The sequence below is a fragment of the Mobula birostris genome, chromosome 3, assembly GCF_030028105.1.
Source record: "Mobula birostris isolate sMobBir1 chromosome 3, sMobBir1.hap1, whole genome shotgun sequence".
In the NCBI taxonomy this organism is placed as follows: domain Eukaryota; kingdom Metazoa; phylum Chordata; class Chondrichthyes; order Myliobatiformes; family Myliobatidae; genus Mobula; species Mobula birostris.
Window position 1 is genome coordinate 197,448,743 of NC_092372.1, and position 576,716 is coordinate 198,025,458.

At 41.6% G+C, this 576,716-nt stretch overlaps 2 protein-coding genes and 1 long non-coding RNA gene across 4 annotated transcripts; 1 reads left to right on the plus strand and 2 right to left on the minus strand.

Annotated features, from left to right (window-relative positions):
* Positions 1–94,026: 94,026 nt before the first annotated feature.
* Positions 94,027–338,056, plus strand: ccny (cyclin Y). Of its 2 annotated transcripts, XM_072253993.1 has the most exons (10): positions 94,027–94,769; positions 277,982–278,056; positions 294,920–294,954; positions 300,461–300,561; positions 308,172–308,207; positions 308,300–308,357; positions 312,927–313,046; positions 320,832–320,998; positions 323,205–323,367; positions 334,899–338,056. In XM_072253993.1, exons 1-10 carry the CDS (start codon positions 94,619–94,621, stop codon positions 335,013–335,015), a joined length of 1,023 nt encoding a protein of 340 aa, XP_072110094.1. In that variant the 5' UTR covers positions 94,027–94,618; the 3' UTR covers positions 335,016–338,056. The 2 variants fall into 2 exon arrangements, with proteins under 2 accessions (XP_072110094.1, XP_072110095.1); XM_072253994.1 differs by lacking the exon at positions 323,205–323,367.
* A 142,836-nt stretch (positions 338,057–480,892) lies between these two features.
* Positions 480,893–483,718, minus strand: fzd8a (frizzled class receptor 8a). The gene has a single exon (XM_072253995.1). It carries the CDS (start codon positions 483,283–483,285, stop codon positions 481,525–481,527), a length of 1,761 nt encoding a protein of 586 aa, XP_072110096.1. The 5' UTR covers positions 483,286–483,718; the 3' UTR covers positions 480,893–481,524.
* Positions 480,893–483,821, minus strand: LOC140195528 (uncharacterized). Its single transcript, XR_011885508.1, has 2 exons — positions 483,712–483,821; positions 480,893–481,349 (listed from the first exon to the last, which is right to left on the minus strand). It is a non-coding gene; the product is annotated as an uncharacterized lncRNA (long non-coding RNA).
* Between the last annotated feature and the right edge of the window lie 92,895 nt (positions 483,822–576,716).

Consider the following 576,716-nt stretch of genomic DNA (forward strand, 5'->3'; position numbering starts at 1 on the left):
CTTTTATACAGGCAGCATCCTGGTAAACCTATTCTGCACCCTCTCCAAAGCCTTCAAGTCCTTTTTATAATGGAGTGACCAGAAATGAATAAAATACTCCCGATGCAGCCTAACTAGAATCTTATAAGCTGCAACATAAATGCCTGATTCTTGTACTATCTGCCATTTCTCTGCCTATATCTACAATTGATTTATATCTTGCCGTTTTCTTTGGCAGTCTTCTACATGCTCTGCAGCACCACCAATTTTCTATAAGTTTACAAACACACCCATCTTTCTCTATACTGTATGTACGTATCTCTGCAGAACACCACTGGCCGCAGATCCCCTAGTGGAATAATTCCTGTTGCCTACTACTCTCTGTCTTCAATGGGATTTGTTGACTCAGTAAAGAGATCTCATCAATCTCATTTCCCTCTACCTCAGCGGCTTACTCTTTCTTATATGCCCAACAATTCCTGTTTGATTCTCTGTCAGTTACGCACACTAGAGTACTTCATCTGTAGGCACAACCTTGCGATGTGGGAGGAATCCCTTGGACCCAGGAGAAAGCTCTGAGGGCCAGAGCAGAATGTTCAAACTCTGTACAGACAGAATCAGGTCTCTGCAACTGTGAGGCAGGAAACAAAACAAAGAACTAAAGAACATCTTGGATAGAGGCAACAGGGTTGTGAGGGAGGGAGGGGTGTGTGTGTGTGTGGGTGGGGGTGCGAGGTGGATGGTGTTGTTTTGGTGGTATTGTGGGGCTTAACCTAAAAAAAAAAGGACACAACATGGTTATTTTCATACTCCTCTTTGTGAGATGTTGCTCTGTACAAACTGGCTATTGTGTTTCCAGTACTGCTTCACAAAATATTTCAATGGCTGCAAGGCCAGTGAAAGGAACTATTCAAGTGCATATCTTAACTGTCCCGATATTCAGTAACTCTTCCACTAAAGTTGCAAGCAATCAGGTTGATTGAAATTACTGATGGAAATTTATTCCCCACTGTTATTGCCTCCATTTGTAGCTTGTAGTGGAGAATGTGGAGTCAGAGGACAGAAACAGGTCTTTTGGGCCAAGTCCATGTTGTCCATCAAACATCCATTTGACGATCCCATACTATATCATTTATTTCCCCACATTCCACGACTCATCCACACACTCTGGACAATGTATGGTGGCCAATTAAACTACTAATTATTAATCTGCATGTGATGTGGGAGAAAACCCATATGTTCACAGGGACAGCTTGCAAACTCCACATAGAAAGCACCAGAAGTCAGGATCGAATCCAGGTCAACATACTTCAATTATTTCCTTGGTTAGTTCTGTTGTTCTTTGTAGGTTAGAATAATTTATTAAAGTAGTGTATTAAAATCCAGAGGGTTTTGATTTCCATGAAGGAGAATGAAAAGCGCACCCATAGAGTGATGTTAAGTGAGGGGCTCCGCTGGTCAGAATTGATCTATGGAGTATATCAGAAATATCTGAATTACTGTAAAAGCTGTATTCAAGGTATATGTCGGCGATCACCTGCTCAGCTGACTAAGATGATACTTTCTGCCCATTATACTGCTGACATGTAGGGTAGCAGTGAAGGTCCTCTACCTCTTGTGGTGTTCAGGGCATCCTTCATCACGTAGTAGCTTTGTCTCAATTTTCATTACTGTCAGTCATGCAAGTCCCAAGTGGAGACTCAGGAATACCTTGACACTCAGATGTAGAAGGACTGTTCCTTGTCGTTTCCATAACAATTTTATTTTACCAGCCAGGGTTGTTAGCCCTGAGCTGAACACCTAAACATGGAGAACCAGTAGACTGCTCTTTGTCTGACCTCTACCCTTTGGCCTATTTGGCCTGGGAAACCCTACCACAAGCCATAAAGCCCTGATTCCAGCCAACATAACTCTCCAAGACACTGAGGCACGCAAGACTCCAAACCATGACAAGATTGTGGTCCTTTTGGAGGGACTAAGATGATAAAGAGCAACAAATACAATAAATTGAGAACTTCATGTTCATGGTCAGACAATTATTAGAACCTCTTAGGAATTGTGGTGTTTTTATAACTTTCCATTCCATTAATTGCAATAGGTTGTCCCTTGGGGTTGAGGATGACTTGCTTCCACTCTGTTTCTGTGGGTGTTGAGGTGGCTGATGATGATGGGGAACCACAGGCACCGCCCAGGCACAACACTGTATGTTTTGATGTACATGTGAGCAATGAATCCAAATCTGCTGCAGGTGGGAGAGTAGATGTTCCTTCATTCTGAGCAGTTATTGACTGGAGATCCCCAAGGAGGCTTTCAGAAGATTCTTCAATAATTTTCTCCTTCTTCCTACTAATTTTTTTGTCTAAATGGAGTTCGAAAGAGATAGCCTGCTGCAGAACCCTCATTTAATGCCATACTACCGAACAAGCTGACCGTCCAGCTCCACAATCTAGATCTCGGCACACCAGCCTGTAATTGGATCTTGGACTTCCTCAAAAATCGTACCCAGACCGTGAAACTAGGCAACAGCACATCAACCCCACTCCTCCCCCCCAAACCCCGAACAAGGGTGCCCCACAGGGGTGTGCACCGAGCCCACTTTTCTACTCTCTCTTCAACTATGACTGCACTCCTGCTTGTGCTACAAACTCAATCATCGAACTTGCAGACGACAAAACCGTGATTGGCCTTATCACAAACAGTAACGAAACTGCATGCGGAGAGCAGGTGCTGAAACTGTCCGATTGATGCAGGAACCACAACCTATCACTCAACATCAAGAAGTCAGAAGAAATGATAATTGACTTCAGGAAGGCGAGAGTTCCCAAACAAGCCCCACTATTCATAAATGGTGAGGTAATGGAAAGGGTCTGCAACTTCAAGTTTTTGGGGATTAGCATCACCAAGGAGCTCTCTTGGTCTGTCAACACTACCTTGATAGTAGTGAAGGCACAACAGTGACAATATTTCCTAAGGTGTTGAAGGAGAGCTAATCTGCCCCAAAAATGGCCGGCCAATTTTTATTGATATGCGACAGGGAGCATACTGACATATAGAATATCAGTGTGTACTCTGGCTCAGCAAGACAGATCACAAAGCACTCTGTCGGGTGATTAGGATAGTTCAGCACATCACTGAGACTCAATCACCTGGTTGAGTGGGAGAAAATTTATAATCCTCAATGCCTTTGGTGTGTTCATAGAACATGGAAATCTACAGCTCATTACGGGCCCTTTGGCCCACAATATTGTGCCGACCATGTAACCATGTAAACTGCATAGCTCTCTATTTTTCTAAGCTGCATGTACCTATCTTAAAAGACCCTATTGTATCTGCCTCTACCACTGCTGCTGGCAGTGCATTCCACACACCTGAGTGAAAAACTTCCCTCTGTCTACTTGTGCCTACTTCCAAGCCCCTTAAAACTATGCTCCCTCATGTTAGCCATTTCAGACCCGGAAAAAAAGCCTCTGGCTATCCACACAATCAATGCTTCTCATCATCTTATACACCTCTATCAGGTCACCAGGTTCGTAACATCATTAAAGCCCCATCCCATCCTGGACACAGTCTGTTCAATCTCCAGCGATCTGGTAGGAGATACAGAAACATTTTACCCATGACAGTAAGACTGAAAAACAGCATCTTCCCAAGGGCTGTTGTGCAGCTGAATAATTCTACCTACAGGCTTGCCAATGGCCTTTAAGTGTTACGGTTATCTACGTTATCTACGTCACTTATTGCATGTAAATATGGGATTTAAAAAAATGAGCTTTATTGTAAAGCCAATGCTCTTTTTTGCTGGTGGGGGGAGGGGGGATAGTTGCTTGCTGCCGCAGGGAAGGGAGCTGGGGGGTACTTTAGGGTTCAAACATTTAACTATCATTCATTCTTGGGGCACTCTTCTGTTTTTGTGGATGGTTGGGAAGAAAAAGCATTTCAGAATGTATATTGTATACATTTTTCTGACATTAAATGTACCTTTGAAACCTTTGAAAATATCTGTTTTGCAAGGACTGGAGTAGCACCTCAATCTTGTTGTCTTGACCAATGACAATAAAATTCTATTCTATTTTATTAATGCATTGGAACTAGTCATGTGCAATTAGAGTAAAAACCGGAAAGGCTGCAAATACTCCATGTGTTTTTATCTTCTTGTAGCAATACTTCTAGATTTCCAGCTCCTGCAGTTTTCTTGATTTTCACTCACAAATAATTAGAGCCTTGACACTGAAAATGTTGGTTTGGGAGAGGATACAGACATTGGTTTGCAAATGGATTTGCTGGGTTTTGTGGAAGCAGCTTTGATGGTACCTTTCCCATCAATTGATGTGACCTCTGGATGGATTCCATGTCTATGAACTATACAGAAGGGAAGGAGCTGCTCCTACCCTGTAGAACATGGCTTCATGCTGGATTTGAGGACTTAATCTTTAAAAGACTGTCTCAGAGGACTGTGCCAGGTAACTATAGGTGATTGTGAATTTCAGGATTGACGTTCCTTTTGCTGAGAAGAGAAGGATTGAAATTCAAGTTTTCCATGGTCTCCCAGTACAGCCTTACTATTGGATGTTGGTGTTGTGCAGTGAGGACAAATTGGTATTTTGCAAGTATTAAGAGTAAGGCCCATTTGGTGAATGAGTCAACAATGTCTTCAGCAAATATGAGCTGCTGGAGGAACTCAGTGAGTCAGGCATCATCTATGGACAGCTGGCATTCCAGTGTCAAGACCCTTCATCTGGAAAATCCAGCATCTGCCGTGTCCTGTGCCAACAATAGCTTGAACATAGCTTCCCAATGTACACAAATGCAAATCTAGATCACCTACTGTTGCTCAATGACTGACACAGATTCTCAGGTGAAAGGAAAGTGATTTGAAGTATCTTGCATTTGTCCTGTAGATTCTAAAATGAGTTGTAAGGACTCTACAGCTCATATAATGCAAAAACTCTTCCTGGGCTTCCAGCCAGGTCCATTTGTCAATTTTGGAACCCCTTACTGGTTTATCACCTGGAACCTTCCAGCCTTCTCCTTCCCACCCTCCCCCCACCTTCTTTACAGGGCCTCTGCCCCTTCCCCCTACAGTCCTGATGAAGGGTTCCGGCCCAAAACGTCGATCGATCTTTTCCACGGATGCTGCCTGACCTGCTGAGTTCCTCCAGCGTGTTGTGAGTGTTGCTTTGGCCCCAGCATGTGCAGATTATTTTGTGTTGTCAATTTTGTCCGATGTTTGGATGACAAATTCTGCCACCTTCATTGGCGATGATGCCTAGGCATATCCAGTCTGGTGGTATACGTACTCAATTCCTGTCATCTGTTCCGGCTGATTGGTTGGTCCTCAACCAATCAGGTTTCTGCTGTCCCAGCTTGTTTAAAATCATATTCCAGCTCTTACTTAGAGTGAGACCTTCATCTTTGTTGAAATTCTAATTCTCTAGTCTTATTTCAATAGCCTCCTTCACCAGGCAGTCCCAAAAGCCAATGGCGTGGCACAGTAGTTTTGTGTCGTCAAAGTCAATCCTGCGGTCATTGCGTATGCAATGTTCTGCAATCGCCAATTTCTCCGGGTAACCCAAACGGATAAACCTCTATGCTCCTTGATGTGGGTTAATGCTGCGTGCCCCGTCTGGCTGATATACGGTGCTCTGCATTCACAGGGAATCCTGTAAAGGTCAGCCATCTTGAGTCCCAGGTCTTTAACCTGCATAAGTTGGGATTTGAGCTTCCTTTTGGGTTTGTGGATGGTATTTATCCGGTATTTCTTCAGGATTCTGGTGATCCTTTCAGAAATAAGCCATTGAAATAAGAAATAAGACTAGAGAATAAGAATTTCAACAAAGATGAAAGTCTCACTCTAAGTAAGAACTGGAACACATTTTAAACAAGGTGGGACAGCGGAAACATGATTAGTTGAGGACAAACTAATCAGAAGGAATAGATGATGAGAATTGAGTATATACCACCAGACTAGACACACCTAGACATCATCCCTGATGAAGGTGGTGAAGCTTGTCATCAAAACGTCAATTAAAATTGACACCTGGACCTGGCTGGAAGTCCAAGAAGAGGTCATGTGTCATATACGCTGGGAAAGCAGTAGATCCTTTTTCATCCACAACTCATGTTATCAGTATCATTCATTCATTTATCTATTTATCTGTCTATTTATTTATTATTTGTTTCTTTCTGTATTTGCAGTTTGTCTTCTTTTGCACATTGATTCTTGTCAGTCTATTTGTGTAGTTTTTTATTGATTCTATTGTATTATGTTCTGCTGTGAATGCCTATAAGAAATCGATTCTCAGGGTGGTACTTGGTGAATACATATTTTGATAATAAATTGACTTTGAACTTTGAGAATAGTTACAGTTCAATTAGAATGTATAGATTCCCACTGAGAAAGAACGTGAAGAGATTAAGAGTGATGCCACAGCCTTGCTTGTCCCAAGTGAACGTTGGGATTGGGTTTGTGGTGGATCCATTAGTTAGAATTACTGAATGAGAAAGACAAAAACACAGGAAACACTTAGCAGTTAACGGAGACACGAAAGAAATTGCTGGAAATCTGGAGTAACCCACAAAGGAGCAGAAGTAACTCAATAGGCCAGGCAGCAACTGCTCAAGGAAATGGATCAGTTAGATAGTTCCTGTCTGCGTCTCATAAACTTTCCACACTCCTGCTTTCATACCTCTCCTCCCAGAGAGAATAAGGATGGATTCCCCTGCTCATTGCCTTCTAATCCATCAGCCTCTCATTGGGAATGAACGTTCCTTTGCAAGTTCCATCAGACTCTATTAGAACCACCATCATTCCAGCCTCTTTCCAGCATTTTAAAGGTATGTTCCTCTGTGATTTCCTGTTCCACTCAGCTACTCCCCTTCTTATGGAACTTTTCTTTGTGAGCAATATTTACCCCTTTCTTTTCCACCTTCAGAAACTCAAAGTGAAGCAGCTATTCACTTGTACTTTGCCCAATCTAGTGTAGTGCTTTAAGTGTTCACAAGGTGATCTCTACATTGGGTGACCATTTTGCATAACAGACGCTTCCTGTTTGTTGCTGCTTTAATTCTCCATCTCACTCTGTTCCATCTGTCTTTGGCCTCTACCACTGTTTTAATGTGGTTAACTCTGCTCCCCTTTTCCACAGGTGCTGAGAATTCTGTGTATTCATTTCATATTTCCGGCATCATCATTTTTTTTATTTTCAGTTTAGAATTATTACACGAACGTCAGCAGGTTGCAGATGTAGAATGGAGATAAATTTCTGAATTTTCTTGATTGATAGAATCAGAGGCTTTTGTGAGCTTGAAAAGACTACGCATTGAAGAACAGCACATCATCATTCTCGGTATATTGGTGCTTTTAAATATTAAATTTCTTACAAGTCATAGAGTTATGCAGCACAGAAATGGACCCTTGGGCACATCACGTTTACAGTAAATGCCCTACTATTTGACTTCGCAAAATGCACCCTCTGCACTTTCAGGATTAAATTTCATCTGCCAATGTCATGCCCACTTCCCATCTGTTCTACCGTATCTCCTGCTTAAAAAATGTAGAACTTCAGATGCAAACAACAGGAATTCTGCAGATGCTGGAAATTCAAGCAACGCACATCAAAGTTGCTGGTGAACGCAGCAGGCCAGGCAGCATCTCTAGGAAGAGGTGCAGTCGACGTTTCAGGCCGAGACCCTTCGTCAGGACTAACTGAAGGAAGAGTGAGTAAGGGATTTGAAAGTTGGAGGGTCTCGGCCTGAAACGTCGACTGTACCTCTTCCTAGAGATGCTGCCTGGCCTGCTGCGTTCACCAGCAACTTTGATGTGTGTTGCTTGAATTTCAGATAACTTGTTTTCTCTGTCTGTACCAGAACTAGCTGCCTTTGTTGTAGTCATCTGCCTGTGATGTACTGTAGGCTCAGTTTTCTGCTCTCCTGCCCAGCACAGCCTAGCTGATAGGCATGTGTTACAGCTCTGCATTTCATTTTTTTATGTTCTCCCCCTATAGTTAGCCTTATTTCATACTTTTTGTTCATTTCCTCTTTCTCTAACTGACCCATTGACCTAATGATCCCCAGTTTATCCTCACACCAATCCTGGTCTCACCCTGTCAGACATAACCCTTTGTCCTGTCCCGTAGCTCCCTCTCTTCCCCAGTTCTGATGAGATGATTTTGACCTGAAGCTTTAACTCTGCTTCTCTTTCTGTCCACTTGTTCTTGGTCAATCATTTGGTGATAAAGCCTTCAGGGGGAGCCAAAGAGTAAATCTGTGTTCAGACTGTGTTGAACACTTCCATACACATTTCAGAACAGAGCTGAGCTGGAAACTGGCCTTAGGAGATCTCAATCCCTAGCACAGGATTCAACAAGTCTGGTTGGCTGCTAGTGACGAGTGGTGTCCCGCAAGCATCCATGTTGGGACCGCTCCTTTGTATGCAGTGTATCAGTGCCTTAGCTGATGGAATAGATGGCTTTGTTGCCAAGTTTGCAGATGATATGAAGATTAGTGGAGGGACAGGTAGTGTTGAGGAAACAGCTAGGCTGCAGAAAGACTTAGAAAGATTAGCAGAATGGGCAAAAAAAGTGGCAAATGGAATACATGAACCTTGGTAGTAGAAATAAATGTGCAGACAATTTTCTAAATAGGGAGAAAATCCAAAAATCTGAGATACAAAGGGACTTGGGAATCCTTGTGCAGAATATCCTAAAGGTTAACTTGCAGGTTGAATCGGAGGTGAGGAAGGCAAATGCAAAGTTAGCATTCATTTCAAGAATACAGCATTTAGGGATGTGATGCTGAGGCTTTATAAAGCACTGGGGAGGCCTCACCTTGAGTATTGTGAACAGTTTTGGGCTCCTCATCTAAGAAAAGATGTGCTGGCATTGGAGAGGGTTCAGAGGAGGTTCACAAGGATGAATCTAGGAATGAAAGAGTTATCATATGAGGAATGTCTGATGGCTCTGGGTCTGTACTCGCTGGAATTCAGAAGAATGGTGGGGGTTGGGGATCTCATTGAAACTTTTCGAATATTGAAAGGCCTAGATAGAGTAGATGTGGAAACCATGTTTCCCATGGTGGGGGAGTCTAGGACAAGAGGGCACAGCCTCAGGTTAGAGGGGCATCCATTTAAAACAGAGATGCCGGGAAATTTCTTTAGCCAGAGGGTGACACATTTGTGGAACATATTACCACAGGCAGCTGTGGAAGCCAGCCCGTTGGATGTATTTAAGGCAAAGTTTGATAGGTTCTTGATTGGACACAGCATCAAAGGTTAAGGGCTGAAGGCCGGGGAGTGGAGCTGAGGAGGGGAAAAAAGGATCAGCCATGATTGAATAGTGGAGCAGACTTGTTGGGCCAAATGGCTGAATTCTGCTCCTATCTCATGATCTTGTGGTCTAAGTCAAATGTATACTGGAAATTTTCTGTACTCTCTTTCACTTTTCTGAACATGAACCATGTACAGTACGTATTATGTTTTCAATATCACTGCACAAGCTAAATGATTTTCCCAAGAAAGACTGGAGATTATGTAAACCGAGATTGTGGCAGGCAGTGAGCAGGCCTACTTTGGCAAGGTTAGGTTTCTGGAATTGTGAGGATTAAGTCATCCAATCACTTGCCTAAAACCAGCATTGTGGGGTTTAGTGGGGGCAGTGTAATAGGGAGTTCTCATTTCTTTCAGTCTGTGATATTCATGATGAAATAGTAACAATGCTTATGGCCATTTCTAGCCTTTCTCATATGCAGACTCTTTGTGGCTAGTGAAGCATCAGAAGGTAAGCTTCACTCTCAACCTGTCAACTTCCAGCCTACTGAAGATGCAAACTGAACAGAGCTTGTGGTCTACCCTGTTCCATTATAATTAACACATCCCTTAAGGGTTTGCACAAAATATATCTGTATTTCAGTTTATCTTTTCATACAGAGACAAAATTAATTAAAAACAGGTAAATTTGCATATTAGTTTCTGCTTAACTTGTGAGGTCTGGCATTTTTTTTAGGTAAATGTTTGTCAGCACTAGACTTCTTGCCTTAATAACTGCAGTAATATTTGGAGCTGCATTGGGTTTCATGCTGGTACTCACCAACACTGGTTGAAGTGTCTGCAATTAATATTTGCTAATTCCAATGTACCAACGGTAATTTGTAAGTAAAATGACACATTATCACTCTGGTGCAAATATTTAACTTTGAAACTTGTAGCCTGAACAAAGATTGTGAACTGATTGTAAATGAGTTTACAAAAGGATTTTGTTTGCTTTTCCATTGGAAAAAGCTCCTTTGCTTCTCATGGTCTGCAGGCCTGAAGGCTTTCACTGAAACACTGGGTTGTACATTTTTGATTATTATTAGTCAAGCAATAGGGGCACTGCAGTGATGAGTGAGAGAGGTCCAGGCAGGATTTCCGGGGGTGGGTCCTGAAAGTTTATACCCCAGCTGAAGAATTTATAGATAGTACAAATCTCAAAGCCTCGGTCTTTAAGTTCCGAAAGACCGCGTATTAAAGCTCCTTTTGAGCAGAATGCATTTCAGTCAAGATCACCAAATTAAACAGCCTTGTAGAGGTAGTTAAAGCAAATCAACTCCTGTGCAATCACCAAAAAGGGTCTGTGTAATATCGCCTGGACAATCAAGGGTTCTGAGGCCAGGGTAGGACAGTGGACTGGAGGTAGACGATCAGCAGTCGCCTACTTAATAAAGGTGCTGCTTGGAGCGGTAATCTCACCACCTCCTACTCCTAGTTCTTTGTTCTTGTGTGTGAACAGGAAAGTTTACTCAGTATATCTCAAATGCCCAGAAGTAATGTGATTAAGTTTAATCAAATTGTTGCATTTTCCAAGGTGCAGGGAGTGTACATTTAAAGAAACAATGAAAAGGGTACAGGTTATGCATAGAAATGTCTCCCAAGCTGAGAGTACACATCCTACACAACTCACCTATTCACCTATTCAGGATATTAAGACTTACCAAAGAAAATAAAAACCGGTAATGATTAGCAAGAACAGTATGTTCCACAACATAATTACTAGCAAAGTGAAAGGTTCCTGACTCCCTGATAAAACAGAACCTCACAGAGAAAGTTAGTTGTTAAACCCTAGTAAACATTATTGAAAACTAAATTACTTCTGGCTTAGTTCCCCTGCAAATGCCATAACTGAAATACACCAAGGGTTTATAAAGATAAGTACAAATATGTAAATTATTATTGATGCAATAACCAAGTGTTAACTATGCAAGAGAACTGATATTTTAATTCAAAATGATCTGAGAAAATGTATGAAAATATTAGTGATAATATAAAATACAATTTTAAAAAAGCAATTATAAAGTAAGTTAATAAAATAAAGCCAATTAAAAAAAGATGGGTTTAAACGGAGTGGCCTTTGTGTGAGTGGTTCAGTGTTGAAGTGTGGAGTTGAGGCATTGGTGAGGAGAGATGTAGACTATAGGTAGGTTTTTTTTGACACTATTTATTTATTCTTTCTTTATTTCTTATTGCACATTTAGAGAAGTGAGGATGCAGACAGGATACTGGAATGCTCCTCTTGCAGGATACGGTTGGGGGGGAATGGCCTAGCAGACAAAAGCCATAGTAGTCAGGTCTGAGTGTGGCTCTGTGACTCAGAAGAGATGGGGGCAAGCTATAGTGATAGGGGATACATTGGTCACGGAGTTTGGTGCCACATCTAAAGGACAGGAGTTCCAGGGTTGTGATCTCAGCATTGCTATCCGTGCCACATATTAGTGAGGTCAGAAATAGAAAGATCATGCAATTTAACGTGTGGCTAAGGAGCTGGTGGAGAAGGGAGGGCTTCATAGTTTTGGATCATTGAGCTCTCTTCCAGGGAAGATGGGACCTGTAGAAAAGAGACTGTTTTCATGTGAAATGGAGGGAGACTAGTATCCTAGCAGGAAGTTTGCTAGTGCTATACGGGGAGTGGCGGGTGTGTGTGTGTGTGTGTGTGTGTGTGTGTGTGTGCGTGCGTGTGTGTGTGTGTGTGTGTTAAATTAGATTTGCAGGGGGATGGGAACCAGAGCACCAGAACAGGTAGTGGAGTGGTTGTGGAGAAAGATGTTGTTAAGCCTACATACAAAGTCAGGAATCAAAAGTTCGAGCATGATGGGACTAATGTTCGGGTCTTTATGCTTCAATGCAAAGAGTATTGCAGGAAAGGCGAATGGGCTTAGGGCATGGATCAACATATGGAATTATGACATTGTAGCCAGTAGTGAGACTTAGTTGCAGGAGGGACATAACATGCACCTCCTGAGGTTATACTCAATGTTCTCATTTAGCTCAATGTTCCAGTGTTCTGTTGTTTTAGACATGACAGAGCGGGAGGGATTAAAGATGGAGAGGTGGCATTCCTAGTCAGGAAAATGTCACGGCAGTGCTCAAACAGGACAGACTGGAGAGCTTGTCTAGTGAGGCTTTATGAATAGAACTGAGGAATAGGAAAGCTACTACCACATTAATGGGATTATATTATAGACCACCCATGGGATTTAGAGGAGCAAATATGTAGAAACATGATGTTATGTTAAAAGGTGATTTTAATTTTCAACATATTGACTGGGACTCCCAAACTGGCTGGATGGGAAAGAGTTTATCAGAGGTGTCCAGGACAGTTTCTTTCATCAGTACATAGAAGTCCCAACTAGGGAGAGCGCGATACAAGATCTCCGGTAAGGAAATGAGACAGGGCAGGTGACAGAAGTTTGTGTTGAGGAACGCTTTGCATCTACCATGAGTTTCAAGGTAATTGTAGAAAAGGATTGTTCTGGTCCTCGGGTTGAGATTCTAAATTGGAGAAAAGTCAATTTTGATGGTTTCAGAAAGGATACGGCAAGTGTGGACTGAGACAGGTTGTTTTCTGGCAAAGGTGTACTTGGTAAGTGTGGGGCCTTCAAAAGTGAAATTTTGAGAGTACAGAATAAAAGGCAAGGATAACAAGTTTAGAAAACTTCTGTTTTCATAAGATACTGAGGCACTGGTTAAGGAAAAGGAGATATATAGCAGGTATGGGCAGGCAGGAACAAATGAGGTGCTATGACTATAAGAAATGCAAGAGGACACTAGAAGGCAATCAGAAGGGCTAACAGAAGGCATGAGATTGCTCTAGCAAACAAGGTGAAGGGGAATCCTTAGGGCTTTTACAGATATATTATGAACAAAGGGATTACGAGCAAAATTAGTCATCAGGAGGATCAGAGTGATAATCAATGCATGGAGTTGAAAGAGATAGGTGAGAGCTTAAATGGATTTCTTTCATCTGTATTTACGTGGGATATGGATACAGTCTATAGATGTGAAGCAAAGTGGCAGCGAAGTCATGGACCCTATACTGATTATGGAGGAGGAGATGTTTGCAGTCTTGAGGTAAATGAGGGTGAATAAATCTTCAGGGCCTGACAGTGTGTTCCCTCAAACCCTGTGGGAACCTAGTGCAGAAATTGGAGGGGTCCAAGCAGACATACATAAAATATCCTTAACAAGGGTAATGTGCCAGAGAATTGGAGGATAGCAAATGTTGTACTGTCATTTAAGAAAGGCTCTAAGAATAAGCCAGGAACTGATAGGCCAGTGATCCTGACATTAGTAGTGGGAAACTTATCGGAAGGTATTCTATGGGACCAGATATATAAGAATTTGGATAGACAGGGAGAGATTAGAGATAGTCAACATTGCTTTATGCATGGTAAATCGTGTCTAACCAACCTGATAGTTTTTTTTGAGGAAGTTACCAGGAAAGTTGATGAAGGCAAGGCAGTGGATGTTGTCTATGTGGACTTAGGCAAAGTCTTTGACAAGGTCCTGCATAGGAGGTTGGTCAAGAAGGTTCAGTCACTTGGCATTCAAGATGAGGTAGTAAATTGGATTAGACATTGGCTTCATGGAAGAAGCCAGAGAGTGGTTGTAAATGGTTGCCTTTCTGAGTGGAGCCTGTGACTTGTGGTGTGCTGCAGGGATCAGTGCAGGGTTTCTCATTGTTTGTCATCAATATCAGCCACCTGGATGATAATGTTGTCAACGGAATCAGCAAATTTGCAGATGACACCAAGATGGGGGCAGAGTAGAAGACTACCAAGCTTGCAGCGGGATCCGGACCAGCTGGTGAAATGGACTGCAAAGTGGCAAATGGAATTTAATGCAGACAAGTGCGAGGTGTTGCACTTTAGGACAACCAACCAGGGTAGCGGTAGGGCACTGAGGAGTGCAAGAGAACAAAGGGATCTGGGAATACAGATCATTAATTCCTTGAATATGGCGTCACAAGTAAAGAAAGCTTTCGGCACATTGGCCTTTATTAATCAATGTATTGAGTACAGGGAGTTGGGATGGTATGTTGAAATTGTATAAGATGCTGGTGAGGCCTAATTTGGAGTACTGTGTGGAGTTTTGGTCACCTACCTGTAGGAAAGATGTAAGTAAGATTGAGAGTGCAGAGAAGATTTCCAAGGACATTGCTGGGACTTGAGGACCTGAGTTGTAGGGAGAGGTGGAATAGGTTAGGTTACGACTTTATTCCCTGGAGTGTAGAGGGTTGAGGGGAGATTTGACAGAGCTATACAAAATTATGAGGGGTTTCGATAGGGTAAATGCAAGCAGGCTTATTCCACCAAGGTTGAAGTAGAACTGCCAATGCAAGTGGTGGATATAGTGTCAATATCAATGTTTAAGAGAAATTTAGATAGGTACATGGTTGGGAGGAGTATGGAGGGCTATGGTCCGAGTGCAGGTTGATGGGACTGTTGAGATTAATCGTTTGGCATGGACTAGATGGGCCAAAGGGCTTGTTTCTGTGTCCTTTGTGTTCTATGACTCTATAATCTACTTAGATCCAAGGCTAGTGCACGATTGAACATCATACTTAAAAAGTATTTTTATTTTATTTTACAAATATTTGATAATAGGAAACAATAGCATCATTAATTATTTCTCCAAATAATTCAGAGCAGTTTAATGTTTTCAAATTGGTAGCTTACTTATGCTCATAAAAGATGAGAACTGGTGAAGGCTCTGTGGAAATGTGTCAGAGATAAGAATGCTTGGATTAAACTGTAGTTTCATTATTATCTTTGACACAAAAGTTGGAGGGCTATTATTTCATGAAACTGTTGTGATTCCCTAAACAACTGGACTCCAGAAAAGGAAGAGGAGTTGTGACATTATTGATGGACCATATTTGCAGTTTCTACGGAAGCCTGTAAAGCTTGCTGTGCTTATTTTACAGGAGACTGGAAAAAAGAATCGATATATCTGAGATCTCCCATTCATTCCCACTACTTGGTTATGTGGAGGTGATGATAGACCAATGTGACAATGGTGTCTTTCTTCACAGTTCTGGTTTTGGTTGTTTTTGTTGATGTCCCAGAATTTCTCAAACTCACCAAAATGTACAGATTGATGCAAGCAAATGATCACTTATCACAAATGCAAAAATGATTTCCATCCTGATCCAAAAGTTTAAGCATTTCTAATTTAATTCAATCTTGAAATGCATAAGTATGGTGATGATCTAAATACAGCAGAAACATGGCCCCCATGGAAAAAATACAAGATTTTGAAAAATGTGCGGAGATAGAATTAGAAAGTTTAATAGATAAACTGTCCCAAAATGCTACAACAATAGTTGCGAAGAATGGTTTCCAGTCTGATGACTGAAAGCCCAAGTCGTTCATGAGTAAACTATGTATCCTGTTTGCAAATGCCCTATGACATAAGACTTGGAGCAGTCCTGGGATCACTGGGAACTTTCAGTAGCTCTCCATTGGAGCAACTAGTCTGACAAATGCATTTTTATTTATTATTAATATTTTCACAAAGTTTCTAAGTAAATTGCTGAAACATTAGTAAAGTCCCATAGGTCCCTGGTAACTTTGGAATCTCCCCTTCCTTTTGCCAAGTGAGTGGAGTTGATAGGTTGGGATCCATTGTACTGCATGAACGATATACTGTATATAGGTCGATATACTCAGATAGTCAGACTTCAAAAATGTCCACTCAAGTGAAATATTAAAAAATGATTACTGATGTGTTTGGCAACCTTCCTAGTTTTCAGAACAACACCTTACTCATCCTTTCATCTAAAATATATAAAGATGTTGAGGCATCAGTTTTCTGAAATTCACTTATAGCTTAAGAAAAACTATTGCCAATTTAATTTAACCTACTATATTCAGTCTGCCCTGGAATTTTAAACAATCCATGTTAATGTCATTGCACTGCAATATAGTAAGGCAAAAATTGGTGGAAATAAAACTTCTAAAAAAAACCCCAGCAACAATCCTAGATGTACAATCCAGCGTGTAACACTTTTTTTGTTTTTTTAAATTTGAGAACAAATTTGAAAGCAGCAAAAATGTACCATAGCTACAGCTCACCTATCTTTGCAAAGAGCTACTTGTACCTTGTGCCCCACGATCATTAAAAGTTTTTAATTAAGATATTTAATCTTTTCATGAGAATTCGCTGGTGATTTTAGTTTTAATGAAAGAATGTGTTCCCTGCAGAATCTACCTTATTATTCCAAGAGCACAGTGGTTAGTTAAACAACCAGGGGTTAGAATCAAAACCTAACAATTAATTATAACTGGGAAATTATTTTACAGTTGGCATGATAATACTGCTTTACATAAAGCAGTTGTAATCAAGTTCATTCTTTATAAACATGTTTGACAACAGGGTTGTCGTGATGGGAGATTTTAACTTCCCCTGAATGGAGTTTATTAGATGTGTTCAGGAAGGTTTCTTGACACAATATGTAGATAAGCCTACAAGAGGAGAGGCTGTACTTGATCTGGTATTGGGAAATGAACCTGGTCAGGTGTCAGGTCTCTCAGTGGGAGAGCATTTTGGAGATAGTGATCACAATTCTATCTCCTTTACCATAGCATTGGAGAGAGATAGGAACAGACAAGTTAGGGAAACGTTTAACTGGAGTAAGGGGAAATATGAGGCTTTCAGGCAGGAACTTAGAAGTATAAATTGGGAGCAGATGTTCTCAGGGAAATGTACGTCAGAAATGTGGCAAATGTTCAGAGGATATTTGCATGGCGTCCTGCATAGGTACGTTCTAATGAGACAAGGAAAGTATGGTAGGGTACAGGAACCGTGGAGTACAAAGGCTGTTGAAAAATTAGTTAAGAGAAAAAGAAAAGCTTATGTAAGGTTCAAAAAAATTAGGTAATGATAGAGATCCAGAAAATTATAAGGCTAGCAGGAAGGAGCTTAAGAATTAAGAATTAGGATAGCCAGAAGAGGCCATGAGAAGGCCTTGGCGAGCAGGATTAAGGAAAACCCCAAGGCATTCTACAAGTACGTGAAGAGCAAAAGAATAAGACGTGAGGGAATAGGACCAATCAAGTGTGACAGTGGAAAAATGTGTATGGAACCGGAGAAGGTGGTGGAGGTACTTAATGAATACTTTGCTGCAGTATTCACTATGGAAAAGGATCTTTGCAATTGTAGGGATGGCTTACAGTGGACTGAAAGGCTTGAGCATATAGACATTAACAAAGGATCTGCTGGAGCTTTTGGAAAGCATCAAGTTAGATAAGTCACCAGGACCGGATGAGATATACCCCAGGCTACTGTGGGAGGTGAGGGAGGAGATTGCTGAGCCTCTTTGCAACATCAATGGGGACGGGAGATGTTCCGGAGGATTGGAGGGTTGCAGATGTTGTTCCCTTATTCAAGAAAGGGAGTAGAGATAGCCCAGGAAATTATAGACCAGTGAGGCTTACTTCAGTAGTTGGTAAGTTGATGGAGAAGATCCTGAGAGGCAGGATTTATGAACATTTGGAGAGGTGTAATATGATTACGAATAGTCAGCATGGCTTTGTCAAAGGCAGGTTGTGCCTTATGAGCCTGATTGAATTTTTTGAGGATGTGACTAAACACATTGATGAAGGTAGAGCAGTAGATGTAGTGTATATGGATTTTAGCAAGGCATTTGATGAGGTACCCAATGCAAGGCTTATTGAGAAAGTAAGGAGGCATGGGATCCAAGGGGACTTTGCTTAGTGGATCCAGAAATGGCTTACCCTCAGAAGGCAAAGAATGGTTGTAGTCGGGTCATATTCTGCATGGAGGTTGGTGACCAGTGGTGTGCCTCAGGGATCTGTTCTGGGACCCCTTCTCTTTGTGCTTTTTATAAATGATCTGGATGAGGAAGTGGAGGGATAGGTTAGTAAATTTGCTGATGACACAAAGGTTGGGGGTGTTGTGGATAGTGTGGAGGGCTGTCAGAGGTTGCAGTGGGACATCGATAGGATGCAAAACTGGGCTGAGAAGTGGCAGATGGAGTTCAACCCAGGTAAGTGTGAGGTGGTTCATTTTGGTAGGTCAAATATGATGGCAGGATATAGTATTAATGGTAAGACTCTTGGCAGTGTGGAGGATCAGAGGGATCTTGTGCTCTGAATCCATGGGATACTCAAAGTTGCTGCGTAGTTTGACTGTGTGGTTAAGAAGGCATACGGTGTATTGGCCTTCATCAATTGTGGGATTGAGTTTAGGAGCCGAGAGGTAATGTTGCAGCTGTAGAGGACCCTGGTCAGACCCCACTTGGAGTACTGTGCCCAGTTCTGGTCGCCTCACTACAGGAAGGATGTGGAAACCATAGAAAGGGTGCAGGGGAGATTTACAAGGATGTTGCCTGGATTGAGGAGCATGCCTTATGAGAATAGGTTGCGTGAACTTGGCCTTTTCTCCTTGGAGCGATGGAGGATAAGATAGAGGTGTATAAGATGATGAGAGGCATTGATCGTGTGGATAGTTAGAGGCTTTTTCTCAGGGCTGAAATGGCTAATATGAGAGGACATAGTTTTAAGGTGCTTGGAAGTAGGTACATGGGAGATGTCAAGGGCAATTTTTTTACGCAGAGAGATGCGTGGGATGGGCTGCCGGCAATGGTGGTTGAGGCGGATACAATAGGATCTTTTAAGAGACTCTTGGATAGGTACATGGAGCTTAGAAAAATAGAGGGCTATGGGTAACCCAAGGTAATTTCTAAAGTAAGTACATGTTCAGCACAGCATTGTGGGCTGAAGGGCCTGTATTGTGCTGTACGTTTTCTATGTTCTATGTTTTATTCCTAGGAACTTGTTCGCCTAGTATGTAAATTATTGGGCATAGTTTCAGAAATCTAGACTACCGATATAGAGATGTGAGGCCGATGCCACAAGAAAGCAATATCCATCATCAAACACCTCCACCATCCAGGCCTTGCCCTCTTCTCACCACCACCTTCGAGCAGGAGGTACAGAAGCTGTAGGTCCCACGCTACCAGGTTCAGGAACAGTTATTACCCTACAACCATCAGGCTCCTGAATCAGCATGGATAATATTTATCACTATCACAGTCCAAAGACATTAATTGCTCATCGTACTTTGTCCTGTGATTAGGCTAGAATTAAATCGGGGTAAATCGAGGGTTGCTTGTCAGTGTAGCTCAAGGGGATGATGCGCCTATTCCACGTTGTATCTCAAAAATAAAAAAAAAATTTGATTCTACATCCTACAGACTCACTTACATGGACTCTTTGTAACTCACCCTTGTTCGCAGTGTTGTAGTTTTGGAAAGTTTGTCTTCATTTGCACATTGGTTGTTTGTTAGTCTTTGTTTATGTGTAGTTTTCTGTGAAATTATATTGATATTTCTTTTTTTCCTGTAAATGCCTGAAAGAAAATGAATGTAAAACTAGTATATGGTAATGCATACATACTTTAATAATAAATTTACTTTGAACTTGTGAATTTTGAGGTTATATTGCATTTAACCTCAAGAAATGAAATAATTTTGGAACAAAAGTTGGTAATAGTGAAAGTGAAACTAGTGAATAGTCTTAAAAATAATGTGTTTTTGGGAAATGATAACTCGATTCCATATTAAAGCAGTTAAAATAATTCCTTATAAACTATCATGGTTATTGGAGATAATTTTTCCCTACAATTCTTATCCTACTTTTCAACGTAACACAATTACTTGGAGATTTGTCTCCTGGTAGGTTTACATTAACCCGGGTTTTACTGTTACATACCAGGAATATGTTTTTATGGGAATAGTGGAAGGCAACTATTGTGAGGACAGATACGCTGTTTAACTCGTGTCCCAAAGCAACAGTCACCATCATTAGCTTTGCAAGCATGCCCTCACGTTGTCTAAGTCTCGCTGGTCAAGGAAATGCACTGTACTTTTCCTGTCATCTTCTTCACTTATCAATGTTACCAGCAGCTTGCTATGAAACTTTAAACAAGTTTACCTGCTTGATGCCCTATCAATAGAAAGATGGCTCAATATTATGAACTGAACTGAGGTAGTGAGTTTCATAAAATAAAAAAAAACAAAATGCTGGAGGAGCTCAGCAGATCAGGCAGCGTCAGTGGTAGGGAGTAGACAGTCAATGTTTTGGGTTGAGATCCTTCATCTCAAAGTAAAGTTATTATCAAAGTGTCAAGTGTCACCATTACTACCCTGAGATTCATTTTCTTGTCTCCATTCACAGTAGAACAAAGAAATACAGTGGAATCAATGAAACACTTCACACAAAGACTGGCAAACAACCAGCAAACAAAAGGAGGCAAAAACAAATAATAATAAATAGTAAATAAACAATACTATGAACATGAATTGTAGAGTCCATCAGATGTGGAATCAGTTCAGCGTTGAAGTTAGTGAAGTTATCTATGCTGTTTAGGAGCCTCATGGTTGAAGAGTGATAACTGTTCCTGATCCTGGTGGTGTGGGACCCAACGCTTAATTCCCAATGGTCACAGCAAGAACAAACCATGGCCTGAATGGTGGGAGTCCTTGTGATTGTTGCTATTTTTCTTCATGGCAGAGCTCAGGACTGAAAGAGTCAAGGGGATATAGCAAGCATGAAGAGGTAAGGAGGAGTGAGGGAAGAGCTGACAAATGATAAGTGGATCCAGATGAGGAGGGATGGACTAGCATATAGAATCAGGTGGGGGAGAGAACGTAAAGGACTTCATGAAGTTATTTTCCTGCACCCTTCTGTAAATCTTATATTGGCTGTTAACTGTCTGGTATGGGGTGGCCTACTGCTTCAGATTGAAGTAAGAGAATTGTAAACTAAGCCTGTCATGGTCCAATCCGTGAAGTCCGCATTCCGGTTCACGGTCCAGTCCATCGACCTTTGCTCCAGGTTTTCTTGTCTACCCTGTTTCTGTTCCTGTTGAGCACTAATTGAGGCAGCTGATTCCGTTTGGGCTGGCTGCATAAATACCTCCAGAGACCAGGGCGTGGCTGCTGGATTGTTCTTGTCCTTACTCCTTATATCCGTTCCTCTGTCTTCTGTTTCCTTGTCTGAAGCCTTGCCTTGCCTCGCCTCGCCTCGCCTGGCCTGAAGTTTTGTCTTGGAGCCACCCTGTATCTAGGCCCCTTCCTGTCCCTTGCCTCCATCGGGTAAACCAGGCCAGATTGCCATTACCCTGCGGTGGGTTCTGTCCCTTCCCGTCCCTTGCCTCTGCTGGGCAAGTCAGGCCAGATTGCTGTTACCCTGCGGTTGGTTCTGTCCCTTCCTGTCCCTTGACTCCGTCGGGTAAGCCAGGCCAGATTGCTGTAACCTTGCGGTGGGTTCTGTCCCTTGCCTCTATCAGGTAGAGATCTGCACCCTGCCCAGGAGGAGCTTCAAGACCCCAAGCCTCTAGCCTCTCCTCACCTCAAGTCTCTAGCCTCACCTCAAGTCTCTAGTCTCAAGCCTCGCCTCAAGCCTGAAGACTCCAGCCTCGTCCTGCCTGCCAACCAAGTCACGTCCTTGCCTAGTTCTGGGGTCCGAGCCAGAGGCAAGACTCAGGTTCTGGGTCCTTGTCCAGTATCTGGCTCGGAGTCCAAGCCCTGGCTCCTAGCTCTCTTATCCTGTCCTGTTCCAGACTCCCGGTTTTCGTGTCTATGTCCTAGCCCTCACCCTGTATCCTAGTCCTGTCCCTAGTACTTCAGTGTCTGTGTCTTGCACTTGGGTCCGTTCCCAGCCACCATCTTATGACAAAGTCAGCTCCATCATAGCTGACTTAGCCCCATAGTATCCAAAACATCTTCAAGGAGCAGTACCTCAGAAAGGTGGTGCCCACCATTATGAACCCCACCACCCAGGCCATGCCCTCTTCTCACTGTATCCATCAGGAAGGAGGTACAGAAGTCTAAAGGCACTTAGCAACTCAGGAACAGTTTCTTTCTCTCTGACATCCAGTTTCTGCATGGATATTGAAACCCTGAATACTACCTCACTACTTTTTTAATTTATATTTTTGCACTACTTATTTAATTTAACTATTTGATATACTGTACATACACATACTTTAATTCAGTTTTTTTTGCCCTATATTATCATGTATTGCATTGTACTGCTGCCGCTGCAAAGTTAACAAATTTCATGACATATGCCAGTGATATTAAACCTGATTCTGAACTAGTATCTCTTCCCTCGCACTCCAGTTATTTCACTGACATACCCGCTGTGGCTTACACTGTACTTGCCCATGAGGCTATCAGTGACATGATCTGCTGTTTACAGTACATATTGCTGATCTTGCCTTGGCATGATTCTGAGCCAATGCCTATTCAAACCAGTTTCAACATCTCATTTTGCCCTATGTCACATTTTAAGATAGCAGGTCTTTTAATTATTTGAAGGACTTTTAAATTAAGTTACACTTAGCTGTGGGATTTTAAAACAAAATTTATTCATCATGTTTTAAAGAGGATCACGGAGTCTGAGATAGGGCACTCACTCTTGTTGGACAAGTTTCTCAAAGTTTCATCATATCTCTAGCCATTCTTCCTTTGCATCCACCCGCCATTATCTAGCCAATACATTTTCACAGTGCAGACCTCATTGTTGGATGCTTGTTGAACCCTCCGGATCTCTACTTACAATGAAACAGCATGCAAGAACTTGGCTGCTTGTCTCACTTTTCTCCCAGACTCCTTACAGCAATGGCCTTCGCTTTAAACTCACTGAACCAGCAGAATGATCCTGGAGAGCTGACAATTTCTGACTGCGATTCTTCAATCGATATGGTTTGTATCAGTGTGTGGAATGGAATTGGATGTGTCTGGTTATGACGTTTGTAAGATGCACTAAATTAGTTTATGTTCATGGCTTTTATATTTAGCATAAAAATACCTCTCCCTGACACGTCAAAGGTTCCACCCTTGTATTTTAGTATCTTGGCTCCTCTTGTCCATGTCAACAATGATGCCTATTGATGCTAATCCCATTTTCCCACATTAATCCCATACCCTTCTCTGTCCTTCCTGTTCAAATGCCTTTTAAATGTTGCAATTGTATCTGTCTCCTCTGGCACCAATTGCATGGATTAACTTCCATCTGTTACCATTCCGTCAAACCTCCCAGCTGACCTATGCCTCGCTGTGTCCCGAAGGGTGATTGTCTCCCTATCTACGACTCACCAACTTCCATGCCAGTTCAATTTTTCTACCAACATGCTAATCATATCCCCACATTCTCATTCAAGTCAGCACTCCAAATCAATATCCTTTAGTTTTATTCACTTCCAATTTGGACAAGAGTTTCTTGTGGGGTACCCTACTTGTACGTCTTATAGCTTTACATACTGTATGTCTCTTTGTAACTTTCTCTATTCCAAAGGCAACAAACCCAGCCTCCCCAGTCCCTCCTCATTACTGAAACACTTCATCCCAGGCAAAGTCCTGGTGAATTTCCTCTGCACACTCTCCAGTGCTATCATTATCCTTCCTGCAGTGTGATTGGTGACCAGACCTTCAGGTAGTACTCTAGCTCAGGTTTAACCAAAGCTTTATTGATTTGGAGCATATCCTTGCTCCTCTTATACTCAGTACCTTCATTAATGACTACCAGCAACCCAAATACTGCACTGCATTTACCTACGTGCACTTCCCTCTTCAACTACATCTACTGCACTTCCTCTGTCATACACTTTTTTTACCCCCTCAAAAAAAACTCATATTTGTCAGACAGGATCTGCCCTTGACAAAGCCATGCTGGCTATTTCTATTTATCTCCACTTCCCTAAGTGATCATTAAACCTGTTCCTCAGAATTTTTTTCCAATGACCTCCCTGCTACTGATGTCAGTCTCATGAGTCTTTAATTACCAAACATCCCCCCCTGCTGCTCTTCTTGAAAAGGGGAATCACATTTGCCAGCTGACAGTCATCTGGTACCTCACTTCTGGTGAGCAAAGTTTTAAAAATTTCACTCGAGCCCTGCCAGTCTCTTCCCTTGTTTCCCAGAGCAGTCTGTGATAAATCTTGTCCAGCCTTGAGGATTTATTTCTTTTTAAGCCCACCAAGGCATTCATATATGGAGACTTGTTATATAATTTCACATTCCTTCTCACTAAATTCTCCAAGAACAACGTCTGTTTCTTTTGTAAATACTGATAAAGGTATTCATTGAGGTCATTGCCTATACCTTTTGGCTCTATACATAGATTGCACATGTTGTCCCTAATTGGTTTCCTTACTTATTCCCTTGAACATAATGCGCTAATAGTATCCCTTCAGATTTACCTTAATCCGTCTGCCAGTGATAATCTGTGCCCCCTCTCCCCACTTCTTTGTCTTTCTCACTTCCATTTTTAAGCACCTCCTTATACTTTTCAGACTCTTGATGGGCCCTGTAACAGAGTTAATTGAAAGTGAATTAAGAAAGGTACTGGATGATGCCACAACAGTGTTCAAGGATGGCATTGGAAAACTCATAAACATATCAAGGGGAAAATAGTGTTAAATGAAAATGCCACACCCAAAATTTATAAAGCCCACCTGGTTCCTTATTCCATCTGTGATAAAGTAACCTAGATTGGATGGAGGTTGAAGGAATTTTTTCCAAGGTTGATTGGAGGCCATGGGCAATGCTTGTGTGCTCAGCAGCCAAGAAGAATGGGTCTGTCGGGATCTGTGGTAATTTTAAGGTCATCATCAACCCATTACTGAAAGTAGATCAATACCCTCTGCCTAGGATAGAGGATATCTTTCTGGAGTGAAACACTTAAGCAAAGTGGACTTGGTTGAGGCCTGCTTAAAGAGTGCGATGGAAGAAGAGTCCAAAGTGTTTGTCACCATAAACATTCACAGAGGGCTTTATCGTGATAATGGGCTTATTTTTGGAGTAGCATCTACACCTGGACTCTTTTAGAAAGCTATGGACCAGGTGCTACAAGGCTGCCTAGGCACTCAGTGTTATTTGAATGACATCATTATTATTAGTGAGGATGACCAGGAACATCTCCAAAACCTTAAAGCAGTGCTAAAATGATTAGCAGTTTATTGGCTCAGAGCATAATGTGACAAATGTGTGTTCTTTAAACTAAGCATCACTTACTGTGGTCATACCATTGACATACAAGTTTTAAAAACATAAGAAATCAGAGCAGGCGTAGGGCATTTGGCCCGTCGAGCCTGTTTTGCCATTCAATAAGATCATGGCTGATCTGGCCATGGACTCATCTCCACCTACCTGCCTTTTCCCCATAACCCTTAATTCCACTACTTCGCAAAAGTCTATCCAACCTAGTCTTAACACAAGTGCCCTGAGTAAAGGCTGATTTATACTTCTGCGTCAATGCGTCGCCGTAATGTCTGCGTCGGTGCAAACCCTACACAAAGCCAACGCAGAACCCTATGCGAGAGCTTGCATTGCTGCGACGCGCACCTCTCCCAAAATGTAACCATGCGTTGCGGCAACGCAGACTGCAGCAGCTGTGATTGGTCCGCTTGGTAGCATTGCATGTCAACCTACACTGCAATAGCTTCCCATTGGGCGACTGAAGAGCAGGGAAGGAACTCTGGCTGCAATGCTTTCCATTAAACTTTACAGACCTCCGAAATTATGGAGGACACATTTAGCACAATAAAAGACGCTCGTGTCTTGTTTACCCTGAGACTACCATGACCATGAAGCCTTGCGTGGGCAGGTGAGTGCGCATGCGTGATGTGCGCGAATTGCCAAGCGATGCAGACACACCAACACACAAGTATAAATGCTCACAACGCGCGTCGGCCACTTGTGTAGGTTACGGCGTCCAGTTAATGTAGAAGTATAAACCAGGCTTAAATTCGAGCAATGGTGCATGCCCCGAGGCCAAAGGATGTATTTTAGGATTTGTCAATTACTATAACAGGTACTTGCCAAACCTGGCTTCTGTGCTCCACCCCTTGAACTCATTACTGCAGATTGGGAAGAAATGGCAATAGACAAAACCGTGCCAGGTGGCTTTCAAAAAGGTAAAGGAAATGGTGCCATCAGAACTGTGGTCATACATTATGATCCACATTGAACAGTGGAGCTTGCCTTATGGTATGGGTGCAGTCATGTCACATGTATGAGTGATGGAAGTGAATTCTCCATTGGCTTTGCATCACATTCCCTTACTGTTGCAGAGAAAAATTATGTACATATTGACAGAGAGACCTTGAGTCTGGTTTTGGGTGTAAAACGTTTCAGCCAATACTTGTATAGGAGAGAGTTTACCCTCATTGCTAATCATCAACCATTAGTGTCCATTCTCAATCCACAGAAGGGAGTTCCACTAACAGCAGCAGCATCAATGCAGAGATGGGCTCAGTTTCTTGGATAACTCATTTACAAGTTCAAATTTGAGAGGACAATTAATCATAGAAATGCTGATGGATTACCCTGTTTACCCTTGGAAAAGGAAATGCCTGAAGAATTTACAAAAAAGGACACTCCTCTTGATGTATTCTTCCTCATGCAAATTGAAAGTCTCCCTATTAGGGCAGAGCTGATCCAAAGGGAAACCAGAAAAGTCCCCACACTGTCTCAGGTCTACATGGCAACATAGCTGGGATGTGCAGCAGAAATTCCAGTTCTCCCATTTTTACCAGCGCCGGAATGAGCTTGTCCTTGATGAGGGGGTTGCATTATGTTGGGATTGAGGGTTGTAATATCCAAGCTGAGAGCTAAAGTGTTGGAGAAGCTGTGTACATGCTGGTCATCTAGGCATGGTCAAAATGGAAGCATTGGCTTGAAGTTTTGTCTGGTGGCCTGGGATAGATCAGCAAATTGAGTAGCTTGCCATGCACTGTTTGGGGTACTCACGTGTCCGGAAGATGCCAAAGCAGCATCTATCCATCCCTGAAAATGGAGAGCATTGACCTGGCATAGGATTCATGTGGATTTTGCTAGACCATTCATGGACACAGATTTCTTGGTAGCAATGGATGCAGCTACAAAATGGCAGAGCTGTTTCCAATAGCCTCACACACTGTTGATGTGTTCAGGAGCCTCTTCTCAAGCACTGGTGTTCCAGAACGCTTAGTCAGCGACAGTGAACTACAGTTTGTTACGGAACAGTTTCAGTCATTCCTGAAAATGACTGGATAAGACATATTACACCTGCCTTGTACTAAAATAAATATAAATAAATAAAGGCATCCCTTAGTCTTGCGAGACCATGGATCTGTGCCTGGAAAGTCTTCACTCTCCAGGGCGCAGGCCTGGGCAAGGTTGTATGGAAGACCAGCAGTTGCCCATGCTGCAAGTCTTCCCTCTCCACTACACCAATGTTGTCCAAGGGAAGGGCATTAGGACCCATACAGCTTGGCACCAGTGTCGTCGCAGAGCAATGTATGATTAAGTGCCTTGCTCAAGGACACAACACATTCCCTCGGCTGGGGCTCGAACTCACGACCTTCAGGTAGCTAGTCCAATGCCTTAACCAATTGGCCATGTGCCCACACCACCCTGTACTACCCAGCTACAAGTGGCTTGGCAGAAGGGTTTTTCCAGAGTCTAAAAATTGAGTAATATCAGCAGAACACTACACTGACCCTGAATCAGAAGCTCCCCTATTTCCTCTTTGCTTATCACAATGAAGGACACTCCACAGCCAACAACCCACCAGCTATGCTGTTTCTGGATCGTCCCTTGCGTTCACGATTGGATCACCCGAAACCCATTCTCAGAAGGAGTATGCAGGACAAACAACTGAGGCAAATTGAGGAATCCTCAAACAAGGAGGTTCAATGCTTCACTCCTGGACAAACAGTCCTGGTGAGGGACTACAGAGGTGATCAAAAGTGGGTGCTTTCCAAGTAAGGACAGAACTAGACCATTCTCCTGCACAGTGGAGATTGTATCTGGTGTCATCCGGAGATGACTCAGCGATGAACTGAGAGCAGGGTCAAACGTTAGAGAAGAAATGTGCCCAGAGCTGTCAGAACCACTTCCTGCAGTCTCAGAGTCAACTCCTACAACCCAGAACCTGAGATTGTTTCACAGCCACAATATATCTATATCCACGCACAATTTTCTGTTAATTGTTAGGACGCCCAAAGTAACGACACCCTTTTTTGTTTTTAATTTTTACCTTTCTGACCTTATTAGGGAACAGCTTCTTTCCATCTGTGATAAGACTGCTGAATGGATCCTGACCCGGATCTGGGCCGTACCCTCCAAATACCCGGACCTGCCTCTTGGTTTTTTTTTGCACTACCTTACTTTCCCTTTTCTATTTTCTATTTATGATTTATAATTTAAATTTTTAATATTTACTATCGATTTGTACTCCAGGGAGCGCGAAGCGCAGAACCAAATATCGCTGTGATGATTGTACGCTCTAGTATCAATTGTTTGGCGACAATAAAGTATAAAGTATTTAAGGAGCCTTCGAAATATCTTCCCTCAATACTAAAGCATTGCATTTCCTGATCAACCTCCTTCCCTTTTACTTCCCCCTCCTGGACTCTGGGATGCTGAGTTCCCAGTCCTTCCTGTCTTCCTCCCATGTTTCAGTGATGGTAATAATATCATAGTCCCAGGTGTTAATTAAATGCCAATTCATAGTGCCTTCGTGCTGCTGAACTAATTACATCTTAATTCCTCTCAATCTTGCCTGCCCTCCAAGCCAATACACCTCCAAACCAGAACTGCGGCTGTCCAAGTATTAAAAAAAAACTCCTGGCTTCTCATATATGTAACTATATTCTGACAGTAATCAATAACAGGTTCTAGTGGAAACATGCTGTAAATCCACGGATCCTTTTCTAGATGTACCTGATGTTTTTTGATACTTTTCTGGTACTATTTCCTGTAGGGAAATCACTGGCCAACCTCACTGTAGGCCAGCCTTGGGAAATTCATGATGTCACCCTGACTGTATACTCAGTGCACAAGGTCTGGTCTATGTCTGCCAGCAGCAGCTCGCCATGTGAGAAGCCACATGCAGCTGCTGCTCTGTACTGTTACTTAATGATATTTCAACGTTGCTGAGACAGAATAAAGCAGATAGCTTGCCAGAACCTTGGCAGTAGGAGGGAGGCAGAATAAATGTGAAGGTGATTTCACAAGTTTCCACTTCTGGTGGGAGGCTTGTCCACTAGTCATGTCGACAATGTGTAAACAATGATTGCAGGCACCTGTGAAGAGGCTAGGCAGATAGAGTTATTGACTAGTCGACCCAGAGCCATGAGTATGAATCCCATCATGGTGCCTCAGGAATTTATATTCAAGTAATCAAATAAACAAATGTTGAATTAAAAAGAATGCATCTAACCTCAGAACTGTTGGATTATCATTTAAAATTATCATGATCAATAATGTCCTTCAGTACAGGAAATTTTCCATCCTTACAGAGTCTTGCTGGACGTGACTCCAGACACACGAAAGCTGTTGCTTCTTTAATCCAGGGGAAATCAGGATGGACTAGATGTGCCAGCATGATCTGAGAACAAATGGCGTTGTCCTAGTGAAGTTACTTCACTAATTTGGGTAGGCAAATTAATGGCAAATTCACAAAGAATATTCTTTATCCACATTCCTTCGGGCTGTCTTCAATTTCTTCAGTTTTGGTCTTTCATGCATAACAGTCTGCATTGTTCTACCAAATGATACCATTTCAATAACATTCTCAAATCTATCTTTCTCTCCTGTGGTGAGGTGTCTCTCACACACTTAGAATTGCTTACACACACATCTAATAAAGTTGATAAGATGGACTGTTAACTGCACAATCTACTTTATGATCTTGCACTTTACTGTCTCCTGCATGATACTTCCTCTGTAGGTGTTATACTTAATTCTGCATTGTTATTATTTTACCTTGTTCTACCTCAATGCACTGTGCAAAGATTTGATCTTTATGAACAAGCTTTTCATTGTATCTTAGTACATCTGAATATACCAATACCTTACCAATATTGTTTTCAGAAAACACTCCAGTACTTATGGTGTACATACTTCTAAAGGCTGGTTAATGTGGCACTTGTCACCACTGTGGAAAAGGTAAGGAAACTATCATGGAGACACAAGAGGCTGCGGATGCTGGAAATCTATGGCAGCACACAAAGAGCTGGAGGCATGTAGGTGGGGAAAAATGGACAATTGATGTTTTAGGTTGAGACCCTTCATCATGACTGGAAAGGAAGAGTGGAGATAACCAGCATGGAAAGTTTTGGGGTTTTGCCAGCATGGAGCAAGAGCTGGCAGGTGATAAATGGATCCAGCTGAGGGGAGGGGTGGGGTGGTGTGAGAATGACATGAGAAGCTGAGAGGTGATAGGTGGAAGTAACAAACGGCTGAAGATGGATACAATGATGAATCTTCTTTTTAAATTCACTTCACTTGAGGTAGTCCTGAAAGCCTACACTGCCCAAATATTTGGACACATGTCCTGATTAATTTTTATGCAGCTTGGTGTAAAATTTTGTTTTGTAATATTTCTGTGAACAAGATGCCTCTGGACGTTTTCACTTGTTGAAAGTATTGCATAAATATGCCTGGCTTGCATAAATATATGCGGCTTTTGTTTGATGCTAAGCTCTCAAGTCCATGCATGCTGTGCATGCACCTCATATTGCAGCAGAGCACATTTTAATACTGCTGCAACCATTGCTGCATTGAGAGTCTGCACGCACGAATCAGCAGAGCTCACAACACAATTTGTTTCTCTAACAAAGCAATAATTCACTGCCCAACATGTCGGTCTTTTTCCTGATACCCATTGTCTTGATATTTAACATTTTTCTTTCAACCTAGTTGCTGAGTCCCAACCTAGTAGAGAGGACAATAAATGAGTCAGTTCGATGTCATTTGTTCTGCAACTTTTCCAAAGGGAGGTGCACCAAATTCTGCAATACAGCAACCTCCCTCCCACAGATGCCGTTCAAAGCATTGAGTTCCTCCAACAATTTGCTTATATCTTGCTCCAAATATTTCATATGTTGAAGGTTTATAAAACTCTAGTTAGGCCACAACTGAAATATTGCATAGAGTTCTGGTCGTCCCATTATAGAAAGGATGGTGAGGCTTTGGAGAGGGTGCAGAAGTGGTGTACTAGAATGCTTTGTTTTCTCCAGTCCTACCGAAGGGTCTTGGCCTGAAATGGCAACTGTACTTTTTTCCATAGATGCCACATGGCCTGCTGAATTATTCCAGGATGCTGCCTAGATTAGTGAGCATGTGTTATAATGAAAGGTTGGACAAACTTGGGTAGTTTTCTCCAGAGCGATGGAAGCTGAGGGGGGATCTGATAGATGTGTATAAGATTATGAGCAGCACAGATAAAATGGACAGACAGTATTTTTTTCCCAGGGTTGAAATTTCTAATACCAGAGGGCATGCATTTAAGGTGAGAGGGGGTAAATTCAAAGGAGATGTGAGAGGCAAGTTTTATTTACACAGAGTGTGGATGCCTGGAATGTGCTGCCTGGGGTGGTGGTAAAGGCAGATACATTAGGGACTTTTAAGATAGGGACATGAATGTGAGGAAAATAGAAGGATATGGACAGTGTGTAGGCAGAAGATATTAGTTTAGTTGGCCATTTGATTAATATTTTAATTGGTTAGGGACAGTATTGTGGGCTGAAAGGCCTATTGCTGTCTGCACTGATCTATATTCCACATTTTGTATTTCAAATTCCAGCATCTACAATCTGTTGTACCTCCATTTTCCTTCACCTGACTCACAGTATGTCACTGCAGAACACTGACGTCACAGCTACCATCATGATGCCAATTTACACTCAGAAACGCAGAGCATAAAACAGGGCAGCAAATGGAACCTTTGAAAGGTGAAAGCATAAAGACGCACACCTTTTTTGCCTCTTGAAAGAATGAAGTCACGTCAAGCTGAGATTAGTGCAGCACACACAAAATGCTGGAGGAAATCAGCGGGTCAAGCAGCATCTATAGAAAAGAATAAACAGTCGACGTTTCAGTTTGAGACCCTTCTCTAAGGCTGAGAAGGAAGGGGAAGATGCCAGAATAAAAAGGTAAGGTGGCTGGGGTGGGAGGGGTGTGAAGGAGAAGGAGGCTAGTCGGAAGGTGATAGGTGAAGCCAGTGGGTGGGAAAGATCAAGGGTGGGAGAAGAAAAGAATCTGATAGGAGAGGAGAGTGGACCATAGGAAAAATGGAAGGTGGAAGGGTTCCAGGGGGAAGTAACAGGCAGGTGAGAAGAAGTAGAAGGTCAGAGTGGGAAATAGATGGGGGAGGGGGTGAAATTTGTTTACCAGAAGGAAAAATCGATATTCATGCCATCAGGTTAGAGGTTACCCAGATGGAATATAAGGTGTGGTGCCTCCACCCTGAGGGTGGTCTCATCTTGGCCCAAGAGGAGGCCACGGACTGACATGTTGGAATAGGAATGGGAATGGGAATTAAGATGTTTCACTACTGGGGAGTCCCGCTTGTGGCAGATGGTGCCGAGGTGATCGACGAAGCAATGAGGAGGAGGCCACATCTGGAGCACCGGACACAATAAAGAAATCCAGCAGATTTGCAGGAGGAGTGTTGCCTCACCTGGAAGGGCTGCTTGGGGCCCTGAATAGAAGTGAGGGAGGAGGAGCATGGGTAGGTGTAGCACTTAGGCCACTTGCCTGGAAGGAGATTAGCGGGGAGGGACAAATCATCTGCCACAAATAGAACTTCCCAGTGCCCAAGCATTTTAATTTGGATTCTCATTCCTACTCTGACATGTCGGGCCATGCCTCCTCTTGTGCCAAGATGAGGCCACCCTCAGGGTGGAGAAGCAACACCTTACATTCTGTCTGGGTACCCTCCAACTTGATGACATGCATCTATTTCTCCTTCTGGTAAACAAATTCCCCCCCCCCCTTCTCTATTCCCCACCCTGACCTTTTACTTCTCACCTGCCTATTAGTTCCCCCGTGTCCCCTCCTCCTTCTCTTTCTCCTATGGTCCACTATCCTCTCCTATCAGATTCTTTCATCTCCAGCCCTTGATCTTTCCCACCAACCTGGCTTCACCTATCACCTTCCAGCTAGCCTTCTTCACATCTCCCAAACTTTTTACTCTGGCATCTTCCCCCTTCCCTCTCAGTCCTGAAGGGAAGTCTTGGCCCGAAATGTCGAAAGTTTATTCCACAGATGCTGCCTGACCTTCTGAGTTCCTCCAGCACTTTATGTGTGTTGCTTTGGATTTCTAGTATCTGCAGACTTTCTCGTGTTTATCATTAAGCTGAGTTCATTGCCACGTGCACAAATCCAGTCAAGCACAGGTAGAATGAAAAACTTGCTACAACAAGGGAGATACATCGATACAGACAATACTCAAAATATAAATTATAATGAAATTATATGAGAGTGACAAAAACACCGTGGGGATAAAACAGATATTAGTGCACATAACTCAGCAAAATAAAAATAAAAATCTGGAAATAAAAACAGAAAAAAAAACTTGGAAGCATTCAGCAGTCAGGAAGCATCTGTTGAAAGAGAGACAGTTAACATTCCAAGACCCTTTGTTAGAACCGACTTGTTGAGTGTTTTCGACATCTTACTCCTTTTATTATTGATGAATAATGGATATTGCTTCCAATTGTGGTATATGCAACAGAAAATAATGGCAATAAAGTAACCTCGCCGGAGGAATTTGGCAGGTAGAGCAGCATCTGTGGAAGGAAAGGAGTTGTCTTGCTACAATTGTGCAATCTTTTTCCATGACTGGGTAACCATTTAAAATTGTTTATTGAATGTGTGTGATCACCTGGATTATAAATAATGGACCCGGTTGGGTGGAGTAAAGATATATATTATTGTCAAAAGGGAAATAAAGCTTTATTGTGAGAAACAAAATTATTAGGGGAAAGCATGTAGATAGGAGCTGCCTAGTTTGGTTACATTGTTTTACAGCTGATAGTTGGGTATAAAGGCAGAAGTAGTTTTTAAAATGGAGATCACTGAAGTGCAAACATCTCATAAACACGATCTGAGGATTAGCGATAATTACAGAAATAATATTTTCATTGACAGTTTTGAAGTTCCGCAGGCACTGGAAAATGGTAGCTTATTTTCCAACGTATGATGGAAAATATGTGGATACAACATCATTTTAAATATCAATACGCTGCAAAGAAATACTTCCTTTGTGAAAAGCAATATTTCAAAATTAATGATCTGATGCTGACTGGACTAACTCCAATCTTTTGAGTTTCCGTGACTGATAAGGGCTTGAAAAAATGACGATGCATAAAATGGTTCTCCTATTTAAAATGCAGGAACTTATATCTGGCATTTTGTACAAACAGTGAAGAGAGAGACAAAATAGTGGGAAAAACCATTATTGCCTTGCTGTTTCTTGCTAGAAAACTGAACAGAAACAGAACTATTAATAAGGACTAGCATTCATCTCTTCATCAATGTAACTAAAAATATAAACTTCTGGTTATACATAGTTAATCTGCTGAAGGCCAGATCAGACGCATTCAAGTCTGGTGACCAAGAAAATCACAAGAGGTCAAGGTGCAATCTCTGGAAAGACATCTCATGTTGAGGTAGAGGTTCTGGACTAAACTTGAATCAGTGAAGGGTGCTTGACAGCTGTTGCAGAGTTTGAATGTTATCACCGCTTACAAATGAAAATTGTGACAAAGGGGACAACAGGGCTCAGCTCCCAGATGAGCTCACTGCCTTCTATGCTCCCTTTGACTGTCAAAACATGGAACTCGCACAGCTCCCGATGACCCCGTGATTTGCGTCACTGAGGCTGATACGAGAGCATCCTTTGGGAGGTTGAACCCACGGAAAATATCCAGTCCAGATGGGGTACCTGGCTGAATACTAATCTGTGCTGATTTTCTGGCTGGAGTGTTCACTGAGATCTTTACCCACTCGCTTCAGCAGTCTGAGGTATCTCCTGCTTCAAGTAGGCTTCAATTATACTGGTGCCTACGAGGAATGTGGTGACCTGTCTTGATGACTATCAGCTAGTAGCACTTACATCGACAGAGGTGAAGTGTTTTGAGAGGTTGATGATGAAACATATCAACACCTGCCTGACAAGCGACTTGGTTCCACTCCAATTTGCCTACCGGCACAACAGGTCCACAGCAGTTGCCATTTCTTGGCTCATCACTCAACACTAGAACATCTAGACAGCAAAGATACGTACATCAGGATGCATTTTATCAACTACAGCTCAGCATTCAACACCATCATCACCTCAAAACTAATCAATAAGTTTCAGGACCTTGGCCTCAATACCTCCTTGAGGAATTGGATCCTCAATTTCCTCACTTACAGACCCCAGTCAGTTTGGATTAGCAACAACATCTCCTCCACAATCCCCATCAGCCCAGGCACTCCACAAGGCTGTGTGCTGAGTCCCCTGCTCTACTCGTTTTACACTTATGATTGTGTGGCTAAGCACAGCACCAATGCCATATTTAAATTTGCTGACAACACCACTGTCATTGACCGAATCAGAAGTAGTGGAAAATCAGCATGTAGGAGGGAGATTGAAAATCTGGCTGAGTGATGTCACGACAACAACCTCTCACTCAATGTCAGCAAGGCCAAGGAGCTGATTATTGAGGAGAAATCTGCAGGTTGATGAGCCAGTCCTCACTAGGGGAGAATCAGAGGTGGAGAGGGTCAGCAACTTTAAATTCCTCGGTGTTATTGTTTCAGAGGGCCCGTCCTGGACCCTGCACGTAAGTGCGATTATGAAAGAAGCACGGCAGCACCTCTACTTCCTTAGAAGTTTGCGAGGATTCTGCATGACATCTAAAACATTTTGACCAATGTCTATAGTTTGGTGGAGAGTATATTGACTGAGTACATCACAGCCTGGTCTGAAAACACCAATGCCCTTGAATGGAAACTCCTACAAAAAGTAATGGATATGGCTCTGTCCATCATAGGTAAAGCCCTTCCCGCCATTGAGTACATCTACGTGGAGCATTGTTGCAGGAAAGCAGCATCCATCATCAAGGACCTGCACTTCTCAGGTCATGCTCTCTTCTCATTCCTCCTCATCAGAAGGGAGGTACCTGAGCTGCAGGACTCACAACTCCAGGTTCAGGAACAGTCATTGCCTCTCAACCATCAGGCTCTTGAATCAAAGCGGATAACTTCAATTAACTTCACTTGCCCCATCACTGAACTGTTCCACAACCTATGAATTCACTTTCAGGGAGTCTTCATCTCATGTTCTTGATACTCATTGTTCATTTATTTATTATTATTATTATTTTTTGTTTCTTTTATATTTGCACAGTTTTTTGTTCACTCTGTTGGGTGTGGGCTTCCATTAATTCCATTATGGTTATTGGATTTACTGAGTATGGTCACGAGAAAACGAATCTCAGGGTTGTATATGGTGATGTATATGTACTTTGATAATAAATTTACTTTGAATTTGAACTTTGAAATAAAACATATTTAAGAACAAGACTAGTTGTGATTTGTTGCAATCATATTGGATGCTGATCAGGATGAACTTGTAATCAGAATGAATGAACTTTGCACTCAACATCAATTGATTGTGGAATTCAAGAAGGGGAAATCGGCAGAACACACACTACTCCTCACTGATGGGTCAGCAATTGAAAGGGTGAGCAGCTTCAAGTTCCTGGCTGTCAACATTTCTGAAGGTCTATCCTGGGCCCAAAATACTGATGCATTATAAAGAAGTCACGGCACCGGCTGTATTTTATTGGTTGCTTTGTGAAGATTTGGTAAGTCAAACTAGACAAGCAAACATCTACAAATGTACCATGAAGACCATTCTGTCTGTCTGCATCAATGTGTGGTCTGAAGAGACCAACACACAGGATCAGAAAAAGCTGCAGATGGTAGTAAACTCAGCCAACTCCATCATGGGCTCTAGTCTCTCCATCATCGAGGACTTCTTCAAAAGGTGATGCCTCAAAAAGGCAGGATCCAACATTAGGGACAACCTCCACCACCACATGTCCTCTTCTCATTACTACTAGAAGGGAAGATGTACAGGAGTCTGAAGACACACACTCAACATTTTAGGAACAGGTTCTTCTGTGCCATCAGATGTCTGAATGGTCCTTGAACCAATGAACACTACTTCACTTTTATTGCACTATTTGCAGTGTTTATTAATTTATTTACAGCTTATTTCTTACTGTACCTTGTAGTTGCACTGTATTGCTGCCACAAAACAATAAATTTCAGAAGGTAGGTCAGTAATAATAAGCCTGATTCTGATTCTGAATCTAATGCTTCATAAAGGTCTTGTCTCCCTAACTAAGGAAAAAACATAACCATGATTGAGGGAGTACAGCTAGAGATCATTTTTGGGATGGTGTGTATAGTGTGCGAGGAGAAATTAAAGAGACTGCTATGGTTTCTTGCATGTAAGAAGAATAAAAGTTGGTCTAATTGCAATTATCAATTGCTCGATAAGCTGGTGGTATAGTTAATGTTTTCCCAGCCTGGACTATCAAAGATCAGAGGTCACAGATTCATAATATGGAGTCAGTCATCAAAGGCAGACATCAGAAAAAACGTGATGCAGTGAAACTTTGGAATCCTCTAGGTTAGAGGACTGGGGATGCTGAGACATTGAGATGCAGGTATGATTAAATTTTAAAAAATGTATTTTATTGACAGATGGCCCTTCTGCCCCTCGAGCCACACTGCCCAACAATCACCCAATTTAATCCTAGCCTAACCACGGGACAAATTACAATGACTAATTAACCTTCCAATCAGTACGTCTTTGGAATGTAGGAGGAAACCAGAGCACCCGGAGGAAATCTACACAGCCACGGGGAGAATGTCCAAACTCCTGACGGGCAGAGGTGGGAAATGAACCCGAACGCTGGTACTGCAAAGCATTGTGCTAACCTCTACGCTACTGTACTGTCCTCAATTTTAAGATATTGAGTTAAATATGAAGTGTTATAGGTTGGTGATGAAATGGGGGCTGAAGGAAAATAACAACCACAATCTTATTAAATTCTAGAGTAGGCAGAGAGCTTTGGACAGGATGCTCCAGTTTCTATTTCTCATTTTCCTATATACGTATGGCACCCTGGATGTGTTAATGTGGAATCAACCAATAATATGAAAGGTTCATTGTGTGACTGTTATGTTTCATCTCTGTTGTGTATTTAATATTCCAGTAATCTTGTATATACATTCTTTGATTCTTGTTTGTTTAAATAATTCATTCCAGATTATATGTAAAAATATGTGAATTGCATACGTCATCACACTGCCACATGATATGTTTAATGTTTTGAAGTTCCAAAGCATAGCAATCTCTGCCACAGGCACACATTCATATCTATGGAGGTGTAACTTTAACTGTTCTATTAACTGCTTAAGAATAGATTTCCCTTAGGGCTAAATATAAATACAAAGAAGCACCTGCGTGTCTGTGGTGGGGGCATTTGTAAAGTTCTAATAAGGAAAGTACACACGTCAGTGCTAACGTTTTCACTTTCGAAGTCAGTTACAATATCCAGCTGGAACATTCATTACTTTGGTTGTCAAAGGCCTGCTTTTTTTAATAAAGCTTATTGTACAGTCCAAAGCCATCACAGTCTGAGCATTGAAAGGATCAGTGTCATTGTGTGGATCATGAAACAGGCAGAGCCACAATCACGATGAACTCCTTAAATCAAATTGAATGGCCCACTCGGCTATCCTGAGAGTACGTGATTTTTTTATATGCCCTGGAGAATTACCTTTAGGTTGTGTGTGGTGATTTTGACTTTTAATTATCTGTAGAGCATCCTGCTTCTTTGTCTTATGGTCTTGCGGCTTACTGGCGAAATAGCATTAGGTTCTGTACATTCAGCAGGATAATGCACGCTGGTATAACCAGCAGTAACACTGTGGAGAAGTTCGATGGATAGGGATCTGACTCCAAATTTGACCACGTGGCCTCTTGTGTACTGTTGCGCATTTAAACAAACATCGTGATCTTGAATATGGACACAAGGCTGGAATCTTTGTACATGATCCAGCTGTATTCAAGTCAATACCCATGCCTCTACACATGTCAAATTAGTTAAACTGTTTGCACCACACCATTCAGGGAGGAGGCTACGCAGCATCCTTCCCAGGACCATCAGGTTCAAAACCAGTTACTTCCCCCAGGTTGTCAGGCCGATCACCTCCCTGGCAAAGAGTGGGAATAAAGGGAGCCTTTTCTGGTTGGCTGCCAGTGACTGGTGGTGTTATGCAAATGTTATGTCAATCATTCAGATGATGGAATTTTTGTGGCCAAGTTTGCAGACAACATGAAGATAAATGGAGCCGCAGGTAGTTTTGAGGGAAAACGGATTCTGCAGAAGGGCTTAGGCAGATTGGCAGAATGAGCAAAGAAGTGGCAGACAGAATATGGTATAGGAAAGTGTATGGTCATGCACTTTGGTAGAAGGAACCATGGACTTTTTTCTACAATGAGTCCAAATTCAAAAATCAGAAGTTTCAATAGGTTTCAATAGGTATACTTAACATCAGAGAAACGTATACAATATACATCCTGAAATTCTTTTTCTTTGCAAACATCCATGAAAACAGAGGAGTGCTCCAAAGAATGAATGACAGTTAGAACCCCAAAGCCCCCGCCAGGTCTCCGCTCCGACGCACAAGCAGCAGCAAGGCAACAACCTCCCTCCCCCACCCGCAAAGAAACATCTCCACTGAGCACTGAAGCGTGCAACAAAGCATCAATAAAGACACAGACTTGCTGTACCCCAAGGACTACTTATTCACCCGGTATTTGACATACCACAGGTGCTCTCTCTCCCTAATAAGGGAAAAAGAGGTGTCCCTGTTTCACAGCGAGAGAGGAGACATAACAAACAACTTGCTGATTTATGGTGTTAAAAGTCTGCTGCGAGCTGCTTCCAATCTTCCGTCTTCTCCCGCAACGTATCAGTCGGCGGCAGCAACAGTCTTGAATCAGCCCGTCTCCAGAGCCAGAAAAATCCGTCACCCTGAAGGCGCGCTAGTCTTCCAGGCCACGTCCTTGGTATATCGAAAAGCAGCCGGTTGTGAGGCCCTGAGAATGGGTCCCATTCTTGCGAAGAACTGAAGTCAGCGTGTAACTCCAGGTCAGGGTCTTCAAAAGAACCTTGAAAGGGAGAAAAAGAATTGTCAAAGATAGAAGTAGAGCTGTTTCCGAAGATGCAAGCATAGGAGTTGCTGTTTAGCACCGTCATCACTGAGCTCCACAAAGTGACTTGGGGGGTCCTCATGTTGGATTCCCTGAAGGTTAATTTGCAGGTTGAGTCAGTGGTAAGGAAGGCAAATGCAATGTTGGAATTCATTTTGAGTTAACTTAGAACTTAAGTGCAAGGATGAAATGCTAAGCCTTTATAAGGCATTGGTCAGACCATACAAGGAATTGTGAGCAGTTTGGGGCCCTTTTTCTTAAGGAAAGCTGCACTGGCATTGGAGAGGATTCAGAGGAGCTTCATGAGAAAGATTCCAGAAATGAAAGGGTTAACACACAGGGCAAGTTTGATGACTCTGGGCTTGTTTTCTGGAGTTTAGAAAAATGAGAGGGATCTCATTAAAACCTATCAACTATTGAAAGGCCTAGATAGAATGCATGTGGAGAGGATGTTGTCTATAGTGGATGCGTCTAGGACCAGAGGAATAGAGGATCATCCCTTTACAACTGAGATGAGAAGAATTTCTTTAGCCAGAGGTTCGTGAATCTGTTGAATTCATTTCCAGAGACAGCCGTGGAGGCCTTGTTGTTGGGTATATTTAAAGTGGAGATTGATAGGTTATTGATTAGTCAGGACATCAAATTTACAGGGAAAAGACCGGAGAAAGGGGCTGAGAGGGATACTAAATCAGCCATGATGGAATGTGAAAGCAGACTTAATAGGCCAAATGGCCTAATTGTGTTATGATCTTAGAATAAGCCTTACTTCCAGCTCCATTGAACCCTTTTCAGTTTGCTTATCACTTGAATCGATCCGTTGACGATGCAATAGCCTCTGCCTTCTACCCTGTCCTGTCCCACCTGCAAAGTGGGTCCTCATATGCCAGGCTGCCGTTTATAGACTTCAGATCAGCGTTTAACACCAACATACCCCAGAAACCTGTGGGGAAACTGTCCTTGCTGGGTCTCAACACCTCCCTCTGTAACTAGATCCTGGACTTCTTAGCAGAGGGCCACAGTCAGTCTGTGTGGGCAGCATTGTCTCTAGTCCCATTATACCAAGCACTGGCACTCCCCAGGGCTGTGTGCTTAGCTCACTGCTGTCCACACTGCTGACACTGCAGAGTGGAAGTGGACTGGTGTGACAAGAACAACCTAAATATCAACATGGAGAAGACCAAGGAAATCATTGCGGACATCAGGAAGGTGCAGAAGAACCAACTCCCTCTGAGAACACATGGCTCCTCCACAGAGAGAGTTCCTGGGAGTTCACGTCACTGATGACCTCACCTGGTCTCTCAACATCACCTCTCTGAACAAGAAGGCACAGCAGCGCCTCCACTTCCTAAGGAGATTGAGGCAAACGTGGCTTCCCCCTGCCCCCATCTTAACTGAATTTTACAGGAGCACCTTTGAGAACATCCTGACAAATTGCATCTTCATCAGGTATGGGAGCAGCCGAGCATCAGAGAGGATCACAGTGGTCTCCCTACATCCATCAGGGATATTTATCAGGAGTGCCGTGTATGAAGGACCCTTGGTATTTTCAAGGATCCCACCCATCCACCCAATATCCTGTTTGATTTTCGACGATCCAGCAGGAGACTCCAGTGCATAAAATCAAGAATAGTTAGGATGGGGATCAATTTCTTCCCTCAGGTCATTAGGCTTCTGAACTCCCTGCCGCATTTCATTCGAAGTGTCTTCGGTTAATCTATGCTGTACCAGACAATATTTAAATTATGCACTTTATTTTGTTTATTTATGTGTAATTCATCTGTTGGTTTTATCCTTACTTTCCTAAAATATTGGGTGTTATGTGTACTACCGTGCTTTACACCCCGGTTCTGAGAAACATTGTCTCATTTGACAGTATACACGTACGTGACAATAAACTTGATTTGACTTGAATCTTGATTCTTGAAGTTATGCATCTGACAGCTATGTACTGACTTTCGTAAGTCTGTGCTTTTCAAGATGGCAATTAATTTGACCAAATTTATTGCCTTTCAGTGTTTTCCCACCACTGCCATTCTTCAGGCTGGCCTCTTCCTGCTCATACTTCCTGCTAAAATAGAGGTGTAACAGTTGTGAAGCTTCAGTCATCTGGCACTGCTCCCACATTCAAGATGCTCTGGAGTCAGAACATCCACAGAACCTTCAGTAATCTCATGTGCACATGCTTGGAAAAGGTGACTTTGCTAGTTTGAGAACCACAATACATTTACGACGAAATAAATTTGTCACCTGCGCCTGTGCATTAGGTATAAATAGCTCATAAAATTTAAATCTGCATGTGTTTAGAGAGTTTGTACTCATTTGTGGAGGAAGTCCTGCCCATTGGGAAATTGTACCAAGAACGTCCTGTTTAGATGCCACCAATTTCCCTGTCTTATTCCATGTGTGTGATGGTATCATCAGTATGCCTAGTGTTTGTTCATGAATTATCAGCAGAAATTTAATGAAAGGTTTGCAATCACCAAACTTCATTATTCACTCATTGTAAAACATCAAATCTATCACACAATAGTCCAAGGATCCTGTATGAAATAAAAGACCCTTGCTGGGATATTTGTCTTGCAATGACTAGGCTACGTCCACACTACGCCGGATAATTTTGAAAACGAAGCTTTTTCTCTTCGTTTTGACCCTCTGTCCACACTGAAACGGAGTTTTCATCCCCCGAAAACAGAGATTTTCGAAAACGCTCTCCAGAGTGTGTAAATTTGAAAACAATTGTTTCGCGTTGTAGTGTGGACGGGGTAAATGGAGAGATTTAAAAACATTGTCATGACAACACCATAACAACAATGGTTTTTCTGCTTCTACTTGGTACTGCGCAAACACTGCTGGACGGCTGTTATAACATGCAGTCGGCGTGAATGGCGTGAGAGTTAAATTGTAAAATAAGCTTTTTTGACTAGATCCCCTAAATTGATTTGATTGAGTCTGTCTTTAAAAATATTAATGTCAGAAATACCGCGCAGGTTTGGCGGCAGAAGATTTCAATCTGTTGTTGATCTTGGGTAGAGGACGAGTTCATGCGTGTGTTGTTTACTTTATTGTCTACGTTAATAGCTTGTTTGGAGTTAAACATCTCCACGTTCTCCACTGCTCTGCTGAGTTTGTAGTCGTTTGTAACTCGCAGAAGCAGCTTGAATTCAATATCTGTCTAAACGAAGACGTCCGGTTTGATTTTTCCAGCAGAGGTTTTCTTTGTATTCTCGAAGACATTGTTGAAAAACTTTCTTTCGCTGTTGTTGTTGGTACTCTAGTTTTATTCTATGGAAATAGCACAACGTCGCCGCGGAAATGTAAATATTATACTGTTTCCTCTTCGCTTGTTTTCTGTAGATGTGTCTGCACATGCCCAGTAGGAGTAGATTCGCCAAAATATCCATTTTGGTGTGGACAGAGGTATTTTGAAAAATGCGTAGTGTGGACACCTGTCGTTTTTACTTGAAACTGGTGTTTTCAAAATTATCCGGTCTGGTGTGGATGTAGCCTAACTCTCCCAAATGTACTTACAAGCTGCACAGTCAAAGACTGTACCAGGTGGCACAATCAGCAGTGTGAACACTCAATGTGCAGTGGTCCAGTGGCAGGATGGGGGCTTTCTTCAGCGTGTTCTATTGGATAGGGTACTCCGTTATCCAATGCCATGTTCGTATAGCAGTTAACATACACAATTACAGTGCCAGCAACCCATGGTTCAATTCTGCCACAATCTGTAAAGTATTTGTACGTTTTCCCTGTGACCACCTGGATTTCCTTCGAGTGCTCTGGTTTCCTCCCACATTCCAAAAGCATACAGATTAGGGTTAGTACATTGTGGGGATGCTACGTTGGTGCTGGAAGCCTGGTGATACTTGTAGGCTGCCCCCAGCACATCACATCCTTGGACGGTGTTGGTTGTTGATGCACATGACACATTTTGCTACATAATTCCAAAGTTTTGATGTACGTATGACAAATGAAATTAATCTTTATAAAACTGCACTAGTTAACTTTCTATCTGCCCATCTCCACTTCACATTGCCCTCCCCTGATTTTTTTCAGCATGTAATCTCCTATGCCCACCTCTGTTTTGTATCCTTCACCTTCCTGTTTCTGTCATCTCCAATAGGAGCTGGTGTCGTTGCTACGGAGAGAAGTCTGACAACATTGACCTACGTCCCAGCAGGCAATGTGTAAATATACAGCAGCTGTGAGCTCATCGAGCAGCTGTCTTCTGCGGGCTTGCGGGTTGACTTCAAACACTCGAAACTAGGAGAAAACCACAAAAACTATTTCCTAAATCGAGGACCTACGACACAGAATATGGAACAGTACAGCACAGGACAGGCCCTTTGGCCTACAATGTCTGTGCTGACCATGATGCCAAATTAAATTCACATTATCTGCCTCTCTACCCTGCTGCCTGTTCACATGCCTGTCTAAATGCTTTATATTGTTGTATCAGCTTCCATCACTTCCTCTGGCAGTGCATTCCAGTAGCCCCTGTGTCTCTAAAGGAATTTGTCTTGTAAATCTCTGTTAAACTTTGCCCCTCTCTCCTTTAATCTGCCTTCTAGTTTTTGATATGGCCACCCGGGGAAGGAGACACTCTCGATACCGTATCTATGCCTCACATAGATTTATCAGGTTGCCCCTCAGCCTCCAATGCGCTAGAGAAAACAATCCAAAATGTCCAACCTCTCATAGAGACATAGAACACAATGGCACAGAAACAGGCCCTTTGGCCCATCTAGTTTGTGCTGAACCATTAAGCTGCCAAGTCCCACTGACCTGCACCCGGAACATAGCCCTCCATGTCCCTCTCATCCATGTAACTATCCTAATTTCTCTTAAATGGTGAAATCAACCCCATATCCCGTTCCACACTTTCATCACCCTCTAAATAAAGAAGTTCCCCCTCATGTACCCGTAAACATTTCACCTTTCACACTTAACCCATCTAGTTGTAGCCTCACTCAACCTCTGGAAAAAGCCTGCTTGCATTTAACCATTCTATACTTCTCATAATTTTCTATACTTCTATCAAATCTCCCCTCAATCTTCTATGTTCTAGGGAACAAAGTGCCAACCCATTCAACTTTTCCCTATAACGCAGGTTCTCAAGTCCTGCCAACATCCTTGTCAATTTTCTCTGCACTCTTTCAATCTTGTTTACAACTTTCCTGTGGGTAGGTGACCAAAACTTGACACAATGTTCAAAATTAGACTTCACCATACAATTTCAACATAACATCCCATCTCCTGTACTCAATACTTTGATTTATGAACACAAATATGTCAGAAGGTTTCTTTATGGCCCTATCTACCTGTGACACCTTTTTTAAGGAATTATGGATCATGTGAGACCTACCCTGGTTTTTCATCCCAAAGTGCAACACCTCACATTTATCTGCATTAAATTCCTTCTGCCATTTTTCAGCCCATTTTTCCAGCTGGTCCAGATCCCACTACAAGCTTTTAAAGTCTTCCTGGGTATCCACTACACCCACAATCTTGGCGTCATCTGAAAATTTCTGATCCAGTTTACCAGATTGTTGATATAGATGACAAACAACAATGGACCCAGCATTGATCCTTGTGGCACACCATTAGTCACAGGCCTCCAGTCAGAGAGGCAACCATCTACAAACACTTTCTGGCTTCTTCTGCTAAGCTAATGTTTAATCTAATTTCCAGGCTCATCTAGAATGCCAAGTGATTGAACTGTTTTGCCCAACCTCCCATGTGGGATCTTGTTAAAGGCCTTGCTAAAGTCCATAGAGACAACATCCACTGCCTTGCCTTCATCAACTTTCATGGTAACTTCCTCCAAAAGCTCTATAAAATTGGTTAGGCATGACTTATCACACACAAAGTGATATTGATTATCCCTAATCCATCTCTGTATATCCAAATACTTATATATCTGGTCCCTTGGAAGACCTTCCAATAACTTTCCCACTACTGATGTCTGGCTCACCAGCCTATAATTTCCTGGCTTATTCTTAGAGCCTTTGTTAAACAACAGAACGACATTAGCTATCCTCCAATCCTCTGGCACCTCACCCATACTAAGGATGTTTTAAATATCTCTGCTTGGGCAATTTCTGCACCAGTCTCCCACTGGGCCAAAGGGAACAAACTGCTAGGCCCTGGGGATTTATCCACCCTAATTTGCTTCAAGACAGCAAACACCTCATCCTCTGTAATCTGTAGTGGGACCTCGCTGCTGCATTGCCTCACTTCTATCCCGAGTAAATACCAATCCATTTAAGATCTCCATCTCTTTTGGCTCCCTGCATAGATTACCATTCCGATCAATTTTGTCCTTTAGCTAATGCTGTATAAAACAGGAAATATCAGACAAAATCCTGCTAATTAATATGCATGCAAATTGATTGTTTTTAGATCTATTCATCTTCTTTCGATCCTCTACTTCTCAAGTATTGCATTGAATTGAATTGAATTGACTTAATTCCTTACATCCTTCTTATACGTGAGGAGTAAAAATCTTTATGTTACGTCTCCATCTAAATGCGCCATGTGCAATCATAGTAATTTATAATAATTTATAATAAATAGAACAGTCAATGTAATATAGAGTACACTCAAATCAGTGTGAGTTCATCAGTCTGATGGCCTGGTGGAAGAAGCTGTCCCGGAGCCTATTGGTCCTGGCTTTTATGCTGCGGTACCGTTTCCCGGATTGTGGTTGGGATGACTTGGGTCCTCAATGATCCTACGGGCCCTTTTTACACACCTGTCCTTGTAAAAGTCCTGAATCATGGGAAGTTCACAACTACAGATGCGCTGGGCCGTCAGCACCACTCTCTGCAGAATCCTGCGATTAAGGGAGGTACAGTTCCCATACCAGGCAGTGATGCAGCCAGTCAGGATGCTCTCAATTGTGCCCCTGTGAGAAAGTTCTTAGGATTTGGGGGCCCATACCAAACTTCCTCAACCGTCTGAGGTGAAAGAGGTGCTGTTGTGCCTTTTTCACCACACAGCTGGTGTGTACAGACCACATGAGGTCCTCAGTGATGTGGATGCTGAGGAACTTGAAACTGTTTACCCTCTCAACCCCAGATCCATTGATGTCAATAGGGGTTAGCCCTTCTCCATTCCTCCTGTGATCCACAACCAGCTCCTTCGTTTTTGCGACATTGAGGGGGAGGTCGTTTTCTTGACGCCACTGTGTCAGAGAGATGACTTCTTCCCTGTAGGCCACCTCGTTATTGTTTGAGATAAGGCCAATCAATGTAGTGTCGTTGGCAAATTTAATTAGCAGATTAGAGATGTGGCTGGTGATACAGTCATGGGTATACAGGGAGTAAAGGAGGGGACTTAGTACACAGCCCTGAGGGTCTCCTGTGTTGAGAGTCAGAGGGTTGGAGGTGAGGGAGCCCACTCTTACAACCTGCTGGCGATCTGACAGGAAGTCCAGGATCCAGCTGCACAAGGTAGGGTCAAGGTCGAGGTCTTTGAACTTCTTGTCGAGCCTGGATGGAACTATGGTGTTGAATGCTGAACTGTAGTCCAAGAACAGCATTCTCACATAAGCATCCCTCTTCTCCAGATGTGTAAGGACGGTATGTAGAGCAGTGGCTCTTGCATCATCTGTCGATCAGTTGCATCGGTAGGCGAATTGTAGGGAGTCCATTGTAGGTGGTAGCAAGCTGCAGATGTAGTCCTTGACCAACTGCCCAAAGCATTTGCTTATTATTGAGGTGAGTGCGTCAGGACACCAGTTGTTCGTGCATGTTACCTTGGTGTTTTTTGGTACAGGGTCAATGGTGGATAATTTGAAGCAGGTGTGTGCTCTGCCCTGGAAAAGGGAGAGATTAAAAATATCAGTAAATACACCTGCCATTTGTGCTGCACACATCCTGAGTACTCACCCTGGGGTGCCGTCCGGTCCCACAGCCTTGCGACTGTCCACTCGTTGGAAACATCCGCGTACCTCAGCCTCAGAGATGACCAGGTTGCAGGTTGTGGCAGTGGCTTTCCTCGGAGGCTCGGAGTTAGCGACATTGAACTGAGCATAAAAGTGATTGAGCTCATCTGGGAGAGAGGCTGAGATGTTAGCGGCACCACAGCGTTTGGCTTTGAAGTCTGCGATGGTATGTGGCCCTCACCACAAGACACGTTGTGAATCTTGACTCAGTCTTAGCCCTATATTGTTGTTTCGTAGCCTTGATAACTTTGTGCAGATCATAGCTGCTTTCCTTGAGCTCTAGTTGATCGCCAGCGATGTAAGCTGAATGTCGCGCTGTAAGTGTTGCTCGCACGGAACTATTGATCCAGGGTTTCTGTTCCAGGAAGACCCTGACCAACTTCTGGAACTACCTCCGACAGTATATTTCAGACCTTAACTATTTGCTATGTATGACCTTCTTGTTCTGGCTTCTTCTTTCCTTTTCAGTCCTAATGAAGTGTCTTGGCCCAAAACAGAGACTTCCCTTTCCGTAGATGCTGCTTGATTTCTTCCGGCATTTTGCATGTGTTACCCTGGATTTCCAGCATCTGCAGAACCTCTTGTGCAAATGATTTGGAATGTATAAAGTACTTTCTGCTGTTTTGGCATCATCTGCATTGTGTTTCTTCCAGTACTTCACCCATTTGCTATTGGGATAAGTGCTCTACACATACAATTTTAAACACTTTGTTTTCAGATCCCATTGCAACCTCTTCTGTTCCAAGAGAACAACTCCATCTACAGACTCACCACATAGCTGAAATCCCTCTTCCGCTCAATCACGTATTGGCATTGGTTTATTATTGTCACATGTGCCAAGGTACAGTGAAAAGTTTAACTGGCATACTTTTCACACAGTTCAAAATCATTACACTGTGCATTTAAAACAATTACCATGCAGAAAAAAGTGTAAAAGCTACATAGTGCAGGAAAACAATAAAATGCAAGATCAGAATAAGGTAGATTATAAGATCAGGAGTCCATCTTATCACACAAGAGGTCTGTTCAAGCATCTGATAATAGCTGGATGGAAGCTGTTCTTAAGCCTGGAGATATGTGCTTTCAGGCTTCTGTATCTTTTGCTCTACAGGAGAAGAGAGTTTCCTTCAGTTTTTTGGTGTTTTCTTTCTTGTGGACAATTGGCAGGTGGGTGATCTGTTAATTTTTTGTGGACGGGGGGGAGGTTTTGAGAGTTTGGTGCTACTGTTGCTGTTCTTTTCTGTGAATGAGGGGGTCAGGGATTGTTATGTTTAGGGGGTTGTTGATTGTTATTGTGGCTGTTTTATTGCTGCGGCTGATTGGGATTATGGGGTCTGTGAGTTTTGTTTCTATTCGATGTTTGGGGGGGGAGTTGATGCCCCTTCTTTCATCAGCACCCATGGTCTTTCTGTATTTAATGGCTATCTGGAGTAGACAAGAATCAGAGTTCTATCGTACATGCATAATTTGACAGTAAAATGAACCCTTGAACCTTTTGAGAAGAGAAAATGTTGGGGGTGAGTGGGGTCTTTGACTACACTGGCTGTTTTACTGAGGCAGTGAGAAGTGCAGAGAGAGTCCATGTAGGGGAGGCTGGTTCCTGTGATGTGCTGAGCCGTGTCCACAACGCCCTGCTCTTTCTTGTGGTAATGCGCTGAGCAGAAGGCATACCAAACTGTAATGCATCCAGATGAAATGCTTTCTATGGGGCATCGATAAAGATTGGTAAAGGTTGACAGGAACATGGCAAAATTGTTTTGCCTCCTGAGGAAGTTGGTGAACTTTCTTGGACATAGGACCAGGACGTGTTATTCTTTCTGCATCCTCATTCTTCTGTATGCTCCTTTGATTAAAAAATGAGAATTTTCACACTGTCTAAAAAAAGGAATCATCTCTTTGACAGGTATATGCAAAGTTACACCTTGACAATAGAAAGTGACTTTTTTTAAGCAAGATCAATGAACCATGAAGTATTTCTCAATTGTGTCATTCCGGCAAGCATACGACTCTGTTTAGATTTCCCATATTAATCATTCCCACAATTTTTATTGATGGTTTAACGACTGGATGTTCCCAGAGTGGGTGTGGTAAACAAGATTAATTAAAATACCACTCTGCTGTGTGATATATTTTTTACAGAAGAATGGGCTGGAACTTGAATTTTGCATGCCCATTTTACGCATGTGAAGAGGTGCCTCAGGATCCCAAGTGCTGGTTGTTAGGGGTTGCGTGCAGATTTAATAACTGGGATGTGTTTGCACAGGTTCCTCACTTGAAGTCCACACCTATCCATTTGTTCCCCAATGCAGATGGAAACTTTAAGAGACTCTTTTAATATTTAAATCAGGATTTGACGCTTCTAGGTCATTTTGTTTTCTGTAGGTGACTCTATAACTTTGACTGCTTCTCTGCCTCATTATCTTTCCAGGATTGCTTGGGAAAGTGATTTCAGCTGTGTAACTTGTTGAAATTCTTGAATTAAATTACAAAATAGTCGGTCCAGATGGTAGACATAAAGCCTCTCAAGTATGTGCTAGCACATGTGAGAACAATCTACCTAATCCCATCTCTCCACACTCTCACACAACCCTGAAAATTCTTTCCTTTCAGATACTCATCCTGCTCCCTCTACCCCATCTCCTACCTCACAAGTGTATTCCCGACCCTAACAACTCACTGTAAATGCCTTTCCTTTATGTCACATTTGGTTCTTCTCTCAAATACCTTCACTCTGATTGTTGATCCCACTGCCAATGGGAACAGCTTCTCTCTGTCTGCTTCATCTCTATCCTTCGTGATTTTAAAGGTCTCATTTGGATATCTTTACATCTTATACTGTTCCAATAAGAACACACCGAGGTTCATGGCTCTTTTCACGGGGCTACTTGCTTCACCTTGAGTAGGACACTTCTAGAAACACATACTAAACTCCCTTCACTGTTCTTTCCTGGATTCTCTTCTGCAAGCTTTCTAGAGCCTCTTTGATATTTCTTGAGTGTGCTAGCCTAATCACGGGGCAATTCACAATGGCCAATAAGCCTACCACGTCTTTGGACTTTGGGAGGAAACCCACCCCATCATGGGGAGAACTTACAGGCAACGGAGGGAATTAAACCTGGGTCATCTGTACTGTTATCAAAGCTATAAGAAGAGAAGAGATGAAATATGAATGTAAGTTATCCAGTCATAAAAAGGAGGATACAAAAAGTTTCTTCAGATATGCAAAGAGTAAAAGAGAAGTAGGAGTGGATATCGGACTATGGGAAAATGATGCTGGAGAGTTGGTAACAGTGGACAAAGAAATGTGGGATGGGCTAAGTAAGTATTTTGCATCGGTTTTCACTGTGGAAGAGACTAACAGTATGCCAGAAATTTGAGAGTGTTAGGGGACAGAGGTGAGTGCAGTTACTATTACTAAGGAGGAAGTGCTTGGGAAGCTGAAAGGTCTGAAGGTAGAGAAAGTCACCCGGACAACATGGACTACACACTAGGGTTCTAAAAGAAGTAGCTGAGGAGATTGTGGAGATGTTAGTAATGATCTTTCAAGAATCATTAGACTCCGGAGTGGGTTCCAGAGGATTGGAAAATTGCAAATGTCACTCCACTCTGCAAGAAAGGAGGGAAGCCAGTTAGCTTGATTTTAGAGGATGGGAAGATATTGGAATCCATTATTTAGGATGAGGTTTCACATGATAAAGTGGACCAAAGTCAGCATTCTTTCCATAAGGAGAAATCGTGCTTGACAAATCTGTTGGAATTCTTTGAGGGAAAAACAGGCAAGGTAGAAAAAGGCAAATCTGTGGATGTTGTTTATTTGATTTTCAGAAGACCTTTGACAAGGTACTGCACATGAGGTTGCTTAATCAGATAATAGCCAATGGTATTACAGGAAGGATACTTACATAGATAGAAGATTGGCAGGAGGCCAACAGTGGAAATAAAGGGAGCCTTTTCTGTTTGGCTGTTTCTGGGTTCGAGTTATATGTTAATGACTTGAGTGAGAGAATAGATGGCTTTGTGGCCATGTTTGTGGGCAATATGAAGATAAGTGGAGGGGCAGATAGTGTTGAGGAAGCAGAGAGGCTGCAGAAGGACTTGGACAGATAAGCAGAATGTGCAAAGAAGTGGCAGGTGGAGTATAGTGTAGGGAAGAGTATGGTCATGCACTCTGGTGGAAGGAAGAGAGGTGTGGACTGTTTTCTAAATGGGGAGCAAATTCAAAAATCTGAGGTACAAAGGGACTTGGGAGTCCTCATGAAGGGTTCCCTAAAGGTTAACTTGCAGGTTGAGTTGGTGGTAAGGATGGCAAATGCAATGTTACCTTTCATTTCAAGAAGATTAGAATATAAAATCAAGAATGTTTGCTGAGGTTGTATAAGACTCCACTTGGATTATTGTGAGCAGATTTTCACCCCTTATCTTGGCTGGCTGGTGGTGCAATGAGATCAGCGCTGGACTGCAAGTCAGGCTACCCCCTGAGTACGCTTTCCATCCGTGCTGGATTGAGCGTCAAGCTAGCCACTCGGCCTTGTAAAAAAAAAAGGGTAGAGTTAGGAACGTTCATATCGTGACCCGGTTAATCTGAAAGGAGACCAATCCTGACTCCATGCGCCAGACAAGAAAGGCTGACTGTCCGGTGCGACACGCTAAAAAAAATCTGAAAAAAGATGTGCTGCCATTGGAGAGGGTCTTGAGGACATTCACAAGAGTGTGTCCAGGAAAGTAGGGTTAACGTATAAGGAGCAACACTCACAACACGCTGGAGGAACTCAGCAGGTCGGGCACATCAGTGGAAACGATGAGTCGACGTTTCAGGCCGGAACCCTTCGTCAGGACTGAAGAGGGAGGGGGCAGAGGCCCTATAAAGAAGGTGGGGGGAGGGTGGGAAGGAGAAGGCTGGTAGGTTCCAGGTGAAAAACCAGTAAGGGGAAAGATAAAGGGGTGGGGGTGGGAGTGGGGGTGGGGGTGGGGGAGGGGAAGCAGGAAGGTGATAGGCAGGAAAGGTGAAGATGGAATAGGGGAAAAGACAATGGGTAGTAGAAGGAGGTGGAACCATGAGGGAGGTGATAGGCAGCTGGGGGAGGGGGCAGAGTGAAATAGGGATAGAGGAAGGGAGGGGGAGGGTACTGGAAGTTGGAGAATTCTATGTTCATACCAAGGGGCTGGAGATCACCTAGACAGTATATGAGGCGTTGCTCCTCCAACCTGAGTTTAGCCTCATCATGGCAGTAGAGGAGGCCATGTATGGACATATCTGATTGGTTTTCCCCTATTCCTTCTTTCGTTTCAGCCCGAAACGTCGACTCATCGTTTTCACTGTTGCTGCCCGACCTGCTGAGTTCCTCCAGCGTGTTGTGAGTGTTGCTTTGATCCCAGCATCTGCAGATTATTTTGTGTTAACGTATGAGGAGTATTTCAAGGCTCTGGGTCTGTACTCACTGTTGCTCAGAAAAATGGGGGGGGGGTGGGATTTCATTGAAATCTATCAAATATTGAAAGGCCAAGATAGGGTGAGTATGGGGTGGATGTTTCTTATCATGGAAGAGTTAGGACCAGAAGGCACAGCCCCAGAATAGAGAGACATCTACTTATCACAGAGATGAAGAGGAATTTCTTTAGCCAGAGAGTGATGAATCTTTGAAGTTCATTGCCACAGGCATCTGTGGAAGCCAATTCATTGGATGCTTTTAAAGTGGAGGTTGATAGATTGTTGATTAGTCAGGGTGTCAAAGGTTATGACGTGAAAACAGGAGATTGAGAGGGATAATAAATCAGCCATGATGAATCGCAGGACAGGCTCAATGGCCTGATTCTGCTCTCATGTCTTATGGTCTTATGGTAATGTACTTGTTACTGATCAAATGGGATGCAATAACTGTGCTAGAAATGGATCAAGTTATCACTAAGTGCAACAAAAATAGAAAACCATCTGCTCTACTCCAGTGGATTCTTTCATCTGAGATATTCACAAATTCAGTCACACCTAACTTGTGCTGAAATATAAAGAAGCTTGCGAAGATCTGATGTTGACTTGTAACATGAGTTTCATTTAGCCTGGACAAGTTTTGGATAATTTCTCCAAGGAAATTGTCAAAAATACTGAACTGCTAGAGCAGGGGTCCCCAGACTTTTCTGCACCGCGGGCCGGTTTAACATCTACAATATTCCTGCGGACCGGCCAACCGGAGGTGGGGGCAGGGTGGTGGTAGGGTTGCCAACGGACAAGAGTAGCAGTCAAATACGGGACACTTGTGTTTACCCTGAGAAAGACTACCATGACCATGAAGCCTTGCACGGGCACCTGTGTGCGCATGCGTGTACGTGCCGATTTTTTTCTACAAGTCATTTTTGGCAATTCTGTTCAGTGAAACTACACTGTACATACATTATTCCTACTTTATGTAGGCTGTGTATTTATCACATCATTCCTGCTTTTACTATATGTTGGTGTTATTTTAGGTTTTATATGTTATTTGGTATGATTTGGTAGGTTATTTTTTGGGTCTGGGAATGCTCAAAAATTTTTCCCATATAAATTAATGGTAATTGCTCCTTCGCTGTACACCATTTCGGCATGAAAGGTTTCATAGGAACGCTCTACCTTAGCGGGGGAAATACGGAACAAGGGCAGTCCCATATGGGACAAACCAATTTAGCTCAATATACGGGATGTCCTGGCTAATACGGTACAGCTGGCAACCCTGGGGGGTGTGGCAGGGTGTTAATCATGACGGAATATAGGTGATAAGTCAACTATGTCACCTATAAGTAGCTAATACACACAATTTCTTGGAAATGAATATTCAAGGGTATACATCCTATCAAAAGGACAGACAGGTGGGCAGAGGGGGTGGGATGGCTCTGTGGTGAGGAATGAAATTCAGTCCCTTGCGAGGGGGCGACATAGAATCAGGAGATGTAGAGTCAGTATGGATAGAACTGAGAAATTGTAAGGGCAAAAAGACCCTAATGGGAGTTATCTACAGGCGCCCAAACAGTAGCCTGGATATAGGGTGCAAGTTGAATCAAGAGTTAAAATTGGGGGGGGGGGGATCACGTGATGACGTAGGATTGAGACGTGTAAATCCAGCTCTCCCGTAAAAAATCAGCAAAGTACCGTTTAAACAAAGTAAAGTTAATACTTTACTTTTCATTCACAACATTAGTGGGGGGGTATTTTGTTTTTTCTTTTTTTGTATCTTATCTATCTTTTTGCCTGGATGATTGGGAGGGAAACGCATAGCAACATGGTGAAGTTCAAAGAGATTCCCCAGGAATCTATGAGAGTTGAGAAGCTAAGTAATGTTTTAGATTTTAAGAGATAAATATGTAACATTTTTGAATATTTGGAGCCCCTATTTATAGCTCCGATGATGAAGATCTTGTTGTGCAATTTTATCTGGATGAAAGTTCAATAAAATTTGTTTACAAGTTTAAAAAAAAAGAGTTAAAATTGGCATGTCACAAAGGTAATGCTACGGTTGTTATGGGGGATTTTAACATGCAGGTAGACTGGGAAAATCAGGTTGGTACTGGACCCCAAGAAAGGGAGTTTGTGAAATGCCTCCGAGATGGATTCTTAGAGCAGCTTGTACTGGAGCCTACCAGGGAGAAGGCAATTCTGGATTTAGTGTTGTGTAATGAACTGGATTTGATAAGGGAACTCGAGGTAAAGGAGCCATTAGGAAGTAGTGACCATAATATGATAAGTTTTAATCTACAAGTTGAGAGGGAGAAGGGAAAATCGGAAGTGTCAGTATTGCAGTTGAACAAAGGGGACTGTGGAGCCATGAGGGAGGAGCTGGTCAAAGTTGACTGGAAAGATACCCTAGCAGGGATGACAGTGGAACAACAATGGCAGGTATTTCTGGGAATAATACAGAAGGTGCAGGATCAGTTCATTCCAAAGAGGAAGAAAGATTCTAAGGGGAGTAAGGGGCAACCGTGGCTGACAAGGGAAGTCAAGGATAGTATAAAAATAAAAGAGAAGAAGTATAACATAGCAAAGATGAGCAGGAAGCCAGAGGATTGGGAAACTTTTAAAGAGCGATAGAGGATAACTAAAAAGGCAATACAGGGAGAAAAGATGAGATACGAAGGCAAGCTGGCCAAGAATATAAAAGAGGATAGTAAAAGCTTCTTTAGGTATGTGAAGAGGAAAAAATTAGTTAAGACCAAAGTTGGGCCCTTGAAGACAGAAATGGGTGAATTTATTATGGGGAACAAGGAAATGGCAGACGAGTTGAACAGGTACTTTGGATCTGTCTTCACTAGGGAAGACACAAAAAATCTCCCAGATGTAATAGTGGCCGGAGGACTTAGGGTAACAGAGGAGCTGAAGGAGATTCACATTAGTCAGAAAATGGTGTTGGATAGACTGACAGGACTGAAAGCTGATAAATCCCCTGGGCCTGATGGTCTGCACCCCGGTGTACTTAAGGAGGTGGCTCTAGAAATCGTGGCCGCATTGGTAATGATTTTCTAATGTTCTATAGATTCAGGATCAGTTCCTGAGGACTGGAGGGTAGCTAATGTTATCCCACTTTTTAAGAAAGGAGGGAGAGAGAAAACAGGGAATTTAGACTAGTTAGCCTGACATCAGTGGTGGGGAAGATGCTGGAGTCAATTATAAAAGATGAAATAGCGGCACATTTGGATAGCAGTAACAGGATTGGTCTGAGTCAGCATAGATCTACGATGGGGAAATCATGCTTGACTAATCCTCTGGAATTTTTTGAGGATGTAACTATGAAAATGGACAAGGGAGAGCCAGTGGATGTAGTGTACCTGGACTTTCAGAAAGCCTTTGATAAAGTCCCACATAGGAGATTAGTGGGCAAAATTAGAGCACATGGTATTGGGGGTAGGGTACTGACATGGATAGAAAATTGGTTGGCAGACAGGAAACAAAGAGTAGGGATTAACGGGTCCTTTTCAGAATGGCAGGCAGTAACTAGTGGGGTTCCGCAAGGCTCGATGCTGGGACCGCAGCTATTTACAATATACACTAATGATTTAGATGAAAGGATTAAAAGTAACATTAGCAAATTTGCAGATGACACAAAGCTGGGTGGCAGTGTGAAATGTGCGGAGGATGTTAAGATAATGCAGGATGACTTGGACAGGTTGGGTGAGTGGGCAGATGCATGGCAAATGCAGTTTAATGTGGATAAATGTGAGGTTATCCACTTTGGTGGCAAGAACAGAAAGGCAGATTACTATTTGAATGGTATCAAGTTAGGAAAAGGGGAAGTACAATGAGATCTTGGTGTCCTTGCTCATCAGTCACTGAAAGTCTGCATGTAGGTACAGCAGGCATTGAAGAAAGCTAATAGCATGTTGGCCTTCATAAAAAGGGGAGTTGAGTATAGGAGCAGAGGTCCTTCTGCAGTTGTACAGGGCCCTGGTGAGACCACACCTGGAGTATTGTGTACAGTTTTGGTCTCCAAATTTGAGGAAAGACATTCTTGCTATTGAGGGAGTGCAGCGGAGGTTCACGAGGTTAATTGCCGGGATGGCGGGACTGTCATATGTTGAAAGATTGGAGCGACTGGGCTTGTATACGCTGGAATTTAGAAAGATGAGAGGGGATCTGATTGAAATATATAAGAGTATTAAGGGATTGGACATGCTAGAGGCAGGAAACATGTTCCCGATGTTGGGAGAGTCCAGAACCAGAGGCCACAATTTGAGAATAAGGGGTAGGACATTTAGAACGGAGTTGACGAAAAACTTTTTCACCCAGGGAATTGTGGATCTCAGAAGGCAGTGGAGACCAATTCTCTGGATGCTTTCAAGAAATAGTTAGATAGAGCTCTTAATGATAGCGGAGTCAAGGGATATGGGGAGAAGGCAGGAACGGGGTACTGATTGTGGATGATCAGCCATGATCACAGTGAGTGGCAGTGCTGGCTCGAAGGGCCGAATGGCCTACTCCTGCACCTATTGTCTATTATCAATTTCATTTCTAAAAGGGTTTATCTAATGAATTTAATATTAAACACACAGCGCATATTTTCCTCACATGAATATGCAGAACTACATTCAACTATGCAGCTAGAGATAGCTGAGGAGTATTGTGCAGCAAGTTCCTCCTGTACCTCAGATGAGAAGAGCCTGAGACTACATCTGCCCACATCAGTACCCCAAAGACACTTCACTTCAGCAGCCCATCCTCATACTTCCAGTTGGGGCAGGGTTTTAACTATTGTTTGGACCGGCCCCAGTTTCAAAGCAACCTCTATTCACCATATCAGGGTACAGGACCAAAGGTGCCTGTTTCCCAGCAGGGGAAGGACATTAAAAACTGTCTGCAGTAGATTGAGCATATGACACGAACATGGAACATGCATAAAATGCTGGAGGAACTCAACAAGCCAGGCAGCACCTATGGAAAAAAGTACAGTAGACGTTTTGGGCCAAAACTTTTCAGTAGGACTGGAGAAAAAAAGCTGAAGAGTAGATTTAAGAGGTGGGGGGAGAGCAGCAGGGGTCACAGTGGGGGAGCAGTGAGAGAGGGTGAACCATGGAATGGCCACAGGAGGCGTGGGCCTGTCAACTTGTGCCTCTGTTCACAGGCAAAACCCTGGAGACTAACAATGTGCTGTTGAGGACCAATCTAATAACTATCACACCTTGAAGGAAGCACTGTGGGGGGGGGGGTACCAATAGAAGTGTAGAAAATTATCAGGGGTTTAGATGGGGCGGACAGTGAGAAACCTACCTGTGCTGCTTCCATCTGGGATCATTGGACATTGACATCAACATTCCTCTCTTCTTCATACTTCCATGGGACCTAACATTCATTGTGTGTACCCTAACCACTAAGTTCTCCCAGAAAGTTCGCACCTTTTTCAGGACTCTATTTCAATCTGCCATTTTTCCACCTATTTTTATCCATGGCTGAAGACCACCATCCTCACTATTACCATCACTAATCCTCATGTCATCTGTGAACTTTTGAATCATATTCCTGGATTCCTATCAAGGTCGTTGATGAATAACTGGATTGATGACGGTTCGAGCTCTAATCTTAGTGGTATGTCACTGATTACAGACTTCCCATTGTAAAGCAACCCTTAAACTTCAGTCACTTCCTCCTATCTCCATCAGTTTTGGCTTCAATTTGATGAATTATCCTGTATCATATCAGCTCTTGCCTTTCTCTCTCTCTCTCTCTCTCTATAATAAATTAAATAAAATAAGCAGAGTGCAAGAAGACGGCAAAAAATAATGAAGTAGTGTTTATGGTTGGTTTATTGTCCACTTCAGAAACCTGATTGTGGAGAGGAAGAAGCTGTTCCTAAAAAAAAAAGGGAAAGGACATCAGGAAAGCAGACATAAGGAACTATTTAGCCATTTCCTGTTTCCATCACTTATGTTCTTTGTTCTCCTTTCACTGGCTTGGAATCTTTTTTTTTGATTATCCCTCCGTGAAGCAACTTAAGCTGTTTTATCACCCACGTAACAGATGTTATGCAGGAGAAGACTTTATTGTTGAAAATAAACAGGTCATATGGATTCTGAAGGGCAAAATTGGACTGGAGTGATAGATTGGCCAGATGGGATTTGAGAGTTCTGGACGCCACAAACTGGGGAAGGAAGGGATTAGATCCAAAGGCCTCCAAAATGGCTGATTCTTATAGAGAACTGAGTGAGAGAGGACAATTCCAGTCGCCACGCTGCATTTGGAATTGCAGCTTCACAGGTAAATATTGGGATTGAGATTGCTTCCATTATGAAACATTGATGAGCCATTATAAATACTTTCTAAAACATGGGCTTTTCCTCTAACAAACAAAATGTTTGATTCATAATCCATGAAACCAGAAGCATCATTACTGTAGACACAAAATGGATGCTCTCTGCAAGGCATTTATTGTATTTATGCTTGTGTGAGTCTTGCTCAGTGGTGTTACGTGTCTCCTGTCACCCAGCAGATTGAACAATAATGCTAATTTATTCTTCTAGTTCCATAATTTTAATGAAGATTTTCACATCCAAATTACAGGGATTGCTTTGTATGTACAAAATGTTAAAAATTATTTTATATATGCATTATTTATTGTTTATTCTGGCAGAATTCATACCTCTTTGAGAAGATGGTGGAGAGGACCAGTTGCTGCTACCTCTTTGATGAAGATAGGCTCATGTTAGGTGGGGAGCTCTATTCGCTACTAATAACTTCAAAGAGGGGCAATATATTCCCAGTTAGCTTGATTTGGATGGGAATATAGAGGGGCTGGGCTTCCAACATGCCTATGGGTACAAAGAATGGATTTTTGAATTACTGTTAGAGTTGCCTTGATTAGTAGCTACAGTGCAATTTGCATATGGTACGCACAGCATTCTGTTCTTGCAGCTCTATTACTTATGTGACTGACCCATTTAAATATTGCAGACACTGATGACGGTAAGCTATTAGAATCTCGCTTTTGGAGATGATCGTGCCCTGTGATCTATGTGCCATTCGCAACTGTAGCCCTGAATGATATCACACTATTTTCTAAGGAAATTTGCACATGATTACACACATTCAGGTTTCATTTGCATGTAAGTTTCATCTACACACATGCAAATGGAACTTGCATATGTGCAGTCATGTGGAAATTTTCCCACTTCTGACCTTAGGATGGAAGGAGCAAGTAATTCTCAATCTTTACATTCTATGTGAGGTATTTGTTAATTCTGCTTGGTATGAAATTAAAAATATACAAGAACTCAGTGCACAGATTACTTCAGTGATGATGAGGGTTTGCTTAAAATACTCATAGCTGACACAAATACATTTTAATCAATCCTCTTAAATCTGCCAGAAATTTCGAACCTGAAGTAGAGTTGAGAAGAAATGGGAACACGTGTGAACAGGGTGCTGGGAAGGACAGGTGCCATGCTTGCCTTCGTTGGCTGAGACATTGACTATAAGAGTTTGTTGGCTTGTCCATACTTGGAGCACTGTCTGCAATACCTGGCACTATGATATAAGAAGAATGTAATTATGTTAGAGAGGGTGCAGAAAACATCCACTTGGATTGGACAGTTTGAGTTATCAAGAGAGATTGCATAGACTGGATCTTCTTTTCCAGCAGTGAAGGAGGCTTTGAGGTCACATGGCACAAGTATATCAAGTTATGAGAGGCAAAAATAGGGTAGATGGCCAGAGTCTGCCTCCCATGGTAGGAGTATCTAAAACCAGAGAGCTCAGGTTGAAGTTGACAGGGAAGAAGTTTAAAGGAGGTCTGAGAGGTAAAATTTTCACACCGAGTAGTTGGTATCTGGAATGCACACAAGAGGCTGGAGGAACTCAGTCCAGAAAGGAGTAAACAGTTGACCTTTCGAGCCTAGACCCTTCATCGGCTCCTGATGAAGGGTCTCAGCCCAAAACATCAACTTCACTCTTTTCCATAGATGCTGCCTGGCCTACTGAGTTCCTCCAGCATTTTGTCTGTGTTGCTTGGATTTCCAGCATCTGTAGGTTTTCTTGTCTTTGTGGTACCTGGAATGAGCTACTAGAGGCGATGTGAAAACAACAAGCAACACTTAAGCTGTACCTGGGCAAGTACTCAAATGAGTATAGAGGGAGATGCAATTAATATGGGTAAATGGAATTCGTATAGAAAGGCATAGATATGATGAGCCAATGGGTCTGTTTCAAATACTGAACAGCTCCATGACTCCATAAATTTAAGAAACATTTATATTATTCACAAAAAAAATTAATTAAAGACTTTGCATGCATGGGGCTTTGAAATTCGCCTTTCAAATAAATTATTTAAATGATCAACATAAAACAAATAGGACAAGGCACATGGCTATTTCATATTTCCATCAAATGCATTTTTAAAAAATGACTTTCAAAACAACAAGCTACCTGCTCCAGTGATGCTCTCATTCATGATGGAGACTCAAAAACATTTTTGTGCATAATTGTGTAATTACTTTGATCATGGGTATCCTTACTGACTCTCCAATAGTACTGACCCTATGGAGATGTTGGCATGGTACACTGGGGCAAATTACCACGGCAGGTAACTAATTCCATTTCTGGGTGATGCCATCCCAGCATGAAGAAGATGGCAGATACTTTCTATTGGGAGCTTTCATCCTCCTTTTCAATAGATTTCATCAGTGCAGTACAGAATGATTAAACTCTGCCATACATTTCAGGAAAGCTGAAACAGCTTAGTTCAGCCTTTGCTTTTCATTTCTCATTTTCAGGATGTGGTGATTACTGGAAGCATTTATTTTCAATTCCTAAATGCTCTTAAGGGGGTGGCAACAACCCTCCTGCTTGAACTACTGCAGTCAATTTCAATGTAACGTTTTTAATACAACTCCTCATCTCCCCTCCCCCTTATCTGGTCCTGCTCTGCACTTTTCTTTCATGTCAAATTTCATTGTCTGCAGCCCATTTGCTGTCTACTTATCACCTCACAGCTCCTATTATTCTCTCCTCTTTCCCTTCCTCACCTGACTCCATCTGCCAATCTGCCCCCTCCTGATCGAGATCCTCCTATCACTCAATGAGTACACTCAAATCAGTGTGAGTTCATCAGTCTGATGGCCTGGTGGAAGAAGCTGTCACGGAGCCTGTTGGTCCTGGCTTTTATGCTGCGGGACTGCTTCCCAGATGGTAGCAGCTGGAATAGATTGTGGTTGTGGTGACTTGGGTCCCCAGTGATCCTACGGGCCCTTTTTACGGACCTGTCCTGTCATGGGAAGTTCACAACTATAGATGCGCTAGGCTGTCTGCACCACTCTCTGCAGAATCCTGCGATTAAGGGAGGTACAGTTCCCATACCAGGCAGTGATGCAGCCAGTCAGGATGCTCTCAATTGTGCCCCTGCAGAAAGTTCTTAGGATTTGGGGGCCCATACCAAACTTCCTCAACCATTTGAGATGAAAGAGGCGCTGCTGTGCCTGTTTCACCATACAGCTGGTGTGTACAGACCACGTGGGGTCCTCAGTGATGTGGATACCGAGGAACTTAAAGCTGTTCACCCTCTCAACGCCAGACCCATTGATGTCAATAGAGGTTAACCTGTCTCCATTCCTCCTGTAATCCACAACCAGCTCCTTTATTTTCACAACATTGAGGGAGAGGTTGTTTTCTTGACACCACTGTGTCAGATAGATGATTTCTTCCCTAAAGGCCACCTTGTTATTGTTTGAGATAAGGTCAATCAATGTAGTGTTGTCAGCAAATTTAATTAGCAGATTGGAGCTGTGGGTGGCGACACAGTAATGGGAATACAGGGAGTCGAAAGGGGACTCAGTACACAGCCCTGAGAGGCTCCTGTATTGAGAACCCAGATCTTCCATCTGCACATGTTGTAGCCTTCTGGACTTAATACTGAATTCTACAAATTTAGATACCTTGATTTTTCTGTCTGTAACAGCCTTTCATCTGTGATATTGGCTTGGCTTGTTTTTATATTTTCCTTTCTTTCTTTTTTTGCTCAACTTTTCTTCTCTGAAAATGGAGAACAAGCTCAACTTAATTTGATGGGCATATCGTTCTTCTCTTACATTTGCAAATCCTGCATTACTTTATCCATTTAAAAACGCAAACACGAAGAATTCTGCAGATGCTGGAAATTCAAGCAACACACATCAAAGTTGCTGGTGAACGCAGCAGGCCAGGCAGCATCTCTAGGAAGAGTTACAGTTGATGTTTCGGGTCGAGACCCTTCGTCAGGATTAACTGAAGGAAGAGCTAGTAAGAGATTTGAAAGTGGGAGGGGGAGGGGGAGATCCAAAATGATAGGAGAAGACAGGAGGGGGAGGGATGGAGCCAAGAGCTGGACAGGTGATGGGCAAAAGGGATATGAGAGTCCTCACCTACCACCCCACTAGCCTCTGGGTCCAACATATTATTCTCCATAACTTCCGCCACCTCCAACAGGATCCCACCACTAAGCACACCTTTCCCTTCCCCCCCTCTGCTTTCCGCAGGGATCGCTCCCCACGCGACTCCCTTGTCCATTCGTCCCCCCCATCCCTCCCCACCGATCTCCCTCCTGGCACTTATCCTTGTAAGCGGAGCAAGTGCTACACATGCCCTTACACTTCCTCCCTTACCACCATTCAGGGCCCCACACAGTCCTTCCTGGTGAGGTGACAGTTCACCTGTGAGTCGGCTGGGGTGATATACTGTGTCCGGTGCTCCCGATGTGGCCTTCTATATATTGGCGAGACCCGACGCAGACTAGGAGATCGTTTCGCTGAACACCTACGCTCTGTCCGCCAGAGAAAGCAGGATTTCCCAGTGGCCACACATTTTAATTCCACATCCCATTCCCATTCTGATATGTCTATCCACAGCCTCCTCTACTATAAAGATGAAGCCACACTCAGGTTGGAGGAACAACACCTTATATTCCGTCTGGGTAGCCTCCAACCTGATAGCATGAACATTGACTTCTCAGACTTCTGCTAATGCCCCACCTCCCCCTCGTATCCCATCCGTTATTTATTTATATACACACACATTCTTTCTCTCACTCTCCTTTTTCTCCCTCTGTCCCTCTCACTATACTCTTTGTCCATCCTCTGGGTTTCCCCCCCCCCCTTTTCTTTCTCCCTGGGCCTCCTGTCCCGTGATCCTCTCGTATCCCCTTTGCCAATCAACTGTCCAGCTCTTGGCTCCATCCCTCCCCCTCCTGTCTTCTCCTATCATTTTGGATCTCCCCGTCCCCCTCCCCCTCCCACTTTCAAATCTCTTACTAGCTCTTCTTTCAGTTAGTCCTGACGAAGGGTCTCGGCCTGAAATGTCGACTGTACCTCTTCCTAGAGATGCTGCCTGGCCTGCTGCGTTCACCAGCAACTTTGATGTGTGTTGCATTATTTTACCCATGTTCTCTTTGTTACCTACTCACAAATTGCTTCCATTCAACTCATTGACCAGATAACTTCGTTTACAGCCTATCTCCCATGGTCAGCCCAGTTTCACCCTATCAGCAACATCCTCCTACCCTATCTCTCTGTGGCTTAACAAGCTTCTTTTGTCTCCTTCCCAGTTCTGAGGAAGAGTCCTCAACTTGAGACGTTACGTCTGTTTCTCTTCCCACATCTGCTGTGTTTTTCCAGCATTTCAGAAACAAGGGATAATCTGCAGATGCTGGAAATCCAAGCAACACACCCAAAATGCTGGGGGAACTCAGCAGGCCAGGCAGCATCTATGGAAAAAAGTACAGTTGACGTTTCGGGCCAAAACCCTTCGACAGTCCTGCTGAAAGGTTTCAGCCCAAAACGTCGACTGTACTTTTTTCCATAGATGCTGCCTGGCCTGCTGAGTTCCCCCAGCATTTTGTGTGTATTACTTTTCCCAACATCTTCTGTTTTATTTTTTAGTTTCAAAAGATTTGATTAAGTTCTACAAAATCATGATCAGTTTCAATAGAAATATAGAAGTCACTAACAGGATTGGGTTATTTCACACTTCATGCCTCTCTGTCTTTTGCCTGTTACACCACTGGTGTTTAGGGCAGCAAAGAAGGTCCAACATTGCTGGCAGTATTCAGGGCTTCCTTCATCATGTCAGTAGCTTCCTCTCGGTTTTCACTACTGTCAGTTGTGCAAGTCCTGGGTGGAGACTCAGGAATACTGTCCACTCAGGTGTAGAAGAATTCTTCATTGCTGTTTCCATAACAATTTTGTTTTACCATTCAGGATTGTTTGCTCTGAACCTGCAGGATTGGTGGACCACTCTTAGTCTGACCTCTACCCTTTGACCTGTTTGGCATGGGTGACCCTACCAAGAGCCAAAGTATAAAATCCTAACTCCAACCAACATAGCTCTCTGAGTCATTGAGGCACACAAGCCTCCAAACCTCAGGGTGTGGTCCTTACGGAGGACTTCATGTCTACATCGGGTAAATTTAGATCAACACACACACACACACACACACACACAAAACATGCTGGAGGAACTCAGCATCTATGGAAAAGAGTAAACAGTTGACATTTTGGGCTGAGACGCTTCATTAGGAATGGAAAAAAAGATTAGAGGTTAGAGCAAGAAGGTGGGAGGGTGGGGTGGGAGGGGAGGAATAAGTACAAGGTGGTAGGTGATAGGTGAAATCGGGAGAAGAGGAGGGGTGAAGTAGAGAGCTGTGAAGCTGCAAAGACATGTTCCCAGGAAGGATACGAGGCTGTGGTAGAGGGTTTGGGTGAGCACATGGTGAGTCGGAGGGTAGCAGAGATCACAGAAGGGGAGCAGTGAGAAGGGGTTTCACTAAACTCCCTTCAAAGGGAAGATTTGAACTTTTTCAGGGTAGGCATCCCTGGAAGGGAATTTAGAGCTGTTATTTTCATTAATAAATGGTCCAGAAATTTGTGAACAGACATTTAAAATGTTAGGCAAAAGATACAAGGCAGAGATAGTAAAACATTTTTTGCTCATTTCTGGAATTTACTGGCTGTTAGAGTCATGGAAGCAATCCCTTCAGAAGTAAATTGGATAGGTACTTGGAAAAGAAAGATTTACAGGGCTCTGGGATAAGAGCGAAGGGATGTGAGATGAGATTGTTCTGCTTAGAGCTGACTTAGATGTGATCGCCATATGCACTTTCCACATTTGGAATTAAAAGTAACATTTCTAGTCTAATAAAACACAGAGCCTTAACTCCAGCAAGCTTTCTCAGTTAATAAGAAACAGGGGTGAAATTCCATGTGTATTTCACTAGAAGTCTGAATTCCTATTTTGAGCATTGTGCACTTTATACACTGTATACATTATCACCACTGCTGGATGGGTGCATTAAGAAGTAGTGAGCAATGCATTTCAATCAGGAGAGTGGGGAGAGAGATACTCAAGGGAAAACAGGAACAAAGGATAAAATGAGAAAGGTTTTAGGGAAAAAAACATCTAGTTCAGTGGTGTTAAAAACAGAGGCATTATATACTAAAGCTATGAGTTTTTTCATAAAGTTATAAATAACTGATTAGTTTCAGCTCTCAAGGTACCATGCTTTAGGAATAGAAACATAGAAAATAGGTGCAGGAGTAGGCCATTCGGCCCTTCGAGCCTGCACTGCCATTCAGTGTGATCATGGCTGATCATCCAACTCAGAACCCTGTACCAGCCTTCCCTCCATGCCCCTGATCCCTTTAGCCACAAGGGCCATATCAAACTCCCTCTTAAATATCGCCAGTGAACTGGCCTCAACTGTTTCCTGTGGCAGAGAATTCCACAGATTCACCACTCTCTGTGTGAAGAAGTTTTTCCTAATCTTGGTCCTAAAAGGCCTCCCCCTTATCCTCAAACTGTGACCCCTTGTTCTGGGCTTCCCCTACATTGGGAACAATTTTCCTGCATCTAGCCTATCCAATCCCTTTAGGATTTTATACGTTTCAATAAGATCCCCCTTCAACCTTCTAAATTCCAACCAGTACAAGCCTAGTTGATCTAGTCTTTCATCATATGAAAGTCCTGCCATCCTCAGATTAGGGGACCAAAACTGCACACAATACTCCAGGTGTGGTCTCACCAAGGCCTTGTACAACTGCAGTAGTACCTCCCTGCTCCTGTACTCGAATCCTCTTGCTATGAATGCCAGCATACCATTCACCTTTTTCACCGCCTGCTCTACCTGCATGCCCACTTTCAATGACTGGTGTATAATGACACCCAGGTCTCGTTGCACCTCCCCTTTTCCTAATCGGTCACCATTCAGATAATAATCTGTTTTCCTATTTTTGCCACCAAAGTGGATTACCTCACATTTATCCACATTAAATTGCATCTGCCATGAAATTGCCCACTCACCTAGCCTATCCAAGTTACTCTGCATCCTCTTAGCATCCTCCTCACAGCTAAACTGCCGCCCAGCTTCGTGTCATCCGCAAACTTGGAGATGCTGCATTTAATTCTCTCATCTAAGTCATTAATATATATTGTAAACAACTGGGGTCCCAGCACTGAGCCTTGCGGTACCCCACTAGTCACTGCCTGCCATTCTGAAAAGGTCCCGTTTATTCCCACTATTTGCTTCCTGTCTGCCAACCAATTCTCTATCCACATCAATACCTTTGATATCAAGGCCTTTGAGAAAACATAAATTTAGATTTACTATAATGGTATTTGGGATGAAAGGTTTCAGTTACTTGCAAGACAAAGGAACATTTTCTTTCTCCTTAAGTCAGAGAAAGCATACACTAGGAGTGCAGATGGGTCTATTTTTATGGTGCATGATATCATAAGTTTGCTGGAGACTGGAGACAGAGGATGGAGGACTGTCTTTGTGTGCGTGGATGGGAGGGAGAAACATGGCTTCTTTTGCTACTCTTGTTTGTGTTGCTCTGCTGAACATTGTGGGCACGTTCTGTTAGCACCAGAACGTGTGGTGACACTTGTTGGCTGCCCCCAGCACATCCTTCGGTGATGTCGGTTGTAAACGCAAACAACACATTTCACCAAATGTTTTGATGTACTTGTGATTAATGAATGAATCTGAAATTGAATCTCAATCGATGTTAAGAGGAAATTTGGGACAGGTGTTCAGAATCATGAATAGCTTTGATAGACATTCTGTTCCCAGTGAACAGAAGGCACAGATTTAAAATAATTGTGAACAGAAGAAGGGATGAGGCAGTTTAAAAAAGAAAGCACTGTGAACTGTTATGCTCTGGATTCCAGTGCCTGCAAGGTTGATGGAAGGAGGTTTGAAAGCAACGTGCTCATGAGAATTGAATAAACACTGGAATAACTTTCAGGGCCATTGGGAATGGGCACAAGAATGAGACTGATGAGGTAGCTGTTTCAAAGAGCAGCAACTGCTAACTGCTGTGTCATTCTGTGATTCTACATATTCCACTCGTGTATACTTCAGCTTCTCCTTACTTTCAAATTATGGCCAAAAGCTCCTGAAATGCTGTTTCTAAGAAATGATGGTACCCGCTGCAGTCAGCATGTGCACAGAGCTTCAGGTCAGGAGCTCACCACGGGAAGTAAAACTTGCAGCACCTTCCCGAGATTACATCCTATGATCTAATGCCCAAAAAATGAACCAATTTCAGTGAACTGCTGAGTATTATTGAACCTGCTGGTCTTTAGTTTTGTGAAACTGAGAATCTGAAAGACTTCATTTAAACTTCAGGGAGACATCAAGTACAGTCATTCCTTATTTAGTAATAGTGATTAGTCTGCTTGGGCTTTTGGTGGAGAAGAACTTAAATTCATGACAGGTGTGTTTTGATCTAGCACTCTATTCCACCCAGGATGATTCCTTATGTTAGCACCAACATTAAGAACAAATTTTCATAGCCCTTAGCTTTAGTATCCTAGTTCAGTCTTTTACTTCAGTGGAATTTCTATTCATTTTCACTGAATTCTAGAAAAAGAAGTTCATTTTCAGCCATAAACTTTCACTCCTCTACTACTGGTGCACCATGGCTGCAGTGTCCACCATCTACAAAATGCACAAAAGTTTCTCTTTCTTTATCAATCCTTTTATTAATGTTATTAAAAGTACATATATACAAACAAGAGGAGAATTATCTCAAATATCTATATCAATAACAATACATATAAAAGGTAAAATAAACATTATCAAGATCATACAAGATCTAATAATACATAATAAAAAATAAGATAATCAATTCTCCTCTTATCATTTCATAAAAAGAAAAAATAGATAAAGAAACTTATAATTTTATGTAAGTAAGGGGTTTCTTCTTTTATGTTACTGCTAAGGCTAATAAATGGCTTCTTTGTTATGTTAACTAAAATGGCTTCTCTGTGATGTTAACTGCTGAGACAGTAGTTCTCTCTAGCAGCTTGTTTGGTTTATAATTACTGATAACAAGAATGGTATTCATTTGCTAACCAATTGGGATAGATGTTATTCTTTCTTGTGTGATTGTAAGCTATTGTTTTCGCGGGCTTTGGGCAGAAGGCGGATGGGGACAGAGAGAGGAGATGCGATGCTGTAAGCTAGGTGATGGAACGGACCCCGAGCAGGAGTCCGAGGTCCAGGGTCTTTGGCGAGGAGAGGAGACGAGGGTAGACTCGTGTGGAGCGTCTGGTCGACCCCCATGGTTGGTCCCAGGGGGCGGGTCGAGGAGGTTGGAGGGGATCGAATGGTGGAAAGAAGACTCTGTTAATAGAGCTCCAATGGTTGTGCATGAAGTGGTTGAACTTTGATAAGTTTGGCGCCTTTTACTTTCCTTTTACAGTATATTGTATCTCTATTACATAGTTCCAGTAAGATCTATAAAGTGTGATCATTTATCGCATATGGGGTACTGTCTGTTATTTGGCGTGGTGGGGTACATCATACAGCATCTACACAAACTTGACCACAGAGTTTGGCGGGGCCGAAGGTTGCTCCCCCTAGTCGAAAGCAAGCTGAGCGAGCCTGAGGCTTACCAGGGGCTACGTATATATAAAAAAAAAAGACCCCCACTATTCTCTATAAATAAAAACAAAAGGTTAAAAAAAAGAAAAAGAGAAAAAAAAGGGGACTGGGCAGCCCATACTGAGAGTAAAAGCAAGAAGAAAGAAAAAACCTTCTGATCAAATCCAAAGTTTCGAGAAAGTAACTGGAAGAGCAATAAATCAAACCATATGAAAATATTGAATAAAGGGTCACCAGGTTTCTTCAAATTTAAAGGATGTATCAAATATCCGACTTCTTATTTTCTCTAAACTTAGACGGGACATAATGGAGGAAAGCCAATAAAAACAGTAGGTGGATTAGAATCTTTCCATTTAAGCAAAATGGCTCTCCAAGCCAATAAAGTTGTAAAAGCTATACAAAAGTTTCTCATCGAGTCGTATCTGATAGCAGCGTTCTAACTTGCACCCCGAACCATGGGATAAAAATTTGCTTTATTTGCCACTTGTACTGTGCATTGAAACATCAAAACATACAGTGAAATATGTCATTTGCATCTGTTAAAGATAGCACTAGCAAGTTACAGCGATGCTTTACAGGCTACAAACAAATCTACTAACTAGTCTATTAATTATACTTTTCCTGGACTATGATCACTGAATCTGTAGCCTGTAATTTCCAATTAGGAGGTGTGCTTTTGAACTGTCTGTATAATCTGGCATTTTTCTGGAATTCTAAAGGATTCAGCAAACTGGACTTCAAAAGATTCAAAAAACTTTATTGTCATTCTAACCGTACATCTGCTCTGCAGGGCAGAATGAGACAGCATTTCTCAGGAGCAGTGCAATCATAACATAACAAATGCAACACTAAATAATAAACATAACAATAAATAGTAAAACACAACAGCCACATGTCAGTTAAAATCAAGTTATAAGTGTCCAAAGCAGAGTCACGTAGAGCAGCTATTCAGCAGTCTGACTGCCTGTGGGAGGAAGCTGTTTAGTAGCCTTGTGGTTTTAGTTTTGATGCTCCTGTAACTTCTTGAGAATGCAGGTTTGGCTGCGGCAGTCACTGTTGAAGTGGACTTGGGGCCAGATCGAAGTGGTGGGGCCAGGGTCAGGAGTGGAAAACAAACCAATGTTTATCCATTGCTGGGGAGCATACTTGGGGCCAGATTGAAGCAGAGCATAAAATGAACCAATGTTTGGCCGATTTAAGCATTGAGCCAGATTAAATAGATCAAGGTGTCAAGGCCAAGGGTGAAGAATGAACTGGTGTTCAGCTCACTCTTAGAGGTTTATTTACCTCAATGCTGAAATGACTCTGCGGATGTGGCCTGCAGCCATCGGCACTCTCCTCAGCACTGAAGTGGCTCTGTGGCTGTGGCCTGCAACCAGTGGCACTCTCCTCAGGTCTGAACTGGCTCTGTGGCTGTGGCCTGCAACCATCGGGTTCCCAGATCGGCTTCACTCACCTCAGCACTGGACTGACTCCATGGATGTGATCTGCAGCCATTGGTAGCTCCTGAACTGGCTTCAATGCTGAACTAGCTCTCTAGTTGTAGACTCACTGTCAGGGATTTTGTGGTTTGGGTTCTGTATGTTATTTGTTTACTTTTTAAATGTGTGCACAATTTGTTCCTTTTTCTCACACATTGGGTGTTTGTCAGTTTTTGTTGTGTTGTTTTTTTTAATGGGTTCTAGTATGCTTTTTTGTTTTGTGTCTGCCTGCATAAAGATAACTCTCAAGGTTGTATATATACAGTGCCTATAGACAGTATTCACCCCCCCTTGGAAGTTTTCATGTTTTATTGTTTTACAACATTGAATCACAATGGATTTATATAGTAAAACTCATATAGTAAACTGAGAATTAATGATGTTGAAATTGATAAGGTATCTGAAACAAAATTTTTAGGAGTGGTAATAGATAATAAATTAAACTGGAAACTACATATAAATTACGTCAGAGCAAAAATGTCAAAACCTATTGCAATACTGTAAAAAGCGCAAGATTTCTTAAATCAGGAATCTTTGTATACTGTTCACTTATAGTCCCACATGACTTACTGGGTAGGGGTATGGGGAATTACATACAAAACAAATACAAACTCAATGTTTCTACTCCAAAAGAAAGTCATACGAATTGTAAATAAGACAAGTTATTATGAGCCAACCAATCCACTATTTATTCAACTAAACACTTTAAAATTCAGAGATTTCGTAGATTTTAAAATAATACAAATTATGTATAAAGTAAAAAATGGACAGCTACCACAAAGTATCCAAAGGTTGTTTAAAATGAGAGAAAGACAACATGATTTGAGAGGAACATGTATATTTCAAAAACAAAGGATAAGAACAAATGTAAAAAATCATTGTATTTCAGTCAGAGGGGTGAATCTATGGAACAGTTGTGGTGAGAATTTAAAAACATGAACCACACTTAACAAGTTTAAAAAATCATTTAAAAATAACTTAGTGAACAAATATAAAATACATGATTTAAAATGAATGGGAGTAATGTAAATAAATTATACTTGGAATTGGACTTTGTGTTAAAAGATTATAAAATTTTTTGTTTTGATGTGATGATGGACACCAAATATGTTGTTGTATAAGTAAGAGGGGTAGGTATGATAAGCTGTAGCTTCAGCCTATACCCTTTCGGTCTGTTTTAAAGAATATCTACGTTTTTTTGTTGTAATTTTGTCCTATGAAATCATCATTGAACATGATGCTTTTTGTTATGTTTGTACTGACCGAAATAAATTTCATTCATTCATTCACTTAATTTGGCTTTTTCTGACACTGATTAACAGAAAAGGACTCTTTTGTATAAAAATGAAAACAGATCTCTACAAAGTGATCTAAATTAATTGCAAATATAAAACACTAATTGATTGCATAGGTATTCACCCCCTTTAATATGGCACACCAAATCATTACTGGTGCAGCCAATTAGTTTTAGAAGTCACATTATTAGTTAAATGGAGACCTGTTTTTGGAGACTTGTGTGCAGTCAAAGTGTATGAATTGATTGTAGTAAAAATACATGCATATCTGGAGATTACAACTGCTACTGAGTCAGTTCCCTGGCAACAACTACACCGTAAAGACAAAAGCACACTCCAAACAACTCCACAAAAAGGTTATTAAAAAGCACAAGTCAGGAGATGAACACAAGAAAATTCCTGTCACTAATAGCCCTTGGAGTACAGTTAAGTCATTCATCAAGAAATGGAAAGTATGCGGTACAGCTGTACACCAGCCTAGAGCAGGCTATCCTTAAAAACTGAGGGACCATGCAAGAAGGGGACTAGTCAGGGAGGTCACCAAGAGTGCTATGACAACTCTGGAGGAGTTACAAGCTTCGGTGCTGAGATGAGAGAGACTGCGCATACAACAACTGTTGCCTGGGTGCTTCACCAGTTGCAGCTTTATGGGAGAGTGGCAAAGAGAAAGCCACTGTTGAAAAAAATTCACATGAAATATTGGAAAGAGTTTGCCAGAAGGCATGTCTGGGACTCTGAAGTCAGCTGGAAGAAGGTTCTATGGTTTGATGAAACCAAAATTGAGTTTTGGCCATCAGCCATACATGCACATTATTAGAAACACACCATCCTTACCATGAAGCATGGTGGTGGTTACATCATGCTGTGGAGATGCTTCACTGCAGCAGGCCCTGGAAGGATTGTAAAGGTAGAGGGTAAAATGAATGCAGCAAAATACAGGGAAATTCAGGAGGCAATCCTGATGCAGTCTGCAAGAGAACTGTGACTTGGAAGAAGATTTGTTTTCCAGCAAGACAATGACCCCAAGCATAAAGACAAAGCTACACAGGAATGAATTTAAAACAACAAAGTTAATGTCCTGGAGTGGAGAGTTGAGATCTCAATCTAGCTGACAAATTGTGACTGGACTTGAAAAGGTTTGTTTCCTCATGATCCCCATACAATTTGGCAAAGCTTGAGCAATTTTATAAAGCGGAATAGGGAAAAATTGCAGTGTCCAGATGTGCAAAGCTGATAGAGTCCTATCCACACAGACTCAGGGCTATAATTGCTGCCAAAGGTGCATCTACTAAATACTGATTTGAAGGGGATGAATACTTACACAATCAATTATTTTGTGTTTTATATTTGTAATTAATTTAGATCACTTTGTAGAGATCTGTTTTCACTTTGACAAGATGAAATCTTTTTCTGTTGATCAGTGTCAAAAAAATTAAATCCACTGATTCAATGTTGTAAAACAATAAAATATGGAAACTTCCAAGGGAGGTAAATACTTTTAATAGACACTGTGTGTGTGTGTATATACACATACATACACATATATACATACATACACACATACATACATACATATATATATAGAGAGAGAGGGAATATACATACTTTGATAATAAATGCACTTTGAACTTTGAAGGTTTTAAATCAAATCCATAACGTCTGGATTACCACACTTCCAGCACTAACATAGCATGTTCACAATTTACTAATCCTAAGCGTACATCTTTGGAATGTGGGAGGAAACCAGAGCATCCGGCGGAAACTCACAGGGAGAATGTACAAACACCTTACAGAAAGTGGTGGGCATTGAACCCCGACTGGTGCTGTAATAGCGTTACTCTAAACGCTGTGTTCCTGTGTTGCCCATCGGCACCATCATCTTCACCTCTAAGACACAAGTCATCCAGACTGTGGTTTATTATTGTCACATGTACTGAGGTACAATGAAAAACTTTGTTTTGCATGCCATCCATTCAGATCATTTCACTACAACAGTGCATTGAAGTAGTACGAGGGAAAACAATAGCAGAATGCAGAATAGAGAGTTACAGAGAAAGTGCAGTGTAGACGGATAATAATGTGCAAAGTTGTAATGAGGTGGACTGTGAGGTCAAGAGTCCATTTTATCATTCTAGGGGACTGTTCAATAGTCTTATAACTCTGGTATGGAGCCTGGTGGTACGTGCTTTCAGGTTCTTCCTTTTTGGACCCTCATGTACCTTTACAACTTTCTGAAAATGAGACAAATGGAAATAAACACAATACTAACCAGATAAAAGACTGAAGGAAATTGAAGCAGGAATAGGGTTTCTGACCCCTCAAGTCTGCCCTACCATTCATAATGTTCTGCCACAACCATCATCTCCTTTTCTGTGCCAGTTCCACATAGTCCCGAGTTCCATGATCTTTCAAAAAATGATCCATCTCTTTTGAAAATACCTTCAGTGAACTAGCCTCCACAGACCTTTGGAGTGCAGTGTTCCAGAGGTTCACTACTCTCTGCAAGAGTAAATGTAAGTTTATTCTCACCATTGGCAGTACTACTCTGAGATTCATTTTCTTGCCGACATTCAGAGTAGAACAAAGAAATACAACAGGATAAATGAAAAACCCCAGACAAAGACTGACAAGCGACCAAAGTGCAAAAGAAGACAAACTGTGCAAATGCAAAACAAATAAGTAAATAATGTGGAGAACATAAGTTGTAGTGTCCTTGAAGGTGAGTCCATAGGTTGTGTTCAGTGATCAGTCCAGTGTTGTGGTGTAAGAGTAATAACTCTTCCAACCTGGTGGTACGGGGCTCAGGGTTCCTGTACTATCTTCCTGATGGCAGCAACGAGGAGAGAACATGGCCTGGATGGTGGGGGTCCTTGATAATAGATGCTTCTTTCTTGAGGCAGTGCTTTTTGTAGATGTGCTCGCTGGTGGGGAGGACTTCTCCTGTGACGGACTGGGCTATATCCACAATTTTTCTTGTTGGCTTTTCCACTTTTGGACATTGGTGTTTCCATACCAGGCCATGATACAACCGATCAGGGCACTCTCCACTGTGCATCTATAGAAGTTTGTCAAAGTTTTAGATGACTTGCTGAAACTGTGCAAACTTATAAGAAAGCAGAAACACTGCTGTGCTTTCTTTGAAATAGCATTTATATGCAGTTTCAGGACAGGTCCTCTGATATGAAAATGTCCCGGATTTAAAGGTATTGATCTGCTCCACTTCCAATCCCCTACTGAGAACTGGCTCATGAAGCCCCGTGTCTTCTCCTGTCATCAACATTCTGCTCTTTGGTTTTGCTGATGTTGAGCGAGAGGTTGCTGTTGTGGCACCACTCAGCCAGATTTTCAGTCTCCTTCCTATATGCCGATTTGTCATCACCTTTGATTTGGCCACTGGCAGTGGCGTTGTCAGCAAATGTAAATATGGCATTGGAGCTGCACGTAGCCTCATAGTCATAAATGTAAAGTGAGTAGAGCAGGGGGGCTAAGCACACAGCCTTGTGGTGCACCTGTGCTGATGGTGATCATGGAGGAGATGTTGTTGCCAGTCCAAACTGGCAGAGGTCTGCAAATGAGGAAATCAGGGATTCAGTTGAACACAGACGTATAGATGCCAAGGTCTTGGGCTTACTGATTAGTTTTGAAGGGATCATAGTGTTGAATGCTGAGCTGTAGTCAATGAAGAGCATTCTAATATATGGATCTTCACTGTCCAGATGTTCCAAGTTCAAGTTTATTGTCATTCAACTGTATACATGTACATAATTTTCCTCTGGACACAGGTGCAAAGCACAGTACACGTCATTCACACACAACACATGAAGTAATATTACCACAAATAAATTAACAAATAATAAAACACATTCCAGAAAATTCACATTTTGAAAAAGTTGCATTTACATCACAAATTTAAAAAGTAAGCAGTATAACGCTTCTGGCGCATCATACGTGATGAGATTTAGGTGGTGGCAGGGAGTTCAGTGGTCTCACGGCCTGGGGGAAGAAACTTTCCCATCCTAACAGGGGGGTCAAAGAGGTTCTTGGATGTATAAGAGGGAACATCGACAATGCTGAAGGTGCTGCACTCATGGCGCTCTTGATAAATATCCCAAATGGGTGGAAGAGAGACCCCTGTAATCCTCTCAGAAGAAGAGGACTCTCAGAAGCCCTAAAATCATTTGCAGGATCTCGCAGTCAGGTGCCTTGCAATTCCCTTACCAGATATCAGGACATTCTCAAACGTGCTCCTGTAAAAATTGGTTAGAAGGAGTGGATTGCGGGGGTTGATGGAAAGCCTTGCCAGCCTCACTCTCTTCCGGAAACGGAGATTGTAGAATTCTTATGGGTAGATTTTAGAAACTGCAAGGGTAAAAAGACCCTGATGGGAGTTATATACAAGCCTCCAAACAGTAGCCAGATATGGACTACAAATTACAATGGGAGACAGAAGACGCATGTCAAAAGGGCAATATTACGATAGTCATAGGGGATTTCAATATGCAGGTAGATTGAGAAAATTAGGTTGGTGCCAGATCCCGAGAGAGAGCTTATAGAATGTCGAAGAGCCAGCTTGTGGTTAAGCCCACTGGGAAAAGGCTATTTTGTATTGGGTGTTGTGTAATGGACTGGATTTGATTAGGGAGCTTAAGGTAAAGGAATCCTTATGAGTCAGTGATCATAATATGATACATTTTACCCTGTAATTTGAGAGGGAGAAGCTAAAACCAGATGTATCAGTATTACACTGGAGTAAAGAGAATTATAGAGGCACAAGATAGGAGCTGACCAAAGTTGATTGGAAGGAGACAATAGCAGGGATAGTGGTAGAACAGCGACAGCTGGAGCTTCTGGGAGCAATTTGGAAGGCACTGAACAGATACATCCCAAAGATGAAGTAGCATTCTCAGAAGGCAGAATGATGCAACCATTGCTGACAAGAGTAGTCAAAAACAACGTAAAAGCAAAAGAGAGGGCATGTAATAGACAAAGAATTTGTGGAAAGTTAGAGGATTGGGAAGCTTTTAAAAATCTAGAGAAGGCAACTAAAAAAACCACTTGGAGGGAAAAGTTGAAGTATGAAGTTAAGCTAGCTAATAATATCGAAGAGGATACCAAATGTTTTTTCAGATATCTGAAGAGTAAGAGAGAGGTGAGAGTAGATATCAGACTACTGGAAAATAATGCTGGAGAAGTCGTAATGGGGGACAAAGAAATGGCAGAAGAACAGAATAAATATTTTGCAGCCGTCTTCACTGTGGAAGACACTAGCAATATGCTGGATGTTTGAGATGATCCAGATGATCCTACTATCCCAGGTGATCCAGAAGGGTCCGGTTCAACTCATTGTTGAGCCATGGATCCAAGATGTAACTGGGCAGATGTAAGACCTCTCCTCTGGGACGTACCCTACCTATTCAACCAAGTACTGCATGCCCTGTTCACAGTGATGTGAGTCAATCAATCGGTGAACCATTCTGCCATACTAGCTTCCTGAGGTGCAGGCCCAGGTGGGTTGTGTGGTCCACAGACAATAGGCTTGAGGTAATACATGAGGAAGGTAGGTGTAATTCTGAGGGACAGTGGTAGCTGGAGGTGGTAAGTGACTGGATTGGTGCGATGGGTGATCTTGAAGGGACCAGTGAACTGGGGTGAGAACTTGCAGGAGTCGATGTGCAAGAGCAGATCTTGGGTTGGCAGCCAAACACATTTCCCAGGTCAGAATAGTCTGACTGGGCACCAACAGAGGTTGGTTTTATGTGGTAGGCAGCTAGGATGGGCCTCCATTGCTTCCTCCAAGCATTCTGGCAGTGGTGAACCGCGGCCCTGCTGAATGGGACCTCCACTGTGGACTCCTCCGTGGGGAACAATGGGGGTTGACACACTTCCAAGTGTGACGTGCCCATAGCAGAGGAGGTATGTAGATTGTGGGACAGCACGGCTACTTCCTCCAATGTGGAAGGGTGAGAGGTGGCAAACCATCACAGAAACTTCTCCACTTGCTGATTGGCTATCAGCAACAGTGAGTCCGAAAGGGCCAGAGGACAAACTCATTGAGGCGTGGAGGAAATAGCAGAAGTATCACCGAAGTAGGAGACTAACTATGGGCCCCGGTCTGACACAACGTCCTGAGGGAAGCCGTGCAGGTGAACTACATGTTGGAGAACCAAATCCGCCATCTCAGTGGCTGATGGAAGCTTGGGGAGGAAAATGCAGTGGGCTGTTTTGGAGAATACACTCATAATCACTATGGCCCCATTGCCAGGTGACAAACCTGTGATGAATTCGATGACAATGTGGGATCTCAGGCGCCAAGGAACCAGTAGGTGCCACAGGAGCCCAAAGGGCTGCTGGTTGGAGGAACTGGATGGACTTGTGGTGCTCTCCGACGCTCATGTCCACAGGGTGTGTGCACACTCTGACTGTACCTGATCCCTTTGGATGTCTGTCAATGGCTATGTAGTCATGTTCTCCCTTTCAAAGTGGGCATAGAAGGCATTGTTCATCTGGTAGTGAAGCATCACTGCCATTCATGCTATTGGGTTTCACTTTGTAGGAAGTAATGTCTTGCAAACCCTGCCTGAGATGCTGTACATCTGATGTCGCCTTTAACCTCATTTGATATTTTCCCTTCGTCCTTGAAATAGCCCTCCGCAAATCATTCCTTGTTTTCTGGTACAGGCCTGGGTCGGCAGACTTGAATGCCACAGATCTAGCCTTCAGCAGATGACATACCTCCTGGTTCATCCATGGATTTTGGTTTGGTTTGGTAGGTCTTTGTAGGCACACACTCATCCACACAGGTCTTAATGAAGTGGGTAACAACTGCAGCATACTCATCCGGGTTTGAAGATGAATCCCTGAATACAGTCAACAGATTCAAGGCAGTCCTGAAGGCACGCCTGTGTTTCCCTTGTCCATACCACCTTCGTCCTCACTACTAGTCTTCAGTCTCTGCCTATACTCAGGGAGTAGAAGTATAGCCGGGTGATCAGACTTCCCGAAGTGAGGGTGTGGAATAGCACAGTAGGCATTCTTGATGGTGCTGTAGCAATGGTCCAGTGTGTTGTTTCCTCTGCTATTGCAAGTGATCTGTTGATGGTAATTGTTTAGATGATTTTTTTCAGACTGGCCTGGTTAAAATCTCCCAAAACGATGGTGAAGGCATTAGGGTGCGCTGTTTCGTGCATGGTGATTCCATTGCTCAGATCATCTAAAGCCTGATTGATATTGGCCTGAGGTGGAATGTATACTGCTACCAAAATGACCCCGGAGAACTCCTGTGGTAGGTAAAAAGGACGACACTTAACTGTTAGATATTCCAGGTCTGGTGAGCAGAATTGGGACAGCATTGATATATTTGTGCACCAAGAAGAGTTGATCATGAGGCATACTCCTCCACCTCTGCTTTTGAGAGACCCTATAGATCTATCCTGATGGTGTATAGTAAACCCGTTGATCTGAATCATTGCATCTGGTATGGAAGGGGTTAACCAGGATTCCATGAAACAAAGGACACACGTGATCCTAATGTCCCTCTGATTCATCACCCTGGCTCTGAGATCATCGATTTTATTCACCAGAGACTGCACACTTGCCAGCAAGATAGTCAGTATAGGGAGTTTTAAACCCCGTTTCCTCAAACACACTTGTAACCCACACTTCCTCCATGGTATCCTATGTGGGCGCTGCTGACCACAATCAGTGTGGTTTCCGTCAGTTTTAAGCAGTGATAATTCATTTAAGCACATTAAGACATCTTTGTTGACAGTACTGACCTTGGAAGCAGTTGTGCTTTTTAGCTGGATCAGGCTGAAATGGGAATATTTAATCGTATCCACTGAGAGTGCTGCTGCTACTTGAGTCACGCCCAGGTGCCCCTGAATACATTGTAGCTATAGAATTGTCCTTTGATCTTATATAAAATGTCATGTAAATAATATTGAGTTGAACAGGCCTCTTCCTCCAGAGAGTGTCTCATTTTGTTGAATAGGAGATTACTTTTATATCTACCAGCTGTGTCTCTCCAGTGACTTTGTTCATATTCCAACATACACCACGGTTATCACAGACTTTCTATAAACAGTTGCAGAAGAGTGTATCCCCATAAAATCATCTAGAGTTTTCCCAAACCAGAGGTCTTGAATGAACCATGAGATCTGCAATCTGTCAAGGGCCAGATCAGTGGCATTTGGGTCTGGCGACCATGTTAAGGTCCAGGTATGATCTCTGGGAAGCCATCTCACGTGTGAAGTGATAATTCTGGACCAAACTTGAATCATTGTGGGATGCTTGACAGTTGTGGCAGGGCTTGAATGCTACAAGGTGAAACCAAGTGACATAGGTGACAACAAGGTTCCCAGATGAACTCAATGCCTTTATGCTTACATTGACCATAAAAACATGGAGGCATCTTCATAAACTGTAACAGCCCTCAACTGTGATTTCAGTCCCTAAGGCTGAAGTGAGAGCATCCTTCAGAAGGGTGAAGCAACAGAAAGCAACCACCCCAGATGGGGTACCTAGCTGAGTACCAAAGACCTGTGCTGATCATCTGGCTTGAGTGTTCACCGACATCTATAAGCTCTCGCGTTGGCAGTCTGAGATATCCACCTGCTTTAATTGTACTGGTGCCGAAAAAGGACGTGGTAACCTGCCTGAATGACTATCATCCAGTAGCATTTACTTCCACTGTGATGAAGTGCTTTGAGAGGTTGGTGATGAAACATATCCACCTCTGCCTGGGAAGCAACTTGGATCCGCTCCAATTTGCCTATCAACACAATAGGTCAACAGCAGATGCTATTTCCTTGGCTCTTACTCAACCCTGGAACATCTGGAGAGCAAAGATGGATGCATCAGGATGCTCTTCATTGACCTTAGCTCAACATTCAGTACTGTCAGCCCCTCAAAATTCACGACCTCGGCTTCAATACCTCCTTATGCAACTGAATCCTTGACTTCCTCACTTGCAGACCCGAGTCAGTTCCTCCACAATCTCCATCAGCACAGGGACACCACAAAGCTGTGTACATAGTCCCCTGCTCTACTTGTTTTAAATTTATGGCTGCTCCAAGCACAGCACCAATGCCCTAGTTAAGTTTGCAGAGGAAACCACTGTTGTTGGCTGACTAACCAGTGGTGACGAATCAGCAAAAACAAGGGAGACTGAAAATCTGGTTGAGTGGTGTGACAACAACGACCTCTCACTCAATGTCAACAAGACCATGGAGGTGACTATTGACTTCAGGAGGAGCAATCCAGAGGTCCATTAGCCAGTTATCATCGTGGGACCTGAGGTGAAGGAGTTCAGCAACTTTAAATTCCTCAATTTCAGAGGATATGTCCTGGTTCCAAAACATAAGTGCCATTACAAAGAAAGCATAGTAGTATCTGTAATTTCTTAGAAGTTTATGAAAGTTTGTCATGTCATCTAAAACTTTGACAAACTTTTATAGATATGTGGGGGAAAGTGAATTGACTGGTTGCATCATGGCCTGGTATGGAAACACCAATGCCCTTGAATGGAAAAGCCTACAAAAAGTAATGGATATGGCCAATTCCTTCATAGGTAAAGCCCTCCCCAATTTTGACACGGAGTTTTGTCGCTGGAAAGCAGCATCCATCGTCAAAGACCCTCACCATCCATGCCATGCTATCATCTTGCTGCTACCATCAGAGAGAATGTAAAGGAGCCTCAGGATCCACACCACTTAGGTTCAGAAACAGTTCTTACCCCTCAACCATCAGGCTCTTGAACTAGAGGGGATAACTTCACTCAACTGCGCTTGTCCCATCACTAAACTGTTCTCAGAATTTATGGATTCACTTTCAAGGACTCTGCATCTCATGTTTTTGATATTTATCGCTTATTTATTTTTATTATTATTATTATTGTTATTTCAGTTTTTTTGTGTTTGCACATTTTGTTGTTTTTTGCACATTGTTTGTCCGTGAATCTCAGGGGCTGTATATAGTGACATATGAAACGCTCGGGTTCCGTCGGCTGCATAAGTCAATGGAAAACAATCTCCGGCCCCCCCCCCCCAAACGTGTGAGATTGAGGTGCGAGCCCACCCAAAAACTCCGTTTGGTGGATGCTGTGTGATTTGTTACCCTGTTACAAATAAGTGCCGTAAAATAACAGACAGTACACTGCATACAATTAAAATACTTAGCTTTATAATTCTTAATTTGACCAAAAAGTTAGTAAGGAAAGAACAAAAAAAGAAAAGGGCCTATTTTAATGAAACAGTCCAATGTGCACAAGTTGGAGCACACGGTTTCCCCTTTGCCAATCATCCTTTGATCTCACTCCGGGCTTCGTCGAATCACGGCCCCACTCCGGGTTGAATCCTATGACCTCTTCTTTCCGGCATCTTCTCTCTTCATCCCCTTAACAAAAGCTCCAAGCCCAACCTCAGTGTCCCTCACCACAGAAACCTCCCCTTAATCTGGCCATCCCAATTGGATGGCACACAGTTCTCCCGTCTCTTATGTTCCACAGTAACCCAAACAAATGGCTTGCAGAGAACAGCACAAAAATTAAACACAGAACAGCATAACAGTATGAACCAGGGCATTAGACATGTATGTACTTGATAATAAACTTACTTTGAATTTTTGAACATCATGAATGGGTGTGATACTTCACTCCCATATAAGCTCATCACTTTTTATGCACAGTTGAAAAGAAAAATATGACTACACCTGTGTGAATCTCTGCAGCGTCTGTTGACCTGTGATCTCTGTCTCAGGGCTGACATCAGAGCATCTTTCCAGAAGGTGAACCCTCACAAGGCATCAGGCCTTGATGGCATGTCTGGTAGGTTGCTGAAAACATGTGCCAACGACTGTCTATAAGGAAACATAGAAAGATAGAAAAACCACAGCACAATCCAGGCTCTTCAGCCCACAATGCTGTGCTGAACATGTACTTATTTTAGAAATTACCTAGGGTTACCCATAGCCCTCTATTTTACTAAGCTGCATGTACCTGCCCAGAAGTCTCTTAAAAGACCCTATTGTATCCGCCTCCATCACCATCGCTGGCAGCCCATTCCACGCACTTACCACTCTCTGCGTAAAAAAACTTCTAACATCACCTCTGTACCTACTTCCAAGCACCTTAAAACTGTGCCATCTTGTGATAGCTATTTTAGCCCTGGGAAAAGGCCCCTGAGTATCCACACGATCAATGCCTCTCATCATCTTATACACCTCTATCAGGTCACCTCTCATCCTCCGTCACTTCAAGGAGAAAAGGCTGAGTTCACTCAACCTATTCTCATAAGGCATGCTCCCCATTCCAGGCAACATCCTTGTAAATCTCCTCTGCATCCTTCCTATGGTTTCCACATCCTTCCTGTAGTGCGGCGACCAGAACTGAGCACAGTACTCCAAGTGGGATCTGACCAAGGTCCTATAAAGCTGCAACATTACCTCTCGGCTTCTAAATTCCATCTCACGATTGATGAAGGCCAATGCACCATATTCCTTCTTAACCACAGATTCAACCTGCGCAGCAGCTTTAAGTGTCCTATGGACTCAGACGCCAAGGTCCTTCTGATCTTCCACACCATTAGTACTACATTCTGCCATCATATTCCATTATATCTGACCTACTGAAATGAACCACCTCACACTTATCTGGGTTGAACTCCATCTGCCACCTCTCAGCCCAGTTTCGCATCGTATCGATGTCCCGCTGTAACCTCTGACAGCCCTCCACACTATCCACAACACCCCCAACCTTTGTGTCATCAGCAAATTTACTAACCCATCCCTCCAATTCCTCATCCAGGACATTTATAAAAATTACAAAGAGTAGGGATCCCAGAACAGATCCCTGAAGCACACCACTGTCAACTGACCTCCATGCAGAATATGACCCATCTACAACCACTCTTTGTCTTCTGTGAGCAAGACAGTTCTGGATCCACAAAGCAATGTCCCCTTAGATCCCATGCTTCCTTACATTCTCAATAAGCCTTGCATGGGGTACCTCATCACATGCCTTGATGAAATCCATATCTACTGCTCTACCTTCATCAATGTGTTTAGTCACATCCTCAAGATATTCAATCAGGCTCATAAGGCACGACCTGCCTTTGACAAAGTCATGCTGACTATTCCTAATCATATTATGCCTCTCCAAATGTTCATAAATCCTGCCTCTCAGGATCTTCTCAACAATTTACCAACCACTGAATTCAGACTCACTGGTCTATAATTTCCTGGGCTATCTCTACTCCCTTTCTTGAATAAGGGAACAACATCTGCAACCCTCCAATCCTCCAGGATCATCGCCAGAGGCTCAGAGATCTCTTCCCTCACCTCACACAGTAGCCTAGGGTATATCTCGTCCGGTCCCGGTAACTTATCCAACTTGATTCTTTCCAAAAGCTCCAGCACATCCTCTTCCTTAATATCTACATGCTCAAGCTTTTCAGTCCGCTGCAAGTCATCACTACAATCACCAAGATCCTTTTCCATAGTGAATACTGAAGCAAAGTATTCATTAAGTACCTCTGTTATCTTCTCCAGTTCCATAAACACTTTTCCACTGTCACACTTGATTGGTCCTTTTCTCCCATGTCATATCCTCTTGCTCTTCACATACTTGTAGGAAGTTTTGGAGTTTTCTTTAATCCTGCTCACCAAGGCCTTCTCGTGGCCCCTTCTGGCTCTTCTAATTTCTTTCTTAACCTCCTTTGTACACCATGGTTGTTGTACCATACCATCCTTTCCCCATCTCATTGGAACGTACCTTTGCAGAATGCCACGCAAATATCCCCTGTAAATTTGCCACATTTCTGCCATCCATTTCCCTGAGAACATCTGCTTCCTATTTATGCTTCAAAGTTTCTGCCTGATATCCTCATATTTCCTCTTACTCCAATTAAACATTTTCCTGACTTGTCTGCTCCTATCCCTCTCCAATGCTATGGTAAAAGAGATAGAATTGTGATCACTATTTCCAAAATGCTCTCCCACTGAGAGACCGGACACCTGACTTGGTTCATTTCCTAATACCAGATCAAGTACAGCCTCTCCTCTTGTAGGCTTATCTACATATTGTGTCAGAAAACCTTCCTGAACACACCTAGCAAACTCCACCCCATCTAAACCCCTTGCTCTAGGGAGACACCAATCAATATTGGAGAAATTAAAATCTCCCATCACGACAACCATGTTATTATTGCACCGTTCCAGAATCTGTCTCCCTATCGGCTTCTCGATGTCCCTGTTATTATTAGATGGTCTATAAAAACCACCCAGTAGAGTTATTGACCCCTTCCTGTTTCTAACTTCCACCCAGCAGAGACTCAGCAGACAATCCCTCCTTGACTTCCTCCTTTTCTACAGCCGTGCCACTATCTCTGATCAGCAGTGCCACGTCCCCACCTCTCCTGCCTCCCTCCCTGTCCTTTCTGAAACATCTAAAGCCTGGAGATTATACATTCTCTCCGTGATCACGTGGGTTAAGATTAGCAAGCTGTGGGCACGCTATTTTGGTGGTGGCAGAGTGGTGACATTTGCTCTCTGGCCCCAGCAAATCCTAGCTGATTTGATTTGACAGAAACAATGCAATTCATTGTATGTTTCTATGTGCATGTGACAAATAAAGCATATCATTAGACAATTTTATTTTCTATCCATTGTCTTGATTCACTTTCATATATCTAGTCAAGATAAACATTGCTTGCACAGGGATCATAGAAATTTGCTATAGACAATGGAGCTATTCAGCTCATCATGTCGATGTCATCAAAATACAGACTTCACTTTAATCCCATTTACCAACTCTTGGTATGTGGCTGGGCAGGTTTTTTTTAAATATGAAGAATGCTATTGAATTTGCCTGAGTTTTGGGCAGCAAGTTCCAAATTGCCTGATGAGCCTGAGTGTTTTACTTTATATTCCACTGATCACTTTGTCAATTAGCTTACAAATAAGCATGCTTCCCTGTTGGTGAACTCCCTGTTTAGAACATACAACATGGAACAGTACAGCTCAGAAACACGCTCTTTAGCTCAGAATACTGTGCAGAACTAATTAAATTAGCAATTAAAGCCAAACTAAACTGGTCCCTTCTGCAATACAATGTCCATATCCCTCCATTCCCTTTACATTCATGTGCTTATCTAAGAGCACCTTAAATACATCTGTTGTATCTGCCTCCACTACCACCTCTGGCAGTGCATTCCAAGCAAAAACTACTTTCTAAAAAAACTTGGTCTGCACATCTCCTTTGACGTTACTCTCTCTCACCTTAAATGCATGCCTTCTAATATTAGACACTTCGACTCGAATAAAAATACCAGTTGTCTACTCTATCTATGTCTCTCATAATCTTATAAACTTCTATCAGGTCTCAGCTCGTAACATTCAAAAACTTCTATCGATGTATCGTGGAGAGCATTCTGACAGGCAGCATCACTGTCTGGTATGGGGGGGGGGCCAAAAGAAGCTGCAGAGGGTTATAAATTTAGTCAGCTCCATTTTGGGTACTAGCTTACAAAGTACCCAGGACATCTTCAAGGAGTGGTGTCTCAGAAAGGCAGCATCCCATTATTAAGGACCTCCAGCACCCAGGGCATGCTCATTTCTCACTGTTACCATCAGGTAGGAGGTACAGAAGCCTGAAGGCACACACTCAGTGATTCAGGAACAGCTTCTTCCCTTCTGCTATCCAATTCCTAAATGGACATTGAACCCTTGAACACTACCTCACTTTTTCAATATACAGTATATTATTTCTGTTTTTTGCATGATTTTTAATCTGTCCAATATACATATACTGTAATTGATTTACTTATTTATTTTATTATTATTATTATTATTTTCTTTCTTCTATATTATGTATTGCATTGAACTACTGCTCCCAAGGTAACAAATTTCACGACATATGCCGGTGATAATAAACCTGATTCTGATTCTGATTGAGGGCTTGCTGTCTTGGCAATGGAATGCGTGACAACATTTGCAGGCTACCCCAGCACATTATTAGGTTGTGTTGGTTGTTCACACAAACACTGTTCCCTCTAAACTGCGGGGCTGCATGGCCGCATCGTAACTGAAATGCTCCCATGCACATAGCCTTTGTCAATGCACAGCTATTATTTTCTTTTACCTAATGTTTTATTGAAGTGCCACGCAGTTTTCAGGCCATGTAAAAATTTCCCGCCCAGAGCAATGTTGCAGCTGTAAAAAAAGGAAACGCTGAATACAAATGACACATTTCACTATATGTTTTATAGAACATAGAACGTTACACTATAGTACACGTCCTTTGGCCCACAATGTTGTGCCGTCCTTTTAACCTATCCTAAGATCAATCTAACTCTTCCCTCCTACAAACCCTCCATTTTTCTATCATCCATGTGCCCATTTAAGAGTTTCTGCCTCTAGCACCAACTCTAGAAGGGTGGTTCATGTATCTACCACACTCTGTGTAAAGAATGTACCTCTGAATGTACCCCCTATACTTCCCTCCAATCACCTTAAACTTAGAGAAGAGCCGAGCTCTTCTTCCATCATCTCTGTTCCTGAGCCCACTTCTTTGGTACCAAGTCCTTCTTCCCTCACCTCCTTCACTGAGCCCACTTCTTTGGCAAGAAGTCTTCACACCATACTGATGACCCCTTCTCCCATCTCCAACTTTCTTCCTCTTCTTCGAACCCCCACTTTGGTTTTCTGTCTGCTCTGGATCTTTCAACTCTAATTACCATCTCTCATTCAAACCTCAGCCCTTCTGAATACACAATCCTCCATCCTCTCTGCACCAATCCCAACCTCACTATCCAGCCCGCAGACAAAGGGGTTGCTATTGTCGTATAGTGGACTGACCTCTACCTTGCTGAGGCCAGGTGGCAACTCTCAGACACCTCTCCTAACTTACTCCTTGGTAAGGACCCCACTCAGGACCATAAGAATATTGTCTCCAACACCATCACCACCCTCATCAACTCTGCCATCAACATAATAGTCCTCTTACCCTGCACTGCTTGTTTCTTCTTCTTCTAAGATCCACAAACCTTTTCTGCCTGGTCCTACCACACTGAGTTCATGTCTGCATACCCCGACTGCATTTTATCCCCCTTGGTTCAGTCCTTCCCACTCACTGTACATCCGTGACACTCACATGCTCACCATCTCCTCAACAACTTTCAATTCCCTGGCCCTGATCGCCTCCTTTTCGTCATGATATCCTGTACCCATACACTTCTAACCCCCATCAAGAAGGTCTTAAAGTGCTCAGCTTCTTTATCAACAACAGAACTGACCTGTTTCCCTAAGCCACCATCCTTTTCTGTCTGTAAGAACTAGTCCTCACCCTTAATAATTCCTCTTTCAGCTCCTCCCACTTTCTCCAAACTCAAAGCGTAGCCATGGGCACCCGCAGTGGCCCCAACTCTGCCCTGTCTTTTCCTTGCCTATGTAGAACAGTCTACATTCCAAGATTTTCCTGGTAATGCTCCTCAACTCTTTCTGCATTGATGACTGCATTGGTGTTGTTTTATGCACCTATGCTGAGCACTCATCAATTTCAGCAATTTTGCCTCCAGCTTCCACCTTGCTCTTATATTCACTTTATCCATTTCTGACACATCTCTCCCCTTTTGTCAGTTTCTCTGTCTTCATCTCTGATGACAAACTGTTTATCGGTATCTTTTATAAACACACCGATTCCCACATCTTCCCACCCTGTCCCCTGTAAAAATGCCATTTCATTTCATCAGTTCCTTCGTCTCTGCCACAATTAATCCCAAGATACCTCCTTTCTAGGACATCATAAATGTCCTCCTTCTTTAAAGAGTGGGGTTTCCCTTCCTCTACTATTGATGCTGCCTCCACTCACATCTCTTCCATTTCCCAGATATCCCCATGTTCTTGCCGCTTTAACAGGGATAGAGTTTGTTGTCCTCATCTACCATCCCATGAGCCTCTGCAACCAATACATCATTCTCTGTAACTTCGCCATCTTCAATGGGACCCTACCACCAAACTCATCTTTACCTCCCCCACCCCCCCAACTCTCCATTTTCTACACATATAGGTACATGGAGCTTAGAAAAATAAGAGGGCTATGGGTAACCCTAGGTAATTTCTAAAGTAAGAACACGTTTGGCACAGCTTTGTGGGCTGAAGGGCCAGTATTGTGCTGTAGGTTTTCATTGTTTCTGGATCACTTACTCTGTGATTCCTTTGTCCATTCATCCCTCCTGGCATTTATCCCTGCAAGCGGCAGAAGTGCTACAACAGCCCATTCACCTCCATTCACCCCTTCCAACAGTCCTTGCAGGTGAGACAACATTTCACCTCCTAATAAACTTAGGTCATCTGCTGTATTTGGTACTCTCAATGCAGAATTCTCTGCATTGGTAAGACTTATGTAGGTTGGGAGACTGCTTTGTTGAGCAGCTCAGCTCCATCTGCAAGCAGTGGATTTCCTAATAGCCAACCATTTTAAATCCTTTCCCCATTCCTGTTCTGACATGTTGGTCCACAGTGAGGCCACTCTCAGCTTGGAGGGTCAACACTTCATATTCCGTCGAGTAACCTCCAAACCGATGGCAGGAAAATCGATTTCTCCAACTTCCATTAATTTTTTTGTCCTGCCTCTTCTCTCTTTTTCAATTCCCCACTCTGGCCTCTTACCTCTTCTGCTCACCTGCCCATCGCCTCCCCCAGTTCCCCTCCTTCTTCCCTTTCTCTCACAATCCATTTCCTCTCTTATCACCTTCCTTCTTCTCCAGCCATTTGCTGTTTCCACCGATCACCTCCCAGCTTCTTACTTTATGCTCCATCCCACCCACCTGGCTTCACCTATCACCTTCTAGCTTGTTCTCCTTCCCCTCCTTGTTATGGCATCTTTCCCCTTCCTTTCCAGCCTTGATGAAGGAACTTGGCCTGAAACTTCGACTGTTTATTCCTCTCCATAAATGCCCGTGTAGGAAAAGCCTACAAAAAGTAGTGGGTACGGCCCAGTCCATCAGAAGTAAAGCCCTCCCCACCATTGAGCACATCTACATGAAGTGCTGTCGTAAGAAAGTTACATCCATCATCAAGGAACCCCACCAGTCAGGCCATGCTCTCTTCTCGCTGCTGCCATCAGGAAGAAGGTACGGGAAGGAGCTTCGGGACCCACACCACCAGGTTCAGGAACAGTCATTACCCCTCAACCATTAGCCTCTTGAACCAGAAGGGATAACTTCACTCAACCCATCACTGAACTGTTTCCACAACCTATGGAAACACTTTAAAAGACTCTTCATCTCATATTCTCAATATTTACTGCTCATTTATAGTACAAAGTGTATGTATTATTATTATTATTTCTTTTATCTTTCTTTTTGTATTTGTACAGTTCTTTTTTTTTTGCACATCCTGTTGGGTACAGTCCTTCATTGATTCTATTATATTTCTTACATTTACTGTGATTGCCTGCAAGAAAATGAATCTCAGGGACATGAATATAGTGACATATATGTACTTTGACAATAAATTTGTGTTGAACTTTGTACTTTAAACTTTGAAACCGGGAAGGGTGAGAAGTGAAATGTTTTAAGGTGTAGGAAAAGTGTGTGTGAGGTAGGGGAGGAGCTAGCTTGGTTGTGAGTGGAAGAGTGCAGTTATTCAAGGACAGAGCAAATACTGGTTCCATTATCTGTTCCTCAGTCCATCTATTATTTGTGTTTACTCTTGTCTTGCTTTCTCACTCTAACTGTAATACCTGATTTTTTTTTTAACAGAAAATTCCTAAGAAGATTGAGGCAAGCAAGGCTCCCCCACCACACCCCCAACTCAAATGCATTTTACAGGAGTACTATTGAGAAAGTCCTGAGATGTTGCATCTCCATCTGGTATGGGAGCATCAGACCAGAAGTCCCAACAAAGGACTGTGAGAACAGCTGAGAGGATCATAGGGGTCTCCCTACCATCCACTGGGGGCATTTATTAGGAGTGCTACGTACGTAGTATTATTAACGATCCCACCCATCTATCCAGCATCCTCTTTGACTTTCTACCATTGGGCAGGAGGCTGTGATGCATAAAAACAAAAGTGGTCAGGATGAGAAACAGCTTCTTCCCCCAGGCCATTAGGCTTCTGAACTCCCTGACGCATCTAGTCGTAGCGTCACTGGTTAATCTGTTCAGTACCTTACAATATTTAATATTAATGCACTTTAATTTGTTATTTATGTGTGATTCATCTGTAGATTTTATCCTTACCTTCATAAATTATCATGTGTTATGTGTCCTTCTGTGCTTTACACCCTGATTTGGAGAAACGTTGTCTCGTTTCTACATACATTATATGGTTGCATACGTTATATACGTCTATATAGTTAAATGGCAATCAACTTGACTTGAGATTCATCTCCATTCGCCACTTTTGACCTAACTGGCCAATTGCCTGCTTTCTGCACCCTAAAATATCCTCCTCACCACCAGTCACATCAATGTTGCTATCACAAGGGCTTAATGATGGCCCTTACTCTTACAGTACAGCCAAGTTATTCATATATACCACAAAAGTAGGGAGCCTAGTTCTGAATCCTCTGGAGATCCATTGAATCAAAGTTCAAAAATTCAAAGTAAATATTATCAAAGTACATGTATGTATTTTCCTGTGGACATACTCAGCAAATCTATAGAATAGTAACTATAACAGAGTCAATGAAAGATCAACCAGGTTATAGAAGACAACAAGTTGTGCAAATGCAAATATAAATAAATAGCAATAAATAAGGAGAACATGACATAATGAGATAGAGTCATTGAAAGTGAGATTATTGGTTGTGGGAATATTTCGATGATGGGGAAAATGAAATTGATTATAGTTACCCCCTTTTGTTCAAGAACTTGATGGTTAGGGGGTAGTAACTGTTCTTGAACATGGTGGTACCAGTCCTGAGGCTCTTCTACCTGCTAATGGTAGCTGCGAGAAGAGAGCGAGACCAGGGTGGTGGGCATCTCTGATGATGGATGCTGCTTTCCTATGACAGCATTTCATGTAGATGTGCTCAATAGTTTAAAAACTGTCATTTTTTTTTTCTTTCTGTCATTGTACCAATTTTTAAAATGACTTGCCACTTCCCCTTGGATACCAAGGCATGTTTTTTTTTGTTTCCTTAATCAATCTGCTATCTGGAGACTTTAACGTTACACAAGCAGTGATAAATCTCTTAGGCACATTTAGTTTTAATATATCACCATTCAGCAAAACCATGAGGGGCTGGAAATGAAGTGTTTTAAGGTGTAGGGAGGGTGTTTGTGTGGTGGTGGTGAGGGAAGAGTGTAATCTGCAGTATTTTTCTCTTGGATTACTATAACTAGACAACTCTGTTGGAAAGTGCAGTTATTTAGGGACAGGGCAAACACTGGTTGGTGGCGTGGGAGAGTTGCATGTCATCGACTTTGTTGCTGAGCAGTCAAGAGAAAGGGAGGGGGCGTGTCAAAATTGGATACTTTCAATGCGAAACCGTCGGAGGGGTGCCATTTTTTGAATAGAATAAAGGGGAGTGTCTTGCCTTGAGACTTGGCCCTGTTCTGCCCACGGGGCAAGTGCTGCATTACTGGTTCACTTATGAGCACTCGCATCTCCTCTTCTGCGTGTTACTCAGTGGCATTTTGTGGTCGCTACCCTTGAACCGGAACTCCTCCAGCAGATTGGTTACACCGCACTGCTGTTACTGTGTGTCTGTTTTGGAAGATAAAGTCACCATTTCAGATACACGCTTCATGGGGATGTAAGGCTTCATCTGAAAACTGCACGCTTATTTTTGCCTTCATTGAAGGATGTTTGGTTTTAGATAACTTTTAATAAGTGTTTTTAGAAAACATGTCTTAGCTGTGTGAATGATGATAGAGAGATGAACTGTTCGGCTCCTTCGGGTCAGTCAGCCTGAGGGGAGGAAGAAGGGAGAAACCTCGCCGGCTTCTTTCAGATGGCTGTGCAGTGCTCGCTGTGGCCGGATGAGGGTGTATCTCTGATCGGACACTGATTCCTTACCCCTCCACCCCCGTGTAATTTTTTGTTTTTGTGTGTGTGGCGAGTGAGGTAAACCCATTTCCCTCGGGCTCGGTCCGAAACCTTCATACAGTCAAGGGGAGGATTAAAAGCCCAATTCCGTGAGAGAGCCAGGCCGGAGAAAGATGGGGAACACTACTTCATGCTGCGTCTCGTCCAGCCCCAAACTGCGGAGGAACCACGCTCGCCTGGAGACCTACCGCACCGATACCGACATCAGCCGGGAGGACACGGGCTGCAACCTGCAACACATCAGCGACCGGGAGGCGGTGGACGGTACGTTTCCCTCCTTGTTGTCGCTTCTCCTCCGTGCGGGGGCCTCGCTTCCTTTTAAGTCTCGTACCGGCCTGAGCAGAACATGTCCGCGGCCCCGAGGCTGGAGGGAAAGTCTGTCTCTGTCTTGCCTGTCCATGTATTTTGGCAGATTTCAATTGTATTGCTTTATTCAGAATCTTAATGGGCAACTCGCTATCTGGGGCTTCAATGTACCTATGCAAACTACTGTATGGTTATTAATCGTTTTAAATTGGAGTTCTGCTGTAGTTGATCAGAAACCTGGTCTCGGTGCTGCTTAGAATTAGTCTGAAGTGGGGAGAACCAAAAGGGCATTGGGAAGCTGATCAGATGCATATTAAAATAAGATTCTCCTGTCAACTGCTGGTCTGGATTTGGAAAGAAACGGGTACCGATAAAGGCAAGCCTTCAGCAGGCTGGTTGTTTCTCCATCCCACAGGATCTACCTGGGGTAATTGGTGGAAATGGATCTCCATCGTCTCTTCATTTTGTAGACACCTGGGGAATGTTGCCCGGTTGTGAATGCAAGGAATTCCCCACGCGGCGTTGGTCACCTCAGGTGGATGCGCGCTTTGCAACTCGCAAGGCTGCCCTTGGAGTGGCTGGGGACCCGGTAGTGTTGAAGTTTGTTGGTAAATAGCTTCCTGCTGTTAAGATTTATTCCAGCTTTCTGGATGAATCTGGTTTCAGACTATGTCCGAGAAGTGTTTAAAACCGCAGTGTAGCATTTTTAAAAAAGAAAATACAGTGTACCCAGGGAGTGTCCTATGATTGGTGTTAGTACTGCTGGAATGTTGTCTTCGCCGGGCGTTTGCTGGGTGACCCAACCTTTTTAATTTGTGACGTCGACTGAAGTGTTTGAGAGTCTGGTGTTTCGCTTTGTTATTATGGTTACACTTGCTCTAGTTGTAGTCAGTTCGCATCAATCTGTACTTAAACATAGTACAGTACCTGCATGTCCACTAGGGATTAATGTTTCATAGTTTGTACAATTTAAGCATGAGTAAAACAATCGCACCAATCAGAGAGATAAATATGTTCGGAAGTCTATCTCACCAATGTATTTTCTCTCTAGTGATTTTTTTTGTTCATAATCAGAAAAGTGCCGACAGTCTGAGTCAGACTGCCCAGTCTTTGGCGTTTTTATTTGATCCAGTATAAGTTTCACATCATCAATGCATGTTATTAACTCTGTCCGCGTCCCACTTAGCGTGTATCATCTAGCTTCATCTTTGCTTGGGCTACCTTGCATTGCATTTAGCCATCCCCATGTAATTCTGGCCATGGGCGAGAATCTCTTATTCTGGTTTGTCAGTTCAATACTAAACTAACCAAAACGTAGTTGTAATTCCCAACAAGAGTTGTGACTGCAACACTTTTGTCCAGTCCTTCATTTCTGATCGTGACTAGCTCAGAGTCAATTGCTTCTCCCTGGTGTCTTGCCTCCAGTTACCAAGTGTCCAAGATTTGGTACTTACCTTGATTTTCCCTTCTCCAAATGTTTGATCTTAAAAATCTGACTTTATTTCTGATTTATCACTGCCTGGTATGGGAACTGTACTTCCCTCAATTGAAAGACTTTGCAGAGAGCAGTGTGGACAGCCCAGTGCATCTGTAGATGTGAACTTCCCACTATTAAGGACTCTTACAAAGACAAGTGTGTAAAAAGAGCCCGAAGGATCATTGGGGACCTAAGTCACCCAACCGCAAACTCCCAGCTGCTACTATCCCGGAAATGGTGCTGTAGCATAAAAGCCAAGACCGACAGGCTTCGGGATGGTTTCCACCAGGCCATTGGACTGATTAATTCATACTGATACAATTGTATTTCTATGTTCTATTAGCTATCCTGTTGTACATACTATTTATTATAAATTACTATAAATTGCACATTTAGACAGATGTAACATAAAGCTTTTTACACCTCGTGTATATGAAGTATGTGAGTAATAAAGTCATTTCAATTCAGCTTATTTATTACATCAAACCTTCGGCCAACTATCTCAAGGTCTGGCTGCCAAATGTTGCTTGCTAGTACCAAGAACTGTTTTGGGACATTGAAGGCTCTATATAAAACTTAAGTCACTGAGAGTTCCTGTTTCAGGAAACAACTCTTTAGTATGACACAAGATTTTGTCAAAGTTGTTTCTCTTGCTGTAGAAATTAGCAATTTTCAATGACTATTACTCATGGGGTAGCTCAATAAGCATTTTTCTTATTCTTTTCATTATTTTCATGCCCAAGTAGAGTTCATTTTGTCTTGTGATTGTAAATACTTTCCCATAACATTTGCAGACAATGTTAAATTGAGTGTGCTTGCCGCGTGGATGGTAAAAGTCACATGGTATTATTAAAGTTTGAATGAAGAGAAGGGATGAACATTCATGGAGAGAAGATAGCTTGTTAGCTTTTTTCTATTTTTATATGCAAACAATTCCTCCTCAACCACTATCACTAATTACAGTTATTGAAAATTTATGAGGAAGATGCTGCTTAGTTCATGGTGTACATCTTGAGTCAAGAAAGATACTGATCTCACCCCTGGATTGTTGGACTGTCATCATCCACCATCTCTTGGAAAAGCATGACTTGCTCTTTGAACACTATCACTTTTCTAAATTTTTGTGTAGTTAATTCCTCAGTCTTTTACTGCAATTTGCATTTGAATACATTCAATTAATCTGTTTGGTGATGGTAGTGAAATCTATTCAAAGCCACAAATTGTATCCAAAATGACTGCATTTTTGATAAAGTGATTTTCCTCTGTCCCATTGCACTTGACCTATCTGCACATAATAGATTTGACTTCTGTTAACTGTTCTCCAGCTGGCTGATGCTTCATCCCCACATTGTTTTATGTAGTCAGTGAATTTTTTGTAATGGCTTCTCCTGTTCCAAAAGTATTACCTCAGAAGCCTCTTAAGTTTCTCAGTAGAGAGGTAATTGTTGATGGTTAAACCCTTAGCTCAGCTGATCCACTGCTGAGACATCAACCAACATAGAAGTTAGCTGTGCACTTGATTGTTGCAATCTTATGCTGATGGTCCCACATCTTTCCTCGAGCTCTCTGTCCACCTCCCTCTTTAAACTTTATCTAATCTTAAACTTTGCTTTCCATATCTTCTTCTGACATGTTCTCTTTAATCTTCGACCCTGGGGTCTGCTGAGATAGCTTCTGACCTAATTGTCTCATTTTTTAAGTTTATCCTCCTTCTCATATATCTCCTTATTGCTTTTAACCTCCTCCAGCCCAAAATTGCTCCTAAATCTCAGCCTTCACTGAGTTCTGGCTCCATGCATGCCAAGGATTTCGGTTGCTCCACCGTCAGCTGCAGCCTCCACTTCAGCTATCTAGGCCCTGAACTCTCAAATTGTCAATCTAAATATCTTCCTCTTGACACATTGGGTTATTAGACCGTTTTTGGTAATCGGCCCTAAGACCTCATTAAGTGGCTTGAAGTCCTAATTTTGCTTAAAAATTCAATTGTGAAACCCACTGGGATATCTTTTATATTTTTAATTGCTGTATTTGTTTGAGATGTTGATTGGCAATATGAAAGGATCATGGGGAGAGATTTGAAACCAAGGATAAGAAGTTTAAAACTGACTTTGGGCCATGAGCCAATGTAATTCAGCAAGTACAGAAAGGGACATGGATTCATTAATAGAAGTAGAGTAATTGTGGAAAGGGCAGGGATTATGACTTCCTTTTCCTGTGATTGGTTAGCTCAGGTTATGCAAAGTGTTAAATTAAGTTATCAGATGAGGTTCACCCTAACACCCCAGCCATATTAGTTGTCTCTTTCCCTCGTCCTTTGATTCCTTACTTCAGTTCATCTCTTGCGGAAGCCCCCAATGAGCTCTGTAAACTTTTTGCTCCTCTCCTCTTCACCTGAATCTTCAAAACCTACTTCAGCTTTCTGCTTGTATTTCCTTTTCGGATCCCACGTCTAATTTTGTTTAATAATTCCAGTGAAGATTCTTCGTATACCTTTTCTATGTTAAAGGAATCTTAAGTATGCAAGTGATTGTTGTCAGAGTCACTTGCAGAAGGAATTGACACTGAGCTGAAGAGTTAGGATAAAGCAGCTGATTAAGTGACTCTTAGTGATGTAGTGCATTGCTGTGGAATGGTTAAGGTTCAGAGCTTCAGTGGCAGACCAATGTGTATAACTTCATAATTCACTAAAGAGCTTTCAACTACAGTGGAAACCTGCTTTGTGCTGCATTTTGCAGCAAGAAAAGAAATTGCTTGTCAGTACTTAAAAGACAGTTCTTAAAAGCTACACCTTTGAATTAATGTAACTGAAGGGTTTTAATTTTGTTTTTTATTGTTTTCAAGTTGTTTTTTCCTGGTCAGGACTCTAGTGTGGGATTCTTGCCATAGTAAAATTCCCATGCAAAACCTAAATGGAGACGAAGATTTAAAATGAAAAGAATGGTTCGATTTACTGCTGATGATTATAATGAATGGCTCTTTTTGTTTAGTTTCCTCATCCTTGAGCAAAAGAAGAAATTTAATCGCTGTACATGGAGGAGCAAATAAATCGGAATAAGTCAAAATAAAGCATTTGATCATGCGGACCAAGGATGGTGTATTTATTCCCCCAACAGAGCCCTCTTCTTTTCTTCATTTGCAAGCATTGCAAACGTGAGCATTTTATTTAAGAGCTATTTCTTCAGAGGATGGTGAATCTGTGGACTTCATTGCCCAGGTGGCTGTGGAGGCCAAGTTAGTTCTTGATAATTAAGGGTGTCAAAAAGGGGGTGTGGGTGGGGGAAGGGGAAGGCAGGAGAAGGGATTGAGAGGGATAATAGATTAGCCTAGATCAAATGGCGAAGTGTATTTGATGGGCTGAATAGCCTAATTCTGCTCTAATGTCTTGTGGTCTTTCTGGTGGATAACTGGCTTTGAGAGCTATCCACCATGTTGAACACATGCAAGACTGCCAGAACCATCTCTCCTTCGGAATAGCAAAGGTATCTAAAGATTTCCTTTCCATTTTTTACCTTTTTTTCTCTCTGTCACTCTACTGCCTCTGAAAAATTCCCACAAAAGAACTGTTGAGAGATAGTTAGATTACTTTTTTTTTCCACACTGGAGAACATCTAATCAATGGCGTAAAACTTTACTCTCCTTGCCTACCAGAGCTTTCCCTTTGGCCTCCTCTGCTCAGACCATTTACTCCCTCTCTAATTACTTTCTTGCTTTCTGTAATGTATTTTTTGACAAGCTCACCTTATCCATCCATTGATACCATTTTCACTAAATTAATTACCTCCCAACTTAAGGAACTGGAGGAAATAGTGGAGGTACTTAATGAATACTTTAGTAGGGATGACTTGCAGGGGACTGAAAGGCTTGCGCATGTAGATATTAAGGAAGAGGATGTGCTGGAAATTTGCTGATGACACAAAGGTTGGGGGTGTTGTGGATAGTGTGGAGGGCTGTCAGAGGTTACAGCAGGACATTGATAGGATGCAAAACTGGGCTGAGAAGTGGCAAGTGGAGTTCAACCCAGATAAGTGTGAGGTGGTTCATTTTGGTAGGTCAAATATGATGGCAGACTATAGCATTAATGGTAAGACTCTTGCCAGTGTGGAAGATCAGAGGGATCTTGGGGTCCAAGTCCATAGGACACTCAGAGCTGCTATGTAGGTTGACTCTGTGGTTAAGAAGGCATATGGTGCATCGTGGGATTGAGCTTAGGAGCCAAGAGGTAATGTTGCAGCCATATGGACCCTGGTCAGACCCCACTTGGAATACTGTGCTCAATTCTGGTTGCCTCACTACAGGAAGGATGTGAAAACCATAGAAAGGGTGCAGAGGAGATTTACAAGGATGTTGTCTGGATTGGGGACCATGGCTTATGAGAATAGGTTGAGTGAACGCGGCCTTTTCTCCTTGGTGCGACAGAGGATGAGAGGTGACCTGATAGAGGTATACAAGATAATGAGAGGCATTGATCGTGTGGATATTCAGAGGCTTTTCCCCAGGGCTGCGATGGCTAGCACGAGAGGGCATAGTTTTAAGGTGCTTGGAAGTAGGTACAGAGGAGATGTCAGGGTGTTTTTTACGCAGAGAGTGGTGAGTGCATGGAATGGGGTAGCAGTAGAGGAGGCGGAAACGACAGGGTCTTTTAAGAGACTATAGGTACATGGAGCTTAGGAAAGTAGAGGGTGTGGGTAAAGCTTCTGACTTCATTCTGAGAAGTTCTCATCTGCAGGCTTGTGCCAGTTTCCCAACAGTTCTGTTATGATAACCGTAAAAACCGTGAATTGTTATACTCTGTAATGTCCTTATCTCCCATCGTCTGCAGCCTTGATGCTGTTCCTTTTCTCCTCAAACTTAAACATTTTCATCTTTGCACTTCCAAAAATGAGATGGAGGGCATGGCAGGACATCTAGGACTATTAGAAATGGGAGCAGAGTCAGGCCATTCAGCCCATTGAGTCTGCTCTGCCATTCCGTCGTAGCTGATCCCAGATCCTGCTCAACCCCATATACCTGCCTTCTCGCCTGATGCCCTGACCATTCAGGAAACTATCAATTTCCACCTTAAGTATACCCACGGACTTGACCTCTGCTGCAATCTGTGGCAGAGCATTCCACAGATTTACTACTCTTTGGTAGGGGGAAAAATCCTCCTTACCTCACCCCTCAATTTTGAGGCTGTGCCCTCTAGTTCTGGATACCCCCACCGTAGGAAACATCCTCTCCTAATCCATCCTGTCTAGTCCTTCAACATTTGGTAGGATGAACCACTACTGACCAGTTTAATATCAAAGCAAATAAGAGATTGGGAAGGAAGGTGGAGTGACGTATCAATGTACGCTTAGAAACCAGCCTGTTGTTGAAGTTAATGTTGCCTCCCCACCTCTAAATTCTCTTTCCATACTACTGTTTGTTTAACTTTGGTTTTGTGTCCAAAGTTAGGTGAACAAAGATGCAAAGTTGCCTCTCCATGCAGATCACGTACTAATTTATTGAGATGTTATATCCAATATTCTAAGTCTGTTGGGGAAGTTGGAGCCCAGTTCTACAAATCCATGTCCATTGGAAGCTGAAAAAGACTGCCTGTCCTGGGCTTGGTGGGCTGCGCATGTGCGTGGGTAGGAGGGATGGAGGAATAGGGCTTGCTTCACTGTTGTTCCTTTGTTGCTTGTGCTATTTTGCTGAGCAGTGTGGGCATGCAATGTTGGCGCCAGAATGTGTACCGGCAATTACAGGCTGCCCCAGCACATCCTTGGGTGTGTTGATTGTTGATGCAAATGATGCATCACTGTATATTTTTATGTATGTGTGATACATAAATTTAAATCTGAAATTTGTGTATCAGGTCCCACTTGCCTCAAATGCTGTTGCCTTTGCCCAGCCATCAGACACTGTGCTTTCAGCTCTTTTTGACCCATGTTCCTAAACCATTCCATTAATATTCTACCTCTCCTCCTTTATTGTCTGCCTTAAGAGCAAGAAGGGGGCATGAGAAGGCCTTGGCGAGTAGGGTAAAGGAAAACCCCAAGGGATTCTTCAATTATGTGAAGAAAAAAAGGATGACAGGAGTGAAGGTAGGGCCGATTAGAGATAAAGGTGGGAAGATGTGCCTGGAGGCTGTGGAAGTGAGCGAGGTCCTCAATGTATACTTCTCTTCGGTATTCACCAATGAGAGGGAACTTGATGACGGTGAGGACAATATGAGTGAGCTTGATGTTCTGGAGCATGTTGATATTAAGGGAGAGGAGGTGTTGGAGTTGTTAAAATACATTAGGACAGATAAGTCCCTGGGGCCTGACGGAATATTCCCCAGGCTGCTCCACGAGGCAAGAGGAGAGATTGCTGAGCCTCTGGCTAGCATCTTTATGTCCTCGTTGTCGACGGGAATGGTACCGGAGGATTGGATGGAGGCGAATGTTGTTCCCTTGTTCAAAAAAGGTAGTAGGGATAGTCTGGGTAATTATAGACCAGTGAGCCTTACATCTGTGCTGGGAAAGCTGTTGGAAAAGATTCTTAGAGATAGGATCTGTGGGCATTTAGAGAATCATTGTCTGATCAGGGACAGTCAGCATGGCTTTGTGAAGGGCAGATCATGTCTAACAAGCCTGATAGAGTTCTTTGAGGAAGTGACCAGGCATATAGATGAGGGTAGTGCAGTGGATGTGATCTATATGGATTTTAGTAAGGTATTTGACAAGGTTCCACGCGGTAGGCTTATTCAGAAAGTTAGAAGGCATGGGATCCAGGGAGGTTTGGCCAGGTGGATCCAGAATTGGCTTGCCTGCAGAAGGCAGAGGGTCGTGGTGGAGGGAGTACATTCAGATTGGAGGATTGTGACTAGTGATGTCCCACAAGGATCTGTTCTGGGACCTCTACTTTTCATAATTTTTATTAACAACCTGGGTGTGGGGGTAGAAGGGTGAGTTGGCAAGTTTGCAGACGACACAAAGGTTGGTGGTGTTGTAGATAGTGTAGAGGATTGTCAAAGATTGCAGAGAGACATTGATAGGATGCAGGAGCGGGCTGAGAAGTGGCAGATGGAGTTCAACCCGGAGAAGTGTGAGGTGGTATACTTTGGAAGGACAAGCTCCAAGGCAGAGTACAAAGTAAATGGCAGGATACTTGGTAGTGTGGAGGAGCAGAGGGATCTGGGGATCCCTGAAAGTTGCCTCACAGGTGGATAGGGTAGTTAAGAAAGCTTATGGGGTGTTAGCTTTCATAAGTCGAGGGATAGAGTTTAAGAGTCGCGATGTAATGATGCAGCTCTATAAAACTCTGGTTAGGCCACACTTGGAGTATTGTGTCCAGTTCTGGTCATCTCACTATAGGAAGGATGTGGAAGCATTGGAAAGGGTACAGAGGAGATTTACCAGGATGCTGCCTGGTTTAGAAAGTATGCATTATGATCAGAGATTAAGGGAGCTAGGGCTTTACTGTTTGGAGAGAAGGAAGATGAGAGGAGACAGGATAGAGGTGTACAAGATAATAAGAGGAATAGATAGAGTGGATAGCCAGCGCCTCTTCCTCAGGGCACCACTGCTCAATACAAGAGGACGTGGCTTTAAGGTAAGGGGTGGGAAGTTCAAGGGGGATATTAGAGGAAGGTTTTTTATTCAGAGAGTGGTTGGTACGTGGAATGCACTGCCTGAGTCAGTGGTGGAGGCAGATACACTCGTGAAGTTTAAAAGACTACTAGACAGGTATATGGAGGAATTTAAGGTGGGGGCTTATATGGGAGGCAGGGTTTGAGGGTCGGCACAACATTGTGGGCCGAAGGGCCTGTACTGTGCTGTACTATTCTATGTTATGTTGAGCTCATTGACCAAGCTGTTACATAGTCCTCCTAATTCCTTCTTTGGGTTACTGTTCATTTTCACTTTTCTGTTGACCTTTGTGTGTTGCAATGAGAATGTTTTCTCACTGTTAAAGGTATTCTGCGAATATAAGTTGCAAGAGCACGTTTAATTTGTGACATGACTGTCATGAAAATAGTTCTGAAGAAGACACACAAGCTTCTTCAGTGAAATAAAAGGGAAATTCAACTCTTTTCCTACATGGCAAAATTGATAGAATAGCCAACTTTAATCTGAGAAGCTAGTTAATTTTGTTAAGAATTGTACAACTATTAACCATTTGTGGTTTGGGGTATTGACGCATGAGGGAAGAAAAGTTTGCCTTCTGTTTCTTTGTTAATGATGAAGCAAAATTGAGCTCTATTTTTAGCTAAAGCAACCCATTTTGAACACCAGTGTTCATAGATTTACTGGAATTTCCTTCACTGGATTTAGTTGGTATCTAACAGGAAGGTTCTGCAGCAGATAAGTTGCTACTTTTCCTCAATAACTTGATAACTCAAAGTCTTCCTGAATAGTCACACTTATTCATAAAATTAGTAGCCACTTCCTGTTAAAGGGGCATTTTTCACTCGAGGATTTTTGTAAGTGAGTGTCTGTGTGCCTGTGCACATTAGGGCGGCCTTTTATTTTGCTTAGTGGAAATTGAAGATGCCAGAGTTCTGTATGATAGTTTCACCACCACTATGCAAGAGTCAAAAATCATTTGATGTGATTTGTTCCATTATTTTTATTTTGTGAAATATTTACCTTTAAGCTGTGCTCTTTTGAAGTGTGAATAATCCAAATTCCTTGAGTGTTTATTCATGGAGAGATTCCTGTGGAAGTATCACTGGTTCTATAATGATATGGGCTCTGTAATTCAAAAACTGAAGTCTGAAATGAAACTAGAATGTAGACACACATGGTCAATCAGCTGCTGAAACCGAACATTGATTTTTTGCACGTGCATATATACAGTATGCTTTCAACCAGTTTAGCTATGAGCAAGATTATATGCAAACAACAGGAATTCTGCAGATGCTGGAAATTCAAGCAACACACATCAAAGTTGCTGGTGAACGCAGCAGGCCAGGCAGCATCTCTAGGAAGAGGTGCAGTCGACGTTTCAGGCCGAGACCCTTGGTCAGGACTAACTGAGGGAAGAGTGAGTAAGGGATTTGAAAGTTGGAGGGGGAGGGGGAGATCCAAAATGATAAGAGAAGACAGGAGGGGGAGGGATGGAGCCAAGAGCTGGACAGGTGATTGGCAAAGGGGATACGAGAGGATCATGGGACAGGAGGTCTGGGAAGAAAGACGGGGGGGGGTGGGGACCCAGAGGATGGGCAAGGGGTATATTCAGAGGGACAGAGGGAGAAAAAGGAGAGTGAGAGAAAGAATGTGTGTATAAAAATAAGTAACAGATGGGGTATGAGGGGGAGGGGAACACCTTTATTCCGTCTGGGTAGCCTCCAACCTGATGGCATGAACATCGACTTCTCTAACTTCTGCTAAGGCCCCCCTCCCCCTCGTACCCCATCTGTTACTTATTTTTAAACACACATTCTTTCTCTCACTCCTTTTTCTCCCTCTGTCCCTCTGAATATACCCCTTGCCCATCCTCTGGTTCCCCCCCCCCTTGTCTTTCTTCCCGGACCTCCTGTCCCATGATCCTCTCGTATCCCTTTTGCCTATCACCTGTCCAGCTCTTGGCTCTATCCCTCCCGCTCCTGTCTTCTCCTATCATTTTGGATCTCCCCCTCCCCCTCCAACTTTCAAATCCCTTACTCACTCTTCCTTCAGTTAGTCCTGACGAAGGGTCTCGGCCTGAAACGTCGACTGCTCCTCTTCCTACAGATGCTGCCTGGCCTGCTGCGTTCACCAGCAACTTTGATGTGTGTAGCAAGATTATATGTTTACTTAATTTGGTATTACAGTAGTGAACTAATTTATTACAATTTGGTACATTTACATATGGAATAATATGTCAATTTCACCTAGCCCAATCTCTTTAGGTATATTCTGCCTTTGATACCTCACTGCTTCTAGCATTTGGTGTCTCTGGAATTCAATCTCCATCTATCACTCTCCCATATTTTCTGCGTTCCTCAAATTCTGGTCTATTGATTAGCTCCAAGTTGAATCCCAAAGATGAGAAAATCTGCAGGTGCTGGAGATCCAAAGCAACACACACAAAAAGCTGAAGGAACTCAGCAGGCCAGGCAGCATCTATGGAAAAGAGTAAGCAGTTGATATTTCAGGGTGAGACCCTTCATCAGACCTGATGAAGGGTCTTTGCCTGAAATGTTGACTGTTTACTCTTTTCCACAGATGCTGCCTGTCCTCAAAGTTTAATTTCTCTGTGTTAATTAGTCATGCCTTCAGCAGCCAAGGTCAGTGATTGAATACTAGACTAGTAATCCATAGGGTTTTGTAATCTAGAGAGCAGAGTTCAAATCCTACCGTGCCATTTGTGGGAGTTAAATTAGTCAATATTCTGAAATTATTTTAGCAAAAACCACTGGTGTTTGTAAAGACCATTCATCTGTTGCTTAAAAACCTAATTTGTTCACTGATGCTCTTCTGAGCAGAAAATCTGGCCTATCTGTGAATAGGCAGGGTCTTAGCTTAATTGGCCTCAAACTGCTCATCTTGGGAGTAAGTAGGAATGGGGAGTTTATGCTGGCCTGGTCAGTAATGCCCAGATATTGGAAAATAAATTAAAAAAACCATGTTCTGGCATTTCCTTCATTAACCTTCCCGTTTCTCTTTCAAGATGGTACTTCAAACCTAACACTGTTTGGTGATGCTACTGTGCAGCACCTTGGGAAACATTGCTTTGTTAAAGGAGCTTTATAAATGGAAATATTATTCAGTTCAGCCAGTGTGTGCTTATTTTTCATCTCCGTTTCCACGGTTTCCTCTCCCCAGGCCATTGCTGGCCCTTCTGAGCAAAAGCAGCAGCAAATTTCTGATCAGAAATTATGATTTGTGGTATTATTGGACTGTAACTAAAGTGCTAACACAAGTGCTAGTCTGGAGCACAATAATAACATCCATCCCTGATCTTTACATTCTTCTAAACTCCCACATTTGAAGTTGTGTGAGCTCAGGTTCATGTAGACTGCCAGAATGTGATTGGTAAGTCATGGAACATGACAAAAGTGTGCAAATTGAACTTGTGATATGGTTTAAAAGGCTGTCAAACACTATTAACTGACTCATTAACAATAAATGGATATAAATAGATGATGCTTGATTTTAAGTTTCAACTTAATATAAGCCTGCCAAATGGTAATCAACAGAATTGTGTTAAGGTGGCAAATCTAACATTCCATCTGATGTTTCCACATATATAGCCACCACTTGTGGATTCAGTAGGCTTTTTGTAGGTATATAATTTGGAACGTATGACGTAACTTAGTGAATACCTCCACCGTTAAAGTTGCTCAGTAGACAATATTTCTGTGGGAGTTGAAACTAGAAATTGTGGGACATGTTTAGCAGGTTGAACGGTATCCTTAGAGAGAGAGAAACAAAGTTTCAAATTGACTTGCAGTCCTGTCACAGTCTAATGTAGGCTGACTTGCTGAATATTTGGAGCAGTTTCTGTTTCTGGATTTTGGCATCTGTGGCACTTAATTTCTATAACACAAGGGGAAGATTCTGCAGATGCTGGAAATTCAGAGCAACACACACAATGCTGGAGGAGCTCAGCAGGTCAGGCAACATCTATGGAAATGAATAAACTGTCGACATTTCAGGTCAAGACCCATCTTCAGGAGTAGAAAGGGAGGGGGCAGACACCAGAATAAGAAGGATTGGGGGGAAGGGTAATGAAGACTAGCTAGAAGGTGATAGGTGAAGCCAGTTGGATGGAAAAAGTAAAGGGCTAGAGAAGAAGGATTTGATGAAAGAGGAGAGTGAACCATGGGAAAAAGGGAAGGAGGAGGGGCGCCAGGACAAGGATAGGCAGGTGAGGAGAAGAGCTAAGAGGCCAGAGTGAGGAAAGGGGGAAAAATATCGGAAGGAGAAATCTGTGTTTATGCTATCAGGTTGGAGGCTACCTGGATGGAATATGAGATGTTGCTCCTCCACCCTGTGAGTGGCCTCATGGCAAAAGAGGAGGCCAAGGACTGACATGCCAGGCATTTCTTTGGAAGGTGATTACTAGCCCTTTCCTTGCTCTATCTGCAGTTTGGCTTTCTAACAGAACTAATGCGTGAGCTTCAAATTAAATCATGTTTTTTTTTTTTGCAGAGTTTTCCAAATTATTACAACTGAACCTCAAAAATATTTGTACAAATTACTGGCATGAATTGATTTAACAATGTTGTATTAGGCGCTGATGTTTGAGAAGCACTATGGCAACCTTGGTTGCTGCTTTTCAAGTACTTTCTCCTTTATTAATTCAGTTCTGTTTCAATCCTGATGTTGACCTAAAGATGTCTGGAGAGAAGCTTTGCTTTTTGCAGAATTGGCTTTGTGACTGCGTGCTCGTTCACCTTTTTGTGAAGGATATTGTGAATTAGAATTTTATGTTATTACAGTGCTAAATTCCTGCTCTCTTTCCCCACCTGACTCTACTGTAATCCCCCTTTACAACCAACTCTCGATGAACTGTCAGTGACATGATTGCCATCAAGTGGCTGTCAGCATTATGTAAAATTTCTGCTTTCAACACTTCAGTCCAAAGGCGGAAAAGATTAGATAATAAGAAACTGACATTATTTAAATGTTTATGTATAAATGATAAAGTAATCTTAACATTCATTTGTTTGTGTTTCGATTTCCATTTTGTGGGCAAGTGTCATGTTCACCTGACATTGAGATCCGAAACTTACTTAACACTAAGCCGTCAGTCTTAGTGGCCCTGGTTGCTGCAGCTGAAGGAATATTAAATAATGAGAATTTCATTAAGCCAATGCTAGGAAGACTTTATCTTCCAGACCATCTTATCTGAGGGAATTTTCACCTGGGTCAAGGTCAAAGTTGAATTTATTGTTACAGTACGCACAAGGGTAATGAAAAACTTACTTGGCAGTAGCATCACAAACATAGCATCGTATCGGTGGCATTCACAAGAAAAACATAGAACACACATGCACAATTTTTATAAGAGTAAAGCAGATAGAATTAATTGGAGCTGCAGCTCGATGACGGGAAACTGGAGAGGTGATAGGAGCCACAGGGTGGTAGCCTCTCCTAGGTTGCAGGAGGCAAGTACCTGGGTGACTTCAGGAGAGGGAGAGGAACTGGGAAGCCAGTGCAGAGTACACCTGTGACAATCTCCCTCAATAATAAGTATGCCATTTTGGATATAGCTTGGGGGTGGGGGGGGGCTGTGGTTTGTGGTGAGGAAGCTACTGGGGAGATCGGGCACGACTGGGATCGGGTCCACAGCATTCTAAAAGAGTAGGGTGAGCAGCCGCTTAGTACATATTAGTGCCGATGATATGGGTAAAAAAGAGAAGAGGTCCTGAAGAGAGAATTTGGGGAGTTAGGTTGAAAGCCGAAAAGTAGGACCTTCAGGGTGGTAATCTCTAGATTGCTTCCTGTGCCACATGCCAGTGAGGGTAAGAATAGGATCATTCGCCACATGAATGCGTGGCTGAGGAACTAGTGCAGGGGACAGGGTGTAAGATTTCTGGATCATTGGGATCTCTTCTGTGGAAGTTAAGACCTGTGCAAAAGGGACGAGTTGCCCTTGCATGCAAGGGGGAACCAATGTCCTTGCGGGCAGGTTTTCTAGAATAGCTGGAGAAAGTTTAAACTAATTTGGCAGGGGGATAGGAACCAGAGTGGTGGGGCAGTTGGCATACAACTGGAAGTGTGCTATGAGACTGTCTGGAAGATCTAGCAGATGGTAGGGCAAAATTGTAGTCAGTGGCGTGAGTTGCAGTAACATGGGGGGGGCGGAGAACAGGATTGAAGGTGTTATACCTGAATGCATGCAGTATAAATAGTAAGGGAGATGATCTTGTAGCGCAGTTAGAGATTGGCAGGCGTGATGTGGGTATCATTGAACCTTGGCTGAAAGAAGATCATAATTGGGAGCTTAATATCCAAGGATACACATTGTATCTTAAGGATAGGTAAATAGGCAGATGGGATGGGTTGGCTCTTGGTAAAAAATGAAATCAAATCCTTTGAAAGGGGTAACACAGAATTGGAAGATGTAGAAGTTAAGAAACTACAAGGGTAAAAAGATCCTGATGGGAATTGTATACAGGCCTCCAAACAATAGCCAGAGTTTGGGATGCAAATTGCGACAGGAGATGGAAAATGCATGCTAAAAGGGCAATTTTGCGATAGTCATGGGGGAAAATAAGGTGGTTGCTGGATCCCAAGAGAGAATTTGTAGGTTGCCTATGAGATGGCTTTTTTTGAGCAACCTGTGATTGCACCCGGTGGGGGAAAAGCTATTCTGGATTGGTTATTGTGCAATGAACCAGACTGAATTAGGAGCTTGAAGTATAAGAATCTGAAGGCAGTGATCGTAAATTGATAGAATTCACCCTGCAATTTGAGAGGGAGAAGCTAAAGCCAGATGTATCAGTGTTACAGTGGAGTAAATGGAGTTATGGAGGCATGGGAGATGATCTGGCCAAAGTTGATTGGAAACGGACACAAGTGCATGGATGATGGCAGAATAGCAATGGATGGAATTTCTGGGAGAAATTGGAAGGTGCATGATCCCAAAGAAGAAGTCATATTCTAAAAGTAGGATGACTCAGATGTGGCTGACAAAAGTCAAAAACCACTTTTAGGCAAAAGTGGGGGGGGGCATATAATAGAGCAAAAAACGGTGGGAAGTTTTTAAAAACCAACAAAAGTCAACCAAAAAAGCCATAAAGACTGAAAAGATGATGTATGAAGGTAACCTGGTCAATAATATTTACGAGAATACCAAAAGTTTTTTGGATATTTGAAGAGTAAAAGAGGCTTGAGAGTAGATATCGGACCACTGGAGAATGATGCTGGTATTTTGCAGTCGTCTTCACTGTGGAAAACACTAGCAATATGCCAGAAGTGTGAAAGTGTAGGGGGCTAAAATGCTATTACTAGGGAGTAGGTGCTTGGGAAGTTGAAAAAGTTGAAGGTAGGTAAGTCACACAGACCAGATGGACTACATGTCAGGTTCTGGAAAAGGTTGCCGGCAGGTAGTAAGAGTGGGCTCCCTCACCTCTATCCCTCTGATGCTCAACACAGGTGCCCCTCAGAGCTGTATCCAAAGCCCCTCCTTTACTTTATGTATACCCGTGATTGTGTCACCACCCACAGCTCCAATCTGCTAATTAAATTTGCTGATGATACCACACTGGCCTGATCTCAAGCAATAATGAGGCAGCCTATAGAGAAGAAGTCGTCACCCTGACACAGTGGTGTCAAGAAAACAGCCTCTCCCTCAATGTCGCAAAAACATAGGAGCTGGTAGTGAACAACAGGAGGAATGGAGACAGTCTAACCCTTACTGACATCAGTGGATCTGGGGATGAACAGCTTTAAGTTCCTCGGCATAAACATCACCGAGGATCTCACATGGTCTGTACATACCGGATTTGTGGTGGAAAAAGGCACAATAGTGCCTCTTTTACCTCAGACGGTTAAAGAAGTTTAGTATGGCCCCCTAAATTCTATGAACTTTCTATAGGGGCACAATTGAGAGCATCCTGACTGGCTGTATCACTACCTGGTATGGTAACTGTACTTCCCTTAATCGCAAGACTTTACAGAGAGTGGTGCGGACAGCCCAGTGCATCTGTAGATGTGAACTTTCCACTATTCAGGACATTTACAAAGACGGGGATGTAAAAAGGCCTGAAGGATTATTGGGAACCCGAGTCACCCCAACCACAAACTGTTCCAGCTGCTACCATCTGGGAAATGGTACCACAGCATAAGATCCAGGCCAACAGGCTCCGGGACAGCTTCTTCCACCAGGCCATCAGACTGATTAATTCATGCTGACACAACTGTACTTCTATGTTATTATTGTACATACTATTTATTGTAAATTGCATATTTAGATAGAGATGTAACGTAAAGGTTTTTACTCTTGTAAAAAGATGGACGTAAGTAATAAAGTCAATTCAATTCAATTCAATGGAGCGATTGGGGAGGCATTAGTAATGATCTTTCAAGAATCACTAGATTCCTGATGTTCTGAAAAAAGGAGGAAACTCCATCACTCAGACAATGGCTGGCAGCATTAATGGCTACTCTGCATCTAGAGAGGATAAGATACGTTATAAAGGACAGACTCAAGGAATTTGAAAAGATCTGGCAACCATTACTGTTGTATTTAGAAGAGACTGACAGCTGAGCTAAGTGTGGGGGGCAGTAGGACCTAAACAGCACATACGGAGGGGTGAGGGGAGGGGAGGGCTGGGAAGGGGAAAGGAGATGGGGTGGTAGGGTTTCCTTTGCTTTTTGCTTGTTTACTATACATTCATTTCACTTTCATTATGTTGTTATAAGAAAGAAAAAAGAGCAGCATTATACTTTAGGACATTGTCGGTGTGGTTAGGCTGATGTTGCTTCACAATAAAAACATTTGAAAACGAATCACTAGATTCTGGCATGGTTCAGGAGGACTACAAGATTGCATATGTCACTCCACTCTTCCAAAAGGAAGGGAGGAAGGCAGAAGAAAGGAAATTATAGGCCAGTTAGCCTGACCTCAGTGGTTGGAAAGATTGTTAAGGATGAAGTGTCAGGGTTGTTGGAGGCACATGATAAAATAGGCCAAAGTCAGCATGGTTTCCTTGAGGGAGAATCTTGCTTGACAAATCTGTTGGAATTCTTTGAGGAAATAACAAGCAGGATAGACAAAGGAGAATCAATGGATGTTGTATATTTGGATTTTCAAAAGGCCTTTGACAAGGTGCCACACAGGAGGCTGCTTAACAACTTAAGAACCCATGTATTACATGAAAGGTATTAGCATGGGTAGAGAAATGGCTGAATGGCAGTATGCAAGGAGTGGAAATAAAGGGAGCCTTTTCTGGTTGGCTTCTGGTAACTAGTGGTTTTCTGCAGGGGTCGGGTGTTGGGACTTTTTTACGTTATATGTCAGAGATTTGGATGATGGCATTGATTGCTACAGGGCCCAGTTTGTGAATGGGGTTCTACCTGGGTGGAAGAGCAGGTAGCGTTGAGGAAGCAGCAAGGCTGCAGAAGGACTTAGACAGATTAGGAGAATGAGCAGAGACATGGCAGATGGAAAACTGTGTCAGGAAGTACATAGTCATGCACTTCACTAGAAGGAACAGAAGAGCAGACTATTTTCTAAATAGGCTGAAAATTCAAAAATCTGAAGTTCAGACGAATTTAAGAGTCTTCATGCAGAGTTCCCTCAAGATCAACTTGCAGACTGAGTCAATGTGATGTTTCCATTCATTTTGAGAGGACTAGAATATTAAAAGCAAGGATGTAATGTTGAGGCTTTATAAGGCACTGGTGAGGTCTCACTTTGAGTATTGTCTGCAGTTTTGGGGCTTTTATTTAAGAAAGGATGTGATGACATTGGGGAGGTTTTGGAGGAGGTTCACAAGAATGATTCTGGGAATGAAATGGTTATCATGTGATGAGTGATGGGCTGGAATTTAAAAGAATGAGGGAGTGATCTCATTGAATGTTGAAAGGCCTAGATGGAATGTATGTGAAGAGGATGATTCCTATGTTGGGGCAAATTAGGCCAGAGGGCAAAGCCTCAGAAGAGAGGAGTGTCTATTTAGTTTGAATATGGGGAGGATTTTCTTGAGCCAAAGGGTGGTAAATCTGTGGAATTCATTGCCACAGGCAGCCATGGAGGCACGTCACTGGGTGCATTTAATGCAGAAGTTGATGGGTTCTTGATTAGTCAGGGTGTGAAAGGTTATGGGGAGAAGGCAGAAGGATGGGGTTGAGAGGGAAAATGGATCAGTCATGATGATATGGCAGAGCTGACTCAATGGGCCAAATGGCCTAATACTGCTCCTATCTCTTATGGTCTTAATTGGATAAAAGTATTATAATGCAAAGAGATCAGTGGTTATAGTGTTTTGCTGTTTGGTTCAAGAACTGAATGGATGAAAGGAAGTAGCTGTTCTTGACCTTGGTGGGATGGGACTTCAGGGCCTCCTGCCTGATGTTAGCTGTGAAAAGATGGCGTGGCCTGAATGGTGGGGATCTATAATGGATGCTGTGCCTCCTGCAGGTATTACAGATTGTGGGGAGGAATGTGCCTGTGATGTATTGGGCAGAGTCTACTATTCTGTGCAGCTTCTTGCATTCTTTTGCAAAGGAATTTCTGTACCAGACCACGGGATACTTTTTACAGTACATCTGTAAGAGCATATTGGAGTGTTTGGTGACGAGCTGAACGCTTCAAACTTCTAAGAAAGTAGAGATTCTGACACGCTTTCCTTGTGGTTACATCAATCTGTTGGGTTCAGGAGAGGTTAGCTGATATGTTAAGGACCAGGAATTTAAAGCTGCTGCCTCCTTCCACTGTCAATTACCCCCAAAGTTTGCCCTCCTTACCCTTCTCGAAGTTGGCAATCAGCTGTTTAGTTTTACTGACCTTAAGTGAGGCATTATTGCTGCAGATGTACTCTCTCACTCCATTAAGCTGTCTCATCACCACCAGTGACGTCTAACGACAGTAGTGTTGCCGGTGAAGTTAGAACGGCATTGGAGCTGAGCTTAGTCACACAATTATGTGTGTGTTAAGAGTAGAGCAGGAGGCTAAATGTGCAGCCTTCAGGTGCACCTGTGTTGAAGACGAGTGAGGAGGAGATGTGTTGTTTCCAATACTGACTATTTGAGACCTGCCAATGAAGAGGTTGAGTATTCAGTTGCAGAGGAAGATATAGAGGCTCATATCTTGAGGTTTGAGTTTGGTTGGGATGGATATGAATAAGGTCGTGTTTCAGGGTAACACTGTGTACTGGTGACATCAGTATGCATTATGGTAATGTTACTTGCACTTGCGCGTCATGATAGATGTGACATCACCTTTCTGTGTTTGTACATGGGCCAAGATGTGGTCATAGCATTGTTGACAGAATCTCAGATGGTTATGAGAGGGCGTACAGGAGCGAGGTATACCAGCTAGTTGAATGATGTCACATCAACAAACTTGCACTCAACGCCAGTAAGATCAGGGAGCTGATTGTGGACTTCAGAAAGGGTAGGACGACAGAACATGAACCAATCCTTATAGAGGGATTAGAAGTGGAGTGAGTGAGCAATTTCAAGTTCCTGGGTGTCAAGATCTCTGAGGACCTAACCTGGTCCTGACGTATTGATGCAGTTATACAGAAGGCAAGACAGCAGCTAAATTTCATTTGGAGTTTGAGGAGATCTGGTTTGTCAGCTAAAACACACATGTATGGCGAGATTCCAGTTCTCAACAAAAGATTAATGAGAAATGTTGCCCCATGGGTCATATTTCCAGCACAGTGTTTTTACTGAATCATTCCCATTTCAGTATTAAGCAGTAATGCCTAAATGGATGGCAGTCGTTTTATTACCATTGTTAAAAACTGTGCAAAAAAGAAATTTTAATATGATCTGAGAAGTCATATCTTCATTCTTGCAGTGAGTGCTAAAGGTCTAATGATAATGAAGATTGTGAAATATGAAACTACTGTGGCTGTTTCTTTAGCTGATATTGTCGCTGTGATGGCAGGATGAGTTTCCGATGTGGTCTTACCTTGATTGAAGATACCTCAGGCAGTCCCATTTCAGTTTTTTTAATATATTGGTTAGATTGTCAGTAAAATTTTAAGAAACAATGCAAGGGCAGCACGATGGAGTAGTGGTTAGCACAAATGCATTACAACACTATTGATCCCTGATTGGGGTTCAATTCCCACTGCTCTCTGTAGGGAGGTTACATGCTGTCCCTGTGGCCATGTGGATTTTCCTTCAGGTGCTCCGGTATCCTCCTTGGACTGTGTTGGACGTTAATGCAAAACGATGCGCTTCACTGTATGTTTTGATGTACATGTGACCAGTAAAGCTAATCTTTGGGTAATTAAGTGTAGTGAGACCTTAAGTTCGAAGGTACTGTGCATAATCATGTTATACTAATATTTTGAAATTGCTTTGAGATACAACTACGATTCTCTTGCTATTTCATGAAATAAGATGCGAATTTCCTGTTCTTCTTCCAGGATATTTTTACGATCAAGCAAGTTAAGAGGATTTTCTGCCCTTTTTCTTGCACGTAAGAGCTCACCAATATTTTTAAGCTTAAGGCTTATGCTAGTGTGGCAGGGGTTGGGAACCGTAATAGTAAATCAGCAAGTGGAGGGATTGAGGGGAAGGGAGAGTGCAAGTTAAAGAAAAGAGGAACGAAGGACCCGGCAGGGCTAGGCAGTAAAGTAATCCAATTTCTGTACCTTTTGGTGAAAGGTTATTAAAGGAGTTAATGTTTTTACCAAGATGAGGGTGATGGCATTCTTAAAAACTACGGCATGTCATTTCTACAATCATTTGAGGATTCTTCGATGCAATAATACAATTCACTTTAACTACTCCTTGTGTTATGCAATTCCTCTCTCTTTAAGTTTCCTTTGAATTTATTTTCCATTGGATTCATTAGTGAAGATCTTGTGTTTCCAACTCTAAGTGGTTTGTTGGTAAACAAGTAGAAATGTCATATTAGGAACTTGTGTCAAATAATTTCATAATCAGGCAGACTCCTGTCACTTCAGTTATCTCATTCCTAGAAAATTCCTAGAGATCTCAGTTCTGGTGTTACCTTTTAAATATTTAGACAACTTTATTCAGTGTCTTTGTCCTTTTACAATATGGAGACTGAATTTTCTATTGATATGGCTCATCTAGTAAATCGATGGTCTTGCCGGTCACTTAAGTCTGACTTTATTTCTTTTCCAAGTCCTCTTCAGCTTGCTCTTCTGTTGATAGCACTTAGCTGTTGGGAGACTTCATGAATATTTTTTCTTCTAGATGGGTGGAAGGTCTGTTAGAGTTACTGAAGTGTGTTTGTTATTTATATTAAGAAATAGTACTAAATCAACCTCCTTGATGTATTTTTTTTTTCACCTACTTTGCAAACATTCTCTCTTGTCATGAATGCTGCTCCAGCCATATTTGTTTGGTACAGGAGTGGAGTCTGGTGTAGTCTTCTGCTGCTGTAGTCCATCCACTTGAAGGTTCAACATGTTGTGCTTTCGGAGATGCTCTTCTGCACACCACATGGTTTTTGAGTTGCTGTTGCCTTCAGTTTAAACCAGTCTGTCCATTCTCTTCTGACCTCTCTCATCACATTTCTGCCCACAGAGCTGGTGCTCACTGTGGATTTTTTTTGTTGTTTTGCACCATTCTCCATAAACTATAGAAACTGTTGTGTGTAAAAATCCCAGGAGATCAGCAGTTTCTGAGATGCATGAACCACCCTGTCTGGCACCAACAATCATTCCACGGTCAGTCACTTGAATCATATTACTTCCCCATTTCAGTGTTCGGCCTGAACAACAGCTGAACCTCTTGACCAAGTCTGCATGTTTTTATACATTAAGTTGCTGCCACATGGTTGACTGTCTCTAACCTGTTCTGTTTTCCTTTATCCTACTGGCCCCATCACCCATCTTTCCCCTCTCCTGCCCTCTCAATTTGCCCATCACCTACACATTCCTGCTACTGCTTCCCACTCCACACCTCATTCCCTTTAGAATTGGAGTCAGTCTATTATCACTGACATGTATCATGAAATTTGTTGTTTTGTAGCAACCAAGCTGTGCAAGACATGGAAGTTACTACAAGTTCCAAAAATAAATAAATGGCATAAAAGATGAATATGGAGGTAGTGTTCTTGGAAATTCAGATGGCAGAATGGAAGAAGCTTTTCCTGAAATGCAGGGTTTTGATCCTCAGGCTCCTGTAAATCAGCTTTCTCTGCCTCTCCCCTTCCCAGTAGAACAGAAGTCTAGGTGTGATCAGTTTACTGTCCAGTGTGGCAATGAATGTGGGACTTGTTTTCTAAAATAAAGAAAGTCTGACAAAGGCTGGAAATGCTAAACAAAGTGGAAACTTCCAGCAATACAAGAATTACTGGAGGAACTTGGTCAGGCCGCATTTATGGAGGGAAGTGGACGGTCAATGTTTCGGGAGGTGTCCCTTCACCTGGACTGAGGAACAGAGAACTAGATAAACAGTGCCTCCTACTCCACCTGGGTGTTCTGTACTTAATGGCAGAAACATTGAGTTATCTGGTTTCAGTTAAACTGTTACCCACACTCTGTGTTCTCTCTTCTCCTGATCTACTCAGTTTGTCTTCCATGCAGCTAACACTATCACTTTTTTTAAAAAATAAAGCATTCCAGATGAAAGGACTTCACCCAAAATATTGACATCAGAATCAGGTTTATTATCACCGGCATGTGATGTGAAATTTGTTAACTCAGCAACAGCAGTTCAATGCAATATATAATCTAGCAGAGGAAATAATAAATTAAAAAATAAAAATAATAAATAAACTAATAATAAACGATTACAGTATATGTATATTGAATAGATTTTAAAAAATATATTCAAAAACAGAAACAGAAATTATATAATATATATAAAAAGTGAGGTAGTGTCCAAAGATTCAATGTCCATTTAGGAATCGGATGGCAGAGGGGAAGAAGCTGTTCCTGAATTGCTGAGTGTGTGCCTTCAGGCTTCTGTACCTCCTTCCTGATGGTAACAGTCAGAAAAGGGCATGCCCTGGGTCCACTGAGACAGGAAAAGGAGGGTAGGGTACAGGAACTGTGGTGTACAAAGGCTGTTGTAAATCTAGTCAAGAAGAAAAGAAGAGCTTATGAAAGGTTCAAAAAAGCTAGGTAATGATAGAGATGTAGAAGATTATAAGGCTAGCAGGAAGGAGTTTAAGAAAGAAATTAGGAGAATCAGAAGGGGCCATGAGAAGGCCTTGGCGGACAGGATTAAGGAAAGCCCCAAGGCATTCTATAAGTATGTGAAGAGGATTGGAGGGTTGCTGATGTTGTTCCATTATTCAAGAAAGGGAATAGAGACAGCCCAGGAAATTACAGACCAGTTAGTCTTACTTCAGTGGTTGGTAAGTTGATGGAGAAGATCTTGAGAGGCAGGATTTATGAACATTTGGAGAGGCATAATATGATTAGGAATAGTCAGCATGGCTTTGTCAAAGGCAGGTCGTGCCTTTCCCCAATCCAGAGATGTATTGGTTAGTAGGTTACTAGGTCATCAAAAATTGTCCTGTGATTAGTCTAAAGTTAAATTGGGGAATGCTGGGTGGCGTGGCTCAAAGGGCCGGAAGGGCTTATTCCGTGCTGTATCTCTAACCGACTAAATTTAGAAGTGTGTTGGAGAGAGAAGATTGATTGCTTTCTCATTTACCAATGCCATTTTGACCGGCTGTATATTTTCAATGTTTTCTGTTGCTTCTTCGTCTGCTGTAGTGTTTGATTCTTGAGTTGTGTAGCTTTGTTTTGGAGCACTGAGTCTGATTATCTACAAGTCCGACTGGTCTTGTAATTATAGTTTTCATCATTTATCATTGGCTTTGTGGAATGTTGTTTGGGTATTTGGAAATGAGATTGTCAGTAAACTAGGTTGGCCTAATGTCCCTGTTTCATTGCGGGTAGGTTATGAATGAACAATTGTGAAGCTGGCTAAATATCCCCAGTTTATGAAACATGCAGGCAGAGGACATCTGTTGGTAATCAGTCAGTATCTGAGTGACAGCATGAAGAATCAGTAAATCTGGCACATACGTACGTGTTTAGGACCTTGCATATTGACCTGCCCATACCTTGACACCAGAACTATGTATGCATACTTAATGCAGGTATGTTAGTTGGTTGTCACATTTTCATGGTGTTTAACTTGGCTTGTTGTTTGCCCAGCTCCGTAATAGTTCTAGTGATTGCCTGCGGTAAGTAGGGACATTTGGCCAATCTTGTTTACAAATGGACTTGTTTCCATTCAGACAAATATCATTGAGTTCATTGTTCTGCTGTTCGTAAATGGAAACAGGGATAATCCTGGAAACTGCGGACCAGTGAGTCTCATGTCATTGGTAGGGAAGTTACTGGAATAGGATTTATGAGCACTTGGAAAATGGTGGTCTAATTGGAGAGATCCAGTATGGCTTTGTGCAGAGCAAGTTGAGTCTTACTAACTTGCTTAAGTTTTTTGCCAAGGGTGATTGATGAAGCTAGAACTGTGAATGTTGTCTATATGGATTTTAGTAAAGTACTTGATAGGGTCCTTGCTAGGAGGCTCATCCAAAAGATTAAGATGCATGGAATCAGTGGTGAATTGGCTGTTTGGATTCAGAACTGGCTTGTCCATAGAAGATAAAGGGTAGTGATGAAAGGGACTTATTTCAGCTGGAGGTCTGAGATGAGTGGTGGTCTGCAGGGATCTTTACTGGGATCTCTGCTGTTTGTGATGTATGAAGTGACCGGGATGAACATGTAGATGGTAGGCTAGTAAGTTTTGAGGATTGGTGCTGTGGATAGGGTAGAAAACTAGCAAAGTGTACTGTGCGGTATAAATCAGTTGCAGACACAGGTAGAGAAATGGCAGGTTGGGTTTAACCCAGCCAAGTGTGAGGGTTGCACCCTGGTAGATGAAATGTAAAGAGACAGTCCACTGTTGGGGGCAAAACCCTTAACAGTGTTGATGAGCAGAGGGATCTTAGGCTCCAAGTACATAGTTCCCTGAAAGTGGCTACTCAGGATGATGGGGTGGTTCAGAAGGTATATGTCATGCTTGCCTTTATTAGTTGAGGCATTGAGTTCAAAAGTCAGTAAGTTATGTTGCAGCTTTATAAAACTCCAGTTATGCCACATTTGCAGTATTTCATACAGTTTTGGTCACCCCATTAAAGGAAGGATGGTGAGGCTTTGGAGAGGGTGCAGACGAAGTTTGCCAGGATGCTGAATGGATTAGAGAGCATGTGCTATAATGAGAGGTTAGGAAATCTTGGGATGTTTTCTCTGGAGCGGCAAAGGATAAAGGGAGATCTGACTGAGTTTTATAAGATTATATGAAGCATAGATAGACAGAATCTTTTTCCCAGGGTTGAAATGTCTAACAGTAGAGGGCATGCATTTAAGGTGAAAGGAGTGTAATTTCAAAGGAGGTGTGAGGGGCAAGGCTTTTGGACTGGTGGGTGCCTGGAATGCGCTGCTCAGGGTGGTGGTAGATGCAGATACATTAGGGGCTTTTAGATAGTCACATAAAATTGAGGAAAATGGAAGGATACGGACTTTGTGTAGGCAAAAGGGATTAGTTTAGTTGTCATTTGATTACTAGTTTAATTAGTTCGGCCAACATTGTGTTCCTGTGCTGTATTGTTTTGTGAGTTGCTTTCCAAGGAATTGGGCTGAATTAAATTCTGGGGTTCTGGGAAGTTGGCAGGGGTGCAGAAGAGTAAGAAGAACATGGATATATGACGAGCTGTCATCAAGTCAGAAGAACATCCAATATAGTCTGGATTACAGAACCACCTAACTGGCATTCACTGTGTATGTGAACTCCGCTCCATTTGTTCATGCAAAGTACTTCATGATAGTGGTATTTGCTAGTTTCTTTGGTAGCTCATAGTAATCTGTTTAGCTTGTTAAAGGTAATACAATTTCTCTCGTGATTTTGAATCTCTTTATCCCTTTCCTTTTAAATGTCATGAATCAAACAAAGAGGTGAATGGATTCTGCAAAACAATGAGTTTTTGCGCACTATTTTATTGGTTAGGAAGGTTATTTTCTGAAACATAATGGGGGATAAGTTTTGTAATAGATAAATAAAATGAGGAATTAAAGTATTATAGACATTGAACCAATAAGGGAAAAGAAAATGGACATGTGAATATGTGATTGAATAACTTGATGCTCTAGTGGTTGAGATGGTGGTTTGAAAGTAATAATGCATAATGTGATGGTCCAAAGGTCAAATTTAATGTCAGAGAAATGTGTACAATGTACACCCTGAAATGCTTTTTCTTCACAAACATGCACGAAAACAGAGACGTGCCCGAAAGAATGAACGACGGTTAAGGGTGAGAACCCCAAAGTCCCCCCTCCTGTGCGTAAGTGGCAGTGAGCAACAGTCCCCCCTCCCCCCACCAGCAAAAAAAATGCACACTTGTGCCACCATCGAGCCCACGCGTGTGCTAAGCAATAGCAAAGACACGGACCAAAGTTACCCCAAAGGCTTCGCATTTCATCCAAAATTCGACAAACCACAGGTTCTCTCTCTCTCCCTGGCAAGGGAGAGGGAGGTGTCCCCCATTTTCACAGCGAGCGGAAGACATAACAGCAACCCGCTGGTTTACAATGTTAAAGGTCCGTTTCATCAGTTTTTCCGAGCTCTGTGTCCGAAGATCGCAAAGACCTCGGGTCTTCAGGCCCACAGCGAAAGATTTTTCCGGCCTCCCTGACGACATGCGAATCTCATGCCGTGACACTGACCCTCGATCCTCGACCCGTCTCCAGAGCCCCGAGATCTTAGGCTTCCAAACACGATTGTGACTCTCAGGCCAAATCCTTGACATGTCGAATAATGACTAGTCGTGGAACCCCGAGAATAGGTTCCATTCCCGCAAAGAACCAAAGCTTGCGTGTAACTCCAGGTGAGGGTCTTCAACAGAATCCTGAAAGGGAAAAATAAAGATATTAAAGGTAGAAATAGAGCTGTTTCCGAAGGTGCAAGAAAAGGAGTCACCGTTAGGTGCCATCATCCCTCCTAAGCTCTGCCTCCTAATCTCTCCTAAGCTGCACCTCCTAATAACCTCCTAGTGGTTCTCTTAATATTGCCTATTAATGGTTATTTAGTTCCAGTAATGCTACAGGACGTGAATATTAGAAATATTAATGTCTTGCAAAATTGCATCATTCTGAAAATCTGGAAAATATAGTCTGATTGTGTAAGTAGATGTGTGGAGAAATAGAGAAGGAGATTTTAGATGGGCATGAGGATGTTTCTGAGTAAGGGAAAAAAAAAATGTCAGTTGCTGGCCCTGAACCATATACAAGAAGTGCCAAAGCTGAAGGTGGTCCAGCAGTCAGTATTTGACACTGAGGTCAGAACTTCAGAGGTCCTGCTTGAATGTCACTGTTTGCTTCCAGATGGATTTGGACTGGATCTCATTCCCCTTCTGTCCCGTTGATGAAGTGTTTTCTGCTGCTGTGTATTGTCTGCAGCACTCTTAATGGGATGTTGAGTTCTTGCCAAAACTGTGCCAGCTGGAACCACTTGGCAGCAGTGCTTGGGTTAGAATAAATGGAGGAGAGAATGAATACGAAGGGAGGAAAGCAGGTGGCGTGGATTAGAAGCGGAAATGCAAGGAAAGGGAGAATCAATGATGGTGAAGGGTATTACAGAGTGAATTATGGAGTCTAAAAAGAAATGGGAAGATGCTGTGGGGATTGTTAGGGGGAGGGTGGGGGTGGGAAATGTCAGTGTTGATAATAACCTAGAACGCCACAGACAGCACGCCAATATTAGTAGGGGAAGGTTTGAGAGTATTGGTGAAGGAAGAACATTGAACTTGTCTTGGGAGAGATGTGATCGGGATCAATTGAGTACAATATTTAATTGACCTCGTGCTGTATCGCCTTGTGTAATTATAATGTCAAAGATCTTGGAGAAGTACCAAGTAAGGGAGCTAGGATAAAAATAAAAGGTGACGAGTGCTCAGCAAGTCAGGCAGCATTTTCGATAGAGAGAGAGAGAGAGAGAGAGAGAGAGAGAACTGTAGTTAATATTGCAAGTTAATGACCCCTTCACTGTCCTGAAAAGTCCTCTTGCTTCACTCTCCAAAGAATGACGCCTGATTTGCGGAGTATTTCCAGCAAATTCTGTTTTATTTTGATTCTCCGGGATCTGCAATTCTTTTGGGGATTTTTTTTTCAATAGGGATGACAGAATGATGTGGAGGGCAATGGAGCTGTTAAGCAGAGAGATGAGAAAAGGTGTATTATTCTGCTGAAAGTGAGCAAGGTTAAGTGAATGTTTAAAATAATCTGCATTTGTGGAAGGTGGTGAGTGTTTGGGCAAGCAAATATAGCAAATTCTGTATCCACTCTACCCAGTTGTCATGGTTATAAATAATTGGCAAAATAATTAGAGTCAAAATGAAAACATTGTATATTTTTTAATCAAGATTTGAAACGGTTCATTCATATGCTATACAAAGCATGTAATTGGAAATGGACATGAAGACTGTATGTTTATGGCCTCGTACAGATTGGTGGGATTTAATTGGATCATACTTTTGGTGTGCCGGGGCAGAAATTATCTGCTTTTTAGTCATAGGCAATCTCTAGGTTACGATAGGGTTCAGTTCCTGAGAAATATTTATAACGCAAGCTGTTGATAAGTTGGAAATGAACTGTATGATTGTGGGAGAGAATCAAGAAACAGCATAGGAGAGAAGAGGGGACCATGGGAGAAAGGGATGGAGGTGGGGGGAACAGGAAAGATGATTGGCAGGTTATTCTATGGTCCACTCTCCTCTCCTATCCGTAATGTGGTCATGGTACAGGGAACTCGCTAAATAGTTTAGAAACATAGAAAACCGATGGCACAATACAGGCCCTTTGGCCCACAATGCTGTGTCCACATTAAGTTTCTTAATGTAAACTTAGTGAACAAACATCCATGTGGTTCTGTACTCTTGATATAATTTGGATTATATCAAAATTGATTTATCTTCCATTTTCTAAGTTTATTTTCAGGAAAAGGGCCAATATTTTAAGTAAATTCAGTAGCCAATTAAGAGAGTAAGTCATAGACGAGCCTATTGAAATCACTGTTGAGCACTGAATTCTTGATATGTGGTTGTTTAGGGCCTTATTGGTCCACACTTGAAGCACTGTGCACCATTTAGAGCTCCCATTTGTTGCTCTAGTGGCGTTTTCCTTCAGTCATTATATTGTTTGAAAAATTCAAGTACATTTATCTTTTAAAAACGGACTTTAAAAGTGGTAAATTAGTTAATTATTGTTATGAGTACAGAGGTATTGTGGAAACATATTGTTTTGCATGCATCCCATCAGTAATGTCCTAGAGCCATAAGGCAAGGAAGCAGGTTCGTTGGCCCAACTGCTCAGTGCTAATGAAGATTCCCAGCTAAACTTGTCCCATTTGCCTGCGTTCGACCATATCCTTCTAAGCATTCCTATCCACCTTTCCAAGTAACTTTTTGAATGTTGTTAATGTACCGGTCTCACTTCTGGAAGCTCATTCCATATATTGACCTTCCTCTGGGTGAAAATATTGCTCTTCAGGTTCTTGTAAATCTCTCCCTTCTCACCGTAAACCTATGCCCTCTAGTTTTTGATTTCCCAGCCCTGTGGAAAACAACTGTGTGCATTCACCCAATTTATTCTCCTCATTATTTTGTACACCAGGACAGTACAAGGGGAAAAGGAAGCAAAGGGAAAAGCAATTTAAGTACAATGGAAAAGCAAGGCAGTTGAATTTCTACCATTAAATTGATCATTGCCATTATGACTCCTACAAGTTTAAGTCTGCTCAATGTTACCTACAATTTTATTAGTTCAATAGTTCTATTTAAATTCTTGCTCCTTGCAGACATTCACAAAAACAGAAGAATGCCTCAAAGAATGAGTAACAGTAAAAATGTTAGATCTCTAAACCCCCTTCTCCCGCCTCCCACGCACAAGCAACAGGAAAGTATTAACTACTTCCTTGTTTCAGTAAAAAGCATCAGCAGCCACCTCCCACCAAGCAAGCAATAGCAAAACCCCAAAGAGAGACCATGATCTGCAGTAAAACAAAAACTAATCATTCACCTGACAATTCGACATGCCACTGTCTCTCTCTCTCCCTAATAAAGGGGCAAAGAGGCATTACTCATCGAGAGGGGAGACAAAATAAAACAACTTGATTATGGTGTTATTCTGAATTTTCCCTTAGAGTTGGTTCATCATTGACCAATTGCATGTTTTTTTAAGGTTCAGAGAAAAACAAGAAATGACTTCACCGAAATACTAAAATAGTTAGAGCAGCACACAAGATGCTGGAGGAACTCATTGTCTCAGGTAGCATCTATAGAGCAGAGGTCCCCAACCTTTTTTGCAATGCAGACCGGTTTATTATTGACAATATTTTTGCGGACCAGCCGGCCGGGAGTGGTGGGGCGGGGTGGTAGGGTTGCCAACGGACAACAGTAGCAGTCAAATACGTTGTGTTTGTCCTGAGAAAGACTACAATGACCATGAAGCCTTGCGTGGGCACCAGCGTGCATGCGTGTACGTGCCGAATTTTCTCTACAAATCGTTTTTGGCAATTCTTTGGGGGGTGGTTAATCACAACCGGAATATAGGTGATAAGTGGTTAATATACTCAATTTCATTTCTAAAAAGGTTTATCTAACGAATTTAATATCAAACACACAGCACATATTTTCCTCGCATGAATATAGTGATAAGTCAATTATCGGGGAGAACAAGGGAGCTTGAAGTAAGTGTTGAATGAACTTCCAGTAGAAGTGGTAGAGGCAGGTTCGATATTATCATTCAAAGAAAAATTGATAGGTATATGGACAGGAAAGGAATGGAGGGTTATGGGCTGAGTGCAGGTCAGTGGGACTAGGTGAGAGTAGCGTTCGGCACTGGTTAGAAATGCCGAAATGGCCTGTTTCCATGCGGTAATTGTTGTATGGTTATATAAGTCAATAGCATCATAACATTTTAAGTAACGTTTGGATATTAAACATACAGCACATATTTTCCCCGTATGAACATATAAAATCATTGCAACACACCAATATTGCTGAATCAGTGGGAGCCCTGGGCTTGTTTCCCTGCAACAAGACGGTCCCATCGAAGGGTGATGGGAGACAGCGATACTCGAAGGGGATTCCTTATATCCAGTCTATTCTGCAATTTTGTTTTCGTTGCATTCATTGCAGAGATGTGTTGGAAATGGAAGTAACGTTTTCAGCACTTTCGTGGCTATCTCAGGATATTTAGCCTTGACTTTGATCCAGAATGCCGGCAGAGATGTTATGTCAAACATACTTTTCAACCCGCCATCATTTGCAAGCTCGAGGAATTGATCTCTTTCCCGCGCTGACATGGATGACGCGTGGGTAATGACCTTGCGTGCGTTCAAGCTCAGCAGTGGGCGTGACAGGGCATGAAGAAAGGTGCAGCTGACTCATATCACCAAATCATATGGTTTCCTCGCGGCCCGGTAGCACGTGCTTTGCGACCCGGTACCAGTCCGCGGCCCGGTGGTTGGGGACCGCTGCTATAGAGTATCTCAACCAGAAGTATTGACTGTCCACTTGTCTACAGATGCTGCTTGGTCTAAAGAATTCCTGCAGAATCATGTGTATTGTTCCAGATTCCAGCATCTACAGATTCCTGTGTCTCTGTTATATTATCTAGTCTCTTGCAGGAACTGATGGGGGTGATGATATTTTCCCTGGCTAGTCCATTACGTGGGATGATAGAACTATAAATCCTTGAAATGAGAGGTTTCTGTAGGAATAAGGCTGTAAGATATAAGAACAGTATTAGGCCATTAAACTTGCTTTTTTTTCAATCCCATTCTCCTGCCTTCAGTGGTATGAGAGAGGCGTTGGCCAAAGTAAATTGAAAGGAGTTGCTGGCAGGGATGACAGCAGAGCAACAATGGTGTGAGTTTTTGAGAAAATTGAGGAGGGTGCAGGATAGATGTATTACAAAAACAAAGAAATACTCAAATAACAAACTAGTTCAACCGTGGCTGACAAAGGAAGTCAAAGCTAATGTAAAAGCAAAAGGGAGGGCATACAACAAAGCAAAAATTAGTCCGAAGACAGGATTGGGAAGCTTTTTAAAAACCTACAGAGAGCAACCAAAAGTGTCATTAGTCATTTGCATCATTCTTCACTATGGAAAATGCTAGCAGTGTGCCAGATGTTGAAGAGAAGTGAGTGCAGTTACTAGTACAGGGGAGAAAGTGCTCAAAAAGCTGGAAGACTTAAGGGTACATAAGTCATCTGGGCCAGAGGAACTGCACCCTGGGGTTCTGAAAGAGGTAGCAGTAAAGCTTGTGGAGGCATTAGTAATGATATTTCAAAAATCACTGGACTCTGGCACTGTGCCAGAGGGCCAGAAAATTGCAAATGTCACTCCACTCTTTAAGAAAAGAGGAAGACAGCAAAAAGGAAATTATAGACCAGTTAGCCTGACCTCAGTGGTTGGGAAGATGTTGGAGTCAGTTGTTAAGGGTGAGGTTATTGAGTATTTGGTGACACAGGACAAGATAGGACAAAGTCAGCGTGGTTTCCTCAAGGAAATTATGCCTGACGAACCTGTTGGAATTCTTTGAGGAGAGTACAAGTAGGATAGACAAAGGATGCAGTGGGTGTTGTATATTTGGACTTTCAGAAGGCCTTTGATGAGGTGCCACACGTGAGGCTGTTTACCAAGTTGAAAGCCCATGGTATACAGGAAGGTTACTAACATGGTTAGAGCATTGGCTGATTGGTAGGAAGTAGATACTGGGAGTGGGAATAGAAGGTTTCTTTTCTGGTTGACTGCCAGTGACTAGTAGCGTTTCGCAACGGTCGGAATTGGGACTGCTTTTTGTGCTGTATATCAATGATTTAGATGGTGGACTGGATGGCTTTGTTGCTAAGTTTGCAGAAAATCCGAAAACCTGAGATGCAAAGGATTTGGAAATCCTTGTGCAGAACAACCTAACTGTTAACTTGCAGGTAGAGCCTATGGTGAGGAAGGCCAATTTAATACCTCACTGTATTTGCTCACAGCATATTCTGAATGGGGAGGTATCTGCTGCAGATGAAAGGAGCACACCAAGCTAGGCCCGACTTGCTTGAAGGGCAGTTTGTGAGGAACAGAACAGGTTTCCTGGTGAGGAAAACATTTGTACAGAGCTGTGAGATGGGAGGAAAATTAATAACAGGACCATGCTGGGTGACATGAACAATGAAGAATTTGTTTTAAAAGTAACATGTTCTTATCAATGTGCTGTTATGACTCCACTATCTGGCAGGTGCAGAGATTACTGCCTTGGAAGGGGCAAGCAAGGGAAATTATTTTCAATTCATTATACTGATGGGAAGTGGAAAGAAATGGTGTCTTGATCATTTGAGGAAATAGTACTAATAAGAAGCATTCTGACATCAGAGACTTGAGCTTCATTGCAAATACAGGCAGTCCCCGGGTTATGAATAAGATCCGTTCCTGAGTCTGTCTTTAAGTCGGATTTGTGCGTAAGTCGGAACAGGTACATCCGGTCTTATTTAGCGTCAGTTAGTCAAATGTTTGTCTTAGTATGTAGTATATATTTTACCTTTCTATGCATATAAAACACTTAAGAAAAGTATGTATTTCAATAATTAAACCATTGCGTTGCTTAGTAATAATTGTAGCTTTCATTGGGGCAGGGCCTGTCACATGCTCCATTATTCTCACTTTATCCTTTAAAACTTGTTTCGGTCATTGACCGACTGTAGCCTAATGCTTTTCCAATGACCGATGGCGTTTCACCTCTTTCCGATCACTTTATTATTTCCACTTTATTTCCAATCGTGATCGTTTTCTGTCAACGGAACAGAAACACTGCGGATTCAGCAGCAGCTGCAGGCGGCGGTTTCTGAACTCCCCCGGGTCCTAAAGTCCACCTGTACTGAGACAGGTTAAATGGGACAAGTGGGGCCGGTGCTGACTAGAAAAGGGGGTCAGGGCGAATCTTGCTAAGAAAGGTTTAAGCCAAATACAAAGTTACACACTCAACACAGTGTTAATGGCAACGTGATCCGACTTAAAATGGCGGACGGTGTTCTCCTTCCTTGAGCCGATGAATTTTTAATATACAGTAATAGGCTTTATGGCAGGCCGTTCATAAGTACGAGTTGTTCGTAAGTCAGATGTTCGTAACTCTGGGAATAACTGTATTGACATCAGAGTCATTGAACAGGGATAAAGGTCCTTTGGCCCTTCGAGTCGATGTTGATCTTCGAGCACTAATTTACATTAATTGTGCACAGCTCCTTCCCACAGACAATGGAGAATTGCATCTTTAAAATAAATAATTTTAACCTTTGTGTGTGGTGACACGAATTTGAAAATTACCACAGGATTTAAGCAATTAATTTAATGGCACTTCAAACAAAAAGCTAGATTTGGTAATGGTAACCATGAAGCTACTATGAATTACAAAAACAAACATGGATCACTAATGTCTTTTAGGAAAGATAACGTCTTAATACCTTCGGAAGTAAATATGACCTTTTACTAACATTAAAGCAACCTATGAATTCCTATCTTTTAATTGCTTAGTTGTGACCTTTCCATTGCAGCAAAGGTCTCTGCGAAACATCAGAATAAAACCACAGGAACAGGGTGCTTCGACGAAGGATCAGAAAATACGTTGTGATTCCTTTATCGTTGATAGGTCAAAATCCTGGAGCTCTGTTTTCTGGCTCCTCAGGGAGCACTTAAACCGTTTCAATAGCCCAAGAAGGTGACTCGTCACCAATTTCTCAAGGTGGTTGGAGATGATTATTAAGCACAGGCATCGCCAGCCGTGCCTGCATCCTGCGTTTGAATCATGAACATCTAAGGGGATTTCTACTACTTGAGAGTAATTGATTTTTAATTATTTTTAAATATACAAACTATATTGTGCTATGTTAGAGTTTATTAGGGAACTTTAGCATAAACTATACTCTATAATTCTTACTAAAATGTGACGTTATCACTCCATGATGTCCTCGTGCCCATATGACCCAGCAGCATATTTCAGGCTTACAATTGGGAACAATACATGGAAGCTTCAAATGGTAATTAATTCTGTTTTGTGTGGAGCTTGTTCCCAGAGTTGTTTTTAAGCTCTATAACCTTCTGCTATTTCCATTTGATACACAATTTTTTTTTGCATTGGGTACAATGATATTGCGTGCAGCTCAATGAGACAGAAACTCCAAGTAAAAGCATTGAGATCTCCTCAGTTCTTCTGTTAACCTCCATCTTGAACAAATCACTTTTATGGCTTCCCAGAAGTAATTGGATTCCTCCTTGTATCTAGCACTGCAGTGAACATGGTGATGCTTTGGTAAATTTGATGTTAATGGAACCTACCAATCGTCAACCTTTCATATGTTTACTTTTGTACCTGAAATCCCTCATTGCCCGTCACCTGTATTCTTTGCGGCTTCGATAAGTAGGAGTAACTTCACTGAAATGTGAATATACTTAGCCTCTTAGCGAGGGGAGTAGATGCTCTTTTCCCTGGCCGTGTCTTCATTACTGGCCGTTGGAACATGGTTTGCTACTGTTCTGAAGAACAGATTTGTGTTTGAATGCACTACAGGCAATGGCCATTCATAATTTGTATGAAAGACCATATTTTACTTGTGCCTCTAAACAGCTGAAATTGATTTTGGAAAATAATAACAAAATATGCTGATTTTAGAAATGAAAATAAATATGGAAATTGCTGGTAATGTTTGGCACCTCATGCAGCATCTATCTATCATATGAGAACAACCAGGGTAGGTCTTACACATTGAACGGTAGGGCTCTGAGGAGTGTGGTAGTACAAAGGGATCTGGGAATGCAGGTCCATAATTCGTTGAAAGTGGAGTCACAGGTTGATAGGATTGTAAAGAAAGCTTTTGTCACATTGGCCTTCATAAATCAATGTATTGAGTAGAGAAGATGGGATGATATGTTGAAGTTGTATAAGACATTGATGAGGCCTAATTTGGAGTATGGTGTGCAGTTTTGGTCACCTACCTAGAGGAGAGATGTGAACAAGGTTGAAAGAGTCCAGAGAAAATTTACGAGGATGCTAACGGGTCTAGAGTACCTGAGTTATAAGGAAAGATGGAATAGGTTAGGACTGTATTCTTTAGAACATAGAAGATTGAGAGGGAATTTGATAGAGGTGTACACAATTTTGAGGATATAGATAGAGTAAATGCAAGCAGGCTTTTTCCACTGAGGTTGGGTGGGACTACAGCAAGAGATCATGGGTTAAGAATGAAAGGTGAGAAATTTAAGGGGACATGAGGGGAAGCTTCTTCGCAGAGAGTTGGAAGAGTGTGGAATAGCTGCCAGCTCAAGTGGTGCATGCAAGCTTGATTTCAACATTTAAGAGAAGATTGGATAGGTACATGGATAGTGGGGATATGGAGGGCTATGTTCCAGGTGTAGGTCAATGGGAGTAGGCACTTTAAATGGTTTTGGCATGGTTTAGATGGGCTGAATGGCCTGCTTCTGTGCTATCCTTCTCTGTGACTCTATTTATAACCATCCAATTGCTCATATTAATATAACTGCAACATTATCATACTCACTGGGAAATAAGTATCTCATTAGTTATGAAAAAATTTATTGTTGTAGCACTTTCAGTTACTGCTTTCATTGAACACTTACAATTCCAGAGACTGTTAATGATATTGCTAATGTCATTCTCAACATTGGATACAGAGCTCTTGTAAACCACCATTAGTTTACCAGAAGTCTGTTTGTGTGCTCTGAACCAATTGCACCAGGAAAAGGCTGTTTGAGCATTGTTGTAACTGGAAAAACAATTGCAGGATAAAGATTATGCTTTTGCAGTAATGTTGAACATTGTTCATAAAATTCTGTAACTTTGTCATCCGGCAGGATTTGTCAGAGTTTTAAAACTTATTGCAAATTAAGCTCGCAGTCTTTTGCTGGAGTGTTCTCACCTTTTAATTGGTTCTGCAGTTGTCAATTTAAGACCATAAGACATTGAAGCCGACTTTGGCCATTTGGCCCATCGAATCTGTTCTGCCATTCGGTCATGGTTGATTTATGTTCCCTCATCCCCATTCAATCATAGCTGATTTATTATCCCATTCTCCAGCTGCCTTCTTGACACTCTCACTAATCAACCTCTGCTTTAAATATACCTAATGACTTGGCCTCCACAGCTATTTGTGACAATGAATTTCTTTTTGTGATTTGGGTAATAAACTACCTCGTAATCAACTTCTGGTGCACTGCAATGGTCTGCTTCTTTCTTTGGATTTACATTAATGATCCTTGTAAATGTGTATATAGTATGGTCATCTTGTGTAGACTTTTCATGTTTATTTAGGGAGTTTCATCTCAAATGCCCTAAAGTTCAAATTGAACCAGAGAAAACAGGGAAGATACCATCTGCCTTTGTGATTCAAGCATGACCTGCATTGTCTGAAGCAATGGTTCTCGTCAGGTCCGCAAAGCACTGTAGATCTTGGAATCAGAAATAAAATCTGTACAACAGATCATGTGGCATATTTGGAAAGAAAAAGAAGTGTTAACATTCCAGTATAAATGCTCATTGCAGATCTGTATCTAAATCACAGAAGCTGTCTGATCCACTGAATATTTTCAGTAGTTTCTGTTTTTATTCTGTCCTCTTCCAAGACTCCCATTCTTTTTACAAGCTGTCGTTGTTGAGTAAGACCAGAACCATTTCTTTTTTTTCCCCCTATAATAAAAGAATAAACTTGTTAGCAATCAGTCTGTAATTGAGTGTTTAGGCCTATGTGTCATAAACCCTAAAATTGTGTTTTGATGGCTCCAGCATAATACTGCAATTGTTTGAATAACTCTGCAACTCTACTGTTATTAACTTGCAGTTTTATATATGTTTAGAATTATATGCAATTTATGAGCATTGTATAAATAATCAGAATTCTTTTTTAGCAACTATGCTACTGTTGGTATTCCTGCCTTGTTTATTGTAGTTGGCCAAGTGCATTAGTTCCCTCATTAAGTTCCAGGAATAAAGTCAGTCATTTGGAATGACGTTTATTGCTTCATGCTCTCGTGAAAAGTTATCAAAACATGCACACCGCTGGATCTTGCAGTATCAACAACCTTAATGTTTCGAAGGACCTCTACCTGAATACTTGATGCAGTTCTGGGTCCCACATGAGGAAAAGACCCGTATCATTTCTACTGTGGGCACACAAATGCTTGCAGTAGGCAGCAACATTCCGCTGTCTAAATTATTCAGGAAGTGTAATAGCCATCAATGACTTCTAGGTGCTTCAAAAATCTCGATCATTGGTCAATCTTCTCCAAACAACCCAAGAATACTTCCCAGATTTAAATCGCTCACTCCTAAATCTAATTCCGAAAACAAGAGTACATTAAATGTCATCACTGTATTCCCAACTATGATCTGTATACTTTCAATAAATTGACATATCTAGAGCATTGTTGAAATAGAACCACTGAACAAATATTTATGTGGATATTGATTTTGGAGAGATAATTTACTTCAATCATCAGAACTGCTTTGAGAAATGTCACCAACAATAAAAGAAAGTGGTATTCATTCTCAATTTTTATACCTACACTTTTTGCAACTTTTTTTAAACAAGAAGACTGCCATTTAAAGTAGATGGGAATTTATCTTCTAAATTAAGAAATTACTTGATTCTTTGTGCCTGCACTTTTTATTCATCACATTTTCCCATTGTCTCATTGTATTTACCTTGCCAGCTATCAGGCGCGGTCTAGTTTAGGGCTATTACAGCAGTGATAGTAACAAATGTACTCTGGTTGTAAATTTTGTAAATAATCAGGAATCAATGTTTACTGCTTGCACGTTTAAGATGTTTGGGACTTTCAATTGTGGTGCCATGCTTGGGTAACCTTTTTTTTAAATTTACCACCAAGTCAGGACAAAGTTGCGTGTCACTTTGATAGATTTTTGCTTTTGGGCTACAAGATTATGGGTCCTACTCCACTTCCAGTTGAAGTGCCTGTTTGTTCTGATAGTTCTGTTCAATAAACTGGGAAGAATTCTACTTTCATAGCTAACATCCCCCCCCCCGCCCCCGTGAAAAATGCCAAAAACTTGCTGTTTTGTTTTTTTTTAACTGGGGCAATGTGCTTCCCAAATCGTTATATTTTATACAATCATTGTGCTTATGATGGCTCTTTGAAAGATCAATCCTATTAATCCCACTCCCTGGCAATGAGATTAACATTTGCAGCGTAATGTAATTTGAGCTGTGAAGGGGGGGCTGCTTTAATGTAGTTAAAGAAGTGGTGCCTTTAGACTCGACTATTTGGCCTTTTTGAGTGGGCTTTTTTTCTGGGAACATCCTGAGTTAGTAATTTTCACAAGTACATCATGTTGTGTTATGGAAAAGACCTGTACTGCTTTAAATTTGAGCGTGCTGCAACCATGAGTTCATTAATTTTTATCAACTGAAGTCTCTGGTCTTCTCACTTGCTTAGATTTTGTGCTGTCACAGTGAGTTTATGCCAGGTCCATATAAAGTCTATAGGCTATATAGAAAATTCCTCATTCATTCATTTTGGTTAACATAAATTGTGTATTTTAAAAGTTCAAAGTAAATTTATTATCAAAATACATGCATGTTACCAAATACTACCCTGACATTCATTTTCTTGTAGGCATTCACAGTAAAACAAAGATATATAGTAGAATCAGTTAAAAACTACACACATATACTGACAAGCAGCCAAAGTGCAAAAGAAGACAAACTGTGCAAATACAAAAAAAAACTAATAATAAAGAAGTAAATAAATAATACTGAGAACATGAGCTGCAGAATTCTTGAAAGTGAGTTCATAGGTTGTGTTCAGTGATCAGTTCAGTGTTGTGGTTAGTGAACTTGTTCATACTGGTTCCGGAGCCTGATCCGGAACTGTTCTTGAGCTTGGAGGTATGGGCCCCAAGGCTCTTGTACCTCTTTCCCAATAGCAGCAGCGAGAAGAGAGCATGGCTAGGATGGCAAGGGTCCTAGATGGTGGATACTGCTTTCTTGTGGCAGCACTCCAGGACCACCAGACTCAAAAGCAGTTACTTTCCCCAAGCAGTAACGCTGATCAACACTTCCACCCACGAACTCCACCACTACTGCATTATTTCCCACCTGTCACTTTGTGTACAGCCTGGCACCACTCTCTGGGCATACAGTCAATCTATGTATACAAACTATCTTGTGTATTTACACTTATTGTTTTTTAAAATTATTATTACGTTCTTTATCTTGTGTGTTTTTTTTTGAGTGCTACATCAGATCCAGTGTAACAATTATTTCATTCTTCTTATGTGTCTGCAGGAAATGACACACAATGATTTTTGAATCCTTGTAGATGTGCTCAATGGTGGGGAGTGTTTTTCCTGTGATGAGCTGGGCTGTATCTACCACATTTTATAGGCTTTTCTGTTTCTGGGCATTGGTGTTTCCATACCAGGTTGTGATGCAACCAGCCAGGATGCTCTTCGCTATGCATCTATAGAAGTTGGTCAAAGTTTTAGATGACATGTTGAATCTGCTCAAACTCCTAAGAAGTAGAGGTGCTGCTGTGCTTTCTTTGAAATGGCACTTGCATGGTGGTCGCAGGACAGATCCTTTGATATGATAACACTCCAGGAATTTAAATTTACTGACCCTCTCCACCTCCATTCCCCTAATGAGCACTGGCTCATGGACCCCCAATTTCTTCCTCCTGTGGTCAATAATCATCACTTTCTTTTACTGACACTGAGTTGAGAGGTGGTTGTTGTGGCACCATCCAACCTGTGTGCTGATTTGTCACTACCTTTTGATTTGGCCAACAAAAGTGATGTCATTAGCAAACTTAAATACGGTGTTGGAGCTGTAGAAATTTTGGGAACATGGATACGAAGTTCTTAAGTGTGGAGGAACTCAGTCGAAAACCTTCAAGTGATACGGATGACTTTACAGCGTGTCCTTTGCATCTCTTACATGTCTGTGCCTTGTGACTGAATACCTTTTTAAGATGCAGTGTAGAGTTGTCAGCTACATTGGTTAGATCCTTGAAGGCCACAGAGCTGTAATTTGTTTTGAAATGACTCAGCGACACAATGTCTGTGCACATGGTGAGTTGCATATTGTGTGTTCTGCTTTAAGTGTAAACATCATGTGAGTTTGAGATTGGAAACTCTTCTATAATCCTTCCACGGCTTTTGAATGAATTGAAAAGCCATCAAAAAATAAGCTGATGCAGATATTCAATCTGTCCTGATGAATAAAGTCCTTTCATTGGTATCATTCCAGGACAATGTTTTTCACTTGTCCAATGGTCTTGTATCTTTATAACGTAATGTAAATACAAGAATTGAATTTGGCATTTGGTTTGTCTTTCATTTCTCATTCACAAGTCAATCAATAGTTATGACCAATGAGGCTGGGCAGTTACCTTGCAGTAGTTTCAATTGCGCTGTTCTTTAGTTCCTTCATATTACACCTTCTACTACAGATTCCTGTCTAAGACTGGATGCTAACTCTTTGTGGGCTGTTGTGTTACCTTCATTACTATTGTGATGACCATTTTTCTCAAAATATGCTTATATAAAATTAGAAGGAAACTGTTCAATGTAATTTTTACTCTCTTCACTTTTATGTGCAGATTATCAGTTATGGTTTTTTGGAATAATTTCTTAAAAAGTTTGTTAATCTGAATGTCAAATGGAGAATTGACAGTTAGTGCAAATATCTGTAATACGTGTTGGGTACCCTTTATCTGAAATGTTTGGAGCCAGATGTATTTCGAATTTCTGATTTTTTTTGGATTTTGGAATGTATAATGAGATAGTTTTGATCGCCATTATTTCCTACTCAGAATTTATATGGTACTAGTAAGCACACTTATTCATCACATAACAGTAAAAATTAATTCATATCAGAAATATAATGTGTACTAGCTGACAAAAAATAGCACAGCAGCATCGTGAGAATACCTGAATCAGCCATTGAACAACAAAAGACAACATTTGGTCTCCACCTATATTGCTGTGTATTGATGAATAAGCTACAGTACACTGTATTTGCATTTTACTGAAGGTTTTATGTCCGGTATAAAAACAATTAGAATTCGATTTGGTGCTAGATTTTCATCAGTAGCGATCTTTGCAAACTCATCAATTAATTCCTCTGCTGCTTCGGGATCACCATATACTTCATCTTTAAAACTTTTAAGGTCTTTAAAAGTTTGATGTTGTGCCTTAAATTTCTGCAATCCTGCTGAATATTCACAATTACTTTTAATTTTCAGGTAATTGTGAATGTTTGATTGCTTCATTATCAGCATACAGTACTGTTAAGCGGCATGTATTCACTCCAATGCTGACAAATTCATTCTTTCGATATAAGATTGAGCTCTTCAATTTTTGGTTTATGCAGTGTTTTTCCATTTTTCATTAATTTCTGTTCACTACATATGTAAGGCGCTTCTCAGAACTGTCTGTGGTGTGCAAAGGCCTGCACATCGCCTGGGAATCTTCCCAGTGCCTTGTGGAATTTTCCATTTGTGACATCATGTCAATGCTTAAATAAATAATAATTATAAAAAAAAATATAATAATAATGATTTTGGATAAGTGGTACTCAAACCTGTCTCGAAGACCAGAATGATGACTACAGTATGTTAAGGCAATTTTCTTTAAGTGCTCAAAAAGTGTTTCTGAGGGATGTGGTTAACACTTTTTTTTCCTCAGAAGTATTTTTGTAGGTGGCAGTGCATGCAGGGAAAAATGGCTGGAATGCTGAGGTGGAGAAAGATAAAATGTTGACCTTATATTTTTGGGTACTTTGAAATGCTGCAGCTTTGAAGGTGGCTTCAGCTGCAAGTTTAAATGTTTAGAGAAGCCTTCGATTTTAAAAATGAGTTTGTGCTGCCCTGTCAAAGAAATGTGACTGGTTAGAAAAACAAACCTATTGTTGGTTGACTCTGGAGAGGAGTTGCTGTATTATGCCCATATTATTCACTTGGTAAGTTCAAGAGTGGCAAGCAAAAAAAAAACAAATTGTTCTTTTTTTCCCTCACCTGGCCTTTTGGAATCTTACAATATGATATTTAATCTGCACTTTAATGCCAAGAGCCTTTTATTTTCCTCCTTTCTGAATGTCACCATTTTGCTCGCAACTACTTACTGTGAACCATATAGGACAGCAGGTGCTCATGGACCATGCTTATCGCACAGGGCAGACCCACAGATGTCAGAAGCCTAATTGATTTTAAGGGATACTGCAGCTATGCTTAATTCCATTTTAGCTTGAATGGACAAGTATCATAAAGAATTTTGACAAGCTCTGTTGATCTGCTAGCTGCACTCAATTTTGAAGAACTCTTATCTCTCACTTGAAAGGTCCCATTCAAGATACTTGTGCAGATTTGAACAAAAACTAGGGAGTTACCCTGATGTATGTGTGGATTTCAATGATCTTATTACAAACTTGCTGTGTGTTGGAACATACGATGTATAAAATCGTCTGCCATTGTTGCCACATTACCATTAATCTATAATGTGGATTGTTAGGGAAGACGCTATGTAGCATCCATACCAGGACCAGCAGATTCAAAAGTAGTTGCCTCCCCTCACCATCAGGCTGATCAACACCTCCACCCGTTAACCCTTTCCATCACTACTTTATCATTTTCTGTACAAATCACCTCCTGTACCTGGCACGATTTTATGTACATGTGATCAGTCTATGTATTTAAGTTACTGTGTGTTTATATGTATTGTCAAGTCAAATGAAGTTTATTATCGTTTAACTATATACATGTATATAGTGTATATAACCTTGCAATTTATACAGACACAAGACGTTTCTTTGAACCAGGTGTAAAGCCCATAACACACAATTTATGAAAGGAAGGATAAAATCTACTGATGAATCACGCACAAGTAACGAACGAATGTGCATTAATATTAAATACTGTAAGTTATGGATCAGATTAACCAGTGACCCTTTGAATACGATGAGGCTGAGAGTTCAGAAGCCTGATGGAAGAAACTGTTTCTCATCCTGATCTTTCTTGCTTTTATGCATTGTAGTTTCCAGCCTGATGGTAGAAAGTCCAAGTGGAAGCTGAATGGATGGGTGGGATCTTTGATCATACTAAGGGCTCTGTGTATGCAGTAGTCCTGATAAATGTCCCCGATGATGGCAAGGAGACCCCAAGGATCATCTCAGCTGTTGCCGTGGTCCTTTGTAGGGGCTTCTGGTCCAGTGCTCCCATAGCAGTTGGAGGTGCAACTTGTCAGGACGCTGCATCAATACCAACAAACACCTGCAGTCTCTGGTGTCCATGTGTCAACTTGCATATTTTTGGAATGTGAGAGGAGAGTAGAGCACCTACACTGGAAAATAGAAAAAATAAAACCACTCTTTTTGAAAACTCATGGGCCGTATTTTGGAGACATTTTGAACAGTTTTGTTGAATTAATTATTTATTAAACCATGATTAATTAGAATAAATTAACGGAAGAAATTTATTTTTACAAGCCGGTTTGCAAATCTATTAATGATTGCCAGTAGTTCAAGTTCTTGAATTATAATGGCACAGTTCACACCTCTTCCCATCAGTTTTTTTTTACCATGTCTCACCTCTTCCCATCAGTTTTTTTTTACCATGTCTGCTTTATCTGTGACTTCTTATTGAAGTAGGTGAGACACAATAATTATATAATTCAGGATTTCAGGGAGAAAGTGCTGATCATGTTTAGTTTCCCTTAAACATTTCACCTTTCACCCTTAACCCATGACCTCTAGTTTTAGTCTCACCCAACCTCACTGGGAAATTCCTGCTTGCATTTGCTCTCATCTGTACCTCTCATAATTTTGTGTACCTCTATCAAACCTCCCCTCATTCTCCTGTGCTCTAGGCACTAAAATCCTAACCTATAACTCAAGTACTCAAGACCAGCAACATCTTTGTAAACGTTCTTGGCTGATTCTCAACCATTTGCTTCCCTTCAGTTGGTCTCCGGTAAGCAGTTGTATGAAATGTAACTGCTTTTGCTTCCTGTAGCCAAGTGGTGTGGAGGTCACATGTGCTCTATCCTTTATTGCTGTCTGCCATGATCAGTGAATAGCAACAACATAGTGCCACACTCAATTCTGATGGGAATCCTCTGCATCATGAACGTTGTGATCAAATGATTCAAATATGCTTAGATGCTTTGAGCACAAGAAAGGTGGATGTGGAAATTCAAAGATGAAGCACCATCTGAAATATGGAAAAGACGTTCTCATTTTGGGTCAACGACACCTCCTCAAAAGTGGAAAACGAAGAAAGCAGGTGTGTTAATTTGCAAGAGTGGGAAGTAGAAAGACCAGAGGACAAAGGAGCAGAATTAGGCCATTCGGCCCCTCATGTGCTCTGCTATTCAATCATGGCTTATTTATTTCCCCTCTCAATACCATTCTCCTGCCTCCTCCACATAATCTTTGGGCCCTTCCTAATCAAGAACCTATTGACCTTTGCTTTAAATATGACCAAATACTTGCTCTCCACAGCCATCTGTGGCAATGAATACCACAGGTCCACCATCCTCTGGGGGGAAAAAAAAACTCCTCTTCATCACTGTTGTAAAGGGATTTCTGTTTGACCTGAAGCTATGCCCTCTGGTCCTAAACGCTTCCACTAATTGAATCATCCTGTCCACATCCCCTCTGTCTAGGTTTTACGATATTCTGTATGTTTCAATGAGATCCTCCTCATTCTTCTAAATTCCGGTGAGTATTGGCACTCCAAGATGGGGAACAATGGTGTGTTATCCAAAGGCAAGTTACCTTAAGTGTTAAATTGTGATTGGGTACAGAACAAAAATCAACTAATTTTTAAAAGTATCACCTAAATAATAAAAACAATCTGTTATGGAAACATATTGAAATAGAAAGGCACAGCTGTATACGTGGAAGGAAGATGAGCTATGTTAGCTGTGTGTACCTGAAGCTGTTGAATTCAATAATACCTGATGGCTGAGGTGATATTTTTATGTTGGATATTGATGGAGGAATCTGGAAGATCAAAGGCAGCGAGGTGATAGGGTAAAAAGACAGGAACTATACTGAACTATCTTGCAGACCAGTTTAGAATACTATATGTGTTTTTTTTTGTTCTCTGCACATTGGGTGTTCAGTCCTTTTTTATGTTTTCTTTGCATGATTTTTTTTCTCTTTGCTCATTGAGTGTTCAGTTTTTTATTTATGGGGTGTTTGGGGTTTCTTTGTTTCGTGGTTGCTGGTTAACAGATAAATCTCAAGGTTGTATAATGTATACAGACTTTGATTATAAATGTACTTTTGAACTTTGAAATTGAAGCCCAGTGTTGTCCTTGCAGAATGAACCTTCTGATTGGATAGTTTTTGGATATCTTCATGGTTGTTTATCAAACGTGTGGAATAATCTAAACCAATTTTTGTTGAAGTGTGATCTTCCTGGTAATCTGTTGATATATTGATTTTAATCTTTAATTCTTGTGCAGTAAGTTTAGCCTCGTAAACTCTTCTCAGGTCTGAAGTATTGACCCACATATTAGTTTATTATAAGCCTGATTCTGTATTTAAGGCTGTATATCCTCCTGTAGGGGGTGAGTGTGAATGAAATTTATGCTGTAGTATTGTAATCTTTTCATGCAATGCAATAATTTGTAGACTGTTGTTTTGTCACCTCTCTGATTTAATAAATTTACTGGCTCTTAATTTAATCACCCTACAAGGCAGAAACAATGTGAGCATCAGCTAAAATGAAGCGCATCTCCCCCTCCCCCCCCCACACCCTGGTATTCTACTGTTTTCTAGATGTGTCCCCAAAAGGAGAAATGCTTATCTCAACACCAGGATTAAAAACATACACTCTCAGCACTATTTCTTTCAGCAAGTCCTCACAGCTTGTTCTTGTCACTGTGTGTATGTGTGTCCCTGTGTGTCCGTCCTGATGCCTCAAGTCTATACTTACGCTTTTTGATTCTGTTCCCCTCCCTGCTCCTAATGCTCCACATGGGAAAGCACTTGGAAACGTTATTTACCAGGAAACTGGAGCTGTTATTTTTCCCCATTTCTCCCTGCCCCTGTCTCATGAACTCCCTCCTACTTCATATTTGCAAAGTTCCTAATTCGGGCAATAACCAGAAGAGCATGCAAGTTGTTGCTTTCATTTTGAGAGCACTGTTGCTACTGTAGGTAACCAACTTGAACCATTTTAGTCCATCTGGATTCCTTGAGTATTGGTAGGAAATTCCAGGATTTAGATCCAGTGCCAAAGCAGGAGATTGTGGTATTTTATGAAGAGTGTATAGAATCTGCAGGACCATAAGATAGAATCAGAAAGAGGCCATTTAATCGTGTCTGATTTTTAAATTTTTTTCTCGAATGTTTCTCTCTCTCAACCTACTGACCAATCAAAAAAACTCTCAATCTATGCCGTTAAATACACCCAATGAATTGGCCTCCATAGCTCTTTGTGGCAACGAATTGTACAGATTCACCACTGTCTGCTGAAGAGATTCATCTTCATTCCGCTTCCAAAGGGATATCATTTTATTCGGAAGCTGAGAACGATTTGCAAGCAGTGGCACTTGCATCTACTTTAAGCTTCTGTGGATTTGGAACATGTCCAGACCCTGTCCTGCAGTTTGCTGACAATCCCCATTGCAGCCACAATGAGGTGATATGCTGAGGGTTTCTCAGTATGGTGAAAAGCGAATCAGTTTGCTATGCTGCTTTGTCTTGACGGCTTGAGTGAGAGTAACATGTTCTTATGGGTCTCAGTAAACTAAGTGATAAACCATTGGTGGTTGGGATTGTTGATCCTTGCACAAAGTACAAACTTAACCACCAATTTTTTTGTCAGGGATTCAGTCAACAGCTGTCTTGATATCCAGGGCTAGTCAGTCCCAGCTTGCCTCTGGGATTTAGTGCTTCTCTCCAGAGAATCATACAGCGTGCAAACAGACTCCTCAGTCTGCTGTGTCAATGCTGGTCAGTGCTGAGCCCATAGTCTCTGTGCCATGGCATTTAAAGCACTTATCTGAGTACCAGTTATGTGATCTAAAAGGCCCTGATTCTATTGCCCTCTCATGTAGTGAGTTCTAGTGTTACCAGAGCTGTGTTCATCTAGATACTTGGTAGGATTCTCTTTGAGCCTACGCTGGTGGAAAGAGGTTTGTATTTTTTGACATTTTGTTGTATCAGTGGCCAGTGAAATTCATTGTCAATGAATGTGAGCTGGTACCTTTTTAAGTTGGAAAGGAAACCAGCTATGCAAGACATCTGGAGCTACTCTGCATGCTGACATTTTCTGTCCATAAGACATTGAAAATCTTATTTGGGAAGGATCATAAAATAAAATGCCAGGTTTAATGGCAAAAATTGTGAATACAAGTCATTCATTGAATTTTTCAAGTCCATTGGCAGCAGTGTTGGTGCTGTGCTTCTTAGAGAAGCTTGGATTGGCTATGATGCTGGTTGTTTTAGGATTACAGATACAAAGAAAACCTTGGGAAAATTGAATGCTGTTTCCATCAACCAGGGTAATTTTAAGAGGTAATCAAAATCCTGCAATGATGGATGGGACTGAGTCATTAGAGACGTGGCTGTTTCCAGCAGCTGAAAGAATATAGATGAAATGTGAAGGACAAAAGATCTAAGGCAGGAGCAAGAAGCTCCCTGTCTTAAATCTTCAGTATTTCATGTTTTATCTATGTCAGAATTACTGATTCATCTGGACGGTGAGGCAATGTTTAAGCAGATATTGCTGAAACTGTTAGCAGAATATGGGACCAGGTTTCGCCTGTGAAGAATGAGCACCAAAACAGATTGAATAACCTGATACTTTGCTATAGTTTCTTTGTTACTTTTTTAAAACATCCAGGAATGTGGGAAAGATTTGAGTAAGTTTAATGCAAACTTTTACTTTCCATGATATATTAAACTGGCAACGTCAGTGGTAGTTGTTAGTCTTGTGTTGTAATTGAATTATTTTCTTTAGACTGAACTTAATGATGTCATCGCTTCATTTTCCCTCCAATGGGTACATTGTGAAAAAGCAGGACTTATTGTTTGCATTTAAATCGCAGCCTCGAGCTGTTTTAACACGGGTCACATGGAGAATATAGTCCAAATGCTTCGCGTGCAGAATCTTCACCATTCTTTGAAATATTATTCAAGCCTATAAATCATTGTTGTGTACATGCAGTGTGTAAGCGTGAACATGGGTCCAAGACAAAGAATGAAATATGTTGCTTCACAGGCTACTCCTTTCTTCTGGGGTGCAGCCTGAGGCCTGAAGCTGCAGTCCCCTCACAATAACCAACTGAAAAGAATGCATAGTTTGAAAGTCTTGGCAAACTGCCAAGAAAACCTATTTTCCTTTAAACATATTGTAACAATTGCCAAAATAAATCTGAATACACTTTTCACTGTGTACTACATGCTTTTTGTTGTCCTTGGCTCTGGGAAGTGCCTCACGCCTCAGCTCCTTTTTCCATATGAACAGTTTCATGAAGGAAAAAAAAGAGATTTGTACATCAGCCTGCTTTGCCTGAGTAATGCATGTTTTTAAGCTGTGCGGGTAAACCTATTACTCTGTTTTCGTCTAAGTTTTCTAGTCCCCTCCTGAATATAGAAGTATGCTTGGCTGAAAATATGCCAATGGCTGTCCTCGTTTACTGTGATAGAAAAGTTTAACATCGCCAAATATTATGTAATTACTGATTTGTTAACTAATAGCACTATTCAAGTTTACAAGCCGATTGATCTTTTTGTTGCATTAAAGTTTATTCAGTGTGCACCTGAGTTCTACAGACTAGAAGGTAACATCTTCCTGATGTGTTTGTGTTCAGTTGGCTGATGAGAGAGAGATAGAGAGATACCAGTGCTACTGTTGATTTCAGCGGCCAGGCTCTGAAAGCAGTAATTGGCTGGGGCTTCTCCCACTGATTATAATCTAATGATTTTTGTTGGAAGCGTACTTGTGTACAAAAAAAAGCAATGTGCTCAGCTGTGATATATCCTTTGCCAAAAGAGCTTTCTCAAATGTAATGTCAAGATGTGTGATGAATAGTGGGCACTTAGAAGGGGTACCACAGGGTGACTAAAGCTGTGGCATATGATTATCTAACTTGGTTCTTCACTCTTTGGGCATTCATTGCTTGCGTCTGGCAGTGCAAAGACCTATTGTTAAAGAATGGAAGTGTAGGCCACTAAGAGACTGAAAGCTTTTCATATACTAATCAATATTCCAGAGCATTGCCCATCAGGACTGGAAACCAAATGCACTAGGAGCATTTAAAAAAAATGCAGTCCATTCAGCCCATTGAGTTGGATCATAGACACATATTTCACAAAAACAGGCTTTTCAGCTGGCATTGCCTGAGGTCACTGCCAACACAGGACTAATTATATGTTTTATTTGTACCATTCTTATCAATTTACCCTGGATTCTACTGCTCACTTAAACTAAGGGCAATTTACACAGTTGAATTTACCAACCCACTTGGGGTTACAGTAGGAACATGCAAGCTCCACACAGATGAGAGGGGAAGTCAGGATTTGAAAATCTGAGATGTTCATAGTAAAGACCAAAGTAGAGTTCTTTACTGTGATTGAATCCAGATACCTTAGTTCCAGGCCTGGCTCTAACCTTTTCAGTTTATTGCCCCATATTTCGGGTTTCTGCCTTGGAGAATGTACTTTCTGTCTGCCAATGCAACTGAGTTCTCTGATCTTCTTAAACCCCTCAAATAGATCAATTCCCAGACTTTAATTCTCACACAAACACAAGCCTTGTCTTTTCTGTCTGTCCTTAGGCATCTTTGTACTTCACTTCCAGCTCCAAATATGTTTCTTTGATGGTCTTTGTGGAAGTTCATCAAAATATCCTCTGCATGTGAAGTATGCCTAGAGGGTGGGAAATTGGTTTAAGTACAATGTGTCAGTTTTAAAGTGGTATATCTTCTGCTTGTTTGTTACATATTTGTTTTCAGATGAAGACAACTGCTTTCTGTCACACTGTCTTCTGTTGCCGAAGGCACTGCAATGCTTACACTGGAGGAAGGTTGCAATTACATCATGACAGAGTTGTGTGGTTTTCTTTCTAAATGTAAGCACTGGAATTTATAATACAAAACAGTAGAAAGTAAGAAATCAGAACAGGGGTATTCCCATGTGGCCTCTTGAGTCTGCACCATCATTCAAATAATGAGGCTGCACTTGGAGTATTGTGTTTAATTTTGGATGTCCTGCCATTACGAGAGACTGGAGGCCCAATGGCCGGAGCCCAGAATCTGCAGATCTCCACAAGTCTGCTGGGGAAGTTGGGGCCCAGTGTCTACGAATCCTCGGGTCTGCTGGAGGCAGAAGATAAACTGTTCTGGGCTTAGAGGACTGTGTGTGTGTGTGTGTGTGTGTGTGTGTGTGTGTGTAGGTGAGCTAGAGGGTGGAGGGAAGAATGAAGCTTGTTTCGTTGCTGTTGCTGGTTGTGTTTTGTGTTGTTCACCCAAGCATTATGGGCCTGCTGTGTTGTCGCTGGAATGTGTGGCGACACTTGCGGGTGTGTCAGTTGTTCAATGCAAATGGTACATTTTGCAGTATGTTTTGATGTACATGTGATAAATAAATCTGAATGTGAATTAAATTGGAAAGAGTGCAGAATAGATTTACAAGGACATTGCTAGGATGGGAGGCACTTAGTTATGGAGTGAGGCTGAACAAGCTGGGACTTTAATTGTTGAGGGGTTTGGAGGTTGAGTGTTGTCCAGACAAGCACTTGAATTGCCTGCACTGATATCTTGGGGCCAATTGTATAGAGTGAGGGGGTTACAATCATTGATTACAGGTAAGAGATTTAGAATCGATGTTAGCCAACCATGGTGTTAAGGAGTGGTGTGGAATTTGTGAAATCTGTACAGGACAGTTTCCTGAGTTAACACATAGAGGGCCCTACTCAGAAGGATGCAATAAAGGACCCTCTCCTAGGAATGAGGTAGTTTAAGAAACTGATGTGACGGTCAGGGAGCACTTTGTTTCCAGTGACCATAGTTCTCTTTTAGTTTAAAGATAGCTACAGAGTAGGGTAGTTCCAGCCCATAGGTTAGGATCCTACACTGAAGCAGGGCTAATTGAGGAATTGGACAGGATCTAGCGCAGTTTGATGGGGTGACCATGTTTGAAGGGAAAGGAATGAATTGCAAGAGGAACACTTGAAAAGAGTGACGGCAAGTGTCTAGGAGCATCATTTTCCTGTTTGGCTGAAGGGTACACTTGCAAGTTTTGGGAAACTTGGCTGAGGGAAATACTGAGGCTGTGGTCAAGAAAAGAAGCATATATTAGGTTTAGAAGGTTGGGATCGAGTAAATCCCTTTATTCTTAAAAAAAGATTAAGATTACTCTTGAGAGAATTGAGGATGGCATTGAGAGGGTATGATGTGGAACTGGCAGTGAGGTTAAGAAAAATCCTTGCTGCACTGAGGTTCTACAGCTAGATTAAGAAAGAAACTGGCTAGGGAGAGAGTAGGTCCTCTTAGAGATTAGCACAGCTACCTATGATGTTTTTTTAAAATGACTATTTCTCTAATGTGTTTACTAAGAAAAAGATCATGGTTGCTTACGAGATGAGGGAAACAAGTGGAGATGTTTTGGAGGATAGCCCTTATATTGCCAGGGAAGAGGTATTTGGAGCCTTGGAGCACATTAAGACCATAAATGGAGCTAGGGTTTACTCTTTGGAGAGAAGGAGGATGAGAGGAGACATGATAGAGGTGTACAAGATAATAAGAGGAATAGATAGAGTGGATAGCCAGCGCCTCTTCCCCAGGGCACCACTGCTCAATACAAGAGGACATGGCTTTAAGGTAAGGGGTGGGAAGTTCAAGGGGGATATTAGAGGAAGGTTTTTTACTCAGAGAGTGGTTGGTGCATGGAATGCACTGCCTGAGTCAGTGGTGGAGGCAGATACACTAGTGAAGTTTAAGAGACTACTCGACAGGTATATGGAAGAATTTAAGGTGGGGGCTTATATGGGAGGCAGGGTTTGAGAGTCAGCACAACATTGTGGGCTGAAGGGCTTGTACTGTGCTGTACTATTCTATGTTCTATAAGATGCAGGAGCAAAATTCGCCCATCTGTCCATCAAGTCTATTCCACCATTTGATCATTGCAGATTAATCATCACTCTCTGTCCCAAGGTGAATAATCCTGGGATCTATCCAAGTGCATCCTTGGACTTTGTGGGTGCTGGAAAGGACATTGAGGAGGCCTTTTTGGAGTCATTTCCTTAAACGTTTGCAGGAAAGTGGCTGATGTTGTTCATTGCCTAAGAAGGATAGCAAAGACAAGTCAGGGAACTTCAGGCTGGTCAGCCTGATATCGGTGCTCAGGAAGTTGCTGGAGTGAATCCTGAGGTACAAGATCCACCAGCATTTGGATAGACAATTTGATGAAAAATGATCTGCATGACTTTATGCATGGGATGTTGTGCTTGATGAACTTTTTAGAGATTTTGAAGAAGTAATGAGGTAAATGAGGGTAGAGGAACAAATATTGCCATTTGCACTTGCCAGGCCTTTGACAATGTCCCAGATGGTAGGCTGGTCTGGAAGGTTAGATTCCATGGAATCCAGCAAGAGCTAGTTAGGTGGATTCAAAATTGGCTCAGAGGTGGGAAACAGAGAGTGGTATTTAAAGGTTGATTTTCAGATTTGACAAGTGATATGCTGCAATTGGTGGTGTTATCCATCCATTCCCCCCCCCCGCCCCCAAGCTATGCTGCCAGCAAAACCCAGTTTAACTCGAGCCTAATCACAGGACAATTCACAATGACCAATGAGCGGACTAATCGGTATGTCTTTGGACTCTGAGAGGAAACCCATGCATTGCATGGGGACCACATACACAATCCTTACAGAAAATGCGGGAATTTGATTCTAACGCCCCTAGCTGTAATAGTGTCACAATGACTGTAATGACACTGTGGCTCCTGGTTGGGACCCTTGTTATTCATTATTGATATAAATGATGCAAATTTTGCTGATGACACAGTCAGTAGCCATGTTTTTTACCCCATGGTGTTTAAAATCTCCCAGGCATGAGTGAAGAGCTCATCAGAAATTATTGCTCGTGTCTCTCCTTTCTTTGCGGTGGAAATTCTAATTTTATTGGTTTTATTTTCAAGCCCAATTCGGATTTCCTAACATAAATAAAAATTTTCTTGATTTTCTTTACTTTTCCAAGTCAGCTCCTATGACGCCATGCTGCCCATAAATGGCCAGATTGAGACAATGTGGCTGGAGATGATGCTTGGACAGCTGCCACCAATGGATTACTCACAGAAGCATTACCAATGGCTCAAGCATGTTCTCTCTCTGGGCTAACAACAATGTTGGATATGGAACTAAGAAAATTAAGTTATTACATAGGAAATCATTAAAGGAGGAGATGATGAAAAGCAAAGACAACACATTGAAGCTGAAAAAGGATTTCATTTCCTGGAGGCAATGGTAGAAAGCAGAAGGTGATGGTTGAAGGTTATTTCTTGTAGGTGGGTGACTAGTGGTGCACCACTAGTGGTTGCGGATGGGACCTTTGTTATTCCTTTATTTATATTTACCATTTGGATGCATATCCACAAAGCTTGATCAGTGAGCTTCTGGGTATCATTATGACATTTTGTTGATGGTGAAGAAGGTTATGGAAGATTACAGGGGGATCTTGGTCATTTTGGGCAGTGGGCTGAGGAGTGGAAAATGCAGATAAATGTGAGGTCATGCATTTTAGAAAGTTAATCCAGCACAGGACTTGTACTGTGAATGGTAGGGCAGTGGGGGATTGTCGTGGAACAGGGACCAGGGAGTACAAGTGTATAGTTAATTGAAACCAGTAGACAAGGTGGTGGAAAAGGTTTTTAGCATGCTAACATTCATCAGTTAGGCCAGTGAGTGTAAGAGTGGACATTGTGTTGCCAATGTTTAGGTTGGTTGTGTGGCTACACTTGTACTGTGGATAGCTTTGAAGACCCTGTTATAGAAAAGATGTAGCTAAACAGGAAGGAGTGCCGAAGATACTTACAAGAATGGTGCCAGGACTAGAGGGCCTGATTTATAGGGAGAGGCTGGCCAAGCGAGATACTTCTTCTAATGTAGGAGAACAATGGACAACATTGTATAAATTATGAGATGTATAGGTAAGGTGGGTAGTGACAGTCTTTTCCTCAGGGTAGGGGAGTCCAAAACTAGGTGGCATAGATTTGGGGAGAGAGGAGAAAGATTTAATAGGGACCTGAGGGATCCATGAAGAGGGGATGAGTATAAGGAATGAGTTGCCAGAGGAAGCGGTGGAGCCAGGTACAGTAGTATAATTTGGACGGGCTGAGCTTACAGGGATATGGATTGAATGCAGGAAAACACTATTTGCTGAATGGGCACTGTGGTTGGCATGGAATCGTTGGGCTGAAGAGCGTGTATCTGTCTTGCATTGTCCCATGTCTTCCCTGAGTCTCTTTGGGAAGAAACTTCTTCACTCAGAGCTGGATTTTGCCTCTGCAGACATCTGTGGAGGCCAAGTTGCTGAATATATTGAAGAAGAATGAAGATAAATTCCTGGAAGCAAAACTCAGGAGTTTGGGGAGGGAGCTGAAATCTGGTATTGAGAGAGGTAATTAGTCGGACTAGTTCACATCTATGGGGAGAGAAACAGAGTTTAATTGACATTACTTCAGCTACTAGTTCTCCTACCCACCCCACCTTCTCCTCCCATCTCTATCAGTGCCGTCGTCGTGCATTCCTCCCACTCTTTGGGTTCCTCTGTGTTCATAATGCTCTTCCCACAGTTGCAGCCTGACCTGCTGGGTATTTGAAATGTCTTCTGTTTTTATTTGAAATTCCTTGGAAAGATGGAGGATGTTATTTCATGTTCCCAGGAGGATATGAGTGCATCTTTGAATTTTTTTTCTCTGTCCCGCCGTTAGTCTCTGCCTATGGCAAAACCTGGATTTGTGTGTTTATTTTGGGAAAACTAACACTCAGCATATGAATGTTGTGGCCTGTCCACCTTAACTAACCAAATACAACCTCCGTCTTAATATTAGGTATGATAACTTGGGAAGGGACATCAATGTTGGCTTGCTTATCCTTCGTCGAGCTTTCAGATTTTGCAGACACAGCATTGTTGTTCTCTTCCCCATGTCTCAAAGGGCCTGACATAAGTGATCCAGATCTCAGAGGTGTGTAGAGGGCAATAATCGTAGCTGGCATAGGGAACATAAGGATTGGGCCAGATGAGAGGTCTTGGTCTAAGAATTATGTCATCCAAAGATTGTGCTGGTGCTGTGAATAATATCTCCTACTGCCAGAGAATCAACACAGGCCTATCTCAAGGATGAGTGCTTAGCCCACTGCTCTACTTTTTTTTATATACACACAAGGGGTTCCCAACCTGGGGCCCAAGGACCCCTTGGTTAATGGTAGGGGTCCATGGCATTAAAAAGGTTGGGAACCCCTGCTTTACACTGTGGCTAGTCACAGCTTAAATGCATCTATAAATTTGTTAATTATACTGTTGTTGTTGGCAGAATCTCTGATGGAGACAATGAGGTGTAGAGGAACAAGAGATTGGCTGGCTCATTTGTGTCACAGCAGCCTTGCTCTCAACATCAGCCAAGACCAAAACATTGATTGTGGATTTCAGGAAGGCTAATTCAGGAGAACACACACCAATCCTCCTGGGGGGGTGGGGGGTGGTCAGCAGTGGAAAGGGTTAGAATCTTCAAGTTGGAATTTCATGCACAACGGTCTCTAGAGTTTACAGAGAATGGTGCGAAAACAAAAGAAAAGCGTCCAGTGAGTGACAGGTGTGTGGCTGAAAGTGCTTCGTTAATGAGAGAGGTCAGAGAAAAATGGCCAGACTGATTCAAGCTGACAGGAAGGTGACAGTAAATCAAATAACCCTGTGTTACGACAGTGGTGTGAAGAGCATCTCTGAATGCACAACATGTCAAACCTTGAAGTGGATGTGCTATGGCAGCAAAAGACCATGAACATATACTCAGTGGCCACTTTGTTAGGTGTCTAATGAAGTGGCTACTGAATGCAGAAAAGGGTATCAACAGGTCTGTCAAACAGTGCTGGGTTCCACTCCTGCATCCAATAAAGTGGCCACAGTTTTAAGCCAGTGGTAATAAGCTTGATTCTCATTCTGGCAAATTACATTGTTTATATCTGACTTCACTGGGTGATAGCTTCTGAGATATGAAAATAGATACTTTAACAATCCACTGTGAACCATTGGATTTCAGCAGAGCTAAGATGATCAGATTAACAATAATTATATTAAGTGAGGGGCAAGTTTGATCTAACACTTAATACCTACTTGGAGTGACTGCGGTAAACATGATCTATCACAGTTCCACCATGTTAGAGCCATTTTGGTTGTACATGCAGACACCTTACATAGTTGAAGGACCTCGTGAGCAAATGCTGTAACTTGTGGTGGTGGCAGCAGAAGATACTGGAAAGGTTCAGAAAGTCACAGCAGCTGTGCAGAGAGGAACATAGTCAACATTTCAGATTGGGCATCTTCAGAACTGAAGAGTTTGAAAACTGGTCTATTTCAAGTTGCAAGAAAAATGGCGAGTGATTAACTGGAGGCTGTGGTACCAATGGCAGTGGTGCTGGCTGAGGGAAGGCAGTTATCCCATGTTATATCTCTTAAGGAGTAGGAATATTGTTACTTCTAGGAAAGATTTAGTGGGATATTAACTAAGTGCAGGCAAAGAGCACTAGATTGGGGGGCTTTTTTTTACATATAAAGTATAAACATGTTGGGTTTAAGTGTCTGTATAACTTTGATTTCATTACTAACAATGAAACTCAATTTCTGCAGCTGGGATAAAGAAAAATGTCGCAGGCTTATGAGAATGGGGTGGGGGGGGTTGTAATTTCTTAAGAGTAGTAGTTGAAGTGGCCTGTCTTAATTCTTTTTGAAATATGGATATTTTACTGTTTAGAGATGTGCAAAAGTTTCCAGTGACAGCCCTATAAATAGAATTCAATTCTGTGTGTTTTGCCTTGGCTGAAAATAAAACTGCAGATCTTGGTGCTGAAAATTTATCCTGCACCTGTTAATGAATGTGTCAAAAATAAGATACCTAAAATCAGCGAAGCATTTGTGTGCAGTGAAACATGACTTGTTAGACTTTTATGGAATGTCAGTGATGTAATTGGTGCACAAAGATGCATACACAGTTCGTTAATCCAGGCAATGAATGACAATTAACTCTTTAAATTTTCAGAATGGGTTCCAGATACAAGCATTACTTTATCTTTGTAATGAAGAGCAGTGTGGTAGTAGGCCTTGTTCATATTATTTTGATTCCTCCTGAAACCTATCATTTCAAGCTGCAATGACTCAACTGCTTATGTGCGTATTGTGTGGGTGTTTGAGCCAGCCTGCTGATGCTTGCTCCCACTGTACATTAAACCTCCACCTTCACAATTTATGCTACCACATGTCTCTAGAGCAACTTGTTTACAGTTGACACGACTAGTGTAATTTGCATAATCAATGCATCCTGTTTAAAAACAGGGATTTTTGTCAATGATGCTTATACGTGGTCCTGATGAGTAGCTTGTGATTTGAAGTGCCAGTTATGTAATCAAAAGGAAAGGTGGGGGGAAGGTTAGGAGAAAGCTCAGGGTTACATACCCCCCATTTACTGTCCCAACGATTCTTATTAGAATATTTTGTTAATGCAATATCCTGTTGTGTGTGGGCTAAGATTGGGTAACTTGTAGCTTCTTGCTCTGGCTCTGGTCCTGCTTGTTTGCAGCCTGTCCAATGCCAACATTATTCATGAGTACGGGGTCACTTTAAATTTGGCACACCCCTTTACCCCACCCCATCCCTCCCTAAGGTCCCCCTGCCTAAGCCCTTTCTACCCAGTTGGCCTCCATGTTATTTAGATTGGCTAATTATAAGAATGAAGAACAGCATCACTTTGTATTTCTGTTCTGTTTATCTTTGGACCTGCCTTGGCATTGATCAGGCTCTGATTAATTTGACTCTTTGTGAAGTTGCCATTTCCTCATGACAAGAATTTCTCATATCATTGTGTACCTCTGCTTCCATCTCCATCCTGCTGGCATTCCAATTATTGCACATTTTGCACCTACTGAAACGGTCAATTTAGTGCTCATAGGGCTACCCTCTTATCCACTTCAACTTCAGCTCAATTTGTTTGTCAGCCAATATCTTAACCTGCACCAGCTCTGTACTTTCCACCATCTTATCCTTGCAGACCAGCAATAGTTCTCCATCTGCTGAAGCTTTAAACTTTAAAAACTATTTCTGCATCCTCCCACTTATCCACAACTCCTGTACACCAGCCTCTTTCAATCTCCTATTATTTCTAGCCATAGCTTTAACTGCTTTGATTCCACCTACCACTTTTTACTTTCAATTATAAACAACCTCACTAACATTTTATTTTCCTTTGTGCTCCAATGTTACACACTTCTGTAGGGTAATTTAGAACATTGAAGGATAGGGGAGCAGTTTAGGGGTAGGTTTGTTATTGGCAAGCAACTCAGAGCATCAGTAACATTATTAAATCAATAACTCAGTCAGATATTGGTTGTGTTAGATCTATACTGAAGATCCAAATTCCACAAGCTTCACATTTTGTTTATTTGGTAGTATCAATACCATTGATGCTTGGAAATAAGGATCAGAATATATTTCTTAATTCATAATGCACTTTGTAGTTGTATCTGCTTGAACGTTGGTTATCAGTTTCTGCTTGAATGGTCTTGTTTTTGAGTTACCGTGCTGGCATTTAGGTCCTCCATCTCTGGCATTGTTCAGGGCTTCCTTCATTGTGTCAGTAGTTTCCTCAGTTTTCACTACTGTCAGTCATGCAAGTCCCAGGTGGAGACTCAGGAATACCATTGCACTCAGATGTAGCAGGATTCTTTATTGCTATTTCCATAACAATTTTGTTTGAGCTGAATCTGGAGATCCAGTGGACCTCTTAGTCTGTCTTCTACCCTTTCACCTGATGGCATGGGTACCCCTACCATGAGCCAAAGCATAAAGCCCTGACTCCAACCAGCATTGCCCTTGGGGTCATTGAGACACACAAGCCTCCAAACCACAACAATTGTGGTCCTTGAATGGGGTTTCTTGCTTATGTTTTGATTCTGGAAGTTTTCAGAGCTGGCCAAAAAAAAAGTAACGAAACATTCCTCCCAGGGAGAGATCAGCTGGTGTTATAAGCTGCATGAACAAAGACCAATCAATTTAACAATTATAGTCAAAGGCTTTTGGTTATTAGGTTTTACATATTTATAATTTTCAAGAGTTAGGAATACTGGAAAGCTCTAGGAAAAGATGTTGTACTCTGATCTTGCATCCAATTATACAGGATGTATGACTGTTTCGTTCTTCAGATTTGTCAAGTATTAAGGGTACAGCTAATTTGTGTTGTGCTTTCATTAAGCTTTCAACTAATTTTTCTGGTTTTTGATTAGTAATATATTTCTCTTGGGAGTCTATTTAAGAATTTTATTAGATAAATTTAATGATAAAAATATGCAAGTCTTTTATTTAATGCACCTTTCATAGATCTCTACATCTCAAGATGCTTGTCAGACCATGAAGTATTTTTGTGCATTGTCTGTTTTGCAGATCACAACCATTCAGCCCACCAGGGCGATCTTAACCTTCCAATTGTCTATCACTTCAACTGTCTATTCTCCTACCATTGAACTGTCCTAACATTATTCCAAACAAAGCTTAGGGTAAACTTGAGGAACAGGACTATTTCAGACCATATATATTACAGCCTTGCAGACACGAGATCAAATTCTGCCGTTTAAATCAATTTTCTTTCACATTACTTTTCTCCTTTCAGATTTTTTTTATCCCATCCTATTTATACTTACAGATATCCCTTTTGTTATTCACCAGTATGTACTTCTATCTTTGATCTGCTCCCCATCCTATCACAGGCTTTCAGTTTTTATTCTCTGCTATTTCCTCCTTGTCCTGGAACTTAGTTTTATCTTTAACTTTTGATCTAAGATACCTGTATTAGCTTCATTCCTCTTTATAGCACCTTTTGATATTCTAGTAAGCATTTTTGAAGTGCTGTCAATATTGTGAAGTTTCAAACAGTCCATTTGCAAGCAATGGGCTATTGACAAGATCTTTTAGATATTGGTTAATAAATAACTTCCATTCCCCACTTTTCATAGAATAAAGCAATAGAATTTAGTGCCCAAAGGTGATAACTGGGGCCTCAAGTTATGACATCTCATTTAATAGCGGCCTCTTCTGATGATACATTTTCAGTATTGAAAACAAGCCAACTTAGATGGTGTTCAAATCTCAGGAGTGGATTTTCAACCCAAACCTTAATTTAAAACCAGAGATCCAATTATTTAAAACCAGAACAAAGGAGATACAAGTACTTTGGTAGCGGCATGATGGCATAGTGGTTACTGTAACCCTTTACAGTGCTAGTGATCAACAGTTGGTGTTTGTTTTCTGCTGCTGTCAGTTAGGAATTTGTACATTCTCCCTATGATCATGTACATTTCATCTAGGTGCTCCAGTTTAATCCCACATTCCAAAGGTGTACAGGCAAGAGTTAACAGGTTGTCGGCAGACTAACCCAGCACAATCTGACCGTTGGTCATTAATGTAAATGACACATTGCACTGTTTTGTATGTGACAAATTATTACTCCTCGAGTCAGTGTGGCTTCTGCCCATCTAGAGGTACAGCAGATGTGATCTTCAAAACATACCTTTACAGGAAAAATCCAGTGAACAAAGGGACCTCATTCATAGATTTGATACAGTAGATTGGCAAGCTTTCTGGTGTATCTTATCAAGATACTGCTGTCCTTACAAGTACTTATGAATACTGAGGCTACTGCATGATGGTGTGTCAACAACAGTACTCAGCAACAAGGGTGCTGAATCAGAACCCTGCAGTGTCAAGACAGGAGTCAAACAGGGCAACATCATTGCACTCACTCTGTTTGCCATCATTGTTGCTGACATCCTTCATCTCATTGGCCAAGACCTGCCTCAGGGAATCCCAATTGTGTTTAGAATGGACAGCAAGCTTTTTCAACCTCAACTGGTTCAAGACCAAGAACAAGGTCAGCACCAACACTATCATGGAACATCAGTATGTGGATGAAACTCTGCAATATACTCTGAAGACCAATGTATCCCAAATATCTTTACCAAGGCATATTGGGCCCAAGGTGTTTTGAACACAGAGGCAGGTCCTATATCAGCCACTCCTTAATCAGCCCCCCATAAAAGTTGACAGTATTATCCTTTAAAATGTAGACCACTTTCCTAACTCTCCTCAAAATCAGATATTCACTCAGATCAACCACTGCCTGAGTAGTGCTAGTGGAGCCTAGGCAAGATTAAGGAAAAGTCTTCAAAGACTGACCTGCAGGTACAAACAAAACTTTGTCTTTTAGAGCAGTTGCCCTTCCTACATTCGTGTATGGAGCTGTACCATAGACTAGTCACAGTAGGCACCTGAACTCCCTGGAACAATACCACCAAAGAGCCTTACAAAAGATTGAAAATCAGCTGGACGGACAGACAGCATACTGGAGGAGGCCAAAATGAACAGCATTTCCACCATGATAAAGCAACACCAACTCCAATGGATAGGTCATGTCATTTGGATGTTGAACTCATCAGATGCTTTACTCCCAGTTTAAGGCAGGTCAGTGAGCCCCTAGTGGGTAAAAGAAAATGTTTCAAAGCTATCAAAATCAGCTTGAATAAATTCAACATCAAAAAACTGTGAAGACATTGTACTCAATAGATATACCTGGAGGAAATAGTTCAAGAGCTGCGCATTATTAGTGATCTCAACTATGCCAGAGAGAATAAGCAGCAGCTGTGAGAGACTGAACAACTAAAAGACCCAACCACTAACCACAGCCACCATTTACTCATGCCCATACTGCACTAGAATGTGGGTCCCGGATTGGCCTCTACAGTCACCCAAGGACCCACTGATAGGCAACCGCTTGGAAGAACATCATTTTTTACTCGAATGATCACAGTGCTATGTGACAAACATGGCTAATTTTTAAAAACATTACTGTCTCAAAATCTGTTAGCCTAGGTGATTAATTTGTCATTGGATACAGGAATGCTTTTGTTACAAACAATTTGTAGGGCATTTCCAAAAGAACCAGTGGAGTGCTTATAATTGAGAGTTTGGAAGTCTATTCAATGCAATTGGAAGTTGTTTGATGTACTGTAGTATTGGTATCTCTGGTGTAATGGTGAAACATTGACTTGTTACAATTGAAATCACTTTTGGCAAATATTTGCTTCTGATAAATTCTTCCCCTTGTTAAAGAAAAATCAAATGACTGCAGAAAATTCTAATACCTCCTATGACAATTATATTTCAAGCCATTTAAGTATTTGGTTTCAATGAAATTATTATCCACTCATCATCTTTTCACCCTCTCCTTTCACTGATCCTCATCTGTTAGATACAATTTGATTTAAGTTTTCCCAGCTCTGAAGGATCATTCATTCTTTCTCTTAAAGGATGGTGGAAATACTTAGCACGTCAGATAGCATTGTTTTATTTTAGATTACCAGCATCCCCTCATTTCATTTTTGGATTATCACCAACTGTAGATACAAATATCCTCTTACTAATCATCCCTATTTACTTAGTTAATAACCAGAATAATGACATTAATTTATTGTGAAGGAAATTCTTACAATCCAGTGTCATTTATCACTTCAGCATGGCTGGCTGTGGATTATTTGTAGGGTGGCGAAGTACCCACATACAATTCACTGATTCCTCTTTGCCACACCAAAGAATTTACACTCTGGCCACATTATTAGCTACCTTCTAATAAAATGGCCACCAGGTACACATTAGCGATCCTCTGCTGCTGTTGTCCATCTACTTCAAGGATCGATGTGTTTTGCGCTCGGAGATGCACTTCTGCGCCACACTTGTAATATGTGGTTATGAGTTACTGTTGCCTTCCTGTCAGTCTGGCTATTCTTATCTGATCTTTATCATTAATAAAGTTTTCACCCATAGAACACTCACTGATTGGATTTTTGTTTTTCTTTCATTCTCTGTAAACTCCAAAGACTGAAGATGCATTCTGGCATCTTTCCCCTTCCTTCTCAGTCTGAAGGATCGTGGCCCAAAATGTTGACACCTATTCACTTCCATAGATGCTGCCTGACCTGCTGAGGCCCTCCAGGATTTGTGTGTGTTTCAAGACAGATGTGTGGGTGATCCCAGGAAATCAGCAGTTTGAAATACTGAAACAACCCAGACTGGCACGAACAATCATTTAACAGTCAAAGTCGCATGGATCACATTTCTTCATTCTTCTTTTTGGTCTGATCTTCTGTTTTTTTATGGTGGTTGGCAGTCTAACTTTAAGATGCATTGCCACCCCAGCTGGACTGGAGAATTGGTGGATAAAAGACCTCACGACTTTCAAATGAAAGCTAAATTACCCCAGGAGCCCTAGGTTGCAAGTAATGAAAGATGATACTGTGAATTATTCACTCCCATAACTTAACATTTTTAAATGAAAACTGTCAACCCCCAAAGATTGTAATGGAGCCTGCATTTGATTTCTTTCAACCTTGTATGCTTCACACTGTAATGTTTGACTGTTTCATAATGAAAAACCCACACAACCCAAAATGATGGTTTCCAAAAGGAACAATTAAGCATAGTATGCCCACTTCTTTTCTTTCTTTTTAAATCTTTTTATTGAATAAGTATACAAAAGGGTAAGCCGTAAAGACACTAATACACTGTTAGAATATAATAAAATTACAGGAGATAGTAATACAAAAAAATGATACAAACAATGTAATTTAACATACTAAGGTAACATAATAGTATACTAATTTTTATATATATATACCAATAGAGAAAAGGAAAGAAAACCCCCCCAAAAAACCACCGTGCAACTAACTAAAAGCAAAGCAAAGCAATGGGCTAACTTGGAACCAAGCAGAGTTAAAAAACTTAAAATCACATCCTCAATCCCGACCTCCATTAAAAACAGTAAAAAAAACAAGAAGGGTATATAAATATGGAGCAAAAAAAGAGGAGAAAAAAAATTACATTAAATGAAAATATTGAATAAAAGATCTCCAGGTCTGTTCAAATTTAAGTGAGGAATCATAAAGATTGCTTCTAATTTTCTCCAAATTCAAGCATAATATCGTCTGAGAAAACCAAAAAAAGGTAGTTGGAGCATTAAGCTCTTTCCAATGTTGTAAGATACATCTTTTCGCCATTAAAGTAAGAAATGCAATCATTCTACGGGCTGAAGAAGAAAGATTACTGGAAATTTTAGGTAGTCCAAAGATAGCAATAATAGGGTGAGGAGAGATATCTATATTCAATGCCTTGGAGATAATATTAAAAATGTCTCTCCAAAAAGTTTCCAGAGTAGGACAAGACCAAAACATATGAGTTAAAGAGGCTATCTGCCCCGGACATCTATCACAAAAAGGATTAATATGAGAATAAAAGCGAGCTAATTTATCTTTGGACATATGTGCTCTATGAACAACTTTAAATTGAATTAGGGAATGTTTAGCACAAATAGAGGAAGTATTGACTAATTGTAAAATCTGCCCCCAGTCATCCACGGAAATGATAGACCCCAATTCCTGTTCCCAATCTACCCTAATCTTATCAAATGGAGCTTTCCTAAGTTTCATAATAATATTATAAATCATAGCCAATGCACCTTTCTGACATGGATTAAGGTTAATTATAGTATCTAAAATGTATGTAGGAGGAAGCATTGGAAAAGAAGAAAGTATAGTACTTAGGAAATTTCTAACTTGTAGATATCTAAAAAAATGTATTCTTGATAAATTATATTTATTAGATAATTGTTCAAAAGACATAAGGGAACCATCTAAAAATAAATCCAAAAACCGTGAAATACCCTTATAACATAACCCTTATAATCTTTTTATAACATTCGCACACTGTTAAATATTGTTTATACCCCCTCACAAAATGTTCCTGAGTGTGTTATCTCTTTAGATGCTGAGAAAGTTTTTGATAGAGTAGAATGGCCTTACTTATTTAAGGTGCTTAAAATGTTTAATTTTAGCTCGAAATTTATATCCTGGATCAAACTGTTATATCATTCTCCTGTGGCCTCGGTCCATACTAACTCTCTAAGCTCACCTTTTTTCCCTCTTTTTCGAGGCCCTCGACAAGGTTGTCCTCTTAGTCCTTTATTATTTGATATTGCATTAGAACCTCTTGCAATTGCCATTCGAGAATCTCCAAATATTACTGGGATAACTCGGGGCTTAAAGTCCCATAAAATATCACTCTATGCTGATGACTTACTTCTATATATTTCTAATCCTCAAAAGTCCATCCCTGCTGTTTTAGAGTTATTAGCACAATTTAGTCTCTTTTCAGGTTATAAATTAAATCTTAGTAAGAGTGAACTTTTCCCGATTAATAAACAACTTCCCTTATATCATAACTTTCCATTTAAATTGATTAATAATTATTTTTCATATCTTGGGATTAAAATTACTTGTAAATACAAAGATTTATTTAAGATTAATTTTTTACCCTTAATTGACCATATTACTCAACTTTCATCTAAATGGTTTCCTTTATATTTAACTTTGATTGGTCGTATTAATGCAGTTAAGATGTTTTTTTTTGCCAAAATTTCTATATATATTTCAGGCATTACCAATCTTTGTTCCAAAATCTTTTTTTGATAAAGTTGACTCAAAAATTTCTTCATTTATTTGGCAAAATAAAAACCCGAGACTGGGTAAAATACATTTACAGAAAGCTAAGAGAGATGGAGGTTTAGCATTACCCAACTTTAGATTTTATTATTGGGCAATTAATATTCGACATATGAAATTTTGGTTACTTGACCAGGATATACTATCCATTCCTAAATGGGTAGCATTGGAATTACAATCTGTTCAGGACTATACACTTGGCTCTATTTTAGGTTCCTCTCTTCCTTTTGATTTGAAACGCCTCTAACAGGTATCTAACCTGATAGTTAAATATACCTTACGTATTTGGTTTCAATTCAGAAAATTTTTTGATCTTAACCAATTTGGGCTAGCGATTCCTATTTTAGGTAACATATTTTTTCCTCCCTCTTTTACGGATCGTGCTTTTCAAATTTGGAAGATTAAGGGTATTTCACAGTATGCCCACTTCTATTGTCAAAATAATTCCTTTCCTTGTTTTACTCCTTCCCCCATCAATTTCATGTATTCTGTAAAGATGCCTCTCCTTATGCCCATTATCCCACAAATCTTGCCATAATCCTCCCCAATTCTTAACCCCACCAACCCCTTGTCTTCTGATTTGCCAAGTGGAAGGTCTAATTGGACAGTTAAACTTGAGTTTTTTTGGCTAAACAATCACTCATTCCCTCAATATATTTGTGTTGTGATCCACAAGACAGACAAACCAATACTTGGAACATGAAATAAAAGTTTGAAGAACTTCCAATAATAAATCTGATCTACTGCTAGGATGACCTGTTTAAAGTTTCAAAAGTGAAAAAAGTCTGAACAAATTACAACTTGAGGACAGATTTCCTCTACCTAGCAAGCCCAAAATGATGGCCAATTCTGCTGTTAAATGTTTAGTAAGGAGTTTCTTCATCTATCTGCAATTCAAGTACAAAAGCAGCCACACCACCATTCCCAGTTAAATTATCTTTTGATCCATCAGTAAAATAGTTAACCTATCATAATTTTCCTTAATATATTGATGAACCAACAGACTCTCAGGCATATCTGAATCCTTAGACTTCATTAAATCAGGCAACCCAAAATTAAAGTCATTGGGGTAGGAAAAAAACAAGGTGGGGCTACTAAGAAAGCTGCAGTGGATCATATTGCATAATCCAGTATACCCATATTCCTAGTGACAAGAACCCAGCCACCCAAAACCACTTGGTTTTTCCTGAAGGTCCTCTAACACACCTTTAACAGGATGATAATTTATTTTCCCCTCAAATGAATCCAGTATATTAACATCAACTTCAACCTTCACAGCTGAAAGGGTAATTGTGCCATTTCAACCAGCAAATCTCAAACAGGGAACAATCTTGCTGTACCACAACACAATCTTAAAGCCTGTGCTTTTATCACATCCAAGCATTTTAAAGTTGATGAAGCTGACCCATATGCCACAGCCATAATCAAGCTTTAATTAAACAAATAGATAGATATACTTCATTGATCCCGAGGGAAACTGGGTGAAATATAAATGGTTAACAGATTTTTTGTAGCACCCCAAGAATACAATAGACAATAGGTGCAGGAGTAGGCCACCCAGCCCTTCGAGCCAGCACTGCCATTCACTGTGATCATGGCTGATCATCCACAATCAATACCCCGTTCCTGCCTTCTCCCCATATCCCTTGACTCCACTATCTTTAAGAGCTCTATCTAACTCTTTCTTGAAAGCATCCAGAGAATTGGCCTCCACTGCCTTCTGAGGCAGAGCATTCCACAGATCCACAACTCTCTGGGTGAAAAAATTTTTCCTCAACTCCGTTCTAAATGGCCTACCCCTTATTCTTAAACTGTGGCCTCTGGTTCTGGACTCCCCCAACATCGGGAACACATTTCCTGCCTCTAGCATGTCCAATCCCTTAATAATCTTAAATGTTTCAATCAGATCCCCTCTCATCCTTCTAAATTCCAGTGTATACAAGCCCAGTCGCTCCAATCTTTCAACATATGACAGTCCCGCCATCTTGGGAATTAACCTCGTGAACCTCCGCTGCACTCCCTGAATAGCAAGAATGTCCTTCCTCAAATTTGGAGACCAAAGCTGCACACAGTACTCCAGGTGTGGTCTCATCAGGGCCCTGTACAACTGCAGAAGGACATCTTTGCTCCTATACTCAACTCCCCTTATTATGAAGGCCAACATGCCATTAGGTTTCTTCACTGCCTGCTGTACCTGCATGCTTACTTTCAGTGACTGATGAACAAGGACACCAAGATCTCATTGTACTTCCCCTTTTCCTAACTTGACACCATTCAGATAGTAATCTGCCTACCTGTTCTTGCCACCAAAGTGCATAACCTCACATTTATCCACATTAAACTGCATCTGCCCACTCACCCAACCTGTCCAAATCACCCTGCATTCTCATAACATCCTCCGCACATTTCACACTGCTACCCAGCTTTGTGTCATCTGCAAATTTGCTAATGTTACTTTTAATCCCTTCATCCAAATCGTTAATGTATATTGTAAATAGCTACGGTCCCAGCACCGAGTTGTGCAGTACCCTACTAGTCACTGCCTGCCATTCTGAAAGGGACCGTTAATCCTACTCTTTGTTTCCTATCTGCCAACCAATTTTCTTTCCATGTCAGTACCCTACCCCCAATACCATGTGCTCCAATTTTGCCCACTAATCTCCTATGTAGGACCTTATTCAAAGGCTTTCTGAGTGTCCAGGTACACTACATCCACTGGCTCTCCCTTGTCCATTTTTATAGTTACATCCTCAAAAAATTCCAGAAGATTAGTCAAGCATGATTTCCCCTTCATAAATCCATGCTGACTTGGACCGATCCTGTTACTGCTATCCAAATGTGCCGCTATTTCATCTTTTATAATTGACTCCAGCATCTTCCCCACCACTGATGTCAGGCTAACTGGTCTATAATTCCATTTTCTCTCTCCCTCCTTTCTTAAAAAGTGGGATAACATTAGCTACCCTCCAATCCACAGGAACTGATCCTGAATCTATAGAACATTGGAAAATGATTACCAATGCGCCCACGATTTCTAGAGTCATCTCCTTAAGTACCCTGGGATGCAGACCATCAGGCCCTGGGGATTTTACGCATATAGACAGAATATTTAATGCTCCTTTACATTTATCCATGGTTTTACTGGTGCTTCCAGGTCAGCTTATTATCCATCCATGTGCCTAGAAATTTTACCTCTGACACGAGTTTGACCATACAATTTCAAATCAAGTACAGGTCTATTGATATTCTTTGTAAAACACACAACTTGAGTTTTAGCTACTGAAAGCTTAAATCCTCAACCTTGTTAATCGCGTATCCTGTATCCTATATATTGCATCCTATATACAGGAAATTTGAAATTTATACCTCTAACTCGTAAAGCTTCATGAACACAGACACCTATGGGGGGGAAATACAGTCGACGTTTTGGGCCGAGACAGGACAGGAGGAAGAAAAGATGAGTACATTTAACAGGTGGGAGGTGGGAAGAAGAAACACAAGGTGATAGGTGAAACTGGGAGGGGGAGAGATGAAGTAAAGAGCTGGGAAGTTGATTGGTGAAAGATACAGGTCTGGAGAAGGGAGAGTCTGGTAGGAGAGAACAAGACTACAGTAGAAAGAAAAGGGGAGAGGAACACCAGAAGGAGGTGATGGGCAGGCAATGAAATATGGTGAGAGGGGGGAAAAAGGGGATGGGAAATGGTGAAGGGGATGGGAGAGGGGCCCATTACCAGAAGTTTGAGAAATTGATGTTCATGCCATCAGGTTGGAGGCTACCTCCAACCCCTAGTGTGGCCTCATTCTGACAGTAGAGGCGGCCATGGAATGACACATCGGAACGGGAAGTGGAATTAAAATGGGTGGCCACAGGGTGATCCCACTTCTGGTGGGCAGAGGTTCTGGTGGACAGGTGCTCAGTGAAACAGTCTCCCGATCTATGGCGGGTCTCACTGATATACAGGAAGTCACACCTGGAGCACTGGACCCCAACAGACTAACAGGTGAAGTGTCAGCTCACCTGGAAGGACTGTTTAGGACCCTGAATGGTAAATAGAGAGGAGGCATAGGGGTAGGTGTAGCACTTGTTCTGCTTGCAAGGGTAAGTGCCAGGTGGGAGATCAGTGGGGAAGGATGGATGGACAAGGGAGTTGCTTAGGGAGTGATCCCTGCCGAAAATAGGAAGTGTGGGGGGAGATGATGTGCTTGGTGGTGGGATCCCATTGGAGATGGCAGAAGTTCTAGAGAATAATGTGTTGGACGTGGAGGCTGGTGGGGTGGTAGGTGAGGACAAGAGAAACCCTATCCTGGTTATCCTGTATGTGAAATGGAAACAGTGCTGTTGAGGGCAGCGTTGATGTTGGAGGAAAGAAGGGAAGCCCCTTTCTTTGAAAAAGGAGGACAGCTCCTTCATTCTAGAATGAAAAGCCTCATCCTGAAAGCAGATGTGGCAGAAACGGAGGAATTGAGAGAAGGGTATTTTTTTTTGTTTTAAAAAAAACAAGTAACAGGGTGGGAAGAGGTATAGTCCAGGTAACTGAGAGTCCATGGGTTTATAATAGACATCAGTAGATAAGCTGTCTTTGGAGATTGAGAAAGGGGAGGGAGGTGTTGGAAATGGACCAGGTAAATTTGAGGGCTGGGTGGAAGTTCGAGATCAAGTTGATGAAGTCGACGAGCTCGGCATGGATGCAGGAAGCAGCACCAACACAGTCGTTGATATAGCATAGGAAAAGGGGACGACCACCAGTGTAGGCTTGGAATATAGACTGTTCCACGTAGCCAACAAACATAGCTGGGACCCATGCGGGTACCCATGGCTACATCTTTTGTTTGAAGGAAGTAGGAAGATCCAAAGGAGAAATTATTAAGAGTGAGGACAAGTTCTGCAAGACAGAGGAGAGTGGTGGCGAAGGGGAACTGGTTGGGTCTGGGAAGAACCAAAAAGAAAGAAATGGAGAGCTTTGAGGACTTCTTGATTGGGGATGGAGATGTATCGGAACTGGACATTCATAGTGAAAATAAGATGAGGTCAGGGAACTTAAGAGTTGAAAGGCATGTAGGTAAGAGTTCAGAGGGGCAGGAACAAGCTGAAACAATGGGTCTATCTGGACTAGCAGATTTCTGGATCTAGGATAGGAGGTAGAAATAGGAGGCGTGGAGTGTGGGAACTGTAAGACTGGAGGCAGTGGATGGGAGATCCCCAGAGCTAATAAGGTCAGTGATGGTGTGGGAGACAATGGTCTGGTGCTCCTTAGTGGAACCCTTTGAGGGGCAAGTAAAAGGTGTCTGAGTTGCAAACTGGGGGGGGGGGGGGGAGGGAGAGAATCATCTGCATATATTGATTTACCCAGCCCAGTACTCACACCAGAAACTATCATTAATCATAATATTAAATAATATAAAGGGCTACAAATACTGCCTTGTGGGGTCCCATTCTCTCTCTCTGAAGCCCGAATACCTTACACACCCTTACCTGCATAGATCAACCTAATAAAAACTCAAATTGTACGGTCTTCCCCTCATTCCTGATTTCCATAATTTAATCAAGACCTTCCTTCCATAACATATCACATGCTTTTTCAATATAAAAAATATGGCTATTACAATTTCTTTACTTACCTATGCTTTCCTAATATCTTCCAAACAGAACTAAATCCAATGTCATTCTACCTTTCCAACATCTGCTCTGATAAACACTACCACTTCTCTTCCAAAAATGCAATTCGAATGCTCTTCCCATACGTTCTACAAGTCTACACAAGAAAGACGTTAATGATATTGATGTACAAGCAGAAGGATCTGACAGAGGATTCCCAAGTTTTAGAACAGACACTACTGCCACGATTTTCCATGAGGAAGGAAGATGGCCTAACTGCCAAATAAGAGTCAAAAATTTTAATATCATCTCAGTGTTGTCAGTCATATGCTTAAACATACAACAACATATACCATTTTTCCTGAGACGTCTGACCTGCACTATTAATAGCCTTCTGAAATTCACAGAAGGCAAACTCTATATTACTAATACTATCATTACTACTACTATCATTACTGCAGCTGGCTTCCAACACATGTGGGTATTCACTTAAAACCTTATCCCTACATTGTTTAACCTCTTCACTTAAACTTGCTTATGAATTGCAGCAAATGACCTAGCCAGTAACTCAGACTTTTTTATTTCAGTAACAATTATTTTACCCTTATTGATCAATACTGGAATATTAATCCTATGACTCCCTCCCCCCCCCCCCCCCATTTTCTTAATCATTCCCCAAACATTTCCAGGTTTAATATCCCTTCCAATACCATCACAATGACTCCAGTAAACACACACAAAAAATGTTGGTGAATGCAGCAGGCCAGGCACCATCTATAGGAAGAGGTACTGTCGATGTTTTGGGCCGAGACCCTTCGTCAGGACTAACTGAAAGAAGAGATAGTAAGAGATTTGAAAGTGGGAGGGGGAGATCTGAAATGATAGGAGAAGACAGGAGGGGGAGGGATGGAGCCAAGAGCTGGAAAGTTGATTGGAGAAGGCTGGAGAAGGGAGAGGATCATTGAACGGGAGGCTGAGGGAGAAAGAAAGGGGGGAGGGGGTGAAGCCCAGAGGATGGGCAAGGAGTTATAGTGAGAGGGACAAAGGGAGAAAAAAGAGAGAAGAGAAAAGAATAATAATAATAGATAAGTAAAGGATGGGGTACCTCCAGTAAACTTTTCTTGCAGTCTTTACCATTGCTTGTGCCCTCTTATACCAAAAAAGATCACTTGAAAGATGCTTAACTTTTCTAAATGCCATATTTCTTTCCCCAGTTGCCTCCGCACACTCAGTCCATCATAGTACAGCCTTACTCCTATTAATGCCCTTTTTCTGTTGGGCATGTGGCCAAGTGGTTAAGGCGTTCGTCTAGTTATCTCAAGGTAGCTAGTTCGAACCTCAGTTGTGGCAGCGTGTTTGTGCCTTTGAGCAAGGCACTTAATCACACATTGCTTTAGTCTGTGCGAGGAGTGGCGCCCCACACAGACTTCCAATCTGCGCCTTGTAAGGCATGAAAATGCCCGACGCAGGCCTCTCATGGTCTGAGTCGACATTCCCCTTGACGTTCCCCCTTAAATAGGAATCACTTACAATGCAGTTTGATGAATAATGTGACAACCTTTCATTTCAAAAATCTATATCATCCTTAAGATTCAGCCCTGACAGACAATCATCACACAACCTGAAACTTCCCCTAATTTGCTTTACCAACCAGAATTCCACCTCCTAAAACTGGCCTTCTGTCCCCTATAGAAATCTCAACCCAAGCATACAAATGTTGGAAAGTGATCACTCCCCAACATGACATCATCCGCAACATTCCACACGTTCATTCCAGCCAGAATGTTTGAATCTAAAGTCAAATCTACAGCAGTTTCAGAACTATTATGAACATTAAATCTTGTACCCCTCCCAAGACACAAGATGGGAAATATCTAAAAATACTTCTACAATCAAATGTTACCATCATTCTGCAAACAGCCCCAGTGAACTATGCTTCAAAATTCCCACACCATACAACCCTTAGCAAGCTAGAGCTACATATACTTAACAGACTGAAAGTTTTCCACAAGGGTTGTAAAAATTAACCACTTAAATACCCCTACCTATTGAAGCAAATATTTCTATTACAAGTGCCTGATACGCTTCATTCACATCTCTTTAACCTATCCCTTTCCTTATAAATCTGCCAACACCACCCCTCTACCAACTGAGCTATCACATAATTCCAGTATAATCCTGCAAAGAAAAACTTAAATGTGGCAACAACCATATTTCCTGAATGCATATAACATGGGAAGATTTAACAAGTCAGAAATAAACTTCTGAAAGTCTTGACCAGTAGAAATCAGGCTTCTCACATTCCACCGCAATATTCTGAATCCTATTATACACCTTCACAAGTAGACTAATGTACAGATACTTCACCCATCAGAGCTTCATTTACAGCTTCCCACACAACACCAGTTATACCAAGATTCTTTTCAGCAGCTGTCGCAATAATTTTCTCAGTATGACTAGATGTCTGAGCAGTACAATTCACCACATCCATTATAAACACCACAAACTTGTTTTATCAACTAGTAAAAGTATCTTTAGTAGGAGAACTGTGATGCTGATGTAAATCCACTGACTTTGCAGGCTGTTCTTAGCGGTAATACTTTATCAATATTAACTTTATGCATGGCCTCCACATAAACACCTAACTGTACTTTAACCCTGTTGAACTTCAGCTGCCGCCTTAAGCACTTCACATCCTCTATAGGCTGCACTATATTCTCCTCCACAATTACAACAGTTAAACTTCACACCTTCTCCACAATCTTCATACTTACTGCACGTTCTCCACCACATTTACTGCACCATAGTTTCCCCCTGACAAACTGCCACAACACGCCCAAGTCTCTTGACATTTATAGCATTTAAGCAGAGGTGGAATACAAGCTCATATGTTATAACTAATGTACCCTAAACTACCTTTATCAAAAGCTTAGCTTCATCAAAATAAATAATACAGAAACTATCGATCTTTTCCGTATTTGTAACTACTTGTAATCTCTTTACTTCCTTAACCCTACCTCCCAATAAATGAGATTTAACCTCTGTTGAATTCTCCACCAGAACATCCATTACAACATCCCTATCTTCAGAAGGTAATATAGATACTACCTTTTTGCTAAGTGAAATCTTCAAACATAATGCTATCTCACAGTTTCTTACCCTTACAAGGAATTTACCCATTACCTCCTCTCAAAGTATGACAGGAGTGAAGGTTGGACCAATTAGAGATAAAGGTGGGAAGATGTGCCTGGAGGCTGTGGATATGAGCGAGGCCCTCAGTGAATACTTCTCTTTGGTATTCACCATTGAGAGGGAACTTGATGACAGTGAGGACAATATGAGTGAGATTGACGTTCTGGAGCATGTTGATATTAAGGGAGAGGAAGCGTTTGAGTTGCTAAAATACAACAGGTTCCTTCTGGGACCTCTACTTTTCGTGATTTTTATTAATGACCTGGATGTGGGGGTAGAAGGGTGAGTTGGCAAGTTTGTAGACGACACAAAGGTTGGTGGTGTGGATAGTGTAGAGGATTGTGGAAGATTGCAGAGAGACGTTGATAGGATGCAGAAGTGGGCTGAGAAGTTGCAGATGGAGTTCAACCCGGAGAAGTATGAGGTGGTACACTTTGGAAGGACAAACTCCAAGGCAGAGTACAAAGTAAATGGCAGGTTACTTGGTAGTGTGGAGGAGCAGAGGGATCTGGGGGTACATGTCCACAGATCCCTGAAAGTTGCCTCACAGGTAGATAGGGTAGTTAAGAAAGCTTATGGGTTGCTGGGCTTCATAAGTCAAGGGATAGAGTTTAAAAGTTGTGAGGTAATGATGCAGCTCTATAAAACTCTGGTCGCCTCACTGTAGGAAGGATGTGGAAGCATTGGAAAGGGTACAGAGGAGATTTACCAGGATGCTGCCTGGTTTAGAGAGTATGCATTATGGTCAGAGATAAAGGGAGCTAGGGCTTTACTCTTTGGAGAGAAGGAGGATGAGAGGAGACATGATAGAGGTATACAAGATATTAAGAAAGAATAGATAGAGTGGACAGCCAGCACCTCTTCCCCAGGGCACCACTGCTCAATACAAGAGGACATGGCTTTAAGGTAAGGGGTGGGAAGTTGAAGGGGGATATTAGAGGAAGGTGTTTTTTTTAAACTTAGAGAGTGGTTGGTGCCTGGAGTGCACTGCCTGAACCAGTGGTGGAGGCAGATACACTAGCAAAATTTAAGAGACTACTAGACAGGTATATGGAGGAATTTAAGGTGGGGGGTTATATGGAAGTTAGGGTTTAAGGGTCAGCACAACATTGTGGGCCAAAGGGCCTGTACTATTCTATGTTCTAAAGTACAAGCACAATCTATATCCCCTGTAGATTTCAACACTGTATTTAGTTTAAAGGGACTGATGGAAAGAGGTTGTTCCCAGTCAAATTTAAACAATACCTTAAAGTCTTCCTTCCCCCCCAAAAAAAATCCCACTCTTCCAATCACTCCAATATTATGTTTCTTTTTCCATTTAACTTAATTCCAACCTCCTCCTACTAATCCATACCCTCTAGTTCCAGTTCCTTTCCCCCTGCCTGACCCTACACTATCTCCCACCATCCCCACACCACTCACTGTTCAGCACCATCAACTGTTACTCCTCCAACCAGGGTGTGAACCAACTAAACTGCTTAACTAAGTCCGCATACTTTTACACATTGAGTCACTGCCACATGATTGGCTGATTAGCTATTTGTATTAATGAGAATAATTATCTATACTCAAAGCCCTGCTAAAATATTGGAGTTCTCTGAAGATGCTGTTTTGAAGATACTTGAAAGAGCAATTTCTTCACTTCTGTGGGATTGGTAAAATTGGCAGAATGAGATGTGCCTTTAATTAATAAATAGCAAAGTTGAGTGAAGTGCAGTGTTGTAAATTTATGTCTGAAATTTCTGAAGTGATTTCTCATTCCTTCAGCATGCTATTTGAATCGAATGCCTTGAGTAATATGGTGTTTCCGCAAGGACAGGCAATTAGTCAGAGGCAGAGCTAAAAACAGAACGTCCTTTATTTAAGAAAATCTAACAGTCAATTAAACAGGAGTGTCTGGTGCAGTAAAGGTCATGCCACACATTACACTTGGGTCTTAAAGGTATCATTTAGTATATCACAGCCCTGTGAGGTACATTTAAGAAAGGGCTTGGGTTTCTCCGATCTGTTTCAGTGGATCTGCTGTTCATGTGAACCTACCACCCAATGGCTAGTTGGTAGGAAATAGGAATGAGTGAATTTGGCTGCATTTGAGCATGGAGATAGCCAGCGTTCTCTTTTGGTCTCACAATGATATTGGGGTGAATAAACAAGGCCAGAGATGAGGTTATTTGAAAAAGAAATAGAAAAAGCATACTGTTTAAAATGTATATTGGGCTGAAATATTTGTGGAGAGAATTCTAAGTACTTTGGATTTGTAGCATATATCTAATTGTATTATTGTTAGTGAATTATGTTTAAATGGAGACAATGGGGAATAACTACTAGAACTAGTTTACATATTGGTGATTATTTTAGTTCAATATTTGATTAATCTACTGTTAAATATATAATGAAAGAAATGAAATTGAAGTCAGTTTGGTCTTGACCACTTGTCCATCACATTTCATCTGCAGGTAATTATTCTGATTTCTGTGATTCATGGAATTTTCCTATTGGTGATTTGATTTCCTTGGCTAAAGTGCTGTTTTTCTACTTAGAATTATTCATGTGCAGCCTCCACTGGAATTCTAGAGTATTTTCCAACTATGTCCTATGCAGTCTTAAATTGTCATAATAATCATTGTAGTTATCTACCTCTTCCCTAAAGAAAAATAATTGTATTTATATGATGCATTTCATAAGTGTAGGATGTATCAAAGCCCATTCCATCACAGGTAAAGTTTTGCTTACCACTGAGAACATTTACAACAAGTGCAGTTGCAGGAGAGTAGCATCCATCATCAAGGACCTCCACCATCCAGATTCTCTTCTCGCTGCTGCCATCAGGAAAGAGTTAAAGGAGCCTCAAGTCACACGCTGCCAGGTTTAGGAACAGTTATTAACCCTCAACGCTAAGGCTCTTGAACCAGAGGGGACAACTTCATGCGCCCCAAACCTGAACTGATTCCACAACCTATGAGCTCACTTTTAAGGTCTCTACGTCTCATGGTCTCGTTATTTATTGCTTATTTATAATTATTATTCCTTTTTTGTATTTGATCGGTTTGTTTTTTGCATATTGGTTGTTTATCTGTCTTCAGTGTATGTTTTTTCATTTATTTTATTGTGTTTCTTTGTATTTATTGTGAATGCCTACAAGAAAATGAATCTCACGGTGACATATATGTAACTTGATAATAAATTTACTTTGAACTTTGAGTTTTCTTATTTTTTAAATTTGTGTAATTTTGGAAATATACTAATCAATTTGAACACTACATTTGAACTGATTTGAGTTTTTAGTCAACCCAAGGAATTGACCTTGACACCACCAACATTCTTCTAAATAGTGTGAAATGAATATTTTAGTTTCTTTATTTAAGGAAACATGTTAATGCACTGGAAGAAGTTCTGGGTTGGCTTACTCAACTAATACCTGGAATTAGCAGAGGTGTTTTGTGATGTAATGTTAGGTAAGCCACACTTGTATCCAGTGGGATCTGCAGGAGAGAGGTTACATGGAAAGATCCTTGAGGATTCTGACAGGGTGGAATTATGGAAGAATCTTGAACCAAAGATAAATTTAAGATGAAAATGTGGTGAATTTTTTTTTCACTCTGAGGACCGTGTGATTTTATAACTCTCTTTCTCATAGAAGCAGAGTCTTTGAACATTTTTAAGGTAGTTGTAGATAGATTCTTGATGAGCAAGCAGGCAAAAGAAAATCGTAGGTATAAGGTAATATAGAGTTGAACTTGCTGTTGGATCACACATCCTATTAAGTTGCAGAGAAGGGCAAGTGAAGAACTTTTTCTCCTAGATTTTATGTTTGTCGATACGTTTTATACCTATCTTCAGTGCTAACTGAAACACAAAGTCTTGTTTTTTTTCTGAAGTTGGACTTGAACCCAAACATATTTTGTGATGGGTAAATGTTTTGCCACAGAACCTTGGTCAGAATCAGACTCAATATTGGGTTTATTACCTTTGTCTTTTAATGATAGTGAAAATTATTGTTTTGTGACAGTAGTACAATGCAAAGACATAAAATTACTATGAACTACAAAGCAGAATGGCACTGAGTGGAACTCGGGACAGCATGTTAGCATAGTGGTAAGCATAACGCTTTACAGTTCCAGTGATCCTGGGTTCAAATTCCCTTGCCGTCTGTAAGGAGTTTGTACATTCTCCATGTGACCCTGTGGGTTTCCTCCAGGTGCTCTGGTTTCCTCTCACAGTCCAAAAATGTACTGGTTGGTAGGTTAATTGGTAATTGTAAATTGTCCGGTGATTAGGCTCATGTTAAATGAAGGGTTGCTGGGCAATGCGGCTTGAAAGGCCAGAAGAGCCTATTCCACGCTGTATCTCAATAGATAAATAAAAAATAAATAAAATTAGAATAACGAAGTAGTGTTCATGGACCGTTCTGAAATCTGATAGCAGAAGGGGAAAAAGCTGTCTCTGAATTGTTAAACATGGGTGTTTACGGTCCTGTACCTCCTCCCTCTGACGATAGTATTGCAAAGGGGGCATGTCCTGGATGGTGAGGGCCCTTAATGATGGATGCTGTCTTTTTGAGGCACTGCCTCTTGAAGATGCCTTTGATGGTAGGTTGGGCTATTCCTGTGGTGGAACTGACTGGCTCTACATCTCTCTGTAACTTCTTGCAGTCCTGTACATTGGAGACTTTATACCAGGTGGAGGTCTGTGACTAGTGGTGTGCCACAGGGATCAGTGCTGGGTCCATTGTTATTTGTCATCTATATCAATGATCTGGATGATAATATGGTAAATTGGATCAGCAAATTTGCTGATGATACAAAGATTGGAGGTGTAGTGCACAGTGAGGAGGGTTTTCAAAGCTTGCAGAGGGACTTGGACCAGCTGGAAAAATGGGCTGAAAAATGGCAGATGGAGTTTAATACAGACAAATGTGAGGTACTGCACGTTGGAAGGACAAACCAAGGTAGAACATTCAGGGTTAATGGTAAGGCACTGAGGAGTGCAGTAGAACAGAGGGATCTGAAAATACAGATACAAAATTCCCTAAAAGTGGCGTCACAGGTAGATAGGGTTATAAAAGAGAGCTTTTGGTACATTGGCCTTTATTAATCAAAGTATTGAGTATAAGAGCTGGAATGTTATGATGAGGTTGTATAAGGCATTGGTGAGGCCAAATCTTGAGTATTGTGTTCAGTTTTGGTCACCAAATTACTTGAAGGATATTAGTAAGGTTGAAAGAGTGCAGAGGAGGTTTACAAGGATGTTGCCGGGACTGGAGAAACTCAGTTACAGAGAAAGGTAGAATAGGTTAGGACTTCATTCCCTGGAGCGTAGAAGAATGAGGGGAGATTTGACAGAGGTATATAAAATTATGATGGGTATAGATTGAGTGAATGCAAGCAGGCTTTTTCCGCTGAGGCAAGGGGAGAAAAAAAAACAGAGGACGTGGGTTAAGGGTGAGGGGGGAAAGGTTTAAAAGGAACATTGGGGGGGCTTCTTCACACAGAGAGTGGTGGGAGTGTGGAATGAGCTGCCAGACGAGGTGGTAAATGCGGGTTCTTAACATTTAAGAATAAATTGGACAGATACATGGATGGGCGGTGTATGGAGGGATATGGTCCATGTGCAGGTCAGTGGGACTAGGCAGAAAATGGTTCGGCACAGCCAAGAAGGGCCAAAAGGCCTGTTTCTGTGCTGTAGTTTCTATGGTTTCTATGGTTATGATACAACCGGTTAGCATGCTCTCCACTATACATACACAGAAATCTCAGGTGTCTTTGGTAATATGCCAAATCTCCTTAAATTCCTACTGAGGTGAAGCCATCGGTGTGCCTTTTTCATGATTGACCCAATGCTCTGATGCAATAAAGATACCAGGATGAACAGTTGTCCGACTCCTTCCTGTTTGTTTTTTCTTCAGTGTCAACAGGAGGTTCATTTCCTTGAACAAATGTCTATCCAAATCTCTGGAACTGGCAGTCAAACAGGCTTAGCCCATTATGAGTGAGTAAGATTGCTGGAGAGGGATCAGTGAATAATTTGAACTATTAGCGATGTTTGAATGTTTAGTCATTATCATGTCCTGTCATGTCCTGTCATATATTAAGCAAATATATTGTACTTGGCTATTTTATTTCCATACTAGTTTACTGAATATAAAAAGTAAGCTGCTCTCTCATTCTCATAAACCAGGAGCACTTCAGGTGAACAGTCATCCATCTAAGAAATAAAAGTTCCTGTTCTGGAAGACTGGTGTCTGTGTACTGGGCTCAATATTTTAAAACAAAACTATTTCACATCCTCTAATGTGGTTGTAACACGCCTTTCTAGAGGTTCAATTCAAATAGAAAAGAACACCCGTGTTTAAAAAAAAATTGTGCTCCCATGTTCTAATTTTAAAGAAAACTGAATATAAAAAGAAAATGTCCTTGTACACTGCTGTGTTCTTAAAGCTATTTAGAGAGTTGGCAGCATTTTTTGTCCGATAAGGCGATTTCTGTGAAAAATGAACGAGGGATGGTTACTTGAAATTGTTAAATATGAGCTGCCACGTACCCAGATGGAAGGTGAAGCACTGTTTCATGAGCTTATTATGCTGGAGAATGGTAGAAGTCAGAGTGGGAGCCCATTAAGTTTTTTGCCCTTGATTGTAAGTGCACATACAGGAAATTGTTTCTCCCAGAATATAGCAGTGTAGAATATGGGGAACTTGTGCCCCAAGCTCTTACATGAATTTGAAATTTCAGGCCCTCTGCCAGCAGAGGCAAAGGCCTTGAATAGTTACATTTAACCTAACCAGAACAATCTGACGTTTATTCACCATCTAAGCCAGGTGTCCTAGTTACATTTAACTGATCTGTTCTGATAACTTCTAATGTCGTCTTTTCTCCTTCCACATCTGATATAGCCAGAATCTTGACTGTTTTCTGGCTTAGCCATCAACTGTGAAGTGAGTTCCACATTTGAGCCACACACATGCCCAGCAAAGGCCATTCCCAGGAAGAAGTCTAAATAATTCCTATGATTATTACTCATAAGAGCACCATCCTTGATGTCATCATTGACCTGAACCTTAAGCAGCCACATTAATGTTGAGTTTGATAAAAAAACAAAGGTCTCTAATTGTCTGGATGAGTGCAGCTCTAAAAACACAAACCCTCCACCTCACCCAGGACAAAATGATCAACTTAATAGTAGCTATTAACTTTAATAGTATGCAATCATCATTCCCTAGCACTGAGGTAGCAGTGTATACCAAAAAGAACATGAACTGTATCAGTTCCTAAACCACCAAGAAAGATCATGGCAGCAGCTGAATGAGCCATCAATAGCTTTGTGGTCTCCTTCAAGTCTCACTATAGTTAAGTGGTGGTCTCTCACTGTTTCTTCATGATTACCTGGCCTGAAATCTGAAGCACCTCTGCCAGCTTGAAGGGATTCCTTCACCACGCAGACCACGGCAATTCCGCAAGTTGGCTTGCCACCTCTGATGGGAAAGCTTTTTTTTAAGAAAAGAAGGCAGATCCAGGAAATCTAAGATAGAACATGGAATTACTGCAAATTCTTAGCAGTTCATGCTGCATCATATTGAAGCAGGCGGGGTCTTGCCAATCATGCTCAGTACCCCTAAATGAATTTTGGAAAAAATAAATGTCATGATTTGTGTTTTGCAACAGTTCTGTGTTGCGACATGATCTGTAATAATTACCAGTTATCTTGTGATTTGCTTCCTGATAGCTTAGTGGGAAACTATGCCAGATATTTATTTTGAAATATAATTCATGGAGTCCTAGAAAAATACAGCACTGATATAGGCCTTTTGGCCTATCTGGTCTGTGCTGAACCATCCAAACTTCTCTTAAACATTGAAATCCAACTCACATGCACCACTTGTGCTGGCAGCTCATTCCACACTCTCATGACCTTCTGAGTGAAGAAGTTTCCCCTCATGTTCCCCTTAAAGTTTTCACCTTTCACCCTTAACCCATAACCTGTAGTTGTAGTTCCACCCAAACTCAGTGGAAAAAAGCCTGCTTGTATTTACCCTGTCTGTACCCCTCATAATTTTGTGTACCTCTGTCAAATCTCCCTCAGACTTCTACATTCCAAGGAATAAGGTCCTAATCTTTTCAATCTTTCCTTATAACTCATGTCCTCCCAGTAAATTTTCTCTGTACCCTTTCAAGCTTATTGACATCTTTCCTGTAGGTAGGTGACCAAAACTGCACACAATATTCAAAATTAGGGTTCTCCAATGTCTTAAACAACTTCAACATAACATCCCATCTCCTGTACTCATTGAAGGCCAATGTACCAAAAGCTTTCTTTATGACCCTATCTATCTGTGACACCAGTTTCAATGAATTATGGACCTGTAATCCCAGATCCCTTTGTTCTTCCACACTCCTCAGTGACCCACCATTCACTTTGTAAGGCTTGCCTTCACTGACATTGTGTGGCAATCTATTGAATGTGGATTGAATTTCCTCACCAAATATAATTTTTTTAATAGAGAGCATATTTTTAAATTGGCTAGGTGGACAGATAAGATTACTACTGCATGCAAATAATCAGCATCAGTTTGCTGTTTGTCCCAATCTTTAAGCACTATTTATTCAATTTGTTAAGCTGTTCCTCTCCTCACCTTGCGGCACATCAGGCAGGCAGCCTTGCCGTTTCTTTAGCATTTTGTCTATTTTTCATGACCTTGAGTTGCTCGCTGAAAGCTCAACCCAGCACGGATGGAAGCGTGCAAGGAGCCGGTCAGATTTGAACCTGGGACCATTCACCTCGAAGTCTGGTTCTAATGCAACCACACCACTGACAAACGCTATTCATTTTGTAATTTTTAGCGATTTCTCTGTCTTGCACAGTACTGCTATCGCAAAACAACAAATTTCATGATGTATGTCTGATAATAAACCAGCTTCTGATTCTGGAATGGGGTAGCCATTTATCAGACAGATGATTTAGATCAGGCTCCCTTGACAACTCAGTAACAGAATTTAGTCAGTGAAATTTGAAACAAATCAATATTTTTGGATCAACAACCAACCTGCAGCAGAAGCCCAGTGGGTCAAACGACATTTGTGGGTGGAGTAAAGAAATTGCCCCGTAATATTTTTAGATACCTTGACTTGTGATAATGTGGGCAGTTCACCAAATGGCTCCTCAGTCAGTTAGTTTTCATAGTTTCAAAAGCATGAAAGCAGGCCTTTCTGCCCAACGTCCATCCTGACCAAAGTGTCCATCTTAGCTACTTCCATTTTCCTGTGTTATTGCCTCTGTTAAGCAATTTCTTTTCAGCAAGTTCACTTACTGAAAAGTCACACTGTTCTGAGTTGGAAATGGAACTCTGTTGCTTCATCATCACTGAGCTAGATACCTGTATTGCTGCTTTGGCAGTGTGATCAGATTGCCTTCACTAGCTAGACTTCAGCAAATCCAAGAGGTGACTTGCCATCACAGCAGAGTGAATTTGGGAAGGAAATCCAATAAACAACTGGCAGGTGCTGGGACTCTTAAAATTTTATATCTGTAAAGTGGGCAACATCTGTAAAGTGTTGATGTTTCATATTGATGAACTCAGAACTTTGATGAAATGTCATTAACTTGTTACTGTCTTACTTGACAAGCATGTTCTGCTATTTCGAATTTTCAGCATCATCCTTTCTATTTTCCTTTTGTTAAGCTGAAATTTATACATTGCATTTATTAAGTATAATTTAAGAGTCCTCTATTTCATGGGGGCTCTTTTTCATTGTCAGTTACTGTTCCTTTGCCAGTTACCAACACCAAGCTGTTGGTTTTTAAATGTTAAAAGTATTTTTCAGATGTGGTGATATTGTATATTTTTCATTTGCAAGCCAAGTAACCATGGTAACATTTAAATCTTCTTGAATTGCTGTTTGTCCTTGGATGTGACATGAAGGGATAGTGACAATATGGCCAAGTCTCATTGAAGTAATGTTGGGAAGTGAGGATGTTTCCAAGGCATGGGTTCACTGACAGAGTTGTTGCCAGTGAATTGCTCTATGGCAATTTTATGGATCACACATATTCAAAAGTATTCTGTTGACAGTACTAAAAGTAGTGCATTGGGAAATAGACTACGTGAACTGTTATGGCTTGAAGATTGCTATTCCATAATGTTCCATCACTCCTGACTTTGAATCTTGTGGGTAGTTTTGGAAAACTGATCATTGAGAAGGACTACCCATCTCAATGAGCAGATTGCTGATGAACTGGCTGAATTTGCTCTGGTCATTGAGACCTCCAGTTTTGTCACCTTTAGGAATTAGTGGCACAATCATTGAAGGGTGAGGGGATGATGGGAGTTTCTCCTGTTTGAGATAATGATTGTTGGCTTTTGAGTGAGGGTGAATGTTATTCACACTTACACATACAGGGCTTCAATGTGATTCATGTGCAGCTATTGACTTGAATAAAGGGAGTTATGATTGCTGAACACTCAGGAACTATGAATCAACAGTTCCCCTCTCTGGCTGGAAGGAAAGCCTTTGATGAAACAGTTTAAAATGGTTGTGTTAAGATCACTTTACTGTTCATGCTGTCCAGTAACGTCCTGAGGATGTGATGATTGCCCTCTGAAAACCCTAACTACCTTGTTCAAAGTTTCAAAGGTTCATTTTTTATTACCAAAGTATGTACACAGAATACAACCCTGAGATTCGTCTTCTCTAGATAGCCATGAATAGAGAAAAATTATAGGGCTCGTTGAAAGAAAAGATATCAACTCCCCTCCCCACTGCACAAAAAAGTAAAAGAGCCACGACTGAGACCCCGAACTACTTATCAACTTAAGGGCCCATGGTATTACAAGAAACTTACCTGCATGTTTAGAGAATTGGCTGATTGGTAGGAGGCAGCGAGTGGGAGTAAAAAGGATCCTTCTCTGTTTGGGTGCTAGTGACTAGTGGTGTTCCGCAGGGGTCAGTGTTGGGACTGCTTCTTTTTATGTTGTACCTCAATGATTTAGATGATAGAATAGATGGCTTTGTTGCCAAGTTTGCAGATGATATGAAGATTGGTAGTGTTGAGGAAACAGGTGGGCTGCAGTAGGACTTAGACACATTAGGAGAATGGGCAAGAGAGTGGCAAATGAAGTACGATGTTGGAAAAGCACAGTCATGCACTTTGGTAGTAGAAATAAATATGCAGACTATTTTCTAAATGGGGAGAAAATCCAAAAATCTGAGATGCAAAGGCCCTTGGGAGTTCTTGTGCAGCACAACCTAAAGGTTAACTTGCAGGCTGAGTTGCTGGTGAGGAAGGCAGATGCAATGTTAGCATTCATTTCAAGGGGTCTAGAGTACAAGAGCAGGGATATGATGCTGAGGCTTTATAAAGCACTAGTGAGGCCTCACCTTGAGTATTGTGAACAGTTTTGTACTCCTCATCTAAGAAAAGATGTGCTGGCATTGTAGAGGATCCAGAGGAAGTTCACAAGGATGATTCTGGGAATGAAAGGGTTATCATGCGAGGAATTTTTGATAGCTCTGGGTCTGTACTCGCTGAAATTTAGAAAGATGAAGGGGGATCTCATTGAAACCTTTTGAATGTTGAAAGGTCTAGACAGAGTAGATGTGGAAAGGATGTTTCCCATGGTGGGAGAGTCTAGGACAAGAGGGCACAGCCTCAGGTTAGAGGGGAGTACATTTAAAACAGCGATGCAGAGAAATTTCTTTAGCCAGAGGGTGGTGAATTTGTGGAATTTGTTACTACAGGGAGCTGTGGAGGCCAGGTAGAGCTTGATCAATTCTTGATTGGACATGACATCAAAGACTTTGAGGAGAAAGCTGGGGAGTGGGGCTGAAGAGAGGAAAAAAGGATCAGCCATGATTGAATGGCAGAACAGACTCGATGGGCCAAATAGCCTAATTCTGTTCCTATGTCTTATGTTCTTATAGTCAAACCCCCCCACCCCTAACCCTTCCTTTGCACAAAAGCTAACTGATTGCCCACCCGGAAAATGGTGGCTAGAACGTCAAACCCCTAACCCTCAGCCCCCCTCTCACACAAAAAACAGCAACAATAGCATCATGCCCCCACCTCCCAGTCCTGCGCACAAAAACTGACATATTGCCCTCCGGAAAACAAGACAGAAAATACAGAAAATTGAAGGAGACCATATAAACTACAGACCACACCGATAATCACCTAAGTCTCGGAATTTCAAAAGCATCCTCCATCAGCATTGAGGACAGCGACAGCTCAAGCTCAGCCCTTCCATAGGAGTGACCGCTGGCCGACCTGCCGAATGGTCCTCGCTTGGAATTTTCTTCAGGACAGCAGAGTCCTAGATCACTTGATCGAACTCCAAACTGAAAGTCACAGGCTCCAACAGTTTCTGAAACACTATTAGGATAAAAATAATAAGTAGAAGGTGTAGAAAAGTGAAACAATTGACATAATTTACTATCTGAAAGATGTCACCCGAGGAATCATTGTTTGCTGCCACCATCCTGACTGGAAGAGCCCAGTAAGGGTTCCTCAGTTGCCTCTGACGTTAGTGCTAGTAAAGAGACCAGTTTTTGAATTGGTGTTCTCATTATCAGCACTCACATGAGCCATTTGGTATTTCCTCAAATTATCACTGTTCCCTACATTGTTATTAGTATTAGCAAAAGGAAATGCATGTTTCTGAGTATTTTCATTTAGCCTGTGATCAGCAGATGGAAAATCTCAATACTTTTGTGGAAAGAATATCTCTGGATTTTACTGGACCTAAATACCACCCATGTTAAATGATTGGTTTGCATTGGATGTGATTTAATTGTCATATTGGATTTTGGGACTAAGTTTGTTCACCAACATGTTTATCAGGTAGAGGTAAAAGGGAAATGATTTAGCTCCAATGGAATTTTTACTGTGATCAGACATGCTTATCTGGAGTCAGTGTTATCAGGAATGATCAAGAATGTTGTATCTGTATTCATCACATAATGCAATGTTGCTTGTTATCTTATCCTGTGGATTATCATTTGGATACTGCAGGCAGTTTGTTTTGTGTTTACAGCTCATTGATTGAGGTTAATGAACATTACTATATTCATTACTGTGTCCTGTACAAATCACTGGATTAAGTTTGCCATTTAAAGAATGCGAGAAGGTGGTTCACATAGCTTGGATTTGAGTAACAAACAACCCTTTGGCAACGGGTCACTGGGTGTGAGCAAAAGTCAACAGGGCCGAACAAATAAAGACTGAATTATAACCTTCCATTTGTGTCTTGTTAGCTGATCTGGGATTGACCTGCTGAAGGGTGTTGGACCAAGAAGGAATTCAAGTCATTGAGGATTCCCACATTCATCTGGCCGCTTTTCGGATTGATGAGAGATTTAGACTTGGAAACTGTGTACGTTGGTTAAGTTCACAGTAAATTTATTATCAAAGTACATATATGTCACCAGATTCATTTTCTTGTGAGATCCTCTGAGATACATTTTCTTGTGGTCATACTCAATAAATCTATAGAGTAATCACTATTACAGACCGCCCAACTACAGCATTCAACCAGAATGCAGAAGACCACAAACTATGCAAATAAAAATAGAAGAAATAATAATAATTAAATAAGTAATAAGTATCGAGAACATGAGATGAAGAGTCAGAATCAGGTTTATTATCACTGGCATGTGATGTGAAATTTGTTAACTTAGCAGCAGCAGTTCAATGCAATACTTAATCTAGCAGAGAGGAAAAATAATAATAATAAATAAACAAGTAAATCAATTACTAATATTGAATAGATTAAAAAAGTCCAAAAACAGAAATACTGTATTTTAAAAAAAAGTGAGGTAGTGTCCAAAGATTCAATGTCCATTTAGGAATCAGATGACAGAAACAAACTGTTCCTGAATTGCTGAGTGTGTGCCTTCAGGCTTCTGTACCTTCTACCTGATGGTAACAGTGAGAAAAGGGCATGCCCTGGGTACTGGAAGTCCTTAATAATGGACACTGCCTTTCTGAGACACTGCTCCTTGAAGATGTCCTGGGTACTTTGTAGGCTAGTACTCAAGATGGAGTTGACTAGATTTACAACCTTCTGCAGCTTCTTTCAGTCCTGTGTAGTAGTTCCTTCACATGAGACAGTGATGCACAGTACAACTGTAGAAGTTTTTGAGTGTATTTGTTGACATGCCAAATCTCTTCAAACTCCTAATAAAGAATCGCTGCTGTCTTGCCTTCTTTATAATGTTGGGACTAGGTTAGATCCTCAGAAACCTTAACACCCAAGAACTTGAAACTGCTTACTCTCTCCACTTCTGATCCCTCTATTAGGATTGGTATGTGTTCCTTCGTCTAACCATTCTTGAAGTCCACAATCAGCTCTCTCATCTTACTGACGTCGAATGCCAGGTTGTTGCTGCGGCACCACTCCACTAGTTGACATATCTTACTCCTGTACGCCCTCTTGTCACCACCTGAGATTCTACCAAAAATCGTCAGCAAATTTATAGATGGTATTTGAGCTATGCCTAGCCACACAGTCATGTGTATATAGAGGGTAGAGCAGTGGGCTAAGCACACACCCCTGAGGTGCGCCGGTGTTGATCGTCAGCAAGGAGGATATGTTATCACCAGTTGGCACAGATTGGGGTCTTCCGGTTAGGAAGTCGAGGATCCAATTGCTGAGGGTGGTACAGAGGCCCAGGTTCTGCAACTTCTCAATCAGGATTGTGGGAATGATGGTATTAAGTGCTGAGCTATAGTCAATGAACAGTATTCTGATGTAGTCATAGTCATACTTTATTGATCCCGGAGGAAATTGGTTTTCGTTACAGTTGCACCATAAGTAATAAATAGTAATAGAACCATAAGTAGTTAAATAATAATATGTAAATTATGCCAGTAAATTATGAAATAAGTCCAGGACCAGCCTATTGTCTCAAGGTGTCTGACCCTCCAAGGGAGGAGTTGTAAAGTTTGATGGCCACAGGCAGGAATGACTTCCTGTGACGCTCTGTGCTGCATCTCGGTGGAATGAGTCTCTGGCTGAATGTACTCCTGTGCCCAACCAGTACATTATGTAGTGGATGGGAGACATTGACCAAGATGGCATGCAACTTAGACAGCATCCGCTCTTCAGACACCACCGTGAGAGAGTCCAGTTCCATCCCCACAACATCACTGGCCTTCTGAATGAGTTTGTTGATTCTGTTGGTGTCTGCTACCCTCAGCCTGCTGCCCCAGCACACAACAGCAAACATGATAGCACTGGCCACCACAGACTCGTAGAACATCCTCAGCATTGTCTGGCAGATGTTAAAGGACCTCAGTCTCCTCAGGAAATAGAGACGGCTCTGACCCTTCTTGTAGGCAGCCTCAGTGTTCTTTGACCAGTCCAGTTTATTGTCAATTCATATCCCCAGGTATTTGTAATCCTCCGCCATGTCCACACTGACCCCCTGGATGGAAACAGGGGTCACCGGTACCTTAGCTCTCCTCAGGTCTACCACCAGCTCCTTGGCCTTTTTCACATTAAGCTGCAGATAATCCTGCTCACACCATGTGACAAAGTTTCCTACCGTAGCCCTGTACCGTACCGTAGATGTTCGTGTTGTCCAGGTGGTATAAAGCCATGTGGAGAGCCATTGAGATTGGGTCTGCCATTGACCTATTGTGGCGATAGGCAAATTGCAGTGGGTCCAGGTCCTTGTTGAGGCAGGAGTTCATTCTAGTCATGACCGACCTCTCAAAGCATTTCATCACTGTCAATGTGAGTGCTATTGGGCGATAGTCACTGAGGCAGCCCACATTATTCTTCTTAGGCACTGGTATAATTGTTGCTTTTTTGAAGCAAGTGGGAACTTCTGCACTTAGCAGTGAGAGGTTGAAAATGTCCTTGAATACTCCCGCTAGTTGGTTTGCACAGGTTTTCAGAGCCTTACCAGGTCTCCATTGGGACCTTCCGCCTTACGAGGGTTCACTCTCTTTAAAGACAGCCTAACATCGACCTCTGAGATGGAGAGCACAGTGTCATCAGGTGCAGCAGGGATCTTCACAGCTGTAGTTGTGTTCTCCCTTTCAAAGTGTGCGTAGAAGGCATTGGGTTCATCTGATAGTGAAGCATCACTGCCATTCATGGTATTGGATTTCGCTTTGTAGGAAGTGATGTCTTGCAGACCCTGCCAGAGTTGCCGTGCATCCGATGTCACCTCCAACCTCGTTCAAAATTGCCTCTTCGCCCTTGAAATAGCCCTCCGCAAATCATACCTGGTTTTCTGGTACAGGCCTGGGTCACCAGACATGAATGCCACAGACCTAGCCTTTGGCAGACAACATACCTCTTGGTTCACCCACAGCTTTTGGTTTGGGAATGTACAGTAAGTCTTTGTGGCCACACACTCATCTACACAGGTTTTAATGAAGCCGGTAACAACTGCAACATACTCATCCAGGTTCAAAGATGAATCCCTGAATACAGTCCATTCCACCGATTCAAAGCAGTCCTGTAGGTGCTCCAGTGCTCACCTTCTCCATACCTTCTTGGTCCTCACTCTTTCAAGAGTCCTTGAAAGTGTATCCATTGGTTGTGTGAACAACTGAATGATGGGACAAGTGAGGTTGGTTGAAGGGTGGTAACTGTCCCTGAGCTTGGTAGTGAGAGTCCTGAGGCTCCTGTACCACCTTCCTGATGGCAGCAGCAATAAGAGAGCATGTCCTGGTGGGTGGGGGTCCCTGATGATGGATGCTGTTTTCTTGCTACAGCATTGTGTGTAGATATGCTCAACCTCAATACCTTATTGCAACCTCATCATGACCAGAACAAGAAGTATCCCAATCTGAAAGTTTACATTGGGGAAAAAATGAGGAAATTGGATGAAGACTTTAAAATACTTTTAACTTAATTAACCTAATGTCTTGTTTTTGTTTGTTGTTCATTTACAATGAGCATGTCTGATTATATTGAAAGAAGGACAGGTGTCCCCTGCTTTTTGAATGTTCGCTTTACGAAACTTCACTGTTACGAAAGACCTACATTAGTACCCGGTTTTCGCTTTCAGAAGGTGTTTTCACTGTTCCGAAAAAAATCAGCGCGCGATAAAAATTCAGCACGCGAAAAAAATCAGCGCACGATAAAAGGCAGCGCGTGCCCCGAGCAGCCACTCTCCCCGGATTTGGAACTGCATTCTCGCCAGCATTGCTGAAACACGTGCCTGTGAGCAGCCGTTTGCAAGATGAGTTCTAAGGTGTTGGAAAAGCCTAAAAGAGCTTGTAAGGGTGTTACACTTAGCGTAAGAGTAAGGGTGTTACGCTTAGTGTAAAACTAGACATAATTAACCGTTTTGATCGTGGTGAACGAAGTAAGGACAACGTAAGTTTGGCTTGTGGAAGCTGACGAAGATGATGTTGAAGAGGTTTTGGCATCCCATGACCAAGAACTGATAGATGAAGAGCTGATGCAATTGTAAGAGGAAAGGATAACAATCGAAACCGAATGCAGTAGCGAAAGTGAAGCAACAACGTGAGATTTTCGCTGCAATGATAAAGTACGACTTTAATTTTGAAAGGGTACAGCAGTTTAGGGGATATTTGCAGGATGGTTTGAGTGCTTACGAAGAACTGTATGATAGAAAAATGCGCGAGGCTCAGCAGTCAAGCAAGCCTTCCACATCAGCCACAGCAGACGACGAACCTTGACCTTCGACATCAAGGCGGGCAGTCATAGGAGAAGATGAGCTGGCTGCTCTAATGGAAAGAGACGACACCCCAGTGTCCCACCACTCCAACCCCCTGGCCACGGACAGGACAGATACCGATTCACGGAGAATGCAGCAGTAGCTGGGAGGCATACAGCACATCTTTAAGAAAAAAGCTGAAATAAACATGCTAATTAATTAGGAGTCGCCCGACATGTAATTGTCGGCCCAGATTAGAGGTGATCTGGGCCAACAATTACATGTCGGGCGGCACCTAATTAATTAGCATGTTTATTTTGGCTTTTTTCTTAAAGATGTGCTGCGTGCCTCCCGGCTACCGCTGCATTCCTGCATACTTCGCGGATCGGTATCGGTCGGTGGCCTGGAGGGTGGGGGCCACTGCACCAGCCAAACTCCGACAGCTCAGCCTAATACACCATCATCAGTGTGCTCCGTTCTTCCCCTATTCCGGTAAGTGATACTATACTGTACATACATTATTTCTACTTTATATCGGCTGTGTATTTTTATGTGTTATTTTGTATGATTTGGCAGCTTCATAGGTTAAAGGTTACTGGAGAGTGTTTTTGCCAACAGCGCTTGCGTGAGATTTTCTGCCGAGAGCGCTTGCGTGAGATTTTCGCTACGGGGATCTGTGCAGGCAATCGTTGTAGAGAAGTATTTCTACTTTATGTAGGCTGTGTATTTATCATATCATTACTGCTTTTACTATATGTTACTGTTATTTTAGGTTTTATGTGTTACTTGGCATGATTTGGTAGGTTATTTTTGGGTCTGCAAACGCTCACAAAATTTTCCCATATAAATAAGTGGTAATTGCTTCTTCGCTTTACGACATTTTGGCTTACAAACCGTTTCATAGGAACGGTCTACCTTCAGATGGTGGGGGAAACCTGGGTAACTGTCATGTTAAATATTGATGACCTGAGTGTTTAACTAATGATTTTAAATACTAATTCAGCAAAATCAATGTGACAACTAACTTAAGCCCACTGCAGATTTATCATTTTAACCTTAAGTTAAAGCAGTAGTACGTTACATTTTCTCTTGGTCCATTGAAAGTAGAATAACATTTGGTATGGATTAATATAGATCAATAGCTGATAGATAAGGAGAGATGATAGAGCTATTCAGCATGGAAACTGGCTCTTTAGACCAACTTGTTATGACCACCAAGATGTCTATCTAATCTCCTTTGCCTATATTTAGCCTATTTCCCTCTGAGAGTTTTCTATCCATTTACCTGTCCAAATATATTTTAAAATTTTCATTCTTCTCTGACAGCTCGTTCTGTATGGTCATCATCCTGTATGTGGAAAATTAAATTTCTTTTTCTTTCTCACCTTAAATCTCTGCCCTCTTGTTTTATCCCCTCCTCAGCTGGGGAAAAGACTGTGACTATCCACCCCTCAGCCTCCGAAGCTCAGTGGAAAAAGTCATAGATTGTCTAACATCTTCCTATAATTCAAGCCCTCCAGTACCAGTAACAGCCTTGTGAATCTTTTCTGCACCCTTTCCAGCGTAATGACATCCTTCCTGTAGCTGCACACTGTGCTACTCCAGGTGTGGTCTCACTAACCACAGCTGTAACGTGACATCTCAACTTCGTGCTCAAATGGCCTAACTGATAAAGGCGAGTATGCCAAGTGCCTTTGTCACCACCTTGTCTTCCTGTTTTGCCAGGAATCATGTACATTTTTCTGCTCTTGATGGTTAACACAGGCATCACAGAATGTTTCTGAATTGTGTGACCAACTTTGGAACTGGGATGAAAAAAAAAATTTTTGTTTGCTACACTTTTGTGTTTTGATGTCCACCTACACATTAATACTTTGAAGAAACCAAGTACTCACCAGTGACGTAAAGGGGTATTTGTGACTTCACTATCTTTGCATGTTAATGCATAGTTGATATAGAAGAATTTTGATTAATAACTGGAGTTAACTCCTTAAACGAGTTCTCCAGGCAATAATTTAATCTATATTTAAAGTCAACAGATGTGCCCTGTTTAAAAAAAAATTGGAATGCGTTTATTTTCAGCAGAGGAATTGCTTAGCAGACTTCCATTTGAAACAAGTGAACTTTTTGCAGAGAAATTCTCAGATTCCAGACTGAACGATAACTGAGCACTGACCTCTAATCAGTTGCATCGTCTTTTATCTGCCAGCAATGGCTCAACCTGACTTTGGCATGGCCATCATTTAGAGATTGTCTGATGAAGCAGACTGTTCTACCATCTAGAACTAGATGTCATGATTCTCTCTGTCATTCATTTCGTTCATCATCTTGGTGCAAGTGGTAACCTTTATAATTTATTCCAACAATGAAATAGTTCCTTCATTTTGATTGGAATCAAACTGTTTTAGTCAAATTCAATTGCATAGAATTTCTGTGACTATCTTTTCTCTTAAAAATACACTTATTTTTGTTTTGTGACATCTTACGGGTTCCAAATCTTCATCAAATACCTTTATTAAATCACATGCAGGGTGAGAAGCCATTATTAGTGCATCTAGTATCTTCCTTTTTCTAAACACCAGAGATTCTGTAGATGCTGGAAATCTAGAGTAACACACAGAAAATGTTGGAGGAACTCAGCAGGTCAGGCAACATTTGTTGAGTGGAATAAACGGTCAATGTTTTGGACCGAGGCTCTTCATCGGGACTGGAAAAGAAAGGGGAAGAAGCCAGAATAAAAAGTTGAGGTAGAGGAAGTAGTACAAGCCAGCAGGTGATAGGTGAAGCCAGGTATGAAGGTAGCTACGTGGGGATGAAGTGACAAACTGGGAAGTGATGTGTGGAAATGGTAAAGGTCTGAGGAGGAAATAATCTGATAGAAGAGAGTGGACCATGGAAGAAACAGAAGAAGATGGGGCACCAGAGGGAGGTGATAGTCAGGTGAGGAGAATAGAAGGGTAAGAGGGGAGCCATAATGGGGAATGGAAAAAGAGAGAAGGAGGAGCATAGAGGAATGAACTGAAGTTAGAAAAAACAATGCTCATGTTGTTTCCTGTCTCCCAGGTTCTCCCATTTCATGACTGGTTTTTATAATGAGCTTTTCCAAAGATAGCAATTGCTGGCATGAATAGTCTGTTATTTGTTAAAAATTACATTCCATTCGATTAGACGTTGGCTTTGCAGGAGAAACCAGAGAGTGGTAGTAGATGGTTGCCTCTCTGACTGGACGGGTCAGTGGAGACTGGGATCGGTGTTGGGTTCATTGTTGTTTGTCATCTATATCAATGATAATGTGGCTAACTGGATCAATAAACTGGAAGATGACGCCATATTAGAGGGTATCGTGGACAGCGAGGAAGACTATTGGAGTTTGCAGCAGGATCTGGACCAGCTGGAGAAATAGGCTGAAAAATGGCAGATGGAATTTAATGCTGACAGGTATGAGTTGTTGCACTTTGGGAGGATCAACCAGGGTAGGTCCTACACAGTAAAAATGGTAGGGCACTGTGGTACAACAGGGGGATCTGGGTATACAGGTCCATAATTCATTGAAAGTCGCGTCACAGGCAGATAGGGTCACAGTGAAAGCTTTTGGCACATTGGCCTTCATAGATCAAGTATTAATTCAATGAGTTGGGATGTTATGCTGAAGTTGCATAAGACATAGGTGAGGCCCAGTTATGGGTTAAGGGTGAAAGGTGAAATATTTAAGGGGAACATCATGGGGAAGCGTCACTCAAAGGGTGGTGAGAGTGTGGAATGAGCTGCCAGTGTGAGTGGTACATGCAATTTCAATTTCAATGTTCAAAAGAATTTTGGGTAGGGAGGGGTATGGAGGGCTAAGGCCCGGGTGTATATCAATGGAACTAGGCAATTAAATGGTTTGGCACAGACTAGATGGGCCAAAGGACCTGTTTCTGTGATGTAGTTTTCTATGACACTATGACTTCATTCTTGATTATTTACAAAAATCCTGCTGTTCTATACTTCTGAATCTCACACATTCATATGGAAGGATTGAATAAGACAATGTTTGGGTACTTTGCTCATTTTTACTCACTTGGAGCCCAATTTTTATTTCGTTAATTAATAATATGAAAATAATTCTGGGCATCCTTAGATCCATTGAAAAGACTGGTCTTTTATCTTTTGCTCATGTGGTTTGGTGATGGTTTTGTTTTGGATTGTATGACTGCATCTAAAAGTTTTGTACATGCATAATTAAATACCGGATAGAATCCCCCAGACTGAAACTATGTATGTGATTTACTGACTGAAGCTACACAAAATCTGCAGCCTGCTGCAATGTTGCTGGCCTGCTTGTTCAGTGCATTGCGACGTGTAGAACAAATTGTGCCTGGTTGGCAACAAGAGTGTAGTTACCTAATTTGGAAACCAGAAAATCAGCCAGTGCGGCGTTTGTTGTAAGTATCATAGGAATCTTTCTGCCATGGTTCCTTGGCAACTTCTTCACAGCAGTACTGATCAGCAGGCACGCACACAATTCACGATCTTTCATCACCACGTAAGATCATAGTACCATCAACCAAGTTTTCGTAATCTGACTGTGGGGCAAAGTAGAGGGAGTTTCAATAGATCAATATGTTTAACAGCATTTATATATTACTTATAACACCTTTTTATATAAAGACCGTATCAAAGAACTGTGTTTGAGAGTGATCAGATAAAATTAATTCCATCATGTGAATTTGGTAATGTCATTCCCACAAATGAGGCCCATGTCTACTAGCAAATCATTGTATGAATAAATGATTGCCAAATGTGAATTTTCTTACAATATCACTAATTGCATTTGTATTGTATATTAATAGTAGTAGTAGTAGTAGTCATAGTCATACTTTATTGATCCCGGGGGAAATTGGTTTTTGTTACAGTTGCACCATAAATAATAAATAGTAATAGAACCATAAATAGTTAAATAGTAATATGTAAATTATGCCAGTAAATTATGAAATAAGTCCAGGACCAGCCTATTGGCTCAGGGTGTCTGACCCTCCAAGGGAGGAGTTGTAAAGTTTGATGGCCACAGGCAGGAATGACTTCCTATGACGCTCTGTGCTGCATCTCGGAGGAATGAGTCTCTGGGTGAATGTACTCCTGTGCCCAACCAGTACATTATGTAGTGGATGGGAAACATTGACCAAGATGGCATGCAACTTAGACAGCATCCTCTTTTCAGACACCACCGTCAGAGAGTCCAGTTCCATCCCCACAACATCACTGGCCTTACGGATGAGTTTGTTGATTCTGTTGGTGTCTGCTACCCTCAGCCTGCTGCCCCAGCACACAACAGCAAACATGATAGCACTGGCCACCACAGACTCGTAGAACATCCACAGACTCGTAGGACATCGTCAGCATCGTCCGGCAGATGTTAAAGGACCTCAGTCTCCTCAGGAAATAGAGACGGCTCTATTAGTATCAATAGTATCAAAGATAATGGTATCAAAGTAACCATTGTATTTTATGATTATTTATGACTCTAAAGCTCTTCAAGGCAACTACATACGTAATTACCAGAGCAACCAAGGCTCCTATGTCTTATGGTCTTATGAATTAACTAACCAGTGAGAATGTATTGACCCAGGACGTGAGTGAGTATTCAAAAACAAAATTTTGTCATTTATTAAATTGGAATTAACCAGTGACAAAATCAACAGGTGGTTGTTGTTCCTTTCCGTGCCTTCTGGCGCATGGGGTGGCATTTCTTTTTGCCGTTTCCTTAGTATTTTTCTGTTTTTTTACGATGCCAAGTTGCTAGCTCGAAGGCACAGATGGAAAGTGGCAAGCGGCCAGCCGCACTCGAACCCAGGGCTATTGGCCTTGAAGTAAAATGCTGATGCCACAACACCACTGGCCAGCAAATCAACAGGTTGTTTATTCTAATATTAGTGCCCACTGCAATAGTATCACTGAATTGAATAGATGGTTTAATTCTTTCAATAGTTCTGAGTGTACAACTGTATCTATGGCCTTCTGGGGGCAATCTTTGAATTTCTTGTTGTGTAGTATAACTTGTGTATGTAGAAGATGCTACCATTGAATTATAGAGCAATGGTTTTGGATTAATTACAGTGGCTGTCATTCTTATGATGATGGACTGTTTTGACCATAGAAACATTTCATTTTCACCATTCAACTGTAACTAACCCTTTGACTGCAGAGCAGGCAATTCTTTATGATACTTATTTGGCCATGCCATCAATAATCTTTCGAGGTATTTCTTAATGAGATCTCGTCTTTGACTAAGCTACAGCCACCCGTATCTCTGTCATCCCTTAATGGCTCGTTAAACAAGTGAAGGTTATTAGGCACCTCAAAGAACTGGGTATTGAATTACATTTTTAGAGCCAAAAAGAACTCAAATGACTGTTGTCATTAATGCCCATTTTTACTGCCTGTGTAAAACCAATTGATCATGAGGATGACTGGATGCCACTGACATTGGAATTATAGTATATCAATGGTGTCTTAGAACTCAAAACCATACGGCATACACTGGGGAGTCCTTGGGTTTCCAAGTCCCTTTTGCACCTCTGATTCCTGAATTTACTCTCTGTTTAGAAAATAGTCTATTCTTTTGTTTCTTCTACCAAAGTGCATGACCATACACTTCCCAATACTGTATTCCATCTGCCGCTTCTGAGTCCATTCTGTTAATCAGTCTGAGTCCTTCTGCTGCTTTCACACTTCCTCAACACTACCTGCCCCTCTGCCTATTCGTATCATCCGCAAACTTGACCACAAAGCTATCAATTCCACGATCCAGGTCAATAACATATAATACGAAAAGCAGCCCAACCCCTGTGGAACACCACTAGTCACCAACACTCACCCAGAAAAGTCCTTCTTTTTCCCACTTTTTGCCTCCTGCCAGTCAGCCGATCTTCTGTCTGTGCCAGTACCATGGGCTCTTATCTTGTTTAGCAGCTTCATGTGCACCTCTATGTCAAAGGCCTTCTGAAAATCCAGGTTAAGCAATATCCACTGAATCTTCTTTGTCTGTACAGGCTCTTATTTCCTCTTCAGCTCGCCATGTCTGCACTGATCACCAGGCCAATCTAACTGGCTCCCTCCTGTCCATACTCCTCAATTCTCTGCTTGCTCACTGGTCTGTCCAAATTCCTTTTAAACATTGCTGTCATATCTACTTCTACCATCTCCCTGGTAACTCTTATTTAAAAAAAAATCTTTGACTCACAAACCTCCTTTACAATTTTTTCCCTCTCACCTTAAACTGATGCTCTCTACTTTTTGACATTTTCACCCTGGGATAAAGACCCTTATCTATTCCTTTAATGTCTCTCACACAGTTTTATATACTCCTATTCAGCCACCAATCAGTTTCTGATGCTCCAGAGAAAACCATCCTGACTTTCCCTTCTGTTTATAGCAATGACACTCCAATCCAGTCAACATCCTGTGAACCTCCTCTGCACCCTTTCTAAAGCCTCCTCATCCATGCTATAGTGTGGTGAGCAGAATGTACACAAAGACCAAATGTGTCCTAAAATTTTTATAATGTATCATCATGTACTAATTGGTTTGTCTGTTGGGCTAGAAACCGTACTGAGATTTTGGATTCCTTAGTTGACCATCTGGATTTCATGTACCACCAAGACAGTTCTTTTCAGTGGATTACTCTATGCCAACTGCCTTACCACGCAAAGACTAGACCAAACCATCTCTTAAGCCTCTTTATCTAAGTATAAAGTCCTAAGATGCTCATTCATCTTTTCTTAATTTCTTCAACCTCTCACTCACATACATGGGCTTTGCCGGTACCTTCTGCAAATGTAGCAGAGATAATTTATCCTTTCTGCATTGTTAAACATGATTAGTCATGCTTTCCTCCTTTGCTTATCTGGCCTTGCTTACAGATCCCAGCAGTCAATGTTACCATAATTGCTGGTGATACTGAACTGCTCATTATCTTTTACAATCTAAACCTTCAGCAACCATTACATTTTACTCTGTTGTGTTGTCCTCAGTGATCCTTAGATTAGGTCCATTCAGCAGTTCCTTTCCTATAGATGGCAGCTATTTCCAACCTTCCTTGGTCTTCTGGATTTGTGCCTTTGTGATGTCAGTCTGTTGGAGTGCAGACGGAAAGCTGATTGTATATGTAATCTGATTTTTATTCTTTACGTGCTGAAGGATATTCATTTCCAATAGAATCTCTGGATGTGGCCTCCACATTCTTTACTGATTCTGCTTTCAAATCACCAGACTGCCTGAATTCAAGTTTTTTTTTGTTTCTCCTTTGGCTTCTTCCAAAGCCCACACTTCCTCACATCATCAGCCCAGGTTTTCACATAAGTACCCTGTTTAACAATATGACTTCCTTCAAAAACATATCCTCACACTGTTCACATGGCACCATTATCAAATAATCTCTGAATTTCCTTTCACACTCAAGCTTGCCTTTAGCTGCATGTTCTATGCAGTCAAGAATCATGCAATCAGAGTCTTCAGTCTGGTACTTGGGCTGCCTTCAACTTTGACAATGATACTTTGACCTCCCGTGCTTTAACTGTTTCTGACACACTCACCCATGCCTGTTTTTGTTGCCCACTGTGTGCTTTGCAGCAGTGGGGTTAGGCTTCTCTTCAAAGTGCTGCAGTAATTGTCATCATACCAGGCCCAGTAATGTTTTTTTTAAAAATCTCCCTATCTCTGCACAGCTATTTACTATATTTGATATGAAAATAATAGGTTATAATTAGTTACAGAACTTCCTTTTGAAGTTTTAACTATGGAAAGCATCTTGGAATGTTTGCTGGATACAAATTAGTAATAAAATTGCCTTGACTTTTTGTTTGGATCAAACATTCTATTGCTGAGCCAGTGAATTATTCAATAAATATTTTTTAAAAAACTGTCTTCATTTTATGGCTCTCCACTTAAATTTTTAAAAATCTGTTTATGTCAGAGCTATGCTTGTATTCTCTTAACTTGAAGCGCTGAGCAAGTCGGGCAACATTTGCAGAAAGTGAAACGGAGTCTGGCATTTCAGGTCAATAACCTTTCATTTGAACAGTGAGATCACAAGATCAAATCTGACCTAGGTTTTCTTTTTTGTTGGCCTTTTTTCTTAGTGTTATTTGGTTCTTTTATCACGCTTTTGTATTCTGTATCAATAATACTATATTTGGTTGCATATTTTTCTGACTCTTTCCCCCCAGTTCAGCATGACACTTGGAGTTTAATCCAAGAAGGTAGTTTATGAGCTTAAACTAAAATTTGCTGCAGGGGTGGGCCACTGGCTAAGCTTAAAGTTGAGTGCACTGAAGCTTTAATGGTAATGTTTATGAGTCTCTTGTAGGCTGTAAAAATTGTGATATCCAATAATAAATTGATCAACGGGTTGGGGGGGAGGGTACCTACAATAGATTTTTCATTTTGCCCAAAGCTACAATTCAATTAATTCCTCTGCAAATTAACATGTAGTTAGGCCAATCGGCCAGAGCTCATGTTTTTGGAGCCATTAGAATTCATATTTGTGAAATAAAAAGATAAACAGTATCTCCAGTATATAAGGTGCCCTGAATATGAGGAGATTTCTTATCTTAAACATTTTGGTGCCTTTAAAGTAACAGTATTGCCATAGAGGGTGGATTTCAACTATTCAAGTTAATATTAACAAAATGAGAGAGGAATTTATGAAAAGTGTTCTGGAAAACTTTCTTGATCAGTATATTTCTGGCCTGCTGAATTGGGTTTTGAACAAATATCGGTGGGGGAATATCTAGGAATCAATGGTCACGGTATAATTCTGTTTCAAATAGCTATTGTAAGAGGCATAGGTCACACAAAGGAAAAGCAGTCTTTTACTTCTTCCACCTATCACCTCCGAGCTTCCTACTTTATCCCAATTTCCCCTTCCCCTGGTCTCACCTATGACCTGCAAGCTTGTACTCCTTTGCCCTTGCCCCCCATTTTCTTATTCTGACTTTTGCCCTCTTCTTTTCCAGTCCTGATGAAGGGTCTCAGCCTGAAACACCAACCGGTTATTCCCTTCCATAGGTGCTGCCTGACCTGCTGAGTTCTGCCAGTACTTTTTTTTTGTATTGCTCAAGATTTCTAATATCTGTAGAAGCTCTTGGGTTTATGAAACGGAAGAGCAGTATAAGGGTTTTTTTTAAATTGGAGGGAAGTGTGCAGTCTACATCCCCAGAAGTTGCTCTTTCTGTTATTTATTCATGACTTGGACTTCAGTGCAAATGCCTTGATTTCCAGCTTTGCGGATGATGCAGATATTTTAGATAAAACGCTTTAGAGTCATAGAAAAGTACAGCACAAAAACAGGCTCTTCAGCATATCTAGTCTGTGCGAACCATTTAAACTGCCTACTCACATCAACCTGTTTTGGGACCATAACCCTCCATACACCTATGATCTATGTACCTATCCAAACTTCTCTTACATGTTGAAATTGAGCTCACATGCACCACTTGGGCTGTCAGCTGGTTCCACATTCTTACAATCCTCTGAGTGAAGAAGTTTCCCCTCATGTTCCCCTTGAACTTTTCACCTTTCACCCTTAACCCATGACCTCTTGTAGTCCCAACTGCTTGCATTTACTGTATCTATGCCCCTCATAGTTTGGTATACCCCTATCAAATCCCTCAATCTTCTACATTCCAAGGAATGAAGTCCTAACCTATTCAAACTTTCCTTTTAACTCAGATCCTCCAGTCCTGACAACATCCTTGTAAATTTTCTCTGTACTCTTTCAACCTTATTTACACCTTTCCTGTAAGGAGGTGACTAAAACTGCAAATTAGGCCTCACCAATGTCTTATACAACTTTAACTTTGTGAAGAGGATTACAATACACTTGAAGGCAGTTTGGATAGGCAGGAAGACAGGGAGTTCTGGTCACCGAATTATAGGAAAGATGTCAACAAAATTGAGAGTGTACAGAGAAGATTTACTAGAAAGTTACTTGGGTTTCATCTTCTAAGTTACAGAGAAAGGTTGAACAAGTTGGGTCTTTATTCTTTGGAGCGTAGAAGGTTGAGAGGGGACTTGATAGAGGTATTTAAAATTATGAGGGGGATAGATAAAGTTGACATGGGTAGGCTTTTTCCATCGAGAGTGGGGGAGATTCGAACAAGAGTACATGAGTTGAAAGTTAAAGGGCAAAAGTTTAGGGGTAACATAAGGGGGAACTTCTTTACTCAGAGGGTGGTAGCTGTGTGGAACGAGCTTCCAGCAGAAGTGGTTGAGGCAGGTTCAATGTTGTCATCTAAAGTTAAATTGGACAGCTATATGGACAGGAAAGGAATAGAGGGTTATGGGCTGAGTGCAGGTCAGTGGGACTAGGTGAGAGTAAGAGTTCGGCACGGTCTAGAAGGGCCTAGATGGCCTTTTTCCGTGCTGTAATTGTTATAAGGTTATATGAAGAAGAAATTATAAATGCAGAGAAATAGAAAATATAATTTTGTAGGAGGATTACAAGACTGCAATATAAATTAGATAGCACAATTCTAAGGGACAATAGATTGGAGAAATATGACTACAGATGTGCCCAGTGCAAAGGAACCAGCAAGGCAAGTTGAAAAAGTATCAAATATAGGGTTTTATAAATAGATATAAAGCAAAGAAATTGTGATAAGCACAGGTTCATCACAAGTAGAGCATTGTGTCTGGTTCTGGGAGCTTCACTGCAGGAAATATGTGCAATCTTTGCACAGGGTTTACCAGAATAATTCCAGGAATGAGTGGCTTCAGTTAGTGGATAAACCCTCAGCTCATGTGCTGCCTGGAATTGAGAAGGTTTCAAAGAGATTTTATAAAAGTATTTAAAATATTTTAAGAGTAAGTATGAAGAGGAAAGAAGGGTTTGGCAGAAAGAAGACTTGCGAATTAGTGATCTTACCATGATGGTGATTGGTAAAAGTGACGTGAAATTTTTCCCACAATTGGTTAGATTCTGAAAAGCACTCCACTGGAAGCAGATTCAGTTGTAGCGTTGAGAGGGGAGCCAGATTAAACTCTAAAAAGACAATTTGCAAAGATTTGGGACAGAGACTATCAGATCTGGTGTTACATGGAGCTCTTACAGATCCGACAGGCTGAATCATTTCCATTCCTGTTATGCCCATTCTGTAATTTTGTTCACATGTGACCCTGTTCCGCCAGCTAGCGTGGAGATTTGCACTGGAGTAGCTTATTCAGCATCATGCAGGGTAACTGGGTATGTTTTGGGGGAAATAAAACAGCAGGAGCTCTTTGACTTTTTGAAACAGTTTCTTTGATTTTGCATTCAGCTTCCCAGGGAGTCAAATGATAGGAAAGGTTGCTTTTGAAGTTCTTGATAGAATTTAGAATCAAAATACTTGAGGCTAAAAACAGAGGTGTAAACATCTTGCATTAACTATTTATCATTTGTTATATCACACTTGCATTTACTCTGGAGTGTCATGTCATAATATTTACATATTAGTTTTCCTGGATAGCTGTTCAGACAAATGTAGCAGTCATATATGTGAAAGCTGTCACCACTGAATTAAGAATCGTTTGCATGAAAAAGAGGCATCCTCAAAACGGCTAGGTGTTGTAGTGTGTCTCTGAGTGAGGTGTCCTCATGAGTGCCTTGATGGGGTGACGCGGTACAAAGTGGTTCGTACAAAGCTTTACGGTACTGGCGGCCCGGGTTCAATTCCCGCTGCTGTTTGTATGTTCTTCTTGTAACGGTGAAGGTTTCCTCTGGGTGCACCAGTTTTCTCCCACAGTCCGGAGAAGTACCAGTTGGTAGGTTATTTGGTCATTGTAAATCGTCCCATTTTTAGGCTGGGGTTAAATCGGGGGTTGCTGGGCGGCGTGGCTTGAAAGGCTGGGACAGACTTCCCGCTGTATCTCAATAAATAAATAGTGAGTTTAAAAAAAGTGCATCAGGCTAGAAATTGAAGTTCCCTACAAACAGATAAGCTTTCCCTGCGTGCTCTGTTTTCCTCTCAGATTTCAGAGATGTGTATATTGGTAGGTTTATGGGCCACTGTTAATTGGGAGGCTGGTATAATACTGAGAAGAAAATAATATGGGTAAAATGATTTCTTTTTAAACAGGGATAGATTTGACGGGCTGGTAATTTGCCTTATAGGGAATTATGGACTTGACCTCAAGTAAATTTGCCAACAGTTAGAGGAAAGGGGAAGGACTAAGGACAAAGCAACAAATCTTGGCTTAAAGCTATGCCTTGAATGGGTTATTTGAGCACAAAATGTAGGCCAGTGATCCTAATGTGACGCTGAGGAATCTTTTAGGTGGATGGAAATTATCCCACAACAGTGTTTTGTGGGGTGGGGGGTGGGGAGTCATTTTCTGCCTGATGTTCTGGTCAGAGCTATAATCTCTTTGAGCAGGCAATCTGTCCATCACAATATTCCTTTTGGGATCTTATTGTAGCTCGGTGGACTAACTCATCTCCTATTATAGATACTTCATCGGTTGAAAAGGGCTTTGGGCACCCTGAAGGTGTGAATAGCACATATGTTTATTATTTAAACAGCTGGCTGCTCTAGTAATCAATGACATTACAGAATGACAACTGATTGTTGTTCCCCAATCCCTCCTCTGTATAACTCCATCATGATGCTTCTCCCCACTAACACGTTCTGATCTTTTTTCTCCCCATCCAAATCAGTCCTGGTCTCTGTGACAACACTGGTCACTCTTATCTGAATGCTTGCTTTCACCTCCAGTGTAAGATTGCTTGAACTCCTGCTTGATGATGATAGTGATTTCTCTGCCATTATGTGAGCTAGCTTTTGTACTGGCAATAATGGAATATTGTTTGTCTTGCTGGATTACAGGTTACTGCCTTTTGGGTTAACTTATATTTACCATTACAAAATTCACCAATGATTCCCCAAATATTTGACATGCGGAATAACCTTTGCTTTCATAGAGTTTATTTGAAGTGTAAATAAATACAGATTTCTTTTTGCATTTCTCGTCACATGCACAGATGAAGCAGCTTTGCATTATAGAAAATTGCCAAAGGACCCTTTTCTGGAAATGTAGCTCCCTTATCCCTTCCAAAATATGGGGTTTGTCTGCATAAGGAAAATGGTGATTTGTTCTGAAAGTTATTTCAATTCTTCACTGTATGGTTTTTGTTACTTTGTTATTGCATATTAGAGCATCACACCCAGCGAGAGATTATTGTAAAGGTTGAATGGGCAAATCTCCATCCTCAAATCTGAGGTGCACCTCACATAAATCTTTCTTTTTAAATGGTATTTCATGTTGTTATTTCAGCACAATTCAAGATAGTCAATGTGTTCATAAAACTCTGCTGCGTTTCATAATGAGCTACTTTCAAGGCAAGGCGATACAGTGGCCCAGGAGTTTGTGCTGCTGCACATTTTCCTCAACCCAGATTGAATGCTGACCTCAGATGGGCCTGTGTAGAGTTTGCATGCTCTCCCTATGAAGAATCCTCTGCATAAACTAGTGTGGGGGTTAAAGACTCCCTTATTTGTCTTGTAAAATTGCAATAACTTTCAATATGAGCCAGTCCATTCAACATACGTATATTCAATATTTTTTAAATATTCAAATGCTTTTTAAACGAATCCTTAACAAGTAAATCCAACAGGTTTTTTGTGCATGTATTCTGACGAGAGGGCTTCCTTGTAAAGCAAAACAACTGTACATTCTCCTCAGCAAAATTTAAAGTCCATAAGTTGAGTTCGTGGCCTTACTGTCTGCTTTGTGATCTTGCACCTTATTGTTTACCTGCACTGCATTTTCTCTGTAGCTGTCAACTTTATTCTGCATTGTTATTGTTTTACCTTGTTCTGCCTCAATGCAGGGTGTAATACTTGATCTGTTTGAACAGTATGACTTTCACTGCACCTCTGTACATGTGACAATAATAAATCAATTCCAATTAAAGCAAGAACCCTGGCTTGTGGATTTGAATTGAAAACTTCCAAGGCATTTGCAAGGCTAAGTGTTAAAATGTTTCTGCCAGTCTTTGACTATTTCCAGTTCTGTTTACGGCAAAGCTGAAAGCCATTTCTTTGACTTGGTTGTGCAGCATGATGCTTGCCTGTCATTGTGCCAGCATGCTGTAGCTTTTCTGTCCTCACAGTAATTTTTCCCGTTCTTAAAGGGAACACAATAATGGCAGACTGCAACCTTTCAGATTTCTAATGAATTCGAATGTGGCTAATATCAAACTTCATTTAGCTGCAAAATCATGTATATTGAAAGTATGCGATGTGAGAACTCAATATAAATTATTTCAACCGATTTAAAAATGTAGAATGCAGCGTTAAAAAATAATTCTAAGAATCCGAGAGCAGGAACAGGCAGCAGGCTGAAAAATATTCCAAGTTTTTTGGATATAAAGGGAGTTAACGGATGTGGATTAATGCAATAAGATCATTCATGATCTTACTGAATGTCTGATCAGGGAGGAGCATCGGACTGGCGAAATGCTTCCATATCCAATCTTCCTCCTCTTTTAATGATTTTAAAAATTGAGTGTTTATTGCACAACATACAGCTTAGGAGACTTAGCACTTCCTTGAGTGGAGTAAGTATGTGAAAGTCATCCATGTTTGAAAAAGATTTCAATGTAAGCACCATAAACATATGGCTATCTTACGGTGTAGTCAGCTTTCAGAGTTAATAAATACATGACGTTTAATCTGTCTGTAGGCTGCAAGGAAGGTAGACATACTGGGTAAAAGGAACAGGCAGTTCATTGAGCCTGTCCAAAGTAGAAAAGTTTGGACTTTGTGCTCCCTGTCATTGAGTCCTGTTATCTCCAAAAACTCATAGAATGGCTGATTTTAAAAAACCCTTTACGACAGTTCTGGATATAATGAATTCCTACCCAATAACTAAGCAATCAAAACTATTTCTTGGAGACCTGAGTCACTATAAGAAACTTTATTTAAATATATCAGATCTCATCCATCTATCTTTTTCGGAGATGGCAATAAATCCACATTCTCTGTATAAGCTGGCAACTTGTTCCAAAGGTAATGGGCTATCAAATGAGGAAAATCCTCTTGGTATTTAACCTGGGATCTTTGCCGCCATAACTTACTCATGTGTTACTCCATTCATCCTAACATTTTTTCTCATAGATGAGTCGCATATATAGTCAATGGTTTCAGTATCTTTAATAATTCATCTTCTCTGTTTTCACTTCCTTAGAGTAAAATGATGCAACACTGTAAGTCTATCAACATAATTAAAAGCTTTTAAATTAGGTGTTATTTCAGTAGCCTTCTGAAATCAGATCTAATATATTATCAACCATGTGAGAAGAGCAGATGTGGACTTCGTGGTTATTATATGACTGTGTATGTTGGTGCTTGTGCATGAAATTGTGTTATTATCTTATTGCCTAACAATCTGGCAAATAGATTTGTAGCTAGACATTTGCAAGATTTTCTTGGTGGCTGGTCAGAGGGCTGCAAATCTAGTCAGCTTCATCTTGGGTACTAGCCTACAAAGTACCCAGGCCATCTTCAGGGAGTGGTGTCTCAGAAAGGCAGTGTCATATTAAGGACCTCCAGCACCCAGGGCATGCCCTTTTCTCACTGTTACCATCGGGTAGGAGGTACAGAAGCCTGAAGGCACACACTCAGCGATTCAGGAACAGCTTCTTCCTCTCTGCCATCCCTTGGACACCAGCTCACTTTTTTTTTAAATATACAGTATTTCTGATCTTTGCACATTTTCATCTATTTGATATATGTATACCGTAATTGATTTATGTATTTATTATTTTATTTATTTCTTCTCGCAATGCGTGGTTTCTGTAGGAATGTAACAACCTTACTAAGTGCAGCGAGCAAAAGGGGAGTGGTTATGTAGCCATAAACACTCATCAAATTCGGCAAGAATTTTGATTGCCATCATGACAAACTTGACGGAAGCTCTTAGGCTGTCTATTCAAAGCTGGCTTCTAGCAGAGGAATACCTTCAGTCCCATCCTGACATATTGAAGTTCACCCTCCCTCACTTTCTTTATCACCTTGTTCAAAAAAGATAGTAGGGATAGTCTGGGTAATTATAGACCAGTGAGCCTTACGTCTGTGGTGGGAAAGCTGTTGGAAAAGATTCTTAGAGATAGGATCTATAGGCATTTAGAGAATCATGGTCTGACCAGGGACAGTCAGCATGGCTTTGTGAAGGGCAGATCGTGTCTAACAAGCCTGATAGAGTTCTTTGAGGAGGTGACCAGGCATATAGATGAGGGTGGTGCAGTGGATGTGATCTATATGGATTTTAGTAAGGCATTTGACAAGGTTCCACGCGGTAGGCTTATTCAGAAAGTCAGAAGTCATGGGATCCAGGGAAGTTTGGCCAGGTGGATTCAGAATTGGCTTGCCTGCAGAAGGCAGAGGGTGGTGGTGGAGGGAGTACTTTCAGATTGGAGGATTGTGACTAGTGATGTCCCACAAGGATCTGTTCTGGGACCTCTACTTTTCGTGATTTTTATTAACGACCTGGATGTGGGGGTAGAAGGGTGGGTTGGCAAGTTTGCAGACGACACAAAGGTTGGTGATGTTGTAGATAGTGTAGAGGATTGTCAAAGATGGCAGAGAGACATTGATAGGATGCAGAAGTGGGCTGAGAAGTGGCAGATGGAGTTCAACCCGGAGAAGTGTGAGGTGGTACACTTTGGAAGGACAAACTCCAAGGCAGAGTACAAAGTAAATGGCAGGATACTTGGTAGTGTGGAGGGATAGAGTTTAAGAGTTGCGATGTAATGATGCAGCTCTATAAAACTCTGGTTAGGCCACACTTGGAGTATTGTGTCCAGTTCTGGTCACCTCACTATAGGAAGGATGTGGAAGCATTGGAAAGGGTACAGAGGAGATTTACCAGGGTGCTGCCTGGTTTAGAAAGTATGCATTATGATCAGAGATTAAGGGAGCTAGGGCTTTACTCTTTGGAGAGAAGGAAGATGAGAGGAGACATGATAGAGGTGTACAAGACAATAAGAGGAATAGATAGAGTGGATAGCCAGCGTCTCTTCCCCAGGGCACCACTGCTCAATACAAGAGGACGTGGCTTTAAGGTAAGGGGTGGGAAGTTCAAGGGGGATATTAGAGGAAGGTTTTTTACTCAGAGAGTGGTTGGTGCGTGGAATGCACTGCCTGGGTCAGTGGTGGAGGCAGATACACTCGTGAAGTTTAAGAGACTACTAGACAGGTATATGGAAGAATCTAAGGTGGGGGCTTATATGGGAGGCAGGGTTTGAGGGTCGGCACAACATTGTGGGCCGAAGGGCCTGTACTGTTCTGTACTATTCTATGTTCTATATGTTCTATGTACCTCACCTATATTAAAGGTGAACTTCACATAGACAGTACTTGAGATCAGGATTGAACTTGGGGCTGGGACAGCAGCACAATTCACTACAGCACAGTTGTACTACCAGGATATGCCACTGAATTCTTTTACCTCATAGAGTCATAGTGCATTACGGTGTGGGTACATGCCCTTTGGCCTAACTCGTCCACGTCCATCTAGCAAGTCCCAATTTCTTGCATTAAGTACTTATCGAAGTGCTTCTTAACTAATACTATTGTACCCATCCCAGTCACTTTCTTTGGCAGCTCATTCCATATACTTACCAGCCCATGTGTGAAAGAAGTTGCCTCTCAGTTTCCCTTTTGAATCTTTCAGCTGTCACCCTAAACCTATGCACTCTAATTTTGGACTCCACTGCCCTTGGAAAAGACTGTTACTCTCTGCTAGTTCTGTGCCTCTCATAACTTCAAACACTTTTATATCTTTTCTTACTGCCTATTACGCCACTGCATTTAGGGCAACAATGAACGTCCTCCATCTCTGGCGGTGTTCTTTAAGATCTCACATTCTCCCACAGTCTGAGGAATAAAGACTGAGCTTGGCCAACCTCTCCCTATAACAGGCCCTCTGTACCTGGCAACATCCTTGTAAATCTTTTCTGTGCTTCCTCCAGTTTAGCCGTGTCTTTTCTATAACAGGGTGATTTAAACTGTACGCAGTACTCAAGTGCAGCCTCACTAATGATTTGTATAACTGCAATGTCATGATCCAACTCCTGTACTTGATGCCTGGAATGATGAAGGTCAGCTGGTTAATGCCTTTTTCAGCACCTTGTCAACCTGTGATGCTACTTTCTATGAACTTTGTGCTTGTATTCCTAGCTTTCTTTGGACCGTTATACTTCCTAGTGCCCTACCATCTATGTTATTTGTCTTACAGTTCATAAAATACGCTGCAGAATATAGAACATAGAAATCTACAGCACATTACAGGCCCTTCGGCCCACAATGTTGTGCCAACCATGTAACCTACACTAGGAACTGCCTAGAATTTCCCTGCGGCATAGCACTCGATTTTTCTAAGCTGCATGTACGAATTTAAGAGTTTCTTAGAAGACCCTGTTGTATCCACCTTTATCACCTTTGCTGGCAGTGCATTCCACACACCCGCCACTCTCTGTGTGAAAAACTTACCTCTGACATACCCCTTGTACTTACTTTCAAGCACCTTAAAACTATGCCCCCTCGTGTTAGCCATTTCAATCCAAGGAAAAAGCCTCTGGCTATCCACATGATCAATCTCACACTTATCGGTCTTGAAATCCTTTTGCCACTCCTTGGTCTAATTCACTAACTAATCAGAAACTTCTGCTGCCTAATTTCATGTCATCTGTGAGCTTATTGATCAAATCTTATGCTTTCACATCAAAATAAAGAGTCCCAACACTGACTTTTGCAGCACACTAGTCACCGACCTGCAAGAAGCAGGTCATGTCAAGTTTATTGTCATTTAACTATACATGTATATAGCATATATAACCGTATAATGTATATAGAAATGAGGCAATGTTTCTTTGAACCAAGGTGACCTTCCAACCTTCCAACACCACCACCTTCTTTCTACCATTGCCTCCAGGAAATGAAATCCTTTTCTTTTTCAGCTTCCATTATTGTCTTTACTTTTTGCCATTTCCTCCTTTAATGATTTCCTATGTAATGACTTAATTTTCTTAGTTCCACAACTAATACTGTTGTTAGCCGAGAGGATGATCTGTCCAAGCATAATCTCCAGCTACATTGTCTGAATCTGGCCATTTATGGGCAGCATGGCATCATGGGAGCTGATTTAGAAAGGGTCAAAAACGTTGTTTCTGTTAGGATGTGAGAATTAGGTTTTAAAATAAAACTTAATCAAATTTCCACTGCAAAGAAAGAAGAGACACAAGCCACAATTTCTGATGTACTTTTCATGCACAAAGATACATTGGAAATTGTAAAGACTGGAGCAAAGGTGGCTACTGATCAATAAGGATAAAACTTAACACATTTTCTTGTGTTGAATGTGTAAGTGAGAAGTTGTATGGATAGTGGCAGTTTATAAGGGATACAAGAAGAAAAAGAGTTTGCATTGTATCCCCAATGTTCTTGTCCAAGCAACTCAGACTTGTTATAGCAATCTGTTCATTGCTATGTAAGCAAGTGCCTGAGCTTGTTTGACATGGTACAGTCTGGAAAACGGAAATGATACATTTTTATGATGTTTGTTGGGGTAATGGGTGAATGTCAGCCTGGGTGCAGATAAAAATCTCTGTACAAACACTCTGTACCTTTGCAGATACTCTTTGACCGGTTCACTTGAACAGGCACAATGTGGAAATAACAAAAAGCACCTCTTTTGGTAGTGTGCTGTAATAATTTCTATTATTGCCTCCAGGAAATGAAATCCTTTTGGCCCATCAAGTCTGCTCTGCTGTCCTATGACTGAATTATTATCCTCGTCAACCCCATTCTCTAGCCTTCTTCCTGTAACCTTTGACACCCTTACTAATCAAGAATCTATCAACCTCTACTTTAATTAGACCCAATGACTTCCCTCCATCGCTGTCCATGGTAATGAATAACAGGTTCACCACCCTCTTGCTAAAAAGAATTCCTCATCTCTCTTCTGAAGGGACGTTCTTGTATTCTGAGGCTGTGCCCTCTGGTCGTAGACTACCCACTACAGGAAAAATTCATTTCCTTGTCCACTCTTTTTAAGCCTTTCAGTATTTGATAGGTTTCAATGAGATCCTTCCTCATTCTTCTAAACTCCAGTGAGTACAGGCCCAGAGCCACCAAACGCTCCGCCATTCACTCAGTAGCAGCCCTGCTGATTGATGTCTGTTTGTGGTGTTATGCTTCTTTATTTCGTAAGACCATAAGGTATAGGAGCAGAATTAGGCCACTTGGCCTGTTTGTTCCTTACTTTTCAGAGCATTTAAAATTAAATCAGCTGAAAGTAATGTTGTGGATGAGTTGAGATGATCAGAGCTGCAGTGATTGTATTCTGTAACGCTTCATCAACAATCTCTGAAAAACAGAAGGGAAGGGGTTAAAATATCTCTAATAAAACTACTATGTTTCTCTTTCAGATTTAATTGCTTTGATAGTTTCAGTGCAACTTCAAATTAGTTTACTCACATACTGGTTGGATAATATGTCCTTTATGTATTTACCTGACCACACAGATTTTTTTTATATAGCACAGATAAGTTGCTCACAAAAGTGATTCTGTCATCACACATGCAGCAAAGAATTTGAAAGCAAACACATCCTCCACAGACAGGAAAGCTCACCAATGCCTCTACTTTCTGAAGAGGCTGAAGAATGCTGGACTATGCACATCAATACTCATGAGCTTCTATAGATGCGCAGTTGAAAGCATCTTATTATGCTGCATCACTGTGCAGCAGAGCTCTATGGCGGGTAGTTAAAACTGCCCATCGCATTAGCAGCACCAGCCTACCCACATCAAGGACTTATGTACAAAGAGGTGCCTCAAAAAGGCCAGTGGCAGGATGCAGGTTCCCACCCACACTGCTCACGGATTGTTTGTCCCACTCCCATGAGTAGTGACCACCAGAGTGACAAACAGTTAATTTCCCTAAACTCTCAGGATGATCAACACCTCCAGCCATTAATCCACTTCACCAGAACCACACCACCATTACTTATGTCATTTCCTGTCAATCACCTTATGTACAGATGCTCCTGTACCTAGTATCATTTTATGTACATACAGTAAATCTTTATAAATAAATTAATCTTATGTATTTATATTTGTTGTGTTCTTTATGTGTTTTTTTTTGCTGCATCTGATCCAACACACCATTTTGTTCTTCTTTACTGAAGAATGACAATAAACAATCTTTGAAGTGCTTTAAATGTCTCAGTAGCTTTCGAAAAGTCGATTGTGGAAAAGGTTAAGACATCTCTATTACTTGCTGATGCAGTCAGTTGTGCTTGGGCTACTGAATTTGATTTCTGTCCAATCTATTCTGCAACATTTATTTTAATTGGTTATTATCTTAAGTTGCATACCTGACTCTTTTAGTTTGTGAATAATACCATTCGCTGTGTAAACAAAAACACTTGACTTGCTATTTTCCTTTAAACTTTTCACTTCCATCTGCCTTTCTCTTCTCCAGTAGTCTTCTAGTATTTACCACTTCCACTATAGGAAAACAACTCTCACTATCAACTCTGTCTATACCTTATAGTTTTATAAACTTCTGTCAGCTCATCCCTCATCCTCCAACGCTGCAAAGAATATAGTCCAAGTTTGTACAGCCTCACCTCATGGCTAATACATTCCCAGCATGGGCAACAAACCCAGTAAATCTTTTTTGCACTCTCTCCAAATCTTCCACATCCTTCCTCCCTTATAATGTGGCAGCCAGAACAACAAACAACACTCCAATTGTGTCCTCACAGAAGTTTAATATAGCTGAAACATGACTTCCCACTCTTTATCCTCAATATCCTGATCAGCGAAGACAAGCATTCCGTAAGGGTTCTTTATTACCCTGTTCTTTGGTGATGCCACTTTCAAGGAGCTATAGGCTTGCAATAATCCCTCTGTACATCAGGGCACCTAAGGATCCTACTGAATAATTTCTTCTTCCTCTTGACCTCTAAAAAATGCATCACCCCACACTTGTCCAGATTAAACTCCACCTGACATTTCCCTGCTCCAAATTTCCAACTGAACTGCATCTGACTGTATCCTTTGACAAACTTCCTTGCGATTCTCCAATTTAAATATCATGTGGAAATTGCTGATCAGCTCTTCTAATTTTCATCCAGATAATTACTTTATATCCAAAGAAACAGAACTCCTAGTGCTGATACTTCTAGAACACTATTGGTTACATACTTCCATTCAAAACACCCCACTACCACTGTTCTCTATCTTCTATGACCATGCCAATTTTGGACCCCCATGTGCCTTGATCTTCTCCACTAGCCCAGTAGGAAGTACGTTTTCAAATGCTTTACTAAAGTCTATGTAGACGACATCCACTGTCCTATCCTCACCAATCATCTTTGTCATGTTTTCATTAAGTGCAATCAAAATTTGTGAAACAGGATCTCCCCCCCTCCACATAAAACCATCCTGATGATTCCTAATAAGTCCACTGATGTAAGGCTCACCAGCCTATAATTTCCTGGTTTGTTGATCAAACAAAGGAATACCATTGCTATTCTCCAGACTTGCTTTTTGTCTCTTTCAGGGTCCCAGCAATCAATTCCCTTGCTTCCCTTTACCCTAGTTCCCATCGCTCAGTGAGGAATAACCAACTAATATCTCCTCATTCTTCATATGGACATGGCCTAGAATATCAGAATATTCCTCCTTAATCTTATTTTCATCCATGTCCTTCTTGGTGAAATTCAACGTGGTGTACTTACTATGGGCCTTAAGCAACAACTGATAAGCTGGAGGAACTCCTCAGGTAGAGCAGCATCTATCAGAAGAGAAGAAGTTTGGGTTGAAACACTGCATCAATTCCTCCTGCAGTTTATTTGTTGCTCCTGATTCCATTAAGGGTCTTGCTGATTTGCTGTCTCTGTGTGTAAATCCCCTCTTTGTCCTCGAGTAGACCTAGCTACCCTTCCTTCATTAATATCTGTATAAAGTGCTTCAAGATGCTCCTTGGCCCAACTTGCCAATAACATTTTATGGCCCCTTTTAGCCTTTTCTGATTGCTTGTTTATGACCTTCCCTACTTCCTTTTTTGTCGAGGGCCTTGTCCAATTTCTGTCTCCTACAACTCATGCTTCCTTTTCCATCGTGACATAATTTAAAATAGCTGTCATCCAGGGCTTTAGAACTTTGCTATTCTTATTTTTATCCTCACAGTATGTGCTGACATGTCAGAGAAAAATTTATTCTCGAAAAGCTACTCTCAATATACTTTCTCCATTCCCCACCTATGTAGTCACATACAGAAAATGCAGGAGGAACTCAGCATGTCAGGCAGCATCAATGAAGGTGAGTAAATAGTCAATGTTCTGGGCTGAGAGCCTTCATCAGGACTGGAAAAGAAGCCAGAAAGGTTGAGAACTATTGTAGTCAAATCTTTTCCCAATTTAGCACTTTTACCCAATTTCTTACCCTCAACCAGAATGATACTTGTGGAATTATGTTCACTGTTCCAAAAATGCTCACTCACTGAAATGTCAATCACCTGGCCAGGCTCATTTTTCAATATAGGATCTAGCATGGTCCCATGTCATCTCGGACTATCTACTCATTGTTTCTTTTACTCCTAGGCATTCATAAAGTGAAATAACCAGTCGCTAATCTGATCGATCACATCTGTTATTTCTGTACTCGATGGTAACTGGCAATTTACAAGTACATGACATTTGAGACAAACTTTAGGGAAATAATTATGACCCTGGAAGCTTTTGAGAAGTGACTGTCCTATATTTTTATAAACAGAAAATAGCAGATGAGAGATTGGGTTATGGCTAAGTTAATTGCAAGTTATTGCACATTGTTTGAAATGCCCAAATATAAGACCATAAGACCATAAGATATAGGAACAGAATTAGGCCATTTGGCTCATCGAGTCTGCTCCACCATTTCATCATGGCTGATCCAATTTTCCTCTCAGCCCCAATATCCTATCTTCTCCCCGCATCCCTTCATGCCCTGACCAATCAAGAATCTATCAACCCCTGTCTTAAATACACATAAAAACTTGGCCTCCACAGCAATATGCAATGCAACATTTAATAGAAGGAAAAACAAAGTAACGCTGTCAGTGAGATAACTTGTATTGGAATCGCAGAAGCCATTACTGCCAACTCAGCCCTTCCATTGTCGAAAATACGGTCCAATTTCCAACTTTAAGGGTGACTAGTGCTTTGTCATTAAAATGTCCCCTGGTGGCTTCAGAGATGTTGTTCACAACACTAGAGGAGGTTTAAAGCATTGGTGTTTGGAGTGTAACTATCATGAATTTCTTAAAGCAAGTTAAGTAAAGGGCCATAAAACTGCAGTAGCTAGTCTTAATGCTTTTATGATACCCCAGTAAAATCCATAACTGTTTAGTGCATGTCTTTAAACTAAATTGAAGTCTAATAAAATTAAAGATTAGCAATTGCTACATTTCAAATGTGTTAGGACAATCTCCAGGCATCATCCCTCCCATTGTTGCTTAACCATTGTCACTTTTGAATTTGCTTTTGATTTTCATTTCCCTGAGGATTGATAGTAACTTGTAATTTAGGTGAGGTTGTGAGGCATTGTGGTTGTTTGGGTTAATAAAGTAGATTTAGTTTTATTCAGTGACGTCACATTTAGACCTGTTTTCAAAGTCTTTTTTTAAACCTAAGTAGTTGAGTTACATGGTGCTCAAAGATAATTAACAGGGAGCGAGAGCAGTGGATGTGCATGAGTAATAAGTGCTGCTGCCACATATGCTGCTGGAAACCTGGTTTCAATCCGGACCCTGAGGGCTTTTTGTACGGAACTTGCATATTTCCCCTGGATAAGTTCCAGGTTTCCCTGGGGTTCTCCAGTTTCCTCCTGCTTCCCGAAAACGTTGTTGCCCCGGGTGCAGATGGAATGAGGTTGATGGAGATGTGAGAGAGGACAGGTTATGGGAGATAAGTGAGGAATAGGACTGATAGCAATTGAGAAAATCTGCAGATGCTGGAAATCCAAGCAACACACTCAAACTGCCGGAGGAACTCAGCAGGCCAGGCAGCATCTCTGGAAAAGAGTGCAGTATGTATTGCTGAAGGGTTTTGCTCCGAAACTTCGACAATACTCTTTGTCTGGCCTGCTGAGTTCCTCCAGCATTTTGTGTGTGTTATAGAACTGATAGGAAAACTTTGAGAGTCAGCATTAGAGTCGGGCCAAGTGGTCTCCCATGTCATAAGAAATATGAGAAAGTATCACTTAGTAATTGCAGTTTGGTTCTACTTCAGCAATTTCCTTGAACTTGGTGTGTGTTAAAGGTGATTTAGCCAGTGTGGGAACCAAAGACCTTGCCCTAGGTGAGGCTGTAGGTGCCTGATCAGATGCATGGGGAGAGGTGGGTGTTAGTCTGTGAGATTTTCTGTGATTTCTGCTGAGGGCGTGGATTGACACGTGGAATTATGACGTTATAGCAATTAGTGAAACTTGGCTACAGGAGGGGCAGGACTGGCAGCTTAATATTCCAGGGTTCCGATGTTTCAGATGTGATCGAGGCAGAGGAATGAAAGGTGGGGGAGTACCATTGCTTGTTAGGGAAAATATTACAGCAGTGCTCAGGCAGGACAGGTTAGAGGGCTTGTCTACTGAGTCCTTATGGGTGGAGCTGAGAAACAGGAAAGGTATGGCCACATTAGTGGGATTGTATTACAGACCACCCAATAGTCAACGAGAATTGGAAGAGCAAATCTGCAGAGAGATAGCAGGCAACTGCAGGAAACAAAGTTGTAGTGGTAGGGGATTTTAATTTTCCATATATTGATTGGGACTCCCATACTGTTAGGGGTCTAGATAGTTTAGAGTTTGTAAAATGTGTTCAGGAAAGTTTTCTAAATCAATATATAGAGGGACCAACTAGAGGGGATGCAATATTGGATCTCCTGTTAGGAAACGAGTTAGGACGAGTGACGGAAGTCTGTGTAGGGGAGCACTTTGGTTCCAGTGATCATAACACCATTAGTTTCAATTTGATCATGGACAAGGATAGATCTGGTCCTAGGGTTGAGGTTCTGAACTGGAAGAAGGCCAAATTTGAAGAAATGAGAAAGGATCTAAAAAGCGTGGATTGGGACAGGTTGTTCTCTGGCAAGGATGTGATCGGTAGGTGGGAAGCCTTCAAGGGAGAAATTTTGAGAGTGCAGAATTTGTATGTTCCTGTCAGGATTAAAGGCAAAGTGAATAGGAATAAGGAACCTTGGTTCTCAGGGGATATTGCAACTCTGATAAAGAAGAAGAGGGAGTTGTATGACATGTATAGGAAGCAGGGAGTAAATAAGGTGCTTGAGGAGTATAAGAAGTGCAAGAAAATACTTAAGAAAGAAATCAGAAATCAGGAGTGCTAAAAGAAGACATGAGGTTGCCTTGGCAGTCAAAGTGAAGGATAATCCAAAGAGCTTTTACAGGTATATTAAGAGCAAAAGGATTGTAAGGGATAAAATTGGTCCTCTTGAAGATCAGAGTGGTCGGCTATGTGCGGAACCAAAGGAAATGGGGGAGATCTTAAATAGGTTCTTTTGCGTCTGTATTTACCAAGGAAACTGGCATGAAGTCTATGGAATTAAGGGAAACAAGTAGTGAGATCATGGAAACTGTACAGATCGAAAAGGAGGAGGTCCTTGCTGTCTTGAGGAAAATTAAAGTGGATAAATCCCCGGGACCTGACAGTGTGTTCCCTCGGACCTTGAAGGAGACTAGTGTTGAAATTGCAGGGGCCCAGGCAGAAATATTTAAAATGTCGCTGTTTGCAGGTGAGGTGCCGGAGGATTGGAGAGTGGCTCATGTTGTTCCGTTGTTTAAAAAAGGATCGAAAAGTAATCTGGGAAATTATAGGCCAGTAAGTTTAACGTCGATAGTAGGTAAGTTATTGGAGGGAGTACTAAGAGACAGAACCTACAAGCATTTGGATAGGCAGGGACTTATTAGGGAGAGTCAACATGGCTTTGTGTGTGATAGGTCATGTTTGACCAATCTATTGGAGTTTTTCGAGGAGGTTACCAGGAAAGTGGAGGAAGGGAAGGCAGTGGATATTGTCTACATGGACTTCAGTAAGGCCTTTGACAAGGTCTCGCATGGGAGGTTAGTTAGGAAAATTCAGTCACTAGGTATACATGGAGAGGTGGTAAATTGGATTAGACATTGGCTGAATGAAAGAAGCCAAAGAGTGGTAGTAGAGAATTGCTTCTCCGAGTGGAGGCCTGTGACTAGTGGTGTGCCACAGGGATCAGTGCTGGGTCCATTGTTATTTGTCATCTATATCAATGATCTGGATGATAGTGTGGTAAATTGGATCAGCAAATTTGCTGATGATACAAAGATTGGAGGTGTAGTAGACAGTGAGGAAGGTTTTCAGAGCCTGCAGAGGGACTTGGACCAGCTGGAAAAATGGGCTGAAAAATGGCAGATGGAGTTTAATACAGACAAGTGTGAGGTATTGCACGTTGGAAGGACAAACCAAGGTAGAACATACAGGGTTAATGGTAAGGCACTGAGGAGTGCAGTGGAACAGAGGGATCTGGGAATACAGATACAAAATTCCCTAAAAGTGTCGTCACAGGGAGATAGGGTCGTAAAGAGAGCTTTTGGTACATTGGCCTTTATTAATCAAAGTATTGAGTATAAGAGCTGGAATGTTATGATGAGGTTGTATAAGGCATTGGTGAGGCCAAATCTGGAGTATTGTGTTTGGTTTTGGTCACCAAATTACAGGAAGGATATAAATAAGGTTGAAAGAGTGCAGAGAAGGTTTACAAGGATGTTGCCGGGACTTGAGAAACTCAGTTACAGAGAAAGGTTGAATAGGATAGGACTTTATTCCCTGGAGCATAGAAGAATGAGGGGAGATTTGATAAAGGTATATAAAATTATGATGGGTATAGATAGAGTGAATGCAAGCAGGCTTTTTCCACTGAGGCAAGGGGAGAAAAAAACCAGAGGACATGGGTTAAGGGTGAAGGGGGAAAAGATTAAAAGGAACATTAGGGGGGGTTTCTTCACACAGAAAGTGGTGAGAGTATGGAATGAGCTGCCAGACGAGGTAGTAAATGCAGGTTCTTTTTTAACATTTAAGAATAAATTGGACAGATACATGGATGGGAGGTGTATGGAGGGATATGGTCCATGTGCAGGTCAGTGGGACTAGGCAGAAAATGGTTCGGCACAGCCGAGAAGGGCCAAAAGGCCTGTTTCTGTGCTGTAGTTTCTATGGTTTCTATGGTTATGCAGGGATTTCATGTGATCCCAATACAAGACCATAGGATTTTCAGTATCAGCCCCTTGCTCCTTCTGCATATTTATGAAGAAAGCATGGCAACGCCTATACTTCCTTAGCAGTTTGAGAAGATTCGGCATCACATCTAAAACTTTCGCAAACTTCTATAGATGTGTGGTGGAGTGTAGTATTGATTACGGCCTGGTGTGGATTCACCAATGCCCTTGAACAGAAACTCCTACAAAAAGTAGTGGCTCTGGCCCAGTCCATCATGGATAATACCCTCCCCACCATTGAGCACGTCTACATGGAGCTCTGTCGCAGGAAAGCAGCATCCGACGTAAAGGGCCTCCCACCACCCAAGCCATGCTGCCTTCTCACTGCTACCATCGGAAAGAAGATACAGGAGTCTTGCGCCTCTCACTACCAGGTTCGGGAGCAGTTATTACCCCTCAGCATCAGACTCTTGAACCAAAGGGGATAACTTCACTCGCCACATCACTGAACTGTTCCCATATCATATGGACTCACTTTGAAGGACTCTTTATCTTACGTTCCTGAAGTTTATTGCTTATTTACTGGTTATTTTTCTCTTTTGTATTTGCGCAGTTTGTTGTCTTGTACATTGCTTGTCTGCTCTGAAGGTGCAGTCCTTCCTTGATTCTGTTGTGTTTCTTGGATTTACTGTGTATGCCTGCGAGAAAATGAATCTCAGGGTTGTATATGGTGACGTATATTTACTTTGATACTAAAATTACTTTGATGCACTCAAAGAGCTGGAGGAACTTAGCAGGTCAAGCAGCATCTGTGGAGTGAAGTGGATGGTTGATGATTTAGGATGAGACCTTTCAGCTGGACTGAAACGTAGGGGGACATAGCCATTAGAGTTCTTCAAGAGTTATTGGCAAGTTGCATTTTCCAAGAAGGCTTCAAGTAGATTCTTTCCTTTGTCTGTGTTGTCATCCTTTCTCATGATTAGAATATTTATTTTGGTATTCTGGGCATGCAAGCAATAATGTCTGTCCAAACAGATGCTTGGCTTTAGAATAGTTATTACTAAGCACATTGAACACCACCCTATCTGCCAGGATCTCCCAGTGGCTGCCTGTGTTAACTGGACTTCCCATTCTTATTCTGACATATCTGTCCAGGGCCCCCTCTGATACAATGATGAGGTCAAACTTGGGTTGGAGGAGCAACATCTCATTTTTTTCTCGCTAACCTCAAACCTGATGGCATGACCATCGATTTTTATAATTTCTAGTTGCCCCTCCACCTTTTCTCTTTTCGTCCATTTTCTGTTCCGGTTACCCTCTTATTCTTCTCACTCGTCCATCATCTCCCTCCGGTTCCTCTTCTCCTTCCCTTTTACCACGGTCCACTGTACTCTCCTATTAGATACGATTATTCTTCAGCCTTTTGCCTCTTCCATTTATCACCTCTCAGATTCTTACTTCATTCCTGCTCACCCACCCCCCCACCCCACCCCCCCACCACCTGCTCTCACCTATCTCCTACTAGATTGCACTCATTCCCCTCCCTTGAATACCTTATTCTGATTCCTGCCCCTTTTCTTTCCAGTCCTGATGAAGTGTCTCAGCCCGAAAAGTCGACTATCTATTCCTTTCCATCAATACGGCCTGACTTGCTGAGTTCCTCCAGAATTGCTCAATTCCAGCAACCGCAGAATCTCTTGTGTTTAAAATAGTCATCCTTTGAGTTCGGCAGATTTTGTAGCATTCCAAGAATGTGTTAAATTGCTCATTCCCATTGTGCAGCTGCCATCCAAGTTTTTCAAGATATTTATGGAGCTGTGACATTTCAAGACCTGATTGATCTTCACAGCCCGAGCACCCGCAGCTCATTACAGACATCAAACAGAGACAGAGAGAGAGGTGGGGAAAAATAAAGCAGATGGAAGTTGGCTGACACAAGATGCCGGAAAGCTGGAACAACACAAAAAAGGAGCCATAAGAACTCAGCGAGTCAGGCAACATCTATATAGGGAAATGGTCAGTCAAAGTTTCAGGCTGAGACCCTTCAGGACTGAAAAGAAAGCAGGGAGGTAGCCAATATAAAAAGATAAGGTGGGAGAGAAGGGCTGAAGCTGGTAGGTGATAGACAGATCCATGTAAGGAGTTGGGGTGGTTGATAGAAGGTGGTGAGAAGCAGGGAGGATTGGAAGTGATAGAAGAAACTGGGAGGTGCTGGGTGGAAGAGCCGACGATGATGAAATTTGAAAGGAGAAGGAGTATGGAGAATGGAATAAGGGGAAGGAGGTGGTGAGTGGAACCAGTAGGGGAAATATGTGCAGATGCGTGGGGGGAGGGGAAAGAGAGAAGCTGGTGGGGGCAAGTGGCAGCAGGGGAAAAAAAGGAATCAGGGAGGAATTTCTTTTTACCAGAAGTTAAGGAATTGATGTTCATGTCTTCAAATTGGAGGTTACCAAGTATATGAGATGCTCTTCTCTGATCTTTGATTTGTGTCTAGCCTCAATTCAGCAGTGGAAGAGGCTGCTGACATGCATGTTGGTGTGGGAATGGGAAGTGAAATTGAAATGGCTGACCACTGGGAAATTCTGGCTTTGACAGTGGGCAGAGTGAGGATGTTCAACTGATGGCCCCTCAGTCTGCGTTGGGTCTCACCGATGTAGAGCGCCTGCACTGGGTTCAATAAATAACACAAATGGATTCACCTATGAGGAAACTGGCTCTTTAGCTTATGACTGCAGAGCTAGATGGCACACAAATTCCATGAAATAACAAGGAAGTTCTGCATTGTACCTTGGCTAATTTTATGTTTCATTCAAGAAAGCTCACCAATGCCTCAAATTTCCTCAGGAGGTTAAAGAAATTCAAGTTCAACTGTCATTCAACCATGTACGTGATTACAGCCAAACAAAACAGCGTTCCTCTGAGGCTAAGGTGCAAAATGCAGTACCAACAGTTACAAACAGCACACAGCACATTTAGCACCTGGAATTATGATAGCAGAAAAGCATACAGTTACAAAAAAAAAGTGACATATCCCAAGTCCCTGAGTGTCATGGCCTGTAGATTGATGGTACATGATGTTGTCCTTGAGCCAAATTTCTGCAAGAACAATCCCGGAGCACTTAACTCATCTCCCGCGCAAGTGCAGCTTCAGATAAATGCAATCCAGCTTGTCATTCACTGAGCGAACACTGGAGGGCAGTGCTGATGGGAGGGCCCAGCCCCCACAACCCAGCATGGAACCCAGTGGCACAGAGTCAGCTCTGGCGTCTCCTTCCCCGGTGGTCACAACCCCAAGGCATGAGGGTCTTGTCCGTGTCATAATCAGGGCACTGTAGCTCGCTCGCCGTTGGTTCATTGGCGAGACCAGTGAATTGGACTTGCAGTATTCTACATTACCAGTGTCCAGCAGGGTCTTGTGATCACAACAAAATCATCCAAGACAATCACCTGCACCCTCTGTTGGACTGTCCCCCCCCCCCCACCCCCCACTTCTGCACACTGCCTCTGACGCCTTCTTCCCTGGGTTGCTGAAGCAGGCTGCCCACAGTACATGACAAGTCCAGCTCCACTGTCTCCAGCAACTTGCTAGTGGGGTGGACCTGCAGTACTTGATGCTGTTAACAAATTTCAATTGAGAAACCCTCATAGCTTTCTTTCAATGCCTGAGGGAGATAAATCACAAGGGATTCATATTTTGCTGTCTCAAATTACCTCTTACTGCACTGTGTGTGCATGTGTGGAACAGAATGAAGTGTGAGGACCTGCTTCGAATTGTCGGACTCATTGTGGTCAGCAGAGTTTTGCGTCTGTTTTGTAACACTCAGGGAAAGGAAAACTGGGCACTTAGCCCAGTCTGTACACAATGGGATTTGTAATCTACTAAAGCTACCTCCTGTCTTTTCTCATCTTAATATATCAGTACAGCCCGCTTACCAGTCATTTCTGGGTTCAGAACACCTGACTTACATGCAATCCCTACATATGAATGAACGTCCATAATATTATTAAATTTACAAATCCATCCTGCATCAATGCATTCGTTCTTACAAATGGAAGAGATAGTTAGTTTCCTCCATTTCTACTTTTAGTATTTTTTTTATCAGATTTATGGGCATTTAATGCCGCTCATTCCAGTACTGTGGCAGCATTTTTACCACATTGAGTGAGGATATTTTATGTGTATTTTCCAATTTGGAGACGTCGATAAAAATGGAACACGTTCATGAGCCAGGCATGGCCTGTATTCCCTCCAGCCTTCCCCACAACTCATTTATGTTGTTTGCTTCAGCTGCTCCTTGTGGAAGTCAGTACATTTCTTCTGAATATCTGTTGAATTTCACTTTACAGTGGGGGGTCCCCAGTTATGTTATTTTCCATTAAAGGAAATATTTTCTTTGCATCTTCAGGTCAATAAGTCACACCTAAGCCTTAATTTCTCAAGAGAACAGAGACCAGTATGTTTTCTGATCTGCAAACACTTGCCTATCTCTTTATCCTCTCCAGTGCCTCTTTATACACTTCATAATATAGAGACCAGTGGTCTGTTCAAGGTTTGATTCAGGTTTAGCGCAACTTCTCTACTTCAACAAATAAATTATCTTGTTTGGTTTCCCACTACATGTTTATTTGTACTTTTTCCAGTATTAAACCACCTCTATTTTTTCGACCAAAATGCACCGTCTTTCTTATATCTGTCTGTATTGAGCTTGGCAATTATTTGCCATTTTGCAAGTTTCATAATGGCGTCCTGAAGTGTTGGACAGTGTGCTGAAGTGGTGAGTGTTTGAACCCCCTACCCCCAACACCCATGCACGGATACAGTATTTTTGATTTCAAAGTTGAAGTTTAAGTATACAGTACTGTGAATTGTGAACAGCAATGATCCTGATACTGTCATTTCTGCAGTATCACTGTCTACCGCCTACAAGAGCAGCTATCTTTTACTTTGAATCACTGCTTTATGTCTGGAAGCCAGCAATCAATCCATTCTGTGACTTCTCCTTTGACATTCCTTGATCTTGCTCCTTAGACTGTAACCGAAGACGTTTTGATAATCAAAACGTTGCATCTACTGAATTACCAGTGTCTCCACTTTTTGTGGTATGTCTAAGAGGCTCAGTAAGATTGGTCAAGCAAACTTTTGAAATCCATGCTGAAAACTCATTAATATTTTTGTTAAGTTCTAATATTTTCTCTTTTGCTAAAGATTCTGTTACTCATTCCACCACTAATGTTGAACTGATTGGTCCACAGTTCCTGCAACATACTTAATCTTGTTTCCTGAATAAAGATACAGTGTTGGTCATCTGTCAGTCTTTCGGCAGTATACATTTTTTAATGAATTATTAAATAAATGCAGTAATGCATCTGCCATCTAGTACTAGACTTCTTTTAAAATGCATGGCTGCAATCTATCCAGGTCAGATTTTTTACCGTTTTGAGTTTCAATATATTCCCTTTTTTTCCTAATTTAAACATATTTATCCCATAACTCATCTGCTCTTCCTGTGACAAGCCTCATAATTACTAGGAATTCAGGTGCTTCCAGCAATACTTGGGATAATTGAATAGCAATCAGAAATAGTTATTACTCTTCAATGATCAGGCTTCTGTACCAGTGTGCATAACTTCACTCACCTCAATACTGAACTGATTTAACAACCTATGGATTCACCTTTCAAGGACTCTCCAATGCACCTTCTTGACATTATCTATCTATTTATTTATCTGTCTATAATTTTTGCACAGCTTGTTGCTTGTCAGTCTTTGTATGTAGCTTTCATTGATTCTATTGTATTTCTTTGTTCAAGTGTGAATGCCAGCAGGAAAATTACTCTCAGGGTTGTATATGGTGACACACTGTGTACTGTATGTACTTTGATAATAAATTCACTTAATTTACTTTGAGCTTTTGAGTCCTGATTTTCTCCCTTTCCAGGGAGGTGTAACGAGCTAGCGGTTAGCATGCTGTTGGGGTGTCGGAGTGCAGAGTTCAATTCTGGCGACCTCTGTAAGGAGTCTGTATGTCCTCCCTGTGGAATGCATGGGTTTTCTCACATGGGTGTGCTCTGGTTTGCTCTCACAGTCCAAAGACATACCAGTTAGTGGGTTAATTGGTCTTTGTAAATTGTTCTATGATCACGTTAAGGTTAAATCTGGATGGGTTGTGGAATGGTACAGCTCAAAGGGCCGGAGAGGCCTATTACACACTGGATGTCTAAGTAAACCTTCATGTATTTAGTGGTCGTTTAGCAAGTTAATGGAGGAAACAAAGTGATGTGCTGTTTTGCAGAAACTCATTTGATTGAATGGTGAAATCAAGTGTGGCTTTAACAATTACCACAGTGACTCTCAAACTTGTTGCCGAGAAGGAAATGTGGCTTTTTCCATAATCCTGGAGTTCACATTAAATGAACGAGGAGCTTCAAACTACATGAATGGATAAGAATTCTTTAAGATGTAAAGGTCAAAGATGAAGAGGAATTACATTCCAGAATAACTGGATGAACAGGAATTTGACTTCCTAAAATTATCTATGTGAGAGTATAGTATGTATCTTGATATTTTTAATGAATTCAGTTGGAGCAGAAATGGTATTTCTACATATTGTTTTCAAAGTGACAGTACACTTGATAGATTAGATAGATAGAATAACTTTATTTTTCGTATGTACATTGAAAACCTAATGATGCGCTGTTTGCATCAAATCAAATCAGCGAAGATTGTACAAGGCAAGTGTCCCCAGGCTTCCAGCATCAATATAGCATGCCCACAACTCACTAACACTAACCCACATGTCTTTGGAATGCGGGAGGTAATTGGAGCGCACAGAGGAAGCCCACATGGTCACAGGAGAATGTACAAATTCCTTACAGGCAGTGGTGGGAATCAAACCCCAACTGGTGATTGCTGGGCTCGTGCTGTAATCGGGTTACGATAACTGCTACAATACTGTGCCACCATTCTTTGACCCATATTTACTATCATACTTGGGTACAATATCAACTATGGCTAATTAAATTTCTGTTTACTGCAATATTTTATTTTTCCCTCAGGTGAAATTACCATTAAATAAAAATAACTAAATGAAATTAAAATAATGTTTTGAGTAAACTCACCTTTTCTTCACTTTATTTGTATTTTCTTCACCTTTTTGTTGTTCCCTTTGGAACATTTAATTGCAGCTGGAAGGTACGGTTGCATGGGTTGGCTTGTAAATGCATGGCATAATTGAACAATGAGGTACTGGAAGTGTTTTCTCCCCTTGGATTAATCTTATTCTGCATGATTTAGGCAAGGCGTTACAGTCACGGCAGCTGCAGCAGACACACTGTGATTGTTCTGAAGGCAAAAGGCAGAGCAGAGGATTTAGTAATCATCAGTTCAGATATTTTTAACAGAGTGCCATTGAGAACTGAGGTTATATAACGTTAACAGACTATGACGATTGGGCCATTATACAAACATTGTCCTGTCATTCTGAAGTATTTCATGGAGTGGTAGGGGGTTCAGTAGCTTTGAGATTGTTACTGGACCAGCCGCTGGAGCTATGAGCCAGACTCATGAGTTTGAGGGTATGCATAGCAGCTGAGGAATTTAAGTTCCTCAAAGTCATAACAATTTCTTTGATACATAAAAAGGCCATTTGTCTCTGCTGTGCTACTTGGCTCAAGGTTAAAGGGTACCAGGCATGATCACACTATTCAAGAAATTAAGAAAGCCTGACATCAATCAATGGGTGAATGGTTTCAGTCATCCTAATACTCCTCTCACCACAATGACACCACAACTCTCAGAAATTAATTGAGGAGCATCTACATAGATTTATGAAAAAGAAAATATATGACTAATCTGAGGGTTTATTTGGTAGTGTGGATGGGAGGCAACCAATGGATGTGTGTATTTGGAGTTTCAGAAAGCTTTTGATAAAGTTCCACAGAAAGTCAACATGGTTAGACAAAGCAGACTGGGAATATTATCCCAGCATGGATTGAGAGTTTGCTGTCAAATTGGAATAGGTGGGTCCTCTGCAGATTGGCAAGCTGTGGCTCATGGTCGTTGATATAGATTGTGAATGTCATCAATGTGCTGCCACAAATATTGGTGCTTGGATCCCATCAATCCACTGTATACACTCAGAGGCCACTTTATTAGGTACACCCTGCACTTAATAAAGTGGATACTGCATGTCTGCTAGTGGTCTTCTGGGCCCATACTTTAAGCTTCGATGTGTTGTGTGCTCAGAGATGTTCTGCACACCACTTTGTAATGCATGGCTATTGAGTTACTGCCACCTTCCTGTCAGCATGAACCAGTCTGGCTATTCTCCTCTGAGCTCTCTCATTAACAAGTTGTGAGTGTGTTGAATGGGCTGCTGGCGACAGTGGTGGAGGTGGATATGATAGAGTCTTTTAAGAGACTATGTGTTGGGCATGTGGCCAAGTGGCTAAGGTGTTTGTGTAGTTACCTCAAGGTTGCTAGTTTGAGCCTCAGCTGTGGCAGCATGTTTGTGCCCTTGAGCAAGGCACTTAATCACACATTGCTCTAGTCTGTGTGAGGAGTGGCGCCCCACACAGACTTCCAATATGCGCCTTGTAAGGCATGAAAATGCCCGACGCAGGCCTCTCATGGCCTGCCTGAGTCGATGTTCCTTCCCTCCCTTTAAGAGACTCCTGGATAGGTACATGGAGCTTAGAAAAATAGAGGGCTATGGGTAACCCGAGGTAATTTCTAAAGTAAGTACATGTTTGGCACAGCATTGTGGGCCAAAGGGCCTGTATTGTGCTGTAGGTTTTCTATGTTTCTAGGTAACAATTTTTTTTTGTCCACAGAACTGCTGCTCACATGATAATTGTTGTTTTCACACCATTCTCTGTAAACTCTCATGGCTATTGTGCGTGAAAATCCCAGGGGGTCGGCAGTCTCTGAGATGCTCAAATCACCCCATCTGGCACTAACAATCATGCCACAGTCAAAGTCACTTAGAATGACATTTCTTCCCCATTGTGATGTTCGATCTGAACAACAACTCAACTTCTTGACCATGCCTGCATGCTTTTATATAGTGAGATACTGCTACATGACTAGCTGATTAGATATTTGCATTAACGAACATGTACAGGTGCACCTGGTAAATTGGCCACTGAGTGTATATCATGAGTTGGTTGAGGGAACCGAACAGTATTTCTTATTTCGCAGACAACATAGAACAAAGTGGAAATGTGAGTTGTAATGTGAATGCACAGGTTTCAAGGAGATACTGGCAAACCAATGAATGGGAAACAATAGGACAGAAGGCATACAAACTATGTTTGCTTTGGTAGAAAGTAATGAGGATGGCATTGCATTCTAATTCTTGTCCTCATATTTGTGACTTTTAGTCCTTGACCTCTCCACCTCAGGGAACAGCCCTCCCATTAACTCCTCTGTCCAGACCTCTCAACCTTTTACAAACTGCTATCAAGTTTGCACTCAGCCTTTTCTTCAAAGAAAGTATCCCTGTCCTCTTCAATCAATCCTTGTAAATGTAGTTCTTCATCCCAGAAACCCTTCTTGTTCTTTTGTGACTCCAGTGACTCTGCATCATTTCTATAATGTGGCAACTAGAATTCAGTACTAAGGCTCATAAGTTGAAAGTTGCTAGTCAGTGTTATCATGAGCTTTATTTTACAAATACTGCTTGCATATTTGTACCATTTAGCAGCTATTTCCAATTGTCAAGTAAATATACAAGGGAAGGTGGGGAAGAACGTCCTCAAGTATTGCTAAGGCAAGGGAATTATTGACAGGTTTGTCATTAAAAAAAAGTCTAGGCTGATCTATAAAATTGCTTAAACTAACTCTAGGTCTTTTCCTTATGTAGAGAGACAAAGGTAACTTATATTAAAATTGGGATATCACACAAAGTCGTGGGAAGTACAATTTTGTTGGTTTTTTTTCCCCTTTGGATACATCACATATTTCTGCAGTGAAACTTTTGCAACAAGTTTGCAAGAAATGCTTGTGGGATAGATGAAAAGATTTCAGCAGCCCCCATGTGTCCTTTAATGTTGGTTGTTCTTGTGGATTGGGTGTTGCCTCTCATCATCTTACTTAATTGCTTATTTGTCGTCAGCAGAAGAGAGTGGCCTCTTCAGGAGACATCACTTGGCTCCGTCTCAAGATATGCTGGCCAACCTTAACTGCTGTCTGCTGGTGGCTTCCGGCATTTACTGAAAGTTTAGCCAAAGCATTTCAAATGAACTTAAGCCAGGAAATACTCATTATATTTGAAAGCCACCGTGAAATACATCTTCAGAAATAGAATAGTATCTCCTTTTAGTCCAGTGTTTATAACTACTTTTCTCATTATACAGAAACTTTTTGTCATGTGGAAATTGTATCCATAAACTAGTATTTCCCCTCCTCATCCCCTTTTGAGCAGGACAGGAATCGGATGCAAACAGTGTCTGGGGACAATATTTAAGTCCTCAGTATGTATGTCACTGACCTTTAAGTTGGCTTTGGTTTATTTTTCTCTATTTCATTTCCTTTATTTCCTATGCTTGCCCCTCTTTTTAAAAAGCATTTCCTTACATGGCTGAACTATTTCTGTGAATTCTCAGCAAAACGTGGATATATTTTCCTTGTTTCATATTCTTCCCCAGTGATGAAAAGCTGGAGGACGCAATCTGATTGGTGTCAGTGCTGCAGATGGTTTCGTATGGGAGGGTTAAATTGATGAAATCCTCGCCTCCGAATATTGGTTTACGTTGGATGAAAACCCTACCTGACTGGAACGTTGCGGCCGAAACTGTAGCAACATGCTGGAGGAATGCAGGTGGTTAGGCAGCACCTATGGAAAAGAATAAACAGTCGAGGTTGCAGGCTGAGAGCCCTCTTCAGGACTGGAAAGGAAGAGGGAAGACGACAGAATAAAATGGTGTGGGGAGGGCAAGGAGGATAGCTAGAAGTTGGTAGATGAAGTCAGGTGGGTAGGAAAGGTGAAGGGCTGGAGAGGAAGGAATCTGTTAGGAGAGCAGAGTGGACCAGAGAAGAAAGGGAAGGAGGAGGGGATCGAGGGGGAGGTGATAAGCAGGTAAGAAGAGGTAAGGGACCAGAGTGGGTAATAAAAGAAGGGAGGGGGAAGGAATTTTTTTTATTGGAACTAGGAAGTGATTTTCATGTCATCAGGTTGGAGGCTACCCAGATGGAATATAAAGTGTTGTAGGGTGGCCTCTTTGTGGCACAAGAGAAGGCCATGGACTTGCATGTTGGAACAGGAATGGGAATCAGAGTTAAATGTTACACCTGTAGTAGCTTTCCCATTAATGTAGGCACGGTCGGCTATGGTAGTGCCGTGGTTAAGGTACGACTTCGTTCTACTCTAGGTGTTTGGCTTCAAGAAACAATTTGAATTTTAAAAGTTAATTTAAATAAATCTGGAATCTGGAACGTTTGCTGACCATAAATCTAGATAATTACAATTTATCTGATTCCCTTTTGCATTCAAGGTCTATTTCCCACATCCATCTGATCTTGCCATTATGTATATGCAGAACCAGCGCAATGTGGGCTGCCCGTATAAATGGATGAAGAGGTCATTGAGGTCAAGAGCCATGTGATAAACGCTGGTCTTGCTGGAAGCTCTCGTTCAAAATAATGAGGACCCTTAATACTCTGTGCTGTGAAGCTTAAATGGAAATCGCGTCGGTTATCCTAATCTATGCAGTTGTTATATTTTGTATCACAGCAACAAGTGTGAGTAAACTTACGACTTTATTTGACATTCTGATGGAAAGGAAATTGCCTATTATCTTTCAGATAAGACTGCTACCCCAGGAGACAACATTATATGTAGGTCGTCAAAATCTTGGTCAAAGTTTCAAGACTGAGGAAGTAGGTTGGGTCCAGGCTACTGAAGAGTTTTGTGAAGAGAGTAATATTTCTGAACTATTCCAGCTGAAGCATTATATGCTCTTTTGCATGAGGTGTATATCGGTGTTTGTGATTGTGCACGAAGGCACGATTTAGCAATCACTTTAGGGCTAAACTAATTTCATATGCATGAATTGCAATTCCCTCATGAAGATTTGAAAGAATACGTTTTATGATTTTTAAAGGCACTGAAGATAAAGAATACAGAACAGCACAGTACTGGACAGGCTACTCAGACCATGACGTGCTGATCTTGAGGTCAATTTATATGTCCTCCCTGTTTATCATTCAAATTGTTTATATTCATGTGGCTACTTAAAAAGCCTTGTAAACGCCATCAAACTGCCTGTTTCTACTTCTACCCCTGGTAATCCATTACTGGTACCATCTACACTCGTTGTTTAAAAGAAAACAGCCCTTGCATTGCCGTTAAATCCAGCCTTAAACACATAAATTTTTGACCCTGAGAAAAAGACTTTGATTGTCTACACTACCTTCTCTTCAGTCTTCCTCAGTCTCTGATGCTCCAAGGAGAACTACCCACGTGTGTTCAACCTTCCCTTGTAGGTCATACCCTCTAATCCATGCAGCATCCTGTTAAATCTCTTCTGCATTCTTTCCATGATCTCCACATTCCTTCCATAATGCATGATCAGATGGCATACAATGCTCATAAGTGCTGTCTGACTAAACTTTTATATAGCTGCAGTATGACTTCCTGGCTCTTGTATTCAACACCCCTACCGTGAAATGCACCATCTTCATCCTTGGTGAGGTCCTGTACACTGCAGCATTTCTCATGGTAAAGCAATACTTACAACACGCTGGAGGAACTCAGCAGGTTGGGCAGCATCCGTAGAAGCGATGAGTCAACGCTTCGGGCCGGAACCCTTCGTCAGGACTGTAGAGGGAAGGGGCAGAGGCTCTATAAAGAAGGTGGGGGGAGGGTAGGAAGGAGAAGGCTGGTAGGTGCCAGGTGAAAAACCAGTAAGGAGAAAGATAAAGGGGTGGGGGAGTGGAGGCAGGGAGGTGATAGGCAGGAAAGGTGAAGAAGGAATAGGGGAAAACACAATGGGTAGTAGAAGGAGGCGGAACCATGAAGGGAGGTGATAGGCAGCTGGGGGAGGGGGCAGAGTGACATAGGAATAGGGGAGGGGAGGGGGAGGGAATTACCGGAAGTTGGAGAATTCTATGTTCATACCAAGGGGCTGGAGACTACCTAGACGGTATATGAGGTGTTGCTCCTCCAACCTGAGTTTAGCGTCATCATGGCAGTAGAAGAGGCCATGTATGGACATATCTGAATGGGAATGGGAAGCAGAGTTGAAGTGGGTGGCTACTGGGAGATCCTGTCTGTTGTGGTGGACGGAGCGGAGGTGTGCATGGTAAATCCTCCAGCAAAAAAAAAATTGACTCCACTAGCTGTTGAATAATTTCAATAGCTGTTCACAAAAAAAAGAGAAAATCTACAGATGCTGGAAATCCAAGCAACACACACAGAATGCTGGGGGAACTCAGCAGGCCAGGCAGCATCTATGGAAAAGAGTACAGTTGACGTTTCGGGCCGAGGCCCTTCATCAGGACTGGAAAAAAAGGATGAGGAGTCAGAGCAAGAAAGTGCGGGAGGGGCCTCAATATCTCTGGATGTTAAATTGTGTAAGGTTGTTTTTGCATCAGTGCAAGATGTTGGAAGATTCGCATCCATGGTATTTACAACATTGACTTCAACCTTTGAATATTAAGGATGAAGTCTATAATTACACACTTAAGGTTAATAGTTGTTGATCTTGGCCTATTAAACTGCCCTGCTAATGTGTGTATTTGAAAAATAAAACATTTAGCAATTTGAACACAAGAGGTTCTGCAGACGCTGGAAATCCAGAGCAACACACACAAAATGCTGGAGGAACTCAGCATTTTTTTGTGTGTTACTTTAAACCAGGGGTTCCCAACCTGGGGCCCATGAACCCCTTGGTTAATGGTAGGGATCCCTGGCATAAAAAAGGTTTGGGAACTCCTGCTCTGAGCAAAATGCTGGAGGTATGCAGCACCAATGGAGAGGAATAAGCAGTTGACATTTTTGGGGGGGGGGAACTCAAAGTGAAATTTTATTCATTTACCTTGAAATCGAGTACCACTTAACCATGCCAGTCATGTAAAATTATGTATTGGGGAAGAGTAGCAACTTGACACCCTCAAACATATTCTGCCATTTAATAAGATCATAGCAGATTTGAATGTAACCTCAATTCTGCATTTCTGTCTGTCTGTCTCTGTCTCTCTCTCTGTCTCTTCTTGCCTCTGTCTCCCTAGCCCCTCCCCCCCTCTCTCTCTCTCTCTCTCTCACTCTACCCCTCCCTCTCTACCCCTGCCGCTCGCACTCTACCCATCTCTCTCTCTCTCTCTCTCTCTCTCTCTCTGTCTCTATCTCTCTCTATCTCTATCTCTCTCTCTCTCATTTATTATCACCGGCATGTGATGTGAAATGTGTTAACTTAGCAGCAGCAAATCAATGCAATACCTAATATAGAAGAGAGAAAAAAAATAATAATGATAAGTAAGTAGATCAATTACAATATATGTATATTGAATAGACATATTCAATATATATATATATATTTGCAATTTTGCAATTTTAGTAAGTTTTGCAATGTTCTATTGCAAAAAAACAGAAATATTGTGTATTTTTTAAAAAAGTGAGGTAGCGACCAAGGGTTCAATGTCCATTTGGGAATTGGATGGCAGAGGGGGAGAAGTTGTTCCTGAATTGCCGAGTGTCTGCCTTCAGACTTCTGTATCTCCTACTTGATGGTAACAGTGAGAAAAGGGCATGCCCTGGGTGCTGGAGGTCCTTAATAATGGACACTGCCTTTCTGAAACACCGCTTTCTGAAGACGTCCTGGGTACTTTGTAGGTTAGTACCTCTAATGGAGCTGACTAGATTTACAACCCTCTGCAGACTCTCTACCTGTGTTTGTGTGTGTGTGTGGGTGTGTGTCTGTCTGTCTGTCCGTCCCTCTTTTTTTCAGGTAACTTTCCTCTCCTTGCTGGTCCAAGAAGTTATCCATGTCTGGCTTTAAAAAATAAAGGGCGATGCAGTGATGCAGCAGCTGGCATTTATACTTCCCAGCTCCAGGGTCCCAAACTTGCATGAAGCTTAGATGTTATCGGTGTGGAGATTCTCCCCTTGTCTGCTTGGAACATAGAACATATAACATCGAACATAGAAAATCTACAGAAATGTTGTGCTGAACGTGTAACCTACTCTAGGAATTGCCTAGAATTTCCCTACCGCATAGCCCTCTATTTTTTAAAGTTCCATGTACCTATCTAAGAGTCTCTTAAAGTAACCTATTGTATCCACCTCTATCACCTTCGCTGGCAGTGCATTCCACGAACCCTGCACTCTCTGTGTGAAAAACTTATCTCTGACATCCCCCTTGTACTTAGTTTCAAGTATCTCAGAATTATGTTCCCTCATGTTAGCCATTTCAGCCCTGGGAAAAAGCTTCTGGCTATCCACACGATCAGTGCCTCTCATTATCTCTGTCAGGTCACCTCTTGTCCTCCGTCGCTCCAAGGAGTAAAGGCCAAGTTTACTCAGTCTATTCTTATAAGGCATGCTCTCTCATTGGACTTCCACTTGATGCTCCAAGTTCCTCTCTCCTCTCAAAGTCATGCTGACAAAATTAATTGGCTGTGCAAATTATTCCCCCCTAAACCCATTTGCCTAAATGGAATGAAACAATGGGTGATGTGGACCTTGAGTTTAGGAAGATAGTGTTAGGGTTTCAAGGAATTGGGGAGGGAGACTTGAAATGATATTCTTGGGAATAGACATGAATTTGATGGGCCATACACCTTCCTCTTATATCACCCCTCTGATGAAGAGAACCCCAAAGACTTGGAACACACTGAGTGAAAGATAATTACCTCACCTCTGAATTAAATGGGCACCCATTATTTTAAATTAGGTGCCCTTAGTTCTAGATTCTTTCATGAGAAGAAACATTTCCTAAATGCTATGCCATTAAGACCACTGAAGATGTGAATTTCAGTCATCTGTGGATATAAGCCTAGTCTGTCCAGCCTTTCCTCTGTAGATAAGCTACCCATTCCAGGTATTGGTCTAATATACTCTGACTGCTCTGTTTTCCTCATGTCTTAAGATCATACTGGTTGGTAGGATTATTGTCCAGAGTAAATTATCCTCATTTTCTCTACTGAGTGGTAGAAGTTGGAGAGAATAAATTGGGTTAGGTTAGGATTATTGTGGAACTGGGTGGTTGATGGTTGATGGTCTCAGTGGGCTGTAGGGTCAGTTTCTCTGCTCCAACCCATCTCAGAACTGCTTTTAATACATTAAATTTTTCCATAACCAATATTATGCCTATTAACCAGGACTTCTTCATATTCCAGACAATATCACTGAAGCATAACCTCCCTATTTTCATATTCTTGCATAGCATTCTGTGAACTTTTCCTATTACTTGCAACACATCAGCTTGATACGGCAACTGCTCTGCCCAAGATGGCGAGAAGCTGAAGAGGATTGTTACAGCTCAGCCCATCATGAAACCCAGCTTTGTCTGCATGGAGGTTCCACTCTTCAGGCTGCCTTGGAAAAGTAACATAATCCAAGACCTCCACCAGTCTGAATGTCCTCTCTTCCCTCCCTTTCCTAACAAGCAAAAGACACAAAAACCTGAAAGCTCATACCACCAGGCTTGAGGACCACTTCTATCCCACTGTTATAAGATTATCAAATGGAATTCTTGTATGATAAAATGGATTCTTGATCTCACAATCTATAGCCGGCTGGTGGTGTGGTGGCATCCGCACTGAACTTGAAGGCGAATGGTCCCAAGTTCGAATCCAGCTGCCTCCTTGCATGCTTTCCATCTGTGCCGGGTTGAGTGTTGAGCTACCAACTCGGCCTCGTAAAAGAACACACAAGAAATGCTAATGAAACGGCAAGGTTGATGCCCGATGCGCCATAAAGCGCGGAAAGGAACGACAACGACAATCTCACAATCTACCTAGTCAAGGCCTTGCACTTTATTGTCGGCCTGCGGATCATTTCATCGCATGGGAACATTGAGGCACAGCAGTTACAGAATGTGCAACTGTAATAGTTTATTCTGCACACTGGTTTACCTTTTTCTGTATGCTACTTTGATTACTGATGTGTTGAAATGATTTGCATGGAAGGCACACAGAGCACAATTTTTCACTCTGCCTCAGTCAATGTGCAATAAAAAAAAAGTTTACCAATTTTAGTGGCACTGCTAAAGGTAATCAACGGAATGAGCTATTACCAGTCATAAACTAATAACACTTACACTGAATGCTTCTGCAGATTATGCACTGGTATACCCAGATTCCCTGCTTCTCAGAGCTCTATAATCTTACACGTTTAGATTTCAGGCTTTTCATTTTTTTTCTCACTAAAAATGGACTTTTACATTTTACTCAATTTCAAAGCATGTTTTAAAAATAGCTTATCTACATCACAAGGCAAGGAAAGAAACTCTCCAAATGTGGAGTCATGAAAAAGGGTGACTTAAGCCTCTAATAATTTGGGCTGGTAGATTAAAGAGGCTTAGCTTGTACCCTGCACCAACTTTTTTTTCCAGCAACACGATGGCTTGCTGCCCAAAGTTTACCAATCCTTTTAGCATTTCTTTTCTGCTAATACTTAACTGATTTCCACCATCTCTGCTTATCATTAACACTTGATATTTTGGGGAACTGGTTGTCCATGATTGAATTGGTGAGTGAAACTTTGCTCTCTAAAATTGCTCTTCTCTATGAGAATAGCTTGTCATGATCTGTGAGTATAGAAAGTTGGCAAGTTATTTTAGTAATTTGTCTGAAACTTCATCTTATTCTGAGCTTGGGTTTGGGTAATAGTTAGGAGCCCCACAAACCAGCCCATTCATTGAAAACAGGCTGCTACTTGTTCCTGTCACAGGCCGATGTTTGAGCTCTTTGGGATGTGGGATGCCATTGTTGAGAAATATGGCACTGGAGAGATTTGTGTCAGCCAAGGTCCACACCATGTATCAAACAATCCTGACCAAAAAAGATGAAAAATATGATGGAATATAAACTGTGAGTCGTCTGCCAACGGCAGTAAGCCTCAACCTCATCATTAAGTGGTATATTAAACTGTTATATAGGTATATAACTGTTTCTTTGTGTGCTTTCTGAGGCAACTGATGGTGATGATATAATATTGTGTCTTCTGGATATTTGCCACAAGGGTGTGGCCTGAAAGGCTAAGATAAATTCAACTAGGAAAGTGGAGATTTTTATTTCCTAGCATTGATTAAATTTAGGTCTCTTGAATTTAAGTCGTCATGAAGTTCCAGACCGATATACCATCCACTCACCAAAGTAAACTAGTTTTTACTGGGTACTGATAATGATGGGGTCTATGCCAAATGCTTTTCAATCTTTTGAAATATAATCATTGTTAGATCTGTAACTAAGGAGTTCCCAAGGCAACTTCATTACGCATTGCACTGTTCTGTTCTGAACAGGATTTTTAAAATGGTTTTAGTCATGAGTGTGCACTGCTCTCGACTGAGTACAAGTCCTTCATTCTCTGAGTACAAGCACTTCATAGAATGTAGAACATTCTTGTGTGTATATGGTTACAGGTCAGGAGTTTGTTTGGTGGTTAGGCATGGATCTTGTTGGAAAATTTTCCCCTACAAATAAGTAGTCTTTACATCGAAACATTTATCTAATGAAAACAGGTTTTATTCTTTTATTAAGTAACACATCACATAACTTAAAGTATTGCACAAAGCATTATTAAGTAATTCAAATTGCTTCAGGCTTGAGGTTGCTGCAGTGTCTGTCCCAGAACGGTCTTTGGTTCCTTTAGGTCAAGATTTTGTAGTAGTAATAATGGAAAAACTGTGCCCATCATCATCACATCAATACATTGATTGCAGTTAAACTCAGAAATCCAGAGTCAGCGGTGAGTCTATTCCTCCACAGGGAGCTCTATTTTGCTGCCTTTGATCGGTCTTGATCTTTAGAAAATGGTGAACTGATTTTATGAATTAGTTGAAAATGTCACACTTTGAAGTATGAGATGCAAGTCTCAGAAGGGCTTACTAATCCATAATTACTGTTTAACATATTCCGCATGTCTAGAAAAACCTTAACATTATGATGGTGCGGGTTATAACTCCTGTTGATAAATCCTCCAAAATGATTGGATTTGCATTTTTAACTTCTGCAATGTTTACGATATTCTCCCTTTAATCCTATATATTTTCCAATCTGAATGAAATATCAATATTACTATATGCTTTTTTACTTCCTTGTTTATGATATGTTTAAGAGTGGCTGGAGTCCTTTGAATTAGTACCTGATAAAAGCCAATATTATGAACCAGGAAGTTCATGCCTCATAATTTGCTAGATCATTGTTGGCAGCTTTGCTTTGAGGTCAGAAGTGAGAGCTGTTCCTTCCTCACTGATGTTGAACCCTTTAGGATGTCTATGCTAGGTAACAAAGAATCCAGTCCAAAAAAGTGAGGTATAAAATGGAACTTATTTATGTGTAGACCTTGCAACAATTACTGTAGGCAGGGGGATTACAATAACATTTAGAACACAGAAGGGAACTGTTTGGTCCATTTGTTGTGCATTGTCTTAGTCTCCTCCTTACTTCATCTAAGCTTGTCTGATAAGAGTTCATATTAATGAAATGTAGGCCCCTGGCCAGCCTCAGGGTCGCTCAGCTCGCTGTCGTCTAGGGAAACAGCCCTCAGCCCGGCCAAACTGGGTAATTAGTTTGTGTGGATGCTGTGTGATGTACCCTACCCCGCCCAAATAACAGACAATACACCAGATACGATTAAATGATTTACAGTTTATAGATATTACTGGAACTATATAATTAATAGAGATAAAATATAAAAGGAAGATAAAAGGCGCCACACTTATCAAAGTTCAATCTCTTCGTGCACAAGCAGTTGGAGCTCGGGACCCTTCTTCACCCTGCGACCCCTTGGACCACCTCGACCTGCCACCTGGGACCAACAACAGTGGTCGACCAGACGCTCCACATGAGTACGTCTCCGTCTCCTCTGCTCACCGAACACCCCTGCACCTCGGACTTCTGCTCGGGGTACGACCCCGTTAGCCGACTCACAGCACCTTGGCCATCCTCTCTCTCTCTCTCTCTCTCTCTCTCGTGCCTTCTGCCCAAAAACCTGTGCATCACAATAACTTACAGACACACAGAAAGAATAACATTTCAAGAAGCCATTTCAATTGTAACATAACAAAGAAGCCATTTTAATTAGCCTACGCAGTAACATAAAAGAAGAAACACCTTACAGAAATAAGAAAGAAAATGTTAGAAATGCTGTTCAGGTCAGGCATCATCTGTGTAGAAAAAACAGTTAATGTTTCAGGTTGACTTTTCTTCATAGCTGGGTAACTGAACTAAACAGGTTTTAGAGAGAAGTGAGGAAGAAGAGAAAATAGAAGTGAAGATCTTTGTGTCGGATGGCAGAAGAGATGAGATAAAACTACATTTAGATGCAGTGGCATCTGTACCAGACTTCGAGGCGAAGGGTTCTGGGTTTGAATGTGGCTGGCTCTTTGCACGCTTCCATCCGCTCTGGGCTGAGCATTGAGCTAGCAACTTGTCCTCGTTAAAAACGGACAAAATGCTAAAGAAGTGGCAAGGTGACCACCTGATATGCCACAAGGCATGGAAAGGAACAACAACAAATGTAGAAGCTCGGTCATCATCTGAAGTCAGAAAGGGCGGTAGAATGAATCCTGTGATTTGTTGAACGCTCTGTTCCATCTGAAAAATTAACTACTAACTAATCTGAAAAGTTGAAATGTTCTTTCTCCAAGTGCTGACTGACTTGTTAGGCATTCCCATCATTTCCAATTTTTATTTTGGATTGGTAACATTGTATGAACTTCTTGCTCATGCACTTATCTGACTTCTCATTAAAGTATCCATGCTACTCACCTTAGTTCCTCCACGTGGAAGCAAGTTTCACGTTCCAACTATTTCGTGGGAAAAGAGGATGTTGAACATTGTAGTGTTTGATTTAAAAAAACACTTTAAACATCAAGGCATGCAAGTAAGTACAATAGCTGATGGATGTGGTGGGCTGTTTCTGTGCTTTACAATTCCATGGTTTTATGACAGAGTTTAATTTGGCTACAACAAGGAAGCAATAGCATTCTGGTTAAGTTCTTCATTAATAGTCCAGAAATCTGGAGTTGTAATCTAGAAATAGGAAATGATGGCCAGTGAATTCCTCATACACACAATAGACAATAGGTGCAGGAGTAGGCCATTCGGCCCTTTGAGCCAGCACCGCCATTCACTGTGATCATGGCTGATCATCCACAGTCAGTATCCAGTTCCTGCCTTATCCCTATAACCTTTGATTCTGCTATCTTTAAGAGCTCTATCCATCTCTTTCTTGAAAGCATCCAGAGACTTGGGCTCCACAGCCTTCTGGGGCAGAACATTCCATATATCCACCACTCTCTGGGTGATAAAGTTTTGTGCTGTGTGGTTGAAAACTGGCTCAATCCAGAGTAGAACAATATGACGGCATTTTCTGCATTTCAGAGAGTCATACAGCACAGAAACAGGCCCTTCGGCCCATCCAGTCTGTACCAAACTATTATGCTACCTAGTCCCATTGACCTGCATCTGGACCGTAGCACTCCGTACCCCTCCCATCCATCTATCCAATTTTCTGTTAGAAGTTGAAATTGAACCAGCATTCGCCATTTTTGCTGGCAGCTTGTTCCACACTCTCACCTCCCTCTGAGTGAAGAAATTACCCCTCATGTTCCTCCTAAACATTTCACCTTTCAGCCTGAACCCATGACCTCTAGTTCTACACTCACGCAACCTCAGTAGAAAAAGCCTACTTGCATTTATTGTATCTATACCCCTCATCCCTTTAAATACCTTTATAAAATCTCCCCTCATTTTTCTATGCCCCATCTATCAGAAAATGTGACCATTGTCTTTTCTATTATATGTTCACTTCTTTTTCTGGTTGTGAAACTTAGCCAAGTTACATCAGTTGTAGTGTCATGTGGAAAATTGACCTTCAAAATAATTTTCAAACTCACTGTTCTGAAAAGCAGTGGTTTTTCTTTCCTTTCAGAGCACCCAGGTATCATAAATGCTGTTTCCTTGAAACTCTGCTATTTAAAGGGCCACCACTCAAAGTGTATTGTTTGTTCCACTGAACATTGCCTCACAGCTGTGCCTGGACTGCTTTGGCCTTGAAGTTCAAGGTCATGGCTGAATCTCGGTTTCCTGGCCTTGGGGTCCTTTCAAGTTTCCACTGCTGGCTTCTGCAATGCTGGACTATATGCTGCTCATTAGTGGATTTGGTGCTCATCCGAACTCTGGAATCAACATCCGACTTGGTCTATTTCTCTTTTAGACTACATGGTTAGGAAGAGCAAGCCAGTACATTTGCCTGTACTGAAGGCTCCATAAAAATGCAGGCATTCACTGACAGCCCTGGCAGCCACCTTCCTTAAGCCTAGAAGGTCTCAAGGCCCCTTCTCCAAAGAAAGGTGCCTCCTGCGGGCATTATTCTTCACCAGCTTGTTCAATTTCTACTCAGGAGCACTCTTCTACGGATTCTGTATTGCTGGAGCATTCATTCCTTTTAGTAGCAACACAGTTCAAATTCAGTAAGAATGCTGATTGCAATGTAGAGTGAGTCTGTGATGTCACTGGAATAAATGCCACTGCCGATGGTACATCTGTAGTTCCTTTGGATCAACAGAGTACCCAGTATTGATGCTGGATTACTGAGGGGTTACAAGGTAAAACCAAATGGCGCTGTTCTTGCCACAGAAGATCTCTTTTGGGGCTTTCATACTTTTTGCATACTATTAAAAGATTGGAACTAATTTCTGGGTTCTAATGCCTGAAACTTTCAGCCAAATGATCCAGGAATTTAAATCCAGAAATGGTTAAAGTAAGCCTGATATTAATTAAAAATCTCACAAGAACTTGAACTTGGTTACCAGTGTGAAGGAGTTCATTTGAGGTACGTTGAACTTAGAAAAATAGAGGGCTATGGGTAACCCTAGGTAATTTTTAAAGTAAGGACATGTTCAGCACTGCTTTGTGGGCCGAAGGGACTGTATTGTGCTGTAGGTTTTCTATGTTTCTATGTAAGTTTATAGGGACCATGGGGGACGCTGTTAGCTATATGGAAATTGTGATTGAAGCCTTTATCATTTTAGTTAATGCAAATTTGATCAATGTTTGAAGTAGAGATTTACTGTAGGTAATTTGTGAGTTGACTTGTATTGTTTGATTTGAAGCTACTTAGACAATTAGGTTCAGCAAGTTGCTCTCAAAATTTTCCCTCAATAGTTCAGTATCTATAATCATATTCACAATCCAGATCTAACTTATGCCTGCATGTTATTCCAACCCCCACAGAGATGGGGCTTCAAGTCCATTATGCTAAATTAGAGACTGAAGAATTATCTAGGGCATGTCATCAGTTATGCCCCTGATGGAAGTCACCCCTATGTATCATCTCCTCATTCTTGCATATGAGCCAAAGGTCATTGAGCTGCAGCTCCAGTTCCTTAACACTGCCCCTAAGGATCTGCAGCTCATTGCAATTCATGCAGGTGTACTTATTAGGAAGACTGGAGGACTCCCAAATTTCCCTCATCTGACTCAAGGAACATACCTCTGATCCATTCTCAGCACACTAGCTAAGCACTAACATGAAAAAAAAACTCCTTGAAACTTTCTTTCTTACTTAGAACCTTCATCTGTGCTTGCCCAAGCCTGTTCTAGCTTAAGCTTATTGAGCCAAAGCTGGACCACTCTAACAATCACCTACTCCAACAATGGCCGCTCCACTTACACCTCCTTTCTTGTTATTGATCCTGTGCTGATTGCCTCCCCCCGAGATAAAAGCTGAAATGTCCAGAGCTCTTTTTAAACCTCACACTCCATCAGAAATGAAGGTCCACTTGTGCTGATTCCTGTTCGCCGAGAAAAAAGCCAAAAAGATCCTGAGGTCTTTTCAACCGTCATGCTGCATTACCAGTGAATGACCTCTTGTTCTGATTGCTGCCTGCTGAGGAAAAAGATAGTTAAGGTAGTTGTTTGAAGTTTGAGGTAGTTATTTTGTCTTTTATGAAAATATTAACAGGGTAAGCATCAATTTTCTGGAGTTTAGAAGATGAAGAAACACTTACACTGGAAGTATGGGATTGTTGACAATGTATCCCCTGGTGAGGGGGAAAAAAGATCCACAGGGCATTGACTCAGATTAATGGGTTAGAAACTGAATTTCTTCTCTAAGAACTGTGAATCTTTGGACTTTTCTTCTCTGAGTGTTGTGTTACTGAGGATATTCATTGTTTTTTTTTTGCTTAAAAGGTGATTGAGAATTTTGGGCCTTGGTTAGGAAGGTGGCATTGAGACCAACAACATCACATCATCCTAAATGGTGAATATGTACAATGGTGCATCAAATAGAGCTTCAGCCTCACAACTCCAGCAGATTTGGACTGATCTTTTCCTCAGCCACAGTCTGGGGGTTGCATGCTCAGTCTATGAGCACATTATTTTCTTCCCATATCCCAGGGATATGCAGGGTCGGTCAGCTTTTTGGTCACTGTAAATTACCCTTAGCATCCAGGTAATAGCTAGAATGTGGGTAGATAATGGGAAAGTGGGAGAACAAAATGGGATTTGAGTAGGATTAGTATAAATGGGTCAAACAGGCCTTGGAGTGAAGGGCTTGTACCTATGTGTTGACTTTCAACATCATTCACTCCTGATGTTTGTTCCTAAATGTTTCAATAAATGCTGAACTCTTTGAATATTTTGTAGAGCAATGCAACATGCAAAACTATGGCCTGTTAGCACAACAATGGAATAAAGGGAATTACAGAGGCCATGAGAAAGGAGGTTGTCCAGGTGGATTGGAGAGGGATACAGTACTGGCAGGGATAATGGCAGAACAGAGGTGGCTGAAGTTTCTGGAAAAAGTTCACAAGGCACAGGATGGATATGTCTCACAGAGGAAGAACTTCTCAAATGGCAGGGCTAGGCCACCGTGGCTGACGAGGGATGTTAATGACTGCATAAAAGCTCAGGAAAGGGCATATAATGTAGCAAAAGTGAGTGGGAAGTTGGATAATTGGGAAGCTTTTAAAATAAAAGGTAACTAAAAAACCTATAAGAAGGGAGAAGATGAAATATGAGGGGAAGACTAGCCAATAGTATAAACAAGGATACCAAAAGTTTTTTCAGTTATATGAAGAATAAAAGGGAGGCGCAAGTTAATATTGGACCACTGGAAAATGATGATGGTGAGGTAGTAAATGATAAGTGGCAGATGAACTTAATAGGCACTTTGCTTCAGTCAGGAAGACACTGGCTGTATGCCAGAGGTCCATGAGTGTCAGGGAGCAGGAGTGAGTGTCATTGCTCTTACAAAGGAAGAAGTGTGAGGCTAGCTGAAAGGTCTTTAGGTGGGTAAGTTACATGGACCAGTTGGACTACATCCCAGAGTCCTGAGAGAGGTTGAGGAAGATATAGTGGATGCATTGATCATAATCTTTGAAGAATCACTTGATTCTGGCATGGTCCTGGAGGACTGGAAGATTGCAAATGTCACTCCACTCTTTAAGGGGGGGGAAGACAAAAGAGAAGAAATTATAGGCCAGTTAGCCTAACCTCAGTGGTTGGGAAAGTGTTATTCCATTATTAAAGACTAAGTTTTGGGGTACTTGGAGACCAATGATAAAATAAGTCAAAGTCAGCATGCTTTCTATGAAGGGAAATCTTGCCTGACAAATCTGTTAGAGTACTTCAAGGAAGTAACAAGCAGTGTGGACAACGGAGAGGTAGTGGATGTCAGTTACTCAGAAGGCATTTGATAAGGTGTCTCACATGAGGCTGCTTAAAATCCTATGATATTACAGGAAATATACTGGCATAGATAGAGGAATGGCTGACAGGCAGGAGGCAGTGAGTGAGAATAAAGGGGGCCTTTTCTGTTTGGCTGCCAGTGACTAGTGGTGTTCCTCAGGGGTCAGTATTGGGACTGCTACTTTTCACATAATTTTTCAGTGATTTAGATAGTGGAATTGCTGGCTTTGTGGCAAAGTTTGTGGGTGTTAGGTGGAGTGGTAGAGAGTCCTGAGGAAGCAGTGCAATTGCAGCAGGACTTAGGCAGATTGGAAGAATGGTCAAAAAAGTGGCAGATGCAATACAGTCAACACACATCAAAGTTGCTGGTGAACGCAGCAGGCCAGGCAGCATCTCTAGGAAGAGGTACAGTCGACGTTTCAGGCCGAGACCCTTCGTCAGGACTAACTGAAGGAAGAGTTAGTAAGAGATTTGAAAGTTGGAGTGGGGAGGGGGAGATCCAAAATGATAGGAGAAGACAGGAGGGGGAGGGATGGAGCCAAGAGCTGGACAGGTGATTGGCAAAAGGGATACGAGAGGATCATGGGACAGGAGGTCTGGGAAATGGGTTCCTCCCTTGTCTTTGCTTTATAAGACTCTAGTCAGGCCGCACTTGGAATATTGTCAACAGTTTTGGGCCCCTTGTCTTAGAAAAGATGTATTGTCATTGGAGAGAGTCTAGAGGAGGTTCAAGAGAAGGATTCCTGGAATGAAAAGGTTAACATATAGCTTTGGGCCTGTACTCACTGGAATTTTGAAGAATGTTGGGGGGGGGGGTGAATCTCATTGAAACCTACCAAATGTTGAGAGGACTAGATAAGGTAGATGTGGAGAGGATAGGGGTATCCATCACTAGAGGGCACAATCTCAAAAGTGAAGGGTGACCTTTTAGAACAGAAGTAAGGAGGATTTTTTTTTAGCCAAAGAGTGTTGAATCTGTGGAATGCTCTGTCACAAACTGCGGTGGGTATATGTAATGCAGAAGTTGATAGGTTCCTGAATGGTCAGGGCATTAAGGGATATGGTGAGGGGGCAGGTGTATAGGGTTGGATGGGATCGGGATCAGCCACGATGGAATGGCGGAGCAGACTCAGTGGGCTGAATTCTGCTGCTATGTCTTATGGTCATATAGTCTAAACAAAATGTTTACCTCATGTTGGGTGCACAGCAGTTTGTCACATCTGTTGTTGGGAACCAATCAGATTTACACTTCCACCTGAAGATCAATCTTTTGACTTTGATTTCACTCACTGAGCATTTAACATCTCTCTGTTTTTAAAAAACTTCTGTTATTTCTGATTTCCTGCATTTGCGAGACATTTGTTTGCAATGCTATTCAGTGTAGTGATTTACTTTGCAGAGTTATTTCCCCTTCTGGTGTCCCTTTATATCTGATAGTAACGTGAGAGACCTGTTTCTCTGTTTTTGCAAATGTCACTTTGCAGCTGTCTTCCAGTATGTGTGTAGGAAGTGACTGACATTCCAGTATTGCGCACATTCCTCACGCCAGGGAAGCATACATTTTCCTGTAGAATAGTACTTGGCCTTTGTTTTTTTTTGGTTCTGCGTAGTGGCATCATTGAGATCAATATCTGAGTGGCAAATTTGACATTAGCTACAAATACTATTGTGTTGCTGTTTGATACAGTAATGGTTTAGATGACTGTTATCACTCATTACTTTTGCTGTGCACCGGAAACATTCAGGCTTGGCACTGAATCCACTTTTTATCACTTGAGGTTCTTGTGTCAAAACCACTTGTCATTGTGTTGGAAAACTGGACTATGTTTGTCTATGGTACCTGCATTTTTTTCCTATCAGCACTTCTTGGAAATGATTGCTTTGCAAAATATTGGAGAGTGGTAGTAGAACCATTAGCCAGTTTGGGTTTGGGGGTTGGGAAAGCTTAAGGTGCTTGTCTGTGATTTGTTGAAATCAAAAAAGACCAAGAAAGTAAATTGGAATGTGTGTGAAAGTATTAAAAGAGGATTCTTTGTCAATATGTTGGCACTTGATTAAGATTGAATCTTTTGTTCATTTTTCTGCTAAGATTGGAAGGGTGTGGACCAATGTTCCCTCTAATTTTTAGTAGTCAGTGTGCGCAAAAATCTTATGTTGTGCAATTTTTTTTCTTGTGACAAAAGTATGTGTGCACTGAATGCACACATGGCACAGTTTATGTAGGTTTACAAAATATTTGATATAGAACTGCACAGAATAACAACAAAATAACATACATATTAAAGTCACTCGGTTATTTTTTCTCTCTCCTGTCTTTGGCATTTAGCCATTCTTTGTAAACTCTGTCTAGATTAATAGAACTTTCATCCAATTGATAACTTTTGATTCTCATTAACATAACCAAATGACATTCACCTAAACGGTTTCTCAGCTTGTTTTTGAGTTGATTCTTAGGCTAAAACCTCACTCACAGTCCACACTAGATGCAAGAAAGGTTCCCCCAATGTCTATCAACTGTGCACGGTCGCAGAACTGTTCATTTTGAAGTACAAATGCCACCATGAACACAAAGACTATTTATAAAAGTCAATAGCAAACTTGTATCTACTGTGACGTTTTCTCACGTTGTTGGCTTAGCAAAACTTTAACTTTGTCACTCCACAAAACATTATCTCCCAGAAACTGCTTTCTTATATTGTTAATTTTGCCTCGCGCAAAATGAAGTGAATCAATCAATGTCAGGCCACTCTTTTGCAGAATCTTGCACAGTGCAGCCAGTTCATCAAAGACATCACTTAAAACCTGTAAAGCTGCTTTGTCTGTGATGTTTATCTATTTCTTGTGACAGTATTTAGCCACAGGGTCATTTGACTGATCTTTTTCAATAAAAACTTAGTAAGCTATCTACAGGATTTGAAACAGATCTTTGTAAACTTTACGATATGAACACTGTCCACCAAAGATGGCTGCTGCCGTGATGCAGCTATACAAACCGGAACAGGAAAGGTGAGGTGACGCAAATTAATGACGTGCATTGTGGTATTTGAAAAAGCGACTAACTAGTTAACAGAAACACTTAGCTAAAAGATTATTTTCAATAAGTATAATCATTAATTACTAAATTATTTTAGGTAACTAACCTTTTGTGGGCACATTAATTTCCTTTGTGAGCCAGTTGAAAAACGTGTGCGCGCACACACACGCACAGTTTAGAGGGAACATAGGTGTGGAAGTGCACAGATCCTCAGGAGATTATAGTTGCTGCCTGTCTCAATATCAGTCTTAAGCCAATTTTTCGTTGAATGGGAATCTGCTTAAATGATGGTGCTATCAAATGCTAATGACACGCGAGAGCTATTTCTCTGATTTGCTTTCCTGTGGCAAGTGACCCGTCCGATATGGAATTGCTTCAGAAGTTATGGGTTTCTTGATGGCCTCGTCTGGGCTGCTGAAAGTCTGGCAGGTGAGAATAACAGTTATTTGCAATGGTATTTTGTAATTGGTGTGAACTCAACACTTTGCATTCTCATATGAGTCATCTGTCACATTTTTATTAAATACAAGTCTCAGGTTTGTTATTTAAGATTTACAGTTGGTAGAACTCATCACCTGTAAATTATACGTGACGCCTTTGTGAAATAAAGGAAATAGTGCGGAAAAAGGTGTACTTTATTATGAGACAGAGCTACACACAAGTGCATAGCAGTAGAATACACAATGCTTTTATTTATTTATTGAGATAAGTCCTTCCGGCCCTGCGAGTGTGCTGCCCAGAAGTCCCCTGATTTAATTGTAACCTAATCACGGGACAATCTACAATGACTAGTTAACCTACCAACCGGTACATCTTTGGACAGTGGGAAGAAACCAGAGCACCTGGAGGAAACCCACATGATCATGAGGAGAAAGCACAAGCTCCTTACAGACAACAGTGGGAATTGAATTCAGGTTGCTGGTACTGTCAAGTGTTGTGCTAACCACTACACTACCGTGCAAAGTAGAAATCAGATTGTTTGTAGGATGCAATGTCTTCTCCTAGTACCCATATTCATTTGCAAATGCCAGTTTTTCAGTAACTTTTTTTGTGGGGAGCATGTGCTGCCTGGTGTTTACCCAACGCTTACCAGTGTTATTCTCCTCTGATTCCACACATGAACAGACACACACACAGATAATCTGCTCCAATTATTAATTCACTGCAGAATTTCTTGATCAAGAACTTTATTTATTGGATGGAAGGATGCCATTCTAACTCATTGTTTCCAGCTGGGGGCAATCACCTTGATTACCCTGTCTAATACCAGTACAGTGTCCTCCATCATGGTGATTCATGTACTGTTTAAATGTGGTAATGGTTTTCCACTCCAAAACTCTGTCAGGCTTAGAGTTCCAGACCCCTATCACCCTCTGGGTGGAACTTGAAATTATTTTTCCTCCCCCCTCCCTCCACTCCCCTATTATTCCCTGCCATTTGATTTACAGCTGGTATTTGATGCCTTTCCTTTGGTTCTTTCTTGTACTCTTTGTGTTGATCACGCAAGTTTATACACCTCAATAGAGTCTCTTCTTAGTGTTCTCTATTTTAAAGTAAAACAACTGCAGTTTTTTCCCAATCTTTCCTCCTGGCCACAATTATCCAATCCACCTTCATATCATACAACTACTTTGCACCCTCTCTGGTGTGATCACATCTTTCCTGTATTGTGGTGCCCAGAACTTACATTGATTGTAACTTTACATTATAAACTAATGATAGATTCAGCTAATGTTGTATTGAATTCTATCATAATCTCCCTGTTTCTTTATTCTTTTCCCCAGCTGATACAAATATATTTCCTTTCATTGTTGCACTTCTCCAAATCCATTAATTTATACTTTTATGGATTAATTTCCATCTGCCATTTTTCAGACCAATTGAATGGATAATCTATATCCTCCTGCAGTTTAAAGATCTCCACCTCTCTGTCAACCACAAAGCCAATAATTGTATCTCATTTCGGTTTGAATCATTAACACACACAAAATGCTGGAGGAACTCAGCAGGCCAGGCAGCATCTACGGAAAAGAGTACAGTCGACATTTCGGGCTGAAACCTCCCATTACAAAAAAAAAACAAGGGGCCAAGTACTAAGCCCATGGACCCTCTCTGGTAACATCTTTGCAGTTGTAAAAGCACCTGGAAAGCTTTGCTTTCTATTGCTGACCCGACTTTGAATGCAATTTACCACTTACTCTTAGAGCCCAGAGATTTCAAATTTATTGAATGTCCTATCATGTGGGTCGTTGTCGTACACATTGCTAACTCCATTTAGATGACATCAAATACATTGTCCCTCATGACCCTGTTATCTTCTCCAAGAATTTCCATCAAGTTATAGAGTGCTAGAGCTACATGGCATGGAAGCAGGCTCTCCTGTGTAACTTGTCCATGCCGACAAAGGTGCCTACCAGAGCAAGTCTCACTTACCTGTGATTGGTCAGGCACAAATTTCCCTTAATGAGTGAAAATCAACTCTCTTCTTTGTTTTATTTACTTGCCCTGCCACCTTAAGGGATCTGTAACAATTCTTGAGCCATGTTAGCCTTCTGTTTTATACAGCGAACCAGTCTGAAAATCACTTTGCTGAGTTCCCATGAAGTCTAAGGGAATCTTAAGTCGTTTTTTTCTTGGTAAGTGCTGTCCGACCCTATTAAGACTTGAGTTATTTCCTGTTTTTTAAAATTTCAGATATGCAACGATCTTAGGATTTTACTTATGTAGTAGAAGAGTGTTGGGTTCAATGATTCTCTAAAATTAGGAATGAAGATTAGTGTTTGCTTCTTCTTGCAATTAGAAAGATCATCAAGTCATTGACACACACGTTCTAGTGCAGTGTGGACATGAGTAAGTGGTGACTGTGGTTAGTGGTTGGGTGTTTTGGTTGCTCAGTCTCCTTTCACAGCTACCGCTTGTTCTCAGTGTGGCACAGCAGAGGTCGCACTCATGTAATGCAGCTCCTTCATAAAGAGATGCATCTGTTGAGTGCCATGTCTCCCAGGTCTTTAGATGTAATGTTGAATTCTCTCATGCTGATTTTGAAGCAATTCTTTTGCCCACCCGGGTCTCGCTCACCTTCCTTCAGCTGGTATTAAAGGATCTGATTGGGGAGATGTGAATTAGGCATCTGAACGACATGGCCTATCTATTGGAGTTAGCGTTAGTTTATCATAGGGGAGATGCTGTTCATGGTGGCCTCCCCCTATATGTTGGTGTTAGTGTGTCTGTCCTTTCAGCTGATCTCCAAAATCTTTCATAAGGTTCTTTGATGGTATTGTTCCAGGGTTTTCAGGTGCCTACTGTAGGATGCAGTTTTCAAAGACTATTTTCCTTAATCTTGCTTAGTCTCCACTAGCATTACTCAGGTGGTGATTGATCTCTGAGTCAATGTCTGCTTTTGAGGAGAGCATGCTGCCAAGGTAGGGAGCATAGTCTACATTTTCTAGGGTGATATTGTCAACTTTTAAGGAGAGCTGGATAAATGGCTAGTTGGGCTGTGGCTGATATAGGACCCGTGTCTTTGAGGCAATGCCTCTACTTACTGTGTTATCCATTGTCTTCCTCATAATGGCTGATGCACCAGACTCTAGTTTAAATCCCACCCCATACTACTGCTGCATGGGGTGGGGTTTTAATTAGAGTTACGGCGGATGGGAACCAGAGTGCCAGAACAGATAGTGGAGTGGTTGTGGAGAAGGATATTGAGAGTGCAATACTAGATCTCCTATTAGTGAATGAGACAGGGCAGGTGATAGAAATTTATGTTGTGGAACATATTGCATCAAGTGACCTTAATTCCATGAGTTTCAAGATAATTCTGGAAAAGGATAGGTCTGGTCCTTGGGTTGAGATTCTAAATTGGAGAAAGGCCAATTTTGATGGTATCAGAAAGGATCTGGCCAATGTGAATTGGGACAGGTTATTTTCTGGCAAAGGTGTACTTGGTAAATGGAAGGCCTTCAAAAGCGACAACCTGAGAGTACAGAGTTTGTCAGAATAAAATGCAAAATAACAGGATTAGGGACTCTTGATTTTTGAGAGAGATTGAGGCCCTGGTTGAGAAAAAGAAGGAGGTGCATAGCAGGTATAGGCAGGCACGAACAAATGAGGAACTTGAGGAGTATAAGAAATGCAAGAGAATGCTTAAGAAGGAAATCAGGAGGACTAAAAGAAGGCATAAGGTTCCAGCAGACAAGGTGAAAGAAAATCCTAAGGAAGGGCTTTTACAGATATATTTAGAACAAAAGGATAGCAAGGGACAAAATTGGTCCCCTGGAAAATCAGAGTGCAGCCGAAAAAGACGGGGTGATCTTAGAGGGAATTTTTGCATCGGTATTTACTCGGGAGATGGATACTGAGTCTATAATGTGTGGAAATGCAGCAGCAAAGTCATGGACCCTATATAGATCACAAAAAAAAGAGTTGTTTGCTGTCTTGAGGCAAATTAGTGTGGATTAATTCCCAGGGTCTGTCAAGATGTTCCCTTGGACCCTGTGGGATGCTAGTGCAGAAATTCCAGGGGCTGTAGCAGAGATATTTAAAACATTTTTAGCAACAGGTAATGTTGTTCTGCTGTTTAAGAAAAGCTTCAAAAATAAACTCAGAGATTATAAGCCAGTGAGCATGATATCAGTTGTGGGAAGGTTATTAGAAGGTATTCTAAGGGACCGGATATATAGAGTTGCAAGAAAAAGTTTGTGGACCCTTTGCAATAACTTGGTTTTCTGCATTAATTACTTATAACATGTGGTCTGGACAAACATGGTGAAAATTAGGCAGTTAGGGTCAGGGAATTGAAAGTTGTTGAGGAGATCGAGAGCATGAGAAGTGTCGTGGATGTAGGTGGGAAGGGACTAAACCAATTGGGTTAGAATGGAGTTGATGTATGAGGACATGAGTTCAGTGGGACAGAGGGCCTACCCAGGTAGTCAGGTTTGTGGACCTTGAGTAGGAGGTAGAAGCGAGCAGTGTGAGGTAAGGGGACTATGAGCTTGGTTGCAGTGGGTGGGAGTTCTTTAGAGTTCTTAACAAAGGCTGCTTTCCCTAACCAGTTTCTTCCAACACCAAGAAATGCAAGTACAACAGGAGCAGCACCATTTATAGGTTTCCTTCCAAACCATGCACCGTCCTGCCTTGAAAATATGTCACCTTCACTTCATTTTTGTGGAATCTAAATCCTGGAGCAACTTACCCATGTGGGAGCACATGGAACAGAAAGACTGCAATGATTCAAGGAAAAGGTTCACCACCATCTTCTCAAGGGCAATTGTAATGAGAAATTAATAGTGGTATTGTAACATCTGTATCCTGAAAAATGAATTAGAAAACCATCGCTCCAACAAGCTGAATATTTATGTGTAATCCATAAATTTACCTGCTATCTCATTCATTAAATTTACAGTAATATACTTCTCGTGATTGTTTTAGATAACCTTAGTATCTCATCAGCCCAGAGTCAAAGGTAACCAACAATCTTGCACATAGGTAATTAAGGGTTGTAGGCACAAATCAGAGGTAAAAGTAAAACTTGCATTTCTATAGCCATTTTCATACTCTAGAATATCCAGGTAATTCATGTGTGCCAGCGTACTTCAAAGAACCCAGAGGGCACAATTATTTCCTCGATGGAATAAATCAGTTCTAAGACATGCAAATAATGGACCAACCAAATTCAACTTACAGCCTTAGATTTCAGAATGCCTGAAAAAATATGGCAATCAGAACAATGCTGGTATTAAAGTCATGTTGCTTTGCGCTATAATTTTATCTGTAATCTATTTTTGTTTCTGTGATTCAGAATTATATCAGATTCAGAAGTGTATGTTGCTATGGTGATAACAAGAGATGGCTGTGACTTTGATTAGGGACACACTTCACTGTGGGTGTTGTGTTACTGGAATAGCTTCTAGACACGTTTGTTCCAAGATGTGATTTTAAGAGGTTTTGCTTATTTAACAATTTGAAGATTGTTTTACAGTGACTTAACTTCCAAATTTATTGCAGTGCTTTGTGGGATTTTTGCCATTATTTATTGGGAATTGTTGAGTTCTATCCATTATTCCATTCAAGCTATATTACTGCATAGTAATATATTTTCACAGGTATATGCTATAATATTTGCTTCACAACAATGTGTGACCTACAACACAAGCGTGGTAGGGAGCTGTGTTACTTTTCTCTGTGCAGATTGTTAGTGCTGTGCGTGATCTGTTTGATGACCTATTGTTCTTGAAGCGCACTGTCAAGTAGGCTTGCACTGCATTGTGTTGTTCAACACATTGTACGAGTTGTTGGAGATGGGCCAGTATTCTGCTGTGGAGTTGCTCTCATCCGTGCATTTCTCCTGTGGGGCAAAGTGGAAGAGTTAAAGAATGCTAGATGTGACATAGGTACTGCTGCCTGATTGATGCATCTCTCAGCCATCGTTTCTGGCACTGGTGTAATTAGGGCATCAGAAACTCTACAAAGATGTGAAGAAATGCTGATATAGTTCAATGTTTTAACCTGCTGAGTTCCTCCAGCGTTTTGTCTGTGTTGCTTCGGAGATCCAGCATTTACGGATTTTCTCATGTTTGTGTAGTTCTCTGATTTTCCTGTAATGTTTTCTGGTCTTCAAATGCATCGCTCCAGTTTGTTGCACACTTCTGTTACTGAACAATCCAGTGCACAGACATAAAGTTAGCAATGGCCTTTGTTTGTTCCATGATTTGTTACTGCAGACGAACGCTGTATTGTTTACAGGGTTTCCTCCTGTTTCGGGTCAATTTACTGGAGGCCCCGGAGCCCAGTATTTCTTGCTGTATGAGAGCTCTTTTCATGAGCGGCAAGCATTGAAATGTTGGCTTCTTAGAAACATCAGTCTTTTCTTGAAGTCCTGAAGAAGGGTCTCAGCTTGAAACATCGACTATTCATTTCCATAGATGCTACCTGACCTGTGGAGTTCCTCCAGCATTTTGTGTGTGTTGATAATATTTTCTTAATTTTGATTTTGCTTATTTTATTACTAGAAGGCCATTCAGCCCATTGACTTTAATTCAACTTTCAGAGATGCAAGTCGTCTTTCTTTTTCTTCTTTGATCGAATGGGCTAACTAGCCTTAGTTGCACCCCACTTGGAGTACTGTGCTCAGTTCTGGTCACCTCATTACAGGAAGGATGTGGATACTACAGAGAGAGTGCAGAGGAGATTTACAAGGATGTTGCCTGGATTGGAGAGCATGCCTTATGAGAATATGTTGAATGAACTTCACCTTTTCTCCTTGGAGCGACAAAGGATGAGAAGTGACCTGATCGAGGCGTATAAGATGATGAGAGGCATTGATCGTGCGGATAGCCAGAAGCTTTTTCCCAGGGCTGAAATGGCTAACATAAGGGGGCATAGCATTTTTTAAAAAGGTGCTTGGAAGTAGGTCCAAGGGGGATGCCAGAGCTAAGTTTTTCACACAGAGAGTGGAAAGCCACAGGCTTGCTGGGCCAGGAGCCTACTCCTGGTCTTTTTATATTCTTGTCTATGAATGGAATGGTATTGGTGACAGATAACCTACCCAGAAGGGCAGACACGAGGAAATCTGCAGATGCTGGAAATTCAAGCAACACACACAAAAAATGCTGGTGAACGCAGCAGGCCAGGCAGCATCTATAGGAAGAGGTACAGTCGGCTTTTCAGGCTGGGACCCAAAGGCCTGGCCTGCTGTGTTCACCAGCAATTTTTGTGTCAGAAGGGCAGGAATGGACTAGTTATGAGCACACAGCCATCCCAAGGAGCTTCCTTTCAATATTTTTTGGCAGTAGTCTGAAAATCAAATTAAATACATGAGCTTAAATTTAGTGTTGTAAACTAAGTCGATTTCCCTGAGTTGCTTTAAATTTGACACTGTTGTCTGCAACAATCAATAGCCATATTTCCAAGACTGATTTATAATTAGTTTAACAATTCATCCTTATTTCAACCATATGCTTTGAAGGAAAAGTTTTTCTTGCGAGACTGTTGGCATGGATTGTAGAGCAAAGTGAAATCCAAGTGAAAATGCAGGAAGAGTAAGGAAAGATGGAAAATGCAGGTTACTTACTGCATCTTCTGCATAATATTCTATCAGTGTGTCTTTTACCATTTGTACAAATGTAGTGCAAATGCAGGATAAGAAGCCACATCATTTCTGTGAATGTGACATAACATTCAGTCGATAGGTAAATAATACTATTTCTCCATTGATGGATTGCTGTACATTGTGTGCGTGTTAGGAGTAGTAGGATGAGATGGTTGTGCACTCTTCTTACTAAAAACATTGAGGTTCGTTTCCAGTGTCTTTCCCTCTGTTCTTCATTCTGTTGTGCAACATTTAGGTTTTGTATTGGTCACTAATAATTCAGCGAGGAGGAGGACGCCTGGCATCAGCTTTTTTGCAGGCCTGCTCAACTATTGCAAACATCCCACCCTGCAAAAATTCATTTCAGGGAGGTAGCACCCCTCTTCTCCCTGCTCCCCGGTCGACCTCCAAGGGTGTATGTAAAAATTTTGTTTAGTGATTTTGTCTAATCTGTAAACCAAGTTAGGTATATTCAGAAAATGTGACATTAAAATATGTACTTATATTATATAATCATGTTTATTCTATTACAACTTTAAGCTAGTCTACAGGGAGTTTGGCCTCATCACATAGGACATCAAACAACAGGAATTCTGCAGATGCTGGAAATTCAAGCAACACACATCAAAGTTGCTGGTGAACACAGCAGGCCAGGCAGCAGCTCTAGGAAGAGGACATCAATAGAGTAGCTCCTTAGCAGCTAGCCAGCTAGTTTAAATAATATTAGCTATGCTAATGAACGAATGACACCTGTTAAACTCACCTCAACATGTCTTTTATATTTTAAATAGAAAAATCACTGTTGCAAACAGTGCAGCGAACAACACTGTCATTATTTTTAAGCAACACACATCAAAGTTGCTGGTGAACGCAGCAGGCCAGGCAGCATCTCTAGGAAGAGGTGCAGTCGACGTTTCAGGGCGAGACCCTTCGTCAGGACTAACTGAAGGAAGAGTGAGTAAGGGATTTGAAAGGGGGAGGGGGAGATCCAAAATGATAGGAGAAGACAGGAGGGGGAGGGATGGAGCCGAGAGCTGGACAGGTGATAGGCAAAAGGGATACGAGAGGATCATGGGACAGGAGGTCCGGGAAGAAAGACGGGGGGGGGGGGGGACCAGAGGATGGGCAAGGGGTATATTCAGAGGGACAGAGGGAGAAATCCTATCACCTGTCCAACTCTTGGCTCCATCCCTCCCCCTCCTGTCTTCTCCTATCATTTTGGATCTCCCCCTCGCCCTCTAACTTTCAAATCCCTTACTCACTCTTCCTTCAGTTAGTCCTGACGAAGGGTCTCGGCCTAAACGTCGACTGCACCTCTTCCTAGAGATGCTGCCTGGCCTGCTGCGTTCACCAGCAACTTTGATGTGTGTTGCTTGAATTTCCAGCATCTGCAGAATTCCTGTTGTTTGCATTATTTTTGATGTCGACTGTAAAGCCCGCCCACAGTGAAAACTGATAGGTCTACTTAGCGCGAAGAGAGACCAATCAGGATGCTCACTCTCCCTCTTCCTCTCCTGCTCAAAAAATCGATCTCCGGGATCTTGTATATAATTTCCAGGTGTCAGGGAGCCACTATCAATACGTGGGAGACTCCCGGATCTTCCGGGAGAGGTGGGATGTCTGCTATTGGGCATGAGTTTTGCATTTAAAATCATATTTTATTTCGTATATGTATTTCTACTTAAACATATTTTAGGAAGGTAATATTATGAGAAGACACAGTTGTAAATAATTTTACAATACAGGATTCTCAGACCGCATACATGTTTAATGCCATTGGGAGCAAGACTTCTTCAACCGTTACAAAGAACTGGAATTATTATAATATGATTAAAATAATTAACTTAAAGAGCACTTGAGAATTCAATAGGTTTGCTGAGTATTTCCCAAACTGCAATTTCCGATCCCTTCGCTGAGCTAGTCTTGAGATTCTATTTTCTCAGACTCGTCCGAGATGAGGGGGTTTGCAGGGAAAGAAACCCAAGCTGGGGCCAAAGGGTTTTTCAGCATCTTTGGTCAACTCGAAATGCTGATGGGCAAAGTGCCTCCAAAATGTTAACGATATATCAAACAAAGAGGAAAAATTAATATTTAATTCTAGAGCCAGTCCTGTTCCCTGGGACTTTCCCTGAGATGCTCTTTACTTGAGGACATAGTATTTCAAATGGAGATTTGAAAAATGTGATCTTTTAAACTTGTTCTTTATCCTCAAGAATCTAGAAATTGTTTGTGCAGTTGAATAACTTTCTAAGTCAATTTGAATTAACCAGAACTGCCAAAAATTGTAAGTCATTGGGCAAGTTGGGTGAGGTTAGGAGTAGGATGCTATTCATAAATTAGATATTTTGTGACAGTTTGTTAGTTTTTATGATTATTTGCTGCTAATTCTTAAAGCAGATATTTGTGAGGTTTCACTTTACAGCTTCCCAAAGTTGTATTTAAGCTCTTGACTGCTGTTCCTGCCTAATGATGATAATTACATTTCCATCTGCTTGGAATAAAAGGCTTATTTGGCTCTTTAAGACAGACACATTTTTAACCCCACTTTGTTAAGCATTTTACACATGACAAAAAAAATCTCTCAACGAGGATTTGTTCAGTACTGACAGCTTTGCAAAGGGAGCTCAGTAGTTTCTTGGCTGTGACATTTGAAAGCGATTTGGACCAATTCATGATTCAGCAATACTTGGCAGCGGGCAGGTGCATCAATGCGGTTTTCAAAGACCCCTTGTGTATGGGTGCTTCTACAAATATTGGAGCACATCCTAGGACTTGCGCTATTAATGACATTCAGAGGGACTCTGAAAGCTGTGGGTAGTCCAAAAGGGTCATTCCAGAGAAAAAAATAACACTCAGAACAATATGCTGGTAGTTCATCGGATAATTAACAATATAGACAAATCAAGTTACATTCACAGTCGGCTGGTCAAGAAGGAACCGAGCAGTAAGTGAAATTGAAGGGTAACTTTTTTTTTGCTGCAAATTGAAACATTTTTTAAACAAGTGAACTGCAATGGATTTTGAAGTGTTTCCCACAAAATGCTGTCCCTACAATACTTCAATTATATAAGAAGGTCATTTTAAATTATTTTGCAGTATTACTATTCCTTAAGAAATCCCTGGCCATTTTTAAACCTGCACTGGACTGTGGGCCATATCTATACTGGATTTGAAGGTCCAACTTTTAAAGCATTCCTACCTCCCAAGAGGAGAGAGAACCCATAGTGTATTCCATTCGAGTGAAAGGAGATGATAACGCCTGCACCTTTACATTTGATGTATAGTGATAAGCTCATGGATAAATTAGAGAACAAGTTGCCATCGGTAGCTAAATTAAATTTAGAGATTTGAGCCTGGTTCCAAATGTATTTTGAGAGAAATAGAAATTTGAACAGAGTACCAGAAAAAAAATGAGTTTGTGCCTCAATGACTGTCCACTAAATAAATCAAACTATATTTTGCCACTTGGGATTCTGATCATTTTACCTCTGATTGCATTTGACGACTTGTCCCATATTTTACCATGAAAGCTATAAATCTTTGCTGCTGTGCATTTGTGCACTAATGAAATCCTTGTTGCTGGAAAAGGAGGAAATGTTGTGTAAGTCTCTCCTCTCAGCCATAGATAAACTCTGGTCCATGACTACCGTGGAAATGTGGTGAAAGCTTTTTGTCTGTCTCAGATGTTAGTGGCTGTGCACTGCACGTTCAAAGGAATAAAATGGTCCATTTTGACTTCATAGTTGTCTTAATGTATTCACTCATGAAGTCTATTCATGTAAAGGAACACACAAGGGCTGATTGGGTTTTGCAGTCGTGGAAGTAACATACTTGACAAATATATCCTGGGCCACCTAGTACTGAAAATTTGGGGTGGATTATTCTGTACTGCTTGTACAATGGATTTCTAGCTTAAAAATATCAGAAACCGTCAAAATTTCTGTATGCATTTAAAAATATATATTTGACATGACTGTGACTAATAATGTTGCCAATGTTTTGTTGAAAGCAAAGGTGCTTATCCAGAGTAAGAGATATGTAAACATAAAGATGGAATCTCTCCAAGATGGTGCTTGGAACTGAGCCAATTTATAAATAACTGAAAGTTAATCATGAGCCATCTATAGGGACTTCCAATTATTCCATTGGGTGATACTTGGGATAAATTGACCGCAGTGTTCAATGTTGCGGTGGACTGCAAAGATGCTTTAGCCAGGAAACACCTTGGGCTGCCATGGATGTAAAATATATTGAAATGTACATTATTTATTTAAATTATAGAGAAATGCAGCATGGAATGTCTTTGGTCCACCAAATCTGCTCCAGACATTATCCACCCATTTGCACTAAGCCTACAGTAGTTCCCCCCCCCCCGTTTACTCTCCCCACATTCTCATTATCTAACCCTAGATTCAACTACAACATACGCACCGCAGGCAATTTCCAGTGGCCAGTTAAGCTAGTTATACTCACGTCTATGGGATGTGGGATGAAACCAATGCAGTTACAGGGAAAAGTCAGCAAACTCCACACAGACAGTACCTGGGGTTAGGATTGAACCAGTTGCCGGAGCTGTCAGGCATCAACTCAATGAACCACACCACTGTACTGTACTTCTAAGCACAAATCTGTGTGGGGGAGAAAAGTCGTGCACTTCAAAAGGAGATAACTTCCAATGGAGAAGGAAGGAATTCAGATCCATCTGTGATAGAAGTTACTTGCACAAATATGTTGAACAGTGGAGTCTGGTGAAGAGGTAAACAATAATGCATCCTAGAAGATGTTGGAAAACAGATATTCTTGGAATGCTGTAAATGCATCAGCTAAAAATGTATGTTAAAATGTGGTATTTCCCTGTATTCTTGTTATGGTAGACTGTAGTATTCAGTTGATACCCTAGACTATCAAAATCTGGGAATGATATTTTGGATGATGGACCTACAGGAAATGGAAAAGTGAGTAAGACCATAAAATATAGGAACAAAATTAGACCATTTGGCCCATCATGTTTACTCTGTCATTCAAATCATGCCCGATTTTTATAATCTCATTCTCCCACACTCTCCCTGTAACCCTTAACCACCTTCCCAATCAATAACCTATCAATCTCTGACTTAAATACTCCCAATGATCTGGCCTACATAGCCCGTTGTGGCAACAAATTCCATATATTCACCAACGTCTGGCTGAAGAAATTTCGCTTCATCTCAGTCTTAAAAGGATTTCTCTTTATTGTGAGTCTGTGCCCTTGGATTCTAGATTCTCATAATGGAAAGACTCTCTCTGCTCTACCTGCTGTATGGCTAGGCATAGCTCAAATACCATCTATAAATGTGTTGATACAGCCATTACTGGTGAATCTCAGATGGAGACGAGAGGGCTTACAGGAGCGAGATAGACCAGCTATTTGAGTGGTGTTGCAGCAATAACCTTACACTCAACATTACGAACACCAAAGAGCTGATTGTGAACTTCAGACAGGGTAAGACGAACCAATCCTCATAGAGGGATCAGAAGTGGATAGAGCGAGCAATTTCAAGTTCCTGGGTGTCAATATCTCTGAGGATCTAACCGGGTCCCAACATATTGCTGCAGCTATAAAGAAGGCAAGACAGCGGCTATATTTCATTAGGAGTATGAGGAGGTTTGGTTTGATACCCAAAACACTCAAAAACTTCTACTGTGGAGAGCATTCTGACAAGTTGCATCACTATCTGGTATGGGGAGGGGGTGTACTGCACAGAGTTGTAAGACGCACACACTCAATGATTCAGGAACAGATTCTTCCCCTCTGCCATCTGATTATCTGATATCTAAATGGACATTGAACCCATGAACACTATCTCACTTTTTTCCTATTTTTGCACTATTTTAATATAAATATTTAGTGTGTGTATATATATTTATATTTACTGAAATTGATTTATTTATTTCTATATTTATCATATATTGCTGCTGCTAAGTTAACAAATTTCATGACATATGCTGTTAATATTAAATCTGATTCTGAACCAATAAAAATCAGCACATAAGAACGATCAACAGGTAATTTTGTGCATATTTTTTGGTGCCTTGGCTCCTATTGAGAAAGTTGTCTTATCCTTTAGTGGGAATTGATTTCAAAATGTTTGATTTGATGCAAATGGTGGTAGTTGGTAGGCTCCTGCTCAGTTACAGTGTAATATCATTTGGAATTTTAATCCTGATAAATGCAAAGTGGTTCACGTTGATAAGATTAATAACGATAACTATAGAAGGCCCATGATGTACATATCCCAGTATTCCATGAAAGAAGCAATAAGGTTGATAAGGTGGTGAAAGATTGGCCAGGGCATAGAATATAAGAGCAGGGAGGTATGACAACCCTTAAAATATTGGTTAAACCACAGCTGGAGAATTGTTGCCGCACAATAGAAAAGATGTATTTGTTCTTGAGAAGATACAGAGCAGGTACTTGGATGTTCTCAGTGATGGAGTGTGGTACTTATGTGGAGAAGTTGATTTGGCTGGAACTGTTTTCCCTAGAGTGGAGGTATCTCAGGAGGAGTGCCTGATAGAGCAACATGAAAGCATGAAGGATAGACAGTAGGAATTTTTTTCCCTTTAGCAGAAAAATACAAGAAGGGCATAAGTTTAGGCTAAGAGGTTTAGAGGGGATCTGAGGATGTACTTTTCACCTCGGGGTGGTCAGAGTCTGAGGAACGCACTGGCTGAGAAGGTAGTGCAGACAGAGACCCACACAGTACTTTAGAATTTTCTTGTTAATTGTCAAAGAATATGGACCAAGAGCTGCTTGAGACGTCTCCAGTAGTGGGAGAGTCTTGAATGAGGAGACACAGACAAGAGGGCAGACAATTAAAACTGAAATAGATTAAAAACGAAAATAATAATTCTCACAGAGTGTAGTAAACCCCTGAAATTGTCTATACCAGATGGTTGCAGAGGATAGATAACTGGGGTATTTAAAGGTAAGTTGGATATGTTTTTCAAAGGTTGAAGAATAGAGGAATTTGTGCAAATGGCAAAAAGGAGATGAGGCATGGGCAGATCGGCCATGATGATATTGAATGGTGAGTCAGTTTGGAGAGGTCAGGTGGCTACTCTTCGTTCTATTTCTTTCAGTTCTTGTGTTTTCTTTGAGCTGTTATCGTTGATGTTATCTGCAGAATTGACTCAGTGAAAATGGCTGAGAAGAGGAATTCAAAATAGTGTAGCCTCATCAACTACCTAAACAATCACTCCCTCTGTCACATGCTCTGTGACACCTGTGTGCACCATCCTTAAAATGCACTGTAGTTGCTTTACCTAAGATATTCCAGTCGCATCTCCTGAACCTTCAGCACCAAGAAGAACGAGGGCAGGAAGCACTCAGGAACATCGTCACCTACAGGTTCCCCTCCAAGTAATGCAGTTTTCCAGTTTGGAAATGTACGGCTAGTCCTTTCTCTTTGTTTAGTCCAAATCCAGCACCATGGTGGAATGCGTTCATTATAAGGACGGCAGTGGCTCAAAGAGGTCTCTTGCCATTTCCTCCTTATGTTTGTCTTACCACATCTTCACTAAGTGTTTGCCTTACCTGTGATGCCCAGATGTTGAAAGTGAATTAAAGAAACACAACTCTTTGGATAACACCTGTGTGTAAACTTCACTTAACACTTATGGAGTCCATGACAGAATGTGTCCAAGCCTTGTTCACAGCTGTAGACTGTTTCTGTATCGACAGAGTTCCTTTGTGCAGCCAGCAGCTTTTGTGGAAAAGAAGAACAAAGTTGCAGTATAACATGTTGGGTTTTGCTCAAAGTGATCTTGTTAGGCTCTGCTCAGAGTTCAATTCCTAACATGCTGATTATTTTCTTGAAGGGAAGACGTAACTGAGATTGGCCTGATGGAGCTCTTTTCAGATACACTTCCTTTATTATTATTTTACATTTGAATTAATGCTTTTATAGACCAGAAGATCAAATAATTGATGTAAGTGGTGTTGATGTTTGATGTAAAAGACATGACTTGGTTTATTATTTATTTATTCAGTATGAGCCCATCTGTTGTTTGAAATTTGAATATCTTTAAGGATTCATAATATTATAATTGTGTTGATGATTTTTTTTGTCCAAGACTGCTACATGCAAAAAGTAGTGTTGGATACGTAAGGGATTAAAAACAATAATTTGAACTAGCTCTGGATTTCATTCAAAAGTTGAGGTAAATGGGGCAATTACCTGCTGATCCCAAATGTTAATACAAAATTCAAAGTAAATTTATTATCAAGGTATGTCTCTGTCATCATATACTACCCTGAGATTTATTTTCTTGTGAGCATTCCCAGTAGAACAAGGAAATACAATGGAATCAATGGAAAACTACACAAAAACAAAAACTGACAACAATTAATATGCAAAAGAAGACAAACTGGGCAAATAAAAAAACAATAATAATAAATAAGTAAATAAATAATATTGAGTATATGAGTTCTAGATTCCTTGAAAGTGAGTCTATAGGTTGTGGAAGTAGTTGATGAGTTGATGTGAAAGAAGTTATCTACGCTGATTCAGGAGCCTGAAGGTTGGAGGGTTATAACTGGTGGTGATTGAATGTTAGTGAAGGTTTTTTTATTTGCTGGGTGCTTTGTGCACAACTGGAGGAACAGAATGAAAAATATTTTTTTCATGAAGGTGGATACTGTTTCTAGCAAGGGCATCCTCTCAGCTCAGCCTGGCTGTGAAATTCAGAATGATTGTTCTGCCCTTACTGTTTTTGAGCCACGGGCTTCTTTTGTTATACCAGTATAAAGCTGTTTATGAAAGAATTACCTTGGTTCATGAACGTTTTGTGATTTTATCACTGTACCTCAGATTACGGTTTTCTTAAGTTTGTTTTTTTTATCGCTTTTGTGTTCAGCCAACTAAAGTAATCTTCAACGCTTCTACACATTAATTAAAACCAGAAAAAGGTAATTGCCTATTCCTGTCCATCGAGCATTAAGATGCTTATTTGACATAAAATGAAACTGAGGAAATATTTTGCATATAGAAATATTTGTTAGCTTGAAATTGTGTTCTTAGTCAAATACAGGTGTAGGAATGGCACACACAAGGTGGGGGGAAGGGAAGAAGTACAAGCTGGAAGGTGTTAGGTGAAAGCAGGTGAGGGAGTACTGTGAATGGCACTTCTTCAGAGACTTTGGAATACTTGCCTCAAAAGTTTTCTGTCTTGTTTTAGTCAAACTAATACACCTACCAGGAATTGGTGATTGGGAGGAGGAAATACTTTATCCCTGTAGTTACTGAAGTAAAATAATATGGGAAAAAAATGAATTCAGTGAACAGATTTTGTTGTCTTTTTCCAAGCATGATATTGTTAGTTTATGTGACATCTTTTGGTCTGTTTGATGTTGGTTGCTAAGAAAGTTCTCAGGTGGATTCCTATCTACATTATGCAGAAGTGTGAAGTCTTATCACTTCAGTTCAAATTATTTGATTTAAATTTAATGGCTCTGAGAAAATGTAAGGTTTTGAACTGTTAATATAACTTCCGATAATTCTGCACAGTTGCTTCTTTAAAATTCTGTAGTTGGGCACATAATTTTTAATTTTGGGCAGAATAATCTTTATAATGCAGCTCCGTGGTTAGGGGCTTCAATATAAATTTTTATGAGGTAATGAGGCTGTTGCATTTCTAAGACAGGCAGCCAAATTATGTGAGTAGACTGATCTGCATAAAAGGAGAGATTTCAGGGGAATGGATAAGAAGGAGGAGGTCACCTGGCCCCTGAAGCCTTCCCTGCTATTCAACATAATGATGGACTATTTATCCTTGACCTCAGCTCCTCCTTTATGTCATTTCCCCATAGCGAGAATCTGAATCAGGTTCAATATCACTGGCATATGTTGTGAAATTTGTTGTTTTCTGTCCCCCCCCCCCCCACCTTAAGCTCCGAACATTTCAATGAGATCCAGAGTTACCTGAAAAAGAGAGCAAAATATAGTAGGGAGGTAGTTTTCATGGGTTGGTTCATTGTCCATTCAGAAATCTGATTGTCAATCCCATCACCTTTCATCATTGTATCCCTGTGTTACAGAGTGGTTGTGTTTCTTGAAGACCGTACATAATGCAAACCCTTGCCAAAAGTTGACAAAATGTATTATATTTTCCATATTTTCTGTTTGTTTAGTTTTTTTTCTCACATAAACTCAATAAGAGAGAATTTTTATTCGGTATCTCAAAGTGATTTGTGAATTCTGTCTGGGTGAACACTGTACTCGTAAAGATTTAACCACTCAGCTCTAGGTTAGAGAATTCCAGGCTTTGAGAGAAAAAAATTGTATGTCCAAGTGGTCATCCGGTCTGAATCCGGGCGCACTGGTGTAGAGGAGGTCATATTGGGAGCACGGGAAAGCACCTCAATACACTTCCCTTGGGGAACATGCTGACCGTAACTACCTGGTTCACTCACCGGCTTACCTCCCTTATAGTATCTACATGCCCCTCTCTAGCCACCTTCCAGATGAGGCAGACATCCACAATGCCCAGTGTTATTTATTGCTTCCGGCGCTCACCGATAAAACCTCTTCAACATCAGTGAGACCAAGCACTGACTGGATGACTGTTTCACTAAATACCTAGTTCCACTCCCCACCTACCTCCCTCTTATTCCATCTTGCTGTCCTATCAGATTCCATTATCTTCAGCCTTTTGTCACTTCCACCTATTAGCTCCTAGATTCAGGAAGCATTCCCATTCTCATCCCCTGTCTGCCTATTACACCTCTCCCCCATTCTGGATTCCCCTATCACCTGCCCCTTCTTTCCAACTTTTTGTAATGGCTATCTTCCGCCCCCCCCCCCCCCCCCATCTTTCAGTCCAGATGAAGGGTTTTTCCACTTCCACCCGCAGATGCTGCCTGGGCCACTGAGTCTTTCCAGTGCTTCGTGTTGCTCTGACTCCGACATATGAAATCTCCTGTGATGCTTGGTGCACCTTCCTGTTTATTTATTGTGAATCGTGCATAAGGACACATAGCTCTCTCATTACCTGTTTGCGGTTTCTCTCCATTCAGACGATTTGCCTTTTGATTTTTCGTATTGAAATGCAGAACAGCAGTGGCTGGATATTCTGGGAGTAATTCAGAAGGTGCAAAATTGATGCATCCCAAAGATGAAGATATATTCTAAAAGGAGGATGACGCAACTATGGCTGACAAGGGAAGTTAAAGACAGCATAAAAGCAAAAGACAAGGCATATAATGTAGCAAAAAATAGTGGGAAGATTGAGGATTGGGAAGCTTTCAAAATCCAACAGGAGGTACTAAAAAACCATAAGGAGAGAGAAGATGAAATGTGAAGAAAAATTTTAAAACTTTTTCAAATATTTATAAAGAGTAAAAGAGAGGACAGAGTGAAAAATGACAATGGAGAGGTACTAATGGGGGACAAATAAATGGTGGATGAACTTAAGTATTTCCTTTCAGACTTCACTGTGGAAGATACTAGTGGTTTGCCAAAAATTCAAAAGTGTAAGGGGGCAGAAGTGAGTGTAATTACTATTACTAAGGAGAAGGTGCTTGAAAAGTTGAAAGGTCTGAAGGTTGATAAGTCTCCTGAAGCAGATGGATTACACCCCAGGATACTAAAAGAGGTAGCTGAAGAGTTTGTGGAGTCATTAGTAATGATCTTCCAGGAAACACCAATTTCTGGAATAGTTCTAGTAGACTAGAAAATTGCAATTATCACTCCACTCCTTAAGCAGAGAAAAGGAAGTTATAGGCCAGTTAGCCTGACTTCAATGGTTGGAAAGATGTTGGAGTCCATTATTAAGAATGAGGGTTAGAGTACTTGGAGACACATGATGGCACGGACTAGAAGGGCTGAGATGGCCTGTTTCCGTGCTGTAATTATTATATGGTTATATAAAATTGGCCAAAGTCAACGCGGTTTCATTTAAGGGAAATCTTGCCTGATAAATCTGTTAGAATTGCTTAAGGAAATAACAGACAGGATAGACAAAGGAGAGTCAGTGGATGTTGTTTACTTGGATTTTCCCAAACCTTTGACAAGGTGCCACACATGAGGCTGCTTTTCAAGATAACACTCTGTGGTATTCCAGGAACATACTAGCATGGAGAGATTGGCTGAATGGCAGGAGACAAAGAGGGGGTATAAAGTGACCCTTTTCTGGTTAACTAATGGTGTTCCACAGGAGTTGGTATTGGGACCACTTCTTTTCACATTATATGTCAATTATTTGGATGACAGAATTGATAGCTTTGTGGCCAAATTTGCAGATGATATTTGGAGAGGTGGAGGGGCAGGTAGTCTTGAGGAAGCAGGGAGTCTGCAGAAGGGTTCAGACAGATTAGGAGGACAGGCAGATGGAATATAGTGTTGGGAAGTGTATGGCCATGCACTTTGGCAGAAGGAATAAAGGCATAGATCATTTTCTAAACGGGGAGAAAAATGGGGTTTGGAAGTCCTCATGCAGGATTCCCTAAAGGTAAACTTGCAGAGGAGTTGGTGGTAAGGAAGGCAAATGCAATGCTAGTGTTCATTTCAAGAGAACTAGAATATAAAAGCAAGGGTCTAATGCTGGGGCTTTATCAGGCATTTGACAGACCGCACTTGGGGTATTGTGAGCAGGACCCAGTTCTTCCAATTCTTTCTCTCCTGTGGAAAAACAAGTCTTCAATCTATTGCTGACATGTATCTCCTTCCAAGTTCAACAATTCCCGTGTACACCAGCCTCCTATGTGGAATCTCGTCAAATATTTTTGAAATCTAAGTACAACTGTGTACACTACAGCAAGCTAGGTCGTTCACTTGGATTATAGAGGCTGTTTTCATAACCCCTCAATTTTCTTCAAAATGTCACTTTAATTCCCCAAGCTATCCACTTATTACAGTCATGAGTTGCTATATGATTACCTGCATTTAATTTTGAATTTTCTTTCTGTAATTTTCCTTCGGTAATTCAAAATTCTTCCCATAAACCAGCCTTTTACTCGTATGTTGGTTTTAGTGAAGCAATGTCTGATTCTTACATCCCCGTTCATATTTTCCATGACCTCACCCCTTTTGTATATTCTGCAGTCTGAGAATCCTCTCAGATACCTAAACTTATCCACTTCAGTACTCTTGAGCCTCTCAAATTTAAAGCATCACGTTTGAAGCATGTCCTTAGCAGTTATTTTCTGGAATTCCCTTTTTAAGTCTTTCTTATTACCTTCTTCAAAAATCTTGTTAGGTTTTCCCCCCACAAACCTTTGGCTCTTGGTAAAAGTTTCTCTGAAAAAGCCTCTGTGTGGTTTTATTGTACCACACATTTTCAATGTGTTGTAAATATACCGTTGAAGTAATTGCTGTTAATAAATTAACTCTTCACTAGCCCCTTGTCGGACTTTTATTGAGAAGATCAGTGCAAGTATGATACTGATAAATGGAAGAGTATGTGCCAAACTGTAACTCACACAGCAAGTGTACTGACTACTGTTTTATTAGAAAAGTCAGTGGACTGAGGCATTATAAAACTCAGAGCAAGCAATTATTTCTTCCATAAATATCTCTGCCCTGAATTGTTGCTGCCTTGTTACGCATTCAAACCTCTCTACCTTTACGTCCTAATTTTAATGTATTGAATTCACGTTGTTGTATTCCAAAATCTCCAGGATGATGGCATTTTGAAAAATATTGTAGATGATGAAAAGGGTTGAGTTCCATAACATATATTTTTAAAAATCAGTAATGTTTAATTGTAATACATGCCAAAACTCTGTTTATATTAAATAGCAGTGGTCTATAACAAAACATAACATTTATTTGTTGATGGTTATTTGTCTCAATTTCCGTCCCTTGTGTTTTTGATTATAGTTAATGTTTGCATTGAAATATAGTTTGAAAAGGCTATAAAATGGGAGCTTATTATCAGAAATATCATTGTTCTTGTGCATTTTATGAGTTAATATTTTCTGAAATGTCATCTTGTTCCATATCAGTATTCAGCATGATTAAAGTGCATTGTTTAAACTGCAGTCTCAGCATATTCCAATCAAATCAGTCTGATGACTTTTAGAACGGTTTTGTGGGGACATGATATACCTGTGATATATCTGAAATTTACATTATCAGCAGTGTTGTGTGGTTGCACCCCATACATAATTAATAGCTATAACAAAATAATTTTAAATACTTCAGCAGAGAATCAAGAAATAAATAGAATATTTCCAGATGAAAGCCCTTTAATGAAATATAAGAGTCCTTCCATCTGTATTTGGGTAATTGCTCTGCCTATTACTCCCTTTTCAGTATTTTTTTAACATATACAAAGGACATTTCATTATCAAGTGAAGCACTTGTATTGTTTCAGTATTACCTTTGTTGTTCTTTCCTACCTGGTCTCTGGTCTCCCCAGTGCACCAGGATTGCTCTAGTCATGATCAGTGCATGTCAATTTTCCCTCATAGTTGGTGCAGTATTTTTGAACGTATAATAACAATTGGACTACCACATTGACATGTAGCCCCTTCGGTTTGTGTATCTTTTATTTATCAGCCAAGTCTGTTTGAAGAAAGATGCATGGCATTGGAACAGGGGCTAACAGTCCTTCAGAAAACTATGTTCTTTGTGGTGTCCATTGGTAGCCCACTGGCCACCACTTTGTCAAATTTTCCTGCTCAACGTTCTAGTTTTCCTGAAAGAGCATTCTCTGATTGTTAAATACATAACTGACAAAATTAGATTGCTCGGTTTTGCTAAATGTTTCAGTATGATCCTGTGGGAATTAAAGAGCTTGAGATATACAGGTGTGCAATTATTAGATTCACATTTCCTTTACAAGTGTTTACTATTATCCTTTTTGCATTTTACAGATGATGTGTTGATCCAGTAAATGTTACAGTAAAAAATGTTAAGGTCAAATATGAAGCCTCTTGGGGATCTGACTTGTAATTTGTGACACTCTTGAATAAAATGAGGCAAGTGATCTGTTTGAGACAATATCCTCTAATATGATTATAGTAAATGGAATCAGCCATATGTAAGGGTGGTTGTTCTGTTGATAAATTGACCTCTTTTCCTGCACTTTGGATGTAACTGCACATCTGATCATCTTGTGACACATTTAACTTCAGGGTGTATTCATCAAACTTAATTGCTGATGGGATTTCGTTTGAAGGCAGTAGGAATTCCAAAGTAGAGCTATTTGCTTTTGTTAGGTTCTCCTTAGGAAGTACCTCATTTGATTCCACTCTAGTTCTGTTGATTCTGAGTTGGATGATAAGTTCAGTGCTGGATATGCTACGGATGGGGTTTGATGTTTATGTTCCCGCACTTTCCATTAATGGAAACAATTCAGGATGAAAATCCACCCACAAACAGGAGAATCTGCAGATGCTGGAAATCCGAGCAACGCACACCAAATGCTGGAGGAATTCAGTAGGCCAGGCAGCATCTATAGAAAAGAGTAAACAGTCGACATTTGGGGCCGAGACCCTTCATCAGAACTGGAGATAAAAAGATGGGAAGTCAGAGTAAGAAAGTGGGGGGAGTGGAGGAAGAAATACAAGGTAGCAAGTGATAGGTGAAACCAGAAGGTGGGGCAGGGGTGAAGTAAAGAGCTGGGAAGTTGATTGGTGAAAGAGACACTGGGCTGGAGAAGGGGGAATCTGACAGGAGAGGGCAGAAGGCCGTGAAAGAAAGGGAAGGGGGAAGAGCACCTCAGGGAGATGATGGTCAGGTACGGAGATAAGGTGAGAGAGGTGAATGGGAAATGGTGAGGGGTGGGGGGCCATTACTAGAAGTTTGAGAAATTGATGTTCATGCCATTGGGTTGGAGGCTATCCAGATGGAATACAAGTGTTGTTTCTCCAACCAGAGTGAGGCCTCATTGTGGCAGCAGAGGAGGCCATGTTTTGACATGTTGGAATGGGAATGGGAAGTGGAATTAAATTGGGTGGCCAATGGGAGACCCTGCATCTTCTGGCGAATGGAGCGTGTAGGTGCTCGCTGAAGCGGTCTCCCAATGTACGTTGGGTCTCACCAATATACAGGAGGCCACACAGGGAACAGCAGATGCAGTAGATGACCCCAACAGACTCACAGGTGAAGTGTCACCTTCACTTCCTTCCATGGCCTTCTGTCCTCTCCTGTCAGATTTCCCCTCTCCAGCCCTGTGTCTCTTTCACCAGTTGACTTTCCAGCTCTTTACTTCACTTCTCCCCCACTCCTGGTTTCATCTATCACCCATTACCTTGTATTTCTTTCTCCCCTTCCCTCACTTCCTTACTCTGACTTCCCATCTCTTTTCTCCAGTTCTGATGAAGTGCCTCGGCCCAAAATGTCGACTGTTTACTTTTTTCCGTGGACGCTGCCTGGCCTGCTGAGTTCCTCTAGCATTTTGTGTGTGTTGTCAGAATGGAAATACTGAATGCAGTGTTAAAGTGGAACACTACAGCACAGGAATAGCCCTTTGGCCTATGCTATTGTGCGAAACTAATTAAAAACCTAACTAAACTGATCCCTTCTGCCTACACAACGCCATACCCCTCCACTTGTGGCACATTCATGTGTCTTTGTTTAACTTTATTTCGCGATACAACGTGGTAATAGGGCCATCCAACACAATGAGCCGCGTCACCCAGTTACACCCCGGAGACTGATTAACCTACTAACCCGTACGTCTTTGGAATATGGGAGGAAACCAAAGTGCCTGGAGGAAGCCCATGCATTAATGGGGAGAATGTACAAACTCCTTTTCGACAGTGGTAGAATTGAAACCTGGTGGACGGTGCTGTAATACTACGATAGTGGTGTAGGCATCCGGGCTGAGTCTGCATAAATCTTTTGTGCACCCTCTCTAAAGACTCCACATCCTTCTTGTAGTAGGGAAAGGATTAAATACAATATCCAGAAGTGGCCTACCCAGAGTTTACAGAGCTGCAATATAACTTCCTGAGTCTCAAACTTAATATCTCGACTAATAAAAGCATGCCATAAGCTTTTTTTTTTAACCATCCTATCAATGTGTACAGCCACTTTCATGGAGCTATGGACATGGACATCCAGATCCCTCTGTACATCAGCATTGGTTAGGGTCCTGCTGTTAACAGTGTACAGTCCCTTTTTACGTTTGTTCCAATCTATCTAGTCTTATGATGCTGAGGCAATTTATAGAATCCTTACCACTTCATTCATTTATGGTATGCTGTGTACCACTACTTAGTTCACTAAGTATGTAGAGGTAATCCTTACAACTATTTAGTTAAATGCATATGAATTAGTCACTGCAATACAAGTTGTGTTTTGTATGTGATGTTTTATTTTCATAACATTTCCCCTCACATTTTTAAGCTCTCAAATTCTATCCCTCATATTTGCAGGATTTCTTAAAATTTTTACCAATAACATTTTAAAAAATCATGGCTGTAGTGCTTACAGCCAGAAATAGTATGAAACATTTTCATGGTGATTGTCAAATGACATATTTGTAAAGAATTTGCGATACCGAGTACCTCACAGTTTCTATTGAAATAAAGTTCGTCGGCTGACTGGCCACCTTCAGTGATGTACCACCGTTGTGAAAGGTTCTGAGTGTACTAGGAAGATTTCTTTGAATGTGTGATTGCTTGGAACTTTAAGTTAAATTTTAGGAATTATTAGTCTCTGAAATATTAAACTGATTTTGCAGCAGATAGATCAATGTTTAAAATTAAGTGTGTGTTTTCAAAAACTGTATACATTTCCTTCATTTTCAAACACTGTGTATTCACTTTTAGTTCTGCATTGATGGCTGTGGGCATGTGACATTCTTATGTCTAGTCCTTAAACCATAATGGCAATGACAGTTCAATCCTTATTGGATACATCTCAGTTGCAGAATGAGGCAAAACAAGATCACTGTTGCAGAAAATCTTTAAATTGTGATTTCCTTTCTATAGTTGGTAAGACTTAAGAATACAGAATTCTCAAATTGTTTTTTAAACATCGGAAAAGCAAATGATGAATCCATAATGCAAGACACATGTACACATAATGAAACATGTGTTCTGTTTCAGTCTGCCTGCAGTTTAAATTTTTGCAGGGTAACTGTTTATCACAAATCATGGCAACTTTCAGGAACTTTTAATCAAAATGTAAACTTGTATTATCCTGTTTCTTGTAACTGATAACGCTTACTGCTCTTCAGGAAGTCTAACCAACATTTGCATGTATTTGTGATAACCGTAAAGCTGATTTATATAAAATGTAAAGCTCTGCAGTTTTGTCAATCTTGACCTAGTTCCTGTTACATCAGTCATTGGCCCAGCCTTAGTGTGTTTTTGCTTCTACTCTTATGGCTGCAGTTTCTTTCTGTGGGCAGGCTGATTAGATCCATGTGTGTAATTGAACTCTGAATCTTGCCTCAAATTTGCTATTTTCCTGAAAACATCCCTGGAGAAATTCTATTCCCATAGTTTCTATTCCTCTGAAGAGAAATGCCAGTTTTGTGGGAAGATCCAGAAGTTGCATGCAGAATGACAAAATTTCCAGCAAGTTTGGGATTTTCATGCAAGCATGAATCCCACTATGGAGCAAGAATTTGAAGTAGTTCTGTATCATTCACCCTGAAGATCCACTTCAAATCAGCTCTGCCTAGTTATAGTCATAAAGTTGTCCAGCATACAAACAGGCACTTTGGCTCAAGTTGTCCGTTCTGAATTAGAACAGAGACTTCTCTATTTATTCAGTGGAGGAGAAAAACTTTGAGGGAGTATGAGGTTAAATTTTAATTCTTTATCTAAATGTTATTTGAATGCTTTTCTGAAGTACTTTCAGGAGTATTTTTATTTTATTTTTCAACGTGAACTTTTAGCTTTTTAGCTTATTTCATTGTGAATACCTCTGCATGTGTAATGATATTTGGTGATTTAGAGAGTGCAGCTTGGCTGATCTCAAAGATTTCCGAACAATTGCATATGTGGTGCTTACTCCAGCCCTCATAGGATTTACATGCAGAGGATCTGGCCATAGATCAGGGTCTCGTCCCTACGGTTGGAGCTTTCCAGCAAATTCTCAATTATGAAATGGAACTTAATCCAAAGGTTTGTGGTGAGTGATGACTATCACCACTAATGATTTCATTCAGCTCTTTTCGGATAAAAGGTCCCATAGCACCATTCTGAAGTAACACTGTTGAGTTATTCCCAGTATCCTGGCCTGTGTTCATCACTCATTCGGTGCCATTAGCACATATTGCTTGGCACTATCACAAAGCTTTTGTTAGGAGTTAGCTATGTACAAATTGGTTAACTCATTGTAATCTTTGTGACTATGACTGCAGAATATTTTATGTGATATTCAATGCTTTAGAGTGCAGTGAGGCAGTTTGGAAATGAAGAACACCTTCCTATCTCTCATTATTTTGTGTAGGATCTGTGTTGATGTTCATTTCCTTTTTCCTGTTAGCTGAAATTTGAAAAGCTTTTTGATATCCTTGGCAGTTCTGACGTGGAATTAGCCTTGTTTTAATTTAGAGCCAGCTGCCAATATTTTTAAGTCAGGATGATGATCTCGAGTTGACATGGTGTTCTTATCCTTCCAAAGCCCCTGTCAGAACAGTTACATTGAAAAGGGGGTAGAGACATCAAGTTTGGAATGTACTCCTAAAGTTACCCAGCCAGATAACTGTGGTGTATTTTGTAAGTGCAATTTCAAGGAAAGCCTCTGTTTCCTTACGAGTTTGCAAAGACATCTAAAACTTTGACAAACTTCTATAGATGTTTGGGAGGGAGGAGAAGATGGCGCGATGCAGCGCACGCGGCCGTTCCAAATGATATTGTATCTGTGAAGTAGGATGCCATGCACAATCCTGATTTGATAAGAGACAGATGTGAAGAAGCACGGAGGAACATCTGGAGAAACTTCTGAAATGCCTGCTTCGCTGCCGCTGCTACTGTGCGATCGAGAATCTCCAGAGGGGAAGGCCCCAAATCCTCGGCTTTGCCTACTGCCTGTTGCCGGGGCCGGGGTCGAAACGCTCGGCAGAGATGGTGCTCGGTGCTCGATGTCGGAGAGCTGGTCGGAGGCTCGGAGTTTTTGGACGGACTCGGAGTCGGACTGTGGTTGGATGGTTCTGGGATGCTGCATCAGCAAGTTTGCGGCACTGGAGGTTTACCGTCTCCGTGAAATGATGAGACTTTTGAGAGACTTTGAGACTTTTACGGCGCCCATGGTCTGTTCTTATCAAATTACGATATTGCTTTGCACTGTTGTAACTACATGTTATAATTACGTGGTTTTTGTCAGATTTTCAGTCTTGGTTTGTCATGTGTTTCTGTGATATCATTTTGGAAAAACATTGTATCATTTCTTAATGCATGCATTACTAAATGACAATAAAAGAGGGCTGCGTGTCCTCATAATCTAATCTAATCTAAAGATGTGTAGTGGAGAGTATATTGACTGGCTGCATCACAGCAATGGAACACCAAGTCAAGTCAAGTTGCTTTTATTGTCATTTCAACCATAATTGCTGGGTACACAGTAAAAACGAAACAACAATCCTCCAGGACCATGGTGCTGCATGAAATACAAAACTACACTAGACTACGTGAAACAACACAAAACTACATTAGACTTCAGGCCTACACGGGACTATATAAAGTGCACAAAACAGTGCAAGACAATACAATAATTAATAAACAAGACAATAGTCACAGTAAAGGACAAATTACAATATAATAATAAATGATGTAAATGTAAACAATGTAAACAGTTTTAGCAGGAATTGACAAAGCAATGAGCAAAAATTGCAAAGGGAGTGGAGTGGTGTTCAGTTGAGTGTGTGTGTGTGTGTGTGTCAGACTAGACTCTGGGTATTGAGGAGTCTGATGGCTTGGGGGAAGAAACTGTTACACAGTCTGGTCGTGAGAGCCCGAATGCTATGGTACCTTTTGCCAGATGGCAGGAGGGAGAAGAGTTTGTATGAGGGGTGCGCGGGGTCCTTCTCAATGCTGTTTGCTTTATGGATGCAGCGTGTGGTGTAAATGTCTGTAATGGCGGGAAGAGAGACCCCGATGATCCCTTCAGCTGACCTCACTATCCGCTGTGGGGTCTTGCGATCCGAGACAGTGCAATTTCTGAACCAGGTGGTAACTCTCAATACCTCCTCTGTAGAATGTGGTGAGGATGGGGGGTGGAAGATGGACTTTTTCCAGCTTTCGCAGAAAGTAGAGACGCTGCTGAGCTTTCTTGGCAATGGAGCTGGTGTTGAGGGACCAGGTGAAATTCTCTGCCAGGTGAACACCAAGAAGTTTGTGCTGTTAACGATCTCTACGGAGGAGCCGTCGATGTTCAGCGGAGAGTGGTCGCTCCGTGTCTTTCTGAATTCAACAACCATCTCTTTTGTTTTGTTCACATTCAGAGACAGGTTGTTGGGTCTGCACCAGTCCGTTAGCCACTGCACCTCTTCTCTGTATGCTGACTCGTCATTCTTGCTGATGAGACCCACCACGGTCGTGTCATCGGCGAACTTGATGATGTGGTTCGAGCTGTGTGTTGCAGCACAGTCGTGGGTCAGCAGAGTGAACAGCAGTGGACTGAGCACACAGCCTTGGGGGGCCCCCGTGCTCAGTGTGATGGTGTTGGAGATGCTGCTCCCGATTCGGACTGACTGAGGTCTCCCAGTCAGGAAGTCCAGGATCCAGTTGCGGAGGGAGGTGTTCAGGCCCAGCAGGCACAGCTTTCCAATCAGGTGCTTAGGAATGATTGTGTTGAATGCTGAACTGAAATCTATGAGCAGCATTCGAACGTATGTGTCTTTTTTGCGGAGGAGGGTGAGAGCCACGTGGTGGGTGGTGGCAATGGTGTTGTCTGTTGAACGGTTGGGGGTCCAGTGAGGGGGGGCCCTTGAACAGAAAATCCTACAAAATGTTGTGAATATGGCTTAGTGAATCATGGGTAAAGCTCTCCCCACCATTGATCACATCTACATGAAGCATTGTTGTAGCATACATCATTAGGAATTTCCACTCCCCCCCTCCCGCACCGCCCAGCCGGGACATGCATTATTCTTGCTGCTGACATGTAAGAAGAAGGTACAGGAGCCTCAGGACTCACACCACCAGGTCCAGGAACAGTTATTAATACTCAACGTCAAGCTGTTGAACCAGAGGGGATAACTTCACTCAACTTTACTTGCCCCATCATTGAAATGTTCCCACAACCCATGGACTCACTTTCATCCACTCTTCATCTCATGTTCTCGATATTTATTGCTTATTTATTTATTATTATTATTATTTCTTCATTTTTGTATTTGCACATTTTTCTGTCTTCTGCACACTGGTTGAGCATCCAAATTGGTGTGGCCTTTCATTGATTCTATTACGGTTATTGTTCTATTGTGGATTTACTGTGTATGCCCATAAGAAAGTGAATCTAAGTGTTGTATATTGCGACATGTATGTTCTTTAAGAATAAATTTATTTTGAACTTTGAGACTACAACACTGAAGATGAAATGATAGGACGTTTAAAATTGTGGATGTTACAACAAGTTGTTTTTCATTAACGCCAACTCATTTTTTGTGTTTTTTTCTGTCTAGATTTAAACATGGAATTCAACCCTTCAGACCACCCTCGTGCTAGTACCATGTTTTTAAGCAAGTCTCAAACAGACGGTGAGTAGTCTATTACTCATATCTATTTTCATTAGGAATACATAATATTTTTGTAGATAAAATATTTGACATAATTTTCAGTTTGAATAATAATAATAATACTCGCATTATGCCAATGAGTTCAGTTCTTGGAGTATTCAATAATTTATTGAATCACCTGGAAGTTTTTTATTTTCTAAAGTAAATAACTGCAGTTTTCTCAGATGTCCTCATAATTCTAATTTCTGGCAGATAAAATTGGATTTGGATACAGTGTTTCTCTGCTCACAACAATAAAAATGCTCCCTGTTGACTAGAAGTGTGAGGATGTGACTCCAGATGTGGCTGGAGTGTTCCTTATACAGCATAAAATGTGCATGGACCAGTGGAAAGATTCTTGCAGAACAGCATTGTGAATGTTGCATTGCAAAATGCTTCCGCCTTTCGGAGAAGATATTAAACTGCGGCCCTGTTTGCCAGTCCAGTCAGGTGAACGTAAAGATCCCAGTGGACTTGATAGGGAAGATTGCCCGAGCATGGTGGCAATCATTCCTCTCTCAGTCAAAAGCCCCAGTAATTCTTTGGTTATTTGTTCATTTGTTATTGTGGAGAAGTGAGATTTTGCATTTTTTCCTGCATAACAAGAGTGGCTGCGCTTAAATCAATTACAGTCTTTATGGTGTGTCTGCAGATGCGAATACATCTCCACTGTTGACAATGGTTGTTAAATTGTGTTCCCGATTAATTTTCAACTTACAGATGTGAAAATGTTCAGCAGCGGCTCAGTTCCTCATCCATCAGCCATGCCATTTAATGATGATGAAACTGCCTAATTAGCAAGAGCTGTTAAATCATTGGTTTGAATAATTCAGAGGAATAGGTGACTGAGTGAAACATGGATAACTGCTGTTGAAGTATAGGCAAATTGACATTTAAATAGACACTTTAAAAATGTAGTGAATTCTTGAGAATTTGTTGGGTCTTGATTGGTTAATGAATAGTGTGCCTTTGTTAAAGAAAAGTCTTTAAGTACTGTGACACAAAACTACAATGGCCATCAAAAGAGCTGAGTTAAGCTAAAAACTCGGCAGTACACTTTGCCTTCACTAGCAGCAAGTCTTCACCAGTTCACTATTTTTAAGATCATGACATTCAAACATAAAAGGGTAAGCTTTTAGCATTTATGTTCTTTTAATTGTTGAATAATCACAAAACTGGTATTATTCCATTGAAATTTATTTCCATTGATTTCTATTTGGCCTCAGGAACGATAGTTGTTGGAAAAACAACGCAGTTGTTAACTAAAAATGAGATTTTCAGACGCAGACAGATTTGTTTATTCAGGGAATTAATCTTTGCAATTAATTAATTGATGCACATGCAAGGGCTGCAGGAATCTTCAAGATATAAAGCTAATGTTCTTTCTTTGTTTAAGGACAGCACTATGGACAAACTAGGAAAGCATTTGTTGATGAGCCTCACATTAGTGGTAGGGAAATTACTGGAGAAGATTCCTAGGGGGAAAGGAGCTAGTACTCGCATCTGGAAAAGCCTGGACGTTCTGGCATAATTAGTACTTCTTTGTATGAGGGATGTGGTTTCTTATAGAGTTATAGAAAAGTACAGCACAGAAACAAGCCCTTCCGCCCATCTAGTTCATGACAAGCCACTTAAACTGTCTACTTCCATCGAACTGCACCGGGACTATAGCCCTCCATACTCCTACCATTATTTACCTTGACTTCTCTTAAACATTGAAATTGAGCTCTTATGCACCACATGTGCTGGCAGCTTGCTTGTTTCTTTGGGAAGATGACAAAGATAATTGATAGGGGTGGAACAGTGGATGTTGTCCACATGGACTTATGGTAAAGCAGTTAACCAAGTCCCTCATGGTAGGCCGATACAGAGGATTAAGGCACATGGTATCCACACTAACACGGCAGATTGGATTCAAAATTGGCTTAGCTATAAAAGACAGAGTAAAGGGGGAGGGGTATTATTCTTGTGTGTGCCTGTTATTATTCCACTTTGAGGCCAAACATAAGAGGAAGGTATACAGGACCCTTAGGTTGCCTGGAACAGTCTTTAGTTGAAGTGTCAGAGGCTGAAGTGTGACAGGATAGAAGTGTATAAGTTATGAGGGGTAGACAGTCTTTTCACTCCCAGGGTGGAAATGTCCAGTGCTAAATCTGAGAGGGGCAAAGATTAAAGAAGATTTGCAAGGCAATTTTTTTGACATAGAGAGTAGTTGTGAAAGCAGATATAATAGTAACATTTAAGAGGCATTTCGATAGGCACATGAACAAGCAAGTAATAGAGGGATATAGACCATGTGTGAGCAGATTGGATTAGTTTAATCAAGCATCAAGCAGCTCATTTTGGTCTCCTGCCACTCACTGTATGTATATAAAAAAAACAATTGCCTCACATACTTCAAGCTTTTCCCCTTCTGAGCTTGATATTTTCACCCTGGGGTGAAAGACTTTGACTGTCTTCCTAGGCCCCTCATAATTTAATTATCTTCTGTCAGGTTTGCCCAACCTCTCCTTATAGCTAATGTTCTTTAATCCAGGTAGCATTCTCCTGAAGCTCTTTGTCACCCGTTCCAAAGCCTCCACATCTTTCATGTAATGAAAAGAAAAGTGTACCAGCCCGGAGGCGGTCAATATCAAAGAGATCTTATATTATAGGTATTTTGAAGCTAAGTTATTGGCTCATGCACAGTTCTGGTCTCTGTAATATAAAAGAGATTTGGAGAGACTGAAGTTGGTGCGAAGGATTCACGAGGATGCTTAGATTTTTGAAGATGTGCTCATCAGGACAGAATTTGGAGACGAGAGCTCCATCCTGTAGGAAATAGAATGCCAAAGTCTGCATCGCAGAGGTCTTCACTGTGGATTCATAGAGAACTATTCCATTTACTGGGCAGCTGGAACTGAAGGCTGGACACTATAAATCCATAAAGGTTTTCAGGATAAACTTCTTTTGCTCCAAGAATAGAAAATTTGTTATTATGCGGATTATTTATGGCCTAAGGTGGACTTAAGAGAAAGCAAAATAAATATCGGGGGTGAATGCCTGTATATCCCCATGTGGATTATATTAAGTTTCAATTACATTTGTTATTGTCACGCACACTAGTGAAAACCTTTGCTTTTCATGCCATCCGTACAAATCATTTGATCACAGCAGTATGTTGAAATAGTACAGGGTAAAATCAATAACAGAAAGCAGAATATGTTGTCACAATTGTAAGGGAAATGCACTAGTGCCAAACAATAAGGTGCAGGGCCATGATGAGGTAAGTTGTGAGGTCAAGAGTCCATATTAATGTGTGAAAAGGCATTCAACATTCTAATAACAGCAGGATGGAACCTGGTGGTACCTGCTTCCAGGCTTATTTCTTCATTTCCTGTCTGGTGGAAGAGGGCGGAAAAGAGAATGTAGCAGGTGGTCTTTGATTTCGACAGCCCAGTCAGTGGCAACAGCAGGCCATGGCGACGAGGTTCTCGCAGGTCAGCGACACTTGTTTAAGAGGAGACCTTTGCGGGCGTTCGAGCTCATTCCGGCATCCCAGTCAGCGGCAGGGGCAGGCCACAGTGACGAGGTTTCTCACAGGTCAGCGGGGCTTTTTTAAAAGGACAGAAGGGACAAGTGGAGCGGTCATTGTTGGGAGTAGGCCAGTGGTGAGAGTAGGAGTGTCGGGCTTTGGCTCAAAGGAATCTACGGCTCGGAAGAGGTCTGAGCTTTGGGTAAGCTTTTGTTAAAGTTCCCCTTTTTTCCTCTTTCTGTACTTAGTGTAGTAAATGGTTGTTGTGTGTTCTTCCCAGGGAACTACATCTGTGTGAAGTGCATCTGGTTGCAGCTCCAGGAAGACCGTGTTAGGGATCTGGAGCAGCAGCTGGATGACCTTTGGCTTGTATGGGAGAATGAGGAGATAATCAGATTTACAGGAAAATGGTCACCCCTAAGTTGCAGGAGGCGAGTAGCAGGGTGACTGTCAGGAGAAATGGAAATGCGAGTAGGCAGTTAGCGCAAAGCACCCCTGTGGCCTTTCCCCTCAAAAATACATATACCATTTTGGATACTGTTGTGGGGGTTGACCTCCCAGGGGAATGCCACGGAGAACCGGTTACTGGCACTGAGCATAGGTCCTTGGTGCAGAAGGGAAAGGGGGAGTGGAGGGAAGTGATTGTGAAGGGACTCAATAGTGAGGGGAACAGATGGGAGATTCTGTGGATGTGAACGGGACACCCGGATGGTATGTCGCCTCCCAGGTGCCAGGGTCAGGGATGTCTCGGATCACGTCCACAACATTTTGGAGGGGGAGGGAGAGCAGCCAGATGTCTTGGTACATATTGGTACCAATGACATAGGAAGGAAAAGCAATGAGATCCTGAAAAGAGAATTTAGAGAGCTAGTTAGAAAGCTGAGAAGCAGGACCTCCTGGGTATTACTTTCTGGATTGCTGCCTGTGCCACACACCAGTGAGGGTAGAAACAGGATGATTTGGCAGATAAATGCGTGGCTGAGAAGCTGGTGCAGGGGGCGGAACTTCAGGTTCTTAGATCATTGGGATCTCTTCTGGGGGAGGCATGAAGTGTTCAAAAGTGACGGGTTGCACCTGAACCCAAGGGGGACCAATATTCTCATGGGCAGGTTTGTTAGAGCTTTTGAGGAGGGTTTAAACTAACTTAGCAGGGGCGTGGGAACTGGAGTGAAGGGACTCAGGATAGGATAGATAGTAAAAAAGTAAAGATAGCCTGCAGTCAGATTGTCAGGGAAGACAGGCAGGTGATGGGACTTGGTTGCACCCAACAGGCTGAGTATCAAATCATTAGGAATGCAGGGTCAGGAAGGACAGCAAATACGGTACTCAATGTGTTGTATGTACATGCATGTAGTATAAGAAATAAGGTGGATGATCTTGTTGCAATATTACAGATCGCCAGGTATGATGTTGTGGCCATCACTGAATCGTGGCTGAAGGATGGTTATAGTTGGGAGCTAAATATCCAAGGTTACACGTTATATTGGAGGGATGGGAAGGTAGGAAAAGGGGGTGGTGTGGCTCTATTGGTAAAGAATGGCATCAAATCAGTAGAAAGATGCAACATAGGATTGGAAGATGGTGAATCCTTGTAGGTTGAGTTAAGAAACTGCAAGAGTAAAATGGTTGTGGTTATGGTGAGAAGGTGGGGGATTGGGACTAAATGGGAGAATGGATCAGCTCGTGATAAGAGCAGACTGGATGGGCTGAATGGCCACCTTCTGCTCCTTTGTCTTGTCTTATGGTCTTAAAAGGATATTGATGGCAATTGTATACAGGCCTCCCAACAGTGGCTGGGAGATGGACCACAGGTTACAATAGGAAATAGAACAGGCGAGCCAAAAGGGCAATGTTATAGTAGTCATAGCCATAGTCATAGTCATACTTTATTGATCCCAGGAGAAATTGGTTTTCATTACAGTTGCACCATAAATAATTAAATAGTAATAAAACCATAAATAGTTAAATAGTAATATGTAAATTATGCCGGGAAATAAGTCCAGGACCAGCCTATTGGCTCAGGGTGTCTGACCCTCCAAGGGAGCAGTTGTAAAGTTTGATGGCCACAGGCAGGAATGACTTCCTATGACTCTCTGTGTTGCATCTCGGTGGAATGAGTCTCTGGCTGAATGTACTCCTGTGCCCAACCAGTACATTATGTAGTGGATGGGAGACATTGACCAAGATGGCATGCAACTTGGACAACATCCTTTTTTCAGACACCACCGTCAGAGAGTCCAGTTCCATCCCCACAACATCACTGGCCTTACGAATGAGTCTGTTGATTCTGTTGGTGTCTACTACCCTCAGCCTGCTGCCCCAGCACACAACAGCAAACATGATAGCATTGGCCACCACAGATTCGTAGAACATCCTCAGCATCGTTATGGGAGATTTTAACATGCAGGTCGATTGGGAAAATCAGGTTGGTAATGGATCTCAAGAGAGTGAGTTTGTTGAGTGCCTAAGAGATAGCGTTTTAGAGCAGTTTGTCATTGAGCCTACTAGGGGATCAGCTATACTGGATTGGGTGTTTTGTAATGGACTGGAGGTGATTCGGGAGCTTAAGGTAAAAGAACTCTTAGGAACCAGTGATCACAATATGATTGTGTTCAACTTGAAACCTGATATGGAGAAAGTAAAGTGTGATGTAGCAGTATTTCAGTGCAGTAAAGGAAATTACAGTTGTATGAGAGAAGAGTTGGCCAAAGTAAACTGGAAGGAGCTTCTGGCAGGGATGACAGCAGAGCAACAACGGCATGAGTTTCTGGGAAAAATGAAGAAGGTAGCGGGTAGATGTATTCCAAAAATGAAGAAATACTCAAATAGTTCAATAGTACAACTGTGGCTGACAACGGAAGTCAAAGCTAATGTAAAAGCAAAGGAGAGGGCATACAACAAAGCAAAAATTAGTGGGAAGATAGAGGATTGGGAAGCATTTAAAAGCCTACAGAGAATAACTAAAAGAATCATTAGGAGGGAAAAGATGAAATATGAAAGCAAGCTAGCAAATAATATCAAAGTGGATGGTAAGCAAAACACAAAATTCTGGAGGAATTCGGCAGGCTAGGCAGCATATATAGAAAAAAATACAGACAATGTTTTGGGCCGAGACTCTTTGGCAGGACTGACTTCTTGGTTGTTTTAAGGAGGCAATGAAAAATGTAGACAGTCCATAGAGTAGAGGTTCGTTTTTACAATGTGCTGAACTGTGTATACAACTCTGCAATTTCTTGTGGTCTTGTTCTGCTGAAGGGTCTCGGCCTGAAATGTCAGATGTACTTTTTTCCATAGATGTTGCCTGGCCTGCTGAGTTCCTCCCGCATTTTGTGTGTGTTGTTTGGATTTCCAGCATCTGCAGATTTTCTGTTGTTTGAAAGTGGAAAGTAGAAGTTTTTTCAGGTGTTGTGTAAAAAAATAAAAAAGATGAGAGTGGATATAGGGCTGCTAGAAAATGAGGCTGGAGAAATAATAATGGGGGACAAGGAGATGGTAGATGAACTGAATGAGTATCTTATCTTCCCTGTGGAAGACACTAACGGTGTGCCAGGTGTTGAAGGGTGCGAGGGAAGAGAAGTGAGTGCAGTTACTATTGCAAGAGAGAGGTGCTCAAAAAGCTGAAGGACCTAAGGATACATAGGTCATCTGGACCAGATGAACTGCACCTGAAGCATTCTGAAAGAGGTAGTGGCAGAGATTGTGGAGGCATTAGTATTGATCTTTAAAAAATCATTTGACTTTAGCATGGTGCCAGAGAACTGGAAAATTGCAAATGTCATTCCACTCTTTAAGAAAAGAGGAAGGCAGCACAAAGGAAATTAAAGACCAGTTAGCCTAACCTCAGTGGTTGGGAAGATGTTGGAGTCAGTTGTTAAAGATGAGGTTATGGAGTACTTGGTGACACAGGACAAGATAGGACAAAGTCAGCATGGTTTCCTGGAGGGAAACGTTTTGGAATATTTTGAGGAGATTATAGCTAGGATAGATACAGAGGATGCAGTGGATGTTCTATACTTGGACTTTCAGAAGGCCTTTGACATGGTACCACATATGAGGTTTCTTACCAAGTTAAAAGCCCATGGTATTACAGGAAAGTTACTGGCATGGTGAGAGCATTGGCTGATTGGTAGGAGGCAGCGAGTGGGAATAAAAGGATCTATTTCTGGTTGGCTGCCAGTGACTAGTAGTGTTCTGCAGGGTTCGGTGTTAGGACTGCTTCTTTTTATGCTGTATATCAATGATTTAGATGATGGAATAGATGGCTTTGTTGCCATGTTTGCAGATGATATGAAGATTGGTGGAGGGGCAGGTAGTGTTGAGTAAACAGCTAGGCTGTGAAGGACTTAGACAGATCAGGAGGATGGGCAAGAAAGTGGCAAATGAAATACAGTGTTGGAAAATGCATTGTCATGCACTTTGGTAGTAGAAATAAATGTGCAGACTATTTTCTAAATGGGGAGAAAATCCAAAAATCTTAGATGCAAAGGGACTTGGGAGTCCTTGTACAGAACACCCTGAAGGTTAACTTTCAGGTAAAGTTGGTGAAGGCATTAAAAGTTATGGGGAGAAGGCTGGGGAATGGGGCTGAGGAGGAGAAAAAAGGAGAGTCCATAGGGAAGAGATTAATTTTTATGACTGCTGAACTGTGATTCCAAGTTTGCAATTTATTGTGGTCTTATGCAGAGCAGTTGCCATAGCAATCTGTGATCCATCTGGATAGGAAACTATCCTTGATGCATCTGTAAAGAATGGTAATTGTCAATGGAGACATTCTGAAATTCTTTAGTTTCTGAGAAAGTAGAGATGCTGGTGTGCTTTTTTGGCCATGGTGTCAGTGACTCCTTTATTGGGTACATCTGTACACAAGCTCGTTATTGCAAGTATCTAATCGGCCAATCATGTGGTAGCATCTCAATACATAAAATCATGCAGAGATGGTCAACAAGTTCAGTTTTTGTTTAGACCAGTAACCAGACTGGTTCAAGCTGATAGGAAGGTGACAGTAACTCAAGTAACCATAATTACAACATTGCTGTGCGGAAGAGCATCTCTGAACACACACGTCAAACTTTGAAGTAGGTGGGCTGCAGCAGCAGAAGACCATGATTGTACACTCAGTGGGCACGTTATTAGGTACAGGAGCTATCGAATAATGTTGGCACTGAGAGTATGTGTTTAGGCCAGAAAAGGCTATCAGTGATACTTATTTCTTGGAGTTTGAAGCTGTTAACCATGTTTACCTCAACACCATTGATTTAAACAAGAGTATGTGGGCACCCCACTTGCTGAAGTCAATGGCTAAACCTTTTGTTTAGCTGACATTGAGGGAAAGGTTGCTGTCATTGACACCATTTCGCCAGGTTCTCTATCTACTTTACGCAAATTCATTATTACCTGGAGATTCGTCCCACTGAGGTGGTATCGTCTGCAAACTTGTAGTCATGGTGATTGGGAGTAAAGATGGGGGACTGTTGACTCATTCTCGTGGTCACCAGTGTTGAGAATAATTATGGCAGAGATGTTGATGCCCATCTTTACTGATTGCAGCCTGATGGTCAGGAAGCCAAGAATCCATTTCCTAAGGATAGTGTTGAATCCCAAGTACAGGAATTTAGAGATGAGTTGGTATGGAATCATGCTATTAAATGCAATAAGCATATACAACAGTTCACCTCTGTGTGACAGGAGAACACACATCATAGTACAATAGTCTCTGTTTTATTATTTTGTACATTGTTATTGCATAAATTATTATTGTCTATATTATTGTTCTGTACTTCATTAGTTATATTTATCATTATTAATTATTATTGCTAAGTGTGTTTTTAAATGTTGCTGCTGTAATGAAATACTTCCCCACTTAAGTACTTATTAAAGGTGGAGCTGTAATCACTGTGTAGTTGTAGTAGTAGTTGTTATTATCCAGATGCTCCAGTGGTGAATGTACTGTAGGTCCAGGAAAATGGCATCTCTACTGTGGGGGTTTGCTTCAGAGGTGACTTGCAGTGGGTCGAAGTTGCCTGGGGATTTGGGTTGATGTGTGAAACACTTCAGACGGTGGATGTCAAACACACCAGGCATTAGCCATTAAGACATGTTACCTTATTTTCTTCGGTACTAGGGTGATTATGATCTACGCATGCACTAAGGAAATACTATGCAATCTCTAAGTCAATGGTTTTGCTGAACAGTTCTAAAGAAATAATAACTGGATTCATGACTTAGCAATTCTAAAAGTATTACTATGCTAATTGAAATTTTTTTTCACAAAAATGTGACAATTTTTAGTGTGTCATAATTATTCATTTCCAGTTAAGTGCAATGTAGTTGGCTTTTGTAAAAAAAAAATTTGCATCTAATTATTTAAAGAGGTATTCTTTGGTTTCAATTCACAGATTAAAGAGTTGAACTGCATTATGTTGTGTGGGAGAAATAGCTTCGAATCTATTACAATTTATGGACCTCAGTTCTGTTGGGAGTAGAAGTGATTTTGCACAACTCATTTTGGATTTATTACAGGCAAGGCAGCCTTAAAATATCCGAATTGACAGGAAGGGATGTTAATCGGCAGCAAAATGTGTGTTGCTCAAGCTATACTTTTCAAAGGGCAATGTTTTAAAATTTAACAAAAAGACAATTTATCGAGATTACAGCGTATTGTGTTTATACAGATTAAGTTGTAACAGATAATTAAGTAACTGCATCAAGGTTTGTAAGTGGCAGATTGGGAAACTTGTCTGAAAAATTCTGCATTATTATTTATGTGATGAATTATGCCTTGGTAGAAAGAAGTGAGTGCAGACAAACTGAATGGAAACCATGCAGAAAGTGGTATATTCTTTCAATGTGGAATGAAGTGATTACATTATTAAGTGTCCTTAAACTTACCACCAACTGTCTTGACCACTCTGCTGACTAATTTTCAGACTGCTTGTCATCCTGTGCTGGATGAGCAGAAATATTCTTTGACTAACATTAGGAAGGCCAAACTTATTGCTTTTGCCACAGACTGTTAGCTAGTCACAATCCCATCCCTATTGTTTGAAATAGGCTACTTAAAACCAAATCAAATTTTCATAGCCGTGGTGCTTTTTTTTATTGCTGTTTTAGGCTTCTGGCCATGTAGTTGCACCATAACAAAGGCTGTCAATGTCTACCTCTGTAACATCACTGTCACTGTCAAGCCCAATGACTACTGAAAGTCTCTCTCCTGCTTTTGTTAGTTGCAAAATTGACTGTTCCAATAACTTCTGGCTGATCTCCCAGTTAACATTCGTTGTAAACTTCATCCCATCCAAAACCACAGTAGCTCCTCACAACACAATTTTTTGATATTAAAATCTTTGTTTGTTCTTTGATGGGCTTGCCCCTCTTCACCTTTTCAAGAACATGTTAGATTTCTGCTTTCTGGCCTCTTGGTTGTTTCTAGTATTAATCACTCCATATGTTCAGCTGATGAACTTTGCACTGACATTCCCTGCCAAAGATCTGCTTCCCCCCCACTTCTCATAAATACACTCCCTTCCCCAACCTCCCCCTATGCCACCCAGAAAATGCTTTTAATAGCTCCCTTTGATTGTATTTGTGCCATCTTCCCTTGTATCTCCTTGTTTTTTTTTGTCAGATGTTTTTTGATACTGCTCCTGTGAAGTAGCTGGAGATAGCCAATGTGTAAAAAAAAGAACTCAGAGGAGAAGTGATTTCTTTTCTACCTCCTTTTAGGAGAGATGCGGAACATATAGAGTCACAGAGCACTAACACAGAAACAGGCCTTTTAGGCCATCTAGTCTGTGCCAGCTTGTTTTCTTCCCAGTCCCATGCATCCGGACCATAATGCTCCATCTACCCCTCTCTCATTCATGTACCTATCCAACCTTCTCTTAGGTGTTAGTGTTGAACTCGCATCTATCACTTCTGCTGGCAGCTTATTGCACACAACTGTAAGAGTGAAGTGGTTCCCCCTCTGATTCATCGTAAATATTTCTCCTTTCACCGTATCACCCCTAGGTCTAATCTCACTCAACCACAGAACATAGAACACGACAGTGCAGTTCAGGTCCTTCAGCCCACGATGTTGTGCTGACCACTTAACCTTCTCTAAGATCCATCTAACCCTTCCCTCCATCATAGCCCTTGATTTTCCTATCATCCATATGCTCTATAAATGTTCTCAATGTATCTACCTCAACTACCACCCCTAGTAAGGGTGTGCCGTACACCCACCACTCACTGTGTAAAAAAACCTACCTCTGACATTCCTCCGTATAATTTCCTCTAACCACATTAAATTATGCCCCCCCTTGCATCTACCCTGTGAAAAAAAAACCTGTGGCTATCCACTCAATCTATGCCTCTTATCACCTTGTATTCCTCTGTCAAGTAACCTTCCATCCTCCTTCACTCCAAAGAAAAAAGCCCAAGCTCATTCAACCTGTCCTTAGAAGACATACTTTCTTATCCAGGCAGCATCCTGGTAAATCTCCTCTGCACCCTCTCTAAGACTTCCACGCCCTTCCTATAGTGAAGTGACCTGAGGGGCAAAAGCCTGCATGCATTCACCCAACATATAGCCCCCTTAATTTTGTATACCTCGGGAAGATGTCCCTTCATTCTTTTATGCTCCAGTGCAATAAGTCCTAACCTATTCAACCTATCCCTGCATTCACCCTGTCCTTGTCATCAGCTAGCATTCTGTAGTCTTTCAAGCTTTTTGATATCTTTCTCGTAGGTAGGTGACCAGAACTACACACAATCCTCAATTTCGGCCTTCCCACATCATAACATGGTAGCTGCGGTACTCAGTGCCCTGATTTATGAAGCACTCTTTATGTGATGCTACTTTGAAGAAATTATGGACCTGCGTTCCTACTTTTATTCTACTGCACATTTCAGTGCCCTGCCGTTTACCGAGACACCTGGGATGGCGTACCAAAGTGTAACACTTCACACTTACCTACATGAAATTCTTTCTGCGATTTTTCCAGCTAGCCCGATCCTGCAGCCCTCCCCCTCTTCCACTACACCACCCCCCACCCTCACGGTCTTGGTGTCATCTGCAAATATACTGGTTCTGTTTATTGCATTACCATCCAAATAATTGGTGTAAGTGATAAACAACAGTGGACCCAGCACCGATCCCTGAGGCGCACCACTGGTCACAAGCCTCCAGTCAGAGAGGTGGCCATTTGTTACCACTCTCTAGATTTTTCTCCAAAGCCAATGCTGAATCCAGGTTGCTACTTCATCCTGAATGCCAAATGACTGAGCCTTCTGGACCAGCCTCCCATGCCAGACTTTGTCAAAGACCTTACTAAAGTCTGAGCAGACAATGCCCACTGCTTTCTCATAACCTCTTCAAAAAAACTATATTAAAATTGGTTAGGTTAGGCATAACCTACCTTGTACAAAGTCATGTTGACTACCCCGATCAGGACCAGTCTATTCAAATATTTCTATATCCTTTAACATTCAGATTTGATTCTGAACTTCTCCAAAGATTAGAACCACAGTAACAATTCACCTCAGACTTTTCAAAGAGTATTCTTATGTTGGTGGAAGAAATGAAATTTAAAATGAGGGGTGATCTTATAGAGGTGTATATAATAATGAGGGGCATAGATAGGGTGAATGTGAACAGTCTGTTTCCCAGGGCAACAGAATCTTGAACTAGATGGCATGGGATAAAGGTGAAAGGTGAGAGGCTTAACAGGAAGCAGAGGGCACGCTTTTCATCCACAGAGTAGTCGGTATATACGTAGACTGAGCTTCGAAAGGGAATGGTTGAAAGAGATACATTAATAACATTTAAAAGGTGCTTGGACAGGTGCGTGGATAGGAAAGGTTTAGGTCAGTGATTCGCAATGAGTCGGTTACGTGTCCTAAGGGAGCGTAAGGGGGAAATAGAAGTATTTAGGTGGGGGCATTCAAGGTTCTTGGGGGGAGGGACGGTAAGCGGCACCCTAACTTGAAGCAAGAGAACTGAGCAATTTTTAGTCGAGCAGGCACTTCCAAAAAAAAAGGATGAGGCACTGGAACACAGGAAGAACCATAGCTGTGCAGGCGGTGAGCACTGGTCGTCACAACACATCTGCAACTCGACATTCTCATCTGACCTTACCAAACAGACAGACATTATTGAGGATGCATAAATTAGCAACTAGGGTGTCCAACCGTTCTCCTGACTCATGGCACAGAACAAGTTCATGTAATTTAACAGTTGGAAGTCAAGCACGTCCTCTCACCTTTCTGTACAGATCTACGGGAAACAGGTGGTGCGATGATACAGTGCTAGCCTGAAGCAAATGACGAAATAGAGCCAATCAGTGAACATGCCCCCGAGGATTCCTCTTGAGGTTGTTCAAAGTGACCTCGACTTCATATGTGCGGTCAAGAACCATCTTTAGGGATTATGAAACCTTACGTCATTGGTCAATCGCGCTAATTGGAGTAGTATAAAGGTAGCTTGCTGTACACCAGCTGTATCGCGACTAACATTCAGATTCCAATCTGAATCCTTGCCAACATAATTTTCGCTGTTGTGATTGTTTTCACCTTTGCCTCACCGTTCCTTTGCGTGCCGCTACCATCATTCCATCCGTATCATTTCATTGCTGCTGTCAGCATCCGATAGGCATTCCCAGTTTGTGTTAATTTTTTATTTTAATTTAGCCCCGTTAATGATGGATGAATACATATGGCACGATCTCTGTGAGTCTGAAGATGGTGAAGCCTTGAATTCTAATTCTGCTAAGTAATAGAAACTACAGAAAGTGTGTCAATACAGTGTTACATACCTGGAGCATGGTTTTATTCTGTCCCCATCAGATCAGCGATGCCCCATGCTGTACTGTCTAATGAAGCCATGAAACCATCAAGACTGCAGGAACACTTCCGTAAAAGACACCCTGAAAAGGCTACTTAGGGTATTACTCAATTCCAGAAGATGAAAGAAACATTTGAAAAGCATTGCACACTCAAGCCATTTGCAAAGAAAGCTAAAAATTACCTTAGTAGTGGTCTCATTGCTTCTTATAACATTTCTGAAACGATAGCAAAGTGTGGAAAATCTCATACAATTGGTGAAAGATTAATATGCCTGCTGTATCAGAAGTGCTCACCACCGTTCTCAAAATGGATACCAGAATTTTAAAATCCAATTCCTCTGAGAAATAACTTGGTAGCTCGTTGTATTGATGAAATGAGTGAAGACATTTCATCTATGCACAGAGCTACAAAAAACAGAATTTGGGATACAAGTGGATGAGTCAACTGTGCGAGACAACGAGGCATTGCTAATGGCATATGTACGGTTTATCAAAAGTGGAAAAGTTTATGAAGATATTCTGTTGTAAAAAGTTAAAAACAAATGTCAATGGAGAATGAATCTACGACAAGCTCAAAATGCATATTGAGGATTAAAGTATTCTGATTAGGAATGTGATTTCTTGTGCAACAGATAGAGCACCATATATGACAGGTTGCCATGCTGGTTTAGTGACATATAGGAAAAAAGAAATTCCAAGTCTGTTTGCAATCCATTGCGTAATTCATTGTCAACATCTCACAGCCAAAAACCTCAGCCAGTGACTTTTTTCAAGTGTGACTCTTGGAATATCTGCTATCAACAAAATTAAAGCTCATCCATTAAATAGCAAAATTTTTCGCCAGCTATGCCAAGATAACAATGAAGAGTTTGAATGCTTGCTTCTTCACACTAAAGTGCACTGGCTGCTGCTTAAAATGTTTCTTTGATCTTTTTGCTGGAAGTCGACGAGCTTGGGAAACACGAGTGAACTTCTACCTGGAGATGTGGCATACCTAGCTGATCTGTTGGGAATGAACATTCTAGATATGAAACTGCTGGGTGAGAATTTCAATATAATCCAGGCAAAAAGTGCAGTGTTCACTTTTATCAGAAAGTTGGAAATATATAAGCAAAACATTAGGAGAGGAATGTTCTCACAGTTTCCCTGCATGGAAAGAATGGCACTCTCTTTCATAGTCAGTGATTTGCAAGAGAACTGCTTACACCTGCGGTCACTGGAGAAGGATTTTCGGAATTAATTCAAGGGTTTGAATGATCTGGAAACTCCGGACTGGGTAATTTGGAAGAACAGTAAGAGAGCCTGCAAGAAGAAATTATCGAAATTCAGAGGGATGAAGAAACAAAAATGCTTTTCAAAAATGTCGGGTTTAGTGGTATGTGGCTACATTGTCATACAAAGTTTCCTGGTTTTTGGAGAAGAGCCAAACTGCTCTTAATTACATTTCCATCCTCCTAACTTGTTGAAAGAGGCTTCAGTGCAGTGAACCACATACTCAAAAAAAGCAGAAACCGCTTGGGTATTGCTATGTGTGGAGACTTCAGGCTTTTGCTGTCAGAACTTGAACCAGGTATTTCAACTCTTGCTAAAAACCATCAAGCTCAAGGCCCACATTGATATTGAAGCTGCTGCACAGTGCACGGGTACTGTGTAGGCTAGGTATAAAGACAAATAAAAATTTAAAGCAGAATCATTTTTCTCATGTTAGCATATTGTAGACATGTTTTTACACTATGGGGGTGTCAGAAAGTGTACTGTGCCAAAGAGGGGCATTGGCAAGTATGGAGGTGCTTTAATGGGGCTAAAAATGGTTGGGAAACACTGGTTTCGATGGATAAGGTCAAACACAGGCAAATGGGACTAGATAGCATGGGAATTTCAGTCAGCATGGACCAGTTGGGTCGACTAGGGGCTCTTTCTATGCTGTATAATTCTGTAATTGAGAGATTTGCATCGTTAAACTGAGTTAATGGACATCAAGTACAACCATCCCAATGTTTAGAGTCATACATCACACATAGGAAGATGGTTGCTGTTGGAGGTCAATCATTCCCACCCTAGGGTACCACTACTGGAGTAGGAGCAATTTCTTTGGCCCAAGCACCTTGAACTGTTTCACCACTGACCTCCTTTTCAACGTAAGGTTGGAAGTGGGAGCGTTCACTGACGATTCAATAACGTTCAGTTCCATTCGCGACTCGATGTAAACAAACAACATTCAGGCATGGGCTGGTAAGTAGCAAGTAAGATTCACTAATCTCCTGATAAGACTCCTGATGAAGGGTCTTGGCCCAAAGCATCGTCTGTTTATTGCTGTCCATGGATGCTGCCTGACCTGTTGAGTTTCTTCAGCATTTTGTGTGCGTTACTCAGGATGTTGAAGGATTTGAAAAATGTAATTCTGAATTTACTTGCTGCATTGGTTGGAGCAGCTTATACAATGTGCTGTATACTTGGTAATTCATTCTAAGTTTCTTTTAAGAGCTATTATTTTTCTATATTTTACAGTGAGAGAGAAGCGGAAAAGCCTCTATATAAATCATGTAAGTAGCAGTCAATTTGTGTATTGTGGCTCTGCCTTTAGAACTTAACATCTTTTTATTGCCATCTTGTCCAAGTTTTGCTCTGTTTCTATATTTAATACTCAAATCACTTAAATATAGGTATTGTAGTTATTTTGCAGTTGCCTTTTAATCGTCCATGGTTATGGTGACAATCTTTGATGCCTCTGAAAGCAAATTATTTTGTCCACAGTGTTACATTCATGCTGAAGCACAGTTTTTTTGCCAGTGTTTGAATGTTATTGATTATTGTCATTAACGGTCACTAGTTACTGTCTTTCAGTACTGAGTCCTGAATGTGAAAATGCAGGTGAATGTTGAGTGTGTGAGGAGTCAGCCAGTTTAGCTTTTTAGCTTTTGACCAAGGCATTGATGAAACAAATAACCTCCCAATGCAGAATGAAGGCGAATTCAAACAAAACTTGCTTATGAAATTCAGACCTGCTTTCATGGCTGAGTGTGTAGAATTCATGGTGAAGCAGTATGACATACCTTATATTGAAAGAAAGCAATTAAACTACAAAAATAGGGAGAGTCACTGTCTTAATTATCTTTTGCATTAAAGGAATGGCTGGGAGAGATGTATTTAAAGGTTGCTTTGCTTTATGTGAGAGAGTGAGGGCAAAGTGGGAAACAAAAGGTAGTTGATTAATAAAGTGACTGGATTGAACCAGGCTTGAGTCTTCAAACCTTGAGGAAGAGAATGTGTAAATTTGAGGTTCAACAAAAAATAAGGAAGGTTATACATAACAAAAATGAGTTTGTGAATACTGCCATTAGATTAGCTTTGATTCTTATCTGCATTGAGGTTGGTTCATTTGTGGGAGAAGGGCATGAGGGCATTCCTATACTTGCTTTGCTTCCTCTGTATATAATTTTCATTTTGGCATGACCTTCATTTCTCTCCTGTCTCTTTTTTTCTCTTTTCAAGTTTTTCCTTTATTCTTAAAGCATTTGTTACTCTAATCGTGTGGACCATTTGTTCAGTGCGGTAAGACCGTTTTCTTGTGCAGGAATTTTTCTTTCTGAAAGCATGGCGATTGTTGCTTTCCTTGTATAAAACATTATGATTCAACCATTGTCCTCATTTCCTTCCATTTCATCATTTCTCTTTCCACTTCTTTGTGACTTAAAACTCTGCATTAGCCGGTCAAACTGTAGAATTGTCACTGCCATGCATGTTGCATAGGCTTGACATAGACTGGAGAGTGGGAGGCTAGCAGTGTCAATTCAGAAAATACTGGTTTGGCAAATCTGCGTTTTGAAGTTTCATAGCAATGCAATAGTGCAAGAGGTCATTCCTATAAATGGTGTTCTTGAAGGCAAACTGCTGTTGCTGCTGAGTGCATACTGACATGAACAAAAGATGGAAGAGTAACCATCAGTAAAGTACTGCCCCTGAAATGCTTGGCAGTAAACTAACAGAGTGCCAAACATGATTGTCATATTTTATTAATAATGATTGTCTTACTTTATGCATAAGCATGATTTTCCCTTGTACATTTCTGACTATCTGTCATTGGTATCACTGGAAATATTACTTGACCTCTCATGTGAATACGATTCAGCTTAATTAAGATTTCATGTCATGATGCCAAATTCCCACTTGAGTAGAACCCTGGGTATTCAAAAGGTTTATAACTCCAACTGTATCTTTGTATTTTCTACTCTCCAGGTGTTTAAAATACTCCAGGGACAACCTGTCAGACATTTTGATTGCAAGTTGATCTTTTGATGTCAATTATGTCTTTGTGCAGTGAATGAAGTACTTGTATGCATTGTGTTTCTATTAAAAACAGATTCTCATTTCTTTTAGTGTGTGTGTGTGTGTGTGTGTGTCTGTCTGTCTGTCTGTCTGTCTCCCCCCCCCCGTTTCTTTCTGTCCCCTCTCTCTTTGCTTTCCCTCCCCTATTCTAGTTCTCCGTCTCTAGTAGTATCTTTGTTTCAGGTTTGCCCCGTTCCTATTGTACCAACATTGCCAGGGGAAATTATCAGTGCTCATCTACCAATGAGTCTGACCCAACCCCTTCCTATGGGAAATCACATTTATAGAAGTATATGATTTTAAGTATGATGGATTGCTTGTACTCTCATTTTCTCAGCCTGAAGCTGAAGTTTATGGAGTGAGAGCATGCTTTTGTAGTTTACCCAGAGTGACCTACTCCATCTGGCCTTGATATTTGTTTTTTATTCACATTGGACGGACGTCCTTTCATTGTGTCCATTCGAACATCCACTGACACCCCATCACCTTTTTGACATTATTATCATTGCATTCCTGCCAAATTGTCAGCCTCCCAAGCCCTATACAGTAAACCTCTGACAACCTGACTTGTGATTCTTTGGAAATCCTAATGGTTTGGCAGATGGCTCCGAAATGCAATGTGGGGAACTGGACTGTGAGTGGACAAAACTGTGAGTGTGCAGTCTGATCCAGGGTCAGGACCACAGGTCGGGTTTTGAGACTGGAGACTGGGATTGGGATTGAGAATACCAGGGGTCAGTATGAAAAATACAAGCTGAACCTTACCAGGTTCTATCTCCTGCTCCCTTAAGCTTACTCCATTGACTGGAAGATTTGTCACTAATGAGAAACAAGTAAAAAAAAGTAAATTAAAAATGTGTTTGGATATTAGTAGAAATAACATCCAATAGCCTGGGAGCTCTGCTACTCAGCAAATACCCAAGTCCTGAGGATGCTGAATTTCTGTATTTCACTCTCCTAGTGCAAACTTGCTTTTTCATTATCATTTCTCCATTCATACCCTCAGTATTTTCTTCCTTTCCTTTGATTACATTGAACTGCCTAGATTTGGTCATGGTTGATTTTATCCAAACACCATCTCTGATCCCAGGTTTTGTTATCCTCTGATGTAGCATTTTAAATCTATCCTATTTTCAGCAGGTAATCTTAACTCTGAACTCACTGCATTCTCTGGAGTGCCATAGTAAATATGGTTGCTGAGGGAGAGACAGGCAAGCAAAATGCCAAATAAAGCAGACGGAGGTTTTCAGAGATCAGAGGAAAAAGACTGTGGCCATCTATTTCTATCCGTGCATCTCAATTTTATAAATCTTTCTGTGTCATCACACACCTGCCTTCATTCCAGTGGGAATAAGCCCAATAAATCTATCTTTATAACTCCCCCCCCCCCCCCACCATTCCCGGATGTCCTGGTGAATCACTGTTGCTAAGAAATCCTTCCTGAAGTGTGGCAACTAGAATTATCCTTACGCAGTACTCCAAGTGCAGTGTCGCCAATATTTTGCACAGCGCAGCATGACATGCCATCTCTTGTACTCAATGCCTTGGCTAGTACCCTGTGCACCTGCATCACCACTTTCAGGGAGCCATGCATTTGCAACCCAAGGTCTCTGTACATCAATGCTCCAACAATCCCTAACAGAATTTGATTTCCCAATGTCAATTACCATACACTTGTCTGGGTTAAATTCCATTTGCCATCATTCCACCTAACTTTCCAGTTGATGTATGTCCCATTATATCCTAAGATAATTATGATTGTCTTACTATCTTATTAATTATATACCCTATATTACCATCTAAGTACTTTATATTTATTTAAAAAAAAAACAAAGGTCCCAGTTCCATTCCCTGTGATACATCATTGGTACAGATCTCCATTCAGTAAAATGCTCACCCTTCACTACCCTCTGCCTTCTATTGCCAAGCCAATTTTGGTTGCCAACATGCCTCGGATCCCTTTTGCATAAACCTCCTGGACAGCCTACGATATGGGATCTTGTCTGAAGTTTTACTGAAGTCCAAGTAAGCCATGTCTGCTTCTCCGCCTTCATCAGTTTTCTAGGTCACCTCCTCAAAAAAACTCAAAATCAGATTTGTGAGGCATGACCTCCCCTGTACAAGATCATGCTGATGACCCCTAATCACACTCTGCATTTCCAAGTCAGCGTAAATGCTTGTCCCTCAGAATCTGTACTAACAAATTCCCTACCACTGAGTTTCCAGGCTTATCTCTACCTTTTGGACAAGAGGACAAAGTTAGCTATCTGTGAACAAGGACCAACATTAGCTATCCTATGTTTAAGTATTTCAGCAATGATAGCTTGGAATAAGCGGTAGGGCACAAAGAAAATGCAAAATAGAAAGATAGAAAGGAAGATTAGCTTTATTTGTCACATGTACAGTGCATCTAAACATAGGATGAAATGTGTTGTTTGTATCAAGTCAAGTCAGTGAGGATTGTACTGCATGCTTCTGGCACCAACATAACATGCCCGCAGCTCACAGCCCCTTTGAGATATGGCAGGAAACTGGAGTACCCAGAGGAGCTCCATCTGGTCATGGAGAGAATGAACAAACTCCTTATTGACAGCGTCGGCAATTAGACCCCGATGTTACACCTGGCTGCTGTAAGACATTGCATTAACAACTACACTACCATGTTGCAAATGGAATATATTGAAATGATAAGATGGAGATAATGAGATAAAAGCTGAGACAGGGACCACTGTAATGAAAGTAATCAGCCTTGAAATAAATTCTCATTTACTGTGGACAAAACAGAGTATATTAAGACATCTCAATTTAATGTGTCGTCCTGAAAGTGGAAGTTATAAATGGAGAACTGGAGTGTATTTAAACAGTGGGACAACAGGTGGTTAACTCGACTTTGTGGACCAGTACCTTCCAGCCCATTCACTGTGCCAGTGCTCTGTACTCTTTCTTACCCTTCCTAGAACGTGGGTGCCTGTGTTGTCAGTGAGATGTATCCTGGACACCTGGGGCATGCTGTGAAAGGTGGCAGTGGCTTCAGTGTTGCACTGAGGAAGTTCTGTCCGCTAAATATATTCCAAAAGTACAGCCAGCTCCCAGTTTAACTGGCTTAGATGTGTTATTTAATATCTTAAAATATCCTTGACATTTGCAGGCATTTTAGAAGCTGTCAAAATTGAAGTTGTGTAAAAAATGTATGTATGAAAACCAGTAAAAAATTTAAATGTCTCAGAACACTTACAAATGTTCTTGTACAAATTTTCTGTGAAAATTCTGGCACCTGCCTTTAGATAAAAGCAAGACTGGAACATCTTACATCTGCTGCTAATTGTGGGTGTTCTGACTTTACTGAGAGGCTTAGCTGGCTGAATCCATTGCTTCCCATGCGGGAGCAGAGAGTTGTTAAGATTGTTTCCTCAGTATCCAGCTGGTGCAGGACCCATCGTCTGATTGATTATAATGGGTAGTTTAGGTTGTAACTAAAAGGCAAGAATATGCAGAGAGTAGTTTAGGTCGCTCTGTGAAATGTAATCTGTAGGCCTGTTTCTTTGAGAGAAAATGGGGTTCCACTTCATGGGATGTTTGGACAGTGGTTTGCTGAAACGTTGTGGAGTGTAAAGCATGTATTGGTAGTATCAATGCTTGATTGTGAAGGGACTTTTGTTTGCATGTAATGAATGTGGCTTGAGATGTTGGCAAATTTTGTCTGATTTATATCTTGTTTTCCAGCATCCTCCAGGTCAGACGAGAAGGAAATATAGCTCCTGCTCCACCATATTCCTTGATGACAGTACAGTCAGTCAGCCAAATCTCAAATATACCATCAAATGGTGAGTACCAGAAGGGCCCATTGGGACAATGTCTCTCTTATGGTCTTGTTTAAACATTCATAATTAGAACTCAGATCAAAATCCAACATTGAAGACTGAAGAATGGATTGTAGCCAAGTTTGTCTTTAAACTTAAGCTTTTCAAAATGTTAATTCATTAGATATTTGATATGTTGCCTTCCATTCAAGATAACTCAACACACAGTTTAGTGAAGATGATTACTATCTTGTCTGTGGTATTATTTGGCCATTAGCATCATCTAGTTTTGATACCAAAGATGTGTTGTTTTTATGAAGACACAGTAGGAAACAACTGTAACTTACCTCATGTGAGGGGCAAGGTGAGTCTATTTATCCATCCCACCCTCCCTCCCTCATGCTCCCCTTCATTCCCTCCCTCCCTCCCTCCTGTAACAGGCTCTTCTGGCCCAATGAGCTGTGCTGCCTAGCAACCCACCTATTTAATATTTAATCCTAGCCTAACCCAGGACAATTTACATTGACCCTATTAACCTACTGACCAGTATATTGTTGGACTGTGGGAGGAAACTGGCTTACCTGGAGGAATCCCACAGAGTCATGGGAAGAAAGTACAAACTCCTTCCAGGTGGTGCCAGAATTAAACTCTGAATCTGCAAAGCTGTAATAGTGACATGCTAACTGCTACACTGTCAAGGTGCCAGTGTATAAGAATAGATTATGGGGAAATGGAAATGAGGGGAATGCTCTGGTAGAGGTTTGATGGGCTGAATGGCTTTTTAAATCGTTAGCATATGTGAGCAAGTGCACTCCTAGTGTTGGAGAACTTGGGCTTTGCAGTGTCGGTTCATATTGAGTTCGTGGCTCTAAGCCTTTCTCTGTGATTGCTGTAAATGTTTTCCATCAGCGAACATTCAAAGGAAATGGGTGTGTACGATATAAAAACACAAGCCCAGCAGTTCTTACGTTACCTAAGGAGAATAAAGGAGAATTAGCTTTTCCGCTCAGTGACCTTCCTCAGAACACACTTGTATAGGAAGTTTGGTGAACTTTCATTGGATGTATATATATTTTTTTAAAATATTTCATATCATTGTCATGAATAGATCCTAACACTCTCACAAGGCTGCAGTTGTTGGTTTGTAGTCTATATAGTAGTACTAGTGATAATTGACTATCTCTGTATTCACAGGCATTGATTGGTACAATGCATTGGACCAGGTCTGAGTCTTTCAGACCTTTCATCTATTTAACCACACTAACCAGCACCTTCTATCTTCACTCCTTTGTCAGCCTGTATGTCATGCACAGTTTCCCACTGCCCTTGACCATCACGAATATACCATTTTAATAGCAGTACAATCAGAGCTAACTTCATGTTGACTGGCACCAATCGAGAACAATTTGCAATCAGCAAAACTTGCTGGTCTGAAATTGGCAGGATTAGGCCATCTTTGCTTTAATGCATGGCATGTTGCAGTTGTGAAGCAACCGTCTTGAGATCAGTTTGTGATTGGGGGTCCCAAAGTAAGAAAGAATGGCATGGTAGTGTAGTGTTTAGCATGACACTTTACAGTACCAGTGACCCAGGTTCATTTCCTGCTGGTGTCTGTAAGGAGTTTGTACATTCTTCCTGTGGCTGTGTGAGTTTCCTCCGGGTGCTCTGGTTTCCTCTCACTGACCAAAGATATACCTGTTGCTAGGTTCATTGGTCATTGTAAATTGTCCCATAATTCGGCTAGGATTAAATCAGGGGTTGCTGGCCGTTGCAGTTTAAAGAGCCAGAGGGATCATTCTGCACCAAATCTCAATAAATAAATACTGTAATTACGATAAATTTATTTATTTAACAACACAGAGGAGTGGTCAAAGTGGGAAGTACTTATATTAACTAGAATGCTGTGGGTAGGAATTTGGTACTTTATTGAATCAGTTGCCCAAAGTTGCTCCTCTGTTCCAAAGGATTGTGAACTAAATCCTTATCTTGTTATTTATTGCTATTGATTTATATCTGCATTTGCACAGTTTGTTGTCTTCTATGCTCTTGCTCTTTTATTGTCCCCGTTTACAGTTACTGTTTTACATATACGCTGAGTATGCCCGCAGGTAAAAGAATATTGGGGTTTTACGTGGTGATATGTCTGTACTCTGATAATAAATTTTACTTTGAACTTAAATGTATTGGTGCACAACTAATTTAACCTTTCTCCGAGGGCTAAATTTGCCTTCATAAATATAATAAACAAATGAACTTTGTCTTTAAATAAAGTATATCAGTGTTCAAAGATCATCTTGAAGGAAGGAACAACTTCAAGCTGCTCTTTTCCCATTTCAGTTCCCTCTTTAAAACTTTGCTCTGCTTCCCAATCAAATGCCAAGGTAAGAGAACAAAAAGATGTATCTTTCCATTACAAATTCACCCTGGAATATACTCTACACATACTAGAGTATGAAGGCGGGTTTTTCTGAATGCTTGTTAAAAATGTGATTGCTTCCTGAGCATACCTGCTTTGAGATGCACTTCTCTCTGCAACCTGTCTCGTCTGGACCTGCTGGCTCATTCCAAGTGTAAAGGGCGCCATCTGCTGTCCAAGATGTGGAGTGCAGTAACCCAATTAAACCATGTCCAGAGTTGAATGCTGAGAAGTTTTAAATGCTTCTCTTAACATGAACAGCAGTAGATTGTGCCTCAGCTGATAAGACACTGATTAATTTTATTTCAGTTTGTTTTTAAATGTCTTTTCATCTGTGCTGCTCATCATTCCTCAACTGAGAGAACAGGCAACTTGTTCTTGGTATTGTTTCTCTGGGGACTAGCAGGAAGGCTTGTGAACTGCATGTGGTGCTCACAGTGTGGTCTCCTCTGCACTGGAGAAACTAAATGCAGGTTGATTGACCATTTTATAGAACAAGGGTGATCGTCAACTATTGCTGTCATTTTAATTCTCCATCCCACTCCCTCTCTGACCTCGGCTTCCTTTATTGATCTAATGATGCTCAGGATATGCTGATGGAACAACAGGTTGTCCTCCGACCAGACACATTACAACCCTTGGAAATTGCCCTGGGAAATTCCTTTTTCACATGCCACTGTACCTTTGTTTAATTTTTGTTATATGTATTTTCTTGTCCCAACTATGTTTTTGAATTAATTATCTCTACAACCTTAGTCTGCACCCTATCACAGTATTGGCTTTGGTTAGTCCATCATTCTTTTCATGGAACTTAAAGCACACTTATGATTGTTCCAATTCAGTTAAATTGTCCTTGACTTGTCAACTCCTTTTCTCTCCCTACTTATGCTGCCTGACCTGCTGAGTTCCTCCAGGATTTTGTGTGTATTACTCTGGATTTAAAGCATCTGCAGAATCTCTTGTGTTCATGTCTTTGACCTGCTTCCAGCACTGTTTTTGATTGATTCTTTGCTCTGCATAACCTCCCCAAATACACTGAACTGAATTCCATTTGTCACTTTTTCTCCAAATGTCCGGTCTATCAAAACCTTCATGCCATTAAAAATTTTTTCTCCCACACTCAACCACACCCCAAAACTTTTAAATTATCTGCACATTGGAAATTTGTACTCCTGGTTTTATCTGGATCCATACCCATTCTAAAGTTTTCTTGGGGAAAATCTGATAAAAAGTATTCAGCCTGAAATGTTAAATCTGTTTTGCTCTCTGTATATGTTGCCTAACCTGCTGAGTATTTCCAACATTTTCAATTATAATTTTTGATTTCCAGCATCTGCAGTTTTTTTTTACTCCAGGCTTGTATTTACTTGTTTTTTTGCTTACCTTGCTTTTAAAATAATACTTAGTCGCTCTACAATTCTTTGGCACTACTCTTATTTCCAGGGAGTATTTGAAAATGACTGTCAACCTCTATATTTCTCTCCCATTTTGACAACCCGTGCTACATCTCAATTAAATTTACCTGAGATGCTGACACTTCTCTTAAAATGTTTATCCCATCCATCATTGCACACTCTTTAACTCTTTATTTGTAACTCCATTGTCTGCAATCTGCCGTTTTTTTCTTGCAGATAGCCCAAGGAATTATTATAGAACTTTCACCACATCCTCCATCTTCATGCGCAGCTTATCTTTTTAGTTTCAATAATTTCTACTCTTAGTCATCTTATTTATCTTTATGTACTCGTGAAACATCTAGTTTTTCTTTGAGTTTATTTGTCAGTAATTATTCATTCTATGTCTTCCTGTCTTAATTTCCCTTTTTGATTTAAGCTCTATAGTTTTGTTGTACATCTGGGTTTATGTAGTACTTTGCCATGTCTGTCCTTGGCTTCTTTTGCAAATCCTGCTTTCCATGGGTCTTATCATCCACTGAGTTGTTTTTCCTTTTGTGCAATATGTTTGCCACAACCCTCTTAAGTTCCACGAGGTGCTCCAGTAATGCATAACCTTCAAGTAGCTGTTTCCAATTTATTTTTGCTGAGTTAATTTTCAGGCTGAAAACCTTTGCTCTCCCCCAATTTTGTCTTCACGCTTTTCCAGAACAATACTTAACTAGTTGAACCAGAGACATAGGACAAAAGGGGCCACTTTGCTCATAGAGTACTTCCCTGCCATTCAATATGATCATAGCTGATATAGTCTAGGCGTCAATTCCTCCTCTGTGTCAAATCCCCACAATCCTCATTGCCTGATAGTAAAAAAAAGCCATTTGCACTTGTTATACATATAATGATCTAGCCTCCAGAGCTCTCGGGTGGAAAATACCAGAGGCGCACGACTCTCTGTAAGAAGGGAGTGCCGTTACAGAATCCAAGTGCAGTGGTATTGTTGTCAGAAACGTGGCTGGAGATCTGTGCCATTGATTCAGAAAGATGAGTTGAGCTGCCAGCTGGCAGATGAGGTCATTTAAATTCAAGCAAATTAATAAATCTGGATTAATACTAGTCTCATTAACAGTAACAGTGAAACTGTCAGATTATCGTTATCTAGTTCACTAGTGTGCTTTGAGGAGGAACTCTCTCATCCTGGCCTGGTCTAGCTTTCATGTGAGTGCAGATTCCCCAGCGTGGTTGACTTGTGACAGTTTCCTCAGTTCAGGGGTAATTGGGGAAAGATGATAAATACCAGCTATGACAGAAATGTTCTTCAATAGATACTTCAGTTGCCTTGGAGATCAGTTAACTTAAAGCAGTGGCCGTAATACGAGTCCTCTACATTTTTGATGATCTATGTATTAGGAATATTTACAGAAATCACACTTTTTCAATTACTTTACAGTTTATACAGGTCATTGAAAGCACTCAGTGAGAAGGAATTGTTGTCCCATTAACTTTCTACCAAATCCCTTTGAAATTGGAATCAAATAAGAAATGGCTTCAAAGACTATTTTTCTTTTCACTTTTGAGCACGAATTGAATGGTTGTAGCTCTTTCCCCGCTGGCTAACAGTATCATGATGAAAGGTCTCAGCCTGAAATGTTGACTGTTCACTCCCTTCCACAGATGCTGCCTATCCCTGCCGAGTTCTTCCAGTATTTTGTGTGTGGAGCTAACAGTATTGTTCTGTCTTTATTCACATGCTGTTACCCACATGTCTCTCAGATGACAAACATGATCTAAGACAGTGCAATGGATGTAAGAACTCGGCTAAGAATTAGCAGAGGCAGTCTGTTTCCCTTCCCCCCCACCCCCACCCCCATCCAACGCTATTGACCTTGAATTTGACTTGGAGGGAAACAGAACCTTGAACCATCCCTGGAATAATCTACTTGTTGTCATTAATGAGCCCTCTGCCATGAATGCTTTAAGAAATTATTGTTCTTGAATTAAATCTGTTCAAAATATGTATAGTGCCCCTTGCTTTGAAGAACTTGAGAACAGCAATCTGATTTTCCTTTTCCTTGTTTTGGTATTTGCTTGAACCACCTCATCCGCATACAGTTAAATGGCTTTAGCTGAAAGTTCAAGAGATTAGGGAGAAGAACCTACTACCCACTTTCTGAGATTGTGAGTGGAGATTTTAGTACTTGAATTCTGCAAAATATTTTAGTATTAATTAAGGAAGACCCTGTGCTGATTTTAACAGCAATATCCATAAGAAAAATCCAATGAGTTTTGCAGAGTAATAATAAAAACACTAAGAATTTCCAAATGCACCAACAAATGCTCGAGCTCATAGGACTAGATGCTTCAATCCCTTTGATAAGCAGATCCTAACTCGGGTCATAGCATAGAGATCTTGAGGTCAGGCCTTATGGGTGGCAGATGTTTCCCAGGGGGCACTCCCCCTTCTTAGATGTTTCGTCAGTTTAAGCCCACTACATCTCCAGAGGGCCTAACAGTGCGTCCCACCATCCCAGGTGCACCCCCCTTCACATCCGGCCACCCATGGGTCATTTTAGAGCCCAGCTGCCATCACTCCTTTTCATCCACAACCGGTATTGCACTTCAGCAGAATGTGACAGTAATCTCTTCCCTCAAATCTCCAAATACAAGGATAGATTTTCAAATGCTGTCATTCTAAAGTTCAAAGCTGCTTTGCTTGGCTGTCTCCAAGAGTTATTTTGTTGCTTGCTGCTGGCCCTGGCCTCAGACTCCCAATCCCTTCAGCAATCTGACCAATGCGGTAGTACTTTGGACTTTGTCCCATTTAACTGTTGAAACTTAAAGACTCTAAATTAATATGCCTTTATTTGTGTTCTACTATTCTGCTAGTGTGCTTTTAAATACTTTGGGGAATCTCCTTGGCTTCTCAAGACCATCAGAAACGCCCTAATGAAATGGCAAAAATTGGCTGCTTTAGGCCTTGTCCCTCAGGACTCTGCTGAAGCCATTACAATAAATCAGGGAATCTCACTGGAATTTCAGAGCTGAAGTTTTCTTTCTAGTGTAAACTTTCCACCATGTCTCTTCTGTGTTGCTGCAGCTCCCTCTGCTTGTTCTATTCTGGGAAAGTGCATGATTGAGGTTTAAGCTATGAAACATTTACGGAAATTGCACACCACGATTCTTATTATAAAACCGCAGTATTGCAGTTCAGCAATCTCTTCCCTCAAATACAAAGATAGATTTTCAGATGCTATTTTCCTATAGTTCAAAGTAAATTTATTAACAAAGTACGTTAATGTCACTATGTACAACCCTGAAATTCATTTTCTTGCAGGTATTCACAGTGGAACAAAGAAATACAACTCCACTAACAGCCAATGTGCAAAAGAAGAAAATCTGTGCAAATACCAAAAAAAATTATTTAATGGATAGATCGATAGATAGATAAATAAGTAAATAACTACATTATACTGCGAACATGTTTTGTAGAGTCTTTGAAAGTCAGTCCATAGGTTATGGAATCAGTTTAGAGTTGAGGGGAGTGAATTTATCCATGCATTTCAGTCTTCCATCAGTTCTTTGGGGAGTTTGATAAAAATCTGAATTTTGTGACCTTCAATTAGACTTGCAATTGAATCCTTTCATTGGCAGACCATCAGATGTTTGTGCTAAAATAATTGTAAATGCACAAAGACAGTTTAGCTTATGCTATGTCAGCAGGCTCAGCTTACGGATGATAGGCAGTTGACATTCATGATGTTGTCATCTACAATTTAAGACTATTGATGTTCTCAAACACTGATGCTAAAACTTCTTTTTCTTTATAGTGTAGCTCTTGCAATATATTACCACATCAGGAACAGGTAGGTTGGTAGTTTGAAACAATTAATTTGGACTGTTGTTGATTCTTTCTTTGTTATCACAACCCAATATCGCTATCACTTTCTTTCCTCAGAGATTCAGATGGACGAATGTTATTAGATATATTTGATGAGAAGCTCCACCCATTGTCGGTTAGTATTTTTGGTCTGTGTTTACTGCTGTGTAGAATGAGCTCAGTTTTGAGATAGGATGGTGCTAACCAAGGCTCACAATCCCTCAAGTCTTTTTCCCTTGTTTAAACCCCTTCATAATCATTCACCTCATCAAACCATGCTTGATGAAACATAGAAACATAGAAACATAGAAAATAGGTGCAGGAGTAGGCCATTTGGCCCTTCGAGCCTGCACCGCCATTTATTATGATCATGGCTGATCATCCAACTCAGAACCCCGCCCCAGCCTTCCCTCCATACCCCCTGATCCCCGTAGCCACAAGGGCCATATCTAACTCCCTCTTAAATATAGCCAATGAACTGGCCTCAACTGTTTCCTGTGGCAGAGAATTCCACAGATTCACCACTCTCTGTGTGAAGAAGTTTTTCCTAATCTCAGTCCTAAAAGGCTTCCCCTCTATCCTCAAACTGTGACCCCTCGTTCTGGACTTCCCCAACATCGGGACCAATCTTCCTGCATCTAGCCTGTCCAATCCCTTTAGGATCTTATACGTTTCAATCAGATCCCCCCTCAATCTTCTAAATTCCAAGGAGTACAAGCCCAGTTCATCCAGTCTTTCTTCATATGAAAGTCCTGCCATCCCAGGAATCAATCTCACCTTCTTTGTACTCCCTCTATGGTAAGGATGTCATTCCTCAGATTAGGGGACCAAAACTGCACACAATACTCCAGGTGTGGTCTCACCAAGGCCTTGTACAACTGCAGTAGTACCCCCCTGCTCCTGTACTCGAATCCTCTCGCTATAAATGCCAGCATACCATTCGCCTTTTTCACCGCCTGCTGTACCTGCATGCCCACTTTCAATGACTGGTGTATAATGACACCCAGGTCTCGTTGCACCTCCCCTTTTCCTAATCGGCCACCATTCAGATAATAATCTGTTTTCCTATTTTTGCCACCAAAGTGGATAACTTCACATTTATCCACATTAAATTGCATCTGCCATGAATTTGCCCACTCATCCAACCTATCCAAGTAACCCTGCATCCTCTTAGCATCCTCCTCACAGCTAACACTGCCACCCAGCTTCGTGTCATCCGCAAACTTGGAGATGCTGCATTTAATTCCCTCATCCAAGTCATTAATATATATTGTAAACAACTGGGGTCCCAGCACTGAGCCTTGCGGTACCCCACTAGTCACCGCCTGCCATTCTGAAAAGGTCCTGTTTATTCCCACTCTTTGCTTCCTGTCTGCTAACCAACTCTCCACCCACACCAATACCTTACCCCCAATACCGTGTGCTTTAAGTTTGCACACTAATCTCCTGTGTGGGACCTTGTCAAAAGCCTTTTGAAAATCCAAATATACCACATCCACTGGTTCTCCCCTATCCACTCTACTAGTTACATCCTCAAAAAATTCTATGAGATTCGTCAGACATGATTTTCCTTTCACAAATCCATGCTGACTTTGTCCGATCATTTCACCGCTTTCCAAATGTGCTGTTATCACATCCTTGATAACTGACTCCAGCAGTTTCCCCACCACCGACGTTAGGCTAACCGGTCTATAATTCCCCGGTTTCTCTCTCCCTCCTTTTTTAAAAAGTGGAGTTACATTAGCCACCCTCCAATCCTCGGGAACTAGTCCAGAATCTAACAAGTTTTGAAAATTTATCACTAATGCATCCACTATTTCTTGGGCTACTTCCTTAAGCACTCTGGGATGCAGACCATCTGGCCCTGGGGATTTATCTGCCTTCAATCCCTTCAATTTACCTAACAACACTTCCCTACTAACATGTATTTCGCTCAGTTCCTCCATCTCACTGGACCCTCTGTCCCCTACTATTTCTGGAAGATTATTTATGTCCTCCTTAGTGAAGACAGAACCAAAGTAATTATTCAATTGGTCTGCCATGTCCTTGCTCCCCATAATCAATTCACCTGTTTCTGTCTGCAGGGGACCTACATTTGTCTTTACCAGTCTTTTCCTTTTTACATATCTATAAAAGCTTTTACAGTCCGTTTTTATGTTCCCTGCCAGTTTTCTCTCATAATCTTTTTTCCCCTTCCTAATTAAGCCCTTTGTCCTCCTCTGCTGAACTCTGAATTTCTCCCAGTCCTCAGGTGAGCCACTTTCTCCAGCTAATTTGTATGCTTTTTCTTTGGAATTGATACTATCCCTAATTTCTCTTGTCAGCCACGGGTGCACTACCTTCCTTGATTTATTCTTTTGCCAAACTGGGATGAACAATTGTTGTAGTTCATCCATGCAACCTTTAAATGCTTGCCATTGCATATCCACCGTCAATCCTTTAAGTGTCATTTGCCAGTCTATCTTAGCTAATTCACGTCTCATACCTTCAAAGTTACCCCTCTTTAAGTTCAGAACCTTTGTTTCTGAATTAACTATGTCACTCTCCATCTTAATGAAGAATTCCACCATATTATGGTCACTCTTACCCAAGGGGCCTCTCACGACAAGATTGCTAATTAACCCTTCCTCATTGCTCAAAACCCAGTCCAGAATAGCCTGCTCTCTGGTTGGTTCCTCGACATGTTGGTTCAAAAAACCATCCCGCATACATTCCAAGAAATCCTCTTCCTCAGCACCTTTACCAATTTGGTTCACCCAATCTACATGTAGATTGAAGTCACCCATTATAACTGCTGTTCCTTTATTGCACACGTTTCTAATTTCCTGTTTAATACCATCTCCGACCTCACTACTACTGTTAGGTGGCCTGTACACAACTCCCACCAGCGTCTTCTGCCCCTTAGTGTTACGCAGCTCTATCGATTCCACATCTTCCCGGCTTATGTCCTTCCTTTCTATTGCGTTAATCTCTTCTTTAACCAGCAACGCCACCCCACCTCCCCTTCCTTCATGTCTATCCCTCCTGAATATTGAATATCCCTGAACGTTGAGCTCCCATCCCTGGTCACCCTGGAGCCATGTCTCTGTGATCCCAACTATATCATAATCATTAATAACAATCTGCACTTTCAATTCATCCACCTTATTACCAATGCTCCTTGCATTGACACACAAAGCCTTCAGGCGCTCTTTTACAACTCTCTTAGCCCTTATACAACTATGCTGAAAAGTGGCCTTATTTAATGATTGCCCTGGATTTGTCGGCCTGCCACTTTTAATTTTCTCCATAGTACTTTTTGCTTCTACCCTCACTTTACACCCCTCTGTCTCTCTGCACTGGTTCCCATCCCCCTGTTGTGAACTAATCTCCTCACGCCTAGCCTCTTTAATTTGATTCCCACCCCCCAACCATGAAGACAACCATTCTTCTGTCCTGACCACTGCTGTCCCTCAGCCTTTACACAAAGAAACAGAATGGCAAAAACTTTGCCTTCGTTGCTGCCTCATTTGACAACTATCCTGAGTGACTTGGAAGACCTTCACTATGATAGCAAAACATGAACTTCAAAAAACGATGTTTCCTAATTTTGTTGTCGTTTCATTATTTGAAAGAACTGAGGAATAATCCAAGTGCTGTTTGTTGTCAAGCACCCTCGGCTGAATGTGGAACTTTGTCAATCACAATAGGAAAGTCTGTCTTTACTTTCCACCTCAAAAACCCTAAATAATGAATCCAAATATCTTTTATGTGCTGATTTTCCAGCAATTTTACACTAATCGTATGCTTACCTATTTTATTCACCCAATATTACCATCATTTTCTCCTCCCTCTCCGGAATCTACCACTCATCTACAGACAAGTGGGAATTTACAGCGCCCTAATTAACACAGTTTTGGGATGTGAGAAGAAACCAGAGCATCTGGTGGGAATCCAGGCAGTCATGGGGACAACATTCAAATTCCATACTGATAGCAATAAGTCAGCATCAAACCCAGGTCACTGCAGCTGTGGGGCAGCAGCTGCACTGGTTGTGCCACCATGCTGCCCAAAAAGTTTGTGAAGGATACAGTACTGTGCGAAAGTCTTAGGCACCCAAGATTTTTTATATGGTTTCAGATGGCATGGCCTTCACAGAGCCCTGATCTCAATATCATTGAAGCTGTCTGGGATTATCTGGAGAAACAAAAACAAGTGAGACAGCCAAAGTTTGCAGAAGAACTGTGTCAAGTGTTCCATGAGCACTTACCAGCCAATTTTCTTAAACTACACAACAGTGTACCTAAGAGAGTCAATGCAGTTTTAAAGGCAACGGGTGGTCACACCAAATACTGATCTGATTTAGTGTTTTACTATTTACTGCTCATTTATAGTTTTTAGAAACTTTTCATTTCATTATTTTTGATGGCAGAGTTGCTTTACAGAGTTTTATTACACGTGCCTATGACTTTGCAACAGTACTGTAGGTTTGGTCATCTACGGTGAAACCTAACCTCCCCACAGACCTTGCTCCCATCTGCTAATGCCTTCTATCTAGTCTTCGTCTAGTTTCTGCCTTGCCAAATTTAGAGAGCTCCTGGTGAAACAGTAATCCATGAATTGCAGCATAAGGAGCAAGATAATATGACACAATGCACCAAACGTGTACTTCCTGGTTATTTTTATGATTTTATGATCTGTATAATAATTCCTTTCTTTTTGACAGAAAACAGAAATGCCAGCAGACTATGACCGACATGATCCAGAACAAAAACAGATTTACCGTTTTGTTCGAACGTTATTTAGTGCGGCTCAGCTTACTGCGGAATGTGCTATTGTAACTTTGGTGAGTATGTCCTGAACTGTGTCATATCTAGTCTTGCTTGTGACCAGAGTGTTGACTGAAATATTGCCTGCTGTGAATGCATTTAGTTTCATTTTGGTCTAACATAGTCTATTTATCATTTAGCTTGTGCGGATCTTCAATGTCTTTCCAGTTCACTGAAATTAGCTCTTCTCCAACAGTGTAGATTTTCCCCAAGATTCGTATCTGTATGTTAAACCTAATGATACCACAATCAGTGTTTCTTAAGTGCCATTTTGCTGTCCTTCATTCCCAAATCTCATTCTTTCCTTCTTTAAATGCAAACTGCTCAAGAAAATTTCTTTGTCCACTCTTTGAAAACTGTTTTCCATTCATGGAATAAACTCAAGGATTGGGCTTGATCTCGAAGAATGAGAAAACAGGTCCAAAAGGGATTAAGTGGTCGGTTTTCTTGCTATATTCCTCCACGCCTTTGATGTTGATAATGAAAAACTTTCTGAAGTCCCCACATTAAATAGGAAAATGACAAAACTCTCACGTTCTTGTATTTGTTGGTAACTTGCCTGAAGGTTTGCTACTCCACCTCCTTAATATTATCTGGCAGTCTACAGAATGCCCTCTGTAGTGGCTCTGTTAATGTTCCAGAAGACATATGAAAAGAGTTAGACCATTCGACCCATCGAGTCTGCTTTGCCATTCCATCATGGCTGATTTACTATCCCTTCCTCATCCTCCTGCCTTCTCCCTGTAACCTTTGACACCCTTACCAATCAAGAACCTATCAATCTCTGTTGTAATATCCTAATGACTTCGCCTCCAAGGCAGTCTGTGGCAATGAATTCCACAGATTCACTGCCCTCTGGCGAAAGAAATTCCTTTCCATCTCTGTTCAAAAGGGACATCCTTCTATGCTGAGTCTGTGCCCTCTGATCCTGGACACCCCCACTTTGGGGAACATGTCTGTGTCCGCTCTACGTGAGCCTTTCAATAGTCGTTAGGTTTTTAGTGAGATCTCCCCCCTCCCACTCTTCTAAACTCCAGTACGTAGAGGCCCAGAACCACCAAATGTTCCTCATATTTAACCCTTACATTCCTGGGATCATTCTCATGAATCTCCTCTAATGCCAGCACATCCTTTCTTAATCAAGGGCTGCAGAACTGCTGACAATATTCCACGTGTTGTCTAGCCAATGCATTATACAGTAGGTCTTCATCCCTCAACCATGTGCTATATATATCGACCATGGTCACACTGCATAGGAGTTAGACATCAATACGTAGCTAACATACTATGTACTTTAGTGTCTGATGAAGGGTGTTGACCTGAAACAAATAAACATTTCTCTCGAAAGATGCTGCCTGACCTACTGAGTTTCTCCAGCACCTTTGTTCTGCTCTAGCTAGCTAAAGTAGTTTTTTTTTGTTTCAGATCAATTTTATTGACAATTTCAGCCAAGGTAGACATTTGACCAATGCATCGGGATCAAATTTCACTCCAAAATAAAATTATATAATCAGTAAGCTCTTCCTGAATTTAAAACATTGCATTGGTTTGTTTTTTTAAAAAGACAGAACATCTGGTTCCACTATAGAGAGTCAAGGGTTTACTTCCCAATACCATTGAACTATTGCTGTTAAGCTCTTATTTCAAAATGATTCCTCACCTCTGTATCTGGAAATAACAAGTTTTTTTCTAATTATCTGAATGACTTCTGAAGTCCAGTGTCTTTCCAGCCAGTTCCTTCAAAGTTTTGACAGTTGATTAAACAGAGATGGAGTCGCAAATTGCAAAGTTAATTTATTATCAAAGAACATAGGAACCATCCACTGCCCTGAGATTTTTTTTTGCAGGCATTGACAGTAGAACAAAGAAATACAATAGAATCAGTGAAAAATTACACACAAAGATTGAGAAACAACCAATATACAAAAGCAATTTGCCTAAGATAATGAAGTAACAAAAATTAAAATGGTATTTGATCCTCAGTGTTCTGCTGACCTTCCTTGCCAATTAGAGTGGATGTGTGAAATGACACCACCTCTGCACTGGGATCTGATGAAAATGCAATGCAGCTTCTTCTGTTGCTAGGAAATGTAGATGTCCTCATACTTCTGTTATACAAATGCAGCGTTCATTAATAACAGGAGAAGTGAAGTAAATATGATTTAAATAAAAGCACTGCAACATAAAACAATCTACCTATACCAAGTTATCAAATCACACACTTTTTAGTACTTCTATAGTGTTTTTCCTTAATCAGGAGTATTTGCTCTTGGTTGTATTTACATTAAGACATGTTCTAGATGCTATGTATTTTCCCTTTATTTTGCTTTGCACGTATGTTTCCATTTACGGGGCTTATTGGCTGGTTTCAATTCAGTTTCCAGCTATCATGGTCATTTTGGACCACAAGATTACGCATTGAACCTTCTCATCTGAGCACATTAATTAAAGCAACATAACAGATGTAAAAGCAGTTTCCTTTGTTCCTTTAATGCAGCTAAAGATTCAGTGATGTATCACAGGTCCATCCTTATCTGGTTCCACCTCATCACCTACCTACCTCTGCCTCCTCTCCTCTCCTCCCCTCATTTGCCTTTTTTATGTTTTCACCCATCACCTATCACTTCTCTCCCAATAATCTCCCCTCCTACTCTCCCACATGGCTCCATCTGCCCATCGCACCACCTCTTGTCTGCTTCCTCCTATCGCTTTCCAGACCCTGCTTCATATTTATATACCAGCCATCTTCCCTCCATACTCTCTGACTTGATGCAGGGTCTCAGCCTGAAAAGTTGACTTAGACCTTTTCCCTCCATAGATGGTGCCTGACACGCTAAGTTCTTCCAACCATTTACCTGTTTCAGAACATTACAGAGATTGGCATTTCAGCGCAGTACCAAGCGAGTACTTGTTCCTGAAGTGCGGTTTGAAGATGGCCAGTAAGGTCTCTTGTGTTCTGACCAGAACCCTCTACCCACTCCACTCTTCTTCCACTCACACCTTATGAGTACCTGTTGTGTCTAATTTCTCTGCTGTAGTTACCCACAGGCAGCATTGACTCGGTGATGTTGCTAATGAGTCTCTGAAGCATCACCTGAGCCAGGACCTTTCCAGCAACAGAAAGGAGTGATATGCCCCTACTATTGCCGCAGATGGCCTTGTCACCCTTATTCTTATAAATGACAACGATGTTTGCATTTCTCCATTGCTGTGGGATGTTCTCATCAGTCCAGGCCTTGGTAGAGGGTGGACTCATTAGCAACATCACCGAGTCAATGCTACCTGAATTGCAGTGTGGATTTAGGAAGAACAGAAGCACGATCGACATGATCTTTACAGCCTGGCAGCTTCAGGAAAAGTGCTGGGAGCAACATCAGGACCTGTTTATGGCCTTTGTCGACCTCTCCAAAGCATCCAATAAATTTGTTAACATCCTCCACCAGTTCCACGATGGCATGACTGCTCAGGTGACCATAGGAGGACAAGAGTCCGAGCCCTTCCTTGTACGCACAGGGGTGAAGCAGGGGTGTGTGCTAGCATCAGTGTTCTTTAACATCTTCCTCTTGTGTGTTACCAAGCTTCTCCACAACGAGATTGAAGACAGCAGCGGTGTGGCAGTGGACGTCAGATTATATGGCAACCTCTTTGACTTCAGGAGGCTCCACGCAACCACCAGACTCTGTAGAGAGTGGATCCTGGAGCTGCAGTATGCAGACTGTGCTCTTGTGGCCCATACTCCGGAGGATCTTCAGACCGTCCTTGCTGTGGCAGTGAGAGCGTACAGCAGGATGGGGCTGACTGTCAATACCACCAAGACAGAAGTGGTTTTCCAATGGTGTACCAGTGTCCCACCCACTCTACCCGCCTTCACTGTTGGTGATGAAAACCTGTCAGCAGTGCCATCTTTCAAATATCTGGACAGCATTCTCTCTGAGGATAGCAGCATTGACAACGACATCCAGAGCCGCATTAAACAGGCATCAGCTGCCTTTGGGAGACTTCGGCGTAGAGTCTTTCAGAACAGGAGCCTTCGTCCCTCCACAAAGGTTGCCGCATACCAAGTGGTCTATGTCACCACCCTCCTTTATAGCTGTGAAACTTGGGTAACCTACAGCTGTCACATCAAGTCCTTGGAGCGCTTCCACATAAGCTGCTTCCAGCACATCCTGGGAATTACCTGGCTCATTACCTGGCATGAGCGGGTGCCTCACACTGAAATACTTGTAAAGACCAACTGCAGGAGTATTGAGGCCTTGATCACCCAGCACCAGCTGCAGTGGCTGGGGCACGTGATAAGGATGCCCCCATGTCGGCTACCCCGCAGAGTGTTATACGGCCAGCTACATCATGGTCGACGCTCAGCTGGAGGGCCAAAGAAGTGCTATAAGGGTCAGATGAAGAATGCTTTAAGGAAGTGCAAGATCAGACCCGAGGACCTGGAGGATGTTGCTGCTGACTGTACCACTTGGCGAGAGCTGTGTAGGGATGGGGTTCGTATTCTGGAGATGGAAGGAACAACCAGAAGAGAGCTAGGAGAAATGCAGCCATGGTTGCCACCAGTACCACCACCACTACTACATATACATATCCCACCTGTTTTAGAGCTTGTGGGTCCAGGATAGGACTGTATAGTCAAAGATCTCACTGTTAAAGGAGTGGATGTCGTCATCAGACTTCGATGGACAACCGAAGAATTACCCACAAAGTATTTTTTAAAAATTGGATTTCACAAAAGTAATTTGTCAATTAGATGTCTGTGGAATGTGATGAAAATGCCAAATTAATGCATTATATCATTTCTTTTGGCTCCATTTCACCACTTGGTGTATGGGGTGCCCAGGTGGAAGTAACAACTCTGGTGAGGGGCTGGTTATGTTAATCCTGGGGCAGTTCATGCACCTTCGGTCCCCACCAGACCCTTAGTTCTCAACTATGGCTCCATTGTATACAACAGCAGCCACACCCTGGTACACCACTCTGATAGACGGGCTGAACCCAGGTGAGGGTAGCCGATAGGCCTTATAACCTTGAAATGGGGACATGCTTATCCTAGCGTCTGGTTGGCTCCAGCAGACAGGATGATGATGAGATCAATAGTGAGGTCCAATGGCCAGAAAGACAGTTCTGTAACACTTTGTAGAGAGCAAAGGGTGTGACAAAGCACAAAAGAAGGCACGGCCATCCGTTGCAACCAAGGAACTCCCAGTTGTGATGACCACATGTACCGCTGGACCTGGACTTCCAACGTTGAGAGGGTGAAATGGCTTTTCCACTCTAAAACCTCTCCTGCACTCATCTCTTCATGCAGTTCATATTATCTGAAGAATAACTGCACAAATTAACTGTCAATATGAGATAGAACAGACAACCAGACAATCATTAAACAGCTAAATCGTTGAAATCAGCTAAATCAGCTAAAAAGGTTGATTAAGGCCAAATAACTCTCCTTTGCTTTCTCCAGAGTGTTTCCTAGATTTTAGCATTCACTCTGCTGTAACTGACAAAGAAAATGTGCTGACTGGATCCTGGATTTTACGGAATAGGACAAGTGCTCCTGGGACTGACTGCTTACATTATTACTAATAGCCAGCACTAAGCCAATGGGAAATATTTACCATTCCTAGTGTCTGCAGAACTATTAGTTATGACATGCCAACAGTGGGATAACATATTGATTTCTTGCTTTTCTTTTTGTAAAACTGTGGTATGTGGTCTCACCTGGAACGTGTCTGGTGAGTTTAGCATTTCTCTTGCTGCAAAGGACTGTCGGATTCTTTTTGCATTTTCTGAGAAGAATCAACACTGTGAATTAGAATCACTGATTTTTCTTTGTCCATGTTCATTTCAGAATTTATTGTGCTTTAATGATGAAATAGCTGAAGTTTCTTCAAGTGAGCCTGTAAAAGGAAGCTTTTCTTTCAAAACCTGATGAATGTAGCATATTATGTAACCTGGGAGAAGATCTACAGTGTCGAGAAAATATCAATTCATTTATTTTGGGTCAGTTACACCCTGCTTATTCCTATGTTAGAGTTAGTAAATTTTGAGGAATGTTCTGAAAGATTTGGGAAGCTATCGGTAGATATGCTAACAACAGGAATTCTGCAGATGCTGGAAATTCAAGCAACACACATGGAAGTTGCTGGTGAATGCAGCAGGCCAGGCAGCATCTGTGGGAAGAGGTGCAGTCGTCGTTTCAGGCCGAGACCCTTCGTCAGGACTAACTGAAGGAAGAGTGAGTAAGGGATTTGAAAGTGGGAGGAGGAGGGGGAGATCCAAAATGATAGGAGAAGACAGGAGGGGGAGGGATGGAGCCAAGAGCTGGACAGGTGATAGGCAAAAGGGGATACGAGAGGATCATGGGACAGGAGGTCCGGGAAGAAAGACGGGGAGGGGGGTCGTATAGTCAGAGGGACAGAGGGAGAAAAAGGAGTGAGAGAAAGAGGGGGAGGTGGGGCAGTAGCGGAAGTTAGAGAAGTCGATGTTCATGCCATCAGGTTGGAGGCTACCCAGACGGAATCAACACCTTATATTCCGTCTGGGTAGCCTCCAACCTGATGGCATGAACATCGACTTCTCTAACTTCCGCTAATGCCCCACCTCCCCCTCGTACCCCATCCGTTACTTATTTTTATGCACACATCCTTTCTCTCACTCTGCTTTTTCTCCCTCTGTCCCTCTGAATATACCTCTTGCCCATCCTCTGGGTCCCCCCCCCCTTGTCTTTCTTCCCAGACCTCCTGTCCCATGATCCTCTCGTATCCCTTTTGCCTATCACCTGTCTAGCTCTTGGCTCCATCCCTCCCCCTCCTGTCTTCTCCTATCATTTTGGATCTCCCCCTCCCCCTCCAACTTTCAAATCCCTTACTCACTCTTCCTTCGGTTAGTCCTGACGAAGGGTCTCGGCCTGAAACGTCGACTGCACCTCTTCCTACAGATGCTGCCTGGCCTGCTGCGTTCACCAGCAACTTTTTTTGAGTATATATGCTATACAGGGCAGTTAAATCATAGCCACGGTGCAGCATCTCTGACCATGCAGAAGACTGACAATGAAGTTCAATTCCACACGATTGTTCTGATAACCTCAGCAAGTATTCTCTTGTTTATCCAGTGAACGATGAAGCCAGGATGAGAGTCAAGGTGGTATGAACTTTCCAGCCAGGCCCTCTTGCCCTCCAGCTAAGAGTTAAAACTAATAACTTCTATTGAGACATTAGGAGGAAGTTCGTTACTCAACAAATGTAGAAATGGAGCCCGGTATGGAAAAGGGCTGCTGAGGGTTGTAAACTTAGCCACCTCTAGCATAGGTTCAACACTCTCCTCCATCAAGGACATCTTAAAAAGGCGGTATCTGAAGAGTTCAACATCCATCATTAGGGACCCTCACCACCTTTATTACTAACGTCAGGGAGGAGGTGAAGCTCACACTCAAAATGTAACTGTTTCCTCTCTGTCATTGGATTTCTGAATGGTCCATGAACACACCCTCACTATTCCTCTTTTGGAATATCTGTCCATCTATCTATCTGTCTGTCTATCTATCTGTCATTGTAACATAGTATTTTTTGTGTCTTGCATTGTACAGTTCCCACAAAACGACAAATTTCACAACATATGGCACTGATAATAAACCTAATTCTGATTCTGACATTGAGTAATGGAGATGCATTGGGACTGATGATGGCTGATCTCATTGTAGTGCCTGAGCTCAGCTACCTGTATGCTTTCCTACGTCCCTCCCCAAAGTTATAAAGTAGAACATTGGTACAAGTGATGAACTGTTTTTAATTAACTGTTTTCAGGTGTATCTTGAGCGACTCTTGACATACGCAGAGATTGATATCTGCCCGAGTAACTGGAAACGGATTGTGTTGGGGGCCATCTTGCTTGCATCCAAGGTCTGGGACGATCAAGCTGTATGGAACGTGGACTACTGCCAGATCCTTAAGGATATCACAGTAGAAGATATGTGAGTGTGCCTTTCATCAAAAATTAATTTAGTAGTAATTTGAAAGTGCTGTAGCACTTAGTCACTTCCCAAATAATAGAAACATAGAAAACATACAACACAATACAGGCCCTTCGGCCCACAAAGCTGTGCCGAACATGTCCCTACCTTAGAACTACCTGGACTTTACCCAGAGCCCTCTATTTTTCTAAGCTCCATGTAGCTATTCAGGAGTCTCTTAAAAGACCCTATCGTTTCCACCTCCACCACTGCCACCGGCAGCCCATTCCATGCACTCTCTGTGTAAAAAAAAAAAACAACTTACCTCTGACATCTCCTCTGTACCTACTTCCAAGCACCTTAAAACTATGCCCTCTCTTGCTAGCCATTTCGGCCCTGGGAAAAAGCCTCTGACTATCCATAAGATCAATGCCTCTCATTATCTTGTACGCTGCTATCAGGTCACCTCTTATCCTCCATCGCTCCAAGGAGAAAAGGCCGAGTTCTGACCAGAATTGAGCACAGTACTCCAAGTGGGGTCTGCAGCATTACCTCTCGGCTCTTAAACTCAATCCCACGATTGATGAAGGCCGATGCACTGTATCCCTTTTTAACCACAGAGTCAACCTGCGTAGCAGCTTTGAGTGTTCTATGGACTCGGACCCCAAGATCCCTCTGATCCTCCACACTGTCAAGAGTCTTACTATTAATGCTATATTCTGCCATCGTATTTGACCTACCAAAATGAACCACCTCACACTTATCTGGGTTGAACTCCATCTGCCACTTCTCAGCCCAGTTTTGCATCCTATCAATATCCCGTTGTAACCTCTGACAGCCCTTCACACTATCCACAACACCCCCAACCTTTGCGTCATCAGCAAAGTTACTAACCCATCTCTCCACTTCCTCATAAAGGTCATTTATAAAAATCACAAAGAGTAGGGGTCTCAGAACAGATCCCTGAGGCACACCACCATTTGCTTTTGGCATATCTCAGATATTATACTGAACTGTAGACTTCAACCACGTACTCTCTGCTCTCTACCCTTGAGTTATAAAGTTAATGGCCACATGAAGATTTAGAGAGTAATATCATGTTTTCTTTTCCTCTGTCTCTTAATCCTCTCTGTATTTATTTAACCATGTACTCCTTAATAAGTTTCTGTTTCAAGTTGCTGCTCGTTCTTTAGTGCCTCCAATAGGACCTGATTACATTTTGTTTGAGATTGCTCATGATACATTTTGACCTGCTTGATTGGACCCACACTGTTACTTGAATGGAAGTTGTTGTTCACATTTTTCTCTTTTCACCTCAGGGATAGAGCCTGTTCTAAGCTGAGATTTCATTTCATCCAGTAGGTGCTCAGTTTGTGCAATGTGCTGAAGTGGTGCAGGCAGAGACAATTAAAATATTTGCAAGACTTTTGGATAGGTACACGGATAGGAAAGGTTTAGAGAGACGTGTCAAACACAGGCAAATGGTATTGGCTCGGGTAGGCACCTCGATTGACATGGACAAGTTGGGTACAGGGCTATTTTCCGTAGTGTTCTCTCACCCATCTTGGCCTCAACACCACTGATGTAAACAGGCCCATGTGCATCTCCTCCCATCCCGTGGACAGTGACCAGCTGTTTTGTTTTGCCGACATTGAGGGAAAGGTTGTTGTTAGGACATCGTGTCACTAGGCTCTCTATCGCTTTTCTGACATTGTTAATTGAGATTCAACCCATTACGGTGGTGGTGTCTGCAAGCTTGTAAATAGAGCTGCTGCAGAATCTGGCCATGCAGTCCTAAGTATATAGGTGTTTAGATTGGAAAGCCATAGAGTAGGTATAATTATATGAATAGCTAGTTTAGAGTATGAATTAAAATCAAAGTGTAATATTTTGCTGTGTTTTAAAATTACTAAGTTCGCATGCATGAATGCATTAATTTGTGCAGTAGTTTTTAATAATATTGTTTTCTGCAATCCTATTATCTCCATTTGGTGTATATGTGGGTTCTGTGGTTTTGTTTTGTGATGTATTTCTGCATGTGCAGCTCCTAACATACCTGTATCTATATCTCTCTACCTGTTTCTCTTCCCCCTCTCTCTCTTCCCCTCCTCTTTCCCCCTCTTACTTTCACTCTTTTCCCCCTCTTACACTCACTCTTTTACCCCCCCCCCCTCGCCCCCTCTTTCTCACTCTTACTTTCTCGCTCCCTCACTCTGGCTCTCTGTAGGAATGAGCTGGAACGCCAATTTCTGGAGCTGCTGCAGTTCAACATCAATGTGCCCTCCAGTGTTTACGCTAAGTATTACTTTGACCTCCGATCCTTGGCAGAAGCCAACAACCTGAGTTTCCCTCTGGAACCACTCAGTCGGGAAAGGGCACAGAAACTGGAGGTGAGGGGCTACAATTATATCTCATCAACAAAACCATGAGGCTTAATAATAATCTGTCCTTTATCTATTGTCTAGTAATTGAAAACTGATTCTTTTTTGTTGGAGTGAAATTCTTCCCAGTTAGTCACTGCTTTGTAGCAATATTTGTCATTTCATTATATATATTTTGAAAAGCGAAGTTTAAGCATTGTTGGACTATGTATTATCTGGTACAATCAACATTTTTGCATTATTTATTTTGTAATTTAGAGTAATTATATTTCCTTGAACTGTACTACTGTTGCAAAATTTTGCATCATATCAGACCATGATAGTAAATCTGGTCCTGATTCTTGTTTGGTACAATATTAAGCCATTCATTTGAGAGATGCTGCAAGAATAGTAACAGATATAGACTGAAGGGCTGTTCTGCCATTCAACAAGGTCACAGTGAATACAAGTGCATCCATTTCACATTTGTCTGAATTACTCACTGCCTTCTGAAGCAATGAATTCTCGAGATGTTCCCTATGGAAATCTTCACTTGTGTCTCTCATCTGTGCTGTGCTTGCTCATCTTAGACAAAAATCAATAGAGCATTCAGGCCCTGGAGTCTATTTCACCAGCAGCATGGCTGTAATCTTCAATGATCTACTGGCCACAATGATCTAGCTCTTAAGAGAAGAAACAATGAAACTGTACACAGCCTTGACTACTACTCAGTAGATATTCAGTAAATCACAAACATGAGAAAATCTGCAGATGTTGGAAATCCAAAGCAACACATACACAAAATGCTGGGGGAACTCAGCAGGTCAGGCAGCATCTATGGAAAAGAGTAAACAGTCGACATTTTGGGCTGAGACCCTTCTTCAGGACTCAGATATTTTTGAGATAGTTAGTAATATATGCATTTACTTATAAACTGACTTCTTGCTGTTAATGTTCGAGAATGAGCATAAAGCCCAATATAACAGTGAAAGCAACCATAGAAACACTACAGCACAGAAACAGGCCTTTTGGCCCTTCTTGGCTGTGCCAAACTATTTCTGCCTAGTCCCACTGGCCTGCACACGGACCATATCCCTCCATACACTTCCCATCCATGTATCTGTCCAACTTATTCTTAAATGTTAAAAAGAATCTGCATTTACCACCTCGTCTGGCAGCTCATTCCATACTCCCACCACTCTCTGTGTGAAGAAGCTCCCCCAATGTTCCCTTTAAACTTTTCCCCCTTCACCCTTAACCCGTGTCCTCTGGTTTTTTTCCTCACCTTGCCTCAGTGGAAAAAGCCTGCTTGCATTCACTCTATCTATACCTATCATAATTTTATATATCTCTATCAAATCTCCCCTCATTCTTCTACGCTCCAGGAAATAAAGTCCTAACCTATTCAACCTTTCTCTGTAACTGAGTTTCTCAAGTCCCAGCAACATCCTTGTAAACCTTCTCTGCACTCTTTCAACCTTATAAATATCCTTCCTGTAATTTGGTGACCAAAACTGAACACAATACTCCAGATTCGGCCTCACCAATGCCTTATACAACCTCACCATGACATTCCAGCTCTTATACTCAATACTTTGATTAATAAAGGCCAATGTACCAAAAGCTCTCTTTATGACCCTATCTACCTGTGACGCCACTTTTCGGGAATTTTGTATCTGTATTCCCAGATCCCTCTGTTCTACTGCACTCCTCAGTGCCTTACCATTAACCCTGTATGTTCTACCTTGGTTTGTCCTTCCAACGTGCAATACCTCACACTTGTCAGTATTAAACTCCATCTGCCATTTTTTAGCCCATTTTTCCAGCTGGTTCAAGTCCCTCTGCAAGCTTTGAAAACCTTCCTCACTGTCTACTACACCTCCAATCTTTGTATCATCAGCTAATTTGCTGATCCAATTTACCACACTATCATCCAGATCATTGATATAGATGACAAATAACAATGGACCCAGCACTGATCCCTGTGGCACACCATAGTCACAGGCCTCCACTCTGAGAAGCAATCCTCTACTACCACTCTTTGGCTTCTTCCATTGAGCCAATGTCTAATCCAATTTACCATCTTTCCATGTATACCTAGCAACTGAATTTTCCTAACTAACCTCCCATGCGGGACCTTGTCAAAGGCCTTACTGAAGTCCATGTAGACAACATCCACTGCCTTCCCTTCATCCACTTTCCTGGTAACCTCCTTGAAAAACTCCAATAGATTGGTCAAACATGACCTACCACGCACAAAGCCATGTTGACTCTCCCTAATAAGGGATAAGGCAGGAACTGGATACTGATTGTGGATGATCAGCCATGATCACAGTGAATGGCGGTGCTGGCTCAAAGGGCCGAATGGCTTACTCCTGCACCTATTGTCTATAATAAGTCCCTGTCTATCCAAATGCTTGTAGATTCTGTCTCTTAGTACTCCCTCCAATAACTTACCCACTACCGACGTCAAACTTACCGGCCTATAATTTCCTGGATTACTTTTCGATCCTTTTTTAAACAACGGAACAACGCGAGCCACTCTCCAATCCTCTGGCACCTCACCCGTGACACCAACATTTTAGATATATCTGCCAGTGCTCCTGCAATTTCAACACTAGTCTCCTTCAAGGTCCGAGGGAATACCCTGTCAGGTCCTGGGAATTTATCCACTTCAATTTGCCTCAAGATAGCAAGCAACTCCTCCTTTTCAATCTGTACAGTTTCTATGATCTCACTACTTGTTTCCCTTAATTTCATAGACTTCATGCCAGTTCCCTTAGTAAATACAGACGCAAAAAACCCATTTAAGATCTCCCCTATTTCTTTTGGTTCCACACATAGCCGACCACTCTGATCTTCAAGAGGACCAATTTTATCCCTTACCATCCTTTTACTCTTAATATACCTGTAAAAGCTCTTTGGATTATCCGTCACTTTGACTGCCAAGGCAACCTCATGTCTTCTTTTAGCCCTCCTTATTTCCTTCTTAAGTATTTTCTTGCACTTTTTATACTCCTCAAGCACCTTATTTACTCCGTTTCCTATATGTGTCATACAACTCTCTGTTCTTCTTTATCAGAGTTGCAATATCCCTTGAGAACCAAGGTTCCTTATTCCTATTCACTTTGCCTTTAATCCTGACAGGAACATACAAGCTCTGCACTCTCAAAATTTCTCCTTTGAAGGCTTCCCACTTACCGATCACATCCTTGCCAGAGAACAACCTGTCCCAATCCACGCTTTTTAGATCCTTTCTCATTTCCTTGGATTTGGCCTTCTTCCAGTTTAGAACCTCAACCCTAGGACCAGATCTATCTTTATCCATGATCAAGCTGAAACTAATGGTGTTATGATCACTGGAACCAAAGTGTTTCCCTACACACACTTCCGTCACTTGTCCTAACTTGTTTCCTAATAGGAGATCTAATATTGCATCCTCTCTCGTTGGTACCTCTATATATTGATTTAGAAAACTTTCCTGAACACATTTTACAAACTCTAACCCATCTAGACCCCTAACAGTATGGGAGTCCCAATCAATATGTGGAAAATTAAAATCCCCTACCACCACAACTTTATGTTTCCTGCAGTTGCCTGCTATCTCTCTGCAGATTTGCTCCTCCAATTCTCGCTGACAACCTTTATTTCTGAATTTCTGACTTTTTTTTAAAAAATATCATTTCATAAAATTATCTATTGATGAAATGCATCCGTTGATGGAATTTATAATTGAGTGTAAATAAGCACAGTCATAGAGAGGTTACAATTTATTGTGATGTAAATATTCATAGCTGAGATATTCTCTGGCTGCTTTGAGATTTTATTGAACTATGGTACTGTTGTATATTTTTTACATGTGCTCAAAGGAGAAGAGGTGACAGGAATTGATTTCAAGGACCCTTAAGTAGCCTGAATTGACTTGGATGCAAATGTATTGCATTTTTATTGGAATCTCAACTAATATTCTGCTATAACCTTTTATGCTTTCAGAAAGGGCAATTGAATATCAAAATGATGTCTTTTTATGTTTTATTGATTTCACTAAAGCATTCGACAAAGTGCAACATGAAAAATTATTTCAAATTTTTGCTAAACTAAACATAGACGGAAGGGACCAACAACTGCTTCAAAATTTATATTGGAATCAAATGGCGGCGGTAAAAATTGATGATATTATCAGCAGTTGGACTAAAATTTAAAGAGGAGTTAGACAGGGATGCGTTGCCTCACCAGAATTATTTAGTATCTATAGCGAAATGATTCTCAGAGAAATAGAAGACCTAGATAGGATAAAAATTGGAGGTGTTAACATCAACAATATAAGATATGCAGATAATAGCATAACACCCTAATAGCAAGTACTGCAGAAGACCTACAAATCCACCTAGACAAAGTAGTACAAACAAGTGCAGATTTTGGTCTAACCATCAACTGTAAAAAAACAAAATGTATGGTAATACCAAAACAGCAGGATATTCCCAGCTGCCAATTGTACATCGGTAACCAAGAGATTGAACAAAAGACCAGCTTTAATTACCTTTATATCACAAGATGATATAAGTAAAGTAGAAATAAAAAGAATTGCCATTGCCAAAACCAACTTCCAAAAAATGAAACCCATTTTTACCAACGGACACATTTCTATGACAACAAGGCTTAAGCTACTAAAATGTTACATCTGGTCAATCTTGCTATATGCTTCCGAAACATGGACTATTAACACCAGAACTCCAAAGCAACAGAAATGTGGTTTCTTAGAAGAATGCTGAAAATATCATGGAGATTGGGTAACTAATGAGACAGTACTCCAACATGCCCATACAAAAAGATCTTTAGTGAGAACATTAAAAGAGAGGAAACTTAAATTCCTGGGCCATGTCATCAGAAAGGGAGAAATAGAATGCCTTACAAGGCTGTATGCCTGGGAAATGCGGTAGAGGAAGGCAAAGAAGAAAATATATGGACACTGTGAAAGAACTAACAGATCTAAGTGTGTGAGATACCATTGACGCTGCGAGGGATCAATCGATGTGTAGAGCCATGATCGCCTAAGCGTGTAACGTGCAAGGCACATGAAGAAGAAGAAGAACCTTTTATGGAAATTGGGACTTGTAATAACTTGGAAAAAGTACATAAATCTTAGATGGCAAACTGATCACTTCTTTCAGATGAAACTGATGGGAAAATGAGCAATGAGATAAGATTTATGAAGAGCTTTTTACAGTTAAGCTATTGCCCTGCGGGCAGAGTTTGAGTTACTTCCTTTCATGGTATCATCTAGCACTGAATAATGTGAACTCAGTGCACTCTTCCAGGGTCATGTAAAAATAATTATAGTTGTTTGGAGCCTGCTGCCTTTCCCGAGCAGGTGCTTATTTAAATCCTGATCATTTGTCAGAGAGGGATAGAGATCGCCTCTCCAGATGACGGCGTCAAGGCTTTTGTAAAGTTGCCCTCGAGCAGGAGAATGATTGTAATTTGAAGCACATTTAACCAATGATGCTTTAAATTAATTGATTGATGAGGTTGTTCTTTTTGGCTGTGCTGTCAGGGAGAGGTAGTGAAGGGATGTTCAGTGAGTGAAAGTTGATAACTGAATCATCCAACTTCCGTAAAGAGTTTTATGAAAATTGTATTAGTATAAGACTACACTATGTAAATTATGAAAATCTGATAAGACACCCAGTGACTGCAAACAATCCTTCAAAATCTGTACCTGGTTGCAGCATTTGTATAAGAGTTTTATTTGCGCCGTGAATCCTTTATTATAAATGATAGCTTACACTTCATGATGGTGGTTGACTTAGATTGGAATGATCTACACAGTGAAATCTTTATTGTTGCTAAGCAAACTTTATTAAAACTTTATGCAAACAAAACTGAAAAATATACAGGTGAAGTTTCTGCGGAAATGGTGATACACCCACTATTGGTGTTGAAAAAACAACACATTGAACATAGAACATAATAGCACAGTACAGGCCCTTAGGCCCACGATGTAGTGCCGACCTTTTAACCTTCTGTAAGATCAATTTAACCCTTCTCTCCTCCATAACCCTCCATTTTTCTATCATCCATGTGCCTATCTAAGAGTCTGTTTAATGTCCATAATGTATCTGCTTCTGCCACCACCCCTGGCAATGCCTTTCCTCACACTCACCACTTTGCGTATATAAAAAAAAAGCTTACCTCTGACATCCCCTCTCTACTTTCTTCCAAAACAAAAAGCAAATAATGGAAATCTGAAAATAAGAATGATGAGTTAGGCAGCTGATAGACTAGCAGTTGGCTCCTACACTTGGCCTTTGCACCTGGCTTCTCTGGAGGCAGAATAATTCCTGTAGTGTTCCGTCACTTGTCTTTCTATTATTGACAGTAGTTTACAATGGTTGCAGTAAATGTAACTGTGATAGGTTGTGCAGTGTTTACTATGCATATTAGACACTAAAAAAATGTATCTGGAAGCATCCATTTCAGATAATTAGTGAAGAATGTCTGTATGGACAAGGGAATTTTAGTCCTTAGGGAGATAATTTAAGAATATTTGAAAAGAAGTCATGTGATCAAGTGAAGTCCAAATGGCTTTGTGAAAGTGAAATCATGTCTGTACACAACCTCCTCTATTGCCTCAATGAGGCCAAACTCAGGCTGGAGGAGCAACTCCCAATATTCCGTCTGGGTAGATCCAACCTGAACATCAATTTCTATAACTGTCGATAATTTCTCACACCTCCATCCTTCTGTTTTCTTTTTTCTCTTTTCCTATTCCCCATTCTAGTTACCCTCTCATCCCTTCTCTACTCCTCACCTACCCATCACCTTCCTCTGGTTCCCCTCCTCATTTCTATTCTTCAATGTCCACTGTCCTCTCCTATTAGATTTCTCCTCTTTAGCCCTATGCCTTCCCTAACAATCACATCCTAACTTCTCACATCTTTCCCTTTGATCCTCCCTCTACCGACCTTTCCCCTCATCTGGACTCACCTATCAGTTGCCATTTTGTCCTCCTTGCCCCCCCCCACACCCCCCACCTTCTCATTCTGCCTTACACCCCTTCCATTTCACTCCTGATGAAGGCTTGTGGCCCAATATGTCAACTGTTTATTCCCCTCCATAGATGTTGCTGAGTTCCTCCACCGGCATTTTGTGTGTGTTGGTTGAGAAATATATTTATAGTTCTTTGAGAAACGGTCAATCAGAGTGTATAGATGGGATTAGAGAGAAGCCTTCCTCTGTTGGTTGAGGTCGACCATGGATGTGTCCTATCTGTTTACGTTGTATACCCACGCAAGTAGACCAGAAGACAGAGGAGCAGAATTAGGCCATCTGGCCATTGAGTCTGCTCAGCCATTCAATCATGGCTGATCCTTTTTTTTCCAAAAGTGTGCAGCCAAGGGCAGCAGGATATGGAGAGGGCAACGAGCTCCCCCTCTCCTTGTAGCTGATGAATTCAGAAGAACGGCAGAGATACAGTTTGGTACCAGCAGTGTCACAGGAGTTGCCAGTCAGCATTGAGTTCAACGTAGGACTACCTTCGGACACCAGGTCCAGATTTTTCCTCGGATTTACACCCAGAGTCTTCCCCATGAGTGGGTATAGCCACAAGGCAGTGACGGTTTTCCTTCTCCTGGATGAACTGCCAACCATGGCTGACGAACCTCATCTGCCCGAAGCAACTGGTTTTAACCCAATTCTGGTCCTTCTCCTGGCAGTAGAAATGGTTCCACCAGGCTTAGTAGCTAAGCCCACTGGTGAAGGCCAGGAGCTGAGCTTGGTTGTCAGAGGCTGTTTCAGACTCATGCCATTGGGAACATTTAATAAGTAGAGGGAGCTTATCCCCACAACCCCCACTCCTCAGCTAAAGCAACAGTATGGAACCATAGAGGGAAACAGCAGCCGTAATGATGTGCAACACAAATGGTTACATCAGAAATAAGATTTCATGGTGTTGGAAGTAATTTATTAGCAGGGGCATACCAAAGTAATGAATACGGATGTAGGAGTGGTTTTCAATTTGGCAACATGTAATCAGTGATTACCGGGATCATTATGGGGTCCTCAGCTGTTTGCAATATCAGAGATTTCTGCGATGAGAGGATTGGCTTTTCAAAAACAGCTAGAAAAATTAAAATGCAATCTTTGGTGTTTAGAAGAATGAGGAGATCTTATTTAAGCATGCTGGATCCTGAGGATGCACAACAAGGTAGATGTTAAGATCTTTCCACTACTGTGAAAATCTCAGGGAAGGTATACAGTTATAAGATTAGCAAGTGATATTTAAAATTGAAGTCCACAGGTACTTCTGCTTACAGAGGGTCTTGATTCTCCAGAATTCTCTGTCTCAGAGCATTGTGGAGGCTAGATCATTTGTAATATTACTAGAAGAATATAGAGCAGTGCTGACCCTGCAGCCCACGATGTGCTGACCTTTTAACCAAGATCAATCTATCCTTTCCCTCTCATATAGCCTTCCATTTGTCTTGCATCCATGTGCTTATCTAAGAATCTCTTAACTGCTCATAAAGTGCCTGCCTCTACCATTATCCTCAGCAGTGCATTCCATGCACTTACCACTCTCTGAGCAAAAACCTTATCTCCGCCAGCTCCCCTTTGCTTTACTCGAATCACTTAAAAAGTATGCCCTCCTGTATTATCTATTGCCGCCCTGGGAAAAAGGCACTGATTGCCAACTCTATCTATCTGTTCCTCTTTTCATCTTCTACACCTCTATCCACCTTCACTCCAAAGAGAAAAGCCTTAGATTGCTTGGTGTTTCCTCATAGGACATGCTCTCTAATCCACGCAGCATCTTGGTAAATCTCCTCTGCACCCTCTGTAAAGCTTCCACATCCTTCCTATAATGAGGCAGCCAGAACTGAACACAATACCCCAAGTGTAGTCTAGCTAAAATTTTATAGAGCTAGAGCATTACCTCATGGCTTTTGAACTCAGTCCCCCAACTAACAACAAACAAACCATTTCACCTTCTTAACCACCCTATAAACTTGCACAATTTTGATGGATCTTTGGATGCGGACCTTTGGATTCCTCTGACCTTCCACACTACTAAGAATCGTGCCATTAGCCATGTACTCTGCCTTCAAAGTTGACCTTCCAACCTGTATTTCTCCACAAATTTCTGGAGTGAACTCTACCTGCCCCTTCTCAGCCCAGCTCTACATCCTATCAGTGTTCCTTTGCGACATGACTACAACCTTCTCAACTATCCACAATATCACCAACCTTCATGTCATCTACAAACTTACTAATCCCACCCTTCCTCTTCCTTACCCAAGTCATTTATAAAAATCACAAAGAACAGGGTTCCCAGAACAGTTCCTTTCTAAGCACTAGTCATGGACCTCCAGGAGGAATACATTCTATCTCGTACCACCCTTTGCTTGCTGTAGGCAAGTCAATTCCAAATCCACACAGCCAGGTTTCCTTGGATCCCACGCCTCCTGGCTTTCTGAATGAATACCTAGAAGTAGATGAAGTATTGAACGATTGTGGAATGGGGGCTATGGGAAACCGGTGCAGAAGAGCTGATGAGATCTGGGGCAGATCAGCCACAATTATATTGAATGGTGGGGCAGGCTTTAGGGGCACAGTGACCTACTCCTGCTTCTTTTTAAAAATCTATTTGTCTTTTGTGTATATTAATGATTTAGGGGAACAAAGTGGATATATGTAGCAACCAAATTTTCAGGAAGGTAATCTGTGAGAAACATTCCAAGCAGTTCACTGAGAGATATTGATAGGTTAAGCAGAGGTCAGAAGTGAACAAATGGAGCATATTGTGACAAAATGGGAAGTTGTTAATTTTGGAAATAATTATGATAAAAACGTGGAGATAGGCTGTAGAAAGCTGCAGCGTAAAGTGATTTGGCTCATAGATGAAATGTAGAAATCCACCGTTCATGTGAGCAGGTAAATAGAAAGGCTTTTGAAATCTTGGCCCTTATTTCAAAGGACTTGGAGTATAAAAGTCTTCCTATAACTGTGCGTAAGACGAGTCAACCATTTTGGTGTCTTTATTTAAGAAAATATATATTCAGAGTCAATTCAGAGAAGGTTCACAAGGATGATCTTATCTTACAGGGGGAATCACTAACATGAAAAAAAGGTTGAACAAGTTGAGTCTGCACTCATTCTCATCACTTTTCCACCTCCTTTTATGGTACTGGGATTGGAAAACTACATCCGTTATGCATTTTAACCAATCTAGAAAATACTTGTGTGGATTTCAGAACCCGGGTTATTACCACTGATATAGGTCATGAAATCTGTTGTTTTGTAGCTGCAGTACAGTGCAAGACATACATGCTGCAATAAATAAGTTGTGTAAGAGAAGAATAGTGAAGTAATTTTCATGGATCATTTAGAAATCTGATGGCAAAAGGGAAGAAGCTGTTCATTGATTGTGGGTTTTCAGGCTGCTGCCCTCCCTGATGGTAGTAATGAGAAGAGGGCATGACGTGAGTACTGAACTGAAATTCTGATCTGCTACCACAGTAGAATAGTCACCACCTACTATGTAGATGCACTAATTGTACAAAATCTTGATGGGCGTAGAGTTGATAGAGTTCCCTACATCGATTCAAAGAGTCATATAACACTACAGCGTAGAAACGGGGCCTTCATCCCATGGAGGGAGATTGAAAACATCCAGAGTACTTATTTAAAGTTATTGATAGAATAAGGGGGGGGGGGGAATGAGAAATGTTTTACTCTGAGTTTAGTGGATATCTAGAACTCACTGACTGACACAGTGATGGTGGAAGAAACCCTCATTGGCATAAAAATTACTCCTCTGTGCTCTTGAAATATTAGCAATTATAGAGCTGTGGATCAAAAGCTAGGAAGTAGGATTAAGCTGGATAGATCCTCTTAGACACTGTGGACTGAATGGTCTTTTTTGTGTTAAATTTCTAATCAAATGACCATCAGAGAGGTGACATGGGAGGTCTGTGGAGTTAGTCATCAGGAGTTCAGCAAAATAAAGTGCTCTTATCTTCCATCCTATATGACCAGAACAAGGCTCTCTTGCAGCTGAGCCAGAGTCTGTTGAATATCCATAATGTTTTTTGTGGTTTTCATTGAATATTTGTTACACTGCCTTAGAGATAGATTTTGGTCTTCTGAAGCTGTTGAAAACATAATTAATATGAAAGTTAAATGGCAAAATTTTCACAGCTGTCTTCACTAATTATAGGCTTGAAGTTGACTTATGTTTACACATTTAACACTGGCTTGCAAGCCAGAAGTCGATGATTAACCTCCTTGATGTGTAAATGAACATACTTATTTATCCTGTAAATGTTGTCAGCTGACAATTAAATCAAAAAGGATGAATGGTTTTGTTTTAAATGTGAAAGGGCAAGTGTCACACAAGTTGTTGGTTAGTGTGTCAGCTCTGGTTATGCCTGGTAGAATAACCTTTTGTAAAGGATCATCTATAAATGGAAAATGAAGCCCATGACTCACCACGTTCCAAGATTGTTTCTTTAGTTGTGCTTTGTTGCACATTTAACCTCTGTCGCCTTTGAATTTTCCAGGCACTATCCCGACTGTGCGAGGACAAGTACAAGGACTTGAGGAAATCTGCTCGGAAGCGCTCAGCCAGTGCAGACAATCTGACTGTGATCCGATGGTCTCCGGCCATCATTCCTTAATACTGGGCAGCTTTGCTCGAATAAATACGCTATCATCCATCCAGTTTTTGTCTGGGGGAAAGAAAATAAGAGAGACTTCATTAGACTTTGGCTAGATGCCTTCACAGTGCCTCCATCTTGTGTAGCACAGGAAAATGGAAAAATCTCATTTGAGAGAACAAAAACTTTGAAATTATGAGAAAGGACTTTCATTTCTAGCATCTTCACTGCCTCTAAACTGCACCCCCACCCCTTTCAATATGGGCCACCATCATAAATGGAAAAAAGGGGTCCAGAGATGGAAAACTGAGGAAGAAAAATGTCATTCTTAGCAGTTGGCTTGTTTGCAGGAAATATGTTGAGACAATGTGGCTGAGTAAGAAGTTTGCTTTCAGCACATAGCTGGGGCAGTTTGTGAGCACCAGTATTTTATTTTTAATTTATTTTAAGCCTGATAAATTTATGGTTAGACTTTCATGAGTGTGTAAAAGATGAACCACTCGTGTGAAATGCCACAATGGTCAACAATGATCTGCTGTGTTTCAGAAACCATTTTAGAGATTGGCTTAATGTTTGATTCCTTGCCTATTCTGCACCACCCTACCCCACGAAGGCAGTATTTCCCAGTGAAGGCAAATCCATAGCGTCTTTTCAGTCCTGTGAAAAGCCACGGAAAGATGTAAAATGCTCTAGTGCAATTGTTTCCACATACTAAATTGAAGTACATTACAGCCAGCACTTACTGGTCAGAATCACTTATTCCACAAGACCCATGATGATGTTTTTATACCAGTTTGTTTTTTTGACGCTCTTGGAGTTGAGCTCTGTTTATGTTGCAGGGACAGTCTAGCAGCACAAGATTTCACGTGAATCTTTATTAGGATAGCCACTGCTCCTTTCATATTACTCTTTAAATTGATATACTTGAAGGTATATTTCACATGGATAATTTCCAAATGTATACCTCATATGTTAGCATTCATATCATCACTATTTTTGGACAGAAAACATTCACCTTGCTATTGTCTTGATTTTATGATTTCTTTTAGACTTTTCTATAATTTTCAACACTCCACAACATTTCACGTAAAACCAGTTTGACATGGGTTTATCACTCACTGAAATGAGAAATTAAGTTTATCACACTCATGTCTCACAAGTGAACTCAACAGCGACCTCTTCTGATATTTTGTGGAAATTCTGTATTATTCCATACTGTGAATCCCTATTTCTGTTTTATCACACCATCATGTTATTAGCACACAATTTCACTGAAAGTTGTGCTGTTCTTGAAACATAATTGCAGGCTAGATCTAGAATTGAACCTGGTAGAACATAGCACAGGAACAGGCCCTTCAGCCTACAATGTAGTGCCAAACCAATTAAATTAGTAATCATGTGGCTAACTAAACTAATCTCTTTTGCCTATACAATGTGCACATCCTTCCACATCTAAATGTCTCTTAAAAATCTCTAAAGCATCTGCCTCTACCAACACCCCAGACAGTGCATTCCAGGCACTCACCGCTCTGTGTAAAAAAAACATCCTTCACATCTCCTTTGAACTTACCCCCTCTCACCTTAAATGCATGCCTTCTGCTATTAGACATTTAAGTGATGCACAGTAAAAACCACACATAGCAGTCCCTGGATAGATTTGTCTCCATATAATGGGCAAAACATCTTGATTTTGATTCATTGAAAACAATGTGTCCTCTTGAGGGAAATCAAAAGTGTTTCTAAGAGCAGGGAAAATTACTACCATTATGTTTGTTATCAAGTGGTTCAGGCATTATGCTCATTGACTTAAATTCCAATTTGCTCATCTGTAACAAAATTGTTGAGAACTGTTAGTGGGGAAATTCTATCAAAAAACACAATTGCACTGCTCCATTGGCTCAGAGGGTAACTGCACTGCACTGTGTGCTAAGCCATACAGATCAGGGATGCTGTGGTTTGTGATCTTTGCCAAGTTAGTGGATCTCATTGGTCATTTGGGTGCTCCAGTGGGCACTGTGTTCAAAAAAAAAAAAAAAAAAAAAAAAAAAAGCAGACGTGCTTCCCAACAACCGCTCTGGGCACTGCCTGAGTGCCAGTTGGACACCAGCTTGGGCTTGGCTCTGATGTTCTGTTTTGTCTGCCCAGTCTTGCTCGTGAAGAACAACTGTTGGAGTGAGGTGCCAAAAAGCAGCTGGGGCATCTGTGGAACCTGGCAAACGTTGATGCCTTTGGAAGAAAAAGAGAGCAAAAATTAGGATAAATAAAATAGTTGTGTTAATTATTAAATCCATTCATATAACTCAAAACCAATTTTGACCAAAACCTTAACCTTAGTAATTTAATCACTGATTTAATTTTTTTGATACAGTTTTCAAAGTATTTTAGAAAGAAAAATTCATCATGTTAACATAACTGCGAGTGAATTTTAATGAGATGAACATTGATGAACTCTGTAATTATCCCAGTATAAGTGTACTTTTGTGAAATTTATTAAACTTGTTAAAGATTGTATAACCTATTTATTGTATGTATGTACATACAGTCTGATGCTTACTTAAAATGTAAAGTGGTCTCAGTAGAATCTGGCTCAGTCTAGTTTAGACTGGTGATTCTTGTCTTAGCCATGTGCACTGGACTCTACCTCTGTATAGAGAGATTTCCCTTGATCCTTGGTTAGTTGGAATATAAAAGCTTTTTTTGTGACAAACTGATTATGTACTTTAATTATGTTTCTTGTGCTGAGAAAACCTACTGTAGCAATTTTTTTTTCGGTTTGACTTTTAATGTTTAAACCTCAGAAAATGGCTTACAATGAGCATTTTATGTTTCTTTGTATCAATGCAAACAGCGCTTTTTAAACCCCTTTTGTTGGTCAACCTTGCCAAATACAAAAGAGTGTCGATGGATAAACTGCACACTACAGATATCCTGGACTGTATCTCATTCTTAAGCATACAGTAACCTACCAAAGGGCTGCCACCCTGGTTAGAATTGGGTAAGCTCTGAAGATTTCCAATTGCTTCCCATTACTGTGACAGTGAATGACTATTTTAATAAAGTTAGGTGCCAATTTGGTTAAATTCTGCAATATTTGTGCTTATTCAAAATATTCCAGTAGAAAAAAAATCGAGTGTTTCAATAGGGTTTAAAAGTAACATTAGAATCAGATTTAACATTACTGACATAGGTAAAATGGGTTATTTTGTGGCAGCAGTATAGTGCAGAGACAAAAATCTATAAATTACAAAAATAAACAATAAAAAAGGAATAACAAGGTAATACGGGTTTGTGGACTGTTGAAAAATCTGATGACAGAGGAGAAAAAGCTGTTCCTAAATTGTTGAGTGTGTACCTCCTCCCTGATAGTAATAACTAGAATCTGCAGGGCATGTTCCTGGATAGTGATGGTCCTTAATGATGGATGCCGCCTTCTTGAAGATGGCCTCAATGGTGGGGAGGGATATGTTCATGATGATGCTGGCTGCCTCTATGAAACTCTGCAGCCTCTTGCAATCCTGTGTATTGGGGCCCCATTTCAAGCTGTGGTATAACAACCAGAATGCTTTCCACTGTATATCCATATAAATTTGCAGAAGTCTTTGGTGATACTACTGAATCTCCAAACTCCTAACAAAGTAGAGCCACTGGCATGCCTTCGTGATTGTATCAATGTGTTTGGCCATGGATAGATCCACTGAGATGTTGATACCTAGGGATTTGAAGCTGCTCATCCTTTCCACTGCTCAACCCTCGATGACAACTGGTGTGTGTTCTCCTGATTTCCATTTCCTGAAGTCCACAATCAATTCCTTGGTCTTGCTGCTGTTAAGTGTGGGTTGTTGTTGTGACTCCACTCAACCAGCCAATCTAACTCTCTCCTTTACTAGTATTGATTCTACTGCCAGAAGTGACTTCTATGATGCCAACATAATGGCGTGTTTTTTTAAGAGTACAAAGTTTTAGTGCTGATAGATTAATTTGCTGCTTGTTGTGATGGAAACTATTTTCTATCAGCACTGTTTACATCAGTTATCAGTCATAGGTGGAGGAATGGGTAGTGTTGAGGAAACAGAGCGAGCCTGCAGAAAGACAGATTGTTTAGGGGAATGGGCAAAGAAGTGGCAAATGAAATACAATGTTGGAAAGTGTATGGTCATGCACTTTGGTGGAAGAAATAAATGGGCAGATAGTTATTTAGATGGGGAGAGAATTCAAAATACAGAGATGCAAAGGGACTTGGGAGTCCTTGTGCAGGATACCCTAAAGCTTAACCTCCAGGTTGAGTCAGTTGTGAAGAAGGCGGATGCAATGTTGGCATTCATTTCTAGAGGTATAGAATATAAGAGCAGGGATGTGATGTTGAGGCTGTACAAGGCACTCATGAGACCACACTTGGAGTATTGTGTTCAGTTTTAGGCTCCTTATTTTAGAAAGGACATACTGATATTGGGGAGGGTTCAGAGAAGATTCATGAGAATGATTCCAGGAATGAAAGGGTTACCATATGAGGAACATCTGGCAGCTCTTGGGCTGTATTCCCTGGAGTTCAGGAGAATGAGGGGGAGATCTCATAGAGACATTCCGAATGTTAAGAGGCCCGGACAGATTAGATGTGGCAAAGTTATTTCCCATGGTTGGGGAGTCTAGGACAAGAGGGCACGACTTCAGGATTGAAGGACGTCCATTTAGAACAGGGATGTGGAGAAATTACTTTAGTCAGAGGGTGGCAAATCTGTGGAATTTGTTGCCACGAGCAGCTGTGGAGACCAGGTCATTGGGTGTATTTAAGGCAGAGATAGATAGGTTTGTGATTAGCCAGGGCATCACAGGGTATGGAGAGGAGTGGTGATGACTGGAAGAATTGGATCAGCCCACGATTGAATAGCCTACTTCTGCTCCTATATCTTATGGTCTTATCCACTAACCCAGATGCCTTCTCTTTGCCTGCACTAGGTAGGTATTTGCATCTTTGAAAACATAACCACCGTCATGTTTACAGCTTGTAATTTACTATTGCCCCTCTATTTCTGCTTAAGGAATAGCATAAGAAAGAATGGGATATACTATTTAATTCCTTTCTGATATCAAATTTCTATGCACAGGAATTTTTATTGCAGGTGCTGATTAGGAATTGGGTGTTTGAATAGAGCCCTGAGCAACTCAGAACGTTGGAATGTTGAGAAATCATTATTTAATCTTCGTGATGACCTATGTGGCAAACAACAAATTCATTGGTAGATGATTATATCACAAGGAGATATATCTGGAAATTAGCTTTCCCATCATCTAACACACAGATTTAGATTTATCAGAGTAAAGTTGAGAGCTAAAATGAAAATAGAGAATGCTGGAAATACTTAGTTGGACATGAAGCATTAGTGGAGAATGAAACTGATTTAACATTTTAGGTTGATATCCAGACGGAAGGTCGTCAACTTAAAATGTAAACTCGGTTCTTCCCTGCAGATGCTGTCTGAACTGCTGAACGTTTCCAACATTGTCCATTTTTATTTCAGATTTTCAGCATCTGCAATTTTTCTTGTTAAAGTTGAGGGCTCAGTTACTGAGGGACAGTTGTGATGAGGGAAGGTAATGGTTTTAATTGGAATAAGGCATCTGAAGGGAAAGTGAAATGGTGAATCAGATTAATAGCAGTAAAAATATAGCAAATGGATGGTTAAGTCATGAACACTCTTTTGATATATCCTGTATATGAAAACAGAGTCCACACTTGGTTAAAAAATTCACTTTGTAAAACATTCAAACAACTGGACAACTTTCTGAATGAGAACAATTTTCTAGAAAAATTTCAGTCAGGTTTTAGTGAAAACCACAGCATATAGATGGCCCTTACCAAAATCGTTAGCAACCTTGGGATCAACATTGATGTCAACAGGGTCTCAGTTCTAATTCTCCTAGATCTAAGTGCTGTCTTCAACACAATTGACCACAATGTTCTAGATCGCCTTGAGATCTGGCTTGGCCTCTCTGGTAGTACCCTTAGTTTCGTTCATATATCTTAGAGAGAAATTTTTTTGTCTGTTTTGGAGACAAATTTTCTAAGACATGATTTACTTTTTGGTGTTGCTTAGGGAAGCTGTCTTTGTCCCCTACTCTTTGCCTTATACATGCTCCTGTTATGAGACATCATGAAAGAGTCTCAACTTGATTTCCAGTTACGTGGATAACACACAATTGTACATCTCAGTTGAGCTTGATGTCCTGAGCATGAACACTCTATCTTCTCTGACTTCTGGTGTAGCTGCAGTAACCAAATGGATAAGCAATAATTTCCTAAAACTAAACGAAGATAAAGTGAAATACTACTTAACTGGTCCCAAAGCCAAAAGAGAAACTTCTTGATAAACTTGGGAACTTGGCTCCTCTTGTAAAATCAGAATCAACTAGCTTGGGTGTTACCCTTCATTCAGATTTGAATTTTAATCCCACATTAAGAAAGTGCCCAGAGCAGCATTTCTACACTTAAGAAATATTGCAAAGGTACATCTGTTTCTGTCATGTAATGATGCTGAAAAACTAATTCATGCCTTTATATCACTAAATTACAGCAATGTACCTTTTACTGGCCTTCCAAAACCATGTATGGACAAAGTTCAACTCATTCAGAATGCCGCTGCTAGATTTTTAACTAAAACCACTATATCACTCCCATCCGAACTACTCTGCATTGGCTTTTAGAATTGATTTTAAAGTTCTCTTACTTGTTTTTAAAGTTCTCAATTGTCTAGGGTCAAAGTACATTGTTTTTGTTTTATGATCCCGCTGGAATTCTCAGGTCTTCTGCTGGTCTCCCTAACTTAAACAGTCTCCCTTGAAGGATAATTTGCTGCTCAGCTTCTTTGAACTATGTTCCTAAACTGTGGAATTCAATACCTAAAACTATGAGGGATGCAGACTCAGTTGATACTTTCAAATGCCAGCTTGAAACCTATTTATTTAACCTTGTTTTTAACTAACATCCTCTTAGCATTTATCTTTTTAGCTTTTATTTTCACATTTGCACTTTATCGCATTGTAAAACGTCATCTGTATGAAAAGTGCAGTATAAATTAGTTAGTATTATTAAGTTAAATATTTGATCATATTCTAAATATGGACACAGGGAAATAGCCATAGAGTCAGACAGATGGAAATGGGCCCTTTGGCCCAACTGGTCACGCTGACCTCGATTTTCATTCAAGTTAGTTCCATTTGCCCAAATTTGGCTTGTATCCTTCTAAACTGTTTCTATCCATGTTCCTGTCCAAGTTCCTTTTAAATGTTCTTAATGTACCTGCCTACCTGCCTCAACCACTTCCTCTGGCAGCTCATTTTATGTACTGAACAAACTCTTCCCCTCACCCAACCCAAGATGAAAAAGTTGCCCCTTGGGTTCCTATTAAATCTCTTCCCTCTCACTTAAACTTATGCCACCTCATTCTTGATTCTGCCAACATTGGCAAAAAGACAGAGTTAACCCCTTCCATGCCCCTCACGATATTAATCATGTCTATGTGATCACCCCTTATTCTCCCTTCCTCCAATGAAAATAGTCACAACCTAATCAACCTCTCTCTGATCCCTGGGGAACACAATTTGTTACAGGCCTCCAGTTTGAAAAGTAACCCGTGACCAACACCCTCTGCTTCCTGCCATCAAGCTAATTGTGTATGCAATTAGCTTTCTCCCCCGGAACCCATGTGATCTAACTTCCCATAGTAGCCAATCATGTGTAACCTTATCAGAGACCTCACTGGAGTCCATATAGTCTACATCTACTGCCCTGGCTTCATTGACTTTCTTGGTTACTTTAAAAAAAAAAGCTATCAAATTCCTGAAAAATGATCTCCCATACACAAAGCCATACTGGCTTTCCCTAATCAACCCATCTTACCAAATGCCTTATCCCTCTGAATGCCCTGGAGCAACTAAGCTGCCACTGATGTTAAGTATAAATTGGCCTTCAGCCTGTGTGTCAAATCGATGCTATAGGTACGGCATAGCCGTGTACCCTACGCCGTAGCTTGACGCACACCTCCCCAAAAATGTAACCACGTTGCGGTGATGCAGACCGCAGCAACTGTGATTGGTCCACTTGGTAGCATCGCATTTCCTCCTATGCTGCAATAGCTTGCCATTGGGCAACTGAAGGGCAGGGAAGGAACTCTGGCTGCAATGCTTTCCATAAAGCTTTACAGACCTCGGAAATTATGGAGGACCCTGTGCTTGATGCCAGTTTGTAGCTAGCTGCTACAGCCTGTTGACTTCCACCTGAAGCTAAAACTCGAATGGTGATTGCCAGATTCTGAAAGGGGAAAGATTCATAGAAAGAAATTTAGGCAGAGGAGAAGGCCATTTAGGTTTGCAAGCACGTTCTGCTGTTCAGTACAATCTCTCCAAATGAAACACTCCTGCCATTCCATGAACTGGTCAGCAAACTGTTGTCCCAATCCCTCTCTACCCTTTCTTGGGTAAAATACAAGACTGCATATGGTATTGCAGTGTTGTTTCAGTAATGGCCTGTATACATTTAATCCTTGCCTCCCATATCCGAAACCTCTTCGATAAAGGGCAAGCAAACACTTGATAGATGCACCTGCAGACTTGCTATTACTGATTGCTATAGAAGGACATCCTGGCCCTTTGTACATCAAGGTTTTCTGAATATCAGAACTCAATTGATACTTGAATTTGCGAATGGTGATTCGTCAGTCCTGACAAAGGGTTCCAGCCCGAAACGTTGACGAGTCCTGCCGAAGGGTTCTGGCCCAAAACGTTGACTGATCATTTCCACGGATGCTGCCCGACCTGCTGAGTTCCTCCAGCATGTTGTGAGTGTTGATTTGACCCCTGAATCTGCAGAGTATTTTGAGGTGGTATTTCTGCCAGGTATGGAGAAGCCAATGCACAGGGTTGACAGAGGCTAGACCATAGAGAGCATCTTCAAAAAGTGGTGCCCCAAGGTGGCATCGATCATTAAGGACCCGAATCATCTGGGACGTGCCCTTTCTCATTACTACTATCAGGAAAGAGGTACAGGAGTAACAATGGCTATGCACATAATTGGCCAAAAGACCTATTTCTGTGATCTATAACCCATGAAGATCAATGCAATCAGTATTTCTGTGGCTACCTCTTCTAGTATTCTAGTATACAAATCATAAGGCTCTGGGGGATTTATCACCTTTTAGTCCCATTAATTTTTCTACTAATTTCCTTTAATTTCTCCACTTGATAACCTTCCAAAAAGACAAAACCAATTATTTGCTCAATTATTCATGCATTTCCTGGCTCCTAATGTTTTGGACTGTAAAAGAACCTGCATTTGTCTTCATTCTTTTTCCTTTTACATACTTGTAGAAACTATTACAGTCTATATTTTCCATTGTAGGTTTACCCTAGTGCTCTGAAATACAAAAGTAGAAAACACTGGAAGAACTCAGCCAATTAAAACCAGTTAGCAATTTGTATCAGGAACCTTTTCTCAGCTGCAGGAAGAGTGGAAGGTTTTAACAGTTTTCAAAACAGATTTGGAGTGGGGTGTGGGGAAAAGCAATGTGGAAGACAGAAGTCTATGGTTATAGACGATCAGGCAATAATAAATAAATAAATATTATATATATATATATATATATATATATATATATAGGCATCCGTTAGTCTTGTGAGGCCATGAATTTGCGCCTTGGAAGGTTTCCAGGGCGTAGGCCTGGGCAAGATTGTATGGAAGACTGGCAGTTGCCCATACTGCAAGTCTCCCCTCTCCACGCCACCGATGTTATCCAAGGGAAGGGCACTAGGGCCAATACAGCTTGGCACCAGTGTCGTCGCAGAGCATGGTGTGGTTAAGTGCCTTGCTCAAGGACAACATGCTGCTTCAGCTGAAGCTTGAACTAGCGACCTTCAGATCACTAGACCAGTGCCTTAACCACTTGGCCACGTGCCAAGATCAGGCGATAGGGCAGCAATTTATAGGTTAGAAAAGGATGTACACACAATGAGAAATGATGAGAGAGCAGTTTACATGTAGCTGTAAATTGCAGTATTCATTCCAGAGGGTGACAGACCCCAGACAGATATAGGATGTCATTCTAGTTTATGTTGGGCTTTCCTGTAGCAGTGAAGGAATGTGTAGAGAGGCAGGTCGGAATGGAATCGGGAATTAAAGTGGCATACATCAGGAAACTTGAGACACCTCTGTGGATTGAATGCGGATACTTTGTAAAGCAATCATCCAATCTATGTCTGACTTCTCCAATATAGTGGAGGCCTTTGTTTCCCAGTACACTTACTCCATTATTGTTCTTCAAATTTGGCTGAATTCTTAACTGCTTGCAATTATCCAGCTAACTGCTTTTGGATCTGATACTAACCCAAGCTTCAAGGGATTCTGCAGATGCTGGAAATCCAGAGCAACACACACAAAATGCTGGAGGAACATAGCAGGTCAGGCAGCATCTATGGAAGTGAATAAACAGTTGATGGTTGGGGCCGAGACTCTTCATCAGGACTTCGACTTCTGTTAGTGATGACTGGGGTCACTTTGAAATGACAGTTTCTGCACTTGTTCCTAAAATACTTGTCATTGTCATACCTTTCGATGAAGCTCCTAAATTTATCTCAGACAATGTGCAGTGCATGCCTTCATGGTGTTGTTTGTTTAGCATTAGCACCCTGGTTTTAGATTGAACTATGTCAGTTTCTATCGTAATGATGAAATCTTGCTGTGGATAAATGAAGCCATCAGAAACTGCCTTTGCTGATTTTGACATGAGCAAGATGTCGACGGTCTGTGTGGTGTGGGAACTGAATATGGAGAACAAAAACACATTGTGTAATTTATGGATCTATTTCTTTTAGAGCAATAACCCCCCCCCCCACCTTAGCAGTATGTATTGATCTGTTGTCTGCGCATGCGCTGTTGTCTATGCATGTACATTATTCTCTCTCTCACCGCAATGTGAAGACACCAATTAAAGCCATCTTTCGCCAGCAAGTTGTTCGATGAAATTGTTACAATTTTACAAAATCACTTGAGCTCTAAACCACTGGCAATAGCTGAGGGATTTAGATTTTACAAAAGGAACTAGTTAAAAGATAAAAGCATTTCTGAATATATTGCAGAACTGTGCAAATTTCCCCACTTTAGAAGTAGACTTTCTGAAGTATTAAGTGACAGGCTTATATGTGGCATGCATAGTGTGGGCATGTGGCCAAGTGGTTTAGGCATTGGACTAGCGACCTGAAGGTCGTGAGTACGAACCCCAGCTGAGGCAACGTGTTGTGTCCTTGAGCAAGGCACTTAATCACACATTGCTCTGCGACGACACTGGTGCCAAGCTGTATGGGTCCTAATGTCCTTCCCTTGGACAACATTGGTGTCGTGGAGAGGGGAGACTTGCAGCATAGGCAACAGCTGGGTTGGTCTTCCATACAACCTTGCCCAGGTCTGCACCCTGGAGAGAAAAGACTTTCCAGGTGCAGATCCATGGTCTCGCAAGACTAACAGATGCCTTTTTTATAGTCAAAGCTCTCCAAAGAGGCTATTTTCCAAAAGAGACCTAACCTTAGAATGGGCATTGACCATTGCAATATTGTTAGAGACTGCAGCAAAGGATGCAGCAGAACTACAGAAAAGGAGGTTAGAATGTGAAATGTACAAAATATCTCTAATGGTGCAAAAATTCAAAGAATTTTTATTCTTGTGTTATAGATGTGGCAGATTTTCCCATGGTGCAAATGACTGATGGTTCAAAGAAAAAGTCTGCAGTGTCACAGACAAGATCACATAGAGAGAATGTGCAAGGCAAACAAAAAGCACAAATGAGTGAAAAGTCTCAAACACAAAACTAAGCAAATGCATAAAGTTACCAAATGTAGAACAGAATCAGACAACATTGAGTCTGACAAGGGTGAACTATCATCACAAAAGATGTGTCTAGTGTAAAACTGAAAATGGAGCTGGATACAGGTTCAGCTTTGTCCATAATTCCAGAGGCTGACTACAACAGACTGTTTTCTAAGATACCATTAGAGAAGATCTCAGTGATGCTAAAGGCTTACACAGACAAGAAAGAATCCCCGAAATGAAGGTGATGTATGGAGGCCAAACACAGCAGCTGGAGCTTTATGTATTGAAAAGTGGAGGGCCAGCACTTTTCAGATGCGAATGGTTGAGAAAAATCCAACTAGATCGGCACTCAGTCAAAGCTCTCAGTGTGGCATCAACAGGCAAAGACAGCCCAAATGGTAGCACTAACCAGAGACTGGGGCAGCTGCTTAATGCTAATGAGAAGGTGTTTGAGAAGGGTATTGGTAAACTCAAGGGCATTGAAGGCCAGAATTGAACTGAATGAAGCTGCAACACCAAGATTCCATAAAGTACATGCAGTACCTTACGCACTACGTCCTAAAGTGGATACTGAACTTCAGAGCTTGGAGGCATCTGAAATTCTCTCCAAAGTTGAGTGGAGTGATTGGGCCACGCCCATTGTCCCAGTGATCAAGAAAGGGATTGCCAAAGCCATTCGCATACGTGGGGATTTCAAGGTGAGCATCAACTTGGTGCTGTGTACTGTGCATGAATAGAAGACATTTTTGCATCTTTGGCAGATAGGGAGAGGTTCTCAAAGATTGACTTGTCACAAGCCTATCTGCAAAGGGAGATTGAGGAGTCAAAAAGGAAGTTCCTTATAATCAATACTCACAAGGGACTATTCCAGAATAATTGTCTTGTCTTTGGCATTGTATCAGCTCCAGCAATATGGCCAAGCGCAATGAACCAAGTGCTCCAAGATATCCCAGGAACACAATGTTACCTTGATGACATCATCATGAACGGCAAAAATGATGAAGAGCCCCCTCCAGAACCTTGGGTAAAGTGCTTACCAGGCTGAGTGAGTATGGTCCACAGGCAAAGAGAGAGAAATGTGAGTTTTCAAGAATGAAATCTCATATTGTGGACATGTCATTGACAAGCATGGCTTACATACAGTAAGTCACAGGAGAAGACTGAAGCAGTGCTACAGGCACCTAAACTGGAAAATGTGTCACAACTCAGGTCATACTTGGGCCTTGTAAATTACTACCACCGGTTTCTCCCAAACATTGCTCCAGTGCTGCACCCATTGAATGCACTGTTGCAGACAGGAGCAAAGTGGGAATGGTCAGAGAGAGGTGAAAGAGCATTCAAGGAAACAAATAGACTAATAATATCTGATGAACTGCTCACCCATTATGACCTATCCCTGCCCATCTGACTTGTGCGCGATGTCTCCCTTTATGGTTTTGGAACCATTTTTGTCACACTTTATGAAAGATGGATCTGAACGCCCAATTGCATTTGCGTCAAGATCACTGATGAGCGCAGAACGCAACTATGCACAGATCAACTGAGAGGCCCTTAGTCTCGTATGGGGAATAAAGAAGTTCCACCACTACCTCTATGGACAAAAGTTGACGCTAGTGACAGTAACCACAAATAACCCCTTCTGTCCATTTTCAATCCCAGGAAGGGAATTCCAGTTATGACAGTTACCTGGTTACAATATTGGGCAATATTCCTAGGAGCCCACTCTTATCACATAGAGGGTACCAAACAACACTGCAATGCTGATGGCTTTTTACATCTTCCACTATTAGCAACTGAAGAGAAGTCTTCATACTGTGACCCTGTAGAAGTGTTCCACGCCGCAGTGGTGGGCCAGTTGCTGATAACATATTCTGAAGTACAAAGGGAAACAAGGAATGACCCAACGTTGTCAAATTCTGTGAAATCACAATGCAAGGATGGTCAGCTCATGGCTATCCTAAGTTTCTAGAGTTCTCAGCGAGACAGGACCAATTGTTGGTATGTCAAAAAACGCTGATGTGTGGATCTCGTGTTGTGGTTCCCTCTAAGCTGTGCTCCAAAATGTTAGAAAATCTGCATGAAGGACACCTGGGTACAGACAAGATGAAGAGTCTCATCCAGAGCTATGAATGATGGCCAGGAATAAGATAAACAGATTGAAAACTTGGCTAAAAGCTATTTGGGATGCTAAAAAGTTCAAAATACACCCCCACAGGCACTGTTACACCTGTGGAAGTGGCTGTCTTCATCATGGCAAAGAGTACATATTCACTTTGCTGGCCATTTCATGGATTCCATGTTTCTGATTGCTGCGGATGCTCATTCGACCTGGCCAGAAGTTATACCAATGAAGTCAACTACCTCACCAAAGATAGTCCTCAAAGTAGAGACAATCTTTGCTAGAAATGGCTTATCTGAGCAAATTGTGAATGACAATGGACCACAATACATGTCTGAAGAATTCTGACTGTTCATGAAGAAAAATGGCATCAGACATTTCAAGTCAGCTCCTCATCACCCAGCCACAAATGGGTTAGCTGAAAGCTTTATCCAAACCTTCAGGAATTCCATTAAAGGGATGTATAAGGAGGACATTTCTCTACAGCAGAAGGTGAACAACTTCCTTTTTGGGTATCAGAACTCTATTCATGCGATGACAAATCAAACACCTGCAATGCTGTTCATGAGCAGGAATCTGAGATCTCGTATAGACCTCCTGAAACCAGATCTACAGAGTGAAGTGCAGAATAAACAGTTCAGCCTGTTGCCAAGTGAAGCAGTAAGGAGCTTCAAGATTAGACAGGAAGTCCTAGAACATAATTACTGAGAAGACAAGTGGATACCAGATAGGATAGCTGCAAGAACTAGACCGATGATGTACATAGTGGATGGTGGAGATCAGACATGGAGACGTCATGTGGACCAGATAGCCGTGGATGACTGTCTTGGACACTTCTTTTGCAATCTCAAGACCCTGTTGGACATTGATCGCTGCAAGCCTGTTTCCCTTGTTGGGGGAGAGACAGGAGGTGAGGCAGCAGTGTTATCTCTGTTGTGATGAGGATTAGGCCTCAAGCCGCGGGCTTGCTTACTGCTGTAGTCGAGGTGAAGGGGAGATACCAGAGGCAGTGTGGCGTGGCATCTGTGGTCAGTTTGGGAGTGTCCTCTCCCATCAGTGCTGCCCTCCAGTGTTGGATCGGTGGAATTACTGGCGGATGGCTGGGAACCATCAATTTTCTGGATTGTTGCTCACGGTCTTAGACTAAAAATGTGTTTGCTTGCATGAATCTGTTCTTTTTTTCAATGCCAGGTATATTTTTGCCTGAAGAATGCGTCTCGTTCAGCTGTATCAATGTATGGTTTGAATGATAATTAAACTTAATTTGATTGATTTTAATTTGATTTGATTCAGAACTCTGAGTACAGTGACCCTCTCATTTTTCTACTACCCCTAGTAACCTGCTATAGATATGTGGCTCCAATCATACTAGGTCTTGCCACTTGTGGAGTTGCAGGGCAAGGTGATGCTGTGCTTCAGATGACATGAGTGTCCATACCCTGCACTCTCACAACACCCTGTCTCTCTGCCAAAGTTGTAGGGCTTTGCAAAAGTATACAATATCTTTAATATTCACTATCATTTAAAACCTAAATTTGTTTTCAGTAATATTTATTAAAGCATTAAATATCTTAAAGGAAAAACGAAATGATTATTTATTTTGTAGTCTCAGGGCATCTGCATACAATTGCATGGGGAACACTACTTAACATGGATCTGGGTGGTGTAGAGTTGGAGAGAAGCTGGGTCTCGTGATGAAGCGGGGAGGCAATGAACTCGCAACTACGATCGATCATCCCAGTCTCGGGGCATGACTGTATCAATCTGAAACAAACTTTCCTGTGAGCAGCTGAATGTTAGAAGCACCCGCCAGAGCTGCCAGCCGCAGCCATGCTATTTTGGCTGCCTTACTCCTGGTTGGTTGTATGTATGAACTTTAATTCAACCGTGTACATGATTTACCATTGAGCTGTAAGTGATAGCTGATAGTCACCTTACATGTGTGACAAAAAAAAATATACTGAATAAATTGCAATGTGCTGGAGCTCCTCCTCTGATTACCATGGAATATGAATATTGTTGCAATTTGCCCGCCTGGCCGGATAAAATCACAAAGAATAGATTCAGGGAGAAAGGCAAAGGGATAGAAGGGTTGATATTGCATCTGTTTTGAGACGTGCTGGGAGAAAGAGGCTTGCTGAACTTCTCAGACTGTTTATTGGAAATGGCTTTGATGTATATATGTGTATATATATATATATATATATATATATAAAATGAATGATTGAGACTCCACTATTTGCACAAGATGATACTTTACTGATACTTTATTAAATACTACATTAGATCAAATGACCATCTCATATGCTGCAATGATTGCAGTGATATTCGTTTGTTCATTATGAGCCCTGTTGTATGACCTGGACGATTATGGTCTCTCCATGACCAGGATTATTCCATAGAACCATAGAAACTACAGCATAGAAACAGGCCCTTTGGCCCTTCTTGGCTGTGCCGAATCATTTTCTGCCTAGTCCCACTGACCTGCACACGGCAACTTGTGACATGCACCAGCTGTTCGTACGACCATCCACTACGTGTTCCCATAGCTTCATGTGACCCTGTTCCTAATCGGGGTGGAGGGAAGGGGGGCGTTAGGCAGCTGCTACACCTTGCCCAAGGGTGACCTGAAGGCTAGAGATAGAAAGGAGCATCTTACACCGCTTTTGGTAGAGACTTATCTCCACCCCAACAACCAGCTGCTCTCAGGGTGCTAAAACATTCACATGTGCCAGCCCCCCGGGGAACATGCACAAAATACTTGAGGATTTCCACCTTGCCACCCATGTGCTCATATTATTGGCCTGAGAGTTTAAGGTTCTAGAGTTAGAGTTATAGAATCATAGAGTAAAGCACAGCAACAGGCTCTTCAATCTATCTAGACCATGTGGAAGCTATGGTTTCCATTGGGATCAGGAATGATTTGAAAATAAACTATGTAGCACCTTGACTGAATGAAAAGAGAATTTTCTAATGTTAGAGAGTAGCAAGAACTTAAAGTTCTTACTAACAGATAATGCTAAGACTATGTCACATTCACATTCTTTTTGGATATTTTATGGAGACAACAAAAAGATGGCCACTGGACTGTGAACCCAACCAGATGAAGGATCTCAATCGAAAAGCTGATTACTTATTTCCATCCCCAGATGCTGGCTGACCTGCTGAGTTCTCCCAGCAGTTGGTATTTTTGCTCCAGATTCCAGCATCTGCAGTCACTTGTATCTCCAGACTGTAAACCTGAGCAGTTTTAATTCAAACTGTATTTAATCCAACTTTCAAACTTGATGTGATCCACTAATTTGGTTTGATGTTCATGATTTCAAATAGAACCCAAATAAGAACTTTCTCCCATTTAATCTAATACAGAATCACTGCCAATCATTCTAAACAACTATAACACAAACTAACACACACAAAATGCTGAAGGAACTCAGCAGGTCAGGCAGCATCTATGATGGGAAATGACGTTTTGGGCTGAAACCCTTCATCAGGATTGGAAAGGAAGAGGGAATAAGCCATAATGCTAAGGTAGAAGAAGGGGAAGGACCACAAGCTGGCAGGTAATAGGTGAGGAGCTAGGTGGGTTGGGGGAGGGAGGATGAATGCAAATGATGTGAGAAGCTAGGAGGTGATAGTTGAGGAAGGAAATGGCTGAAGGAGGACTTTGAAAGGAGAGGTCAATAGATCATGGAATGAAGGGAAGGAAGTGGAGAACCTGAGGGAGGTTGTGCGATGGCGGATGGAAGGAAAAATAGCGAAAAGGCCACAGGAAAGAGGGAAAACAAAGGTGGGGGCAGGTGGGAAAGGAAAACAGATTGAGTGGTTATGGGAAGTTAGAAAAGCTGATGTTTGTAAACCATCTCAAATGCAATTAAAATATTTTTAACAAATGGCACTATTCACATGCAAAAAATATTCTTTAAAGTACATTTACAAAACTCTTGAAATTTCAAAATAGCTATGAAGTTTTTGTAAAAATTTCTGTGACAGCTCCCTTTAACTTGAAAATGTACTTTATAATGAATATTTGCCCCAATTCAGTCCAAACCACACCCTTTCCATTTTCTGCTGAAATCAAACTCATCATATGCTAAAAAAACAAATGTAATATTATCAAAATTCTTGTAGGAGAACATTAGCAGACTGGCCATCATTATGAAGGAATGACTGCTTCAAATCAAACAACAGAAACTATCATTATCATTTATTTTGAGCAGAGACATGTTGCTAATTCCATCATAGGACTGCTTTAGAAGAAACACCAGTCATTTCCTCACGTTACATGATGATTGCTTCCTAGTAATCTCTAATAATGGTACAGAAGTGAAAAATGAAATATTACATGCTAACAAGCCAAATTTGTTTAGCCAAGCTGTGTACTGTAAATTAAATGTCCTTTTGTGAACACATTTCTAATGAGCATAGATTACTGATGTATATGAATATGGGAGGGGTCAACCTAATAATCTCATCCATAATGGATTGCATTTTTTTTTTTTTTACTTAAAATCTCTAAGCAGAAAAGGAATACAGTATCCTAAACCACCCAGGGTCCAACAATTCCATACTTTAATTCACTTATTGGATGTTGATATAACTGGTACTGGTGCAATTTATTACCCATCTCACTTCTAGTAGTGTGCTAGTATTATTCTGTACAGCAGTGTTCCCTCATCAGTATAATGATGGAAGCAGGAAGCTGCATGCCTGTGTAATTGATGTTCATTTCCCTATTATTGAAGATTGTCATTCTTTTATCCTCCCCTCATTCAATGTTATTCTCTTCCAGAAGCTGTAAGAAATTGCATTTACTTATACTGCGACATGTTGCTCCACCTCTGTTTAAACTCAGTTGCACTGTAGCCTGCAGAACTTTTGTGACCATTTGTAAAATAACTTATTCATAATGAAGTGCCATGGAAGGTGCTGAGAAGATGCACCCAGGCAAATAATTGAGCCAAAATCATCGAAAAAGGTTATTATTCCATTACTCTCTCTAAATCCATTGACATATGCATAGTGGCTGCCACTCATAATTTCAATATCATAATTGACGTAAAACTATTTGAGATACTGAGGCCTAGAAAGTTGCTATATTCATACAATAATTATTTAACATATATCCTTCCTGCATGCAAATCCATACTTCTGTCATCTGTATGCTCTATTCTGAGGAGTTGTGGCTGGCATAGATCAGCCATGATGATATTGAATGGCAGGGTCAGGCTGAGAGGCCTGGTGGCCTGCTCCTGATCCAATGCTCTGGTATTGTGCTGTATACAAATCTGTAGATCAAACTGTGGATAATTATGCTGATGAGCTATCCATGTTGCATTGAATAATATTTGTCTAGTACCATAAGATTTGCCTGCATCTGAATTATTTAGAATTGACAAATTGTGATGTGAAAATTAGCCGAGAGTTGTCATACAATAGATTGTTGTGACATGGACGATGAGGCACATGGACCCACAATAGTTTCAGTGTTTTCTAGATGTTCAGGTATAGCAAGATACTGTCCAGGAATGATCTGGTCAATTCTCAACTGGATATAAACGCAAACAGGAATTCTGCAGATGCTGGAAATTCAAGCAACACACATCAAAGTTGCTGGTGAACGCAGCAGGCCAAGCCTGATGAAGGGTCTCGGCCTGAAACGTCGACTGCACCTCTTCCTACAGATGCTGCTTGGCCTGCTGCGTTCACCAGCAACTTTGATGTGTGTTGTCTCAACTGGATATCCTGGTGGGTATCGCTCCCCCTGTTATAAGAAGAACGGTAGCCAGCAAGAAAGAACGACTCTGTCAAACATCATATGAGAGGCACCCTCTACATGGTCATACACCTACACCAAGCCGCCTAAAGTCAAGGAAGAGCTTCATGAACAGTGTTGTTCCATTACAATTAACCCCATCTGAAGCTCGCATCGCCTTGTGGAAACACCAGCTCGCCAGTCTCAAACAACCCCCAACGATGGAAATTCCACCGGATGAAAGCTTTCCCCCAGGTGCTAATTGCAACTGGGCAACCTGGAAGTGCCTTAACAGACTTAGGACTGGTGTGGGTCGTTCAAAGGCGTCACTAAGCAAATAGGGATATACAGCCAGCCCGACAACTTGTGAATGTGGAACTGAGCCACAAACTATGCAACATCTCCAGCAATGCCCATCGCTAGAGGAACCCTGTACTGTTGCAGGTCTTGCCGAATTCAACAACAAGGCGCAAAAAATGTGTCCAGTTCTGGCTGGGCCATGTACAGACTGTCTGGGGACATGATAATAATAAGGAGAACGACTGGATTTTATTTTCCTCCCAGTAATAAAATGCACTTTTTGAATTTTAATGGAAAATCTACATCAATACAGACTGAACAATTAGATTGGGAGAGATTAGGCAAAGATACCACTTTCCAGCATCCAGTATTCTATTGTTAGCAACAATGAAAAATTCTCCCAACAGGTGTAAGATCACACCTCTCAACATATTGACGATTCATCCTACCAAACAAGCACAAAAACAGCAAAAGACAAAACCTCTTTGACTTTAGTCTTTTCCCGATGAGGTTAACCTACTTGCCTGTAAAGGTTTCATTTCCCTATCACAAAAGAGAGAGTTACCACCTCAGGACTTTTCAGCAGGTGCTTCCAGTTATCTGACAAAGGCCAGCACAGTACAACCATTAATCAGGGTAGGGAAATCTGCCACCTCTGTTCAGCAAGCGAATAAATCAAAATAATCAAATCCACATGCATAATTTAGAATCCACATGCATAATTTGGTTTCAGACTTTGAAAGATGTTTGTGGTACAGATCTCAATGCTGGCCACAATGCAGCTCAGAATGTAACAGTATATTTCAATATCTCAAATGCCAAAAATGGCAGAACCACATGGAAAAGCAAACTGTAATAATACATCAAGCTTATTCATTTTTTAAAATAAATATAAAAGAACCCCTTCCTTCTTCTGTTTCATCATAGCAGAGTAAACACTGAAGGGTATATTGGTTAAAAGTTACATTTCACATCGAGAGTCTTTGTTCAACTGAAAAATATTGGTCCTCGATGCAGTATTCTTGCAAAATTAAAATGAGCAGGGAAGAGAATCAGATCAAATCAAAATAATAATTTGATAGTTACCAAACCTTGAAAGAGATACCAGTAACATAATGGATTTAGAGAGCTTCTAACACCTCCAATCCCTCTTCTCAATACAACTTGTTTAACCTTGGATTTATGTATTCTCAATGGGCAGGCAATAAACATGAGACATATTTATTGAGGAGCAGCAGCAGGTGGTGACTGCTGTTAAAACGTTCTTCCTTTCAGAGGAGCCTTTTCCTGATAGTGCAGCTGGTAATGCAGACACGATTTATATTAAAAAAAATTCTATCAGTAAACCCAAACTGTCTGGTGCTACATATCAGTATATTTTCCCACCATTTCTCAAATTCTTTCTCAATTTGATAAAATGATCAGTAGACTGGTGTTGGTCTGTGGACTAGATAGTCACTTGGTAGCATGTATTGCCATGGATATGATCTAGCTAATTTCATCTGTACAGAACTCAATTATTGTTTATATTGTGTGAGCACTGTCTTTTTATCACAGCTTTCAGAATCAGAATTAGGTTTATTATCACCAGCACATGAAGTGAAATTTGTTAATTTAGCAGCAAATCTGGGAGAGAGAAAAAAAATAATAAGTAAACAAGTAAATCAATTACAGTGCATGTATACTGAATAGATTTAAAAAACATGCAAAAAACAGAAATACTGTATATTTAAAAAAGTGAGGTAGTGCCCAAGGGTTCAATGTCCATTTAGGAATCGGATGGCAGAGGGGAAGAAGCTGTTCCTGAATTGCTGAGTGTCTGTCTTCAGGCTTCTTTACCTCCTACCTGATGGTAACAGTGAGAAAAGGACATGCCCTGGGTGTTGGAGGTCCTTAATAATGAATGCTGCCTTTCTGAGACACTGCTCCCTAAAGATGTCCTGGGTACTTTGTAGGCTAGTACCATGCCTGGACTTCAGGCATGCCAGGAGTCACACTCACATCCCCATCTACATCAACGGAACTGTAGTGGAGCATGTATCAAGCTTCAAATTCCTTGGTGTCCACTTTTCCGAGGATCTCACCTGGTCCCTGAGCTCCTCCATTCTGATCAAAAAGGCGCAACAGCGCCTTTATTTCCTGCGGAGCATGAGAAAGCTCAATTCTGTCCCAGGATACTGACGGACTTTTATCGCTGTACCATTGAGAGCATACTCACCAACTGCATCTCAGTGTGGTATGGCAATTGTCCTGTATTGGATCGCAAAGCACTCCAGCCTGTGGTGAAAACTGCCCAGCGGATTATCGGCACCCAATTGCGCACCATTGAGAACATCTACCATAAACGCTGCCTGGGCAAGGCGAAAAGCATTATCAGGGATGCATCTCACCCTAACCATGGACTTTTTACACTCCTCCCATCCAGTAGGTGCTACAGGAGCCTCCGCTCCCGCACCAGCAGGCACAGGAAGAGCTTCTTCCCTGAGGCTGTGACCCTGCTGAACCTCACATCACAGCGCTAAGCAGTATTGCACCCATATTGTACTGTCTCAGTACTTTTATATTTGTGTGCTGTAGCACTTTTTTTATTCTCAGTTATTTTGTAAATAACACTATTCTTTACATTTCTGGTCAGATGCTAAATGCATTTCATTGGCTTTGTATCTGTACTCAGCACAATGACAATAAAGTTGAATCTAATCTAATCGAAAATGGAGCTGACTAGATTTGCAACCTTCTGCAGCTTCTTTTGGTCCTGTGCAGTAGCCCCTCCATACCAGACAGTGATGCAGCCTGTCAGAATGCTCTCCACAGTACAACTATAGAAGTTTTTGAGTGTATTTGTTGACATGCCAAATCTCCTCAAACTCCTAATGGAGTATAGCCACTGTCTTGCCTTCTTTATAACTACATCAATATGTTGGGACCAGATTAGACCCTCAGAGATCTTAACACCCAAGAACTTGAAGCTGCTCACTCTCTCCACTTCTGATCCCTCTATGAGGATAGGTATATGTTCCTTTGCCTTGCTCTTCCTGAAGTCCACAATCAGCTCTTTCATCTTACTGACGTTGAATGCCAGGTTGTTGCTGCAGCACCACTCTACTACTTGGCATATCTCACTCCCGTACGCCCTCTCATCACTACCTGAGATTCTACCAACAATGGTTGTATCGTCAGCAAATTTATAGATGGTATCACTCGTCTTTTTCAATACTAATTGTCTTTTTTCTACAATTCTGATAATCCTGTTTTATCCAAACAGTTCTGTTAACATTGCCCAGTGTGCGGGGTTGTGAATACAATATTGCTGGCAAATCATCAGCACAATGAGATTATAGCGAGAGAGGAATGATTGAGAATTATGACATCTGTAAAACAAAGTGTCTTCTTCTTAAGCATGTTATTACTGCTGAGGATAAGATTATTTAACTCCAGTTTTATGAGTTCTGAAGCTGGGAGTAGGGTGAGAAGGAGTACTTCATTGGGAAGTTCCATGCTCCTTCTGACATTGCGGGCATCAGTGTGATGCAGCAGGTAGTACTGCTGCCTGCAAGCTCACTCCAGCCACAATCATCAGGATGCAGCACACAAACAAAGCTTAAACAAGTGCACACCCACAGGCTAAGCTCCAAGTGTGGACTGACTGCCTTACTGAAGCATACTAGACTGATTTCTGAACCTTGGATGCTACCTGGAGGTACAACACATCAACGGGTCACTGTAAATAAACACTAGTGTCAGAACAGTATGTTGAAGGACAAACACAGTGAAATTGATGGGCAGGTAAGAGAGAAAAGGGTTCAGGGAATTAAGTGGGAGAATGGGATTCATGGGATTGTTTTGGCAGCCAGTATGGAATTGAAGGGTTGAACAGCTTCATGTACTATAAGAAACATTGATATTTCTACTTGGTCTCTGTGTGGTGTTGTCTAAGAGAGTCAAGAAGCTCATTCCTTTCTTGAATGCTCTAGCGTTTTGTCTGGTCAAGATCCAGGGACTGCTATAAGTCATGGAGGGTGTTATATACCTTCAGGGAAGTTTGGACAACATCCCTGCCTTACTGAAAATTTCCTGTTATGTTAGACCTTGGAACAGTGTGTTTATTTTGGATGTCTGCTGTCAAGCACACAGAATGATGTGGCCCAGTTATCAAAATTAAACTGGAACCTGAATGCTGAACGTGTTGGTCTGGGACAGAGTGTGGATGTTGGTTTGCGGTTGAACTCCCACTGTAGTTGAAGGGGTTTTTTGGGGGGAGACCTCCGGTGCAAGTGCCTGTGGCAGGTTTTCCATGTCCCTGAAGTGCACAGGAGGGTGGAGATCACTATTGCCTGGAAGACCATGAGCTTTGTGGCAGGTCCAGTTTCCTCAGATCAACAAAGGCTGTGCTGGTGCACTGGAGACTGTGGTAAAGTTTGTCGTTCATTTGTGGTTTCACTGAGCAGTGGCTCTCGTGATAAGGAAAAGGGATCTTTTAAGCATAAGGATCAAATTTACGTACATGTCGGTGAGAAATGCAACAAAAACAACAACATTCAATGATTATGACAATAATTACATAAAAATATAAACCTAGAGGCATGTATTTACAAAGTTAAAAACATTATAACAAGTGTTTTAAAGTGTATACAGGGCAGTGCAGTGACTGAGGCAATAGATAGAGGGGGCCGGGTGGCTAACTGGAATGGTTGATCAGATTAACCACCTGCTGAAAAACTTTTAAGATGGCATGATGTTTTTGTTTTAATTGCCCTAAAATACTTTCCAGAAGGGAGCTTTTGGAAAAGGCATTTTGCTGGGTGGGTAGTTTCATATTATGAATTCTGCCCAACCATCAGATGTGGTAGGGCTTACATACTATAATGGGTTACAATATGAAAGCAGGCAGAATTGTCGACAACAGCACATCTCTTCCCAATGAACTTTATGTAGTGTGTTTTGATCAGAAGGGAATGGATATGTCAGCACCTAACCTGGCAGTCTCCAGTACACTTAAATCTACAGTTACTGTACTTATCCAGCATGAAGCCACAGAAAGCATTGAGCTCAGATGATGTCCCTGCAGCATTCTAGATCCTGGGTGGATCAGCTGGCTGGGGTATTTGCAGATATTTTTAACCTTTCCCTGCTTCTATTTTTCTGTTCTCTGTTCGTCCATCACTGTCTGGTTTGGATCAGCTACCAAACAAGACAAGAATAGACTCCAAAGAACCATCAGGGCTGCGGAAAGGATTATTGGTGTGAAGCTGCCCTCGATCCAGGACTTATATGCTTCTAGAGTCAGGAAGCAAGCAAGCAGCATCGTTGTAGACCCATCACACCCTGGACATCACCTGTTCCAACTCCTTCCTTCTGGTAGGCGCTTTAGATCACTGTATGCCAGGACAAATAGGTACAAGAACAGTTTCTTTCCATATGCCATCAGTCTTATGAACACTTGAATTTTAGTTTATTATAAACCAAGTTCACCTGTACATACACAGGTATACCTCATTGTATGTAGTTCACGATTATTTGCACTATTGTTTCGTTTGCTTTTTGATTCTGTACAGCGAGAGCTCAGGGAAGCCAGCATCAAATTCCTTGTATGTGTCCACATACTTGGCGATAATAAAGGATTCTGATTCTGAAACCTTCTCCTGCTTTAAGACCACTATCAACCCAGTACCCCAAAACACAAGATAATGTACCTTAATAACTACTGCTCAATGCTTCTGGCCTTTACCATCATGAAATGTTTTGAGAGGCTGGTCATGGTATGAATCAACTCCTGCCTTCTGGACAGCCTTGACCCACTGCAATCTCCCTACCATCCTAAAGTTTGCAGATGATACCACCTTACAGATGATAACTCAGATCTCAAATAACAATGTGTTAGAGTTCAAGAGATAGAGAGCTTAGTGACATTGTGTCATGGTAACAATCTTTCCCTTAATCTTGACAAAACAAGAACTGATTATTGACTTCAGGAAGTGGGATAGTGCACATGCTTCTGTCTACATCATTAGTGTTGAGGTTGAAAGGGTGGAGAACTTCATGTTCCCAGGAGTGAACATCACCAATAACCTGTCTTGGCCCAATCACATCGGGTCACAGCCAAGGAAACACACCACCACCTCTACTTCCTCAGGAGGCCAAAAATCCTTACTACTTGGTGTGGCAGCTGCTTTGCACATGACCACAAAAACTACAAACAGTTGTAGCACAGCTCAGCCCATATGGAAAGCATCCTCTACTCCATGGACACTTTCTGCATTTCTTACTTCCTCAGTAAAGCAGCTCACATAATCAAAGACCCCATCCACACTGGATGTTCTTTCTTCTCCTCTCTCCCATTAAGCAGAAGATAGTAAAGCATGAAAACACATACCACCAGGCTGAAGGACAGTTGATATCCTGCTGTGGACCTCTTGAATGATAGGTGAACACTTAACATCACAATCTATCTCATTATGATCTTGCAGAAGTGGCAGAAAAATGCTGGCACCCATGATGAAGGATGTAACAACAGAAATGAATCAATGTGGATTTGTGAAAGGAAAATCATGGTTGATTGTTTTATTGGAGTCACCAGAAGTATAGATAAGGGGGAACCAATGAATGTGAGGCATTTAAACTTGTGGAAGTCTTTTAATAAGCTCTCTCATAGGAGGCTGTTCAACAAATTTAAAGCCCATTGAAAATAATGAGAGTGATATATTGGTGTGAATTGGGAATTGGTTAACAGGGAGAAAATGATAGGTTAGAATAAACAGATCATCCTCAGATTGGCACACTATGACTAAAGAGGTGCTGCAGGGTTTGTTATTTGGGCCCCAACTATTTACAGTTCATATTGTCTGTTTGGCTGTAGGCTTCTATTATGATTTTTTTCCAAATGTCTTGATATAAAATTATCTGAAGTTTTGTGTAAGAATCAGTAAGAGTCTTTGAGGAGACATAAAGAAAATATACAAATGGAAAAGAACATGATAGGTCAAATGTGATGAGGAAATGTTAGTGCATGGAAGCATAATTTAAAGGTGAAAAGTATAGGGGGGATGACAGAGGTAAGTTTTTTTTATACACAGAGTGGAGGGTGTATGGAATGCACTGCCAAGGGTGGTGGTAAATGCAGGTACATTAGGGACATTTAAGAGATTCTTAGATAGACACAAGTATGATAACAAAAAATGGAGAGCTATGTGGGATTATGTTAGATTGATCCTAGATGCTTTTCTATGTTCTCTGTTCTACAGCTTCCACCAATCACCTCTAGATCATGCCCCTTCGTTTTAGCCATTTCCATCCTGGGAAAAAGACTCTAGATGTCCATCCTATCTATGCCTCTATCATCTTGTACAATTCTTTCCTCCCTCACTGCAAAGAGAAAAGCCTGAGCTCCCTCCATCTATACTAGTAAGACATGCTCTCCAATCCAAGCAGCATCGGCACTCTCTCTAAAGTTTCCACATCCTTTCTCTGATGAAAGGATTAGAACCGAACACAATATTCCAAGTGTTAACTCAGTCCCCTGAATGATGAAGGCCAAAACACCATATGCCATCTTAACAATCCTATGGACTTGCGTGACTTGTGAGGCATAACCTGCCCCATGCTGACAAACCCTAAACAGACTAGGCTTCTCCGAATGCTCATAAATCCGGTCTCTAAAAATCCTTTCCAAAAGTTTACCCACTATTGCCATAAGACTCCCAGGTCTATAAATCCCAGGATTATCCCTGTTAACTTTCTTGAATAAAGAAATAACATTTCCACTCTCTAATCTTCTGGTACTACTCCTGTAGCTAGAGAGGACACAAAGATCTTTGCCAAAGGCACATCAAACTTTTCCCGCACTTACCATAGTAATCTGGAGTATATACCGGATGGACCCGGGGGCTTATCTACCCTAATGTTTTTCAGAAGTTCCAACCCATCCTCTTTCTTAACATCAACATGGTCCAGCATATTAGCCTGTTCTATGTTGTGCTCACATTTGTCAAGATCCCTCTCACTGGTGAATTTGGAAGCAAAGTATTTATTGAGGACCTCCTCTGACTCCAGGCACATTTCCTCTTTTATCCCTGATTGGCCCTGCTCACACTCGAGAGACATACATGTAGAGCAGCTTGGGGTTTTCCATAATCCAACTCACTACCTTCAACAAGGATTAAGGATTTTCCTTAATCCTTTTCTTTAGGCTATCCACTTGGTGTGCAAAGCTAGATTTTAGACCATAAGACCATAAATCCTTAAGAATTAGGCCATTCAGCATGGCTGTTTTATTATCCCTCTCAATCCTATTCTCATGCCTTCTCCCATAACCTTTGACATCCTGACTAAGCAAGAATCTTTCAACCTCTGTTTTAAATATACTCAATGATTTGGTCTCCACAGCTGTCCGTGGCAATGAATTCCACAAATTCACTACCCTTGGGTAAAGAAATTCCTTCTCATCTCTGTTCTAAATGGACATCCCTCTATTCTGAGGCTGAATCCTTTGGTCCTAGATTCCCCCACTATAGGAAACATCCTCTCCACATCCACTCTATCTCGTCTTTTCAGTATTTGATAGGTTTTCAATGAGATTCCACCCCCCCCCCCAAATTCTTCTAAACTCTAGTGGTAACAGGCCCAAAGCCATCAAATGCTCTTCATTTGTTAAACCTTTCATTCCTGGAATAATTCTCATAACCTCCTCTGGACTCTCTCCAATGCCGGCACATCTTTTCTTAGATAAGGAGCTCAAATCTCCAAGTGAGCTCTGACTGACAACTTACAAAGTCTCAAAACATCTTTGCCCTTATATTCTAGTCCGCTCAAAATGAATGTTAACATTGCATTTGCCTTCCATATAACATGAAAAGAAGCAGTTCCAATACAGACCCCTGCAGAACACCAGTAGTCACTGACAGCAAGCCAGAATAGGCACAATTTTTCCATCTCTATGCTTTCTGCCAGTCAGCCATTGCTAGTTTCTATCCATACTAGTATCTTTCCTGTAATACCCCAGGCTCTTACCTTGTTAAACAGCCTCATGTGTGGCACCTTGTCAAAGGTTTGCTGAAAATCCAAGTAAACAGCATCCACTGACTCTCCCCTTAAGGAAACCATTCTGAATTTGGCCTACTTTCTTATAGTCATAGTCATACTTTATTGATCCTGGGGGAAATTGGTTTTCGTTACAGTTGCACCATAATAATAAATAGTAATAGAACCATAGATAGTTAAATAGTAGTATGTAACTTATGCCAGTAAATTATGAAATAAGTCCAGGACCAGCCTATTGGCTCAGGGGATCTGACCCTCCAAGGGAGGAGTTGTAAAGTTTGATGGCCACAGGCAGGAATGACTTCCTATGACGCTCTGTGCTGCATCTCGGTGGAATGAGTCTCTGGATGAATGTACTCCTGTGCCCACTCAATACATTATGTAGAGGATGAGAAACATTGACCAAGATGACATGCAACTTAGACAGCATCCTCTTTTCAGACACCACCGTGAGAGAGTCCAGTTCCATCCCCACAACATCACTGGCCTTACGGATGAGTTTGTTGATTCTGTTGGTGTCTGCTACCCTCAGCCTGCTGCCCCAGCACACAACAGCAAACATGATAGCACTGGCCACCACAGACTCATAGAACATCCTCAGTATTGTCCGGCAGATGTTAAAGGACCTCAGTCTCCTCAGGAAATAGAGACGGCTCTGACCCTTCTTGTAGACAGCCTCAGTGTTCCTTGACCAGTCCAGTTTATTGTCAATTCGTATCCCCAGGTATTTGTAATCCTCCACCATGTCCACACTGACCCCCTGGATGGAAACAGGGGTCACCGGTGCCTTAGCTCTCCTCAGGTCTACCAGCAGCTCCTTAGTCTTTTTCACATCAAGCTGCAGATAATTCTGCTCACACCATGTGACAAAGTTTCCTACCGTAGCCCTGTACTCAGCTTCATCTCCCTTGCTGATGCATCCAACTATGGCAGAGTCATCCGAAAACTTCTGAAGATGACAAGACTCTGTGCAGTAGTTGAAGTAGTTATGTGCCTCCAAGTACCCCAAAACCTCATCCTTAATAATGGATTCCAATGTTTTTCCAACTACTGAGGTCAGACTGACTGGCCTATAATTTCCTTTCTTGTGCCTCCCTCCCTTCTAAAGAGTGGAGTGCCATCTGCAATTTTCCATTCCTCCCGAACCATTCCAGAATCTAGTGATTCTTGAAAGATCATTACTAATGCCTCCACAATCTCTTCAGCTAACTCTTTCAGAACCCTGGGGTGTTGTCCATCTTGTCCAGGTGGCTTTATTTACCTTCTGACCTTTCAAATACTCAAGCACTTTCTCCTTAATAGCAAATACATTCACTTCTGCCCCCTGACACTCTTGAATTTCTGCCATACTGCTAGTGTCTTCCACAGTGAACACTGTGGCAAAATAATAATTAAGTTTGCCCAGCATTTCTTTGTACCCCATTACTACCTCTCCAGCGTCATGTTCCAATGGAACAATATTCACCCTGTCCTCTCTTTTCTCCTTACGGCTTTTTTAATTGCCTTCTTTTGGTGTTTGAAGGCTTCCCAATCCTCTAACTTCCCACTAATTTTTGCTATATTATATGCCCTCCCTTTAGCTTTTATGCTGTCTTTGACTTTGCTTGTCAGCCACGGTTACCTTATCCTCTTTTTAGAATATTTCTTCATCTTTGGGATGTATCTATCCTGTGCCTTCTGAATTGCCCCTAGAAACCCCAGCGACTGCTGTTCTGCCATCATCCCTACTAGTGTCTCCTTCCATTCAACTTTGGTCAACTCCTCTCTCTTGCCTCTGTAATTCACTTTTCCCTGCTGTAATACAGATACATCTGACTTTCTCCTGCCTTTCAACCTGCAGCAAGAATTCTATCATCTTATGGTCATTGCCTCATGCAGGTTCCTTTATTTTAAGCTCCCTAATCTAATCTAGTTCATTACACAACTTTCAATCCAGAATTGCCTTTCCTCAAGTGGGCTCAACCACAAGCTGCTCTGAAAAGCCATATTGCAGGCATTCTACAAATTCCCTCTCTTGAACTTGTTTACAATGGCATCCCAATATGACACCATTTTAAATGGAGTCGCATTGGGATGTCATTGTTCACAAGTCCTGATAGATATTGTAAAAGTGGAGTAGGGAAGGGAAATATTATTACAGGAGGATATGAATGCTGGATTAAAGATCTACTACATTTCACTAAAATATTAATCAGATTGCTCAGGGAATATTATATGCAGTTTTTGGTCCTCTTACCTAAAATAAGGAACAAGTGAAACAAAAACTTACCAGACTGCTCCCTTCAATGGGAGGTTTACTGTATGAGGGGATATTCAATAGACTAACATTCTAATCTCTAGAATTTAGAAGAATGAGCAATGATCTTATTGAAATTCAGGGTATTCTTACATGCTGGTTGGAGGATATTTCTTTTTTCTGAAGGATCTAAATTTTAGGGTCACAGTGCCAGAATAAGTGATATACAGAAACATTTAGGCCTATGATGAGGAAAAAATCTTCATTGCTAATGACAAGTTTAGAATCCCTTACCCTGGGAAAAAGATTAGAATATCCCTGTGAATTTTTTTTTTCTGTATCCTCTGGCTTAATCACGCTCACTCAAGGCAGATGGGGGATAGTCTCTGGAACAGCTGATGTGTTTTGGAAGTATTGGTTTTAGAAACATAGAAACATAGAAAATAGGTGCAGGAGTAGGCCATTCAGCCCTTCGAGCCTGCACCGCCATTTATTATGATCATGGCTGATCATCCAACTCAGAACCCCGCCCCAGCCTTCCCTCCATACCCCCTGATCCCCGTAGCCACAAGGGCCATATCTAACTCCCTCTTAAATATAGCCAATGTACTGGCCTCAACTGCTTCCTGTGGCAGAGAATTCCACAGATTCACCACTCTCTGAGTGAAGAAGTTTTTCCTAATCTCGGTCCTAAAAGGCTTCCCCTTTATCCTCAAACTGTGACCCCTTGTTCTGGACTTCCCCAACATCGGGAACAATCTTCCTGCATCTAGCCTGTCCAATCCCTTTAGGATTTTATACGTTTCAATCAGATCCCCCCTCAATCTTCTAAATTCCAACGAGTACAAGCCCAGTTCATCCAGTCTTTCTTCATATGAAAGTCCTGCCATCCCAGGAATCAATCTGGTGAACCTTCTCTGTACTCCCTCTATGGCAAGGATGTCTTTCCTCAGATTAGGGGACCAAAACTGCACACCATACTCCAGGTGTGGTCTCACCAAGGCCTTGTACAACTGCAGTAGTACCTCCCTGCTCCTGTACTCAAATCCTCTTGCTATAAATGCCAGCATACCACTCGCCTTTTTCACCGCCTGCTGTACCTGCATGCCCACTTTCAATGACTGGTGTATAATGACACCCAGGTCTCGTTGTACCTCCCCTTTTCCTAATCGGCCACCATTCAGATAATAATCTGTTTTCCTATTTTTGCTACCAAAGTAGATAACTTCACATTTATCCACATTAAATTGCATCTGCCATGAATTTGCCCACTCACCCAATCTATCCAAGTCACTCTGCATCCTCTTAGCATCCTCCTCACAGCTAACACTGCAGCTTTGTGTCATCTGCAAACTTGGAGATGCTGCATTTAATTCCCTCATCCAAGTCGTTAATATATATTGTAAACAACTGGGGTCCCAGCACTGAGCCTTGCGGTACCCCACTAGTCACCGCCTGCCATTCTGAAAAGGTCCCGTTTATTCCCACTCTTTGCTTCCTGTCTGCTAACCAATTCTCCATCCACATCAATACCTTACCCCCAATACCATATGCTTTAAGTTTGCACACTAATCTCCTGTGTGGGACCTTGTCAAAAGCCTTTTGAAAATCCAAATATACCACATCCACTGGTTCTCCCCTATCCACTCTACTAGTTACATCCTCAAAAAATTCAATGAGATTCGTCAGACATGATTTTCCCTTCACAAATCCATGCTGACTTTGTCCGATGATTTCACCGCTTTCCAAATGTGCTGTTATCACATCTTTGATAACTGACTCCAGCAGTTTCCCCACCACCGACGTTAGGCTAACCGGTCTATAATTCCCCGGTTTCTCTCTCCCTCCTTTTTTAAAAAGTGGGGTTACATTAGCCACCCTCCAATCCTCAGGAACTAGTCCAGAATCTAACGAGTTTTGAAAAATTATCACTAATGCATCCACTATTTCTTGGGCTACTTCCTTAAGCACTCTAGGATGCAGACCATCTGGCCCTGGGGATTTATCTGCCTTCAATCCCTTCAATTTACCTAACACCACTTCCCTACTAACAAGTATTTCGCTCAGTTCCTCCATCTCACTGGACCCTCTGTCCCCTACTATTTCTGGAAGATTATTTATGTCCTCCTTAGTGAAGACAGAACCAAAGTAATTATTCAATTGGTCTGCCATGTCCTTGCTCCCCATAATCAATTCACCTGTTTCTGTCTGTAGGGGACCTACATTTGTCTTTACCAGTCTTTTCCTTTTTACATACCTATAAAACCTTTTACAGTCAGTTTTTATGTTCCCTGCCAGTTTTCTCTCATAATCTTTTTTCCCCTTCCTAATTAATTTTGGGGTGTCAGTCAACTGCCTTAGGATACCAGGTCTCTGATCTGTACTTGTGGCCAAATTATTTATTATGCTTGATCCTGTTGAAAATTTGGTCATAGTAACTCACAGGATATTGATGGCAGAGGCTTTGCAATGGTAATGCCACTGAACGTTAAGGGTAGGCTGCTGAAGCTGGTCCTTGTGTGACACTTCTGAGGTGAAAATGTCACTTGCCATTTACCAGTCTATGCCTGAATATTGCCTAGTTCTTGCTGCATACAGGCTCTGTTCACATTTGAAGGACTTACAAATGGCATTCACCAGCAAACATTCCCACTTCTGTCCTTACTTGCAATGGAAGGAAGGTCATCAATAAAGCAGCTGAAGATGGTAAGCCAAGAACGCTCTTCTGACACGTTCCTCCAACAATATCCTGAAAAGACTGACCTCCAAGAAGACATGACTGCTACCACTAGGCAGTTTTCCCTTTGATGTTTATTGCCTTCAGTGTTTCCCGAATGACTGATGCCACACTCAAGACAGATTCTGCTGATATCGTAATTAGCCACTTCCACTGCTCTGTGGAATTCAGCTCTTTAAACTGGGCTTCAGCCAAGGCTGTGCTCAGAACCAGACCCAAGTGTTCCTGGCAAAAACTCATCAGTGAGTTGATATTTGGTGAGTAAATTTGATTTGATAACACTATTGATGACAACTTTCCTTACTGAACTGGTAAAGACTAATTTGATGGTAATTGGTTACATTGTACTTTGACCAGCTTTTCATAAGCAGAACAAACCCTTGCAATTTTCTTATCTTGTCAGGTAGAAGCCAGTGTTGTAGCTGCACCAGGTAGACCTCCCTATAGTTCTGGAGTGCAGAAGTTCAGCTATACCATGAGATCTTGCCTGGTCCCATAGCCTTCGCTGAATCAAGTGGATTCAACATTTTGTGGTATTCATTGGATTGTAATGGATCATCTATAAGCTGGGCTCCATGATGGCATGGGTCTCAGGAGGAAGTCAGGATAGATAATTTATTTGAGATTGCTCTCTGAATATGGTTACAAATTCAGTATGTTCATTTGCTGAGGGGATGGTGGAAGTGAGCACTCTTACAACATTTAAGAAGCAAATGGATGAGCACTGAATTACCAAGGCTTAGTAGGCTACAAGCCAAACTGATGAATTAGATTAGCAGAGAGAAGTAATTGCTGGTTATAATGACATGGTGGGCTGAAGGGGCTGTTTCTTCACTATTTGACTGTCTCTGTCTTTCATCCTCTCCCTTAGGTATCTTTCAGGAACTGTCCTCAAGATTGCGACATTGTAAACTGGACTGATCCTCTCACTATACTCTTCTGCTTGCATTCAATCTTCCTCTGTGTACTGGGATGAAAAGTGATTCATATTTTTGTATTTCTGGCATTCTTTCTCCTGCAAGTTTAGCACTTGTCCCTGCTTTTGGTGCTGTTTGCCACAAAATTTGCATACCTTAAACTATTGACAAAACAAACCAATTTCACGCCATGTAAGTCAGCAGTAGTAAACCTGATTCTGTTGCTCCTTTGTGCTGCTGTTTGACTGCATGGGTGGAATTATGTCATCTACTATTCATCTGTGTAACTTTGCCTTGGACAATGATTAAGCCTCATAGGACTGAAATCTTCCTTTCAACCGATAATCTCTTAATCATAAACACACAAGATTCTCTGGACGCTGGGAATCCAGAATAACACACACAAAATTCTAGAGGAACTCGGCAGGTCAGATAACTGGATTGGAAAATGGACGTGGACTTGGAAAAAAAAGCTTGTGTTTCCCCCAGACATTGCGGCTACAACACTCCGGCCAGACATGGTCCTGTGGTCCACAACAGCCAAGCTGGCATATGTTGTGGAATTGGCAGTACCATGGGAAGATGGTGTCGAAGAAGCTTATGAGAGGAAAAAGACCAAGTACTCTGAACTGGCAACTGAAGCTGCCCAGAATGGCTGGAAGACCAAGATTTTCCCTGTAGAAGATGCAGGGGATTCATTGCTACATCTACGACCAGTCTATTGAAGAAGATGGGGGTGAGGGGTCACTCCCTCCAACAAGCAATCAAGTCCTTGTCAAATGCAGCAGAAGAAAGCAGAAATTAGATTTGGATTAAAAGGAAAGACAACAACTGGGCTGCAAGATGAAGACAGGAGGGTATGGAACTGAGGGGGGTGTATGTGGGACGCCAGGTAGCACCGTTGTGCCCTCTGGAGACGTCGTGGGTTATCAACGAAACATCAAAGAAGGAGAGTGCCCACCTGATGACCCCAATGACATACCTACCCTCCCTCCTTGTCACCACTCCAAGCCCACTGCCAACATTGAGAGTGCCAACTTACCATCGGGATTGAAACATCAGGTCCGAGCAGCTCTACTAATATCTACTATGGGGAGAAATAAACAATTGATATTTCATACTTGGATCCTTCATCAGGACTGCAAAGGAAGGACCCTTCAGTCATTTTATGGGGCTCATCTGTGATAATATTTCCACAGCTGTGAAGTCTAGAACCAGGGGCCATAATCACAATATAAAGGAGTTGGACAAGCAGGAACGAGATGAGAAGAAATTTCTGCCAGCAGGCAGCTAACCTATTAAACTCTCCACTGAGAGGACTGTGGCAACTTATATAGCATTGAAGACAGAGGCTGAAATATTTCTGGTTGTTAAGGGGATCAGCAGATATGGTGGTTAGTGCAGGACAATGACACGGAAACAAAAGTTCAGCCATGATCTTTTGAACAACTTAATGATTGGCCAAGTCCTGCTTCTATTTCCTATTTCTTATGCTGATCTTGAAATCTGCAAGCTACTCCATCATAGATCAAAAAATCCCTCAGATCTCTGAAAATACAGTTTACACCTTCCTGCTTTAGTTCACTGAAATTTGTCATCACCTGCAATCTTTGAACACGTCCACCATGACATTGTGTCCATGTGTCACTGATTGTTAAAGTTTCTTTTTCACTCCCTATCATTTCCTTGGTAGACCTGATTTGTTCAGTAGAGCGCTCTGGTTTGTGAGTGGCCAGGGACAGTAGAATCTTCACTTTCATTTACACAAAGGGGCATAAGTTTAAAGTGAGAGGGAGGAGGTTTAGAGGGGACCTGTGGGGTGAGTTTTTCATACAGAGGGTGGTTGGAGTCTGAGATGTGCCATCTGAAGGTGTAGTGGAAGCAGATACGACCATCACATTTAAGAAGCACCTGACCAAGGACTGGAGTAGACAAGTTACAGAAGTCTACTAACCTAATGCATGTAAGTGGGATTAGTTAGATGGGTGAAGTATGTGCTATGGGCATGGCAGGCCAAGGGCCTGTTTCTGTGCTGCACTAACTCCCTGAGGTGGCTCTAACAGCTCCATTCTCCAATATGCAGGTCAATAATTTACTAACTAATGGGAAATTGTAGATCTGATGAGTCTGGTCATTTGCTGTGCTACCTCATTTGGGGTTATAGACAGCCAGTCAGAAATCTGTTCTGTGTTCCAGCAAATGGATTTCAAATATTCCCATCCAGGAATTACCATGCATCTTTTTACCAACAATAATGTATCTAGTACTTGTCAATTGCATGTCAATATTACAAGTAAAATCAGCCTGAAGTCACTATTCATACCATTATCTGACATCATGTGAGTTATCTCCAGTAACTGCTCTTTATTTTTGTGGGTTCCGGAGATGCACAATTATTCATGAGCAATTGAAGATGGCAATATAGTTGTCCTCCAACTTGGGTAACATCTAATTACCTGGAAATGTTTGTATCTTGGCATTCGGTAGTGTACTTATGAAATATAGACATTGGAGTAATGTAGGAAACAGCAGTTTGCATGTCGCAAACTATCACAAATGCCAATGTGACAATATCCAATTAATATGTTCTTTCGGCAACAGTATTTGACAGATACCCAAATACTGGACACGATACGAGAGATAGTCCCTTGGAATAATGCCGTGGGATCTTATCCAGCTTCTCTGGAAAGCAGACAATGTTTGATATAGAGACCCAAGAGACTGCATTTGATAGAAATCTAAAAGGTTGTGACCTGAAACACCAATTGTCCATTTCCTTCCGTCGATCCACCCGACCCACTGAGTTCCCCCAGTTCCTTTGTACTTTGTGCCTTACTTCACATGCAGTTTAGATTTTTATGCCTGAAAGTGCAAGGGGAATACCCCAGCCAGGCTGTATAAACAAGTAAATTTATGCTTGGCTGTCTGCTGAATAAGCTAATGGCATCACTCTCCGTTCTCATTGTCTATTTGGCGAATGAATAATTTTCTCATGACACAACACTTCATGACAGGTTGCATAATGAATGGCAAGAACTGCTGCTACAAAGGTGAGGAGAGGAGCCATTTCACACATAGTGAGATTCCATAGAGATCAATGAAGTGAACAACCAGACCATTTGTCTTCAGTGTTGGTTAAAGGAGGAATGTTTCCCTGAAAACTGAGAAAACTTCCCGCATCTCTTAAAATAGCATTATGACATCTGTAATGGTCACCTCCTACGGAATGTAGCACTTGCATTCCAGTGCACTTCAACACCTTCAGGACAAGAGGGATAAACTGTGAAGAAAGCAAAATACCATTTTTATTCAGAGTGATTCCATAATTACAAACTCAAGGAGTGATTTTGGGTGGGTTCCAAATGTAGAATGATATTGCTACTCTGAGAATACTTGAATTTAAGCTACTTTTAGCAAGAAGCTCACAAGGAATAAAATAGATTCTACTTCAGATATTGGTCAAACTTTGATTTATACTCAAGATTGCGCAGTCTTGATCATAAGGTTTGAGAATATATTTCTTCATAACTTTCCGTGCTTTATTTTAAAGTAAAGAATGAAACAGCAGAATGAACACCTGGAAAAATACTTGACTTCAGAGTCACTGACTCCATTATGTATCCAAGGGTATATATTTTTCCAAAAGGACCTTTTAAAAGGAGATGTTGTGCAATTTAACTCTCACTGAATGAAGGCCAGTTGATGGACTGGACTGCAAACAGTGAGAAAGAAATGAAGCTGTCAACATTTTGCAAATCCCAAGTATGAGGTTTTGATTGTGAGTGAGCCGTACTCAGATATATAAATATGGTTTGAAATACTGTGGTGCAGCTGTTGCACACTTTGCAAGACATAGCGTGTCTGGCTTTAATTGGTGGCTGCTGCCCTGTTACCACTGCTGGGGCTGCGAAGAAACATTAATTTTCTTCAATTATTACCAGAGCCCTATTTCCTGGGTTGGGGCAAAATAAGGAGATTTTTATATTTTATATCATGTCATTTTTTTTGGGATAATTCTCTAAATAACCTGAGCCACCTGCATCTCCTTGGTTGGTTTAAATGATTTTCATACTGAGCTGACGCTTAGATGCATTTCTTGTCAGAATAAGCAGATATTCAGGCCCATCTAGAAATAGCCCAAAAATCATGCAGTATGTGTCCTTGGTGGGTGATTCCTCCTGCCAGCAGTGGAATATAATTGGCTTTCTGTATTATATTTCACTTTATGAACTTTTCCATTTGGAAGTAATTCCTGGCCAAATGATGTTATGTTTTAAACTTCAGGAAGAGAAATGGAAATATTACAAGTCATTCTTTATTATCTTAAGGACACAATAAACTTATTGTTCTCTTAGATTAGATTCAACTTTGTTGTCATTGTGCCGAGTACAGATACAAAGCCAATGGAATGCAGTTAGCATCTAACCAGAAATGCAAAGAATAGTATTATTTACAAAATAACTGCAAATAAAAAGTGCTACAGCACACAAATATAAAAGTACTGAGACAGTACAATATGGGTGCTATACTGCTTAGCGCTGTGACGTGAGGTTCAGCAGGGTCACAGCCTCAGGGAAGAAGCTCTTCCTGTGCCTGCTGGTGTGGGAGCGAAGGCTCCTGTAGATTATCACACTTATCACATATTTCATTGTTGTAAGAGCAGGGTAGAGGGTGGGTATTCTGAACTGAGGGATCCACCTAACGTCTCAGCAACCTCAACAATGCTCAAGTCCGGATCATGATGGAGTAGTTGTCTGGATGAATGTTGTAGCTGTATGGGATTAGTTTGGCTAGGTCTGCGCCTGGTTCTGGATTGCAGGTCTTCAGTGCTACAATGCTGTCTGGTCTCATAGCCTTTGCTGTTTCCAGTGCTCTCAGCTGTTTCTCAAGAGTAAATAAAGGAAAACTTTGCTAATTCGGGAATCTAAGAGTGGAGACAGTCTAAAATTTAAAGCAGAGATTTTCATAAATGGTAAAGAATTTTATCACTTAAGTTAGCAGTTTCATTAAGAAATAGGGAAATTTTTGAGTATATGTAAACTTGCCATAGAGTTGAGGATTCATAGAAACAGGGCTTTTAGACTATCAGTCTGTTCCAAACATCAAGCACTCATTTAAGGTACACCTAATCTCCTCTATTTTATTCTCCCCAAATCTCCTCAACTCCCCCACATTCTGCACTTATCTCTTTTTTCCTCTTTTCCATCAGGGAAAAGATACAAAAGCCTGAATTCATATAGCACCAAATCTCACGAAGAACTCCTACCCCACTGTTATAAGACCATTAAATAGTTTCCTGGTATCATAAGATGGATTCTTGACCTCCCAATCTACCTCATTATGATCTCGCATCATATTATTTACCTTTACTGCCTTTCTTTTTAACTGTTACACTTTCTGCTGCATTGTTATTGTTTTACTGTGTTCTACCTCAATGCATTTTGTAATGATTTGATCTGTATGAACAGTATGCAAGACAGGATTTTCACTGCATCTTGGTACATGTGATGATAATAAACCAACTCCAATTCCAATCTGCATGTTAGAGGCAATTTACAGTGGTCATTTAATTTGCTGGCCTGCATGTCATTGGAATAGGAAGGAAACCAGATCACCTGGAGGAAACACGTCTGGTCAAGAGGAGAGAGTGCAAACTCCATGCAGAAGGTCAAGATTGAACCTAAGCCTTTCTAGATGTGAGGTAGCAGGCTTCCTAACTATGCCACTGTGCTGTCACGATCTCAGAATGTTGAAATGTGCTTCAAGTGCAGGCAGCTTTCTCTTTTCCCAGGTTCCTAAAACCCATTGTTATTCCAATATGTAAATGACTTCCGGTTTCCAAAATATCTCATTGGTAATTAGTAATGAGGTATTAAATAGAACATGTAATCTTTTGCACCACTCTGAAAGATAGAGATGTCATTTATACAGGCTGTCCAATCTTAGAAAAAAACATGAGTCAGTTCAAGTAACTATTGTGTCCTTTCTGACGACTATATTTTAGGTTATGTGGAGAGGCTGGTGTTCACTATTGGTCAAGCCTTGCATTGGGTAATTCATTGGATCAGCAGAGCTTCTGGAGGTACTGGAAAGAGTAGTTTTAATGGCTGGGAGTTATTCTATAAGAAGATTTTGCACCTCAAAATCCAAAGCAATTTTCAGCTTCTCTTGTGTTACACTGCATAATTGGTCGTGTACCCTGACAGTCCACAGTCGTCAAGCCAAGGAGTGGTAGTGGGGACAAGCTCCCATTACCTAAAAGTGCTCATGGCATGAGCCTCAAATAGCCTCTGAGAAACAAGTCCAACTCCTGGCCTTCTCGTGTGACTTAGCCTCTAAGCCCAGCGGAACTGTTTCTACTGACAGGGGAAGGGGTGAAGGCGGATCCTGGCGCCTTAAAACCAGTGCTTTGGGTAGATGGAGCTCATCAGCCTGGGAAGGCAGTCCACCTGAGAGAGGGAAAATTCTGATTTCAAACCACTGCTGCCTTGCGTCCATACCCACTCATGAGAAAGGCTTCGGGAGTAAACAGTGAGGACAAGTCTGGAGCTGGAGTCCCTAAGGCAGTCCGACGTTGCCTTCAACCTTGTTCCGGCAACTCCTGCCATGACACTGGTGCCGAACTGTATCGGCCCTTGCCCTTACCTTGGACAACATCGGTGTCATGGAGAGGGGAGACTTGCAGCATGGGCAACCACCAATCTTCCATACAACCTTGCCCAGGCCTGCACCCTGGAGAGGACACTCAGACTTTCCAGGTGCAGATTCATGCTCTCGCGAGACTAACGGATGCCACCACCACCACCCTGATAGTCATCACACAGTCCTTCCACTGGCAGTAAACAACTTCCTACTGTAAACATGGAATCTGGCACCTTCTTTCTATTTGGTGAAGCTGATGAAATCTGGCTTTCGCAATGAACTTGAAATTTGATTAAATTTGAAAAGTTGGTTTGTGTGTTGGTACAAGCTCAGAGCTGGTCTATTGGTAGATAATAACTTAAAATAGCAGGGAACAAAATTTAAAATAGATTTGACAGGAATGGTTGATTATTTTTTTTGAAAGAAATCCAATTTGGTGCACAATAGTTTATTTTTGCTTAATGTTTCCTCAATACTGGGGATGAAAATCCATTGAAAAATGGAATTAAGGTAAAAGAGCTCTTCATACCCAATTGATTTAAATTTTAATGAGAATTAGGAACATGGGAACAAGACCAGCTATTCAAACCCTCAAGCCTTTCTGCTATTTAATGAGATTGTAATTGATTTGAGTTGAAAATGATGCTTTTCAATTTCGCTGAAAATTATGTTAAAAGCCATTTATTGTGGTTTACAGCTTTTTATTTAATTAAACCCCAATTTCTTACCTCCAAATATCCTATCTTTTAGCATTGGGTATATATGGCTTTGTATAAAAAAAATCCTTCCTTCGCTTTGGTAAATGTAATAGTCACCAGTGTGGATTATACTTGGTTTAAGAATTTGGATCTATTGTCTCAGAAGTAGAGTGCCAATACTGGATGTTTTCTGCCATTTACTGAGGACAGATTTCCAGGGGAAGCATCAATATTCCTAAGTGTAGCAATTCCAATTTTAGTTGCAGTTTAGTGAGAGGGTTTTTAATTTGCGGTGAGAACATAGTTGTTTTAGTGGACCAAAACATTTTAGTGGAATCCTGTAAGATAAATTGCACGCAAAAATACTTGACCCCACAAAGCTGCATGAGTGGATATCATAAAGTACAGTAAAAGACTGAGGAGACTGATTTCAAAAGGGTAAATTCACTCTCAAACTGCATACAAAAAGAGAAGTAAAGCTATATAAAAAGACTGGAGGATGGACAAGAGAAAAAAGATGAAAAAGTAAAAATAGAAACAATTCAAAATTTTACTTTCTTAAATTGTGAACAATGCAATACTTTCCACTTATTCACTTTTTAGGCAGGGAGAGATTGATTGGCAGTCATTGATAATTATCACAACTGTGCAGCTAGACTGAGCAGCTTGAAGTTCTTGTGTATCAAGGTCTAAGATGATCTATCCTGGGCTCACCATATTGATACAATTACAGTGAAGACATTGGGACATCTTTAGAAGGCAGTGCCTTAAGAAAGTGGTGTCCATCATTAAGGACCATCGCCCTCTAGGACATGCCCTCTTCTCATTACAACCATCAGGGAGGACATACAGGAGCCTGAAGTGCAGGGCTGGAAAGTGGAGTTAAAATGACTAGCTTTTATTATAGATGGAATAAAGGTGCTCGACAAAGTAATCACCGAATCTACATTGGGTCTCGCTGATGTAGAGGAGGCCATGCTGGGCGATCCGGATGTAGTCACTGCCTACATCTTCCTCCCTCTGGTTCCCCACTTCCTTCTCTTTATTCCATGATCTACTGACCTCTTTTATCAGATTCAATCTTCTTCAGCCCTTTGCCCTTCCATTCACAACCTATGGACTCACTTTAAAGGCCTCTTCATCTCATGTACTCAATACTTGACCAGTGGCAAATCAGGACATCGGAAGTTTGGAGGAAGGGACCTGAAACAGGTCACTGCCAGACGGTAAAAGGCAGGAGTGGTTCATGGCAACATAAAAGAGCTTTGACCAGTGGCCAATCAGTGTTGCGATTCATTAAGAGCAAGTTAAAGGAAGGCAGGAGCAAGCGTAGCGGCCAGCATCTGAGTGGACATGGTCAGAGTGGTGATCTTAAGGCTTTAGCAAAGAGCGGCTATACTCAGGGAAAGAAAAGTGTTTTTCCTTCTCTTCTTTATATCTGCTCAGCTGGGTAGAGATGACAGGCAGGATAGTGCAGTGCTCCTTTTGTGGGATGTGAGAAGGCGGGGAGATCTCCAGTATCCCTGACCACTACAGATGTGAGAAGCTGCAGCTTCTAACAAACTGGATTAAAGAGCTGGAGCTGGAACTGGATGAACTCCAGATCATTTAGGAGACTGAAGGAGTGATAGATAGGGCATATAGAGAGGTAGTTACTCCGAAGGTGCAGGACACAGGAAACGGTGACAGTCAGGATGGGGAAAGGGGTTAAGGAGCCAGAGGCAGAGTATTCCTGTGGCCATCCCACTCAAGAACAGGATTATCACTTTGGATAATGTCGGGGGGGGGTGTGAAATAACCGAACAGAGGCAAGTCACAGTGGTCAGGTCTCTGGCACTGTCTGTCTCTGTGACTCAGAAGGGAAGGGAGGGTAGAAGCATGCTGGGGTGATACAGGATTCATTAGTTACAGGAATGGACAGGAGGTTCTGTGGATGAGAATGGGATTCCCAGATGGCATGTTGCCTCCCGGGTGCAAGGGTCTGGGACATTTCGGATCGAGTCCTCATCATTCTTAAGTGGAAGGGTGAACAACCAGAAGTTGTGGTCCACGTAGGTACCAATGACGTGGATAGGATGAGTGTTGAGGTTCTGCACAGGAAGTTCAGGGAGTTGGGTGCTAATTTAAAGAACTGGATGAACTCCAGCTGGATGCATTTCTCACATTTGTAGTGGTCAGGGATACTGGAGGTCTCCCTGCCTTCCAGGGTTGTGATCTCAGGAATGCTACACATGCCAGTGAGGCCAGAACTAGGAAGATTATACAGTTTAATATGTAGCTAAGGAGTTGGTGTAGAAGGGAAGGTACAAGAGTTTTGGATCATTGGTCTCTCTTCCAGGGAATGTTGTACCTGTAAATAAGGGAGAGTTTGCAGCTAAACTGAAGGGAGAATAATATCCTAGTGGGAAGGTTTGTTAATGCTGCACTATGGGATTTGAACTAGAGTTGCAAGGGGGTGGGAACCAGAGTGCCAGAACAGTTAGTGGAGACATTGGGAAGGCAGATGTTGCTGAGACCTCAAAGTTAGAAATCAAAAGGCTGAGCATAGTATGACAAAATTGAAAAGGGTGAATACAGGACTGAAGGTATTGTATCTGAATGCACACAGTATATGGAACAAGGTAGATGAACTTGCAGCACAGTTGCAGGCTGGCAGGTATGATATAGGCATCACGGAATCATGGCTGGAAGATTATAGTTGGGGGCTTAATCTCCAAAGATTCATATTGTATCAAAAGGATAGGCAGGAAGGCAGAGGGGACGGCATTGATCTGTTGGTAAAAAATAAATCAAATCATTAGAGGTGAAAAAGAATTGGAAGGTGTTGAATCATTGTGGATAGAATTAAGTAACTGCAAGGGTAAAGAGACACTGATGGGAATTGTATACAGACCCACCGAACAGTAGTAAGAATGTTGCCAACAAATTACAATAGAAGACAGAAAACGCATACTAAAACAACAATGTTACAATCGTCGTGGGGTACATCAATATGCAGGTAGATTGGGAAAATCCGGTTGCTGCTGCATTACAGGACAGGGCATTTCCAGAGTGCCTACGAGATGGTGTTTTAGAGCAGCTCATGGTTGAGCCCACCAGAACAATTGCAATTCTGAATTGGGCGTTGTGCAATGAACAATGATTAGAGAGCTTAAGGTGAAAGAACCCTTCGGGGCAAGTAATCATAATATGATCAAATTGACCCTGAAATTTGAGAAGGAGAAGCCAAAGTCAGATGTATCAGTATACAGTGGAGTTAAAGGGAATTACAAAGGCATGAGAGAGGAGTTGGTGGGAATTGATGGGAAATGATCACTGAAGGGATGACGGCAGAGCAGCAATGGCTGGAGTTTCTGGAAACAATTTGGAAGGCACAGGATATTTTATCCCAAAGAGGAAGTAGTATTCTAAAGGAAAAAGAACACAACCATGGCTAACAAGAGAAGTCAACGCCAACATAAAAGCCAAAGAGAAAGCTATAATAGAGCAAAGATTAGTCGGAAGTTAGAAGATGGGGAAGCTTTTAAAAGCCAACAGAAGGCAACTAAGAAAGTCATTCAGAAGGTAAAGCTGGAATACAAAGGTAAGCTAGCCAATAAAGAGTATACCAAAAGTTTCTTCAGATACATAGAGTCTAAAAAAGAGGCAAGAGTGGACATTGGATCACTGGAAAATGAAACTGGAGAGTTAGTAATGGGAGACAATGAAATGGTGGATGAACTGAATAAGTATTTTGCATCAGTCTTCACTGTGGAGGACATGAGGAGGAAGTTCCAGGTGTCAGGGGTGATGAAGTGTGTGAAGTTACCATAACTAGAGAGAAGGTTCTTGGGAAACTGAAAAGTCTGAAGGTAGATAAGTCACCTGGACCAGATGGTGTACACTCCAGTGTTCTGACAGAGGTGGCTGAAGAGATCGTGGAGGCATTAGTAATGCTCTTTCAAGAAGCACTAGATTCTGGAATGGTTTCCGAAATCTTACTCCACTCTTCAAGAAGGGAGAGGGGCTCAGTGGTTGGGAAGATGTTGGAGTCGATTATTAAGGATGAGGTCTCAGGGTACTTGGAGGCAATGATAAAATAGGCCATAGTCAGCATGATTTCTCAAACGAAAATCTCGCCTGACAAATCTGTTGGAATTCTTTGAAGTAACAAACAAGATAGACAAAGGAGAATTGGTTGATGTTGTGTACTTTTCAGAAGGCCTTTGACAAAGTGCCACACGGGGTTGCTTAACAAGCTACGTGCCCGTGGTTCTACAAGAAAGATTCTAGCATGGATAAAGCAGTGGCTGATTAGCAGGAGGCAAAGGAATAAAGGGAGCCTTTCCTGGCTGGCTGCTGGTGACTAGTGGTGTTCCACAGGGGTCTGTGTTGGAACCGATTCTTTTTACATTATATCTCAATGATTTAGATGATGGAATTGATGGCTTTATTGCAAAGTTTGCAGACCATATGAAGATAGGTGTAGAAGCAGGTAGTTTTGAGCAAGAAGAGATGCTGCAGAAGGACTTAGATTAGGAGAATGGAAGATGGAATACAGTGTCAGGAAATGTATGATCATGCACTTTGGTAGAAGAAATGAAAGAGCTGACTATTTTCTAAACGGAGGGAAAATACAAAAAACTGATATGCAAGTGGACTTGACAGTGCTTATGCAGGATTCCCTAAAGGTTAATATGCAGATTGAGACTGTGGTAAGGAAAGGAAAGTAAATGCAATGTTAGCATTCATTTCAAGAGGGCTAGAATATAAAAGCAAGGATGTAATGTTGCAACTTTATAAAGCACTGGTGAGGCCTCAGATTTGAGCCCTTTATCTTAGAAAGGATGTGCTGAAACTGGAGAGGGCACAAAGGAGGCTCACTGGAATAATTCCTGGATTGAACGGCTTGTCATATGAAGAGTGTCTGATAGCTTTAGGCTTGTATTCACTAGAATTCAGAAGAATGAGGGGTGACCTCATTGAAGCCAGTGAAAGGCCTTGATAGAGAAGATGTAGAGAGGATGTTTCCTATGTGGGAGAGTCTAAAACCAGAGGACACAGCCTCAGAATAGAGAGGCATCCTTTTAGAATGGAGATTAGGAAAAACCTCAGGGTTGTACATAGTGACATATACATACTTTGATTATACATTTAAAAAATAATAAATGCACTAATTTATTTTTGAGCTTTGGACTTTTCCCACTCCACCTCCCAGCTTCTCACATCATGCCCTTTTTCCTCCCTCCCATCCACCTATCTACACCCCTGACCTGGATACACTTATCACCCATCAGCTTGAGCTCCTTTTCTCTCCCCAGTCTTTGATTTTGGTTTCTGCCCTCTTTCATTGCAGTGCTGATGAAGGGTGTCAGCCCGGAACATTAACTGTCGACTTGCCTCCTGACCTGCTGAGTTCCTGCAACATTTTGTTTGGGGATGGTAGGAAAGGTCTTTTCCCAGAAACCTGAACAGATCAGCAGAACTATTTTAGAAATCTGTCTGCCATACATGGTCACATCCTCTGCCCTAATGGTGGTAATGTTGAAGTGGTGCACTTCAAGGAGTGTTAGCCAATTCTTTCCTCTGATTGGTAATTTATCCCTTTGGTTTCATTGCTCCCTCCTCCCTTGAAGTAGCTGTTATATTGCACTGCATACAACGGGGATACTTGTCCTTCATACCTGAATACCATTTTCTTTTGATCTGGATCAAATCCAATTCAGCCATTCTGCCTAATGCCCTTTTAACAATTCAGAAACTTCACAGTGAATGAATAGCTCTTAGCTTTCCATACAAGACAAAATATACCCCTTCATTTTTTTCATTTTGTAGATTTCTTTCCCAGACCTTACGTTTCTTTACTGTTAGTGATTAGTGAGATCAGCAAAAAAATGAAGACCGAAAAGACTGCAGATGCTGAAATCTGTGGATTCCAACAAAGGATATAAAGTGGGACTGGCTACATTTTACTCTCGGAGAATCAGGCTGTCTGAGAGAAACACCGAAACATAGAAAATAGGTGGAGTAGGCCATTCGGCCCTTCGAGCCTGCACCGCCATTTATTATGATCATGGCTGATCATCCAACTCAGAACCCCACCCCAGCCTTCCCTCCATACCCCCTGATCCCCGTAGCCACAAGGGCCATATTTAACTCCCTCTTAAATATAGCCAATGAACTGGCCTCAACTGTTTCCTGTGGCAGAGAATTCCACAGATTCACCACTCTCTGTGTGAAGAAGGTTTTCCTAATCTCAGTCCTAAAAGGCTTCCCCTTTATCCTCAAACTGTGACCCCTCGTTCTGGACTTCCCCAGCATCGGGACCAATCTTCCTGCATCGAGCCTGTCCAATCCCTTTAGGATCTTATACGTTTCAATCAGATCCCCCCTCAATCTTCTAAATTCCAACGAGTACAAGCCCAGTTCATCCAGTCTTTCTTCATATGAAAGTCCTGCCACCCCAGGAATCAATCTCACCTTCTTTGTACTCCCTCTATGGCAAGGATGTCTTTCCTCAGATGAGGGGACCAAAACTGCACACAATACTCCAGGTGTGGTCTCACCAAGGCCTTGTACAACTGCAGTAGTACCTCCCTGCTCCTGTACTCGAATCCTCTCGCTATAAATGCCAGCATACCATTCGCCTTTTTCACTGCCTGCTGTACCTGCATGCCCACTTTCAATGACTGGTGTATAATGACACCCAGGTCTCGTTGCACCTACCCTTTTCCTAATCGGCCACCATTCAGATAATAATCTGTTTTCCTATTTTTGCCACCAAAGTGGATAACTTCACATTTATCCACATTAAATTGCATCTGCCATGAATTTGCCCACTCACCCAACCTATCCAAGTCACCCTGCATCCTCTTAGCATCCTCCTCACAGCTAACACTGCCACCCAGCTTCGTGTCATCCGCAAACTTGGAGATACTGCATTTAATTCCCTCATCCAAGTCATTAATATATATTGTAAACAACTGGGGTCCCAGCACTGAGCCTTTGCGGTACCCCACTAGTCACCACCTGCCATTCTGAAAAGGTCCCGTTTATTCCCACTCTTTGCTTCCTGTCTGCTAACCAACTCTCCACCCACACCAATACCTTACCCCCAATACCGTGTGCTTTAAGTTTGCACACTAATCTCCTGTGTGGGACCTTGTCAAAAGCCTTTTGAAAATCCAAATATACCACATCCACTGGTTCTCCCCTATCCACTCTACTAGTTACATCCTCAAAAAATTCTATGAGATTCGTCAGACATGATTTTCCTTTCACAAATCCATGCTGACTTTGTCCGATCATTTCACCGCTTTCCAAATGTGCTGTTATCACATCCTTGATAACTGACTCCAGCAGTTTCCCCACCACCGACGTTAGGCTAACCGGTCTATAATTCCCCGGTTTCTCTCTCCCTCCTTTTTTAAAAAGTGGAGTTACATTAGCCACCCTCCAATCCTCAGGAACTAGTCCAGAATCTAACGAGTTTTGAAAAATTATCACTAATGCATCCACTATTTCTTGGGCTACTTCCTTAAGCACTCTAGGATGCAGACCATCTGGCCCTGGGAATTTATCTGCCTTCAATCCCTTCAATTTACCTAACACCACTTCCCTACTAACATGTATTTCGCTCAGTTCCTCCATCTCACTGGACCCTCTGTCCCCTACTATTTCTGGAAGATTATTTATGACCTCCTTAGTGAAGACAGAACCAAAGTAATTATTCAATTGGTCTGCCATGTCCTTGCTCCCCATAATCAATTCACCTGTTTCTGTCTGTAGGGGACCTACATTTGTCTTTACCAGTCTTTTCCTTTTTACATCTATAAAAGCTTTTACAGTCCATTTTTATGTTCCCTGCCAGTTTCCTCTCAATCTTTTTTCCCCTTCCTAATTAAGCCCTTTGTCCTCCTCTGCTGAACTCTGAATTTCTCCCAGTCCTCAGGTGAGCCACTTTCTCTGGCTAATTTGTATGCTTCTTCTTTGGAATTGATACTAGCCCTAATTTCTCTTGTCAGCCGCGGGTGCACTACCTTCCTTGATTTATTCTTTTGCCAAACTGGGATGAACAATTGTTGTAGTTCATCCATGCAACCTTTAAATGCTTGCCATTGCATATCCACCATCAATCCTTTAAGTGTCATTTGCCAGTCTATCTTAGCTAATTCACGTCTCATACCTTCAAAGTTACCCCTCTTTAAGTTCAGAACCTTTGTTTCTGAATTAACTATGTCACTCTCCATCTTAATGAAGAATTCCACCATATTATGGTCACTCTTACCCAAGGGGCCTCTCACGACAAGATTGCTAATTAACCCTTCCTCATTGCTCAAAACCCAGTCCAGAATAGCCTGCTCTCTAGTTGGTTCCTCGACATGTTGGTTCAAAAAACCATCCCGCATACATTCCAAGAAATCCTCTTCCTCAGCACCTTTACCAATTTGGTTCACCCAATCTACATGTAGATTGAAGTCACCCATTATAACTGCTGTTCCTTTATTGCACACGTTTCTAATTTCCTGTTTAATACCATCTCCGACCTCACTACTACTGTTAGGTGGCCTGTACACAACTCCCACCAGCGTCTTCTGCCCCTTAGTGTTACGCAGCTCTACCCATATCAATTCCACATCTTCCCGGCTTATGTCCTTCCTTTCTATTGCGTTAATCTCTTCTTTAACCAGCAACACCACCCCACCTCCCCTTCCTTCATGTCTATCCCTCCTGAATATTGAATATCCCTGAACATTGAGCTCCCATCCCTGGTCACCCTGGAGCCATGTCTCTGTGATCCCAACTATATCATAATCATTAATAACAATCTGCACTTTCAATTCATCCACCTTATTACGAATGCTCCTTGCATTGACACACAAAGCCTTCAGGCGCTCTTTTACCACCCTCTTAGCCCTTATACAATTATGCTGAAAAGTGGCCCTTTTTAATGCTTGCCCTGGATTTGTCGGCCTGCCACTTTTACTTTTCTCCATAGTACTTTTTGTTTCTACCCTCACTTTACACCCCTCTGCCTCTCTGCACTGGTTCCCATCCCCCTGTAGTGAACTAACCTCCTCACGCCTAGCCTCTTTAATTTGATTCCCACCCCCCAACCATTCTAGTTTAAAGTCACTTCAGTAGCCCCCGCTAATCTCCCTGCCAAGATATTGGTCCCCCGAGGATTCAAGTGCAACCCGTCCTTTTTGTACAGGTCACGCCTGCACCAAAAGAGGTCCCAATGATCCAAAAACTTGAATCCCTGCCCCCTGCTCCAATCCCTCAGCCACGCATTTATCCTCCACCTCATCGCATTCCTACTCTCACTGTCACGTGGCACAGGCAGTAATCCCGAGATTACTACCTTTGCGGTCCTTTTTCTCAACTCCCTTCCTAGCTCCCTATATTCTCCTTTCAGGACCTCATCCTTTTTCCTACCTATGTCATTGGTACCTATATGTACCACGACCTCTGGCTCCTCACCCTCCCACTTCAGGATATCTTGGACACGATCAGAAATATCCCGGACCCTGGCACCAGGGAGGCAAACTACCATCCAGGTCTCTGGACTGCGTCCACAGAATCGCCTATCTGACCCCCTTACTATCGAGTCCCCTATCACAACTGCCCTCCTCTTCCTTGCCCTACCCTTCTGAACTACAGGGCCAGACTCTGTGCCGGAGGCACGGCCACTGTCGCTTCCCCCGGGTAAGCTGTCCCCCCCAACAGTACTCAAACAGGAGTACCTGTTGTTAAGGGGCACAGCCACCGGGGTACTCCCTATTACCTGACTTTTCCCCTTCCCCCTCCTAACCGTGACCCACTTGTCTGCCTCCCGTGGCCCCGGCGTGACCACCTGCCTGCAACTCCTCTCTATCACCTCCTCACTCTCCCTGACCAGATGAAGGTCATCGAGCTGCAGCTCCAGTTCCGTAACGCGGTCCCTTAGGAGCTGCATCTCGATGCACTTGGCGCAGATGTAGACGTCCGGGAGGCTTGGAGACTCCAGGGCCTCCCACATCCAACACCGAGAACAGCAAACTGCCCTCACACTCATACTGCCCCTCTCCTCAAATAACAACAGAAAATGAATGCCAAACCTTCCTCGCCTGTTTCCGCCTAAGCCCGTTGAGCCGAAGCCCTTAAGTCTTCACTCTGCTCCCGGCTCACTCCGCAGCCCGCAAACTACGCTGCCCGCTCTATGAGGCTCTGTTCCTTTTAAATCTGCCGCACTGCACAGCCCGACGTCACACGTCTGCGCAGTCCTGCCTCTCAGAATGCCGTTGGAGAAAAAAAATAACGAAAATTTCAAAAATGTCTTTCTCGGCACTCCCTCTCAGACTCCTTCTTCGAATCAAACCCGAAGCAGGATGTCTGCCCATTTAAATCTGCCGCACTGCCCGACATCACACGCCTGCGCAGTCCCGCCTCTCAGAACGCCGTTGGAGAAAAAAAATAACGAAAATTTCAAAAATGTCTTTCTCGGCACTCCCACTCAGACTCTCAGACTCCTTCTTCGAATCACAAAAAAATTGTACAAAGATTATCTATAATTCTGTGACTCAGTTTATATGTTAAACATGATTCAGTATCTATTTGTGTTAAAACAGGATAATAGAGGAGGGAATAGGGACTGTTCTATCCTTCTGTCCATTGACAGCATGATTGCATTCAGAAACAAAAATCCTGATTTTGCAACACAGGGCCATCCTTTCCCCAAGGTGCTCAGCTAAACTAATATTTGAAACATATTTTAGGTCACGGGAATGTTGAACTTCAGCGCAAAAGTTCAGAAGGGAACAGATTAGAAAATCTATTGAAGGCAAAATAGATTCACAAATTAACCAAACTGAAATCCGCAAGAGAAATGATGAGAATTGCAGAAAATATCTTAATGGAGTAAAATAATATCTTGAGGGAATATGTGGGTGTCCAGTATTAAAAGCCAATGATTCAAGAGGAAACTGGAAATGTTCCCTTGCAAGTAATATTGAATGCAGCAGAAAGCAACGTGGCTTTATATATTCTCACTTTGTAGGTAGTCAGTTTTTGGATTCTTTTAACCTTTTCAGAAATAAAATCATTATTACAGAATATGTTCTGTATTCTAGAAGCGAGAGTGTGAAACATAAATGTATCACCACAATATCTAATATCTTTTTTTTGAAGACCATTAATTTTTGAAAACAAATTTGGCCTATTTTCCAGGAGGAAGAGTCCTTAGAACTCCACCTCAATCAACGCGGAACCAAGGGCAAAGGCATATCTGTTAGGAAATGGCATTTCAAATCTTGGTTGTCTTCTAACTTGTCCAAGGAAGATCAAGTAGTGAGGGGTGGGGCGTGTGGTGGAGGAGTTTGGAGCTGGTGGTGGACGGTTGATGATTTTAGGAAACAGCTGCTGAAGTTACAGTGTGAATCTTTTATCATTGTTGAAATTCTTTAGCAAACCTTTCAATATTTATGGAAGACGGAAGTGTCCAGTAGCACTTCAAAACTCTGGTGAATCGAAACACCGCTTTGTTGTTAAAAGAACAGTTTGTGAAGGGAAATGAAAAATCTCTTAACATACAAGGCATGAAGCATCCACTACACTCCCCTGTCTGTACTACAATACTGCGTAATTCCATCAGAAGAACAAATGGATATTTACAAGCATGTTTCAGATCTACAGGACATTTTTAAGGCAAGTCACGAACTTGCTTTTCATTTGTCTTTTCAAGTTCATAAGTGCTTAGGCTGTAGGCAGGACAAGCAAAACAGTTATTAAAGGTCTTTTCCTATTTACTCTTCAGAAAATGGAGGTAATGTTCATTGATAAAGTTGTTCAAACAGTAAAATGAATAACCAGATGACCTAATTTGGCAATTTTGATCCACAGTATTAGGTCATCTGGTTACTCATTTGGTAAATGATACAAGGTGACTGATGTTGCACAAACAGTAAATCTGATGAGGCAGTTTTAGGAACATCACTGGTCTTAATGAAGGTATGACTTGGCATATGGTTAAAAAAAAACTTGAAAAGGTCACAACTATGTGGAAAAAATCACAGCTATACTCAGCCAGACAAGCGACAAGTGGATCACCTTGATTTCTGACTGATATCCCCATCAACTAATTTAACTCACTCCACATAATATCCAGAAGCAGTCAGGGGCTCTGGATAAAGCAAAGACCATGGGATCAGACAATAACCCAGACTGACTTGAACAATAAACACAAGAGATTCTGCAGATACTGGAAATCCAAAGCAACACACACAAAATGCTGGAGGAACTCAGCAGGTCAGGCAACGTCTCTGGAAATGAATAAACAGTTGGTGTCCTGGGTCCAGATCTTTCTTCAGGACTGGAAAGGAGGGCAGGGAAGATGCCAGAATTAAAAGATGGGGAGAGGGGTAGGAGGATAGGTGGAATGTGATAGGTAAAGTCAGGTGGGTGGGAAAGGTCAAGGGCTGGAGAAGAAGGAATCAGATAGGAGAGGAAAGTGAACCATGGGAGAAAGGAAAGAGGAGCACTGGGGAAAGGTGATAGCCAAGTGAGGTAAGGAGAAAGGTCAGAGGTTAGAAGAGAGAAAGGCAAGAGAAAAAAATTACCAAAAGGAGAAATTGATGTTCATGCCATCAGGTTGGAGGCTACCTGGATGGAATATGAGGTGTTGCTCCTCCACCCTGAGAGTGGCCTCATTATGGCAAAGGAGGTGGCCGTGGACTGACACGTTGGAATGGGAATGGGGATAGGTATTAAAATGGTTGACCACTGGGAAATTCCACTTTTGGCAAATGGAGTGGAGGTGCTTGACAAAGTGATTCCCCCCAATTTACGTCTGGTCTCACAAGTGTACAGGAGGCAGCATCGGGAACACTGGATACAATAGATAACCCCAACAGATTTGCAGGTGAAATGTTGCCTCACCTGGAAGAACTGTCTGGGACCCTGAAAGGAAGAAATGGAAGAGGTAAATGGGCAAGTGTAGTATATCTGTCGCTTGCAGAGATATGTGCCAGGACAGATCAGTGTGGGAGGGATAATTGGATAAAGGAATCATGGAGGGAGCAATCCCTATGGAAAGCAGAGAGTTTGGGGGGTGCGGGGGAGGTGCTTGGTGGTAGGATCCTGTTGAAGATGGCAGAAGTTGTGGAGAATGTGTTGGATGCAGTGGCTTTTAGGATGGTAGGTGAGGACAAGAGGAACTCTATCCCCGTTAAGGTGGGGGGGGGGGTGTTGATGAGCTGAGCATGGATGTCCAGGAAATGGAGGAAATGTAGGTGAGGGCAGCATCAATGGTGGAGGAAGGAAAAGCTTGTTCTTTGGAGGAGGATATCTCTGACATTGTGGAAAGAAAAGCCTCATCCTAGGAACAGATGAGGCAGAGCTGAACAAACTGGGAAAAGGGAATGGCATTTTTACAGTAGACAGGGTGGGAGGATGTATAGTTAAGATAACCGTGGGAAATGGTAAGTTTATAAAAAAAATATTGGTAGATTTTTTTCCCCCGAGTTGGAGATAGAGATCAAGAAAGGGGAGGGAGGTGTCAGAAATAGACCAAGTGATTTTACGAGCAGGGTGGAAATTGAACATTTGTGCTCTGGTTACTGGGATCGTCAGTGGTATAGAATTCCAATGGCTGGAGACAAATCTTGCAAGTAAAACCCCAGGGTAGTACTGTACAAATTCCTTAGCCTTAGTAATCAAGGCCAAACCATTTTCAGCTGCTTCATTATTGACTGTCTTTCCATAAGATCGGAAGTGAGAATGCTCATGCAATGTCAAATCCATTTGCAATTCCTCAGCACATGAAGCTTGCAGGCTGCAGGATCCAGAAAACTTTCAGGCAAGGAATGGTAAAAAATCAGTAACGTATGTGTGAGAAAAATGCCAGGCAGTAACCATCACAAACAAACAAAAAAAAACTAATCTATTCATGGGCATTATTGTCACCGAGTTCCCAATCAACATGTTAGGGTTCCCACTGACCAATAACTGGCATTGACCAGCTATGTTAAGATTATGGATAGGAGTTGCTGACTGGCTCATCTCCTGACACCACTGCCTACAAGGAATAACTCAGGAGGATGGAACACTTTTTACTTGCCTGCATTGCTGCAAGTCCACCAAATTTTGACAGCCTCGACACTACCAAAACTAAAAGCCCATATTCACTGCCCTGCTCGCCTCAGGCATTGCTGTATAAAGGTTGCAGCACAAAATAACTGAAAAGCACTAGTTAAAAGCAGCACGATTGTACATCAAGTCATACAGCTGCCTCACAGATTCGGTGAGTAAAGTTCGATTTTGACCTCTGTATGGTATCTGCACTTTGAGTTAGTGGGTTTCCTATCAATTTGTATTAAACATGAGACTATAAAACATAGCAGCAGAATTACGCCATTTGGCCTATTGAAGTCTGCTCCGCCATTCCATCATGGCAGATTTATTATGCCTCTCTACCCCATTCTCTTGCCTTCTTCTCGTAACCTTTGATGTCCTGACTAATCAAGATCTTATCAACCTCTGCTTTAAGTATAACCAATGACTTGGCCTCCACAACCATCTGCGGCAATAAATTCCACCGATTCACCACTGTCTGGATAAAGAAATTCCTTCTCATCTCCGTTCTAAGTGAATGTCCCTTCATGTACTGGTCCAGCTACATGGGTGTGAAAGCCAAGAAAGAACACCATACTTCTTCAGAAGTAAATCAAGATTCAGCACATTCCTGTAGACACTCACAAATTTTTAAAGTCCCCACAGAAAGCACCTTATCTGGATGCTTCAGTTTGGTGTAGCAGCTACTCTGCCCAACAACACAAGAAATGGCAGAGAGCAGTGAAATGAGCCAGCTTGTCATGAAGACATATTTACCTTCCATGGACTCCATCTGCACTTCACACTACCTCAGAAAACATAACCAAGAGCCCTTTTAATCCTGATTATTCTTCCTTCTGCATCCTCCTATTGAATAGAAGATACAAAAGCACAAGAACACATACTATCAGGCTCAAGTACAGCTTCTATCCCACTGTTATAAAACTCTTGCACGGATCTCATACACTAAAGACAAATTCTTGATCTGTTTATCTCATGGCCCTTGCAAACTATTTGTGCACCGCACTTTCTCTGTAACTGTAACACAATATTCAGCATTGTTTCCTTTTGTACTACCTTGATGTACTTATGCATGGATTGACGTGTCTGGATGGCATGCAAACAAAAGCTTTTCTCAGTACATGAGACAATAATAACTTAATTACCAATGACCTTCTAAAGGTCAATTAGGGACAGGCAACAAAAGCTGGTATTGCCAGAGGTCACCAGATCCCCCCAAAAAATTGATCAACATGTGCTCTTCTTTGAATTGCCTTGAGGGCCTTTGTCATTATCACACGAGGAAGGAGATGGAACTTAATTAAATACCTCCTTACTGTATCTGTCCACCCAAATTTGGCAAAATAACTATACAACTAACATGGAAGTTTAAAATCAAGAAAAATTTTGTGAAATTCACCACCAATCCTCTCTTCCTCTCAACCAGATTAAGAACACTTGAATATACAGCCCTGACTCAGAAAATAACTCCAAGTTTATAAAGCTAAAAAAAAAATCTGCTATGAAATGAGTAGCGAATCTCTTGGTATGCACCGCAGAAAAATAATCTACAAAACAGAAAACTTCATAGTTTTCAATAAGCTCCAACTGAATCTTTAAAGGTGTGATGTACGGTATATAGGTCCCTTCTCAGTTAACTCAGATAACAGAACTGAAATCATGGAATTGACCAGGATTTATGGTTAGCAGCTCATTTATTTTTTACTAGATCTTTGATATAAGGATAAGCTCTGTCACTGTTGCCTTTACTACATGCTAGTTATTGCAAATATATTGCTCAGATATCAAATGCTTATTGATGCTTTTAAACAATATAGAATTTAAACTTCTTTTAGACTGTAGTTGCCTGAATAACTCATACTTGGAATGTAATGTGTTTTGTTATCTGGCATACTTTTCAACTTGCCTGCATTTAAACCCATTCTTGTAGCCGCTAGGAATGGTTTGATGTCTACATTTAAGTTATCCATTGTCCTTCAAAGGGCTAATAATTTCATCAACACAGGGAGCCACACTTGTGAGTCCTGGGTCATGGACAGATGAAAGTGCTCTGTGACAGCTGAGCTCCATTTTGAGCTTTGGTGAGCTTCCATCGCAGCTAAAACAAAAACAAAATCCTGTGGACGCTGGGAATATGATATACAAACAAAAAGTCACGGAGAGTCATACAACATGGGAAACGTTGCTTTCAGCAGCAGGATTGGCTCTGAGGCTCAGCAGGGAAGGGTGAAGGCATACAGGACCACAATAATAGGAATCTCAATAGTTAGTGGGGGGGGGGGCGCGGTACAGGCAGAAGTTTCTAAGACTGCAAAAGGGACACCAGGATGGTGTGTTGTTTCCCTGGTGCTAGGGTCAAAGAAGTCTGAGTGGTTGCAGTGCATTCTCAAAAGCAAGGGTAAGCAGCCAGAAATATCTGTGCACATTGATATAACTGATATATATCCGCTGGGGTGAAGAGATACCATGTGGTTCAGCGGCAATCAGCACCGGACTTCAAGGTGAGTGGTGTCAGGTTCGAATCCGGCCAGCTCCTTGTACGCTTTCCATCCGTGCTGGGTTGAGCATTGAGCTAACGATTTGGCCTTGTAAAAAATACTAAAGAATTCTGCCCAATGTGCCACAAGGTGTGGAGAGGAATAACAACCTCCAGGGTGAATATTTTTTGGATTGGAGATGCGTAACTATAGGTACAAGGCCCATTGCTATTTATGGTCTATATCAGTGATTTAGATGGGAATGTATATTAAGTTTTAAAATGACACTAAAATTGATGGTGTCGTAAAACATGATTTACAAAGGGATCTTGATCAGCTGGCTAAATGTGCTGAGGAAGGGCGAATGGAATTTAATTTAAATAGGTGCGAGCCTTTCATTTTGGGAAGACAACTGACGGTAGGATGGTAGGACCAAAGTTTGGCCCTGTAAATGTATTGGAAGACAGAGGGGACTAGGAGTATCGGTACACAGTTAGAACATAGAAACATAGAAGACCTACAGCACAATACAGGCCCTTCAGCCCACAAAACTGTGCTGAACATGTCCTTACCTTAGAACTACCTAGGCCTACCCATAGCCCTCTATTTTTCCAAGATCCATGTACCTATCCAGGAGGCTCTTAAAAGACCCTATCGTTTCCGTCTCCACACCCGCCGGCAGCCCATTCCACGCACTCACCACTCTCTGCGTAAAAAACTTACCCCTGACATCTCCTCTGTACCTGCTTTCAAGCACCTTAAAGCTATGCCCTTTCGTGCTAGCCAATTCAGTCCTGGGAAAAAGCCTTTGACTATCCACACGATCAATGCCTCTTATTATCTTGTACACCTCTATCAGTTCCCTGATAGTGGTGTGTAGGTAGACAAGGTGGTGTATGTGGCCTTTATCAATCGGGGCACAAGTATAGAAGTTGGAATGTTATGTTGTAGTTGTCCAAGATGTTGGTGAGGTTGCATTTGGAATATTTTGTTCTGCTGCTGGAGAAGTGCCATTATGTTGGAAAGAGTGCAGAGGAGATTTCTGAGCATGTTGCCAGTGCTCGAAGAACAGAGATATGGAGAGAGGGTGGGCAGGTTGGGATTTGATTCATGGAGCATAGGAGAATGAGGGGTGATCTTACAGAGGTGAATATAGATTGATACAGGGTTGTGGAAGCTGTGAATTCTACTGTACAGGCTGCAACATTGTCCCACCCGAAGTGATGTAACCAGTCAGAGCAAGCAATACAACAGAATTGTAAGTGTAATTGCGACTAAGTTGCCTGGAGTTGCAGTCTGTGTGGATGTCAGATTTCACAAGATCACAAGACAAAGGAGCAGAAGTAGGCCATTCAGCCCATCAAGTCTGCTCCGCCACTCCACCATGAGCTAAACTATTCTCCCATCTAGTTCCAATTTCCGGCTTTTTCCCCATATCCCTTGATACCCTGACTAATTAGATACCTATCAATCTCATCCTTAAACACCTTCAATAATCAGGCCTCCACAGCTGTATGTGGCAACGAATTCCATAAATTCATGACCCTTTGGCTAAAAAAATTTCTCATCTGTTTTAAATGGGTACCTTCTAATTCTAAGACTGTGGCCTCTTGTCCTGGACTCACCCACCAAGGGAACCAGCCTTTCCACATCTACTCTGTCCAACCCTTTCAACATTCGAAATGTTTCTATGAGATCCCCTCTCATTCTTCTGTACTCTAATGAATACAGTCCAAAGAGCTGACAAACGCTCCTCATATATTAGCCCCTGCATTCCAGGAATCATCCTTGTAAATCTTCTCTGAACTCTCTCCAACATCAGAACATCCCTTCCAAGATAGGGGGCCCAAAACTGCACACAGTATTCCAAATGAGGTCTCACCAGTGCCCCATAGAGCCTCATCAACATCTCCTTACTCTTATACACAATTCCTTTGAAATGAATGCCAACATAGCATTCGCTTTCCTTACTGCCGATCCAACCTGGTGGTTAACCTTTAGGGTATCCTGCACGAGGATCCCCAAGTCCCTTTGCACTTCTGATTTTTGAATTTTCTCCCCATCTAAATAGTAATCTGCCCAATTATTTCTTCTTCCAAAATGTACAATCGCACATTTCTCAACTTTGTATCTCATCTGCCATCGCTTTGCCCACTTTCCTAAACTGACCAAGTCTCTCTGCAAACTTTCCATTTCTTCAACACTTCCTGCTCCTCCACCTAGCTTGGTGTCATCCACAAATTTAGCCACAAAACCACTTAATCCATAATCTAAATCATTGATATACATTGTAAAAAGCGGTCCCAACACTGACCCCTGCGGAACACCACTAGTAACTGGCATCCAATCAGAATAGGATTTTTGTACAATTGTTACTAGGTTGCATCTCAGTAATTTTTTTGGTGTTACTAAATTGCAATTACTACCCATTCTTCGTGAGCACGTTTAAGGGTATGTTAGTATGATTGTGGGAGGGAGCTATGAAGGGAAGCAGGCTTCCTTCCCTAAAGGTCTTCAGTAAACCAAATGTATTTTTCTTCTTGTTCATCTCAACTTTTTATTTCCCTATTTTATTAAATTCTGAGACAGATTAGAGCTCAATTACTCTTAAGTACCTGTCTAAGAATATAATCACTGCATTAGAGACTGGCTTATGTTTGTGTTCCTTGGAGCAAAGGAGATAAAAGGGAAATCTGATACGGTCATTACAATACAGTCTGATACAATCTATACAGCATAGAAACAGGTCCTTCAGCCCAATTTGTCCATGCTGACTGTGGTTCCCAGCAATCTGATCCCGTCTGTTCACATTTGGCCCATAGTCCATGAACTATGTGGCTCTTAATTGTCGCTAATGTGCTCACCTTAACCTCTGTTTCTGGCAGCTCATTTCAAATACACACCACTCTTTACATGAAGAGCTGTCCATGATGTCCCTTTTAAATCTCTCGTTATAGATATTAAACCTATGACCTCTTGTTTTAGCGCCCTCTTCCTGGGAAAGTGACTATGTTCTTTCACCCTGTCTAGGCTCTTCATAATCTTATATGCCTTCATCAAGTGATTCCTCAATATCCTACATTGCAGGGACTAAAGTTCTGGAAGATTATTCCCTAGAAAGTAAGAGTCCATGCAACCTCTCCTTGTAACTCAAGCCCCAAGTCCAGATAACATCCTGGTGTATCCTTTCTGTACTTTTTAAAAAAAACCTTCACATAACAGGGTGATCAAAACTGTATACAATACTCCAACTGCAGCCTCCCCTTGTATGGCTGCAACACAACTTCCCAACTCCAATACTGAATTCCCATCCAAATGCCTTCTTCACCCCAGCACTTTCAGCAAACTATGCACTTGCACTCCTAGGTCCATCTGTTCCATAATGCTCCCCAGGGCCCTGCCATTCGCTGTGTAATTCTTACCATGGTCTTGTCTCCCAAAATGCAATACCACACATTTATCTGGATTAAAAGCCATTATTTGTCAATCACTTGTACGTAACTGATCGAAGTCACTTTGTAAATTTTCATGGCATTTTACACCATCTACAACACCACTTCTTTTAGCGTCATCCACAAATTTACTAAGCATGCCTTGTACATTCACATCCGAATCATTTAAGTATATTACAAACTATTGACCCTTGCGCTACATCACTAGGCATAGATCTTTGTCTGAGAAACAAACCTTCAACATCACACTGCTTCCTACCACTGCAAAGTTATGAATCCAGTCTGTTAGCTCCCCCACAACACACATCAAAGTTGCTGGTGAATGCAGCAGGCCAGGCAGCATCTCTAGGAAGAGGTACAGTCGACGTTTCGGGCCGAGACCCTTCGTCAGGACTAACTGAAAGAAGAGCTAGTAAGAGATTTGAAGGTGGGAGGGGGAGGGGAGATCCAAAATGATAGGAGAAGACAGGAGGGGGAGGGATGGAGCCAAGAGCTGGACAGTTGATTGGCAAAAGGGATATGAGAGGATCATGGGACAGGAAGCCTAAGGAGAAAGAAAAGGGGGAGGGGGGGAACCCAGAGGTTGGGCAAGGGGCATAGTGAAGGGGACAGAGGGAGAAAAAGGAGAGAGAAAAAATGTGTGTATATAAATAACAGATGGGGTACAAGGGGGAGGTGGGGCATTAGCAGAAGTTTGAGAAGTCAGTGATTCCGCAGGGATCACTCCCTACGCGACTCCCTTGTCCATTTGTTCCCCTACCCCTCCCCACTGAAATTCCAGCATCTGCAGATTTCCTCATGTTTGTGTTCTCTCCCGGATCGCTTGCAATCTAACTTTCCAGACCAGCCTACAATGGGGTCCTTGTCAAAAGCTTTGCCAAAATTTATACAGATAACATATCAACAACCCTAGCCTCACCTACCTTCTTGGTTACCACCTTGAGATTTGTCAGACAAGACTTCCCACACAGAAGTCCAACACGTGCAATGTCCTGAACCAAACCCCGTCTCTCCAAATGTTGCTAGATCCTGTCGCTGAGAATATCCTCCAGCAAGTTACCCAGCATCGACGTCAGACTCACCTGCCTGTAGCTTCTTGGCTTCTAATGGTACTACATTAGTCATTCTCCAGTCTTCCAGGCCCCTATTTGTTGCTAGTGATTGGGGGGGGGGGGGGGGGGGAGAGGAGAAGAGAGAGAGAGGCCATCAAAGTGAATCGTCAGTGTTTTCAGTGACCTTTGACCAGGGCCCCCAACAGTACAGAGTTGACATTAGATAATCCCCTTTATTGCGCAGGGCCTTGGTACAGAGGATTGATTTTCTTTGTTGGGTGAATGTGGGCAGCTCCTCACCGATCACAAGTTCTGTTCAGGATTTCAGAAATGAACTTTTATTTAGAAATGGGAATACAGCCATAAGCGGGAGGGGGGACCCAAATGCAAGACACACTGAAGTACTGGGAACTGGACTGGAGTTATGGACAGGACTGGACACAGACTAGGAGCTGGGACAGGAACACAGGCTTGGGCTAGGAAAGCAAGATCAGAACAAGGCATTGGGAACTAGGAGCCTGCGTTTGGACTCCAAACCAGAGACCGGACAAGGACCCAGAACCTGGGTCTTGACTGGGGCTCGGACCCCAGAACTAGGCGAGGACATGACGTGGCTGCAGGACTGGACATGGCTTGGGTTCTTCGAGGTAAACCACCAAGGAAACTGTCAGGGATTCAGATGGAGAAGGGAAGGGAACAGTCCTGCCTCAGGGTAATGGCAAAGACAACCTGACTTACCCAATGGAGGCAAGGAAGCTCACTCCAGGGTGGCTCCAAGTCTCAGGGCAGCCAGCAACCTTGGCTGGCTACAGAAACAGCTGAATCCATATCCAGCTTGGAGTGGCAGACAGCCACTCAGCTGGCCCCAGAAACAGCCAAATCCATATCACGATGACTGCTCTGACTAGAAACAACAAGGCCCCATGAAGCAGTGGTCCTCCAACCAGCCCTAGAGATCACAAATGGCTGCTCTAGCCTTCCACCAGCAGCTTACTCCAAGGGAATACTAACAAGACAAACCAGCCCCCACACTCAATCCCAGGGCCACTTATATTCCCAGCCTCAGGACGAGCATCAGGTGCCTATGATTAAGCCCAAATGAAACAAGGGACAGCTGGAAGACCCGGAATCTGGAGTCCAAGGACCGGACTGTGAACTGGAATGCAGACTACATGGACCGGACCATGACAAATACTGAGATAATGCTTCAAAGGAGGGAAAAATCGGGGAAGAAGAATGGATGTTAGTAAGGAGAAGAAGATGGAGCCAGAGGAAGTATAAATTGAAGAAGAAGAATAAGGATTAATTGAAAATACTGATATACAAGAGACTGCAGATGCATGAATCTGCACAACACACAAAGTGCTCCGAGAAACTAAGTGGGCTGGGCAGCATTTGTGGAGCCAAATGGACAGTCCACTTAGTGACTAGTGGTGTTCCTCAGTGGTCAGTATTGGGACCGCTACGTTTCACACTGTCAATGATTTGGAAAATGGAATTGATGGCTTCGTTGCAAAGTTTATAGATGACACGAAGTTAGGTGGAGGGGTTGGTAGTGCTGAGGAAGCAATGCGATTGCAACAGGACTTAGACAAATTGGAAGAATGGGCAAAAATGTGGCAGACGGAGGACAGTATTGGGAAATGTATGATAATGCATTTTGGTAAAAGGAACAACAGTGTGGACAATTATCCAAATAGGAGAAGGTTCGAACATCAGAGGTGCAGAGGGACGTAGGAGACCTCATGCAACACTCCCAGAAGGTTAATTTACAGGTTGAGTCTGTAGTAAGGAAGGCAAATGCAATGTTGGCATTTATTTCAAGTGGAATAGAATACAAAAGCAAGGAGATAATGCTGAGGTTTTATAAGACACTAGTCAAGCAGCACTTGAAGTATTGTCAAAAGTTTAGGGCCCCATATCTAGAAAGGATATGTTGTCATTAGAGAGAATCCAGAGGATATTCATGAGGATGATTTTGGAAATGAAGGTGTTAACGTATGAGGAGCATTTGGCAGCTTTGGGCCTGTACTCACTGGAATTTAGAAGAATGCAGGGAGATCTCATTGAAACCTACCGAATATTGAAAGGACTAGATAGGGTGGATGTGGAGATGATGTTTCCTATGGTGGGGGTATCCAGAACTAGAGGACACAGCCTCAGAATTGAGGGACAGCCCTTTAGAACAGAGGTAAGTAGGAATTTTTTTAGCCTGAGAGTAGTAAATCTGTGGAATGCTCTGCTACAGACTGCAGTGGAGGCCAAGTCTGTGGGTATATTTAAGGCAGAAGTTGATTGTTTCCTGATTGTCAGGGCATCAAAGGATATGGTGAGAAGGCAGGTGTATGGGGTTGAGTGGGATCCGGGATCAGTCATGATGGAATGGGGGAACTGACTCGATGGGCTGAATGGCTTAATTTTGCTCTTATGACTTATGGTCCTATGGACAGTTGACATCTCAGATCAAGACCCTTCATCAGAATAGGGAAGAAAGGGGGAGGAAGGCATTGTAAAGTGGTGGTGGGAAGGGGTGGAGCAAGATCTGGCAAGTGATAAGTGGATCTAGGTATGGGAGGATGATTGGCTGATGAAGGAGGAAGGAGAGTGAGAATCATGTCAGAGGCTAGGAGGTGATAAGTGGAAATGACAAAAGGCTGAAGATGATGGCATCTGATAGGAGAGGAAGGCGGAGGATGGAATAAAGGGGGGAGAGGAACTATTGGAAAGAGTGTATGAGTGATGGGTAGATAGAGATGGAGAGGGGAAATAGATACCATGATTTTGTTTATATAATAGAAAATTGAAAATATTTGGATTGTTTAACTAGAATGGATTGGTGGACTCCAGTTTGCAAAACAAGTAAGACTTGCATTTGTATCTCCCTTTCAATGTTCCAAAATACTTACAGATAATTAAACTGTTCCTGTTGTAATAGAACAATATAACGTGGTATACATCAAGAATTTAAACCAATATATAAACAAAATTCACTATGTACATTGATAGACATTTCACTTCTTTGTTTTACCTTTCTGACTTTCAAGATTAGCTTGGGTTCTGTCCTGGAATTGAGAGGAGCAAGCTATTTTCTGTTTTACACGACGGTCAAAGGGAATACTCTAGTAATCCAATTTAATCCCGCGGATTCTATTATTTTCTCCAAATGGGCTGCACCAAAATATCTAGGATCTGTCAGGATGCAGGAATGCCTTTGGTCGGTAAGAATAGCCCTCAGTGGGAGCGATACGCGGAAGCTCTATTGTCTGTGCAGTTGTCACACGGGAGGGAGCCCGCGAAGGTGACAGAGTGGAGCTGTTTTGCCTTGGGTTTGCAGACAGTTGCAGAAGGCACAATCTCCCGTAACTGTTTTCATGATTTAAAAAAAAATAACATCGTAAATTCGATAAAAGGGCTAAAACAAAGACATTTTTTTCTTTTTTCTTTCAGCCTGACCAGAGAGATCATTTTGCTTGGAATTTCTCCTGAGAGTGACCTGTGAACTGTTGGCGATGGGAAGATTGGACAATCTTGGCTTGCTGACTCTCGCCTTCAACTACAACCTCACGGTAGTCGGTGAGTGAGACACGGTGATACTCTTCCGGTGGATTAAAGATACGTTGTCCTGTTTTAGGATCTAACTGCATAACAGATTTAATTGTGGAAGGTACCAGAGGGGCGTTGATGCGACTCTTTTTCATTCATAAAGTAGTGAGGGAATGGAACTCACTGCCTCTGGAGAGTGACGCTGTCAGAACGTTACATTAACTTTAAAAGGGAGCTGGATAAGTGCTTGAAGAGTGGTGGTGGAGACCCAGGAGGCGAGAGAAAGTTCAGTATTTTTGCCGATACCGACACGATGGACAGGGAAGTCTCCATCCGTGCTCTTAAAATTATAGCGCTCCGTACGGAAAAAATGTCGCAACGATTATTTTTGTTTAGTTTCTTCAGTAATGGATCTAGCGACCAACACATCCTCACGGCTGTTAGCACGGATGCTGTTATTATGAAGTGCACCATTTTAGTAAAATTTTTCCTACTTCTACAGTACCTCACAGAGCAAGTCAGACAGTATCGATGGAAAGAGGAAAGTCTGTCAAAGTAATATATTTTTGATGTGGTGATTTGTCTTTTTGATTCTATTGTGCTAAATCCGAGTGGCGAGGTGGAGATTCTTTTCTAGCAAAGGAGATGTATGGCGTTCCTTCTCTTCGCTAGCCTACAGGTCACCTTTGGGCAAGGTGTGGCACCTGCGTAGCCCCATCCCGTCCCTCAGGATCACTTGAAGCCATGAGAACAGGTGGTGGGTGGTCGTACGAGCAGCTGGTGCATATCACAAGTCCTGGTTATGCAACCACTGACGCCAGGCAATCTCTGAAGAGTATTGATAATGGCTGGGGTCACCCATCTTGTAAAGACACTGCCCAGAAGAAGGCAATGTTAAACCACTTCTGTTGAAAAATTTACCTAGAACAATCATGGTCATGGGACTATGATTAGTCGTCATAAGACATGGTGCATAATGATGATGATGTGCTAATCAAATAAGAAACCATATATTCAGGAAGTGTCAAAATTAATGAAGTTTTTTTGCTTGCAAATTTATATTTATAATCTATTATTTTCCTCTTCCCAATTCTTTTAGCACTCAATTTGAATGCTTGATTATTGGTTTCCTCTTTTGGTAAATCTCATGAAATAATTGTACAAAGGAGATTAATGTTGCTTAACCTTTTTATGTCAAGTTGAGATCAAATGTCTTCCCAATTTCAATCCATTACATGCAGATTTAAGCATGTTGTTGGTAAATGGAGCTAAGGGAAACACCAAACACTGTTAGTTGAGAAAACTTTTATATTTAAAATATAACCTGGACTATAACGGCATGAGATAGAAGAGCAGAATTAGGCTATTGAGTCTGCTCCACCATTCAAACAGGACAGATTTATTTTCTCTCTCAACCCTATTCTCCTGCCTTCTCCCTGTCACTTTTGACACCCTTACTAATCAAGAATCTATCAACCTCTGCTTTAAATATACCAAATGACTTGGCCTCCACAGATGTCTGTGGCAATGAATTCCACAAATTCACCACACTCACGCTGAAGAAATTCCTCCTTATCTCTGTTCTAAAAGGATGTCCTCAAACTCTGTGGTTGTGCCCCATGGTCCTAAACTCCCCGGCTACTGGAAACATCTCCACAATATTTGTTAGGTTTCAATGAGAATCACCCCCCCCCACTTCATTCTTCTAAACTCCAGTGAAAACAGGCTCAGAGCCACTAAATGCTCCTGTATGTTAACCCTTTCATTCCCAGAGTCATACTCTTGAACCTCTTCTGGACCCTCTCCAATTCCATCACATCCTGTCTTATATAAGGGGTCCAAAACTCCTCACAATACTCTGAATGAATTTAACCAATGCCTTATAAAGCCTCAGCATTACATTCTTGATTTTATGTTCTATTCCTCTTGAAATAAATGCATACATTGCATTTGCCTTCCTTACCACTGACTTAACCCGCAAATTAACCTCAGAGAATCCCGCACTAGCACTCCCAGGTCCCCTTGCACTTTTGAGATCTCAGTTTGGTGCCATTTAGAAAATAGTCTACACCTTTATTCCTTATACCAAAGTGCTTGACTATTCACTTCCATACATTGTATTCCATCTGCCAATTCTTTGCCTATACTCCTAATCTATTCAAGTCCTTCTGCAGACTCCCAGTTTCCTCAGCACTACCTGCCCCTTCACCTACCTTTGTATTGTCCACAAACGTAGCCACAGGGCTATCAATTCCATCATCCAGATTATTCACATATACTGTAACATGAAATGAACCAGTCCAAACACTTACCCTTGCAAAATCAGCAGCCAACCAGAAAAGTTCCCCTTTATTCCCACTCTTTGCCTCCTGCCATTCAGTCGATCCTGAAGAAGGGTCTCGGCATGAAACTTTGAGTGTTTATTCATTTCTATAGATACTACCTGACCTGCTGAGTTCCTCCAGCATTTTGTATGAAACTCACACCATTTTCCTACCACCCCTTGCCCTCTTGACCTCACTTTCCACCTCAATAGCTTCTGCATTCAACACATCATGCTCTGCAACCATCGCCATCTTTAATGGGATCCTACCACTAAACTCATCTTTATCTCCTCTCTACAGTTTCTGCAGAGATCATTCCATCCATGGTTCCCTTGTTCATTCATCCCTCACCACTAATCTCCCTCCCTCCTGGCACACACCCCAGCAAGCAACTGGATTGCTACACCTGCTCATTCACCTCCTTCCTGACCTCCATTCAGGCCACCAAACAGTCCTTCCAGGAGAGGCAACACTTCACCTGCAAATCTGTTGGGGTTGTCCACTGTATCTGGTGCTCCTGATGTGGCCACCTCTACAATGGTAAAACCTGATGTAAACTGGGGACTGCTTTGACGAGCACCTCCACTCCATCTGCCGAGCAGAATTTCCTGGTGGCCAACCATTTTAATTCATATCCCCATTCCCATTCCAACATGTCAGTCCATGGCCTCCTCATTTGCCATGATAAGGCCACTTTCAGGATGAGGAGCAAGACCTCATATTCCAACTGGGTAGCTTCCAAACTGATACCACAAACATTGATCTCTCCTTCATGTAAAAACTTCCTTTCCCCTTCCCTTGTCTTCTATTCTGGCCTCTTACCTTTTCACCTGCTTGTCACCTCTTTCTTCTCTTTGTTTCATGGTCCATTCTCCTCTCCTATCAGATTCCTTCTTCTCCAGTGTTTTACCTCCCCCACCCACCCGGCTTCACCTATCATCTTCTAGTCAGTCCTTCTTCCCCTCCCCCTATCTTTTATACTTGAGTCTTTTTCCTTCTTTTCCAGTCCTGAAGAAGGGCCTCAGCCTGAAACATTGAATTTCCATAGATGCTGTCTGATTTGCTGAGTTCCACCAGCAATTTTGTCTGTTCTTCTATCCATTCTAGTATCTTTCCTGTAATACCATGAGTTCTTATCTTGTTTAGCAGCCTCATGAGTGGCACCTTGTCAAAGACCCACTGAAAATCCAAGCTAACAGCATCCATTGACTCTCCCTTGTCCATCCTAACTGATATTTCCTCAAGAAATTCCAATTGTTTTTTTCAGGCAAGATTTCCTCTTAAGGAAAATATGTTGACTTTGGCCTATTTTACCATGTGCCTCCAAGTTCCCTGAGTCCTCATCCATAATAATGGACTTCTTGCTAAGCTCTGAAGTGATCGTATATGATTGAATTCATACGGCAATTTGAGAGGGAGAAGCATAACTCACATGTATCTGTATCACAGTGGGATAAAGGGAATTACAGAGGTATGAAAGAGGAGTTTGCTCTGGTGGATTGGAGGAGGATACTGCCAGGGATGACAGCAGAGCAGGGATGGCTGAAGTTTCTGGGAATCATTCACAAGGCACAGGATAGATATGCCCCACAGAGGAAGAAGTTCTCAAATGGCAGGGGTAGGCAACATGGCTGACAAAGGAAGTTAGGGACTGTGTGAAAGCCAAGGAAAAGGCATATAAGGTGGCAAAAGTGAGTGAGAAGTTGGATGATTGGGAAGCTTTTAAAATCCAACAAAAGGCAACTAAAAAAGCTACAAGAAGGGAAAAGATGAACTATGAGTGCAACTAGCCAATAATATAAAGCAGGATAACAGAAGTTTTCTTTCAGTTATATAAAGAGTAAAAGAGAGGTGAGAGTTGATATTGGACCACTGTAAAATGATGCTGGTGAGGTAGTAATAGGGGACAAAGAAATGGCAGATAAACTTAATGGGTACTTTCCTTCAGCCTTCACTGTGGAAGACACTAGCAGTCTGCCAGAGGTCTGTGAGTGTCAGGGAGCAGGAGTGAGTGCCATTGCTATTACAAAGGAAAATGTGCTAGGCAAACTCAAAGGTCTTAAGGTGTATAAGTCACCTGGACCAGATGGACTACATCCTGGAGTCCTGAGAGAGGTTGAGGAAGAGATAACAGATGCGTTGGTCATGATCTTTCAAGAATCGTTTGATTCTGGCATGGTCCTGGAGGACTGGAAGATTGCAAATGTCACTCTGCTCCTTACGAAGGGAGGAAGGCAAAAGAAAGGAAATTATGGGCCAGTGGTTGGGAAAGTGTATGAGTCTATTACTAAGGATGACGTTTCAGGTACATGGAGAATAATGATAAAATAAGTCAAAGTCAGCATGGCTTCTGTAAAGGGAAATCTTGCCTGACAAATCTGTCAGAGTACTTTGAGGAAGTCACAAGAAGGGTGGACAAAGGAGAGATAGTGGATGTCATTTACTTAGATTTTCAGAAGGCATTTGACAAGGTGCCACACGTGAGGCGGCTTAACAAGATAAAATCCTGTGGCGTTACAGCAAAGAAACTGGTATGGATAGCAGAATGGCTGACAGGCAGGAGGCCGCGAGTGGGAATAAAGGAGCCTTTTTCTGGTTGGCTCACGGTGACTAGTGGTGTTCCTCAGGGGTCAGTATTGGGACCAATGCTTTTCACATTGCTTATCAATGATTTAGATAATGGAATTGTTGGCTTTGTGGCAAAGTTTGTGAATGATATGAAGATAGGTGGACGTGTAGGTAGCACTGAGGAAGCAATGTGATTGCAACAGGACTTAGATAAATTGGAAGAATGGGCAAGAAAGTGGCAGGTGGAATACAGTGTTAGGAAATGTATGATAATATATTTTTGCAAAAGGAACAATAGTGCGGACAATTACCTTAATGGGGAGAAGGTTCAAACATCAGCGGTGCAAAGGGAATTAGGAATCCTTGTGTAAGACTCCCAGAAGGTTAACTTACAGGTTGAGTCTGTGGTAAAGAAGGCAAATGCAATGTTGGCATTTATTTCAAGGGGAATAGAATATAAAAGCAAGGAGATAATGCTGAGCCTTTATAAGATACTAGTCAGGCCACACTTTAGAGTATTGTCAACAGGTTTGGGCCTGTTATCTCAGATAGGATGTGTTGTCATTGGAGAGAGTCCAGAGGAGGTTCACAAGGATGATTCCAGGAATGAGGGGGTTAACATATGAGCAGCATTCGGTAGATTTCAGCTTGTACTCACTGGAATTTAGAAGAGTGCATGGGGATCTCATTGAAATCTACCAAATGTTGAAAGGACTAGATAGGGTGGATGTGGAGACGATGTTTCCTGTGGTGGGGGTATCCAGAACTAGAGGGCACAGTCTCACAACTGAGGGGCAACCCTTTAGAATAGAGATAAGGAGGAATTTTTTTTAGCCTGAGAGTAGTAAATCTGTGGAATGCTCTGCCACAGACTGCGGAGGAGATCAAGTCCATGCGTATATTTAAGGCAAAAGTTGATTCTTTCCTGATTGGTCAGTGCATCAAAGGATATGGCAAAAAGGCGGGTGTATGGGGTTGAGTGGGATCTGGGATCATATGGGGTTGAGAGGGATCTGGGATCTTATGGTTTTGAGTCTGGCCCACTGACCTGTAGCTTCATGTATTTTGCTTCACTCTCTTGAAGATTTGAGTGACATCTGCAATTTTCCATTCCTCCGCTACCATTCCAGAATATAGCTTCTTGAAAGATCAATAACAGTGCCTCCACAATCTCTTCAGCTAGCTCCTTCAGAACTCTGGGGTGTGGTCCAGGTGATTTATCTTACTTCAGACCTTCCAGCTTCCCAAGCACTTTCTCCTCAGTAATAGTAACAACACTCACTTCTGCTCCCTGATACTTGTGAATTTCTGGCATACTAGTTGTGAAGACTGATGCAAAATACTTATTGAGATCATCTGGCATTCCTTTGTTCCCCTTTGCTACTTCTCCAATGTGATTTTCAAGCAGTTTGTTATCTACTCTTGCTACTCCCTCTCTTTATGTATTTAAAAAAATTGTTGATATTCTCTTTCATATTGGCTAGTTTACCTTCATATTTCACCTTTTCTCTTCTCATTGCTTTTTTTGCCTTCCTTGTTTTTAGAAGCTTGCATTTCTCTAGCTTCATACTAATTTTTGCAAAATTTTACGCCCTCTCTTTTGCTTTAATGCTGTCTTTGACTTCCCTTGACTTACGCCATTAAAAATAACAAAAATGGGAATTAAAGTGACTGTTTCTTGGTGATCTCAAAATCTGTTGAGTGACCCAAACTCCCCAGTCTACTGTAACCAGAGAATGTCTGCATTTGATAGTGAAAGCTTGATTAGTGTGGTGCAATAGATTTATCAAGATGGAAGGTTTGATAGGTGGATGTGAAAGTTGAAGAAGCCTTCAGCATTTTGCAGTTTCACTGATAACCAACCCACAGTTCTGCAGTTTAATAAGTCACTCAATGTAATTTACTTGATGTAATGTCTGGGCATTTGTGAAAGAGATTCTAGGCTTCTTTCTCTGCCTCCTGTGTTCCACTTATTCCAATGCATTCTTCTACTCTTTGCCAGGTTACTTTCATGCACCTTTGTATTCTGTGTCTGTGTACAGTGTTTAACTTTGTATAAGAAAAGCCCATGTCTTGCCTGAATTCCCAACCTTGATCAAATGCTCTTAATTTCAGATGTAGTCCAGACCTCAATGAAATCATGCTCCTCAACCCAGTGTTAAAAAAGTCCCTGTGAGTGAACAGAGACAAGACTCTGGGAAGGATAGAAAATTGGTAATATTCCATGCATTAAAAAGGGAACATGCGTTCAAGCCAGTTAAAATTAGAACGTTCTACAAACTCTCATGTTTTCATTAATCATCCTAATTAAAGCTTTCCTAGCTTTGAGTAATAAATGATCTTTTTTTAAACTAATACTGTCACCCGTAAATAAAAACATTAGCAACAAAACAACACTAACTGCAGTATCATAATTTGACAACATTATGGCCAGACAGAACACAGATGGTTGAGAAATTCCCCTATCAGGCACACTGCTTTGTGAATTATACTTGATTTATGTCCATAATTTATGGATTACTTAATACTTTTTTTATGGAGTGACACCCTGCGATTACTGGGCAAATGTTTTGCCATTTCTGGTTGTCCTCCTTGGACTCTGCTTTCTGAGTAAATTGAATTTATTTTCTATCCATTGTCCCCTTTGCCATGAGGCATATGCTGTGCCCCTCTTCCAATTCTTTGGATGATGCTGCATTTTTGATATAAGTATATTTCATAAATGACGACCTCAAACTGAGAATGCATAACCTCATTATCCATATATAAAAATGTAATCAGTTGTCTAAATGAAATGTCAGATGCCATTTTATTGGCTCTTCACTCAACCCTGGAACATCTGGACTATGAAGATACTCTACAGCTCTGCATTCAACACTGTCATCCCCTCAAAACTAATCAATAAGCTCCAAGACCTAGGCTTCAATACACCTTTGTGCAACTGGATCCTCAATTTCCTCACTTGCCAACCCCAGCTAGACTGGATTGGCAACATCTCCTCAGCGTCAGTACAAGTGTACGACAAGGCTGTGAGCTTAGCGCCTTGCTCTACTCGCTTTATACTTGAGGCTAGGTATTTAAGTTTGGTGGTGATACCAATGTTGTTGGCTGAATCAAAGGTGGTGTCGAATCAGCATTTAGGAGGGAAATTGAAAATCTGGCTGAATGGTGCCACAGTAACAACCTCTCACTCAACGTTAGCAAAATCAAAGAGCTGATTATTGACTGCAGGAAGAGGAAACCAAAGGTCCATGAACCAGTTCTCATCAGGGGATCACAGGTGAAGAGGGTCAGCAAATTTAAACTCCTCTGCATTATCGTTTCAGACGGTCTGTCCTGGGTCCAGCAAGTAAGTGTCATTACAAAGGCATGACAGCAGCTCTACTATCTTAGGAGTTTACAAAAATTTGGCATGTCATCTAAAACCTTGACCAACTTCTGTAGATGCGCGGTGGGAAGTATATTGACTGCTTGCATCATGGCCCGGTTTGGGAACACCAATGCCCTTAAGTTCTGGATTCAGCACAGTCTATCACAGGTAAAGCTCTTCCTACTATTGTATTATATGTACAAGGAGTACTGTAACAGGAAAGCAGCATCCATTATCAAGGAAACCCTGCCTGACCCCTATCCAGACCGTGCTCTCTTCTCGCTGCTGCCATCAGGAAGGAAGTACAGGAGCCTCAGGTCCCATATCACCAGGTTCAGAAACAGTCGTTACCCCTCAATCATCAGACCTTTGAACCAGATGGGATAATTTCACTCACCCCAACACTGAACTGATTCCACAACCTATGGACTCACTTTTAAAGACTCTACAACTCATGTCCTTGATATTTGTCACTTATTTATTTATTTATCTGTTTATCTATTTATTTATTTACTGTTTTGATGTATTTTGCATATCAGTTTTTTGTCTGCATTTTTTGTGTATAGTTTTGATTCCATTGCGTTTCTTTGTATTTACTGTGAATGCCTGCAAGAAAACTAATCTCAGCGTAGTATACATATATGGTATGCACTCTAATAAATTTACGTTGAACTTGTATACTATATGTTGTCAGGATACTAAAATAATTAAAGAAACTTGCATTCCTGATGGTATTTTTGAAATAAAGCTGCCAATAGCTCAGCCTGTGAAATGTGTTTCATTGTCTAAAATTGAGGTGCACATCTGGGAAGAAGTCAGTCATAATTTATATAAATAGCTTACATTAGGAAACTATAAGCAACGATAATAGCTGAGAAAGCAACAAGGTGTAAGGTGGCATGGCAGTGTGGTGTTTAACACATCAATCAGCAATCAGCTATCACAGTTCAACTTCCTCCACTGCCTGTAAGGAATTTGTATGCTGTCCCTGTGAATGCATGGGTTTCCTCCAGATGTTCCAGTTTTTTCCACATTCTAAACATGTATGGTTGGGGTTAGTGAGCTGTGGGCATGTTATGTTGGTGCTGGAAGTGTCAGCAACTCTTGTAGGCTTCCCAGAACAAACATCACTGATTTGATTTGACACAAGCAACATGTTTTACTGTATGTTTTGATGAACGTGTGACAAGTAAAGCTAGTTTTAAAAAAAATACTTGTATCTCCCTGATGAGCAAAATCCCAGATAATACATGAGGACTTAGCAACCGAACCAAATCTAAGGATGGTGAATGAGGAAAGTGGAATGGCTGCAAGCAAAATGAATCCATTTTAAATTCATTCATGGGACGTCTGCATTTATTATCCACATCTAATTAAGACTCCATCACAGTAGATCTGTAGTTACATCAAATCTGGGCCAGGTAAGTTACTGAACTGACAATTGCTCACAGAGGAGAAGAATTGGAGATTCCAGAATGGAAATACTAATAATTGCAAAGAACGTAAATCTGACAAAGTGTCTCAGAATCCAAACTGTTGACCCTGTTTCTCTTTCCACAGATGCTGCCTGCCATGCTGCATGTTTTTGACATTTTCTTCCTGTTTTTTTTTCATCTGATAAAAAGGTCTTTTATATTTTTATAATCTTATAATATTTCAGTTTTGTTAATCCATGAAGAACTAGTTTAGAAATGGATAGCAAGAAAAAAAATGAAACCAAATGACAGACTGTCTTAAGTTTACTTTGTCATCAGTATTATCTCTTCTTACATTTGAGCATAGAAACATACAAAATAGGTGCAGGAGTAGGCCATTCGGCTCTTCCAGCCTGCACCGCCATTTATTATGATCATGGCTGATCATCCAACTCAGAACCCCGCCCCAGCCTTCCCTCCATACCCCCTGACCCCCGTAGCCACAAGGGCCATATCTAACTCCCTCTTAAATATAGCCAATGAACTGGCCTCAACTGTTTCCTGTGGCAGAGAATTCCACATATCTGAATGGTTCCACAATCAGCTCCCCCCCTCACGGTCAGATACCTGAACGGTTCCACAATCAGCTCCCCCCCTCACTGTCAGATACCTGAACGGTTCCACAATCAGCTCCCCCCCTCACTGTCAGATATCTGAACGGTCCCACAATCAGCTCCCCCCGCCCCCCTCACTGTCAGATATCTTACAGCAATTTGCTGTAAGATGTGATTTTGTACTTTTCTGAAGAAATGGTCATGTACACCAACTTGACCTTATTTGTGTTTGGTAATTGCAGTTAATCAGGATTCCCATTCCTCACTTATACCAAACAGTCCTTGACAGTAAATACAGGATAAAGACAGGATAAGTCAACCTTGGCTAAACCAGCAGCCACTTCGTAAATTCACATGTTAACAACATCTATTCAGGAGTGTGCATCTCTCAGTGATGAGTAGGGATAGGAATTACTGGCTAGATGAAGAAACCTTTAGAGCTAATTTGCAATCCTGCTTAATTTCTCACAAAATTTCAAAATTGGGGATTTCTGAGAATGCGTATATTTTCAAGAACATTCCCAGATATCGGGAGAACTTGGTCCAACATTTATAATATTAAGTGGGAGTGGGAGTTGGTGATGGGGTGGCGGGAGGTGTATGCTTAGCAGCTGAATACTATTTTATACTGTTTGTTTAAATATTCATGCTATTTCTTGCTTTCAGGCTTTTATTTTGTGCTTCACAAACAACAAAATCTTTATTAAGTCAGCAGACAAGTTGTCCCTTCCAGAAGCCAACAGGTTGACTGGTCTGCTTGATCAGAGAAATCTGGACCTAGACAACATTTCTAATATTGTGGACAAGATTTGAATGAATTTATGTGGGAGGGAAGAAGAGAATCTGGGTTAAAAATCAAAATATTCAGCACTCATCCTGCTGCACACCTATTTAATTTTTGGTGTGATACACATCTGGGGGTCCTTCTGTGTCATGGTAGGACATATTAACATATTTAAATAGGGCTTCTTCAATATGACTGGAAATGAACTCTTTCCTTGTGATGAAAAACTTGGCAATGAAATAGAGGAGGGGATGCTGGGTCCACAAGATAACTGGATCAATTTTTATGCCTTAAGGACAAGGATGGAGTATTAAAATATGTCCCAACTATGAAATCTTCAGCTCTGGCAAAGATTGATCACCAGCCTCTCCACACCCTCTTCGTCACAATCACCTTCTAACACTGAGTGTTAATGTGCAGTTGTGACCACATTTACCTGCCTGCTAGGTGGGAGGTGAATATATTAATCAGGCCTCACTCTGGTTGCAGGCCCCTGAACATAGAACATACATTACAGTACAGGGCCTTCAGCCAACCTTCTAACCTACACAAGGCGAATCTAATACTTCCTTACATTTTTCCTTCATCCATGTGGCTATCTAAGAGTCTCTTGAACTTCCCTAATGTCTCCACCTCTACAACTATCCCTGGCAGTGTGTTTCACACATATGCCACTCTCTGACAACCCCCATACTTCCCTCCAATAATCTTAAAATACATTGTTTTGTATTGGCCATTTCTGTGCTATAATTGCCTCTTATCATCCTACATATGTTTATCAATTCACCTCTCATTCTCCTTTGTTCCAAAGAGAAAAGCCCAGTGCACTCAACCTATCCTCACAGGACATGCTGTCTAATCCAGGCAGCATCCTGGTCAATCTCCTCCGCACCCTCTGTAAAGCTTTCACATCCATCCTATATTCAGGGGTCCAGAAATGAACACAATGTTTCAAATATGGTCTTACTAGAGATTTATGGAGCTGCAACATGATCTCACCACCCTTGAACTCAGTCCCCCGACTAATGAAGGTCAACACACCATAACAACCTTACTAAATTTCAAGGATGTGGATCCTAAGATCCTTCCCTCCCTCCATACTGCTAGAAGTCCTGCCCTGTACTCTGCCTTCAAAATCAACCTTCCAAGAGTGTATTACTTCACACTTTTCTGGATAGAACTCCATCTGCCACTCTTGTGACAAGTTGCCCACAAAAGTAACAGTGGCTCCAATAAGTGGTTCATTATCTGTGAAATCTTCCATGAGGATTTAAGTCCCAGCTTAACCTTGTATTGAGTTATCAGTCCTAACTTGTTATATTCCAAGACTTCATTTACTCTCATTGCCTGGTTTTCATGTGGCTCCTAATCAATAACAGAGAGCATTTTTCTAACACGTTTCATTTTGTCTATTGCACTTTGAAAGTGATTATTAATTGGCCCCATTACCAGGGTGGTGGAGTGGAAAAATGTCTCTACCAAAGGAGGAGTAAGGCGCTCCTTCCCTCCGCTAGCCCACAGGTCACCCTTGAGCAAGGTGTAGCACCTGCTTAGCACCTTGATCAGGGTCTCATGAAGCCATGGAAGCAGGTGGTGGATGGTCGTATGAGCAGCCGGTGTACATCTCAACTCCTGGTTATGTGACCATGGACGCCAGGCAGACAACCTCTGAAGGGTATTGATAATGGCTGGGGTCACCTGTCTTGTCAAGACACTGCCCCAAAATGGGCAATGGCAAACCAGTTCTGTAGAAAAATTTGCCAAGAACAATCATGTTCAAAGACTATGATTGCCTACACCATACCACGCGGCACATAATGACAATTATGATGGCCTAGCCTAGCCTAAAAATGACATGGTCCTGGAAAGGTGTTAAATATTCAGGCCAATAACTTTCCTTTTCAGCCCCAATTCTTGTAAGTTCTGTGGTTCTGTAAAACCCCAGGCATTATGCATTCAACATCAGGCTAGATGCTGAAAAACTGTTTCCCCCATTTACTTGCCTTCGTAGAGTGTTCAAAGGAATGCAAGTGAGTGTAAGTTTTGGGTCCAAGCACTGGTTTAGGGGATTGGTTGCCCAGAGTAGGGGCATCAACTGGGGCACTGCACTTTGAGGTTTAGGCCAACGCATTGGGTTTTGGGATATGCAAGTGGAGGACCAGGATAAGGGTCAGGAAGTATGGAACAGTGTGATCAAAGAAGATGGAGGATGTGCCTGAGTATCTGGGCAGTTGAGGAAATGGGTGGGGGAATAGGAGTCAGGTTGACCATTGTAGGCCATGAATGGGGGCTAGGATATTAACAGAATCTTCCTGAGACATGTTTCCAGCACCAGACCCCGATGTCTGCACAAACATATCCCCTTTAACTAATATGAAGCATGCTCCAGGGGTCGAAGCTGTGGATGGTATTCTAGGTGTGTGGTGTTTGCAACAGAATACCACTGCATAGTGTTGGGGCTTCTGCGTGTTGTATGCATTGAAGACAGGGAGGGAAAAGTAGATTCCTCGCAAGTCCCTGATTTTCCTTTATGCTAATATTTTATTGAAACTGAATTGAGTAGCCATTTTAGATAACTCTAGGCCCATGATTTTTCCCCAATTTTTTAAACTAGGGAATAAATCTCTTGAATCTCATGAAGTAGAAATATTATTGATTATAATTTATTTGTAGCTAGTGCAGTTATTTTCATTGCCAAGTGTCAAGATTGCTTCCCTAAAATATTTATTTCTAAATATAAAATGCTCTCTATATTAACAGTGCTCTGCATATAAGAATGTGATATTTGTACTCTGCTTTTTTTCTCAGGGAAGATCTGGATTACAGTGATCGTGTTGCTTCGCCTACTTGTAATCATTGGGATTGGCTACCCTCTGTACCAGGATGAGCAAACAAAATTTACATGTGATTCCATGCAGCCAGGGTGCTCCAATGTGTGCTACGATGCCTTCTCCCCCATATCTCACTGCAGATTTTGGTTCGTACAGGCCATCGTGCTCTGTTTGCCTTTGGTGATCTTCATTATTTACGTCACTCACAGGCTGCCCCTGCAAAATGCAAAACATCCTTGCCGGCATCCTCAAAATCTGGCAGAGACTTCATCAATCAGAAAGGTGCCAGTGGGACGAGCTTCTTTAATGCACAGGGGCTATGAGACGAATCCTGGTTTGGAGGATGGCTGTGGTGAACCCCAGGTAGTAAGTGATGATCTCAGAATAGGGCAAAGAATTCATAACTTTTGTGAGGCATATGTGCTTCAATTACTTCTAAGAACTTTATTGGAAGCAGGATTTGGAGTCGGCCAATATTACTTGTTTGGATTTTTTGTCCCAAATAAGTTTGTTTGCTCCAGTTATCCTTGTGCCAATATAGTGACATGCTACCCATCCAGACCTACTGAGAAAACTCTGCTGGCTAACTTTATGTTTGGAGTTACTGGGCTCTCATTTTTACTGAACTTTGTAGATTTAATTTACGTCACTAAGCAGGGCGGGAAACACAGCAAGAAGAGGAAGCTGCTGATGACGAACATTTATCAAGAAGAGCCCTATAATGACATCCCAATTGACACCCATGTGCTTCCTGAACACAAAGTACTCCAAGAGTATGGTGTGCACGTGCGGGAAAGGCATGAGAGTGGAGCAAGTGCGGCCAGTGAGACATCTGCCAAATCAGGGCAGGAGAAGGGGGACTTTAAACAGGCAGAGGTACTGCTGGAGAATGTGGCCCTCTCCAACACCAACAGCAACAACACACACTTCACCATGATTGCACCATCTCCAGCCTCCGCAGGAAGAACCGCTGACAACGATGCCGAGAAGCCAGCCCTGTGTGCGAGCATGCCAGGAACCGCCGCTCATTCATTCAAGAGGTACGGAGGGGAGCTGCCAGAGCAGCAGGGCTCCAGATTACGCCAGCACACAGTGCAGAGGTCTGCTGGCTCTCCAGCGAGCAACAGCCAATTGATAGAGGAGTACAGGCTGGTTCATATGCGGATTACAGACAATAAGGATGGTAGGAGAAAGAAATCTGAATGGGTTTAAAAGAGAAGTCAAAAATCCTCAGCGAGAACGATTAACCTTTGCTGAAGTGCTTCTAGCATTTGGGATATTGTTAGGCATGTTTGGAAGCAGTGGTGTGCAGTGACAGTAGTTAGGCTTGGTTGAGTGTAAACTGATCTAAAGAGTTATTATGCCAAGAAAGCAGCAGATGGTGCTGTATGTATAGTAATGGCTGGTGGAACCAGGCCAGAGCAGTAGAGTGTCATTTTGGAAGTCTCCTTTGATGGTTATCTGCTTGAACTTGTTCTCATACAATGGAACACAAAGATCACCTTAAAGTGCTTTTGAACACCAGCAAAAATTTACAACCGTATTGAATCCCAGATGTCTTACAAATAAATTTGGTTGTTTCTAATTTTGGCATTAAACTCCAAAAAAACTGGAGGATTTTGTAGTGCACCTTTCACAGACTCAGGACATCCCGATATGCTGCATAGTCATTGATGTAGCCTCCAAATTTTACTTGGTGTTCTAGTGTAGGAACCATGGTAAACTCCCACAAAAATAATCAAACAAAACTGCATGTCTAAAAATGCTTTTCTCTCTCTGCAGATGCTGCCTGACCTGCTGAGGTTTCCAGCATTTTCTGCTTTCATTTCAAGCTCCAAAATCACATGAATCATTGAATCATACAGTGTGAAAACAGGCCATTTGGCCCAACTTGTTCATGCTGACCATTTGGGCACTCTTCTGCATTATCCCCATCACCTAGCACTTGGTCCATAGTCCTCTGTGCCTAAGTGATTCAAGCGCTTAACTAGACACTGTCAGTGACCCAACTTCAACCAGTCTCTCAGCCATTGCCTTCTGAATATTTACCACTCTCTAAGTGAAGAAGGTCCCCTACATATTTCCCCTGAATCTGTTTTTCCCCAAACCAAATGTATTTCCAGTTTTATCTACCTTTGATATGGGAAAAAGTTTCCTATAGCTTACATTTATAATTTTATTTACCTCCATCATGTCCCCTCTTACTCTTCTCTGCTTCAGAAAAAAATTGACTCTAGCTTCTCCAGTCTCTCCTCATAACTGAGTTGCTCCATCCCAGTCAACATCCTGGTGAAAACTCCTCTTCATCCTCTCCAGTGCTATCATGTCTTTCTCATAACCTTGGTGACAAGAACTGCATGTAGGACTTGAGCTGAGGTCCAACCAGGGTGTAATAATGCTGGAGCATAACCTTTGTGTTCAGTGTACTGACTACTGAAGGCCAGTATCTCTATGCTTCCAAAGTTGTTTACTTATATTCTTTACCAAAGTTGTAGCTCCCCCTCAGTACTACATAGAAATCCGTTTAGATTTTTCTTGTCGAATTATTGGAGTGGGACTTCTCATTAACAAGTAAATGGCCAGCTTAAAACACTGATAACAATGGACAACAAGGATCTTACTTTTTTTTCATCCTTACTTACAAGGATGAATACTTTTGTGTGCATCTTATGGATTTTGAGCTGCTGATCCTGAAAATCACTACGAAATTTCCTTATCATGCACCATTTTTTTTAAATCGCCTATTTTCAAAATTCAAGTCAATTAAAATGTTGCCCACAATGTAAGCTGAAAAAGTTTTCTATCTTGTCCAGACATGCCTGGGCATGGTTAGGCAGGGCGGATGCTGCATGGCAGGACAGGTTTTAGAAAGGCTATCAAAGCATCATGCACATACCGTTCTGTGCATTGCATTTACATGTGTATTGGTTTGCAATCCCGTTGATGTGCATGCTCTACATGCATAGCATATTGTGTGTACTCATTATAATAAAGTAATTGTATTTTCAGGAGTATTTGTAATAGCAAAATGTCTCGCCAATATCACAATAGCCTTGATACTTTCTATTATACTTGTAGTGAGTATATGTTTAAATCTCCAAGATGGAGCATGACTCCTCTTATAAAACATGTAGAAATTAACCAGGCATACGCAACAGATTGCAATGGACCACTTGCAACATATTGCAGCAGATTTACAGGTTTATGAATTTTTGGCCTGCATTCCCCAAAATGCAAATGAGTTTGATTTATGTTGACTCATTCCTAATGATGACATTGTTTACCCTGCAGAAAAGAGTTGTAAATATGAGTCTGGAATTCTCTGCCCTAATCTGTGTGAAAGTTCCATCTTAAATAAGTTATTATTATGCATTCGCTTGACCTTCTGCTGTGTTTAGTCAGTAAATTCAGACCAACACAAAGCTTAACTATTGGGCCATAAATTCCTAACTTATGCTTCCACAGCTGTAGAATAAGTAAGTAAACGTACGTGCATATTTTATTCCACTTGGATCCCATGCAATCCACTTTGTAGAGAAACAAGAAGCAAATTAAAAAAAAAATTGATGAGATGCATAGAAACATCAACAACTGCAGCAACTAGGGCAACTATATAATTGGTCACATGTTTAATTCTACTGAAACATGTCCAGAGCAGCACTTAGTATGCATTCATCATTATCTCAAACTATTTAGAAAATGGTATCATTTTCCTCTTAAATGCGATGCAACAGATAAATCTACTTTATATGATTTGATCAAAACAGTTACTCATGCTTGCAAAGTCCACTTAAATATATGTAAATCACTTATACTTTGCAAGGATTGTTAAGCAATAGATCATAACTCAAATTATGTTCAGTGGTAAACTAAATGAATAGACAAAGATAGATCAAATGATAAGTTCCTGCTGTATATGAAAATGTTGCTAAAGCTGTGCATTGAGTAAATATTACAGAAGCTTTCACTCTGTGCTCTCCCTCAGTACTTTAATATTAAAATTTAATTGCATGTTCTCTCCTTGAGTTGCGTGGGTTTCCTCCAGGTTCTCCAGTTTTCTTCCACAGTTCAAAGACATATCGGTTAGACCACAAGACAAAGGAGCAGAAGTCGGCCATTCGGCCCATCGAGTCTGCTCCGCCATTTTATCATGAGCTGATCCATTCTCCCATTTAGTCCCACTCCCCTGCCTTCTCACCATAACCTTTGATGCCCTGGCTACTCAGATACCTATCAGTCTCTGCCTTAAATACACCCAATGACTTGGCCTCCACTGCTGCCCGTGGCAACATATTCCATAGATTCACCACCCTCTGATCAAAAAAATTTCTTCGCATTTCTGTTCTGAATGGGCGCCCTTCAATCCTTAAGTCATGGCCTCTCGTACTAGACTCCCCCTCTCATCATGGGAAACAACTTTGCCACATCCACTCTGTCCATGCCTTTCAACATTCGAAATGTTTCTATGAGGTCTCCCCTCCTTCTTCTAAACTCCAAGGAGTACAGTCCAAGAGCGGACAAACGTTCATTGTAAGTTAGTAGGTTCATTGGTCATTGTAAGTTGTCCTGTGATTAGGCTAGTGTTAAATAGGTTCATTCCAGACCTAATCAGTTCCCCTCTACCACCACTCTGCTCCGTCTAGCGAAATTAGTCCTTACTCTTAATAATTTCTCCTTTGGCTCCTCCCACTTCCTCCAAACTAAAGGTGTAGCTATGGGCACCCGTATGGGTCCCAGCTATGCCTGCCTTTTTGTTGGCTTTGTGGAACAATCTATATTCCGTGCCTATTCTGGTATCTGTCCCCCACTTTTGCTTCGCTACATCGACGACTGCATTGGCGCTGCTTCCTGCACGCATGCAGAGCTCATTGACTTTATTAACTTTGCCTCAAACTTTCACCCTGCCCTCAAGTTTACCTGGTCCATTTCCGACATCTCCCTCCCCCTTCTAGATCTTTCTGTCTCTGTCTCTGGAGACAGCTTATCCACTGATGTCTACTATAAGCCTACTGACTCTCACAGCTATCTGGACTATTCCTCTTCTCACCCTGTCTCTTGCAGAGACGCCATCCCCTTCTCGCAATTCCTCCGTCTCCGCTGCATCTGCTCTCAGGATGAGGCTTTTCATTCTAGGACGAGGGAAATGTCTTCTTTTTCTAAAGAAAGGGGCTTCCCTTCCTCCACTATCAACTCTGCTCTTAAATGCATCTCCCCCATTTCACGTACATCTGCTCTCACTCCATCCTCCCGCCACCCCACTAGGAATAGGGTTCCCCTGGTCCTCACCTACAACCCCACCAGCCTCCGGGTCCAACATATTATTCTCCGTAACTTCCACCACCTCCAACGGGATCCCACCACTAAGCACATCTTTCCCTCCCCCACCCCCTCTGCATTCCGCAGGGATCACTCCCTACGCAACTCCCTTGTCCATTCGTCCCCCCCATCTCTCCCCACTGATCTCCCTCCTGGCACTTATCCGTGTAAGCAGACAAGTGCTACACATGCCCTTACACTTCCTCCCTTACCACCATTCAGCGCCCCAAACAGTCCTTCCAGGTGAGGCAACACTTCACCTGTGAGTCGGCTGGGGTGATATACTGCGTCCGGTGCTTCCGATGTGGCCTTTAATATATTGGCGAGACCCGACGCAGACTGGGAGACTGCTTTGCTGAACACCTATGCTCTGTCCGCCAGAGAAAGCAGGATCTCCCAGTAGCCACACATTTTAATTCCACATCCCATTCCCATTCTGACATGTCTATCCACGGCCTCCTCTACTGTAAAGATGAAGCCACACTCAGGTTGGAGGAACAACACCTTATATTCCGTCTGGGTAGCCTCCAACCTGATGGCATGAACATCGACTTCTCTAACTTCCGCTAATGCCCCACCTCCCCCTCGTACCCCATCTGTTACTTATTTTTATACACACATTCTTTCTCTCACTCTCCTTTTTCTCCCTCTGTCCCTCTGAATATACCCCTTGCCCATCCTCTGGGTCCCCCCCCCACTTGTCTTTCTTCCTGTACCTCCTGTCCCATGATCCTCTCGTATCCCTTTTGCCTATCACCTGTCCAGCTCTTGGCTCCATCCCTCCCCCTCCTGTCTTCTCCTATCATTTTGGATCTCCCCCTCCCCCTCTCACTTTCAAATCCCTTAATCACTCTTCCTTCAGTTAGTCCTGACGAAAGGTCTCGGCCTGAAACGTCGACTGCACCTCTTCCTACAGATGCTGCCTGGCCTGCTGCGTTGACCAGCAACTTTTATGTGTGTTCATTGCTGGGTGTCAAAACTTGTTGGGCCAGAAGGGCCTGTTCTGAGCTGCATCTCAAAATAAAAATACAGAGTTGGAGCTGAATGGTTCTTTTCATTAGATTTCTGTGAATTGTGTAGCATGGTTACTTGAACTGCTGCATCAACAAGTGCAATTGGCACCAATCAAAATTCATAGCAATTTTTACCAGGGAATCAATAAGGAACCTCAGTATTTGAATATGCATCAAAAATCCTTATGGATTTTAATTTTCTATCCTTGTTGGGAAGGCTGCTGTCATCATACACTGTTTATGACTGATGTTGGAATTTGACGCTTAGATTAGATTAGATTATGAGGACACTCAGTCCTCATTTATTGTCACTTAGAAATGCATGCGTGCATTAAGAAATGATACATTTGAATGAGGAAGTTTCTCCCCATTTCAATCTGTATTCTGAAACTATGAAACCCTATTCCAGACATTCCAGTCAGGGAAGCATTTTCCTTGCTTCCAACTTGTCCATTTGCTTCTGAATTGTCTTAATGAAATCACGTTGTATTCAGACCTGTGGAGAATAAAGGCAGATTCAACCCAACCTCTCCAACAGAACTATATCTGACCGTGATCGCCCCTTGGGGAACTCATTGTGAGGCTGTATTGTATTTCCCCTAAGAGAAGTTAACTTTTTATTTCTGTGAGCTAAAAACTTCACAACCAGTGGATCTATTCATAACTGCCATATCTTGTTGTGAATTGTGGTAGAAAATTGGATATCTAATTGGAAAAGCCGTCTCCAGGAGAATTCCCATTCTTAGAACTAGTAGAAAGGAGCACATATCTAGAAGCCAAGGCAAATTTACATCTATTTTCCACCAAAATGCACATCAACTTTACCTGTTCATGAATGTATGTGGAAAATAGCCCAAAAGTAGATTATGTACATTGAAAGAAATTGGGCTTGAATGATAGATGAGATTATTGCAAGTTCCTGCTCTGCATGCTTCCAGTGGAAGTTCACCTCAGTTCATTTGCAGTCTTTTCCCAATATGGTTTGCCCTGTAGTAGACATGGAACCACAGAAAACTGCTACATTTACAACACAAATATGATCTGTTCCATTCATTGTGTTAATGTTAATCAATGAAAATTAATATCTAGCATAATTGCTCCTCCAGCAATTGGTTTGTATCTCAAAGGGCATGGATCAGCAAGCACACAGCCAAGTTCCATTTTAAATGTGATGAAAGGTTCTGCCCATGCCGCACTTTCAGGCACTGAGGTTCAGCCCCCTACCACTGTCTAGGTGAAAAGAGCAAAGTATCAGAGCAGTTGTAGTCATGACTTAGTTAAGAGATGGGCAGGACTGGCAGCACAACATTACAGGGTTTAAATGATTCAGATGTAATAGCGAGATTCAGATTTCAGATTTATTCAGATTTGTTTATCGTAAGTACATGAAAATGTACCATGAAATGCATCATTTGCGTTGACCTAACACACCCAGGGATGTGCTGGGGGCAGCCTGTAAGTTTCACCAACCGTTCTGCACCAACATAGCATGTCCACAATGCTCTGCGGAACAAACACAGAATTCAACTAAACATACCACAATAAGCCAACCAAACATCCTCCCTCCCCGACACGCACGGACAGTCCAACTCCAGGACAGGCCGCTGGGAGGTGGAGGAGTTACATTTCTCGTTACCGGGAAGGTCAGTAGATGTTGTTGCGTAGAGTTTAGTGAAACACTTGTGGCAGGCTGCTTCAGATGATTAAGTCACTGTGAGTTGGTAAATGGGATACAAAATTGGCTTGATCATAGAAGGCAGAGACTAATGGTGGAGAAGTCTTTTTATGACTCGTGGTCTGTGACCAGTGGTAGTTGGCAGGGGTCAATACACTGGAATATACTGTGATATACAGTATATGGATGATGTGGATGAAAAATGTAGGTGGTATGATTAGTAAGTGTGGAGACAAATCAAAAATTGATGGCATTATGGATAGTGAGGAAGACTGTCAAAAGGTACAACAGAATATAGATAAATTGGATATATGGGTGAAAAAAATGGCAGATGGAGTTGAATCCAGAAAAGCACGAGGTGCTGCAGTTTGGGAGGTCAAACATAATACGGTAAGTGGCAAGGCCCTTAGAACTTGAAAGACCTTGGGATACAAGTCCTTAGCTCTCTGAAAGTGGCAACACAAGTATAAACAAAGGGTGATAAAGAAAATTGAAACCATGATTTCCTTCATAGATTAGGGAATTGAGTATGGAAGTTGGCAATATATGTTTTAGCCGTAAAAGCCTTTGGATAGGTCATGCTTGGAGTATAGTTTACAGTCCTGGTTGTGGCTTTACGGGAAGAATGTGAAGGCTTTGAGAGGGTGCAGAAGAGGTTCGTAGGAATATTGCCAAGATTAGAGAGCATTAGCTAGAAAGAGAGGTTGAAAAAACTTGAATTGTTTTCTCTAGCTTTGGAGCCTGAGGGCAATCTGATAGAAATCTGTAAAATGATGAGAGGCATAGATATGGTGGAAAGTCAGAGTCTTTTTCCCAGGGTGGAAATGTCCAGTACAGAAACTAGAAACAAGAGGTTTAAGGTGAGAAGAGAAAAAAGATTTTAGGAGATGTGTACTTCAAGTTTTTTTTACATAGAATGGTTTGTTGTCCTTTAAATACCTATTTTTGAAATACTCAACTTTCACCACCTTTAACTTATGTCCTCTTTTCTTACTGACCTGACTTTAGTTTCAGTTTCTCCTTGTGAATTGTGTTAAACTGCTGACCCCCATCCTTCTTTCTAGATTACAGGGCTCAACCTATCTATCTGTTCCCCATTGCTCAGTCATTTTATACTCAGGATCCTTCATTGTGCTGTGTTCTGCTCCTCCTTTATGTATCCTCATTGAAATGTGAATGCACACTGCTCCACTAGTGATCTGACCAGTATGTTACACACATCAAAGTTGCTGGTGAACGCAGCAGGCCAGGCAGCACTGAAGACCTTTGGGTAGGAAATATGGAGGGTAAGATTTGTCCAATATTCACAAGGAGCAAGAAACTTTCCAGCTCCATCCTTCAAACAGAAAAGGCAAAGGCACATTCCTCGACTTCAAGCAACACACATAAAAATTGCTGGTGAACGCAGCAGGCCAGGCAGGGTCTCGGCCCGAAACGTCGACTGTACCTCTTCCTATAGATGCTGCCTGGCCTGCTGCGTTCACCAGCAATTTTTATGTGTGTTGCTTGAAATTCCAGCATCTGCGGATTTCCTTGTGTTTGCTTCCTCGACTTCAAGCAATGTTACAAGAAAATCAAACACCTCACATGAGCGGTCAAGGTCAGTGAATGCTTCTCCATATCCCATGTCCTGACCATTGCTCCATTGGCCTCAGTCCACCATCAGCACTGATCTGTCACAAAGCCTTATTAATGTAGGTTGAAAGCTAACATACAAAACCTCTTATATGCACACAGGCATTTCACATTGTAACACGCCCTGCACAAATCTTTCATAAACTGCACCTGCTGCCAATAATTTAAGGATGATAGTCGCATCACCCAACTATACTCTGACAAACAAATTTCCCTCCTTATTGCAGAACAAGTGGGGTAGAATCTATAATTAACCAGGGGGCACAGGAAATGCTGGAAATCTGGAGAAACGCAGGCAAAACGGTTAAGGAACTCAACAGATCTGGCAGCATCTATGTAGAGAAATAAGCAGTCAATATTTTGGACTGAGATGTTGTCTGACCTCATGAGTTTCTCCAGCATTTTGTATGTGCTTACTAGGGGGGCTGGCACATGTGAATATCTTAGCTCCCTTGGAGAAGCTGATGTTTTGACAACTTGTTTGGCATTGGCAAGTTGGGCAAAAAGGCTTATTTTCAAGCTGTGAAACTCTATGTTGGCAATCTAAGTATGAAATAGTCCCAAAGATTTTACAAGCCTCTTCTGACTTTCAACATGGAGGGGCCTCTTGTCCTTTCATTACAGCGGTCAATTGGCATTCTACCTTTCATGAGACAGTCTCATAACATTTTAAATGCCATGTTAATTACACTTAAGCACAAGACTGGGGCAATCAGGAGTGTTCGTTAGGTAAAAGGAATAAGAACCAAGTTAAGGTCGTGGTCAATGAGATGAGTGACTAGTAGTGGGTAATTCAACAGGAAGAGCATAGTTCAGGCTACCAAGATAAGATGGCGGCACATTTGATTGCAACTGCTTCTACTGGATCAAGCAAAGGTGTTACTGTCTTTTTTAAATGTACTATTTTATGATTCGAGACCCTGCTAGACATTAAGAACTTAAAGTACAGCAGGTCTATACCATTATCTTGTTGGCAGAGAAACTGAAGGAGTTGGATGTGGTGCAGATCGTGCTGCTGTCTGTGTCAGAGAAGCATTGGAGGAGTCTGCAGTCTGCGAAGGACATTTGCAATCTAACAACGAATGATTGGCTTAGTCGCTTTTCTTATGATTGTAAGGTCCTGTTGGACATTGTTAATGTGAAATGTTGCAAGTCTGATTCAATGATTTCTTGGCGGACAGCGGGGGAGCAGTGTGCCATCAGCCATAGCAAGGAGTAGGCCTCAAGCTGCAATGTTGCCTGTTTACAGCCCCTCAGGAGAGAGGTGTTGGAGGGAATGTGGTGCGGCGTCCAAGCTGGAGTTGGTGCTGCCCCCTGGCAGAAGACAAGCTTGCAGGTTCGACTGTTGGTACTGTGTTTTGCATCTTGGCCCTGGAGGAATGCTGTTTTGTTTGGCTGTATTCGTGTATGGTTGAATGACAATTAAACTTGAACTTGGAAAGATGCTTGGTCTCAGGTTTGTTCTATCCCAGAGCATAGGTACTTTCAGAGGGCTGTCATTTCACTGAATTGCCTGTAAATTTCCACAGTGGTGGAGGTGGGGGTGGGGGGGATGGGTTCATTAAGGTTGTTTTAGCCAGGGGTTGTAATGGGGACAAGCTCCCACTACCTATTAAGTATTCCCAGTGGCATGTGCCTCCAATAACCTCTATACCCACTATGGGGAAGGCTTCGGGAGTAAACCTTGAGGGAAAAATCTGGAGCTGGAGTGCCTAAGGCAGTCCTACATCGAGCTCAATGCTGACTGGCAACTCCTGCGATGCTGCTGGCACCAAACTGTATTGGTCTGTGCCAATCCTTTGGGTTCATCAGATACTGTATATGGAGAGGGGGAGCTTGCTATATGGCCAACAGCTTACTCGCCAAATTGTACTGCCCAGGCTTGCATATCTAGACAGCTAGGATGCGATATCCGTGGTCAACTCTAACCGATGGAGGCCTCAGACACAGGTGGTGGTGGAGGGGGGAATCCTTAAATTTTTGGCTGCTTTATCGAGGCAGTGAGCCATGTAGAGAGAGAACATGGAGGGGAGGCTGGTTTCCGTGATGTGCTGAGCTGGTCTTTCTGTAGTTTCTTGTAGCCTCTGGCAGAGCAATAGTCACTCCAAACTGTGATGCATCTGAATAGTGTGCTTTCTTTGGTACATTGATAAAAACTGGTGGGGGTCAGAGAGCACATGCCAAATTTCCTTAGCCCCCTGATCAATTGGAGATGTTGGTAAGCTTTATTGTCTGTGGTGTCTACATGTTTGAACCAGGACAGGCCATTGGTGAAGTTCTCTTCTAAGGACTTGATACTCAGCTCTCTTGATCCCAGCACCATTGGCAAAACAGAAACATGCGGACCAGCCCTCTTCCCGAAGTCAATGATCAGCTCTTTTGTTTTGCCAACGTTGAGAGAAAAGTCGTGTCATGACACCATTCACTAGATTATGAAAAGGAATACCAATTATGAAAAGGAATGCCAAGCACTGATCCTATGACATCGCCTCAGTCACAGTCTGCCAACTAAGAAGGATGCATTAATTCCCATTCTTTGCTTTCTGTTCTACAACCAATTTTCAGTCCATGTCAGGACATTAACCCAATTCAGTCTGGTCTAACCTTGCTGATCCAACCTCCACAGTGGGATCTTCTTTATGTGTGGGTTGTTGACTCAGCCATCTCCATCATGGGCACAACTCACCTCAACACTGAGACAAAGAGGCAGAGCCTCAAGAGGGTGGCATCCATTACCAAGAGCCCTCACAGTCTGGGACATGGCCTCTTTTCATGACCACCAGTGGGGGTTAGGTACAGGAGCGTCTGAGATTCACACTCATTGATTTAGAAACAACTTCTTCTGCTCCACCATCAAACTTCTGAGTGGTCTGTGAAACAATGAGCACTACTTCAGTATTCCCTTTCTCTTGAACTATTTATTTGCTTATGTATAGTAATTCTATGTCTCTGCACAGTACGGGGGGTTCGTTCCCTAAGGTAGAATGAGTCAATTTTAGAAAACCTAGCACATTTGTTTTTCAACATAGTCCCCTCCTACATGTATACACTTAGTCCAGTGGTCGTGGAGCATACAGATCCCTTCTTTGTAGAAGTGGTCCACAAAACGGGTGATTGATAAGTTCATGGCCTAAGGTAGAAGGAGATGAGTTATTAACTTCAAACTTTCTGCATCATCACTCAAAAAGTTGAACTGCACGTGCATGTAATGAGAGCATCTTGGACCTGCAGGTGGTCCACAGCAGGGTTGATTGATAAGTTCGTGGCTTAAGATAGAAGGAGATGAGTTATACAGCTGCCGTTACAAGCACGTGCAGTTCAACTCTTCTAGTGATTATGCTGAAAGTTTTAAGTTAATAACTCATCTCCTTCTACCTTAGGCCACAAACTTATCAATCACTCTGGCTCTGGACCACTTTCTGGAGGTCTAAGACGCCGACCTCTACAAAGAAGGGATCCGTATTCTCCATGACTGCTGGACTAAGTGTGTAAATGTAGGAAAAATAAATGTGCCAGGTTTTCTAAAATGGACTCCTTCTACCTTAGGCCACGAACTTATCAATCATTCCTTGTACTCCTATCACAGAACAACAGATTTCGCATTATCTAAGTCAGTGATAATAAATCTGATTCTAATTCTGAACTTGTATTGAATTGAATTAACTTTATTACTTACATTCTTCACAGACATGAGGAGTAAAAATCTTTACACTACATCTCCATCTAAGTGTGCAATGTGTAATTTACAGTAATTTGTAATATATAGTATGTGCAACAGGACAGTCATATAACATAGAAATATAATTGTATCAGCATGAATTAATTGGTCTGATGGCCTGGTGGAAGAAGCTGTCCCAGAGCCTGTTGGTCCTGGCTTTTATGCTGCAGTACCGCTTCCCGGATGGTAGCAGCTGGAACAGTTTGTGGTTGGTGTGACTCAGGTCCCCAATGATTCTTTAGGCCCCTTTGACACACCTGTCTTTGTAAAAGTCCTGAATAGTGGGAAGTTCATATGTACAGATGCGCTGGGCTGTCTGCACCACTCTCTGCAGAGCCCTGCAGTTGAGGGAAGTACAGTTCCCATACCAGGCAGTGATGCAGCCAGTCAGGATGCTCTCAATTGTACCCCTGTAGAAAGTTCTTAGGATTTGGGGACCCATACCAAACTTCTTTAACCGTCTGAGGTGAAGGAGGCGCTATTGTGTTTTTTTCACCACACAGCCAGTATCTTTGGGGATGTGTGTGCCGAGGAACTTAAAGCTGTTCACCCTCTGATTTCTGAAAAGTCAAATAACCACAGCCATGAGATTTTTGCTTGTCAAAGAACTGCAGTTGATTGGTCCAATGTGGCTTTCCTTTCATAAGTCCACGTTGGCCCTGCTGAGTCAAAAGCTATTTTCATTTTTGATTCCAGAATTTTCCCTATCACTGATATTAGGCCAGCAGGTCAATGATTCCTGATTTCTTGCTCCTTCACTTTTTAAATCGTGGGGTCACTTTTGTTTCCTCCGATTCTACGCAACATTTCCAGCAACATTGTATCATTTTTTAATACATGCATTTCTAAATGACAATAAACGAGGACTGAGTGTCCTCATAGTCTAATCTAATCTAACTACAGAACCCTGGATGATGATTAAGTGAGTGGGCCAGGGTCTGGCAGATGGAATACAATGTTTGTAAATAGAGGTCATCCACTTTGGAGGGAAAAATGAAAGAACAGCTTATTTATTTAAATGGTAAAAAAGATTGCAGCATGCTGCTGTGCAGAGGGACTTGGGAGTGCTTGTGCATGAATCACAAAAGATTGGTTTGCAGGTGCAGCAGGCTATCAAGAAAGCAAATGGAACGTTGGCCTGCGTTGATAGAGGGATTGAATTTATCAGCAGGAATGTTATGCTGCAACTGTACAGGGTACTGCATGCAGTTCTGGTCTCCATATTTGAGGAAAGATATACTGGCATTGGAGGCAGTGCAGAGGAGGATCACCAGGTTGATTCCAGAGATGAGGAGATTAGATTATGAGGAGAGATGAGTTACCTGGGACTGTACTCACTGGAATTCAGAAGAATGAGAACAAATCTTATAGAAACATATAAAATTGTGAAGATAGAGGCAGGAAAGTTGGTTCCTCTGGTGGGTGAGACTAGAACTAGGGGACATAGCCTCAAGATTCAGGGGAGTTAATTTAGGACAGAGATGAAGAGGAACTGCTTTTTCCAGGGAGTGATGAATCTGTGGAATTCTCTGCCCGATGAAGCACTGGAGGCTACCTCAGTAAATATATTTAAGACAAGGTTAGATAGATTTTTGCATAGTAGGGGAATTATAGGTTATGGGGAAAAGGCAGGTAGGTGGAGATGAGTCCATGACCAGATCAGCCATGATCTTATTGAATGGTGGAACAGGTTTGATGGGCCAGATGGCCTACTCCTGCTCCTATTTGTTATCAACTACCTATAAAGCCAACTCTTTCAAAACCTTCTGAAGTAAAACCTTCAGGTCTTTGGGATCAAGCTCACCAACTTCTCTGTTATTATTTTTCAACTCATATTTATTTCCTTCAGTTATGCTGCTACGACACTTTCCTGAGACTAAAGCAGCAACACCTGGAGAAAGGGAATACTACTTTGTATAATGACAAAGTGCTTGTGCGGTTGAGCAATTCAGAAACAGAAATAATATTAATGAGCCTGGAGCTCCTGATTTGTTTCTTTTGATTGACAAGTTTTATGGTGAATTTCTTGGAATAAGTTAAGGTTGGTCATGTCCCTGCCACTGTAAACCAAAAGAAAATTGCTGAAGTGCTGGCTATTCCTTACAAATCAAGGGTGCAAGGACATAAAAATGAGCACTTGGCTCATAGTGAATGTACCCTGAGCTTATTTCCAACAATTGCTTACTATGCATAAATATTAGTTGTCTTAAGAAAGCATTAGACAGGATCACTATAATGGGTGCAGCTGCATGTGGTGAAACTGTGCTGCTGTTGCATAAATGTGGTGTACAGAACAGAGATAATTCAGCTGGCAAATTTCTTCAGCTGTCAAATATATTCCAGATAAATATTTTGTACTGCTACTTTGCCCCAAGCAGTCCTTTCAGAAGGGCGTTTCCTCCCTTTTCATTGCATCCCTTAAAGGGAAGGCATTAAGAAGAATGACAGGATCACGATTTGGAAGTTCATGTCTTGTAACTTATTTCATCCATACAGAATGCAATCATTCTCAGTTAGCATTCTGCTGTTACTTATATGTTTTCAAAATTTTGATCTCGAAATAATGAATTATGAAGATTCATTAGTGATCAAAGTAAAGCACTAGGTATCAATTGTTGCCTTACAGTAAATTGAGCAGGTTATGTTGTTCGATATATTTCTGTCTCTGTTGAATGCTGTTCTGTTTATTTTCAGTATTTGATTTACAAGAACACTTGCATTTTTTTTCAATTGTTTTAAATGGCATTCACCAAGTATGCAAAAGATTTAATGTTCTTGCATTGGTATTTAATTCTCATACCTATTAATGTCATCCGTATTGATTCTATGACCAGAGAGCTTTTTCAACGTATCTGAAGCTGCCTGTGCTGATTTCACTGCACCTCTACAATCTGGTATCAGTTTTAAAGTGGTTCGCTTTGCACCGACTTTTAAAACTTAGGAACAGGATTGGTCACAGCTGGTCCAATATAGTTCATTCACCATTTTATCTCACTTGGGTCTTCCATTCTGATATCGCACTCCTTTATGTGCACTCAGAAGCACACCTAAAGTCATGGAGTAATAGAGCACTTCAGCACAGAAGCAGGCACCTTGAGCCATCTAGTCAGTGCTGAACTGTTATTCAGTTTAGTTCTGTCATCCCCAACACTCGAAGCACTTTGAGATACTTCAGATCATTAAACTTAAAGCTGGGAACACGCCATAGAGAATTAAGGAGATTTTGCCATGTATGTACTCTTGCCCACTCCATTCCAAAGACAATGTACTTGAAGGGAAAAATTGCATGAAAGAGTTTAATAGACCAGGGAACAAGTAAGAAACAGTTGGACAAAGTGTCTCACCTAGACAAGTACACGTGATGGTTCATCAATTTTCTCTTGGTGTTATACAAGTCTCTGGGACTGTTTTTAAAAGTTTTTACCAACAGAACGACTGGCTTTCTGATTTACATGCAAATAATTTTCATTTCCAGTCCAACCCATTTGGTGCCCATATTCCTCCCAGCAGAAACAGTTAAACTTGAACCATGTGATCCCGTGATAATATTAAAGTTAGACATCAAAGCATTAATATTTGCAATGTTTCCTTTCTAAGCAGTAGTGTCCCAGCAATGCTGCATGTATGCTGGTGCATGGGTCATCCATTTTCAGCTTCTTTTTGCTGACTTCTGTTCTGGCACAGATGTTCTCTGCATGTGTAATGAAAAGAGCTGGCCATTATGTAATTGACACAACCAAGTGTTATTACTATTCTGTAGCTATGGGGAGTTAAAATATGCCATGTTGCCACCTTTGGTGCTATAAAGGGAGCAAAAAAAAAAGCCTGTTTTTGCCTGTTATTTAATAAGAGTAATAAGTAATCAGAATAAAGGCATGGTTTACTGTACAATATTTTGTTGTACAGAATCAACAAACTCATTCGTAAGGCCAGTGATGTTGTGGGGATGGAACTGGACTCCCTGATGGTGGTGCCTGAAAAGAGGATGCTGTCTAAATTGCATGCTATCTTGGTCAATGTTTCCCATCCACTACATAATGTACTGGTGGGCACAGGAGTACATTCAGCCGGAGACTCATTCCACCGAGATGCAACACAGAGCGTCATAGGAAGTCATTCCTGCCTGTGGCCATCAAACTTTACAACTTCTCCCTTGGAGGGTCAGACACCCTAAGCCAATAGGCTGGTCCTGGACTTATTTCATAATTTACTGGCATAATTTACATATTACTATTTAACTATTTATGGTTCTATTACTATTTATTATTTATGGTGCAACTGTAATGAAAACCAATTTCCCCCGGGATCAATAAAGTATGACTATGACTACTATTAACAATTAATGAAAATAATCAAATTAGGCAATTTCACATGTGGAAGTTGTGGTAAGGCAAGCGTTGAAGTATTGTCCAGGCAAGGAAAGTTCGCAGATAGAGTGCAGACAACATAGGCAAGAAAGGTCATTAAAGAGCATAACTCCCTCTTGCATAATACTTTATGCTTATGGAGACGTGATAAAAATATAATGAAAGGAAGCAAAGCACACACACAAAATAAGGGACAATTGCTTTACTACCTTCAAAGTATCAATGGTTCTCAGCTTGTACTTTTTATTGACTTTTAATTCCTCTATTTTGAATGGTGATTGATCTTGCAAGAAACGAATTCAATATCCATAACTGCTTGTCAATTCTGTATAAAAATGGAAATTCTCTGTTCAGACTTTAGAACAGTGTAATGACAGGGGCCATGCTGCTCTCCTTGTGCACAAGTAAAATAAAGTATGTTGCAGAGTAAATGTGCATGTGTTCTGAGTCCAGTTATTGGTGATGACATGTGCTCATATTAGAGGATTATTGGGCTAAATTCACCATGTGATATGACACTTGGCCCTCAAAGTCAGAAGGTATTTGATTTAACCAGCAGCATCAAATTAGCTATTGTGGATAACAGTTACAGGAATTAGTATCACTTTCAGCTTTGCTCTACTCCATTCATACATGAAGTTTGCCGTTCTCCATTCACACTATGCAGTATTGCTCAGTGGCTGACTCTGTGCTCACCAGCATACTGCAAACATGAACATTTCTAATATACCCAGCACTTGTTCCTCATTTACACAAGGTATCTCCTCCCGTATCTGGTTACGCAACAGAAGCTCACCAGGTGTGCTCCATTTATGTTTTCGTAGCATCGGTGTGGTCCAAGAATTGGCAACAACAAAAGTATTTTTGCATAGAACTTGGAGAGAGAGAGAGAGAGAGAGAGAGAGGAATAATTTGTCTCCACAGTGCACCTAAGAGCCTTTTCAGACTGAAATCTCATTTTCCTCTATATTGTCTGTCAGATTAGCAATGTTCATACTGAATGGCAGGGGCCAGTTGGGCTTCTCCTGCTCCTCCCGTGTCCTGGTGGTTTCAAAACTCCCTCTCATTGTAGGTACTGCATTGGTGATATTGTTCCCACTCTTCGCTCTGTGCTTGAATTTGTATGCTGTTGCTATGCCCCCTCTCCCTAGCATATTTAGCACTCAAACACTCTGAGTGGTGAGTTAAATGCACCCTCATTTTCAGCAAACTTAATTGCTGAAATTGTCCACCTAAGATTGAGGTGCCATTTTGACTTGTCCTGATCAAAGGGCATTGCTTCCACAATTCCATGCTCTGAAGTCAGCTCTTACTTCCATATTGCAGAAAAATTGTGTCTCTTAATGTTTATGGTGATTGCTGCTTCTTGGACCTTCTCTTAAAAATTTTTTTTGTAATTTATTTTTTATTGAAGTTCATCATCAAACAAAACTTTCCATAAGATGTATTTCTGATACTGTACATATATATCATATAGTCACATTTGTCACAAATCTCCACATAATATTTATCTGAGGTATACACTTATAGAAAGGAGAGGAAAGAAAGAACAATCGAAAGAAAAAAACTATGTACAAAGTAGGGAGTGATTTTTTTTTACAACATATTCATTGACTTGTGAAAATAAAATCAGCCTATGAGGTGTTATGTAGTTAAACCATTTTCCCAGTATGAATCAAATTGTTCCAACTTATGATTAACAGATGCTGTTATCTTCTCCATTTTGTGAATGTCCATTGTAATTTCCATCCATACATTTAAAGTTGGGCTCTCCTGTGATAACCATTTCCAGGTAAGGGTCTTTTTACCAGCCACCAGCAGTATATTCATTAAATATTTATCTCTTTTCAACCATTCTTGTGGTATATACCAAAAATATATGGTCTTACTTTCTAAGGGTATTTCACATTTAAAGATGTCTTGTAGGGCATTGTGTATCCCACTACAATAGTCTTTGATAACAGGACATTCCCAGAAAATATGATAATTTTGTTTTCCACAATTTCTCCAGCAAACAGGGAGGTTACTATCATAATGGTATTTCTGAGAAGGTGTAATAAAATATCTTATCAAGTTTTTCCACCTGAACACTTCCATTGATACCTCCATATTATTGTCCATTCTTCCTCATATATTATTATCCCTGCTTCCTTCTCCCATTTTGTTTTAATGTATGAAGTCGAATGTGTTTTAAGATTTGACAAACCCTTATACACGCTGAAATTATTCAACTACCGTTGTCTGAATTATATGCTTTTCTAAATAGCTCTATCAAACATGTACTTGTCTTGGTTACATTTTTAACCATCCTATTAACATATTGTCACATCTGTAAATATTGATAAAAGTCTTGTTTTTCTAATAAATATTTCTCTTTGAGCATTTCAAAACTGAACACCTTTCATTATATTGCAAATAGCTGTTATTCCTTTAGCTGTCCAGTCCTTAAATCTAGCATCCAGTTTGTTCGGCGTAAAATCCGAGTCATATGCACACCATTTAAGAATTGCAAATGTCTCTCTCCAGTTTATATTCTTTTATAATAGCTTTCCATATTTTAAGAGTCCACTTCACCCATGGGTAATCAATAGTATTTATGTAACTTTGTAGGTTGTTATCAGCCAAAATTGCCTGTATGGGGATGGAAAGTATTCTCTCCTCTGTTTTTCCCTTGAGCGTCATATGATGGATTGCACCAGCATATCACAGCTCTCAACTGTGCTGTAAAATAATAATCTCTAAGAGAGGGTAGGCCCCATCCCCCCTTTTCCTCGGCTAACTGCAAGGTTTTGAGACGAATTCTAGGCCTTTTACCTTGCCATATATATCTTGATACCATCTTGTTCCATTCATTGAATTGATTTTGGTTAATCGCTATTGGTAGGGTCTGAGAAAGATATAGTAGTCTGGGCAGTATATTCATTTTAATAGATTCAATCCTTGAACTGAGACCAAGAAAAGGAATTAGGTTCCATTTTGTTATATCTTCCTTAATTTTTTTTATATATAGGCTGATAATTGCATTCTGATAATTTTGCCAAATCTTTTGGCATAATGATGCCCAAATATTTGACGGACTCTGTTTGCCATGCCCAAGGATATCTACTTTCAATTTCTCTTGGTGGGCTATACTTATATGAAAGTAGTTGGGTTTTATCTATGTTGATCTTGTATCCTGATAATTGGCCATATTGTTCAAAAGATTGCAACAATTTAGGTAAAGAGTGTGTTGGTTGCCCTAGATAGATCAAAATGTCATCCATGTAACAGGCCAATTTATGCTCTGTCCCTTTAATAGTAATTCCCCTGATATCTTCATTTTGTCTGATGTATTGAGCTAATGGTTCCAGATATAATGCGAAGAGTAGCGGTGACCATGCGCAGCCCTGTCTCGTGCCCCTTTCTAGGGGAAAACTATTAGACAAATATCCATTGATTTTAATCCTAGCAGTAGGATTGTCATATAGTGCCTGTATAGTTTTAATAATTGTGTCATGTAGACCAAATCTATTTAAAACTCTGTAAAGAAAATTCCAATTAACCGAATCAAATGCCTTTTCAGCATCCACGCTTATCATTATTGCTTCAATTTCTTTTTTTTCTTTTTTTTATGTGATCCATAATGTGAAGTGTCCTTCATATATTGTCCTGTGTTTGACATTGTTGTATAAAACCTGTCTGATCATTATGTATCAGTGTGGGTAGCAACTCTTCTAATCGTTTGGCCATGATGGAGGTAAATAATCTATAATCCACATTAAGAACAGATAATGGTCTAAGTGACCCACATTCCATTTTATCCTTGCCTTCTTTAGGTATAGCTGAGATTATCACCTCCTTCCAGCTGGCTGGCATTTGCGCCTTTCTTAGAGCCCAGGTCAGTGTGGGGAGCAAAACAGGAATTAACTCACTTCTAAACTCCTTATATCACTCTGCCGTATATCCATCTGATCCTGGTGACTTGCTTAATTCAAGCCTACTAATTGCAGTTTTTAGTTCAGATTCAGTTATGTCAGCAGTCATAATATGTGTTTTTCCGGAGGAGCTGTTGATTTAAGCTGCCCTTCTGGACGATGACGTCACCGGAACCTTCTTGGACCTTTTCTCTTTTATTTTATTCTAGTTTACCAGTGCCTTTTGAGCAAGATTCGTAAATTTGGTAAATTGGTAAATCGGTCCTTCTGGGAAAATGGGGGTACACGAGGTGCAACAAATGGTGCAAATGTGTGTCTTAAACATTTTCCTTTCTTTTGCAAGTCCCTGCTAGACATCGGTAATACAAAATACTGTGAGTCTGGTTCACTAGTTCATCGGTAACACTGGCAGCATGGCCTCAGTTGTTGTCCAGACCAGAGCCTTATGTTACGGCTTCGCCTTTTACAGGCACCCAGGGGAGAAGGCACCGGAGGCAATGTGGGAGGGAATAGAGACACAACTGGGGCACTAGTGTCTATGCCAGGTTGGGGGCTGGAGCCTGCAGACTGTCTCACACATCGGTTCTGCTCTCTAGTAATTGATACCTGGAAAACAAGTTGGATCACTCTCATCTGCGGCTGATCTGCGAGATGAGGAACTGCTGTGTGCTGCTTCTTGCAGGAAGGTAGCTCCAGGACATACTCCCATGCACCATCAATCTTCAGGCCATGACATTCAGGGACTTGTGCTAATATTATTTTTGTGATTGAATGTGAAATCATATCTATGTGCGCTGTGTGTGATTGTATTCACTGTGTTTTGCAGCTTATCCCCAGAGGACTGATGTTTCAGTTAGCTGTAGGACCGAAATTGAACTTGAAATTGATGTATTATTATCATTATACACTGACATCCACATAGATCATTTCATCACATCAGTACATTGAGGCAGTACAAGGAAAACAATGCAGAATTAAGAGTTACTTAGAACATAAAACAATACAGCACAATACAGGCCCTTTGGCCTATAATATTGTGCCAACCTTATAGCCCTCTAAGATCAATCTAACCCTTCCCTCCCACATAGCCCTCCAGTTTTCTTTCCTTCCTGCATGTGCCTTTCTAAGAGTCTCTTAAATATCCGTCGTGTATCTTCTTTTACCACCACCCCGGCAGCATTCTTCACGTTCCCACCAATCTCGTTTGCAGTTATAAATAAAGTGTCGTGCAGGCAGGCGGTAAAGTGCAAGGCCATATCGAGGTATTCTACTCTACAAGAAGTCCATTCAGTAGTCTTATAAAGCAGGAGAGAATCTGTCCCTGAGCCTGGTATCTGCTGTAAGGCTTTTGTATCTTGTAGGCCATGGGAGTGGGGCGAATATAGAATGTCAGGGGCGGGAAGGGTCTTTGATTACGCTGGCTGTTTCACTGAGGCAACGAGGAACGTAGACAGAGTCCATGGAAGGGTGGCTGATTTTCATGATTTACTGTGCTGTGACCACACCTCTCTGGAGCTGTTGCAGTCTCAGGCAGAGCATTTGCCACACCAAGCTGCGACACATTTGGAAAAGATGCTTCCAACAGTGAATCAATAAAAACTTGGTGAGTGTCATCTAAGACATATTGAATTTCTTTAGCTTCTTGAGGAAGCAGAGGCTCCTTTACATGTTGTATTGTGCTGTAAAGAGAGCTTTTGGCACAATAGTCTTCATAAATCAGGACACTGAGTTCAGGAATTGGGATGTTATGTTGAAGTTGGATAAGATGTTGGTGAAGTTGAATTTGGAGTCTTGTGTGCAGTACTGGTCTCCTACTTACAGGAAAGATAAAGAAAAGGGTTTGAAAGAGTGCAGAGAAAACTTACAAGGATGTTGCCAGGACTTCAGGACCTGAATTATTGGGAAAGGTTGAAAGGGTTAGGGCTTCATTCACTGAAGCACAGGAAAATGAGGGGAGATCTTATAGAGCTGCGCAAAATTAAGAGGGGTATTGATAAGATGAGTGTTTGCAAGCTTTCTCCCCTCAGATTTGGTGAGCCAAGAACTAGCGATCATGGGTTTAGGGTGAAGCGTGAAATATCTAAGGGTAATCTGAGGGGAGTCATCTTCACTCATAGGGTAATGTAGATGTGGAATGAACTCCCAGCGGAAATGGTTGATGAGTAACATTTGAGAGAAGCTTGAATAGGTACATGGAAGTAAGAAGTATGGAGAGATATGGTTCAGGTGCAGATAGATGGGACTCAATAGAAGACAAGGCTGTCATAGATTAGGTGGGCTGAAGGGGCTGTTTCTGTTCTGTAGTACTCCATGATTCTATGTGGTTGAGCACGGATGGGCTATTGGTAATATTAACTTCAAGGAAGTGGAAACTCTCAACCATGTTGACCTAGGCACCATTCAAGTAAACAGGAGTGTGCGCACCATCTTGCTTTCTGAAGTCAATGACCAGCTCTTTTGTTTTGCTGACATTGCAGGAAGGGTTATTTTCATGACAGCACGTCACTAGGCTTTCAATTTGAGAAATGGCCCACTATGATTGCTTACCTGTAAATTTGTCAATAGAGTTTGAGCAGGATCTGGCCACACAGTTGTGACTGTACAGGGAGTAAGGTAGAGGAACGAGACCACAGCCTTGTGGTGAACCAGTGCCGAGGATAATCGTGACAGAGATATAGCTCCCCATTCCTACTGACTGCATCATGTTGGTCAGGAAAACAAGGGTCCCGTTGCAAAAGGAGGTGTTGGATCCCAGATCTAGGTGCTTAAAGATAAACTGCTTGACCCAAAAGATTTGGCAAAATTATCAGAATGCAATTATCAGCCTATATATAAAAAATTAAGGAAGATATAACAAAATGGAACCTAATTCCTTTTCTTGGTCTCAGTTCAAGGATTGAATCTATTAAAATGAATATACTGCCCAGACTACTATATCTCTTTCAGACCCTACCAATAGAGATTAACTAAATCAGTTCAAAGAATGGAACAAGATGCTATCAAGATATATATGGCCCAGGGTTCATATCAAAACTTTGCAATTAGCCAAGGAAAAGGGGGGATGGGGCCTACCTTCTCTTAGAGATTATTATTTTGCAGCACAGTTGAGAGCTGTGATATGCTGGTGCAACCCATCTCATGACATTCAATGGAAAAACACTGAGGAGAGGATACTTTCCATCCCCATACAGGCCATTTTGGCTGATAACAACCTACAAAGTTACATAAATACTATTGATAACCTGTGGGTGAAATGTACTCTTAAAATATGCAAAACTATTATAAAAGAATATAAACTAGAGAGAGACATTGTAATTCTTAAATGGTGTGCATATGACTTAGATTTTACGCCGAATAAACTAGATGCTAGATTTAAGGACTGGACAGCTGAAGGAATAACAGCTATTTACAATATAATGAAAGAAGGAACACTGTTCAGTTTTGAATTGCTCAAAGAGAAACACTTATTAGAAAAACAAGACTTTTACCAGTACATACAGCTGCGACAGTATGTTAATAGGATGGTTAAAAATGTAACCAAGGCAAGTACCTGTCTGATAGAGCTATTTAGAAAAGCATATAATTCAGACAACGGTAGTAGAATCATTTCAAGCGTGTATAAGGGTTTGTCAAACCTTAAAACACATTCAACTTCATACATATTGTGACGAGAATACACATAAATTAAGATGTTTGCTGGCCTGGGCTAGCACCAGTGGCATCAGCAGTTGGTCTGCCACCTGTCCTCAGGGGAGGGAGAGATAAGGCACACAATGAAGCAGCATTTGGAGGTGTTAATGAAGGAGCCATCAGTCTGGGTATTGTCAAGATCGGCTCCCCCTTTGAACCCTGAACTGTTTGAAGTGATGGACAGGCGATCTGGAGATGTGTAATGAAGGGACGGGAGAGAGAGCTGTCTAGAGCGGCTCCCCCTTTGAACCCTGAACTGTTTGAAGTGATGGACAGGCGATACCCCAGCAGGGGGATAAAAAGGGACAGGTTCGCTAAGGCAAGACACACACGACACCCGAGGTAACGAGACTCTGGAAGCGGTGCGCCTCTCACAAGTCGGTGGGAAGTACCGGGCCATATACGCACAGGGTGGAAAGGAACGATCAGCGGGAACCCGGTGTGTGTCCACCCTCGCTTGGGTGCCGGGTTCACTGCAGAGGATCGACCGCATCTGGAGGAGGGGTCACAGTCGGTGACCTCAGGTGACATCACAAAGGACTCGCCCGAAAGCTGCTTGTGAGCAATATCGCAGGTCTGTGAGTGGAAGCCGTTTTGGAATGATCATTCGTTCTCGTTCTCTCTCTCCTTCCCCCCACACTGTCCATCGCCATGGCAACGATTACTGCGAACTGAACTAAATTGAACTGGACTTTGTGTCACTTTGAAATTGGTCATTTACCCCTAGACAACGATAGAGCTTGATTGATCCTGTTATCTTAATTCTGTGCACGTGTGTTTATCATTGCTGAACTGTTGCATTTATTATCCTTTCGATTACTGTGTTGCTTGTTTCTTTAATAAAACTTTCTTAGATCTAGTAATCCAGACTCCAACTGAGTGATCCATTTCTGCTGGTTTGGCAACCCAGTTACGGGGTACGTAACAATATAAACAAAATTGGAGAAGGAAGCAGGGATAATATCTGAGGAAGACTGGACAATAATATGGAGGTATCAATGGAAGTGTACCAGTTCACAGAAATGGAGGGAGTTTGGGTGGAAAAACTTGATAAGATATTTTATTACACCCTCTCAGAAATACCATTATGATAGTAACCTCCCTGTTTGCTGGAAAAATTGTGGAAATCAAAATGCAAATGATTATCATATTTTCTGGGAATGCCCCATTATCAAAGACTGTTGGAGTGGGATACAGAATGCCCTACAAGACATATTTAAATGTGAAATACTCTTAGAGAGTAAGACCATATATTTTGGGTATATACCTCAAGAATGGTTGAAAAGAGATAAATATTTAATGAATACACTGCTAGTGGCTGGTAAAAAGCCCCTTACCAGGAAATGGTTATCACAGGAGAGCCCAACTTTAAATGTATGGATGGAAATTACAATGGACATTTACAAAATGGAGAAGATAACAGCATCTGTTAATCATAAGTTGGAACAATTTGATTCATACTGGGAAAGATGGTTTAACTACATAACACCTCATAGGCCTGATTTTATTCTCACAAGTCAATGAATATGTTGTAAAAAATAAGATCACTCCCCACTTTGTAAATAGTTTTCCTCTTTTGATTGTTCTTTCTTTCCTCTCCTTTCTATAAGTGTATACCTCAGATAAATATTATGTGGAGATTTGTGACAAATACGATTATATGATACATGTACAGTATCCGAAATACATCTTATGGAAATGTTTATTTGATGATGAACTTCAATAAAAAATAAATTACAAAAAGAAGAATTATGTTATGAAGATAGAGCTGTCATCAGTAAATAGTAGTCTGAGACAGGTGTCTTTATTATTCAGATGCCACAGGGATAGGAGCAGGGTCAGGGAAATAGCATCCAGCATGATGCTATCATGGTGGTAAGAAATGGAATTACATCTTCAGAAAGAAGTGGCACAGTGTCAGAGAATGTTGAATCTTTGTGGGTGGAGTTAAGAAATTTCAAGAGTGAAAAAACCATTATGGGAATCGTATATAGGCCTCCAAATAGTAGCTAAGATGTATGGTTGAGATTGCAAAGGGAGCTGGAAAAGGCACGTAATCAGGATAATGACACAATTGTAAAGGGGGACTTCAATATGCAAGGTGATTGGGAAAATCAGGTTGGTGTTGGATCACAAGAGAGGGAATTTGTTGAATGCCTACGAGATGGCTTTTTAGAGCACAGTGTGCTTGAGCCTACTTGGGGAAAGGCTATCTTAGATTGGGTGTTGTGTAGTATCACAGATCTTATTTGGGAGCCTAATGTAAAGGAACTCTTAGGAGGCAGCGATCATAATATGATTGAATTCAAACTGCATTTTGAGAGGGAGAAGCCTAAGTCATATGTATCGGTATAGCAATGGAATAAACGGAATAACAGAGACATGAGAGAGGAGCTTGCCCTGGTGGATTGGAGAAGAATATTTGCAGGGAGGATGACAGAGCAGAGATGGCTGCAGTTTCCAGGAATAGTTCGCAAGTTGCAGGATAGATACGTCCTACAGAGGAAGAAGTTCTCAAATGGCAGGGGTAGGAAACCATGGCTGACAAAGTAAGTTAAGGACTACATAAAAGCCAAGGAAAGGGCATAATTGGTAGCAAAAGTGAGTGGGAAGTTGGATGATTGGGAAGCTTTTAAAATCCAACAAAAGGCCACTGAAAAAGCTATAAGAAGGAAAAATATGAAATATGAAGGTAAAGCAGGATACCAAAAGTTTTTTTCAGCTATATAAAGAGCAAAAGGGAGGTGAGAGTTGATATTGGGCCACTATAAAATGTTGCTGGTGAGGTAGTACTGGGGGACAAAGAAATGGCAGATGAACTTAATGTGTACTTTGCATCTTTCTTCATTGTGGGAGACTCTAGCCATGTGCCAGAGGTCTGTCAGTGTCAGGGAGCAAGAGTGAGTGCCATTGCTATTACAAAGGAAAAAGTGCAGGTAAACTCAAAGATCTTATGGTACGTAAGTCACCTGGACCAGGTGGACTACATCCCAGGTCCTGAGAGAGATTGAGGAAGCGATAATGGATGCATTGTTCATGATCTTTCAAAAATTATTTGATTCTGGCATGGTTCCAGAGGACTGGAAGATTGCAAATGTCACTCCACTCTTTAAGAAGGGAAGAAGGCAAAAGAAAGGAAATTATAGGCCAGTTGGCCTAACCTCAGTGGTTGGGAAAGTGTTGGAGTCTATTATTAAGGATGAGGTTTCTTGGAAACTAATGATAAAATAAGTCAGCATAGTTTCTGTGAAAGGAAATCTTGCCTGACAAATCTGTTAGAGTTCTTTGAGGAAGTAACAAGCAGGATGGACAAAGGAGAGGCAGTGGATGTAATTTACTTGGACTTTCAGAAGGCATTTGATAAGGTGCCACACATGAGGCTGCTTAACAAGATAAAATCCTACGGCGTTACAGGAAAGATACCGGCATGGACAGTGGAGTGGCTGACAGGCAGAAGGCAGTGAGTGGGAATAAAAGGAGCCTTTTCTGCTTAGCTGCCAGTGACTAGTGGTGTTCCTTAGTGGTCAGTATTGGGACCGCTACTTTTCACATTGTTCAAATAATGGAATTAATGGCTTTGTGGGAAAGTTTGTGGATGTTAAGAAGATAGGTGGATGGGTAGGTAGTGCTGAGGAAGCAATGCGAGTGCAGCAGGACTAGGACAAACTGGAAGAATGGGCAAAAAGTGGCAGATAAAATACAGTGTCGGGAAATGTATGATGATGCATTTTGGTAAAAGGAACAAAAGTGCAGACTATTATCTGAATGGGGAGAAGGTTTAAACATCAGAGGTGCAGAGGGACTTGGGAGTCCTCATGCAAGACTCCCAGAAGCTTAATTCATAGGCTGAGTCTGTAGTAAAGAAGGGAACTGCAATGTTGGCATTTATTTCAAGGGGAATAGGATATAAAAACAAGGAGATAATGCTGAATCCTTATAAGACACCTGTCAGGCTGCACTTGGAGTATTGTCAATAGTTTTGGGCCCCACATCTCAGAAAGGATGTGTTGTCATTGGAGAGAGTCCAGGGGAGGTTCATGAGGATGATTCCAGGAATGAATGGGTTAACATATGAGGAGCATTTGGCAGCTTTTGGCCTGTACTCACTGGAATTTAGAAGAATTTGGGAGGATCTCATTGAAACCTACCAAACATTGATGAAAAAATAGATGTGGAGAGGATGCTTCCTCTAGTAGGGGTATCTAGAACTAGAGGACACAGCCTCAAAATTGAGGGGCAACCTTTTAGAACAGAGGTAAGGAGAATTTTTTTTTAACCAAAGAGCAGTTAATTTGTGGGATGCTCTGCCACAGACTACAGTGGAAGCTAATTCCCTGGGTATATTTAAGGTGGAAACTGATAGTTTCCTGATCGGTCAGGTCACCAAAGGATACGGCGAGAAGGCAGTTATATGGGGTTGAGTGAGATCTAGGATCAGCCATGATGGAATGGTGGAGCAGACTTGATGGGCTGAATGGCCTAATTCTGTTCCTCTGTCTTATGGTCTTATGAACTTATTTCAGCAGCAGGTGAATTGTAGTGGGTTGACGTTGACTGGGAGATTGGTACTGACATGCACCGTGACCAGCCTCTCAAAGCAGTTCATGATGGCGGATGTCAGAGGCACTGGGCAGTATTCATTATGGCATGTTACCTTATTTGTCTTTGGTACCAGGATGGTAGTGTATCAACTCATTATATACCTGCCAATGTCTCACTTTACTTCTGATCTACAGAGCTACGGGGGTCACTTGATGACTATTCTCAATGATAACACTCTGGGGACCATAAATTCAACTTTTACCCAATTTTTTAATGCTGATCTGCTTCAGGAGACAAGAATATCAATGTCACTAGTGGTAGAGTGCTTCAAAGTGTTTGGTTAACCAGTTTATAGTACAGCTGCAGACTAACTCAAGTAACGTCTAGTAATCTAGTACTAACTCCAGTAAACTAGTAATCTCTGGGAGACAAGATCTTCAGAAAAGTACTTTTCTACAAATGAGCAACAACTAATTTATACAGTATGTTTACATCTCCTATATGATGACATCATTGTGTTATCTATTCACAAGACCTATGAGTAGTTTCATAAGTAAGGGAATTAGAGGAGATGTGGTCTGTGGGGTAAAATGTAGTTTAGATAAAAGATTAACCATTATCTTATTAAAGGACAGATGGGGACTGCTTCTATTCCCTATGTTTTTATGGTCAGCTGTCAGAACCCAGAATATTTTAGCACCAGTACTTTGGCAGTGTCAACTATATAATTATTTGAAGATAAAATGGGCAAAGATTTTAAAATGTGGAATTTAGCTGGTTATGGGGAAGGCAGGGAAATGGAACAGTTGCAGATCCAGCTCCTGGCCAATTACAAAAGTCTGAATTACTTCCTTCTCTGCTGCAGTTTTTATGATTCCATTTGAAGTAGGGAAAAAATAACAAAGCAAGTTTCTTCACCTCTGAAGGAACTGGATTATTGTGTCAGGTGTAGACCCACTAGAATCTGTCACTGGAGCTACCCAGCACCTAATGTAATTGCAAAATTCTGGTGCTTTTATTAAATGCCTCAGAAATTTCTAAGCAAGAGCAGAAAATAAGTGACATGGTGGGACGAATTACAGATGTGCACAGGGCCCCTGTTAGACATTGCTATACAAAAATAACCGGTGTTAATTCTGAATACACCAATGGCCATCCATTATTCAACTCCACATGTAAAAGGTACCCCACTCTGTAGTCTCGGTGGCAATCAATTGCAAAACCAGCTGTTGTAGACTCAGCTTCGATATTAATCACCACAGTAAGAAGAAAAACAAAATCACGTTCACACAAGTATAACATCAATGAGAAATTAACATTGATTTTCAAAGTGCTTATGTGGCTGCCTCTATATGTTTCTTTGGTAATTATACATGGTCTTGCAGCATTCTTCAGATAACTAGTGGTCTCGAATGTCTTTGATGGATGATGTCACACGTGCTGCAATGTACTTAAGTTCAGGTCTCGGTGGAGTACTGCTGTGTTTGACGTCGGAGTCCATGGCTACTATGGTGAGCCTGAGTTCAGTTCTCAATGGTCTTTGAAAGTCATTGCACAGTGGGGTTTGGGGTTTGTGTCCACTGGCGCTATGCTCGATCTAAGGTTAATGTCCCATTCACACCACCAATACTTACGATAGTTATTAAATAATAATTAAAACCTTGTTCTTACAAAAAAATGAAGTTGGACTAACAAGCAGCAGAAGGAATCAACCCTGAACAGAATAGCAGAACAGTGAAAGTTGGTAAGGAAGGCAGAATGGAAAAGTAACGAAATGGGAAAGCCCATTGTCCAAGTCCCATCAGATCATAAAACCATAAGACATAGGAGCAGAATTGAGCCATTTGGTCCATTGAGTCTGATCCGTCATTTCATCATGGCTGATTTATTATCCCTCTCATCCCCATTCCCCTCCCTTCCCTGTAACCTTTAACACCCTTACTAATCAAGAACCTATCAATCAACGCATTACATATACCCAATGACATGGCTTTCACAGCTGTCTATGACAATAAATTCCACAAATTCACTACCTTCTGCTTAAAGAAATTCTTCTTCATCTCTAAAGGGATGTCCTTGTATTCTGAGGCTGTGCCCCCCCCCCACTACAGGAAACATTCTCTCCAAGTCCTCTGTATTTAAGCTGTTCAATACTTGATAGCTTTCAATAAGATGGCCCCTCACTTTTCCAAACTCCAGTGAGTAGATGCCCAGAGCCATTAAAAGTTCCTCATACAGATTGGTTATTACTATGGGACTTGGACATTGGACTGTAAACTCACTTAAAAACTGGAAGAAACTTCATAAACATATGCTCTTTAAACTGAAAGACAACTTATTTTCCAGTGCAACAAAAATTCAGCTGGAGGAACTCAATGGGTCATACAGCAACTGTGGGGAGAAAGGAATTGAGGTGAGCTTCAGTTGGCACATACACATCGAAACCTACAGTAAAATGCATCATTTTGCATCAAATCAAATTGGGCAATATTGTGCTGGGCAGCCCATGAGTGTTGCCATGCTTCCGGTGCCAACATAACAACCCTACATTTCACTAACCCTAACCATGCTTTTTTGGAACGTGGGAGGAAACCAGAGCATCTTGAGGAATCCCATGTGATCACAGGGAGAATGTGCAAACTCCTTATAGACCACGGCAGATCATGCAAAGCATTGCATCAACAGCATTGTTACCATGATGCCCTGTTGCCTATGTTCCAAGTCGAAATCCTGCGTCAGTTCTCAGTTTTTGGAGCCTTTCACAATCACAGGCTGTGCAAAAGTGTTGTACAACAGTCCTGCAATGCAGGGAATATAACAGCTACTTTGTCCATAGCTAGCCTCTGTAACACAAATTAGATCAGTGTATCTATTGGTATTGATGTCAAAGGGGGTTACAATTTTGCTTGGAATACTGATGTTAATTCTCCTAATCTTCTGCAAAATATTATTGTGGATTCCTTTAAGCTACTGATGTTTTCCAGCTTTAAGGTTGTAGAAGAAGGTGCATTCAACTGTGAGAGCTGCAGAAGCTGGAAATCTAGAGCAACACACACAAAATTCTGGCCCTGATGAAGGGTTTTGGCATGAAACATTAGCTCCCGAGATGCTGCTTACTGTTGCACATTCAACAGTGCAAGCATTTGCTCGGGGTGAGAACCAGCACAGGAACAATCCCTTCAGCCCACAATGTTGCACTGAACTAATTAAATTAGTAACCAAGTATCCAACTAAACTAGTCGATTCTGCCTACACAAAGTTCATATCCTTCCATTTCCTGCATTTTCATGTGCCTATCCTTTCTGGGATTTAGTACTGACGTTATGTCAAACCTACAACTTCCTTATTTAAGTGTTGGGCATGAGGCCAAGTGGTTAAGGCGTTCGCCTAGTGATCTGAAGATCACGGACCAAGCCTCAGCTGTGGCTGCGTGTTTGTGTCCTTGAGCAAGGCACTTAATCACACATTTCTCTAGTGTCTGTGCAAGGAGTGGCGCCCACATAGACTTTCAATCTGCACCCTGTAAGGCATGAAAATGCCTGATGCAGGCCTCTCATGGTCTGAGTCGATGTTCTCCTTCCTTATTTAAGCTAAGTAAACAACAGTAGAGATTACCTCATTGCCTTGTCTTTGCTTGAGCGAAGATAAAGTACTCTTCTACACCCTGGCATCAGCAGTATGTTGAAGCACTGAGAATTGTACTGACAGCAAAGCAACAAGAGACATGGGGTACCGGGTGAACTTGGCAAGAGCTTCAGTGGCCAGTTGGGAAGGAAGTTCAAACATCAGTTCGGAAATGGCTTCTAATGCAACATTGAGCTTCATCCAAAACATAACAGCAGAAGCATGCAGAAAAAAACATAATTTGTGCCAATGTTACAGGATGGAAAGAAGGGTTCCAAACAGGATGGCCACCATCGAGTGCCATTAGCTATAAGTGTTAAAGGACGGCTTACATGAACTAAAATAATAAAGAGTTGTATATTCCATTGTTCAGCAATTTTCAGAAAGGAGACCTTCTTGTCAAGATCCCATTAGTTTGAGATCTAAAGAAACCATTCTTGCTTAATAATTAATGAAGTAAGCGGACGCTGGAAAATGAACTGTAATAGTGTTTACTGTGGGTGCACAGTGAATGGACTTCGTGGTCAATGTTTTTGGTTTAATTAAAATAATGCCTGACCATAGAAGCTGTGTAAGTCTTTCATTGGTGTCACTGGGTGATCACTATGCCTGTTTATTGCCCACTGGATGGATTCATTAAGCTCTATATACAATATATTCTCCCTTTCCATTTCCATATGAGTACTGGTCTGTTTCAGTGAGGAACCCTGTCATCCGTGAATTAAGGCAACACAATCATGACCAAGCAACGACAGACAGGAACACAAGATCTGTAACACTCACAGCTCCAGTGATCAGGGTTCAATATTGATCTCCAGCATCCTCTGCATGGACATAGAACATAGAACAGTAAGCAGAGCACCGCCCCTTCGGCTCGTGATGTTGTGCTGACACCATAACCATCAAGGTCAATCTAACCTTCCCTCCAACATAGCCCTCTGTTTTTCTTTCATCCATCTCTCTAACTAAGAGTCTCTTAAATATCTCAAATGTATCTGCCTCTACCACCACTCATGGCAGGGCATTCCCACCACTCTCCGTGTAAAAACTCTACTTCTGACATTCTCCCTGTACTTTCCTCTAGTCACCTTAAAAACATGCCTTTGTATTAGCCACTTCTGCCCTGGGAAAAAGTCACTGGCTATCCACTCGATCTATGCTTCATCACTTTATACATCTCTGTTGTCTCTTCTCATCCACCTTTACTCCAAAGAGAAAAACCCTAAATCTCTCAACCCTTCCTCATAAGACATGCTATCTAATCCAGGCAGCAACCGGGTAAACCTCCTCTGTACCCTCTCCAAAGCTTCTACACCCCTACTTAATGAGGTGACCAGAATTGAACACAATAGTTAGCACATTCACCTTTAACAGCATTAGTTTCTTCTTCGTCTTTTTCTTCTTAAGCCCCATCACCGCGACTGGGACAGTAGCTCGTCAGAGTCCCCTGCCCTGAGCCAGTCTTTCATGTTATGTCCAGGTGCAGCCCATCTTCTTCCTCTCACAGGGATATGGTCTTTAGAACTTACGCTGGTGTTTCTGTAGCACTGGGTTTTTAACAGGATGGCATTGCTAGCCCCATGCCCAAACTCCCTCCTTTCACAGCCAGCCTTGGGATTGTCACGGTGGAGTTATTAGTATTAGCCTCTCAAGTCTCTTAGACAGACGGGTTGCTGGGTTAATTGACATTGTTTGTCCATTGTACATGGCCTATCAGCAACATCAACAGAGCTCTACCAACTATATAAAAGTACAGAAGGGATAAACGGAGCGGCCATTGTCGGGAGTAGGCCAGTGGCAAGAGTGGAAGCAACAGGCTTTGGCTCAGAAGAGGCGTCGACTCTGTGTAAAGCGTCTGTTAAGGGTTCCTTTTTGTTTTTTTCCCCCGTCTCTTACTGTAACACTTAAATGGCTGCGGTGTGCTCTTCGTGCTGGATGTTGGAGAACTGGGAGACCCAGAGTCTCCTGGGGAACTACATCTGTGTGAAATTCATCTGGCTGCAGCTCCTTGAAGACTGTGTTAGAGATCTGGAGCAGCAATTGGATGACCATCGGCTTGTATGGGAAAGTGAGGAGATACTTGATCAAAGTTACAGGAAAGTAGTCACCCCGAAGTTGCAGGAGGCGAGTAGCTGGGTGACCGTCAGGAGAAATGGAAATAGACAGTTAGAGCAGAGCAACCCTGTGGCCATTCCCCTCAAAAACAAGTATACCACTGTGGATACTTTTGTAGGGGATGACCTCCCAGGAGAATGCCATGGCAACTGGATTACAGGCACTGAGCATGGGTCCATGCAGCAGAAGGGAAAGAGAGAGAAGAAGGGAGCGGTAGTGATAGTGAGCGGAAGTGACAGGAGATTCTGTGGATGTGAATGGGACACCTGGATGGTATGTTGCCTCCCAGGTGCCAGGGTCAGGGATGTCTCTGATCGTGTCAACACCATTTTGGAGAGGGAGGGAGAGCAGCCAGATGTCTTTGTATATATTGGTACCAATGACATAGGAAGGAAAAGCAATGAGGTCCTGAAAAGAGAACTTAGAGAGCTAGGTAGGAAGCTGAGCAGCAGAACCTCCCAGGTAGTAATTTCTGAATTGCTGCCTATGCCTTGCGCCAGTGAGGGTAGAAACAGAATGATTTGGCAGATAAATGTGTGGCTGAGAAGCTGGTGCAGGGGGCAGGGCTCCAGGTTCTTGGATAATTGGGATCTCTTCTGGGTGAGGTATGACCTGTTCAAAAATGATGGGTTGCACCTGAAACCGAGGAGGTCCAACATTCTCGCGGGCAGGTTTATTAGAACTGTTGGGGAGGGTTTAAACTAATTTGGCAGGGGGGTGGGAACTGGAGTGAAGGGACTTAGGATAGGATGTATGGTAAACAAGTAAAGATAGCTTGCAGTCAGATTGTCAGGAAGGGCAGGCAGGTGATGGGACTTAGTTGCATCCAACAGGCTGAGTATCAAAACGTTAGGGATGCAGAGTCAGAAAGGACAGCAAATACGGTATTCAAGGTGTTGTATCTAAATGCACCTAGTATAAGAAATAAGGTGGATAACCTTGTTTCAGTATTACAGATTGCCAGGTATGATGTTGTGGCCATCATTGAATTGTGGTTGAAGGGGGTTGTAGTTGGGAACTGAATGTCCAAGGTTACATGTTATATCGGAGGGATAGGAAGGTAGGTGGAGGGGGTGGTGTGGCTCTACTGGTAAAGAATGGCATCAAATCAGTAGAAAGATGTGACATAAGATTGGAAGATGTTGAATCCTTGTAGGTTGAGTTAAGAAGCAGTCATTTACAGGCCTCCCAACAGTGGCTGGGAGGTGGACCACACAGTTTACAACAGGAAATAGAAAAGGCAATGTTATGGTAGTTATGGGAGGTTTTAACATGCAGGTCGATTGGGAAAATCAGGTTGGTACTAGATCTTAAGAGAGTGAGTTTGTTGAATGCCTAAGAGATAGCTTTTTAGAGCAGTTTGTCTTTGAGCCTACTAGGGGATCAGCTATACTGGATTGGGTGTTATGTAATGAACTGGAGGTGATTAGGGAGCTTAAGTAAAAGAACCCTTCGGAACCAGTGATCACAATATGATTGAGTTCAACTTGAAATTTGATGGGGAGAAAGTAAAGTCTGATATAGCAGTATTTCAGTGGAGTAAGGGAAAATACAGTTGTATGAGAGAGGAGTTAGGCAAAGTAAATTGGAAGGAGCTGCTGGCAGGGATGTCAGCAGATCAGCAATGGTCCGCGTTTTTGTGAAAAATGAGGAAGATGCAGGACACATGCATTCCAAAAATGAAGAAATACTCAATTGGTAAAATAGTACAACCGTGGCTGAGAAGGGAAGTCAAGGTCATTATAAAAGCAAGAGAAAGGGCATACAACAAAGCAAAAATTAGTGGGAAGATAGAGGATTGGGAAGTTTTTGAAAGCCTACAGAGAGCAACTAAAAAATCATTAGAAAGGAAAAGATGAATATGAAAGCAAGCTAGCGAATAATATCAAAGTGGATAGTAAAGGTTTTTTCAAGTGTGTTAAAAATAAAAAAGAAATGAGTGGATATAGGACCACTAGAAAATGAGGCAGGAAAAATAATAATGGGAGACAAGGAGATGGCTGATGAACTAAGTGAGTATTTTGTGTCAGTCTTCACTGTGGAAGATACTAGCAGCATGCCTGATGTTGTGGTGTGTGAAGGAAGAGAAGTGGGCACAGTTACTATTACAAGAGAGAAGGTGCTCAAAAAGCTGAAAGACCTAAAGTTACATAAGTCACCTGGACCAGAGAAACTGCACCCTAGGGTTCTGAAAGAGGTAATGTTAGAGATTCTGGTGGCATTAGAAATGATCTTTCAAAAATCATTGGACTCTGGCATGGTGCCAGAGGACTGGAAAATTGCAAATGTTATTCCTCTCTTTAAGAAAGGAGAAAGGCAGCAGAAAGGAAATTATAGACCAGTTAGCCTGACCTCCGTGGTTGGGAAGATGTTAGAGTCAATTGTTAAGGATGAGGTGATGGAGTACTTGGTGACACAGGACAAGATAGTGCAAAATCAGCATGGTTTCCTTCAAGGAGAATCCTGCCTGACGAACCTGTTGGAATTCTTCGAGGAGAATAAAAGTAGGATTGATAAAGGAGTTGCAGTGGATGCTGTATGTTTGGACTTTCAAAAGGCCTTTGACAAGGTGCCACACATGAGGCTGCTTACCAAGTTAAGAGCCCATGGTAATACAGGAAAGTTACTAACATGGTTAGAGCATTGGTTGATTGGTAGGAGGCAGTGAGTGTGAATAAAAGGATCCTTTACTGGTTGACTGCTAGTGATTAGTGGTGTTCCGCAGGGGTTGGTGTTGGGACCACTCTTTTTATGCTGTATATAAATGACTTAAATGATGGAATAGATGGCTTTGTTGCCAAGTTTGCAGATGATTTGAAGGTTGGTGGAGGGGCAGGTAGTGTTGAGGAAACTGGTAGGATGCAGAAGAACTTGGACATATTAGGAGAATGGGCAAGAAAGTGGCAAATAAAATAATATGTTGGAAAATGCATGGTCATGCACTTTGGTAGTAGAAATAAACATGCAGACTATTTTCTAAACTGGGAGAAAATCTAGGAATCTGAGATGTAGGGGGCTTGGGAGTCCTTGTGCAGAACACCCTGAAGGTTAACTTGCAGGTTGAGTGGGTGGTGAAGGTGAGTCAGCATTCATTTCAAGAGGTCTAAAATACAAGAGCAAGGATGTAATGCTGAAACTTTATAAGGCACTGGTGAGGCCTCACATTGAGTATTGTGAACAGTTTTGGGCCCCTCATCTTAGAAAGGATGTGCTGGCATTGGAGAGGGTCCAGAGGAGGTTCACAAGGATGATTCCAGGAATGAAAGGGTTATCATATGAGGAACGTTTGATGGCTCTGGGTCTGTACTCGCTGGAATTTAGAAGGATGAGGAAGGATCTCATTGAAATCTTTTGAATGTTGAAAGGCCGAGACAGAGTAGATGTGGAAAGGGTGGTTTCCATGGTGGGAGAGTCTAGGACAAGAGGGCACAGCCTCATGATAAGTCACCCTTTCGAAACAGAGATGTGGAGAAATGTCTTTAGCCAAAGGGTGGTGAATTTGTGGAATTTGTTGCCACATGCAGCTCTGGAGGGCAGGTCATTGGTAGGTTGATAGGTTCTTGATTGGACAAGGCATCAAAGGTTACGGGGAGAAGGCCAGGAAATGGGGTTGAGAAGGAGATAAAAAAAAAGATCAGCCATGATTGAATGGCGGAGCAGACCCAATGGGCCAGATGGCCTAATTCTTCTCCTATGTCTTATGGTTTTATGGTCATAAATGTCATACGGTGTAAGTAAGTGTTCAATTGGACAGAGGGTTAATTATTGAGAGTGTGGGCAGACTGAAATGAAAATGGAGTAAAATGTACTTGTCTTGGACAGTGGTGAATATCTATTTCTGTGCTTTATTTCCCCATGCATAAATCAAAATTGAGATGGCTCAAAACACTTTGGCTTAATATTTAAGGCTATCTACAAAGGAACCCTTCTGTTGAGTTACACTCTGTTCTTCTGACTTTCAATGGGTCTATTTTAGGCTATCATCAGACTCTCGCAATACTACTGTTTGGATTAATGGATTTTGAACATTATTTTAAGTACTGATGCAATTACAAAGTTTTTTTGTTGCAGCTGTTGGCATGAGATAAATATTCTTTAAAATTAATGGCAAGCAATAATCAGTCAGTGGGACTTAGATCTGGTTCAATCAGTTGTGAAGAAGTTCGCACCCTAAACAGAAACCTGTTTCTCTAACGCACATGTAGCAGAGTTTCATAGTTTCTTCAACGAGCTGCATCCCTTTCAGCTCACCAGATTGCTAGTGCTTCTGGGCTGCTTCTTCACCACTCTAACCTGGATAGTTTAGGGAATGCGCTCTCCTATTGCCACCAGCTCCAGGCGATTGAGATGCTGCAGAAAATTGGGAATTTATTGCTCCCTACAAGACCTCTGGTAGGAGCATGGAAGTTGACCTAATATACAGCTCTAAAGCTCTTTCAAAAAGTCTGCGTGGGTGTACTGGTCTAAATGGCCTAAGCTGTGTGCTGTGTGACTCCATCAGCAAAAGATGCACACGGTATGATACTTAGTCTGCAATGTTGCTTGTCTACACATTGCAAGATATTGGCAGGTATGTTCTGGAGCCATTTATTGGAACATGTGGCCAGGGTTGGTCATTCAAACTGTTCTGCATCCTAATGCTTTACCACTTTGTTCTTCAAATCATTTAACTTCTCATCTTGTTGTTTGGTTGATTGTGACTTAAATGGTGGTGGAAACCGGAATTATTTCTTTAGATGAAAAACTTATGGGGTTTTGAGAAGAGGGTTTCCCTTCTCCTGAAAATCTTTGAAGAATGGAATATTCACAAATTCCATTCACAAAAGTTCACATGCTTAAACACAAACACACATAGAAACGACCACATAAACAGAAACAGACACAGACACATACATAAAACACACTGAGAAACAAATAAATAAAATTTATAAAAATAATAAATTTTCATACACACATTAGAAGAAGCTGTTATTAAACCAGATCTCAAAATCTGTTCATTGCCTGTCTGCGAGACAGGGTGACATTGAAACATTGAGTGCGGAATGGAAAAAGCTACAGTATTACAAAGTTGAGATATTTTAAGATAGACTTAAGATAAAACATGGCACTGCAAAAGTTAATCTAAAGAAATTTAAAGTCATACTGTTAGTTGGACAAAGGAGTGGGATTGATTCAATACAGGAAAGGACCGTTTTAGAGTTGATTCTTGGTCTATCTTCAGTAGAGTGACATCAACATTTGGAATGGATTTCCAAGCAGTACTCAAATCAAAAGTCCTGGGACATTTAAGAAGTCATCAGATGCTGCCAAGGAGTGTAGATAGTCCTGGATGGATGATTTAGAATGGATGGAATTGATGTCCTCATTGATCGGTGCTTTTAGATATGGATATACATAAAGATATATAAAACAAGTATTTAAGAGCCAGACCTTGCTGGCCTGATTCCTATGTACAGGCACACTCCAAAAATCTGTTTCATCATCTCAGAGTTGACACAGTCTCAGACTATGCAGTTTGTAGACCACACTCCAGAAATGCCCCCAGTAGCCTCTGATAGCTTGCAAGGGTGTGGGAGGCCCATTGTAAAGTGTCTTAGATAACTAGAGACATTTTAAAAATTAAATCATTACATATATTAAAACATTTTAAATGTGAACTAAAAAAATTCCCAGAGGACCTCTGAATAATTAAAAAATAACACAAAGTGGCAAATATTTACTTCACCTGTACCTTTGACTCATAATGCCTTTGTCCTAAAATCCTGATTGTAATCAGAGGTTTCAGATCCTGTGCCAGATCTGATGCAATTCAAGCTCTAGCAGACAACTGTTCGGGAGTATTCTGGAATTATATAGCAGATACTAATTCAAATAAGAACCAGTCTTCAGTTCTTATTGTAAATGTAAATAAGTTCAGGATGCTTGTAATTAGCTTTCAGTTCTTATTGTAAATTGCAAGTGGTAAATTGAAGTCAAATTGGGCTCACAGCCTAAGAGATTACATATGCAACAGACAAACTTTAAGACAATGGAGTTGTGTTTATTGGCTTGCATCAAACCAGGCAACATGTCTAGGTTATTTGTACCATTGTGACTGGAGTTCAAATTGGCAGACTAGACAGACTTTGTCACTTAGCATATCAAACATACTTGCAGGTATAAGCAATCGATAGTTTTGCATACTTACCATATTTGAGTACTCAATGCAGCCCTGACGACATTAATTTTGGGTATCTAGTTCTATGTCATCAAATATTTTTCAGAATATTCATGTTAATTAGTTTCTCCCTAATGTCTTGGACCTTCAGATCTGCCTTATCATTTATGATGTCCTTCCACTATGTACCACAAAGGAACTATTTGTCAATTCATGGTATTGAAGTAAACAATGTCATTCTAGCTATCGACATTTTATTGAATCACTGATACCTTTGATATTAAGGGTATAAACTGTGATGTAACTTTGGGTTTCTGAGTCTCTAGTGAGAAAATCTCCAGAGTGATGCTTGCTTGTTGTAATGAATCAAGATTTCTATGTCATCAGCTGCAGTCTCTCTCCAGTGACTTTGATCACAGTCATAACATTTGGAGGCTCATCCAGGATATGTTCCTGACCCGCTGTGTGGACAGTGACTTCAGTAGGCGAAGGGGGTGAGAATTTTTTTTTTTAAGAGTGGCACTCAAGTTTAGATCTGTTTAGTTTAGTGATCACGAAGGCAAGGTGCATCAAAGAACTCGGTGGAGAGCTGAACTGGTAGTGTGGTGTCTACGTGTTTCTGTGTTTTGTGTAAGGGACCAGCTATCAGACAGCACTGGGTAGTTTGATAAGACAGGGCCACCAGTTACGAAAGGTAGATACTGACCATTCAGCATGCTGGAGGGTGCATGTATACTTGTTTGGTGGGTAATAGATTAAGTGTGACATGGCTACTGAGAGCACTTGGGTAGTGTTCCATAGTAAAGACTAACGCAATTTGAGATACCGGCCAGATTCCAGAGGGTGCATGTATACTTGTTCAGAGAATTGTTTATACACGTGTGTGTATGACTGCGTGGGAAAACCTGAGAATCAAAACCTAAGATGGATGATAGTGCAGAAATATTTAACTCTCTGTATAAAAAGGATACAGCAATATCACAGGCTCATTTCTGAAGAGGGCAGTACTCACTCAGTATCTGCTCCATAAACTTGAGAAGGTTGAGCAGAGAATGGGCTAAGCTGGGTGGGTTAAGGCCTAGAGTCCAGAAGAATATTGGCAGTGGTAGAAAAGCCAATCAAAGAGGAGGGGAGATAAAGTAGCAGTCATTCTCTGTCATGGATGTTTGCAAGAAAGAACAAAGTGCCCAGAATCACATAGTGTACAAATAGCAGAGCTACAGAAAGAAAGGGGTGAATACAGGCAATGGTGATACAGTGTACAAGCAGAGCCGGACAGATTGAGGGAACAGTTAGAACAATTACAGGGGAAGAGAGAGAAAGAGACAGAGACAGAGAGAGAATAGTGAAAAGCAGGCAGAACAATTAGAATGATGAAAGAATGAATTAGTCAGCGATCCGGACAGAATGAGAGGAAAATGGGATAAGTAGGTAAGGCCCAACAGGTGGGTGCTCACTGGGCAGCAGTGAGGTCCGAAGGTAGATAATCACTTGGACCAGATAGGCTACACCTCGGGGTTCTGAAAGGTAGCTGAGGACATTACGGAGTTATTAGTTGGAGTCATTCTTTGAGGAAATAACAGGCAAGATAGACAAAGGAGAGTCAGTGGATGTTGTTTCTTGCATTTTCAGAAGGTCTTTGACAAGGTGCTGCCCATGATGCTGCTAAACAAGATAAGAGCCCATGGTATAAGATTGGCTGACCGGCAGGAGGCAAAGTGTGGGAATAAAGGGGGCCTTTTCTAGTTGGTTGCCGGTGACTAGGGAAGGGATTGCTGTTGAGACAGCTTCTTTTCACGTTATGCCTGAACGAGTTGGATGATGGAATTGATTATTAGGGTGTGGGAAATGCGACATGTTAGTGGACACAGAGGTATCAGTATTGACAACTGATCTACCCTTACTAACAACTGGAAAGGCAATTCATGTCACTGGGGAAACAATGAAAGCAGAAAAGAGTGAGCTATAGGTGTTTGAAATCGGGGGAGTGCACATCCCAGTTCATTTCTGGGTCTCTCCAAACAATGAGGGTACTGTCCTGGGAAGAGATATATTAATGGAGGAAGGTACCATCATAGATTCAGGAAAGGGAGAAATTACATGGATAAATTAGGTTCAGCAAACATGAACAACCTCTAGAATTCATAATGAAGTACATTATGTCTCTGTCTAAATGAGCAATGTGCAATCATAGTAATTTATAATAATTTATAATAAATAGATAGAATAGTCAGTGTAACATAGAAATACACTCAGACCAGCGTGAATTAATCAGTCTCACGGCCTGGTGGAAGAAGCTGTCCCAGAGACTGTCGGTCCTGGCTTTTATGTTGTGGTACTGTTTTCCAGATGGTAGCAGCTGGAACAGATTGTGGTTGGGGTGACTCGGGTCCGCAATGATCCTTTGGGCCCTTTTCTCACACCTGTCTTTGTAAATATCCTGAATCATGGGAAGTTCACAACGACAGATGCGCTGGGCTGTCCGCACCACTCTCTGCAGAATCCTGCGATTAAGATAAGTACAGTTCCCATACCAGGCGGTGATGCAGCCAGTCAGGATGCTCTCAATTGTGCCCCTGTATAAAGTCCTTAGGATTTGGGGGCCCATACCAAACTTCCTCAACCGTCTGAGGTGAAAGACTGTGTGCCTTTTTCACCACACAGCTGGTGCGTACAGACCATGTGACATCCTTGGTGATGTGGATGCCGAGGAACTTAAAGCTATTTATCCTCTCAACCCCAGATCGATTGATGTCAAGAGGGGTTAGCCCATCTCCAATCCTCCTGTAATCCACAACCAGCTCCTTTGTTTTTGCGACATTGAGGGAGAGGTTGTTTCCTTGACACCACTGTGTCAGAGAGATGACTTCTTCCCTGTAGGCCACCTCGTTATTGTTTGAGATTAGGCCAATCAATGTAGTGTCATTGGCAAATTTAATTAGTAGATTAGAGCTGTGAGTGGCGACACAGTCATGGGTATATAGGGAGTAAAAGAGGGGACTTAATACACAGCCCTGAGGGGCTCCTGTGTTGAGAGTCAGAGGGTTGGAGGTGAGGGAGCCCACTCTTACCACCTACTGGCGATCTGACAGGAAGTTCAGGATCCAGCGGCACAAGGCGGGGTCAAGGCCGAGGTCTCTGAGCTTCCTGTCGAGCCTGGATGGAATTATGGTGTTGAATGCTGAACTGTAGTCCAAAAACAGCATTCTCACACAAGCATCCTTCTTCTCCAGATGTGTAAGGACAGCATGTAGAGCAGTGGCCATTGTGTCATCTGTCGATTGGTTGTGTTGATAGGCGAATTGAAGGGGGTCCAGTTCAGGTGAGCCATGTAGCTGCAACAGCTCTGATAAACAGGGACTGGAGCAAGGAAGTATGGCCTACTCTGTCAGCAGTACCCTGGGGCAGGGGCCAGACATAAGCAAGACTGTGGGCAGGAGACATTAGACACAATTAACATAGAAAGAGAACTACACAAACCCCCACAAACAATACCCCATAAAGGATGGTGCACTGGTAGCTGTTCGAAGTATAGTAAATAATTGAAACAACGGGGTATACTGAAGGAGACTTCTTTGATCACCAAAACACCCATGTGGCCAGTAAAGAAGCCAAATAGATTCTACGGGTTGGCAATAGATTACACTGCGCTCAGTAAGACTACATCACGATGGCGTCCCATTGTGGCCGGTCCAGCCACAATCACTAATGATCTCTCCCCAGCAAAGTTCAAAGTAAATTGATTATCGAAGTACATACAGGTCACCATATACAAACCTGAGATTCAATTTCTTGTGGGTATACTCAAATGCATAATAGAATAAAAACCATAATAGAATCAATGAAGGACCTCACCAACTGGGCGTTCAACCAATGTGTGAAAGACAACAAACTGTGCAAATAGAGTATTCACAGTCCTGCACATTGCCAATAGATTCTGGGGTTGGCCATTTGCTCCCGAGTCTCGAGAGCAATTTGCCCTCCTCTAGTCTGGTACATGGACTAGACTATCTCAGGGTTTCCACAATAGCTCTGCTATCTTCCATAAAGACATGGGGGAAAAAGACCTATATCGCCAGGTGTGTGCTTAGCACCCTGCTCTGCTCACTTTGTACTTAAGACTGTGAGGCTAAGCACAGCTACAATGCCATGTATAAGTTTGCTGATGGCACCTTTGTCATTGGCTGAATCAAAGGCGGTGATGAATCAGCATACAGGAGGGAGATTGGAAATCTGGCTGAGTGGTGCCACAACATCAACCTCTCACTGAAAGTCTGCAAGACCAGGGACCTAATTGTTGACTTCAGGAGGAGGAAATGGGAGGTCCATGAGCTAGTACTCATGAGTGGGTCAGAGGTGGAAAGTGTCAGCAGTTTAAAATTCTGTGGTGTTATCAATTCAGAGAGTTTTTCTTGGGCCCAGGACATAATTGCAATTACAAAGAAAGCACAGCAGTGCCTCTGCTTTCTTAGAAATTTGTGAAGATTCAGCATATCATCTAAAAATCTGACAATAGATGTGTTGGGGAGTATGCTGACTGGCAGCATCATAGCCTGATATGCACTCGGTATTGGATCACCTGGACAATACAAATACCTATGTCAGGATGCTGTTTATTGACTACAGCTCAGTGTTTAACACCATCATTCCTACAGTCCTGATTGAAAAGCTCCAGAACCTGGGCCTCTGTACCTTCCTCTGCAACTGGATCCTCGACTTCCTAACCAGAAGACTACATTCTGCGTGGATCAGAAATAATATCTCCACCTCGCTGACAATCAACACAAGCGCACCTCAGGGGTGTGTGCTTAGCCCACTGCTCTACTCTCTACATACATATGACTGTGTGGCTAGGCATAGCTTAAATGTCACCTATAAATTTGCTGACAATACAACCATTGTTGGCAGAATCTTAGATGGTGACGAGAGGGCGTACAGGAGCGAGATATACCAGCTGGCTGAAGAGTGTTGCAGTAACAAGCTTGAAATCAATGTCAGTAAGAGTAAGGAACTGATTGTGGACTTCAGAAAGGGTAAGACGAGGAAACACACACCTGTCCTCATAGAGGGATCAGAAGTGGAAAGAGTGAGCAATTTCACGTCCTGGGTGTCAATAACTCTGAGGATTTAAACTGGACCTAACATATTGAAACAGCTAAAAGGACAACAGTAACTATATTTCATTAGGAATTAGAGGAGATTAGGTATGTCACCTAAAACACTTGCAAATTTCTACAAATGTACTGTGGAGAGCACTCTGACTGGCTGTGTCACTGTCTGGTATGTGGGGTTTACTGCACTGGATTAAAGCAAGCTGCAGAGAGTTGTAAACTTAGTCAGCTCTGTCATGGGCACTGGTGTCCATAATGTCCACGACATCTTCAAAGAGCGATGCCTCAAAAAGGCTGCGTCCATCATTATCACCCAAGATGTGCCCTCTTCTCATTGTTACTATGAGGAGGAGGTACAGAATTCTGAAGGTGCACACTCAGCGATTCAGGAACAGCTTCTTCCCCTCAGCCATCCAATTTCTGAATGGACATTGAACCCATGATACATAAAATTTCCATCTTTTACACTGCTTATTTAACTATTTTATATACACACACAGTACCAGAAGATCTCTTAAAGACAGTATTCATTGCTCTGCCAAAGAAACCAGGTGCAACAGAGTGTGGACAACACAGAACAATTAGTTTAATGAGCCACCTCACAGGAATTCTACTTAGAATCATCATGCTCAGAATAAGAAACAAAATTAAACCAGAGATCAGTGAAGAACAGTGTGGCTTTGTCGAAGGCAAGGGGACATCAAACGCCACTTTTATTCTCAGGAATATTATCGAAAGGTCAATAGAAGTACAACAAGACCTATACTTCTGTTTCATTGACTACACATAGAAACATAGAAACATAGAAAATAGGTGCAGGAGTAGGCCATTCGGCCCTTCGAGCCTGCACCGCCATTTATTATGATCATGGCTGATCATCCAACTCAGAACCCTGCACCAGCCTTCCCTCCATACCCCCTGATCCCCGTAGCCACAAGGGCCATATCTAACTCCCTCTTAAATATAGCCAATGAACTGGCCTCAACTGTTTCCTGTGGCAGAGAATTCCACAGATTCACCACTCTCTGTGTGAAGAAGTTTTTCCTAATCTCAGTCCTAAAAGGCTTCCCCCTTATCCTCAAACTGTGACCCCTCGTTCTGGACTTCCCCAACATCGGGAACAATCTTCCTGCATCTAGCCTGTCCAATCCCTTTAGGATTTTATACGTTTCAATCAGATTCCCCCTCAATCTTCTAAATTCCAACGAGTACAAGCCTAGTTCATCCAGTCTTTCTTCATATGAAAGTCCTGCCATCCCAGGAATCAATCTGGTGAACCTTCTTTGTACTCCCTCTATGGCAAGGATGTCTTTCCTCAGATTAGGGGACCAAAACTGCACACAATACTCCAGGTGTGGTCTCACCAAGGCCTTGTACAACTGCAGTCATACCTCCCTGCTTCTGTACTCGAATCCTCTCACTATAAATGCCAGCATACCATTCGCCTTTTTCACCGCCTGCTGTACCTGCATGCCCACTTTCAATGACTGGTGTATAATGACACCCACGTCTCGTTGCACCTACCCTTTTCCTAATCGGCCACCATTCAGATAATAATCTGTTTTCCTATTTTTGCCACCAAAGTGGATAACTTCACATTTATCCACATTAAATTGCATCTGCCATGAATTTGCCCACTCACCCAACCTATCCAAGTCACCCTGCATCCTCTTAGCATCCTCCTCACAGCTAACACTGCCGCCCAGCTTCGTGTCATCCGCAAACTTGGAGATGCTGCATTTAATTCCCTCATCTAAATCATTAATATATATTGTAAACAACTGGGGTCCCAGCACTGAGCCCTGCGGTACCCCACAAGTCACTGCCTGCCATTCTGAAAAGGTCCTGTTTATTCCCACTCTTTGCTTCCTGTCTGCTAACCAATTCTCTATCCACATCAATACCTTACCCCCAATACCATGTGCTTTAAGTCTGCACACTAATCTCCTGTGTGGGACCTTGTCAAAAGCCTTTTGAAAATCCAAATATACCACATCCACTGGTTCTCCCCTATTCACTCTACTAGTTACATCCTCAAAAAATTCTATGAGATTCGTCAGACATGATTTTCCTTTCACAAATCCATGCTGACTTTGTCCGATCATTTCACCGCTTTCCAAATGTGCTGTTATCACACCTTTGATAACTGACTCCAGCAGTTTCCCCACCACCGACGTTAGGCTAACCGGTCTATAATTCCCCGGTTTCTCTCTCCCTCCTTTTTTAAAAAGTGGGGTTACATTAGCCATCCTCCAATCCTCAGGAACTAGTCCAGAATCTAACGAGTTTTGAAAAATTATCACTAATGCATCCACGATTTCTTGGGCTACTTCCTTAAGCACTCTGGGATGCAGACCATCTGGCCCTGGGGATTTATCTGCCTTTGATCCCTTCAATTTACCTAACACCACTTCCCTACTAACATGTATTTCGCTCAGTTCCTCCATCTCACTGGACCCTCTGTCCCCTACTATTTCTGGAAGATTATTTATGTCCTCCTTAGTGAAGACAGAACCAAAGTAATTATTCAATTGGTCTGCCATGTCCTTGCTCCCCATAATCAATTCACCTGTTTCTGTCTGTAGGGGACCTACATTTGTCTTTACCAGTCTTTTCCTTTTTACATATCTATAAAAGCTTTTACGGTCAGTTTTTATGTTCCCTGCCAGTTTTCTCTCATAATCTTTTTTCCCCTTCCTAATTAAGCCCTTTGTCCTCCTCTGCTGAACTCTGAGTTTCTCCCAGTCCTCAGGTGAGCCACTTTTTCTGGCTAATTTGTATGCTTCTTCTTTGGAATTGATACTATCCCTAATTTCTCTTGTCAGCCACGGGTGCACTACCTTCCTTGATTTATTCTTTTGCCAAACTGGGATGAACAATTGTTGTAGTTCATCCATGCAACCTTTAAATGCTTGCCATTGCATATCCACCGTCAATCCTTTAAGTGTCATTTGCCAGTCTATCTTAGCTAATTCACGTCTCATACCTTCAAAGTTACCCCTCTTTAAGTTCACAACCTTTGTTTCTGAATTAACTATGTCACTCTTCATCTCAATGAAGAATTCCACCATATTATGGTCACTCTTACCCAAGGGGCCTCTCACGACAAGATTGCTAATTAACCCTTCCTCATTGCTCAAAACCCAGTTTAGAATAGCCTGCTCTCTAGTTGGTTCCTCGACATGTTGGTTCAAAAAACCATCCCGCATACATTCCAAGAAACCCTCTTCCTCAGCACCTTTACCAGTTTGGTTCACCCAATCTACATGTAGATTGAAGTCACCCATTATAACTGCTGTTCCTTTATTGCACACATTTCTAATTTCCTGTTTAATACCATCTCCGACCTCACTACTACTGTTAGGTGGCCTGTACACAACTCCCACCAGCGTCTTCTGCCCCTTAGTGTTACGCAGCTCTACCCATATCGATTCCACATCTTCCCGGCTTAGTCCTTCCTTTCTATTGCGTTAATCTCATCTTTAACCAGCAACGCCACCCCACCTCCTTTTCTTTCATGTCTATCCCTCCTGAATATTGACTATCCCTGAACGTTGAGCTCCCATCCTTGGTCACCCTGGAGCCATGTCTCTGTGATCCCAACTATATCATAATCATTAATAACAATCTGCACTTTCAATTCATCCACCTTGTTACAAATGCTCCTTGCATTGACACACAAAGCCTTCAGGCGCTCTTTTACAACTCTCTTAGCCCTTATACAATTATGTTGAAAGCCTTTGACACAGTGAAACACCAAGTCATCATGAAAATGCTTAAAGATATTAATATCAATGGAAAAGATCTAAGAATAATCAGGAATCTCTACTGGCAACAAAGTGCAGCCATACGGATAGGCAACAAGATCAGTGAATATCAGCCAATAAAGTGAGGAGTCAGACAAGGTTGTGTTCTATCACCAGACCTGTTCTCCCTGTACAGTGAAAACATCATGAGAACCACACAAGACCTACCTGGAATAAGTATAGCAGGATACAATACCAACAACCTCCATGATGCGGATGATACAATACTGATAGCAAACAGTGAAGTAAATTTACAGAGACTAGTATCTACCATCAACACAGAGAACGAAAGACTTGGCCTAACCTTAAACAAAAAGAAAACGGAAGTAATGGTAATATCGAAGAAACCTGATAATCCCAAACTGTAGGATTGTATTGGGTAATGAAATCCTGAAACAAGTTCACAACTTCCAGTACCTTGGATCATGGGTAACATCTGATGGCAAGTGTAAAACAGACATAAAAGCAAGAATAGCAATGGCAAGAACAGCATTTACAGAAATGAGAAACATCCTAATGAACAAGAAAATAGCAATTGACATCTGCCTTAGAACTCTCAGCTGCTACATTCTTCCTATATTGATGTATGGCTGTGAGTCATGGACCATCACAAATACAATGGAAGAAAGAATCAACGCAGCAGAGATGTGGTTCCTCAGAAGAATGCTATGCATATCATATATGGACAGGATAACCAACGAAGAAGTTCTACAGAGAACGAAAACAAAACGTACATTACTTAAAAAAAATCAGAAAACAGCAATCAAAATTCTTTGGACACATCATGCGAAGAGAGACATCAGAACATTTAGTTACAACTGGAAAGCTGGAAGGGAAAAGAAGCAGAGGCAGACAGAGAATGAGAATGATAGATGGAATAACATCATGGTTAGAAACAGGGGAGGCAACAACTACAATTCAGAGGGTCAGGGACCATGATGGATGGAGAGACATGATCGCCCACGCCGAACGGCAAGGCACCTGAATGAATGGTTATAATGTACTGCTGCCTCAAAGTTAACAAATTTCATGACATATGCAGGTGATATTAAACCTGATTCTGAGTACTCTTGAGTATTCAAACCCACAAACCACTTCTGACCCAATTTATTTTATGTTTTAATTTAGAGATACAACAGGGAACAAGCCTTCTCATCCCATTGAGCCGCACACCCAGCAACCCACCGATTTAACTCCTAGCCTAATCATAAAACGATTTACCATGACCAATTAACGTACCAACTGGTTCGCCTTTGGGCTGTGGGAGGAAAGTGGAGCACCCAGAGGAAACCCACGCACACAGGGGAAGAACATGCAAACTTTCTTACAGAGGACGCTGGAATTGAACTCCAAACACAGACGCCTTGAGCTGTAATAGCACTGTGCTGACCGCCATGACCGCCATGGCGCCTTTAATGTAGATGAGCCACCACTTTACCATGCCGTTTATTATATAGTGTTCAGGACTGGAAAACCCAGCTAATGTTTGCCTTTCAACTACAAAGTTAAGACCTACTATAGAGTCTCCATCAAGAAAAAACGTCTCAACACATGCTGCGGGCTGGATCCATTATAAACTTGGAAAAAAAAAATCACTCACCCAGCTGGGGATCCAATGTTTCTCATTTATTTATATTAAAGATTCAAAGTACATTTATTATCAAAGTACTGTATGTGTACAGAATACAACTCTGAGATTCGTTCTCCCACAGGCAGCCATGAAACAAAGAAACACCATGGAACCTTAAGCAGATTTTAAAATTATTCTCAACTTGCTGAGACCTCAGACTAGCTGCAAAGGGATATCCAAGAAATAAGACTCACTCTACAAAGAAATCACATCCCCAGTATATTCTACTTATCCTCCTACTTTTTTATTGATATAAAATTTGTACTTCACCCCATTACCTATCAACCCGCACTTAAAGAGTCATAGAAAAGTCGAGCATGGGAATATTGACCAATGTGCTCACCAATCCTTACCCGAGACCACTGTTACCTCATTACCACACATTCAACAAACTCATTCTGATTACACAACTACTTCTTAACTCCTGACTTTTCCTTTCTACCCCCGTGCTATGGACCTTTTATATAGTTCCTTCTCAGATAATCCCGTCTTTTCATAAACCAACATCGTGACTGTCACTATCCTTATTTGAAATTTAATTGGATCTTTTTTTTTATTAACTTCCTTCTTGTATTCACCACGCCGTTTATCAGGTTTGGTAGCAGAGTATTGATCAGACAGCTATTGCTTGTAACGTAAAGCTCTAAACCAGAGGGGTGCAGTTGCTGGTGATTTTGTCCCATGGCTCCAGTGACCTGGGTTTACTTCTGACCACTGGTGCTCTCTTTGTGGGGGTTCCTCACTCTCCCTGTGACCGTATGGGTTTCCTTGTGGCGCTCTGGGTTCCTCCCACACCTCAGAGAGTTTGATGGGTTGCTTTAATTTGTGCCCCCCCCCCCGAGAGTAGGGGAGTGGTAGAATAACGTGAGCTGATTGGAGTGCGGAAAGAATAGAATGGGACTGGCATGAATAGATGCTTGTTGGTAGAAACAGACTCGATGGTTGGAAGAACCTATTTCTGTGTTGTATGACCCAGATGTTAATGACCTGTAGTTGAGCATTTAAATCCACAATTTAAAAATGGCAATAACATATTTTCTGCATACATTTGTAATGGTGACCAGGAAACTACTGGACTGTTGATTAAAACCCTACCGGGGGCATTGATATGTCATCATGAATTAGCTCTACCACTTTTAACTAATCTGATCTAAATATGACTCCAGGCCTGAAATAATATGATTCCTACTGAAATTCCCTACTGATTTACTGATTCAGGGGTGATTGTAGTGGAAGATAACACCCAGTCTGATCATTTTTTAATAAAATATATTCCTCATTTGTACATACTTATCAGAGAATTCATGTTTCTTAGCAGCATTTGCATGTTTCCTACTGACACACACATTAACAAAGGATGTCTAGTGGACTCATAGAGACACACAACGCTGAAACCGACCCTTAGTTGGAAAGTTATGTTGCAACTGTATAAAACTTTGGTTAAAACACATTTGAGTTCTTGTCACTGATTTATGGGAAGGATGTGGAGGATTTGGAAAGGGTATAGAAGAGTTTCACCAAGATGTTGCCTGGATTGAATCGTATCAGCTAAAAGGAGAGCTTGGACAAATTGGATCGTTTTTTGCTGAGTGCCAGAAGCTGAGTATACCTGATCAGAGTATATAAAGTTATGACAGGCTCAGAGAGGATAGGTATTCAGACTTTTTCTCAGAGTGAGAATGTCGACTACTAGAGAGAATAGCTTTAAGGTGAGGGAGGGAAACTTAAAGGTGATGTTATTTTTATAAACACAAAGAATGATCAGTGCCTTAAACAAACTCCCTGGAAGCAGACAACAGTGACATTTAAGAGGCATATGAATGGAGAAATATGGATCATTGGTAGGTAGAGGGGATTTGTTGAGCTGGGCATCAAAGTCACCTGGAGACATTGTGATCAAGCAGCCTAATCCTACACTGTCTTGCTCTGTGTTTTAATTATTGCATTTAATTGTGTATTCTCTCCAATTAGATTCCATATATTGACTGTCCTGCCCTGAGGCCAATGGACATGACAATGTCTAGAGCAGGGGTTCCCAACCTGAGGTTCACAAATCCCTTGCTTAATGGTATTGGTCCACGACATCAAAAAAGTTTGGGAACCGCTCATCTAGAACAATAATGTATCATTTCTTAATGCATGTATGCATTTCTAAATGACAATAAAAGAGGACTGAATGTTCTCATAATCTAATGCAAATAGGATATTTCAAAAATAGGTTGTCATAAAATTTACAGTTTGCATCACAGAATAAGCAGTTCACCTATTTACAGATGTTATAATGCATGCATGGGGTGGTTGGGTCCTGACTAAATATCAGCAAGTGCCAATAGCGATTATATAGCTTCTACCACCTAAGCCAGCTCTGGCTTCACGTAGGACCTAGGTCCGGGTGCACCCTGCCTCGCTGAAGGAGCTCTGTCTATGGTGAGTGTTTGGCACCAGAAAAATAACCAGACCAATGGTGGTGGTGTCACCTAAAATCACTGATGTCTTCATCAGCAGGGAGATGGATTCCAAGCTTTGGAGGAGGATTGTTTTTGTACAACAACAGCAAAGGTTGGGTGACGTCTAGTGTATGATTCCCCACTGGGAGCACCAGTGGAGGTCAAATACTCTAGTTAGATGAGCACTGCGGCAACAGAAGGCAACGGCAAACCGCTGTTGTAATTTCTGCCTAGTCAATCATGGAAAGAAACAAAAGAAGGAAACCAGACAACAGCGTAAATGGGGTTGATTCTAATCAACAGAACAACACCTCACTTGGTAGGGGTAGTCATGTGCTGCAGGTGACACCAGACTGTCATCTGGAGACTGTAAGCAATAGGGAAAGGCTAAGATAGCAATATGGAACACCCATACACTTTACCAGAAAGGAAAGTTGGACAACACATTAAATGAAATGAAAAGGTTGGAAGTTGATTATCTTAGGCCTGTCAGAAATTAAATGGACTGACAGTGGCAAATTCACTAAGAATAGTTCTCTGATAATGTATTCTGGAGGTCAACAGCATATGTATGGAGTTGGAATACCCTCCGAAGTGTCTCGGCCCGAAACATCGACTGTACCTTTTCCTAGAGATGCTGCCTGGCCTGCTGCATTCACCAGCAACTTTGATGTGTGTTGCTTTAATTACCTTGGTAATTTTATATCACAAGATGCTAGAAGTAAAGTAGAAATAAAAAGAAGAATTGCCATTGCCAAAACCAACTTCCAAAAAATGAAACCCACTTTTACCAACAGACACATTTCTATGACAACAAGGCTTAGGCTACTAAAATGTTACATCTGGTCAATCTTGCTGTATGCTTCCGAAAAATGGACTATAACACCAGAACTCCAAAGAAACTTAGAAGCAACAGAAATGTGGTTTCTTAGAAGAATGCTGGAAATATCATATAGAGATAGGGTAACTAATGAGACAGTACTCCAACGTACCCATACAAAAAGATCTTTAATGAGAACATTAAGTGAGAGGAAACTTAAATTCCTGGGCCATGTCATCAGAAAGGGAGAAATAGAATTCCTTACATTACAAGGCCGTATGCCTAGGAAATGCGGTAGAGGAAGGCAAAGAAGAAAATACATGGACATTGTGAAAGAGCTAACAGATCTAAGTGTGTGAGATATCATTGACTCTGCGTGGGATCGTCTGCTATGGAGAGCCATGATCGCCCAAGCGTGTAACGCGCAAGGCACGTGAAGAAGAAGATAATGCACTGGTATAAAACAATATTAGTTTGGCACAGGCATGGTGGGCCAATGTTCTAATATGGTCCAAAGGTGCAGCTAGTTAGTAAAGCTGCTGCCTCACATCTCAAGCAAGCTGGGCTCAATCCTGACTGTTGCTGAAATTTGCAAATGACCTCTGTGACAGTGCCCCACCCTGATTTCCTCTCACATCCCAAAGATCTACTGTTTGGTAGATTCACTGGCTGTTGCAAATTGGCCCTAAGGTGTAGGCAAGTGACAGAATTTGTTGGAAGTTGATGATAAAGTATTTCATATATCTGTAATATACATGTGAAGAATGAAGTGTAATTAGCATACAAGTAGCATAATTGGGTATTTGATGATCAGTGCAGACTTGGTGAGCTGAAGGATGGTGCTTCCGTGCTGTATGACTCCATGATATCTTTCCTGCAATTAAAGTTTCCACACTAATACCATGTATGATCTGCCCAGTTTCAAAATCTCAATAAAAATAGTGCTAAGATTTGAAATTTCACATTACATCAGCCAGTGATGAATTGCACAGGAAATATTGAACACACAGTAAACATATCAATTTTGTTTCTATACTTGAGGCATATTTAGAATTGATTGCCAGAAATATATTCCCATTAAATCTCCTGTATATTACAGGCATGTGAAATACTTGAACAATGGGCTTAATTTTACTTGGATAAAATCAGCTCCTGATAAAGCATACAATTAACAAATTAAGATTAAGGACAGAGCAAGTTCTAATTTTCCAGCTGCTATATTATTCGATTTGTGTATCACGGAGGAATTTAGTTCCTTGGATTTACTCCATGAGGGGAAATCACTATGAAAACAGCAGGATACATGGACTAATTAACAGCAGCGGAAACCCTCTTACCATTGTGTGGCAAGATAACAAGGGAGTTATGAACTTGCCAATGTGATACGTTCAGCAGTTTCTCCCCACTCAACAACTTGACGTTTATAAATCATTTTTAATGCAGCAAAACAAGTTAAACATGTCATATTCATTTTTAATGATGACCCTCATCTCATCATTCACAGAGACTTGGAAGTTAGAACATAGAAGCTGGAACATTGCAGTCCACAACAGGTCCTTCAGCCCATCATGTTTTTGCTGACTTTTTAACCTACTCTAAGATCAATCTAACCCTTCTCTTCCACATAGCCTTCCATTTTTCTTTCACCCATGAGCCTATCTAAGAGTCTCTTAAATGTCCCTAATGTATTTGCATCTAATGTCACCCCTGTCAGCATGTTTCATGCACCTACCACTCTCTGCATTAAAAATTTACCTCTTACATCTCCCATTTACAGTGACCCAGGAAGTAAACTATCCTTCTTGCATGTGTTTGAGAAAAAAAAGGGAGAAGCTGGTATAAGAACTCTCTGGAGGGAATTTCAAACCAAGGACAACTTCAAACTCATTATCCATCTGCTTACAACCTTTCAACTCAATGACATTGTAGGTGCTGTTATGTTCCACGCCACATGGTTTACCCAACAGAGAACTCTTTTATATAATTTAAGCAATTGTGGGCCACAGAGTTGTAGACTGCTGTCATCTGTCTTATGTAGGCTTCTTCAACTTATGACACATCAGAGCACTAAAGAAAACAGAAACGTGCTTGAAGATTTGGGTTTGTACTTTGCAAATCAATCACTAGATGGCAGCAGTGACTAAATAGTAAATCCAACCTGTTCGAAATAGAATTTCCCACAGTTTCTCACAGACACACTTTCCTGGATGCTGGAATGAGTAGTTCATAGCTTTTATTTTAATGTAACTACACCATGTTGTTTTCTCACTTTCAAATTTCAAAGTTCTGTTTTGTGACTTACTTGACGGGCTATCTGGTCTTCGTAGTGGTCATTTGGGACACTGTCGCAACCATCGTAGCTTGCAACGAGAGATCAAATCAAGACATGTCTTTCTAATTATAGCCATGAATAGCTTATGGACAATATGTTCTTAAATTTAGAAAGCACTGACAGCAACACAGCAACGTTCATCTTAAAAGTCAAGTGAGAAGGTCTTCCATTTGGTTTCCTGCAAGAGTTAACTCCTTTTTTAACTGTACATTCTTGCTCCCTAAATGTTACATGCCTGAAAAGTGATTACTAGTGCAGGGTTGGCTATCATTAATATATTCTAGCAAGACCCAGCGATGAAGACCACCATTAAGTCTATTCAACAGGAATCTCTTATGCCAATTGATGGAACAATGACAGAGGAGCTGGCCAAATAATAATTTCACATTCATATGCTAGTTTGCATAACAGGAAAAATCATCTGTTTATGTGAACCAAAGCCATTAAACTGTTCTAAACAGGAAATAAATACCTTCAGTTTTACTTCCAAACAAATTGCTTGCTTTGGCATAAGCTTGGGAATCACAGAACCGAATAATTTATCATGGCAAGAAAGGACAACTTCAGACTCACTCACACACATAAAACACAATACACTAAATATTCCTCTTATAGTCAAAAGGCTTATTTCAGGTCTCAAGCAATCTCTACTTTCAATTGGAAACACTGCTTTGGTCCTCACATTGCCATAAAATAGAAATATAATTTACTGAGAGAGAGGTATGGATAATATATGGATATGCCATGGCTAGGAGATATTATTACCAGTGGTCTCACAATGTTAAAGCACATAGTACAATTAGCTTCTTGTTGCAAAGCATATTGTCATAAGTGAATGTCTCCAAGGCACCCATGTACTACATGAAAAGAATCGCATTATTGTTGAGTGATAAGTTTGTCGAGAGTATGTTTATAGCGACTACATTTTTCACATGATTAATTTTGACAGTAGCTATAACTTGTTTAAACAAAACTAATTGCATCGCTCGTGTGCCAAAAAAAAATGCCTCTACTTATCCCGCCTGGGTTTGCTTGACTGAAATTATTTTAACGTTCTGATTTGTTTTTTAGTCATGCAGCAGGTTTTAAATAGAAGTCCAGTTTTAAAATGCAGGAGGACAATAGAAGAATGAAAGAAGAGGTCTTAATATGAGACTTCTTGCAAAGTTTAATAAAGGTGTAATATAACTCATAGCTTGGGTTATTTATGAATTGAACTGCTTGTTAAATACATTGAACCTTGGGTGACACAATTTGGAATGTGCATGAACTTAAAGAGCTTTCACATTACATCACTGGTTTAGCTCATCTCCAAAGCCATTAACCTCTTGTGACTAAGTTATGTATAACTTCTGTTGCTTGGGTCACTGGGATTCTATCAGTACACTGGGGGTTGCTGTTCCCTATGGTTTTCCCCACAAGTCTCCAAGCCAGCCACTGCCTGTGTATGCTGAGCCTCTATGCTTTCCATTAAAGATTAAGCCCTTACTCTTACCTGCAAACTTAATGTAGTTTTACATTAGCAAGGCCAGCATTTCCCATCGTTAACTACACTGAAATCAATGATTCTGAACCACCTACTTAAACTACTGATGTTTCCCTGTTGAAATATGTATTTCTAAAATGCTGCTGGACTTGGACACTGATTTGATGAAAGAAGAGTCATTTATTTCTGTCAGGACATTCTTCGACTTCAAGGGGAATCTGACGGTGATGTAATACATAAAAAATGCTGGAAGAACTCAGCAAATCAGGCAGCATCTATGGAAGGGAATAAACAGTCCATGTTTCCAGCCAAAACCCTTCATCAGGAAATGTTGACTTGCTGTGTTCCTCCAGCATTTTGTGTCTTGCTCAGGATTTCCAGCATCTGCAGAATCTTTTCTGTTTTTGACAGTGATGTGGACACATACACCTGCTGCCCTTGTAGCTGTCAGTAGTGCAGGTGGTAGGTTTGGAGAGTGCTGTTGGAGATTTTGAATAACTACGGTGCATTTTGTAGCTGGCAGACACGGTGTGAAAATGGGGGGTGGGGGAGACCCAATGTTTACAGTGGTGAATGGGTACCAACTGAACATTAAAGAACCATTCCAAAAAAAACGATTTCAGATAAGGGTCCAAATCTATTTGTGATTGCATATATTTGCAACACATTCATAATTGCATGTCAATATCATTCATTACACATATGAGGGAAGAGAGGGTATTGGATGGGAAAAAAGGCCGAAAAAAGAACAGGGGCTTGAAGATACGTTGGGAGGATGAACTAGGGGAATAATGGGAGTTTTGTGAAAGAGCACCTGTCTATGGTAGTACATTTAGAAACAGAAATCCAAAATATACTGCAGATATTGAAAATCTGAAATAACACAAAAAAGCAGGCACAAATGAAACAGAGTTACAGTGCCAAAACAGTAGCACTTCAGCAGAACTGAGAATTAAAGGAGAAATTAAATAAGAAAAACAGAGTAGCACAGTAATGCAGTGGTAGGAATTAACACTATTACAGTGCCAGCACCCGTGTTCAATTCCTGCAGCTCCTTGTGACCATATTCCTCCAGGTGCTCTGATTTCCTCCCAAATTCCAAAGACGTATGGATTAGTAGGTTAATTGGATGTAATTTTGCCATAAGGGTCGAAAGGGCTTGTTACTGAACTGTATCTCTAAATAAAATTGGCTGTAATGGAGAATTGGAAGATGAACCAGGAGTTAAAAGAGTTTGAGTGACCTGAGAAATCAATGGAACTTGTTTGTCCTGACGAAGGTTCTCGGCCCGAAACGTCGACTGTACCTCTTCCTAGAGATGCTGCCTGGCCTGCTGTGTTCACCAGCAAACTTGATGTGTGTTGCTTGAAATTCCAGCATCTGCAGATTTCCTCATGTTTGGGAACTTGTTTATGGAGGCTTAGGTCTTTGGTGTAGATGAGGGCTAATTGTTCACTGATTATTTAGTAAATAGCTCTTTTATGAAATGTTAGCAAAGATGGCAAGCCATCATTTATTAAGATGGTGTTGAGCTGCCCTCTTGAACTGCTGTAGTATTTCTGCTGAAGATACTCTCACTGCTTTTGGGGGCAGTGTTCCCGGATTTAGACTAGTGATGGTGAATCACTGGCAATATATTTCTGAGACAGGTAGGTGTGTGGTTTGTAGGAAGACCTGCAGAGATGGGAGTGCCCCATTCATCTCCTGCCCCTGTCCTTCATGAGGCAGAAGTTGCTGGTTGATATGACGTTGTCAGACTAGTGACCATAGTGTATTTTCAGATGGGACAGATTAATAGGTTATGCACTATAAGGTGTGGATATTAGCATAGAGAACATTAGAGAAATATTGATCAAGTCAAGTATCATCTGTGGAAAGAGAAACAGTTAAGGATTCAGGTCTGACACCTTTTATCAGAATGGATTAAAAATAATAATTGGAGAAGCCTATCCACAAGAAGATCAAGAAATCAGTTGAGCTTTATAGATGAAAGTCCATGTATCTTAATCTTTTGGACTAGCCTACCATGTATGCCTTACTAAATTCCGTATAGACAATGTCTGTCTGTCAGCCTTCATCAGTCATTAGTTATCTCCTCAAAAATCTCAATTGGTGAAACAAAATTTTCACTTCAGAAACCATGCTGAGTCCTTCAGATCAGACCCTGCCTTTTCAAGTGTACATTGAAGTAAAGCTCACCAGGGGGTAGTTTACCTGGCTCATTCCTGCTGTCTCTCAGAAATAAAACATCAGCTATTCTTTAGACTTGGGGCACTTTGCCTATGCCTAAAAAAGATGTAAAAATCTCTTTCAGGGCCACGGTTATCTCTCCCTTGCTTTTTGTAATATCTTAGAAGAGAACTCATCGGACCTTGGAGATTTATCAACTTTTTTGTATCTCAGACACCCAACTCCTAACAGCTAACACCTCCTCCTTTATGGTGAGCCCTATGTCCCTCCTCGAACTCACTATCATTCACGCCCTTCTTCTTAATGAAGACAGATGAAGAGTATTCATTTAGCCCTTACCACATTGCTCAGCTCAATATATAGATTATAGTTATTCTTTCCCTGTCTATCCACTTGCTTCTGATATTTAGAAGAATGAGGGGAGGATCTCATTGAAGCCTACTGAATTGAGAAGCCCAGATAGAGTGGGCGTGGAGAATTTATTTCCTATAGTAGAGTTCAGGACCAGAGTGCACAGCTTTAGAATTCAAGAAAGTCACTTTAGAACAGAAATAAGGAGGATTTTCTTTATATGAGGAGGATGAAGGTGCTGAATTGGTGGAATTGATTGCCACATATGGTTGTGGAGGCCAAGTCATTGACTATATTTGATAGGTCCTTGATTAGTAAGAGTGTCAATGGTTATGGGGAGAATGCAGGGGAATGGGGTTGAAGGGGTTGGTAAATCAGCCACTATAGAATGATAGAGCAGACTTGATGGGCCAAATGGCTTAATTCTGCTCCTATGTCTTATGGGCTTATATACCCACAGGATCCCTTGGGATGGCAGCCAGAATGAAGGCTGGAACTAAATCCTAGAACACTGTCGATGTTTGGGGTAACTAGGTTGAACGGTTTCACTTTGGCTGACATTCACTGAAGGAAATTTGTCTCATGCAGACTCTTAATCCTAGTGTGGCCCTTGTAGATTGCGGCAAACAGCTGCGGTAGGTGATGAGATTTAACTCGGACATGTGAAAAGTGGCTCTGCCCCAGCATACAAATTAATGCCAAAAAGCCTAATCAAAGGCCGGTTAATCTGGCACGATATTGCTATCAGTCACTCCAGCGAACGATCTGGACGCTACTTATGGTGGAAATCAGAACTATTTTAAGGAACAAACTGTATGGGCTTTCGATTATATAATGGATTCATCTGACTTGCTGGTAAATGGAAACCCGGACGCTATATCTTTAAGAAATTCCGATAGATGAAATTGTACCCAGTGACATGCAGATCCAGCAAAGGCACTCTGTCAAGTCGGTGTCTCTCACCTCCTTGGATTTCATCCCTTATGAGTGTTACCGGAGGTCATCCGAGCTCTTACCGTATAAATTAGCACGGGCTTTATGGTTACCAAGATTATTTCTTTGCACAGGGTAAAAAGAACGATCCCACTGTATTTTAGGAATGTAGCTTTGATTTTGCTAAAGTCCATTCCCAAGATTCCCCACATTGCATAAACTAGCGCTGTCATGCCAAGCGGCAACATGGAATGTAAATACTGGAACTGTCTCCAATGGGAAGCTTTATAAAACTGTATACCATTTACGTGGGAAGATTGCAAAGCCTGTTTTTTTGGGAAGGGTAAAATTTAGAATACTTTTAGCTGATCAGCCGGTGACTCGAACAATTAATCTTGTAGAAGAGAAAGTGCAGAAATAATGATTGGTCTACCCGTAACCAGGTCATGGAAGAAGCGTTTAACAGAAAGAAAATTGCAGAGATCTTCTTCCTGTTACAATTCTAAAAACGACATTGTGGACCCCCATCTGGATGTGATGAACTGAAGCACATTCAGATCATGTTCATTCGTTTAAGCGGTTCGAAGAATTATCCTTTCAGAAAACAAGTCAACTTTGACTTGATGATTAAGCTACTCACTTTGCTCAACTGCAATAATCTTTAAGACCGCCAAACAAGGTGGCAGACTCGAAACCCCACAAAACACGTCACTACAATCCCCAGACACAAATGCTGGTAACAAGTCGAAGGGGAAGTTTTAATGTAAACAGGTCAATTAGAAATAAAGGACTCTTCGGAGCCGCCATTTCGACTCTTCAGCCGAGTGACTTAGTATGTCATTCTTGAGCAGGTTTATTTACTTACTCTGCTGATACTGTCTGATTAAATAATGTGATAAAATGTACACGCGCCACCCACGGAGCTCTGGGCACTGGATAGCATTACAGTTCACAGAAAACAGTAAGAAAATGTTAATACGCAAGACTTGAGAAATTGACACTTATCAAAGCGATTTCAATAAAAAGTGCAATTCAAATCTTTCACGTGACTGTAAGGGTTAGTCATACACCGCATAGTGTGATTTAATTCTTGTCATTTTACTTTTGAACACATTAAAAAATATTAAAATTGCGTTAATTAAGCATCCAACAGCGCAGCTGGATTAATCACGTACAGACACTCAATTTTACGTTTACATTGCCTTGTTAAACTTGAGAAGTCTATAAAACCACGTGCTGGCCTGTTTTAGTGCTGAAGGATGCTTTGGTGATTAGCGAGACTAGCCTATAGAGATGGGACTAACTGTCCCTCTCTTATCTTGATTGACAGTCTAATACTGGACCCGGGGGCATCTTTTCAGTACTAATGTGCAGCCTTCCCAATTACTTTTAAATTATCCCTAATCTGCCATAAAATTACGTGTGTATTGGGCATAGTTTCTTTTTATGTCAGCCAAAACTGCTAAAAGGAATAAAGTGCCCTTTTATGAGGAGCGTACACTTGCCTGAACAACGCTGCCATTCCATTTATCTGCTTGCAACTATAGTGCAGGCAATTGCCGTGGAGTTTTTTTTTACAGCTTGTAGTCTATAATACTTGTTCATCGCTTCAATTAGGAGCAAAAAAGAGAGGGCTTTGTAATGCAATTGTCTTGCTAAGGAGAGCGCCTTAAATTGGAGGATTATGTGAGCTAGACCACCTGTAGGGCATTCATGGGCATTTCTATATGTCCGGGCCTATGCCTTACTGCCTGCAGTCTGGCCAACAATACAGAAAAAGCTGTTTAAAAGACTGTTCTGCGTTCCCTTCATGCTCACTAACTGTTACAACTAGTCTCCCCGTTTAAAACGAGTTAAGTCTCAAAAACGTCCATTTTAATTCATTTTAAGGCACCACGGTGGCCAACGGCCTTGAAAACAAGCGGGAACCAAGGACTGAAGCAAGAAAGACGGGGGGGGGGGGGGGGGGAGTACTTCAAGCTTGGAAAGGAGACATCAAAGTTATTTCATTCAAAAGGCTCACTCCTACAGATTAACCCCATTGAATTGGCCCTCGTTTAAAAAATTATGTACTCAGCCCGTGGGCAGCCAGGTAAAAAGTTCAACAATTACCAAAACAGTTTTTCGCCTAAACTAACATCCCTCGACATGCTGCCCAAAAGTATATGTACGCGTTTCCTGCAGAAATGAGAGCCTCGGGAGTGTTTGCAAACGTGATTAAATCAAAAGTTGTTTTATTGTCAAAATAGAATAATTGCTTCAAATATTTCTGGTGCTCTGGCTGAAGCAACCACTAGACTTTTTTAATACAAAAAATTTACATACTCTGTATATACTTCAAAAACACTTTTTGTTATTTACACAATTTACAAGTTTGCATTCATAGTACAAATAATTATATAAATACAGCTTTTGCAAGAAACCCGTATTACATGGGATATATATATATATTTTTTAAAAAAAAAACAGGATTTTAAGGCCGGTTGTTGCACCCAGTATGTTAAGATGTGTCAAGTACGCCATTTTTGTCCCTCCGTTTTAAGTTACTTTAACAGATGCCAGCAATTAAGAGGACTCAGTCTTTGCCTGTACACAAAACTGCCGACAGTTTCTTTTAAAAGTTCCTGCTCGTGAGCACATTGCAGTAGAAAATCATTTTCCTTCCACACTTGTCCTGTGCATATAAAAAGAAATTAAAATGATTTAAGAAGAATTAGCGACAGGCACCATGCTCTGGTCACTCCTTCACTTCTGACTAATGGATACCATTAGAGTTCATTAACATGTTAATAAAGATGCTGGACAAGAATCATGGGGGGGGGGTTGTTGAAAGTCTGTGCGAGGAGATGTCAAACCTGGGATAACGGCACTTGTTTGGGGTAAGACATGGAACTGGCCGTGCCCGATCTCCAGGTTAAGCCGGTGCTGGCGTCGCTGTACATAGAGCCGCCGGTACCTTTGCTACTCCAGCAACAACGCGTGCAGAAGGCCCTCCAAGATTCCAGCGTCTTACCCGACCAGATCCAGACCCCCGAGGTGATACCCACCAGCAGACACATAAAGTACTTAAGCATGAAGACGGCGTAGTCCGGCTTCCTGACCGCTTCCCCGCCTCCACCGTGCTGCTGCGACGGATCTCCCGGGCAGTGGCAGTTGTGGCTTACCTCCCAGCTCGGCCGGTTGTGTTGCTCGTAGAAGTAGCAGGCTACCACGATGGTGGCGGGAACGGTGTACAGCACGGTGAAGACCCCGATGCGGATCATCAGCTTCTCCAGCTTGTCGGTCTGGGCGCCGCCGCCTTGCTTGATAACCCGGCGGATGCGGAAGAGGGAGACGAAGCCGGCCAGGAGGAACATACTGCCGATCAGCAGGTAGATGACTAGCGGCGCCAGCACGAAGCCGCGCAGGTTGTCCAGGTTCTGGTTGCCAACGTAGCAGATGCCGGCCACCGGGTCGCCGTCCACAGAGCTGAGGGCCAACACAGCGATGGACTTGACGCTGGGCACCAGCCAAGCGGCCAGGTGGAAGTATTGCGAGTAGCCGGCGATGGCCTCGTTGCCCCACTTCATGCCGGCGGCTAGGAACCATGTCAGGGACAGGATGACCCACCAGATGGAGCTGGCCATGCCGAAAAAGTAGACCAGCAGGAAGACCACGGTGCAGAGCGCCGGTCCCGTTGTCTCGTAGTGAACGTGCTGCTCGGAGCCGAGCTGGCGGCGGCCGCAAGCCACGCTCTCGTGGCCGGCCACCAGCCGCACCAGGTAACCGGCCGACACGAAGAGGTAGCAGGCGGAGAGGAAGATGATGGGCCGCTCGGGGTACTTGAAGCGCTCCATGTCGATGAGGAAGGTGGCGACGGTGGCCAGCGTCGAAGCGAAGCACAGCACCGACCACAGGCCGATCCAGAAAGCGGCGAAGCTCCGCTCGTCTGCGCTGAAGTACGGGTCGTGACACGGTACAGCACAGTTGGCCAGGCGGCCGGTGCTTACCCGGTTATAGAGTGGGTGCCGCTCGCTCTTCAGCTGCACCATGGGCGATCGACACTGGCAACCCGCTTGACACGGCGGCGGCGGCGGCGCCGGACCCGCTTGGCCCGGCTCTGAATGGGTCGGTCGCCCCGTGGGCTGGAAGGGAGCGGCGGGCGCGGCACTGGTCAGCTCGGTGCGGTTGTAGTCCATGCACAGGGTCCCATCGGGACTGTCCTGGCGAGGCAGCTTCTCGCACCTCATTCTGTCGGGCCAGGCGAAGCCATACTGTCTCATGAGCGGCGCGCAGCCCGCTTTCGCCCGCTCGCACACGCTGCGGCACGGGGGCAGCGGTTTCTTGTAGTCCTCCAGGCAGATCGGCGTGTACATGCTGCACAGGAAGAAGCGCAAGTCGGCCGAGCACTGAATCTCGACCAGCGGCCAGAACTGGTGCACTTCCAGGCCCGCCTCGTCCTGCGAGTCGTGGTTGAACTGGTTGGGCATGTAGGTGTAGTTGTAGCCGATACCCTTACACAGGGGCACGGTGATCTCCTGGCAGGATAGCTCCTTGGCGGCGGCCCCGCTCGATCTGTGCAGTAAAGCCAGGGCAGACAGCAGGTAGACCTCCAGCAGGCAACTCTCCATGTCTTCAGCAGCCTTATTCCGTCTAGTCTGGGCTTTTTCCCTTTTTTTTGTTCCTGAATGCCCGGCAGACTGTTTATAAACACCAATATAGATCCTTAAATAAACGCAAAGTGCAAATGTCCCCCCACCCCCCCTGTCCCTCCTCCGGATCTCTCAGCACAACATGCGGATCAGATTCACATTTAACTCCTTCAGACTTGGCAACGCAGCTACAGTCCACCGCATGCAGAGGCGACAGGCAGGAGCGATACAACATTAGCCCTGCAGGCGTGGGATCAAGATGGCTGTACACGACAACAGCACCTTTTCTTAAAATAAAAAAAACTTCACACAGTCCCTCTTCTAACTTTTTCCTTGCTTGGAAGACTGGGATTTCCCTTTCCTTTCAGCCAGTCAGTGGGAATCGCAAGCGACGCCGTTGTGTACCTTGATGGTAGATTGTTTTTACTGCTGCACAGATTCTCGCTTTTTTCCCCCTCTTCCAGCAAAAGAATAGCTCTCGAAATAAATTTCAGCGCCGCGACTCATTAATGATCGCTGAATGTGCTGGGTGCTTGTGACTGTTCTGTATTTATAACACGAGGCAGGCCAAATCCCTCCCCCTTCCAGCTGCGCGTTACCAATCGGGGGGCGACAGGGGCGGGCAGATCCCACGTCTCAAATCCATCCATTCTCGCCAAAGAGGCGAGATGCAGGGTGGTTGTTCCCAGAGGGTCTGGGCGTTTAGCAGGTTAATTTTCGCTTGTTAGGACATCGCAGGGGTTGTCTTTCTCCCCTCCTCGTCCAATGCGAAGCATTTCGGTTTTTATCTTAATTGAAGCACTGATGTTTCTTTTGGCACTGGCTGTGTTTTCACGCCAGGGTTGGAATTGTTGGATCATAAAACGGGAGCCCAGGTTTGTCGAGAAAGCGAATAACAATTTTAAAAAAACACACGGAATATAAATAAGTGGCGGGTTTCGCTACTTTTTCTGGAAGTGGAAGGAAACTTCAAACTGAGCGGAACGTATTTCAGGGCAAATGGAGAGAGATCGCAAATAAATGCTTGAATATCCAGCCAATCTTTTGTAATCCTGCCTGTCTCGGTGCATTGCTCAGTTTGAACTTAGATGAGTTTTAGCTGGGCTTTTATGGAATTTAGTGTATGCGCTAAAAGAAATCTCAGTTCGCTCCTGTTCCGGATGAATTCACTTTACTGGTCAAGTTTTAAGTTAGAAGTTACATTTATCGTCTATATTGAATTGTTCTTGAAGGCGACGACACTTTGCCCAGGTTATTTGGTATACTGTTAACATATCAATGCCTACTTATAAAAGCGCAAACCAACTGGCAACAAAGATCACTTGAACGTACTTTGCATTCGGGTGGTGGTTAGGCTAAGGTTACCCAAATATTGCATCTTTTGTTACATTTCCTCTCGCAAAAACAGTATATATTTATAACAGTATATAGTTCCAAAAAAGCTGCTGAAACTTGCAATGCGCCGTTTCAGCCTGAAATCTCCAGAGTCTTGTTAGATTATTAGAACCATGCCAGTAAACATGTCTGGAGCATGCATGTAGTCCAAGGTTGGATATCTTGAATAGTTAACTGCACTCGTGTGTTCACTATATTTTAATTTTTTTTCATTCTTGTAGTTAGGGGCCAATTATTTATCATTCTGTTGCACCCCTCCATCTGAAACTCAAGTGAGTGTGAATCATAATGTTTCTTTTGTTTTTTTTTGCAGGAATGTTACAAAGTCTTTAGGTTAATGATCCTCACTTCTGTAAAACATGCAGAGTATGATCCATTTGCCTGTGATTAATAGGAACCATGCTGCTCAGACATATTACTACACAGAGAGTAACATTAGTAGCAGCTCAAAAATAGCATGGGATTACAGACTGCGTGAGCGACTGAAGACTCTATTCTTGAAGACTTAATCTTTGAAGCAATAATTTAACAATTGTACAGTTTTGAAGCATGCTATTTGGATGGGACGTGAATATCATTACTGGCATTTCACTGTGTAAATCAGGAATATGTTACTAAAATAAAGTCAATAATAATTATTCTGTCATAGCATGACAGAACCAGTAAATCTACTGAGTGGGAGGACATTTACCGTAAGGGGCGCTGCTCAAAGCAAAGAAAAAGCCCTATTATTTAAATGGCAGCTTCAATACTAAGTACCAGCTGCCATTAATTTCCATGTCGTGTGTCGTTTTGGGGTAATTATTATGAACTAAAAGTTTATTGATTTAAAATCTGCTAAATTAAAAGTGCAATGAAGATCAATACTAGACTTCCGTTATGGTTTCAGGCTGCGTTACTTTATACACTGTGTAAGATGGAAAACTTCCCAGTGTTCCCAAAGTAAACCTCTGAAAAGTTTTTCTGCAGTGTAGTCAGAGTTGATTCCTCACTCTAAGTTTAAAGTGTTATGTATTTCTTCAGAATGAAAGGTGTCAAGTTCATCAGTGGATTGTTTCTTAGTTTTCTTTGGATTAATTATTACAGTCAGAGCACAGTTCAGCACAATTTGTATTCAGCCTTGAGGTAGGTCAGATAAGATTGCATAGTAGGTGGGAAACTACATTTGCCATCAAAACTCTTGTATGATAGGATTAGGTTTAGAACTAACTGTTCAATGAAATAGCTTTCTCAGTCTCAAAGTCTTTCATTGCACCTTCAAAAGAATAAGGGAGAAAGTTAGCAAAAAGTCAGGAAGAACAATGTAAAGGGAAACTCTAGTAAGTGTTGTCCCAGATTATTACAAACCCTGACTTTAGAAAAACCTCTCTGACTGTATCGTGGTTGCATTAATTTAGAAGTTCTTGCAGTTTGTCTACAAATGGTTAAAGGAGCCAACTCAGAAAATAAGGAGAAAGATACATTTATATTAATGTACTATTGTTACTCAGCAGGATACACTTTGAGTACAGTACTGGGTTAGCTTCTCCAATATTTATTAATTTCATATTGGTTGAGTGTAAAATGTTTGCAAGGTCATTAGGGAACTTCCTACATTTTCTCAAGCGATTCCTTAGTGTCCATGAATAGGCGCTCAGATCATTAATTAAAAATCTCTTCCTAGGGAAAGTACTTCTGATAATGGAGTGCTGGATATCTGCCTGGATACATGCTTTTGTTCCTTTAATGACATGTAAACCCATACCCTCATAACTTTATGATAAGTGTGTAATTAAATTAATCAAGCTGACATCAGTGCCTGGTGAATAAACTGACTGATTTGATTGCAGTTTGTTGCTCTACACACCTTTGAGTTATTGGAAAAATAGCAGGCTTAACTGAAGAAAAAAAATGGATTTGCAATTAGTCACAGTATTTATGCAGGTTAAGAAGAAGAATATTAAAAAAGGAAGAAATAGAGAAACGAGTTCTGAATAGTGAGCACTGAGACAGGATTATCAACTCAATTGCCAAAGACTACCAAGCTGAAGTAATCAATATACTTTGATTTCTATCTAAAACTCTGTATCAAAAAGGAATCACAAGTATCTGAATTAATTTGTGTCTGTTGGAATCAGGAATTGCAGCTTTTAGAATATTCAAAAGTTAGGACATACAGTATCAATTGCTTTGGAAGTAATGTGTTACAATGTTGTAGTTCTTGCTTGTGTTTGTGATTAATAAGTTTGGCAAGCAGACAGAGAAAGAACAGTGTCTAAAAATGTTCCTTTAACATTAACGGTGTCTTCAGTGAACAGTACATATAATTTAATTTAACATTAACTTCTCTGAAAACCTTTAACTTGGTGTTTGTGATGTTTCAATGGTATCATACTCACATCTGAGTTCAAAAACCGTGGGTTCAATTCCCATTCTGAACAGGTGATATATAAGTATTTCACGGTGGAGAAGCTGTCCTTTGGAAGTGATGTTAAAATCTTCTCTCTTATGTGAACATAAAAATCTCATAAATGAAAATCAAAAAGTTGGAAATCTGAGATAAAAAAACAGGACTGCTGCAAACATTTAGTGGGCCAGGCAGTGTCCATGGAACAAGAAACAGAGTTTATGTCTCAGGTTAAGTACTCTTCATCAGAACTAACATGCTGAATGTTTCTAGAACTTTGCACTTACTAATCCCGTGGCTAGGTAACAATATTCCTCATGCAAAATGACTTATTTGGTCATATTTCCACATCTGCTTATGACATAGAAGGAGGCCATTGTGACCCATGGAGTCCATGCCAGCTCACGGAGCAATCCCAAATCCCATTAATTTTCCCTGCAATTTATTCTCCCCATAATCCCACCAATTCCTTCTAGATTCTGCCTTCACCAGGGGCAATTTACAGCAGCTAATTTCTCTACTAATTTGAATTTCTTTGGGGTATGGGAGGAAACTGGAGCATGTGGGGGAGAGAAGGAGAACATGCAAACTCCACACAGGTAGACTGGGAGTTCAGGACTTAAACCGGACCTTTGGAGCTGTAAGACAACAGTTTTACTAGCTACAAGGCAGCACTACTATCATTCTGCTTATGGAACCATGTTGTGCATCTAATTAACTGTCCCACACTTCCTACAAAGCAATAATAACTGCCTTCCTAAAGAATCTGACCAACTAGAAAATGCTTTGGGATGTCGTAGGAAAAATGGGTGTCTTGTTACACCTTTCATGGCCAATCTGAAAAACCAACTCCATATACATTTATATACACAGAATATAAACTATATATTAATTTTCCATAAATATATCATATTGTGGAAAAGGGGTTGTGCAAAAGCAAGACATTAGTGCAAAATAATCACAAAACACAATAAAAAGTAAGGCCACAGTAGTGTAAGAGGTGATCCATAGTGTTCCATTACTGAAGTAGGGTTAGGAGTCAACAATGTTTGTCTCTTCTACATATCCTGAAAATCTAACAGTGGCACGTATAAACTTAAAAATTGACTTAACACAAATCACAATTTGAAGGGGAGAATTCCAAATTTCTACTGTTCTGTGTGTATGGCTGTGCATATTAACCTCAAACGTCCTTCGAAAAGGAAAGACATTATAGAAGAAGAAAAATACTCTATTTTTCTCTCTTAATTGTGAAATAGATTAATGTTATTGTTTAAGAGAGTTGCCGAGTTTTAGGCTTGGGTGAAATCCCAGCTGGTTGAGCAAGGATTGTGTCCATCTGCTGAGGTGACAGATGATACCAACAGAATTTCCAGCATCAACAAAATTTGCATAATTATAGTGCGCTGTAGTCACAAGAAGCTTTCCATCTGGGGGTCTGAAACTAGTATGCTGTTATTATTATAGGACGTTAGTAACTTAAAAGGGGTAATGAGAATAAAGTTTAACTGGCGGAAAATTTCATGGAAAATTTGTTGGCCCAAGCTACCAGAGGAAGTGGTTGACATAGGTACAGCAATGCCATTTAAAAGATACTTGGGCAGGTTCATGGATAGAAACATAGACATAGAAAACTACAGCACATTACAGGCCCTTCAGCCCACAATGTTTTAATAAGAAAGGATTACTTGTAAATGTCTGCAAGAAAATGAATCTCAAGCGAGTATATAGTAACATAAACATATTTTAATAATAAAATTACTTTGGACTTTGAACTTTCGAAATAGGACTAGCTTAGGAGAGCATTTTGGCTGGTAGAGTTGAGTTGAGCTGAAGCAACTATTTCTGTACCTTATGACTTTATCAACTATGACAATGGTGGTATGAGCTATTTAACCTGTTAACAAACAGCAGAACTTGGGGTTTTAAGCTCCCTTGTTCCCTCAAAGTGGCAACACTGGTAGGATAGTGAGGCAGGGCATAGAATATAAAAGTGGAGCTGTTACATTGCAACTTTACAAAATACTGGTTAGACCATGCAAAGAAAATTGCATGCAGTTCTAGTCACCAAATTATAGGAAGAATGTGGTGATACTGGAGAGGATGCTGAGGGAATTCAGCAGGATATTGGCTCAAGTAGACAAGTTTAGTTATGGGAAGAGATTGAAAGGGCTGGGCTTGTTTCCTGGTGTGAAGGAGACTGAGTTGTGACCTGATAATGGTATATAAAATGATAAAGAATCACAGATAGGGTAGGTAATTGAAATTGTTTTCTCATGATGGGGGTATCAGAAACAAGAGAACATTCGTTTAAGGTGAAAGGAAGATGATTTAAGGGCAGGGTGTTGAGGGGAAAACTTTTTTTTACGCAGAAAGTGGTTGATATCTGGAACTCATTGGTGGAGTCAGATACAGCCACTATGTTTAAGAGGTAATGAGAAAACAACTTATATAGATAAGGCATAGAAGGATATACAGACCTAGTGTGGGCAAATGGAATTAGTGAGATGGACAAAGAGATTGGCATGTACACAGTAGATAAAAGACCCATGCCCATGACTATGATTTACGCTCAGTGACCACTTTGGACCTTAAGACCATAAAGGCATATGAGGTGAATTAGGCCATTTGGCCCATCGAGTCTGCACCGTCATTCAATCATGGCTGATCCTTTTCTCCCGTCCTCAGCTGTGCTCCCTGTTCTTTTCCTCATAACCTTTGGTGCTGTGTCCGATCAAGAACCTATCAAGCTCTGCCTTAAATACATCCAACAACCTGGCCTCCATACCTGCCTGTGGTAGCAAATTCCACAAATTCACCACCCTCTGGCTAAAGAAATTTCTCCGCATCTCTATTTTAAATAGACACCCCTTTATCCTGAGGCTGTGCCCTCTAGTCCTAGACTCCCACACCATGGGAAACATCCTTTCCACATCTACTCTGTCTTGCCCTTTAAATATTCGAAAGGTTTCAATGAGATCCCCCTTCATCCTTCTAAATTCTAGCGATTACAGACCCAGAGCCCTCAAACTTTCCTCATATGGTAACCCTTTCATTCCTGGAATCATCCTTGTGAACTTGCTCTGAACTTATTCCAATGTCAGCACATCTTTTTTTAGATGAGCAACCCCAAACTGTTCACAATACTCAAGGTGAGGCTTCAGCAATGCCGTATAAGACCTCAGCATCACATCCCTGCTCTTGTATCCTAGCCCTCTTGAAATGAATGCCAACATTGCATTTGTCTTCCACACCACTGACTCAACCTACAAGTGAACCTTTAGTGTGTTCTGCAGAAGGACTCCCAAGTCCCTTTGCATCTCAGATTTTTGGATTTTCTCCCCTTTTAGAAAGTAGTCTGCACATTTATTTCTACTAGCAAAGTGCATGACCATGCATTTTCCAATATTGTATTTCATTAGCCACTTTCTTGCCCATTCTCCTAATCTGTCTAAGTCCTTCTGTAGCCTACCTGTTTCCTCAACACTACCAGCCCCTCCACCAATCTTCATATCATCTGCAAACTTGGCAACAAAGCCATCTATTCCATCATCTAAATCATTGATATACAGCATAAAAAGAAGGGATCCTAACGCTGACCCCTGCAGAACACTACTAGTCACTGGCAGCTAACCAAAAAAGGATCCTTTTATTCCCACTCACTGCCTCCTACCAATCAGCCAGTGCTCTAATCATGCCAGTAACTTTCCTGTAATACCAGGGGCTCTTAACTTGGTAAAGAGCCTCATGCGTGGCACCTTGTCAAAGGTCTTCTGAAAGTCCAAATATACAATATCCACTGCATTCCCTTTATCTATCCAACTTGTAATCTCCTCAATGAATTCCAACAGGTTTGTCAGGCAATATTTTCCCTTAAGAAAACCATGATGACTTTGTACTATTGTATCTTGTCCTGTGTCACCAAGTACTCCATCACCTCATCCTTAACAATTGATTCGAACATCTTCCCAACCACTAAGGTCAGGCTAACTGGTCTATAATTTCCTTTCTGCTGTCTTTCTCCTTTCTTAAAGAGTGGAGTGACATTTGCAATTTTCCAGTTATCTGACACCATGCCAGAGTCCAATGATTTTTGAAAGATCATTACTAATGCCTCCACTGTCTCTACTGCTACCTCTTTCAGAACTCTAGGGTTCAGTCATAGAATCACACGTCTCTATGATTCTACACTCAATGACCACTTTGTTACAGTCATAGAACATCACAACACAGGAAAGGGTCCTTTGGCCCACCTAGCTCATGCTGAACTATTAACCTGTCTAGTCCCATTGACCAGTTCCTGGACCATTGCCCTCCCATCCATGTACCTATCCAAATGCCTCTTAAATGTTGAAATCCAATCTGAATCCACTACTTCCACTGGCAGCTTGTTCCACACTCTCACCACCACCTTAAACAGTTCATCTTTCATTCCTAACCCATGACCTCTAGTTCTAGTTTTACCCAGCCTCAGTGGAGAAAAATCTGCTTGCATTTACTCAATTAATACTCCTCATAATGTTGTTCACCTCTATCAAATCTCCCCTCGTTCTCTTACGCTCCCGAGTAGGTGTTCCCAAACTTTTTTATGTCATGGATCAAAACCATTAAGCAAGGGGTTCTTGGACCCCAAGTTGAGAACTCCTGCTCTAGAGAATAAAGTCCTAAGCTATTCAACCTTTCCCTATAACTCAGGTCCTCAAGTCTTGGCAACACCCTTACAGATCTTCTCCTCATCTCCAATCTTCGTGATATCTTTCCTGTGGATAGGTGACCAGAACTGCACACAATACTCCAAGTTAGGCCTCACCAATGTTTTATACAATTCAACAGAGCATCCCAACTGCTGCACTCAACCCTTTCATTTATAAAGGCCGATGTGACAAAATCTCTCTTTACAACCCTATCTACCTCCTGAACCTAATAATGTGGCCAGTCAGTGCAAGTTTGTGGTCTTCTGCTGCTGTAGCCCATCCATTTCAAGGTTAGATGTGTTGTCGGATCAGAGATTTTTTTTCTGCACACCTCTGTTGTAATGTGTGGTTATTCTCTATGAGCTTGAACCAGTCCAGCTAATCTCCTCTGACTTTTGTCATTGATGAGCCATTTTTGCCCACAGAACTGCTGCTCACTGGATGTCTTTTTTTTGTTTTTGCTTTTCACACCATCCGCTGTAAACTCTGGAGACAGTTCTGTGTGAAAATCCCTGAAGAATAGCAGTTTCTGAGATACTCAAACCACCCCGTCTGGCACCAACAATCATTCCTCAGTCAAAGTCCCTTTCTGATGAATGCTATGGACAAGAACTGAAGTTTTTGACCAAATTTATGCATTGAGCTGCTGCCATGTGGCTGATTAGATATTCACATTAACAGGTAGGTGTACCTAATAAAGTGGCCACTGAGTGTATAACTTACCTCAGACTTCTGTAAGATTTTTAAAAAAAATTTTTTTTATTGAAGGAATTACACAATACAGGATATATAATGGATTACATTTTCCTCCATTTTGCTTTAGTATCATAACCCCAAAACAAACCTCCCCCCACCCGCCCTCCCTGAACATACCATGGCAGCTAATATATTTACAACACAACAATTCACAAATACAAGTACGGACATTTCACAACCATACCCCCACACTACTTCAAGACGACGGCTCACACACATCTGCAACATGTCAGATGATCCAAAATATATTTACAATTTGTCAACCACCCTGTGAGGTAAATTATAAGCGTGTTAAATGGGAGGCAACTTCCCAAGTACAATCAAATGCCCTCAACTAGTAGGTAATTCCTTAAGACTCCCAAAATATGATAAGAAAGGTCCCCATTTCAAATAGAACTTTTTCACAGACCCCCTCAAAGTGAATTTAATCTTTTCTAATTTCAGAAAAAACATTACATCATTTCCAAACCAGCAAAATTCTCCTATGGGTCAATAGTGATGTAAATGCAATGATATCCGACTGGCTTGCATTTAAACCCAAGTCATCATCTGCCACACCAAATACAGCTGTAAGCGGGCAAGGTCTCAGTGTCACCCCCAAAACCTCACTGATAATTTTAAAAACCAATGCCCCATAGTCATCAAGCTGAGGGCATGACCAAAATGCATGTACTAAACCAGCTGGAGAGAAGGAACACCTGTCACAGCCAGCGTCTGTCCCAGGGTATATGTCTGCAAGTCTGGCTTTACTTAAATGTACCCTGTGTAAAACTTTAAATTGTATGAGCCCCAGTCTAGCACATGATGATGAGAAATGAACCCTATTCAATATTTTTGCCCAATATTCCTCCGCCAGATCCATACCAAGGTCATCCTCCCACCTACTCTTAGTTTTGTTTAGCTCTTGAACTCCCAAAGACATCAGCTGAGAGTATAGTTCAGAGATCAGCCCTTTATTGTTAAAGCTAAGAGTGAGTTTTTCTGTAAGATTTTGGAGGATTTGGGTAGGGCGAACAGAGGGATGGTTTTCCCATTAATGAATGCTTCAATAACCAGGGTTGGGTTGGTGGTTTTGTGCACAGATTTAAAGCAAGAATCAAACTGCTGGAGGAACTCAGCAGGTCAGAGAGCATCCATGGTGGGAAATGAATGAGTCTTGAGCCGAAATGTGACTGTCCATTTCCCTCCAGGGATGTTGCCTGACCCATGACTTTCCTCTAGCAGTTTGTTTTTTGATCCATATTCCAGCAACTCTTGTGTCCAGGGGCAGTTTTAAAATTTTGACCAAAGTAGGCAATGGGAATATGAAGATTGTTTTTTTTTAATCAGAGAGTAGTTGTGAGGTTGAATTTATTGAGTTTAGGGATAATAGAAACTGAATTATCCAGCTCTTTCAAATAAGAGTTGCGTATGATAATTTGCAATGCCATGGAGAAAGAGCGGAGATATCATGCAGCTGGAATTAGGCATTGACTTTAACTCAATAGGTTGAATAGGCTTCTACTGTGCCATAGCAATTCTTTGATGTTATGCTAAAAGCTGTCAACTTCAGCAGGTAAGTTGGGAAAGTGTAGTGCTGTTGCAGCCAAAGAGCCACGAGCTAAAAAAAGCAGATTCTGTCTCAGAAGGTGCCAGGACAGCGATCGGCAATAGGACCAGGCCTCTTGGAGTAGTTTAGCCCTCAGGCAAAGTAAATGTGTTGTCAGTACAGTGTTAAATGTATTGTGCAAATTAGGTCAGCTACATACAGTCATGTCTTTGTTAAGGTGAGGGAAATTCTTGCCTTCCATGTCTGTCACAGTAGCCTTCACCAAGTGCTCCTCCTCACTGATTTCCAAGCAGTCAGCTCAAGAAAGTCTGAGATGGTTGCTTACATTTTTGGATGTTTTTTGCACCTGATGTCACAGTCTTAATTTTCCACTGACATACTTTTCAGTTTTCTGCAGTGCACATAGGCAATCCCTAGGTTTTCTATTCAGAAGACAGGATGAGACGTGCTTTTTTTTTGCCACAAAGACTTTACACTGAATGTAATGAGGTAAATTCCCATCTCATTCTATTGTAGATGAAAATCCAAAAAAAAGCAGCTGATGCTAGAAATCTAAATTCTAACAAAGGGTCACAAATTTTCGAAATAGTAATTCTATTTATCTTTCTTCAAATGGTTCCTAACCTGCTGTGTATAATACAGCATTTTCTCTTTTTCTCCATTTTATCCGAATGTTCTTTTTGTAATATATCAAAATATGGACACTGCAGGTTGTGTACATTATGCTTCAGAACAAGGCTTGCAAGTAGAGGATCCATAATTTAAAAAAATACTGACCTTGACTGGATAGATAGGGAAATTATGTTTCCCATTGTGAGAAATCCTAGAACCGGGGGGCAGTTTTATAAATATGGAAGGTCTGTTTAGGATAGAAATGAGTCATAGGTTATTTTTTCTCCAAAAGGGCAATTAGTCTTTATACCAGAAATGGAGTTTATAAGTATTTTTAAGGTTTTAGAAGATAGATTTACATCAAGTGACTGAGTGAAAGCTTGTTATGAGGAGTTGAGCTTGTAGTCGGTTCAGCCATGATCTTATTAAATAGCAGGACAGGCTTGAGGGATGAGTGTTACTGATTCAAAATAGTCCATGAACACATGAATGTTATTTGTGTTTTGTGTTGTTAATTTATTTTGTAATTTCTATGTCTTGCACTGTAAAGCAACAAATATCATATCATAGTTTCAGTGATAATAAAGCTGAGCTACACTCTGATTCTTTGCAAATATTTGAATGTAGACCATAAAGACTTGCTTGGTTTTTTTTGCTTTGAGAGCTCAGATTTCTGTTACAAGCACCCAAGATAGATGTCTTGGAAGCTTGAACACCTGAATAGATATACCTTACAAGTGAATCCTCCAGAGACTAGAGAGGCTCATCTCATGGAAAAGGATGAGCTTTACGCCGGAGAAATCCAGTCTCAGGTGTCAAAAAAAGCAGACTCACAGACAAGTTCCATTTCTCCTTGGATGGCATTGCTATCCCATCCACCTCTGATAAACTAGTCAAGAACCTGGGGAAGGTCTTTGAATGCAGCCTAAGAGATGCAGCGGCTATCCAGAAACCGAAGTCCACTCACCAGTGTGGTCAATTCACACCCATCTGGCAAGTTCAAGGCCCTGATCCTCCCCTAAATCCCAGGCCAATGCTGAAATATGAGGTACCCATGTCAACAGCTGAGACTCTTGAAAGGAAGATCAATGGCTACCTTTAAAGATGGCTTGGCCTCCCATTTAGCCTGAGCAGCATTGCTCTGTACAGGAAGAGGAATAAACTGCAACTTCCCTTCAGCGGCCAGAAGAGGAGTTTATGGTTTCCAGTACAAGAGAATTGCTGCTGTACAGAGGTTCCAGTGACCGCAGAATCTTGACAGTGGGATTCTGCTGCTGCCTTAGAGGCTATAAAAGGGAATATATCAAAAGGTTGTCCTGACATAGTTATTGAGATTCTCTTAGTGTTTAGCGTAGGGAAGATGGGTTGTGCAGATAGATTTTCATGGATACCTGGGCATGCTGGGGTGGAGGGAAATGAAATTGTGGATGGCATTGCAAAGTCTTCCTTACAGAGCAGGCAAGTAGAAATTAGAATTCCCCTAGGTAGAGCAGAATTGAGAAGTAGGATTAAAAAAGGTATAGAGAAGAAGTGGCAAGAGGATTGGAAAAATGAATTAAGGGCAGGCATTATTTTTCTAGTCACCCACTAGTTAAAAAGGTCTCAGACTGTTACCTTTTAAGTCGTAGAGATATGGTGAAATTAACAAGACTGGGGCATTGTAGGTTAAACTATTATTTAAAGATAATAGGAAAACATCCTACTGGATTATGTGACCGTGGTAGTCCAGAGACAGTCCAGCATGTCTTGCTGAGCTGTAATCGATACAAAATTGAAAGAAGCAGGTTGTTCAAGAGGCTATCTGGCTTAAATTTATTTTGGTTTTCTATTAAATCTTTGTTTGGCCATCAAGAGAATCAACATCTGATTGAAGAGTCTATTACTCAGTTTATACGTGAGACTAGGTTGTATTTGAGAATTTGAGTTCCTTGAAGTTCTATAATTAATTATACATCCTGCGGAGGGCTGTAATACGCCTAGATGCATCTAAACAGCTGGAAATAGAAGAAGAAGAAGAAGAGGAAGGATGCAGTGGAGATGACTGAGTCACGACTGAGGCACAGGGATCGTGTAGGGACAGTGGTGTCTGGTCATGTGGGGCTTTAACCCATTTCAGAAGGGCCCAGGGCAGGGACAGATGCAAAATAGTCCAGGAAGAGATGCAAGCAGCTGTTGAGGAAGTGTGTACCATCAGGATGGTAGGAATGGGCAGCAGGGAGCTTGGACAAGGTGGGAGGGTGTGCTGAAGCAGAAGATCTCCTGGTCCAACATCTGGCAGACAGAACCCCAGCACATAAAGTTCATGATCCAGGCTGTGTACGTTGTCCTGCCTAGTCCAGCAAACCTTTTTGCCTGGGCAAAAGTGAGACCATCATAAACTTTCTGTCCTGGCAAAGGGACCCAGCAGCTGGCCAAGAGCCCTGGGAAGAGGGCACAACCGCTGGCACCTTAACCAGGTGCTGAAGGCAGTGGCTGAAAATACCTCCTTGGCCATTAACAACAGTAAGCACCTCCACAAACGCAGGAGTCCATGGCCTTTGTCAAAGCTGGAGGTAAACCACAGCCACAGCCCAGATCACCAGCAGACTTGCTCGCCAATGGCATCTGACTGGTAACTGAAGGTTGATCTTGGAAAGCAGTTAAAGTTCCCTGACTTCATCACATCATGATCACTGAAGCCTGACATGGTCATTCTGTCAGACATCTCGAAGCAGCTGGTCATAGTCGAATTGATAGTGCATAAGGAACACCAGATTGAGGGTGTGTTCAAAGGTAAGAAGGCCAAATACCAGGAGCTGGTGGAGCACGGTCAGTGACAGGGATGGAGGGCACGCTGTGAGCTTATAGAGGTGGGGTGTAGAGGTTTTGCTGGCCGCTCACTCTGCAGAAGCTACTCTCCCTGGCATTATGGGGGCTATAAAGAGAAGAGACTGCTGAGCAAGCCTCCAGGTAACTATGAATCAAGAGGAGTGATCCATGTTGGACCAACGCCGCTGGGACGCAAGCCAGGGCCTGATCAACCCTGGCTGGGTCAGCTGGGCAAGGATGTCTGATGTTGAAGGACCCAAAACACCCACTGACCTCAGGTTACATTACTGATGATGTGTCCCAGAAACATGAATAGTGATCTCTCGGTCGTTGTTGATCTTGGTGGCTTCATTAGGTCTAGTTAGCAGTAGGTCAATTGTCTTGAAAAACCACTGACCAGTGGCAGGAGTTCATTAACATGAAGGTGCAGCCTGCAATGTCCATCTGCAGCCTCTTGTGTCTCCTTAAAATCTTTCTTGCAATTCATTTATATGATATGGAAATCACCAGACATGACATTGTCCAATCCAAATTGTCCTAAGGCCATTTCAATGAGGAGTTAAAAGTCATTGATATTATGGGTTTGGAGTCACAGATAGCCCAGGTGCAAACAATGTCAGATTCCTTTTCTTGAAGGATTTAATGATCCAGATGGATTTTTATAGACAATCTTGTCTATTTTAAACTATCTTTAAAAAAATCCATTTACATTGCAGTAACTTAACTTAAGTTCCACAGCTACCATGATGGAATTTGAGGACATCCCTGCTGGTAAATCGTTCTGGCCTTTAGCTGTAAACCCAGTAGCTTAACCACTATTATAGCAAAAGAAATTACTTGAGATACTCAGCAAAGACATTTGCAAAGAAAGAAACTATCAACTATTTCAAGGTGTTGTTCTTCCACCAGAACTTAACCAGCAGATGAACCTAGGAACGGCTGAAGCCAGTTGGGGTACCTTTACAGTGTGTGCAGTTCAAAGGTATTTAACTGAGTCCTTGGTAAAAGCAGAGGGTGTGTAAATGCACAATTTTCATTTAATTTGTTGCTCCAGGTTATACTAGATAGTTTGGCACAGGCCATTAACCTAATGTTAGACCTTTGTTATTTGTATTATTCAGCCACTGACTCACTAAACTCATTGAGCTCGTACAGAAACTCAGCAGCCTTTTTCAAATTTGGGCGTGGATCAATGACACTAATGCCTGATCTCATGGTCATCTGTAATCCCCATGAGTACCTTAGCACTGATGCAACCGAAGAGAAAACATGCTTTTTTTTTTTACCTGATACTGTTTTCTCATATTTATTCTTCTCTTAGAGATACTGCACAGTAACAAGCACGGCCAGCCCAATGACCCTGCAGCACCCAATTACAACCATCTGACCAATTAACCTACTAACCTGAACATCTTTGGAATGTGGGAGGAAACCGGAATACCCAGTGGAAAACCACGCTGTCACAGGGAGAATGTTCAAACTCCTCAGAGAGAGCAGCAGGAATTGAACCCGGGTAGCTGACGCTGTAATGTTAACTCCTACACAACCCTGCTGCCCCTTCAACTTCAGTGAACTAGCCCATGACAACTGTTGAGGCAATGGGACTGAGTGGCATTCAGTGATGAAACCCTGCACATTACTGCTTCCTTTAGTAAAGTATCAAGATTTGGTTCATCATCCGCAGTATTATACTGCATAGGTTGAGGTCCTTCAGCCCATCATGTTCATACCGACTATCTTTCTTTTTAAATACTTTTATCAATTTTCCAAAATTATAAACAGAATAACAATGTTGATACAGAGAGTTTGGAATAATCTTATTGTTGATAAGCATATACAAAACAAGATTTCAAATAATACAAATATAATAGACTTCCAAACTCTTGATATAATTAATCATAGAGAAAAAATGTATTAAAAAGAAAAAAATACAAAGAAAAACCCCAGAAAGAAACAAAAAAAAAACTAAATACTAAACCCAAAAAAAAGCAAACGGAACAAGACAAGGCTAGGCCATTATCTTAAATCGAATACGTTCAGTAATGTTGTCAACTCCGCTTCTCTGTTCATATATGTTAAGTTAATAAGAAAGATTCGGAAAGGTCAAATTATATCATATGAAAATGTTGAATAAATGGTTTCCAAGTCTCTTCAAATTTGACCGAAGGATCAAAAATGTCACTTCTGATTTTTTCTAAATTTAAACATAATATAGTTTGGGAAAACCATTGAACTGTAGTAGGAGGATTGGTCTCCTTCCAGTTTAATAAAATGGATCTTCTGGCCATTAAAGTAACAAATGCAATCATCTGACAGGCTGAAGAGGATAAGAATTTATGTTTTACCATTGGCAAACCAAAAATTGCCGTAATAGGATGGAGTTGTAAATCAAAATGGAAAACTGCTGAGATAATATCAAAAGTATCTTTCCAAAATTTTTCCAAAAAAGGACAGGACCAGAACATATGAGTTAAAGAAGCCACCTCAGAGTGACATCTGTCACAAATAGGGTTTATATGGGAATAAAAATGGGCTAATTTATCTTTAGACATATGGGCCCTATGCATTACTTTAAACTGTATTAGTGTATGTTTAGCACATATAGAGGAAGTACTGACTAATTGAAAAATTTTATCCCAATTCTCTATAGGTAGGCAAAGTTGAAGTTCCCTTTCCCATTCATTTTTAATTTTATCAGATATACCTGGCTGTAATTTCATAATTATATCATAAATAGATGCTATTAATCCCTTCTGAAAGGGATTTAAACCAAAAATTTTATCAATGATATCAGTAAGGTATGAGGTTGGGAAGGTAGTCAGCATGGTATTTAAAAAGTTTCTTATTTGTAAATATCTAAAAAAAAATGGGATCTGGGCAAATCAAATTTATTAAATAACTGTTCAAAAGACATGAAACAGTTATCCAGAAATAAGTCACGAAAACATGTTATACCTTTCGTTTTCCATATCAAAAATCATACCATCTATCAAGCAGCCATCTAAACTTATGCTGTTTACTTGTATTTGGTCAGTAGCCTTTTAAACCGTAGCAATAGAAGTGCTCATCTTGAAACTACTTAAATGTTGTGAAAGTACCTGCTTCTCAGGCAGTGTATTCTAGATTCCAACCACCTTCTGGGTGAAAAAGTTCTTCCTCAGATCACATTTGCACCTCTTCACCTTTACCCTAAATGCATGTCCTCTAGTGTTAGATACCTTTTCTATTTGCCAGAACCATATAGCTTTGTATGCTTCCGTTAGGTCCCCTGTAATCCTTGATTAAAGAATACCCTATTGAACAGCACCCCAAATCTTTAGTAAAAATGGAGAACTCTGGAAACAATATAATCCATAAGAAGCAAACGTCTTGATGTGTAACTTGTCTTCAGTGTAAACTGTTTCGGCAGAAGCATCTAAAACATGGTAACACACACGAAATGCTGGAGGAACTCAGCAGGTCAGGCAGCAGTGATCGAAACGAACAACCAATCGATGTTTCGGGCCCTTCTTCAGGACTGGAAAGGAAGGGGGGAAGATGACAGAATAAAAAGGCGTGGGGAAGGGAAGGAGGATAGCTAGAGGGTGATACGTGAAGCCAGGTGGGTAGGAAAGGCAAAGGGCTGGAGAGGACGGAGTCAGTTAGGAGAGGAGAGTGGACCATAAGAGAAAGGGGAGGAGGAGGGGACACAGAGGCAGGTGATAGGCAGGTGAGAGGAGGTAAGGGGCCAGAGTAGGAAATTGAAGAAGAGGCGAGGGGGAGGGATTTTTTTTACTGGAAGGAGTAATTGATATTCATGCCATCAAGTTGGAGGCTACCCAGACTGCATACTGTATAAGATATTGCTCCTCCACGCTGAGGGTGGCCTCATCATGCCATAAGAGGAGGCCATGGACCAACACGTTGGAATGGAAATGTGAATTGGAATTAAAATATTTGGCGACCGGGAAATTCCACTTTGGCGATGGAGCAAAGGTGCTCACTGAAACAGTCCCCCAGTTTATGACAGGTATCACCAGTGTAGAGGAATGTGGGAGGAAACAACAGTCCCCACAGGAAACCAGCACAGTCACAGGGAGAATGTACTAACTCCTATAGATAGCGGTGGGAATCGAAACCCTACTGGTGATTTCTGGTGCTGTAAAGTGACTGTGTTAACTGCTACGTTACTATGCCGCCATTTTGAGGCAACGCAGAGAGCATACCAATTGCTAATTTTATTCAACATGCTTGGCCTTAAGTTAAAGTTTATCTGTTTGCTTAAATCATCAGAGTGAACTTTAGATTATCCCTCAGATTATAGTGTGGAAAAAAAGCCTCTATCTTCATTTGGTTTAATTTCTCTTCAGAAAGCAAACACAAATATTCTTCAGTGTTGTTAGTTTTCTAAGGAAGTCTCTGCTAAACTTAATCACGTCACACTGTTTCAATTTATGGAGATTCCTCCTTTCCCCTACTCAGCCGTCTTTTCCATTAACCACCCCTGGTATTTATTTGCTCATGGGTTTTCTGTTAATCAGTCATAAGTGGAACTGAGCTCTGTAAAAATCTCTTGCCTGACCCCATGCAGTGTTAGCACCATGAGGTAATGAAGTGTGTACCTTGTGGATTAATCCACCTTTGGCTTGTTACTTCTAAAAACACAGGGTCCTTCTCTTCTGCAGAACCAACCATAAAATCAGCACAGAATGTAGACAAGCAATCCAATTTGCTCCATGCATTGAGTATAACTGGATGGTCATAGTCTTTCCCCGGGGTTGGGGAATCCAAAACTAGAGCACACAGATGTAAGCCAAGAGGGGAAGGGTTTTAAAAAACCAGTTCTGCATAACTTCTTTATACAGAAGGCAGTGAGTACCTGGAATGAGCTGCCAGAGAATGTGATCGAGACGGGTTCAAAGGTTACGCTTGGTCAGAGACAGTTGGATAGGTAAATGCGGGGTGGGGGTGGCTTTGAGGGTTAGGGGCTAAATGCAGGCAACTGGGACTGTGGTTGGCATGGACTAGTTCAGCTGAAGGGCCTGCTTCTGTACTCTATGTCTCTACAACTCAGAAGCTGGGAAGTGATGCTACAGTTGTATGAGATGTCACTGAGACCACATCTAGAGTACTGAGTACGGTTTTGGTCACCCTGTTGTATGAAAGATATTATTAAGCTAGAAAGATTGCAGAAAAGATTTAGCAGGATGTTGCCTGTAACTCGGATTTTGCCTGAGTTACATTGAGAGGTTACATGGACTAGGAGTTTATTCCCTGGAACGTAAAGAGACGAAGGGTTGACTGATTTGGGTATATATGATCTTGAGGGGCCTAGACAAAGAGGCAGAGGGGTGCTAAAAACAAGAATGCATAGATTTAAGATGAGAGACAATTGGTGGACTTTACTTAGGGGAAAGACTTAATAAGCTGGGGTTGTTTTCCCTGGAGTGAAAGAGACGGCGGGGGTGGGGGTGGAGGGTAACCGGATAACTTAATGGAAGATTATAAGATTATTTCAGAAGAATGTATAGTTTTAAGGTGAGAGATAGGAGACTTAAGGGGATTTTAGGGGAATTGTTTTTAAATAAAGAGTTGTTAATATGTGGAACGTGTTGGCAGTGGAGGCGGTGGAATCAAATCGAGCAAGCAGGAGTCCACAAATATGCACTCAGTGAGCACTTTATTAGGTACAGTCCTGCCCGCCACTCCCATAGAGAAAAGGGGAGAAATAACCAAATAAGCAGAACCAATATTACAAATGGACAACTGAAACAGGGAGAGAAATCAAATTAATTTCAATACTAAGTTCAGGAGGATGCAGGGTGCCCAGGCAGAAGATGATATACTGTTCCTAAGGCTTACATTGGGCTTCATGCTAACAGTGCAAGAGCCACAGACCTCTTGGTCAAAGTGGGTGTGAAAGGAGTATTAATGCGGCCGCTCGAGTGAGACCCCAGGATACGCTCAGCACATCTGGCAGTGTCTGTGGGGAGAGAAAAACTGAGTTAATGTTTCAGATGGATAACAATGAGACAGTCCTGATACCATGGGAAAAGCCAGCTAACTGAAATTGCTGAATTTGATCTTGACGTCTGAAGGCCGTGGTGTTCCCAGATGGAGGTTGAAGTGCTGTTTTCAAGCTTATGTTAAGCCTTGCTGGAACAGTGCAAGAAGCCACCACAGTTAGGCCAGAGTGGGAGTGGAATGGAGAATTGACATGACAGGCATTTGGAAGCTCAGGGTCACTGTTGTGAACTGAATGAAGGTGTTCTACAAAGTGGTCACAGATGGTTTCTCCATTGTACTGGGGCCACGTCATGAGAATTGATATAATACACTAGATTGGAAGAAGTGCATGTGAACTGCTGTTTCAGCTGGATGGACCTTTTCAGTCCTATTCTAGGTAGAGGAAAAGGAATTGGATCCACTGAAGTTGCAGGAGAAGGTGTCGTGAGAAGGGACATTATTGGTGGAGATGGAAGAGCTGACCAGAGAGTTGTGAAGGGACACTCACAACACTCTGGAGGAACTCAGCAGGTCCGGCAGCATCCGTGGAAACGATGAGTCGACGTTTTGGGCCGGAACCCTTCGTCAGGACTATAGAGGGAAGGGGCAGAGGCCCTACAAAGAAGGCGGGGGGGAGGGTGGGAAGGAGAAGGCTGGTAGGTGCCAAGTGAAAAACCAGTAAGGGGAAAGATAAAAGGGTGGGGGAGGGGAGGCAGGGAGGTGATAGGCAGGAAAGGTGAAGAAGGAATAGGGGAAAACACAATGGGTAGTAGAAGGATGCGGAACCATGAGGGAGGTGATAGGCAGCTGGGGGAGGGGGCAGAGTGACATAGGGATAGGGGAGGGGAGGTGGAGGGAATTACCAGAAGTTGGAGAATTCTATGTTCATACCAAGGGGCTGGAGACTACCTAGATGGTATATGAGGTGTTGCTCCTCCAACTTGAGTTTAGCCTCATCATGGCAGTAGAGGAGGCCATGTATGGACATATCTGAATGGGAGTGGGAAGCAAAGTTGAAGTGGGTGGCTACTGGGAGATCCTACCTGTTTTGGCGGACGGAGCAGAGGCTGCTTGACGAAGCGGACCCCCAACCTGCGTTGGGTTTCACCAATGTAGAGGAGGCCACATCGGGAGCACCGGATGCAATAGGTGACCCTAACAGACTCACAAGTGAAGTGTTGCCTCACTTGGAAGGACTGTTTGGGGCCCTGAATGGTGGCAAGAGAGGAGGTGTAGGGATGCTGTCCTTTTGGGACAATGAATGGGGAAGGAAGGGGAAGATGTTTGTGATGGAATCTTGTTGATGGTGGTGGAAATTACGATGGACAACCTGTTATGAAGGCTGGTGAGGTAGAAGGTGAGAATCAGGGAAATGATTTTTAATAATTATGCAACTCATTTAAATCTGCCCTGGACTTTTGATTGTTTCACCTGGCCTAGTGGCTATCTTTTCACAATAACATCTCCAGCTCTGGGAAGATTCTTGTTCGTCTCATCCATGTGTTCTCTTGTGCAATTATATTTGTATTGTAAAGAAATTACTATAACTCTGTATAGGTGTGGTCTAAATGGCATTTCATGTTTTTTTCTGGTTGAATCTCCTTGTTTTTATATTCTTTTGAACTTACAGTGAAGTATTTCATATGTAAAGTAAAATGCTATAAATGCTGGAAATCTGAAATAGAAACTGGAGGCACTTAGGCTGCATCTGTGGAGAGAGAAAAAAACAAAGTAATACCACAAAACATCGACTTTTATTCTGAACCTACTGTGTATCTGTCGCTGGTTAACCTTAAATATTTCAAAATTTCTGTTCTTATTCAAGTATTTGCTATAACCACCTGTTGTGTGATTTCAGAGAACTGTGGATGTCCCTCAATTTCTCTGGAGTGTTATGTACTTACCAAACATTTCTTGGTCCTGTTTGTCATTTCGGAAATGGATTACCTCACAGTTCTCCATGCAGTGCCACCCTGTTTAATTCATTCCCATTCCTTTACTCTGAACACTTCTGGATATGCAACCACACCCCTCCCATCCCCACCCCCATACTTTAAAATAGATGTCCACTCTGGCTGCCTTTTACCATGCCTTGGACCCGGAACAAGACCCTGTCCACAATGAGTTACTTTGAGGCTTGGTGTGGAGAGGGTGCATGTGAGGATTAATGTTGGATGGGTTGAAACTAAGGTCAGAGCCGTCTCTATTTCCTGTGGAGACTGAGGTCCTTTAACATCTGCCGGACGATGCTGAGGATGCTCTACGAGTCTGTGGTGGCCAGTGCGATCACGTTTGCTGTTGTGTGCTGGGGCAGCAGGCTGAGGGTAGCAGACACCAAAAGAATCTACAAACTCATTTGTAAGGCCAGTGATGGTGTGGGGATGGAACTGAACTCTCTCACGGTGGTGTCTGAAAAGAGGATGCTGTCTAAGTTGCATGCCATCTTGGACAATGTCTCCCATCCATTACATAATGTACTGGGTGGGCACAGGAGTACATTCAGCCAGAGACTCATTCCACCAAGATGCAACACAGAGCGTCACAGGAAGTCATTCCTGCCTGTGGCCATCAAACTTTATAACTCCTCCCTTGGAGGGTCAGACGCCCTGAGCCAATAGGCTGGTCCTGGACTTATTTCCTGGCATAATTTACATATTACTATTTAACTATTTATGGTTTTGTTACTATTTAATTATTTATGGTGCAACTGTAACGAAAACCAATTTCCCCCGGGATCAATAAAGTATGACTATGACTATGACTATGCGGCAGTTTAGCCCTGAGATGTGGGGCTCTGGGCTACACCATGGCTGGCATGTTGACTGGGGGCTATTATTTGGGTCTGCCAGCGTCACCTCCATGTGCTGTTAGACCAACTGGATCATATCAGTCTCCTTCACCACCATGAGCAGGTTATGAGATAAATGCAAATAAGTGGAATTAGCTCCGCTAGGTAACTTGGTCAGAATGGATGAATTGCCTGTATGGCTCTACTTCTCCTCTTGTATTTGATGGAATTCTTCTTCCTCTGGTCTTTGTTTGGCTGCACAGCTCCAGCCAGCCCGGAAACTTCTCTACGGTGATAATTTCAACGATGGTCAGTGGCCAGTGAGCTTGTCACTATCGAGGAATCTCCTGGCTGTGGAGTTTCATCGGCTAAACTAAGAGAAGAATTCAGATGCTTCTATCAAATCCAATTGGAAGTGACGGGAAATCTATCAAAACCATGGAGAAGGTGTTACCAGACCCTGCGACGGCCTAAGTTCCCATTCTGCCCAATGATTAAAGGTTAGCTGTATTTGTCACACTTACATCAAAACATTGCCACATGGACTGAAAGGCATAGATTGTGTCAATGATCATCACATTCTGGGGAAGCCTGCAAGTGTCACTCTGCTTCCGGCACCAACATAGCATGCCCACAACTAAGCACAACCCGGATATTTTTGGAATGTGGGAGGAAACAGGAGCACCCGGAAGAAACCCAAGTGGTCATGAGGAGAACGTACAAGTTGCTGACAGACAGTGGTGGGAACTGATATCCGATGGCTGGCCTGTAAAGTGTTACGCTACCTGTTATGCCACCGTGCCATCTACAACCCACACTGAGAACCACATCTCAGCACTGCGATGTCACTCCACACATCCCAGCCCTGACAGTCTCTCCATACATAACCTTGGGATAATTCCTTGCCACAAGGCAAAGGACATTGCTGGCAACAACAGATCTAAGTACTGTATGTGTAAAGGACAAATAATGAACATTGCCTTTGTTATTTGTCTTTTGCATTATTTATTTATTTTTAAAACTTATAGAATTTTTTACATCTTACACTATAGTGCTGCCACAAATCAACACATTTCACAACAGGCTAGTGAAAATAAACCTGATTCTGATTCTACTGTTATGAAGACCACTTTAGCATTGATTCCATTCACACTCTCATTCCTTGCAACACACCCTGTTCACTAAGCAAGATATCAGCAGTATTGACTTCAATTTGTCACTCTTCTGCTCACTAGCCCAGCCCAGTGATACTTTTCTACCATCTTTATTCCTCTCAATCACCATTTTTATCAGTTCCAAATGACTCAATCATGTCCTGCTCATATAAGTGTATATCATTGATATATACTGTATATAGAGTACTGTACGTGAAAATCAAAGAACCTAGTCTTGAGCCCCGTAGGACCCTACTCCAAAAAGCTAAAAAAAAATCAATTGTTCTCCTTTGCTTTGAGCCAATTTTAGAGCTAACTTGTCACTTTTCCTTGGATCTCAGGAGCTTTGAATTCTCCGATCTGTCATCTTGTCAAAATGCCTTGTAAAAATCAACACAGAGGACATCAAACACACTACCCTCACAGCCCTCCTTTTTCTTCCTCAAAAGAGTGAAGCAATTAGATAGGCATGGCCTTCCCTTAATAACTGTGTTATCTTCTTGATATCATACTGCCCTCAGCATACGTTATTCTCTGCTTGTATTGAAGTCTGCATCATTAAGCATCTATTCTTTTTCATTCATTTTTCAGTCTTTGATTCTGCTGCCTTCCAAGTTTCTCCTTGCCTTTTATTTTTGACTTTATAGTCTGGTTTCCATCTCCCAGCCAAACTAATGTTGGTACTAATCTGGTTTTGGTGCAACCCATTCAGTTTGAACAGCTCCCACTCTGCCTCACAGCTGAAACGTCTCCTGTTACATCCTGATCTCTGCTGCTGCTTGTGTGGGGTTTGCAGGATCTTCCTGGAGTTGCATGGGTTTCACATGGGTCCTCCAGTTTTCTCCCGTGCCCTAAACCATGTTGGATTAATTGCCCACTCTAAACCATTCCTTTGGTTGCCGTGTGGCAGGAGACCCAGAGTGAAAATAAGTGGCACATGTGAGAGATTAGATAATACAGAAGTAAATTGGAGAACAGGACTGATGAGATTGTCTGAGAATCAGCATTGACTTGATGGGCAGAAAGACCACTTCTTATGTCATAAAAAAAATTGGAAGTTAAAGTATCCCCTTCAATTCTGGTATCACATTCATCTGCTCAGACTGTTCTGTCTGGTTCACCATCACTTTCACCTTTGACACCATTTGTTGCCCAAAGCTGAAAACAAAATACTGCGCCGTTAAAACTGCGGCTGTGGTTCTAACAACAGCGGTGTTCTATTCTGTCTGAAAAAAATGTTTCCTGATACTTCACATTTGAACCAAGAAAGATCATCGAAATTGTACCGTGTTTCTTTTTGACGACGGATATCACACTGACCCCCGGTTGGTGGGATTTGACTGGTTCGATACACTTTATTCTCTAATTGCTATACTCACTGGCAAATGACACTAACTATATCAGAAAATGCTGAAAATACTCAGCAGATCAGGTCATATCTATACAGAGGGAAACTGAATTAACACTTCAAGTCAAAGACTTTCCATCACAAAATGCTACCAGTTTTTAAAATGCGGAGAAAGGGGGAAGGGTGGAGACAAGAAGAATGCAGTGATAAAGAGAGATTAACTGACAATGGTGGAAGGTAACAAAGATCCAGAGCAGCTGAAAATACAGCACTAGGAGTAATGCGGAAATTTATAATGTTGAGGCCTTGTCTTATAAAAATGTACTTTAAAATTCTTCCTCCTTTCTCCCTCTGACACCAGTAACGATGTGAACCACAACGTTCCAATGCTCACCACCCTCTCCCACTCAGGAACATTCATTAGACTGGACATTATAAATGACACTAAATAGATTTGTTCCTACCATAATGGTGAAATTATGAAATTATGTGAAATTATGGCATTAGGATGAGATAGCTCAGTGTAGGCAATTGCTCCATTTTTGGCTTCCTGTGACATCAATCATTTTGATGGAAGGTGTAAATTGATTAAATTTCCCTCTGCATTGCTCCAATTGTATCAGTGAATATAACATTAGGATACGGTAGTGTATATTTTCCATCTTGGCGCAGAATTGTCAAAGCTGAGCCAGCTGAGCTTTGCTAAAAATTATGCATGACTGACCTCATGCAATTTGCCCAAGGCCAGTCTAATTAACATTCATGGCAAGTCCTCAGTCTGAACCTGGGCTTGTGGTCAGATCTGGTGCCCAGTAGGGACTGTGAAATTCTGCTCACCTGTATCTCTTAAAAGGTGCAATGACATCTTAAATGGAAAAGACTGCCCAGTTTTAATCGACTTGAGTTTCCAAGGCTATTAATTTCATTTTTGGGTGTTTTTTTTGTACCATTCTCCGTAAGTTCTAGAGATAATTCTGTGTGTAAATCCCAGGAGATCAGTTCTTTTTGAGATACTCAAACAACCCTGTCTGGCACCACAATCATTCCATGGCCGAAGTCACTTAGATCACATTTCTTCCCCGTTCTGATGTGTGGTCTGAACAACAACTGAACCTCTTAACCATGTCTGTTAGACATTGAGTTGCTGCCACATGATTGGCTCATTAAAAATTTGCATTAACAAACAGGTGTACAGGTGTACTGAATAAAGTGACCACTGAGTGTATAAAGTACATCAGGTATGATCTAGCTAATGTTCATCATAACTTCACAAGCTTCAGTTCTGTCCTTCTAGATATACACCCTAGTGATTTGCTTTGGCCTTATTGTTAACCTCTCTTTTGAGTTTTTATAAATCTCGCCTCAGTTTATTTACCATGCAATATGTTACATCCTTATATTTCTTACATGAGGTCACACTAAGCTAAATTCAAATTATTTTGCAACACACAGAAGATGCTGGAAGAGTTCAGCAGGCCAGGCAACATCTACAGAAAAAAGTACAGTTGATGTTTCGGGCCAAAGACTGTACTTTTTTCATAGATGCTGCCTGGGCTGCTGAGTTCTTCGAGCATTTTGTGTGTGTTGCTTGCATTTCCAGCATCTGTAGATTTTCTCTTGTTTGTGATTGAAAATTCTTGGCTTGCTTTATGCTCATTCTTTAAATTTATTTTAAAAACCAGTTTTCTTACGTCATTCATTTATCAGGATCAATACTAGCACAAAACACCGCTCTCTCTTGCTCTAGAGTAAGAAGTAGACAAAAAAAAGAAAAGCAGATTTTTTTTTGCCAGAGGAGTAGAGATCCAGAAAGACTTTTATACCAATCCAGTAGTTTTGTGGTCATCACTTTAAAATTTTAAATTATTAACTAACCCACAGTTTCCAACGCAGGTTTGGAACTCAGGCATATACAGGCATGTGTTTCTTCTGACTTTGATGTCTAGAACCAAGGAGTACATTCCCATAATGGAGGGTGGTAGTTGAGGACTGAGATCAGAAGAATTTTTTTCACCCAAATAAAAGTTTTTTTTGGAGTTGCCCCACAGGTGTCTTAGACACATATATTCAAGAAAGGTGTGAATGTATTAGGAGAATTAAGGAATACTTTGTGCTGAGGCAAATTATCAGCCACCACGTTATTGACTGGCAGAGCAGCGGTAAACAGCATCTGCTCCTGTTTGTCATCTCACAGCCAACTGGCTATTGATGAAGGGTATTTGCAGGCCCATATCAATAACATCCCTCAACTTTCTTGAAATATGCCGTTCAGAAAAATAGTGAGATTTGGGTATAACAGACAGAAAAATAGTGAGATTTAGATATAACAGACAGAAAATTAGTGAGATTTGGGTATAACAGAATTATGCCACAGGTGCAGGTAGACCTAAAACCTACTTCCACTTGATTCAAAAATTGTGCATCAATACAGTTTCGCTATAATATTATTTATATCTTTTTAATCTTACTTATGAGAATTCAGAAATGGAGAACATAAAAGATGGATTAAATTAATCTCATTTACTGGTAGCCTTAAGGGAAGGAAATCTATTTTCTTACCTGGTTCGGCCTACGTGTGACTACCGACCCAGAGCACTGTGGGTGACTCTTGAAGAATCTTTCCCTCTGTGTGTGAATGGGATCTTGAATGTTTTGCCTGAGTAAGTAGTGGAGGCAGGTACCTGCACAACAATAAAGAGGTATCTTGACAACCACTTAAATTGCCAAGGCATAAAAGACGATAGAGCAAATTGGATTTGTATTGGTATATTCAAGAGTCAAGTACATTTATTACCAAAGACTGTATAAATCATACGGCCTTGAGATTTGTTTGCTCACAGGTAGCCACAAAGCAAGAAACCCAAAAGAATCCAATTAAATAAAAAAAAATAAATAACATACAGGATCAACACCTGATGCACAAGAGAAAGAAAAAAAAAACAGAAAACATGCAACAACATTCTGAACAAAAACTGAGTCCTCAGATCCGAACCCTGAAGCAGCCCGCAGTAGGCCCAAAGCCTTGCTTATCAGTTCATCACATTAGTGGGCACGGAGCACGGCAGCCAAGGCAGTCTTCATAGCCTCAGCGCCATGGAGAGAGGAGTGACCACTGCAGGGAAAAAGCGAAGTCGGCTCTCACCCCTCATCCCAACTCCCTATCTTTTCAGTCTTTCTAAGCCAGTGTTTTATTTGACTAAACAATGGAACAGTGAATGGCCCCAGAGTGCAGAGGAGTGAATATCAAGGAGAGTAAGTGAAATTGGCTCTCAACTCTAACCTAGGCCGATGCTTAAAATGTCTAAACAGTGTATCGTACCTTGCACAAGGACCTGGTTGCAGCGATAGTCTCCGGGCCTAGTCCACGCTGCCCAGCAACTCTCTCTGGGCCCAGATTTTGCCCTCCTGCCTGAAGCTCTTCAAATTAGCTCAGCGTCCAAAGTGATCCAACCTCACACCCAGGCCAGTAAAGTGGGCGTCGTACCTCTTCTGCCCAGTCCCTGAGTTCTCCACTTAGGTGCCCAGATTGACCCGATCTTGCACCTGGGCCAGTTGTATGGGCATCGGAACTCCATCTGCAACGATTCTGCGACACACAATCTTGGCTCATCTCCCAAACTCACCTCTCTGTTGCCTGCCCCTTTACTGTTTGCGGTGATAATTTAACACTACTTACCTCAAAAAAGGTCATTTTAGTGAAGTTTTTAGATATTTGATTGTCAGCATGTGCAAGGTGGGCTAAAGGGCCTCTTTCTATGCCATACCGTTCTAATCCTCCCGGGAGGGGGGAAAGATGGCGGCACGACGACAGCGCGCGCGGCCACTTTAGTGATAAATATCTGTTATCTGTCAAGGAGGGGACTGTGCACAATCCTGATTTGATGGAGACAGACATGAGAGCACAGCGGAACATCTGGAAAACTTCTGAAATGCCCGCTTCGCTGCCGCTGCTACTGTGTGGTAACCGGAATCTCCGGAGCTGAAGGCCCCGAAATCCTCAGCTTTGCTTGTTTCAGCGGCCGGGGCGAGGTCGAAGGCGCTTGGCAGAGGATGGCGCTCGGGAGGCTGTATCGGAGAGGCTGGTCGGAAGCTCGGAGTTTTCGGATGGATGGACTCAGGGTCGGCTGGGGTCGGCTGCTTCCAAGGTATCGGCAAGTTGACGGTGCCTGGAGGTTTATGGCAGGGAGTTTCTCCCTTTTGCCGCCTGCTATCGGGGACTCGGGAGTCGATCGACTCGGGACTTTGAGACTATTTTTTCCCTGTGCTTAAGGTCTGTTCTTTATCAAATTATGGTATTGCTTTGCACTGCTGTAACTATATGTTCAGTGTTAGTCTTTGGTCTGTCCTGTTTTCTGTGATATCACTCTGGAGAAACATTGTATCATTTCTTAATGCATGTATGCATTTCTAAATGACAATAAAAGAGGACTGAGTGTTCTCATAATCTAATATGGCTCTAATACTCTATGACCCCTAACTGCTATCTGAACTAGCCAACCTTCAGCTCAAAGGCAGTTAAGGAGGGTCGACAATTGCTTGGGATGCTTACTAGTTTAAACAAATTATCAAGCCACTTCCTATGTCATTTTCCTGGGTATCTGCTAAAAGATTCACTTGAAGTGACAATCACAAATGAAAACATAGCTCCGAGGTTCTGGTCCGATCTCCAGATTAAAGAATCAGAAGTGAAGATCTAGGAACTTCCGGAAAACTAATCTTTGTGCATTGAGATAAATTAGAAGAAGCACTGGGAATGTGTTTGTCAGTTGACAGAAAATGTTAAAACTAGTGGACTTCAACACTGATATATATCTGTTTTAAAACTAAGGCATGAAAGTTAATGGAACCTGCAAATTGTTTAGCTTTCAGTTGTAACCATTTTAATATAATACAGCAAAGAAGTTGTCGCCATATACTGTACTGCACTAATTGGGAATTGGGAAAGGAATGATCAGAATGTGTTCTAATTGCCTTCTGCATATGTGTCTAAATTGGGTAAAATAAGACCAGACTCAGATGTTACAATCTGATATGAGATATCTGTATAAACACACAGTTAGGGATATGGTTAACTCTTATTTTTAACTCTTCTGGTTTCTCCTGTCAAATAAAAATAAAATGTACAAAGAACAGCTAAAGTTGGAATATGAGATAAAAGCAGAAAATGCGGTACACATTCAGCTGGTCAGGCAAAGATCAATGGGGAAAAAAGTTAATGTTTCAACAATTTTAATGAAGCACACTCAATCTGAAATGTTATCATTGTTTCTCCTTCCAAAAATAAAATCAGTGTCTTTTCAATGCAACGACCCTACAGTGTGGGCTTCCTATCAGGCCAACTGAGTGAATATGCAACTCAGGAAAGGTGCAAAGACAGAGTTCACTAACTATACTCGTGTAATAAGGGGGACAAGACAAGTGGGAATCCTGAGGGCCATCGTAGCCTAACACTTGATTTGTCTGCTTAACTTCATTGCTGTAATTCTCCACGGCTTCCCAATGATTTGCTGCCCAGAACGGATAATGCGGAGAAAGTCAGCCAGTGAGATTTCACTTTGCTGGACGTCGGGCAGAAGTTACCATTTTCTACAGACTGAAGTGTAGAAAAATTGGAAGCCCAATCATATCTTAGTTTCTTGACAAGACTGCCAGTTACTGCCTTGTGCATAAGATTGGCAGACCCTGAAAGAAGATCTCCTTGGCTGAGAAAGTAAATGACATCGAAGGACATCAAAGGGAACAGGGGAAAATATGGAAATCAATTCATTCAATACTTGTACAAAGGGCAATTTCTTTTTAGCAGGTAAGCAAACTTAATCAAATTCTAGTTTCCATAAAACTACAAATTGCTGATTATTCTGAAGGTGGGAGCAATATTTTGTCTGGATTATCATTTACCATCTTGAAATAGCTTTGAAAATAACATTGCATTGCATCTGTTACGTAAGCATACCTCCCAAACAAACTGCAGGATTCAGAAATAAAATTTATCACCTACTTTAAAAGAGCAAGCCTTCAGTGTAATTTGAAGTCCTCGTTTCTATTTATTATTTATCACCTCCAGCGGCCTTTCAGATATAAGATTTAACTTTCCTACTTCTTCCCCTACCCCTTTCTCCAGCTCAGAAATACCAAGTGTTCTGTCTTTAGCTGTGCTCCTAAGTTATGGAATTCTCCATCCACTGCTATTGCTGAATCAGGTCATCTCTCAAAATACACATCTGCCTGGCATGATATCTCTTGCACGACTATTCTCCCTTTAAAATCTTGCTGGTAGGACACAACGTTCCTGTCAGCCTCTGAAAAACACGTTCCTTGGATGTGATCCTGCAATGTGGTGCCCAATGCGGTCACCCCAGGAGATGTGGCATTCCCGGAAATTTCACCTCTGCTTCTGGAGCACACTGAATTCATTTGCCTCTTTTTAAAAACTTTTCTTTAACTTACTTTTCCTTTAAACATCCATTGGCATTTCAAACACTTTCTTTTCCGCAATCCCACAGTTCTCAATCTTCGTATCTCGATATTTCTTCTCTTATTCGCAATTTCTCAACAAGCAATGAAATGTTGGTAATGAAATTATTTGAAAATATCCTGAGGGTGTGGATTAATCTAAATTGGAGAGACAAGGATTGATCAGCAATAGTCAGTGTATGTTTGTCAAGGGAAGATCTGTTTGAATTAATAAATTGAATTTTTCGAGGAGGTGTGCCAAGGTCTAACCTGTTCTAATCTTGTTCTCACGTTTACATACAAACCTGTACATACACACTAGGAGCAATGCATAATGGTCAGTTAACCTACCTTCTGGGAGCTCCTTGGTATTGGGAGGAAACCAGATCATTCTCTGCACAACTATTACACAGTCACACAGAAAATGCAAACTTGAACCCAGATCCCTGTCATTGTGAGGTAGGTGCTCTATTAATGCCTCTGCGTTGACCCAGTTTGAAGTAAAGAGTCAGTGATTTGGAAAGGATTTGAGGAAGGTTCTTTTTCAACCAGGGAATGTTTGAAATCTTGAATGTGCTGGTGATTGGATAGCAGAGGTGAAGACTGATGCAAAATACTTATTCAGTTTGTCCACCAATTCCTTCTCCCCCATTGCTATTTCTCCAGTGATCTTTCCCAGCAGTCCTATATCTACTCTTGCCTCTCTTTTACTCTTTATATTGTTACATGTCAACTCTGAGGAACAACACCTTATATTCCGTCTGGGTAGCCTCCAACCTGATAGCATGAATATTGACTTCTCTAACTTCCGTTAATGCCCCTCCTCCCCTCACACCCCAACCCTTATTTATTTATTTAATAAATATATATTTTATTTTCCCCCCCTTTTTTTCTCCCTCTGTCCCTCTCACTACAACTTCTTGCCCACTCTCCGCCCTCCGGGCTCCCCTCCTCACTTCTCTTGCTCCCCAGACTTCCCGTCCCATGATCCTCTCCCTTCTCCAGCCTGGTATCCCTTTTGCCAATCAACTTTCCAGCTCTTAGATCCACCCCTCCCCTCCTGTCTTCTCCTATCATTTTGGATCTCCCCCTCCCCCTCCCACGTTCAAATCTCTTACTATCTCTTCTTTCAGTTAGTCCTGACGGAGGGTTCCGGCCCAAAATGTCGACTGTACCTCTTCCTAGAGATGCTGCCTGGCCTGCTGCGTTCACCAGCATTTTTTGTGTGTGTTGATTATTGTACGTAATATCTTGTATTGCCTCTTGAATGTGTTGAGTTACTTGGAAACTATTGGGATTGAATAGAATCTGATATTTATATATGCCCCTGCAAAATGTTATGTTGTTCAGTAGTGTGATAGATGGTAATTGTATATGTATTGTTTCACATTTTGTAATTTGTCGCTAAAAATATTGCTCTTACAGATCAAAATTTTCCCTTCTTGGGGGGAGGTGTTACATGTCAACTTTTTTTTATTAACCGTAAGCATCATTTAGGTGCGCAGATGACATCATTATAACAAATGCATGGAGGTTCTTTCTATTTGATTCGAGAGGTTTCTGGAAAAATTCGTCATTTAAACGGATTCAACGGACCATGAGCTACCAGTGAGGAAGTGAATTGAGTTGAGTGAGTTGAAGAGTTCACTACAGCAGTGGGCGGTCCCAATATTTCTCCGTGTCGGAAGATTGTGATAATTTGTGGCACACAGTGCATATTGGATATGTGATTGTCACTTTGTACGATCCATTCTTGGATTTCTGGAGTATTCTGTGGCGACCACTTTTCGTTAACCTATACATAGATTCTGGTGTGTTACGTAGTGACCACTTGTGAAAAGGAATATTCTGTGACTGTCACCTTGTTATCCCTGCATGTACTCTAGTATCTAAGTGATGACCACTCGACTTCTGGAATCTTCTGTGACTGTCACCTTGTGTCATCGTAATGTGAATTTTATGAACCTTACCTCACAGGCACCTGTACCTGTTCCCGTGGATTTCAAAACCTTCTGAATTGCCATCCTAGGACTCCATTTATATTTTGGGTTGAGTTGTTTAAATTGTCTATATTTTGGATTGAGTAAGACTTGGGAAGAACTGCTTCCAGACCTCCACAGTTTGTGAGCTAAGATGCATTGCATTGTTAATTTTTGTTTTTAATTGACTATTAAATTGACAATATAGTTCAACATTAAAAATCTGTGACTGTGGCCTATTGCTGCTGGCGCATAACAATATATCTGAGAAAGCTTTTGGTATCATTTTTGATCTTATTGGCTAGCTTACCTTCATATTGCATCTTCCCACCCCTCATGGTTTTTTTTAGTTACCTTCTGTTAGTTTAAGAAAATTTACCAATCCTCTAACCTCACTAATTTTTACTATACTATATGCCCTCTCTTGCTTTTATGTTGGCTTTGACTTCCCTTATGAGCCACAGATGTGCAATTCTGCCTTTGGAACATGTTCTCTTCTTTGGAATGTATCTATCCTGTGTTTTCTGAATTGCTCCCAGAAACTCCAGACACTGCTGCTCTGCTGACATCCCTGCTAGTGTCCCCTTCCAATCACCTCCTGCTAGCTCCTCTGTCATGCCTCTGTATTCCCTTTACTCCACTGTCCTACTGATACATCTGGCTTTAACTTGTCCTTCTCAAATTGCAGGGCGAATCTTATCATTTTATGATCACTGTTTGCTTAAGGTTCCTTTACCTGAAGCTCCCTGATCTTACTTGGTTCATTACACCTCACTCAATCCAGAATTCTGATCCCTTAGTGGGCTCAAGCACTAGCTGCTCCAAAAACAAAAGCTATCACGGAGGCATTCTACAAATTCTCTCTCTTGTGATCCAGCATCAACTTAATTTTCCTAAGCTATCTGTATATTGAAATCCCCAATGACTATTGCATCATTGGCTTTTTGACATGCTTTTTTTCTCTATCTCCTGCCTAAATTTTTAGACCACATCCTGGCTACTCTCTGAAGGCCTGTAAATAACTCCCATCAATACCTGCCAGTCTCTAACTCTACTACTTATTTTGTATATTGTGTGCATTCAGTTCTGTATTTGTCACCCTTTTAAATTCTGTCCCCCTTTTACACTGCAACCCATCCAACTGTCTGCAATTTTGTCCTATATATTTATTGGCCTGTTCCGCTCATCCTATTTATATTATCTGGAGCAAACAACATCAATTGCAGATGAGTCCTTAGTAGATAACTAGTTATAAGATTTTCAGATCAGGAGAAACAACTTGTTAATGAGTTCTTACCAGGGGACTACTAACAATGATACTGTATAAATATTAGGAGACAGTAAGGTGATTAGGAGTTACAGACATGAAGAGATAGAATCAATTCCTCAGCCTGAACTCAAGAAGGATCTCTTCCCAGAGCTATGCTTCTGTAACAGGAGACTTGTTCATCTGCAAGTCATTCTTATATTATTCTAGTTTGTAGCAGTTGTACTTGTGTTTGGAAATCCTTCGCAGAATTGTAACTTATATTAGAACTTACTCCACAAAACAAATGCCTTCCATCTAAGATGTAATAACTATGTTTAATCTGCTTTGGTAATTGGAAGCATTTCCTCCTTGGTTGAGGTGGGGGAGAGGGTGGACCCCATTGCTAGATATAGAGATTATTGACAGCTAAACCCTTCAGAAAAAAGACTAAAATAGGTAAGTAAATTAGTCTTTGAACTATAAGTTGATACAGTATAATTCTAAAGCAAGGATACTGATAGACACCTGTAACTATTTAAGATTTAGGTCTTAAATTTAGGGTTCTAGAATGGGTACCCTTTAATATCATCAATATTGATCTAAATTTTCATCTGTTTACTCATTTGCATTGGAATTTAGGCAACTTTTGCAATGTTGAACTTTTATTCCTTACTTTTTAAGTTACTTTATGTCCAGGCTATTTTTACTCCCACATGAACTACAGTACTGTGCAAAAGTCTTAGGCACCCCAGATTTTTCACATAAATTTTGTTTTAGATGTTTATTTTTTGTCTTGTGCATTAGTATGTCAGTAGAAATTAGCAAATTTTAGATCTTCAAACATTCAATTTCAAAAAAAATAAATGTTACAGAGAAATTTTTCTATTTAATTAAAGAAAGTAACAAATTAAGTATTAGACAAGTTTTCAAATAAAAACTTGATTACTTTTTAGGTATATAGCCCAGTGCATGATTAAACAAGGATAACAAACAGGGTACTAATAATCAATGACAGAATGAGTTGAACTGATTAACTGAAACAGAAATGGGTGTAGAAGGAATCAAACTGGGTGAAAGACAACCAAACCAAAAGGGGAAGGTGTGGCAGATGTGACTGTTTAACCTTCAAATCATCAATTCTTACACTATGGCAAGAGTGAGCATAGTGACAAGGCACAAGGTGGTCATCGTGCATCAGCAACGTATCTCCTAAGCAGAAATTTTGCAGTAGACAGGAGTTTCAAGATGTGCTATCTAAGCTCCTCTGAAGAAACATAAAGAAATGGACAAGATTGAAGATCAGAAACACAGTGATTGGCTGCGGAAATTGAGCGTAGCAAGCAAGAGAAACATCAACCTGTCATCCCTTCTAAATTGGAAGAAGTCCAGTATTGCTGTCAGCACTCACAGAAACTACTGGAAACCAAGTACAGTCCAGAGAGGTCTTGATTGAAATGGTTTTTATGGAAGAGTTGCTGCTAACAAGCCATTACTCCAAAGTGGAAACAGAGACAAGAGACTCACCTACACACAAAAACACAAGGACTGGGGTGCTGAACAATGACAGCAAATGCTATGGATTCACAAGTCAAAATTTGACATTTTTGGCTCAAACATGTGGCAGAGTTTGTCTATAGAAGAGCTGGAAAGTGCCACAAGGATGACTGTCTAGAGCCAACAGTGGAGTTTCACTGTAGGTTTGGGGATACATTTCTGCAAAATGAGTTGGTGATCTGATCAGAATTAGTGGAATCCTCAGTGCTGAAAAGTACAATCAGAATCTCTTCCATCACTGAATACCATCAGGAAGGCATCTGATTGGTCCCAATTTCATTCTGCAGCAGGAAACTGACTCTAAACACACAGCCAAGTTCATAAAGAAATACCTTAATTGGAAAGAAGAACAAGGAGTTCTGCAACAGATGGTATGGCCTCCACAGAGCCCTGATCTCAACATCATCAAAGTTGTCTGGGATTACCTAGAGAGACAGAAGCAAACAAGATAGAACTTGTGGCAAGTTCTCCAGGATGCTTGCAACAAAGGGTGGTCATACCAAATATTGATTTGATTTAGAGTTTTACTGTTTGCTGTTCTTGATAGTAAATTTAATCATAATACTTGCATTGCAGGTAGTTGGAGGAATTTCTTGAGCTGAAGGGTTGTTTGTAAGGAAAGGTTAAATGGTTTGGGCCTATACTTTGAAACTTAGAAGTGTTTTTATTGGCATGTATAAGATTCTGCCGGACTTTGACAGGGTAGACTCTGAAAGGATGTTTCCCTTTTTAGGGAAGTATAGATTCGTATACCTATGTTCAGAATATTGGATCATTTTGAAGTGGAAAGGGGATTGGATCTTGGGAATTTTCTGGAAAAGCACAGTGGAAGCTTTGAATATACTCATTGCTTAAATGGACAGATCTTTGGACTATGGATGGGCCCCTGGCCCTGCAGGTATGATTTCTTCAGTGTCCACCAGAAGTTTATTTTTAATGTGTTTTAGCTTGCACTATCCTCTCAGTGGTGGGTTTCAACCATTCACAGCTGTTTGAGTGAACATCTATTTGCTCCCCTCCTCTTAAACAATTCTACTTATTAATTTAAATCTATACTTCCTATACATAAGTAAGATGTCCAGACAGAGTAGCCTTATTTAACTCAGCAACACACACAGAACACTGGAGGAACTCAGCAGGTCAGGCAGCATCTATGGGAAAGAGTAAACAGTCGATGTTTTGGGCTGAGAGTCTTCTTCAGGACTGAGAAAGAATGGGGGAAGATGCCAGAATAAAAAGGTGGGGAGAGGGGAAGGAGGCTAGCTGGAAGATGATAGATGAAGTCAGGTGGGTGGGAAAGGTCAAGGACTGGAGAAGAAAGAATCTGATTGTCATGGTCCGGTCCATTGATCCTTATTCCAGGTTTTCCGGTTTTTCCTTGTTCTGTTGCGGTGTCTCAATTGAGGCTCCTGATTCTCATTTTGGTCTGGCTACATAAATAGCTCCTGGGTTCAGCTTCATTTACTGGACTGTTCCCTTCTCTTCCCCTTCCTTCTGAAGCCTTGCCGGCAACCTTCGCCTGTAATGATGTCAGGTTCAACTGCCAGAGCAAGACTGGGGCCTTGCTGTGTCAAGATAAGGAACAGTCTGTCGTTATTTGGAATTGTCTCTTCGTGTCCTTGCCTTCGCTAGGTAGGTCCAGCTATTTGCCGCTACCTTGAGTTGGGAACTGTCTCTGTGTCCACGCCTTTGCTGGGTAGGTCTGGCCATTTGCCGCTACCTTGTATTGGGAACCGTCTCTGTGTCCTTGCCTCCACTGGTAGGTCCGGCTGCTTGCTGCTACCTTGTGTTGAGGAACCATCTCTTTGTGTCCTCACCTCTGCTGGGTAGGTCCGGCCGTTTGCCTGAGTTGACACTCTCCTGAGTGGAGAGTTGTCTCTTTGTGTTCTGTGTATAGAAAGATCCCTGGCCCTTGATCCTGTTCCCAAGGAGTGGGTCCTGGCTCTGTGTGCTGAGTACGAGTTCTGGCCCTACATCCTGCTCCCAAGGAGGGGTCCCGGCTCTGGGTTCCATTTTCCCGTGCTCAAGTCCAAGGCTCTGTGTTTTCTGTGCTCAAGTCCAAGGCTCCGAGGTTCCTGAGTTCCAAGTCCACGGTTCCGAGATTCCTGTCTCCCAAGACCAAGTCAAGGCTTCGTGTTCTCGCCTTGTCTGTGCGCACCTCGCCCAGCCCTATGCTGGAGTCCCCTCGTCCTGTCCTGTATCCACGTCTTGTCCTAGCCTAAACCCAGATTCTGGTTCCGAGTCAAGACCCAGGTTCCTAGTCCCAGCCAAGACCCAGGTTCCAGGGCCTTGTCCAGGCTCTAGTTCTGGAGTCCCGTGTCTCTAGTCCAGGCTCCTTGTTCTTAGTTCCTTGTCTGGGTTCTGTGTTTCTTGTCCATGTCCTAACCCAGGCCTTGCATCCTAGTCTCGTCCAGGGCCTGTGTCAATGTCCAGCGTCCTTTCTTCCCCACTTCCCTTGCTTTCTTGACGCACCGAGTCCTGTTCCTAGAACTGCAGTGTCTGTGTCTTGCATTTGGGTCTGCTCCCAACGCCCCACTTGTGACACTGATAGGAGAGGAGAGTGGACCATAGGAGAAAGGGAAGGAGGAGTAGACCTGGGGGAAGTAATAGGCAGGTGTGAAGAAGTGGAAGGTAGGAGTGAGGAATACAGGAGGGGAATTTGTTCACTGGAATGAAAAATTGATATTCATGCCACCAGCTACCCAGATGGAATATATATTGCTCCTCCACCCTGAGGGTGGACTTATGTTGTCACAAGAGGAAGCCATGGATTAAGACGTTGGAATAGGAATGGGAATTAAAATGTTTGGCCACTGAGATGTCCCACTTGTGGCAAGTGGTGCAGAGGTGCTCGATGAAGCGGCTGCTCCAATTTACGTTGTGTCTGACCAGTGTAGGGAAGGCCACATCAGGAGCACCAGGCACAATAGACGATTCCAGCAGATTCGCATGTAAAGTGTTGCCTCACCTGGAAGGACTGTTTGGGGCCCTGAATGGAGGTGAGGGAGGAGGTGTATGGGCAGGTTTAGCACAGGTGTAGTATGGGCAAGTGACTTGAGGGAGGTTTGTGTGGTGGGACGAAAGGATGGGGGAATCGCGGAGAGCAGGGTGGTGGGGGAGAGATGAAGAAATGTTTAGTGGTAAGATCCTTTGGAGGTCATAGGAGAAGATGGGGTGAGCACAGATTTGTGAGAAATGGAGGAGATGCAGGTGAGGGTAGCATCAATAGTAGAGAGAGGGGAAACTCTTTTCTTTAAAGAAGGAGGACATCTCAGAAACATCCTAGAAACAAATGCAGCGGAGCGGAAGAAACTGAGAAAAGAGAATATAATTTTTACAGGAGAGAGAGTGGGAAGAAGTGTAGTTGGGGATCAGTAGGTTTATAGAAACATAGAAACATAGAAAATAGGTGCAGGAGTAGGCCATTCGGCCCTTCAAGCCTGCACCGTCATTTATTATGATCATGGCTGATCATCCAACTCAGAACCCCGCCCCAGCCTTCCCTCCATACCCCCTCATCCCCATAGCCACAAGGGCCAAATCTAACTCCCTCTTAAATATAGCCAATGTACTGGCCTCAACTGTTTCCTGTCGCAGAGAATTCCACAGATTCACCACTCTCTGAGTGAAGAAGTTTTCCCTAATCTCGGTCCTTAAAGGCTTCCCCTTTATCCTCAAACTGTGACCCCTTGTTCTGGACTTCCCCAACATCGGGAACAATCTTCCCGCATCTAGCCTGTCCAATCCCTTTAGGATTTTATACGTTTCAATCAGATCCCCCCTCAATCTTCTAAATTCCAACGAGTACAAGCCCAGTTCATCCAGTCTTTCTTCATATGAAAGTCCTGCCATTCCAGGAATCAATCTGGTGAACCTTCTTTGTACTCCCTCAATGGCAAGGATGTCGTTCCTCAGATTAGGGGACCAAAACTGCACACAATACTCCAGGTGTGGTCTCACCAAGGCCTTGTACAACTGCAGTAGTACCTCCCTGCTCCTGTACTCAAATCCTCTCGCTATAAATGCCAGCATACCATTCGCCTTTTTCACCGCCTGCTGTACCTGCATGCCCACTTTCAATGACTGGTGTATAATGACACCCAGGTCTCGTTGCACCTCCCCTTTTCCTAATCGGCCACCATTCAGATAATAATCTGTTTTCCTATTTTTGTTACCAAAGTGGGTAACTTCACATTTATCCACATTAAATTGCATCTGCCATGAATTTGCCCACTCACTCAACCTATCCAAGTCACTCTGCATCCTCTTAGCATCCTCCTCACAGCTAACACTGCCACCCAGCTTCGTGTCGTCCGCAAACTTGGAGATGCTGCATTTAATTCCCTCATCCAAGTCATTAATATATATTGTAAACAACTGGGGTCCCAGCACTGAGCCTTGCAGTACCCCACTAGTCGCCGCCTGCCATTCTGAAAAGGTCCCGTTTATTCCCACTCTTTGCTTCCTGTCTGCTAACCAATTCTCCATCCACATCAATACCTTACCCCCAATACCATGTGCTTTAAGTTTGCACACTAATCTCCTGTGTGGGACCTTGTCAAAAGCCTTTTGAAAATCCAAATATACCATATCCACTGGTTCTCCCCTATCCACTCTACTAGTTACATCCTCAAAAAATTCAATGAGATTCGTCAGACATGATTTTCCTTTCACAAATCCATGTTGACTTTGTCCGATGATTTCACCGCTTTCAAAATGTGCTGTTATCACATCTTTGATAACTGACTCCAGCAGTTTCCCCACCACCGACGTTAGGCTAACCGGTCTATAATTCCCCGGTTTCTCTCTCCCTCCTTTTTTAAAAAATGGGGTTACATTAGCCACCCTCCAATCCTCAGGAACTAGTCCAGAATCTAACGAGTTTTGAAAAATTATCACTAATGCATCCACTATTTCTTGGGCTACTTCCTTAAGCACTCTAGGATGCAGACCATCTGGCCCTGGGGATTTATCTGCCTTCAATCCCTTCAATTTACCTAACACCACTTCCCTACTAACAAGTATTTTGCTCAGTTCCTCATCTCACTGGACCCTCTGTCCCCTACTATTTCTGGAAGATTATTTATGTCCTCCTTAGTGAAGACAGAACCAAAGTAATTATTCAATTGGTCTGCCATGTCCTTGCTCCCCATAATCAATTCACCTGTTTCTGTCTGTAGGGGCAGAAGACGCTGGTGGGAGTTGTGTACAGGCCACCTAACAGTAGTAGTGAGGTCGGAGATGGTATTAAACCAGAAACTAGAAATGTGTGCAATAAAGGAACAGCAGTTATAATGGGTGACTTCAATCTACATGTAGATTGGGTGAACCAAATTGGTAAAGGTGCTGAGGAAGAGGATTTCTTGGAATGTATGCGGGATGGTTTTTTGAACCAACATGTCGAGGAACCAACTAGAGAGCAGGCTATTCTGGACTGGGTTTTGAGCAATGAGGAAGGGTTAATTAGCAATCTTGTTGTGAGAGGCCCTTTGGGTAAGAGTGACCATAATATGGTGGAATTCTTCATTAAGATGGAGAGTGACATAGTTAATTCAGAAACAAAGGTTCTGAACTTAAAGAGGGGTAACTTTGAAGGTATGAGACGTGAATTAGCTAAGATAGACTGGCAAATGACACTTAAAGGATTGACGGTGGATATGCAATGGCAAGCATTTAAAGGTTGCATGGATGAACTACAACAATTGTTCATCCCAGTTTGGCAAAAGAATAAATCAAGGAAGGTAGTGCACCCGTGGCTGACAAGAGAAATTAGGGATAGTATCAATTCCAAAGAAGAAGCATACAAATTAGCCAGAGAAAGTGGCTCACCTGAGGACTGGGAGAAATTCAGAGTTCAGCAGAGGAGGACAAAGGGCTTTATTAGGAAGGGGAAAAAAATTATGAGAGAAAACTGGCAGGGAACATAAAAACTGACTGTAAAAGCTTTTATAGGTATGTAAAAAGGAAAAGACTGGTAAAGGCAAATGTAGGTCCTGACGAAGGGTCTCGGCCTGAAACGTCGACTGCACCTCTTCCTACAGATGCTGCTTGGCCTGCTGCATTCACCAGCAACTTTGATGTGTGTTGCTTGAATTTCCAGCATCTGCAGAATTCCTGTTGTTTGCATTTGGAAGGGGCCAGGTTGGTGGAGAAGAAAGAAGTGTTGAAATTGAGATGGTTGATGCCTCGTCGGCAGTTAGAGATGACAAGATCCAGAGCAGGGAGAGAACCAGAGCAAGGTGTCCACGAAGAGGAGGAGGTTTGGAGATGGAAGAAGGGGCCATCAGCACAGGGTGTAGGATCCTTGTCAAAGAAGTCGGCTTGGAGACGGAGGCAACGTAAGAAGAGCTTGACATCATGGCGGGTGTGAAACTCTAAGGTGAGGATGATGGGGGACAAAGGTGAGGCTCTTACTGAGGACAGAACATTCTGCTTCAGAGAGGGGAAGGACAGAGGGAATAATGAAGATCTGGCATAGATGAGAGCTAGAATCAGAGGGGGCAAGAGAGCTGGTGGTGTCAGAAGGGAGAGGAGGGTTGGGATGTTCAAGAAAGGTGGGGTGGGAGGGAAATGTAGGCTCCGAGGGCCCATGAACTGACAGTTGGTCCTAAGAGACAGGGCATTGCAGAGTAGTGGTAGGGGAGTGCGAGGCTGGGAGTCCAGTGGAACCATGTAAGGTCTTGGCCAGGAGATGCTGGCGGTCAAATTCCAGGCTGGAGCTAGAGCTAGAGGTTGTGCAATTAGCAGGTTGAAGGTGTCCAAGGTTGTAGGGGCCGACATTGATGGTGATGAAATCCTGGTTCTAATTTTACTCGCCCTCTTTCCATTGGTTAAAGATCTCAATCTAGGAATTAATCAAATGAATCCTTGTTGCTCTGCCTTTGACAGGATGGTAAGAAGACCAAACCTGTAAATCGTATTTCAGGTGTAGCACATGGACTTTATGGAAAGTGGATATGCAAACCCCTTTAATTTACCCAATTAAAGTATTTTATTTTTCTTACAAGCTTAAAAGATAATCAATTAGTAGGGTTTATTTCTAAAGAGATATAAATGAAAATGAAGGAAGTTAATCCATTTCTGTATTGAACCTTCTACAGTGTTGCATTCAATTCTTGTCATCGTGTTACAAAACAAATGAAGGCTTTGGAGAGGATATTTACTAGGAAAGGTTAAAAAGATTGAATCTATTTTCACTTGAGAAAGGAAGGATGAAAGCCGAACTGGATTTTTAAAAAAATTATGAAGTTTATATTGAATGGTTTGAGAATGCTTCAGTTTGTGGAGAAAAGCATAACTAGATGTTGAGGTACATCCTAGGATGTGCTGGGACACATGAATAGCGATGTAATCTGGTGTTTTGGGTCTTTCAACATCAGGCCCTCTTGCCCAGGTGACTCAGCCAGGGATGATCAGGTGCTGACATGCCCCAGCAGCACTGGTTCATGGATCACACCTCAAGATCCATCATCATAATAAGATAGCCACCAAGAACTCCAATAGTAAATTCAGAAAAAATGTCCATATCCAAAGAGTGGTGAAAGTGTGGGCCTTGCTTGTGAAGGAAGTCTTGGAGGTGGAAACTCAGAAACATTTATAAGGAGGCCCTTCAAGTACTAGGTGAAGAACATAAGGAGCTATGATAAAAAAAAATTGAGATGAGGAAGCCAGAGTGGTGATAAATCCCAGTATGGATTTCTGGGCCAAATGCTCTTTCTCTGGATCTTGAGTAATTTATGTTTACATACAATAATAAATTCCACTGTTTACTTCACCATCCTTTTTACTGTTTTTAAATTTAATGATTCCCTCATAATGATTTGACATTGTTTCTTATATCTTTCATCTACTATAACTTTAAATTCTTTGAAATGATTTTCATCCGAACTGTTGAGTCAGAATAACTGTGTTTACTCTTCTCTGCCTCAAATCTTTCTTTCTGCACCAATCTCTGCATTTTTCTCATAATTAAATTGCACATCCACATCTTGTCTCCAAAATCATCTCAATTGGAGACTAGTTCCCTAATCTAATCTCTATTCTTTTCGATCCTAATTAAAGCTTCAAATAAATACATTTTTCTAAACAAAAACTCCTTGACTATTCTCAACAATGAAATGAATTTAACCACTATTCTGAAGGAACTCTCATTCAGCAAAAAAAGCACTTTAGTATTAGTGCAGCCTGAGAATTGCTGTGAGCTGTAATTGTGTCTCATTATTGCTTACAGTAATGCAGGAAAACTATGAAGAGTATGCTATTAGTGGTCTAAGCAATGAATGGGCCAGTTAATCAGCAAACAATAGACAAGGCTCAGGAACCATTAGCCTAAAAGGAAGTGTTGCTATTGTCACAACGACTAAGAATGCATGCAGAGAAGCTTAATCTAGGCTTCCCTAGAAGGAGCAAATTTACGAGACCTTGGGTAAATCATGTATTTCCTTAATTTCAAGTTGTTCATGCTTACAAAATTCCCATGGATTCTATATGCTTTCAATCCTAAAAATAAAAAAAAATCACAAAACTAATGTCTTTTGATAAAATGTGTCTCCCAGCCTTTCCTGTCGACTTATCCCCTCAGTCTTTTTTTTGCAGGGTCTTCAGTATTATATCGGTGGTGCTTTGCTATTCCCAAATGAGGGGCTCTGTTGAAAGAAAATTCTAATCCTTATTCTATATTGCTAGATAAAGTTACAATGGCAAGATCATCAGATCAGTAAACATGGTTTACTATGTGTGTTTAATGAAGTAAAGTGCTTTAACATTACTTGTTAAAAGTTACTCAGAACCAAGTGTTAAAAGGCTGTCATGCATTTGATAATAACATTTTCAGGGTTGTGACTCAGGAGACTGAAGCGTCTGTTAAGTACATAAAGTATGATTCTTTACTGATGGAATAATAATAATATATTTCTACTTGTATTGAATTAATTTTATAACTTTGTTTTTAAAACTGAATAAAATAATATTTTACAGAGTGGAATACCATCCCAGTTATATCAAGCTTGATGTACAAATTTGTTCAAAATTTGAACTTGTGAAATATACTTCTTGAGCTGTGGACATGTTTGCTGCATTAATGGCATTCTCTGTGTAACACTCCAATAGAGCATTACCTCAAGACTCAGCCATTGTAAAGCTGAAGCAAAAAACAATCTGCTGAAGGAACTCAGTGGGTAGACCAGCATCTTTTGGGGCTTGGTGGTCAGGAAGAAGCTGTTAATGTTGCAGGTCAAAATCCTGCTCCAGATTCCAGCATTGGCAGGAACTTTTGTACTGTATATTGTTGTAGGCACCCTAGCTATATGTATATGTATATATGTGTGTGTCTATGTGTGCGTATATATATAAAATATGTTATAAAAATATCCCTCTTGGAATGATTCATATTTTATTGTTTTACCACATTGAATCATAGTGGATTTAACTGGCTTTTTTGACACTGATTAACAGGGGGAAAAAAGGTGAAATCAGATCTAGACAAAGAGATCCAAATTAATTACAAACATAAAACACAAAATAATTGATTGCATAAGTATTCACCCCCTTTAATATGATACACCAAATCATCACTGATGCAGCCAATTGGTTTTAGAAGTTACATAGTTAGTTAAACGGAGATCACCCATGTAGAGTCAAAGTGTTTCAATAGATTGTAGTAAAAATACACCTGTATCTGGAAGGTTCAACTGCTGGTGCATCAGCATCCTGGCATAAACTACAACATGAAGACAAAAGAACTCTCCAAGCAACTCTGTGAAAAGGTTATTGAAAAGCACAATTCGGGAGATGGATACAAGAAAATTTCCAAGTCACTGAATATCCCTTAGAGTACAGTTAAGTCAAACATCAAGAAATGGAAAGAATATGGTACAGCTGTAAATCTGCCTAGAGCAGGCCATCATCAAAAACTGAGTGACCATGCAAGAAGGGGACTAGTGAGGGAGGCCACCAAGAGACCTTTGACAACTCTGGAGGAGCTACAAGCTTTAGTGATCGAGATTGGAGAGACCGCGCATACAAGAACTGTTGCCTGGGTGCTTCACCAGTCGCAGCTTTATGGGAGAGTGGCAAAGAGAAAAAAAATATATAGTTGAGATACATTCTATATTGAATGAATGAATGAAATTTATTTCAGTCCGTACAAAAATAATAAAAAGCATGATTTTCAATGATGATTTCATAATGATGATTTCATAGGACAAAATTAAAACAAAAAAACATAGATATTCTTTAAAACAGACCAAAAGGGTGTAGGCTGAAGCTACAGCTTATTACGCCTACCCCTCTTACTTATACAACGACATATTTGGCATCAATCATCACACCAAAACAAAAAATTTCATCATCTTCTCACAAAATCCAATTCCAAATATCATTTATTTACATTACTCCCACTTATTTTAAATCATGTATTTTATATTCATCAAATTATTTTTAAATTTTTTAAACTTGTTAAGTGTGGTGCATGTTTTTAAATTCTCACTACAACTGTTCCATAGATTCAGCCCTGACTGAAATACAATGATTTTTTATATTTGTTCTTATCCTTTGTTTTTGAAATATACATGTTCCTCTCAAATCATGTTGACTTTCTCTCATTTTAAACAACCTTTGGATACTTTGTGGTAGCTGTCCATTTTTTACTTTATACATAGTTTGTATTATTTTAAAATCTATGAAATCTCTGAATTTTGAAGTGTTTAGTTGAATAAATAGTGGAGTGGTTGGCTCATGATAACTTGTCTTATTTACAATTCGTATGACTTTCTCTTGGAGTAGAAAAATTGAGTTTGTATGTATTTTCCCATATCTCTAAACAGTAAGTCATGTATGGGACTATAAGTGAACAATATAATGTACACAAAGATTCCTGATTTAAGAAATCTTGCACTTTGTACAGTATTGCAATAGATTTTGACATTTTTGCTTTGACATAATTTACGTAGTTTTCAGCTTAATTTATTATCTATTACCACTTCTAAAAATTTTGTTTCACATACCTTATCAATTCATCATCATTTATTCTAACTTTACTACATGAGTTTGTTACACAGTTTCCAAATGTTATGAATTTAATTTTACTTAGATTCAGTGATAATTTGTTAGTACCATTTCTTTATAATTTTTAGTTCTTTTTCCACTGTATCCAAAAGTTGTTTCAGATGTTCCCCACTACAAAATATAGTTGTATCATTAGCAAATAATATACATTTTAATGTCTGAGAGACCATACAGATATTGTTTATATACAAAATGAACAGCAATGGACCAAGCACTGAACCTTGTGGAACCCCACAAGTTACCCTCAAAACTTTTGAATTCGAGTAGTTTGTATGTACATACTGATAGCTATCTTCCAAATAATTACTTAACCAGTCATGCGCCACCCCCTCTAATACCATATCTTTACGGTCAATGGTGTCAAATGCTTTTTTTAGATTAAGGAATATTCCCACTGTGTATTCATTTCTTTCTATAGCATTTGATATTTCTTCTACAAAATCTACTAATACTATTGTAGTGGTTCTGCTTTTTCTGAAACCATATTGCTGTTCACAGACAACACACATGAAAGTTGCTGGTGAATGCAGCAGGCCAGGCAGCATCTCTAGGAAGAGGTACAGTCGACGTTCTCGGCCTGAAACGTCGACTGTACCTCTTCCTAGAGATGCTGCCTGGCCTGCTGCGTTCACCAGCAACTTTGTGTGTTGCTTGAATTTCAAGCATCTGCAGAATTCCTCGTGTTTATGCAGTTCAGAGTATATTATGTTTTGTTATGAAATCACTTAACCTCCTTACAAATATTTTGTAAAACTGTGAGAGCAAAGAAACTGGTCTATAATTTGAAAATACATGTTTATCTCCAGCTTTGTATATTGGAATGACCTTGGCTTGAGACCTCCACTCCTGACTATCCTGCGGGTGAATGTACAGTCCCTGGAAAATAAAACTGAAGATCTCAGGGCAAGTTTGCTGTACTGGAGGGATATCTGGAACCGCTGTGTATTTTGCTTCATGCCTGATGGCTTCACCAATCTCTGCAAAGACAGGACTGCTCGGTCTTTAAAACAATAAGAATGAGAATCAGGTTTACTATCACTGGCATATGCTGTGGAATTTGTTGTTTTGCAGCAAATTAGAATTAGAATTTATTCAAATCTTACATCCATCCCACAATGCGAGAGAGTAAAAATCTTGGCATTATGATTCCGTTGCAATCTACAGACATGTGAATTTAAAAGTCTGATGGTTTGTAGAAAGAAGCTGTCCTGTAGCCTGTTGGTTCTGGCTTTAATGCTGTGATAGCACTTGCCAGATGGAAGCAGTTGAAACAGTTTATGGTTGGGGTGACTGGTATCCCCGGTGGTCTTCCAGTCCTTGCTGCATCTGCTACTATAAATGTCCTCAATGCAGGGAAGTTCACATCCACAGGTGAGTTGGGCTGTCCGTAATACTCTCTGCAGTGCCTAGCGATCAAGATTAGTGTAATTCCCGTACCAGGCGGTGATGCAGCCAGTCAGTATGCTCTGCAGAAGGTCTAGAGGATTTGGGGGCCCATGCCAAACTACTTCCCTGCCCCACAGCCCTAGGGAGCAGGGATTCAGATTCCTGGATCACTGGGGCCTCTTCTGGGGGAGGTACCACCCATACAAAAAGGAAGGGTTACACCTGAACCCAAACGGGTTCAATATCCTAGTGGGAACATTTAATAGAGCTGTTAGGGAGGGTTTAAAGTAATTTGGCAGGGGGATGGGAATCAGTGTTTTAGTGCTGTGGAAGGAGAAAACAGAAATAAATCAAAGATAGTGTGCAACAGAGATCATAGAAAGAACGGGCAGGAGATGAGTTATAATCAAAGCCATTGGCATGAGTTACAGGGCAATAGAGACGTGGTGCAGTTAAAATAAATGATGTGGATTACAAATTACAGCAGGAGATAGAAAAGGCATGTCAGAAAGGCAATGTCTGATAATCGTTGGGGATTTTAACATGAAAGTGGATTGGGAAAACCAGGTCAGTACTGGACCTCAAGAGAGAACTTGTAGAATGTTTAAGGGATAGCTTTTTAGAACAGCGTGTTGTTGAGCCCACTAGGGGATTGGCTGTACTGGACTGGGTGTTCTGCAATGATCAGGAGGTGATAAGAGAGCTTAAGGTTAAGGAACACTTAGGGAACAGTGATCATAATATGATTGAGTTCACATTGAAATTTGAGAGGGAAAAAATAAAATCCAATGTGTTGGTATTTTGGTGGAATAAAGGAAATTACAATGGCATGAGAGGGTAACTGGCCGAAATTGACAGGAAAGGGACATTTGCAGGAAAGGCAGCAGAGCAGCAATGGCCGGAGTTTCTGCGAAAAATGAGGAAAGTGCAAGACAGATATATTAAAATAGGAAGAAATTTTCAAATGGAAGAAGGACACTACCGTGGCTGACAAGTGAAGTCAGAGCCAAAGTAAAAGCAAAAGAGAGACCATACAAGGAAGCCAGAGCTAGTGGAAGAGAGATTGGGGAGCTTTTTAAAAACTTGCAGAAGGAAACTAAAAAGGTCTTTTGGAAGAAAAAGATGAAATATGAGAGGAAGCTGATGACTAATATCAAAGAAGATGCTAGAAGCATTTTTAAGTATATAAAGGGTAAAAGAGAGTCGAGGGTAGATATTGGACCAATACAAAATGATGCTGGAGATATTGTAAAGAGAGATGCAGAGATGGCAGGGGAACTGAATGCATATGTTGCATCAGTCTTCACAGTGGAAGATGCCTGTAGTATACCGGTCATTCAAGAGTGTCAGGGAAGTGAAGTTTCTGCAGTGAAAATTACGACTGAGAAGGTACTCAGGAAGCTTAATGGTGTGAGGGTGGTTAAATCTCTTGAACCTGATGGAATGCACCCTCGGATTCTGAAGGAAGTAACTGGAGAGATTGCCGATGCATTAATGATGATCTTTCAAGAATCGATAGATTCTGGCATTTTAGGGGATGACTGGAAAATTGCAAGTGTTACTCCGTTATTTAAAAAGGGTGGGAGGCAGCAGAAAGGAAACTATAGACCTGTTAGCCTGACATCAGTGGTTGGGAAGTTATTGGACTCGATTGTTAGGGATGAGATTACGGAGTACCTGGACGCACATGACAAGATTGGCCAAAGCCAGCATGGTTTCCTGAAAGGAAAATCCTGCCTGACAAACCTACTGCAATTCTTTGAGGAAAAGTTACAACAGGGTAGACAAAGGGGATGCCGTAGACGTGGTGTACTTGGATTTTCAGAGGGCCTTTAACAAGGTGCCACACATGAGGCTGCTTAGCAAGATAAGAGCCCATGGAATAACAGGGAAGTTAATAGCATGGGTGGAGCATTGGCTGGTTGGCAGAAAATGGAGAATGGGAATAAAGGGATCCTATTCTGGCTGGCTGCCGGTTACCAGTGGAGTTCAACAGGGGTCAGTTTTGGGAACACTGCTTTTTACGATGTATGTCAATGATTTGGACTATCATATTAATGGATTTGTGGCTAATTTTGCTGATGATACAAAGATAGGTGGCGGAGCGGGTAGTGTTGAGGAAACAGAGCCTGAAGAGAGAATTGGATAGTTTAGGGGGATAGGCAAAGAAGTGGCAAATGAAATACAATGTTGGAAAGTGTATGGTCCTACACTTTGGTGGAAGAAATAAGCAGGCAGACTATTATTTCGATGGGGAGAGAATTCAAAATGCAAGAATGCAAAGGGACTTGGGAGTCCTTGTGCATTATACCCTAAAGGTTAACCTCCAGCTTGAGTCAGTTGTAAAGAAAGCAAATATAATGTTGACATTCATTTCTAGAGGTATAGAATATAAGAGCAGCGATGTGATGTTGAGACTCTATAAGGCACTTGTGAGACCACATGGAGTATTGTGTGCAGTTTTGGGCTCCTTATTTTAGAAAGGATATACTGACATTGGAGAGGGTTCAGAGAAGATTCATGAGAATGATTCCAGGAATGAAATGGTTACAATATGAGGAACATCTGGCAGCTCTTGGGCTGTATTCCCTGGAGTTCAGGAGAATGAGGGGGGATCTCATAGAAACATTCCGAATATTAAAAGGCCTGAACAGATTAGATATGGCAGAGTTATTTCCCATGGTAGGGGATTCTAGGACAAGAGGGCATGACTTCAGGATTGAAGGAAGTCCTTTTAGAACTGAGATGTGGAGAACTTACTTTAGTTAGAGGGCGGTAAATCTGTGGAATTTGTTGCCAGGAGTGGCTGTGGAGGCCAAGTTTTGGGTATATTTTAGGCAGAGATTGATAGGTTGATTAATCAGGGCATCAAAGGGTATGGGGTGAAAGCAGGGGAGTGGGGATGACTGGAAGAATTGGATCAGCCCATGATTGAATGGCGGAGCAGACTGGATTGGACAAATGGCCTACTTCTGCTCCTATATCTTATGGTCTTGTGGTCTACTTCAGTCGCCTGAGGTGGAAGAGATGCTGTTGTGCATTTTTTTTTGCCACAAAGCCAGTGTGTATAGTCCAGGTGGGATAATCGGTAATGCGTATACTGAGGAACTTGAAACTACTCACCCTCTCAACTAGACCCATTGGTGTTGATTGGGCTGAGCCTGATGCAGTCCTCCTGCAATCCACAATCAGCTCTTTTGTTTTTTGGACATTGAGAGAGAGGTTGTTATCCTGGCACCACTGTCAATCTCTCCTCTGCAGGCTGTCTCCTTACTATTAGAAATAAGGCTGATCACAGTTCTGTCATCTGTGAATTTGATCAACAGTTTGGAGCTGTGTGCGGCAACACAGTCGTGGGTGTAATGGGACTAGTGAAGGGGACTCAGAACACAACCCTGAGGGAACACCCGCGTTGAGGGTCAGAGGTGCTGAGGTGAGGGAGCCCATCCTTACTACCTGTTGGTGACCTGATAGGAAGTCGGGGATCCAGCTGCACAAGGTGGGGTGCAGGCAGACGTAACTAAGCTTCCGGTCAATTCAGGAGGGAATTATGGTGTTGAATGCTGAACTGTAGTCCAGGGACAGCATTTTAACATATGCATCCCTCTTCTCCAGGTGAGTGAGGACTGTGAGTAGTGCTGTGGCTATGGCATCATCGGTAGACCAGTTGCATCTGTAGGTGAATTGTAAGGGGTCTAGTGTGGGTGGTAGCATGCTGCAGATGTAGTCTTTAACCAGCCTCTCAAAGCACTTGCTTATAATTGAGCTGAGTGCGACAGGCTGTTTCAAAAAAACTATAAATTATAAACTATAAATTCTAATAAGTATGTGTATGTATATATGTACATATGTGTGTTTGTGTATGTATATATATATAGTGGTATGCAGAAGTTTGGGCACCCCTGGTCAAAATTTCTGTTACTGTGAATAGTTAAGTGAGTAGAAGATGAACTGATCTCCAAAAGTCATAAAGTTAAAGATGAAACATTCTTTTCAACATTTTTAGCAAGATTAGTATATTATTTTTGTTCTGTACAATTCTAGAGTGGGGGAGAAAAAAGGGAAGGAGCACCATGCAAATGTTTGGGCACCCCAAGAGATTCGAGCTCCGAGATAACTTTTACCAAAGTCTCAGACCTTAATTAGCTTGTCAGGGCTATGGCTTGTGCACACTCATCGTTAGGAAAGGCCAGGTGATGCAAATTTCAAAGCTTTATAAATACCCTGACTCCTCAAACCTTGTCCCAACAATCAGCAGCCATGGGCTCCTCTAAGCAGTTGCCTAGAACTCTGAAAATTGAAATAAATGATGCCCACAAAGCAGGAGAAGGCTATAAGAAGATAGCAAAGCGTTTTCAGGTAGCCGTTTCCTCAGTTCGTAATGTAATTAAGAAATGGCAGTTAACAGGAATGGTGGAGGTCAAGTTGAGGTCTGGAAGACCAAGGAAAATTTCTGAGAGAACTGCTCGTAGGATTGCTAGAAACGCAAATCAAAACCCCCGTTTGACTACAAAAGACCTTCAGGAAGACTTAGCAGACCCTGGAGTGGGTGCACTGTTCTACTGTGCTGCGACACCTGCACAAATATGACCTTCATGGAAGAGTCATCAGAAGAAAACCTTTCCTGCGTCCTCACCACAAAATTCAGCGTCAGAAGTTTGCAAAGGAACATCTAAACAAGCCTGATGCATTTTGGAAACAAGTCCTGTGGACTGATAAGTTAAAATAGAGCTTTTTGGCCGCAATGAGCAAAGGTATGTTTGGATGAAAAAAGGGTGCAGAATTTCATGAAAAGGACACCTCTCCAACTGTTGAGCACTGGAGTGGATCGATCATGCTTTGGGCTTGTGTTGCAGCCCATGGCATGGTAACATTTCATTGGTAGAGGGAAGAATGAATTCAATTAAATACCAGCAAATTCTGAAAGCAAACATCACACCATCTGTAAAAAAGCTGAAGATGAAAAGAGGATGGCTTCTACAACAGGATAATGATCCTAAACACACCTCAAAATCCACAATGGACTACCTCAAGAGGCGCAAGCCGAAGGTTTTGCCATGGCCCTCCCAGTCCCCTGACCTTGCCATCATTGACAATCTGTGGATAGACCTCAAAAGAGCAGTGCATGCAAGACGGCCCAAGAATCTCACAGAACTAGAAGCCTTTTGCAAGGAAGAATGGGCAAAAATCCCCCAAACAAGAATTGTAAGACTCTTAGCTGGCTACAGAAAGCACTCACAAGCTGTGATATTTGCCAAAGGGGGTGTTACTTAGTTCTGACCATGCAGGGTGCCCAAACTTTTGCTTAAAATATTAAAGGAATATGCCATCTTTAACTTTATGCCTTTTGGAAATCAGTTCATCTTTCACTTGCTTAGCTATTCACAGTAACAGAAATTTTGACCGGGGTGCCCAAACTTTTGCATGCCACTGTATATGAATCTTAAATACTGGTAAGTAGTGCAAGAAAAGAGGAAAAGAAATAGTGAAGCAGTGTTCATAAATTCACTATCTATTCAGAAATTTGATGGTGGAGGGGAAATATTGAGTGTGTGCCTTCAGGCTCCTGTACCTTCTCCTTGATGGTAGCAATCAGAAGAAGGCACATCCTGGGTGATGGGAGTCCTTAACGATGGATGCTGCCTTTTTGAGGCATCGCCTTTTGAAGGTGTCCTTGATGCTGGGGAGACCAGTGCCCATAATGGAGCTGGCTGAGTTCACAACTTTCTGTAGCTTTTTCCAGTCCTGTGTAGTGGCCCCTCCATACCACACAGCAAAGCAACCAGTTAGAATTCTCTCCACATACACCTGTAGAAATTTGTGACTATCTTAACAATTCTCTTCGAACTCCTAAATAAATATAGCCACTGCTGTGTAATTGCATCAATATGTTGGGCCCAGGATAGATCTTCAGAGATGTTGATACCCAGGAACTCGATACTTTCCACTGCTGATGTGTAGTTCCTTTACCTCCCGTTCCTAAGGTCCACAATCAGTTCCTTGGTCTTACTGGCACTGAGGGTAAGGTTGTTGTCACGACATCAGTCAGGCAGCAGATCTATCTCACTCCTGTATGCCTCCTTTTCACCATCTGAAATTCTGTCAACAATACTTGTATCATCAGCAAATTTATAGGTGAAGTTTGAGCTGAGTCTAGCCTCACAGTTGTGGGTGTAGTGAGAGCAGAGCAGTAGGTTAAGCATGCATCCTTGAGGTGCGTGAATGTTGATTGTCAGCGAGGAGATGTTATTTCCGATTCACACAGACAGTGGTCTCCTAGTGAAGACGCCAAGGATCCTGATGCAGATGGAGGTACAGGGGTCCAGGCATTGTATCTTTTTGATTAGAACTGAGGAGATGATTGTGTTGAACGTTCAGGTGTAGTCAATACACAGCAGCCTGCCAAAAGTATTTCCTTTGTCCAGGTAATTCAAGTCCGAATGGAGAGCCAGTGATTGCATCCGCTATAGATCTATTGTGGCGATAGGCAACTTTCAGCGGGTCCTGGTCCCTGCTTAGGGACATGATCAACCTCTTAATGCACTTCATCACAGTAGATGTGAGTGCCATTGGGCGATCGTTGCTAAGGCTGCTCACCCTGCTCTTCTTGGGCACTGGTATGATTGTCGCAGATGGGAACCTTTCTCTGCAGCAGTGAGAGAATGAAGATGTCCTTGACGTGCCTGCCAGTTGGGTGGCACAGGTTTTCAGAGCCCGACCAGGTACATCATCAGGGCCTGACGCCTTATGAGGGTTCATCCTCTTTAAAGACGTTCTAACGTCAGCTTTCAAGGCAGAGCTCGCAGGGTCACCAGATGCAGCGGGGTTTCCATAGAACCATAGAAACTACAGCACAGAAACAGGCCTTTTGGCCCTTCTTGGCTGTGCCGAACCATTTTCTGCCTAGTCCCACTGACCAGCACACGGACCATATCCCTCCATACACCTCCCATCCATGAATCTGTCCAATTTATTCTTAAATGTTAAAAAAGAACCCGCATTTACCACCTCGTCTGGCAGTTCATTCCATACTCCCACCACTCTCTGTGTGAAGAAGCCCCCCCCTAATGTTCCTTTTAAACTTTTCTCCCCTCACCCTTAACCCATGTCCTCTGGTTTTTTTCTCCCCTTGCCTCAGTGGAAAAAGCCTGCTTGCATTCACTCTATCAATACCCATCATAATTTTATATACCTCTATCAAATCTCCCCTCATTCTTCTACGCTCCAGGGAATAAAGTCCTAACCTATTCAACCTTTCTCTGTAACTGAGTTTCTCAAGTCCCGGCAACATCCTTGTAAACCTTCTCTGCACTCTTTCAACCTTATTTATATCCTTCCTGTAATTTGGTGACCAAAACTGAACACAATACTCCAGATTCGGCTCACCAATGCCTTAAACAACCTCATCATAACATTCCAGCTCTTATGCTCAATACTTTGATTAATAAAGGCCAATGTACCAAAAGCTCTCTTTACGATCCTATCTACCTGTGACGACACTTTTAGGGAATTTTGTATCTGTATTCCCAGATCCCTCTGTTCCACTGCACTCCTCAGCGCCTTACCATTAACCCTGTATGTTCTACGTTGGTTTGTCCTTCCAACGTGCAATACTTCACACTTGTCAGTATTAAGCTCCATCTGCCATTTTTCAGCCCATTTTTCCAGCTGGTCCAAGTCCCTCTGCAGGCTCTGAAAACCTTTCTCACTGTCTACTACACCTCCAATCTTTGTATCATCAGCAAACTTGCTGATCCAATTTACCACATTATCATCCAGATCATTGATATAGATGACAAATAACAATGGACCCAGCACTGATCCCTGTGGCACACCACTAGTCACAGGCCTCCACTCAGAGAAGCAATTCTCTACCACCACTCTCTGGCTTCTTCCATCGAGCCAATGTCTAATCCAATTTACCACCTCTCCACGTATACATAGCGACTGAATTTTCCTAACTAACCTCCCATGCGGGACCTTGTCAAAGGCCTTACTGAAGTCCATGTAGACAATATCCACTGCCTTCCCTTCATCCACTTTCCTGGTAACCTCCTCGAAAAACTCCAACAGATTGGTCAAGCATGACCTACCACGCACAAAGCCATGTTGACTCTCCCTAATAAGCCCCTGTCTATCCAAATGCTTGTAGATTCTGTCTCTTAGTACTCCCTCCAATAACTTACCTACTACTGATGTTAAACTCACCGGCCTATAATTTCCAGGATTACTTTTCGATCCTTTTTAAAACAACGGAATAACATGAGCCACTCTCCAATCCTCCGGCACTTCACCCGTAGACAGCGACATTTTAAATATTTCTGCCAGGGCCCCCGCAATTTCAACACTAGTCTCCTTCAAGGTCCGAGGGAACACTCTGTCAGCTAAAGTTTTATTCTCCATTTCAAAGTGTGCATAAAAGACAATGAGCTATCTGGGAGTGAACCATCACAGCCATTCATGATGTTCGGCTTTGCTTTGAGGGAAGTAATAGCTTGCAAGAGCTGGCATGCACCCGATTATGTCTCTATTCTCAATCAGAATTCTTTTTTGCTCTTAAAATAGTCTTCTGTATGTCATACTGGGACTTCATGCATAGCTCATGGCTTTTGGTTTGAGTATGTTCAGTATGTTCTCAAAGGCACAGCCTCATCCTTACGGGTCTTGACGAACTGTGGCATATTCATCCAAATTCAAAAATGAATCCCTGAATATTGTCCTGTCCACTGACTGGAACCGCTGCAATTTGCTTTTCATCACAATAGGTCCTCAGTAGATGCAGTTTCGCTGGCTCTCCAATCAGCCTTCGATCACCGGTGCGACAGCAACACCTACATCCAGCTGCTGTTTATTGATTACAGCTTAGTGTTCAATACAACCCTACCTCCAGTTCTAATGTAAAATCTCCAAATCCTGGGCCTCTGTACCTCTCTCTACAACTGGATCCTTGACTTCCTCACCTGAGACCTCAGTCAGAGTTGATTGGAAATAACACCTTCTCCTCGCTGACGATCAACACTGGTGCACCAGAAGGATGCGTGCTTGTCCCACAGCTCTACTCTCTCCTCTCTACACCCCCGACTATGTGGATAGGCACGGCTCAAATGTTAGCTACAATTTTGCTGATGACACAACTATTTTTGGCAGAGTGAGATAGATCATTTGGTCGAGAGGTGTTGCAACAACCTTCCACTGTAAGTCCAAGGAATTAACTGACGATTTCAAGAAGAGGAAGTTGAGGGATAGGCTTTTTCCATTGAGAGTGGGGGAGATTCAAACAAGAGGACATGAGTTGAAGAGTTAAAGGGCAAAAGTTCAGTGGTAACATGAGGGGGAACTTCTTTACTCAGAACGTGGCAGATGTGTGGAACGAGCTTCCAGTAGAAGTGGTTGAGGCAGGTTCGATGTTGTCATTTAACGTTAAATTGGATAGATATCTGGACAGGAAAGGAATGGAGGGTTATAGGCTGAGTGCAGGTCGGTGGGACTAGGTGAGAGTAAGAGTTTGACATGGACTAGAAGGGCCGAGATGGCCTGTTTCCATGCTGTAATTGTTGTATGGTTATATGGAACACCCAGCACTCCTAATTGGGAGATCAGCAGTAAAAACTGTGAGCAGTTTCAAGTTCCTGGTTGTCAACTTCTCTGAAGATCTAACCTGGGTTCTACATATTGATACAATTACAAGAAGGCACAACAGTGGCTATACTTCATCAGGAGTTTGAGGAGAATTGGTATATCACCAAACACCATCACAAATTTCTACAAGCGTACCGTGGAGAGCTTCTAACAGGTTGCATCACCATCTTGTGTGGATCGGAAAAAGATGCAGAAAGCTGTAAACTCAGCCAGCCTCCTCATGGGCACTAGCCTCCTCAACATAGAGGACACCTTCAAAGGGCAATGCCTCAGAAAGGAAACATCCATCATTAAGAACCGCCATCACCTAAGACATGCCCTCTTCTCATTGCTACCATCAAGGAGGTACAGAAGCCTGAAGACACACAGTCAAAGTTTCAGGAACAAATTTTTTCCCTTCTGCGATCAGATTTCTGAATGCATAATGTACCCCTGAACACTACCTCACTATTTATTTCTTCTTCTCTTTTTGCACTACTTAATTTAATTTTTTTATATATACAGTGGATTCCAGTTAATTGGTTGATAGGTTAATGGAGGCAGCCACTTATTTGGGACAACTCTTAAAGAACAAAATCTATTTGAGAGAATTAGCAGGATTCCCTTCGTTTATTCACATACTATGCCACTTACCGGTAATTGGGTCAGGAGACTGTTGCTGAAGAGATTCTAACTAGTGTCAGTTGTGCACATTTGTGTGGCTGTTGGGCGCTACACTGTGCTTAGAAAATCAGTTTTTTAATAGCATCACTTGTGCGTACAGGTATTTGTCTTCAAAAGGCAGTGATTTTTGTTACTGATAGTTGGTGAGGAAAAATCTTCAGAACTGTTTTGCTCACTGCCATTTCAAAGCATTCAGGCTTCAAGATGCCAGAAATGGTCAGGAATGAAAATTAAATGATTTAACCACTTTGGGACTATGAAGAGTTTGACAGTATCAGTAATCATCTTGAATGTTACAATGAAACTTTACACCGCACGCTGTCGGAGCAGTGCTGCCAGGATAATCAAGGACACGACCCACCCAGCCAACGCAGTTTTTGTCCTTCCCTCTGGGAGAAGGCTCTGGAGCTTGAAGACTCGTACGGCCAGATTTGGGAACAGCTTCTTTCCAGCTGTGATAAGACTGCTGAACGGATCCTGACCCAGATCTGGACCATACCCTCCAAATATCCAGACCTGCCTCTCAGTTTTTTTGTACTACCTTACTTTCCCTTTTCTAATTTCTATTTATGATTTATAATTTAAATTTTTTTATATTTACTATCGATTTGTACTCCAGGGAGCACGAAGAGCAGAATCAAATATCGCCGTGATGATTGTACGCTCTAGTATCAATTGTTTGGTGACAATAAAGTATAAAGTAAATGAAGATCTGTGGGGGATGCAGTCATTGATAGCATTTTACAAAGGCAGTCCATTATCTGCACTAGGTGTCTGCACTGATTTTGTTCATTGCTTATACTGAATGAATTCCTCTGTCAATTAATATTAGGAACAAATACACAGGCTTTTAGTACTATTGGTAGTATTCTAATTTGTTCTGTATTTCATTTAAACACATACTTTGTTTCTCAGTGTGTCTGCTTTATTCATTTTAGCTATTTCCATGAAACTTCAGCTAATTGGGGCAGCTGCTTAACTGGGCAAATGTACTGGTCTTGATGTTCCCTGACATCGCCGACAACATCGAAAGGGAGGGACACCACACAAATGCAGAGAGGCCTACCTGCTTGCCACAGTGAGCCACAGTGATAGACCACTCACAGCCTCCTTCTCCAGCAGTGATCAAAAGGCTGGATTTTGGCACTGAATTCTCGCTCACCTTCTACATAGTGTCTCAATCTTCCTCAACACATTCCTCAACATTGAGGCATTACCTGAAGAAGCCTTGTAATTTCTGACTTCTAGGCTTCTTGTTATCAGCAAAATTATAGATGGTGGTTGAGATGTGCTTAACCACACAGTCATGAGTGTAGACAGAGTAGAGCAATTAGTTAGGTATCTTGAGGTGCCTCTCTGGTGATTGTCAGCAAGGCAGATATGTTACTATTGATCTGCACTGAGTGTGATCTCCTGCTGAGGAAGTTAAGGATCCATTTGCAGAAGAAGGTCGAGGTTTTGAGTTTGGTTTTTAGTACAGAGGGAATGCTAATGTTGGACACCAGGATGTCATGAAATACAGTAGACTGACGTATGTCTTGTGGTTGTCTCAGCTCTCCAAAACGGAGAGGAGAGCACATGAGACTGTAGCTTATGTAGACCTGTTTGCGGCGGTGTGCAAATTACAGAATTGCAAAAACCTTAAAGTACATACCACCAGGCTCAGTGACAGCCTCTATTCTGCTGTTATAAGGCCAGTGTATGATAAGATGGTCTCTTGACTGCACTATCTAGCTTGTTAGTACTTTGTACTTTATTGTCTACTTTCACTGTACCTTCTCAGAAATTGTAACACTTTATTCTACATTCTGTTGTTTTATCTTATACTGTCTAATAAATTGACAATCATAAACAAATTTACCAGTTCACCAACTTATCTTCATTGGTTGGGGCATTAAGTATAAAAGACTGGAAAGTCATGTTTTAGCTGTACAAAACTTTGGTTGGATCATAATTGGACTATTGTGTGTAGGTTCTGGTTGCTGCAGTATAGGAAGGAAATAGAGGATTAAGAGAAGGTACAGAAGGTATTTCCCTCTAAGAGGACCACAACCTTGTCCGGGGGTTTGGAGGCTTGTGCGCTTCAGTGTCCTGGAGAGCTATGTTGGTTGGAGTCAGGGCTTTGTACTTCAACTCTTAGTAGGGTCACCCATGCAAAATAGGTCAAAGGGTAGAGGCCAGATGAAGAGTGGTCCACTAGTCCTCCAGGTTTAGGGTTTCAGCTCAGGGCTAACAATCGTGACTGGTCGGAAAAAAATTGTTACAGAAGCAGCAATGAACAATCTTTCTACATCTATGTGCAACTAAGGACCCTGAACCACACTTGGGTCACAATAGAGAAGATGGCCAAGGACAGACAGAGGTAGAAGATCTTCTGTAATGCCCTAAACACCAGTGTGTAATGAGCAGGGAGGTACAGTGACCCAGGTTTTAAAGCTTGTTGATTGTCATTGAGGGGATGATGGTGTTGATCTCTGAGCTGCAATTGATAAACAGCAACACTCTACTTCCCTCTGTAACCGGACCTTTGACTTCTTCATCGGGAAACTGCGGTCAGTGCAGATCAGAAATAGCATTTTCTTCTCACTGACAGTTAATATAGGCATACCTCAAAGATGTTTAGTCCACTGTTCTTGTGATAAGAGGCCTAGGAGAGGAGGGTAAGGACACAAGTGCTGGAGTACCTGAGACTAGAACTGAGACACAATTTCGATACTGAGATGAGATCAGGGTTGTTGACTAGATATTCGACAAGAACCTGACCAGACTAGATGAGAATCCAAATGAGATAGAGTTCCTAAATGCAGTTGCAGATTGAACCAAAGTTGAGCTGACGATTGAACACTGAGGCTGGACTCAGGTGCTCTTTAAATATTCAAATCTTGGCGCTAAAATACGGCCACCAATAGCGGAGCAGGCCTGAATCTTGAAAGGGACCATGCCAGTTATTCATTGGAGCATCCACACCCCAGAGGCTGGCGTGGTCAACAGCAGCCTGACGTATGGATTGCCATTGTCCAGGTGACCCAAGGTCGGTTGGAGAGCCAGAGAGGTTTCCTCTGCTGGAGACCTGTTGTGGTGGCAGGCAAATTGCAGCTTTATATTTTATAATGCCGAATTATATTTGTGTGAAGAGTAAATTTTTCAGGTCATAGAATTCTCCCTTGAGCATTTCCAGCAGTTTCTGTTTTTGCCTGAAGCTTTCTAGTTTTCTGGTGCATAGAGTTGTTCACAACTAAATGTGGAACACTACATGTTCTGATGTATAAGCTCCAACCTAACCTGTACTGTGGCGTAAATCCACCATTCCAATTGACACCGAGGCCTTGTGCTCTGTATAAAAACTTCTCTAACTTATCATCGTGGAAAGGTAGGGGAAGAAACACCAATGACATAATGTGGCTATTGTGATCAAATATACTAGGCACCATGAAAGAAATTGGAGAGATGTTTAATATTTTATAATGTGTTTTTGGAACACAAATGATTTTTACCAAAGGATTGCAGTGTTTCAAGAGGTGACGCAGTATTACTGCTCTAGGTCAATTGGGTTTGGGTTTTTTATTGATCTTGTCAGGGGCACTTACATTTTTGGCAGAAAAGAACAAAAGAAAGTCCAACATTTGATGACAGCCAAGAGTTTTAAAATCTGAATATAAAATGGAAGGAGTGGTTATTTTTTGCAGCATCCACGAGGCCCTTTATCAATCTTACCAAGATGTAACACAGTGACAAAATTGTATTGTTTCTACCTTCCAACCCTTAAAGCTAGTTTCTTGTTTTGTTCGAGGTCCGCCTTCAGTTCTGACAGCTTGGTGTTTAATTAATTGCCTTTCTTTTGGAAGTATGTCAAGAGTTTATTGGAAGTGAAGGAAAGCTATATAATGTCATGGGGTTTATCACAGTTCACTTCAGTTGTCACTTCCTTAAAGGCGTTGTTGAAGCAGTATCCTCCCTCGCTAAATCAATGTTTATTGTCTTCATTGTGTGCTTTCTCCCTGATAATTGATTCTGTTATTTGAAATGAAATGGGCCAGAAACTTCACTGGAGTAGTCACATCAATATTGTGGCTACAAATGCAGGTCATATGCAGTGCCTTCTGCAATAATCGACTCACCTAGTGAAACCCATAACCTTTCCACCGTCTACTGAGCTAACTGATTACAGAGTGGTATTTAGTACTATACTGCCAAATGCCACTCTGCAGCATTCCATCATGCTGGTAATGAGAACAGCCCATCACTCAGCAGTGTGCTGGAATGCCCTCTGCTTGCTTGGATGAGCGCAGCCCCAACAATATTTAAGAAGTTCAACACCATCCACACTTTTTTGACTGGTAATCCATCAACCACCCTGAACATCCCAAGGCTCTTTGACCACATTTGCTCTCTTTCTATCACAGAGGATATATATATATATATATATATATATATATATATATATAATAAATAAATAAATAATCTGGAGTGGAGCCCTAAAGATGGCTGGACGTCATTGAACATCCCTCTGGCAGCTCCTGCAGTCAAACTGGTGCCAAATGAGGCTGAGAGGGGGATCTTGATGACTGAGCATCTCAGGATCTTCATACCTTTCACCCAGGCTTGTGATGACCATCACCCATTGTCCTTCGAGACAGATGGATGCCAACCACCAATATATACACCGTTTCTTATTGTAAGTTATAATATATTTTATGTATTGTACTGTTCTGCTGCTGCTAAACAGCAAACTTCTCAGCATGTGCCAGTAATATTAAACCTGATTCTGATTCTGCTGAATCTGTGACCCTAAGAAAATCAGCTTAAAAGTCAAAGCAAAATAACTTTCAGGATTTCCCACCAGGAAGAAAGAAGCTGCATGAGTTTAAGCTTAGTTATTAAGTGATAATGATTATTTTGCACCTCACTAATAAGAATAATTAACACATGTTCACTAGCAAATAGACAAAGTGCTGCTCTGCAAACAAGAGTTAATTGTCCTGCTAATAGGAGCATTGTGATGGCTGATTGGAAGACACAATTTTCATTAACAGGAAAGCCTGCTGGGGAAACTCCAGTGGGGGCTTCTGTACTCTAAGCCAATACATTAGGTGGAAAAATCGTGTAACAGGTACTTTGCCATTGCTCATCAGAAGCCGTTGGCTGACAGAGAGTTTGGAAGCTGCCTTATCAGTGTATGCAATTATGTAATCTGTTGTGACTCCTCCATCAATTGTTTTCATAACAGCATATAATTAAATCTAAATCTTGTACACTTCATTCATTTATAGAGAACATTAGCCCTCCTGACGATCTGAGTTGTTTTCCAGAACGATACTACTAGGATAGAAATGATTCACTTCTTTAATTGCTGGCAGGGAGATCCAATTGATTTAAATTAGCTGTTCTGTTAGGCACACAACGATGTCAGCAATATTTGGCTAAATGTTGAAACAGCACTTCACTGAAGTTGAAAATGCTGTGGTTGCTTTGTATTACGTGATGGCAAGAGGAGGTAAAATCTGGCCTGAAAAGGCTGGCTGAGTAATAGACAACAGATAATAGGTGCAGGAGTAGGCCATTCGGCCCTTTGAGCCAGCACCACCATTCACTGTGATCATGGCTGATCATCCATAATCAGTATCCAGTTCCTGCCTTATCCTCATAACCTTTGATTCCGCTATCTTTAAGAGCTCTATCCATCTCTTTTTTGAAAGCATCCAGAGACTTGGCCTCCACAGCTTTCTGGGGCAGAGCATTCCATATATCCACCACTCTCTGGGTGAAAAAGTTTTTCCTCAACTCCGTTCTAGATGGCCTACCCCTAATTCTTAAACTGTGGCCTCTGGTTCTGGACTCACTCATCAGCGGAAATTGCTTCCTGCCTCCAGCGTGTCCAATCCCTTAATAATCTTATGTTTCAATAAGATCCCCTCTCAGCCTTCTAAATTCCAGAGTATACAAGCCCAGTTTGCATATGTTACGTTCATTTATATCCCTGCAGGCTTTGCTGTCATATTTTACCAAAAGTGAATGGTGTTTTGAGACTGCACTTTTTGACATGTATTTAGGTTTCCTGAAGAAGACCAGCACCAATGCTTTGAGATGTGATGATGCGTACTTTCAGCAAATGATTAAGCTCAAGGCTCCACACAATTTCCCAGAATTAGTGAAATTTAGTGCCACAGATTCATCAAGAATCATATAGCTATAGAGTCATACATAAAAAAAACATCTGTGGCCCACTATCAAGTGTCCATCTTGTCAATGACAACCACCAAATGCCCTTCTGTACTAATCCCAATGATCAGCAGCTGGTCCGTAGCCTAATATGGCTTAGAGATTCACCAACTCCTCCAAATGCTTCTTCCGTACGGAGCTTCTGCAGCATCTTGCGATGTAGGCATTGGTTAAGCAATACAGAGCAGAGAGTTGGGATGCCTGGGCGTTACTCTGGTTGGCAATCAGTGGTGAGCGGTGTGCCGCAGGGGTCGGTGCTGCTCCCGCAACTGTTCATGATAGACATTAACGATCTGGACGAGGAGACTGAGTGTAGTGCATCTACATTTGCTGATGATACTAAATTGAGTAGAAAAGCAAATTGTGCAGAAGATAAGCAGAGTCTGCAAGTTAATTGAGTGGGCAAGGGTCTGGCAGATGGAGTACAATGTTGGTAAATGTGAGGTCATCCACTTTGGAAGGGAAATGAAAGAGCAGATTACTATTTAAGAGGTAAACAAACTACAGCATGCTGTTGTACAGAGGGACTTGGGAGTGCTTGTGCATGAATCACAAAAGGTTGGTTTGCAGGTGCGGCAGGCTTTGAAGAAGGCAAATGGAATGTTGGTCTTCATTGCTAGAGGGATTAAATTTAAGAGCAGGGAGGTCATGCTGCAACTGTACAGGGTTCTGGTGAGGCCTCACCTGGAGTACTGCATGTAGTTATGGTCTCCTTACTTGAGGAGGGATATACTGGCTTTTGAGGCAGTGCAGAGGAGGTTCACCAGACTGATTCCAGACATGAGGGATTTAGACTATGAGGAGAAATTGTGTTGCCTGGGATGGTACTCGCTGGAATTCAGAGGAATGAGAGGAGATCTTAAGGAAACATATAACGTTATGAAAGAGATAGATAAGAAAAGGGGCAAGAAAGTTGTTTCCACTGGTAGGTGAGACTAGAACTAGGGGACATAGCCCCAAGATTTAGGGGGGTAGATTTGGGATGGAAATGAGGAGTAACTGCTTTTCCCCAAGGGTTGTGAATCTGTGGAATTCTCTGCCCGTTGAAGCAGTGGAGGCTACCTCAGTAAATACATTTAAGACAAGGTTGGACAGATTTTTGCATAGTAGGGGAATTAAGGGTTATGGGGAAAAGGCAGTTAAGTGGAAATGATTCCATGGCCAGATCAGTCATGATCTTATTGAATGGTGGAGCAGGCTCGACAGGCCAGATGGCCTACTCCTGCTCCTATTTCTGATGTTCTTATGTTCTCATGTTGAGGGAAGACCTGGTAGAAGTTAGGAAAATGATGAGAGGCATTGACATGGTGGACAGAATCTCTTTCAACGTGTAGAAAGCTCGAATACCAGAAGGAATGGCTTTAAGGTGAGGGGAAAAGTTTAAGGGGGATGTGTGAGGCCTGAACACAAAAGATACTGCAGGTGCTGGAAAGCCAGAGTAGCACACAGAAAATGATGGAGGAACTCAGCTGGTCAGGCAACGTCTATGGAAAGGAATAAACTGTTGACATTTCAAGGCTGAGACCCTTAATCTGGCAAGTTTTTTACACAGAGTGGTGGATATCTGGAGCATGCTGGCAGGTGAGTTGATGGAATCAAATATAATAGCAGCATTTAAGATGCTTTTAGATGAATTTGTAATTTAGATCATTTTAGATAAACTGGAAAATTGAATTATTGTTGTCCCATGTACTGAGGTAGAGTGAAAAATCTGGCCATCCATGCAGATCAATTTATCATGTCTGTACAAAATAAAGAGAGCTCGGAGCCTTTCAAAACTTCTCAGCAGGCTGCAGTCATCGTGATCTTTTAGGCACTAGATAGTGACCACCAAAAGGAGAAAAGGTACAAGGGGAATAGACATTGTGGGAGCAGCAATTGTCTGTGTTGCCTGAATTTCCAGCATCTGCAGCTTTTCTCTTGTTTGTCACTGTGTGAGTGGGACAGTGAAGGCCTTTAGTAAGGTGCCACTCATGAGCCTGCCTAACAAAATAAGAACCCTTGGTACTATAGGAAAGATACTAGCATAGATAGTAGATTGGCTGAATAGCATGAGGCAAAGAGTGGGAATAAAAGGGGCCTTTTCTGGTTGGCTGATGATGACTGTTTCGCATTGGGACTACTTCATTTCCTGTTAGGTGTCAACTAATTGGATGACAGTTAATGGCTTTATGGCCAAATTTGCACACAATAAAGTGATAGAGGGCTAGGTAGTGTTGAGGAAGCAGGGAGTCTGCAAAAGGGCTGAGACAGTTTGGGAGAATGAGCAAAGAAGTGACAGATGGAATGTAGTTTAGGGAATTGTATGGTCAGGCGCTTCGGTAGAAGGAAGGAAGGCGTAAGCTATTTTTTAAACGGAGAAAATTCAAAAATCAAGGATGCAAAAGGATGTGGGAGTCCTTGTGTAGGATTTAGAAACTTAGAAAAACGTAGAAAACTTACAGCATAATACAGACCCTTCGGCCCACAAAGCTGTGTCGAACATGTCCTTGCCTTAGAACTACCTAGGCTTACCAATAGCCCTCTATTTTTCTAAGCTCCATGTATCCATCCAGGAGTTCCTTGAAAGACCCTATCATTTCTGCCTCCACCACCACCACCGGCAGCCCATTCCACGCACTCACCACTCTCTGTGTAAAAAAACTTACCTCTGACATCTCTTCTGTACTTACTTCCACACACCTTAAAAATATGCCCTATTGTGCTAGCCATTTCAGTCCTGGATAAAAGCCTCTGACCATCCACATGGCCAATGCCTCTCATTATCTTGTACACCTCCATCAGGTCACCTCTCATCCTCTGTCGCTCCAAGGAGAAAAGGCTGAGTTCACTCAACCTATTCTCATAAGGCATGCTCCCCAATCCAGGCAAAATCCTTGTAAATGTCCTCTGCACCCTTTCTGTGGTTTCCACGTCCTTCCTGTAGTGAGGTGACCAGAATTGAGCACAGTACTCCAAGTGTGGTCTGACCAGGTTCCTATATAGCTGCAACATTACCTCTCAACTCTTAAACTCAATCCCATGATTGATGAAGGCAAATGCACCTTATGCCTCCTTAACCACAGAGTCAACCTGCATAGCAGCTTTGAATGTCCTATGGACTTGGATCCCAAGATCCCTCTGATCCTCAACACGGCCAAAAGTCTTACCATTAATGCTGTATTCTGCCATCATATTTGACCTACCAAAGTGAGCCACCTCACACTTATCTGGGTTGAACTCTATCTGCCACTCCTCAGCCCAGTTTTGCATCCTATTAATGTCCCGCTGTAACCTCTGACAGTCCTCCACACTCTCCACAACACCCCCAACCTTTGTGTCATTAGCAAATTTACTAACCCATCCCTCCACTTCCTCATCCAGGTCATTTATAAATATTTCGAATAGTAGGGGTCCCAGAACAGATCCCTGAGGCACACCACTGGTCACCAGCCTCCATGCAGAATATGACCCGTCTACAGCCACTTTTTGCCTTCTGTGGGCAAGCCATTTCTGGATGCACAAAGCAATGTCCCCTTGCATCCCATGCCTCCTTACTTTCTCAATAAGCCTTGCATGGGGTACCTTATCAAATGCCTTGCTAAAATCCATATACACTACATCTACTGCTCTACCCTCATCAATGTGTTTAGTCACATCCTCAAAAAATTCAATCAGGCTCGTAAGGCACGATCTGCCTTTGACAAAGCCGTGCTTATTTCCTAAAGGCTAACTAGCAGGTTGAGTCAGCGGTAAGGGAGACAAATGCAATGTTAGCATTCATTTTGAGAGGACTAGAATAATATTCTAATAAAAGCAAGGATATGATACTGAGGCTTTATAAAGCATCATCAGATTGCACTTGGAATATTGTGAGCAGTTTTGGGCCTCTGATCTAAGAAAAGATGTGCTGTCATTGGAAAGGTTTCAGAGGAGGTTCATGAGAATAATTCTGGGAATGAAAGGGTTTACATATAAGGTGCATTTGATGGCTCTGGACCTTTACTCACTGGAGTTTAGAAGATTGCGGGAAGATATCATTGAAGTCAATCGAATATTGAAAGGCCGAGATAGTGGATATGGAGAGGATGTTTCCTACAGTGGATGTGTCCAGGACCAGAGGGCACAGCCTGAGAATAGAAGAACGTCCATTTACAACAGAGGTGAGGAGGAATTTCTTTGGCTGGGCGTGGTGAGTCTGTGGATTTCATTGCTACGGATGACTGTGGAGGCCAAGTCACACAGTATATTTAAAACTGAGGTTGATAGGATCTTGATTAGTCAGGGCATCAAAGGTTATCTCTCGGAGGCAGGAGAAGAGGGTTGGGAGGGACAGTAAATCAGCCATGATGGTATGATGCAGCAGATTCGATGGGCTGAAAGGCCTAATTCTGCTCCTATGTCTTTTGGTCTACATAACACAATGCAGAATTCCCACTACCAATGATGTTTTACAAGCAATGGCAGTTGTTCTAGTCACCCAATAGAACTATATCAGAAAGATATTTGTAAAGGAGACGTCTGTTTATAAGGAAAACAAATATTCTGAAACAATTTGAAAATGCTAAATAGAGGAACTTTCCATGGTCAGTGAAGTCTTGTCACACCTGATTAACAGAACAATTGAAATTCAAATACTTTCACTTTAGACCACCAGAAATAGCTTGAAGGCACAACGAAGCTGATTTCAAAGTAATTAACATATTTTACATGTCAATTATCATACTATTATCATACTATGATTACGCTGGCTAATCAGAGCATTATAATACTCGGTGTGCTGTTCTAAAGAATGTGGTAACAAGAATACCATCTGCTGGTTCAAATGTTTGTGACATTTGAAAAATAAATGAGTGAAACAGATGGAAAGTTAACATTGTGTGCCAGAAATTCTGCAAACGTCCTTGGGATGAAGAATGCATTAAGGCAGGTCTTTTTCCCCTCAGTTTCCCCACAGCCAATGCTATTTCTCAGTCCAGTTTAATTTAAACAATTGGGGCAGGTATCTTGCACCAAGAAAGGCCATTTGCTATGGCAATTCAATCGTACCATACCACCATGATATCTGTTGTATAAGGCGGCAGTAACAGTGATAAAGGCAAGGAGCAGGATGTTCAAGAAGCAGAATATTTGGCCCGTCAGGTCTGCTCTACCATTCGTTTCTTACTGATTTATTTTCCCTCTCAAACCCATTCTGCCTCTGGCTAAAGAAATTCCTCCTCATCTGTGTTCTCAAGGGACACTGTTCTACTCTGAGTCTGTGCTCTCTTGCCCTAGGCTGTCCGACTATTGGAAACATCCTCGCCACTCTATCTGACTGCTTTATTTCCTTCATAGCCTGACCTGCTGCGTTCCTCCTGCATTTTGAGCTTTGTTGAGGGTTGTACACGATTTCCAGAATCTGCAGAGCCTCTTGTGTTAAAGATCCTTTGCTTTCCATAATGTAGGAGCTTTGGCAAATGTAGGATGTAATGAGAACAGCATGAGGCCAGTTCAAATGCTGGCCAAGTAAAAGCAGGTTAAGTGAGCAGTATATAAATAAATGCATCATTATTAAGTCATAACATCTCACTTGTTATGTTTTTAGTTATATTCATTTTATGATTCAACATCTCTGTAAACTGCTTCAGACCTAAAATGTTCTGAGAGATAAGTATAAGACATAGGAGCAGAATTAGGCCATTCAGCCCATCGAGTATGCTCTGCCATTCCGTCCTGGATGATTTATTATCCCTCTCATCCATTATCTTGCCTTTCCCTTTTGACACCCTTACTAAACAAGAACCTATCAGCTTTTGCTTTTAGTATCAAACAAGAGAAAATCTGCAGATGCTGGAAATCAAAGTAATACACACAAAATGGTGGAGGAACTCTGCAGGCCAGGCAACACTTATGGAAAAGAATCAATAGTCAATGTTTTGGGCTGAGACCCTACAGGTGGCTGTTTACTCTGTTCCATAGGTACTGCCTGGCCTGCTGAGTTCCTCTAGCATTTTGTACGTATTACTCTGCTTTAAATATACCTAATGCCTTGGCCTCCACAGTTGTCTGTGGTGATGAATTCCATGGATTCAGCAATATCTGGCTAAAGGAATTCCTCCTTATCTCTGTTCAGAATCCCTTGTATTCTGAGGCTCTCTTCTCTGGTCCCAGATCCTCCCACTATTGGAAATATTCCCTGCATGTCCCCTAATTCTGAGAATTCTTTCTAATTCTTTTTATTTACCATCCTCAGATATAATCATTTTAGAAACATAGAAACGTAAAAAACCTACAGCGCAATACAGGCCCTTCGGCCCACAAATCTGTGCCGAACATGTCCTTACCTTAGAACTACCTAGGCTTACCCATAGCCCTCTACTTTTCTAAGCTCCATGTATATTCATCCTGGAGCTTCTTAAAAGACACTATTGTTTCCGCCTCCACCATCACCGCTGGCAGCCGATTCCACGCACTCACCACTCTCTGCGTAAAAAAAAACATACCTCTGACATCTCCTCTGTACCTACTTCCAAAGCGCCTTAAAACTACGTCCTCTCATGCTAGCCATTTCAGCCCTAGGGAAAAGCCTCAGACTATCTACACGATCAATGCCTCTCATTATCTTGTACACCTCTATCAGGTCACCTCTCATCCTCCGTTGCTCCAAGGAGAAAAGGCTGAGTTCACCCAACCTATTCTCATAAGGCATGCTCCCCAAACCAAGCAACATCCTTGTAAATCTCCTCTGCACCCCTTCTATGGTTATCTTGGGAAACCATACCCTCAGCTACCAAGGCCCTAAGTTCTAGAATTTTCTTCCTAAACCCATCCATCTGCCTGCCTGCAGTTCCATCTTTAATTCACTCTTTGATCAGCCTTTTGGTCACTCACCCTAGATATTCCATTCAGCAGTTTGACACAGTTTATTTTATTAATTCCAGGATTAATCCAGTTATATCTCCATTTTCTAATTTCCCATGAACTCCACTAGGGTTTGCTCATTAGGAAGATTTGCCTTCCTAATTACTGCTATAGAGTCATCAAATTGTACAGCTCAGAAAAGGATCTTTCAGCCCATCACATCAAGGCCAACCATATCTGCATGCTAGCTTTCTGTGCTTCACTTACAAGGACACCCATATCCTTTGCGTCAAAGCATTCTGTAATTTCTTTTTGATTTTCTATTTTTCTTGCTAAAGTTGATATTTCCATACCTCAAGCCTCATTGGCCAAAGTTTTGCTCACACTTTTAATTTAGCTAAATCCCATCACAGCTTGGAAGAGCAGATTTAGTGGGATTCGGGTGGGTTAGAAAACCCAGATGAAGCATATGAACCTGAGCACAGGAAGATAAACAACTTTCCAATGATAGGGATATAGGGATTGAAATTAGTCAAGAAAGGACAGATTTGTCAGATTTAATAGACATCTCTGGTTTCTAAAAGAATTTATATTCACTGTATTTCAGTCAACTCAAATTAATACTTTATGGATGCAGCAGGCTACAGAGGAGAATTGAATCTTCTTATTTGTCCTTAAAGTATTATACCAGATGTACTATAGCCACCTCCTTCATATTCATTTGCTCACAGATAGTAAGGTTTCACATGCGCTGCCTTCTTGACCAACAGGAAAATAATTAGTGGACTTATTCCAAAAATGGCCAATGAGAAGTTTCTTGGAATTGCCCCTCCTGAAATGAGGGAAAAGGCAAACATCCATTGAAGGAAGTGACCAGAAGCAACAGGAAGATATGTAAGGAGGATGCTGGATGGATGTTTTTTGATATAGTCACCAACTATATGGTCATCATTATTTCTAGTAGATGGGTAATATATTTTCAAACATGCAATGTTAAGTTGTTCAAGTCAAGTCACTTTTTATTGTCATTTCGACCATAACTACTGGTACAGTACACAGTAAAAATGAGACAACATTTTTCAGGACCATGGTGCTACATGAACAATACAAAAACTACACTGAACTATGTAAAACATCATTAGACTACAGACCTACCCAGGACTGCATAAAGTGCACAGAACAGTGCAGGCATTACAATAAATAATAAACAAGACAATAGGCACAGTAGAGGGCAGTAGGTTGGTATCAGTCCAGGCTCTGGGTATTGAGGAGTCTGATGACTTGGGGGAGGAAACTGTTACATAGTCTGGTCGTGAGAGTCTGACTTCTGGATGGCAATGCAGATATTTCTGCAGCACTAGCACGAAAGGTGACATGGTGAATTCTCTCATGACTTGTACGATCTGAGCTAATCCAGAAGAAGATGGCGTCAGCAAACAATGCTACCAAAGGCAATATCCTCAACACTGTTCATGAAGCAACTTCTTTTATTTCTTTTACATCTTCGTTTTATTTCAGATGTGGTTCTAGCGATGCACTTTTAAGCTGACACTTGGCTGTCTCGGAGAGGATTCCACAAGGCCATGAGCAAAGTGTGTGCAGTGGAGGCCAGGAAGCTAGGAGATGGGGTGCAGGCCTGTGATCAACTCCATCTCACGGAAAAAAGCACCGAGAAAGATCAAAATCATTGAGGTGGATGCAGAGGGCAATTGAATGTTTAGTGTCCTCTACTAGACCCTCACTTGTTGCTGCTAGACGAGTGTGTCTGTGTGTGGCAGTCTTTCTTTCTCCCTCTCGCTCACTGCTCCCAAAGGAAGGTCCTTGCCTTTGAGTGATCTCTTTCTCCCTGGATGCTGTCAGAGGGTAGTGTCGGAGCAAGGTTTAATCGCCACGGTTTGTAGATTTCACTCTAATTCAGGTTTATGATGTATACTAGTTCTGGTCACTCCTTTTTCTGTTGCTACTTCTGGGTGATTTTTGAATCGGGGCAGCCTGAAGATAACGAAAGCCGAGCAGAAATGAAATATGCCTTTTGATTTTGTGTTTTTACATTCTGTGTTTTTGCTCGTTTCTTTTTGTTGCCATTTGTATGATTTTTTTTGCCCATGGGGGGGAATTGGTAATGTTTTTCCTTGAATGGGTTGGTTCCATGGTTCTTTGTTTCATGGTTGTCTGTGAGGAAGATGAATTTCAGGGTTGTATGCTGCATATATACTTTGATAATGCATGTACTTTGTATCTTTGAATAGCCACATCATGGGTTTTACCAACCGCCACTACTTTGTGAATAAGAAGAGTTAAACCTCAATTATTAAATCTCCCAGAGCACCATTTCACCCAAACAGCTGCCCCTTTGAAACTTTGAGAAAGTATCCAGCCCCTACAACTATTTTCACATTTCACTGTCTCATTTTCTAAATTTAAAATATATTGAAGGATTTTTTAAGCTAATCCACATTGTGCATCATACCAAATTAAAAGAAAAATCCCAAAACCTGTCAACAATTTACTAAAAAATACAAAACATAATAGTGAAGCTGAAAAAGTCTTTACCTCCTTTTTAATTACGATACTAATTTTCCTCAGGTGCAATATTTTACCTTACCAACTTATCCAATTTGTTGATGTCTTGTAGGGAACTGGAGAATCACCTGTTTTGAATGAATTCATAAGAATAAATACCCCTCTCTCTGTAAGGTCCAACAGTTCTGTAGATTTTCAACAAACCAATCCAAAATGAAGACAAAGGAGCATTCAAGACAAGTCGCGGAAATTATAATAGAGAAGCACAAATCTGGGGAAGGGGACAACATCATCTCAAAGGTACTGAACATACCTCAAAGCTCAGTGCCGTTCATTGTGAAAAAGTGAAACAAGTATGAGACCACAGCCACACTGCCTAGGTCTGGGTGCCCCTCTAATCTTGGCTTCCGGAGAAGAAAAGCACTTGTAAGAGAGGTTACTGTGTCACCAACAGTCACTCTGAGGGAGCTGCAGAAGTCAGTGGCTCCAACTGGAGATGAAGTTCAGGACTCCACAATCACTAAGGCCTTGCACAAAATGGGTACTTATGGAAGAATGGCAAGGAAGAAACCCTGGCTGAAAAAAAGAAACATATCCTTGCCTGTAAAGACTTTGCAAAGCGTCACTTAGAATATACTGTAAAGATGTCGAAGAAAGTCTTGTGGTCCGATGAGACTAAAGTGTAACTTTTCGGCCTCAACACGTGTGGTGTAAATCTAATACTGCACGTCAGCCAGGTAACACCATCCCTACTGTAAAGTACGGCGGAGATAGCATTATACAACGGAGATACTTTTCAGCAACATGGACCTGAAATCTGGTCAGGTCTGATAGAATGATGAATGCTGCCAAATACAGAGCGATCCTGGATAAAAACTTGCAAGCCTCTGCCAGAAAGCTAAAACTGACAGGAAGTTTATCTTCCGGCAGGACAACAACCAAATGCGCACTGCCAGAGCAACCATGGAGTGGCTTCAAATGAATAAAATTGATGTTCTTGAGTGGCCCAGTCAGAGTCTTGACCTTAATCTTATTGAACAACTTGGGGAAGACCTCAAGAGTGTTAACCACTGCCACTCCCCAACTAAACTGGAACAGCATGAACGGTTTTGCAAGGAGAAATGGGCAAATCTTGCTCCATCACGCCGTGCAAAGTCAATAGGGACTTATCCAAAAAAGACTGGCTGTAAGAGATGGTTCAACTAAGTACAGAGCAGAGGGGAATAATTCCGTTCTTGAATTTTTAGTTTTTCATGCTTTACAATTTTTCCTGCTTTTTGGGCTCATCTGTGGAAAAAAAAGCATGTGATTCACAAATAAAAATTCTCAGTTAAATTGTTCAAAGTCTCTGGTTGTAATAATCAATTATATGAATAAAGAGTTGGGGGCTGAATACTTTTACAACACTCTGTAGCTAATTAGGTCAGTCCATCTCTGTATTAATTTCATAGTTTTGTGTCCTGTGTTTAAAAGAATTGAATGCACCACTGTTTGAAATTGCCATTGTTTGACTCTTCCAGAGATAAAAGTAATTCAGAAGCCACCAGCTCAGCGCCAGTTATATCTGATTCAATGAAAGGAATGTGCTTTAAAGCCTCATTTCTGTTTGGATGCAGGCCAGCAGGGAAAGTCTTAAGAGTCAAATTAAGAGGAAAATCTGCAAATGCTGGAAATCTAATTCAATAAGTAGAAGATGGTAGAAATTCACAGTGGAGCAAGTTAGCCCCCCTTGGAAAAGAAGAAAACAACGTTATGTTTCTCCAACCATTTTCACTGGATATATAATGCTCAGGTCTAGTCTGTAATGCATGTTTCCTGTGGTATGCATCACAAGTAAAAAAAACTATTATTGGATGACTATGGGGCAATCAATAAATAATGAAACAAGACCATGCATTTCACAGTTGGAGAACTCACAAGGCAATACTGACAAAGGGTGGGAGTGAAAGTGTACATTACTTGCTTACTTGGCTAAGAGCGTACATCGAGATTGGAAGCTTTGAGAAACTAGAGAGGAGGAAAACAGAAAAAAGTAATGAATGTCATATGAAACCAAGCATTTATATCCACCTGGGATATAATTCCTGCTTAATAGTGCTGATTAAAACTTTCATTGTTGATTTAGCTAGAAATATGTTACAGTAGGTAATGTCTGGAATTCATCCTGTGTTAAATATCCAATGTAATACCAATGTCTTTATTTCTATGTCCTTCTATCAGTCCTTCTGAATTCTGCAAAATAGTGCCAAGTCAGCTTGGCAATTTCTCAGACAATAGAACACAATGCAGACATGAATCTCAAAGCAGTCTGGTGATTTGTAAATAAAATCCAAATAGCTTAAGCAGATAACAAACACGAAGACAACTATTTCTTCCAACAGGATGTGTCAGGACTAAGAGCAAAATGTGACCGATTCAGGTTGGATTATAAACTCTCACTTATGATCTATTAAATTCCATTTAACTCCTCACTTAAAGGAGAAAGCACAGCTGGGAGAGTGAGGTTAAAGGTCATTCTGCACCAATATGTTCCATCTGTACTTTTTAATAAATCCATTTTGAATGCATCGGGTCTGGACTGGACAACTGGCTTCCATTAAGATGAAAGGAACGGCCTAGGACAGGTAATGTTGGCCCTATCCATAAAACCAAGAAGTGGAGGCAGAAGGGGACATAAGGTCCCTAGATCCAGCCAGAAAGGTAGGTCTGATTTAAGATTAGCTTTATTTATCACATGTACAAAGAAACATCAAACATACGGTGAAATGGGTTGTTTGCATCAAATGAAATGAGCGAAGATCGTGGGTGGGATAGCCCACATATGTCACCGCACTTCTGGCGCCCTCATAGCAAGCCCACAACAAACTGACCCATATCTTTGGAATTTGAGAGGAAACCGGAGCACCCCGAGGAAACCCATGTGGCCACTGGGAAGAAAATCCAAACTCCTTACAGATAGTAGTGGGAATCAAACACTGGTCAGTGACTGCTGGCGCTGTCAAGTGATTGCGCTAATCACTGCTACTCTACCGTGCCGTCCACTACACTACTGTGCCACACCCCGTGCTATCCTTCCACTGGTATCATGGATTAATAGCTTCAAATCCTGCTTCCTGCTTAAGCCCCATAACTCTTGATTCTCATAGAGTTTAATAATCAACCTACATCAGCCATAAATGTAGCTGATGGGTCAGTCCACGATCAGCTCTAGCTCTTCTGTGCAGGTCAGCTCACCTCTGACCTCTGTGTCTGCGTGACTCAGTTTGGCGTCAGAGCCAAGTGTATCTACGTGCTCAGCTTTGCTCCGGGTGGAATTTGCACTTTCTCCCTTTGACTGGGCTTCACCTGGGTTCCCTAGCTTCCTCCCATGTGTCAGGTTGGTAGGTTAACCGGCCCCCCCCAAGTATGTGGGTGAGTGGCATAACTTGTGGGATGTTGATGGGGATGTGGAGAGAATAAAATGATTTAGATTTTTTATATTTATTTTTTAATTGAAGGATCTTTTAAAAATTAATTGGGTTGGAAAGCTTTAGAAGGTTATGGTCCAAACAGTGGCAAATGGTGTGAGTATGCTGCTTCCGTATTGAAAGGCCCACTGCCACTGTTACGATTAAAGTCATGGATAGTGATAAGTTTTCCTTGGGAGGGGCCTCAGTCTGAGCCCCTTTGCCAGATAGGAAGCTCGAGGTGGATCAGCTGAAACAACCCTCTGAATCTAGTGGGGTTAGTACTGAGGGTACACTGGTGGTGCTCATTGACTCAGCATCCATAGCTCTCTGGCAGACAGAAAATTCTAAAGATTCAGTACCCACTGAGAGAATAAATCCCTCCTCGTTCTTGTCCTATCCCCAAACTACACCCTCTGGTAATAGAATTCCCCTCCTGAGGAAATATCTTTGTGTTCCACCCAATGAAAGCTAAAACTATATGAACAAAGCTTCAACATGCAGGTCACATAACACAAAGAAACCTAAGGTGAAAATGTTGTGTCAATGAATGCCATTGCTGAGTGTGGACCTTTGTGTGCTTATCCTCTCCAACTGTGTCCCGTCTATTAATTATGAGTTCAATGTGTTTGTATGCCAGGTAAGATGGGAGTGCTGCACAGGTTTTCGAAAGGATAGTTTGCACCATTAGAAACGTAGAATGGGCGATCAGTAACAGACTGCGCCAAAGTTAGTTCAATGGCTTGAGCAGCATTGGAGAAGGCCATTAATGAGGGCTGGCTTGGCTACTTTAAAAGATATTCAAGTGAAGGAATGGGTGAAAATAGAACACTGGAAGGAGAGAGAACAGAGCACTTTAATAAGACTTACTTACAGACATTCCCAGGTGAACAAAGAGAAAGAAGTCATTAAGTATGGCAAATAATTATTTAAATTTTCCTGCTGAATAAAACACTTATTGGACTCAACCAAGTAAACTTCAAATTTATTTCTCAATATCCCTTTATTCTTAGCGATGATATTTCAAGGAATTATTTACTTAAACTTTTAGGTCACTCTGTTCTACAGCACTTAATATATAAAATCGCAGTGTTTGGGTAAGCCATTACTTTGGAATAGGGATGGAGTGGTGCCTTTTCATCTGCTTCCTTTCAGTGGCGTTTAGGGTCCTCCCAGAACTTGCAGCTCACCCTCGAATTGACTGTTTCACTTCCAACCAAATCCTGGAGTGCATCTACAAGTGGTTGCAATTTCCAAGGCTTCCTCCAGTACAGCCCAATAAAACACATTCATTTTACTAAAAGCACGAGGCTTGAACTTAGCTTCAATAAAACCATAGATAAAATAACTCTGCAGCTTCTCTGAGGGATTATGAGCCCCCATATTGCTGGTATTGATGTAGAATTGCAGTAGTAACTTTGAAGCAGTAAATAACACTAAAATGCGCAGTATGATAGACAGTGAAGGTGGTTATTAGGAAATACAGAGGGATCGAGGAGTTGGCCGAGGAATGGCAAATGGAGTTTAATTTGGATTAGTGAGAGAGGTTACATTTTGGGAATTCAAATGAGGGTAGGACTTTCGCAGTGAATGGTAGGATCCTGGGAAGTATTGTGAAACAGCAGGGCCTTGGAGCGAAAGCACATAGTTCCCTGAAAGTGGCTCACAGAGAGAATGGTGAAGAAAGCTTTTTGTGCACTCGCCTTTGTCCATCAGAGCTTTGAGTAGTGGTTAGAATCTAACGGTGTAGTAGTATAAGACATCGGTGAAGTCACGTTTGGAATTTTGTGTTCCATTTTGGTCTCCCCGCTATAGGAAAGATTACATTAAGTTGGAAAGAGTGCAGAGGAGACTTAGAATGTTATCTGAGGGACTGAGTTTTAAAGGGAGGCTGTGCAGGTTGGGACTTTATTCACTGGAGCAAAGAAGATTGAGGTTGACACAGTAGTGTGGCAGTTACAATGCCAGTCAAAGGAAGATAGGGATTCAATTCCTGGCGCTCTCTGTAAGGAGTTTGTACATTCTCCCCATGACTGTGTGTGTTTCTTCCAGATGCTCCAGCTTCCTCCCACATTACAAAAATGTACAGATTAAGATTAGTAAATTGTGGGTATGCTATGTTGCTGCCAGAAGCATGCCTCCATCACATCCTTGGACTCTTTTAGTTGTTAACACAAATGGCGCATTTCACTGTATGTTTCGATATTTCAATGTACATGTGACAACAAAACTAATTTCTCTTAATCTTTAAGATCGTGAGGGTGAATAGACACAGTCTTTTTCCTAGAGTTGGAGAATCAGGAACTAGGCATAGGTTTAAGATGAGAGGGGAAAGATTTTGTAGGAATCCGAAGGGCAACCTTTCGACCCAGAGTGTGGATTGTATATGGAATGAGCTGCCAAATGAAGCAGGTACATTAACACCATTTTAAAGGCAAATACATAGATACAGGGACATGAAAGGTCTAGAGGGGTATGGGCCAAACACAGGCAGATGGAACTAGGTAAGGTAAATTCAAAATCAATGCCAAAGTCAAAGTCAGGATTATTGTCATGCACAAGTGCATATCTGCACAGATAAAATGAAAAACAATTGCAGCAGCATCATTGGCACATACACAGCTTTAGACACACAATATTTGCAAGAAAGACATAAGCAAGAATTATACAGAATTATATAAGAAAGAATGTAATTAGAACAAAAAATGTCTATTGTAGTACAACGTGGAAAGGAGTTTGCACAAATGGGTATGGTGAATGGTAGGATCTGGCTGTAGTAGAAGGGAATATGTGGATCTTGTTTGATGTAGGTGCAGACCTGGAGGGAAACAGAATCTGTTTCCATTCTGTTTGACTCTCATTCAGATCAAACTTGAAAGACTTATCCTGCACAGCTTCTTTTTACGCTGATGGCTTCATCGTAATGAAGGCTGAGACCGAATGTCAGGGGTTTTTGTGTGCTGGTGGTGGTTGTCAAAGGCGGGGTGTGATAGGGTATCGGGGAGGGGGGTGTAACGCACCTCCTGTTTAAATTGCATTCACCGATTTATTGTGAGCAATACCACAGGAGATACGTTTGTAATCTAATAAAAATGTCTAGCCCACATTTCCTGTCCTTCACAGTTCACTTCATATTTAATCCCTAGGTAACCCTCGTCAAATGATTTATGTCACATTTGCAGTTGATATTCTCATATCCAAATTTACTCCAGATTTTTGGCATGATGTGAATCTTACTAGAAAAATTGTACTACAGATGTGAAATAGGGAGAAATAGTGTGTAAAAGGATGAGGTTACTTCTTTGGGCTATTCTTGGGGCTTGTCCATTGTTTTCCACACAGCTTTATGAAGCCAGGCCTTTCGGAGGAACCTTGGAAAAATTTAATGTCCAGCTGCTGGAGTATGAAAAGATGACTGTGCCAGAGTTAAATAAATTGCTTTTCTCTAGCTTCCCTGTAAAGCTTATGATGAGGTTTTTTCCTGGAACAGCTAAAGTTGTGGTGACGGTCCAAGCACAATGATATTATACAGAGTTATAGAGTAATACAGCATGGAGGAAGCCCCTTCCTTCCAGCTGGTCCATGCCAACCAAGATACCCATCTAAGCTTGTCCCATTTGCCCAGACAAAAATTCCTCTAAACTTTTCCCATCTATGTACTTACCAAGTGTCTTTTAAATGTTGTTATTATACCTGCCTGAATGGCTTACTCTGGCAGCTTGTTCCATATGCGTGTGTGAAGAAGTTGCCTATCACGTCCTTTTTAAATCTCCTCACTTTCATGTTATACATATGCCCTTTTGTTTTCGATTTCCTTTATCTGGGTAAAAGATATTCATGATTTTATACATCTTTATATAGATACCCCTCATACTGGTATGCACCAAGGAATAAAGTCCTAGCCTGTTCAACCTTTCCTCAAATCTCTGCATGATGTTTGTAAATCTTCTTTGCACTCCTTCAAGCTTAAAGATGTTTTTCCTGTCAAGGGTAACCAAAACTATGTACACTACTCCAAGTGTAGCCTTGCCAATGTCTTGTAAAGCTGCAACATAGTGTCCCAAATCCTACATTCAATGCCCTGATTGATGAAGACCCGCATGATAAACACCTCCTTCATCATCTTGATTACCTGCAACGCCAAGGACCCTCTGGTCTGTTCTGCTGAGGAGCTTCAGATTATCAGTTGGGGACCAATGTGGGAATAACAGCGGATATCCAAATATGGAAGGCAAGTGACTTTTGAGAAATGAAATAACTTGGATAGCATGGTGGCTCAGCAGTAAAATCTAGTGCCTGGCAGATACAATGACTTGGATTCCAATCCTGACCTTGGTTGCAGTCTGTGCAGGATCAGAATCAGATTTATTATCACTTATCTTAGGAAATGGATTGTTTTCTGCAGCAGAAAAGTGAAAAAGATGATCATAATTACAATAAAAAATAGTTAAATATATGCATAAATAGTGCAAAGAGGGTAGTGTTCATGGATTATTAAGAAATCTGATGGCAGAGGGGAAGAAACTGTTCATAAAGGCTGTCTACAAGAAGGGTCAGAGCTGTCTCTATTTCCTGAGGAGACTGAGGTCCTTTAACATCTGCCGGACGATGCTGAGGATGTTCTACGAGTCTGTGGTGGCCAGTGCTATCATGTTTGCTGTTGTGTGCTGGGGCAGCAGGCTGAGGGTAGCAGACACCAACAGAATCGACAAACTCATTCGTAAGGCCAGTGATGTTGTAGGGATGGAATTGAACTCTCTCATGGTGGTGTCTGAAAAGAGGATGCTGTCTAAGTTGCATGCCATCTTGGTCAATGTCTCCCATTCACTACATAATGTACTGGGTGGGCACAGGAGTACATTCAGCCAGAGACTCATTCCACCGAGATGCAACACAAAGCATCATAGGAGGTCATTGCTGCCTGTGGCCATCAAACTTTACAACTCCTCCCTTGGAGGGTCAGAGACCCTGAGCCAATAGCCTGGTCCTGGACTTATTTCCTGGCATAACTTACATATTACTATTTAACTATGTATGGTTTTATTACTATTTAATTATTTATGGTGCAACTGTAACAAAAACCAATTTCCCCCGGGATCAATAAAGTATGACTATGACTATAAAGCACAGAGTGTGCGTCTTCAGGCTCCTCTACCTCTTTCCTAATTGTAGTGATAAGAAGAAGGCATGACCCAGGTAGTGTAGAGTCTCATTGTGGGTTTTTCCTGGGAGTCCAGTTTCCTCCCATAACTGGAGATGTGTTGGCAGGTTAATTGGTTGGTGTAAGTCAGTCTTTAGAAGTGAATGGTAAGAGCAAATATGGCACAGATAGGGCTAATGGCCTCCTTCTGTGTCATTATAAATATAAGAAACTTGGAAGTGGGTTCATAACAATAGCGCTTTTATCCTTTGTCATGCTGTTCTTCATTAGCTATCAGATCCGGTGAAGGAAGCTTGATGAGCTGCTCCTAAATGTCCTATGGAAGGCACCAGTCAGGATGCCTGTCCTGGGTGGTATTGAGTTTCTTTAATGTTGTTGCATCTGTTCTCACCCTGGTGTGGAATATGAAATTTGCAGTAATATGGTTGACCCAAATCGATGGTAATCCCAGATGTTGATGATGCTAATGAGATGTCAGATTGGGGGTTGTCTACTCAACTCTGCTGTTCATGAAGATCATTACAGTGGCATAAATTTTGTATGTTGGCAGCTTGTCATTTTTAGGTTTTAGGTACATTGATTAGGACAAAGTTTTGCTTTTAGAAAATTTTTGAGAAGCTCAATACTACGAGCCATCATAAGACAAAATCATCTCTGAGAAGGAATAGCTGAATACGGTTACCTAAAGTCCCCTGACCTGACCAGATCATTCAACGACATTCTTGCTATTCCACTGGTATGTATTGACAAGGGCTCAGTTCCAATGAGTCAAAATAGCAACATACACTTTCTATCAGATACCCTAGAGCAACATACTAATATTAATAGAGACTCTTGAGATGTTAATGATGGCTATTAATTAAGTTGAAATAAGGTTGAACATTTTCTTGTTTGATATTGCTTTTGTCCAGCATCAATTTTGACATTAATTTGATACTTTTAACCGGAGGGGCTTGCCATTTTGCAGTTTGAAGAATAACTTGCAAAGATTACTCAGTGTCTGTCATTCATATGAATACCTTTAATATTAGAACATAGAAATCTACAGCACAATGCAGGCCCTTCGGCCCATAATGTTATGCTGATCGTGTAACCTACTCTAGAATCTGCCTAGAATTACCCTATTGCAGAGCCCTCTAAACTCCATGTATCTATCAAAGGGGCTCTTAAAAGACCCTATTGTATCCGCCTCCCCATCTTCGCTGGCAGTGTATTCCAAGCACCCACCACTCTCTGAGTGAAAAACTTACCTCTGACATCCCCCTTGCAGCTACTTCCAAGCACCTTAATTCTATGCCTCCTCGTGTTAGCCATTTCAGCCCTGGGAAAAAGCCTCTGGCTATCCACACGATCAATACCTCTCATCATCTTATACATTTCTCTCAGGTCACCTCTCTTCTTCCATCGCTCCAAGGAGAAAAGGCCAAGTTCACTCAACCTATTCTCATAAAGCACGCTCTCCAATCCAGAGAAAATTTTTAGATTAGGCTGCTAACTCACATATTTTGTTCAGTAGGTGCCATTGGGAATGACTGGAATATCAGACCTTATGTGCATGTATTTTAAATCTTCATCGAAGCAGAATCGGAATCAGAATCAGGTTTATTATTACTGATAGATGCCATAAAATTCATTTTTTTTGACAGCAGTACAAAGTAATACATAATATAAACTATAAATTACAATAAGAAATATATATATATATATTTGCACTAATTATTAATTATTTATATGTGTGTGTGTGTGTGTGTGTGTGTGTATATTTATAATTTATATATATTTATAGTGCAAAAAGAGAGCCAAAATAGTGAGGTAGTGCTCATGCATTCATTGTCTGTTCAGAAATCTGATGGTAGAGGGGAAGAAGCAGTTTGTAAAATGTTGAGTGTGTATCTATTCCCTGATGGTTGTAATGAAAAGAGGGAATGTCCTGGTTTGTGTGGGTCCTTAATAATGGATATCACCTTCTGAAGGCATCGCCTTTTGAAGATGTCCTCTTTGGTGAGGAAGTGAGTGCTGATGATGGAGCTGGTTGAGTTTACAACCCTCTGCAGCTTTCCGTGCAGCAGCCCTTCATTTCAGACAGTGATGCAACTACAAACGTAGTTAGGATGCTCTCCATGGTACATCTGTAGAGGTTTGTAAATCTTTGGTGACATACCAAATCTCCTCAAACCCCAAATGAAATATAGCCACTGATACTTCTTCTTTGTAATTGCATCAACACGTTGAGCCCAGGAATGATCTTCAGAAATGTTGACACCCAGGAACCCGAGACTGCTCAGCCTATCACCCTTTCCACTGCTCTGTGTTCTCTCAACTTCCCCTTCCTGAAATCCACAATCAATTCCTTGGTCTTACTGATTTTGAGTGAAAGGTTGTTATTGAGACCTCCATACACCAGGATGCTTTTTATCAATTACAGCTGCGCATTCAATACCATCATCCCCTCAAAACTAATCAATAAGCTCCAATAGCTAGGCCTCAGTACCTTCTTGTACAATTGGTTCCTCAATTTCCTAGCTTGCTGATCCCAGTCAGTTCTGATTGGCAATAACATCTCCTCCATGATCCCAATCAGCACAAGTACACCACAGGGATGTGTGCTTAGCCCCCTGCTCTACTGGCTTTACACTTATGACTGTGTGGCTAAGCACAGCTCCAATGACACACAGTATTTAAGTTTGCTGATGACATCACTGTCGTTGGCTAAATCAAAGTTGGTGATGAATCAGCATATAGAAGGAAGGTTAAAAATCTGGCTGACTGATACCATAACAACAACTTCTCACTCAATATCAGCAAGACCAAGGAGTTGACTATAGACTTCAGGAGAAGGAAACCAGAGGTCCATGAGCCAGTCCCCATTGAAGGATCAGAGGTGGAGGGGGTCAGCAACTTTAAATTCCTCAGTGTTATCATTTTTGAGGACTTGTCTTGGGCTCAGCACGTAAGTGCAATTCTGCAGAAAGCAAGACAACAGCTCTACTTCCTTAGGAGTTTGCGAAGTTTCGCCATGAAATCTAAAAATTTGATAAACTTCCCTAACTGTGTTGTGGAGAGTATATTGACTGGCTGCACCACGGCCTGGTATGGAAACACCAAATGACCGTGATTGGAAAATCCTACAAAAAGTAATGGATACGGCCTAGTCAATCATGGGTAAAGCCCTCCGCACCATTGAGCACATCTGTGTGAAAAGCTGTTGCGGGAAAGCAGTATCCATCATCAGGGCATGCTCTCTTCTTGCTGCTGCCATCAGGAATAAGTATTAGGAACCTCAGGACTCACACCACCAGGTTCAGGAACAGTTATTATCCCCAAACCATCAGGCTCTTGATCCAAAAGGGATAACTTCACTCGATTTCACTTGCCCCATCGTTGAAATGTTCCCACAACCAATGGACTCACTTTCTAAAGACTCTTCATCTCATGTTCTTGATATTTATTGCTTATATATTTGTTATTATTTCTTTCTTTTTGCATTTACACGGTTTGTTGTCTTCTGCACTCTAGCTGTATGCCCACGTTGGGTGGTCTTTCACTGATATACTACTCTATAGATTTATTGAGTATGCCCACAAGAAAATGTATCTCAGGGCTGTACATGGTGAAAATTTGTACTTTGATAATGAATTTACTTTGAAATTTGAACTTATCCAGCTGATCTAGATCACTCATGTATGCTTCCTTGTCACCATCTGAGATTCTGCCAACAATAGTTGTGTAATTGGTGAACTTATTGACGGTATTTGTGCTGCGCCCAGATAGGTGTAGTGAGAGTAGAGCGGCAGGCATGCATTCTTGAGGTGAGCTAGTGCTGATTGTTTTCGAGGAGATGTTATTTCTGATCTGCACTGACTATCGTCTCCTGATGAAGAAGTCAAGGATCAGTTGCAGAGGGAGGTATGGAGGTGTAGATTTGCAAATCTGGGAAAATACTTCTAAAAGATTTCATTCAAATCCATCTTCAACATTATGAACCAAACAACTAAATGTAACATTGTTCGCATATAGAACAAATGTAGCAGCCTATGAGGAGAGAGAAATGTTTGTAATCTGCATAAAACGATGGGTACAGAAAATTGCAACCTCTGCAATTTCACCAACAGCATTAAGTAGCTTTGCAGACAAACTTTGAAGGGTTATGCAGTTGTACTGTTAAATGTAGCACATTGCACACTGAAAAGATGTCATGTTGATGTAATAAATGACATTAAGTAGTCAGAGGCATACTTAGGAATGTGGTCAGTGATAATAATAGATATGTCATAAGCAATCCCCACAGAATATAGACTAATAGTTCTAAATTTAATTAGAATGTGGAGTTATTTTGTGAGAATATGTTTGAAATTCCATTCCGACTGATATTTGACTCAGTCTCCAGATTAATGAATGGAAATAAGCAGCAATAAATTAAGCCTGATCTTTAGCTGGGCTGTCGAAAATGGAGAAGAACTACTTTGAGTACAGCGATACATTCTGATAATCAAATGCAATAATGTGAAGAATTGGATAATAGGCAGAATGCTGGTAGGAGGTGCTCAGCAGAGGTGGAAGATTACTTGGAAGATTCGAAAGCTGCAAATTATGGTGGACAAATTATAATTGTCACAACAGTAGTTAAGAAAGAAATTCAACATTTAGTTAAAGAGGTGATGGTTTGATCTGTATGTCTAAAAAGATGACATTTAACTTGTATCTATTTCTTTTGGGGATATAGTTGAAGAATTGAATTTTTCTGGCATGGGGGTTATAGAATGTGCACTCCCTAGATGTGAGACAGCACATGGAAGGCGGCATTGTAATCAGGAGCTGTGAGACTCAGCTGTACTCCCTGCACCACTCTGCTGCCTTAACTTTCTCTCGATCCCCTTGATTCTCCTAACAATGCTTCCAGCTCTGGTTCCTATCACCTCCCTACTTCCCCTCCACCACCCCTTTATCTTTCCCCTTACTGGTTTTTCACCTGGAACCTACCAGCCTTCTCCTTACCACCCTCCCCTCACCTTCTTTATAGGGCTTCTGCCCCTTCCCTCTACAGTCCTGACGAAGGGTTCCGGCCCGAAACGTCGACCGATCTTTTCCACGGATGCTGCCCGACCTGCTGAGTTCCTCCAGCGTGTTGTGAGTGTTGCTTTCTTTTGGAAATTCTTCTTTTATGGAGAATGCTCCAAATGAAGGAAATTAAGTTTGTAAAACAGAAAAAAATAAATGTAAATAATGCTTGTTGAAAGTTGTCAGAATCAAAGAAGAGATCTGTGGTTTTCTTCACAATGATCTCAATTTTCCATTTTCATTAGCAATAAAAAATTATAACTGTAAGAGTTGAGAAATTAGTTTCTTTTTCTTGTGATCTGCCTGCAACAGAGGAAGGTCATGAAGAAGCATTGTGATATTCAGAGACTGCGAAGATAGTGCAGCCTCACAACTCCAGTGATCAGGGTTCAATCCTGACCTCCAACACTGTCTGTGTGGAGTTTGCATGTTTTCTTGTGACTCATGAGTTATGCTTCAGTCTGCTCCCATATCTTTACTTTATACTTTATACTTTATTCTCGCCAAACAATTGGTACTAGAACGTACAATCATCACAGCGATATTTGGTTCTGTGCTTCCCACTCCCTGGATTACAAATATTAAATATTAAAAATAGTAAAAATTAGTAAATATTAAAATTTAAATTATAAATCATAAATAGAAAATAGAAAAATGGAAAGTAAGGTAGTGCAAAAAAACTGAGAGGCAGGTCTGGATAGTTGGAGGGTACAGTCCAGATCCATTCAGCAGTCTTATCACAGTTGGAAAGAAGCTGTTCTCAAATCCGGCTGTATGAGTCTTCAAGCTCCTGAGCCTTCTCCCGGAGGGAAGAGAGACAAAAAGTGTGTTGGCTGGAAACCTTGGATGAATTATGAGGTCAAGTCCCTTTTAAAGGCTAGGGCTGTGGCTTTTAGGTCCGGGGATACCAGTTGCTACACGGAATCCAGGCGTGAACTCCGGAAAGCCATTAAGGGCGCCAAGAGACAATATCGAGCCAAGTTGGAAGCCCAGGCTAACCAAAGGGATGCCAGTAGATTATCGCAGGGTCTAAATGAGATCACTGGGCGCAAAGAAAAGGCTGGGAATATCAATAACTGTGGCGCTTCTTTTCCTGATGAACTTAACGTATTCTACGCAAGATTCGAATGGAAGAGAAGCATCCTGCTCCCTCCGGATGAACCGGACCTGTTGGCATCGAGATTTGTCGTCACCAAGGAGGACGTTAGAAGGGCCTTCTATAATCTATAAGAGACTTTGGCACATTAGCCTCCATAAATCCAAGTATTGAGTCCAGGAGCTGGGACGTTACGTTGAAGTTGTATAAGACATTGTTGAGGCTTAATTTGGAGTACTGCGTGCAGTTTAAGTACCTACCTACAGGAAGAATGTAAATAAGGTTGAAAGAGTACAGAGAAAATTTAAAAGGATATTGCTGGGACTTGAGGATCTAAGTTACAGGGAGAGGCTGAACTTTATTCCCTGGAGTGTAGAACGATGAGCGGAGATTTGATAGAGATATATAAAAAATCAGGGATACAGATAGGGTAAATGTAAGCAATTTTTTTTCCACTGAGGTTGGGTGCGACTAGAACTAGAATCATAGGTTAAGGGTGAAAGGTGAAATATTTAAGGGAAACCTAAGGGGATCCTCTGTATTCGGGGGGGGGGTGAGAATATGGAACGAGCTACCAGTGGAAGTGTTGGATGCAGGTTCAATTTCAACATTTACTGTAAGAGAAATTTGGATGGGTACATGGATGTGAGGGGTATGGAGGGCTCTGGTACAGGTGCAGGTCGATGGCACTAGGCAGATTAATAGTTTGGCACAGACTGGATGGGTCAAAAAGCCTGTTTTTGTGCTGTTGAGCTCAATGATTCTATGACTCTATCCCTAAGACACACAGGTTACTTGGCTACTGTAAGCTGCCCCTGTATGCAGGTGAGCTGTAGAATCTTGGGAGAGTTGATGGAAATGAAGGGAAAATAAAATACAAGAATTGGTGAGCAATGGGATTACAGTGTGAGCCAGCAGAAACTTGGTGGGCCAGTACGGTATCCTGTGTCACAGAGAATTGTGGCAGCATATTCAAAGTTCAAAATTCTAAATTCAAAATTAATTTTATTACCGAAGTACATATATGCCACCATATACAACCCTGAGATTCATTTTCTTGTGGGCATACTCAACCAATTTATAGAATAGTAACTATAACAGGATCAATGAACGATCAACCAGACAACAAACTGTGAAAATGCAAATAAAAATAAATAGCCATGAATAATGAGGACATGAGATGCGGAGTCCTTGAAACTGAGTTTATTGATTGTTGGCGCAAACACGAGGAAATCCGCAGATGCTGGAATTTCAAGCAAACACAAAAAAGTTGCTGGTGAACACAGCAGGCCAGGCAGCATCTCTAGGAAGAGGTACAGTCGACGTTTCGGGCTGAGACCCTTCGTCAGGACTAACTGAAGGAAGAGTTATGTAAGAGATACTAAGAGATAGTATCTAATCTCTTACTAACCTCTTCCTTCAGTTAGCAATCTCTTACTAACTCTTCCTTCAGTTAGTCCTGACGAAGCGTCTCAGCCCGAAACGTCGACTGTACCTTTTCCTAGAGATGCTGCCTGGCCTGCTGTGTTCATCAGCAACTTTTTTGTGTGTTATTGATTGTTGGACTATTTCAATGATGGGGCAAGAGAAGTTGAATGCAGTTATCCCCTTTTCTTCTAGAGCCTGATGGTTGATGGGTAATAACTGTTCTTGAACCTGGTGGTGCAAGTCCTGAGGCTCTTGTACCGTCTACTTGGTGGTAGCAGTGAGAAAGAGAGCGTGACCTGGGTGGTGGGGGTCCCCGATGGTGGATGCTGCTTTCCTACAACAGTGTTTCATATAGGTGTTCTCAATGGTTCAGAGGGCTTTACCCATGATGTACTGGGCCAGATCCACTATTTTTTTTGTAGGATTTTCCATTCAAGGCAAAAATAGATGGAATGAAACACAATCATCTGGCATTTCTCAGAGATTTTGCCCTTACATTGTAAACTCGCATAAGTGGCAGAAGCCATTGTAAAACATCAGCTCCTACCACACATTCAATGAACATTTTCTTTCAAGTTTTTTTTTGTCATTTAACTATAACCATGTATATAAGATATATAACCATACAATGTATATCGAAATGAGACAACGAACCAGCATGTAAAGCACAACAGTACACATAACACTCATAACACTGATAACTTATGAAGGTAAGGATAAAATCTACAGATGAATCACACATAAATAACAAACAAAAGTGCATTAATATTAAATAATGTAAGGTACGGAACAGATTAGCCAGTGACACTTTGAATATGATGCGGCAGGGAATTCAGAAGCTTAATAGCCTAGGTGAATCCTGACCATTCTTGTTTTTATGCATTATAGTCTCCTGCCTGATGTAGAAAGTCAGAGGATGCTGGATGGATGGATGGGATTACTAATAATACTAAGGGCCCTACATATGCAGTGCGCCTGATACATATCCCCGATGCATGGTAGGGAGACCCCTATGTGCCATTCTCACAGTCCTTTGTCAGGACCTCTGCTCCAATGCTTGACTGCTTCCATACCAGATAGAGATGCAACTTATCAGGCCGCTGTCAATGATGCTTCTGTAAAATGTAGTTAAGATGGTGGGGGTGGGGTGAGGGAAGCTTTGCTTGCCTCAATCTTCTTAGGAATTGGAGGTGCTGCTGGGCAGTGATATTAAGGAATCAGGTGAGGTCACCCATGATGTGAACTCCTAGGAAGTTGGTGCACTTAACTCTCTCTACAGAGGGGCCATGTATTTGAAAATGCACTTGGCAAATACCCTATAGGAACTTCAGTCAACTGAGTTGACCTTTTGACTTTCTGAAAACCTATTCTGCGCAGATTTGAATCTAGAAACATCTGACATTGCTAATTTTGAGTGAAGGTGATTTGCAAATCATTCATCCAGAGATACAAAGGTTTAAGATCTGCTGTTTATTTCTTTTGTCAAAAATCGTGATTTTTTTTTTGCCTCAGATCTCGTTCCTGGACACACATTGCATAGTTTGATTATTTTGGTATGAAGAAATATTTGTTGACAATATATACAGATATATTAAAGCATTGCATAATGTACTATTGTTTGGGTTGAACAAGTTGTTAATTCCAAAGTGGTTAATGGTTCCACTAACTTAGAAGGTAACATCATGACACCATACAAAGCACTGACAACTAATATTGCTAAAAGCCATGCTCATCATAATGCTGATGTCTATATGTCTGCTGTGACATTGAGCTGCACTGTCCACCAAAGCCTGGACTAATCCATAGACTGTACTGAACTGGCTGGCTTTAAGAGGGGATTAAAGAATAATCAGTCTGTTTTATCCCCGTTCCTTATTGAAAATTAACAATCCTAGCAGGAAAGCATACATGCATGGACATCAAGACAGGAGAAAGTAAGCTTTAGTTACAATGTATATCCCAGTCATATGATCTCTTCACAGGTTCTGAAGGACAGGGAAGAAGTAGTGGGTTGAGGTACTACAGAATTGCCATACTGTCACGTCCATGAAGCACAGGAGATAATTTCATGAGATTCTAGGAAAATCAAGAGTGGCAGAACTCTGTCCCCCTTTCTACTACACTGCTCCCTTCCGGGTAGAAGAGTTTTCAACAACATCTTTGAATAAGTTCGTAGAATCATAGAGTAACACACA

Bases quoted from the DNA above. Each gene is read 5' to 3' on its own strand.
- ccny (XM_072253993.1), top strand. From the start codon at position 94,619: ATGGGGAACACTACTTCATGCTGCGTCTCGTCCAGCCCCAAACTGCGG. The intron at 294,955-300,460 runs GTAAGTAGCAGT...CTTGTTTTCCAG, and splicing joins AAAGCCTCTATATAAATCAT to CATCCTCCAGGTCAGACGAG. The intron at 308,208-308,299 runs GTAGGTTGGTAG...TTCTTTCCTCAG, and splicing joins TATTACCACATCAGGAACAG to AGATTCAGATGGACGAATGT.
- fzd8a (XM_072253995.1), bottom strand. From the start codon at position 483,285: ATGGAGAGTTGCCTGCTGGAGGTCTACCTGCTGTCTGCCCTGGCTTTA.